Genomic DNA, 531,705 nt, shown 5'->3' on the forward strand with positions numbered 1-531,705 from the left:
CTTTAATCCATTCATGCTTCTAGGTCAATACACAAGTATCTAACTTATTCTTTTAAAAAGTTGCATAATATTCCATAGTATAGATATACCATAATATACCCATTCTATACTGATGGAAGTTAAGCTCTTTTTCTTCAGATTAGGTATGCCTTTTTGCCCCTACAAAACCGTGCTAAAATAAATTTCCTTGAATGTATGTACTAGTTATATTCTTTCTGTAGAATAGATTATAAAAGGTATTACTGCTGGATCAATAGATATGTGCTTTTAAAAATATGATTATATTTCCAGACAGGCTGTAGAAATTCACATTCCACACCCATATTGATAGTCTCATCAATCTTTTTTATTTTTGCCAATCTGATGGATCAAAAATGCTATACACATTATTGAGCTAATTAGCAAGAAAATTAGTATTTACTTGAATACCAGAGAGGTTGAGAATCTTTCCATATTGCCTGTGATTTGCTTTTTTTTTTTTCTGGAAGTGCCTGTTGATATGCTTTGCCAAATTTTAATTGAATTGTTTTTTTTTTTTTTAAATTGGCTTCTAGGAGCTAAAAGTACATTAGCAACTTTCATCCTTTGTCATATATGTTTTAAATATTTACTCTAGTCTATCATTTACCTTTTGACTTTGTTTACAGTTTCTTTCATTATACGAAAAATGTTAATTTTTGAAGAGGTGATGTATGACTATTATTTTTAGATGGTGACTCCTAGGGTTGCTGAGTTTCATCTTTTGCTTCAGAAGGTCTTCTTTAGTTTACAATTTTATAAATAATTCCTTAAATTTGTATATAATATTTTTGTTTTTCACATTTAGACTTTTAATCCATCTGGAGTTTATTTTTGCATATGGAGTGCGGTAGAAGCGTAACCGTGTTTTCTTCCAGAAGGATAGTCAGTTGTACTAGCACCATATATTAAGTAAACCATCTTTCCTCCTCTAAATGAAATGTCATCTTTATTTATATTAAGTTCCCATTTGAATTTGTTCTTGGACTCTTTATTAAAGTTCTGCTTGTATTGTTTATTCCTATGCTATACATATGATTTTTATTACAATAGTATTTTACTAAGTTTTATTACCTGGTATATGAGGTTGTGATTGTGTTTAACTGCTAGCAATGTAGATACAAATAACAGAAATTTAGACCCCAAGCTATGAAACAACTAGAAGAAAACACGGGGGAAAAACTACATAAAATGGAAGTGGGCAGCGCTTTTTTGAATGAGACTACAAAGGCACAGGCAACTAAAGCAAAAATACACAAATGGGACTACATCAAACTAAACACCTTCTGCACAGCAAGGGACATTATCAACAAAGTGAAGAGACAACCTACAGAATGAGAGAAAGTGTTTGCAAACTACACATCCAGAATACATAAGGAATTCAAACAACTCAAAGGCAAAAAACCACAAATAATCCAACTTTAAAATCGGCAAAGGACCTGAATAGACATTTCTTCAAAGAAGACATACAGATGGCCAACAAAATATGAAAAAATGCTCAATATCACTAATCATCAGGGAAATGCAAATTAAAATGACAATGAGATATCATCTCACCACAATTAGAATAGCTATTATCAACAAGACAGAGAATAACAAATGCTGGTGAGGATTCAGAGAAAAGGGAACCCTCCTGCATTGTTGGTGGGAATGTAAATCGGCACAGCCATTGTGGAAAACAATATGGAGGGTCCTCAGAGAACTAAAAATAGATCTACCTTATGACTCAGCTATCCCACTACTGGGTATATACCCAGAGGAAATAAAATCAATACATCAAAAAGATACCTGCATTCCCATGTTCATCACAGCACTATTCACAATAGCCAAGAGATGGAGTCAACCTAAATGCCCATCAGCAGCTAAATGGATAAAAAACTGTGGCGTATATATACAGTGCAATACCATGCAGCTATAAAAAGAAATGATATCCTATCATTTGCAGCAACATGGATGGAACTGGAAACCATCATATTAAGTGAAGTAAGTAAGAAACAGAAAGGCAAGTACCACATGGACCTACTTATATGTGGATTCTAAACAAAAAACAAACAAACAAAAAGGTGGTTCTCATAGAAGTAGAGAATAGAATAACTGTTTCTAGAGGCTGGGAGGAGAGGGAGGTGAAGGGGAGGAGAAGTTGTGGATTAATGGGTACAAAACTATGCTATCTACCCTAAGTGAATCATTGTGCAGTATATGCATGTATTGAAACAACACACTGTACCCCACAAAATAAATATAAATAAAAGTGAAAAAAAAAAAGAAATGTAAGCAAGAAATGTTATTTCTTTCATATAAAAGAAGTCCGATATAGTAAGCCCAGGATTGGCACGGAAGCACCATGTTCATCAGAATCCTGAGCTCCTTCTATCATTCTGCTCAGCCATCCTTAGCAGTGGCTTTCACCCCACGATCTCCTGTGCTCCAAAATGGCTGCTGAAGCTCCAGCCATATATCTATTATTCCAGGTAGGAAGCAAAAAGAGTAGAGAAGGGCCAAAAGGGTACATGCCAGCTCTCTGGCCTCCTTTTAAGAATTTTTCTGCAAATCCCACCTAAGAGGTTTATTTACACTCCTATCTGAAAGGAAAGCAAAGAAATGAAGTCCTTTAGCTGCTGGATACTGAATGCACACCTGGTTGGTCTCAGCCACGTCTAGTAAGGTAAGCCCTCCCCACCTCCTTCTTTTTTTGTTAGGGTTATTCTTGGACTTTTTTTTTTTTTTAATTAATAGATTTTTTAGAACAGTTAGATTGATGGCAAAATTGAGCAGATAGTCCAGAGAATTCCCATATCCCTGCTTCTCACATACCCCCACCCCCACCACAGAAACACACGCGCGCGCACACACGCACACACACACACAGAGTTCGCCCTATAATTAACATCTTGCATTAGTGCAGTACATTTGCTACAATTAATGAACCAATATTGGTACTTACCATTAACTAAAGTCCATAGTTTATATTAAGGTTCACTGTGTATTGTACACTTGGGTGGGTTGTGACATATGCAGAATGTCATGTGTCCACCATTACAGTATCAAACAGAATCATTTCACCCACTAAAAATCCACTCTCCTTCACTTATTCATCCCTTGCCCAACACCCCTGAACTCCTGGCAACCACTAATCTTTTTACTATCTCTACGATTTGCCTCTTCCCAAATGTCATACAGTATGTAGCCTTTTCATACTAGCTTCTTTCATTTAACAACATACAATTTAAGTTTCCTCCATGTCTTTTCATAGCTTCAGAGCTCATTTCTTTTTATTGCTCAATAATATCGTATTGTACGAATATACTACAGTTTCTTTATCCCTTCACCTGTTGAAGGACATCTTGATTGTTCCCAGTCTTTGGTGATTATAATTAAAGCCACTGTGAACACTTGTGTGTAGGTTTTTATGTGGACATAATTTTGACTCAATGGAGTAAATACCTGTGAGCACAATTGCTGGATTGTATGGCAAGATTTTGTTTAGCTTTGTAAGAAACTGCCAAACTGTCTTCAGAAATGGCTGTACCATTTTGCTTTCCTGTCAGCAATGGATGAGAGCTCCCATTGCTCCATATCCTCACCGGCATGTGGTGTTCTCAGTGTTTTGGATTTCAGCTATTCTAATAGGGTTATAACAATATTTCAAAGTTGTTTTATTTTGCAATTCTCTAATGACATATGATTTGAATAGCTTTTCGTATACTTATTCACCATCTGTATATCTTCTTTGGTGAGGTGTCTGTTCAGGTCTTTTGTCCATTTTTAAGTTGGGTTGTTTGTTTTTCTCACTATTGAGATTTAAGAGTTCTCTGTGCATTTTGGATATAAGTCCTGTATCAGATATGTGTTCTGCAAATATTTTCTCCCAATCTCTGGCTTGTCCCTTCATTCTCTGAAAAGTGTGTTACACATGCAGAAGTTTTCAGTTTTCATACAGCCCAACTTACCAATTTTTTATTTTATAAATTGTGTTTTTTATGTTGTATCTAACAAGTAATGGCCAAACCCAAGGTGGCCTAGATTTTTTTCCTGTTACCTTCTAGAATTTTTATAGTTTTGTGTTTTATATTTAGATCTATGATCCATTTTGAGTTAATTTTTGTAAAAGGTATAAGGTCTTTGTCTAAATCAGTTTTTTTGGGGGGGTGGGTTGTTTTTTCTTTGCTTTTGCTTTGTCCAATTTTCCAGCACCAAAAGACTATTATTTCTCTATTTAATTGCCTTTTCTCCTTTGTCAAAGATCAGTTGACTCTATTTCTGTGAGTCTGTGTCTGGACTCTCTATCCTGTTCCACTGATGTTTTTGTCTGTGCTTTCGTCAATACCACACTGTCTTGGTTACTGCAGCTTTACAGTAAGTCTTGAGGTCAGGTAGTGTCTGTCCTTCAACTTTGTTCTTCTTCAGTATTGAGTTGGCTCTTCTGTGTCTTTTGCATCTCCATATAAACCTTAGGATTAGTTTCCACAAAATAACTTGCTGGAATTTTTATTGGGACAGAATTGAATCTATAGATAAAGTTGGGAGGAATTGATGTTTTAAAAATATTTAGCCTTCCAATCCATGAACATGGAATATCTCTTCAATTATTTAGATGGTCTGATTTCTTTCATCAGAGCTTAGTAGTTTTCCTCAAATAGTCTATATATATTTTGTTAGATTTACACCTAAGTATTTCTTTCTTTTCTTTTCTGTTTGTGCTAATGTAAATGGTATTGCGTTTTAATTTCAAATTTTAATTGTTTATTGCTGGTACATAGGAAAGCAATTGACTTTGGTACATTAATCTTTTATCTTGCAATCTTGCTATAACAGCTTATTAATTCCAGGAGGTCTTTATTGTCAATTCTTTGGGATTTTCTACACAGACAATCATGTCATCTATGAACAAAGCCAGTTTTATTTCTTCCTTACCAACCTGTACACCTTCTATTTCCTTTTCTTGTCTTTTTGTATTACCAGGATTTCCGGTACAGTATTGAATAGGAGTGGTGAAAGGAGACATGCTTGCCTCCTTTTTGATCTTGCAGGGAAAGCATCTAGTTTATCATCATTAAGTATAATAATAGCTATAGGTTTTTGTAGAAGTTCGTTATCAAGTTGAAGAAGTTCCCCCTATTCTTAGTTTACTGACAGTTCTTATAATGAGTGAATATTCTATTTTGTCAAATGCTTTTTCTGCATCTATTGATATGATCATGTCATTTTTATTCATTAGACTGTTGATGTGGCATATTACATTAATTGATTTTTGAATGTTGAGCCAGCCTTGCATACCTGAAATTCTACTTGGTTGTGGTGTATAATTCCTTGAATACATTGTGGTATTCAGTTTGCTAATATTTTGTTGAGAATTTTTGCATCTATGTTCATTTCATGAGAGAAATTGGCCCGTATTTTCCTTTCTTGTAATGTCTTTATCTGGTTTGGTATTAGGGTAACTGCTGACCTCATGGAATGAGTTAAGAATTGTTCCCTCTGCTTGTATTTTTCTGGAAGAGATTCTAGAAGATTGGTATCATTTCTTCTTTAAACGTTGGGTAGAATTCATCAGTTAACCCATCTGGGCCAGGAGCTTTTTGTTTCAGGTGGTTATTAATGGTTGATTCAATGTCTTTAATAGATATAGGCCTATTCAGATTATCTATTTCCTCTTGTGTGAGTTTTAATAGTTTGTGTATTTCAAGGAATTGGCCCGTTTCATCTAAACTATCAAATTTGTGGGCATAGAGTTTGTTTATAATATTTCTTTACCGTCCTTTTAATGTCCATGAAATCAGTAGTGATGGCTCCTCTTCCATTTTGAATATTAGTAATTTATATCTTTTCTCTTTTTTCTTGGTTAGCCTAGCTTATAGACTTTATTAATTTTTTTTCAAAGAACCAACTTTTGGTTTTACTGATTTCCTGCATTGTTTTTCTGTTTTCAATTTCATTGATTTCTGCTCTAATTTTTATTATTTCTTTTCTCGTACTTGCTTTAGGCTTATATTCTTCTTCTTTCTCTAGTTTCCTACAGTGGACGCTTAGATTATTGATTTTAGATCTTTTTTCTTTTCTAATATATACATACAATGCTATAAATTTCCTTCTAAGCACTTTTTTTCTGTACCCCACAAATTTTGATAGGTAATATTTTCATTTTCATTTAGTTCAATTTTTTTTTAGTTTCTCCTGAGACTTCTTCTTTGACTTATGTGTTATTTAGAAGTGTACTGTTTAATCTCCAAATATTTTGGAATTTTCCGACTGTCTTTATGTTAGTGATTTCTAGTTTCATTCTATTGTGGTCTGATAGAATACTTTCTATAACTTCTATTCTTTTAAATTTGTTAAGATGCCCTTTATGGCCCAGACACTTATTTTTCAAATGAATTTTCCAATCTCTTTGTCCAATTCATATTTATTTATTTATCATTGTACAATGTAACTGATTTTCATGGGCCTGTACCGATTCTTCCCTTTCCCCCTTGCATCGCCCCCTTTCCCACGCCCAGCAATCTCAGTTCCACTCACTTCTTTTTTTTTTTTTTTTTTTAAATTTTATTTTGTCGATATACATTGTGGCTGATTATTGCCCCCCATTACCAAAACCTCCCTCCCTTCTCCCTCCTCCCCTCCCCCCCAACAATGTCCTTTCTGTTTGCTTGTCGTATCAACTTCAAATAATTGTGGTTGCTATATCTTCTCCCCCCCCCGTTTGTGTGTGTGTGTGTGTGTGTGTGTGTGTGTGTGTGTGTGTGTCCACTCACTTCTCTTAACATGTTCAAAGAATTATTGTGGTTATTTGTCTCTTTTTTTTCTTCTATTTATTTGTTTGTTTATTTATTTATTTATTTAAATTAGCTCCCACATATAAGTGAGAACATTCAGTATTTCTCTTTCTGTGCCTGGCTTATTTCACTTAACATAATTTTCTCTAAGTTCATCCATGTTGCTGCGAACGGCAGAATTTGCCTTTTTATATTAAATGATATTGGCAAAATATTAATTGTTATTAAACTGGATCATGAAAACATGAGGCTTCACTTTACTATTTTCTCAATTTTTGTGCATATTTGAAAACTTCCATAGTAAAAATCTTTTGGATCCCCTTACTGGCCAGCCACCAAAAAACAAAACAAAACAAAACAAAAAACCCAACACCTAAAACCATAACACAGTGTCTGACATATAGTAAGGTGTCAATAAGTCATCATCATCATCAAACAGGAGAGTTTTGGAGCTTTGCATCTCCTCCATCTCCAACTTCTTCCTCTCCACTTTATCCCATTATTATTTAAACATATTCAAGTCTCCCTCCATCCTTCATGTTCACCTCACAGCTCGGTCATATTTGACTCTGTTGATCTGTTACTTCTGGTGTCTCTCTCCTCCTCTGCTTTCCAGGCCACCATCTCCCCTGGTTTTCCTCCAATCTCTCTGTCCCTATCTGTCCCCTCTCTAGACAGTTTTCCACTGCCTGCTCCATATACTTCGGTGCTTCCCAGGGTTCTATGTCAGGTGTGCTTCTCTCTCAGTCTATACTCTGTAATTGGACAATCTCTTCCAGACAGTCCCTGTTCATTTATCATCCAGATGCTGCTGACTCCAAAATCCATAATCGCAATCTGTTTTTTTCTCATAAATTCCAGAGACATATCACCAACTGATGGTAGATACTGAAAACTAAACACTCACAAAACTAAAACCCATAAACCAGTTCTGACAGTCCCCATCGTGGTGTAGAGTATCACCACCCACCTACTACCCACCCAATGACCAAGGCAAAAGCTTGGGTCATCCTCTCTTCCTCCCTCTCCTTCGCCACCCAGACCTAGTCTCCATTTCTTCTATGGTTTGAATGTGTATGTCCCCTCCAAAAGTCATGTGTTGAAACTTAATTGCCTATGATAGTATGTAGAGGCAGGGCTCTGAAGCGGTGATTAAGTCATGAGGGTGGAGCCTTAGTGAATGGCATTAAGGCCTTTATAAAAGAGTCTTCACATGGCATTCGGCCCTTTTTTCGCCCTTCCACCTTCTGCCACATAAAGACACAGTGTTCAAGGTGCCATCTTCAAAGCAGAGAGTGGTTCTCACAGACACTAAACCTGACAACACCTTGATCTTGGATTTCCCAGCCTCCAGAACTGTGGGAAATAAATATCTGTTCTTTATAAATTACCCAGTCTGTGGTATTTTGTTATAGCAGCACAAACAGACTAAGACAAGGTCCGGTGGATGTGACTTTTTCCCTGCCTGGATTGCATTCCCTTCTTTTCCTCCCCACTGCCCCATGTCCTAACTCAGGCCACCATCTTCTCTTCTCTGGATCCCTGTATCCGTCTCCTAACTGGTCTTTCTGCCCCAAGTCTTTGCCCCTCCAATCTTTTCTCCACCAGAATGATCTTTTCAAAACCCAAATCTGCCTGTCCTTTGTCTGCTTATGCCCCCTTAATGAACCCCACAATGGGATTTAATACCTACCTACTTCATGCTATTTCCCTTCCTCACCATCCTCTCTCTGCTCCCCGCCACCATCAACAACCACCCTCTGCTTGAGACAATTTATAGTTCCCTTGAATGTGCCTCTGCACGTTGCTCCCCATGCTGCCATTGCCCTCCCTCTTTCCTCGGGACTCAGGTCAGAAAGCCTCTCTCTGGGCAGCTTTCCCAGCTTACCTCCCTCTCATTTTCCCTACCCCCACCCCTTGCTCCCTCCGGTTTGCATCACTCCCATCACCCCGTGGTGAATTCCTGTATCTGTCTCCCCAATGAGACAGAGAGCTCTAGAGGGCCCAGGCTGTATGCCTGCACACCACTGCCTGGCACAGGCCTGGCACATAGTAGATGCTCAGAAAATGTTGGCCAAATGAATGAATGGAAGCCCGAAGGTGAGGGACAAAGGGACAGAAGAGGCTGAACTTGAAAATGGCAGGAATGTTTGCTTGCCTTTACTCATGAGGTGGAGCTCTTGGGCAGCATGGTTTCTTTTTTGAACACTTTGAAATATTAAATAAATATATAGTTTATATATAGATATATCAGATAAACATGTAGATTTAAATTAAATAATATTTTTTAAATTCTTGATTCTAGGATAAACAAGTGGTGGGAGAAGCAAAGAATTATAAACACATATCAGAAGAAACTTAATATTAAGTAAATTTTTATGATATGGGAAATATACACAATATAATATTTAATGAAAAATCTTAACATAAAACCATATGTGGTATAGTGTATATTGGTTAAAAATTATAGGCTCCACAGTCATATCTGGGTTTGAATTCCAGCTCCCCGCTTACTATGGATGTGACCTTGGACAAATTTCTTACCTCTCTTTTCCTCAGCTCCTTTTATTGTTAAATAGGGATAAAAGTGTTTCTATCTCATAGGGTTCTTATGAACACTGCATGGTTCAGTGTCTGTAAAAGGTCTAGAACAGGTCCTGGCCCTGGTAACCATTCAAGAAATGTTAATTAAATAATAAAAATAGTTACCTATTATTAATTTGTAAATATATTATTGGTCAATATAGTTACAGAAAAAGAGCCTGGAAGGAAATATACCTAAATATGTGGAGGTGAGATTATGGATGACTTTCTTCTTTTAACTTTCCTCATGAAAAAAGTATTACTTTTACCATCAGAAATAAATAATTTTTTAATTGGAGATAATTCTATCTGCAAATGCAGAAAAGACTTCTGTTTTAACTGTAGACTGCCATTGGTCCAGAGTTCTGCGTGGCCTAGTTTAGGAGTTACTGTCCTGTCACACGTCACACACACACACACACACACACACACACACACACACACACACACACACTCAGCAGCCCTTTTATTGGGCTGTTCTGGCCTTTTTTATTCTGTCTTGCCCCTTGGGCAGTCTAGGCTTTCCAAGGCTGGCCATTTGGGCAGGCCCAGAGTCCCATGTGGGCCATCCTATGCTTGGTAACTGGGTAAGAAATCGAGCTTTCCTGGGCAGCCTGTGAGGTGGCTGTGTCTCCTCCTGGAGCCTTCCCCGGAGGGTCTTTTGCCTCTGGGATTCTCTCCTCTGCCTCCCCACTCGCCGTTGAACTTGGGGCCTGACATCAGGGCTCGTCCCGCAGCTTGTGGCTGTTAGTTTTGTGGGTACATGATGTCCTTCTCACCTGGCATTTCCTACCTTTCAACATCGTTGGCACACAGGACTTGCCTAATCAAAAGCTCTCCTTTGCTGATTATTCTACGAGCCCTTCCCACCCCTTCTCCCGTGCTTTCCATTGGCTTAGGGGACACTTCCCTTTCCAAGCGTGGCCCACCCTCTGCAGAAGACCCTCAACAGCCAATCCCTGTCCAGCAGGATTCGTGATTTAGAAGAAATAGATACATAGATAGATACAGAGGATGATATATAGATACCGATCCTTCTCAGTAGCCCTTGTTTTTCATCATTTACCACATTCTCAACCACACAGCTAGCTGACTAGCCGACACATACCGAAATTTCCTCTTGGATTTGTCACTTCCCTCCTAAAATTGTTCAAACACCCAAGCAGCTCAGCAGGAAAGGGCCCCTGGTTTCAGGGCTCGTAGAACTCGGGTCAGCGGGTGACCCACAGACCTTTCGACACTGACACTTCCCCTTCTGGGCGCTGCGCCTCCCCTGAGCTGCAAAGTCGTCCCCAACGCCACCTCTCCCTGCCTCTCTTGACCACAGCTCAGCCCAGCAGCGAGTGCGCCCTGCTCTGTTGCTCGGTCGCTGTCCCTTCAACTGCTCCCTTCCTCCCAGGAGGGCCCCGAGGGGTCGGAAGAGACCTCTGCCTGCGCTGGCTTCTTTTTCCTTACCTTTTCCCCCCACCCCTGCCATCTATTTTTCCAAACCCTCCTGTGGAGGGCTGACTCTCAACGGATGGCAGCGAGGGAGCCGCCCTGCCACCTGCTAGACCCCGACCCAGAAGCAGGTCGTCCGCAATGGTTTAGCTCCAGGTTCCCCAGGCACGGGGCGTCGCGTGATGCGCGAGGAGTGGCCCCTTTTCCAGCCGCACCCAGTTTCCCAGGACAAGGGGCTCTCTGCAGGGGACCCGGTCCTGTCGCCTGGCGGGGCGTGTCGCGTACGGTTGTTCTACTTTTTAATACAAAACTCATACGTAGTTAACAGGAAAGAGGAGGTAGGGCAAGCCCTAGTAGAGAAATGAAGGTTCTGGGGGACTGGATCCAGTCCCAGATGTTGGCTGGGATGGGCTTACAGAACCAAGAAACAGACTTGAAAACCGCGCTTCCCGCTTCCCCAGAAAAATACTTTCTTAAAGGCACAAATGAGAGTTGGAAACCCGGTGCTGGCTATGGTCTTTTCCAGGTGCACTGAGCAATGCAATATTTTACTTGTGTTAAATTCATGTTACACTTATCTGAGTAGATTAAAATTCAAGAAATATAGGCCGAAAAAGTGATGAATACTCATTGCAGAAAAATAATTAAAATATAGCAAAGTCAAGGGCAAAAATAAGAATAAGCTGCCATCTCATCCGTCAGCAAAGGCACTGCAACGATGCGCTGCTTTCAGGCTTTCTTGATACCTCTCTGTATACACACAGGTCCACAGGCCCTCATCCACCATTCCAGGAGGTAAAGACCTCTGGACACACAAGGTTGTTTTCTTTTTGGTTTTGTTTTTTAAGTTTGTAGCAAATTTATTTGGCTGCACAACCCCATCCAAACTGATGTGATGCTACTTCCAGTCTTTAGTTATCCCACTTAGTTGGAATATTCATGTTTCCCCGTAGAAATATTAATGAGTTTGGTTGCCTGCTGCTGCCTCAGACACACTGAGGGTGTTCCATAATTATGCACATTTGTGAAATCTGAAAAATTTTGTGTCACAAAACACATCTGACTTCCAGGAGATAGCACGGTGGACGTGAATACTTAAAAGAAGTGATGATAGTAATAATGACACTGTTTAGCATCTACATGCTCCAGGGACTGCTAAGCACTTTGCATGTATTAATTAAATCCTTACAATATCCCTACAAGGTAGGTACTATTGTCTTCATCTCCATTTTACACATGAAGAATGGGGTGATATTGTACCTATTGTTTTATTCCTTGCTTTCTTCACGTAATATGTCCTGAACATGTTTTAGCTGAGTGAATATTCATTCACAGCATTATCTGGGGTGGCTGCTCATGTGCTGTTACGTGGCTATGCTATCATTTCGTTAGTCCCCTGGGGTTGGACATGTAGGTTGTTTCCAAACCCTTTCTTTCTGATGCATTTCTCTGTGAGACTCTTCAGCAGAGGCTCGTCAGTTGTCCCTCTCAAACCTTTGACCCTGAGAGGACAGCACACCCCAGTACTCATTGGCTCCTGGAAAGGGAACAATGTCTTCCTACCTTTTGACCAACTCCTTCTGTATTTTCCATTTTTTCTTATTCTGATAATGATGTGCTCCTCCTCTGTGTGTCTCTGTCCAATTATCCGGTGTTTGAGAAATCCATTTTGCCATAATCGGGGTGGGATCATGCAACACGGCCTCTTTTGTTCCCTGCCCTTAAGTCTTGACAGTTCTGTGGAACTACTTCCCTCTTTGCGTCACTTGGTTTCAGAAGATGAGCACATCGTCTTACGTGAGGTCTGTATTCCTATTGTCTAATGCTACATATTTAATTGAACTGGCCCTTTTTCCACATCTTTTAATCTTGCTTCTTTTTCCAGAGTTGTCACTAAGGTTGTCTCATGGCACCTGTATTACTTTCCTGCGACTGCTGTGACAAATTACCGCAAACTTGGTGGCTTAAAACAACAGAAATTTAATTTTTCATAATCCAGGAGGCTGAAAGTCTAAAACTGAGGTGCTGGCAGGACTGTGCTCCCTCTGAAGGCCCGGAGGAGAATCCTTCCTTGCCTCTGCCAGCTTCTAGTGGCTCCAAGAGTTCCTTGGCCAGTGGCTGCATAACTCACATCTCTGCCTTTGTCTTTACATGGCCTTCCCCTCTTTGCCCCAGGTCGCTCCATCTTGTTTCTTATAAGGACACTTGTCATTGGATTTAGGATCCACCCAGATAATCTAGGATAATCTCATTTTGAGATCACGTCTGCAAAGACCCTTCATCCAAATAATGTCACATTCATAGGGATTAAGATGTGGACATACCACTTTAGAGGCCACCAGTCAACCAACCCACTCTAGCACCACTCTTCCCTAGTCTAGGGATTGATTTTTTTCCCTTCACACTTTCCAAGTGGGATCTCTTGATCTCCCTCTTCTCATCCAGGATAGCCCATCTCCCTTGGAGAAGTTTCAGTCACGTGGAATATGTGGAGGTTAGACAATGGTCATGAGAAAAATGGTTTTCTGCTGCTGATCCATTGAAGTATCCCAAACCAGTTCTTTCACATACACTAAATATATTTTCTTCATCAAATTGAGTGTTGTTACTTACGCTAAAACTATGAGCAGTTTTTCTTTACCCCAAGGAAGAAAGGTTACATCCCAAGGAGGAGAGAATTATTTCTCAACTGTCAATATATTAACGGCTGTTATATTATCTTATTTAACTCTTATAACAACCCTGTGTCTTATGATTAATTTCTCTTCTTTGGAGACAACTAAGGCTCAGAGAAGTTAAGTAATTGATTACAAATCACAAATAGTGGAACCCAGCTCTATTGAACCCCACAGACTTTTGGTCTTGCCTCTACATCAGATTGCTTTTGGGATTTTTCCAGATGAAGAAAGTGCAGCACAAAGACAAACAATGACTCAGAGGTTACATAGCTAATGAGAGCACAGGACCAGAGCTTGCTTTTGGCTCCCAGTTCACTGCTCTTTCTGCCATACCATATTCTCCACTTGGAAAAGAGAGTGTCGTTTGAGCTGACAGAAAGGTACACACCCCGACTGAGCTCAGAAAGAACCTGAACTTTGGAGTCAGGCTCAAGTCTCTTCCAGCTCCACTACTTGGTGACAGATGCTCCTGGAACAGTTACTTGGCACTTCTGATGCTCGGCTTCCTCATCTGTGAAACGGGTTGATAACGGTGCCGACCTGTCTGCGTCACTGTGAGGGTTAGAGCATGTATGCTAAAGTACACGGTACATAGAAGGAGTTCCACAGGTGGTAGCTGTGACAACTACTTACATTGCAATCCAACGTCTCTTTAAAATTAAAGGATTTTTAATTATAAAAGAAAAAGTAATTTATGTTTATGGTAAAGAGTACAAAGTAACACCATCCCTGTCCCAAAAGCTTTCAGTCCTAGTCCCTGGAGGTAGTCAACAGCACCTTCTGTGTGGTTTTCTTTGCATTTGGAAGTATATATACATTTGTTACACAAATAGGAGCATGCAGTTCAGTGCTTGTTTTTTGACTAAGGAATTATCCTGGCTGTGTTCCCCAGGAAGCAAACTCTGCAATAGAATTTAGGGTGCAGAATGCTTACTAGGAAGTGCTCTAGGGAGTGACATCTGTGGAAAGGAAGACCAAGCAGGAGTGGGCAGAGGGAGAAGTCAAGACGCTCAGTCAGGCTCAGCCAACCCCATGGAGCTCTGGAGTTGAACAGAACAACCGAATTGTCCCACATTGTGCTGGTCCCAAAGGCCTGGACCTTTACACCCCATCTGCTCTTGGCAGGCCAGCCTGGGCAGGGCATGCCCTTGGACATCTCTGAAGGAGATGACAACTGAAGGCTACCTGCTGACGGTACTCCCTGCAGCTGGGGCAACAAGTCCTCTGAAGGGGGTCTGGCAGCACATCCTGGTGTCAGCCACAGTAATACATGAGGGTGACTTGGTAAGAAAGAACCCAGAGCTGCCCACAAATGCCCTAGGAGTACTCTGCAGGAGCCATGGCATCTGACTGCACTGGCCTGCTTGTCTGACAGCTGGAAGACCCAAACCCTGCAGATCGTTGGGTCTGGCTGCAATGGGCTGTGTTATTTTTAAGCTAGGTTTATGTGAGTCTTTACCGTCTGGGGAGAGTCACCATCACCCTATCTTCCCCTTTCAACAGCAGAACTTCTGGTTCCTCTTTGGCTGGGATGTGTGGTGCAGGGCTGGGGGAGGGGGAGGGATGAAGTCTCAAGGCACATTTCCCTGACAAATTTGAAAACAAAGTGGCTGAAGATTCCCATCCTGTAAGAGACAAACACAAGAGTCATTCACACATGTGACAACAAGCCCTTTTTATCCACTTCCCTTTTGGATGATCTTTTTGTATTTTTCTTTGTTCAGCACTTGCTGAATCAACCAAGGTGAGAACTTAGAGGCATTGCCCCATGGTCTGAAGGGGACGGATGCCACTACCCTGCCCAGGACCCACCCTAAGGAGGCTTCTCTAATAGCTGGGCACACTCAATGTGTGATCCCACACCTTCCCACCCTTTTCTTCTCTCCTCCCTCAAATGAAGACACCTGCTCACCCACAGAAAAGCAAAGATCTGCAAGGAGTAAACCAGGCTGCATTCTGGGAATGGCAACCTTCTTGAAAGCAGGAATCAGGCCTTAATCAATAATACAGGTGGGAATGTAAAATGCTACAACCATTTTGAAAAACAGTCTGGCAGTTTCTTAAAAAGTTAAGTAAACACCACGGCAGCCAGCCATTCCACTCCTAGATGAATGGAAACCCATATTCACACAATGACTTCTTCATGGACGTTCACAGCAGCTTTATTCCTAATAGCTCAAGCTGGAAAACAACCCAAATGTCCATCAGATTAAAAAGTGTGATATGTTCTTACCAATGGAATAATAATCAACAGTAAAAAGGAATGAACTATTGACATACACGAAACATGAATGAATCTCAAAACCATGCTGAATGAAAGACACAGACACAAGACACAAGAGTACCTGCTGTATGATTCCATTTATGTGAAACTCTAAAAAATCAATTTAATCTTTAGTGACAAAAAGCAGATCCACAGTTGCCTGGGACTAAAGGCAGTGGGGAATCGTCTATAAAAGGGTATAAGGAGACTGATGGAAGCGTTTATATCTTGACTATGGTGGCTATTACATGATATATAAATTTGTCAAAATTAATCAAAGTGTATAATTTAAATGAATGAATTTCATTGTGTGCAAATTATTTCTCCAAAAAGTTGGTTAAAAATAGAATACGTAAGCAAGAATATTAAAGAAGAATGTGTAAATAAACAAAACCAGGGGATTTTTATTTTCTCTCTAATTCAAATTATTATAATTTACATTAAAACCATGCAATAAATATTAGAAAAACTGCTAATATAAATCATTCTATTAAAAAGGAATAAACCCCAAGATTATCTCTATACATGCTAAGAAGGTAAAAGTTAAGACTCACATTCTGGAAACAAAAAAATGAATAGAAACTAATAATAGAAAATTTCCTTAACATGATAAAGATCATCCATCAAAAACCAAGAGCAAACACCATATGCAATGGTGAAATGAGTACTTCAATTACAGTGCCTGCTAACATGTAGGACTCAACATTGTACTGGAGGATCATTCTAGAGGCACCACTGGCTCTCATCAAGGGAGGTACATATACCCTAAGAGATATATACATGCATACATCCTAGGAAATTTGTTGAAGAACATGGGAGCATATTTGCTTATTATAAGGCTTGGGGGTATGATAATGGCATTCGCTGGGTAGGGCCCAAAGGTATTAGATATTTGGAAACCAAGGGACAGTTCCATAAATTGAGAAATTGTCCCACGCTTCACGCAACTTTCTAGTCCTGCTCTATTACACATATAAGCACAAGGCATTTTTTGCAAGGATTTAATATACACTAAAATTTTTCTGGGAATGAAACTATTACATAATTTGAGAAAACATTGTACTCTGTTTTTTCAAAATCTTACCAAGAGCTGTTAACCATTTAGAAAAATAGTGTTACCTGTAGCACCACTGTAGATATTTGAGTAGCCTACATAACACTCCTATATTAGTCTAAATCTGTGTTGTCCCATTCCCAGTGGTAATGCCCATAAGAGATAAGCATCTGACGACTTCATTATGGCTGTTAGTAAATTTGTGTCCCCAACATCTACATATTGAAATAACACTATCTTATTATAAAATACTTTTTCTTAAGTGCTCCTTAAGTTCATATTACATTATGGCATAATACTGATGGTTTAGAAACCAGGAGATTAAGTGGTTTATATTACCTATGAATTTCATTTCAGATTGGTAAAGGTGCCTGTTACATACTTTTTGTTATAAATCTGATGGAACTGAGAATCGTCTTTCTAGCATTACAAGCAAAGCAACTGAGGTAAAATATAGAAAAGGAAAAATAAAAGCTGTTTGTCAGAGAAACATAATTGTATTAGAAAACTCAAGAGAGTCAACTAGAAACTATTTGAATTGATAAAAAGAGATCGCTATTGTAGCAGTTATAGGATAAATGTAAAAGATGTGATTGACAGTGATATATAAACGTGCAATGATTCTGTTTTTCTTGATAACTATCAGCTTCGCTTTGCAAGCCTTACTCCCCACCTTAACCCTGTGCTAGCAGGATGGAGTGGAGGTAGTTGAAGGAGACTAAGCATTGCCCCGATCTCTTCCCTACACATAATGATTTTGCTCAGTATGATGATTACTATTAATTTTAGAGGTGCAGAGAGGGGCTGGTGAAGGCAACAGCAAGATCGACATTCTCCCTTTTACTCTCTCTTCTCTCTGTTCTGTGGGCCAAAGCTCGCAGCAGAAGACTAGACCAATAGTGGATGGTCTGAGGGCACACTGTGCCCCAGGGCCATGATCTAGCTTCTGTTGGGTTCTTTCTCATTTTCATTAAAAGAGAAAAAGAGAGAAGAGAAAGAAAATTTGTAAAAGAAAAAATAAAACCAATAAGAAAAAGAGGGGTTATATGCATGCATGCTTGGACAAAAAGAAAACTATGCTCCCAAATATTAAAGTACTTGACTCACTTGGGGAGGCACGAGATGTTGGGGAGCATTATAGATGACTTTTACTTTGTACAATTCTGTATTTTATGAACTTTACAATAGGTATAGCAATTTCACTCTTCATTGTATACCCAAGAGAAATGGAAACATATGTCCACACAAAAAGTTGTACACAAATATTCATAGCAGCATTATTCATAATAGCCAAAAAGTAGAAATAACCCAAATATCCATCAACGGGTGAGTGAATACATAAAATGTAGTATATCCATATGATGGAATGTTATTAATATTCTTTTATATTTCATGGATGATCCTTGAAAACGTTAAGTTAGGTCAAAGAAGCTAGTCACAAAGGACCACAGACTATATGAATCCACTTATATGAAATGTCCAGAATAGGCATTCATCTATAGACATGAAGTAGATTAGTGGTTGTCCAGAGCTAGGGGAATGGAGGCATTGCAGGGTGATAGCTCAGGGGTATGGAGTTTCTTTGGGGGGCAATAAGAATGTTCTAGAATTTATTGTGGTGATGGTTGCACATATCTGTGAATAAATACACTGAAAGGTATTTAATTGTACAGCTTAAATGGGCCAATTGTATGCTTTGTGAATCATATTTAATAAATATGTTAATAAAAACTTTTAAAGGAGCATGTATTACTTTTATAATAATAAAAAATTAGTAAAATTAGTGCTTTTATGTGGTAATTATCATGTGGATTTATTATATACTGTATTAAAGGTTTGCCCCCCAAAACACCTGAACTATTATAATAGGACTCTGCCCTGAGTCCCCTGGATAATTACTCTTGTAAATAGGTAGCTTATTTGGCAAAAGTGAGAGGGAATACAGTGTAGTACTGTCAAAAATTTTAAAAGGAAAAGAAAAAGTAACATACAGCAGCGAACAAAATGGAGAATCCAGAAATAGACTCAGCTAACTATAAACTCATTATATGATATTGTAAGCTTTTTAAAACTCTGGGGTGAGGATGCTTTCTTTGGTGTTGGAATAATTAGATAGTAATTTGGGGAGGAAATTAAATGAGATCCATATCTTAACAACATATTGCAAAAAGAAAGTCCAGATGGTTTGAAGTGGTAAATAAAAAAAATCACATTAAATAAAATTGAACAGAAATGAGAATGGAGTATTTATCAGATCTGTGAAGGACTGGAAACTTGCTCAACTCTAAAAGCAATAGAAAAGTATCAGTAAAGCCAGACATTCCAGTATGTAACATTTTTCGTTTCTACACCTTAACAATTAAACAAAATTTAGATAAAAAGGCATCAGATTAAAAAATATTTATCACAAATATGACCAAGGATTAATAGAACAGTCTCATCCTAGCTATTAAAAAAAAGAAAAGAACTCAGTGGGTAAATGGACAAAAGAACAGACAATTTGCATTAGGGAAATTAATAGTAAACAAATATATTTAAAAGGCTCATAATTGCTGGTAATCAAAGGAAAGCAAATTAAAGCAACTGCATTCTGAATGTGGGCGCTACTGTGCACGGTTGCCTTGGATCCTGGACCCTTACTTGCTTCAACAAATAGACCTGGTTTCCCCTCTTCTCCCTCAGAGAGCTAAATTAGTGCTCAAATACAATAACCTCAATATCTATGCAAGGTTAAAATGATCTCTCATTTATTCTCCTTTTTCCTCCACCTTCATGCCTCATGTTTTTCCTGGAAAAAGAAGTTACTGAACATGTGCAAAAACACAATGCTTCCAATTCTTTTTTATGTTTTTTTAAAGAAAGCAAATTCTTTTGTTTTGTTTTGTTTTTTAAAAAGATGACCTGTAAGGGGATCTTAACCCTTGACTTGGTGTTGTCAGCACCACACTCTCCCAAGTGAGTTAACCGGCCATCCCTATGTAGGGATCTGAACCCATGGCCTTGGTGTTATCAGTACCACACTCTCCCAAGTGAGCCACGGGCCAGCCCTAAAGCAAGCAAGTTCTAAGTCCATAAAGCATACATACATGAACTTGTTAACCCCTGAGCTACCAGATGTCTCATGATTCCTTCAGACACCTTTCAGCAGACCTATTAAATGGCTCTGATGGGAGAGACATCTCCCAACACCTTATCAGCTTTCCCTGACTCTCAACCCTTGCCTTGCATTTTTCCCAAGCCCCTGGCCATTGCCCTGCTCAACAGCTCTCAGGAAACCCTTTACCCTCCTCTCTGCATCCCCACGATTTTTCCTGTCACAATATAGCCAGTGCCTCTCTGATACCGACCCTTCAACCCTCTCATACGTTCCCTCTCTTTTAACAAGAAAGGTATTAGTTTCATTTTTAAAGTGATGTTGTTAAATTAGCTGAAAATCAAAAATCATTTAATTATAATATTTGATGATAGTGCACTGGTAGTGGAAATAGAAGATGATACAAGGGCCATGAAATTGTACATTCTTTTTTAGCATTTTTTAAAATTGTATTTCTTATGTATTTATGAGGTACAATGTGATGTTTCGATGTGCATTCTTTTTGATTCTATGAAAGTGTGTGTGTGTGTGTGTGTGTGTGTGTGTGTGTGTGTGTGAGAGAGTGTGTGCGTGCATGTATGTAACGGGGAAAAAAAGCATTCTGTAAATGTACAGCTGTAAGAAAAGAGTTATGATCCTGCCTCTTTGCAAAAACTGATTGGATAAGGATGGTCACCTGACCCAATAACTTTCTGTGGCCTGGCAAAAAAAGGTAAGTTAAGACTATTAGAGATCTTCTCTTTCCTATAAGAAATACCTATTGCCAATTAAGTGCAGGTGTTAGAGCTGGAATATCATCTACACCAGTGGATTTCTAACTTGAATGTGAATGTGCATAAGAATCACTGGAAGGGTTCGTTAAAACACAGATTGTTGGGCCCAACCAGAATTTCTGATTCAGTGGATTTGGGGTGGGGCCCAAGAATTTGCATTTCTAGTAAGCTTCCAGCTGATTCTGAAGCTGCTGGCCAGGGGACCACACTTTGAAAACCACTGATCTACATACTGCCAAGGAGCAACTATTTCTGGACCATGAGCAAGCAGCAGATGTGCCAAAGGCGGGAGGATGGAGAAAACCACAGAGGGAAGCAGAGACCAGCCATGGTTCCTTGCTACTTTCCAGTTCCTAGTAGCCCAGCTGTACTTGGGTTCCTGATTTTAGAGTCTGTGTGTCCTCTTTGTGTCCTTGCACTAAACTCCCATTTATTTGACTTAACTTGAGTGAGTCTCTTCCTTGCAACATAAAAAGCCTGCTTAGAACACAGTTGAAAGAATATTGTGTCCTCCAATGGAAACAAAGTTCATTAACCTTAACTCCATTTCTACCCACCCGCTGGGTAACCAAGGTTAACAGGTTGGTATGTATCTTTTCACTTCTTTCTCTAAGCTCCATACACACATATATGCAAGAGTTTTACTATTTCTTTTACAAGAATTAAACTGTTCCGTATTAGGATTCAGATTCTGCCCCTGAAGTAGACCAACATCTTAGTGGCTTAAACAAGATGGAAGTTTACTTCTTGCTAACATAGCGGTCCCCAGGTAGGTAACCCAAAACTGGTGATGTGGTTCTGTTCTCTGAACTCATCTTGGAGCCCAAGCTCCTTCCATCTTGCAGCTTCACTGTCCTTGGGGGTTGCCTTAACCACATTTTCTAGGGTGGTTCGCACCCATCTGTATCCCAGTCAACAGGAAGGGGAAAGGATGGGGGCAGGGAAAACATTCCTTCTCTTTAAGAACAGAATCTCAAAGGTGCACAGATTACTTCTAATCATTTCCCTTTGGCCGTAATTTAGAACCACGTATGTAACTAACTGCAAGGGAGGCTTGGAAATAGAGTCTTTAGCTGGTTAGTCCTGAGCCTGGTTAAAATTTGAAGGTTCTATAACCAAAGGAAAAGAGAATGAATCTTGGGGGACATTTAGCAATCTCTGCCAAGCAGACTATACATGATGTTCTACCAATTTGCCTTTTTTGTAATGTCCCTCCCAGTCAATAAATATAGAGCCAATTTGGTTTAATAGCTGCCTAATACTTCATTGTATAGTTATATCAGAATGTGTTCAACCATTTCTATACTGGTGGACTTTCAGCTTAGATCCTTCTTTTTATACTCATAAAGATTCTTCAATAAACATGTTTATTCATAGATTCTTGCTTTGTAGAGCTTTTGATTCTGTAGGATGAATTGCCCAAAATGAGTCAAAGGATATATGCATTTTTTTTTACCTTTGTAGATAAAAAGCCTGTGTGTAATATAGCCCAAAAGCCTATATGTAATAAGTTATAAATGAATCAGTAATGAATGAATCATATCATGAATCCTCTTATTTTTTGTCCATTTGAATGGGTGAGAAATTCTACCTCATTGTTACTTAAAATCTGAATTCCTCTGGGAATAAGTGAATTTGAGAGTATTGTCATATCTTTATTGATTTGCATTTCCTCAACAACAACCAGATATGTTGCTGGTTCATATCTGTATCCGTTAGGATCCCAGCAGGAAACAGAATGAACCCTAGCTGGTTCAGTGAAGGGACTACTTGCATGGCTGTAGGCAGGATGGAAGAAGTAAATAAAAGATGAAAAGCTGTTGGGGCACCCAGAGACTAGACCCAGTGGGAAGCTGTTGCTGCCTCCCAGGGCTGAAGGGACAAGACAGGAAACTAGTGTCACCCAGTGAGGCCCGTGAGTCCTGGAACTGTGGAGGAAAAGCTGTCCCACAGGAGCTGCTGAGGAAGAAGCACTTGCTTCTGTCAGAGACATATGGGCAGACAGAGGAAATATCCCAAATTTCCTGTGTCTTTGGGTGTGTGTCTTTTCTCTATCAATTTGTGAGAATTTGTCAAACACTAGGAATATGAAATTTTTGTCTCTAATATGTATGCGAATTATTTCTCCAGTTCATCACTGTCTGTTGACTCATATCTATAGTTTATATTTCCATATAAACCATTCTATGGTTTTGGATTTCCTTGTTTAAGGCAATCTCCACCTTCACCTCCAAGGTTTTACAAATAGTGTCTGACATTATCTTTCTGGGGACACTTTGTTTTATTTTGTTTTCCCCCCTCTCTCCCTAGATTCCCTCCTGCACTCTGCCTCATAGATGTTCTTAGAACATTCTCACGGGCCATTTCATCTCCTCCAGTCTGCAGTCTCCCATCCTCTTGTCCACCTTTCTTTCTCTGATCTCACCCTTCATCTCCCCCACTTCTGCCCATTCCTGCCCACCTTTGCTTGCTCCAGGAGATTTTAAACTCATCTTTCTTTATTTTGAAGAGCAATGCTGAATTACTGGTCTCACTCTAACCCAGGCCAGCCCTAAGCTCTAGATGACAACCACCACAAGGGTCTATAAAGTATATGACAAAGCAAAGACAGCTCATTTTCTGGGGGTTTCTGCCCCCAGCCTTTCAAAGGAACAGCTTTTTCTCCCTGCCCTATAGCATAGTTCTCACATAACTGCATGTGAGAAACGTGTACATAGTTTATGTACATGTACATTTGTGTTCTACTCTTTCATTTGATGCTGCTGCATGAGTAGCTTTCTTACCATGAGTCTTTAACAATTGTATAATTCCATCATGTAAATTCCATCATGTATAATTCCATCATGTAAAAATGTAAATTCCATCATGTAAAGATGATGTAAACAACTAAAGTTCTCTCTTTTTTTTTTTATAAAGCCTCTTAATTAATTAATTAATTTATTTTTTTAACATTTATTTTGTCGATATACATTGTGGTTGATTATTGTTGCCCCTTACCAAAACCTCCCTCCCTCCTCCCTCTCCTCCCTCCCCCCCAACAATGTCCTTTCTGTTTGTTGTATCAACTTCAAGTAATTGTGGTTGTTATATCTTCTTCCCCCCTAAAGTTCTCTTTTTAATCAAATTATTTTTCTGAAAATAAACTCCCAGGAATACTCAGAATGGAGGAAGAGGAGTTTATACATATATATATATTTTTTTAATAGGGTAATCAAATGAGTCATCATATTTGTATGTGACATTCTGCCAGATGCATAGGGAGATACTGCTATTGATTGTTGAGAAAGAGAAAGTCACGGAAAGACAACAGAACAGACATTTTTCTTGGACTTGTTTCTTTTTCAGGACTGACATATAATGCCTTTTTTTCTCTGAGGAGATTTGGCATATGTTCTCTGCCTTGTCTCAAATTAATTGCTTTAAGGTTTCTCTTGCAGGGAGTGGAGCTTCGTGGTAAGTATTTTGTCGCATTGATCTACCTCCTCAAGAACTTTCTTAACCACTATGGGTTTGGTATGTTCTGTTGCTTGCCTGGTTGTGGGTGGTGGTGGAGTGGCCCATGGCCCTCATCGCAGGATCCTGGGTGGTGGGGTTTACATTTTTGTTGTCCTTAATATATATTGTTAAATTTTATACAATTCTACCAATTTACAATGCCATTAACAACTAATATTTCTCCATAGCCTCACTTCCGTTAGATTTTCTGTTTTCATAAAAGTATTCCAAATTTATAGATGCAAAACTGCACCTAGTTATCGTTTCCATTTTCATGTCCTTGATTACTGGCATTATTGAAAAGCTTACCGCTTATTCAGAATTTGTTTTTTCCCTCCTGTGTATTGTCTGTCTCCTCGTCTGTCTGCAAGTGGCTTCTTGACGTTCTTATTCATAAACTTCACAAAGACAGATATTCTTTATTATATCTGCTGGAACTATTTCCTCCAATCTCTTCTTTACAGATTTTGTATGTAGATACTCATTTTTACCATGTCCTAGTAGTTCAGATTTTTCTTATTATTTATTGTTTTATGTTAGAAGGCAGCAGAAGCTAAGAGTGTATGAATTCAAATTCCACCATTCCCATTTCTGCTCTGCCTTTCTAGGTGACTGAAAAAATTACATAGCCTCTCTAAGCCCTCTTCCCATCTGTAAGGACCGGATATCACTAATAATGTTACTGAGCTCACAGGGTCTTAAGAGTATTAAATGAGATAATGAATAAAATGCACCTGGTACATAGCAATTGATAAAGATAATTCATCATTTTATTATCATTCTTTTATTCCTTCAATAATTAGAAAAACGGGGCCGACCCCATGGCGCACTTGGGAGAGTGCAGTGCTGGGAGCGCAGCAGTGCTCACGCCGCGGGTTCGGATCCTATATAGGGACGGCCGGTGCACTCACTGGCTGGGTGCAGTACGGCCGGTCACAAAAAGACAAAAAAAAAAAAAAATTAGAACAATGACTGTTTTACCATTGATGTGGTAAATGACTATTTTTACTAGTAGTTTTATGTTTAATCTCATTAATCCATATGTAGCTCATTTTGAAGTATGTATAATGGGTGAGTCTAGAGCAAGAGAGAGAGATGGAGCCCACGCACCAGTGCACATTCATCAGGGATTCTCAACGGGGCAGTCATGGGGGGAACATTCTCATGGGGGAAGAAGGGATTATAAGTGAAGCCAGAGAGGTAAGTTAACAAATAGCTGTCCAAATTAACACCTACAAGTAGATAGGATTCAAATAGCAGGTGAGGAGCCACAGAAGGTGATGCATCTGTTACCTCAAGTGGGCAATAGCTTGGCATCCAAGGGACAAAATGAGGAAGTGCAGCGTAAGCATGGAGCAAGCAGACCTCACTGGAGCAGTGAGATGGGCCACTGTTTAACCAGCACACACCACGATGGCCGTGCAGTGAGACACTGCAACACATTCATTCTGCTAGAATGTGCATGTCTGTAATGGGAATCGCTCATTGAAGAAGGAAAATTATAGCCATCATCAGGAAAGCAAGAAGCCTCAGCTCAGCTGCTACACTGACTACATGAGCCCTTTCGTTTAGTTATTTTTAGGAAAATTATAAATTAGCACCCTTCCCAAGGTCCTTTTCCCCAGCTGCCAGCCAGGTTGACTGCCTCCTGGACCCACCTGAATAACACTCAGAGCCCTCTCAGAGCCCACTGCCACCTATGCTGTTTCAGCATTCACCAGGCTGGATTTAATTAAAGCACTGCCAGCATTTTCCCATTCTATAATGTTGAACATTTAAAACATCCATTGTGACACTCCCAGCCACACTGAGATGTCTTTCTGGGCTTTCCAAGTTATCTCCTTATGTGCAGACCACTTTTTTTTATTAGCATCCTGGTTACAGATTTGCATAGATTTGTAATGATCTGCCTCTAACCCTATTTTCCCCACAAGCCCTGTTATTCCTACTGCTTGTTTTGCAGAACACGAGGTTTTTCAAGAATGCATAAGTGTTGGATCCTGCTGTGCACTGCCTCACATCCTCTTGGCTGTACCCTGATCCCAGCCATAGTTTTGGGACACAATTCCATGCAGACTTCAACTTACCTCCTGTGGCCATATCTCACCCCAACAGTGTACTGCACATCTCCCCCTGACCATGGGGTTCTCTGATGTGGTGGTGTGGCATGCCTGCAGGAGCACACTAGACACTTGCTTATGCGCAATCCTGAAGTGCAAGGGTATTGCAACCCTTCAAGGCAACCCTCTGCCAGTGCTGATAGGGGTGGATGGATGCATACTTACAAACAGCTCCTCCCTTTCATCCACTGGGTAGTCAATTTCTGTGCAGCTCCTCATAAGTTCCTTATGGAAGCCCAGGTGTCCCCAGCAGTGACCAACATGAAGGAAGGGTTTCATTCCTTCCCTGGCCAGTCTCCCTAGTCCCCCATTCTCTACTCTGGGATCACTTTCCACAGTAAACCACCTACACACATGTACTTGTCTTAGGCTTTCCTTTCCAGGGGGACTAAGACATCATGTGCTACATTAAAGTTGAAACAACTTTACTTACTGTTGGTCAACAATCACTGTCCAATCCTTCTGTGGCCTTTGGCATTCCTTCCCCAGGACCCCCGGACTTCTCCATGATGCCCTCCCTGAAGGAGTAATGTCTGGCATGGCAGGAGCTTGCCAGCACGTGGCTCCAGCACTACAACAGCATCTGTCCTGATGATACATCTGTCAAGCCAGTGTCAAATATTTTAGATATTAGCCTGGCAGTGAGATACAGGTATAGATAAGTGCCTATTCAAGTCCCTATGTTCCTTTTAACTGCAGCTTATGTGGCACTCCTAATGAACAGGGGACTACTTTTTAAAGGCAAGATTAGAGGACCCTCATGCATTTACTAAGGATGGCCTCCAAAAGGTGGGTAAATATTAAAAGTAACAAATCTAGTAAGGAAATAAAGACATATGAGACAAAGAACTGCGAGAAGATGGAAATCCAGTGAAGAAAGCATAGAGTCTGGGCTACTTTTCTTCTAGGGGAAACTATCAATTATAAAAGAGATGTCTTCAGAGGTTGAGAAATGGAACTGTGCTTTTAGACAGTCTTTGGAGCTAGGGGGATAACAGTTGGAGTCTAAGGCATGCAACAGGCCGGAGTATTTGGTAACTCTCCCCACCTTGTTTGGGGGTTAGAAACTTAAAATGTTACCCACAGAGTAAGGGTAAATGAGAAACAGACTTGACCTTGCAAGACTACAAGCCCAGCTTTGAATCATCTCAATCACTGAAATTGGTTTAGTGCAATTCTGGACTGCTAATGTCCCAAACACGGCCTCTCTGGAGGAAAATAACATCATCCTAAGCTTCAAATTATTTCTATTGAAAGGACGAGTCGACACCAGTTGACGATCCACCGAAGAGAGCTCATTTTATTAGGCAGTACACACACATATATATAGGGCTTTAAGGGAAAGCTGATTGGTTTAAAATACAATCCCTGTTTAGCGTACCGCATGGGGCTTGGGGGGGAGCTGATTGGCGTGCGATTCGCGCCAGCGGGAAGGAGAATGCGGAAGAGAAGGGCAACCAGTGCCATGATGGGGTGCGGCCGAGAAGGGCTTATGTGATCAGGGTGTGATCCCTTGGGGCATGCGGCCGAGAAGGGCTTATGTGATCAGGGTGTGATCCCTTGGGGCATTTGGGTTCTTACATCTATATTACTTTAGGAACAAGGTTCAGTATTCAATAAAAAAATAACCAAACACCTGAGCTGACAATATGAATAAAAACCAAAAGAAAAAATAGACATAGAAACAGACCCATGGGGGAATCTAGATAATAGTTTTAAAAGAATCAGTTACTCAAATAGCTGTGCTTAATATGGCTTAAGAAATAAAAGACAAGACACAGTTTTGGCTGAACACTAAACTACTAAGAAAGAATCCAATGGAAAATTTATATATCAAAAGTACAATAACCATAATGAGATATCAACTCACACCCGTTAGGATGGCTATAATAAAAAACACAAAAAAATAACAAGCATTGGTGAAGATGTGGAGAAATTCTGGAACCCTTGTGCACTGCTGATGGGAATGTAAAATTAAACAGAATTACCATATGATCCAGCAATTCCACTTCTGGGTATATTGCTGGCCCTCTGAATCCATAGTTTTCACATCCATGGATTCAACCAACCACAGAAGGAAAATACTTGAAAAAAAAAAATGCTTGGTTGTATCTGTACTGAACATGTACAGACTTTTTTTCCCTTTGTCATGATTCCCTAAACAATACAGTATAACAACTATCTACATAGCATTTACGTTGTAGGAATTATAAGTAATCTAGAGATGATTTAAAGTATAGAGGAGGATGTTCATAGGTTATATGAAAATACTACATCATTTTATATATGGGACTTGAACAACTGTGGATTTTGATATGCACAGAGGTCCTGGAATCAGTCCCCCGCAGATACCAAAGGATAACTGTATGTACCAAAGAATTAAAAGCAGGAACTCGAACAGCTGCTTGTGCACTCATGTTCATAGCAGCATTATTCACAACAGCCAAAAGGTGAAAACAATCCACATGTCCATCAACCAATGAATGGATAAAAGATGTGTTATATACATACAGTGGATATTATTCAGTCTTAAAAAGGAAGATAGGGCTGGCCAGTTAGCTCAATGGGTTAAAGCATGGTGTTGATAACACCAAGGTCCAGGGTTTGATCCCTGTTACCAGCCAGCCACCAAAAAAAACAAAAACAAAAAAGCAAACAAACACAAAAAGGAAGATAATTCAGACACATACTACAGTATGGATAAGCCTTGAAGACATTATCCTAAGTGAAATAATATAGGTACAGAAGGACAAATAATTGCATGATTCCACTTATATGAAGTATTTACAGTAGCCAAATTCATAGAGACAGAAAGTAGAATGTTGGTTACCAGGGGCTGGGGGAGGGGAGATATTTATGCTACAGAACTGTATATTTTAAATGGTTAAAATAATAAATTTTATGTTATGTATATTTTACAATAAAAATAATAATAACAAAAATTTGAAACTCAATGGATGGGTTTAACAATTTATTAGACATAGCTAAATCAAGCAGTGAACAGAAGATGGGTCAGCAGAAAATTTCCAGAACGAAGCACAGAGGAACAGAAGTTACCCCAAAGAATGATATAGAATTTATGCTCTAGTCTCTAGCATTGGTTTTACTAGGCCTCTTATGAGATCTCCACTTATTTAGAAAAGTTTAGTCTTAACATGAACTTGATTACGTGCTCACCAAGAGGAAAAAGAATGACAGTTTGGAGATAGGCACCTGTATACATTGTTTCATTTAATTTCCCCAAAAACCCTAAGAGGGAGAAGCTGTTAACCCCCATTTTTAGGATGGGTACTGAAGCAGAGTAACTTCCTCAAGGCCACACACCCCAAAGCCAAGATTCAACACAGGTGAATCCAACTCCAAGACTGTGTTCTTTCTACTACATCAGACTGTTCCTCAAATGTTCAATCATTCATTCATTCAATAAATAATTACTGTTATAAGTCAAGACTGTTCTAGGTGTTATTGGTACAGTGGTGAACAAATCAGACACCTGTCCTCAAGGAGCTTGCATTCTAGGGGTGGAAGTCATACGATAAGCAAATGAACAAAACGTTAGGAGGTGATAAGTGCTTCAAGGAGAGATAAAGTAGAGTAAGAAGGAAGAGAGATTGATGTGAGCTATTTTATACAGAATGATCAGGAAATGTATTCCTGGTAAGCCTTTGAGCAGAAACCTGAAAGATATAAGGAGGGGAACTTGTGGATATCTTAGGGGAAAGTATTTGGAAGCAGAAGAACAGCAAATAAGAAGATTCTGAGGAGGCAGAATTCCTGAGATGTTTGAGAAATTGGGGGAGATAAAGTATGGTTAGGGGAGGGAGAGGGAGTAGAAATGGAAGGAAACAGTCAGAGAGATGGGGGACAGCACAAGGAAACAGATTATATAAGGTTGTGTAGACCACTCGTATGTATTAGTTTCCTATTGCTGCTGTAACAGATTAACACAAACTTAATGGCTCAAGACAACATAGATTTATTATCTTACAATTCTGGAGGTCAGACATTCAAAATGGGTTATACTAAGCTAAAATCAAGGTGTTGGCAGGGCTGCATTTCTTCTGGAGTCTCAGGGGAGAATCCATTTCCTTTTCCAGTTTCTAGAGGCTGCCTACATTCCTTGACTCATGGCCTCTTCCTCTCTCTTCAAAGACAGCATGATAGCACCTTCAAATCTCTCTCTCTCTTCTTTGCTTCCATTGTGACGTCTCCTTCTTTGACTAGACTCCTCCCTCTATAAGGACGCTTGTGATTACATTGGGCCCACCTGAGAATCCAGGCTAATCTCCTCATCTCTAAAGAAACATATGCACCGGTTCTGGGAATTCAGGTGTGGACATCTTTGGGAGGCTATTATTCTGACTACCACATGATGGAGAGGACTTTGGATTTTATTCTGAGTAGGAGGTTGTTGGAAGATTCTTAGCAAAGAAGTTATATGATTTGATTTACTTGAAAATTTTCAAAGGAAATAGGCCTTACAAGCAGCAGATACACTTGTCAGAATATTGGGTGAATCAAGAAGATTCTGGAGAATTTATCATGAATTCCCACTTCATGTCCAGCCCACTTTCCATCCTTTAGAGCTCAGAGTTCAGAAACACAATAAATAGGGCATGGGAAAGAAAAACAGCACAATTCCTTTCTTTTTTTTTTTTTTTTTTTTTTTTTCTTTTTCGTGACCGGCACTCAGCCAGTGAGTGTACCGGCCATTCCTATATAGGATCCGAACCCGCGGCTGCTGGGAGCGTCGCCGCGCTCCCAGCGCAGCACCCTCCCGAGTGCGCCACAGGCTCGGCCCGGCACAATTCCTTCCTATGCCTCCTCTTTTCCCCTGACCTAATTTAGCGTTAATAAGTTTCAGTTTCAAAGTACATCTCACTGCATGCAAAAAAACAAACAAAGAAATCCCAAGACAACAACAACAACAAAACGAAAACAACCATTTATATAGCAAAGAAAGAGATAAAGAGAAGTGGTTCCCATGAAAACTGACATTTCTGCCACAGAAGTGGAAACCAAGTAGGTTTCTGTAGTTGATATGCTAGTGCTACTTTAAAATGTACTGTTTCCCAAGTTTTGCAGGCAAAACAAAACAAAAACAAAGAAAGAAAGAAATTAAGGGGAATGTTTAATATTAACATTGCATATATAAACAGATTTATATAAATCTGTTTGGATTTGCTCCATTACATTTGAGTGCAAGAAATATCACATCTTTATTTTTCTAAATCAAATTAAACCTAATTCAATCCCTCAATCCCTACAAGGATTGATAGAAATTCACCCTCCATCATTTTGGGAGGCGTCTATTCTCTCCCACAGAGCCCAGGGGCGCTTATGAACACTATCAAAGACGTTTTCCTAACCGTACCATGGCTCCTAGTCCAGACAGCTATGGTCTATTGAAGAATGTCCTGCTTCCATTGCTGGCATCCATTCCAGCTAAACTTTCTGTAGTTCCCAAAGCTGGGGTGCTTAATGCCCATGCCCCAGGCAGCAATATGGCCTCTGTATCAGGTGTCTATTGCTACATAATGAACCACTCCAGATGGAAGTTTTAGTTCTTCAGTCTGGCTTACTCTGTTAGGTCAGTGCCTAATGATGCCCCAGGTAACAGAAAACCATGAAACTCGGCATTATTGAACTTGAGAAGTGGTGCTTAGCTTTAATTCACATGTAGATCATCTTTATTTGTCTTAACACCATGGCCACTTTGTCCTACAAGTTTATTGTTCAAATTTGCAAAACATAAACTATAGTCTCCCAATACACAATTCCTTCCTAAGTACAAGAAAGGTGACTTAGGAGGCTTTTTTGAATTCTTCAAGCTCCTAAGAATAGGATACTACTATGCAAATTACTACTTTGTCCAAATGGCACTCCACTACACTAAAAGTCAAAGTAACTTCCAAAATGCCTGCATAACACAATGGCAAAATTCAATGCTAAGTGTGTCCAATAACTCAGAGCCCACTCAATAGGTAGAATTCAAATGCAATTTCATCTACTTACAAACTAGAAAATGCTTCTGAAAATGTTTCCAGATAGGGCCATCCATTAAATGTTCAAAGACAGGTAATCTGCCACTAACTAGTTTATTGAAGTAGATACATAGGATTTAGCAGTACGTATTATAGCAGTGGTTCTCAAAGCTTAGCCTGCATCAGAATCACCTGGGGGATCATTAAAACACAGACTGATGAACCCCATCCTCAGTCTCTGATTTGGTCTACCTGAGATGGGGTCTGAGAACTGGCATTGTCCACAAGTTTCCAGTTGATGCTGAGGCTGTTGGGGTACCACGGACTAAGAAGCACTGTATTACAGGGATGTAAAAATCCTGGCTATTAGGCTAACTATAAAATAGACATAAATTCTGTTTTATCCAGGGACAAAAAAGGGCTTCAAATTTAGGAATGGCCTGCAAAACAAACCAAGGTTACCTTTAGGGTTTTTCTTTGGGGCTAGTGGTTGTCAAGGGTGCTGGAGGGCTGGGAGAAGGCAGAGTAGTTTCCTACAGAAGTTAAGAGGATATTGATATCATATTTAAACATGTGAAACTAGATTACTGGAACCACCAGTTTATGAATGTGGTGGATGCCACAGGCACTGAAATCTCACCTCAATTTAGGGTCTGCACCCTGGCTTCTCTACCATCACCCCCCTCAGAAAATGAAAAGGGAATGATCTTCACTCAGATCTAATCTCTCCAAGCTGCAGATGTGGACTTAGGTCCTCTGGTAATGAAGCTTATAATAATTTTATGTGTAATTTGCCATTAACAGGATGTAAAGCACTTTCACATATATGATCTCCTTTGATCCTCAAAATAATCCTGGGAGGTAGACCCCATTACCCTCATTATACAGATGAGGAAATTCAATTACACAAAGGATAAATGACTGGCTCAACATTAGAGCTAACAGATAACAGTGCCGGTGCTCAAATCCAGGCTTTGGAAGACCAAGTACTAAAAGTTTAACTTGACCAGAGATGTTGATTTCCAGAAATATTGAAGCCAACAAGGAAGTGTGTTATCCTTGTTATGGCTGTTTCTCAAATGTGTTGGAAATAATTAATATCATTTAAATACATATAATACTTGTTTTTATAAGGGAATAGTATATAAAGAAAAGAAAGCATGTTTTCCCCATTTTAAAAAATAGCTTTATTTAAAGGATAAATTTTATAAATTTTGACATATTGACACACCAGTGATATCACCCCTGCAATCAAGATAATAAACCTATTCATCACCCCTCAAAGTTCCTTTGTGTCCCTCCAAACACAAACTCACCCATCTCTTACAACTACTGACCTCCTTTCTGTCACTATACATTAATTTGCATTTCCTACAATTTTTTCTTTTTGTCAGCTAGCCAGTATAGGTATCCAAACCCTTGACCTTGGTGTTATCAACACTACACTCTAACCAAGTGAGCTAACCAACCAGCCCATTTTCTACAATTTTATATAAATGCAATAATGCTGCATGTACTCTTTTTTTCTCATTTCTTTCACTCAGCATAATTATTTTGAGATTCATCCATGTTACAGTATGCATTAATAGTTTGTTCCTTTTTATTGCTAAGTAATATTCCATTGCATGGATATGCCAGTTTCTTATCTATTGATAGACATTTGAGTTGTTCCCAAATCTTAGCTATCTTAAATAAAACTGTATAAACAACCATGTGCAATCCTTTGTATAAAAACATGCTGCATGCACTTATTCTCTTGGGAAATACGTAGGAGTGAAATGTCCAGGTCATGTGATAAGTGCATTTTACCTCTTAAAACAACTGTCAATCTGTTTTTTCAAAGTAACTTGTACCATTTTCCATTCCTACCAACAGTATAAGAGACTTCTAGTTGGTCCACATCCTCATTAACATTTGGTCGGCTCAGTCTTTTTAATTTTGGCCATTCTAATAGGAGTGTAGTGGTATTTCATTGGAATTTAAATTTGTATTTCTCTAATGATTAATGATGTTGCCCATCCTTTTGTATGTTTATTTGCCATGTGTTAAATTGTGCAAAATTTAACAAGATGTATCAATGGCAATAAAAATGTAAACTCCTCCTCTTCCCTAATTCTGCACATTTGGGGTTTATTTTACAAAAAAATAATATGGAAGAGAATATTATTTATTTTAAAATATTTTATGACAATTTTTCCCCACTAGGGAAATGACTAAGTCAATTATGCCATCTTTACATGATAGAATTATACAGTTTTTAAAGATAAGACTCATGATGAGAAAACTACTTAGGAAACAACATCAAATGAGAAAGAGTACAACACAAATTTATATGCACATACATGATGAAATAACATCAAATGAAAATAGAACACAAATTTGTGTGTACATAAACAGTGATTACAACTATGTAAGCACTATGCATATAGAGCAGGGAGAAAAAGTTGTTCCTTTAAAAAGCTAGAGGCAGAAATTCTCAGAAAGTGAGATTGCTTTGCCAAATACTTTAACAGATGCTCATGATTTTAGCAATCTAGAGCTTATTATAGCCTAATAGAGTGAGATAAGTAATACATCATTACTCTCCAAAATAAAGACAAACATTTTATTTCCTGGGGCAGATGAAAGGGGGGAGGGTGGCAGGAGTGGGGAGAAGCCAGTGGGGTGAATAGTCAGATCAGAGAAATAAAGATGGGCAAGAGGATAGAAAGCTGGAGACTTCAGAAGAATTGATCCATTCATGAGCACGTTCTAAGGACAACCACAAAGGAGAAGTGCAGGAGGGAGCTTGGGGGTGAGGGGGGCAGGAAGTGTGCCTAGAAAACTGGTAAATTTGGGATTTCCAGAAAGCTGACCTTTGCGTTATACAGGTAAATTGGAAGACAAAATAATGAACTGAGAATAGCTGGTGTATCAGACAACTGCAATATGACTGAAGAGAGATTAAATACAAATACAAATTTAATTTGTATTTATTTGTTCATTCATTTCTGGGTAAATACCATATTTGTTTGATTAGAAAAATTTATAGAAATATTTAGCATCTAGTATGTCTCTAGTCACAAATCTTTTTTTTTTTTTCATGAATTTCTTGGTCATTCTTCAACTTCTCAGACTTTGTTTCTTCCATACAAACTTTTAAATGATTTAATCTAGTTCCCCTTAGCATAGTCCCCACCAAATTAGTCAATGAGGGATACAGCAATGTGAGAAACGAATCTAAGTATGTATTCCAAACGTACATGACAAAGTTGATATTTTCTTTCAGTAGAGAAAATGTGATTTATGTGGCTGGTATAATTGGCTCTTCGTCTGGAAGAAAACAAAGCTAGAGTCCTTAATTTATGCTCTGTATAAAAATGATTCCAAATGGACCAAAGACACAAAGATTTAAAAAACAAAAACAAAAACAAACCTGTTACGATAAAATTTTAGGAGACTATTTGTATAACCTTGGAGTAAAGGTAGAGATTCTCTTAAGACAGGAAATGCAAAAACAATAAAAGCATTCATGACTATTTAAATTAAAAATTTGAATGAAAAAACAACCTATGGAAAAAGAATAAATACATAGGAATAAATTTAACAAAAAAAGTATAAAACTTATATTCCCAAAACTACAAAATATTATTGAAAGAAATTAAAGACCTAGATAAATGGAAACATATCTTAAGTTCATGGATCCGAACACTTAATATCGTAAAGATGGCAATCCTCCTCAAGTTGATCTGCAGATCCAACAAAATTCCTGTCAATGTCTCATCTGGCTTCTTTGCAGAAATTAACAAGTTAATGCTAAAATTTATATGAAATGTCAAGGAACCCCTTTTTGTTCAGTCTTGAAAAGGGGGGGGGAAATTGGGAGGACTTCCCAATTTCAAACCTTACTACAAAGCTACAATAATCAAGACAATATGGTACTGGCATAAAGATAGACATATATTTTAAAGGAATAAAACTGGTAGTCCAGGAAAAGGACCATCACATCTACAGGTCATTGATTTTAAACAAAGTTGCCAAGACCATTCTCTGAGAAAAGAAGTGTCTTTTCAACAATCATGATGAAACAACTCGATACTCTCTACAAAAGAATAAAGTTGGACCCCTACCTCACACCATATGCAAAAATTAACTCAAGATGTACCAAAGACCTAAATGTACAATTACAAAATTCTCAGAAGAATATGTAAGTGTAAATTTTCATGACTTTGGATTTAGCAATGATTTCTTAGATATGATACCAAAAGCACAAGCAATCAAAGGAAAAAATAAATAAATTGGGCATCATCAAAATTTAAAATGTTCATTTTTCAAAGAAAACCGTCATAAAAATAAAAAGACAACCCACAGAAAATATTTGCAAATCATATAGGTGATAAGAGTCGAGAACCCAGAATATATAAAGAACTCTTACAACCCAACAGCAAAAAGACAAATAACCCAATTTTATAATGGGCAAAGGATCTGAATAGACATTTCTCTAAAGAAGATATACATACAGCCAATAAGAAAGTGAAAAAAATCTCAACCTCATTGGCCATCAGGGAACTGCAAATCAAAACCACAATGAAGTGCTGGCCAGTAAGCTCACTGGGTTAGAGCATAGGTGCTAAACCTAAAGTCAAGGGTTCAGATCCCGTATGGGCCAGTTGGAAAAACAACAACAACAACAACAAAACCCACGGTGAGATACCACTTCACACCTACTCATATAGCTATAATCAAAAAAGACAGATAATAAGTGTTGATGAGGGAGTGGAGAAATTGGAACCTTCATTCACTGCCAGTAAGAACATAAAATTGTGCAGCCACTTTAGAAAACTGTCTGGCACTTCCTCAAAAGGCTGAATATTGAGTTGCCATATGATTCAGAAATTTCATTTGCAGGTATATATCCAAAAGAATTGAAAATATTTGTCCTCAGAAAAACTTGTACACTAGAGTTAATAACAGTATTATTCATAATAGCCATACAGTAGAAACAACCCAAATGTCCATCTGATTCTATACTCTCTGCCTTCTAATTGGAATATTTATACCACAGATGGGCAATCCTAAAAGGCCAGAGAGTAAATATCTTAGGCTTTGCGGAACAAGAGGCAAAATTAAGGCTATTATATAGGCATTTATGTAAAAATTTAAAATATAACCACTGAAAAATGTAAAAACCATTTTCAGCTAATGGGTACTACAAGAACAGGCAGTAGCCATAATTTGGTCTTAGGCCATAGTTTATTGACTCCTACTTTAAACCATTTATGTTTACTATGATCATTGATATAGTTAGGTTTAAATATGTCAGTCATCTTGTTATTTGTTTGTTTTATTCCCATGTGCCCCTCATTCCCCTTTTCAACTTTTTTCTGGGTTTTTTGGATTAAATAAATATTTCTTATGATTCCAATTTCTTTCTTATATTTACTTATACACTATAACTCTGTTTTTTATTTGGGCAGTTGCTCTAGGTCTTATAGTACATATCTTTTACCTATCACAGTTTATCTTAAAATGACAGACTACATCATGTATAGCATAAAAACCTTATAAAAGTATACTTCCATTTCCCCCTCCCAATCTATGTGCTATTATTGTCATACAATTTACTTTTATGGTATCACAAATTTTCTTATTTAAAGAAAAAAATCTTATCTATTTATCCATGTAGTTACCATTTCTGATGCTCTTTATTTTTTTGTATGGATTCATATTTCCATTTGGAATCAATTTCCTTTAACCTGAAAGACATATCTTATATAGTGTGAGTCTGCTGGTGACAAATTCTTTCAGCATTTGTATGTCTGAAAGAAGTCTTTATTTTGTCTTCATTTTTGAAAGACATTTTAACTGGGTATAGAATTCTAGGGTGAGAGATTTTTTTTTTTCCTTCATTACCTGAAACACATGGCTCTCTTTTGCATTTTTTTCTTTTTTTTTTTTTTTTTAAATTTTATTTTGTCGATATACATTGTAGCTGATTATTGCTCCCCATCACCAAAACCTCCCTCCCTTCTCCCTCCCCCCAACAATGTCCTTTCTGTTTGCTTGTTGTATCAACTTCAAATAATTGTGGTTGTTATATCTTCTTGCATTTTTTTCTAATGAGAAATCTGCTGTCATTCTTATGTTTGTTCCTCTACATAGTGTCTTTTTTCTCTTCCTGCTTTAAAGATTTTCTTCATATCTCTGGTTTTGAGCAATGTGATCATAATGTGTTTCAATGTAGATTTCTCCATGTGTCTTGAGCTTGGGGTTCATTGTTTCTTGGATCTGTGAGTTTATAGTTGATATCAAACTTGGAAAAAAATTGGCCACTATTTCTTCCTTTGGTCTGTAATTATACATATATTAGGGCACTCAGAGTTGTCCCACAACTCGCTGATACTCAACTTTAAAAATTCTCTTTTCTCTCTGTTTCACTTTGTATAGCTTCTATTGCTATACCAAGGGCAGTAAATCTTCTTTTCTGCAATGTTTAATCTGCCATTGATCCCATTCAACATATTTTTCATGCCAGATGTTGTAGTTTTCACTTCTAGCTGTTTGATATGGGTCTCATATCTTTCCTATCACTACTTAATTTTTTGAATATATGGAATACAGTTAAAATTGTCTTAATGTTCTTATATGTTAATTCTAACATCTAGGGCCGGCTCGTGGCTCATTCGGGAGAGTGCAGTGCTGAGAACACCAAGGCCATGGGTTCAGATCCTATATAGGGATGGCCAGTTCGCTCACTGGCTGAGCGTGGTGCTGACAACAACAAGCCAAGGGTTAAGATCCCCTTACCAGTCATCTTTAAAAAAAAAAAAAAAATTCTAACATCTGTGTCAGTTTGGGTCAGTTTTCATTTATTGATTTATCTCATCATTATAGTTGTATTTTCCAGGTTCTTTGAATGCCTGGTGATATTTTTGTATGCCAGACACTGTGTATTTTACCTTGCTGGGTGCTGTGTACTTTTTGTATTACTACAGGTATTCTTGAACTTTCTTCTAAGACATACCTGAGTTGCCTGGAAACACGTCAGTCCTTTCAGGTCTTGCTTTTAAGATTCGTTATGCAGGCCTGGAAGAGTCCTCCGTGTACAGTCATAGCCCTGTGAATCCTGAGGTTTTCCAGCCTGGCTGGTGAGAACAAGCACTATTTTTCACCTGTGTGAGCACCATGTACTCTTACCTCTAATCATTTCAGGTGGTTCTTTTCCTGCCTCAGATAGGGAGGTAGTTTCCTCACACGCATACATGGGTCAGTACTCAACTGGTTATTCAAAGAGAGCCCTCTGCAGATGCTGTTTACAGCGCTCTCCTCTCCAGTGCTCTGTTCTGCAAACTCTAGTTGCCTTGGTCTCCCCAGATTCTCAATTTCATTTCCTTAACTCAAAGAGTTTGCTGGGCTCCAGTAGCATTCTGCCTCCTTGTACTGCAGTTTGGAAAGTCACTCAAGGCTATAACCTGGGGCAACTGTAGGGCTCAGATCATTTCTTTGTTTCTCAGGGATCACTGTCCTTCACTGCCTGAAACCAGTGAAGATACCAATGGTGTCTTGCAAACCATTGTTTCATACTGTGTTTGTTATTTGGTTGTTTCAGTTAGGAGAGTAAATCTGGCCCCTGATACTCCAACTTGGGCCGAAATCAAAGTCCTAGAACAGGGTGTTGATATGGAATCAAATTCAAACTTCATGTTTGCCCACTTATTATCTTTGTGACCCTGGTGAAATTTGCTGACTTCTCTGAACTTCAGTTTTCTGAATAAGAATAGAAATGAGAAACTATTTATAAAGGTCCTGGCACAAAGCCAGGCCCAAAGGGATCAATACATGAGAATTTCCGTCCCTGAAGAGAGGACTTGATAGTTTAAAGTTGGTGATTCTATGTGTAAATTACTTTGGCAACAAAATTATCGTGCATGGTAGAGTAAAAGCATCTACATATTTATTAATTTATCTAATCTTCAAATGTTTCCAAATTTTGCTTTTCATGGGGCATTAATGCTGTTGTAATTGAAAGGGCCTTGCATTTACTTTTGTCAGGGTGAAAGTAATGGACAACATTTAAAAAGAAAGGTAAAACACCACCATCAGAGAAAGGCAGAGAAATATGTTATGTTCTAAAGTTAGTGCACTGTATCCCATTGTCAAGCAATTAAAGAGACCATTCTTTACAGGAAATCTGCTGTTTAAAAAGGAGGAATTATGAAAATTTGTATCTCAATGAGTTTTTGTTGCAAAATTAATACATGTTAATGATAGAAAGTTAGAAAGTACAGAAGAGAAGTCACAGCCCAATCCTTCTTCTCAGAGACAACCATTATTAGCAGTTTCATTTATATCCTTCCAGAAATTGGACAATCATACACACACACACACACACACACACACACACACACACACACACACACACACACACACACCAACATGGCATCCAAGAAAATGTACAGTTTCACAATTTGGGTTTTTTTGTTTGTTTTTTACAATTTGGTTTTTAAAATTTAGTGTATCTTGGCTATATTCTACAACATAGCCTATAAGGCAATCTCAAGTAACAGCTGCATAGAATGCCATTATATGGGAGCACCATAATTTATTTTACCAGTCCCCTTGTTGTAGACATCTAGGTTTGTTCAGAATTTTGCCATTACCAACAATATTGTAGTACACATCTTATGTATGTGTGTGAATAGTACATGTGAATATACACATATATACTTATTGGTCGATATGCATATATGTGGATATATATATGCAAACAAGTGTATTTATATATGTACATACATATTTACAAATATATTTATTTCAGCTTTGATTTTAATCATTTGCAATTAAATAGTGAATTACTAGGAGCAAGAGTCCTGAAGACAGAATCTTTGGGTTCAAATTCTGGCTCTATCACTCTGCATTGTATGACCTGGGGCAAATAACTTGTCTGTGCCTTGGTTTTCTCTTCTGCAAAATGGAGATGTCAATAGTATCTGACATGAGGGCTGTAGAGAGATTTAAGTAGTGTAATCAAAGCCAAGCATTTAGCGTAGTACCTGGTACATAGTAAGGGTACAATAAATAGAAGCTATTACTACTAGTATATATTTTAACACATCTAGATACCCTCACAAACGTATAAAGCTATAAGAGAAATTCCTTGAATTAAAATGATGGATGAAAGAGTATGTGTGTTTAAAAGTTATAATAATACCAAAATACCCACCAAAATATTGAGCTAATTTACATTTCTACCTGCTGAGATTGGCTATTGCTCTGTATCTTTAACAATACTTGGCATTATCAAAATTTTTAATTCTTTTCAATCTTATTGATGGAAAAGTGATATTTCATTACAAAGGCATTTCTTTCACCGTTAATGAGGTCAATATTTCTTAATGTGATTTACTTGTTCATGGGCTTTGCCCATTTTGCAATTGGATTATTCATCTTCAAATTATTGATATTTTAAGAACTCTTTCTGTATTAAGGAAACCAGCTCTTTACTTGCAAATATTTTCTCATTTGATATGTATCTTTTGGCTTCAGCAGTGATATTTCATTCAACAGAAACATTTTTTGAGTCAAATTTATTAATTATTTAATGTGTGGCTTCTGAATTTTATGTCTTGCTTTAAAATGGCTTCCAACTCCTAGATAATAAAAACAGTGCAACCATTATTTTCTGACTCAATTTTTAATAGTTTAATTTTTTAACAAAACTTTGATTCATAAGGAATGTGTTGGTAAAGAGTGCCAAAGGAACCTAATTTTATATTATCCATAGTTTCTAATTGTCCTATAATTATTTGCTGACTGATTACTTCTTTCCTCACTTCTTCAATATGTCACATTTATCATATTTATATCCTATTGTGCTAAATCAGCCCTCCTGAAATTCCTGTCTACTGTTTCCAGTTCTACTCTGACAGCATAAAATCTATTCTTCCTCAAATATACCAATCTTTTGATATATGAAGACATATGTCCTGTCTCCCTTTGGCAGTGTCGTATACGTGTGAGCATCGTTTTTCTGAGGGCACTTCATTTACAATGTTATTTTTTGATAAAGTTTTTCCAGCTGTTGAAATCAGAGAATTCCAACCCTGGAAGGAGATCTGAAATTATCTAGTCAAATTTAGAAATTTCTTCCACAACACACATGACAGATGGTCACCTAGCCTCAGCTTGTATATTTCTAACAGCAGAAAACTCAAACTCTATGTGACAGATGCTACAGTTTTTGGACACTTCTAGTAATTAGAAATTTATATCATATTGTGCTAAATTCAGCCCTCCTGAAATTCCTGCTTCTACTTCTACTCTGACAGTGTACAAGTCTATTCATCCTCAAATCTACTAGCCTTTTGATATAGGAAGACATATATCCTATCTCCCTTTGGCCTTCTTGAGGGAGAAATGTGGGCATTGATCCTTCTACCTCCTGTAGGCTAAACAAGTTTTCTACTCTTTGGATAATTAACCAGTTAGTAATATGTATTTCTTTCTTGATTTGCTATATTTCAAAAAATACATGTCTGTAAAATAAAAATTCATTATCTCACCCCTTACATTACAACCCCCTTCCCATTTCATCTCCTTGAGGAAACTAGTGACAGACTCACGATGACATCCTTTTTTGGTTTTTTCTATCCACGTACCAACATATGTACACATATAAAGAGCTTTTTTAAATGACATGTGATTTGCTTTTTCCACTTAATATATCATGAACACTTTTCTAAGTTAATGTATGTTAGAGATCTGCGGCATTCTTTTAAATGATTTCATATTTCACAGTATGGATTTGCCATTATTTATTCAAACATTTCACCTATACATATATGGTGATTCTAGATTTTTTTGGCTATTATAAAAGAAATGATACAATGTACATCCTTATATATATATTGGCATATATTGGCACTTTTATTTCTATAACATACATTTTTAGAAGTAAGATTGCTGGATCAAAGTATATGTACATTTTAAATAAGTAGCTATGGCCAGACTGCTTTTCCAGAAGGTTGTAGCAATTTATACTCTCTCTGAAAAAGGTGGGGGGTAGGGGTTACTCTCTATCTGGAAGAAAATAAAGTTAGAACCTCACCTGACACTACTCACACAATAAACAACAATAAACTCTACAGAGACTAAAGACACAAATACAAAAACATTAGAACTATTAAAATAGCAGAAAACAAAAAGATAACATTTATTTAACCTCAAGGTCGGATTAGCTTTTTTATTAAGAAAGACCTGGAGCACTGGTTTGTGAGCTTACTTGGTTAGAGCATGGAGCTGATGGGTTAGGTTTCCAGTACAAGCAGCAACAAACAAACAAACAAACAAAAAAAAAAAAAGAAAGAAAGAAAGAAAGAAAGAAAGAGAGGTAACCTGTCAGCCATAAAGAGAAAATCAATGGGTTCAACCATGCAACATTTAAAATACCATAAACAAAGCCAAAGCCAAAGGATAAATGATAGACTGGGAGAAAATATTTGCAAGGTACAACAAAGTGTAACTGTTACTAATATACAAATAACTCCTTCGAATTAATAAGAAATATATAAACAAACTAATAAAAATGGGCAAAGGACAGGAACAAAAACTCATAGAAAGAGAATTACTAGTGGCCAATGAAGTTATGAAATGTTAATCCTCAGAGGCAGCACAAGAAATTCACACTCAAACAACTATGTGTCATTATTGCCCATGAGATAGACAAATGGACCTACTGCTAATACTCAATGCTGCTGAGTAACAGTCATTCTTGATCACTCTCACAAAGGAACCGTTTAAAGTGATCAGTTGGTCAATTGTATGTCACACCTTACTTTCTTGTTTGATTGTGTTTCCAAGCAGGTGACATTTTATCACCAGCTACAGAAGATAGCACCTGAATGAGTGTGAAACAACATGAACCAGATGTTTTAGCCTATAGAAGCCTGCTCACAGCTCCTCCTTCCGTTTTCCAAATTTTCTGTAATGTGGTTCTCATAATCTAGAAAAAAAAATTAGCAGTAGAAATGTAACATTCTCATAGTGTTTCCTAAGCATACTGCTTGTTTTAGAACCTCATTGTGCAATCTATATGCAACTTACACTTCTGCCAGATAAATCTTCCACCTGAGCACTCTCCTAAAATGTGAATTAACTAAGAACAAAATTCTTATTACATGATAAAGACTTTCATTTTATTTTCTTCTTTACTTGCAAGTAGAGAAAGAGGAAGTATTGGGGGAAGCTTTAAAAGGGGATTTTGATCCATGTAAAGAAACACAGTCCAGAAAGGGAACTTCAAGCTCACCAGCTTGTCCTTATTGTGCAGAAGAGGAAACTAAGCTATAGAGCAAGAACTCAGAAACCAGGACAGCTGTAAATATGTAGCAGTTGCTGCTGGACTTTTTCGTAACTGACCCAAAGAGGTGTTTCATCCTCTTGTGGTCCAGCCCCCTCTTTGCGTCACACACCTTTCAGAAGGAAGGCTCTTCTGTGAAGGCTCACCACTAGGTGGCACTGTGCACTGCGGGGCTAGTTCTCTTGGTAAAATAACCCTGGCCAAACCAGAGGGCTTCATTTTCTATAGACAGGTCCCTTTCTGGCCAGCTAAATCATAATTCTCCTCCAAATATCCATAAACTCAGCCAATTTAAAAAGCAATCTCCCCTTTTTGCTCTTCCACCTTTCTCCATGTGAGGAGCCAGCGTTCACCACTTCTGCCATATGAAGAGGCCCTCACTAGACACCGAATGCTGGTGCCTTGATCTTGGACTTCCTAGCCTACAGAACTGAGAGACTTCCAGTCAAGATGGCAGAATAGACGGTCCCTAGCATCACTCTCTCCCACAAATCAACCGATTTAAACTATAAAAACATAACATCAAGTGCATATGGAACGGGGAGGCGTCCAGTGGAAGAGGCAGAAGCTCCGCGGAGACCACATGCCCTGCAGGCCACGTCACACAATCCGGCAGATAGGCTTCACCGCCACCACCTGGCTCCATTCCCAGCCCAGCCCAGTGCGCACAGAGTGGGGAGACGTCCGGCAGGGGAGGTGGAGGCTCTGCAGAAACCACACACCCTGTGCTGCCGCCACTGCATGATCCAGCAGGTAGGTTTCACCGCCGCCACCCGGCTCCATTCCCAGCCCAGCCCAGTGCGCACAGAGTGGGGAGACGTCCGGCAGGAGAGGCGGAGGCTCTGCAGAAACCACACACCCTGTGCTGCCGCCACTGCATGATCCAGCAGGTAGGTTTCACCGCCGCCGCCCGGCTCCATTCCCAGCCCAGCCCAGTGAGCACAGAATGGGGAGACGTCCGGCAGGGGTGGGGCAGGAACTCCATGGGGTCCACGCTGCTGCCGCGCAATCCAGCAGCCCAGCCCAATGTGTACGGATCACAGAGTCATCCAGCAAGGGAGATAGAAGCTCTATAGAGTCCACACACCCTGTGGGGGGCCGCTGCCACGCGACCCAGCAGCAGGTAGGCTTCACCGCCGCCACCCGGCTCGATCCCAAGCCCGGCCTAGTGCGCACAGAGCAGGGAGACATCCTGCAAGGGAAGGGGAAGCTCTGAGGAGACCACATGCTCTGTGGTGCCTCAGCGCATCCCAGCAGCCCGGACCAGAGTGAAAGGAACAGGGAGAAATCCAGCACAGGAGGTGGAAGCTCAGCAGACACCACACACCCTGTGGTACCACCCCATGACTCAAGAGCCCGGCAGAGTCCAAGCTGACCAGAGATGTGGCTCCCCAGAGAGGCCCAAGACCCGAGGCAACCACACACGCAAGGCACTAGTGGCCAACTGAGTAGTCACTGAGGTAGCCATACCAAATTGGGAACCACAGCAACATCTCAGTAAGTCAATAGTGTCAAACCTGTGGACTGTGAAACCCCCCGCCACAATGAATAAACATCAAAGAAAAGATACCAGAAATACAAAAAATCAAGAAAGTACATCACCCAAAGATAATAACTCTCAAGCTCTAGATCCTATAGAACAAGAAGCCCTTGAAATGACTGACAAGTAATTTCAAGTGATAATTCTAAAAAAACTGAATGAGATTCAAGAAAACTCAGCCAGACATCATGATGAAATGAGGAAAACTATACAGGACCTGAAAGAGGAAATGTACAAGGAAATCAATGCCCTGAAAAAAAATGTAGCAGAACTTGCTGAACTGAAGAATTTATTCAGTGAAATAAAAAACACAACGGAGAGTTTAACCAGCAGGCTTGTGGAAGTTGAAGAGAGAACCTCTGAACTTGAAGATGGGCTGTTTGAAATAACACAAGCAGACAAAAAAAGAAAAAAAGAAAAAAGAATCAAAGGCATTGAAGAAAATCTGAGAGAGATATCAGACAACCTTAAGCGCTCAAATATCCGACTCATGGGTATTCCAGAAAGGGAGGAAAAAGGAGATTGCATTGAAAACATATTCAACAAAATAGTGGCAGAAAACTTCCCAGGTATAGGAAAAATCACAGATCTTCAGATCCAGGAAGCTCAACGATCTCCAAACGTATTCAATCCAAAAAGGTCTTCTCCAAGACATGTTATAGTCAAATTGGCAAAACTCAAAGACAAAGAGAGAATCTTAAAAGCTGCAAGAGAGAAGCATCAAATCACCTATAAGGGAGCCCCAATGAGGCTAATATCAGACTTTTCATCACAAACCCTAAAAGCCAGAAAGGAATGGGATGATATATTCAAAATACTAAAAGACAGAGATTGTCAGCCAAGAATACTCTACCCTGCAAGGCTATCCTTCCGAAATGAAGGGCAAATAGTATATTTCTCAGACAAACAAAAACTGCAGGAGATCACTACCACACAACCACCCTTACAAGAAATCCTCAAGGGAGTACTGGCTTTGGTTCCTGAAAAATAACTACCACTGCCATAAAAACCCAAGAAAAATCAAAACCCACTAGTAGAATAAAAATGGCATTCATGAAGAGAAAACAAGCAAACAAAAATGCTATCTACAACCTAAGGAACCAACAAACAGAAAACAAACAATAAATCAGAAAGCAAGGAACAAAAGACACCTAAGACAACCAAACAAGAATCAATAAAATGCTAGGTATAAGTCAACACTTTTCAATAACAACTCTTAATGTAAAAGGCTTAAATTCCCCAATCAAAAGACACAGACTGGCTGATTGGATTAAAAAGGTCTCTTGCTGCCTACAAGAGACCCACCTCACCCATAAACACTCACATAGACTAAGAGTGAAAGGATGGAAAAAGATTTACCATGCAAACAGAAATGAAAAACAAGCTGGAGTAGCTATTCGTATATCTGACAAAATAGACTTTAAACTAAAAACCATAAAAAGAGACAATGAGGGACACTATGTAATGATAAAAGGACTGATCCATCAAGAAGACATAACAATCATAAATATGTATGCACCCAATGTTGGAGCAGCCAGATTTATAAAACAAACTCTATTAGACCAAAAGAAGGAAATAGACACTAATATCATAATAGCAGGGGACCTGAATACACCACTAGCAATATTGGACAGATCATCTAGGCAAAGAATCAGCAGAGAAACACAAGATCTAAACAATACTCTAGACCAATTGGACTTGGCAGGTATCTACAGAACATTCCATCCAACAACCTCAGAATATTCATTCTTCTCATCAGCACATGGATCATTCTCCAGGATAGATCACATATTAGGTCACAAATCAAGTCTCAATAAATTTAAAAAATCAGAATTATCCCATGTATTTTCTCAGACCACAATGGATTAAAACTAGAAATCAATAATAAATGAAATTCTGGAAACTATACAAACACATGGAAATTAAAAAGCATTCTACTTAATGACATATGGGTCCAAGAAGAAATCAAGCAGGAAATCAAAAAATGTATTGAAACTAATGAAAATAATGATACATCATACCAAAACCTGTGGGAAACTGCAAAAGCAGTATTAAGGGGGAAATTTATTGCATTAAATGCTCACCTCAGAAGAATGGAAAGATGGCAAGTGAACAACCTCAACTTCACCTTAAAGAACTAGAAAAACAATAACAATACAAACCTAAAGTTAGCAGATGGAGAGAAATCATTAAGATCAGAGCAGAACTTAATGAAATTGAAACCCAAAAAACAATTCAAAAGATCAATGAATCAAAAAGCTGGTTCTTTGAAAAGATAAATAAAATTGACAAACCATTAGCATGGCTAACAAAAAAAAGAAGAGAGAAGATTCAAATAACAAAAATTAGCAATGAAAAAGGTGATATTACAACTGATTCATCTGAAATACAAGGACTCATTCGAGACTACTATAAACAACTATACGCCAACAAATTTGAAAATCTAGAGGAAATGGATAAATTTCTGGACACACACAAGCTCCCAAAACTGAGCCATGAAGACGTGGAAAATCTGAACAGACCAATAACAATAAAGGAGATTGAAGCTGTTATCAGAAAGCTCCCAACAAAGAAAAGCCCAGGACCAGATGGATTCACAGCAGAATTTTACCAAACATTCAAAGAGGAATTGACACCAGTTCTTTACAAACTATTCCAAAAGACTGAATCAGACGCAAATCTCCCAAACTCATTCTAGGAAGCAAACATCATCCTGATATCAAAACCAGGTAAAGATATACCCAAAAAAGAACACTACAGGCCAATATCCTTGATGAATATAGATGCAAAAATCCTCACTAAAATACGAGCAAACAGAATACAGCAACACATATGTAAAATTATTCACCACGACCAAGTGGGATTCGTCCCAGGGATGCAAGGTTGGTTCAACATACGCAAATCAATAAATGTGATACACCATATTAATAAAATCAAACACAAGGACCATATGATCATCTCTACAGGTGCTGAAAAAGCATTTGATAAAATTCAACATGCATTCATGACAAAGACCCTCTATAAGTAAGGTATAGATGGAAAGTATCTCAACATAATTAAAGCCATATATGATAAACCCACTGCCAATATCATCCTGAATGGGGAAAAGCTGAAAGCTTTTCCTTTAAGAACAGGAACTAGACAAGGATGCCCACTCTCACCACTCCTATTTCACATAGTGTTGGAAGTATTAGCCAGAGCAATCAGAGAAGAGAAGGAAATAAAGGGCATCCAGATTGGAAAAGATGAAGTCAAACTGTCCCTCTTTGCAGATGACAAGATCCTATATATCGAACAGCCTAAAGCCTCTACAAAAAAACTCTTGGAGGTGATAAATGATTTTAGCACAGTAGCAGGATACAAAATCAACACACAAAAATCAGTAGCATTTCTTTTCTCCAATAGTGAACATGCAGAACGAGAAATCAAGAAAGCCCGCCCATTTACAATAGCCATCCAAAAACTAAAATACATAGGATGTGAAAAATCTCTATCATGAGAACTCCAAACCACTGCTGAGAGAAATCAGAGAGGATACAAGAAGATGGAAAGATATCCCATGCTCTTAGATTGGAAGAATCAACATAGTGAAAATATCCATACTACCCGAAGTGATATACAAATTCAATGCAATCCCCATCAAAATTCCAATGACATTTTTCTCAGAAATGGAAAGAACTATCCAGACATTTATATGGAATAAAAAAAGACCACGTATAGCCAAAGCAATGCTGAGCAAAAAAAATAAAGCTGGCTGCATAACACTACCTGACTTTAAACTATACTACAGAGCTATAATAACCAAAACATTATGGTACTGGCATAAAAACAGACACACTGATCAATGGAATAGAATAGAGAATCCAGAAATCAACCCACACACCTACAGCCATCTGATCTTTGACAAAGTCACCAAGCCTATACACTGAGGAAGAGACTGCCTCTTTAGCAAATGGTGCTGGGAGAACTGGATATCAATATGCAGGAGAATGAAACTAGACCCATACTTTTCACCATACACTATAGTCAACATAAAATGGATTAAAGAATTAAATATACACCCTGAAACAATAAAACTTCTTAAAGAAAACATAGGAGAGACACTTCAGGAAATAGGACTGGACACAGACCCCATGAATATGACCCCAAAAGCATGGGCAACCAAAGGAAAAATAAACAGATGGGATTATATCAAACTAAAGAGCTTCTGCACAGCAAAAGAAACAATTAACAGAGTTAAAAGACAACCAACAGAGTGGGAGAAAATATTTGCAAAATATACATCTGACAAAGGATTAATATCCAGAATATACAAGGAACTCAAACAACTTTACAAGAAAAAAACAAGCAACCCAATTAAAAAATGGGCAAAAGAGCTAAGTAGGCATTTCTCTAAGGAAGATATACAAATGGCCAACAGACATATGTAAAAATGCTCAGCATCACTCAGCATCCGGGAAATGCAAATCAAAACCACACTGAGATACCATCTCACCCCAGTTAGGATGGCTAAAATCCAAAAGACTCTGAATGATAAATGCTGGCAAGGTTGCGGAGAAAAAGGAACTCTCATACATTGTTGGTGGGACTGCAAAATGGTGCAGCCTCTATGGAGGACGGTATGGAGGTTCCTCAAAGAATTGCAGATAGATCTACCATATGACCCAGCTATCCCACTGCTGGGAATATACCCAGAGGAATGGAAATCATCAAGTCGAAGGTATACCTGTTCCCCAATGCTCATCGCAGCACTCTTTACAATAGCTAAGAGTTAGAACCAGCCCAAATGTCCATCATCGGATGAGTCGATATGGAAAATGTGGTATATCTACACAATGGAGTTCTACTCAGCTATAAAATCTAATGAAATACTGCCATTTGCAACAACATGGATAGACCTTGAGAGAATTATATTAAGTGAAACAAGTCAGGCACAGAAAGAGAAATACCACATGTTCTCACTTATTGGTGGGAGCTAAAAATAAATAAATAAATTCATATTTATTTATGAAAGAAGACAACAACTACAGTTCCTTGAAGTTGATATGACAAGCAAACAGAAAGGACATTGTTGGGTGGGAGGGAGGAGAGTGAGGACAGGGAGGAGGGAGGGAGTTTTCGGTAATGGGCCACAATAATCAACCACATTGTATATCGACAAAATAAAATTTAAAAAAAAAGAAGAGGAATAACATTTTTTAAGGTAAATTCATGATCTCACACAAATATAAAATGAATACCCATCGAGATTTAATTTAACTCATTAATTAATGAGGGAACCAGTAAAGTATTATAACCACTTAAAAAGAGAATTCAAAGAATCTCACATGAATATGTTAATCAGGAATACTTTAATGAATTTACAAAGAGATAAAAAACTGCCTTTATTCACTTGGGTTTTTGGAAGTCATTTGCCCCTCCACCCAACAAAAATCATTTCCATGTATATGGATCAGAGTCATGCGCATTGCTATCAGTTACCAGACATTTGCAGGAGACAGGACACTAACTGACCTATTTTTTTTTCTTTCAAAGCCTTTTATAATTTTTTCTGATAATTGAAATACTCAGAATACAACATGTAATGTATAGCACTGTCTTATTTAAGAGAACTGATGGATTTTGGATGTGGCAGGCGCCATTGCACACACAATAAGGACCAGCACAAAATAGCGCCAGCCTCATCTTCCACTCCAGCACCAAGCCCCTCCCCCTTACCTTTAGGAGAAGCCCCCAGACTTAAACAGAAACAACTTTCTGGCTTCCGCATCTGCGCAGTTCTCCACCCGGTTACATCAACCTAATGGTCCCTCCGCCCACTACATTTCACGCCCAACAGCTCATATAAACTCACTGTCTCATTGTTACGGCTGTCCCCCATTTTCAGGGCAGCCCCAGGCTGTCCTCCATTTTGAGTACAGCCCGGCAGATTTTTTGCTTTAATAAAACTTAAATGGTACCCGCATCCAGGCTCACTTTCTTTCAAAAACAAAAAGAGAAAATCTACCCCAAATATTACATGTGGTTTTTGTATCAATGGTGGATTTAGTAGTTAGTTTCTTTCATAATTTTTTCTATCTTTTCCAAATTTTCTACAAGAGCCTAGTTTTTTTAGAATAAAAAAATTTTAAGCTATAGTTGTAGTTAAAGTCAGTTTTACATGACCCAAATAATGGCACCCCTAAAATTCATTTATAAGCAGGAAATTTTATATCCAGAAATCAAAGTTAAGAGCATCAGTATAAAATGTCTGGGATTAGCTACTTACAGAAATACTCCCCCAAAGCAATCTTTCTCTGATCAAATTTGATCATAATTGTTTTTGAGGAGAAAAAAGTGTTCTCAATTTCCTTAGAAAAATCAGAATCTAGGTCTAAAATGGAAATAACTAAAGGTGAAGGTTTTTTTCAGTTTTTGGCAGCTGGCAGGTAGGGAAATCCGACCCGGTGTTGTAACACCACGCTCTAACCAACTGAACTAACTGGCCAGCCCTCAGGTGAGTATTTTTTGATTAATTGTAACATGAATTATAGTACAGCTGAGATTTAGTAAAGGTAGGCTTTGGTCTGCATGGAGAAAGAGGGAGAAATAGCCAAACATAAATAATTTGTCAGCCTTTCCTTAGTAGTTCTCAGAGGAAAAAATATACTGATTTGAGATGGCTGGTCCTAAACATTTCAGTAGAAATATTTTTTACAGTAGTGAGGATAATTCTTCTGTTTGCCATACTAAAGTTTAAAAGAAGCACTTCTAAAAGAGCATCCAGCTCCTTTAGTTCTCATTCAATCTTTACCTCCGTGATTTGAACTCATGTAATCATATGCACTTGAATGGTAAATCCTGGACATATAATCTCCCATCATGAATACTAACAATGGACCCTAGATACGTTGGTCAGTAGAGTTCTTAGAAGCTCATCCTAAACTTGCAGTGTCTTAAAGAGAGGTTTGGTCAACCAAACATCAGCCAGCCCCCCTCCAATCTCGGCAGCAGCTACAGCAGAGAAACTCTGGGATGCCAGTGCTCAGAGGACACCTGAGGCATAGAATTGCTTTCTTACCAGGGGCTCAGGGTTCGTTTCAGGTAGGCAGCCTTGAAGGGAGGGTAATCTCTATCAGACCCTAAGGATGTCTTGGGCAAATTAGCCAGCGAAGGGAGACAAAGTAGAGATAAAAGATAAGAATCAGGGAATCATAGGCAAACACATATTTCTTTATTTTTTTAAATGTTTAATTGTACATATCTGTGGGGTACAGTGTGTTGTCTCCATACATGCATATACTACACAAAAATTTTGTTCAGGTAGATAGTATATCCATTACCTAAACATTTATCTTTCCTTTGTGGTGATTACAGTCAAGATTCTCTTTTCTAGCTATTTAGAAATATACAACACAATAGCATTAGCCATAGTCAGCCTAGAACACCAGAATTTATTCTTATCTACCTGTTAATCCACCTCTTGCCCTCCCCTCTCCACTCCCTTCTCTCCCAGCCTCTGTTAACCATTATTTCACTCTACTTCTTTGAGAACCACTTTTTCTTTTTCGTGAAGATTCCACATGAGTGAAATCATGTGCTATTTGTCTTTCTGTGCCTGGCTTACTTCACTCAGCACGATGGTCTCCAGTTTCATCCATGTTGCTACAAATGACAGGATTTCATTCTTTTTTATTGCTGAATAGTATTCCATTGGTATATATACCATATTTTTAAAAAATCTATTCATCCATTGATGGACATAGAGGTTGATTCCATCTCTTGGCTATTGTGTCTAGTGCTGCAATGAACATGGGAGTGCAGATGTCTCTTCAATACATTGATTTCATTTCCTTTGGATATATACCCAGTAGTGGGATTCTTGGATCATAAAGTAGTTCTATTTTTAGTTTTTGAGGAACCTCCATACTGTTTTCTATAATGGCTGTATTTACACTTCTACTAACAATGTATGAGACTTCTCCTTTCTCTGAATCCTCACCAGCATTTGTTATTCTCTGTTTTTTTGATGTTAGCCATTCTAATTGGAGTGAGATGATATCTCATTGTGGTTTTACTTTGCATTTCCCTGATGATTAGTGATGTTGAGCATTATTATTTCTTAAGTCATGCCAGTCATTTTCATCTATGTCTAGATTTTATCATCAGACTCATGGGTACTGTAAAATAATTTTTCTGTGATTTATGATTTTATGCTTCTGTTTGAATTGTTTGCGTAGTGAAGATTTTTTTTTCCAAAACACTCTGACCTTGACTTAGCAAGATTAGAAGACAAAGGATTTATCTGACCTTCACCCCCAACCTTTTTCAATATAGACAGGGACCAGGGGTCCTTCTGGAACAACAGTTCTCAGACTTTAATGAGCTTAAGGATCACCTGGTGTATTCAAAACAAAGATTTCCCTCTCCCAACCCCTGAGATTCTGATCTTTTAAAAGGAGATTCTACTGAGCAGCCAGAATGGAAAACTCCTGAGGCACACAGTTTTACCCTTTTTAAAGTGCTCTCACTTGCCTTCCGTTAAAGTGTATTGTTGGGCCGGCCCATGGCTCACTCAGGAGAGTGTGGTGCTGATAACAACTGTAGAAAAAATATAACTTTAACATGCTTGATTTGCTTCTGTATTTAATGCTTGCTAAAGATGGGAAAACATAACTAACACCATTTTAAGTAAGGCAGGCCTAGACACATTAAATTCCAGGAAGGGAGTAAAACACCACCTGGTTCCAGGAAATGACTGACCAGTTCCTTATCTAAAAGCCACTTGGAAGATAAACGATTGGGAAATACATTATTCCTTATCGGTGTACCAGCTCGCTAAAGCCCACCAATAAATCCAAAGGTCACCTCTGATAACCTGTAAACAGTAAACAACTCATCCTGTTGTGAAAGTCTGTCTAAAAAACTGTATAAAAAGCTCTTGTGTTAAAGGCTAGTGGTCACTTTTGTCTTGAATGCTGAGTGACCCCAGCATGCTGGAAATAAACTCCTCTTGCTTGATTGCATCGGTCTCTGTCTCATGGTCTTTGTGAGGTGAGCCATCCCGACATGTGGGATTTGTGCACAGTGCACAGATCTTACACAACAAGGCCACGGGTTCGGATCCCATGTAGGGATGGCCGGTTAGCTCACTTGGGAGAGCGTGGTGCTGACAATACCAAGTCAAGGGTTAAGATCCCCTTACCGGTCATCTTTATAAAAAAAAAAAAAGTGTATGTTAAATGGCTCTTCTCACTAACCTCAGGCAGTTAGAGTGTGCAGCATGACCTAGTGCAGCCAATTAGATGTTCAGCCTGGAACTCTGACTTTTGAGGGAAGGAATTCAAGGTCTCAGAGCCAATTAGAAACTATTCATGAAATTTCGGTAGGGTTGAGAGCCCAGGACAGCAGTACCTGGTGGTATCTAAGACATTTCCTGTGTGTATGTGTATGTGTCATGTGTATATGTATGTGTACGTATATGTGTGTGTGTTGGTGGGAGGGGGGGTGGTCTTGTTTGTGTCTTTTCTTCTTAGATCCTGACCAAACAAAGCCAGCTTCTCTAGCCTTCCCTCCAAGTCTGTGAACTACCCAGTCTCTTCCAATAAATTCATTTTCCGGTTAACTAGAAGTGGTTTCTGTTGTTTGCAATCCAGACCCATGACTAGTTCGGTGAGGTAGGTTTTGTCTTTCCCATTTTGCAGATGACGAAATCGAGTCTCAGAGAGATTTAGTTACATGTCATGGGTCCCTTAATAAGTGACAATGCCAGAATTAAGATCTTCTTTGTTTTTTTAAAATTTTTTTTTGTTTTTTAAAGATGACCGGTAAGGGGATCTCAACCCTTGACTTGGTGTTGTCAGCACCACGCTCAGCCAGTGAGCCAACCGGCCATCCCTATATAGGATCAAACCCTTTGCCTTGGTGTTATTGGCACCAAACGCACTCTCCCGAGTGAGCCACGGGCCGGCCCTGAGATCTTCTTTGTTCATTGCTCTTGAGTAGGGAAAACCAGAGCACTCATACTACACCTTCTTGACCAATAACAACAACAACAAAATTGTTTCAATGTTTCTCAGCCCTGGATGCACATTAGGATTACCTGATAGAGTGACCAATTTGAATTGCCTGGGGCCTTCCTGGTTTTGGCAATTAAGGTCCAGGGAAACCCTTAGCCCTGGGCAAACTGGGACAGTTGGCCACCCTACCTGGGGGGCTTAAAAAAATGCCTATGTCTACCACCAGAGATTCTGATTTAAATGTTTTCGGTGGAACCTAGGTGTTGCCATTGTTTAAAGTTGATTCTAATGAGCAACTAGGGTTGAGACTCATTGGTCTATATGAAGTTTATCAGACTCTTGTCAGTCTGTCATATTTGCCCATCCAAGCCTGTTCTCCATTATCTGATTAATACTTACACAAGCAGACATTTGATAAAGACTCAAATAATAAGAACAGAAGGCATGGCGAGCAGTTTCCAGTATCAAAGTACTAGACTCAATGGCTGCTTCCCTGACTCCATCAATAATGAGCAAATAGGGAAATGTCAGAGGCATTTGAATGGCCCTGCAGGTGATAAATATAGATTGTGGGATTAACCTAATGATCCAGAGGAGAGTAATGAGCTTTGTAACAGTTATGACTAGTGGTATACGTGGAAGAAGGAGGTGTGAAGAAGGCTGTATGGATATATGAGGTTAGGTTAACCAGTGAAGACTGAAACTTGTTCAGCCATTTGATGGCTGAGGTCTAATTATACCATGCCAGTCAAGAAATTCTACAGCTTTGATTTTAATCTTTGCCACCTTACCTTGTTGTTAGGGGCCAAGTAGAAATCCAGAGGACCAGGTCATTCCTCTTGCCATGTGCTGTTTTGCTGTCTCTGAAAGAAAAACCTAGAGCCCTGGTGTTCCAGAGCTCTTTTCCCCTAAGAAGATCATTTATTCCTTCCTTTGTTCATTCAACAAATATGCATTGAGTGCCTAGTATGTAGCAGACACCAAGCTGATGTCTAGGATACAACACCTGGGAAGACAAACATGGTTTTGCCCTCACGTGGTATTTTGTGAGGGAAACTGATGCACAATCAAGCTATTTAATACAGCGTGATCATTGCTAAGACAGAGGAAGTACTGAGTACTAAAGAAACATGTAGATGAGATCCAGGAAGATGTTCCAGAGGAAGTTTCTTCTAGGCTGATCTCTGAGAGAATATTTGATTAAAGCTAGAGGCCTTGTCCCCCCACATGCACACATGCTCAAAGTAATACATATGATCTTGGAGAGTTCATGGATACGCCAAAGTCCATTCATGGACCTCCTAGGAGCTCACAGACCCCAGGTTAGGAATCCATAATCTAGATTGTAATTGAAACTTCAGAAGTGGATCCAGGGGCTTTTCTGATGAGAGGCAGGGGTCACATAGCTTCCTTTGGATGGATTGTTCCCTCACCCACTCGATGCTCACTCCAGTCCACACCCCTGGTTCAGTCTTCCCTGACCTGGAGAGCACCACCTCTTATTTATCTAATTGCTCTATAATAGATCTGCAACATAACCAGCACCACTTTAGACAAGCCCAAGTACAAAGTGGGGCCACCCACCTCCTCCCTTCCCCTCCCCGCTTCCCTTTACAAGAAGCCTCCTTGGGCCGAGCCCATGGCGCACTCGGGAGAGTGCGGTGCTGGGAGCGCGGCGCCGCTTCCGCCGCGGGTTCGGATCCTATATAGGAATGGCCGGTGCACTCACTGGCTGAGTGCCGGTCACGAAAAAGACAAAAAAAAAAAAAGAAGCCTCCTGACTTAAACAGAAACCCCTTTTGCTTCTGCAAGGACACATTTCTCCACCCTGATCCACATTAGCATAATGATCCTCCTTGATAGTATCAGCCAGCCTTTGGTGCACTATATAAGGTCTACCACCCCCACACTAGGTGCTGTCCCCTTTCCAGGGAAGCCCTGGGCTGCCTGCTACTTTGAACACAGCCCAGCATATTTTCTTTCTTTAATAAAGCTTAAACGGTACCTGGCATCTTGGCTCACTTTCTTTCATTATGATGCCGAAACCCAGCAAGGGTTTTGGCCAACATTGTAGACGATCCCATCTCTCTTGGGGTGATTGGCCCTTGGCCTCCCTTCCCAGACATGCCAGAACTGGGTACACTCAGGACTCTCTCTCCTTTTGCCATTTCAGACCAATGCATCCAACACCAGCCTCAATTCAGGGTGAGTCAGTGGGTCTGTCCTGCCTACGTCTATGGTTCCCCCGACTACTCTCTCTCTACGACTCAGGTCTCCAAGAAAGCCTAGGCACCTGGCCGAGGGAACCCTTCTCCTGCCCCCCCAGCTATTGAAGGATGCTCCATTAGCTGGTCGGTGGGTTTTTTTCTCTCGGAAAGAAGGTGGGCAACAGAGAGGACGCTCTTTATTGGCACGCTTCTTCTGCCAGGACTGACTGCCCTTTCTCACCCTCTACACAGGATCCTCACAACATAAACCTCCAAGCTCTATGCCCTTGGGCTGTCTCCTGACCAATTTCTCGGCCTCCAGGGAAACATTGAACCTAAACGTCCCAGACCATCCTGTTTTCTACTGTACTCCAGGCTCTAAGCCTCTGGGCCACTCTACACATCTGGGCCATCTCCTGGCCAAATTCTCAGCCTCCAGGGAGACATTAAAACTCAAATGCCTTGTTACAATGGATCCCAGTGGCCACAAGATGGCACTCTATTTTGACACTCACCAAAATGGCAAAAGCTGTACAGATTCCTTGTTCAGGCCTTCTCCTATCTCTGAACCCGTTCTTCTCTCTGTCAAAACAGTCCTACATCTCAAATTCCCCTAGCTCATGCTCGACCTCTCCTTCCAGGCTTGGATCAATCTTCTGATCGGTCAACCCTCCACATTTCTCTCTCTTCCCCACACCTGGCCTCCAGATGCTCATCCTCAGCCACTCAACCCCTCCCCTTCTCCCTCTTCATGAGGTAACAACCCTGCCTCAGCTCTGGCTTTTTATAACCCTTCTGTGAAGTGGCTGGGACAGAAGGAATTGTCCAAGTCCATGCACAAGGAGCAGGTCTGGATGGCAGCTCAAGTACATGCTCAAAATAAAAAGCAGCCTGTGGGAGCCATTGCTGTTCCTTGCATGGACCTAAATTGGAACCATGTTGGCCACGGGGATCTGAATCTCCAGGATAATATGATCATACACCTACTTCATGGCCTCCAAAAGTCAGTCAATTATGACAAGCTTAGAGATATCACACAGAGATCCACTGAAAACCCCAGTGAGTTCCTAACCCACCTCTCTGAGGCTTTACATGAACACACGTGTATAGGTCCAAACTCCACTGCAGGCATGGCCCTCTTACACTCTCATTTCATTACCCAATCAGCTCCTGATATTTGAAAAAACTATAAAAGAGATCACGTCAAATACCAGCTCCTGGCTAATGCCATCTGTGGCTCACATACTCCAAAGCCGGCTGCCTCAAGGGGCAAGCCACCCGGGAACTGCTTCAAATGCAGTCAACCGGGCCACTCGGCACAGGTCTGTCATAATCTGTCCTCACTGCAAATGGCTAGGTCACTGGGGGATTGACTGTGCCACTCGCCAGAGAGGGAGTGGCCCAGTCCCCAACCTACAGCCTTTGGCTTCACAGGCATCCCTGCCGGAGCTTCTCAGCTTTGCTCAGGAGGAGGATTGACGATGCCCAGGGCCTGAGGCCCCCACAAAGATCACCATGTGTGAGCCCACGTAACTCGCCTCATGGCAGGTAAGCCGATCTGTTTTGTCATCGTTACAGGAGCCATTTACTCTACCCTTCCTGAATATGCAGGACCAAAAACCCTATCCTCTATCACAATAGTAGCGGTCACGGGATCAGAATATTGCCCATGAATCACTCAAACCCTTTCCTGCACCCTACATCACACCCAATTCACACACAAATTCTTAATAATGCCTCAATGCCCAGCCCCCTTACTGGGATGGGACATTCTTTTCAAATTCAAATCTACTCTTACCCTAAACACTTTGACTCCAGCTACAATATTCCTGTTACAGGCCGCCCCAGACCTGGCCCCTGGGGCTTCCACCTTCCCCTCCCCCTCGGACAAGGTCAATCCCTAGTATGGGACCCTTCTTCTTCCTCCATTGCTATGCACCATTCCCCTATCCTTGTTAAATTGCTGAACCCCTCTTGGTTCCCTGATGTCCCGCAATACCCCATGGCTAACAAACACCAAATAGGCTTAAAACCCGTCGTACACAAACTCCTTTCTTCTCATCTCTCGCCGCCTACCCACTCGCCTTTCAGTACACCCATCCTTCCAGTTATAAAGGCTAATGGCTCGTACTGTTTAGTACAGGAATAATCCTGACACCTGGCATTCCCAACAACTTACTTGGACAGTACTACCTCAGGGGTTTCAAGATAGCCCCCACTTCTTTGGCCAGGCCTTAGCTCAGGACTTATCTGAACTTCCCCCCTCCAACCTCTAGCACTTTAATGTGGATGACCTCTTCCTTTGTAGCCCCTCCTATGAGGATTCACAGGCCCACACTGTTGTTACTCCTACCACAAAGGGTGAAGTCCTTTCTTTCTTGGGGCTTGCAGGGTATCTGCGCCTATGGATTCCCATCTTTGGCGTACTGGCAAAGCCACTTTAAGAGGCAGCCAAAGGGGATCCTGCCCTTCCTTTAGATCCCACAAAGCTCATTCATTCTCCCTTCCAGCGATTAAAAGCCGCTCTCCTCACAGCCCCAGCTCTATCTCTCTCAAACCTATCTCATCCTTTTATCCTATACATCACCAAAACCCAAGAATTGGCAGTCGGGGTTTGGGACAAAAGGCAGGAGATATTTTCTCCCTGGTTGCATACCTCTCTAAACAACTAGACACCACATCTCGAGAATGGGCCCCTGTTTATGGGTCTTGGCAGCAGCCGCCCTTTCACCGTAAGAAAGCTCTAAACTAACTCTTAAACAACAAACAGTCAAGACCTCATCCATAAGGCCAAGTCAATTCTCTCCCTTTCCCGCCTACAACTTATTCACCTTGCTTTCATTGAAAACTCCCAGTTCTCCTTTAAACCTTGCCCTCCCTTAAAATCCAGCCACTCTCATCCCAAAACACTCATGACACTTGGAACACAATTGCATGGAGGCTTTAGACCTCTTTTTCAATCCCTTTTCACACATCTCCCTGCATCCCATTACATGGTTTATAGATGGGAGCGCAAGCTCCACGCTCACCCCTTGGGCAGTTTATGCCATAGTAAATCTAACACAAGCTATTGAGGCTGCACAACTCCCAAAGGAGGTTGGGCTTATACACTGCAGAGGACACCAAATCTCCAACAATCCCATAGCCCAGGGAAACAAACTGGCAGATCTAACCGCAAAACAGGCTGCTCAGTCACCAGGCCCCCACTCTTCCTCTCCTGCTCAGGTCTTTCTCATGGCCCCTGCCCCCTTATCCCAATACACACTCCAAGAAATACAACATCTTCAACAGTTGGGGGCACAGAGAAAGGACAACTGCTATACTACTCCAGTTGCTATTTTCTCCCTACCACACAAGCTGAGCAAATCCTTTTAGATTTCCATAATTCAGTTCATATAGGCTATGAACTCCTACTACGCCTTCTTCAGCCCTTATATTACTCTCCCCACAAAAGAACATGCTGTCTTCTAACCTTAGTAGATACCTTTTCAGGTTGGATTGAGGCTTTTCCCTACACTTCAGAGGATGCTACAGCAGTAACGCATGCTGTCACCTCAGAAATCATCCCTCATTTTGGCCTGCCCACCAGTCACTCACTCGCCTACAGGCTGCCCCCCACATGCCCACAGGCATTAGCCCCCTCAAACTTATGTACAGTAGGCCCTTCACTCTCACACCTCTCCCTTCCAGCTCATCGCCTTTAGGCCAGTATCTCCCTACTCTTTTGCTCATTAGGGATCTTCTTCGGGAACAGGCCAACCTTCTATTACCTCATTCTTTCCCCACCACCCTCTCAGACTTTAAACTGAGCCAGGGACAGCAAGTGTATATTAAGACCCAAATCCCAAAGCTCCTTTCAACATGTTGGGAAGGGCCTTATACAGTACTTCTCACCACCCCCACGGCAGTAAAAGTACTAAGAAAGGCCCCTTGGTATCACTTATCCTTGGTAAAACTATCCCCTGTGACTTTACCCCAAAATCTGCTAACACCAAGCCAGAGGGGTCCCCCTGCTCAACCCCCAACCCAACATCTCCTCACACTTCGTCCATTTTAGGACCCACAAAACTGAAAATCTCCAGGACCTTCGCTCTTCCCCCAATCCCAAAAGAAGGATGATCTTTCCCCAGTGATTATCCTCTCACTCTTGCAGGCCTGCTTCATGTCCCTCACACAAGAGCTACTATTGTACTATCTGCTCTAGTACTTGCTACAGGATTGGCAGCAGCTGCCCCAAAAGAGTGTAACATTATGGGAAGATTTCTCCTCGCACTCCTTTACCTCCTATCAGTAGGATGCTTCATAGCAATTTCATTGTGGCAAATGTGCCCTTTAAATTCTTTTGGCTCCCTAAACCTTTGCATACTTCCCATGTTTTTCCTACTATCTCAATGCTCCCCCTTACCTGGAACATGGAGTTTCCAGGTCCACAGGGACTAAGCAGTCCTCAGCGAATCAAACTGGTCCCTGAGCACCTCATCTGTCTCCCACTTTGCGAGAAACTTTTCGTGGTCACCCCCCTCCCTGTCGATGCAGCGCACGTTTTCACAAATGTCTCTTCACTTTCCTCTAATCTCACCTCAGCAGGGACTGTCAGCGTTGTGCAGGGCCTGCCCGCACTCTGCCTCACTGACACCAAAGGCTACCACTCACCCCCTCCTCACCCATGCCTTAAAACTGGAATATATTTCCTTTGGAAAACTACATTATCCTCTTGCCTGCCCCCCGACATGATTTCTTGCATATTCTTTTGGCTCATCCCTGACATCACCCTCCAGACAGATGGAGAGATGGAGATGGGACTGGGACTAACTTCAGCCCCCCTCTCAGGAAGTGCCCCCGCTCCCGTAGGGCACTAATTGTACCTTTTTAATTGGGGCAGGGATCCTTCCTGCAACTGGAACTGGCATAGCGGGCCCTGCTACTGCCTCTCAATTCTATCAAAAACTCTCAGAAGAACTAAGTACAGATAACATCTCCTCCCTCCAGTGACAGGTCACCTCACTCGCGACAGTCACTTTACAGCACCACCAGGCCCTTTACTTCCTTACAGCCGAGAAGGATGGCACCTGCCTCTTCCTGGGGGAGGAATGCTGTTATTACATAAATGAGTCTGGGGTGATCCAAAACAACTTAAACCATTTCACTGAACCCTTGGATACCCTGGCTTATACCCCTACTAGGATCCCTAACTGTGCCTCATCCTACTTTTTGGTCCCTGTCTCTTTTGGTGTTTCTCTAATTTCTTGCAGGAAAGTATGCAGGCTTTCACCAACCAAAAGGTCACTGAATTATTCCTGCGAGGAGGATATCAGCCCCTCAGAGTCAGCGACCCTTCCCTGGAGGAATGCAGACTCCCCTACACGAAACCAATACCCCGCCACCTAATTGTTTTACCTGCCAACAAAAATCTTTTATTTTTTCCATATGTTTGCTCATCTCCAGCAGGAAGTAGCTTCAGAGGAATGAGACTTCTCCCCTTTTTCCCTTACTTAAAAGGCAGGAATAATAGATCTGCAACAGAACCAGCGCCACTTTAGACAAGCCCAAGTACAAAATGGCGCCGCCCACCTCCTCCCCTCCCCTCCCCTTCACGAGAAGCCTGCTGACTTAAACAGAAACCCGTTTTGCTTCCACAGGACACAATTCTCCACTCTGACCCACATTAGCATAATGACCCTCCTTGATGATATCAGCCAGCCCTTAGCACCAACATACCAATATAAGCTCTACCACCCCCACACCTGGTGCTGTCCCCTTTCCAGGGCAGCCCTGGGCTGCCTGCTACTTTGAGCACAGCCCAGCAGATTTTCTTTCCTTAATAAAATTTGAATGGTACCCAGCATCTTGGCTCACTTTCTTTCACTCTCTTTCCCTAAAACCTCTAAAGCTTCGTGCCTTCCTCCTAGGAAATTTCATTCTAGACTGAATTTTTTATCAAAGCTGGGGGGTATGAGATTTTTTAAAGTTTATTTATTTAAAAAATTTACAACATCAGTGAACTTTGAAGACATTATGCTATATAAAATATGCAAAACACAAAAGGAGAAATACTATGATTCCACCAATGTAAGGTGCCTTACAGTAGTCAAATTCATAGAGACAGAAAATAAAATAGAGATAAACAGGGGCTATGGGGCAGGGGCAGTTGGGAAGAATGGGGAATTAATGTTTAATGGGTGCAGAGTTTCAGTTGGGGATGAAGAAAAGTTCTGGGGATGAGTAGTGGTGATATTTGCACAACAATGTGAATGTATTTAGTGTCACTAAACTATACTGTTAAAATGGTAAATTTTATGTTTTATATATTATATATATATATATATCCATAATAAAAAAATAGTGTACAAACATTTACTAAAACAGTATTCTAAAACAATCTAAGCAGTGTGATAGGTGCTTGGCTAAGCAGTTAGGTGGGGAAAGAAGACAGATAAACAACCTCAAAATGCTCATAATCTAGCTGGAAGAGGAGGCATATATTAGAATGTTAAAATAATACTTTTTAGCCCTTTACAGCTTGGAAGGATAGTCTCTTACACTTTCTTATTTCAGGCTCAATTACACTCTTGAGGGAATTGGCAAGGTTAGGGATATTACCACCCCTCCCTTACCCCATTGCTCACTCCATTTCAGAGATAAGGAGTTTAGTTCAAGATCAATAACTGATGGGGTAGCCTTCAGTGTCCAATCTCTCACATGATTGGTAAGATTTTTTTTCAGATCTTTACATTTCAGAACAAGGAGGAATGGATGGCTCTGTGAGCAGCAATAACCTGAGAAGAAATGGATTTTCACTGCTAATGCTACGCAAGATTTCCTTATTTGGTAAATCTATAGATTTTCGGGATGAGCCCATTGATTTTGCTGAGCCTGAAAGATGCTTTCCAATACCTTATTTTACAAGTAGGGTGTATACTTTGCACTGTCTTAACTCTTGCAATTCCTTGGCATACAGAAATGTTTTCCCTAAAATGCAAAACACAGTCAGTTTTTAATCTTCTATTTCATATAGTTCTGTTTTAATCTATTTCGTACTTGTATTTGCTTTTGGTTTAGTTCGCGCTTCTTTTTCTATTTTCTTAAGGTTGAAGTTTACATTACTGATTTGAGATTTTTCTTATTTTTAACAGAGGTGTTTAAAGTATGAATTTTCTGCTAAGCACTGCATGAGCCCTGCATCGTATAAATTTTGATATGTTGCACTTTGATTTTTATCTCAAAGTACTCACTAATTTCCCTGTGATTTTTCTTTTTACCCATTATTTATTTAGGACAGTGCTATTTAATTTCCACACATTTGTGAATTTTCTAAATAGCCTTCTGTTTTTGTGGTCAGAGAACATATTTTCTATGATCTTAGTCTCTTTTTAAATGTATTAAGACTTGTTTTGTGAGCCCAAATAAAAAAATTTTTTTAATTAAAAAATAAATAAATGTGTAATTTTTTTAAAAAAGAGAAATAAAGTTTATATTTTTTATTTAAAAAAAAACATTGGCTGAGTGTCATTTACTTGTGCACTTGTTATACATATACTTTGTGAGAGTGGTGGGATTTCAAACGATCTTTGTAGAATGAAAAGGAGCTAAGTTGACAAAGAGGAGAAGAGATAATTTGCTATGTGAGAAAATGATATGACATCATAAAGAACAGTTAATCTAAACCAAATCAAATTAAAGGAGAAACTTGAGAGTCATTCCTTTAAAAATAATGATGCCCACTACTTTGTTATTATTATTATTGTTATTTACTGTTTTAAAATTCTTTCCAATGCAGCAAGATATGAAATAGAAATAAGAGGAATAAACTTCAAAAAGGAAAAATCAAAAATCATTATTTGTAGATGATGTTTCAGTGCTAAAAAACTAAAAAGAATTGGTTTAAAGTATTGAAATTAATAAGCAGAGTTAGTAAAATAGTCAAGAACTAATTAATATGCAAAGAAGCAATACCATTTCTTTTCTGTAACCAGCTGGAAACGATGGTGAAATTTCTGAATACACTTATCCTTCACCTCTCAGTCTAGGACATTGTCCAAACTGCATCTCCCTACTTCCTCCCACTATCATCTCCTTCAGCCCACATTGACACTACCCTGAGGACATTCTCATGCATTACATATATTCATTTTCAATTATTATTAATGAGAATAAATTTTATGTTGAAGGTTCTGTGTTAACCTTCGGGTGGACAAGGATTCTCTAAGAAGAGTGCTTAAGAGAGACCCTTCAAAAAAATGTCTTTTTGTTGTTTTTTGTTGATGCTTATTTCTCTTTCAATTCGTTAGGTCTTGCTTTCCTTCCATCCCTCCAATAACTGTCTTTTATAAAATATAATAACTTGCAGACTTTAGTGATAAGCCTGCAATAAATGCCAGTGGCTATTCTCTCTCTTCTCCACCCCTTTATTACTCAGGTACAGACTCTGGGAAAGGTTAGCAGAGTTAAAAAGCATAGCCTCTCTCAGCCAGAATCCTTCCCTCAATTTACCTGCCTTGCCCTCTAAGACCTGCCGAGGATTTCATGGCCACAGCCTGTCTACCTGCAGCTCTCTGCTCTCAGATGGGTGAGCACCCTCAGGTCCTTCGTATAGAGAGTTCCTATCTCTGGCCCCATGGGAACTTTGGCCTTAAACTTAATTTGAAGTTGAGGAGTGTTGGAGGGGCTGGGCTATGACTGGGAGGGCCAGGTGATCAGAACAGAATGTAAGAGAGAGGGCAAAACATGCCCCCCCCCCTTTATTGTTCCCAGGGTCTCCCTCTTGGGCCAAATTCGGAACCAGCAAAGGCACATGGAAGGGTCTCAGTGGGGGTTTGGTGAGTGAATGAGTGTGATTCCTCTAGCTCTCTAGTTCAAGTTCAGCTTAGCCCTGTTTTTTCATGCTGAGAGCACTGTGAGATTAGGCAAAGCAGTGAGTAGATGGTGTATGTCACCACCAGGCTTTGTGGACTTGCCTACTGCCCCATAGATCCATCCACTGCCTGCCCACACAGTTCCTAACCCCAGAACATGGGATTTGCCAAGAAGTTGCAAGATTTCCAGAGTGCCTGGTCCTAACTCACTTTTGACCGCCTTATGTGGATTGAGGTCTCACTCCATGCCAGGCACTGCACTAGGTACTTTATTTTCACAACATCATTTAACCCTTCCATCAGGCTATCAAAGTAGAACTATTGTAATTCACATTTTCCTGATGAGGAAACCTAAAATTAGAAAAGTTAAATCCCTTGCCCAAAGTCACCTACCTAGTAAGTGGCAAAATCAGAATATCAAACTTTGGCCTATTGGTTAACGGACACAATGAATGTTTACATTTTGTAATGATGAATATGCTAATTATCCTGATTTGATCATCACATAGTGTACACAGGTATTGATATTCAACTCTGTATCCCACAAACATGTATAATCAATTATGTTTCAACAACAGCGAAAAATAAAATAAACATTTTTTTTTAAAAAAGCTGACTGGTAAGGGGATCTTAACCCTTGACTTGGTGTTGTCAGCACCATGCTCTCCCAAGTGAGCCACAGGCTGGCCCTGAAAATAAACATTTTTAACTCTATAATAGCTTTATTTAATTATTTATTTATTTTAATTTTATTTATTGAATCAAAATCAATTATACATATTTTTGGGGTTGAACGTTGAGATATGTTGATCAAATCAATATTACTAGCATATATATTGTTATAAATCATAATTATTCTTTATGACCCTTGTCCAATCTCTTGCCATCTGCCATTCCGTCCCCCTCTCCACTCTAATTACCCTAGATTTCTTTCTCCTTCTGAAAGAATAATGGTTACTTTGTTAATTTGTTGCCTAGATGATCTGTCCAGTGCTGAGAGATGTAATCAGGTCCCCCAATATTATCATAGAGCAAATGTCTCTTCTGTCACTCTGAAATGGATGTTGTGGAAAGAGACATCCACTTTTCTTTATCTCTGCTGGTGACTCTCCTTGTTTGAATGCACTCCAGTGGTTCGTGGACCATCTGCATGGAGGTTGTGACATCTAGCTGCTTTTGCGGCAGCCATGGTTATAGTGGTGGCTGTGGTGGGCCACCCACATGGAGGTGCTGTTTTGGCATGCTCCTTGGCACTGGTGGTATGCCTGGTCATGGGGTGTGTTTGGTCCCCTTCTCCATGCCGCTGGTCCCTGGGCAGGCCCCAAGGTGCTGATGTAATATGCCTGGTTGAGGGAGGGCGGTCTGGTCCCCTTCTCCATGCCCTGGGTCTCTGGGTGGGCCCCAAGGAGCTGACGCCATGTGCCTGGTTGTGGGAGGAGGGTCTGGTCCTGGGCTCCATATCTCAGGTCACTAGGTGGGACCTGAGACTCTGGCTTCATGTGCCTGGCTGTGGGAGAGAGGTCCAGATCCCTTCTCCATGCCTCAGGTCCCAGACTGGCCCTGAGGCAGTGGCACAGTTTGCCTGGAAGTGGGAGCGGGGTCTGGTCCCCAGATCCAAGCCTCTGGTTCCCAGGCAGGCCCCAAGGTTCTGGTGGTGTGGCTGGGCCGGAAGTAATTTTTTGTCCTTTGCTTCTAACAGGGGGGAACCAGTACTTGAGCTGTGTGGTTGTTTAAATTGCTATTTTGCTGCAGTTTCCCTAGGGAAGGCTTTTTGTGCAGCTCAGGGTTTAATGGTTGATCTTAAAGGTACTTCCGGCTCTCCTGAGACCTGGTGGATCTGTGTTCTGTAGAATCTCTGATCTGGGCCTGAGTTTTTTCATCAAACTGCACCCCATGCAATTCTGCATTCCTGACCAGTCTCCTCTGAGTGGTCCTGTGCTGACTGGGGGGCAGGTCAGCTGTCCTTGCTGTGTCCCAGTGTTCTCCCGGTGTTCCCATCTCGCCCACCACGCATGCTCCAAACACTTCCCATGGGATGGACCCTGCCCTTGTCCCTTGCAGTGACTCACTGGCCTCTGAGTGGCTCTCTTTTTTCAGTTGTTCTGGCTCCTCGCTCCAGCGTGGGTCCATGGGAAACCTATTAGTGGTCTTGCTGTCCTGGGGGCCATCAACTCCCTCTTCTCCCCTGCTGCCTCCAAGTAACTCCATCTGTAGGGCACAGCTACGGCTTCTGCTGGCTCCTGCTCCATGTGCTCATCAGCTCGAGCCTTAAAGCAGCCACGGCCTGAAATGCTCAGAGCAGATTTTTCTTTTTCTCATCGTAGGTTCTCCTGCCTTCATGAACTCCATAGGTCTCTCCTCCTCTTCCCCTGAGCTCCAGCGGCCCCAGCTTGGCTGATGTTACATTTTTATAGTTGTAAATTTGGTTGATTTGTGGGAGAGAGTGATGCTGGGAATTGTCTAGTCTGCCATCTTGACTGGAACTCTCTATAATAGCTTTAGATTCACAGAAAAGTTGCAAAGATAGTACAGGGAGTTCTCTATATACCTCACCTAGTTTCCTCTATTGTTAACATCTTACATTACCACGATACATTGTTGAAACTAAGAAACCAACCTTGGTACGTTGCTATATGTCCAGAGTATATGTCACTAGTTTTAACTAGTGTCAACTAAACTCCAGATTAGATTTTACTAGTTTTTTTTCACTAATGTCCTTTTCTTGATCCAGGATCAACCAAGAATATCACATTGCATTTAGGGCCTAACGTGCTTTTTAACCATTATATAAACTTGCTTAAACGTCTATTTCCAGCTCCATCCCTGTACTTTCTTCTAACACGTTCCATCAAACATAGAGAAGGAGAAGGAACTAAGATGCCAAGAAGGTCAGCTCTGATAGCCACCTCAGCATTTCTCATCAGCATTTCCTGAGGTACAATCTCTAGATCTATAGTCTAACAAGATGCTCTGTTATTTGAAAGAAAAGAAGGGTTCTATAGTCAAATAAGTTTAAGAAATGATAGATGCCAAATCCCTTCTTGAAGAGACAAAATACCCATCAACAAGACAAACTCCCTGAGAAGTCTTGCAATAAATAAGTCACTTTAATTTGCTTAAACAGAACTTTTTTCAAATTTCAGTCATTTGTATTCTATCTTCATGCGTCTTGCCATATATGCGAACAATCTGTACTATTACTGACTTAATCTTTTTTCTTTAAATCTATTCACCTTTTAAAAGGTACATTCCAAAAGGGCATTTTATATCACTGCTATAAATGGAAAATTAGGTTCATATACCAGAAGTAATTAGAATGAAAAAAATTTCAATTTCAACCTAGAACCTCCTAAAGTCATGTCACCTAACACCAGTGGTTTACATATGAAATTGTGGGAAATACTGGTCAACAGAACCTCTTTTTTCCGAAACACCTGTTAACATCCTGGGGACACTTTGGGAATGCTGGTCTAGTTGGCCTACTTCGGAGGCACTGAAGATCAGGGTCACACAGGGCACTAGTGGTAAAGCCCAAACTAAAGCCCTTACCTACTTCTCTAGTGTTCTTTCCACAACCCTAGTCAGGTTCTGGGTTTCATACACTTCCTCAGCATGACCGAAAGAGGTTCCTTGAGGGCCAAAGTTTGTAACACAGAAGGTTTAGATTCCAGGTGATTAGGTTTTGATCCCATGTTTGGGATTTTAAAGAGACTACCACACCCAGCTCAGAAGGCTCCCTGTGTTTCTCCATTCCAGGGGAGGACTTGGATCTGATTCTTCGTCAAAGTAGAAAGATAGAAAGTGTTTCTGATCCTAGCTATCATTGCTGCCTACACCCTGGCAACTCTCGCCCACAGATCAGGTACCTGTACTTTGTACAGTTCTTCCTAAAGTCATGTTATTCTAAAATGTAATTGTGTTTGAGCAGGAGGGTGTGGCAAGAGGGGTGCCCATAGCTAATCAGTAACAGAGAGCAGTAGATAAAACAGGTGCTTCCAGCCTGGCTGGCATTATTTGGCCCCCGTTTTTCCTAAAGTGGCCCCTGAAACATGAGTACTCAATTCTCTTCAGGTATGTTAGCTATCTTCTCATCCCAACAGGCTAGTCCATGGGTGTCACTCTCCATTTGGCCAGTTGCTTGATGTCTTGATTGGGTTTGACAATGTAATACTAATTATACCCATCCCAGATAGTATCCAGCATTTAGACTAGATGTGAGTGCCACCAGGCTTGATAATATCCCCTAGAGTCATTCATTCCTTTCCTCATTCAAAATATTGAGCACCTATAACAAGCCAGGCTGCACTAGGCCATATGAGTAATAATAGATAATATTGACAGATCTCTTGCTCATGTGTTAGGCATTCCTTGTACATTATCTCAGTCCTAGGACAACTCTGTGAGGTAGATATTTTTTCCCCATTTTAGGTTTTGTAAACCAATTTAAATCAAATAATTTAAGTCACTTTTCAAATTTTACATAATTAACAAATGGCAGGTCTCAGAATAGAATGCAGGCATATACTTAACACTAGAGCCTATACTGTAGTCCTTACCCTATATTGCCTCCTTGGGAGAAGGTGTGGTTTTAGCCCTCAAGGAGCTCACTTATTTATAACAGTTATTTTGAGGTCCTTTAAAAAGGATGTCCTCTGCCATCTCTGAATGTGCTTCCATTTTTTGTCTTTCCCCCTGGTTATTTATCACATTCTCTTCCTCGTGTCTAGTAATTTTTATTGATTACAGTATGGATTTTAGACAGCAATTTTGTTGTCTTCCTTTAAAAAATGTTAAGGTTTATTATCTTTTTCTGGAAGTAAGTTAATTTAATCTGGATCAGCTTTTCCTGTCACAGCTTTGTTTTTGACTTTTTAAGGGCTAGTCTAGTTTCCTTATTCTAAGCTGAAATAGCCCTGTTACCAATGCCTGGAAGTTTGGGGGTCCAAACTCAATGCCCAGGGTATATGTCATGTCTCTCTACTTTCTCTGGTCAGAACTCTAATGTCTCCCAGCATCTCTCTGATCCAAGGATCTCTGTTCTTACAACTCATGAGTAGCTGTTTTCTGCCAGGCCTTGTGGATGTTCTCCTGCATATGCGCAGCTCAGTATTCAGCCAAAGACTAGGGGAATCTCTTTCTCGAGTTCCTTTTCTGTGCAGACCTCTTCTCTTTCCTACCTTGCCTTACTAATTACGGCCTCTACAGCAGTTCGGAACTCTGATCTCTGCTTCCTCAGCTGAGCAAAATCTTCATGCTCTCCTTAGGCTCCACCTCCCTGCAACCTGATTTGTAAAGTGTGCCCAGGCAAAAAGTTGTGTTGAAGATGGAGCTCACTTCATATATTGCCATTTTCTCAAAGATCACAGCTTAGCCCTGTCTGTTGCTCAATGCCTAAAAACAGTTGCTTCCAATAGTATGGCAATTTTATACATGTTTATAGTAATCTAGTACTCATTACTATATCCTGGCTACATGTGGAAAGCCTAACGATCTGCATAGCAATCTGACAATCACTGAATTTTAACTGAAATTTTAGTCCAATTACATGTATTGTGATTATTACTATATCTGAATTTGTTTCTAACTTTTTGCTATATAATGTTTTGCTTTTCAAATGATTTTTTCTTATTTTTTCCCTTAAAAAACATTAAAGTTGATTTTATTTCTTCTTTTGTTTTCTTATTTCATTTTACCTCTGTACACATTTTTATACTTCTATTCTCTTACTAGTTATTCTTGAAAAGTTTAAAATGCATATTTAAATCAACAATTTTATTTTATTTTTATTTATTTATTCTTTAGAAAAAGATGACTGGTAAGGGGATCTAAACCCTTGACTTGGTGTTGTCAGCACCACGCTCACCCAGTGAGCCAACTGGCCATCCTTATATGGGATCCAAACCCATGGCCTTGCTATTATCAGCACCACACTCTCCCAAGTGAGCCACGGGCAGGCCCCTTAAATCAACAATTTTATAGTTCATATACACTCTTCTGAACAAAATGAGGTCCTTAGAATTCTTTACTTCTAAATCCTCTACTCCTAACTCGTGAATTATTGTTTTCCAGTATTTTCATTTAGTCCTTCAAAAAAAACACAATTGAGCCATTATAATAATCTTTGCTTATATAAATAGTGATCATTTAATTTTACCCATATGTTTACCAATTTCTTTCTTCACTATTACTTTTTGTATCTCAGGTCTTCATTCAGAGACCATTTTTCTTCCTCCTGAAGTCATTTTTTTTTACAAGTTCTTTTGGTGAAGGTCTGCTGTGGCAGATTCTCTCAGATATTGCTAACCTCAAAATAACTTTACTCTGCCCTCAGTCCTGAAAGATAATTTTGCTAGATACATAATTCAGAGTGGACAACTATTTTCTAATTCCAGGCTGAGATTTATGCTCTTTCAGCACTTTCAAGATGTTATTGATAATATATTTTCTAACTTTTGTTGTTATGAAAGCTGTGGTCTAGTTATCATTCATTTATAGGTAATTTTTTCCCCTAAGCTGCTTTTAAAATACGTTTACCTTTGTGTTCTGGAGTTTTACTATAAAGAATCTAGGTCTACATTTTTTTTTTTTTTTTTTAGTTTTCAAGCTTGCTCTAAATCATGTTTTGGGTATTTATGAATTTATACCTTTCATCAGAATTGAAGAATTATCATCCATTAACTCTGCAAATATTTCTTTTTCTCTATTCTCACTAATTAATTCTCCCAGAAATTTATAAATTAGATTTATTATTTTATTTTCCATGTTTCTTAATCCCACCTTCATAATTTCTGTCTTCTTGTTTTCCTGAATTACTTTCCAGGTAATTTATTCAAATGCAGCTTCCATGATATAATTTTCTTTTCATCCACATGTAATCTGCTGCTTAATACATGGTGTTTTAGTCCGTTTTGTGTTGCTATAACAGAATACCTGAAACTGGGTAATTTATAAAGAAGAGAAGTTTATTTGGCTTACAATTCTGGGACAGCTGCATCTGGCATGGGCCTCAGGCTGTTTCTACTCATGGCGGAAAAGTGGCAGGCAGCCGGAGGATACAAGCAGATCACACGGCCAGAGGAAGCAAGAGAGAGGAAGCAAGAGAGAGAGAAGGTGCCAGGGTCTTTTTAAGCAAGGAGCTCTCGCGGGAACTAATCCCGCGAGAACTCACTCATTTATCCCCCCCTCCCCCAGGGAGAGCGTTAATCCATTCATGAGGGATCCGCCTCCGTGACTCAATCAGTTTCCAACACTGCCACATTGGAGATCAGATTTCCACATGAGTTTTGGGAGGGGACAAGGCATCCAAGCTCCATCACATGGCTTTATGAAGTTTTTAAATGTCAACAATTATATTTTTAATTTTCAGGTACATGATTTGTTTCTATTTCAAAACTTCCCAATCATTTGTGATTTTTTGCTTATTATTTTTGTAATTCCATTTTTAAATTTCTTCCAGTAGTTCATACTAAGTTATTTTATAGTTTGAATGTTGTAATTTCCATATCTGAAGACCATGGGGTTCTAAATCTATTATTTGTTGTTCTGACTTAGTCATAGTGGCTTTTTTTTTTTTTTTTATGTTTGCTGATCTATGATTGTAAGATCATATTTATTAATCTTAATCTTTGGATATCCTGCAGGATTAAATTGGGGATTTTTTTTTTTTTTTTTTTTTTTTTTTTTTTTTTTTTTGATGCTTCTAATTAGGAGACAACAAGAACTATCATCTTGGTACTACTTCAGTTTTTTCAAATATTTTTCCTTATTTAGAAATTTCAGTTTCAAGAAGCCTATTTGGAACTAGCCAAAGGTTTGGTTTCTGATCAGTTGACACACTGACTCTAACCCTAACCCAAATTACCATGAGGGCAGTACTAACCTCCATACCTCTCACTACTCGTGCTCCCATCCTGTTTCCAGCCTACTTTTTATTAGGGACCACTTGAATATTTTCTTTACATATTGCAAGTCCCACAGTAAATTTTAAAACCTCTTTCAGAATCTCTTTATTTTAGAGTAGCAGGGTTCTTTATAGTAGACTGCCATGTTGATAGAGGTCTAAGTCTGTAGACTGCTTTTTTCTTTTCTTTCTGAAAATGATTCATGTGAATTTCAAGGTAATAACAGTAAAGAAGGTAAAATATATATTTGAAAAGTGATTCAGATATATATTCCAAGAACAGTGAGATCACAGTAAACAAGTTGAAGTAAGGTAAAGGAAAATGTATATCTTACTAAAGATTCAGATATAAGTTTGGAAAAGAAAGGATATCACAGTATCTACCAGTAGGGAGGGGATTAAACTAAGATAGATGAGTTGACAGCCTGACAGCCTTGGAGGGAGTACTGAACGGCACTGAGGACCTATAGATAATTTTGCCCTGGAGACACATTGATTCTGGGTATAGCTGAAGGCTGAGAATCCAGGGTTGGCCCCTGGTCAGAAGGTCCCAGAGCAGGGAACAGTGAAATCAGCAGAGATTTTGGTATATATCTGGGGCTGTAGCAAGACAAACCAAATATTTCAGGGGTCAAATGGAGGTATCTAGTCTCCCCTTAAGATATGTGCCAGATTTTAAAGCTTCTGGGTGTGGGAGACTGAATATACAAGCTGAAAACCTCTTAAGGGCAGAACTTTATCCCCAGAAAACCTTCGAGAAAACAAATAAACTCTTGTTTTTCCATTAAAAAGCCCTAGAAGGCCATTCCCTAGGAAAGGGAACAAATCAGAGGTAGGCTGAGTCTAACCAACTTCCACCATACCCATCTCCCCCACTCTACCCCCAACTCATGCTCAGTCCCAGATTTGAAATGAGATGATCAGCCCCTTCCTCTATTAGCCCAACAAATTAAAGAGTGAATTCTCTATGATGAAAGATAACATCATCTGCAGCATATATGGTCCTTTATACACAATATCTGGCATAGTCAACAATTTCTGGATGTGTGAAGACCACGACCATGAGGCAAATACAAAAATCCATCCACAATCATAATCAGATTTTTCAACACAATGCTCTCAAAAATTAAGTAAACAGAAAATAAGCAATGGGCTGGCTGGTTAGCTCAAATGGTTAGAGCATGGTATGATAACACCAAGGTTAAGGGTTTGGATCCCTGTGCCAGCCAGCTGCCAAAAAAGGAAACAGAAGAAAAGAAGCAAAGATATAGCAGACTTGAACAACACCTATTTGACTTCACCCAACAACAGCAGGATACATACCCTTCTCAAGAGCACATGGAACATTTACCAAGACTGACCATATTCTGGGCCATAAATTTAAAAGGATTAAAATCATATGGTATGTTCTCTGAATACAATGAGATTAAATTAGAAATCAATAACAGAAAGATCTATTATTTTTTTGAAACAAAATAACACTCTTTTAAATAACCCATGGACCAAAGAAGAAATCAAAAGAGAAATTAGGGGGCCGGCCCGTGGCTCACTCGGGAGAGTGCGGTGCTGATAACACCAAGGCCCCGGGTTCGGATCCCATATACGGATGGCCGGTTCGCTCACTGGCTGAGCGTGGTGCTGACCCCACCAAGTCAAGGGTTAAGATCCCCTTACCGGTCATCTTTAAAAAAAAAAAAAAAAAAGAGAAATTAGAAGCTACATGTGAAAACATAACATATCAAAATTTGTGGGAAGCCTCCAGAACTGTGAGAAAACAAATTTCTGTTGTTTAAGCCACTCAATCTGTGATATTTTATAGCAGTCCTAGCAAACTAACACAAGCCCCGAACTGGAAGTAACCTAAATGTCCATCAACAGATAAGTGGATGAACAAACTTTAGTATACCAGTGCAAGGGAATACTACTGAGCAATCAAAAGGAATGAACTATTGATACACTCAACAACAAGAACGAATCTTAAAATAAGTCATATAGATATCACGTACCACCTTATGTGGTGCACTGAGAAGGGTGCCTCACCTCTGTGATATTCCTCCCCAAGTCTCATAACTCTATTATACTCATGAGAACACATCCAAATTGAAGGACAAATCCAAATTGAAGGACGGTCTACAAACTACCTGACCACTACTCTTCAAAAGTTTCAAGATCAGTGAAGAGCAAGGAAAGATTGTCACAGACTGGAGGAGACTAAGAAGATATGATGATTAAAAGCAATGTGGCATTCTTGATTGGACCCTGGGACAGAAAAAGGACATTAGTGGGAAAACTGCTGAAATCTAACTAAGGTCTATAGTTTAGTTAATAATATTATTTTAAGTGTCAAATTTTAATTTCTTAGTTTTGACAAATGACCATGGTTATGTTAACATTAAGAGATGTTGGGTAAATGGTATTACCTTTGCAACTTTTCTGTAAAATGTAAAATTATTCCAAACCAGAATTCCAAAGAGAACCTGTATGTAAAAAACAACTTTATAAATAAGGAATATGTAATGAAACAGAAAGTCAACCCAATAGGAAAATGGGCAAAAGAAGTATCCAAATGGCCAATAATATGTGAAAAGGTGCATAAGTTCACTAGTTATCTCCAAAATGGCTAAAATGAAAAAACTAAAAATTCCAAGTGTTCAAGCTTCCAGAACAGTCCTACACTGGTATTGAAAGTGTGAATTGGCACAACTATTTTTGAAAACTGTTTGGCACTATCTACTAAGTCTGAATATATGCATACACTATGATCCAGCAATTCCACTCCTACGTGTATACCCAACAGAAATGCATACATGTATTCATCAAAAAATATATACCAGAATATTCACTGAAGCACTGTTTGTATAGCCAATTACGGGAAACAACCAAAATGCCCCTTAACAGTAAAATAAGTAAAAATTAATGCATTCATACAATAAATAGCACTGACAATGAGAATGAATAAACCACAAACCAATGTAGCAATATAGATGAATCTCAAAAGCACAATACTGAGCAAAAGAATCCAGAAAAAACAGTATATATTGTGTGATCTGTATGATTACAGTTTTTAAAGTGTGAGAACAAGTAAAAGTAACCTATGTTGTTAGACGTCAGGATAGTAGTTTCCCTTGTGGGAAGGGGTGAATAGTGAGTGAATCCAAGTTTGACCTAGATGCTGGTTCAGTTTGTGAAAAGTCAAAGAACCACGCACTTATGCTGAGCTGACAAACAATCCCAGAATTTCAATACTTTAAGAACAACACTTGCTCACACTACGTGTTCATTGAAGGCTAGCAAAATGGCTCAGGTCACCAAAGCTGACAGAGTAATAGCCACCTTGAATTTTTCTTGTTGCCATCCGCAAAGAAAAGAGTGCCCAGGAGGGTGTTGTATCAACATCCCAACGATCCAGCGCGGGAGTCATAAGTATCACTTCAGGTCACTATTAATTCATTGACCACAACAAGCAGATGGTCCTGCCACAATGGGGATAGGAAATGAAATGCTACCATGTCCAGAAACAGACAGAACCAGAAACGTGGTAAACAATGTATTGTGCCATATTAACAACCAGTATTCTTCTAGAACACACTTTCTAGTGGCTATATGGTAATTTATCAAAGGAGGTCTCATCTAATAGCCAATTCCCTTTGTTAAATGTTAATTGGGTTCTATTTTTCAGTATTATTAATAATAGAATATTAAAATTCTGTGCATTTGTTCACTGCTTTGTATAAGAGTCTTTACATGGGCTCTAATTTGTCATTTTGAGCACCTTGGAAATATCCTGCAAGTCTTCTCTGTTTTGGTGGTACAACACTTACTAACTGAACACATGAGATTTATTTTATCATTCCTTTGTTTTGAAGCTATTTTGCTGGGTTTTGTTGCTGTCCCTTGTTGTTTTGAGTTTTCCTATTGATGTTCCTATTGGAGTTACTTGTTTAGACAGTTTTAACTGGCAGTCATTTATTTCCTACATATACTATCTTCCTAAAAAATTCCTAATGTTTTAAATTTTGAATGTGTCACACCACATAATGAAAAACAATAATCAGTTACATCAAATTAAAATGTTTGAGTTCATACAGAGTTCAATCTACTTATCTTACTTAAGATACTATGGTATGTATTACTACAATTTTGCAATTCTATTTTACATAGTATGGTATTTGACTAAAATCTTAATGTAAAATTTTTCATTTGAAACTTTCAGGCATATGACATTGATGAATCCTAATAATTTAGACAAATCAGGCTCTAAGGGAACATGAGGATACTATGTTCAACCTTCTTCTTTTATAGAAGTAGAAAACAAGTGCCAGAGAAATTCAGTGATTTGTCAAAGGCCGTAAAGCAAATTGATTACCAAGGGGGATGTCCACCATATTTCAAAGACACAATGATGACTATAGTCCTAAACTTTCTGAAAGGGTGATAGATCAGAGAACTGACTAATAGTGTTTGCCAGAGTTAACAGTGTCAGATAATATGAAAGAGCATTTGTGCAGGAACATCACTATCTGTTTGGAACACCTAGAGCTTATTGGCACCACTAACACTAAATCTAGGAGAGCATATTTCAAGAAGAATCTGACTGAAAGAATAAATGTTTTCAGAGAGATGTATAGAGTAATTTTCAAGAAGAGTTGTAAGGGGGAATTTTTTATGCGAAAGTGACATCAACTTTAAAGCAACTTGTAGAGATTGTGTTTCTTTTTTTTAAGTGAATGTGTGGAAAAGATACGGATGTCATTTACCACTTTAGTGTACTTTTCTCTTTATTCTGAGTATGAAATGTCACCCATTCCATGAATAGGTGAACTGTTCTTTGTTTTACATTGAACCAGTTTATTTACAGTATTTCAATTCTTCCACGGTGTGTACTTTGGAATTTGTCACCTCTGCATTTCAGTTGGTTTGGGAAGAACTGTTACTGGATCAATAAGGCAATGCTCAGGAAGATAATCAAAGACATGTACTGCAGGCAAAATAACAAGAGTCATAAGCATATGTAATCGTATAAAACATTCAGCATAACGCAGATTTAGTGGAAAATCATAGTCCTTGAACTTTTGAAAAGGCATTTCAATGAGAAATAACAAATAAAAAAATATTAACAGGAATTTATTTTTGGAAGAGTGTGGATTGGTTAACAGAATTGTTAAGTATATTCTAATACTCTATCATCTTTCATGAATAACTGTTACTCAACCCATGAGCTTTTATGCTCTGAACATACAAAAATTCCAACTAAATGATGTAGAACTTCAAAGACTTAGTGGGCAAACACTTCTTAAATGCCAGTTAATTTGTATAGACTAAGTAAAAGGGAAGTTTGACATCTATCTTTTAATTACATATAGAGCCAAGCTAGCATTTACCTTGATTTGTGAGGCACTACTGTGAAAAAAATAAAAACCAAATTATTGGAATCTCTTAAGTTTAAATTCTTCCACCTACCTGTTGTGTGATCTTGTGTTTTATTTTCCCCATCTCTACAATGAGATTAAAAAACAGTACTTACCTTGCAGAATGGTTTTAAGTATTAAATGAAATAAGGCAGGTAAAGTGCGTAGCTCAGGACTTAGCTTATAGAGTCCTTACTCAAATAGTAGCTCCTATCATTGTTCCACAGATTCATATAAATTGCTGACTTTTTCCTAAACTGGTGTAGTGGATTAAATTATGTCCCCCCAAAACTCTTTGAAGCTTGAATTGTGTTCTTCAAGTTTTATTATTAGAAACTTGGTTCCCACTGTGACTGTTAAGAGGGTGGGAAATCCTATTATGCTAATTGAAGGTGGAGCCTTGAAGGGGTGATTAGATTGTAGGATCATGCCTTAGGGAATGGATTAAAAATGGTGGTCAGGGGCGTGGTTCTGAAGGCTTTAACAAGAGAGTGAAGGAGAAGCTCTGTCTCTTGCTCTCTGCTCAATCTGCTTCCGCCATCTTGCAATATGAGACCCCTGGGTCACTGTCGCCACCACCAGATGGACTTTGGACTTCCCAGCCTCAGAAACTGTAAGCAATAAATTTCATTTCCTTTATAAATTACCCAGTTCCAAGTATTTTGTTATAAGCTATGGAAACGGCCTAAGACAACTGGTAAGTACGTTAGATGTCTGCATTGTCTTTTTGTGGTAATAATCACTGTACTATCTGCAAGAAGCATAATTAAGATTCATCTACAACAGAGAAATTACTCTTTATGATAACCTGTGTGCAGTACTCCTAGAGGCCAGAGTTGAAACCATGGTATAAGTAATGAGCACATGTGGATTCTGTGCCCAGCTCATACTTGTTCTGCTTCAACCTTGAAGTTGATCTAAATCTCTAATGGACTCTGCACTTTGCCTGTTCAGACTGATGAATATCAGCTGCTCTGCCACTCAGTCATTTAGGTAGCTGGCACATAGTAGGCTGTGAATAACCAATCTTTTAAAAGATTAAATGAAAATGAAAACAACTTAGAGTGGTTGCTCAGTAATGAGGAGTCATTTTGCTAAAAGAGAAAATTAGATGGAATTTTTGAAATGCACATTTTGCTAAAGTTCCGTGAGGACATTTAAGTATTTTTCTATGATTTTACAAAACTTCCTTTTTCTTATTTAAACAAAATTTTTCTTTGAAAACTTCCTTTGGTTTTAGACACTTCCATTTTGCCTAACACAGAGGCATTTTATAACTTTTCAGGTATAAAAATTGTTAACAGAAAATTTCCATGGAAACATCTTTTGATTGCTTCCTAGCTATAAATAACTCCTTTCTGGTTATTCTTTCAAAAATCACTTCTTACTGTCAACTAACATACACAATAGTAAACTATTTTGTTTGTTTGTTTTTCCTGAAAAGTATAAGAAAATGCCATGTGTGCAGGTAAATATAGATCAGCATAAAATATGATTCTGAGGGTTCGTGGTAAAGGGGCTCACTCACTCCTTTAAAATTATGCTAAAGATATTTTAGTTTTGTTCCTACATCCTCTCAAAGCTGCTTGTGTATTTACTAGTCAATTAATTCTATTGTCATTTGGGGGAAAAAAATCTCATAAATTTAAAATTCCACTTATGTCAGTCTGTGTGCAGTTTTATTCTTAAAATGTCTGCCCATATATCTTTACAGTGCTGTGATCAATATGAATATGCTACACTCTGTAATTTTTATTTTTGGTTAACCTGACATGAAATGTAAATAACCAGATTTGATGTGCTTATCATTTTAACTGGCTAGGTCATTAGTCTACTACATTGATTTAATTTAACCTCCGAATAGCTAAAATTAAAGACAAATGAACATTTACCAAAGTCAAAACTGAAGGTTACCAATTGTTCAGATGAACTAGTCCATCATTTTATTATTTTTTCCTGAGTTATAATTTACTGCACATTTGGAGTTATTGCTAGCATTTTATGAGAAAGTTATCTTTTTAAAATATTTAAATTTGAGCTTTTCAAGTGTGCTGTTGTATTATGTCTATTTTCATCCAGAGATCATCTTCTTTTCTCTGATTATAGAAAAAATATATCAGTGTAAACAGCTCAATCATAGTGAAATGTATAAAGTAAAAAAAGTAAGTAACTCATAATTCAATCTACAGAAAGTTAACCAGTCTTAACAGTTTGTGGATTATGTTTTTATACTTTTTCTGTGTATATATACATACATTCAATTATTTACTAAACATTTACTGAGTGTCTATTATGTGCTAGGGGGCAGTTAAGAGACTATGGCAACAAATTAATTAAGAGCTCGTGGTGGCTTGAATTAAGGTGGTAGTGGTAGAAGTGGGGAGAAGTGGCTGGATTCAGGCTATGTTTTGAAGGTAGAGTTGACACGACTTGTTTACCCATTAATGTGAAGGAAAGACAGCAATCAAGGGTGACTCTTGGGTTTTTAGCCTAATGAGGTACCATTTACAGATATAGAGAGACTATGGGAGGTGCAGATCTTGGGGAGAAAATCAAGAGTTGGGTTTGGATGTATTGTTTGAGACATTCTGTTAGACATCCAAGAGGAGCTATAGAGTAGGAAGTTGTTGCTCAGGAGATGAGACAAGGAATAGAGTTATAAATTTGGGAATCATTGGTAGATGGATGGTATTCGAAGCCATGAAACTGGATGGAATTGCCAAGGAATGAGGGCAGATAGAGCAGAGAAGAGGGTTGGGTATCCCAATGTTTCAAGATGGGAGGAGAGGGGAAGCCAGCAAATGGGACTAAGATGGAACAGCTACTGAGGAAGAAAGATCAGTAGAAGCCTGTGAATGTTGTGTGTTAGGAGAGGAAGAGTATTCAATGTTATCAGAAACTGCGAGGTATCAGGGAAGATCACTGAAAGTCAGCCATCAGATTTTTCACGATGGAGACCACTGGTGACTTTTGACAAATGAGGTTCAGTGGAATAGTAGGGAAAGGCCTAAGCTGGATGAGCTTGAAGGGAGAATAAGGGAGTAGAGACAACAAATATAAACAATTATTTTGAAGAGTTTTGCTATAAAGGGGAGCAGAGAAATGCAATGGTAGCTACAAACGGATGTAGGGACAAGAGATTTCATAGGGATATCCTAATACTAGTGGGAGCAATATATTGTTTGAGAGTAATCTATCACATTTTGATATATGCAATCCCTTTTGTCCAGCAATTTGACTTCTGGGAGATAATACAGTGTGAGAGTATACACACACACACACACACATACATATATATATACGTATATATATGTATATATATGTATATATATATAGTCTTAGTCCATCTGGGCTGCTATAACAAAATACCTTAGACTGGGCAATTCGTAAACAACAGAAATTTATTGCTCATAGTTCTGGAGTCTGGGAAGTCAGCAGACTCAGTGTCTGGTGAGGGCAGGCTCTCTGCTTCAAAGATGGTGCTTTCTCCCTGCATCCTCACATGGTGGGAGGGGAGGAAAGCTCCCTCAAGCCTCCTTTTTAAGGCCACTAATATCATTCATGAGAGGGCAGAACCCTCATGACCTTATCACCTCCTAAAGGCCCCACTTCTTAATACACAACAGGGATTAGATTTAAGTATGAATTTTGGAGGGACACAAATATTCAGACAGTAGCATGCATACATATATTTAAATGTTTTAACCCAACCATGTTATACAATACATGCAATTTTGCAGCTTTCTTTTGTCATTTAAAAATCATTGTAGGGCCAAACCCATGGCTCACTCGGGAGAGTGCGGTGCTGGGAGAGTGCGGTGCTGGGAGCGCTGAGGCCGCAGGTTTGGATCCTATATAGGGATGGCCGGTGCGCTCACTGGCTGAGCGCGATGCGGGCAACACCAAGCCAACGGTTACGATCCCCTTACCGGTCACACACACACACAAAAAAATCATTGTAGATCTTATTCTGGATCTATGTATAGATCTATTTCATTCTTTTTAGCAGCTGCATAGTATTCCATTGAATGAGCATACATTGTGGCTTGTTTTTCATTTTTTCATCATTACAGTTTCCTTGTACATATATCTTTGTATATTTGTTGAAAATATTTTTATAGGTTAAATTCCTGGAAGTGGAAATGCTAGGGAAAAGGGATGCATATTTTATAATTAGATAAAATATCAAGATTTTACCATGAGACCCAATCATGTCAACCAGTGATATGTTCTGCAGGGAAAGCATCTCTGGGGAGAGTTTTACGGAGGGTTTTAGTGCCTTTGTGTGTGGGGGTGGGGTGGGGGATGAGTCTATCTGATATGAATAATTCAAAATGTGAATGAGTTACCAAAATAACAATATTAGTATTCACTGGCATCATGTGTCAGATAGGTAAGTGCTTTACATGGATTATCTCATTTAATCCCTACAACAACCTTATGATGTTGGTGCTATTATTAGCCCCATTTGACTGCTGAGCAAACTGAGGTTCAGAGAGGTTAGGTATGTAGACTGGATTGGGGATTCAATCTGTGGAGCTAAGGTAGGAGTATGATGAAGAAATGAGCAGATAGCTGAGAGAAGACATAAAAGAAAGATAAATAACATCTGAGGTATTGAAAAGCCTATGCAGAACTAGACCTCAAACTTTTGTTATCCTTTGAGGGGTCCTTTTCTTATGATGGTGATAAAGTTTGGATGTGTTATCCCTGCCAAAACTCATGCGGAAATCTGATCCCCAAAGTGGCAGTGCTGGAAGCTATTTGAGTCATGGGGGTGGATCCCTCATGAATGCATTAATGCTCTCCCTGGGGGACAAGGGGTAGTAAGTTCTCGCTCTATTAGTTCCTGTGAGAGCTGATGTTTAAAAGACCCTGGCACCTCATCTCTCTCTCTCTTGCTTCCTCTCGCCATGTGATCTTCTTGTGCCCGCTGGCTGCCTGCCGCTTTCCACCATGAGTAGAAGCAGCCTGAGGCCCATGCCAGATGCAGCTGTCCCAGAACTATAAGCCAAATAAACCTCTGTTCTTTATAAATTACCCAGTCTCAGGTATTTCTGTTATAGCAACACAAACGGACTAATACAGATGGCTTCAGCTGCTGAAAGCAACCACGGCAGATTAGATACATCTGTCTTTAAATAGCTTACATTCTACTTGGGGAGAATAATGTATTGAAATTTGATGAGCAGTACATAATTTTAACAAAAGCTCAGGACCACCACAGATGATGTATCACATGTCAGTAGGTGATTTTCAAATGAATTGTGCAGATGGTAAATCTGCCAGCACCTGCATCTCTGTGCCTGAGGGCTTTCTCTGGCTCCTGGGGTCTGCTCTACCTATGAACAGGGCAGGCAAAAGTGCTGGGAAATTAATCCTTTCCCTGGACTCAGAGTAGCTCTCAACCAATGACTAAGAGGATTTATGTATGAATACCCCAGCTTCCTTACCCCTCAGGTGGGTTCATCTGAAGCACGTTCTACTCTGTGTCTTAGAGTTTCCCAGAGAGTAATGTGCCCACAGTAGTAATGTGCTTAGTAATGCACCCTTAACTGCCTTCTTTCGTTTCCCTGTCTCACTTTCCCACTCCCTATTGATATTTCCTGAGGTCATCTCCCTAATAAACTCCTGGCACTTAAATTCTTGTCTTTGTATGTAAGACTCTAGATCATAGAATCTATACAGACCTGTACAGCTAGATAGCTCTCAGGGTAGCTGTACTCCTTCACATCTCACATAACAATTCCTGCTTCTCAGCAACCTTGCCAACTTTTGGATTCATCTCATTGTTGTATTTTCTGTTTTTCTGATTATTAGTGAAACTGAGCATTTCTTCATACACATGTAGGCAATATGGCTTTCCAACCTTGGATTTCCTAATTGTGCTCTTTTCCATTTTTCTATTGAGTTGTTCATATTTTTCTTGATTGGAAATATTTCTCTGTGTATTTTAGATATCAATTCCTTGTTGGTTTAAGATGTTGCAAATAGGGTTGGCCCGTGGCTCACTCGGTAGAGTGCGGTGCTGATAACACCAAGGCCACGGGTTCGGATCCTATATAGGGATGGCCGGTTTGCTCACTGGCTGAGCGTGGTGCTGACAACACCAAGCCAAGGGTTGAGATCCCCTTACCGGTCATCTTTTAAAAAAAAAAAAAAAGATGTTGCAAATATTGTCTCCCAGTCTGTCAAGCATCTGTTTAATCAGATCTATGGTGTCCTTTATAGACCATTAACTTTAATGTAATAAAATCTTTTTTTTATATATATAGTTTATACTTTTGGGGGTCTGGCGTAAAAAGTTGTTCCCACACCAAGGTCACAAAGACATGTTCTATGATCTCCCTCCTTCTCTGCTAGTACCCTGATAACTTTATTACTATGGCTTTACATCATAATAACCAGTAGAATGAATCCTTCCTTGTCACATCAGGTTCTCTGGAAGCAGAAGCTGAGATGGACTCTGGGAGGTGTATTAAGTCAAGGTTCTCAAGAGAAATTCATGTGTGTGTGTATATATACATATACAAATATATGTACACATATATACATATATATAATGAGATTTATCATAATGAATTGGCTCATGTGTTTGTGAGAAGTCCCATGATGTGCCCTCTGCAAGCTGGAGACCCAGGAAAAGCCAGTGGTGTAGTTAGAAAATCTGAGAGCCAGAGAGTTGATGGTATAGATGTCAGTCTGGGTCTGAAGGCCTGAGAATCAAGCCTGCTCAGGGCAGGAGGGGATCAATTTTCCAGCTTAAGCAGTCAGGCAGACAGTGAATTCAACCTTCCTCCATCTTTTTGTTCTATTCAAAGCCTCAACAGATTGCACGATGCCCACCTATATTGGGGAGAGCTAACTGCTTTAATTATTTATCAATTCAATTTTTTTTTTTTTTTTTTTGCTTTTGGATACATATGTTGTAAATGTTATTTTTCTTTCTATTTATTTATTTATTTATTTTTATTAATTTTATTTTGTCAATATACAATGTGGTTGATTATTGTAGCCCATTACTGAAACCCCATCCCTCCTCCCTCTCCCCCCTCCCACCCAACAATGTCCTTTCTGTTTGCTTCTCGTATCAACTTCAAGGAATTGTAGTTGTTATGTCTTCTTACCCCTCCCCCAGTATCTGTGTGTGTGTGTGTGTGTGTGTGTGTGTGAATTTATTTATTTATTTTTAGCTCCCACCAATAAGTGAGAACATGTGGTATTTCTCTTTCTGTGCCTGACTTGTTTCACTTAATATAATTCTCTCAAGGTCCATCCATGTTGTTACAAATGGCAGTATTTCATTCGTTTTTATAGCTGAGTAGTATTCCATTGTGTAGATATGCCACGTTTTCCATATCCACTCATCCAATGATGGACATTTGGGCTGGTTGCAACTCTTGGCTATTGTAAAGAGTGCTGCAATGAACATTGGGGAACAGGTATACCTTCGACTTGATGATTTCCATTCCTCTGGGTATATTCCCAGCAGTGGGAAGGCTGAGTCATATGGCAGATCTATCTGCAATTGTTTGAGGAACCTCCGTACCATTTTCCATAGAGGCTGCACCATTTTGCAGTCCCACCAACAATGTATGAGAGTTCCTTTTTCTCCGCAACCTCGCCAGTATTTATCATTCAGAGTCTTTTGGATTTTAGCCATCCTAACTGGGGTGAGATGGTATCTCAGTGTAGTTTTGATTTGCATTTCCCAGATGCTGAGTGATGTTGAGCATTTTTTCACGTCTGTTGGCCATTTGTATATCTTCCTTAGAGAAATGCCTACTTAGCTCTTTTGCCCATTTTTTAATTGGGTTGCTTGTTTTTTTTCTTGTAAAGTTGTTTGAGTTTCTTGTATATTCTGGATATTAATCCTTTGTCAGATGTATATTTTGCAAATATTTTCTCCCACTCTGTTGGTTGTCTTTTAACTCTGTTAATTGTTTCTTTTGCTGTGCAGAAGCTCTTTAGTTTCATATAATCCCATTTGTTTATTTTTCCTTTGGATGCCCATGCTTTTGGGGTTGTATTCATGAAGTCTGTGTCCAGTCCTATTTCCTGAAGTGTCTCTCCTGTGTTTTCTTTGAGAAATTTTATTGTTCAGGGTGTATATTTAATTCTTTAATCCATTTTGAGTTGATTTTAGTATATGGTGAGAGGTATGGGTCTAGTTTCATTCTCCTGCATATAGATATCCAGTTATCCCAGCACCATTTGCTGAATAGGCAGCCCCTTCCCCAGTGAAAAGGCTTGGTGCCTTTGTCAAAGATCAGATGGCTGTAAGTGTGTGAGTTGATTTCTGGATTCTCTATTCTATTCCATTGATCAGTGTGTCTGTTTTTATGCTAGTACCATACTGTTTTGGTTATTATAGCTTTGTAGTATAGTTTAAAGTCAGGTAGTGTTATGCCGCCAGCTTTATTTTTTTTGCTCAGCATTGCTTTGGCTATGCATGGTCTTTTGTTATTCCATATAAATGTCTGGATAGTTCTTTCCATTTCTGAGAAAAATGTCATTGGAATTTTGATGGGGATTGCATTACATTTGTATATCACTTTGGGTAGTATGGACATTTTCACTATGTTGATTCTTCCAATCCAAGAGCATGGGATATCTTTCCATCTTCATCTATCCTCTCTAATTTCTCTCAGCAGTGGTTTGTAGTTCTCATGATAGAGATTTTTCACCTCCTTGGTTAACTCAGTTCCTAAGTATTTTATTTTTTTGGTGGCTATTGTAAATGGGCAGGCTTTCTTGATTTCTCTTTCTGCATGTTCACTATTGGAGAATAGAAATGCTACTGATTTTTGTGTGTTGATTTTGTATCCTGCTACTGTGCTGAAATCATTTATCAATTCCAACAGTTTTTTTGTAGAGGCTTTAGGCTGTTCGATATATAGGATCATGTCATCTGCAAAGAGGGACAGTTTGACTTCATCTTTTCCAATCTGGATGCCCTTTATTTCCTTCTCTTCTCTGATTGCTCTGGCTAGTACTTCCAACACTATGTTGAATAGGAGTGGTGAGAGTGGGCATCCTTGTCTAGTTCCTGTTCTTAAAGGAAAAGCTTTTAGCTTTTCCCCATTCAGGATGATATTGGCAGTGGGTTTGTCATATATGGCTTTAATTATGTTGAGATACTTTCCTTCTATACCTAACTTATAGAGGGTCTTTGTCATGAATGAGTACTGAATTTTATCAAATGCTTTTTCAGCATCTATAGAGATGATCATATGGTCCTTGTGTTTGACTTTATTAATATGGTGTATCACATTTATTGATTTGCGCATGTTGAACCAACCTTGCATCCCTGGGATGAATCCCACTTGATCATGGTGAATAATTTTACGTATGTGTTGCTGTATTCTGTTTGCTAGTATTTTAGTGAGGATTTTTGCATCTGTATTCATCAAGGATATCAGCCTGTAGTTTTCTTTTTTGGTTATATCTTTACCTGGTTTTGGTATCAGGATGATGTTTGCTTCATAGAATGAGTTTGGGAGATTTGCGTCTGTTTCAATCTTTTGGAATAGTTTGTAAAGAATCGGTGTCAATTCCTCTTTGAATGTTTGGTAAAATTCTGCTGTGAATCCATCTGGTCCTGGGCTTTTCTTTGTTGGGAGCTTTCTGATAACAGTTTCAATCTCCTTTATTGTTATTGGTCTGTTCAGATTTTCTACATCTTCATGGCTCAGTTTTGGGAGCTTGTGTGTGTCCAGAAATTTATCCATTTCCTCCAGATTTTCAAACTTGTTGGTGTATAGTTGTTTATAGTAGTCTCGAATGAGTCCTTGTATTTTAGATGAATCAGTTGTAACATTACCTTTTTCATTGCTAATTTCTGTTATTTGAATCTTCTCTCTTCTTTTTTTTGTTAGCCATGCTAAAGGTTTGTCAGTTTTATTTATCTTTTCAAAAAACCAACTTTTTGATTCATTGATCTTTTGTATTGTTTTTTGGATTTCAATTTCATTAAGTTCTGCTCTGATCTTAATGATTTCTCTCCATCTGCTAACTTTAGGTTTGGATTGTTCTTGTTTATCTAGATCTTTAAGGTGAAGTGTTAGGTTGTTCACTTTCCATCTTTCCATTCTTCTGAGGTGAGCATTTAATGCAATAAATTTTTCCCTTAATACTGCTTTTGCAGTATCCCACAGGTTTTGGTATGATGTATCATTATTTTCATTAGTTTCAATACATTTTTTGATTTCCTCTTTGATTTCTTCTTGTACTCATATGTCATTAAGTAGAATGCTGTTTAATTTCCATGTGTTTGTATAGTTTCCAGAATTTCGTTTGTTATTGATTTCTAGTTTTAATCCATTATGGCCTGAGAAAATACATGGGATAATTCTGATTTTTTTGAATTTGCTGAGACTTGATTTGTGACCTAATATGTGATCTATCCTGGAGAGTGATCCATGTGCTGATGAGAAGAATGAATATTCTGAGGTTGTTAGATGGAATGTTCTGTAGATATCTGCCAAGTCCAATTGGTCTAGAGTATTGTTTAGATCTTGTGTTTCTCTGCTGATTCTTTGCCTAGATGATCTGTCCAATATTGACAGTGGGGTGTTCAGGTCCCCTGCTATTATGGTATTAGTGTCTATTTCCTTCTTTAGGTCTAATAGAGTTTGTTTTATAAATCTGGCTGCTCCAACATTGGGTGCATACATATTTATGATTGTTATGTCTTCTTGATGGATCAGTCCTTTTATCATTAAGTAGTGTCCTTCATTGTCTCTTTTTATGGTTTTTAGTTTAAAGTCTACTTTGTCAGATACAAGAATAGCTACTCCAGCTTGTTTTTCTTTTCTGTTTCCACGGTAAATCTTTTCCCATCCTTTCACTCTTAGTCTATGTGAGTCTTTATGGGTGAGGTGGGTCTCTTGAAGGCAGCATATAGTTGGGTCCTCCTTTTTAATCCAGTCAGCCAGTCTGTGTCTTTTGATTGGGGAATTTAAGCCTTTTACATGAAGAGTTGTTATTGAATAGTGTGATTTATTCCTAGTATTTTATTGTTGTTTGGTTGTCTTAGGTGTCTTTTGTTCCTTGCTTTCTGATTTACTGTTTGGTTTCTGTGTTTGTTGGTTCCTTAGGTTGTAGATAGCGTTTTTGTTTGTTTTCTCTTCATGAATGCCATTTTTATTATACTTGTGGGTTTAGATTTTTCTTGGGTTTTTATGGCAGTGGTAGTTATTTTTCAGGAACCAAACCCAGTACTCCCTTGAGACTTTCTTGTAAGGGTGGTTGTGGTGGTGAACTCCCGCAGTTTTTGTTTGTCTGAGAAATATACTATTTGCCCTTTATTTTGGAAGGATAGCCTTGCAGGGTAGAGTATTCTTGGCTGACAATCTCTGTCTTTTAGTATTCTGAATATATCATCCCATTCCTTTCTGGCTTTTAGGGTTTGTGATGAAAAGTCTGATGTTAGCCTGATTGGGGCTCCCTTATAGGTGATTTGACGCTCCTCTCTTGCAGCTTTTAAGGTTCTCTCTTTGTCTTTGAGTTTTGCCAATTTGACTATAACATGTCTTGGAGAAGACCTTTTTGGGTTGAATATGTTTGGAGATCATTGAGCTTCCTGGATCTGAGATCTGTGATTTTTCCTATACCTGGGAAGTTTTCTGCCACTATTTTGTTGAATATGTTTTCAATGCAATCTCCTTTTTCCTCCCCTTCTGGAATACCCATGACTCAGATATTTGAGCGCTTAAGGTTGTCTGATATCTCTCTCAGATTTTCTTCAATGCCTTTGATTCATTTTTCTTTTTCTTTCTTTTTTTTTTTGTCTGCTTGTGTTATTTCAAACAGCCCATCTTCAAGTTCAGAGGTTCTCTCTTCAATTTCCACAAGCCTGCTGGTTAAACTCTCCGTTGTGTTTCTTATTTCGCTGAATAACTTCTTCAGTTCGGCAAGTTCTGCTACATTTTTTTTCAGGGCATTGATTTCCTTGTACATTCCCTCTTTCAGGTCCTGTATACTTTTGCTTGTTTCATCATGATGTCTAGCTGAGTTTTCTTGAATCTCATTCAGTTTCCTTAGAATTATCACTCGAAATTCCTTGTCAGTAATTTCAAGGGCTTCTTGTTCTATCGGATCTAGAGCTTGTGATTTATTATCTTTTGGTGGTGTACTTTCTTGATCTTTTGTATTTCTGGTATCATTTCTTTGATGTTTATTCATTGTGGCTGGGGGTTTCACAGTCCACAGGTTTGACACTGTTGACTAAGATGTTGCTGTGGTTGCCAATTTGGTATGGCTACCTCAGTGACTCTCTGTTCCGTGCGCTCTGGCCCGGGCTGCTGGGATGCACCGAGGCACCGCAGAGCGTGTGGTCTCTGCAGAGCTTCCCCTTCCCCTGCAGGATGTCTCCCTGCTCTGTGCGCATTAGGCCGGGCTTGGGATGGAGCCGGGTGGCGACGGTGAAGCCTATCTGCTGCTGTATCCCACGGTGGCGGCCCCCCCACAGGGTGTGTGGACTCTAGAGAGCTTCTATCTCCCTTGCTGAGTGACTTTGTGCCCCGTACACATTGGGCTGGGCTGCTGGATTGTGTGGCAGCAGCGTGGACCCCATGGAGTTCCCGCCTCCCCTGCTGGATGTCTCCCCGCTCTGTGTGCACTGGGCTGGGCTGGGAATGAAGCCGGGTGGCGGCGGTGAAGCCTACCTGTTGTATCACGCAGTGGCGGCCCGCAGGGCGTGTGGTCTCCGCGGAGCTTCTGCCTCTCCCGCTGGACGTTTCCCTGTCTCGGCCGCGGGTTGACTCGCTTCCAGCTCCAGGGACGGGCGGGTGGGGGCAGAGGGTCAGAAGCCCCGGTCACCGCTGCAGATCGGGGTGGCGCATGCTGGCTCAGGCCTCTATGTTTCCATGTTTGCAGCTGCGGCTGCGGCTGCAACTGCGACGCGGACAGCGGCACACCAGCCGGTAGTGCGCGCGGGTTGTGGGAATATTCCCGGTTCTCAGCAGGGTAAAACACCCTTTTGAAGCCGTTCCTTTGCGCCAATTCTGGTACAGCTGCATTTGGCGCGGGCCTCAGGCTGCTTCTAATCGTAGCGGAAAAGCAGCAAGCAGCTCTCCTCTTCCGCCATCTTGACCTCCACTCTATCAATTCAAATATTAATCACTTCTAGAAACACCCTCATAGATGCACCCAGAAATAATGTTTAACCAGATATCAAGGCATCTTGTGGTGCAATCAAATTGACACATAAAATTTACAATCACAGGATACAAAAGATTTCTTAGGGATTGGTACTGGTGAAAGGGAAGGGGAGGAAACAAAATTGGGCAGAGAAAGTAATCGAAGAAAGATGCAGGTCGACAAAGCCTCAGCCAACCCAATGAAGCACTTTGGAACAAGTATTAACCATTAAAGTGTCCTGTATCAGGCTGAAATGACCTGGCTGTTATATCCTGCCCACCCTTAGTCACCATATCCCGGCAGCTTGGGAAGGATGTGTGACCTTGGGTAAGACTGTTCTCAGCAGCTGAGGCTAACCCATGCTGCATTCACTGAAATTGGGTGGCAAGTTCTTCCTTGAAGAAGAATCTAGGCTGCACATCTCTGTATCCAACATACCCTTCTTTGTTCATTCTCAAAATTGGCATAATTACTCATAGATCTTTTCTTTATAAATTCCAAAAAGTTTGTCAAGTTTCTGCTGGCATTTTGGTTGGAATGGCCAGAATGTATATCATTCAATGTGGGGAGAACTGACACTCACTGGGTAGTGATGTGCCAAATAGATGTCATTTGGATGGTGGCCAAATAGCTGGCACTCTGGAAAAGGAGCTACAGAAGAAGTGGGCTAAGGAGACAGCTAGTATGGTTGGGAGATTGTTAAATATGGGGCGGGCAGCTCAATCTAATAAGTGAATATAAAAATATATATATGAGAGCCTGGTTTTCCATGTCAGAAGGGGATTTAAAACTATGGCATAGGAAAAGCCTTGCAAGTATCCAGAGGTGCTGGATTGGAATCAACTGCATCAGTGTGAACTCCTGATTTTTAAAACATATTTAGAGATAGATTTATTTATTTATTTATTTATTACTTTTTGTCTTTTTCGTGACTGGTACTCAGTCAGTGAGTGCACCGGCCATTCCTATATAGGATCCGAACCCGCGGCGGGAGCGTTGCTGTGCTCCCAGCGCTGCACTCTCCCGAGTGCGCCACGGGCTCGGCCCTTAGAGATAGATTTAAAAATAGGTATGTGTATATACATATATATATTTCCTAGCTATGACATCTGATAGGGCCTAGAAACATTGACATCCTAGTAGCAATGAACACATTGAGAGTCCAGATCTTGATTTCTATCTTGAATACTATCCTCCACCAAAAGAAACCAGGGCTCCTTGGAGAAATGGCTGATTCCAGAGCTGAGGCAGGGAAAATACAAGGTGAGCTTAGAACATGTAGTTGTACCAGAAAATAAGGAAATGCTTATAGAATGATGCGGATGTGCCAACAGGACCAAGAAGTCAGTTTGAAGGGGCTCCCACTGGCCAAATCTGGAATAATTTAAGCATGAAGATAAATAACCATAGTAATACATTATAACTCATTGAATGAAATAGGAATCTATTAGTCCATACTAAGATCAATAAGCAAATGAATAAATAAATAAAAGGGGAGAAGGGAAAACTATTCCTCACATTAGCATGCTAACTAATAAATGCAGAAGAAATGATGAAGTAAGAAAATCATTATTTGACCATCATCACTGTGACAAGTAATTCATTCTTTAATGGATGTAAAGGCTGGTGAGCAAGGGTTTGATAAGGCATTTATCTCAGAATATCTCCCCACAAAATATTTACCAACTACAAAGGAAAAAATGGTGATTTCATGGTGGGGAAAATCACTTGACCAGATAAGCCAAGTTCTCATCACAGTGATGCCAAGGGTTGACACCATGTGCCTCCTGATGAGATGCACTGAAAATACCTGTGGGTTTCTGGTCAAAATGTATGGCTCAGTCTAGTCACGAGCAAACGCTGGACAGACCCAGTTGAAGATCATTCTACAGAATAAAAAGCCTGTTCTCTTTAAAACTGTCAAGGTCATGAAGACAAAGAAAGACCAAGAAACTTTTACAGATTGAAGGAGACTGAAAATACATGACGATTAAATTCAATGTAAATTCCCAGACAGGATTTAGGACTAGTTGGGATATTGCTGTATGGAATATTTATTGGGTCTGTATTGAATCAATGTTGATTTCTTGATTTGGAGGACTGTATGATGGTTATGAAGGAGAGTATCTTTGTTTTGTGGATATACACACTGGATATTTAGGGGTGAAGTGGCATTGAGTCTGCAACTTTCTATCACATGTTCATAAAAAGATTTGATTTGAGATAACAAAACCATGGAGATACATACAGAGAGAGAGAGAGAGAGAGTGAAAGCAGATGTGATAAAATATTAAAAATTGGGGAATATGAGTGAGGGGGAAATGAGAGTTCTTACAACTTATCTGTTACTTGAAATTATCTCAAAATAAATATGAAACATTCATATTCATATTCAAAATAAACATAAAAACATACATCCACACAGAAACTTGTACACAAATGTCCATAGCAGCATTACTCATAATAGCCAAAACTGAAAACAATAAAAATATCCATCAACTGGAAAGAATAAACAAAATGTTGCATATCCATATGATGAAGTATTATTTGGCAGTAAAAAGTAAATACTCCTTGTATTGGCCAACTGTTAGAAAAAAAGAAAAAGAAAAAAAGTAAATAACAATACATGCTACAACATGGATAAACCTTGAAAACATTATGCTAATTGAAAGCAGCCAGTCACAAAAGACCACACATTGTATAATTCCATTTATATGAAATGTCCAGAACAAGAAAATTCATAGAGACAGAAGGTAGATTAGTTGTTTACAGGGGCTGAGGAGAGGGCGGATGGTGAGTGACTGCTATTGTATATGGGGTTTCTTTAGGGGGTGATGGAAATGTTCTAAAAGTGATTGTGGTAATAGCTATACAGTCTATAAATATACTAAAAACCACTGAAGTGTACACTTTAAGTGAGAGAATTCTATGATATGTGAAATATATCTCAATAACACTGTAAAAGAAAAATAAATTTCACATACACAACATAAAGTAAAGCCAGAAAATTTTCTAGGCCAATGGCACACAGGCAGACAGACTGAGAAGAAAGAAACTCTGAAAGTCTTTTACTAAGCAAGGAGAGACACTACCTGAGTAGTTCCTCAAAAGACCATGCCACCAAGTGATGTGACTTCCCTTCTGTCTGACTAGGTCTTATCTCTCACTCTAGGTCCCATTTCCCAGAGTAGCACTGGAGGCAAAATAGTGTCATGCTTAAAGAGCTGGCTCTGCAGCCACAATGTCTGGGTTTTAATCCAAATCTACCATTACTTGCATGATCTTGGACAAGTTACTTAACCTCTCTGTGCTCTGTTATAAAATGAGGATAACTGGTTGGGTTGTTATGAGGAATAAATGACATAATCTATGAAAAATTCTTCAAAAAGCATCTGCTACTTATTGGAATTCACTAGAATCTGACTGTTTCTTTTTTAATGTTTTCCATCAGTATGTGTTTTGTTCTTTAGAAGACGTCAATCCATTTCACCCTCCCATTTATTGATGGCCATTTGCCTATTGCACACCACCTCCAACTAATTGGACACAGGTAGTAGTTGACCTAATACAGAGAAACCCAGTCCCATGGTTCACAGACAGAGTCTACTCCCCTTTTCTGATATTTCTTTTTTGTGCTCCATTTCTGCCTATCATCTAGAGCCCATTGTGAGAACTATAGAACATGGTCCAGAGAATGTTGTTTTCAAAGGCCAAGGTCATTGCTGTCATTCCTTCATACTCTCACAGATTGACTCCAAACCGCACAAGCATCTCGGTTTCCTGTCATCCTGCAGACGGGGCAAGAAGATAGGAGGAGCTTAGGAAGCAGTGATCATGAGAACTGATGCTCATTTCATGCTAAGGATGTGCCAGCTGCTATATGTAAATTGTTTCATTTCACCTTCACACAAACCCCATCTTGTAAACTCTTATTATTCTCTTTTTTCATGTGAGGGAATTGATGACCAGAAAAGTTCATTTGTCAAGACCACACAGTCACTAAGGGATAGAAACAGGATTCCAATCAAACTTTCTCTATCTTCAGATCCTATTCTCTTAACTGCCCTGTTATATTGCTTGTCCCTCCCCAGAATGGGGAAGAGTTTACAGCTAAGGCCCTCTTTCAGGGTAGCCAAAAGCAATATAGGTCAGAAATTATGTCTTAACTATCTGTGTGTCCTCAGTGCCTAGGACATTGCCTTACATGTGATAGGAACTCAAAATATTTGTCCAACTGCTCAACTGTGCATGGATCATCTCACATGAAATTAAATGAATCCTCTGCTTCCAGAGTCCTGCTTCTACTTATAGGACAACTTAGAGGGGTTTGGAATCAGAGAGATCTTAGTTAGAATTCTGGTCCTGCTGTTTGGTAACTATGTGACCTTGGACAAATGAATTTAACTCCTCTGAGTCTTAAGTTCCGAATCTGGAAAATGTGGTAAAGTAATACCCACTTCACAGCATTGTTATTTAGGTGGAATGAAATAATGCTGCAATGCTATGTTTATACGGTAGGTATTCAACAAATGACAGTCATAATTGCCCTCTCCCCCTTATCCTTTCTTCCAAGTAGGCCTTCCTGAGAGGTCAACTATATGTTGGTTCCCACCTTAAAACAAGTGAAGCAGCAACTGGGATTCAAAGTGGAGTAGTGGAAATTGCACTAAATTGGGAATTGGGAAACTTGTCTCCTGGCTTACGTTGTCCTCCTTTGCCTAGCAGCTATGTAACCTTAGTCAAGTCACCTTACTTGTCTGGGTTTCCAATTTCATACCGCAAGTTAGAGATTCCATACCTCAATTTGGAATTGATCTCTGAAGTCTCTAGGAGGTTCTGAATGTATATGGCTGAGACTCTTTAAGAGAGTATGTGGAGGAAGTATTACCCTTGGTTTGATTGCTTTTAAACAAACTATACGGGGTGATTGAAAAATACATTCATTATTAACTCATTTTAGAGTTACATGTTGTCCACTTATTTGAAACTTCATGAAACATACTTCCTCCAAATACCACAGAAACTTGGTGAAAAGCTACGAAGGACTCAAACGCACCACTTAGCAGGGAAGAAAGGAACTCAGGTTGGTGATACAGGATGTACTGCCGCATGTAAAGAATGGTTGCCCATTGCAATCTCTTATCTCCTATTCGTCCTCCCTTCACCACTCAGGATAGTATCATGTACAGTCATCCCTTCGTATCTGTGGGTGATTGGTTCCAGGACTTCCTGCAGATTCCAAAGTCCTCAGATACTAAGGTCCCTGATATAAAATGGCACTTTATTTGCATATAATTCATACAAATCCACCAGAATACTCTAAATCATCTCTAGATTACTTAAAATACTTAATACAATGTAAATGCTATGTAAATAGTTGTAGGGAGTAATGACAGGAAAAAAGTCTGTACATGTTAAGTACAGATGCAATGTTTTTCTCTGAATTTTTTTTTTAAAGATGACGGTAAGGGGATCTTAACCCTTGTCTTGGTGTTTCAGCACCACGCTCTCCCAAGTGAGCCAACCAGCCAGCCCTATGTAGGGATCCGAACCCGTGGCCTTGGTGTTATAGGTAGGCACCACACTCTCCCAAGTGAGCCACGGACCGGCCCTTTTTCTGAATATTTTTGATCAGCGATTGGTTGAATTCACAGATGTGGAAACCACGGATATAGAGGGCCAACTGTACACAGAAACTCAGTACTTGACTTAGTAGCTTGTTCACTTGACAGTACTCCAAAGCCAATGAAATATTGTGGACTTCTGAGAATTGTGGAAAGATCATTTGTTTTTAAGATTGGGGGAGCAGGGCAAAGGTGCCTTTCTACATCTCAAACCACTCCTACCCAAGAGGCCCACCCAGTTCATCTCATTTTGGATAGACAGGCCATTCCAACATTCCACAAGTGCTGGGTTCAGAGAACCAAGACCACTGCCTTTGAAAAGACTGACATCAATACGCCACTGGAATCCTTCATGTCAACTATTCAACGACTTTGCTTTACTTACTTCAGTTATTAAAATTAAGTCTTCAAATTTAAATTTAAATACCTAACAGCTGGAATGCATTGTCCTTAATGTTAAACCCCAAAGGTGGGAAGAAGCCAGAATCCTAGGATACTAGGGCTATCGGTACAAAGAGCTCTCTTTTTCGTTTTTTCTTTTGTTTTTGTATTCCCTCTTCTGTTTCCCCCTCTTCTTTTGTCCCCCTGTATTTCTTCTCTTCTCTCTCAAATAACAGTCAATTAAGACCAGTATTATGTTTATATGGAACAAATATTGCCCTCTGCAGTGGAAATCCCCTTCCTCATCGAAAATACTGTATTTCTCTTCAAGTCCTTTTCTGAAACCCGAAATTCATTTTCCAGCAGTCTGCTTCAAGTATTTTAATTTAAGCCTTCTTTCGAAATACCATTCTCACTTTAGCACAATTTTCATAAATTCTTTGAGAATTTCGGTTATGACCAGCCTTGCTAGTAGAAATTTATTTTTTTTTAATTTAAAACACTTGATTTCAATTTTTTTATTGGGTTTACGCATGTTGGCTAAATCTTCCATTGACTTAATAACATATATCCATTTCACCTTTGAAAATCTTAGGGCTCAGTGCCTCCATGGGTCTCCGGGAATTTATTCCTATTTATGCTTCTTAAACAGGCTCCTGGGAAGAGCAGTTTCGACCAAGAAGTTCAGAGAAGTAGTTACTTCCGAACTTGCAACAGTTGGTGTAGGGCGATAGGCAGGTTGGAAGTGATACATGGAGCTGGTTTAAAACACAAAAAGCCCCAGGCAGGGAAGGGGCAGCCGTGGCCTTGGGGAACTACGCGGTGCGGCGCGGGGCCGAGGGGGTCTGAGCTCCAGCCGTGCGAAGGTGCCGTCCCTGGCGGCCAGAGGCGACGGCGCGCGCTGCCAAGGACACCAGGGACCGCAACCGGCGAGTGGCACGGCAGTGCGCGCGGACCCAAGTCGTCCCCAGGGATACACCAGGGCCACTGAGAGGTGAGGCCGACCCTGCCCCCGCGCCACCCCCCGCAGGAGGCGCGACGCCCAGGCCACGGGTGCGTGCGCGGCCCCGGGCGACGCGGCTGGGCGTGCGCGGGGCCGCGGAGGAGGCAGGGCCGGGAGGGCGGCAGAAGATGGCGAGGGTGTGTAGGCGGCAGCAATGCTCCGTTGAGAGACGCGGCTTTCGGCAAGAACTGGATTCGTGGCGCCACAAGCTCATTCACTGTGTAGGTGAGACCCTCCCCAGGCCGCCGCCGGCCCTCAGGCCGCTCCGCTGCCGGCCATCCCGGGCGAGGGAGGGAGCCGGGACAGAGGCAATTGCAGCTCCGGCCCGCCCGCCCTCTTTGGCTCGGGCGTCCCCCTCCCCCACCCCCCGGAGTGCGAGCGCGCGCGACCTCCAGGCGGGCTCTCACGGCTCGGCCGGCACGCGCGCGTCGGCCCCTCCCCTCCGTCCGCCTCCTCGGGGCGGGCTCTTGGCGGGAGCGCGTGCCCCTCCCCCCGCTCGCCTCCCGCTCCTCACCCGCGGCCAGGCGCCGCTGCCGGCTTATTGTGGAGACTCGCCCCGCGGCGCTGCCCCTGGACTGGGGGTGGCACGAGGGGCAGGGGTGTGCTGGGCCGCGGCTCAGCCCTCTCCTCAGCTCTCGCCGTCGCTGTCCTGCGCCCGCGCCGCCCCTCCCCCACGCGCGGCGGCGCGCCCCCATCCCCGCGTGCACGCGCGGCGGGCGGGTGGGCGGGCGCCCGGCGTTCGGGCGTGTGCGAGGCGTGAGGCGGAGATGGGGGCGGAGGGAGCCGGAGCTGTCACAGGCCCCGGGTCCGTCTGACCGAACCAAGTGGGGTGTCATGGCCGCGGGGGGCAGCGGCTGCACTTCCTCTGCGGGCGGCGGCGGCCGGGGAGTTAATCCTCCACGCACGGGTCGGTGTGTGCGTCTGTGTGGTCGGTGTGTGCGCGGCAGGGAGGGGGGTGGTCCCGGTCCGACTGAAGAGCCCGGGCGGGGGTCGCTCTTGTCCCTCCCGGGGATTGGCCGGAGCCGCCGCCTCGCCGAATGCCTCGTCCGTCCCCTGCCTTCCGGACCTCGGGCCACCCTCGGTGGCTTTTTTCCCTGTGGGCCGGAGGGAGTGTGGACCGGGGCGCCCCGGGAGGGGCCGGGCGGCCGAGCTGCGCCTCTCACACTGTATGTTTTGTCTGTTTTTCTCTCCCAAGGTCCCGTTTCCCTCTGTGCGGCGGCCGGCGGGACCATAAGGGCTTAACTCATATATTTAACCCCCCTCCAAAAAGTAAGTGGCCCGTGTGGTGTCTCCGCTCCGCCCGCCGCCCCCTAGCCCCAGTCCATCCTTGTGTCTGACTCTCCTGTCCTCCAGCATTGTTATTTCCCCATCTTTGCTTCGGTGCTGCTAATGTGTGGGGAAATGCCCTCTCGTCGTCCTCTGTCCCCCACGCCCAGCCCTCGGGGAGACCCAGAATTCCAGTCCCCTCCTCCCCGTGGGGAATATTCTTGGGAACCAGGTTTTCCCCTACAGAATCTAGGAGATTCTATCCGTCCGCTTGGGCCCCTCATCCCCTCCTTCCCGACAGGGTTTCATTGGAAGGAATTATGCAAATCCTGCTTTCTGGTGTCCATTCAGCGGCAATTTCATGCGGTGAGAAGTTCTCTTTGTTGTGCGAGGGGGCGAACAGACACTGATTTAATAGACATATCTGTTGGGGGGAAGGGTGGAGGGGTTGTGGGGAGGCTCAGTTTGGAAGAATTACAGCACTTGGTTAGCTCAATGTCTTTGTGTTTGAGCCTTCTGGCTTGACAGGAGGGTCTGCCCTTCACAACGTCCCACAAGGGATGTTTTCTGTAATAGATTAAAAAGCAAAACTGAAACTTTAAACAAGTGAAAAATAAGGTAACCTTTACTTAGAGAATACAAGCCTTTCCAATTCTGTAGTGTTTCATTGTGAAAATGTGTAATGTGAATTCTGTTGAGGATTTAGACTGTAACACAAAAATTAATATGGGTAACAATGCTTTAAAGTATATGATATCACTTTGGTTGTGCAAAGGTTTAAAAAAGTACATTTGAAAACATATGCTTGTGTAAATAATAAAGGCACGAATCAGTTTTTTGGTATAATTTATCTCTTGTGAATATATTTTAAAATTCCCTTCCCAGTTCTGCACTCCAGGAAACAAACAACCTTTTGGCTATCAGCTATCATTTACTCTGCTCAGTCTCTGCTTGTTTTATTCTTTCGGACCTATCATACATTTGCTAATATGTTACATCGGCTTAAGCACTTTCTGAATTGTGTTATTTGTAACCATCACATAAGATAGCATATAGGAGGTTTTGAGAAGCATGAAATTATTACGTTTTCAGTTGTGTAAATTAATATAAAATCCTGAAATTATTTTGAAGAATTTTTACTTCTTGTGTTTGTTTCACTTAATGATTGGTTTTGTTTGGTACAGCTTTTTAGATTTTAAAAGATTTTGAAATTGAATGTAGCCCTGTAAATTTCTTGTTAATGTTGCTTTAGTTTAGATGGTTTTAATGAGTTGTTTATATTATTCTAATTCTGTTTGTTTTGAATCCTTGCCTTCTTCCTCAGGCCCCCTTTTTATCAGTCATTGTTAGTGGTCAGTTCCTGTTGCTTGACAAGGTTTTTTTTGAGTGTGTTTATTTTGGTGTTACCTGATAAAAGTCCTTGTGTAAATATCTCAATTGAATATCAAAATTTAGATTCATTTTTTTGAAGTAGTAGTTTAATCTGGTGATCACTTTTCTTAAAGCATACTTTTAACTCCAAATTTCCAGTCTCCAGGTAGTAAAGTTCAGCAGATATTTAGAGTCCAGAGTGCAGAGCCGTATTTTAATCTGAGCAGTAATATATATTGATAATCTCCCAACCAAAATCATTTGGGCCTCATATTTTTTCTTTTATCATATGTAATTTTGTTCTTTAACAGGAGAGTTCTAAGTAAATCAATTGTAATGTTAACTTTCAGTATTTAAAAGGGCTGGCAGTGATCATACAATCCAAAAGGCAACTATGTTGTTTACTGTTAGATGTAGTAGTTCTGCTTTTATTTTAATGTGATCGGTTATGAACAGTTAACCTATTTAATTCTCTTGGCTGATTATCTTAATACCTTAGGGTTGTTTGGTTTCTAACTGATATTTAATTTATAGCAGTCTTTGTATTAAATATGAATTCTCAATTATTTCCCAAAGTCTAATTCTCCTTTCTACTTTTTCTTTGGGGGGGTTGGGGGGAGTGGTTAAGAGGGGTGGAGGGGTTGCCACTGGAGGAGCTGGTGATTCCATGATTAGTTGAATTGCAGTTAGTAGTGGGTTCAGACAGTGATTGTGATCAAGATGGATATTTGGTTACCAGGTGATTATTGAGGGGTCCTCTGGGACTAGGATGATTAGTCTAGATTCCAGGAAGATCTAGGCTCTTTCTGCTGCCTGATGTGATGTAACCTGTTACTTGGCTGCTCCTCACCCTTGCTGTACTCCTGAGAAGCTCCTCCCAGTGTGGAGAAAGTTGTGGTGATTTCAGCTCGGCTAAAAATGGACAGAAGGATGAGTTACTTTGATTTACAAAAAGTCATTTCAAATTGCCCTAATTCCCTCAAGTATGCTTATAAAGCTGGAGCAATTCTATGAAGCATCTGAATAATGCCATCTTTTAGCCTTAGGGAGGCTACACAGTATGGCCTAGAATTTCTTACATAGTGAGAATTGGTTATTTGATGTCTGTGGGAACTTGTCACTTCTGTCTAATCACTTAGCTACTTGTATTAGTGCTGTTTTTAGGAAGGAAGGGCAGTGAGGTAAGTGCTTTTACTTCATTTAAATATTTATTAAGCATCTGTTTTGTACCAGCCACTATGGGCAAACAAAGATACTGAGAAAGTTGCCCTAACCTTCAGGAACTCTTTGCTGTAGCAAACTTATAAGGTATTCAGTTATTGTACAAGGCAAAGTGTGCCATATGATGGTGCAAGCAAGTGCTAGGAGTGTTTAAAAGTGAAAGAAATGTCTTCTGAGATGATAAAAGACGGTTTCATGAAGATGGTGGTGGATTTTTGCTTTATTTTGATGAATATGGAAAAGGCATTCCATTTATGAGAAACAACATGAGCAGAAATGGGAAAGGACAGCAATGAGTTGTCTATTTAAACTGCAGTCCATGATTAGTGTAGAGGACATAAAGTGATAAATTTGCAAAGGTATTTTGTAGGGTTTTTCTAATACAGGTTAAAAAATGGAGACTTTTTGTCAGGCAACTTGAGGTTTGCAATACATTTCTCTTTTTAGCTCAGGGGACAAGTGTTTTGTTTATTTAAGGATTGCATTGTGGAACTCTATGATGATGACACAGATGCTTTTTTAAACCACCTTGACAGGGACAATATTATCATCCACAACAGTACTGTCTTCTGAGTAAACTCATTTGGAGATTATACCTTATTCCATTGCACAGAACCTATTTTTGGAATTGTGTAAAATCAATGGCATATTCATTTTTGAATCCCATTCTTATTGGCAAATTTTCATCCTTACAGGATGGATTTGTTATTTGGAAACGATATTTGCTGTCAAGTGTGGCAAATAAAGGTGTATAGTAAGTAATGAGATTGGTTTTTCTTCCCTGGCTTGCATATTGGCTCTGAAAACTCAGTAAAGGGGCTTGGTTTTTTGTTTTGATGTGCCTCTGAACCTCTCTCGATTCTTATTTCTTTTATGTCTGTCCATTTGCTGTATGGAATCCGAGTTTGTGAAGTGGATAGATGCAAAAAACAAAATTTTTTTTTTGTAAACAACATCACTGCAAATGCAAATTATCTTGTAGTCTAACTGCAAATATTTAAAAAACCTTTTTACTATTCCATACACTTGCACATTGCCTTGGAGATAATTCCAGTATAAACTGTTAGCTCATTTTATTGACTATCTCTTGTATGGAGGAAGTATCCCAAGTACAGTGGTTCAAACCCTGAATTTTTTTCTCTTTTTTGAGTAATAATTTATATACCATGAAATTTACCCTTTTAAGTATAGAACTCTGTAGAACTCAGTGGTTTTTAGCTTATTCACAACGCTGTGCATATATTATCAGTATCTAATTCCAAAACATTTTCATTACCTAGAAAAGAAACCCCATACCCATGGGCAGTCATTTCCCATTCCTCCTGTGACTCAGTTATTGGCAGCCACTTATCTGCTTTCTGTTTCTGTGGATTTGTCCTTTCCAGACATTTTATATAAATGGAATCTTGCAATATGTGGCCTTTTGTGTCTGGCTTCTTTGATTTAGCGTAATGTTTTCAAGGTTCATCCATATCGTAGCATACATCAGCATTTTTTCCTTTTATAGCTAAATACTGCATTGTATGGACATACCACATTTTGTTCATCCATTCATCAGTTGATGGACATTTGTTTTTTTGTTTTTTCCTCCACTTTTTGGCTATTTTGAGTAATGCTTCTGTTAACATTTGTGTACAAGTTTTTGGGTGGATATTCATTTTTAGTTCTCTAAAGTTTGTACCCAAGATGGAATTGCTGGGTCACATCGTAACTTTATGCCATACTGTTTTCCAAAGCGGCTGCAGTAGTTTACATTCCCACCAGTAATGTCTGAGGGTTAGAATATCTCCACATCCTCTCCAACATTTGATATTGTCTTTTTTTGGTTTTTATTATAGCTATCCCAGTGGGTATGAAGTAGTAACTTGTGGTTTCTCTAATGATTAGTAATGTTGAGCATCTTTTCATGTACTTGTTGGCCATTTTTTATCTTTGGAGAAACGTCAATTCACATCCCTTACTTACTGGCCAGCCACCCCCACCCCCAGCCCATTTTTTAATTATTTGTTTTTTTATTGTTGGATTTAAGAGTTCTATATATATTCTGGACACTAGACCCTTATCACTATATGATTTGCAAATATTTTTTCTCATCATATTCCCCCATTTGAGAACAATTACAGATCAACACGTAAGAAGATATATACTGTAACAAAAGCTATACTGCAGTATACCTTGTGAAGGAAATAGTGGATATAGTAATGCAGTGATCATGGTGAAATAGAATTATTACAGAAAGGTTCCCTTAAATATGCTTTTCTACAAATTATTAAAGTTATTTTATGGAGTTGTATAACAACACAGATATACCTTGCTGACTAAGTCTACTAAATTCCTGCATTTCTGTAATGAGGGTTCAAGTATCAAGTTCAGATAATGTGTACCACGTTATTCCAATCTCTTTTATACCTAAGTTTTGCCTAGTATGCAAATAACAGAGATTTGGGTAAAGAAGGATATCTTCACTCTGTATTGCCCTGTTACAAATATTTTCTCTGAATTTACTCCATTTCTGGGTTTGAATAATAAGAATTTGAGTAGTGAGAAGAATATGTACAATAACATTATTTTTGAAATTTAAGTATACGTTTTGTGTTTGCATTTTGTGAAACCCAGGAATCTGACAAGTTATACAATTTATGGCAACTACTATATGGTTTTGTTTTCTAGTGCTAAACTGAATATACTGTTTTCAAAGGACTGTTTTGAATTTTGTTGTTACTCTTAGTTTTTCTGATTTTTATTGTTTAGGTTTGGTCTGTTATGGAGTATTAGGCGTATTAATGTCTTAAGGATGAAATTGAGTATCTTATGGGTAAGTGGCAGAATTAGTTTGAGAATCCTTTGCTTAATGGATTGTGAGGGGCAAGTTGAAAAGCTGTGTAGTAATGGTTGACAGTTTAATGAATTTTTTGTCTTGTTTTTATTCCTTTTGTTAAAGAGAATTGTGGATTCTTTTTGTATATCATTTAATCATTTCTCTGAATTCATTATTGTGCAAGCCAGTGAACATACATGTGTAAAACCAGTGTTTGTTGTAACTGCCCTTTTATAATAAAGTTCTTATAATTCAGGGTAACAGAAGGATCCAATTTTGTGTAGTGTGCATTTTTGAATTTTAAGAGCAGGATGAGACAAAGGGATTGCTAAAAGAAAAAAATAGTGGATGTAACCAGTGATTTAGACTAACATTTCAGATTTTTGTATTGGGAATCTAGAAATTAATAATATGCTTAAGACAGGAGCCAGCCTGTGGCTCACTTGGGAGAGCGTGGTGCTGACACCATCAAGTCAAGGGTTAAGATCCCCTTAGTGATCATTTTTTTAAAATAATAATAATATGCTTGAGACATTTACTAAAGAGAAAAAAGAAATTTTATTCAGTTGTGCCTTATAATTGTATTAAAAATTATTATAACTGTACTTTACCATTTGAAATAAGGCAGCGTTTCTTGTAACTTTTGAATCATTCAAAATCAGTTCATTACAGTTTTTCACAATTTGTTTTTGGTAAGCATCAACCTAGGGGAATAAATGAACTCTCTAAAACTTGACATAGAAGGCAGAAAATATTAGAAAATCTATAAATGGTATCACCATTTTGTATTTGCATAGCACACTTTATACTTTTTGGAAAACTTGCACATACATTACAGTATTTTATTGTCTTTATTTAGAAAAGTAGGAAGATAGAGATGAGTATTGAAAAACAATTGGTCAGTTGGAAAACCTTTAGAAATAACTCTAGTTAAAGCAATCAGAAGGTTTCCCTTAGCATAAATACTTTCCTCTCATCCACAGATATAATTGTATGGTATTTTAATGTTAAGAATATCTGAAATAATTATTTAATTTCTCACATAAGAGTAAAACACAGAACAGAACTCTTTCCAGAAGGAAATCTTTTTTTTTTTTTTTTGACCTGTATGGTGTGGTCAGCACCACGCTCAGCCAGTGAGCTCACCGGCCATCCCTAAATAGGATCTGAACCTGCGGCCTCGGCGCTTCCAGCACTGCACTCTCCCGAGTGAGCCACAGGGCCAGCCCCCAGAAAGAAACTTTTTAAAATTTAACTTGCTCCGATTGCTATCTGAAATTAGGTAGGTTTTTTTTTTTTTTTTTTAAATCTCTGTTAAAGATGATACACATCAAGATGTACTTTTTGGGTTAGAAGATGTGAAGACCGGTATTATTTCCTATGAGGATTACTATTATTGGAAAAACTTGTATGACGAGCATTTTGATATTTATTGGTATTTTTAGATAGTCCATGACTGTTACTGGATCCCACGATTAGCTTAGGTTTCATAAAATTTGAATCATTTTATGTTATTTATCAGTAAATAATTATTGTGTACTCTTCTCTGATTAGTTGACTTTTTAGGTTTGCAGAGGATAAACTCACAATATAAACGGGAAGAAAAACTAATATTAAAAGGATCTGCAGTACCACAAAGAAATATGTTTCATTTTGCTTAATAAAAGTAACAGGCTCTACTTTTAGAATGATGAGTTTATATGAATTGTCGTTTTTGTTTTCGGGTGGCTGGCCCGTGCAGGGATTGAACTCTGGACCTTGGTGTTATCAGCACCATGCTCTAACCAACTGAGCTAACGAGCCAGCACCCTACAAATTTTTGAAATATGTGTACTATGTGTATAGAGGAAGGAATTGTTGAATTTGTTAAATTAAGCACACATTCAGCTTGATGTTCTTTTTTCATGTGTTTTTTTATTGTTCCGAATGTATGTGTATTTGTGGACTTTTACTTGGATACTCTCCTTCCTTTCCGTCAATGCAGGCATGTTTTCTAGGTCAGTTGTTGGTATTTACCTTTATATCTACCCACTGAGTATTATGTTCTTTACATTTCTTTCCATCTTTTAGATTCATTATTTTTCAAATCTAGAAGGGAACTTGTTTTCTTGTCCGACCATACCAAGTAAAGGGAAAGGAATTTTTTTTTTTTTTTTTTTTTAAAGATTACCGGTAAGGGGATCTTAGCCCTTGACTTGGTGTTGTCAGCACCACACTCAGCCAGTGAGCGAACCGGCCATCCGTATATGGGAACCGAACCCGGGGCCTTGGTGTTATCAGCACCGCACTCTACCGAGTGAGCCACGGGCCGGCCCAAGGGAAAAGAATTTAAAAGAAATCTTTAATTTTGGAAATCCTCGAACATACGTAAAAGAGAAGGAATAGTACAGTGAACAACACCCAGCTACATCTGCTACTGGCCATTCTTGTTTCATCCCCATTTAATTACTTTGAAGCAAATCCCAGACACCATATTGAGTACTGAATCTGTTTTACATCCTTTTGTATACAGTACCATCTCCCTCTTCCCACTTCGCATCCCTGTCAGGTGGTTCATAAGTATGAAGAAATAAAAACATTATCTGAATATGGAGAAGACAAGTTTTTGCTTTTGTTTTGTTTACTAGTAGTGTTTTTTAAAAGCTACTATATATTGAGTATTTGCTATATACCAGACAAGAACCCTTTGATGTTTTTAACATCTGTTTTACAGGTAGAGAAACGGATTTAGAGAGATTAAGGATCTCATTCTTGGTCACTCAGCTAAAGTGTGGTAGACCTGGGATTGTAATTCAGAATCCTGTGCCTTTTAATCTTAAGCATTACACATACTTTCTTCTAGAATTTCCTATTTGGTTCCATTAGGTCGCCCATTTTTGTTTACAATTACTGATTGCTTACCTACTTTATGTTATATTAAGGAAGTCTGGTTTCTTTACACATAATCTTACCATAAACAGTAACATAATTAATTCCTCTTTCTATTCTGTGGCCTAGAATAGAATGCCTTGCCACTTTCTCTTCAGTTGTTACAGTCCTATTTGTCTTTCCTTTTTTCTTCTTGATTTTTGAGTTATGTTAGTGGTATTCAGAACTAGGTAGGTTTCTGAGCCAAATATTTCCACTGGCTTAGTTTTCTTCATGTTGCTAGACTGGCCATTCTTCACCATTAGGTGAGATTTGAGCATAGGCCTACGAGAGGAAAGACAGCAAAGGACAGATATACAAGTGATGCTGATTTTAGGTTTTAAGTTTGATGAGTCTTCTGTGTGGACCAGCCTAGTTCACAGGGCACTTTGGAGTTTGTAACAAGGCCTTATAGTAACAGCATGTAGGTGGTTGGCCTTTTCTTCAATTCATATTCTTCCCAGAGATCTCAAGGGGGGGGGACAAACAGGGTAAAGCAGATTGAGGTAAGGATTCTGTATTCCTGGATCTTAGCCAGATGCCTTCTCATTTTTAACCTTCTAACTGTGCCTTAGATTTGGTGCAGTTGGCAATAAGTATTTTTAAGTGTGTGATAGATAGTATGTAATTGCTGAGAAGGGGAAGGAGAAATTTGGCAACTTTTAAAAATGGTATACAGTTGTGTGTAGCTTAATGACGGGGATATGTTCTGAGAAATGTGTTGTTAGGTGATTTCATAGTTGTGGGAACATCATAGAGTATACTTACCCAAACCTAGGTGGTATAGCCTACTACATACTTACGCTATATGGTATTGCCCTGACCACCATTGCATATGCAGTCTGTCATTGACCGAAACGTCTTTATGCGGTGCATGATTGTACTGTTTTGGTAATTTATACCTCACTGATCTTAGACAAAGTAATCCTTCATTAGCAGGCACAGGAATATGTTGTGAGAAAGATAATAGCGGAAATTCTCATCAAAATAGAATGGGAAGCTTCTTGCCTTCAATAAGAATAAAAAATGAGAGGAACATAAATATTTGTATTTCCCTATGTTGAGATGTGTTTTTTTGTTACATGATTAATGATATAAATACTAATCTCATCAGATGTGTTAGGTTATGTGAATTTTCATTCAGCTAGTAAGGAAGCTGACAAAGTTTCATTTGTATAAATGAGCTTATCTGATCACAGTAAAATACTTTAATTGTGGATGGGCATTAAGAAGTCCATAAATCTTTGGTAATAGTTACTGGAAAAAACCTTTAAACTGGTCATTTTTCTGTGAGTGTTTAATAGAACTAATACATCTTAAAAATGATTTTGTTAATATATCACCAATGTTGAGTGGTCAGTGTACTAAAATTTTACTTACTGTTTATCTATTGAAAACGTCACAATTATCTTTAGCAATAATATTTTTATGGTACTTAGATAATCTATCTAGATCTGGTTTCTGTTCTGGAAAGAGAGTACATAAAGATAAAATAATAAAACCTGGATTAATTCCCAATGATTTTTTGAGAGGTACTGGAATTTTGCTGCCTTGACTTTCTTTTTGTTTTGGCGGCTGGCCGATAAGGGGATCCAAACCCTTGACCTTGGTGTTGTAATACCATGCTGTAACCAACTGAGCTAACTGGCCAGCCCTGTATTGACTTTAAAAAAAAAAAACAGCAACCAGGTATGAGTAAAGTGATAAAGCTATTTTCCTTGTGAGACTTGTGCAGCCACTTTTTATTTGTGTGTATATTTACCATGTGTAATTTTTTATTATATAGTATTTATTAAAATAGATAGGCATATACTATACTGAGAATAAGAAATCTGAATTTGTCTGCTGAAAACAGTTTCAAAAAGATCCATGGTTTTATGGGTACGATTGTCCAATCTTATCCAATCTTAAAAGATAACATTACCTTTGGCCCCCTTTTTCTTAGGTGAAGAACTTATGCTTAAATTTATATTGTGTTTTCAAATCAAAGGTTAGTACATTTTATTGGTGAAAAACAAAGATAAATACATAAATTTTCGACATAAGGTAAGATTTAATTTTTCTAAAGATGTAGAGTCTAACCTGAATGAGTTGTTTTTGGTGAAGGCTGTTAAAACTTAAGATTGAATTATTCACAGATTTTGATCTTTTAAAAGCAAGAGAATGTAAATTAATGGAGAAAGTGATCTGATACAGTTAACGCTGGTAAAAAGAAATAAAATAACATTGTGACAAGGACAAGGGACCAGAGATGTTGAAGACCCAGACAGTTTTTGCCTTTTTTTTCTTTTCCTGAGAACTTAAATTATTTTGGAAAAAATAGAAGTTTTGTTCTCATTAAATGATTAATAATATTTATAGGTTACCTCTCAGCTATTACTTGGTAGAAATTGTTTCTTGAAACTTAGGTAAAAATACCTTTAGTAATTACCTAAGTCAGCCAATCCATATTTTGTCTGATATTCTTTAACAAGTGATCCAGATGAATTGAATTATTTTGAGGAATGTGTATATCCATATATATCCAATTACAAGTAGAAAAGAAGGTAAAGAATAAAGGCTTTATTAAGAAACAGGAAAGCTCTGTTATCAAATCATGCTTCTGCCAATCTCTGGTTTCTTTTTGGCCAGTCCAGGGATGTGAACCCTTGACCTTGGTGTTATCAACACCATGCTCTGCCAACTGGGCTAACTGGCCAGTCCTTAATCTCTGGTTTCTATGACTCAAGAACAGAAATGTAAGCACTGACAATAAGGACACTATTGCTATTGTATTTGATTGGATTATAAAATAAGCAGTGCACTTTAAAACTGGATGCTGGAAGGATGTTCTCAGATGGCAGAATATATAGAATCTTCAGATGTTTGATCCAGAAATACAGTCTAGGATTCTGCCAGGAATGTTCTCTCAGGAATGGCTAGCTTTTACATGATGTCATTCATATTTCTTTCTTACTTCATATATCACCATTTTCATCCATATTTCTTTCTTAATATATCACCGTCTTTTTTTTTTTTTTTTTTTTTTTAAAGGGGAATGGTAAGGGGATCTTAACCCTTGATTTGGTGTTGTCGGCACCATGCTCTCCCAAGTGAGCCAACCGGCCATCCCTATATAGGGATCTGAACCCATGGCCTTGGTGTTATCAGCACCACACGCTCCCAAGTAAGCCACGGGCCGGCTCTCACCATCTTTTCTTTATATTTCTTTTTCTCTTTTTTTTGTGTGTAAAATGATCTATGTTTGGAACTACATCAAGTTAATAAATAAACTGTGAATTAATTTTTAAAAATAAATTGTATACATATATTTAATTCTGGGGAAACACGTCTTCAGAAGCCCATGGAGATAAGAATGCCTTCAGTAGTAGAAACAATGGTAGTGGTAGTTAAAACAAAATTAATAAACAGTTCTGTAATGAAGTCTATTCAATGAAGTCTTTTTCTTTTTTACTGGATATTTTTGGCTCTATTCGCTTCGTTGTTTATATTACTTCTGTAAAACAATTTTATTTTGGTATAATGCAAATAATTTTCTCTCTTCTGGTTTTTGTCTGTTGTTCATGAATGTTAAAAATTTAAGATGTGCAAACTTTCTTGAACTTAAGCATTGGTTTCTCCGATAGTAACTTTGTAATGATAATAGGAATAAGCTTTATTTTGTTAGTATTGTTGTCACCCTTTAACATCATAAAAGAAAGTATTAAATTGATTTTCTTTAATGGCCTATCACCATAAGATGGTATTTCAGTTATCTGTTGCCACAATAATGCTGCATATCAATCAATCATAAAATCTTTGTGACATATAAGTAGAAGCATTTATTGAACTCAGAAGTCTGGGGTTCAGCTGAGCTGGGCTGGGCTTGAGCATGTAGTAAACTGTGTGTTGGCTAGGCATCTTTGCTGCTCTTGGCTGGATTTGCTCCATGTCTGCCATGAGTTGGTTGCCTAAGTTGGTGTAATGGGCAGTTAGACTCTATTCCATGTTCCCCAGATTTCAGTGGGATAGCTTGGGCCTGTTATCATGGCATGGCAAAAGTGCACAAAGCAAGCAGAAATAAGGAAGCACTTTTTCAATCCTCTGCTTGTATAATGTCTGCTAGTATCTTATTGGCTAAAGTAAATCACATGATTGAGCCCACAGTCATGGTGGGAGAGTACTATAAAGTTACATGACAAAGGGCCTAGATAAAAGGAAGGTTGAAGAATCAGGACCATTTACAGTCTGTGTCAGAAACCGTCAGTTTTTGTTTCTTCATGTTCATGACACTAGCTATTCATAAAGCAACTAGTATGTGCTTAACAGGTAATTTTCTCATTTAATCTGTACAGTCAATCTGGAAAGAGTGTGATATCCTTTTATTTACTGATGAAGGAACAGAGACTTAGAATGATTAAATAATACACAATGTGATAGAACTGGTGATTTGAATATAGGACTTTCTGACTGCAGAGTCTAGTGCTTCAACATAAAATCATGTCAATTGTGTTTTTCATTCCCCAGCCCCCAATTTTTTCCCCATTGTTATTGGGAAAAATTGTGTGTGTTTTATCATATCTTTTGTATTGAATATCTTGTTTTTGCCTTCCCAGAATCTTTTCCTTCCTCTTGTGATAGTAGCATCTTGATTTTCCTTCAGAGAGCCACCTTTTTTTTTTTTTTTTTTAAACCATTCTTGAATTTGATATGGTTTGGATGTGGCTGACTTACTCCTGGGGGCCAATACCTGGCCACTGGTCACAGTGATTGAGTGGTTCAGGAACTAGCTCTGAGACTTTGGTGGAGCTCTTGGGAAAGATATATCTTTTCTCATGGGGTAGCTAAGCTAATAACCTATAAGTGGGAAGCAGCCATCATGTGGCAACAGCCTGCCTATGAGTGAAGTTGTGTACCTCGGAGGCGTGCAAAGTGATGGATGGGAAGAGAAATATTCTTATGCACACTTGGATCCAGCTGTGCATGAAGGGAATTCTAAAAAACCTACTTGAGCCCATAACTACCCCTTTATGCTCAAGCCCATTTATGTTGGGTTTTTATCACTTGCAACCAAAAGTTCTGACTAATGCTGGTTTTAATACAGTTTTTTCAAGAAAGATTATACCTGTGTAGGGGGAACTGAAAAAGAATAGCTTACTACAGGAAGACATTGTAAAAAAAACAAAATCTCTGGTCTAAAAGAAATGAGGAAGGATGGTTCCCCTGGGATGATGCTGTACCAGAAAGGAACCTAGTAGGGACATGGGAAGGGGGGAGGATCTACTGAATTTAGTGAGTAGGAAAAGTAGTCTCACAACTACAAGGCTTTCTTTTCTCTTAATCTTTTTAAGTGAATTCTTCAGTCATCTTCAGTGAGTATCAAGTAAGATATGCAAGGGTACTTCAAAAACTTCATGGAAAAAATTGGATTAAAGGATAATAAAAGTCTTTCCATGAACTTTTTGAAGACGCCTTGTGTGTGTGCATACATATACATACGAGGGTACTTAAAAAGCTTCATGGAAAAATGGAATTAAAAAATACAAATCTTTCCCCAAACTTTTTGAAGACCACTCGTGTGTGTGTGTGTGTGTGTGTGTGTGTGTGTATACATATATATTTATTTAGAGAGAGAGGATGCAAGAGAGCAAGTGAGCACATTTGGGTGTTGCAGAGTTCATTTTAATTTTGATTATTTGTATCTCACAAGACATTTTAAACGAAGAAACAGTATAGTAATTGTTGGTTATGACACCAGGTCAACCCACAAACATGATTTAAGTAAATTGAAAAGTTTGAATATGAAATAAAAAAATAGATGTCCCTCAAAGTCATGCCCTGTACATTTTTTTACTTGGAAATGTTGAAGTCTCAAATTCCTACATGCCATTATCCCATGTGTTTTACATCTGTTATCACATATAATTAATTAAACTTCATAATAGCCTTACTAGGTGAATGTTTTAATTTTATATGTGGATAAACAGTTGTGTGGATTGATGCTACTGCAAATTTATGGTTGACCAGCCTCAGCTTGACCCTCAACACTGAGAATTCTTCTGTGTATTCCTGGTCAGTCCCTGCAGTGCTCTTTGGCCCCTGTGCACTCTTGCTTCTCTCTCAGCTGATGATCTTGTCACCTACATAACAATGAAAATTGAAGTATTAACCACCTGAACAAAACCACTGAGATATTTGTGAAAACAAAAATACAAATTAGGGGTCTCACCCCAGGTATTCTTGGGTGGGAAATGGGAATCTGTATTTTTAACAAATGTGTCAAGTGATTCTTGTATACGCTGAAGTTTGAAAACCACAGGCCATGTGAATAAGATTACTTTTAACCAGCATGCAAGGCTCTCTAAGATAGCTGATCTCAGTCTCCTTCTTCAGTCTCACGTCTCTCTGTGTATCCTGCCCAGTCCTCACTCCTTAACCTCTCAAGTCCTCTAACCACAAAATACAGTTCACTGTTTTTCTAGTGTGTAAGCGTTATTATATAGTAGTTCACCTTGTCTCCAAGACCCCCAGAGGATGCCTGAAACCATGGATAGTACTGGGCCCTGTATATGCTATGTTTTTTCCTGTACACACATATCTATGGTAAAGTTTAATTTATAAATTAGGCCCAGTAAGACATTAACACTAATATTTAATAATGAGGTAGAACAATTCTAACAGTATACTGTAATAATAATTATGTGAATGTGGTTGTCTTTCCCTCAAAATAGCTTATTATACTGTACTCACCCTTCTTGTGATGATACAAGATGATAAAGTGTCCATGTGATGAGATAAAGTAAGGTGAATGAAGTAGGCGTTGTGACAGTGTTAGGCTGCTGTTGATCTTACCTCTTGTTACAAAACCTTGAAGTCAGCGACCATATTGTGTTTTTCCTTGTATTTCAATTGCTTGGCAAAGTGAATGGCACACAGTAGGTGCTCAGTAAATGATTGTGGGAAGGTAGCAAACAGAATTTCGAAGTATTATAAACAGAGACTAAAATTGAGAGGTAGTGTTCTATTTATAGTGACTTGATTTATTTTTTGTCTTATTTAAAAATTTTTTTATTGAAATGTAATTGTACATATCTGTGGAGTACAGAATTGAATATCGCGATACCTGTGTGCATTATGTGATGCTCAAATCAGGATAATTGGTATGTTCAACATTACACAGTACAATCATTTTTTGTGGCCCTTTACTTATTTCTTCCTGACCCTGCTCCCCTTCCCCTTTTCCCACATTTGGTGGCCTTAGTTCTTTTCTCTCTTTTTAAAGTTCAATGAATTATTGTGGTTGTTCGTTCTTTTTTTCTTTTCTTTTTTCCCTTTTTAACTCCCACTTAGAGTGAGGGCATGTGGTATTTTTCTTTCTGTGCCTGGCTTATTTCTCTTAACATAATTTTCTATAAGTTCATCCATGTTGTTGAGCAAGGCAGAATTACATTCTTTTTTATGGCAAAATAATATTCTATTATGTATATGTACCACGTTTTCCTCATCTAGTCATCCAATGATGGACATTTAAGTTGGTTCTAACTCTTGGCTGTATTGTAAATACAGCTGTGATAAACATGGAACTACAGGTATCCCTTAGACGTGATGATTTCCATTCCTTTGGGTATATACCCAGATGTGGGATTGCTGGATCGAATGGCAGTTCTGTCTGTAGTTGTTTGAGGAAACTTCATACTGTTTTCTGTAATGGCTGCACTAATTTACACTGTTGGTGGGTTCCTCTTTTTCTGCATTCTTGCCAGCAATTTGTTATTCTTCATCCTTGCCAGCGAATTTGTTATTCGCTGTCTTTTTGATTATGGTCACTCTGACTGGGGTGAGATGCTATCTCAATGTCGTTTTGATTTGCATTTCCCAATGCTTAGTGATACTAAGCATTTTTTCATGTGTCTGTTGGCCATTCACATATCTTCCTTTGAGAAATGACTATTCAGCTCCTTTGCCCATTTTTTGATCAGGTTACTTGTTTTTTTTGTTTTTTTTTAACTGTTGTTTGAGTTCCTTTTATATTCTAGATTTAATCCCTTGTTGGGTGTGTAGTTTGGAAATATTTTCTCCCATCCTGTAGGTTTTCATTCTGTTAATCATTTCTTTTGCTGTGCAGAAGCTTTTTAGTTTGATATAATCCAATTTTTTCTTTTGTTGTCTGTGCTTTTGGGGTCTTATTCATAAAGTCTTTGCCCAGTCCTACTTTCTGAAGTATTTCCCCTGTGTTTTCTTTTAAGACCTTTATAGCTTCAGCTCTTAAGTTTTTAATCCATTTTGAGTTGATTTTGGTATATGGTGAGAAGTACAAATCTAGTTTCATTCTTCTACCTACGGATATCCAGCTTTCCCAGCACCATTTATTGAAGAGGCAGTCTTTTCTCCTAATGTATGTTCTTGTTGTCTCTGTCAAAGATCAATTGGCTGTAACTATGTGGTTGGTTTCTGGGTTCTCTGTTTGATTCCATTGGTCTGAGTGTCTGTTTTCATGCCAGTACCATGCTGTTTTAGTTACTGTAGCTTTCTAGTATAATTTGAAGTCAAATAGTTGCTCAGGATTGCATTGGCTATTTGGGGTGTTTTGTTGTTCCATGTAAATGTTAGAATTGTTTTTTCTATTTCTGTGAAGAATGTCTTTGGTATTTTGATGAGAATTGCATTGAATCTATAAATCACTTTCAGTAGTATGGACATTTTCACAATGTTAATTATCCCAATCCAAGAGCATGGAATGTCTTTCCATCTCTTTGTGTCCTCTTTAACTTCTTTCAGCAGTGATTTGTAATTCTTGTAGAGATCTTTTACCTCTTTGGTTAATAGGTGACTATTGTAAATGGGCCTGCTTTCTTGATTTCTTTTTCATCTAGTTCGTTATTGGAGTATAGAAACGCTACTGATTTTTTTTTTTTTTTTTTTAAGATGACCGGTAAGGGGATCTTAACCTTTGACTTGGTGTTGTCAGCACCACGCTCAGCCAGTGAGCGAACCAGCCATCCCTATATGGGATCCGAACCCGTGGCCTTGGTGTTATCAGCACCGCACTCTCCCGAGTGAGCCACGGGCCGGCCCGAAATGCTACTGATTTTTATTTATTTATTTATTTATTTTTAAGATGACCGGTAAGGGGATCTTAACCCTTGACTTGGTGTTGTCAGCACCACGCTCACCCAGTGAGCTAACCGGCCATTCCTATATGGGATCCGAACCCGCGGCCTTGGTGTTATCAGCACCACACTCTCCCGAGTGAGCCACGGGCTGGCCCAACGCTACTGATTTTTAATGTTGATTTTGTATCCTGCAACTTCACTGAAATTGTTCATCAGCTGTAAGAGTTTTTTTGTAGAGTCTGTAGGTTTTTCTGTATGTAGGATCATGTCATTTGCAAACAGGGACAGTTGGACATCATCTTTTCCATTCTGAATGCCCTTCTTTCTTTATCTTGCCTAATTGCTCTGGCTAGTACTTCCTATACTGTGTCAAATGGGAGTGGTGAGAGTGGGCATCCTTGTCTTGTTTCTGTTCTTAAGAGAAAGGCTTTCCCCTTTTCTCCATTCGGGATGATATTGGTGGTGGGTTTGTTGTATATTGCTTTTATTGTGTTTAGATAGTTTCCTTCTATGCCTAATTTGCTGAGAGTCTTTATCATGAAAAGACGTTGAATTTTGTCAAATACTTTTTCTGTGTCTATTGAGATAACCATATGGTTTTTGTCCTTGATTTTGTTGATGTGGTATGTCACTTTTATAGACTTGCATATGTTGAACCATCCTTGCATCCTTGGGATGAATCCCACTTGATAATGGTGTATAATTTTTTTGGTGTGTTGCTAAATTGTATTTGTTAATATTTTGCAGAGGTTTTTCGCATCTGTTCACTAGAGATATTGGCTTGTAGTTTTCTTTTTTTGTTGTATTTCTGTCTGGTTTTGGTATCAGGGTGATGCTGGCCTCGTAGAATGGGTTTGGGACAGTAGCCTATGTTTCAATTTTGAAGCAGTTTGAAGAGAATTGATATTAATTCCTCTTTAAATGTTTAGTAGAATTCATTAGTAAAGCCATCTGATCCTTGGCTTTTCTTTGTTGGGAGACTGCTGATTACTGCTTCAACTCATTGCTTGTTATTGGTCTTTTCAGAGTTTTTATTTCTTTTTGGTTCAGTCTTGGTAGTTTGTATGCGTCCAGAAATTTATCCATTCCCTCCAGGTTTCCAAATTTGTTGGCATTGGTTGTTTATAATAGTCTCTAATGATTCTTTGTATTCTGTGATACCAGTTGTAATGTCTCCTTTTTCGTTTTTTATTTTTCGTTATGTACATTTTCTTTTCTAGTTAGCCTAGCTAATGGTTTGTCTATTTTATCTTCTCAGAAAAGCAACTTTTTGTTTCATTGATCTTTGTGCTCTTTTTTGGGTCTCTTTCATTTAGTTCTGCTCTTCATTATTTCTTTCCATCTACTAATTTTGGGGTTGGATTGCTCTTGTTTTACTAGTTCTTTGAGGTATAGCATTAGGTTGTGTTATTTGAAAACTTTGTTTGTTTGATGTAAGGGTTCATTGCAATAAACTTCCCTCTTAGTACTGCTTTTGCAGTATCTCACATGCTTTGGTATGATGAGTCTTTATTTTCATTAGTTTCAATATATTTTTTGATTCGCTTTTTAATTTCTTCTTGGACTTATAGGCCATTCAGGAGCATGTTTAATTCCCATGTATTTGTATAGTTTCCAGTGTTTCATTTGATTTCTAGTTTTAATCTGTTGTGGTATGAAAAGATACTTGAAATGATTTCAGTTTTTAAAAATTTGCTGAGACTTGATTTGTGATCTAATACATGTAGTCTATCCTAGAGAATGTTCCATGTGCTGATGAAAAGAATGTATATTCTGTAGTTGTTGGATGAAATGTTCTGTTGGTCTAAAGTGTAGTTTACATTCTGTGTTTCTCTGTTGATTTGTGGCTTAGATGATCTGTCCAATGCTGAGAAAGAGAGGGGCGTTCAGGTCCCCAACCGTTACCATACTGGGATCTATCTCTCTTTTTCTTTAGGTCTAACATTGTGTGCATAAAATATGGGTGTTCTGATATTGGTTGCGTAGATATTTATAATTATTATGTCTTCCTTCTGGATAGATTTCTTTATCATTATATAATGGCCGCCTTTGTCTTTTTTTATGGTTTATTGGTTTAAAGTGCATTTCATCTGATAGAAGAATAGCTACTCCTGCTCATTTTTTGTTTCCATTTGTGTGGTATATCTTTTCCATCACTTCACTGTTAGTATGTGTGTGTCTTTATAGGTGAGGTGAGTCGCTTGAAGACAGCATATAGTTGAGTCTAGCTTTTTAATCCAGTCAGTGTCTTTTGAATGGGGGATTTAATCCATGTACATTTAGGGTTATTATTTGAAAGGTATTGTCTTACTCCTGGCATTTTATCAATTTTTGTTTGAAGATTTTAAATATCTTTTGTTCCCTTATTTCTCTTTTATTGTTTGTCTTCAGTATTTGTTGGTTTTTTGAGGTGGTAAGGTAAAGTTTCTTTCTCTTTCATGTTTGGCATTTTAGTTCTACCGGTGGGTTTCGTTCTTTCTTGTGTATTCATGGTAGTGATTATCATTTTTTGGATTCCAGATGGAAGGCTCCCTTGAGGATTTCTTGTAGGGCTGGTCATGTGGTAATGAATTCTGCAGTTTTTGAGGAATACACTATTTTTCCCTCATTTCTGAAGGATGACCTTGCTTGGGTATAGTATTCTTGGCTGGCAGTTTTTTCTTTTAGTATTTTGAATATATCATCCCATTCTCTTCTGGCCTGTAGGGTTTCTGTTGAGAAGTCTGCAGTTAGTCTGATGGGGACTCCCTTATAGGTGACTTGATGCTTTTCTCTTGCTGTGTTTGAGATTCTCTCTTTGTCTTTGAGCTTTGCCAATTTGACTATAATGTGTCTCAGAGAGGACCTTTTTGAATTGAATCTGTTTGGGAAATCTTTGAGTCTCCTTGATCTCAAGGTTTATGTCTCTTCCTTTTCTCCTTGGGAACTTTTCCGCTATTATTTTGTTGAACAGCTTTTTCAATGCCTTTTTCTTTCTCCTCCACTTCTGGAACACCTATGATTTGATATCTGTGTGTTTCAGGTTGTCTCCTAGCTCTCTGAGATTTTCTTCATTTTTTAAATTCTCCCCCCCCCCCCTTTTTTTTTTTTTGGTCTGCCTCAGTTACTTTGAAAAGATCATCTTCAAGATCAGAAATTCTTTCTTCTGGTTGTTTTAACCTGCTGCTTAAGCTCTTGGTTGTGTTTTTTATTTCATTGAATGAATTTTTGAGCTCCAGGAGTTCTGCTATGTTTTTTTTAAGGTATTAATCTGTTCAGGAATTTCCTCCTTCAGATCCTGGATACTTTTCCACATTTCGTGGTGTCATCTGAGTCTTCTTGTATCTTATTGAGTTTCCTGAAGACTACTGCATGGAATTAATTCCTTTTCAGTCATTTCAAGGTCTTCCTGCTCTTTGGGGTCTGGTACTTGAGAATTATTGTATTCCTTTGGTGAAGTCATATTTCCTTGTTTTTTCGTATTTCTAGTATCTCTAAGTTGATGTCTCTGGTCATCTGGTAGAGCATTTGCTTTTTCTGTTACTCTGGAGTGGGCTTCGAGAAAGACTTCTCCTGTAGGTGTGTTTTATATTGACTATTGATTGGGATGTTTTAGTATTGGTTCCAAGTAGACATAGTATTGTAGTCTCCATGTGGGTACTTCAGCCATATTCATTATTGGAATTGCGTTTGACTGCCTCCGTGGTGTAGTCACTGGGGAACTTAGTAATTCCTTGCTGAGGTTAGTGACACTGTGTTGGTTTGTCAAGAATGTGGGTGAGCTCTTGAGTTCTTAGGAGAAGCACCTGGGTGCCCTGTTGCTCTTTGGCTGGGGTGGTGACCCTGGGTAGGTTTGTTGGCCTGGCTATGGTCCCTAGACTCTGATAGGTGTGCTGGGGTATACTGGAGCTCCTCAGTTTGAATGGGTGACCCTGGGCTGATTTTCTCTTTCCTACAGGTAAATGTTCCTCCTGGGACCTTTCTTCTCCCGGTTGGGGGATGGATTGGTGGTGATTAGGAATTCTCTTCCTCACTCTGTTTGGGTATCCTGGATTTCTGCACTCTCGGGTGGTTCTGCATATCTCTCCCCGGATCAAGGCAGGCTTGTGGTCTGGGCACATACCTCCTACCCCCAGGTGTGCTACAGCATTTGGCAGCATAATTCCCCCTGTGGGTTAGACCACTTTGTTGCATGTCTGTGCTTGCTCACCTCTTTCCTTGGGCTTCACTGGTGACTCTCCTTTTGTCAGTGCCATGAAGTGGTCAGTGAGTGCATATAAGGTGGAAGTGGCTGCTGCTGTGGCACTGAGGTGCCCTTGAGGTGGCAGTGGCTGTGGTAGACCACTTGTGCACTGGGCATGCTGCTACCATCAGTCAGGTGGGCAGTGTTGCTTCCTGCCTGACTCAGTTTATATAAGGAAAAACAAAATTGAGAAAAAGGGGGTGTAGATTTTGGGGTACAATTTGGGGTACCCTTAATGGCTTTACACAGTGATTTTTAAGGGAGGTTTGGTGGTGGGGGGGTGGGGTTGGGGGGGGTGGGGTTCCCTTTTGAGAACTGTCCTTTTAGAGATAATAAGGACTGTAGTTTCCTGTGCATGTGAATTGTGTGGAGACAGATGAAATCTGTCCTCTAACAGGCAAAACATTATTTCTTTATTATGTCTAGTTTTACCTGTAAAACTAACATGTAATCTTGTATTTTTTGTTCAGAATGTGTTTATTACTCTGAGGTTTCTGAAGCCACCAGCAAGTGGAATAAGGAAAGCACTAGAGATTTTCCAGAGACAAATGGGTAGAAATTGGATTTGGGCTGCAGGTGGAGAAGGAAGTGCTTTTAAATTGTATGTGAGTGTAAAATGTTGATGCTCTTTCCAGAAGTTCAAGAATACTCATTGACATACCATACCATTAATAATGATAGGCATATTAAAGGATGAATCTATCATGAATTTGCTCACAGTGATGATAATGGTGAGAAAGAGATATTTTAGTATGACTTTATCACTACTCTGGCCAGCATTTAGGGATTAGGACTGTCATTGCTTTTGGGGATGATGGTGTTGTGGAATGTTGGGGAGGGAAAAGTTTTTTGAATGCTTTGTTTTTAGGTATGGATGCTTAAGTTTTTATAACTCTGGGAGTTCCTTATATTGTTATCTTTTGTTATCAGGTGCTTATAGATCCATACTTTGAACAAGCATAAATGAATTTGCAGCTTTTAAATTCTAGAACCCTGTATGGAAGATGGCCTGGAGGATAGGAAATAGATACAAACATAGATACAAACTCTGCTGGCTCATCCTTTTCTTTGTTAACTTGAGAAAATAACTGAAAAAAAATTTAGGCCACTTCTCATTTTGCAGTATTGCCTATGTCTATCAGGATTCTTTCTATTGCGAGTGACAGAAACCTAACTCAAAGTAGTTTAGGTCAAAAAAGTCATTTTGTTGGTTTATGAACTAGGAAGTTCAGAAAGTAAAGCTAAGTTCTCACATGACTGGGTCTAGGAGTTTGACTGATGTCATCAGAAATGTCTTATTATCTTTCTGAGCATTTCTTTACTTGTTTGGCTTCCTTCTTTGGCGGGTGTGATGGTCAAGATGGTCAGTGGCAGCCCTAGGATTATATCTTTCTTAAAATCCACAATCTCAGGAGGAGACACACGTTTCTTTCTGTATAGCACCAGCCAAATTGGATGTATGGAAGGATTCATTGGCCAGGCTTGGGTCTTGTGGCCTATGCCTGAGCAAGTCACTAAGGCCAGTGGAGTATGATTCTCTGACTTGACTGTGGACAAGTGCCTGCTTTTGAAGAGAGGCTTAAAATCAGCCCTCCCTTATGACTTGAGGAAGGAGAAGATTAATTCTTCAAAAGAAAACAGGATCCTATTACCTAAGAAAGAGAAATGGATTTAGGTTAGGTGGAAAATCTATATAGATATTCCATGCACAAATCTGGGTCTACTTTTGAAGAAATTGATTGATTTGGACCATGCTGTGGGTTGAATTGTGTCCGCTAAAAAGATATGTTGAAGTCCAAATCTCCAAAACCTGTGAATGTGACCATATTTGTATATATAGTCTATGTAGGTATAATCAAGTTAAGATGAGGTCTTAACCAGATTAGGGTGGACTCTAATCCAATAACTGGTGTCCTTATAAGAAGAGGGAAATTTGAATACAGACATTGAGGGAAGACAGAGGCAGAAATTGGAGTTATTTTGCCACATGCCAAGGAATGCCAAAGATTGCTGGCAACCACCAGAAGCTAGGAAGAGGCAAGGAAGGATTCTTCCCTAGAGACTTTGGAGGGAGCATGGCCCTGCTAACAACTTTTATTTCTGACTTCTAGCCTCCAGAATTGCAAGAGTATACATTTCTGTTGTTTTCAGCATCCTAGTTTATGGTAATACATTACAGCAGTGTGAGGAGGCTAGTACAGATCATATTTGGTGCATATTAAATTTTAATTTTTGATTCAGTCCATCCTTTTGCAGTAAAATGCTGACCATAAGTTTTCCTAATGGATGTCTTTTACATTTTAAATGGATTTTATGGGGATTTGAGGTAGCTTTGGAATTTATGGATTACACATTTAAAAATATGAAATTGGCTAAAATTTCTTCTACCCGTAATAATGTGATTTGTTATTTTGTGATTGTATTTATTGAACTGTACAGTTTAGAGTTTGTAGTTACAATTTCACTGAACTGGTATTCTTAGTTGACAAGAAACTAATAAACATCTTTCAATGTGTATAACTCCCCAATACCACAGTTCTGTGAGAGAATCAACAGTAGAAATAAAGTGAAACATAGTAAATATGTGTCAATAGCCTGTGTATAAAAAAGCATATGTCTGGGGCAACTGGCTATCAAGGTGGGGACAATTAGTATTTTGGTGAGACTAGGCAAAAACTTAAGAGTAGCTTAAACAATATTTCTGGGCTCTTATTCATTTTCTCTAAACTGAGAGTGTTGGATAACATCTTCAAGTTTGGGTGAACTTTAAAAAGTTAGGAATCTAACTTAGGAATCTTAGGAATATCCTTCTAGTTTGTAATTTATAGGTCATAGATATTTTCTGTAAGTATTATAATTCTTGCTCAAAACTTTTGTGGTATGAAAATTGACTGGAAAAATAGAGTTTGGGGGACCTATGCAAGCAAGCACTTTTTTTTTTTTTTTTTTTTTTTTTTTATTTTTTAAAAGATGACCGGTAAGGGGATCTTAACCCTTGACTTGGTGTTGTCAGCACCACGCTCAGCCAGTGAGCGAACCGGCCATCCGTATATGGGATCCGAACCCGGGGCCTTGGTGTTATCAGCACCGCACTCTCCCGAGTGAGCCACGGGCCGGCCCGCAAGCAAGCACTTTTAAATATATACATCCCCCCCCCATTCACCAAAATGAAATAGGAATAATAAGTAAAGAAAATGTCATATCTTAAATTAGTAATGATTAATGCTGTACAGGTTTTTCATTTATAAATATTTTTGACAGTGGCACCTTTTTAAAATTTAGTAATATTCTTATATTCAAAACTCAAAATTATGTTTTTAAAGCATTCAGTGAGAAGTCTTGCTTCAACCTATGCCCCATATACTCAAGATTTACTTTCCTCTTACATCCATTTTTGTTATGTATTTGTTGTGTATTTTTATAAAAATAAAAGCAGGTATTAATATTTTTTACTTTTTCCCATTTCTTATATACAATGATAACATATAAAATGCCCTGTAGTGGGTTGAATTATATCCCCCCAAAACTCACTGAAGCTTGAATTGTGTCCCCAAGTTTTATGTATTAGAAACTTGGTCCCCACTGTGACTGTTAAGATGATGAGAGATCCTATTATGACGATTGAAAGGTGGAGCCTTGAAGAGGTGCGTAGATTGTAGGATCATACCTTAGGGAATGGATTAAAAAATGGTGGTCAGGGGCGTGGTTCTGAATGCTTTAAAAAGAGAGTGAATGAGAAGCTCTGTCTCTTGCTCTCACTGCTTCCACCATCTTGCAGTGTGAGACCCCTGAGTCACTGTTGCCACCACCAGATGGACTTTGGACTTCCCAGCGTCAGAAACTGTGAGCAATAAATTTCATTTCCTTTATAAATTACCCAGTTCCAAGTATTTTGTTATAAGCAATGGAAACGGACTAATTCATGCCCCATATTGAACCTTGCTTTTTACACTTGTTATATCTTAACTATCTTTCCATATCAGTATGTAGAGGGCATTCGCATTCTTTTTCACAGCTGCATTGTATTCCATTGTGTGGATGTACTGTAATATACTTAGTAGGTGGTTATTGATGTGTTTTCACTTTTCACTTATCGCTAACCATGCAGCAGTGAATAGTATTATACATAAGTTATTTTGTATGTGTGCTGGTATCTGTAGGATACATACATTTCCAAGAAATGAGATTACTGAGTTAAAGAGTAAAGTGTATTTGTAATTTTGCTAGATATTGCCAAATTGCCCTCTATGTGGGTGATATAGTTTTGCAGTCTGTCCATCATTGTAGGAGAGTACCTGTTAGGAGAATGTCTGTATCCCCACAGCTTTGCCAATATAGTATTATATCTGACTTGTGGGTTTTTGCAAATTTCATAGGTGAAAGATTTTTAATATAGTTTCATTAGCATTTCCTTTATGAATGAGGTTGAGCTTCTTATTTTTAAGGGCATTCCCACTTATGTTTGATCTTGAATTGACTGCTTGCAGTAATGATTATGATACATTGCCAATGATGAAAAGTGGTAAGGGTGTTTAATAAGGGAGGAAGTGGAGGGGGAGATTATTATTAGAAAGAAGACTTCTGGATCCTCTTCATCCCTCTCATGGGTTTTGAATATTCAGAATCTATTCTTACACAGTCACTTCTGAAAGTTCACTTGAATTGTTCCTGTTTGGGTAGCTCAAAGTATGTGATTGGCCTACATGATAATCTGGATTTTTCTGAGCTCCACCCTTTTCAAGATAGCATAGATTGGTGGCGTGCATTCTCTTTAAACTGCTTCAAAGGATTGTAGGAAGTTGTTCATATTTTGCCCAAAGGCCTGATCTTGTGTTTACCTTAGGCATTTGCTAAAGTAGTCTTTATCTAATCAGTGTAAGTTGATTTCTGTAGATGTTTTTGCTTTCATTTAGTGTATTCTACGAAATGCTAGATGCCTTCATTCACAGATAATATTTTTGTCTCTGACCTGTGTATTGTGCCTTTTTTTTGTTTGTTTGTTTGTTTGTTTTTGTTTTTGGTCGCTGCTGATAAAAGGATCCAAACCCTTGACCTTGTTATTATAACACTGCACTTTAACCAACTGAGCTAACGGCCAGCCCTTGTATCTGTACTTTTTGGCACATCATTCTTTCTGTGTCGGTCAGCATTCTATTTACTGTTAGAGGAACTGTTTTGAGCTTTTGGGTAGTAATGTCACTTTACATGTTTATATTCTGATCTGAAACCCCTGTCCCTGCACAGTTACATTTCTGTAGCTAATGAGGCTGTTAAATATTGTCTTGACAGTAGTTTATGAACATTATTGCTTAATTTCTTCAGGTTTGATATCTCAGGTACTACAGGAGAAGAAGATAGTAAAATACACAACAGAGACTAAAGGTAATAAGAATAAATGTGCCCAATTAAGAAGGAAACAACAGGCAGACGAGTAAGGGTAGAAACTAATGACACAGAGGACAATCCCATATTCTGAAAGCCAAGTTGACAAGGAAGTAGATAATCAATGACTCATAGAAACTAATCCAAAACGTTCTCTGTCAAATAAAGGTATATTGACTTATAATGGATTTTTTAAACAAGGAAAAATCCTTGTTAACTTTGTGGACAGTCTTTGTTTAGATGGTTTGGTTGGAATGCATTTTTAATTTATTCATTGAGCCAATTGTTCTATGAGCATGTATATTAGCTACCAAGCATTATGCAAGGATACAGTGATATGCAGAGCAACACTTTCCTGTTTTCATGGCACTTAGAGTATAGTGGGAGAAAACAGGGACATTAATCATATGAGGAACCAGGTGAGACATTGAAAGGAGACATTGTTCTCTGCATATATGTAATTGTGTGTGTGTATGTTTGTTGCGGGGGGGACAGACTAGTTAAAATTCAGAAGAATTTCTGAGAGAAGAAAAAAAAATTTTTTTTGTTTAAAAGATGGCCAGTAAGGGGACTTGGTGTTGTCAGCACCATGCTCAGCCAGTGAGCTAACCGGCCCTCCCTATATAGGGATCTGAACCCATGGCCTTGGTGTTATCAACATCATACTCTCCCAAGTGAGCCACGGGCTGACCCTAAGAAAAGACATTTTAATTCAAGAGGTCAAAGATTAGTAGGAGTTAACTAACCAGGGGAAGGAGGAAGGGAATGGTGGTGGATAGAGAGGATACTTCTAGACAGGATATCAGCATATATTTTCAGAAGACAGAAAAAGAAATATTAGATTTTGGTTTCCCTGTTATGATGCTGGTTTATATAAAAATTTATATTCCCCTTTCACCACTTGGTGCATTTGAACATGCATTTATTTGTTTGTTTGTTTGTTTATTTAATTTATTTTAATTTTTTTTCCTGGTGGCTGGCCAGTGCAGGGATCTGAACCCTTGAACATGTTTTTAAAAGGCTCAATTTTGGCTGTGGAGTATTCTTTAACTATTTTCAAAAGATCGGGTAAACTGATACATATGAAAATTAGGAGGGGGCACTGGTTGAGTATGTTATTAAAATGTTATGGAAAGAAAAGAAAAAACACAGTTGTGCTTAGGCACTGGATATTTCTGTATGCATAGCTGTTTAACCATTCCCACTAAAGAAGCATGAAGTTATTCTTCAGCAGGCAGTCTGTCAGTTCTCACCCTCATTCTTTCCAAGATCAGTCACTCCTCATCCTGTTTCCCCTTTCCCCACCCCAACTACAGACTGTTACTAATTAACTTTAGCTCTATACATTTGCCTATACTGAACATTAGTTCTTTTTTTATTGCTGAGTAGTATTCTAGTGTACGGGCATAGCACAATTTGTTTATTCATTCTATTGCTGATGGACATTTGAGCTATTTGGGGCTATTATAAATAAGGCTGCTATTAACGTTTTTGTACAAGTCTTTCTGTGGACTTTTTTTTTCATTTCTCTTGGATAATATCTAGGGGTGGAATTGCTGGGTAATAGGGCAGAGATAGATGTGTGTTTAATTTTATAAGACACTGCCAAACAGCTCTCCAAAGAGGTTATATCATCACTTTACTTTTCCACCAACAATGTATGAGAGGTCAGTTACTTCACATCCTCACAAATATTTAGTGTTTGTCAGTTTTCTCTATACTGAACATTGTAGTTGTGAACTGTATGTCATTGTGGTTTTATTTTAATTATCTTGATGATTAATGGCGTTGAATATCTTTTCATGTCCTTGCTGAACTTTCATGTATGTTCTTTTTTGAAGTGTCTGCTCAAGTCTTTTGCCCATTTTTTAATTTGTCAAAATTCTTTATGTAATCTGGAATCCTAAGTCTTGCAATATTGTTCCTTTTAAAGAGATGGCTGTATTAGATCCTTTGCATTTACATGTAAATTTTAGAATCATCTTGTCTGTTTCTTCAAAATAGCCTGCTGGAATTTTAATAAAGATGTTGAATCTGTATGTCAATTTAGTGAAAATAGATATTTTATTAATACTGAGTTTTCCAACATGCTATAAGAAGTGATTGGTTTTTGTTTTTTTTTAAACAGTTATCAAATTCTTAATATAAAAGACTTATTTAAGGCATAATTTTTGAGTAACTGTCAGAAAAGCCTACTCTGACTCTTCATATCAGATTCCCCTGTCAGTATACTCTTCTTTCCTAGCACTTTTCACAGTTTTTAATTATATATTTATGATCATTTCATTACTGTGTATCTCCTCCAAGTATTAAGCCTCTTGATGGTAGGGACTGTTCTCTGTCTTGTTCAGCATTATATCACTAACCTCTAGGTTAGTATCTGGCACTAGTGGGTGTTCAGTAAGTACTCGTTGGATAGATGAATTAGTTTTTGAATGAATAGAAATTAGTGTCTCGTTCTTTTCAAGCAAATATTCAGGTGATACTGAACTGCAAATTTCATGAGGACATAGACTTATCTATGCTGTTCATCAGTAACCCTCAGCTAGTGAATGGTGGGGCTCATATTTAAATCTAAGCAGGATCTGACTTCAGAGTATGAACTTCTAACCATAAATTTTGATTTTACCATAAGGAGAAGTAAATATTTAAACAAACAAGAAAAAACTCAATTGAATTACAACCATAATAAGGAAATCTCCTGTAGGCAGTAGACACTGACATATTACCACCTTACCAAATCAGAACAAGTTTCTCGTATATTGTCAACTCACCACACATGAAGAAAGCTCAGATCTCATGGACTGTTTAGATCCTGTAGACTGATTTCAAGTCTTAACATTTTGAAAAATAATTGCTATTTGAAATTATATCTTTCTCAAAATATTAGGCCTGGGCTCAAAAACCTATTGCTTGGTACTGGATATAGTAATCTCCAGTTCTCTCCTACTAAGATAAAATTATTCCCTACCTCATGTTCGTGCCCTCTAAAATAATCTTTCTGTTGCTTTGTGTCCCCCCTCTCCATTCATAGTCCTTCTGTAGTCATTCTGTTTAGAGCCAAGATGCTCCTGAGTTTAAGAATTAGAGCAGTGAAAAACCGGGCTGGAGATGTACAACAGAGTTTGGCAATAGTAGTTTACCATGGTCCACACACAGATTAGAATGTTGTGAATTACTCATTAATTTTAGGATGGAAGACAAACTTTTGCGTTGGTAATGTGTCAGCTAGTAAATATTTGGTTTCCTGAGGCAGTACTGAGCCTCTGAAGAATATGGCTGTGAGCAGATGTGGGCCAAGATCAGGAAACTCTGTAGCTGCCCTAAGACAAGTGGTATGAGAAAATCAAAGACATGGGAAGGCCATGCTTTTCAAGCCAAGATCTCATATATGATATATGATAATGTGCAGGGAGTATATGATAATGTACAGGGAGGGTCTTAATGAATTGTTTTATCTTTCTAGACTGTCAGTTTCATGCCATAGTTAATAATTGAAAACTTTTTTAAAAAATTTTATTGAATCATAATTGTTTATACATATTTTGGGGGTTCAGCATTGACATATGTTGATCAAATCAGTATTACTAGCATATATATTATTACAAATCATACTTATTCTTTATGCCCCATTTCCAGTCTCTCCCTATCCCTCTCTCCCTCCCCACACCCTCTTCTGATAACCCTAGATTTTTTCTCTACTTCTGAAAGAGTAATGGTTACTCTGTTGATTTGTTGCCTAGATGATCTGTCCAATGCTGAGAGGTGTGTTTATGTCTCCCAGTATTATTGTAGAGCAGATGCTTCTTCTGTCACTCTGGAATGGGCTTTGTGGAGAGAGACATCCTCTTCTTTTCTTTGGTCTCTGCTGGTGACTCTCCTTGTAATGCACTCCATTGGCTGGCGGACCACCTGCGTGGTGGTTGTGGTGTCTAGCCATTGTGGCTATGGTGTGCCACACACATAGAGGTGATGTTTTTGGCATGTCCTTTGGCGCTGGCGGTGTGCCTGGTGGGGGGGGGGGCAGTCGGTCTCCGTCTCCAAGCCTCAGGTACCAAGGTGGGCCCTAAGGCACTGGCAGTGTGCCTGGGCTGGAACTAATTTTTTGTCCTTTGCTTGCTTCTAAAATGGGGAACTTCCTGTGGGGACAAGTACTTGAGCTGTGTGCTTGAGCTTAATTTCTGCTTTGCTGTTGATTCCCTAGGGAAGGCTTTTTGTGCAGCTCAGGTTTTAATGGTTGGCTTTTTAGGTACTTCTGGTTCTCCAGAGACCCTGTGTACCTGGGTTGTATAGAAACTCTGATCTGGGCCTTAGTCTTTTCATCAAACTGCACCCTATGCAATTCTGTATTCCTTACCAGTCTCCTCTGAGTGGTACTTTGCTGATTGGAGTGCTGGTCAACTGTCCTTGCTGTGCCCCAGTGTTCTGCCAATGGGCCTGTCTCCCCCACCACCTGTGCTGCAAACACTTCCCATGGTACGGACCATGCACCAGTCCCTTGCGATGACTCACCAGCCTCTGAGTGGCTTCTTTTTTTCAGTTGTTGTGGCTCCTCACTCCTGTGTGCATCCGCGAGAACCCTATTAGTGGTCTTGCTGGCCTGGGGGCCACCACGGCCCTCTTCTCCCCTGCCACCTCCAAGCAACTTCATCCAAAGGGCACAGCTGTGGCTTTTGCCAGATCCTGTTCCATGTGCTCAGCAGCTTCAGCCTTAAAGTGGCCGTGCGACGAGATGGTCGAAGCAGTTTTTTCTTTCTCTCATTGTGGCTTCTCCCGCTATCATGCGTTCCGTAGGTTTCTCCTACTCTACCCCTTACCTCTAGTGGCCCCAGCTTGGCTGTTGTTGCTTTTTTATAGTTGTCTGAAAACATTTTTAAAGGTACTGAAACCAAAGATTATGTAGTTGAATGCAAAATTTAACGTATTTCTAAGATCTTCCAAAAATGTTTATGCTTGTACTGAGCTATTACAGATTATACCCCAGAATCAGCAACCACTGGAGGTATTTCAGAAGGAAAAAAAGGTCTGAAACACACCATAAGAAGTATAGACAGGCACCTAAAACCATAAATAGGACCTCAAGTAAAATCAGTTATTTTTTAAAAAGGCTTTAAGACATTTGCTCTTCAACAAATGTTAAGGTAGAAATAAATATCTACAGGGAACTGTTGTAACATGGGGTTTTTTTAGTCTCTAAAATTTTTTGAATAGGAAAAAGTCACTTTATTTAGACCCTTCCTAAGGAGATTCTACAGTAGTTGATTCGTTATTGAACCATGAAATGATATTGTAAGCAGGGAAGTAGAGCAGCTTTTAGGAGGTAATATCTTATAAAACAACAACAAACCAACCAATTCATTAACCTTCCAAAGTCACAATACCAGCCATTCTGTAGAGGTCAAGATAGAATCAATTCATCTCCTCCCCAGTAAGTTTTGTAACTTTTGGTTGAGTCTCAAATGGACCCAAGTAATTCATGCCACAGAGAAGCAGTTCCTCTGACCAATAAGACATGAGATGAGAACTGCCACTAAACTAGCCTTATAGCTTGCCCTCAGAAGTTGTACTTAACTCATGTGCTACCTACATAGGCAGCCATATCTTATAGTCCACATAGCTGGAATTGGGTGTGATTTCGGTTGTTGTGGCACATGTGACTCACACCATTACCAAAAGTATTGCTGAACCTGCAGAAATTGCAGAGGGAGACCTGGCCAGGGTATCGTCAGTATCAGCAGCCGTAGTTTAGCCTTTGTTACTGTGAGATTTTAAGAGTGTCTGAAGAATCAGGGTAACCTTGAACTGAGTGAGGTTTTTAGCAAGGTACAGAGGCAGTGCTGTTTGTATTTATTTTATTTATTTATTTTTTATTTTTTTTTTTGTCTTTTTCGTGACCGGTACTCAGCCAGTGAGCGCACCAGCCATTCCTATATAGGATCCGAACCTGCGGCAGGAGCGTCGCTGCACTCCCAGCGCCGCACTCTCCCGAGTGCGCCACGGGGTCGGCCCAGTGCTGTTTGTAAATAAAGGAGAGTTACCCCTAAAGATCAAGCTAAATTAGCATGCAACTATGACTGACAGTTATAGTGAAGATAAAGACTACCCATTAATTCTCCCTACAATAATGATAGCCTTAAAATCACAACAGAAGGATATTTGTATTGTTTGGGGCTGGGCAGATATTTATGTGATTTCAAATGAGATTTTTTTAAAGGTTTTTATTAAAACAGGAAATATGTTTTATTATTTTTTTTAAACCAAGTACTATAGGGTAGTATTAGATGAGAGCAAAGAGTCATTCCAAATCCCATATGCAAAAGTAACTACCATTATTAACATTATAGACAATTCTCAGTGCATAAATATACAGATAGAAGGGTGAGCAGAAGGGTAAGGGGGATGGGTGGAGGGATGGATGGTTAGAAGAAAAAAAATAATTTTCATAAAAGTAGGGTTATGTTATATATGCTGTTTGTATTTTTATATATTAACTTTAATTCTATTTGAATTTAGCGGAAAGGGAAATTGAAGCTATTATTACCTTGAAGTAAATGTTAATTCACAACAAGAAATGCTGTAATTGTTTTTTAAAAGCTTCCTCTAAGTTCATTGGGGGGAGGGAATTATGAGGGGGAAAAACTAAGTCATTGTGATTTTTAAAACTTTCTATTTTAGATAGTGATTGTGCTGTGAAAGGTGAGGAAGTTGGCATTCTAATGTTTCATTGCTTCTTCCCTGAATTACTGAGTTTGTAAATTATTTTAGTTTAATACTATCCAGGTTTATGAAATTTATGTTTAATCCTAATTTCTATAGTTGTGTAAAATTGATTCTATATTTAAATGGATTCATTGCTAAAATAACTTATTTTTTTGTTTTTTAATTCTTTGGTGAACAATAAGATATTCTAGGATTTATGGTAGGAAAATAGCATCATGGAGTCTTTAGAAAACCAGCCTTTTGGTTAACTGGGAGACATTCGTGAGCTTTCATTAACCTCTCTTGTGGAAAAGAGGACATGGTGCATTTCATGACACTGAAAGAATTTTGTTAAAAAAGAATTATTTTACTAAATATGAGTCTTTACCAAAATGGAAAAAAGGCATTACAAGTAGTCCAGGAATATTTACTATTAAACATATATATCTCCCATGTTGTAAAACTCCGCTAGACACTTGGTATCTTTTAGTAGAGATCAGTTTGCATGTAGGATGTATTGCAAGATGTTTGCAGATTTCCCCTATTTCATAAAAGTTTTTAAAACACTTTTATGTACACTATCGTTAAAGATTCTTTGTGATTCTTACCTATCAGTATTCCATCCAGTCTTTGATACATGTTGCCAGGGTAATTTTTCTAAACATCATGCCATTATCCTGTCAAAAATCCTTCAGTGGCTTTTATCTTCAGGATAAAATTCAGGCTTTGACATGGCTTTCCAGGCATATTTTAGCTTACTGCTTATCATTTTACCTGCTTTATTTCCGTGTCCCAATAATCAGCATAATAGCAGCTAACATTTATATAGTACTTTATATGCCAAGCACTGACCTAGGCAGTCATAATAAACTGCAAGTAGGTCATGTACTCTCACTTTCCTACCTTCTTGCATTGCATGTCCTGTGACTGGAGTACTCTTTATCAATCTCTTTATCTATTTAATACATACTTATTCTTTGAAACTTCGATTCAGACATCACTTCTTGGAAGCTGAATTCCCATGCCCACCTTTTGCACCCCCCACCTCTTAAAATTGTTGTAAGGTGTCAGAGCAATGCATGTGTGATATCTTCACATAAAGCAGAATAGGGTTTTTTTTCTCCCAATCTCCATCCTGTGCCGCCCGTTTCCCTGCAGTGAGTGCAGTTCAGTAGAACTGAATTGCCCTAGTCTAAAAGCAAAGGAAACAGGATTTATGGTCGTTCACCACCACCACTGCCTTCGTCAGTCCATGTGTTTGAAAACACATGGTACACAAGTAGGAGGCACAAAATGAATAAGATAGTTCTTGTCTTTGAAGATCCCAAATTCTAGTGGTAAAAGACAGACTTTTAAACAGCTAATTATATTTAGCTGGGTCAGAGATTTAAGCGTTAAAAAAAAAGAAACCATAAAAGAAGTAGAAGCAGTGTAGAAAATTTTTTCTATCATATTGAAATGGGAAAGGCCTTTAAATTATAGTCTAAACCCAGAAATTATAAAGAAAATGATTATTTTGTTTAAAAATTAAAGCTATAAAATCAAAAAGCAAATAGAGAAAAAAGATTGCATCATTTATTAATAGATAACTTTCTGCCATATATCAAAATGAACTCTTAAAATTCAGAAAACAGAAAGGGTTAATAGTCTGTTAGAAAGTATGGACAAGGAAATGAATAGGCAATTCACAAAGAATTATAAGAGATTCAATAAACGTTTGAAAATTGTTTAATCTTAATTATGGTCAAGGAATTGCAAATTTAAACTTCAGTATGAAATCTTTTGCCTCTTGTATTGGCTAAGATAAGTTAAAGCGGCAAAAGGACCTAGGGGCTATTTCTTTTTTTTATTTTTATTTTTTGTGGGGGGGCCAGTAGGATCAGGGGCTGTTTCAAAGGTGCTCCCACTGGTCTAAGATGTAAAATTTAAATATTAAAAAAAGAGTGACTGCAATGGTTTGAACCATATCAAATCAAGAAAAATTGAGGAATTCATATTGATACTTTAAAAATGGAAAACAAAAATTATTTATTGATCCCCATTGGAGGTTGTGAGGGTGTCAACTAATTTTTCTGAAAATTTGCAAACAGAAGAATAAAGTATACTGCCTATCCTCCACAAAATATATTTCAAGATAACCAAATAGTCAATAGTGGAAAGCTCTTCTTTACTGAAGAATTCCAGTTAGTAAATAAAGAACGAAAGTATTAATTAGAAAGAGTATCATCTTGCACTCATAATACAATATTGAATCCCAGCAGATTATCAATGTATGCTAAAATTATTGTTAGATGAAAGGTGATGATGGGATCAAGTTAATATCCTGAATTCACTGATCAATCTTAGCATCACTAAAAGTAGGACAAGTAGACATCACATTCCTCTTGGTTTGATATAATAGGAAAGCTACAGTACGACCCTAAAGTAATCCACACTAAAAAACCCCAACTGAATCTAATCAAGGAAAGTAACAGAGGGCAGATCATGTAAGGTATATAGGCCATTCTGAGGACTTTCACTTTTATTATGAGTAAAATTGGCAATGTTGTGGGCTTTCAAGCAGGAGAGTAACATGATGACAAATGGCTTAGTTTTAGCAAACCAATTGGCTGCTATATCGCAAGTAGAACAGGAGTGGGGGGAACAGGAGTATTAGCACAGATACCAAGCTGGAAGCATTTGCATCAATCCAGGTGAGAGATGAAGGTTGCTAATACCAGGCACTAGTTGAGGAGGGGAGAAGTGGTTAGAACTGTGAATATGAGATTGTTAGAGGATTGGTAAATACAACAGAATCTCATTGATTCATGTGGGGAGTGAGAGAAATAAGAGATAAGGAGCACTCTAAAGTTTTTGGTTCAAGCAACTGAAAGTTTAGAGTGCCATTAACCAAGAAGGGGGAAACTGGGTGGAGCAGGTTTGGAGGAGAAGATAAAGAATTCAGTTTTCAGCATCTTCCATATAGTAGGTACTCGCTTTGGGCATAGCACTGATGAATATTAAGAACCAAGGATATAAGAAAGCTGCTATGAGGTGTTCTTTTATTGTCAGTCTTACATTGTTAATTAACCATGAATTCTCACTTCATCAGCTTCATGTTGAATCTATGTTTTTGTTTTTTCTTTTTCCATTGAAGATGTGTGTGTATAGCACCCACTATATGCCAGGTACTATTCTATGTGATTTTTCAACTATCAATTTATTTAATCCTCATAAAAAACCTTATGAAGTAAGTATATTATTATCATGCCTATTTTATAGATGGAGCTCAGAGAAATTAAGAAACCGCTCAAGGTCACACAGCTAGAAAAGGCAGAACCAGGACTCATACCCATGCAATTTTCTACCAGAGTTTGTGTTTTAAATTCCTATGCAGTGTTGCTTCCTTTTTTATTATTTCCCATGATTTTATTGTAGCCATGAATGGAAAGTAAGGATTCAAGCAAAGGCTGGAAGCTTGTTCCAAGTCATCCACACACAGAGGTTGTGGCTAATGGATATTTCCATAGCTTTGAAGGTTATAATTATTTTCATAATATAAGAAGTGAGCAGTAAGGGGCTGTTAGTGCTGAGACAAAAGCCATAGAAATTATATCTTGAGATGCTTAATCTAGGCAAGATTTTATGTGAAACTTTCTGGAATGTAATGGTTATTAAGTTGGAAAATATCTCTCAGTACTGCATCTTTCTGATTTTGTTTACATGTCTGGTATGTTACAAGAAGGGTTTGTTTGGAATTTGTGGATGGATGGTGTTCCAGATGCTCCATATATTCTGTTTAATGTTGCTTCAATTGATTGACTTTTAATGTTGAAAATCCTTAAGGAGCTGGCTGGCCCTTTGCATTCAGATACTGGTTTTACTCTTTGGCTTAAACTGACATTGCCCCAAAAGGCGGCTTTTTGTTTTTTGTTTTTTTATTTTTATTTTATTTTATCAATATGCAATGTAGTTGATTTTCATGTACCTTTACCAATTCCTCCTTCCCCCCACCACTGTCAACATCATATCTGTTCACTTGTCTTAACAAGTTCAAGGAATAGTTGTGATTATTGTGTCTTCTTCCCCCTCCCATATATTTTATTTATTTTTATTAGCTCCCACAAATAAGTGAGAACATGTGGCATTTCTCTTTCAGTGAAAAGGCCAGCTTTTTAGTCCACATTCCTCTGTAATAATCTCAGTGACCTTTAGAGTTGTCAGTTTGAAATAACATAACTTTGCAAATGTTTTATATCATTTGTTTTTTTCCAGAGGGCATAGTCAGACTCTAAATGTGACAATGATGGTGGTCTTCTAGCATTGAGAAAATATATTTTAAGGCCATCTTTGTTAGGTTATCTGTATTCTTTTTGTTTTGTTTTTGGTTTTGGTGTCTGGCCAGTACAGGAATCAAACCCTGGACCTTGGTGTTATCAGCACCACACTCTATCCAACTGATGGGGACCACATAAGTGTAGAGCAACACTGTATGGTTTAATTCTGCTTCTCTTTGTTGGCATTAGTGAGCCATTAATGCAATTTTAGAAAAAAATTCACACAATCCCTATTTTTCCAGATAGCCAAGAGGCAACAGTTGTTATTTGTTTCCTATACTGAATGCAAATGAACCACTGAATACAGATTATTTGAGTGGCTATGGATTCCCCCAAGAATATAACAAATACCATTCAGGATGCATAGGAGAGAAGTTAATTCATTGCCTACAATGCGAATCTAGGGCATTTGAGCTTAATTCTCTCAGGCAGCGTGGTTGAGAAAGGCTAATCTAGGCTGTGGTCTGTTTTTGTAAGTCTCAAGAGCTGCATGCAGGTTGGTTTTTTGTAATGAGTTGTTTGAAAAAGAAAAAAGTAGGAACAGAGATGTATATGACCTGGAACACTTAAAATATTATCTGGCCTTTTACAGAAAAAGTTTGTTCATCTCTCCTCTGGATAGAAGAGTACATACTTAAATTTGAATCCCAGCTTCTCTTCTTTGGTAGCTGTTTGGCCTCATTATCTGACTGAAAATTGAAGACAATAATACTACATATCTCAAGATTGTTGTGAATATTACATAAAATAACGAGCATCAAGTTTTAGAATGCAGTTTAATGACTGTTAGCCACTTTTATTATAATATATTTAATATGTAATATAAAATGATAATATTTGTGTATTCTATTTCTTTATGAATATGGTGTATAGCAGATAACAAGTCTAGTCTTCTGTTGTGATGTGCAGCATGGTATTTCAATTGAGAATATTAACTAGTGTTTGTGATAACATGATATTTTACTGATTCTTATGGTGGAAATGTCCTCCTAAAAACCATCTAATTGGTCTTCCATTGTTTTACTGTCTTGATAATTTAGTATTTCTCAAAGTAGTCTATGTCCTCTTTGGATAGCATCGGTGTAACGAGTTTTATTATATGTGCTGACTTCTGTCTTCTTTAGCTTCCTCTGATTGCTTTCATTTGAGTTTTGATGTCCTAGATGAAACGGTTCTCAAACATTTTGGTCTCAAGGCCCTTAAAAATTATTGAGCTCTTTGAAGAGCTATTGTATTAATAATTTATTTGAAAATGATAATCAGCCTGTTACCTGTTAAACAGCATTTTAATGAAAATCATTGTCCCCCCCCCAAAAAAAAAAATTAGAAAAGGGGTTTTACATTTTTTACATTTGAGGAAAGTTTTTACATTTTTGCAAATTTCTTTAACGTCTGGGTTAATAGAAGATAACTGGATCCTTATATCTGCTTTTTCATTCAGCTGTTGCATATGTAATTTTGGTTGAAGTATGTGAGGAAAATCTAGCCTAATACAGAAATGTTGAAAAAGGGAGGAAGATTTTAATTGCCCTTGAGATAATTGTAGATATTTTTCTTTTATATAACACTAAAACTTGATAAGTGGGTTTTTTAACTAATAAAATTTATTTTTAGAGCAATTTTAGTTTCACAGCAAAATTGAGCAGAAAGTATTCTCATATACCTCTTTTCCCCACACATGCACTGACTACCTCCCCCGCTGTTGACATCTCCACACCACAGTTTTACATTTGTTACAATTAATACACTTACATTGACACATCATTATCATCCAAAGACCCTAATTTATATTAGTGTTCACTCTTGGTGTTGTATGTTCTATGAGTTTTGTCACATGTATCCACCATTGTAGTATCATACAGAATAGTTTCACTGCTCTAAAAAGCCTCTGTGCTCTGCCTGTGCACCCCTGTCTCTTGCATAACCCTTAGCAACTTCTGATCTTTTTTCTCCAGTTTTGCCTTTTCCAGAATGTCATATAGTTGGAATCATACAGTATGTAGCCTTTTCAGATTGGCTTCTTTCACTTATTTCTATGCATTTAAGTTTCCTCCATGTCTTTTTATGGCTTGATAATTCATTTCTTTTTTGCAGTGAATAATATTTCATTGTTTGGATATACCACTGTTTTTATCCATTCACCTACTGAAGGGCATCCTGGTTGCTGTTGAGTTTTGGTGATTATGAATAAAGCTTCTATGAACAATTGTGTGCAGATTTTCATGTGAACGTGGTTTCAATTCATATGGGTAAATACCAAGAAGAATTATTACTGGATCTTCTTTGGTGAGGTGTCTGTTAAGGTCTTTTGCACATTTTTAATCTGGTTGTTCATTTTCTTCTTGTTGAATTTTAAGAATTCTTTGTATATTTTTGGATAACGGTCCTTTACCAGATATGTCTTTTGCAAATATTTTTTCCCAGTCTGTGGTTTATCTTATTCTCTTAAGTGGTAGTTCTTTCTCTATGTTTAAAAATTAATTTTTAACTGACAAAAATTGTATATATTTATAGTATACACCATGATGTTTTGATATATGTATACATTGTGGAATGGCTAAATCAAGAGTGGAAATTTCTCAAAGGTTAAGAAATGTGGAATCTTTTTTTATTTTTTTATTTTTTTTTTAACAGCTGGCCAGTCTGGGGATTCGAACCCTTTTCCTGGGTGTTGTAACACTGCGCTCTAAGCAGCTGAGCTAACAGGCCAACCCCAGAAATGTGGAATCTTTTAAACAGTGATTATATAAGGGTACTTCAAAATGTTCATGGAAAAATAGAATTAAAAGATAATACAAATCTTTCCACAAACTTTTCTAAGTACCCTTATATATAGTTCATATATACAGTAATATATAGTATGATTATATTATATATCACATATATCTTAAATGTTTAAATACACTATATTCTTACTAAATATGTAATAATTTACCTCATTTATAATAATTATAAATAATTTATACAATCACATTATTTCAAGTTCTTGGGACTTTAATCCTTCTGTTTGTTGTTTGCTCATTATTGCTCATGATGAATTGTTTTCAGTAAGTTTCACAGCTTTTGTTTTTTAATTGAGGGTGGGCTTTTGTTTGACAGGGCTTGTTTTCTTTCCCTGTAGAATTCCTCTGTGGGTGGATTGTGAGAACTTCTCTCTAGAGAAAGTCTGCATTTGCTCCTGCTAGGCACACTCCATTCCCTTCAGTAACCTAGAGGACCAACGTTACGTTAATTTTGTTTTTAGGATGTTCCTAGACAATCCACATAGTGCAGTTCTCAAAGTGTGGTCCAGGGACTCCTGAAGGTCCAGGAAGTCAATACAACTAAGTTGGTTTTTGCCTTTCACTCTTTATTCTCTCACTAGTGAAGTTTTCAGAGGTTATGGGATGTAATGATATCATTTTGACAGCTGATGGAAAGTGAGTCATGTGTTTTCTTAGGTTTTAAAACTTTTTGTTTTAATTTAGAATACAGCAAATATCAATAGGTGTAACCCACATAAACAAAAGCTCTTTAGGGTCCTCAATAATTTTTAAGAGTATAAAGTGATTCTGAGACCAAAACATTAGAAAACTGCTAAAGCATTATATATTTGAATTCCAAACCTGTGCAAGGCACAAGCCAGGTTCACTTTCTCCAGGGAGACTCCCATCATTTCTCTCTACCTAGGAAGACAAAAACCTTCACCAGTGGATAGTTTTCCACCCCTAGTCAGTCCTTTCTGCACCTTAGGGTGCAATGTCTCTGGGATAGCACTTCTCAAACTTTAGTAAACATAAGAATCACCTGGGAGCTTGTTAAAACTGAGATTCTTGAGCCCCATTTCCAGAGATCCCAATTTCATTGGGTGTGGGTTGGGGTCCAGAAATTTACATTTCTGGTGAACAAGCTGCCAGTTGCTGATGTGGCAGGTCAGTGGACCACACTTTGAGTAACATTGCTCTAAGGTCCTAGCTTTTATGCAAAAGTCTCAATTTCAGCTTCTTAAGGGCATTTTTCTGCTGTCCATGCATGGAATGTTAAAAATTAAGTTTCTAGGTTACCCGTATTAGTCATCATCAACTTAGTGTGGCAGCACACTGTCAGCTTTGTCTTCCAGATTCTCCTTCATTTCTGGCACTTAAAGCTTTTCCTACCTACCTTTTGAGTTTAGCTATGCATTGAATGTGTGCCTGTGTGTTTGGGGGGAGGGGATTGTATGTGCATGTACACAAATTTTACCCATTATATGCAGATATTTGTAGTAACAGGACTTTTAAGTTATCTTTACATACTTCTCTGAATAGTTTGGTCCCACCTATAAACCTGTCACCAGTCAACTGGAAATTTCCTGTAAATCTTCATAGGCCTTTTGGGAAAACATCCTTAAACAATATTACTTTATGTAGGCTTCAGCACTTAATTTAAGGAACTGCAATTTTTTACAGTTATTTAGAGCATTACTTCTCATTTGAGTATCTGTATAGTTATATAAAGCTTTCAGAATTGGACTCAGTGTGTTTTGAGCTTACTACGAGAGTACTTCAAAAAGTTCCTGGAAAAATGGAATTAGAAGATAATACAAATCTTTCCATGAACTCTATGAAGTACCCTCGTATATAAGAGAGGAAAAAACACACTCAGTTTGGCTTTTCGGACTATACTCACAGCATGCATCTAACACCAGGTGTGTGCGAATTTCTTCCCCACCAGCAGGCAGGCAATCACTTCTGCTGCAGACATCAGATGGGTGTCCTCCAATTCTATTCTGACTCTGTCTACCTGGAGATAGTGTCAGTTCCTACAGCTAGAGGGTTCAGTCCGTAGGACTGCCCCCCTACCTTTTTTAGGTGACAGTGGCAAGCCCAAGGCTCTTTACCTGTGCTTCTGACTGACTGGCTGTAATTCAGGATTCCCATGACCCTATCCTTCGGTTCAGTTAATTTGTTAGAGCGGCTCACAGAACTCAGGGAAACACTTACTGATGTTTACTGGTTTATTATAAAGGATATTACAAAAGAATACAGATGAAGAGATGCATAGGGAGAGTTATGGGAGAAGGGGTATGGAATTTCATTGCCCTCCCTGGCTTCCATGCCCTCCCTGGGTGTGCCACCCTCCAGGAACTTCCACATGTTCGGCCTTTCCAGAAGCTCTCTGGGGTTTTAAGGAAGCCTTGTTATGTAGGACAACCTCGGACAAAAAGTGTATAGTCTAATGCTAATAGACTGAGTGGGGAAACCCATCAAGGCCTGTTCGTTCAGATTCTTCTTGGCCTCTCTGTACAGCATTCCTTCCCTCCAGGCATGGGGCAGGACCCCTTCTGAAATAGGGGTCTTACCAAGAATGCCCACTCTCCCCACTCCTATTCAACATAGTGTTGGAAGTACTAGCCAGAGCAATCAGAGAAGAGAAGGAAATAAAGGGCATCCAGATTGGAAAAGATGAAGTCAAACTGTCCCTCTTTGCAGATGACATGATCCTATATATCGAACAGCCTAAAGCCTCTACAAAAAACTCTTGGAGTTGATAAATGAATTCAGCACAGTAGCAGGATACAAAATCAACACACAAAAATCAGTAGCATTTCTTTTCTCCAATAGTGAACATGCAGAATGAGAAATCAAGAAAGCCTGCCCATTTACAATAGCCACCAAAAATATAAAATACTTAGGAATTGAGTTATTCAAGGATGTGAAAAATCTCTATCATGAGAACTCCAAACCACTGCTGAGAGAAATTAGAGAGGATAGATGAAGATGGAAAGATATCCCATGCTCTTGGATTGGAAGAATCAACATAGTGAAAATATCCATACTACCCGAAGTGATATACAAATTCAATGCAATCCCCATCAAAATTCCAATGACATTTTTCTCAGAAATGGAAAGAACTATCCAGACATTTATATGGAATAACAAAAGACTACGCATAGCCAAAGCAACGCTGAGCAAAAAAAATAAAGCTGGCAGCATAACACTACCTGACTTTAAACTATGCTACAAAGCTATAATAACCAAAACACTATGGTACTAGCATAAAAACAGACACACTGATCAATGGAATAGAATAGAGAATCCAGAAATCAACCCACACACCTACAGCCATCTGATCTTTGACAAAGGCACCAAGCCTATACACTGGGGAAGAGACTGTCTCTCAGCAAATGGTGCTGGGATAACTGGATATCCATATGCAGGAGAATGAAACTAGACCCATACCTTTCACCATACACTAAAGTTAACTCAAAATGGATTAAAAAATTAAATATACACCCTGAAACAATAAAACTTCTTAAAGAAAACATAGGAGAGACACTTCAGGAAATAGGACTGGACACAGACTTCATGAATACGACCCCAAAAGCATGAGCAACCAAAGGAAAAATAAACAAATGGGATTATGTCAAACTAAAGAGCTTCTGCACAGCAAAAGAAACAATTAACAGAGTTAAAAGACAACCAACAGAGTGGGAGAAAATATTTGCAAAATATTCGTCTGACAAAGGATTAATATCCAGAATATACAAGGAACTCAAACAACTTTACAAGAAAAAAAAGAAGCAACCCAATTAAAAAATGGGAAAAATAGCTAAGTAGGCATTTCTCTAAGGAAGATATACAAGTGGCCTACAGACATATGAAAAAATGCTGAACATCACTCAGCATCTGGGAAATGCAAATTAAAACCACACTGAGATACCATCTCACCCCAGTTAGGATGGCTAAAATCCAAAAGACTCTGAACGATAAATGCTGGCAATGTTGCGGAGGAAAAGGAACTCTCATACATTTTTGGTGGGACTGCAAAATGGTGCAGCCTCTATGGAAAATGATATGGAGGTTCCTCAAACAATTGCAGATAGATCTGCCATATGACCCAGCTATCCCACTGTTGGGAATATACCCAGAGGAATGGAAATCATCAAGTCGAAGGTATACCTGTTCCCCAATGTTCATTGCAGCACTCTTTACAATAGCCAAGAGTTGGAACCAGCCCAAATGTCCATCATCGGATGAGTGGATACGGGAAATGTGGTACATCTACACAATGGAATACTTATACTCAGCTATAAAAACGAATGAAATACTGCCATTTGCAACAACATGGATGGACCTTGAGAGAATTATATTAAGTGAAACGAGTCAGGCACAGAAAGAGAAATACCACATGTTCTCACTTATTGGTGGGAGCTAAAAATAAATAAATACACACACGCACACACAAAACCGGGTTTGCGGGGAAGAAGATATAACAAGTACAGTTACTTGAAGTTGATATGACAAGCAAGCAGAAAGGACATTGTTGGGTGGGAGGGAGGAGAGAGAGGAGGGAGGAAGGTTTCGGTAATGGGCCACAATAATCAACCACATTGTATATCGACAAAATAAAATTAAACAATAATAATAATAAAAGTGTAAGTTCTAGGTTTAAAAAAAATAAAATAGGGGTCTTACAAGCTACAGTCAGACATCATAGATCAGAGAATTTTTTATGGCTAGCTTTGAGACAGAAAGGTGCGGGAAGATTAAGAAAGGCAGGGGAAGATTAGAATAAGAGCTATGAAAGGTACGAGCCAGGAACCATGATGAAAACCCAAAATTTACATATATATATATCATAATATCACAGTATATAACAACGTCTTTTTAAGTGGCATCTTAATAATTTGTCGACTTGTCATTTGTTTCTCTCCAGCATTAGAATGTTAAATGTTTCTTTAAACATTTAAGAAGAATTTCAGTTGAGAATTTGGGTTTGTCAGATTCTACTTAAAGTTCTACTATGGGGTACCTTAAAATTCTGTATTTTTATTAAAAGGCATGTCCTGTTCTAATATTTCTTGATATAATATGTTCCCCTTAATGATTTTAAAGACTTTGCCATATATCATTCTAGTGCTTTATATTTGCTGTTGAACGGCACTCAGAATTTCAAGGATCATTTGAACACTTCATAATAGGAATACTTTTAAGTTTGTAATACTCTCTCCAAAGACATCCAACAGCTTTGGTATTGTATTCTCTTTTAGCTATTATGACACATTTTTTATGTAGTTTCAGAGAAGAACAGAAAGTGACATCTAGGACTTACTGATTGCTTAGGGTCAATCATTGTATAAATATAATCTGGGTTGTTTTTTCTTTTCTTTTCTTTTCTTTTTTTTTTTTTTTTTTGTCGTTTTTGTGACCGGCACCGGCCATTCCTATATAGGATCCGAACCCGCGGCGGGAGCGTCACTGTGCTCCCAGCGCCGCACTCTCCGGAGTGCGCCATGGGCTCGGCCCTGGGTTGTTTTTTCTTAAATGTATTTACTTTGTACTTATCACTCAACTGTAAGGGATTTTACTGGACTGTTTATGTAGTATTTAGTGCCACCTATAAACTCTCTACTCTGCATCTCTTCCTGAGCACTTATAGTAATTAGACAAAATACTGAGGTATCCTACTGCTTGTACTTCTCCAGTCAAGAGTACCCATTTGTTTCTGTCTTTAAACCAGTACTCCTCCCACATAACCTTACATTATTTTACTCAGCAAACTGAGAACTAAAGAAATGCTACAGTATTCTGAAAATGTGACTGTTAATTCCAACTTTTATGAATAGGGCAAGGAAGCTGTAACAAAAGTTGATTGATTTGATCATTCAGGTTCTCAAAGTGTGGTCTGAGAGCCCCTGGTGGTTCGAGACACTTTCAGGGATCTGCAGGGTCAAAACCATTTTCGTAATAGTATTAAGATTTCATTTGCCCTTTGCACTGTGTTGTAGTGGCACAGAACTATTATAGCAGTCATTATAGTATTTCAGTGCTGTGCACTCACAATAAAATATGCCAGTTTACCTAAGAATGCCCATGATGAAGCAGTAAAAGAACATTACTTTTTACTCAATTGCAAGCCTTGGGTACAGGTGTTAATATTCTGTGTGATGAAATGGAAAGTATGCATATAAGCACTTGTATGTTGGGTTGTAGCTGCTTTCTTCATAGAACACAATTTTACTTGGACGAGTATCTGATGAACTATGTTTATTCAGACTTCAGTATTTGGCAGACATTTTCTCAAAAATGAACGAAGTGAGCCTGTCACATCAAAGGGAGAAAAATCACTATTTGTTGCCAGTACAACATTCCAGTTTTCAAGAAAAAATTAGAATATTGGAAAAGTTATATGCACCACAGTGAGCAGGAGAACTTCCCTTAAAAGACCTTTCTGATAGGATCAGTGGTGTTATTAGCAAATGTGATGGGGGGGGTGGGATATTGTACAATGAAATATGTCAACATTTGGAAAACCCACATAATTCAGTGAACTAAAGCTTTCCGAACAGTAAATGATGTTTACAAATAAAGTATTGGTCAAGGATCCTTTTGAAGTACAAAATAGACTAATGAATTTTTTTTGTAGCAAAAATTTTATTTTTTAAATTAAGATATAGGAAAATTGATCATTTTTGTATACAGTTTTACAAATTTTATCACACATATAAATTTGTGTACCCAACACCACAGTTAAGGTACAGATAGTTCCATCACCCCCAAAAACTTCCTGTGCTATCCTGTTCTAATCATCCCTCCCAAAACCTCTAGCAGTCTCTGATCTGTTAGTGTCGACTTTTTGAGAATGTCATATAAATGGAATCATACAGTAGTATGTCAGCATTTGAAACTGGCTTCATTCACTCAGTATAATGCCTTTGAGATTAATCGAAGTTGTGTCTATTGTTAGTTTATTCCTTTTTTAAAAATAAAAGTAAAATTCACCATTTGAACCATTTAAAAGTGTATAATTCAAGGGCTTTTAGTATATTCACAGTGTTGTACAACCATCACCATCATCTAATTTCACAGCAATTTTCATCATCCCAGAAAGATACCCTATACACATAGTCACTCCCATTTCCTCCTCATCTCATCTCCTGGCAACCAATAATATACTTTTCTGTATCTATGGATTTATCTATCCTGGACATTTCATATAAATGGAATAATACAATGTGTGGCCTTTTGTGTCTGGCTTCTGCAGCTTATTTTTGAGGTTCATTTGTGTTGTGGTATGTATCAGTATTTCATTATGTTATTAGTCAGCTTGGATTGCCATAACAAAATACCACAGACTGAGTGGCTTAAGCAACAGATATTTATTTTCTCACAGTTCTGAAGGCTGGAAGTCCCAGGTCAAGGTCTGATGGTGTCAGTTTCTGGTAAAGTCTGTCTTCCTGGGTTGTATGTGGCCACCTTCTCACTTTGACCTCACATGGCCTTTCCTCTGTGCTTGCACAGAAAGACTCTCTGGTGTTTCTTCTAATAAGGACACTAATTCTAACAGATCAGGGTCCCACCCTTATGACTTCATTTAAACTTCATAACTTCCTTAGAGGCTCCATCTCTAAATATAGCTGCAGTGGGGTTAGGGCTTTCATGTGAATTTTTGGAGGGAATACATAAATTTTCAGTTCTTAACAATTCCTTTTTGTTGCTGAGTAATATTCCATTGTATGATTATACTCCATTTTGTTTATATATTCATTAGTTGGCGGACATTTGAGTATTTCCACTTTGGGGCTATCATGAATAATAATGCTGTGAACATTCATATATAAGTTTTTGTTTGAACTCCTGTTTTTATTCCTCTTGAGTGCATACTTAGGAGTGGAATGCTGGGTTGTGTGGTAGTTCTGTATTTACCTTTTTGTAGAATCACCAAACTGTTTTCCAGAGCATCTGTACCATTTTGCATTTCTACCAGGAATGTGTGAGGGTTTTAGTTTCTCCACATCCTTGCAACATTTATTCTCCATGCAGTTTTTGTTTTTTTTAAATAGTCTTCCTAGTGGGTGTGAAGTTGTATCTCATTGTGGTTTTCATTTGCATTTCTGTAGTGGCTATTGATGTTGAGCATCTTTTCATGTGCTTGTTGGCCATTTGTAAATCTTTGGAAAAATATCTGTTCAGGTCCTTTGCCCATTTTTAATTCATTTGCCTTTTTGTCAAGTTGTAAGAGTTTGTCATATATTCTGGATACTAGACTCTTATCAGACACATGATTTGCAAAAATTTTCTCCTATTCTGTGGGTTGTCTTTCTACTTTTTTGATAATGTTCTGGATTCTTAGAAGTTTTTAATTTTTATGAAGTCCAATTTTTTTTTCTTTTGATGCTTATGCTTTTGGTGTCATATCTAAAAATCTATTGCTACATCCAAAGTCACAAAGATTTATCCCTGTAAATCTTTGTTTTTTCTTTTAAAAGTTTTATAGTTTTCTCTCTGACATTTTGAGTTAATTTTTAGGTATGGTATGAAGTAAGTGTCCAATTTCATTCTTCTGCATGTGGTTATGCATTAGTTCCAGCACCATTAGTTAAAAAGACTATTCTTTCCCCATTGCATAAACTTGATACCCTTGTTGAAATCAGTTGGTCATAGACATATGGGTTTGTTTCTGGAATGTCAGTTCTGTTCCGTTGGCCTATATATCTATTGTGCCAGCACCACACTGCTTTGGTTATTGTGGGTTTGTGATAAGTTTTGAAATTGGAAAGTGTGAGTCCTTTAACTTTGTTTTTCTTTTACAAGATTGTTTCGGCTATTTGGGGTCTCTTGCAATTCCTTGTGAATTTTAGAATCAGCTTGTTCATTTCTGAAAAAAAATAATAATTGGAATTTTGATGGACAGTGCATTGAATCTGTAGATCAGTTTGGGGAATTTTGCCTTTCTAATCATATTAAGTCTTCCGATTCATGAACATGGATGTCTTTCCATTTATTTAGGTCTTCTTTAATTTCTTTTAGCATTGTTTTGTAGTTTTCAGTGTGTAAGTCTTCCACCTTTTTGGTTAAATTTATTCTTTAGTATTTTATTCTTTTAATACCATTGTAAGTAGGGTTGTTCTTCTAATTTCATTTTCAGATTGTTTATTGCTAGTATATAGAAATAGAACTGATTTTTGTGTGTTGATCTTGTATCCTGCATCCTTGGTGAACTTGTTTATTAGGTCTCATCGTTGTTTTTTCTTTTGGGGGGGTAGACTCTTAAGGATTTTCTATGTATAAGATCATGTCATCTGCAAAAAGAGATAGATTCACTTCTTCCTTTCCAGTTTGGATACCTTTTACTTATTTTTCTTTCCTAATTGCCCTGGCTAGAACTTCTAGACAATAGATGTAGTGAGAGCAGACATGCTTACATTAAAGGGAAAGCTTTCAGTCTTTCATTATTGAGAATGTTAGCTGTGGATTTTTCATAGACCTTTATCAGGCTTTGAAAGCTCTTTTCTATTCTTAGATTGTTGAGTGTTTTTATCATGAAAGGTTGTTGGATTTTATCAAATGCTTCTTCTGTGTCAGTTGAGAGGATGATGTTTTTTCTTCACGATTTTTTGTATGTTGATCCACTCTTGCATTCCTCGTAAAAGTTCTCAGAATCACCCGTAACAAACTGTTCTCGGTAATGTAGACTTTTTCTAGCATGCATATCAAAACTCTTCCAGCCTCTATGTGTTAACCCAGTTTCAAAGCAACTTCCACATTTTTAGGTACTTCTTATAGCAACACCCTACTCCTGTTACCAGTTTTCTGTCTCAGTCTGTTCCAGCTGCTATAACAAAATACTGTAGACTGAGTGTAGACTGAACTCCATTTTGTAGATATACCAAATTTTCCATATCCACTCATCCGATGATGGACATTTGGGCTGGTTCCAGCTCTTGGCTATTGTAAAGAGTGCTGCAATGAACATTGGGGAACAGGTATACCTTCGACTTGATGATTTCCATTCCTCTGGGTATATTCCCAGCAGTGGGATAGCTGGGTCATATGGCAGATCTATCTGCAATTGTTTGAGGAACCTCCATACCATTTTCCATAGAGGCTGCACCATTTTGCAGTCCCACCAAAAATGTATGAGAGTTCCTTTTTCTCCGCAACCTCGCCAGCAATTATCGTTTAGAGTCTTTTGGATTTTAGCCATCCTAACTGGGGTTAGATGGTATCTCAGTGTAGTTTTGATTTGCATTTCCCGGATGCTGAGTGATGTTCAGCATTTTTTCATATGTCTGTTGGCCACTTGTATATCTTCCTTAGAGAAATGCCTACTTAGCTCTTTTGCCCATTTTTTAATTGGGTTGCTTGTTTTTTTTCTTGTAAAGTTGTTTGAGTTCCTTGTATATTCTGGATATTAATCCTTTGTCAGATGTATATTTTGCAAATATTTTCTCCCACTCTGTTGGTTGTCTTTTAACTCTGTTAATTGTTTCTTTTGCTGTGCAGAAGCTTTTTAGTTTGACATAATCCCATTTGTTTATTTTTCCTTTGGTTGCCCATGCTTTTGGGGTCATATTCATGAAGTCTGTGTCCAGTCCTATTTCCTGAAGTGTTTCTCCTATGTTTTCTTTAAGAAGTTTTATTGTTTCAGGGTGTATATTTAAATCCTTAATCCATTTTGAGTTGATTTTAGTATATGGTGAGAGGTATTGGGTCTAGTTTCATTCTCCTGTATATAGATATCCAGTTATCTCAGCACCATTTGCTGGAGAGGCAGCCCCTTCCCCAGTGAATAGGCTTGGTGCCTTTGTCAAAGATCAGATGGCTGTAGGTGTGTGGGTTGATTTCTGGATTCTCTATTCCATTGATCAGTGTGTCTGTTTTTATGCTAGTACCATACTGTTTTGGTTATTATAGCTTTGTAGTATAGCTTAAAGTCAGGTAGTGTTATGCTGCCAGCTTTATTTTTTTTGCTCAGCATTGCTTTGGCTACGTGTGGTCTTTTATTATTCCTTATAAATGTCTGTATGGTTCTTTCTATTTCTGAGAAAAATGTCTTTGAAATTTTGATGGGGATTGCATTGAATTTGTATATCACTTTGGGTAGTATGGACATTTTCACTATGTTGATTCTTCCAATCCAAGAGCATGGGATATCTTTCCATCTTCTTGTATCCTCTCTAATCTCTCAGCAGTGGTTTGCAGTTCTCATTATAGAGATTTTTCACATCCTTGGTTAACTCAATTCCTAAGTATTTTATATTTTTGGTGGCTGTTGTAACTGGGCAGGCTTTCTTGATTTCTCGTTCTGCATGTTCACTATTGGAGAAAAGAAATGCTACTGATTTTTGTGCTGAAATCATTTATCAATTCCAAGAGTTTTTTTGTAGAGGTTTTATGCTGTTTGGTATATAGGATCATGTCATCTGCAAAGAGGGACAGTTTGACTTCATCTTTTCCAATCTGGATGCCCTTTATTTCCTTCTCTTCTCTGATTGCTCTGGCTAGTACTTCCAACACTATGTTGAATAGGAGTGGTGAGAGTGGGCATCCTTGTCTAGTTCCTGTTCTTAAAGGAAAAGCTTTCAGCTTTTCCCCATTCAGGATGATATTGGCAGTGGGTTTGTCATATATGGCTTTAATTATGTTGAGATACTTTCCCTCTATACCTAACTTATAGAGGGTCTTTGTCATGAATGAGTACTGAATTTTATCAAATGCTTTTTCAGCATCTATAGAGATGATCATATGGTCCTTGTGTTTGACTTTATTAATATGGTGTATCACATTTATTGATTTGCGTATGTTGAACCAACCTTTCATCCCTGGGATGAATCCCACTTGATCGTGGGGAATAATTTTACATATGTGTTGCTGTATTCTGTTTGCTAGTATTTTCGTGAGGATTTTTGCATCTATATTCATCAAGGATATCGGCCTGTAGTTTTCTTTTTTGGTTATATCTTTACCTGGTTTTGGTATCAGGATGATGTTTGCTTCATAGAATGAGTATGGGAGATTTGCCTCTGTTTTCATTTTTTGGAATAGTTTGTAAAGAATCGGTGTCAATTCCTGTTTGAATGTTTGGTAAAATTCTGCTGTGAATCCATCTGGTCCTGGGCTTTTCTTTGTTGGGAGCCTTTTGATAACAGCTTCAATCTCCTTTATTGTTATTGGTCTGTTCAAATTTTCTACGTCTTCATGGTTCAGTTTTGGGAGCTGTGTGTGTCCAGAAATTTATCCATTTCCTCCAGATTTTCAAATTTGTTGGCGTATTGTTGTTTATATTAAAAGGCTCATTTTTGGAAGGATTTAAAAGTCAGACAGGATAGTTTGAATTTTGTTCTGCAGGCAGTAGGTAATCATTGAAAGTTTTGGAGCAGGGGAGAACCATTAAGAATTTGCTTTATATAAATCTGAAAGGTAACTCAAACTTTCGTACAAGGTATAATTTTCTAAAACATGCTGAAGCTTATTGCAGTGGGGGCCAGGCTGAGGTTTTATCTTTTGTTCTGCCAAATATTATGATCATATATATGTTGGATGTGTGGTATGAAGTAATGACGTTTTAAGTATGTAAAGTAGATATAGCTATATGTGTTGTATTATATTAAAAGGAGTGTTTCCTTTCAGAATCATCTCAGATGAGGAGTAGGGGTGGGGTAATATATAAATTTAATTTAATTACAGTGTCATATATAATATAGTTCAGATCAGCTAGTATTTTTTGAGTGCTTATAGACCGAGTTACCAGATGGTGGAGATAAAATCATAAATAAGACCTGGTATCAATTTTTAGTCTCTTTTTCTTCCTAATCTTTAAATATTGGAATGCTTCGGGATTTGGTTCTGTTTCTTCTTTTCCCTTTTATCTGCCCTCATTAACTTAATATAATCTCATCTAGTTCTGAGTCTTTAAATTCTGTCTGTACTTTGCTAATTTTATATCCCCATCCCTGTGTCTCCTTTTAACTTCTTCACATTCACCTATCTAGTTGCCTCCTACCTATACCCATTTTGATTTCTAGGAGGCATCTCAGACTTAAGTGTTCAAAACTGAATACATATCTGTCTGATAAACCTGTTTCTTTTCCAGTGTTCTCTATGCTAGAAAGTTAAACTACCATTCACACAGTTCACAGTCCAAAAGTCCAAGCGTCAGTTTCCTTTTCCCCACATTCCACATCAGTGCGTCATCAAGCAAGTTAGTTTTATCTTCAAGCAAGTTAGTTTTATCTTCAGAATATACCCTATATCCAGTCACTACTCTCTGCCTCCATTTCTACCACTCCAGCTCAAGCCAGCAATATCTCTTTCCAGGACTATTGTAATAATGGTCTAATAATCTGTTCTCTCTGAGCAGCCACCTCGTAATCTTAAACAATATAAATCTGATCATGTTACTTCTACCAGTACCCAAATATAAAGCTCTGGTAGATTTATGTTAAATTCAAAATCCAGTCTCTCATGATAACATGCATATATGATTTTGCCTCTAGATCTCTGACCTTATCTCCCACATTCCACCTTACTCACATTGCTTAGACCATACCACCTTTCTTGCTATTTCTCGTATATACCATACTCCATACCATATATGAGGATACTTTAAAAAGTTCATGAAAAGATTCATAGTTTAATCTTATTTTTCCATGAACTTTTTGAAATACCCTCATACTGCTTCAGTGCTGTTCTCTTTTCCTGGAACATTCCTGTCTTCGATATCTACATGGCTTGCTTCCTCACTTCATTCAGTGCCCAGAAATGATGCCTCCTAGATAGACTTTTCCTGAATTCTTTAAACACTATCTTCCCTACTCAGCCCCCTCCAACATTCGTTAGTGTTATCAGTCAGGGTTTATCAGGGTTTGGTTGTTACCTTCTTACTCTGCTATATTCTTCTTCTACATTACTCCTACTTAACCTTACCACACATTGTTTATTATCATAATCATCATCATTATCATTTGTATCATTTGTGTTGCCTGCCAAAATTAAAGCTCCAAGATAAGGGCTTTTGTCTGTATCATTCACAACTTCATCTCTAGTGCCTTTCTCATAGTAGATACTCAATAAATATCTTTTGTCTGTAGGGAAAAGAGACTCAGAAACAATAGAAGACTTTTTTACTTTATATAACCTAAGTATTTCTCCAACTTTTTTAGCATAGGGACCCTTTTCTTTTTGTGGGGGAAAGGGTGGTGGTGAGCGGGAAGACTACAATCCCTGTCCTTAGCAACATTTTTTTGTTGTGCTCCAGATATAAACACTCGCATAAGGTGAGTACTTTGGTAGCACTCATTTACTGGTATTTCTTGTATTTGGGGGGCTTGAGGGTGGAGAGGGATATCACCATTATCTATAGTCATACCTTATGTCACCCACATTTTTTTAATTGTTCAGAAATATATTAGACTGAAATATTTATCTCAAATACTGTAGACTGCTTGCAAGAATTGGGGGAAAATATGAGTAATTTTAAAACAGTGTAGGGTCATTGAGATTCACACACTGAATCTAACGAGTCTAGTAACTATATAAAGCTCCCACTAGCATGCTAGGTCTAGGGCTGGGACTAACTCTAGAAAGAAGGTGATAAACAGACAAAGAAAAAGGAGAGGATTTAGAGGGGTAGAAAAGGAACTCCTCCAAGAACTTTTACATTTTAGTTTTTGTCTTTGTGCTTTCAAACTACAGAAATTCACGTTTTACCTAAAGTGAGGGAAATCATTCAGCTTGTAATTTTGTTTTACTTAGTTAGCTCCATGACTCCCAAGGAGTATGAGGTCTCCTTTTTAACTTCCATTTAAAAAAAGAGAGAGAGTAAGAAAAGCAAGAAAGCAAAAGAAATTGCTTACGTCCCCCATTGTTCATTTAGTATCTTTGAGAAAATATGTAATGACAAAGACCTATAATAAATTCAGTAATGCTTTTAAAATAATAATGTATTTTATTCACAGCAAAATGTGTTTGAAAGAGTAGTGGCTGTTTATAGAAGTACATTTTTATTTAATTTACACAGAGTGCTTGAATGGATTTACTGACCTTGTAATGACTGCAGTCCTCCAAGGGACTGTGGCCTACACGTGAATTCCTGATATAGTTAACTCATTCCTAATCAACTTCAGATTTACATTTAAAGGGTTTCTTTCTAAGCATAATTACTCAAGACAGTTTGATATAACAGAGAGAAAATGAACCAAAACTGCCCTTGGATTTCCAAAGACCTAAATTCACCCGACCTAGCTACTTATTATCTTCTTGATTTTGGTTACTTAAAATCTTTGAATTTCATTTATGGCATCGTGTATGTAAATACAATTACAGATACTCCTCAACTTACCATGCAGTTACATGTCTGTAAATCCATCATAAGTTGAAAATACTATAAGTCGAAATTGCATGTAATACACTTAACCTCTGTTGAACATTATAGTTGACTCAAGCCTACCTTAAACGTGCTCAGAACACTTACGTTAGCTTACTGTTGGGCAAAATCACCTAACTCAAAGCCTGTTTTATAACAAAGTGTTGAATATCTCATGTAATTTACTAGATAGTGTACTGAAAGTCCAAAACAGAATGTATGGGTACTCAAAGTACAATTTCTACTGAATGTGTATCTTTTTCGCACCATCGTAAAATTGAAAAATTCTTAGTCAAACCATCGTTAAGTTAGGGACCAGCTGTATGTGAAATTATTTTGGTAATGCTCCAGCTACTCATTGTTTTCTTTTCCCTTCTTAATGTACTAATACCAGTAAGTTTCAGGACTTTATTTTTCTCAACTTGCTTCTGTCTTTGCTGTGATTACAGCTTTGAACAAAAAATGTTTGCTGTTCTCTGTTCATGGGCAAGCAAAAAGAGCCCTTAATTATATTCTGGTTTTAGTCCATAGATACAGGGAAGCTTAGTTGAGCTGGAGCAAAAAGCCATCCTTCTTTAGTCAGATATCAATTATCCTTCTGTTTTATTTACTTTATTTCTATTTCTTCAAGCGTTCAGCATGCCAGACACACAAAATGGAGTCCTCATAAAATCTCCAACCACTCAGGTAAATATAAGGATATAGGAATTAGGGAGAATGTGTTTGCATTCATCCAACAAACATTTATTGAGCACTTGAAGATTGAAGTTTAAGGAATAGACTGATGTTGAAAGATGAATAAGCTCTACTTCTTTGATCAAAATCTAGTGGATTGAATGCAAACAAAAAGTAAAGGGTAACCTAAGTTTGCTTGGGGCTGTGGAGTGAGATAAGGGATGTGTTGGAATTAACTAGATTAAGGGTTGCAGGAAGAACATTGTAGGCAGAGGACATGCTGTGCTCAAAAAGTATGGAAGCATTGACATGTACATAGTAATTGATAAATCAGTATGGCAAGAGCATAGTATATGTAGACAGAAAATGGTGGTAGGGGAGACTGAAAAATTTATTTGGGATCAGACCCCTCATTATCTTGCCTGTCATCCAGGAATTTGAAGTCTTCAGTATTGTCAGTTGAAAGCCATCAGATGTTTTTAAAACCTAGAAAGAATGAAGTTTAGCAGCATTGTGAAGGATGGATTCTGGTAGAGATGATGGTGTAAGGGAATGTTGAAATAGTGAGATGAATTAAAAGTTAAGAGATGTTATTGACAGGTAGTGTGATAAAGTGAAAAGAGCCTGGGCTTCAGAATCATACACCTAGTTTTAAATCTAGGCTGTGCCTCTTTGTAGTTGGGAACAAATTAGCTACTTTGATTTTCAGTTTTCTTAATCTGTCCTGGTTAGTAATAATACTTGTTTTACAATATTCCTCTGATGATTTTGTTATACAGTGCTTGCCTGATAGTAAAGGCTCAGTTAATGATAACCACTATTATTACCAACGTGAATGACATTTATTGTTACTGTTAAGGTACGAAATGGTGAAAGCCTGAATTTAGGGATGGTAAGAAAGAGGATAGATTTGGAGGGATCTTTCTGAAGTAGGATGAATAGGACTCTGACTGGAAGACTTGGTGACTTAGAGAAAAAATGTAATTAATGACTGACAGATTTCTAACCTGAGTGACATGAGGGGAAAGGGTTAGTGATACCATTTTCCTGGTAGGGAATACAGGAGGAATCGAAGGTAGAGATGAGGGGAAAAGAGTAGAATGATTTTGTTTTAGACTTTTTGAGGTATTTGGGATATCTTAACTTATAATAGGAAGTGGACAGTTAGAACTATGGTCTTGGGCAAGAGATTGGAGAGTTATCACTGCCTGCATAATAGTAGAAATGTGTGTTCATTTGGACCTGACCTGCTGACTAGAATTGTAAGTATCTTAAGGGCAGGGCATATATTTTAATCATATGCCCACATGGCTGAGCTCTGTATAAATACTTGATTGGTTCTTTATTAAATGTGAGGTTTTAAAAATAATATCCTTTATATGGTAGCTTTGTGTATAGAAAAGTTAATGCATAGGTATTTTGATTTTTAATTTAATGCATTTTATAAGTGTTCTTCTAATACAGTATGCAAACTTAGTAAGATTTCAATCTAAAATCACAAGTCTAAATCAGCTGTTCAATTATACATTTTAAATTAGAATTACAAGGCTGGTTCTAATAGGCCAGATTTTCTTAAAACATTGTAAATATTCACCAAATATGCACAGAGTATGTATTTTGTTAGGGGGTTTAATATAATTTACATAACTTACAATTCATCCATTTTAAGTGTACAGTTCACTAATTTTTATTACATTTATAGAGTTGTACAACTATCATCACCACAATCTAATTTTAGAATATGTGATGTCCATTTGTAGTCATTCCCATTTTCACTCCCAGTACTAGGAAACCACTCTTCTACCTTTTTCTCTATAGATTTACCTTTTCCATACATTTCATATAAATAGACTTTCATAATATGTGGTCTCTTATTTCTGTCCACTATCACTTAGCACAATGTTTTTGAGGTTCATTCATCCATATTATAATTTTATTCCATTATGTGGATATACCACATTTTGTTTATCATAGATTACTTCTTAATACAAAATAATTAAAGACCTAGTTCTCTGAAATCATCCCTATTTAATTCGTTTTTTTAAAAAAGGAAAACCTGAAAATAAATGAACAAATTTTTTATCATAAGTTAGAAAAAGCACAACAGAATAAATCCAAAGAAAAGAGATAATTAGATAGTGAAAGAAAGAAAGAAAATGAAAATTAGAGTGAAAATTTATGAAAGAAGATTTTAAAAGTCAAAAGTGGGTTTTTGGAAGAAAAAAACTAAAAAAACACGATAAAATTGATCAAGAAATAAAAAATATGAATAAAATATTATGAAAATGTTGACTGACTACAGATAAAGAAGAGATTTAAAAGAGTAATTTATAGCAGGCTACCATTATTTTTTTATATAAGGAATGTTTTTCCTTTTCAGGGGATCTTTGTTCTGAATCATTTTTTATTTAGCTGAGCTACTTTGAATAACCCTTACCTTCATAGCAAATGGCCGTCCTAGTTTCCAGATCAGAGCATATCTAGAAATGTCTTTTTTTTACCAATATCTGTGAATAATAAATTGGCTTCAAAAGTGTGTTTTCCCCTCAGAATTTTGTAAACACAGCTCCCTAGGCTTTTAGCATTTACATTTATTGTTTTGTTGTTGTTAATTTAAATTTTAAAAATTTCTTCCCCTTTTCTTCTGGAAATCCTGTTTTACAGATACTGAATGTCCTGTACACACCTCCCTATCTCTAATCTTTTTTTCTTATGATTTCTGTGTCTTTAACTCTTCACTATACATTATAATAGGGCATTTCTTATGCTGGTTTTCTAAATCACTACTTTGTTACATGTTTTTATACTTAATTACCTCTGTTTGATTATTTTGGCAGTTTTTTCTTTTCTCCCCTTCCCCAGACATTTGTTCTCTATTTTATACAGAGCAACTTGCTCGCGCGCACTCTCTCTCTCTCTCTCTCTCTCTCTCCCCGCCTCTCCCTCTCTCCCTGAATAGAAATACTATTTATAATTTTTCTTAAAGTCGTAATATTTTTTTCTTCATTAATTCTGTTTCAGTTTCAGCCATTGGTTGTGATTAAGTTGTTATTTTTTTCAGTATATATGGTCAGGTTTTGTCATCAGTTCTCGTGCTGGGTAATTCTGAGAGTAAGTGAGCCAGCAGTTAGTCCATCTGAGTACATGGGCCAGGAACAGATTCTTAGGGGGAGAAGAAAAACTGTTAGTGAATGTGTAGTTATCCAGCAGTGGGATGAATTGCCAAGAGTAGTGAGGAGAAAATCCTGGTTGAACATTGTTCTGATTACCTGTAGAAATTCATCCAGTGTTCTTTGGTTGAATGATACACTGAGCTAGCTGGAGCATCAGTTAAGAGATTAATTGCCTTGTACTACCTTGGGTAGAATATAAAAGATTATGCTTTCAAATTACTTTACATTTTGTGGCTCACTTGTTTTGAAGTTCAGTGTGGTGGTGGCAAGTCACACACCCTGAGTTTTAAGCAAAGAACTCAAGATACTGTCAGTCCCCTTTTTGTTTATTAGGATATTAGTTGATGATTGTTACCAGCAAGCACCTTTGAACTGAAACTTTATAAAATAATAATACTTTATTGAAGATTGATCTCTCTTACACTGAGCACCAAGCTTGATGCAAGCTTGAGTAGGATCCAGAGGACCTTGATGTAAAAATTGCTAATTTTATGGTATGCTCCTACTTTTCCTTTAGCACTTCTCTCAAACTGCTAATCTCTATACTGGTTATTTCAGAAGATAGTTTCCCAAGACCCATGAACCATTTTTTCATTCTATCCATAATACATTTCTTTATTTCAAAAGTACAGGCTGTATTGCTGACCTTTTTTGTCTCTATATTTGATATGTTCCTATCCTATTACTTTTTATAGCCTGTTTTTCCCTTTTTGGTTGGAAATAGAGAGTAGAGACCATGATTTAGGTTAAAGGGGAAAATTGGTGGGAAATTATCTAATATCTTTTGTTTTGGAGAGCCATGTGATTAAATCAGAAGCTAAAACCCAGGTTATGTAAAGCCCTAGCCTAAGAGAAATATTGTAGGAAATTGGAAGACTTTCCTAGCCTTCCTAGAACATTAATAAGTCTCCTTGAGGAGACAAGACATGAATAAAAAGAAAAATAAAAACACAGGGTTTATGACAAATTTTATTTTACAAAATAGTTGCACAGGCAGCGCTTTGCATGTGGCAGAAAGCAGAAAATACATTAAGCAATTGACTTTATTTAAAAGGGGACAGTGATTTGGGAATACCAAGGATGAGAAAACTGGAAACCAAAGCTCCATGAGGGCAGGAAGCATGTCTGTTCGCTGCCTATTCAGTGCCTGCCACTGTCCCCAGTAAGTGGTAGGCTCTCAGTTAATTTATGTTGAATAAACAAATATGTATTTGCCGAACAAATTGAAGAGCACCTTGAAAGAGATACTTTATTTGGGCAGAGGTGAGATGGAAAGGCCTGAGAAAATACTAGGAAGTAAAAATGATTGCTGAACACAGTAGAAGACCAACTTGACCAGGACTGTAGGAATAAGCAGGAAAGTTCTCGGAAATAAGCCTGCTAAAGATAGACTGGAGTCAAATTATTAGCAGCTTTGATTGCTGGATTTAGGAATTTGGGGTTTGTTCTTTAAGCAGTGTGAACTTCAAAGAGGTAGTGACGTTGTCATAGCAGGTTTTAGGAATAGTCTGTACACACTGGGTAGGTTGCAGTGAGGAAGAGTCTGGGGACCGGCTTTGAGACTTGTGATGCTGGATAGGAATTCTTTGGAAAGTAGTCAAGTCCAATAAAATAATTCTTCTTTATATATGATATATTGTGTAAAGATACTTTTTAAGCCCTAGTGATTGAACATAATGACATGACTGTGTTTTTCAGTGGGTAGTTTCCTGAGGCGTTTTGTTATTGATCTTCATGGCTTTTCGGTGAGATCATGGTATAAGTTTTGTAGATATTTGTTCTTCCCTTATTTGCCTTTTGTTAATGTCAAACATAGCACATGAAACATCCCTGTTGCTATGCAACTGCTAAATTCAATATTTAGTATTAATAAAACTGAATGGCATTAACATTCACTGAACAGAAGGTAGCAAAATACAGCTTTACAGTATCCAGTCAGTAATATTTGTAAGGTTTAATGTTGCAGGTATGAGCAAAAGAGGAGTGACTTATTTACAGTTACTATTTTGAGCAAAATTAGTTGTGGTTAAATCTTTGAGTTCATGACCAGATTTTTTTTGTTTACTTCCTTTGGTCTTTCTTTTTCACTGCTTTTTGATCTGTGATTCGGTTTTTGTTAGGGTCTGTGTGTTAATTGATGAAGTACTTGCTCAATTTTCTTATTTCAGATTTTGTTCTTTATAATTAAAAATTTTTATCTCCCAAAGCTTTTATTTGTTTTTTTAGTTATTATTTCTTGATATATATACATTTTGCCTTTTCAAGAATTTATGCTTAGCATGCAAGTTTTTAATTTGTTATAATTTTATATAAACTGAGGTGAAAGAATATTAGATTTGCTCTTCAGGATGAGAGAAACATATAATTTCCTTTAGCTATTTACAGTGTGTCTTTGATGCTTTCAAGACACTGACATACTTTAATATTTGTGAGATCATAATTCTTTTTTAGGTGCTTAAAGGTTGGAGATAGGCTGCAGGAGTTTAAAGAAGAAAAAAAAAGGTTAGCTAGTTCTGAGAATATCTGGTCTCCAGGGCCAAAATAGACAGTATCTAGCAATTCCTTCTCATTCTCTTACCACTATCTCCTGCCCCTGCAACCTCAGCCCAACTCTTTCTTCTCCGTAGTGTGGGGAAGAGAGGAGGCATAGTAATTTAGTAGAAAAATGTTTTAATTTTAGTAAGTAAATAATAAATAAGCATAGATACCTCCCATTTGAATGAGTGAATAGTTTGATTTTGCTAATGTCCTTGGGATAATTTTGATGGGAAGAAGTAAGAAGAGTTGAAAAACAATTGAATTGTTCCCTAATAATAAATGAAAAGTTCAGACTCTATAAAATAAAGTGTGGAAAAATCAACTCTCTAATTACTGTGTAGATAACACAAACTCTAGAGATTACTCTGTTGAAAATGATGGCTTAATATTAGGGACGAAGAAATCCCTTACATCACAATGTTTTTCTCTCAGTCAGATAAACAAAATACTGTTTCTAGGGACCATCTTTTCTACCCTCTTACTTTTCGAATCCTGTATTGTAATTTTATTTGTGGTAAAGAAATGCTGATGTTACATGTGTGGGCCTCATGTATCCAATAGGCTATAGTATTTTAAGTTAGTCGTTCCCTACCTTTTGAGCATGAGAGTACTTTTTAACAATTAAAAAATTTACAGGCTTCAGGTGATAGATTATGTGAAAAATACATAGTGCCCCAAACTGCTAGGAATTCAGTAACACTTTTTGTGTTTTCTTAATTACAATAGCATTTCTAGGCTGGCTGATTATCTTAGTTGGTTAGAGTGTAGCCTTGTAACAACAAGGTCAAGGGTTCGGTTCCCTGTACCAGCCAGCTACCAATAAAAATAATAAAAATAAATAAATAAATTTTTTTAAATAGCATTTCTATGCATTTGAAAAATAGTATGTATACTGAATATGCAAGACATATTAATTCTTTCTAAAGATCATGCTTAGAGTGCATATCGATTCACAGACCCCTTGTAATAACTATTTGAGCTCCTAGGTCCGTGACACAGCTTGGGATCCACTGCTCTAATCCATTATTCCCGGTATGTTATATAAATATACAGTCTGATTCCCTTCCTCTTTTTCCTCCTTACGATGGCAAAGATGTTTTTTGTTTTTCAATAAGTATTTTAGGTAATAAGTCAGAAAAACTGTTCTTGGTTTTTCATTTTCTGTTTCATTGACACTGGTAGCTGATATAATAGTTAAAACATCTGTGTACAAGTGTATTTGAAATTTTTTCTCTCTCTCTCTCTCTTTTTTTTTTTGGTATGTATAATCATTGAGTTTTGTCTTTTAAAGGCATTAGCAAGTAGTTATTATGGCAATGTGAAATAATTACAGAGGTCTTTTTTCTTTTAAATATCATGTTGTGGGGGTGGGTATGTGTGATGTGGAAGTTGCTCTTGGTGAGGATTTTCCTTCAAGAAACTCTTAACCTTAAAAATCTATGATCTCAACTGGTATTCAAAAAAATGCTATTTACGTTATTCTAGAAAGTTGTGGATATTTTGAAGCAGTTTGACTCTTACATTGGGAAAGGTATCTTTTAAAATGGAGTTTGAAAGTTTACGTAAAGAGGTATGTGGGATTTTGTAAAACAGTTAAGAGAACCCATTAATTTCCATTCTTTCATTGGTTATTTCTAGTGTCTGTTTTGTTCTTAAATGTGCTCTGAATTTGTGTTGAATGTTAATCATTGACAGAAATGCAAATACTTCTTTTAGTTTTGTCATTGACATTCTTTCTTCAGCATCCCTTCAATAGTAATCCGAGATCCTTGAAAACTGGAAGAAAACACCATCATTTTTTCATGCAAGAGATTAATATTACTATAGTGAATATTATTGTGATAATAGATTTTTTTTTTATCCTTTCAGGGTTTGAAAGTATTCTTGAAGGGCTGTTTGGACCTGCATTATTAAAAGATCTCAGTTTATTTAAAGGTATTCAAAATATTTTTGGTATTTCAAATTCTTCCTGGTGACACATATGATCTATTGGTGATTTAAGCTTCTGTCTACTTTTTATTCACCATTTCATGTGGGTTAAAGCTATATGCACATAAGCATCTTTTTGTGTTTAGTTGATATTGTTAGTATGTTTATGAATAACATATTTAACTAGTGAGCAGTTAATAATTAACTTAAGGAGTTTGAGTTAATAATTTTAAGGCAAATATGGAACCTGTCTACTGCTTAGTGAGGTTTTTGTTAAATAATATTTTTGAGATTGGTCCTCATTTATTTTTTGAAAAAATTTTCTTTTATGACTATTAATTTATCTCTTATTTTTGCAGACTGTGAACCTGAAAGTATTTCTGATTGGACTTTTGATGAAAATTGTTTATTCTGTTGCTTGAGAAGAGATAAAGTAAAGGTAACCAAAAGTCTTGTGAAACTTTAGTCTGGTATATTAAAGTTTTCATTTTTAAAAATTTTATTACTTTGTTAGAGGATCAGTAGGAAAAGGAAGATGTGATTCCATATTTATTTATTAAAAGGTTTGATAGTAACTTGGTTTTGCAACTTAAACTATTTCCAGTCTGTTGATTAGCCTATTGAGAAATCTGTATCCCAGCATTCATTGCTTTATTTATATAGTTCACTAGCCAGAATAATTAACTAGGTCCCAAACTGTTGTATTTCTTTTAAATATGAAGTGCATGGTAATACAAGTAATGGGAGTCATTTGTAGTACACAGTAACATAGATCTGGATCAAGCAGTTACTGATTTGTGTAGATTTATGATGTACTGAGGTTTATACTTTAATATTACGATGTTTATAATATCTGGGCATGAATGCTGTTTATATTCAGTTGTAGAAATTGGCTGAACCTTTGGGTTTCTGTTGTTTTACTGTTCTGTGTTAAGCATAAATAGAATTTTGGTTTCGAAACATTTCAGTTGTTGGAAACATTTATAAATAATGGTTTACTATCTTATGTCACTTCTCTTTCTTGTTTTAGAGCCTTGAATACATTCTGATTCCTTATTCTCTGCTCTACACTCTAACTTCAAATCATTGAACAGGCTCTATCAGTTCTTACCTCATAATTTGTTTTATTCTTTTCCATTTTCACAGTCATCACTGTAGTTCAGACCATTAGCATTATTTCTGTACTACTGAAATAATATGATTGGTCCCTTTCAGTTTTCTTCAGTCTGTTAAGTATTGCTACAAGGTTAAACTTCTCCCCACCCACACCTTCAACCCTCAAATAGTATGGAAATGTTACCTTATACTCAGTTTTCAATGACTTTCTTATTGTCTTCTTGAATCATTAACACTCAGTGCCTCAGTAGCATCCTCGATTTAGTCCACTTCTCTTTCCAGTGATGCCCCACTAGATGAAATTTCCTTTCAGCTAGACTGCTCTGATCATTTGTAGTAAACATGTTTTTACTAGTCTTTCGATCACACCATTGCAAACTTGTTCTATAGCTTGAAATTCCTTGCTTTTACTCTTAATTTAAGCCTGTCCTGCCCACCCCTATGAATGGTACGTACGCCTCTGCTCCTCTTGCTGTTTCACCTTTGCACATTTAAATGTTGTAATAAACATTATCTATACCAATTATTTGTCAGTTAATATTCTGCCTTATTTTTGTTCATCCTTTACTATGTTTGAGTCTTATGTTCCTGACTACATAGTCAACCTCTGAAGACTGGACCGTGCTGTATTCTTCTTTGTACACTTGTTATCACTGCTGGCATGTTGCTTTAAAATCTGAAAGCCACCATGTAGCCAATTTAAGACCTCCTTAATGTTCTTCTTTTATGGCATCTTTTTCGTGTTTTCTATATGAAAAAGTTGTTGCTGTGACTATGCAGGATGTTCTGTTTTCATTGAATTGATCAAGAAGGTGTTTTGAAATTTCAAGTTTGAAAAAGAGTGACCAGAAAATACAGCAACATTGTTTTGAGTTAAACTACCAATGAACTTGAAGTTCATATTTTAAACTGTGTGCACGCGTGCGTGCATGTGTGTTAGCATGTTGTAGATATTTATTGAACAAGTTATTTAATAGGAATTTTGGCAGAATAGAAGCAGCAGCAGTTTTTTTTTTGTTTTGTTTTGCAGATTAGAATTGGGAGGAAAGCCGTTCTATGCTTGGTGATTGAGAACAGTATATTCTTAAAATAAAAATGAGAGCTTTCCATTGCTTTGGATGGGTAAAATATTTTATGAATACTTTTAAAAGAAAATACAGAAATAGGAAGTCATGAAACAATGTAGCATTTAAAACAGCTATTTTACTGTTTGTAGTTTAACAGGGTTTACTTGGTTTTCTAATTAGAAAGTATGTTTTCATTTGGCAACTCAGCTTGTTCCAGGAAAGCTATTTTTCTCCATTTTACATTATACTAACTGTCTTTGGCATTTAGTATTTTCAGAGACACCTGTAAATTTTCAAGTATATATCTTTAATTGTGTTAGATTTAAAGTAGTTATAATGGAATTCTTTGCAGGTGCTTCGGGCATCTTGTCCGAAAAGAACTAGAATCTGAAAATTAAATATATGAGGGGCTTTCAAAAAGTTCATGGAAAGTGTGTATTATGAATATGAAAAAACTGCATGGATTACAAAATCTTTTTGCACCAAAGTAAACTTGTAGAAACTTGTTATAACATATCCGAACAGGATCTAGTTTGAGGCACTAAGAAGGATAAGACATCACTTTGAAAAGAGCCCCTAGCAGAGCAACATGAAATCTGCTAAAATTGAAGCAAGAACAAACATCAAATTTATGGTGAAGCTTGGGTGGAAGAATGGTATAATCACTGATGATTTACGAAAAGTTTATGGGGACAGTGCCCCAGAGAAATCAGCAGTTTACAAATGGATAACTAGTTTTGAGAAGGATCGAGACGATGTTGAAGATGAAGCTCGCAGCAACAGACCATCCACATCAGTTTTTGAGGAAAAAGTTAATCTTGTTTATGCCCTTATTGAAGAGGACAGCAGAAACAATAGCCAACACCAGAGACATCTCAGTTGGTTCAGCTTACACAATTTTGACTGAAAAATTACAGTTGAACATACTTTTTACTCAACGGGTGCCAAAACTGTTGCACCCAGATCAGCTACAGACAAGAGCTTTCAGTGGAAATTTTAAACAAGCAGGGTGAAGATCCGGAAGCATTTCTTTGAAGAATTGTAACGGGATGAAACGTGTCTTTACCAGTACGAGCCTCAAGACCGAACACAATCAAAGCCATGCCTAACGAGAGATGGAAGTGGTCCAGTCAAAGCAAAAGCAACACCGGTCAAGAGCAAAGATAATGGCAATAGTTTTTTGGGATGCTCAAGGCATTTTGCTTGTTGACTTTCTGGAGGGCCAAAGAATGATAACATCTGCTCATTATGAGAATGTTTTCAGAAAGCTTGCTAGAGCTTTAGCAGAAAAATGCCCAGGAAAACCTCACCAGAGTTATTCTCCACCACAACAATGCTCCTGCTCATTCCTCTCATCGAACAAGGGCAATTTTGTGTAAGTTTTGATGGGAAATCATTAGGCATCCGCCTTACAGTTCTGATTTGGCTCCTTTTGACTTCTTTTTGTTTCCTAATCTTAAACAATCTTTAAAGGGCATCCCCCACCCCTTTTTCCCCCAGTTAGTAATGTAAAAAAGACTGCATTGACATGGTTATATCCCCAGGACACTCAGTTCTTTAGGGATGGACTAAATGGCTGTTTTCATCACTTACAAACTTTCTTGAACTTGTTGAAGCTTATGTTGAAAAATAAAGTTTACATTTTTTATTTTTACCTTCTAATTCCATTTGTTCATGAACTTTTTGAAGTCCCCTCGTATTCACTAGGTTCAAGCTTGCTCTTTAAGGCTGGCTTAAGATTTCAAGAAAGAAGGAGATATCTGAATAGTATGGTGTATTAGTTTTTTTCTATTGCTTATAACCTGGAATACCTGGAATTATGAATACCTGAAACTGGGTAATTTATAAGAAATAGAATTTATTTCTTACAGTCTTGGAGGCTGGGAAGTCTGACGTCCAGGGAAGACACCTGGTGAAGGCCTTTTTCTGGTAGTGACTGTACAGCAATCCAGGGGTAATTACATGGCAAGAATGGCAGGAGCAGAGAGAGAGCTAACTTACTTGCTCTCCTTTTAAACCCATCAGAACCACACCCATGAAACCATCAGCTTACTACTCCTTGAAAGGATCAGTGCATTCACTAAAATATGGTCCTCACAATTTAATTACCTCTTTAAAGCCCCACCTTTCAATTACCATAATAGGATTTTGCACCCTCTGAACACTGTCATAGTGGGGATTAAGTTTCAGTGAGTTTTGGGGAGACATCCAATCCACAACATGTGGTAATAGCAAATAGGTGGCAACATAGAGCATTTTGTGTTGGAATCTTGAATTTAAGGTTGGCATGGTGAGATAATGGTAGTGTTTGGAAAAGCAGTTAGAAATACAGATGATCCTTGAATTTCAGTGGGGTTACATCCCAATAAACTTATTGTAAACTGAAAATATCTTAAGTAAAGAATGTATTTAATACACCTAACCTACCAAACATCATAGTTTAGCTTAGTCTGCTTTAAACATGCTGAGAACACTTAACATTAGCCTACAGTTGGGCAAAATCATCTAACACAAAGCCTATGTTATAATAAAGTGTTAAATATCTTATGTAATTTATTGAATATCGTACTGAAAGTGAAAAACAGAATGGTTGTATTAGGTGCCTGAAGTACAGAACCTACTGATGCATATTGCTTTTACGCCATCATAAAGCCGAAAAATCTTAAGTTGAATCATCACAAGTCAGGGACCGTCTGTATTGGTTTGATATTTAGGAAAGAGGTGGAAGTTACACATATTTTTTAAGTAATTGAATTTTCAGTGAATACTGAAGCCATTAGAATGGGTAACGTAAGTACATTATTTATAGTTACTTTTTAAAATATGTTGGTGAAAAATATGAAGTAGCCTCTTTGGGAAATAGAATAGGAATTCACCGAGAGATTAGTAGAACAATTGTTAAGCTACACTTCAGGATCCTACAGAGGTTAGAGAATATAACTTATAAGGGAAAGGTAGTTAACATTCTGTGAGCATCTACTATGTGCCAGTTATGTGTTCCTACTTATTCTTCAAACTAACCCTATAAAGTTGGTTAAAAGGCATCCCAGTTTTATAAACAAATGGGAAAGGTCAGAGAGATGAAGTTAACAGGCAAAGTCACATAGCTGGGATGTTCCATGTTTTTAGAATACATAGTTTTTGATAACGGTAGTGGGAGTAGGAACACAGAAAATGGAGATCAAGAATGAAGTAGGACTTGGAATTACTCACTTGGAAAGAGGCAGAGAATAAGAGGGCAAACGGGCATGAACATATTTGAAATGACCAACCTTAGCTATGTTAGGAGTGTCTTAGTGAGTGACTGCCTGCCTGACTGACTGACTGACTTGCTTGCTTGCTTCTTTTTTTCTTTCCTTCCTTCCTTTTGTGTTTGTTGGGTATAAAGTAGGTCCTCTGTAAAATATTTATTAAATAGGTTACTAAGAAGTAGTTAGGAGGTAATAAACTTGGAAAATTGTAATATTAATAGCTAACTGTTTTGAATGCTTACATATGCCAAGCGATATACACAGTACTCTGTGTATTTCCTATTCCTAAGGCTTTGTAATTTTTTTTCCAGCTTATATTTTAAATAATTTTAGGTTTGTAAAACAATTGCAAAAATCATACAAAGAATTTCTTTAGGCAGATTCCCCAAATATTAACATCTTATGTGACCACCATACAGTTATAAAAATCAGGAAGTTAACATTGATACAATACTCTTACCTAACCTGCAAACTTTTCAAAATTCACTTTTATCACAGTAGTGTTCATTTTCAGGTCCAGGATCTAATCTGAGATCACACTTTATATCTAGTCATCATGTCTCCTTTAGTGTAGAATAGTTCTCAGTTTTTCTTTGACTTTTAAAGAATACTGACTGGCAAGTTGATTTTTAGAATTTCCTTCAATTTAAGTTTATCTGATCATTCCTCACGATTAAAATCCAGTTATGCCTTTTGTCTGGAATTCTATAGAACTGGTGTTGTATCATCCATACTACACGATATCAGGAAGCACATGGTGAGGTTTACTTTGATCATTTGGTTAAGGTGGTATCTCCCAGTTTTAGGTTTCTATTTTTTCCCCCTTTTGTACTTAAAAGATATTGTGGAGAGGTACTTTGAAGTTTTGTTTCCTCTTTTTCTCATCATACTAGTTTCTCATCATACACTAATTTTAGCATCCATTAATGAATATTGCCTGAAAAAAGTTAATATTGTGGTGTTGGCCAACTGGTGATTTTTTTATTTCCATTATTTCTCCTACCTTTATTAGTTGGACTTCTTAAGGAAGAACTTTTCTTTCTTCCCATTTACGTGTTTTTTTATTTTTATTTTTTAAACCTATCGTTATGTACTCATAAATTCTTATTTCATTCTGTGTATTATAATTCATTACAATCATTGTTTATTTAGTAGTTCATATTAGCCTAGGCTTTACTTTTAGCACCAAAAGATGTTCCAGGCTTCTTTTGTGCTTTCCCTTTCTCAGCCCTAGATTTTTCCAAGGAATCTTAGTTTTTTTTAATTGGAGAATTAGATAAGAATGTAAGTTCTGGATGTTAGGTGTACTCACTGGTACTAGAGTGTCATTGCTTCTAGGCACCCTTAGTTGTCTGAGCTAGGGAATATGTATATTTACTAAAATACACATAAATCTATATTATTTTTCTATAGTAACTATTAAAAACCATCTTATGAGACTTTTATTGATTGCAAGTTGTGTTGATAGTATGAAGAGCTGATTCAGTAGTAGTGAGAGGGTGCTGAAGAGCAGGGAAGGATAAGAAATTATAATATTCCTAAAAATAGTTCCAAGTGATGAATCTATTGTTATATATGGCTGAGATAGAGTAGAGATAGCTGTTACAGAGTACAGGTAGCACAGATGATTCACTAACTGAGTAAGGATCATGGTAGAGTAGAATGTTATAAGAAAATATAAAATTAGTTTATGCCCTTAAATTTATTATGAGAATTCAGTAAATTTTATATTTGGCATATTAGGAGAATGTTTTAAGAAGTTAGAACTTGAGCTGTACTTTGTAAGAATACACAGGTCTGGATAAGCAGATATGAGAGAGTACATCCTGGGTAGAACACAGCATTTATTTTTGGAAGTAACCAATAATAGGTTAGAGCTGGATTATATATTATCTTTCAATGCCTAACTAGCTCAGGAGTCATGTAAGTAGATCCTTTTCATGTTTATCATTACTCCATCATTTTGTGTTTATGCTGAACATTTCATAATTTCTTCTGACTTATGAGTATGCACTAATTAAAAGTTTAGGTATATCCTTTTAACATTTTAATTTTTATTGCTGTCTTAGTACACTGAAAATTTACAGTATGAGCAATTGCTAAATCTAGTGATTTTCTTATTGTATTCTCCAATGTATATTTATTATGTTGAATGAATTTGGGCATATTCAGTTCTGCTTGATATGACTTTCCTGTCACCTTGTTCCAGAGTACCACAAATCAATAAGTAGTCACAGTACCTATTATATAAAAGGAACTGTGGAAGAAAAATGTATCAATATAATTCTTGTCTATTAGAAGTGAGAAAGAACAAAAAATATAAGACGTTTCAAATATATTTATATATGAGATTTAAATAGATACAAGGCAGAGTTAAACAGATACAGAAGTTAGTACACAATTAATTTAGAGGCTCAGTTAACTGTACAGATCTAAATTGCAGCACCTAACCTTGTATTTCCAGAGATCTTTTGTGTAGATTATTTAGAAATCTTAAGGAAAACTACCAGACACAGTATTCGGTCCAAGATCACATTAAATATCAAAGAGGGATTTGTTTTTCTTTTCTTCCAATCTCTGGATTTGTCTGCAAAACAAATAGGCCTGGAGAAACTTTTAAATGTTAATTACTCTGTCAATTTTATGTGTCAGAGTTAAGCAATAGACTAATCATTTGGCAAGTTTATTAAATGTCTGGTTCTGTGGTTGGCCAGAGAGTATCACTGAGAAGTGAAAGATCTCATGCCTCCTTGCTTATGGAATGTTGGGGAGACTGTGGGTGTCCAAAGCCATTAACTTATAATCCAGAGGGAGATTTAAATCATCCATCGTATGTACTCAAAACCAAAGCTCTTATGTAGGTAGGAAACATTGAGAGTAAAATCCCTCCCCCCTTCATTCCCTTATGTAATATTTTAAAAGATAGTGGATAATACAAGAAAATACAAGTACTAAAGCAGTTGAGAAGTGCAGTAGTGACACAGGAGTTGCTTAATCGAGGAGATTTAACTCATCATGAACCTTAAAAGGATCTGTGTTTTAGAGTGATTGATTTAGTAGTTGTTTTTAGGATGTAGTGGGGAGGAATTTGTAGTGAGAAAATTATAGGAGGCTCCTGTAATAATCCATAAAGTGGGCCCGAACAAGAGTTATGGCTGTTGTGAAGATGCATAAGGAAGAGATTTATATAGAGAATCTGGAATAAAGAATTGTCAAAGCTCAGTGGTTACATGAATTATATAAATAAGGGAGAAGGAAGTGATACTGACTTCATGCTTATAAGCCCAGGTCATGCTGAATTAATAGAAGTTGAGAAGTGAGAAGGAAAAGATGCAATGACCAATTTTATGGGGAGGATAATGAGGTTAGATTGAAACAGTTTGTGATGAGAGTGAACATTTAATTGGAAGTGTCCAGTAGACAGTAAGGGTTGTAAAAATTGAGTTGAAATAGAAGGTCTGTGATGAATACCTATTTGGAGGGTTTCTGAATGCATGTGGTGATTGGAATATTTGAGCTACTGAAGTCTTTGAGAGGAGTAAAGCTGAGTTTTGCAGAAGACCTTCACTTTAGGAAGTAGGAAAAAGAATCAGATTGGAAAGAAGATAGAATTATAGAATAAATGAGTTGCCAATTTTGCATCAGGTATCTTCCAGGCCCCATACTGTGTAACAAGTAGGGGATTGGTTGTCATGTTTGTTGCTCTAACGTGGACTTCTGTGCCATTTCCCAGAATAGGCCTTAAATGGGTTGAGCAAGTACCCCAAAATATATTACAGTGAGCTTTGAGAGAAGTACTTCTCAAGAATTCTGGTTGTGGGAGCCACACTATAAGTCTTTTACAGCATTAATGAATAAGTGGGTATTGTGGTGGTTAAGAAATGGATATACTGTACAGTACTAGTTTGAAAAGTTGTTTGTGAAAGGAATGATGAAAACGGGATCATTAAAAAAATGGGCAAAGGATTTAAGTAAAGATTTTTTGAGGACACAGAGGAAGCTTAAGTAATATTTTATTCTTGAAAGAAGCTAGAGGAGAGGAAAAAATTAAGGCTTTTAAAATGAAGGAACAGTTGAAGGAGGCAAGAGAGGGAACCAACAAGAAATTAGTTACCAAGCAGTGATGGGAGGTTCCTATTGAAGTTAGAATAGTCATTATACTGTAGGAGTAACTGTAGGAGTTACAGTAGGCAGGAATTAAAAATGAGGCAAGAATACCTAAGTACAGGGACCCTGGTCAAATGACTTGTTCACAATGAGAGCAAAGAACCGGAAGAAACTCTCAGATAAGAGGGCCGGCCCATGGCTCACTCGGGATAGTGCGGTGCTGATAAAACCAACACCACGGGTTCGGATCCCATATAGGGATGGCCGGTTAGCTCACTTGGGAGAGCGTGGTGCTGACAACACCAAGTCAAGGGTTAAGATCCCCTTACCAGTCATCTTTAAAAGAGAAAAAAGAAACTCTCAGATACGAAAGTGGTGTTTAAAAAATAATAAGGGGGAGTAGGCTGTAGTAACTATACTCCTCTCACTTGAATTGTCTTCTAGTTATGCCAGCAACAAAAAAGGTAAAGTTACAAGAAAATTAATTAATAATGTTACCTTGTCCATCAGTGCAGTTCTAAGTGGGAAAAATTACTGGTGTAGATATTAAATAAAATCTTAATTTTTGTCACGTTTTGCCAATGTCATTTACATTCTGTCAGTGTAAAAAAAAAATGAGGCGATTGGAATAAACAACCCTGGAATTCTGTGATTTCTCTGGGGGGAAAAAAATCTATTTTTGATGTCTTGCTTGAGGAAATTCTTAGAGTTAATCAGTGTTCTGAATCAAGTTTAGGATATGCCTACCTGTCCAAAAATTTGGGTTAGAAAGAGTTATTTTATTGAGCCTCAGTGTTTTATTTAAATGTCTTATATTGAGCCAATTTTTTATTTCTTCCTGCCCACGGATGTAGGTCTCATTTCTTTTTTCTTTCCGACTTATGAACTGGTATTTGCACATTAGGCTGTCTTTCTCTTTGTTCTTTCCCCTCTATTATGAGAGCTCGTATTTGTTCTACTTTTCTGTCACCCTCTTTTATTAATTTTCTGTCCTTTTTGTCAGCACCACGCTCAGCCAGTGAGCAAACCGGCCATCCCTATATAGGGATCCGAACCTGTGGCAGGAGCACTGCTGCGCTCCCAGCGCCGCACTCTCCCGAGTGCGCCAATTTTCTGTCCTTTTTGAAATTATTTGCATTTTCATCATGATTGTGCTTTTTTATTTCTTTTTTTTTTTTTTAATTACGGTAAAATATACATAATGTAACATTTACTGTCTTAACCATTTTTAAGTGTACAATTCAGTAGTGTTACTTGCGTTGTTGTGCAGCCATTCGACTTTTTGTCTCTATGAGTTTGACTATTCTAGATAACTTATATAAGTGGAATCATACAGCATTTGTCATTTTATGGCTGTCTTGTTTCACTTAACAAAATGTCCTCATGGATTTTTTATGTTGTAACGTGTTAGAATTTCCTTCCTTTTTAACAGAGAATAATTACTTAATTGTATATATACACCATGTTTTGTTTATCTGTTCATCTATCAACGGACACTTGGGTTGCTTCTACCTTATAGATATTATAAGTAATTCTGCTGTTGAACATGGGTGCACAAATAGAGTCATGCATCACTTAACAACTAGGATGCTTTCTGAGAAATGTGGTGTTAATGATTTCATCGTTGTGTGAACATCATAGAGTATACTTAAACAAATCTAGATAATATAGCCTACTACACACCTAGGCTATGTGGTGTAGCCACCTTTGTACATGCGGTTCGTCATCTACAGAAATGTCATTATGTGGCACACAAGACCCTGCTTTCAGTTCACACAGTTTCAATACACATTTTGTATATATGCCCAGATGTGGAATTGCTGGACTATATGGTAATTCTATTTTTCATATTTGGGGGAACTACAAACTGTTTTCCATAGCAGCTGGAGCCTTTTACATTCCGACCAACAGTGTACAAGGATTTCAGTTTCTCCACATTCTTGCCAACATTTGTTATTTTCTCTGAGTGAGTGTGTGTTTTATAGTAGCCATCCTAATGGGTTTGAGGTGGTATCTCATTGGGTTTTGATTTGTATTTTCCTAATGATTAGTGGTATTGAGCATTCTCTCATGCTCTTGTTGGCCGTTTGTGTATCTTCTTTGGAGAAATGTCTGTTCAAGTCCTTTGCTCATTTTTGAAATGGGTTGTTTCTTGTTGAGTTGCAGGAGTTCTTTATATATTCTGTATATTAACCCCATATCCAATATATAATTTGCAGATGATTTTCTCCCATTTTGTAAATTGCCTTTTCACTCAGTTTGTATCCTTTGATGCACAAAGCTTTTAATTTTGATGTAGTTCTGTTTATCTGTTTTTACTTTTGTTGCCTGTTCTTTTGCCTGTTCAAAAAAACTATTGCCAGATTCACTGTCATGAAGCCTTTCCTCTTATGTTCTCTTTCTAAGAGTTTTATAGTTTTAACTCCTACACTTAGGACTTTGATTTATTTTGAGTTAATTTTTGTATGTGTTGTAAGAGTCCAGCTTCATTTCTTTTAGATGTACATATCTATATTTCCCACTATCATTTGTTGAAATGTGTTTTTTTTCTCCCATTGAATCATCTTGGCACCTTTGTCAAATATCATCTGACCATATATGAGGGGGTCTTTAAAAAGTTCATGAAAAGATTTGTATTTTCTTTTAATTTCATTTTTCCATGAACTTTTTGAAGTACCCCAATATATGAGGGTTTATTTCTGGACTTTGTATTTCTTTTCCATTAGTATTTGTGTCTGTCTTTATGCCAGTGCCACATTTGGTGGGGATTACTATAGTTTTTGTAGTAAGTTTTGAAATTAGGAAATATGGAACCTCCAACTATGCTTTTCTTTTTCAAGATTGTTTTAGCTATTTGGGGTAACTTGAGATTCCATATGAATTTTAGGATGGTTTTTTCTATTTCTGCAAAAAACGCCATTGGGATTTTAATAGGGATTGCATTCAATTTCTGTATCATTTTAGGTACTATCATTACCTTAACAATATTAAGATAATACTGTTTGTCTTTTGATTTCTTTTATTTTTTATTTTAAATAGAATTTCTTCAGTTCCTTATTTTTCTAAAATTAAAATCAAAGACTATATATTTTACTTTCATTACATCAAAAGCACCAGCCAATGTGGGAGAAATAAAGGTTCTGTGAATGATATAAAGAAATTTTTGATGTTATTTTCAAGGAATTTATGATCTAGTGAAGGAGATAAGAAATAGATATAAACAAATATAATACAAATTACAAAACTAGTACTTTCAGAGTAGTATAGACAGAACACTATAGGAGTTTAGGAAAAGCCAAGATTACCTTCAGCCAGGCTTTATAATGCTGTTGCCTCAAATATGTAGTTGGAGATCCTTGCGTTTATAATGGTCTTGGGCATCTAGGGACATTGACAATCATTGTGGACAGCAGATAAAAATTCAGGAAGCCTTCTGATTGAGATTGGGCTATGGATAGAAATTGGAGATAGTATAGACTTTGAATTTCCAACCAATGGAAGCATATAAGATTCCTTTGCCATTGACTGTGGAGGTGGTTTACATCTGTCTTTTAATCCCTATACATGTATAATGGAAGAAAACCATCAACAGCAAATGCTGATTATAGAAACTGGCAAATTAACAAGTCTAATGGTAATAATAGTCATTTGCCATTTACCTTTTAGGCTTAATTTCAGTGAACAGTAATAGCAATTAGATATCCTGATAAGAGTCATTCGTGGTAGGTTTGTTGTACATTTTGAATGCCATAGTTAACTCTTGGTGTGTGTTCAGGTTTCAAACTTTGTTTTTTTCCTATTTATTAACTTGATCGTCTGTTTAACAAAATTGAAAGTAACATTGACGTATGGCAAAAATTACATTAAGCATGACAATTTATACTTTGTTCATGTAAAAAGCAATCATTTAAGCAAAGTAAGTTTCCTCTTAGATAATTGATCTTAATAAAGTGTGTGGGCATTTAAAATGGTGGAGCCATTTTTCCTAAGTCTTGTTGGCATTTAAAATAATATGTAGGAAAATGGTATTTAAATCACTGAGTTGCATTCTTGTCAGCTCTTTTTAGCTTGTTGTTTGAAATGTCAGTAAGCCGTGGGTAGTAGTCATGGTTGTCACTATAAAAGGCCCATGATCTACTTGGGAAGGCTTCCAGCATAGTTATTACAAAACCTGCATGTGTACACGTGCTTTTAATTCCCAGATTTTCTATATTCTATGATATGAATTCCAAACAATATTATCTAAATTTGGAGAATATAGGCACACAGTGGGAGTTTAGACAGGAGTGACTTTAAAATGTCATCCCATCAGTTTTGTATCACACTTCTGAAATCTAGGCCATCTTACCCTTCCCAAGTGAAACTTGTCATTATATCTTCCATTCCTTTCCTAGTGTTTTATCTCTCAAAGAGAAAATATTCAATTATGCAAGCATCCTCCTCCAATCTTACCACCCAAGACTCCTAAATTCATAAGGTGACAATTAGAGTGGCAAAAGAAACTTTAATAAATGTTAAACTTTATTGATTAAAATTTAACTTTATTAAGTGTTTATTGCCCTAAGGATAACTTCTATGCTGACATAATTTTGTTGCTTTATTTATTCAGTGATGTCTTTGCTATTTCAGGGATCGGTGGGACTACATTTGTTACAGTTCTTGGAGAAATTTAACAGTTGTTCCTATCCGGGGTGTTGCTAAATCTAGCCCACAGCCTGTTTTTGAAATACACTTAAGCTAAAGAATTGTTTTTTTGTTTTGTTTTGTTTTTAAAAAGGAGGAGAGTCTGCAACAGAGACTATATGACTTGCAAAACCTAAAATATTTTCTGTTAGCCCTTGACAGAAAATTTCTTAACTCTGTTTTTAATATCTTCACTAGGTCCTTGAGATATTAAGAAAAGCCTGAAAGTTGTTAACTTCCGTATCCTACTTACTCTCTTTGCTCTTCATCCTCGAATTGGAGATCAGCAACCTCTAACACAAGCAAATATAACTTAATGGCAGGACAGCTGAGCTTTTCTGGAGAAGGGTGTAGGAGAGACAAAGGAGATCTGGCCTGTGGGTGGAAAATAAGTCCTAGCATTTGTCCACCCTACTTTTTAAAACTTTATTTTGAAATAATTTCACACTTACAGAAAAGTTGCAAGAATAGTTCAAAAATTTTTGTATACCCTTCACCTAGATTTCACCAGTTAACATTTTGCCACATTTGCCTTATTATTCATTCTTGTTCTTTCTCTTTGGTAGTTACTACATACAACACACTCAAACGTTTTCTTGAACCATATGAGAATAAGTTGCAGACATACCCCTCATACCTCTTTACTCCTATATATTTCAGTGTTTATTTCCCTATTTCCTAAGAATAAGGACATTGCAGTTGCTTAACCACACAGTAAAGTTACCAAAATCAGGAAAGTTAACCTTGACATAATATTAGCTAGTCTATGAATTTCATTCAAATTTTGCCACTTGTCCCAGTGACCTTTGTATTCCCCCCCCTTAGTTCAGAATCCAATTTTTAGAATCACTCATCAAATTTGATTTTTGCTACTTTTTAGTTTCCTTCAATTTAGAATGCTTTCTCAGCCTTTTATTTATTTTTTTTTTAAATGACAATGACATTTTTAAAGAGTATATACCATTTGTTTTGTAAAATGTCTCTCAATTTAGGTTTCTCTGATGTCTCTTTATGAATAAATTTAGGTCATGCTCTTGGCAGGAATATTAAGTGACATTTTTCTTAGTGCATCACATGATGCGCACACAGTGTCAGTTTAGTAAGTGATATTAACTTTAATCGCTTGATGAGGTTGACTTCCACTGAAATGCTATTTCCTCCCTTGTAATTAATAAGTAATTTGTCGGGAGATATTTTGAGACTGTGTAAGTATCTTTTCCTCATCAAACTTTCACCCATTTTAGTTTTAGTATAAATAGTAGTTTCTTGCCTGAATCAGTTATTTCTCTCATGTTTGGAAATGGGTGATTTTTCTATCTTCATTATTCCTTCTACAGTTTTTAGTTGGTTTTATGCTGTGAAGGAAGAGTTTTCCCATTTCCTCTATCAGTTTGGAGTCAGAATTCTTACTGTAGTCATAGGTTATCAGCTAGTGTCACGGATTGGTCATTCAGTCCTCCTTCAAGCCACCTCCTATATCCTTTTGACATTCCTAACTTTTTATGAGCATTTTCTTACTTTCTGGTACAAGATGTTCTAGGTTCATCTTTTCCTTTCCCAGATCTAGCATTGGAATCCATTTTTCTGAGGAGATCTGGGTCCTTCAGTGAGAAATTGCTGATGCACATTCCTCCCCTTTTGCCAATCTATGTACCACTTAATTCACAAGGACATTGGGCAACAGCCAGCCTCCTTATCTTGATTTGTACTTTTTGGATATAGCAAAAATAGTGAAATGCCACCTCATGGCTACTGACAGCATATCTTCAGAATACTGTGCAAAGAAATACATGGCAAATAAAAGATACTGGTATTCAACACTGTGCGAAGAAATACATGGCAAATAAAAGATACTAGTATTCAACTTAAAAGTATACTTGCTATTTAGGGGAAAGATATTCACATGAGTTTTTGAAAATAAATATCACATTTCTTCGTGACACTGGAAATGGAAGCAAAACATCATTTCCTTGATTTCAAGTTTAGTTCAAGAGTTGAAGTCAGTGATGCATTCATTATCCTTAATACCCTCTCCCTATTTTTAATGATTTTTTAAAATTGAGGTAATTTTTACATACAATAACATTTATTTGAAGAGTACAGTATGATGGATTTTGGTAAATATGTACACTTGTTTAACCACCAGCACAGTGAAAGATACAGGATAGTTCCCTCACCCTAGAAGGTTTTTTGGTGCCCCTTTGTAGTCAGTCCCTTTCTTAGACTCCCACACCCACGTAATCACAATAGTTTTACAACTTTTCTAGGATTTTATATAATAAGAATCATATAATATGTAGTTTTTTATGTTTGACTTGTTTCAATTAACATAATTTTGTGAGATTCATTCTTGTTTTTGAGAATGATCCTTTGTTCCTTTAATAAAAAGCTGTGTAGTTCTTCATAGCATGGATATGTCACAATTTGTTTATCCGTTCATTTTTTCATGGACTCTTGAGTTGTTTCCAGATGTTGACTATTATGACTTATTTGTGTATGTCTTTTTTTGTGTGGGCATATATTTTCATTTCTCTGGTGTCAATACCTAGAATTGGAATTACTAGGTGGTATTTTAATTTTATAATATATGTTTAATTAAACATAATGTATATTTAATTTTATAATATAGTACCATATGGTTTACCAAAGTAACTGAACCATTTTGTGTTTCACCAGCAATGTATGGGAGTTCCAGGATTCCACATCTTGTCAGTGTTTGGTATTGACAGTATTTTTAACATTAGCCATTCTGTGGATGTACAGTAGTATCTCATTGTAATTTTAATTTTTGTTTCCCTGATGACTGGTGGTGTTGAGCATCTGTCTGCATATATATCTTATGTGACATGTTTGTTCAGATCTTTTGTTTATTTTTAAAAACTTATTATTAAATTGTAATATTTCTTTATATATTCTGTATAAACTCTTTGGTCAGATATGTTGCACAAATATTTTCTCCCAGTCTGTAGCTTGCCCTTTTCTTAACTGTGCGTTTTTAAAAGCAAAGGTTTTCATTTCAATGAAGTTTATTTTACCAAATTTTTCTCTTGAAATTCATGTTTTTTATGTCCTGTTCAAGAAATCTTTGCCTAATGCCAAATACTCAAGAAAATCTCATGTTTTCTTCTAGAAGAAATGCTATATTTTTATCTGTGATCCATTTCTAGCTAATTTTTCTATATGGCATGATATAAGAGTTGAGGTTTTATATTCCAAAGGAAAATCCAGTTGTTTGTTGAGAAGACTGTCTTTTCCAGCATTCAGTTTACCTTGGCACCTTTATTAAGTCAGTTGACTATGTACATGTGGGTATATTTCTGGACTCTATTCCGTGTCATTGATCTATATGTTTGTCCTTATGCCAGTACCACAGTGTCTTGGTTATTATATATTTATATCTGGAAATGCAGTATTATGAGTTTTCCAACTTTTTCTTTATCAAACTTGTTAATCTAGGTCCTTGACCTTCCTTAATTTTATTTATTTTTTAAAATTTATTTTTTATTATTATTTTTACATTCTAAGATGTTGCAGAGCAGTTGTGGGGGAGGCAGAGAGGGGAAAGGGGAGAGGGATAGAGTAGGAGGAAGAGGAGGGAGTGTGGTCGAAGCCTGTGGCACCACCTTCATTCCAGCAGGGGAGCCCAGGGAGCTTCTAGCAGCAGCTAGGTCGTGGCTGGACTGGATGCAGACTTGGGGGGCGGGTGTGGCTGAGTCCCTTGGCCTGCCCCCCACCCCTGCTTGGGAGCCTGGGAGGCTTCTGGTCCTTCTAGGTTTTATAAGTGTTATTTGGTGCTGTTAGACCTTTACTGGTTAATGTTAGAACTTTGTCTCTGATCTGTGGGGGGTTTTTTTTTTCTTTTTGTCTGTGTTGGATTATTTGCTATTTCCACTATTTAAACTCTGCACTGGAACTAATTTGTTGTCCTTTGATTACTTCTAAAATGGGGGCACTTCCTGTGGGAACCAGCACTTGAGCCCTGTGATTGAGCTAAACTGCTTCTTTGCTGCTGATTCTCTGGGGAAGGCTTTTTGTGCAGCTCAGGTTTTAATTGTTGACCTTGTAAGCACTTCTGGGTCTTGTGAGGTGCGATACACCTGGTTTGTGTGGAAATTCTGGTCTGGGCCTGAGTCTTTTCAGCAAGCTGCACCCCCTGCAGTTCTGTATTCCTGACCAGTCTCCACTGAGTGGTCCTATGCTGATTGGAGGGCAGATCAGCTATCTGTGCTGTGCCTCAGTGTTCCCCCAGTGGGCCAGTCTCCCCAACAACCCCCAATACCTGCACTCCAAATACTTCCCATGGGACAAGCCATGCGCTGGTCCCTTGCAATGACTCACTGGTCTCTGAATGTCCTTTTTTCAGTGGTCTGTGACCCCTCACTCCTGTGTGGGCCCATGGGAACCTTGTCAGTGGTCATGCTGGCCTCAGGGCCACCAAGGCCCTCTTCTCCCCTGCAGCCTCCATGCAACTTCATATGAAGGACACAGCAGTGGCTTTTGCCAGCTGTTTCTCCATGTGTTCACCAGGGCCAGCCTTGAGGTGGTCGGGGCTTGAAACAGAGAAGTCCTTTCTTTCTCTCATTGTGGCTTCTCATAGGTCTTTCCTCTTCCCTTGAACTCTAGTAGCCCCAGTTTGGCAGTTGTTGCTTTTTAATAGTTGTAAATTGGTTGATTGTGGGAGAGGGTGATGCTGGTTACTGTCTATTCTGCCATTTTGATCCTAGTTTCCTGACCTTCCTATATAAATTTTAAAATCAACATGTCAGTTCTTCAGAAAGCCTTTTAGGATTTTGATTAGGTTTGTATTGAAACTATAGATCAATTTGGAGAGAACTGCCATGTGAGCAGTAGTCTTCCGATTTATGATCGTGGTTTATCTCTCCTTTATTTATGTCTTTAATTTTTCTCAGCAGTTTTTTCATGATGTCATTTCCCTTCAACCTGAAGAACTTCCTTTAGTATTTCTAGTAGCTCAGAAAGAGCTACTTAAAGATGTAGAGAAAAGCATAAACACTCTGCTGTGGTTTGAATGTGTCCCCTCCAAAATTCAGGTGTTGCCAATGTGATAGTATTAAGAGGGGCCTTTATGAGGTGATTAGACCATGAAAGCTCCTTCCTCGTTAATGTGATTAAGGTCCTTATAAAAGAGACTTTATGCAGCATTAGACTTGCTTACTCTCCTGCCCTCTGCCATGTAAAGATACAGCAAATAATAAGGCTTTCACTAGACTCCAAATGCTGGTGCTTTGATCTTAGACTTCTAGCCTCCAGAACTGTGAGATAATAAATTTCTGTTCTTTATAAATTACCCAGTCCTCAGGTATTTTGTTATAATAGCACGAAACAGACTAAAACAGGACACTCCATATTTGAAAATGTCTTTTGGCTATTTTATAGCCATTCCCAAAAGACATATTAAGGGTCACATTAGTTTATAAGAGAATATATTATAAAAGCTTTTAACAAAGAACTTAAGGTGGTCTTTTCTACTGGAGCAGATCCCAACCCATTCAGTATTATGTCTCCTTCCCTGTTTTGGGTGCTGGATGGTGAGACCACAAAGCTTTAGTGGCTTCTGCAGTCGCTTTTTCCTCTGCCTCTTCCTGGCACCCTGCACAGCTCCCTTAAAAGAAATTGCTTTAAAAGGATATTGGAAACAACACAAACTAGTGAAGCTATCGGAAAACATAGCAACTGAAGATAGATCACCTACACTTTCCTCTGAAAGCTGTATACAAAATTAAATTTCTGTTTCTCTCCATTTGTACAAGCAATAGCAGTTATAAAATAAAGGAAAAATCCTAATCCTTTCATAATGACAATAAAAATGTAAAATAATAAGTACACAGGAACTACATGAATAAACTACAGAATTTTAATTTAAAGCCATTAAATCCCACATGGATAAATGTAGAGCAGTTCCTAAAAAAGAAGACAATATTTTAAAGATGTTAGTTCTTCCTGAATTATTTTCTAGGTATAATGCTATTCTGATCAAAAGTACATTGTCTTCTTTGGGAACTGGTGGGGTCAAGGGTGGGGAGCAGTATTACTAAGTGATTTAAAATATAATTTGAAAGAATAAAGCTTGAATGGCCAGGAGAGAGAGAGAGAGAGTGTGTGTGTTGGGGGGGGCAGCTGGCAGGTGTGGGGATCCGAACCACTTGACCTTGGTGTTATAACACTGCACTCTAACCAATTGAGCTAACTGGCCAGCCCAGCCAGGACATTTTGAAAAATATAAATGATGAGTGCAGATTTGCCTTTCCAAATACTAAGACATAATTTTAAAAGTATGATACTTAAAAAATCAAAGTGAAATAAATTGATTTTAAAATTATTAGTATATGATCTTTTTAAAAGTACCCTTAAACATAGTTTGGAAAATTAAGGATTATTCAGTAAATGGTGCTAGAATTCTTGGTTAATCATTATATATCTCCAGTAAATTCATAGGAAAGGAAAGAAAAACTATAGGAGGGAAACTTCAAAACTTTGAAAACTTTGTGGAAAAGTAGAATTAAAAGATAATACAAATCTTTTTCTTTTTTTAAGGAATTTGTTTTTTATTTTTATTTTTATTTTTTATTTTTTAAAAAGATGACTGGTAAGGGGATCTTAACCCTTGACTTGGTGTTGTCAGCACCACGCTCACCCATAGAGCTAACCAGCCATCCCTGTATGGGATCCGAACCCGTGGCCTTGGTGTTATCAGCACCACACTCTCCCAAGTAAGCCACGGGCCGGCCCAAGGAATTTGTTTTTTAATTGAAATGTATTGATCATACATTTATAGGGGTACAGAGTTATATTTCAATAAATGTATATAATGTGTGATGATCAAATCAAGGTAATTAGCATATTCATCATCACAAACCTTTATCATTTCTTTGTGATGAGAACATTCTAGCTATTTGAGAACATACAGTTGTTAATTATAACATGTAATTGTTAATTATAGACTCTTGGCACTACTATACACCACTAAAACTTATTTTCCTTATCTTATGTGTTCATTAACCAACCTCTCCTTATCCTTTCTCCTCATCCATTTCCCAGCCCCTAGTAACTACAATTCTACTCTGTACTTCTAAAAGTCCAATAACTTTTCTATTTTTTTAAAGTTATCGTTCCCACATATGAGTGAGAACATGCTGTATTTATCTTTTTGTGCCTAACTTATTTCACTTAACAAGACAGGATTTCATTATTTTTCATGGCTGAATAATACTCCATTGTGCACATATACCACATTTTTTGTATCCGTTCATCGGCCAATGGGCACCTAGGTTGATTCCGTATCTTGGCTATTGCAAATTGTGTTGCTGTAAACATGGAGGGTGCAGGTATTTCTTCAGTATGCTAAGTTCCTTTCCTTTGGATTAATACCCAAGTAGCTGGATCATATGGTAATTCTATTCTTAGTTTTTTGAGGCACCTCCATACTGTTTTCCATAATAGCTGTACTAATTTACATTCCCACCAACAGTGTGTGAAAGTTTCCTTTTCTCTGCATCCTCACCATTTTTTGTGTTTTTATAGTAGCCATTCTAACTGGGGTAAGATGATACCTCAAGGTTTTTTTTTTGCATTTCCCTGATGATTACTGATGTTGGACATTTTTTTCATATACTCATTGGCCATTTGTATGTCTTCTTTTGAGAAATGTCTGTTGAGGTCATTTGCCCAGTTTTAAATTGGATTATTTGTGCTTTTTGCTGTTGAGTTGTTTAAGTTCCTTGTATATTCTGGATATTAATCCCTTGTCAGATGAAAAGTTTGCAAATAATGGGCCGAGCCCATGGCGCACTTGGTAGAGTGCTGCGCTGGGAGCGCGGCGACGCTCACGCCGCGGGTTCGGATACTATATAGGACTGACCGGTGCACTCACTGGCTGAGTGCTGGTCACGAAAAAAAACGACAAAAAAAAAAAAAAGAAAAGTTTGCAAATATTTTCTCCCATTCTGTTGATTGCCTCTTTGCTCTTTTGCTATGCAGAAGCTTTTTAGTTTGATGTAATCCCACGTGTCTGTTTTTGCTTTTGTTGCCTATGCTTTGGAAGCCTTCTCCATAAAATATTTACCAGATCAATATCTTGAAGTGTTTCCCTTATGTTTTCTTCTAGTAGTTTTATAGCTTCAGGTCTTATGATTAAGGCTTTAATCTATTTTGAGTTGGCATATGTTGAGAGATAGGGATCTAGTTTCATTCTCCCTATTTAGATCTCCAGTTTTCCCAGCATTGTTTATTGAAGAGATTGTCCTTTCCCCTGTGTATGTTCTTGGCTCCTTTGTCAGAAATCATTTGGTAATAGGTATGTACGTTTATTTCTGGATTCTTTATTTTGTTCAGTTGGTCTTTGTGTCTGTTTTTGTCCGGTACCCTACTGTTTTAATTACTGTGGCTTTGTAGTATATTTTGAAGCCAGGGGGTGTGGTGCTTCCCACTTTGTTCTTTTTGCTCAGGATAGCTTTGGCTATTCAGGGTCTTTCGTTGTTTCATATAAATATTTGGATTGTTTTCTATAGTGCAGTTTAAATACATGTTTCTTTGTTGCTTTTTTTGTCTAGATGATCTGTCAGTTGCTGAAAGAGGTTGTTGAAGTTTCCAGCTATTATTGTGTCAGAGTCTGTCTCTTGCTTTAAATCCAGTAAGATTTGCTTTATATATCTGGGTTCTCTGATGTAGGGTGCATATATATTTACTAGATATATTGTATCTTGCTGAATTGATCCCTTTATCATTATATAATTTCCTTCTTTGTCTCTTTTCAACATTTTTGTCTTAAAGTCTATTTTATCCAATGTAAGTATTTCTGCTCCTGCTCATTTTTGGTTTCCATTTGCATGGAATATCTTTTTCTATCCCTTCACTATTAGTCTGTGTGTGTCTTTACAGGTGAAGGGAGTTTCTTAGGCAGCATATAGTTGGGTCTTTTTTATTATTCGTTCAGTCAGTCTATATCTTTTAAATGGGGAATTCAATCCATTCACACTCAGAGTTTGTTATTGAAAAGTGTTGCCTTACTCCTGACACAGGTGGTTTTATATATCCTTTGTTTCTTTCTTTCTCTTTTTTTGTCTGTCTTTGCTATTTGGTGGGGTTTTTTTGTAATGATAAGATGTAATTTCCTTTTCTCATTTGCATATCTGCTCAACCAGAGAGTTTTATTCTTTCGGATATTGTCAGGATGGTAGTTATTGTTCTTTTGCTTCCAGATGAAGGATTAAGGATTTCTTAAACGGCCAACCTAGTGGTGATTAATTCCCTCGTTTTTTGTTTGTCTGGGAAAGACATATTTCTTTCTCCTTCATTTCTGAAGGATAGCTTTGTTGTATGTAGTATTGTTGACTGGCAGGGTTTTTTTCTTTCAGCACTTTGAGTATATCATCCCACCCTCCCCTGTAAGATTTCTGCTGAGAAATCTGCTATGAAGTCTGATGGGGATTCCCTTATAGGTGACTTGATGTTTTTCTCTTGATGTTTTTAGAATTTTCTCTTTGTCTTTGACTTTTAATAAGTTGACTATAGTATGTTTCAGAGAGGACCTTTTTAGGTTAAATCTATTTGGACATCCTTGGGCGTCTTGAATATGCAAGTCCATATCTCCCAGTATTTGGGAAGTTTTCAACTAGTATTTTGTTAAATGGGTTTTCAATGACATTTTTCTTCTCTTTCCCTTCAGGAACACCCATAATATGGATGTTTGTACACTTAAAGTTGTCTCATAGATCTCATAGGCTTTTCTTATGTGTCCAACTGGGTTATTTCCAAAGACCTGTCTTTAAGTTCAGAAATTCTTTCTTCTGTTTGATATAGCCTATTGCTTAAGCTCTCACTTGTATTTTTTATTTCATTTAATGAATTCTTCATTTCCAAGATTTCCACTTGGTTCTTTTTTATGATATCTATGTCTTTGTTGAGTTTATCCTTTTCAGATCTTGAATTGTTTTTCTTATTTCATTGTGTTGTCTATATGTATTCTCTTGCATCTAGTTGAGTTTCCTTAGGGGTATTATTTGGAATTTCTTTACAGGCATTTTGTAGATTTCCTTTGGCAGAGTGGAGTGGTGGGGGTGCTGGTACTGGATGATAATTGTTTTCCTTTGTGGGTATCATGTTTCCTTGTTTTTTTCATGTTGTATTCCTACATTGCTCTCCGGTGGAAGAGTCACTTCCTATTTTACGCTTTGGAAGGAAGAGACTTTTTCCTGTAGATGTGTTCTATAATGTCAGTTGGGTGGGGTGTTCTAGGTTTGGTTGTGGGTGAGCACAGAAGTGTAGTCTCCATGTGATTTTCTTTTTGGCTGTATTCAACCTTGGAATTGTCTGTGAGTGCCTTTGTGGCCTAAGTGCTGGGGTGCCTGGCAGCTTCTTGCTGGAGTTGGTAATACCGGGGGGGGGGGGGTTTGCTGGGGCTGCAGGTGGAATGTCAAGCTCCTGAGATATGCACCATTGTGCTCAATGCTTACTTAGCTAAAGTGGGCATGGTCTCTGAGATTTCTGTCAAGATTTCGGGGTTCTGGGAGAGGTGCTGTGTCAATTAGCTGTTCCTCCACTAAAGTGGGCATGGTCACTAGGTGCTCTGTATCTCCTCCATTTAAATGGGCAATACTGGGCAAGGTTTCTGGGGCCATGTCAGGACCCTGAGAACGCAGGAGAGATGCTTGGGTGCTCTGCAGCTCCTCAGATGGAATGAGCAACTCAGCAAGGTTTTGGGGCCATAGGTGGGACTCTCATCTCCCAAGTGAGATGCTGGGGCACTTTGCAGCTCCACTTTTGAAGTGGGCCACTCTGGGCGATGTTGCTGGGGCGAGGTAGTGGTTGACCCCACACCCACAAGAGAGATGCTAGGGCCATGAGCAGGCCCCCTGTGTCCCCAAGAGAAACTCTGGAGCTCTCCACAGCTCCTCAGCTTAAGTGGACCACTCTGGACAAGGTTGTTGGGGTTGTAGGCAGGTCCCTCTGCCCCCAAGAGAGATGCTGGGGCATTCTGCAGCTCTCTAGCTGCAGTGGGTGGCCCTGGGTGGGCTCACTGCAGCTACAGATGTGACTATGTGCCCCTGGAAGAGGCTCATGGCACTCCACTGAAGAGAGTAGGGCCTCTGGCAGTGGCAGAAGGCTCTGATTGGTTGGCTGTCAGGCTCTGGAAAGTGCAAGCAGTGGCACCCTCTGTTCTGAGGGTGGCCTCTGCACTGTACTGCCTGTTCCCGGGGGGGCAAGGCACTATGTGGGCTTGGGTGGCAGAGACACAGTATTATGAGTGGGCCGTAGGAATGTGGAGATGCTAGGGCTATTGGACCCCAGGTCAAAATGCACTCGGTATTGGCTCAGATCCCAAAATGGCTGACATCCTGTGGCAGCCCAGGACCTGGGGGATGGATGGGGTTCAGTGCAAACTGGATTAATGCCGTCACCTGAGTTCCAAGCAGCTCTCCACACTGCTCACGGCTCCTTTGTAGCTTGGATTGCAGGTGTCTGTGGCTGGAGCATGGACCGTTGGGGATTCCCCTTGCCTACCTTTTCCCCATAGCAAGGAGTGTCTCTTGGCTCCAAGCCAATCTTGGTCAGTTGCTTCATTGTCTTTCTGTGCTGCAATGGTGAGTTTCTGAACCTTAAGGGGTCTTCCTTACCCTTTTGCTCAATTCCAGGGTTTTCTCCCATTGAGAGTAGTGTGATATGTGACTATCTACTTGTTTTGGACTTTCTTTGTGTCAGAGGCAGAAGCTCAGCACCTTTAGTCAGCCATCTTTGGAAAGTTTCTGATAGTATAAATCTTCCCATGAACTTTTTGGAGTACCTTCATATGAGGGCATCAACAACAAACTATGAAAGCATACTGATCCTTACCAGTAATCAGAGAAGTGCAAATTGGAACAATGAAAGAATTTTTCACCATTAAAATCCAGTGTCTGCAAATGACAACATGTACCCCTTAACTGGCAGTAGGAATGTAAATTGGTATACCCTTTTCTTGGAAAAAAGTTGGGGAATTTGTTTTGCAAAAAGAAGAAATTGGCTCTTTTCATCCATGCTTTCTCTTCTAGTAATCTGTCCTAAGGAAATAATGAGAATTAGAAACAAATGTATTAAAATACAATTTATGATAGGCAAAAAACTGGACTAAGTCCAAGTTTTCGTTAAATTGTGGTAGATTTATTAAGGTAGGTGCTTTTGACGAATGTGTAATGGTATAAGAAAGAAAACCCTCCTAATTTTATGTTAAGTGAGAAGGGATGAAAATGATCTGCTCTGTGAATCTGATTTAGTTTTTAAAAATTAACTTATCTGTGTATGTGTTCTTTAAAGGCTTAAAGGAAATATATATCAACTTATTAGAAGTTCCTGTCTGATGTTGATGGGAATACTGGTTATTTTTACCCTTTTTCTTTCTAGCTTTCTGTACAAAGAAGCTTTTCCCAAGATTTTCCAGTGAGTGAAAGAAACAAGCATTATTTATAAAAGCATAGGCCTTGTAAGATTTCTATGCAATATATTTACTTTGAGAAAAATGAAAATATAGATGATTGTAGCTTACAAATATTTATTGGTAAATGGTCATGAGATCTCTATTTGTATACAGGAATGTAAGAGTCCTTGGTGAAGTTAACATGAAGTTTAGCAGCTTAAATGGAGTTGGTTTGAACTTAGAGGTCGAAAGACTCTTAAATAGATTAAAAGACAAATAAAAACATGCACCTGGATTTTTCAGTATTGATCCCTATCACTCATGTAGCTGATGAAAGAATTCACTTTCAAAAGACTTCTGACTCTCTCACTCAGCAATTAACCTTTCTAGTTCCATAGCATTTGTTTTTTTTTTTCTTTTTTTATGATGTATATATTTATTTCTGTAGTTATTCTCTGGAAGTTCCCCTGTCTTTGGCAAAATATCACATTTTAAACCCATGAAGAATTAAATTTATTATTTTATTTATTTATTTACTTACTTACTTACTTTTTATTTATTTATTTGTTTGTTTGTTTGTTTGTTTTTTAACTTTTATTTTGTCGATATACATTGCGGTTGATTATTGTTGCCCCTTACCAAAACCTCCCTCCCTCCTCCCTCTCCTCCCTCTCCTCCCTCCCCCCCAACAATGTCCTTTCTGTTTGCTTCTCGTATCAACTTCAAGTAATTGTGGTTGTTATATCTCCCCCCCCCCAGTTTTTTTTTTTTTTTTTGTGTGTGTGTGTGTGTGTGTGTGTGTGTGTGTGTGTGTGTGTGTGTGTGTGTGAATTTATATATTAATTTTTAGCTCCCACCAATAAGTGAGAACATGTGGTATTTCTCTTTCTCTGCCTGACTCGTTTCACTTAATATAATTCTCTCAAGGTCCATCCATGTTGTTGCAAATGGCAGTATTTCATTCGTTTTTATAGCTGAGTAGTAAGTATTCCATTGTGTAGATGTACTACCACATTTTCCGTATCCACTCATCCGATGATGGACATTTGGGCTGGTTCCAACTCTATTGTAAAGAGTGCTGCAATGAACATTGGGGAACAGGTATACCTTCGACTTGATGATTTCCATTCCTCTGGGTATATTCCAAACAGTGGGATAGCTGGGTCATTACGGTAGATCTATCTGCAATTGTTTGAGGAACCTCCATACCATTTTCCATAGAGGCTGCACCATTTTGTAGTCCCACCAACAATGTGGGAGTTCCTTTTTCTCCGCAACCTCGCCAGCAATTATCGTTTAGAGTCTTTTGGATTTTAGCCATCCTAACTGGGGTTAGATGGTATCTCAGTGTGGTTTTGATTTGCATTTCCTGGATGCTGAGTGATGTTCAGCATTTTTTCATATGTCGGCCATTTGTATATCTTCCTTAGAGAAATGCCTACTTAGCTCTTTTGCCCATTTTTTAATTGGGTTGCTTGTTTTTTTCTTGTAAAGTTGTTTGAGTTCCTTGTATATTCTGGATATTAATCCTTTGTCAGATGTATATTTTGCAAATATTTTCTCCCACTCTGTTGGTTGTCTTTTAACTCTGTTAATTGTTTCTTTTGCTGTGCAGAAGCTTTTTAGTTTGATGTAATCCCATTTGTTTATTTTTCCTTTGGTTGCCCGTGCTTTTGGGGTCGTATTCATGAAGTCTGTGTCCAGTCCTATTTCCTGAAGTGTTTCTCCTATGTTTTCTTTAAGAAGTTTTATTGTTTCAGGGTGTATATTAAAATCCTTAATCCATTTTGAGTTGATTTTAGTATACGGTGAGAGGTATGGATCTAGTTTCATTCTCCTGCATATGGATATCCAGTTATCCCAGCACCATTTGCTGAAGAGGCAGTCCCTTCCCCAGTGAATAGGCTTGGTGCCTTTGTCAAAGATCAGATGGCAGTAAGTGTGTGGGTTGATTTCTGGATTCTCTGTTCTATTCCACTGATCAGTGTGTCTGTTTTTATGCCAGTACCATACTGTTTTGCTTATTATAGTTTTGTAGTATAGCTTAAAGTCAAGTAGTTTTATGCCTCCAGCTTTTTTTTTTTTTTTTTTGCTCAGCATTGCTTTGGCTATGCGTGGTCTTTTATTATTCCATATAAATGTCTGGATAGTTCTTTCCATTTCTGAGAAAAATGTCTTTGAAATTTTGATGGGGATTGCATTGAATTTGAATATCACTTTGGGTAGTATGGACATTTTCACTATGCTGATTCTTCCAATCCAAGAGCATGGGATATCTTTCCATCTTCTTGTATCCTCTCTAATTTCTCTCAGCAGTGGTTTGGAGTTCTCATGATAGAGATTTTTCACATCCTTGGTAAACTCAATTCCTAAGTATTTTATTTTTTTGATGGCTATTGTAAATGGGCAGGCTTTCTTGATTTCTCGTTCTTCATGTTCACTATTGGAGAAAAGAAATGCTACTGATTTTTGTGTGTTGATTTTGTACCTGCTACTGTGCTGAAATCATTTATCAATTCCAAGAGTTTTTTTGTAGAGGTTTTAGGCTGTTCGATATATAGGATCATGTCATCTGCAAAGAGGGACTTTTTGACTTCATCTTTTCCAATCTGGATGCCCTTTATTTCCTTCTCTTCTCTGATTGCTCTGGCTAGTACTTCCAACACTATGTTGAATAGGAGTGGTGAGAGTGGGCATCCTTGTCTAGTTCCTGTTCTTAAAGGAAAAGCTTTCAGCTTTTCCCCATTCAGGATGATATTGGCAGTGGGTTTGTCATATATGGCTTTAATTATGTTGAGATACTTTCCCTCTATACCTAACTTATAGAGGGTCTTTGTCATGAATGAGTGCTGAACTTTATCAAATGCTTTTTCAGCATCTATAGAGATGATCATATGGTCCTTGTGTTTGACTTTATTAATATGGTGTATCACATTTATTGATTTGCATATGTTGAACCAACCTTGCATCCCTGGGATGAATCCCACTTGATCGTGGTGAATAATTTTACGTATGTGTTGCTGTATTCTGTTTGCTAGTATTTTCGTGAGGATTTTTGCATCTATATTCATCAAGGATATCAGCCTGTAGTTTTCTTTTTTGGTTATATCTTTACCTGGTTTTGGTATCAGGATGATGTTTGCTTCATAGAATGAGTATGGGAGATTTGCCTCTGTTTTCATCTTTTGGAATAGTTTGTAAAGAATTGGTGTCAATTCCTGTTTGAATGTTTGGTAAAATTCTGCTGTGAATCCATCTGGTCCTGGGCTTTTCTTTGTTGGGAGCATTTTGATAACAGCTTCAATCTCCTTTATTGTTATTGGTCTGTTCAAATTTTCTACATCTTCATGGTTCAGTTTTGGGAGCTTGTATGTGTCCAGAAATTTATCCATTTCCTCCAGATTTTCAAATTTGTTGGCGTATGGTTGTTTATAGTAGTCTTGAATGAGTCCTTGTATTTCAGATGAATCAGTTGTAATATCACCTTTTTCATTGCTAATTTTTGTTATTTGAATCTTCTCTCTTCTTTTTTTTGTTAGCCATGCTAATGGTTTGTCAATTTTATTTATCTTTTCAAAAAACCAACTTTTTGATTCATTGATCTTTTATATTGTTTTTTGGGTTTCAATTTCATTAAGTTCTGCTCTGATCTTAATGATTTCTTTCCGTCTGCTAACTTTAGGTTTGTATTGTTCTTGTTTTTCTAGTTCTTTAAGGTGAAGTGTTAGGTTGTCCACTTGCCATCTTTCCATTTATCTGAGATGAGCATTAATGCAATAAATTTCCCCCTTAATACTGCTTTTGCAGTATCCCACAGGTTTTGGTATCATGTATCATTATTTTCATTAGTTTCAATAAATTTTTTGATTTCCTGCTTGATTTCTTCTTGGACCCATATGTCATTAAGTAGAATGCTGTTTAATTTCCATGTGTTTGTATAGTTTCCAGAATTTCGTTTGTTATTGATTTCTAGTTTTAATCCATTGTGGTCTGAGAAAATACATGGGATAATTCCAATTTTTTTAAATTTATTGAGACTTGATTTGTGACCTAATATATGATCTGCCCTGGAGAATGATCTATGTGCTGATGAGAAGAATGAATATTCTGAGGTTGTTGAATGGAATGTTCTGTAGATATCTGCCAATTCCAATTGGTCTAGAGTATTGTTTAGATCTTGTGTTTCTCTACTCGTTCTTTGCCTAGATGATCTGTCTAATATTGACAGTGGGGTGTTCAGGTCCCCTGCTATTATGGTATTAGTGTCTCTTTCCTTCTTTAGGTCTAATAGAGTTTGTTTTATAAATCTGGCTGCTCCAACATTGGGTGCATACTTATTTATGATTGTTATGTCTTCTTGATGGATCAGTCCTTTTATCATTAAGTAGTGTCCCTCATTGTCTCTTTTTATGGTTTTTAGTTTAAAGTCTATTTTGTCTGATATAAGAATAACTACTCCAGCTCGTTTTTCTTTTCTGTTTGCATGGTAAATCTTTTTCCATCCTTTCACTCTTAGTCTATGTGAATCTTTATGGGTGAGGTGGGTCTCTTGAAGGGAGCATATAGTTGGGTCCTCCTTTTTAATCCAATCAGCCAGTCTGTGTCTTTTGATTGGGGAATTTAAGCCTTTTACATTAAGAGTTGTTATTGAAAGGTGTTGATTTGTTCCAAGCATTTTATTGATTGTTGTTTGGTTGTCTTATTTGTCTTTTGTTCCTTGCTTTCTGATTTACTGTTTGGTTCCTGTGTTTGTTGGTTCCTTAGGTTGTAGATAGCGTTTTTGTTTGTTTGTTTTCTCTTCATGAATGCCTTTTTTATTATACTAGTGGGTTTTGATTTTTCTTGGGTTTTTATGGCAGTGGTAGTTATTTTTCAGGAACCAAAGCCAGTACTCCCTTGAGGATTTCTTGTAAGGGTGGTCGTGTGGTAGTGATCTCCTGCAGTTTTTGTTTGTCTGAGAAATATACTATTTGCCCTTCATTTAGGAAGGATAACCTTGCAGGGTAGCGTATTCTTGGCTGGCAATCTCTGTCTTTTAGTATTTTGAATATATCATCCCATTCCTTTCTAGCTTTTAGGCTTTGTGAGGAAAAGTCTAATGTTAGCCTGATTGGGGCTCCCTTATAGGTGATTTGACGCTTCTCTCTTGCAGCTTTTAAGATTCTCTCTTTGTCTCTGGGTTTTGTCAATTTGAGTATAACATGTCTTGGAGAGGGCCTTTTTCGGTTGAATACATTTGGAGATCGTTGAGCAGGGCTGGCCCCGTGGCGCGCTCCCGCCGTGGGTTTTGATCCTATATAGGAATGGCCGGTGCGCTCACTGGCTGAGCGCGGTGCGGGCAACACCACACCAAGGGTTGCGATCTCCTTACTGGTCACAAAAAGACAAAAAAAAAAAGAAAGAAAGAAAGCTGGAGATCATTGAGCTTCCTCGATCTGAAGATCTGTGATTTTTCCTATACCCGGGAAGTTTTTTGCCACTATTTTGTTGAGTATGTTTTCTATGTAATCTCTGTTTTACTCCCCTTCTGGGATACCCATGACTCGGATATTTGAGCACTTAAGGTTGTCTGATATCTCTCTCAGATTTTCTTCAATGTCTTTGATTCTTTTTTCTTTTTTTTTTTTTTGGTCTGCTTGTGTTATTTCAAACAGCCCATCTTCAAGTTCAGAGGTTCTCTCTTCAACTTCCACAAGCCTGCTGGTTAAACTCTCCGTTGTGTTTTTTATTTCGCTGAATAACTTCTTCAGTTCAGCAAGTTCTGCTACATTTTTTTTCAGGGTATCGATTTCCTTGTACATTTCCTTTTTCAGGTCCTGTATACTTTTGCTTGTTTCATCATGATGTCTAGCTGAGTTTTCTTGTATCTCATTCACTTTCCTTAGAACTATCACTCAGAATTCCTTGTCTGTTATTTCAAGGGCTTCTTTCTTGTTCTATAGGATCTAGAGTTTGAGATTTATTAACTTTTGGTGGTGTACTTTCTTGATTTTTCGTATTTCTGGTATCTTTTCTTTGATGTTTATTCATTGTGGCAGGGGCTTTCACAGTCCTCCGGTTTGAGACTATTGACTAACTAAGATGTTGCTGTGGTTGCCAATTTTGTATGGCTACCTCCGTGACTGCTCAGTTTGCCTCTAGTGCCTTGTGTGTGTGGTTGCTTCGGGTCTTGGGCCTCTCCAAGGAGCCACCTCTCTGGTCAGCTTGGACTCTGCTGGGCTGCTGGATCACGGGGCGGTACTGCAGGGTGTGTGGTCTCTGCTGAGCTTCCACTTCCTGTGCAGGACTTCTCCCTGTTCCATGCGCTCTGCCCCGGGCTGCTGGATCACGCAGTGGCAGCCCCACAGGGTGTGTGGTTTCTGTCGAGTCTCCGCCTCCCTAGCCGGACGTCTTCCCGCTCTGTGTGCACTGGGCTGAGCTGGGACATGTCTTCTGTAGCCCTTGTCTATCAGCTGGGCCTTCAAGACCCTGCTTGGCACCGCCTTGCCCAGGAAGTCTACCAGGTTTCTGCTAGGCGCAGACGACCAGTCTTTCTGGGTACCTTTGTAGCACTGTGTAGATCTTTCTCGGGACTTATCACCTTCCTCCTGGTATCACGGTTATTTGTGTACTTGTCTTATCTCCCACACCAGAGCGTGAGCTCCTTGGGGGAGGAGCCTGCAGTACACGGTACACCTTTGAATCTCCCCGGCACGGACCGAGTCCGATGTCCACCCACAGTCAGCTCTCCGGCAGGTTCAAGCGAACTCGGGAACTCTCCGACCACACTATTCCTAACCAGAAGTCGGTTAGGCGTTTTTCCGAACTGGTGGCCGCAGAGATGGTATCTCCCTCCCGGTAACAGGAAGTTTACCGGGGGCCAGAGCCCAGGGTGCGGTGGAGTGACAGTCGGCCCAGCCCGTACTTCCTTGCCCTCCTGACACTGGCCAGGGACGCCCCACGCCACCAGCCACGCCAGAGAACTGCGGAGGGAGTGGGAGGGGAGGCTGGCCTGCAGGTCCCGGGAAGCCCCGCGCCGGGGCAAGCAAGCGGGAAGGCTCAGTGAGGAGCCAAGCCGGGTGAGGAGGACAGGCTTGGCTGAGCCGGGTCAGAGCCGCCACCACCTGAGAAAATGGAGGCAGCCCCAGGGCCGGTGAGTGGCCTGGTGGGGCAGGCGGAAGCCGGGCCGGCGTCCGCCCCCCGAGCAGGGCCGGGCCTGGGGTCACTGACAGGGCTGTGCCTGGTCGGGCGCCTCCCTCTCTGCCTCTGCGTCGTCACCGTCCCCGTTCTCGGCTGCCGCCGCCTCGGGCTGCTCACTCAGTCCCGGGACGCGGCTCAGGCGCTCCCAGGAATCTTCTTTTATGCTGGCCTGAAACTTCGAATCCTGAATAGGGCAGCTGGCCACCTTCAGCGTGGCCCCAGCCTCCAGGATCCTGGTAGCGTCAACAGCAGCCCCGGCGCCATGTTCCCTGTTTTAGAGACTCGCTTTTGCAGCTAAGAAACAGTTCTTTTCCTGCTCCATACTTCAAAGCTGTTGCCTGTAAATGAGGCAGCCTCTCCTGCCAAGGGCGAAGTGGCGGTCAGCCCCCACGACCAGCCATGAGCAACGGTCCTCCCTTAAGAGACGGCAAGAGGAAGGTCCCCAAGTTTCCCAGCTGCCTAAGGCCCATTGGCCGCCTTTTCCACCTCAGCTACTCCACGCCAACTGCCGCAGCCACTGCCATCTTAGGGTTCCATAGCATTTGTTTAACATATTTCTCTGCTAAGTGTTTTCTCTGGAAAAAGACTGTGATGCCCACCTTAACAAATCTCACAATTTTCACAATATTTAATTCTAAATACTACAATAATTATTTAATGGAGAAAAAAATGATTAAGTGACCTTTAAAATAATCCAGGTTCAGACATTAAAATAATAATAGACTTTATAGTCTTTAAATTGATTCTCTAGGTGAGATACCTATCCTGTTTTTCTGTTTTGGAATTTGAGCCAGAGTTCCATTAAATAAACAGTGTAGGCCTATAAAAGACATACACAGGAAACCCTTTGGGTTAATGGTGCTATCACTCTAACAAACACTAAGGTGTCTTCTACTCTCATGCCTCCCCTATTTTTTTCAATTTTTTATTAAGGAGAGAGCTTTTAAAAATACTAATGACTCCTCCCTACCCTAGAGCTGTAGAATCAAAAGCGAATCAGAAGCTCTAGGGTTAAATTCTAGGCACTTATGCTTTTAAGAAACTCACAGTAGATTATGATAGAAGAGAATTACCGCTGGCTATGAACCATCCACTTTAGGTAGACCAATTCCTGTATCCTGAAGGAAAGCAATTCCTAGGATTTGTAAACTCTTGTTCAAATCTCCAACTTTATTTCTATGCAGTTCTGGGCCAGCAACTGGTTATTTTAAATAGCCATAATATTCAAAGAACAACAATTGTTTTTGAGTTTCAGAAGAATATGTCACATTTTTTTGTTATTCTTTGCCATACCATAGGTAATGCATTCTTTTAAAATTCAGATATGGAGAAGGGTAGATGACATGAATTGTTTTAAGTGTCTCCTGGTTATTTTATTAGCTCTGTTAGCTCTATGTCATATAAACTTCCCGGTTCATTTTATTTTGGTATATGTATGTACAGTGAAGGACAATAAGCTATATTTTGTTTATACATCGTAGCTATAAATTTTTAATGTGACCAGGTACAGTTGAAAAAAGTATATAGTTTTGTACTTGTTCTATGTTTTTAATCTTTGGTTATTGTCTGGATAAAAACATAACTAAAACAACCATTTAACTAGTGAAAATTACTTTAGAACAGTTGTTTAAACTCTGGGAATAATTATCTCAAGGACATACAGCAAATGGGGAGATATTTATTCAGAAAAATCTACCGATTTTCGGTAAGAACAGCAAGAGTCTGTGGCATTTGAGCCGTGTCATCCACTCCCACTCACCTCTCAGCTCAGCTTGAGGGAAGCTCTACTCTTAAGTGGGAGAAGAAAGTGGCAGACATCTCTCATACCCTCTAGCTTCATGTTGCAGATGCTCTCTCTCCACTAGGGTTCCCTTCCCCTAGTCAGCCTTTATTCAGATTGGAAGTCTGTCCCAGGCATAGCAGGCTGAGAATAATGGACCCCAATTGCTCCAGCCCCAGCTCGTTCATAGGGCAGTAGTTCCATGCCTGGAGTGTCAAGTCACATAACCTGCTGTCCTCACTCAGCACTCTGCTCATAGAGCACAGATGTCAAGTGGGCCATTGTCCCAGCCCCTAGTTCTGGTGTGGTAGATCAAAGGTTCTTCCAAGGGAAAGGGCAGAACAGAGAATTTGGCAGGTCTCCCCAAGGGGACTGACTGTTTGGAACTCAGCTTAGGAAAGCTCTTGCCTAAAGTTTTTGAAAACAATGAATATCTTTGTGGTGAACAGTTAAGGGGAAGAGGCTGGTAGTTCCATGATTTGACTAGTAACAAATGAAATGAAAAACCTGTTGGAAGTTTAATAGAGAACCAGAAAAAGAGACAGCTAAGAAGAGCCCTCCTGAGGTTGTAGCAAGCCTCAAACACTGGCAACATCTTGCCCTTGCAAAGGGACCTGACTTTTACTGGATCAGACTGTAACAATTTATGCCCCAGGGTGTGGCAAAAACAGTAGAACAATCAACTAATAATTATTGGCGGCTAACAGCTAGGTGCAGGACACCATTATAGGCAGTTCAGCCAGAAGCTTAAATGGGGAGCAGAGAAAGAAACTGTCAATGGGAGCAGTAATGAAACTCATTCATGATGAACAGGGAGACTGTGCATGCTCAAGGCAGCACCTTCTGAGAAGCAATGTCAGAGGCTATGCACTGCCACAGAAATAGACTTCACTGAACTAGAGATAAAGAGGGACATTTTCTAATGATAAAAGGGCCAATTTATCAGGAAGACATAATTGTGTATGTACCTAACAATAGAGCCCCAAAATGCACGAAGTAAAATCCGACAGAATTGAAGGAGGAATAGACAATTCAACAGTAGTAGTTAAGATATGTCAATACCCTACTTTATCAGTAATGGATATAACAATCTAGGCAGAAGATCGGCAAAGATGTGGAAGACTTGAACTATATTATTAATCAATTAGAACTAACAGATAACTTAAGAACAAATGCTCAATTCTCCCACTCAATAAGAACAAAATGCTCATTCTTCTCAAGTACATGTGGAACATTCTTCAGGACAGACCATATGGTAGGCCGTAAAACAATATGTTTTAAAGGATTGCAGTCTTACAAAGTATGTTTTCCAACCACCGTGGAATGAAATTAGAAATCAATAACAGGAAAGTTGAGGAATTTACACATATGTGGCAGTTAACACTTCTCGATAATCAATGGATAAAAGAAATCACAAAGGAAATTAGAAAATACTTTGAGGTAAAGAAAAACAAAAAACTGCAAACTTAGGAGATATAGCTAACTGTGCCTAAAAGGTAATTTATAGCTGCCAATCATTATATTAAAAAAGAAGAAAGATTTCAAATCAATACCCTAATTATCCACCTTAAAAAACTGGAAAAAGGGGTGCAAACTAAACCCAAAGCAAGCAGAAAGAGGGAAATAATAAAGATTAGAGCAGAAATAAATGAAATAGTATAGAAAAATGATAGAAGAAATCAACAAAAAGTTGGTCTTCAAAAAGATCAACAAAATGGATAAAGTTTAGTGCTGATCAAGAAAAAAGAGAAGACTCAAATTACTAATCACAAATGATGTAGGGGAAATCACTTGCAATCTTAGAGAAATAAAAAGGATTGTATGGGGAATGCTGTGAACAATTTGTATGCTAACAGATTACTGTAGGTAATTTGATGAAATAGGCAAATTCCTAGAAAGATACAAACTACCAAAACTGACCTAAAGGGAAATAGAAAATCTGAATAGACTTATGTTGCAGGTTGAATTGTGTCCCCCAGAAAGATAGGTTGAGATCTAACCTAAGACCTGTGAATGTGACCTTCTTTAAGAAAGGTCTTTGTAGATGTAATTAAGTTAAAATGAGGTCATACTGGGGTAGTTAGGGTGGGCCCTACCTAAATCCAATTACTGGTGTCCTTATTAGGAGAGAGAGACCTGGAGACACAGAAACACGCACGGGGAAGAAGACCATGTAAAGATGGAGGTGGAGATTGGAATTATGCTCTCGTAAACCAAGGAATGCCAAGGATTGTCAGCCACCACCAGGAACTAGAAAGAGGCAAGGAAGAGCTCTTCCCTAGAGGCTTCAAAAAGAATGGTCTGCGGACACCTTGATTTTGGACATCTGGACTCCGAACCTGAGAGACAATAAATCTGTGCTGTTTTAAGCCACCCAATTTGTGATAATATGTTACAGCAGCCCTAGGATAAAGAGATTGAATTAGTAATTTATAAACTTCTATCTAGCTTCACTGGTGATTTCTAACAGATATTTAAAGAGGAATTAATACCAATTCTTCACAAACCTTTCCAAAGTATAGAAGAAGGAAGACTTCCTCATTCTGTGAGGCCAGTATTATTGATACCAAAACCAGACAAAGGCATCACAAGAAAAGTACAGGCCAGTATCGCTTATGGATACCAACGCACATAATCCTCAACAGAACATTAGCAAACCAAATCTGGTAACATAAAAAGTATTATACACCACGACCAAGTGGGATTTATTCCAGGAATGCCAGGTTGGTTTAACACCCCAAAATCAACTAATGTAATATAATGTATTAGTGAGGTAAATGACAGAAACCACGCGATCATCTCAATAGATTTCCTCTAAAAAAGCATCTGGCCAAATCCATCACCCTTCTGTGATAAAGACACCCAACAAACTAGGAATAGAAGGGAATTTCCTCAACCTGAGCTACAAAAACACATAGCTAACATCATCATACTTAATGGTAAAAGACTGAAAAGCTTCCTCCTAAGATCAGGAAAAAGACAAATATGTCCATTCTCACCACTTATATTCCACATTGAACGGGAGATTCTAGCAAGGGCAGTTAGGCACTAAAAAGAAACCAAAGTTGTCCAGATTACAAAAGAAGTAAAACTATCTCAATTTGCAGATGATGCGATATTGTATACAGAAAATTCTAAGGGATCTATGATACATTATTAGAGTTAATAAGTGAGTCCAGTGAGGTTTAGAATACAACATCCTTTTTAAAAAATCAGTTGTATTTCTATACACTAGCGGTGAACAATATGAATGTGAAATTAAGAAAACAGTTCCATTTACAGTAGCATCAAAAAAATTAATTTAACAAAAGAATTATAAGATTTATACACTGTAAATTGCATACTGTTGTTGAAAGAAAATAAATAAATAAATGGAAAAACATCTCATTCGTAGGTCAGAATACTTAATATTGTTAGGGGATGGTGTTACTCCCCAAATTGATATGCAGATTCAGTACATTATTTCTCAGAATTCCATCTGACTTCTTTGCAGAGGCTGACAAGCTGATCCTAAAATTTATATGAAAATACAAGGGACCGTGAGTAGCCAAAACAGTCTTGGTAAAGAACAACAAATTGGGAGGATTCTACTTGCTGCAAAACTATAGTGGTCAAGGTTTGTGGTACTGTTATAAGGATAGGTATATATAGATCAGTGGAGTAGAATTGAGTATCCTGAAGTTAAATTTATGGCCAGTGATTTTTAATAAGGGTACCAAAACACTTCTATGAGGGAAAGCATCATCTTTTCAACAAAAGGTGCTGGAACAACTGAGTTATCCACATGCAAGGGAACAAAGTTGGACCTCTTTCACACCAAATCAAAAATTAACTTGACATGGATCATAGACCTAACTGCAAACTCTAAAACTACAAAACTCTTAGAGCAGAACATAGGAGTAAATCTTCATGACCTTGAGTTAGCTCAAGTCTTTTAGCTACCACATCAAAAGCACGAATGATGAAAGAAAAATACATAAATCAGAATTCATTAAAATTTAAAACTTTTCCACTGTAACAGTACCATCAATGAGGTGATAAGAAAACTCAGAATGGGAGAAAATATTTGCAAATCATGTATCTAATAATGGATTCATCAAAATATGTCAAGAATTTCTAAATTCAACAATAAAAAGGTAAATAGCCCAATTAAAAAATAAGCAAGGGATCTGAATAGACATTTTTCCAGAGAAGGTATTCAGATGGCCAATAAGCACATGAAAAGATGCTCAACGTTATTAGTCATTAGGAAAATACAGTCTAAGCCATGAGATACCTCTCATCTGCTTTGATGGGTATAATCAAAAAGATAATAAGTGTTCATGAGTATGTAGAGAAATCAGAACCTTCATAACATTGCTGTTGGGAATATAAAATAGTGTAGCTGCTTTGAGAAATGGTTTGACACTTTCTCAAAATGTTAAACAATAGTGAATATGTGGTCTAGAAATTTCACTCCTAAGTATGTATCCAAGAGAAATGAAAATATACGTCCACACCAAAATTTGTACACAAATGTTAATAGCAGCATTATTCATATAATAGCCAAAAAGTGGAAATAGTCCAAATACTCATCAACTGCTGAATGGTAAGTAAAATGTGGTATATTCATACAATGAAATGTTATTTAGCAATGAAAAGGAAGTACTGATACATGCTGCAGTGTGGATGAATCTTGAAAACATTATTCTAGAGAAAAGAAGTCAGTCACCAAAACCCACATATTTTATTTCATTTTTATGACGTGTCCAGGATAGGCACATCTGTAGAGACAAAAATTAGTACAGTGGTTGCCTAGGATTGGAGGCAAGTGGGGGAATGGGTTCTTTTTGGGATGTGAAAATGTTCTAAAATTAGATTGTGGTAATGGTGATTCATAGCTGTGAATAAAAATTATTCAATTTTACATCATAAATGTGTGACTTTTATAGTATGAGATTACTTCACAAAGTTCATGGAAAAATAGAACTAAAAGATAATATGAACCTTTCCATGAACTTTTTAAAGTATGTGAATTATATCTCAATAAAAATGTTTAAAAACAAAGCAAATAGGTGTTACTGTAATTGGTATGAACCAACTAAAAGTGATCTGTGTATTTCAGAGTCCAGGTTGATAGAATTGGTAATTGCTCGATTTAAGAAAGAACATGTAGCATTTGCCTACTAATTGCTAAGATAGTTGTTCTGTGTTGTTTTAAGTTAGAAGATACCCTAAATATGAAGTTTGAATATAGATAATGTTGTTCAGTGTCTGACTTGAACTGACTGAATGTGGCGCTGAGTTGTTAGGTACAGTTTATCACACATAATGTCTGATTTTTAAAAATCACAAAACAAATAAATGGTGCCAGTGTATAATATAGTAGAGGTTTTATTGGACTCTTCAATTGATGCCTGTTCCTAATTCCTTTTAGATGTCAAACCTATACCAAGATTACAATATTTCAATTATTCATTTTTTAAAAATTACTTTAGTCGTTTCTTTAGCCTATAAAAGGGAATGTTGGCAAATATAACTATATAAAGGTTTTCATGGTTTATAAGATTTAAAATATTTTGTTACAAATTTTTTGAATAAATTATATAGCAAACTTACTGGTTCTTTATATAGAAATATTAAAGGATCATTGTTTCAGATTGAGTATGCAAATGAGTTCTTTATATTAAACTATTTGTTTGCAATATATAATTGGGGCTAAATATGTCTTCAAAGTACATATTTTGGTTGTGCTGTTGACATAATTCAGGTGATGGGAAGTCATAGAAAGCTGTTTGCAGATATCAATGCGTGTATGTACAATCTTTAAGGAAATTATTTGTGCATTATAACGTGCCTTCAATGTGTTGTTTAATTTCTTTTCATTGTGCCAAGGTATGTTCCATTTTCTTATTTAGAGCACTTTTAAGTTTTCCATGATGGAAGTAAGTGTATGAATTCATACGTTGCAGTGATTTGAAGTAAATTATATGCACTGGAACTTAAAGAACACTTAAGAGGTGCACTTTACTTTTCTTTATGCTCTTATTTTCTATTATTATAGTCTCTTGTTCACTTATTATATGCAAGCGTGGAAGCAAGTGCAAAGCATTATCAACTTAGTCCAGTGCTACACTAGTCTGGGAGCAGATGCTGGGAGTCTCTGGGATGAATTTAGTGCAGCATTTCAGAACTTTTTCATCAGAGAAACTATTTGATTAACATTTTATATTGCAAGCATGTACAAGCACATATATATTGTAACAAAAAATACTGAAATGTTTACACTTAGAACATGCAATGACCTCTGTTATTCAGTTCTTTTTTCTAGTACTATTTTTGACCTATTAATCAATTTCACAACCCACTAAAGGTTTGAGAACCACAATTTATAAAATAGTAACCTAGAGACAAAATTATTAATTCATATATATTCTTTTTGAGTTTTCCTTCCTAATAGCCCTTTTAAAACATTTGTGATTTGTGTCTGGGTAAAACAGGTCTTATACTAGAAGGGCAAACGTGATCTTCAAATGAGATTTGGATTTTAAAATGTTTATTTTTTGTTTGAAAAAGTATTCTGTCTGAATTGGGTTGCCCATGAACTATTGCTGTAGTGTAGTAGAATCAATATATTTGGATGCTCAAGGAAATTTTCCCTCTATATTTTAATTAGCATTTACCTATAAATTTTGAACAAAACTGATAATTGAAAACATGGATAAAATCTACCCAAAGTATATATTTATATTCATTTTGCTTTAATACTTTAGTGGAGATAAATTTTATCCTGATTTGAAGTTTTAAAATATTTTAATTGCATGAAACTAATTTGTCTTATTTGTTAACATTTGTCTTTGATTATACGTCTGTGCTTTGATATTGAATGGGGAAAGAGTTTTGTGCAACTATTTCACCAAATATTTTTGCAGGGACATTTAGTCGGTCTGGATGAACCAGCTTCGGGAGCTGGGCAAGAAGCTCTGCTTAAACAAGAGCAAGCAAAAATCATTCGATTCGAGAGACAAGCAGAAGAGTTCCTCAATGCAGTCTTTTATAGAAAAGGTTGGTTTCAGTGAAGAATGACATTTAGCATCTGCTTGTCTTATATTAATCTCCTTAATTTTAATGTCACTTTAAAAGTTGCTCTTAAAAATATTTTTTATTGATTATACACTTTACATCTCTCTACATTCCTTTAATCAAGTTTAATATGGAATAGGGTTAAGGCAACCTGTGTCCCCACCTTTTAGGCTCTGAAATGATGGTGAGTTTTAGTTAAATAGTTCAGAAAATTATTATGATAATCTGAAAATCGTAAGGTCTCAGTAGTTCTATATTTTGTTAGACAAATTGTCTTATATAAACAGTTCCTCTTTTAATCACTGATAAGTATAAAATCAACTCCATAAAATTTTAGTTATTTTAACCTGAAATTTCATTTGGAAAAACATATAGTTACATTAGAATTAGATCTGTCAGCATTTTTTTTCTCCTTAATATGGTCTGGTTTCACTAAAAAATTTTATATTATTATAATTATGGAAATAAACTCATTGTTATGTAATAAAACATTTTCCCCTGCATTTGAGGTGGCATTTAATAACTCCACCTCTTGCGTTTTTTCAGTTTATCTTTCGCCTTGAAACTTTTGTAGACTTGTTTTATATTTCTTTTGAAATACAGAAAAGTTCTGCAATCACAGTCTTGAGGTTTAGAAATTCTTCATGGAGACATTCAGTTATCGTCTCTATCCACAAAACATAATTGCCATCAGCTGAGACGTGCAGGAAACTTCCCTTCATGATCCATTCTGTGAAGAATCTTTACTTTCAAGAAATTCTTTCTAAATGAATTTGTATTCCTTGGTTACACTTTCCTTTAGTTCCAAGTTGGAAGTTACTGTGTAGGTTTTTTAAAAGTTTCCTACAAACTCTTGAGAATCTTGAATATCATCCTTATTTAATTTTCAGAAGACTCAGTGATTCCATTTTCTTTAAAATTTCTTCATATGTTCTGTTTTACCTCTCATTCCTCTGGAAGTTTCTTCTTTCCCTCTGAAGTTTGAAGGGTCTATTTGACTGTACACTAGTTTAAAGTCTGATTAGTACTGATTCTAATAGATTGGTTACAGTTGGATACCAGCTGGGCTTCTACGTAATGTGATCAATATTTTAAAGGAGTTATGAGGTGAAGTGTCATATAAATTAGGGAATGCACAGAGATGATTGTTTTCAGTAGCATTCTACCCACCCACCCCCAGTTTTTTGCATTAGATCCCTACGCAAAATTAAATCTTTCAGTACACCCTTACTTCTCTTTTAATACCCACTAGCACCCTCCAACCTAAATCTCCCCATAATAAAGTGTCCTGAATTCCAAAATTTTGTTCAAAATAGTCATTTTTTTTTTATGAACATTTACTTGTTTTATTGAAGTAATTCACATTGAAAGTATAAATGATTGGTAGATCAGTTCTTTCAGTTTATTAACCAAATAAAATGTCTTTACAGTTCCTCTCCTTTAGGATGTATACAAGGTCACTGGTCAGATTTGTTGTTTTAGCAAGCCTTATTATCTGAAAAGAGAACCTCCGCTCCCTAATTTACATAGAGGAACCACTTTCCATCTACTCTTTGTTGGGGGGTTAATAGGCCAATTATGAGCAGATTCCTGCAGAGAAATTCTGTCCTACTTCTCTACCAGTCCCATCCCTTTGTCATAGAGGAATAACTTACATTAAAGTTCTTATGTGTTTTCTTATTTAGAAATTAAACTTTTGGGTACATAACCTTCAGGGGAGGAATCCTTTACCTTGGAATGGGTCTCAAGATAGATTTCAAGAGATGGGAATTCTCTGAAATTGTAACTTAAGTTTGTGTATTTGTTTATATACTGGCATGTGATGCTCAGAAAGAGAATTATTGCTTTGGAGTTGGAAGTTCTCTTCCCCTTGCTTTATGTATTAATAATATTATTTTTAGATACTTTATTAATCCTCTTAGAAATGTCTAAAAGATGGGCATTAGTACTACTTTTAATACCAGAAATGTTATCCATGGATATGACAGACAATTTAATATGAAGAGAATATTTTGTTTTTATAAATAATTCATATGCTTGGATTTAGTCTGTTTCCAAGCATTGCAAATTGTTTGTAATAAATGAGTGTGCAAAGGTTATGTATACGTAAGTAGAAACATAGATGTGATAAAAGTAGGCTTTTGTGGTATGGACTCTGTAATAAATTCCAATTTAAGAACAGTATACCTTTTATAGCTGTCATAATCACATTCCTTTTCAGCTTGGTTGTCACTTGTGTTAAAAAAAAATTGTATACTTTTCTAAAGTTAGATTCAAATTTTAAAATATACAGGTGGCTATGATATAACATTTACATGTTTATCTGTAGCTTTATTTTTATCTGAGTTGTTGCTTTTATTTGACTCAATTGTGCATGTTCCCCTACGAATGGATATGTTTATAGATAGGTTTTGAGTAAATCAAAGAATGAAATGTGTTTAAGAAACTTTGAAAAGATATGTTTAAATGGCAGATACGCCATTCATAAACATTTAATGTTTTGTCTGATGATTGAATTAATCATTCATCCAACAAAGAGGCAAGATTTGCTACAGGTATTAAAAGCTCAAAGGTAGCAGTTTATAGTATTATCCTAAAATCTTTCACTCTTCACAAAACTCTTTAATATATTTATTTATTAAACCTAGTTAAACACAGAGATATCATAAATTTCTTTATTTTGCTTCCTATTTGGGAACTTTTTTCTTTATGTATTACATATGCACCAGCTTACACTAATATATTAAAACTTGAAATTTTATACAGTTGTTTATATGGAGATTGTATATATGTAGGGGGAAAAATGGATCTTAACTTGAAAGTTAAGTGACTATTAATTAGAAAACCTAGTGGATAGAGATTTAAAAAGCAGTATATAGAAAAATGTTTATTAAAACATTTGAGGAACCATTGTCAGTGATTGTAGGAACTTCTGAACCTTACCTAATTGAATACCTTTGTTCTTAAACCATCTAGAATACTCATCGTCTCTCTTTATAGAGAGGAAACTTAGGGTTATAAGTACTTCTTAGTGGGATAGAAGCATTATTATTGGTAGAATAAGCCTCATTAAACTCCAGAGAATTAAATAAATATTGTGACTTTTTATGAGCATCTTCTTATATTGAATATTGTCCTTCATGGAAAAAAAGGTCTGTTCTTAAAAGTTCTGTGAGGTTTTGATGATGTGTTTGTTTGTTTGTGGAGACTTTAGATTTTAGTAGTAATGAGTCAATTTAACTTTATAAATCAACCTCTTAAGTTTCTTACATCTTCAAAATATTGTGGGTGAAGTTATTTGTCTTCCATAGCTAATCTTTAAAAAACAAGGAAAGTAAGATTTTCCTGAGAACCACCTTCTTTTTTTTTTTTTAAAGATGACCGGTAAGGGGATCTCAACCCTTGGCTTGGTGTTGTCAGCACAACACTCAGCCACTGAGCGAACCGGCCATCCCTATATAGGATCCGAACCCGTGGCCTTGGTGTTATCAGCACCGCACTCTCCCCAGTGAGCCACAGGGCGGCCCAAGAACCACCTTCTAAAGCCTTAGAAGTGTGATGAAGAATAAAGGTCACAGGTGGAACATTAAGATCAGGTCAGGTGTTGAGTTTCAATCAAGGGTCTGTCACTAACCATCTATACAAATTTTTGGAGGCCACTTTTTAGATTACATATTCCTCATTCGTTTAAAATAAAGGACTATTTGGGGTTGATTAATTTGTTTGATTCATTTATTACTCAACTAAATTGAATGCACACTTTACACCAGGCAAGTTTAGGTATACAGAGGTAAATAAACACAGTCTCTGCTCAAGAAGCTTAGTCTCCCTGATAGACTATTATAGTGTGGTAATTATAGAGATGTGGAGATAATAAATTTATACAAATAATTTTCCCTTTCATCTTACCCTTTTTGACCTTCAGGGTCTCTTCGAGTGCTAAAAGTTCTGTGAGTTAATTAGTTCATGTGGTCTTTACTTTAAACTTAACATTGATTAAAAATTGGTAACTTAGATGTTTATTTTGTTACTTTCCTAGCTGTTGTTACTGTTTGGCAGAGCATATTTAAAGAACTCATGGAAAATATGGTGGATTTCTTAGGTTTTTAAGATTTGGCATTTAAAAACTTCCAGCCCAGGGGTTCTAAAATTGTCCCCAGACCAGCAGCATCTAGGAACTTGTTAGAAATGCCAATTCTTGAGCCCAGCCTAGAATTACTGAATCAGAAATTCTGGGGATAGGATCCAGCACTCTGTTTTTACAAGCCCTGAAAGTGATTCTGATGATCGTTAAAGTGTGAAAACTATTGCCCTAGTTTTAAGATATCTTAAAATATCTCCTTTTATAATCTTTCTATGCCTTGTCTTCAGTTTTTAAGAGAAGTAAATTAAGCACTCATGAACTCAGTAACCCATTCTGGAAAAATTTAGGCGGTAATGACTCAGGAAAAATCTAGGGGAAACTTGGTGTCATCTATAGGTGTGAACAGGGAAGCAATTATTTCATAAGAGAAGAGTTTTGTGATTTCTGTATCAGGTAAGTGATTCTTGCCCATAAGACATACTTTTTGCTATCCCTTTATTTAATTTTATAATACTGGGGGGGGGGTGTTTAGAAATATATTAATGAAAATTTTCTTTTTAAAAATCTGCAAATGGAAAGCTTAGAGATTAAAAATATAAGTCAAAGGGGGAATACTATTTTTAAGATATTGCCTTTTAAAAAAATGAAATTTTATGTTTGCTTGAAAGCTGTCTTTTTTTAGTATATTGTCCCACTTTAAAAGTAAATAAATCTTTGTTTACAGACAGTCCCTGGGTCTCCGACCCCAATATTCCCCTAGTGGCCCGTGAGATCATGCAGCGAATGATCCAACAATTTGCTGCTGAATATACCTCAAAAAATAGCTCTACTCAGGACCCCAGCCAGCCCAATAGCACAAAGAACCAAAGCCTGCCGAAAGCATCTCCAGTCACCACCTCTCCCACGGCTGCAACTACTCAGAACCCTGTGCTCAGCAAACTTCTCATGGCTGACCAAGATTCACCTCTGGACCTTACTGTCAGAAAGTCTCAGTCAGAACCTAGTGAACAAGGTATGGTTTGATGTCAAGGTCTCCTCTATCCAATCAGAATACTTTAATTTGGGGGGGAAAAAATTATTGGCAAGTAGAGCACCAGCAGCAGTAATAAGATAAAAACTAATGTGATTCTTAAATTATTACTGACTATGCAGTGAGAAGTACAGATAAAGTTACAACCTCACCCATCAGCAGTTCGTAGTCATGACTGATATACCAGCTAGGAAAGTCAGATAGTTATAGTTCTCATTAATCTTTAAGTTGCTTGATATTTATGTATAAGCATTTTACACTTTCCAAACATTGTTGTATCCATTTCTTTTAAACTCTTAGGAAAAAGTAAGTTTTCCCTCTTATCCATCAGTGTTCTAGAACTAGGCCCTATCTGAGAAATAAACCTTTACTTGTTAGGTAGAAGTTATATACTCTGGAAATGAGATTGTAAGGAAAAATATGTTATTTGCAATTTTTGAAAAAGAAACTACTGGGGCTAGAAATAGAAGACAGTAGAACACACTTTATGTTAAGTGCATTCATTGTTTTAAAAACACAGAAACACATACATATGTACGTACATACACACATACACACATACATACATGCACTGTACTGTGAACTCAAAAGTATTTCCAAAGGGGAATTTGTTGGTGAAGACTCTAATTAAGTGAAGAGGCTAAGAAGTTATCAGATTTGTTTACCAAGTATTTCTTGAGTCTGTGAAAAGCTTATTCTCTTAAATAGATTAAAAATTCCTGTTGTTTTGTGATCTCATTTTATCTTTAATTTTACGAAAATGAAATGAGCATTGCAACTCAGTCATTGTTTGAACCACTACAAATTGTAAATTGGTGATGTCTTTACTGATGAGATTTCATTGTCATAGAAATCTCATAAGAGTATACAGAAAGGTTACAAGATGTGTGGATTTATTGGTGAGAAACACATGTTTATTCTGGAAAGTAAATAAATTTTAATTCTTCAAAGAACCTCTAAGAAAGGACTTTCTTTGTCCTATTCAAGTAATTTATGAAGGTTTTACATTTAATGGGCCGGCATTAGTTGCTTATTAAAGAATGCATTCTTTGAGTAGCTTTCCTTTGCTTTTTTCCCGTTTCTGTGTGTGAACAACAAAAAAATATCTAAGTTCTGAGAGATTTTCTGACAGGAAACCTCACAGTGATCGGTGGTAACTTTGGTAACTGTATTTGCAAAGTTGTTTGTTTTATTGAGGATTGTTTTCTTTACCACAGATGGATAGTTTTCATTAAAAATCTCTTTTCTCTAAATATTGTATCAAAGGCTTCAGGTGTATAATAGGAGAATAGCATCACAGTATATAGACTTCAGATGAAGCACAATTTAAAAAATTATATTTCCTTAATGAATATTAGTGTTTTCAGCTTAAATAACAATATTTTCAGTGGTAGACTTAAAATATGTTGCCTATTTGATTAGACAAATTGCCTCTTTTGCTTAGAAGTCTTTAAATAATACTGTCTTTGGTTGGAAATATTCAAAGCAATGTATTTGCTTGTTAAGTGTCTAAGCGGGTTAGGTATCTAATAGGATACTTGGTTCTATAAGATTCCAATTATATTTTTAGAAATATTGACTATAAAGGACAAACCTGTTTCTATATGAAGTGGGGGCTTTTTTGTTTATCAACTCAGTTGCATATTTGTTTCTAACAGCCTGAAATAGGGAATTACAATGTCATCAGACACAAATTGTAAGTAGGTTCCATGCTGGGGTGATTTTTAACATAACTAGATAGCAAGACCTTTCTGTGGTCCAACTGAAAATCAAGAGGCATTGCATATTATCTTGCTCTGTTAGTTTTGGACAGAGTGGCAGCTTTAAAAGTTGTCCAGACATGAGATTTCTTTTCTAGACATGTCTATGAGGGGGAAAATGTCCTTGAGGGAAAAAGACAGTCTTCTAATTTTATGTATTAATAACATGAATTTGTGATTTGGTCTAGTTTCAGTAAAAAATTATTGTTTCCAGGCTCTCATCAGTATCAAGATTGTTTCATTCTTCTCTTTCCTGAAATTTTATTTGCTGTTTTTAATGCCTTCTGAATCAAAAAACCTTACCTTTATAAATTTCACCAATTGAATTCTGAATTTCTGCTGGTTTTTTTTTTCCAAAAGATTGGATTCAAATATTTATATATTTTTCTGAGTGTGTCTTGAGAATAAATAGAGCACACCCAAAATTATAAGCTGTTAACAACTGATTCACCTTAGACTATCTTGTTTAGTATGTAGATGTAATTTAACCATATAAACATATTTTAAAATAACTTTTGTCTTATTTAAAATTTAAAATTTTCTACATCCAATTTTCATGTACTTTTTGAGTTTCAGGTAGATTTAGCTCTTGAGGAATTTGGTTTTATAGTTTGTATAATATTGTGAGGCATTAAAAATTTATGTGCTTTCATTAAGGTAAATTTAGAAAATGAAGTCTAATTCAGAACTTCATGCTATGTAAACTGCTGTTTCTGATATCACTATGTATTAACATCTGTAACATGTTTTACTTTTTCTTTTGTCCTGTTAATAAAATATATAACCCTTGGAGATAATAGATATAACATGCTTTACTAAATTTATGTTGCTTCAGGAGGAAAAAATCCTGATTCCATGATTGAATTGATTTTGTAACTCAAATATATGACTAGTGTAATCTGCTTTATTGACTAGGCCTAATGCTTTTTTTATTTTTAGGCTATTCAGTTAACATTTGCTCTTAGTTTTAATATCTTCAGGTGTTTCTTTGTGTCTCTACAGACGGTGTACTTGATCTGTCCACTAAGAAAAGTCCATGTGCTGGCAGCACTTCCGTGAGCCATTCTCCAGGCTGCTCCAGTACTCAAGGGAACGGGTAAGGGAAAATTTGTAGCCCTCCACAAGTTTTCATAGGTAATTTATCAGAGATCGATGCCAGTCTCCCTTGTACATTTTTTAAATTAACCCTTCAGCATAACAGTTTTATAGGTGGGCCTTTTGTAAAATTGACTTATTAGTCCATTGATCAAGTAAAAGAATAATCTGTGCAATCTAGAATTGGCTAGTATAGATCAATTTTCTCAGCTGAGTACAAATAGTAAATAATCATGAATATGGCAAGAATATATGTCTTTGGACTTTTTGTTGTTGAGTGTTTTGGAATGTGAAACCCACACTAAATAATTCCAAAGTTTAGATGTAAAGCAGTATTACGTGTGCTGAAATTGTTGGATGAAAATTGGCTCCACTATTTAACTTGATATCTCTAGCTGGGGTTTGTGTATATGTGTGTTCATTTTTGTTTGTTTTGGTTTGGTTTTGGTTTTGGTTTCGGTTGTTGATTTGAACTGCAGTTTTAACTCTGTGGCAGTTCAGAAAATGTAACTGTATTTGTTTTCTAATAAGTAAGACTGGTTGTAGATGTTGGTGGATATCCATCTTACACTTCCAAAACATTATTACACGCTCAATTTTGATAACTTTTAGCAGACTAAAGTGAATTTTCTGACTATCTAATTTTATAGTGTAAGAATTGACTAATTTTCTCTATGTGTAGCAAGTAGCCATTAGAAAAGTTAGGTATTAATGAAGATATTAGATACGATATTGGAAAGGCATTTCCATAAAACTGCGTTGTGACCAAAAATCAATTTTATCTAGGTATGAAAAATAATGTGATAAGTTTAAATTAGTTAATATTTAGACTTATTTAACCTTTTAGAATATCAACATGGGTAAGGTATTCAGATATTAAAGGAACAAGTAGACACCAAATGGTCTCATCATTTTCCTTTTTCTTTCCTTTATTCATTCTAAAAATAACCACTAATTTAATCCATTTTGCATAGTTAATCTTTTTTTCTTACATCCTTCTTTTCACTATGATTTGTACTAGACATAAATCAGCATGGTCCCAAATCATCCGGTTCCATTTATATATAGAAACCACTTGAGTTGTGTAATTAAGGATATGTGTAGGAGAAGCCAAGTACAGTTTGCATAAATGAATCTCTTGCTCAAGTTTCACCTTAAACTTGGCTATACCAGGTCCTTCTATTATATGGTTGAAGTTGCCGTTTATCCCTATGAATGGAAAGTGTGTTCTTCTCGGTTTTGTGTTACGGAGACAAATGTACCAGCAGTACTGCCCATCTTAGTTGACTATTGAGTATGATACTTACTGTGTTACTTACTGATGACAGCAGTCCCTGTAGAGTTTTAGAGAACATAAGCTGGTTTATCATTATTTCTGCAGAGTTCCACTTTTGTGCCTAGTTAATATAATCATTTCCCTTGGGCATACTTTGCTGGTTCCAAGTCTTAATATTGATAATGCTTCTCTGTTGTGAAAAATCAAAACTTTATGAATTAACTTTGTGTAAGTAGTTGACTTTTTAAACATTATTTGAAAGCTATTCACTTGAAATATCAAAATAGATGTTTGGTATTTCAGGAAGATAAGGTTTTTTTGTTTTTTTGTTTTTAAAACCAAAAGAATATACTTCTGACAATAATTACTTGATTAAAACTTAAGGAACAAAGTTTTGGGGAAAATAAAGGGTAATTTCTTTTAAGCTTGGATTATTTCAAATGGAGAATCATAATATTTGTGTATCTGCAACTAGTTATGTTTTAAAATGGAGAAGTGTGGTAAGTTATAATGCAGTGGGTGTTTTGGTTGGTTTGGTTTTGGTGTTCCCCATTGAGCTGGTATATAAAAAAATATATATATATATTTTTTTTTTAAATAATATTTTTTAAAATATATTTTTAAATATATTTTTAAAAATATATATATATATTTTTTTTTTCCCCAAGCAAAATAAGAAATGCTATTTGGGATTATTTGGTTTTTGATGATGAACATCAACTTGTTTGTGGGATAAAAGAGTCATTATTTATAGGTTTCACCAATGTAAATGCTTTCAGTTTTATAGCTTAGATGTCATGAACATTGAATGCATTGCATTAAAACAAATAATTTGGCTTACTCTTTTATTACTGTACTTGTTTAGTGGTAACGTCACATTGGTAACACAATTCTGTGTAGATCTATGGAGACTGATGATTACTTTGTAATTAATAATTAAGGTGCTATTTTCAGAGGTTGCGCGAAACTTTTTCTCCGAAAATTTGTGAACCCAACCAGAGACCAGCCAACAGGTTTAATTTTTCTTTGCCCAAAAAGCTCCTGGGTTTTTTTGTTTTTTTGGTTTTTTTTTTTCCTTTTTCCTTTTTCTTTTTTGTGAACAGTTTTAAAACTAACTGCTGAGATCATTTTTTTTTTTTAATTTTAGAGAAAAATAAATAAATAACACAAAGTGATGTTACCCAAGCAAGGCCTTCTAATAAAGGAGTGGTCCCCTCACCTATCCCTCCCTACCTGTGCAAGTCCTGCTCACATCAGTTTCCTTCCATCCAATTAGGCGACCTGGGAGACCCAGCCAGTACCGCCCAGACGGACTTCGGAGTAGTGATGGGGTACCTCCAAGAAGCTTACAGGATGGAACCAGGGAAGGTTTTGGACACTCCACATCACTCAGAGTTCCACTGGCTCGATCCCTGCAGATTAGCGAAGAACTACTGAGCAGAAACCAATTGTCCACAGCTGCCAGCCTTGGGCCATCTGGATTACAGAATCATGGACAACACTTAATATTATCCAGGGAAGCCTCTTGGGCAAAACCACATTATGAGTTCAACCTCAGTCGTATGAAGTTCAGGGGAAATGGTGCACTCAGCAACATCAGTGACCTTCCTTTTCTTGCAGAAAACTCTGCCTTTCCAAAAATGGCACTTCAAGCAAAACAAGATGGAAAAAAGGATGTGAGCCATTCATCTCCTGTAGATTTAAAGATACCACAAGTTCGAGGAATGGATCTTTCTTGGGAATCTCGCACTGGTGATCAGTACAGCTATAGCTCTTTGGTAATGGGTTCACAAACGGAGAGCGCGCTTAGTAAAAAATTAAGGGCTATTCTTCCAAAACAAAATAGAAAAAGCATGTTAGATGCTGGACCCGATTCTTGGGGCTCAGATGCTGAGCAGTCTACCTCTGGACAGCCATATCCCACATCGGATCAAGAAGGAGACCCTGGCTCCAAGCAGCCTCGGAAGAAAAGAGGGCGTTACAGACAGTACAACAGTGAGATACTGGAGGAAGCAATCTCAGTGGTTATGAGTGGAAAAATGAGTGTTTCCAAAGCTCAGAGTATTTATGGGATTCCCCACAGTACACTGGAGTACAAAGTAAAAGAGAGGCTGGGCACTTTGAAAAACCCTCCAAAGAAAAAGATGAAATTAATGAGGTCGGAGGGGCCAGATGTTTCTGTAAAGATTGAATTAGATCCCCAGGGAGAGGCAGCACAAAGTGCAAATGAATCAAAAAATGAGTAGGAATACTGTAGAGTGCCAATTACTGTACAAACTGGGTGAGCACTACTGCATCTTTGTTCAACTATCATTGCTTGCACCTAACTTCATTTACTGTAACACTTGTTTCTTTGCAGATTTTGCACTGACTTGTGTGTACAGAGGTGAAAGGTGCATTCTGAATGTTGCGTATTTTTAAATTTCCATGTGCAGTATGGCTCGAAATATTGTTTGGCCTTTTGCATGTTTCTCTACAAAAGAGAATTGAGTTACCTCACAGAGAACAGATACATGGAAGTGGACTCCTTGCCTGTAGAGCCTGCATGCTTTTCTTTTTTTCTGTCTTTTTCTTAAGTTATTTTTGCCTTTACTTTAAAAAAAAAAAAAAAAGAGGAGGAAAAAAGCCCCCTTTTAGAAACCACCTCTGTCATACTGGGAGCTTTATCATTGCAAATTGGAAAGCTATCTTATAAAATTATTCAAATTTTTTTCCTGTAAGTCAACTAATTGAGGGATTAAACTAAAGAAAAAACTAAGAAGAGCAATGAACCTTTGCATTTGAGAAATTTGGTTATTCAATGATAAATAATTATTTGGGTCACTTATAATTACATTTTGTAATTTTCTTCTCACTATTAAATTTACTTAACAAATTAGAAGTCTATTTAGTGCTCACCCAGAGGGGAAGGAGGTGAAAAATGTGCACACACTACCTTCAGAAATGCTTCAATTAATTTCTTTGAACACTACCTTTGCTGTAATTTCATTTGGGATTTTCTAAGGGTAGATTTTGGTCTCACGAACAAGTGAGGATATAGCCTTATCTCATGGAGGACAAGCTCCGTTCTTACTCAGGAGCAGTCAGGGTACATTACGTAAAACAATGGAGGATGCCTCATTTTAGCAAACTAAGTTTCTTTGTATTCTTCAGTCCTTTTACAGAATTGATCATTTGCTAACTAATGATTGAATATCGTTGCAGCTACTAGTTTAAGATATACAAGATCTGTTTATTGGGGATGCAAGAAATAGGGAAAGCGATGTTAAGTTATGATATTGCAAACGTGGTACTTACATTTTACAGCCTCAGTAGTCTGCCCAATATCTGCATTAATAAAGAATCCATATTTGTGATGAGAGAAAAAACAACCCCAAGGTAACCTAATGTTATTTAGGTTGCGTATCGTTTCTAACAATAATTCAATCAGGAGTCAAGCTCATTGGAATTTCTTTTTTAACTAATATAAATACTAGTACAAGAGTGGGAGAGATTGGTATTTTAGTTTTTATTTAATTTGGTTGATTTGAAATTTTTTTTTTTTGGGGGGGCATCCTACATAATATCTCCTTAACTTTTTTTGATATTTAGCTGATTTTCATGGTTGTTTAGCACACAGTTCAGGACCTTGCAGATCGCACTCCTTTAAGAACATTTAAGCTTTTTTTGAGATGGGCTTTTAAAATTACTGTATTAAGTTTGGGAAGTTTATTTTTGCAGTTTTTGCAAGAATAAGTAGAGCCCATGGAATTTAATTTTGTACTGTGACCAAATTAAAATTACTAAATGTGCAAAACAAAAATCAACACCACATATATCCTATATTCTAATCTGCTGAAAAAGGTAGTCAGGCCCTTCTAAATGCTTAACCAAAAATAAACAAAAACCATTGGAAATTTTGTATAAAATAAAATCAAACTTGGAGTGTTGGTTAGATTGAGGTTGTGATTACAGGTGGATACTAACAGTTTGAGGAGAAGTAGGTCCGCATATTCCCAAGGCATAAATTCTTGCCTGGAAACGTTGGAGCAGTTCATTAAAGTAGGTTAAGGATAGTTTCCCTCAGCAACCTATGTGTTCAAAGGTTAGGCACACCATTGCTGTTATTAAAATACATGGCATTGCTTAATCTTGACAGAGCCTGGGTGTGAGTTCCTCTTTTGGTTTGGTTATTTTGAGTGGCAGTTTAATCAGTGAATGACTGAACCTGTTTCCTCTCAGCTTTCTGGTCTTCTCAACAGATAAAGCAGTTTGGGTTCAGTAGCGGTATATGACTGCAATATTTCTCACCTAGCTGGAAGTTGCAATAAAAATATATTTGAACTCTATGGTTTTCATCTGCAGTTGAAGGAAGTTGTAGAAAGTTTGCTGAAAGCAAAGGGCTAAGCTTATGAAAGAAACCTCCTTTGTTCCACAGTAAAGAATTTGTCAGCACATAATTAATTGCAGCCATGGTACCCTTTTGCATGATGTTTGGGGTGTTCAGTAGCCCAAAATTGCTGCAAAAAGGTCCTTTGAGAAATTAATTTGTGCTTATTTTTATCCCCTCTCAGAAAGACATCATTAAAGGCCCATTTAAAAATCTGGCCCTAAAAAGTTCAATTTTATAGAGTTTTACTGTTCAGAGAGGTTTAATCCTATGTGGTAGTCAAGTGATGTATGAGTTGAGTTATGTAAATTTTGTCATTGTAGTGTACATGGAGTGATCATTTTACTAACATAAATATTTTCTATGTGTGTTTCAGTGGATGACAATCGAGCAGCAGAAGAATGGTGTGCCTACCCTTTAATGCTGCAGTTTAAATAAGAGAATTTGTATTGTGTCATTTCAGATTGTAGGCTGAGAGTTGTAAATAGTGAAAATTTGAGTAATTTTATTATTCGTTTTGGTTAGAAAGTGAATTTAAAAAAACAAACCAAACTCTAAACTTTCTCAGATTAAAAGTCCTGAGACCTGAAGATTGTAATATTCATGTCTGTGAAGCTTTTAAACATTACACTTGAGATCAGTCATGACTTGATATTCAGGTAAATTTTCTTTTTCAAGAAGCTTTTGAATAAGCATATTTCCTCCAAAGGTCTCTTTCTCTTTGTCTCTTTTTTTTTTTTTTTTTGAGTGTAGATTATTTTAAAGCACTAATTGCATTACATTGGTAACTGCAATATAAAATAGCCATTATTGTTTTGTGAAGCATGGTTGAAATTAGATAGTGGTCCCTTTTAAATTTCATGAGCCTCTCAAAAAAAAATCTTAAAAAAAAAAACAAAAAGCTGCTGAATATTTCAAAAGATATATATTTTACCTTATTGTAGGGTTTGTAAAGTTAGTTTGTAATATTCAGGTGCACTTTTAATGTTAAATTTTGTGTTCAGACTTCCATTATACCATGTATTTCTTGGAGGTGGCTCATCACATGGCTGGCTGTCGGTCTTGGTGCCACAGTGATCCCTTAATGTTCTATTTCTCTCTTGATTTGTCACTATTCTGTATTGGCACTTTCAGTGTAGATATTCTAGTTTGGGGATGTCCTTATAACGGTGTAATAGAGATGGGTCTATCCGCATGCTTAATTTCTGCTAATCAGAGTTTTGCATGGCCCAAACAACAGTTGGCCATTTTTATAGTGTGGGAAAGTATAGTTCACAACTATCTTGTCACAAAAGCCTTTTCTCCTCATATTTTACAGTAGACAGATAATAACGTTAATCAAATTATATAATGTTATTCGAACTAATGATAGGAGATAATGTATTGGAATTCTTGCATTCTAAGTGAGAGAACATGGATATTATAGAGTAGATAAGCTATGGCACTGTAAAATCAAAAACACTAATTCTGTGGAAGGGGGTATCTAGTTGGTATTTTTTATCATTATAGCTTTCTCATTTCTGAGACAGTATAGTCATCAAACTTGACAGTAATGTAGTATGTTACTTCGTTCAGTAGGCTTACAAGTGACTCTGAATTATGTTCGTGATGAGCTATACACTTTTTTCTGTTCCCCAAATACCATGAAGGACAAGGTCTCTCTTTCAGGAAAATAATTTATATTTGTGTATAATACTTTTTAATATTAAGTTTGTTGTTATTTGGAAGTTTAGATGTTGCTTGATAAACCTTTGCTGCAGCAGATCATGAATATGAGTAAGGCTTTGTGTCATAATAGGGGTCTTTATGTGAAGTTAATTACTGTTCAGTTCTGGTGAGCAAGCTCAACAAGTGTGAAGTGTGTATTAGCTTTATTTGGTACACTTTTACTTTACAATATTGAAGTGCTTTTAGAACTCTGGTTATCTTATACAAACCGTTACCTCAACCAATTGGCATTTCTGTTCCCCAACATTTTACCTTAGCTATAATATGAGCTGTACGGGATCAGATAGTAGAACAGTAAAAGGCACAAGGAAAAGTTTAGTTCCCAATTTTCTGGAGAGAACTCTAAATTAGACTAAAAATGACTACCTGTTAAGGCCCATATCATAACTACCTTCTAACATTAGGCAGTACATAGCAACCTTTGAGCTGCTGATGAGCTATGTGTTCTCCCCTACCCCAAGTAAGCACACGGTGCCAGGCCTGTTTTTAAGCCTTTGTGATTCTCTTACATTTCATTGACCCCCTAATGGTGAAGCTTGGATTCATTTAGATATTTTTATAAAAATGAGTCAGTTCAGTGTCAGAACCTGAAATTATTTTGAGGAGTTACAGCGGGTATGTGACAGGTCAGTGTCATTTTCTTTAACAGCTTGTAGATTTTTCCTTGTAGATTTCATTTTAAAATCACATATTTTTGCTTTTATAATTCTTTCTTTAAATGCCAGAGGTTGTTTTCATATGAACCACTCTTTTCTGTATATTCAGGTTGCTGTCTTTGGTGGTAGAATATGGCAATAGATCAAATTGCTCCACTTATTGTTTTATAGGAACTATTAGAAGTCATAGGTTAAATTTTGGCCTTCATGAAGATATCAAAAGTTGTTTTTCTTGTTACCTTTCCATTAGAATTAGGTCTTCAGTAATACTGTGGTCAGGCCAGTATTATTAAAAACTTGGTGGCTTTAGCCTAACGGTTCATTTAGAAGACTGTTTAACTGTATAGGGATTTTTTAAAATCTTGTAGCTTTCAAAATCTACTGAAAAGGAAAAAAGTATAGTTGTGGTACAAGGAATACAGGCCTGTAGACTCTTTCTTCTTAGTATATTTTGGATTAATTCTGTCCTTGAGACTTGAATAGGATTTGTGAACACGGTGACTGAAGGGAAAGTAGAGGAAACTCTTCATATCCTCTTTTATTCCCAAATAATCTCACAGTTACCTTTAAAGAAGCAGACATTAGCCCTGTAGCATAACACTGTAACTGTGTGCCCTAAGTGTTATGAAGGAGATTGGGGGAGGGGGAAGGGAAGTAGGATGGGAAAGTATGAAGACTTTGGAAAAGGCTAAAGATTCTGCCCTGTAATACTAAAAATGAGTCATGGGATAAATAATGTGGTAAAGTTGGGCCATCTTCATTTGAAAGAAAAATCTTTTAGATTGTTTGAAAATGAGAATCAAGGCTAATTAACGTCAGTTTGACAGACAATAAAACATGAGTTAATTCTACAACTATTTAGGGGGTAATTTTCAGGTTTCCAGTTCATTTAGAGCTGTATCAATAAAAAGCTGAAAAGCAAGCACTTTTAGTTAATCATAAATTTATTGGATGTAGCAAATATTATAATCATAATATTTAATCTTTATTGTTTGAATGTGGAAATGAACTCTTTACCCCATCTTGAACTGTCATTGAACAGTCTCAAGATGATCTTTTCAACACTGGAAATGACCCTACACACATACCAAAAAAACCTAAAGCAGTAAGACATATTTGAAGTTCCATACCTCTTAAACTTTTTAGATTTGTCTTGGGAAAGAATTTATGAACCTATAACCAGTATTAGTGCAGTCTTGGGTTCCTTGTTCTGCATAATTGCACCCTTTCTCAGGTATGTCCTGAAAACATAAATTTTAAAATAATCTCTTTAGAGATTAGATTCTCAGTGGATAGTGTGTAAGGGGATTTGGGGTGGGGGGCTGGGGTAGTTGGACACAGGACACTAACACAGTAGAGCAGGGATTTTTAGCAGTCAATAGCCAAATAGAATTTCAATCTAGAATATTTTTACCCCCTCAGACTGAGTGAAACAACTCCTGTTATCTGGTAAATACCCGGTGCTACACTCCTAAAAGTCTTTTCTTTTATCCAGGTGGACTTTTTTCCCCAGCTTGGTGGAAGGGTATATCGTAAACTTCGCTGTCACTGGAAAAGCACTTGTCCAAAATGTTTTTAAAGTACTAGAAAAGGGATAATTCAGCACTTTTTCTGTTACAACGCTAAAGTCTTAATTTATCTTTGGAGTCTTAGGTACTGTAAGTTTTAGGATGATTATTTAAAAAATATAAAACATACTGCGTAATATGGGGTCAGATCACATTTATATAAATAATTCTTATTTAAAAAAAAAAAAAAAACGTTTTGTACCTTTCTAGTAATTCCAAGTGATTGCCTCATGTTCCCCATTTCATTAAGCATTCAGGCTTAAGAATTTAGAATTCGAAAGAAGGTGAGGGGGAAACTCCCCCAAAATGAAAAATTTTGTCAGACCATTTCAGAAAAGTAAATCACTAGGAAAGTGGGTAGGGATTCTCTCCCCCTTTAAGTCTTCAGGGAATGAGCAGTATTTAGAATCTTTGGCTGAAATTCAAGCCTTTTTACTATGTAAATTTTTAATATTGATTCACTGACATGCTTTTTACATCAGAGGACTGAAAATGGATCTTAATGTTTTTAAGTTGTGGAAGGGTATATTTCTAAAATGAGGGGGGATAATTAACTAGGTTAGTATTACCAGCATTAGTAAGTTTAAGGAATTTTAGTATGTAATAGCAAAGTGTTTGATTAAAAGTCTAATCCTATATTGCTAGTCGAAATTAGTTACATTCTGATCTAGGAAAGATATAGTCATTGGATATTGAGATGCTTTGCTGTCAGAAAACCAGACTAAGAAACCTTTATCTGACTCCCACATGTTGCTTGTTCTGATGGGATGTATACTTTACAGCAGCTTATTGCTGCTTTGAAAAAGATGTATAAACTATACATTTGGAGTGTTTGCATATAATTGTTTATAACCTCCACTTTAAACTGTCAGACATTGGTATTTTACCAGTCCATACTGTTAAGTAAAACTAATGTTCTTAGAATTCAACTTGTACACACTGTTTAAAAACCCTCAGGGACAGTTTACACACTCTTCTCACTCAATTCAGGTACTTTGATGCTATTCTTAAACCTAACAGTGACTTGTATTTTTCTGTTTTGCTTTTATTTCAACGTGCTGGTAGCACATCTTTGATGAATGTCAACTTAAAAACTCAGTTCAGGTATCCAGGTATAACTCAGCCAAACAGATTTTAAAGCTGCATATAACTCTCCAGCACACGGTGCCTCACACTCTTATAGTGGCATTCTATATATTCAGTTATTACTACTGAGCAGATAATATGGGGGTTCCTGTTAACAGTGTATTTTTTTTAACGTGCATAAATGTATAGCCAGCACACACACCACACCATACACACACACCCACACACACACACCCACACACACACACACACACACACAAACTTTAAACTATATATTTTTAAATGCCACTAATCGCCAGCACAAAACAGTAGACATTCCTAACTGCTTCTGTAAACTGTTACAGATGCAGTTCCTCCTTGATGTGGCTCTTGCTTCTTCACCATAACTACTACTAAATTCAAGCACTGGTCCTTGGGTGTCTGACCTCTACATTCTAGTTTATGCAATGTCTTTAGAGAATTCTGTGCACTGGCCACTGTGATGGAACCATTGGGCCAGGAGTGCTTTGAGTTTATCAGTAGTGATTCTGCCAAAGTTGGTATTGTAACATGAGTATGTAAAATGTCAAAAAATTAGCAGAGGTCTAGGTCTGTATATAGCAGACAATTTTTTTGGTGTATTTTGTAGCCTTGAAGTCCTCAGTGACAAGTTTCTGATGTAAAGTTCTAATTCTAGTGTTTTAGTCCTTTGCATCTTTAATGTTAAGGCTTGTCTCTTAAAATCTTTTTGTTTTCTGCAGTACTATCTGTGGTCAACAAAACAGATTATTCCTCTGCTTTAATATTTGATATCTTACATCTAAAAGAAATTCTCTCCATATATAAAATCCATTGCCTTTGAAGATATGGAAAATGGCATCTTTCAGATTTCTAGAAGTTCAAGTGTCATGCAACAAAACAGGAACCCCCTTTACTCTTATGGACCTCATTTCAATATACTGTTTACAGTTTGACGGAATTGTATAATTTAATATTTCTCTTGTACTGTAGTTTATATTTATTTACAGATTTTTTTTGTACTGTGTGATTTGAATTTTTTGTTCCTTGCTATGATCAATGTTTATGTAGTAGAGCACTTATGATCACAAATTAAGTTTTTTGGTTTGATTGCACTACATTAAATTTTTTAATGCAGTTCTGATTTTTGACTGGACTAAAATAAGCTGTGTCTTAATGTATGTGATGAGTACTTAAAATTTTAATCCATGTGGCCCCCCCCTTTTTATTTTTGCATTGTATGTCAGAAGCGCTAGTTCTTTCGTGCATGTGTAAAATTTAATGGTTCCATTGTATTATTTGACCATGACATTTTGGAGAAACATTCCCAGCTGTAATGTTGTGTATGGTAGTTCTCACTGGATGCTAGACTTTTCAAAACCACTATTCTTCTAATAAATTTTGTTGTGAAAAACTGTTTTAAAAGTTTGCTTTCTGCTTCCTACATTTTTAATGCTCTTTTAAAAATTCACAAAAGGGCTAAGAGTTAGAAGAGTACTGTAAATGCGTATGTAATCAGAGTTGGTAATTTTTTATGATAAATTCTTTCCAGAAGGAATTCTCTTAGGTAACTAGAAGTTGCTGCTACAAAATTGTGCTTCAGTACTCAGGTGCAATACTGCCTTGTGATTAAGTATCTTTACTAATTTGATATTCCCCCTGAACTACCTCAGTTTTCTTCATTTTATTATTTGCTTTAAAATATCCTTCCATACTTCCTCAAAGGTTTCCCCCTTTTTAAGGGGAAAAATCTTTTCAGCTAAACAAGATATGTTGATATTTTCATAATACCTTCTTCTGGCTGGACTTTAATTTTCATAATTTTTTTAGAGTAAAACTTTGTGCTGAGATTGCTTACCAGAAAAGAATAAATGATTTACTAATTTTTGTTTGCTCTTTTCTTGAGGCATAAGTACAAAAGCAACATTGTCAGTCAGTTAAGGTTATTATAGTAGTTCTGATGTTTGGGAGGATACTGATAATACCTTTTCCTAGAACAAATAAAGAACAGACTATATGTTGCTCAACATTTATATTGTGGTTTGTAGAAACTAGATGTGTAAAGAAGCTTTTTGTATTTATTATACAGAGATTCTTGTAAAGTTAGGAGAAGAGCTGAGAATTATACTGCATAAAGATTAGAAATATAAGCAAAATATTTCACAAAGCTACTTTTTCAAGCTCATTGATGTAATTACACATAGGCAAGTTGAAGTGATTTCTGATTATTTCTAATGGTATTTTATATTCAAAGATGATGCTATTGTTGATAGTTGGTCTAGCTTATCTTAGTCAATAGTTTTTGTCTCAAACTGGCTATTTAGCTGGGTTTTTTGTTTGTTTTTTTTAAAAAAGATGACCGGTAAGGGGATCTTAACCCTTGACTTGGTGTTGTCAGCACCACACTCACCCAAGTGAGCTAACCGGCCATCCCTATATGGGATCCAAACCCATGGCCTTGGTGTTATCAGCACCACACTCTCCCGAGTGAGCCATGGGCTGGCCCTATCTGTTTCTGTCTTTTGATCTGATATTTATAAAATAGAAATTTTGGGGGGTACTACAGGCTGTTCATTGGCTTAATTTTTTCCCTTTTGTTGTGCCACATGTTTATAGAATATTTTTTTTTGGAAATCTAATTATTATTTCTTTGTAAATGTCAAAGCTATAACTACTTATTTTTTGTCATTTCTTGCCCTTATATATTCTAAACTGGTGGCCAGATCATTGTAGTATGATTATAGCCTAGCATGTAATGAATGGATTTGTTTATTTTAGTGATTCTATCTTCTAGTTGATATTTAGCTCTTCAGTTGTTATGACCCTATTTAAAGAAAGTGTCTTTTAAACCAGAATTTTCTTTTTTTTTTTTTTTTTTTTTAAAGATGACGGGTAAGGGGATCTTAACCCTTGACTTGGTGTTGTCAGCACCACGCTCAGCCAGTGAGCGAACCGGCCATCTGTATATGGGATCCGAACCCGGGGCCTTGGTGTTATCAGCACCACACTCTCCCGAGTGAGCCACGGGCCGCCCCATAAACCAGAATTTTCTTCTCTGATTCTGCTGATATTTTGAAATTAATTCAGGGGGAGCCCCTATGACTCAACAGGTGTGGGAAGAAGGGAAATTACATAGGGGAAATGGAATAGAAAAAATGGAAATGATATCACTTTCTGCAATATCCTGAGTTGTGGATTTATTATTTTTTCCTCAAGGACTGTGAATTTCTCTCACCAAACACTTGTATCCAAATGTAAAAACATATACCTAGTTTATGTGATCTTAGGTTTTACAGCTGGAATGAGTGAATAATCCTCTTTTTAATAGAAAGTAGTTAATACATAACAAATAACTGTTCTTATATTCATTGTCCACTTTATCATTATTTGCTTCCAAAAGGTAAGCATTTTAACACAATTTGTTTTATTATATTCAGCTTACAAGTTGTTAAACTTTCTGTTTTGGAGGAATATGGTAGTATGTGTGTCAGAATGCATTCACAACTAAAGTAGACAAGCTTGTTTTTAGAGGTTAGTGGAAAAGAAGTGTTCTCGCAACAAAACGATGTTGAAAAGGAAAAAAAAAGGTTGATGAGTATATACGAGTTTAAGTCATGATTTGGTTAGCGTTCAACTAGAATTTGAAAAGTAAGCAAAAAATATCAAAACTCATAAAAATTAAATCCTTTGAGTCTGGAGCTTTTATAGGCATGTGAGAATACTTTACTGTGGTGTATTGACTAGGAATTTTTAAATGTTAGTTGTACTCATCTTGCCAACTTTATTTGATCAGCAGTATGGGGTGATAATGAGTTGTTTGATTTTTTAAAATTTATCTTTCCATTTGGTATAGTAGAAAGATCGTTTGTTTTTTTAGCTGCAAAGTGAGGGTGTTTAGGACTCATTTCAAATCTGAATCTATTAAAAATGTAATTTTCTATTAAATGTGAGACAAATATACAAATAATATCTGTTTGAGCATTGGGAAGTATAGTAGTAACTCTATTGAATAATAAGATCTTATTAAATCCAGGTCTTACCTTTTCATTTTTCTTAAAAGGAAAAAAAAAATAGATTTGGTTGTCATTTTAGATGGCTTTTATTTAAAACAGGTTCATTTTGTTAAGCTTTTGTTTTATGAACTGTGTATGAATATAATACTTTTGCCAAAATTAGCTTGAGCAGTCACTTTTTATTCTCATTTTCAGTTATTCCCAGTTTCTATTTCTTTTGTGTACAGACTAGTTCTGCCTTGGGTCTGAGAGTACAAAGGGTCCTGGGGATCATCAGGTATAATCAATCTCAATCAGAATCAAATGAATACAGATGCCTGGTCCTACACAAGATCCACTGAATCAATGTATGGGAGTGACACTTAGACACCTTATGTACAAGGGTACTTCAAAAAGTTTGTGGAAAGTGGAATTGAAAGATAATACAAATCTTTCCATGAACTTTTTAAAGATCCTCGTATAGTTGAATTATGACCACAGGAGATTTTGATTAATCCACTGACTCAGCACTGTTAACCCCATTTTTTTTTTTTTGTCTTTTTGTGACCAGTAAGGGGATCACAACCCTTGGCTTGGTGTCGCCCGCACCGCGCTCAGCCAGTGAGTGAACTGGCCGTCCCTATATAGGGTCCGAACCCGCAGCAGGAGCGCCGCTGCACTCCCAAGCACCACACTCTCCCGAGTGCGCCACTGGGCCAGCCCGACCCCGTTGTAATCTAATCACTTTTAGATGAAAAACTTGGAAATTAGGAACTTTAAGGGACTTGTCCCTCCTTACACAATGAGTTGCTCGTAATACTCATGATTCTAAATCATTATGCTTAATCTCTATACCACGTTGTCACTCTTCACTCAACCTAACACTAGAATAAGCAATTTTAACTACTAATAATTTTTTTTAGGTTCAGTTCTAACTAATTAGATCTCAACTGTAATTTAGTTTGACTCTTGAGTAAACTTACATTGCTTTGTAGGCAGAGAATGAAATGTATATTATGAAATTAGCAGTAAAGAAATTACATTCAAAGCATATAAAACTTCAGGATTAAACAAAAGTCAGCATTAACTGATGACTTTGGGAAAGCACTCATAAAGGAGGTGGATCTTGTAGAATAGGTAGGATAGAGAGAAAAGAGTAGGGAATGTCCCAAGTTTAAGAGACAGAATTTGATGAACCTGATTTAAAATCTCAGCCCTTCTATGTTCTTACTATGTGATCTTGAACAAGTTATTGAGCCTCAGTTTTGTTATCTGTAAAAGGGGGGTTATACTACCTAGCTTATAGATTTGCTATCAGGCTTAAATGAGATTCTATATGTAAAATAGACTCTTTACCAGGTGCTCAATAAATGAAAGCAGAGTAGTGAAAGCACCTGGCAGGTATTAATTTAAAGAGAGGAGTAGGAGAGAGAAAATCAGATTTAAAGGCGTGGAGGAAACTATCTGATCAAATTTTGAAAGTGAGGCAGATGTGTTTATATTCAGCTGAGGCACAGGGCAGCCAATCTTGTTTTAATGCTTTAGGCAAGGACATAAAAATGTTGGAGCTATGATTGAAATCTGGAGTTCTGCATTTCATGGGTTTTAAGGGAATGTAGTCAAACTGTTAAATCTTTTTTTTTTTCAAAGGCTAAAATGCAATGAAAGTTGTTTGGAAGTAGAAGAGGCTTAAGATTAAAAACTATGAAGTTACATAGAATTTATCTGCATTTCCATTGTATAGAGTTTTTTATATGTTTTATTCAAGGTTGAAATTTCACATGCTTTGAATCTGAAGATTTTTATTTTTTCATGGTAGTAGAGTTTGAACAATATAAGAGCCAAGTGGGAGTGTGAGGATGTGTGTTTAATCATCAAAACTTTAGGTTTTAGTGAAAGACTTCTGGGATTCTTCTGCATATTTAATGTTATGTTAGTTATTATCAGATGGGAGTTCTGTGAATTTCAAGCCAACAATCAGGTCATGGTTAACACAGTTTTAGAGGTGTTGATTCCAACATCTATTAAGTTGACTTGAGATATTTTTGCCAGAAAGACCTGGCAGTGTGACTTTGACTAGATAGAAATGAATTAAGAAGAAAGTAACCAGGACAGCAGAATCTTATGAAGTGCTAAGGATTGGTGAATCGTTGTACACCAGAGTTTTTCAAACTTGATCGACCAGTTGCAACCTGTTAGCAGGTTGGCTGATCAGTTTAGTGGGTACTAATCAGCATTTTAAAAAGAAATAGAATCAGAGTACATAGCATATAGTAAGAATAAATACTTTTTTTTTGAAATACACATACAAACTGGCATCTGTGTACTGCATCACTTTGTAAAAAATATTTCTTGTTTTGGGTTGCAATCAAAAACCATAGTGGCTTTTGAGAGCCAGAATGTAAACCATACCTTTCATGCTCGTTTTCCTGGTACCTTGGAAAGCACACTAGGAACCCCCTGTATGCTTGCTTAGTCAGGAGCTTACATACTTAACCGTCTGACCTTCAAAAAATCCTTTCTTTGCCTACTTTGTTGATTTGAATTCATTTTGAGTGGAAGCTTATTCTTTCCCTTATGATTATATGTCAGAATATTTTTTCTGCCCTTTTCAATTCCTTTGAAAAATGCATAAGGAGAATTACTATTTTCACTGCATAATAATTTATTTGGTTAGTTCATTCATTAGTTACTTAATGCCTGCAGTGAGATGAGAGCTTTTGGCACTGAAGCTACCAAGTTAAAAAGGACAAATGTCCTTGACTTTAGATCACAGTCCTGTGGAGAAGATAGATATATTAACTGTTACCATGCGTTGTAAGTGCTATTTAATAAAAGATAAAAACAAACTGTATGAGTAGGAACTATCTAACATGGCCCCCCGGAGAAGGCTAAGGAGGGTGGAGTGTAAGCAGTGGGAGGTTGACAGGTTTTGTGCAAAAAAGTGACAAGATCAGATCTGGGCTTTAGCAGTTTTGAATAACGTGAAGCCAACTTGAAAATGAGGAGAAGCTGGGGGCAGGGAGTTTACAATACTGTATTCTCCAAGGAAAGTCAACCCAAGTATCTGAACTGAACAGTGTATTGGAAACAAAGGAAGTAATGGAACTAGTGGTAGAATAAATATCTAAATTCACACAGAATACCTGATATTCATTATCTAAATTATATGGCCTAGTCATCTTATGTCTGTGTGTGTATGTACGTTTAGTTACATTTTGTGTTCCAATATTCCTGAGTAAAAATTTGAATATACAAATGATTCTACTTAGTTCAGCCTTCACCCAGTACATCTCCAGTAGTAGCCTGGAGTGTTTCCAGAGAAGGATGAGGTTGAGGATGATTTTAAAGAACTATTAATTCCTAGAGCTCCCCAGAAATAATAGATATAAAAATAGATGTAAAAATACTTTGCTTATTTCTATACTTTAAAATGTAAAATATATATATACCTCCTCTTTACCTCATCTAACATTCATGAGGTGAACAATTGGGAAATGACACTACATATTAGATTAGATATCATAGCAGCTCTTTTTTAATGTTTTACATTTTGCAAAGTTGTCTGAGTCCTTTAAATAATTATAATTAATTACTGAGGAGTGCTATCATTGTGTCAATTTTAAGTGATTTACCATCTGACAGCAAAAGTAGAATTTGCCACTCTTAAGTTTAGGACATACCACAGATTTGTATGGTTCTAAAACTTATAATTTCAAGAATGGAGATTTAACTTCAAGAGAACATGAGAAAATTTAAGATGTAGAAAATCCCATAAAAATCATGAAAAACTCAACACTATCAAATATCCATTTGATTAAATAATATAAAATGGTAGTAGACTAGAAGTGAGGAATTAGGGAACATAATTTCAGATTATTGTCTGGCCAAAAATACAACTTTTATGCCTCGAAGGGGGCTGAAGATGTGTTTTTATGTTTTATTAGAAGAGTCAAGCGAAATTAATTTGCAAATCTTCACTTTAGTTTACTCAATCTAAAGCTTTCTTTCCCCATCTGATTCCTTGGGACTGCCTTTTTCTGCTAGTATTAGCTCCCATCCAAACATCATTCACTATCGCTGTTATCTTTTTCAATCAAGAATGTGTTTTGGTCATTGATGATATTGCATTTGTCCATCAAGCCAGTGTCATTGGTAGTTAGAAAGTAGGTATTGGAGAGAGTACCTGAACCCACCACTTCCAAATTCTAGACTCTAAAACTTGTCATTTCATCTCTGTTACATCTCTTTTCCATTTGTCTTTTATCCTAAAGCAAGCATTGACCATCCACCATTTATATAAACTGCAGGAATGCTTTCCTTTAGGAATTTAAGTACTGCAGTATTGACTAAGTAGGCAAGTTCAGCTGTGTCTAACCTCTGATCTAGAAAACCATCACTGAGTAAATCATTAAAGATAGGGTTGTGAAACAACACATCATTCTTAAACTGTGCCTTTTAAAGTTTTTATGAATATTATCTTATCCTTTTACCACACCCTTAAGAATTAGGCATTGAGCTGATGATAGACAAAGTGGTCAAGGTCTTGTAGGCCTCTCACCAAGGAGATAAGTTCAAAACTAATTTGGGTAGTTGGAAGTCAGGTTCCCCCTTTTCTTTTATAACCCTTCCTCCCATTTACCAATCTCTATGATCTTATTGTGCTTTAGTGTTGTGTGGATATTACTGATTAATAAATAATTCACTGAAGTATTAAAGTCCTGTTGTGGAGTGGAAGAAACTTGAATTCAGCTGATTTCAACAACTGTGATGAATTACTGTTCTTGTAAAGACCTTATTTAGTCAGATATGAAGGACATAATATGATAGACTATGATCACTGAACTAAAACATAGTGCTTCCAAGACCTTAAGTCAAGTTAAGGCAATGGTCTGCAGGACAGAAAATTTCCTTTCCCTGGTTCCCTACTAGCTACGTAAGAGTAAATTAATGCCAGTGCTGTATTTAGGCTCTATTAAAAACTAAAGGCTATTGGAAAAATTGAATAACTAGAAGCAAACATAAAGACTAGCTGTTTAAAACTTAGGCAAGACTAGCTAATACCCAGTTTTTTTAAACATGAAAAAATAGTAATAGCATTAAACTTAAGGAAATTGAGGTTAATTTTTAAAATTAAATATTCAAATGATAAGAAATTAAAATTTATTAAACTTAGGTTACATTGGGAAAAATTCTAGAAAACAAACAACGTAGGAAGCTGAATAATTTAGAGGCACGAACAAAAGTGATTTTATTACTATAGTTGTAAAGTTAGCTATTATAACAGGGCCGTTTAATGACACCTGGACAAAGGTTAGTATTAATGTGAAGGCTTTCAGATCCAAGTAAAGGTACTGGTGAGCTCATGCCTCTGTGTCCAGTTGCCTACCAAACAACTCAAGATTCAGATTCTTATAAATATCTTAACTCGATATGTACAGAACAGAACTTACCCAGAGACATGTACACCCTAACAACCTCCAGCTTTGTTGCCTCTGTTCCTGTCGCAGTAAGTGGTACTGACCAAGAAGAAAACCCAGGAAGCATTCTTATGCCCCCTTTCCCTCCCCTCTGTTTTGCTAGAGGAAACCAGGAAAACATGAAATGTGGTCCCTGCCTACATTCAAGTAGCATACATCTGCTTGGGAAGCTAAGGGAAAAAAGGACAGGTCAGTAAAAGGTAAAAATTATAGGGTAAATATACAAGGCCCCAAATAATTGCCAATGAATCTTACAGACCACTTAGAATTTCAGAAAAGGATGCAGTCAATCCAAGTGGAGATCATTTTGAGCTGGCCAATAATGAATTGAGAGCACCCTGCTACTTGCTCTGATGACCCATGGTTCACCAGTACATTGTCTCTGATTCTTTTTGTCAGGAAAACATGTAAATGGCGTTTTGTTGATGTCATTTTCTCTCAAGCAAGGTTGCCATTTGCAGTTAATCTTTTCATCTCCTGAGCTTCTCCAAACCACTAATCTAAATGCCTCTTAAGGTTGGTGTAGCCTGTTTCAGCCTCTCTGATACTACTTAAGTATCCAAATGTTGTATTGCATTGTTCCAGCTTAGAGTTCAGTGAGTCTTAATAATGTTTCTTTAGTCTGCCTTAGTTGTGAAGACTCCACCTCCTCTTGCCATGATGCTATGAAATACATACATACCTACCAGTGGTTGTCTGTTGAGCCATATTGCCATGGACATTTCTTCAAGGCTGGTTGCATAGCCCTTTGGAAGACCTTATGTTAGTTGAGGGTAATGAAAATATTCAGGTACTATAAAAGTATTGGGACATGTTGGACCCCAGCAGATCCAGGTCTCACAACCATAAAGGAAGTTGTATATCACCTGTGGATTAATCTTTCAATTTTTTATTCTATGTGAGCATCACTTTAGAGGAAAGTGCTTCCTCAGTTTCCTGCAGAACACTTTCATCTTATTGGGTGCATGCCTTGATTTCATTCATCTCCAGTCATATTGTTAATCCCAAACACCAAAGCTTGCTTCCACAGAACAGACACAGGCATGAAGCAGTATCTGAAAGATTTTTACAAAGACTTCTGTAATAATTACACTTCTTGAATTGGGGAGAACCATTTATCTCTTCAGTTATTTCTTAATCTTTTCCGCAGACTTTTGTCAACCTTTTTTGCCTTTTTCATATATTACTAAAATTCACTTTGAATATGTTCTCTGATTTCTTGAAAAGGCAGTAACATCCCACTTATTTGTGGTCACCTACCTTGGAAACATCACGACACATCCAAGAACCAGGAACTAAGGAATAAAGGCCTGTGAGCAGCTGAAGTTGTTGTTAGAAAGTGTACATGCTTACTCATAAAACTGTTCCTCAAGCCCTCACTCAGAGCCTGCTTATTTTTACTTAAAGTACCATTCTAGCACTTGGATATGGTTTCTCAGGTAGTGAGTAAAAGTACTCTACTAAAGATGAAAGTGGAACTGCTAAGATCAGCTGCTATTTGGAAGCTGAAGAAGAAAGATTTCAGTAAAACCACTATGGCTTTTTTATATTTAGGGAGTCAGATTTACTTAATTCAGTAACCCCCAAAGCCATCAATATATTTTAGTTTAGTGTAATAAAAATAATAGCCAAACTTCAATAAGATTGCACGTGGTAATGATCCTGAGTATTAAGAAAGAATAAATTGTGTTCAGAGATTATGTAATTCTTTTAAAGACTTCCATCAGAAATATTTAAAATTTTTAAATATTTGCTTTAAAATCCTGTATAAAGGGTAAACTTTATCTAGAAAATTCACTTTTGTCAGGTTTTAAGGAAGCATTAATGCACATTCCTGGTCTCCAAGTTAAATTTATTGGAGCACACTTAATTTGACTGGCTGACAATAATGATAATTGGTGTTTGTATAAACTTTGTAGGTATTCTCTTGCAGCAATTCTGAGTGGTAGATGGGGCAGGTACTCTGCTAGGACCCAAAATGGTTAAGTGATTTGGGCAAGGTCACACAACTTGTAAGTGGCAGAACTACCCACCATCCCACATATACTGTATCCTGCAATGCATATTGTGCTGTTGGCACTATCTGATAGACAGCCACAAAGTACCTCCTGGAGGGGTCCTTCAGCAGGCACTTCCTCCTGCCTTCTCCGTGAGCTGGGAAGTCTGCAGCTGCATGAGTCGTTTCTTGAGCTCCCTGGTCCATCTCATTGAGTCCAGGAATTGGAAATGATTGTAACAGTCACTCATTCAAGGGTATCACTAGTGTCTTCCCTGTCCCAAAGATAATATTTGTCATTCTCGCACAGCAGGAGGAGCTTATTTCTGTTGACTTTCCAGATGTTGCCTTTTTAAAACTTTTTACTGAAGTACAGTGTACAGATAGAAAAGTGCATATATCATGAGTGTACCACTTAACGAGTTCTTTCTAGTTGCTTTTTGTCTTTTCTTCCCTTTGGTACATTTTGGACCTATTGCCACCATGTACTTCAGAGTTCACCATACCCATGCACCCTTTGTAATACTTCCGTAATAATATTTTTTCCTATTCACAGTTCAGTTATCAGTGTCAAGTTTGAAGTAGGCATTTTCTAGGACATTTCTAGTCTTTCCAATCCATGGTCTAAGGTAGGCCCTTTCAGAAACCCATGGCTCCACTGAGTAAAACTGCTTTCTTGCTAGCTGAGAAAATAAAAATACAATGTAACCTTTTCTCTTATAAAGCAGTTTAGGTTAAGCAGTAGATTTGACTAGTTAGTTTTTTGTTCTTTTTTGTTTGTTTTATATTTATACGTTTTAGCAACTTTTTCACCACTTGTTCTTAAAAATCTCCCTGAGTCAGGAACAGAGAGACTAAAATTGTCTAAGCACCTACTCTTTTGTGCATTGTGCTTTATGTATGTTATCTAATTGATAATCCACAACAATCCTTTGAGATACTGATACTCAGTCCCAACTGACAGATGAGGAAACCATGGTTGAGAGATTAAGTAATTTGCCTAAGATCCTGTAGATAGTAAGTGTCACAGGTAGAAATAAAATCTAGGTTTTTTCATATTCCACAACCTCTGCTCTTTCCACTGTAACCACACTGCTTCAGAGGCCAGTGGAGGGTGGGAAGGTAGGGGTGATGTAGGCTGTCTAGGGTAAGCCTTCCTACAAAGGCATCTCATGACTGGGAGATAAAAATCAAAGATTAAAGAGAATAATTAGCTAGAAGATATTATCAATTAACATCTGTTCACATACTTATTAAGCTGCCCTCTGTGCCCTGCCATGTTTCACGTAGTCAAATAATAGTTTCCTGTGGAATTAAAATCGGGGGGGAGGGGGAGGGGGAGATTGAGGAGTTGTATGAAACTTCAGGAAATTGGAGCACTCCTACTGCATGGTCTCAGTAAAACTCAGACATCCAGAAGTACAAAGCAGCTTGTGAAAACCTTTGGCTGCCTAAGCAGGCGTTGCCTTTAGCCCGTCTTGGATCTAGTATCATCCATTCCTGCTACCCCCGCTATCCAAGGTAGCTTTAAGAAATAATTGGAAGGGGCTCTTTAATGTATAATGATTTCTGTGGATGATTGTGAAATGTTTAGTGAACGTCTATGAGAATGTAACAAGTGAGACTTGTGTGAAGATATACTAATATATTGCATTGACAGAGTTTACAATGTGGCTTCATACCTCTTTTAATCAGGACTTGCTTGCCATTCTACCTCTTAATGTGTCTAAAATGTGAAATTACTGATTTCTATTCCTCCATGCCCCAGGAAAGAAGTAGAAGGATTCCTCAATCACTGTTAGCAGTATTATAAAGTCCAGTCAGCTGCTGAGAAATCATCTTAAAACTATAAGTTCTCTAAATACTTCTAAACCAATTTTTAATACAGTGTGTCTGAATTTTTGTCAGTGTTGTGGACTTATAAGCCAATGATTATCAATAGGAATACCCAGGAATGCCTAAAGGAAAAGTATATGTTGACCAATTGGAGTTAATAGTGTGGCCAAAACTTTATTTTTTTCAAAAAATTATTTGCAAAATTTCTTCTCCATAAGATGAAAGTGATTTCTGAGTGATCACTTAAGAAGTATGAAGGATATTGTCACTAAAAATTAAGAATATAATAGGATGGCCTTATATTTTAATCAGATAAATACTCCTTATTTATTGAATCAAAGTTATATTGGCAGACTTAGAAGCAGTTTGGGCCACAGTGGCCATTCTCTTTGCAATATGAATAACATCTGGTGAACTTCATAATGTAAAAATGGTTCTTTGGAAAATGATTATACTAATTCCGTCTTTCTCTTTGTCTGTCTAGTGAGAACTCAACAGAGGCAATAGCAGTAGATTCTAACAATCAGTCGAAGTCCCCGCTGGAGAAGTTTATGGTCAAACTGTGCACTCATCATCAGAAGCAGTTCATTCGTGTTCTGAACGACCTATACACTGAATCTCAGCCAGGCACCGAGGGCTTGCAGCCTTCTTATTCTGGAGCAATGGATGTGTCTACTTGCAGTGCTGGCTGTGCTCAGCTAGGCACCAAGCATAAGGAAAAGGATGCTCTGTGTCTCGATATGAAGTCTCCTACTTCTGTAGATTTGTTCCTAGACTCGTCAGGCTCTCACAGCCCTCCACACTTGACAGAACAGACCCTAAAGGAGCCTCCTCCTGAGACAAACACTGTAGATGGAAGAGAGAATGCCTTGACTGTTGTCCAGAAAGATTCCTCTGAACTTCCAACCACTAAACCTAATTCTGGCAGTTCAATAGATAGTTCCTCTCTGGGATACCTCACTGCATCTAATTCTTCCTCATTAAACTTCCACCACATCTCTAAAAGCTTGGAGGAGCAAACCACTGGACAGGAGCGAGACACAAATATGAAAATATGTGAGGATGGTAAAGACCATATGCAGAGCTCAGCTTTAGTAGAAAGTCTAATTGCAGTAAAAGTGGCAGCTGAGAATAATGAGGAGGGCAATAGCTGTATTGTTTCTCAGAGAAATTCATTCAAAGCTTTATCAGAAGAAGCTTGGGACTCAGGGTTTATGGGGAGCTCACCTAGAACTGCTGACAAAGAGAATGCTTTACAGTGTAGTTCAAAAACACCTTTGCACCAGGATTTAGAGGCAAATGAACAAGATGCAAGGCCAAAGCAAGAGAACCATCTTCACTCATTAGGAAGAAATAAAGTGGGTTACCATTTACATCCCAGTGATAAGGGCCAGTTTGATCATTCCAAAGATGTGTGGTTAGGCCCCAGCCCCATGCCAGCTGTACACAAAGCATCTCATGGACACTCAAGAAACAAGACAATAACAACCTCCATTAAGACAGCTCGGAAAAGTAAAAGGGCATCGGGGTTAAGGATAAATGATTATGATAACCAGTGTGATGTTGTTTATATCAGTCAACCCATAACAGAATGCCACTTTGAGAATCAGAGATCAATATTATCTTCTCGGAAAACAGCCAGAAAGAGTACTCGAGGATACTTTTTCAATGGCGATTGTTGTGAGCTGCCAACTGTACGCACACTGGCCAGAAATTTACACTCCCAGGAAAAAACGAGCTGCTCAGTGCTGGCATCAGAGGCAGTGGTTGCTCCCAAGCAAGTCCTTACAATGTCAGCCCCTAGACACACAGTAGATGTGCAGCTTCCCAGAGAAGATAACCCTGAGGAACCTAGTAAGGAAATAACCTCCCTTAAGGAAGGAGGTGGAGATGTTTCATCTGAAAAAGACTCTCAAGAGCCTGAGATTTGCCCCATGATAAATAAACCAAATCCAAGCAGCTCCCCTAAGTCAAAAGAAATGACAGCCTCCAGCCTGGTGAGGCCTCTTCCTGCTCACCTCCCTGGAGAGGGCATGCCAGAAGGCAGCTCCATGGTATCAGCTCCCACAGCAAATGGGATGTCTTCTGCTGAACGAGACCAACAACCAGTCGCACTGCTGGATACAGAGGAAATGAGTGTATCCCAAGACTGTCACCCAGTTCCCTCTACCGAAAGCATTTCTGGGGGAAGCAGTGAAGATGTCATTTCTAGGCCCCATTCTCCTCCTGAAACAGTCAATAGGGAAGAAAGTCCTCTGTGCTCAAAAATTCAAAATCCCCCAATGGACCTGGAACCCCCCACAAGTCTGGGACAGCCTGAGGACAACCAAAGCATCAGTACTGAGGCTGAGACTGGAGACACACAAGAGATAGATACCAACCCACTCTTGATGGAAAGCAGCACTTTTATTAATGAAAACCCCAGTAAAATTGAGGAGAGTGAGGCAGCAGGTGGTACAGGAAAATTAGAGGGAGAGGACAGTGATGTAAAGTGCTCTTTAGAAAAAGATTTTTGTGATCCAAACATCGACTCATCCGAAGAGAATTTGGACAAGAAGAAAAAAGGTAAAAAGTTCCCTGAGGCCTCTGATAGGTGCCTAAGAAGTCAACTCTCAGATTCTTCCTCTGCTGATAGGTGCCTAAGAAATCAAAATTCAGATTCTTCCTCTGTTTGTCCTGAAATCAAAGTTTCTAAAAATCCTGGTGCAAAACGTTCTAAAAAAGAAGGGTACTCTGGTAGGACAACACCTGAGGACTTTTCCACTGACAATTTCCATACAAAAGCTCTGGAGGACACTGAAAACCTAAATGTTGATGAACACCCCTCTGACAAGGATGCTGAGCTGGAGGGCAAAGGAGGTGGGATCATCACCAGGCAGACTTTTAAAAACATGCTGGCAAAAGAAGTCAAGAGAGAAGAAGGAGAGATTATTCCCAGCAGTGATCCCATAACCACAGTTTGCCAGCTGCTGCCTGGAGAGAAACTGGAAATCTATGTTCAGTCTAAGATAGGTGAGAAAAATGCTCATGTTTCCTCCGAAAGTATTCCTTGTAAGAGAGACCCAGAAGAATCAAAAGAAAAGCCAGGACATACTCCTGCACAGGATGCAGAGGAGGTGGTAGATGAGGTTGCTAGTGAAAATGCTCAGCATGAAGGTGATGGTGATGACACTCCATCGAACTCAGCTGGGTTGTCAAGTAGTGGGAGTGGTGATGCCGCTGGGCCACCAAAATTGGCATCAAGGCCGAAGAGATTGACCTCTTCCTTCTATAACCTAAGACATGCTCATGGTCCGGACTCCTTGGATACTACGAAAGTGACTTCAGAAAAAGAAGCCACACAGGTCAACCCAATGCCAAAGGAAAATGAAGCTTCAGAGAGTGGGGATGCCTTAGATGAGGATGATGCAGACACAGTGGTAGATGAACAGCCGAAGTTTGTGGAATGGTGTGCTGAGGAGGAGAACCAGGAGCTTATCGCCAGCTTTAACGCCCAGTACGTGAAAGTTCAGAAGGGCTGGATCCAATTGGAAAAAGAAGTACAGCCAACACCAAGAGCAAGGAACAAGTCAGATAAACTGAAGGAGATTTGGAAAAGCAAGAAAAGGTCACGGAAATGCAGGGGTTCGTTGGAGGTTCAAAAGTTTTCTCCTGTTCAGATGCTGTTTATGACAAACTTTAAATTATCTAATGTTTGTAAATGGTTCTTAGAGACTACTGAAACCCGGTCTCTGGTAATTGTGAAGAAGCTCAACACTCGTCTTCCAGGAGACATCCCCCCTGTCAAGCATCCTCTTCAGAAGTACTCTCCTTCCAGCCTGTATCCCAGTTCACTACAGGCTGAACGCTTAAAAAAGCACTTAAAGAAATTTCCTGGAGCTACTCCTGCTAGGAATAATTGGAAAACACAGAAGCTCTGGGCTAAATTTCGAGAGAATCCCGACCAAGTGGAGCCAGAGGATGGCAGTGATGTCAGCCTCAGCCCTAATTCTGAAGACAGCATAGAAGAAGTCAAGGAAGACAGAAATAGCCATCCTCCCACAAGCCTGCCTATGCCAGCTAGTACCCGGATCCTGAGGAAATACTCCAACATCCGAGGAAAGCTCAGAGCCCAGCAACGTTCGATCAGGAATGAGAAAACAGAAAGCCCACTTGGTCTGGCTGTGGAAAGTAAGCAGAGTCGTAAGAGTGTATGCATCAACCCTCTGATGTCCCCCAAGCTTGCCCTGCAAGTGGATGCAGATGGGTTTCCTGTTAAGTCCAAGAGTGCTGAAGGGATGAAGGGAAGGAAAGGGAAGCAGACATCTGAAATGTTGCCTAAAGCAGAAGTTCAGAATAAACGTAAGAGAACAGAAGGCAGCAGCACTCAGGACAGCAAGGACAAGGGACCGGCAATGAAAGCCAGCAAAGAAAAGCATGTTGATGGATCCACCAAAACCCCTTCTGCCAAGAAGCCAGCTGCAAGGGACAAAATCAGTCAACTGCCCAAAAAGATGTCTTTGAAAGAGAATAAAGTGAAGATCCCTAAAAAATCCCCTGGGAAGAGCTACCCTCCCTCCAGGAAAGAAAAAGAGAATACAAACAAAAGACCTACCACCCAGCCCACCACCTTAGAAACACTGACGAAACCCACCAAGCAAAAGGGGGCAGGTGAATCTTCTTCAAGGCCCCAGAAAGCCACGAACAGGAAGCAGAGCAGTGGAAAGACTCGGGCCAGATCCTTGACGAAAAACCCAGAGAACAGTACGGCTCAGAGAAAGCGAAAGCCGAAGGCCAAGCCGGACTCTTCCCACAGCAAACGGAGGCGGCTGGATGCAAAGTGATTGAGGGGGTGGAAGCCAAGAGTAAAACTATTCTAGAGAAGTAACCTTTTATTTTGCATTAACTAAATCTGCTTTTATAAGCTTATCAAGCCTTTCAAATCCACCATTAATGAAGAACACCACAATTTGAGATGACAGAAAATGTGTCTTGGAGAAGGGAACTTGCCCAGTCCTTCTCTGAGGCTAAGGGAAGTTATATATTATATTCTGGTTGTTCCTTGGGTTTTAAACTAGGAACCAAGCAGTTTTTGTTTTTAAAAGTACAGTGCCTTATTTATCCTTTTTGTTTTTAAATTTACAAAAGCTAAAAAGCTGATCTATGTGATTAAAGGCTTGTATTTTATACTTGATGCACAAGCACTTGTACTGTAGCCGAGAAGACCACCATCATGCACATAAAAGGAGCTTTTCAGCAGCCACCCTGCAGCATCTGTCCATGGACAGATGCCCCTCTTTGCAAACCCCAGCAGTGAACTTCCCTCTCTGTCATGTTTGTTTGTTTAAATGATATTTGAAAGCTAAACCAAATCATTTTTACGGTATGTGGTGAATGCAGAGGACTTATAATTATTATAAAAGATTAATATTTCTGTTACTCCCATTTTAAAAAATTATGTTGTGTTGGCCACCTTTGATCTTTGGTCATTTGAGAATGACCAACTCTAAATTATGTGCCCATAGGACAAATGGTTTCACAAGTGTCAGTTTTGGTTTATGACCTCTAAAGATTACTTGCACCCCGAAACTGTATTACTAATTCTTACCATCCTCTTCATTATTGGCCTTGCAAGCTTGCTAGCACTCTTAACAAGGTTTTTATCCTACTTTGGGGGGAAAAACCCTAGACTTTTTTTTTTTTTTTTCATCTTGTAACTGTAATTTTATGATTAGGATGAGAGTGATTGTTCTTGTTTTCTTTCTTACCCACCATACTTCTATATTCAAAGAAAGCCAAAATGTTATTTCCAGTAACAGAAAAGTTTGAGTGTGTCTATGCACGTGCATTTGGGTACCTTTGCATGTGGTTATCGGTTTTACAGTAAAACTTTTTCTTCCCCATTCAGTGTGCCAGGATGTCCGTGAGCTGGCACAGGCCACATGGTTTGAAAGTAGTCCAGTGTCTCTATGAGCATCTCCAATACCTCTTTGGCACCAGACTCAGAAAGGTCTAAACAGCACAGAGTTATGTAAAGGTCAAAACAACCTTGCAGTTGAAGGAAGCAGCTCCGACATTTCATAGTGGACCCCCATTTCCCCTACACCCAGAGCTGATGTTCAGCTGGTATGTTCCCATGTGAATGTACTTGTTTGGAGTGGGTATACATTCAGATTGATTAGAGCCATCCTAGTAGTTAAATTCTGCCTGTGTCATATCAGGCTCTCTTCCATGGCTCAGAAGTGAGAACTGCAGTATTCGTAAGTGATGTTGTTTGCCTTTCCCAGGTGAAGCCTGAGATGGGCGCGTTGGCTTTAACTCAGTGCCTGTGATGTTGCTCCATTATAACAGTGTGTACTTGACATTTCTATTGGGCTGCTCTACAAAAAAGGCTGGGTTGTTAAAGCCCCAGCCAGCTTCTTTAACATGTTCTGTTACCAAAATAGGCTTGTATGGACAGTTGCTGCCCTGTCCTTTTTATTAAAAAATTTTCTGTTTAGCTTGTTTCAGATCTCTTTAGATAAACCCAGGTGGACTTTTTTTTCATGCAAATTGTGAAAACAGGCCTTCTGCCCATTCTGTTAAAAGTTTGTTGTATATAATGAAAACTTCTGATGATTGGATAGGACTGGAAAAAAGCATTTGATTTGTGAGAAATTGAGAATTGTGTTGAGTTTGACACATAGTGAAGCTTATTGTCTTCAGTGAAGCCCTGATTTTTCTTTAATGTCTCCTCCATCCCGTGAGTCTTCTTCTTTTTAATATCTTCCTTTGACTTTGATCATTTAAGAGCTACCTATATTAATGAAACTGCTGAGTGTGTTTGTTGGCAACCCTTTCTCAGCATTAAGTTGCACAGAAGCATTAATATGTTTTGAGTAGGTTCATTTAATATTAAAAAAATGATTTTAAGATTTAAAAAAAACTTCATATAGTTGTCACTGGATATTGTTTTTGTGGTGACTTAACAGCTGATGTTTGCCAATGTCAGGTGTGCTGATTCCTGTACATAAGAGGTGCCTCTTTGGCTGCATATAGACTACCTTATAGGTGCTTGGATTAGGTTAGGGAGAGGTGGGAAGTGGGTGGAACTTTTCCAGTTCCAAGTTTATAATTCATTCCATTATTTTTCTAAGTTCTTTTTTATTTTTAAAGGCTCACTTCAAGATAATAGCCTTACCTCCCATTCTAGGCTACATTTGAGAAAAGGTCTCAATGTGTATGTATTTATTTTATATACCTAAAAATGCAATAGATCATCTTTAAAATCAGCTTACACTTTATAGTAGTGACTACATTTAAATATACTGAGATTCTACATAATTAGAACACAAAATATTTATTGAATCTCATTTTTGCTGGTTTAGCTAATTTTGCTAATAGAAAAAAGAAAACAAAAACAACTTGAGGCCAATTCTGAAAGGCCCTTTTACACCTACAGCAGATGCTGACAAAGCTGTCTCCCAGACACCTCCAAGCTCAGGCTTGGTACTGATCCAAGTCTCCCCCTTGTTTGCCCACCCTTGCAAAGACCTTGCTTCCTACAACCATTTTCAAGTATGACTTGCCATCAGATGCAAAGGCAATCTATCCCACATTGCAGATTGCAGATCTGAAAGGAATTCTGCTCCTGGGCCTACACTCAGTGAAATGACTATCCTAATGTTAGAGCTGAAGTTCATGACCAGAGAATACTGGTACTCCCTCTGAGTTTCTGAAAGAGCTGGAAGATGCCTGGGAAGCAATCAGTGAAGGTCTACCATAGCTCCCCCAGAGTTTGGGAAGACAACACGGAGACTGCCCCCTCTGTTAGGGTCCAGAGCCTCATCCCTAGCACTTCCTCAGACATGCAGCCATTATGCAGTGCAGCAGGAAGGCCACGGACCTTTGTTCTCCTAAGGCTTCCTAAATAGGAATGTTATTCACGTCTGTTAGTCAGCAGTTGCTAGCCCCTTGGGTTCCTTATTAAAGACTTCTACACAGCCTTATATAAAACCATAATCAGGCTGTAAGTTTCATGCCTCACTGTTCCTATAACAGTACGGATAGAAGAGGTGCACGTAGTCATCCCTTTACATATGTGGTGCTTTCTACTGGGATCCTCTATCCATCACAAACTGCACAGGTGAATTTCTCACTGTTCAGAGGGGTCATCAGTAAAAGGCATCACTTCAAGACAGTTACTTTGAACTGAGGTTTGGCCTTTTTTCTGCCTCATAATGGATTCTGTCATGAGGGCAGAATCTGTCACTCTCATTTATGGGCAGCATTCCTATTAATTAGTAGACCTAAGAACCAAATAGGAAAAGACAAAATGCTATGTGATGTGAGCTGGAGATGCTGTAGTGTTACCATCAGCAAGTCTGCTGTCTTGTCACAACACCTGGGACTGGGCTGGAATATCCCAAGCTACTGGCCAGTAGCCCAGAAAGCCACACCTACTCCTGGTTTTAGTTCAGCCAGTGTAGGCTGTGTTTTGGCTTACAGATGATCTGTATCAAGGGTCTGCAAACTGTGGGCTGGTTGCTTTTTTTTATAAATAAAGTTTTATTGGAACATAGCCACTCCCATTTGCTTACATATTGTCTATGGCTGCTTTTGCATTGCAAAGGCAGAGTTGAGTAGTTACAACAGAGACCGTATGGCCCACAACCCCTAAAATGTTTACTGTGTAGACCTTAAAAAAAGTTTGCCTTCTCTGCTTGAGAAAATAATCCTTTTTTCAGGAACAAATCTTCCCTGATTTTTCTTCTCCTTTCTTCTGCCTCTTTTCCTGTCTTCCTTTTTCCTTCCTCTTCCTCCTTATCTCAATTTTGTTCTTTCTTTTACATTTATTTCTTCTTGCTACAAAGGGTTAGTTGTTGTACTGAGATAGTACATGAACTACCATCCCCTTAAACTTGAGCTACCTTAGCATTCCATATTCCTTAAAATCACCTATTACAGCAGCCAAGATGAGGCCCCCTTATCACATAGAGCCAGGACCTGTGAGCACATAGGTGTTCTGAGTTCTAAAAATTATGTGGCCAGCTCCTCCATGTCACTCACATAGTTTTTAGTCACAGAACTGACTCTGGCTTCACTTCTTTATTACTAAAGTAAGCCAAGATTTTGTTTCTCTTACATTAGGTAAGACTACTGCAGTCCTCTGAAAGTCACGCTTAGATCTGGAAAAAGTCTTCACAGAGTAGAAACGGTAATTACACATCCAAAGCATTGTTTATTCTTATATAATATGTTTGGCCAGCTTTTAGGAAAATAAAAATATTGGCATTGATACCTGTTCAGTCACAAACTTTCAAAATAATTTTTTTAAAGATAAGCTAGCAAATTAAAAATAGAGGCTTTTCAAGTGCTTTAGAAGATAATGATTTTTTTTTAAAAATTGGAACATATTATAACCTGAGTGTGATGAGAAGTTATGGATTACATCTTTAGGTCAAATCGAGTCAATTTGCAGGATGTTAGTCTTTCTCCTCCCCAAAAAACTCAAGGATAAGTTTCTATGCTGTTTTTCAAAATGAAGTTGAGTGTCATGTCAGTGAAAATATTTTTGTCAGTGGCCCCAAAGCAATGATTGTTTCAGTTATTTTGAAACAATTACCATTTTGGGTTCTTAGCTGTCACTTTTATGTCGTATTGTAGCTTGATATCTGCTGAAATACTGGAAATTTTTTTTAAGTATGAAATTATGTCTATGTATATCACGTCGGCAAGGTAGTCTTCATATCCTGGTAGTAAGTACTCTTCTCCATGCTTGCTCCAAAATCCTTTTCAGGGAAAAAGTAAAAATAAAAAGATTATTATATTGAAAACAAGCAGAATTATGGGAAGCCTTCTGAGACAGCCTTCAATATAATTCATCCCTTGAAACATTAGAACAGAGTCCTGTATTCTGCAGTTAATGGATCAGAAGACTTGAGGGTCTGACTTCTTTCCTTTAGAGATAATCCCACTCAGGCAGAAACCTAGAGCTCTCTGAGGCTTCTACAAGTTCAGGGCTTTGGTGTGCTGTGCTGTCCTGGGGCCCCAGGATCCTCCTGGAATACTTTGTGGAGGGTACTTTGCTCACACTTTTGCCCTTGGAATTAAACCAAAGCTCTGGTCAGTTCCTAACATTATCTCTTCTCTGTCTGAGCTTCCTTTTCCCGGAGCCTCAGTGGTTTATGGTCAGTGCTGAGGAAACATCCTTTGCTTCATCCCTCAAAGGGGCAGTTGTGCAGTATGCTGGCCTGATGAGCAGAGACAGAAGCTTTCTCACCTAATCGGGACCATCCCATTTAACACAGCATGCTCAGTATGCACACCACGTGAAAGTATACACTGCCCGTTAAAAAAAAAAAGAACCAGGTGCTTATGGTATTATAATATGCCAGGTGTTGGACGAATGAATTTTACCTTCTTTTGAAGAACTATGTAAAAAAAAATAAACTATATATGGCCCACACAGTCTAAAATATTTATTACCTGACCCTTTACAGAAAAGGTTTACGGATCCTTACAACAGTCATTCAAGATCAAATTGTGTAGACAGTTAGGCACAGACTTTTTGTTCACTAGTCCAGCACTGTAACAATACTTTAAGGTTTTAGGGTATCTTGCCAGTTCATCTCAGTTTACAGCTGCTGTTGCACATTATTCCTGAGTAATGCTTGTATATTAAAAAAAAAAAAAAAAAAAAAAAAAAAAACCTTTGCTGATTGAATATTTGTTGATGCATTGTGGACATATTATCATAACTACTAGGGTATGTCGTTAAAACTAAAAGTACAGTCATCTTCATTTATATGACTCAGAGTGAACTTGATTCTAGTCTGACATTCCACTACAGCAGTGCTCAACAAACGATTTACTAGTGAACTTAAAGCCTAGAATACTGCCTCTCCCTGAAAGCACAGGGCTTGTTAGTTTTACCCTGAGAGCCCTCCATTTCTCTTTTGTATCTAGTTATTTGCAAGTTTATCACTCTCCAAGCTTTGGTCATTACTTGTGAACATAAATGCTGTTTGAACCTCAAATGCAGGCCACATGTTCCCTTTGAAATACCAGCATGTTGATGGCACCTTGTGGGCACACCAGCAGCTTTAGTCAGAACAAGTTCAGGGCTCTCTGGCCTGGCCAGTGAAGCCCAACCTGGTCAGGCCTGCTTCACCCCCTCATTGTGAGGAGCCGTCCTCAGTACCCTGCCCCTCCTCTTCCCTCTTCTGCTTATGCCACCAGCCCCCTTCCAGACAGTCTCCCACCTCCCAAGTGCTTCACTGAACAGATGTATGTCACATTAGAAGCATTTTTCTCTTCATAACTCTTTTTCTTCTTCCAGTATTTAGCTGTTGGGTCCAAATGCTATTCAATTTATCAACTTTTTTCACCCTAGTTGTTTTCTATGATCTACACCTCATGTTATCTTGTAGCTAAAGCTGTCATATTTGGGACCTAGTTTGTGGGAAAGATGCTATACAAACAAGGTTTGCATAATTTTGTATATTTATACCACAGGTAGGGATTTTTTTAGAGCCACTATAGCTTAACGTTATTCATTTCATTAGTGGTTTCTGCATTCTAAATAGTTCTAGGAAATTGTGTTAGTGACTGTGGTTTCAAATACATATATAATACATATTTATACACACCACTGTGGAATTTATTTCACTGTGTAAATAGTGATATTTTCCTGTTCAAATGCTTCTATAGAAAGTATTTATTTTAACAACAACAACAAAAAAAAAACCTGTCAAAAGGGCTTTCCAAAAAAGTGTTCTTTCTAGCCATCAATACTCCCCAACTACCATGCTCAGCCACTGAACCCCAAACAACACAGTGAAGGCAGAAAGATGTGGCCTTGAAACCCTTGCTGTGTGTGGGAAGACTCAACGTGAGTCCATCTTCCCACTGTCACCCTTCCCAGAACAACGTGGGGCTCCCATGGCAGTATGGCTGTTGCAGGCATGGCATGAGGGCTTGCCTCAAGCAGCCCGCTTCTTGCATACACAGTTGGTACATTCAACAGCCTGTGTGGGGAAATGAGCCTTAGTCGTAGCCCCAAGGAAATCCAAACCCGTACCTGTGGGATATGGAGAAACCACTGGTTGCCTAAAGAAAGTGTTAAGGTGTATTTTTAGTCTCTCCTTCGTGTTTGTGAAAGGCACCTATTCACACTCTCATGAACCATGGGAGGTAAGCATGTTACCTTCTGCACCTTGATAATACTCCACTCACGAGCACCTTGGCTCTCCTCTCCCTTCTCCTCCCTCTCCCTGTCTCAGCAAGCATCTGTGCAGATAATGGGCCAGTCCCACCTGTGACCTATGGTTACAGAATGAGACCATCTGTTCTAAGATGTGTTCAGCTTTACTTCTCAGGAGTCTTGGTCTGCAATTCAGAGAACCCCTAGATGTAATGGAACCAGTGCTTTGTGATCATGTTTCTCTTCCCTGTGCCCCATTCCCAGGCACCCCTGTCTGAGTCATGATTCTCAGTCTGCCCGGCTGGCTGGACTGAGAACTGCAGCTGCAGGACTGCAGGGAGCTTTGGGACTAGGCACATGGATTTTTGTCATCCATTTGAACCATTATTTCCTTATGGCCTCCCTTTGTCTTTTCTGAACAAATGAGGAGGACACTTGAACAGTAATGCTGGAGAATGTTTTTCTAAGATACTATTTGTAAGCAAATCCAATTTAAGATGAAATGTGAATGGGTAACTAGGTGCAGGTGCCAGGGAATTTAGCACTGAACTAGACAGTCAAAACTTTTTTAACCTTTGCAGGAAGAAATAAACTTTGCTCTCATCTAAATGTTCACAAGAAATAATGTTGTAAATAGTTTTCTAAAAATATTTATTACATGTGCTGTATACAGATTCATGTTCCAAGTGATGTTGGTTTGCATTGTAGTATGGTAGAAGAATATATTTTGAGCAGTGGACTTTCATAACACAGTTCACACATGGAGAAAGAACAAAAACCAGCAGGTTGAGAGCTGTTTGGGGCATCTGATCTGCATTGTTACATCAGCTGCAAGCTTTAACTGCCCCCTTTTCTCATCTGGTTATGTTATATATAATATATATACAGATGTGTGATAAACTGGTGAGTGGTCAGTACCCAGATCTGCAGAGCAGATTTCCAGGTGTTCTTTCTGATGTGTTGCCCCAAAGCAATAAGATCCTAGGTAATAACATTTATTCTGGGGTCCACCTTGGCTCCTGTCTCAGAGGATAGGGTGAGGGTAGAACAGCTCTTGCTGAGACCTCTTGCCTTTGCTGGAGGGGTCGCTGTACTTGAATTTTTGCGTCTGTTTGTCTGCACGCTCCTTCACATCATAACTCACAATGGATGAGAAATCTGCCAGCACCAGACACATCAAAATTGTGCATATTCATTGAAAAATTAGCTATTTTTTAATGAATTTGGGGGTTTCCAGAATCTAGTTGAGGCAAAGCTCATTTGGCCATAGAGTAAATGTAAGAACTTTTTACATTAGAAATTTAAGCGGCCAATTAAATATCCTTTAGCCATATCTTACCTACCTTTAAAAGCTAGCCCATTTCCTATAAACCTCCTCTGTGCCTGGGCTTGAGATGTCTAAAGCCCCCTTTGTGTCTGGAGTTAAACCATTTAGGTCAGTATAACGAAGGCAGTCATTCCTCCATTTCTCCTAGCGTGTCCAGTTCAACAGGTTTCTAAAGCTGTTTAGCAGCCTCTCCTTGTGACCGTCCTAAACTTTGTGAAAAATAAATACCCCACACCCAGATAACCATTAATAGAATTAATGTAGTTTTTTAGGCTTTTGGAATATGTCTTCTCTTTTGTATTTATGATGGTGTTTGGAATTTTTCACTAGTGCTTTTTTAGATTGAAGTGGGTGCATTAGAATAAAACTTTCCGTTGCTGAGCCTGAAAACAAGCAAGAGGAAAGAAATTGACCTATATTGTGTCATTGGGGAGGTGACTACTTGTGGGGGTGGGGGGATGGGGGGAAGGGGCATTGTAGATTATGTGGGGGTAAAATAGAATTCTGGCCTGAGGCTCCCCAAGTCTTATTACCTTGTAATGAAAGTCCCCGTATTAGCCTCACTTAATCTCAATAGAAGCCTGCTGTTTACCCTCAGGGAACAAGTAGTTTTCAAAATTGAGCTCCTCCAAGGTCATTGGCCAATGCCTGTGCACAAGCATTGGTCATCTTTATGAACTCATGGCATTATTTTCCCATATGCATTATGATATTAAGAAATTCAACCCTAACCTGTATGAAAAGCACAGCCCAGGGTCCTAATTTAGGCTGGAGTTAATGCCTTTGAGGGGCCAGGGCGTCATAGGAGGCCCATGCAATTTAACTGAAGCTCAGGTGCCATGTTGGATTTTTATTTTTAGGCCACGACCCTTCAGAATGAGTTTAGAGCAGGGGCTGCTGATCCGGCTGTGGATTCAGGGAGCTCTAAAATGAATCTCTACCGTTCCTTTAAAGGTCTTTCTGATTCCTCCCAGTGTTGTCATTGCCGAGGTCAATCTCGTAGTTGTTCAGATGTGCTCCTTTTTGCTGTCTTGTGAGTCTTAGCCAGTGATCCAGATGCCCAAGGACAGGGCCTCCAGAAGGCCTAGCCCCTTCCTGGTACCAAGTGTGTGCTCCTGGCCTGTGTGAAGGTGATCTTTCCAAAAGCAGTTAAATGAGGAATTCTGCAAATGGTAACCTGGAAGGTCAGTGTATATCTCTTGGGCCTGGATTTCCACTATGTTAGTGAGTGTAGGAAAATACTGTGTCTTTAATGGATGAAAATTCAATGTATGCTGTGAATTTGTTGGTTTGAAACATTGAAAATTTTTCATTAGACAATGTTTACATACCTCACCTGAAGAACCTTTGAGAGTGTATATATGAAATTAAAAAATATATTAAGTTGCTTTAAAACAATATGTATAGCTATAAAAGTTGAAGTTATTTTAACTTTGAATATGTACCATGTCTCTTAAATATTGAAATCTTGTAGACTTTTTGTGCTTCTGCGTTTACTTTCCCATTAGGCCATGTAGGAAACTGTGTTCTTGTTATTGGTAAAGGGGCCCTTGCTGAAATCCAAGCGTGGAAGTATTTCCTGTGTTGTTTCAGATTTTCTTGTTTGGTTTTGAGGGATGGGGTATGGAAGCTAGAGAATGTGTGGGAGGGATTTCTCTAACATTGACATCTATTCCATGAGCTTTTTCAAGGCGCTTATTTTATTGCAGCGTATTAAACTTCTTTGATATTAAAGTGTGTTTGTGTAGTCACTGGAGAGGGTACAGAATGCAATGAAGCCAGGCATTCAACTCAAAGTCTGTGGCAGAATTGATAAGTTACCAGAAGGAACCAAAAAACAATACTTCTGTCTCAACCACCATGTTGGGGCTTAAAGAAACAGTTGTTTGCTAATCTGAGTCATAAATCATTTTGTGAGTTATGAGAAAACACCACCACAATGAATCCTTGGGATTCCCATGGTAGGGTTGGAAAAGTGCCAGGGTTTCATCCTGAGATGGAAAGAGAGGAATGGAGTTAAGCTCCTGACCTCAGGCAAGCCACTGGTAAATGTGCATGGCCACCAGGCCAGGGCTGCCCCGGCTCGCCACCAGGCCAGGGCTGCCCCGGCTCTCTAGAGTACTGCCTGTTGGAGTACGGCAAGAAGAGCCCTTCCACTTGCTAGCTTCATGACCAGTTCCGTTATATTCTTTCAATTCTGCTTGAAATGGGTTATTTAAGGACCAGTGGGCAGTAATTCTTGCAGAATGAGCTATGATCTCATTAACCAGCTCATCTGACAGTGGACATCGACATGCAGAACTACACCCAGTGAAAATAACAGCAGCTGTCAGGCTACCCCTTCTTAAATTGAATTTAGAAAATTGCCTTGATTCAGAGTAGGCATTTTCATTGTTAAGATAGACTTTTTTTTTCCCTCTAATATTCACCCTGTAGTAGAATAATTAGAATATTGGCCCAGGAGGAACAGACTGGCTGTCTTGGGGTGAGGGACCATCTGGAAAATTAACTCAGGGCTTTGGGTATAGGGCTGATCAGGATAGAATCTCACCAACCTCAGGAAAACTTGGCAACTGTTGGAAGTCTGGGCGTTCCTTCTACTGCCTCCACCCTCCCAACCAAACCCTGCTGTGCCCAGTCTCTTGGCTGGGGATTTCAACAGTGAGATATATTATGCAGAGATTGCATTCTGGTGGCCCCAAATGTGTTTTCTTTAGCCCAGTGTTAAAATATTTTAAAACTATGAGCTTTTTAATATAAAGATTGAGATTTCTGGCTTCTCAAAAAAAAAGATGAGTATATGTCAAAATTAGCTCATGGTAAGAATCAGCTGGCACTCAGATCGGAAAATGTGCCCTTGAGGTCACCACAGCCACTATCAGTTGTCATTTGTCACTTTACAGTAGGGAAATAGGTCTCTGTGCCTGCTGTTTTATCAAAAGTGGCAATACAAATGATCGGTCGGGAGGGCACGTGCCCACTTGACTGACAGAGGTAACCTGCTGGCCACTCCAGACACTTGAGCTTGCAACCCTGTTTGAACCCATTTTCTCTCCTGTACCCTGTTCCTACAAAATCTCTCATTGTTTTTAAGTCACCAAAGTTACCATCACTGCCCACTTTCAAGGTGATCCATATGCTGTGAAGGTGTGGCTTGTGTGACCATTGCCACGGTCCAGTTTTACAGTGGGAAATCAGTCCATGTTCCTGGCATCGGAGGAGGGCCAGTCAGGTCCCTTTAGTATCAGGGACCTTACCCAGCCTGTCTGCCAGGTCTGGCCTCACTCAGACACTCAGATCCTACATCTTATAAAACTCTTGAGTCCAACTTTCTAGTCTGAAATGGTGCTAGAGCCACTACAGAAGTGTGTTTGCCTCCTTTCTCCACTGATCTCTAAAAACCACTGTCCTAGAGACAGGCGGGTTAACCTTACAGGACATCTGAGAAGGCACCCAGGTTTCTAACCTGTTGCCATGATGCTCTGAAACCCTCAGAGCCTGCTGAGATACCGCGTGGCTCTGTACTTACAAAACGTCAGCATGACAGCAGACACTTGAAGGGAATGAGAATGAGCAGCCTCCCTAGACCTCCGTGTGCACTGTGCCCAGCTCTGCCTCACACTGACAGATCCCCAGGGAGCTGTGCCCCAGCCGACCCCAGACCACCCCATCCTCAGGAGGCACAGACCTCCTTTGCCCCCTCAGGAAGACCAGAAAGTCACAGGACAGACGTCCTACATGTGCTGCCTCTTGGAGCCCTCCCACATTGTGGTCGGTGTGGTCAGCCTAGGAGCCCTGTGCACTGGGAGGGGGAGTGCCAGCAGCACCAGGCCCACCCTCGGCGGAGAAAAGGAGACCAACAAGGCAGGATCTGAGTGAATCAACGTCATGTTCACATGGAAGACAACAGACAATATCAACATATTCTAAAGCAATACTTCTAGGGAAAGGGCAGGGGTGGCTCCCTCACGGGCCTGTTCTAAACAAGTCTCTTCAAAGGAGTCGATCCAAACAAGACTACAGAAACCCCCAAACAAAATCTCACGAGCACATAGCATCTGAAAATCAAAACAGGACACTGGATGTTGACTTTAACATATAAAAATACTATAACAAAATGAAATACAAATATATATTAGAATCTGTAAGTATTCTGTATAAAGAGATACTTTCACGGTTAGGCTAACAGCAGGCAAATAGGAGACAAGACTGGCCTTTTCCATTTCCTGTCACCTTCACGGGGAGCCCTGGCCACTGTTGTCTGTGGCGGGCGCTCTCTCGGGACTCTCCTGCTGTATCTCTTCAGTGCATGTTTCAAATGCAGGGCAAACTGAAGATCTTTACCAAAGGGGGCAAGATGTGGAGATGATTTCTCAGAGGGCTGGTCTTGCAGTAGCCTTCTTCCAGGACTTCGTGAGCCCACACAGGAACAGGCAAGGTGAGTGCTGACTCGGGTCCTCAGCAACTTGCAGATCGGTGGCTAAGTTGGGGGAAAAGTCGATCCTGGGGCAGACAATTCTTTAGGCCCCTTGTTGCCCTCACCCTTGTGGTATATCCTAATCCTCCGACTCAACTGAGGCTCCGTGCTGCTGTGCCAGGACACTGGGTGTTGCAGAGGGGCTGGGAGGAGGGGGCAGCCTTAAGCACCCATTGTGCTCCCTGGGACAGACTCACCAGCCTCTCACCTCCCATCCCTGTGGCACTGGGTGAGAGGGTGTGGGCATCACCTGGCTCCAGTGCCCTTTCCACTCTGCAGAGTAGAGTGAAGAAGCCTCCTGCCAGTCGGTGCCCATCACACCCAAGAATTGTCTTCTCCAGGGCAGTGGGGAATGGTGGTAACCAGGGAAGCTACCTTTCTCAGGGTTGGTAAGCCTCAGAACACCTTTCTCCCAGGGAAGGGGCAAGCTGGCTGCACTTGAGCTTTTCTGCCCTATCCAGCCTGGTGCAGCTGCTCAGGGTCCCACAGTGGCCAGGAAACTCCAAGCAGGAGAGGGATGCTGCACAGCCCCAGGATCTGCTGTCCACCGGGGGGGGGGGGGGTGCACCCGCGCCTTGGTCAGAGTTACACAAAAATAGGGCCCGGCCCCCTGGTGGGAGGCAGCTGAAGCCATGATGACACTACCCCAGTTGGGCAGGGCAGGACCCTCTTCTCAACACAGGGGCCCCAGGACTTAAACTTGCTGGCCTGAGTCCTGGTATAATGGAATATGCCAGGGCCCCACAGCTGCAGGAGGCTCAGCCCTCTAGAATCAGCACCACATGGGTGGGCGGCAGAGCACAAGGCCACCGCACCCGCACCCCAACACACTCCCCAACCAGGAAAAGGACATGCTCACCCCCCTTGCCCCAAGATTCCCCCAGGGGTACACCCTCTTGGGGAAACATCTGGGAAAGGAGAGTGTGGCCTTTCCTTCCTTCAGCCAACTCACTATTTGGGCTCAAAAATCATCTTTGTACATTTTCACTCTGCATGAAGAGAAGCCTTTGTAGTCAGATGACCGTGTGGCTCTTCCAACACTGAATCCTTCACCACAACACCTACAGTGGCAACCCAAGCCTGGGCCTGCGTCATGGCTGGAGCCCTACGGCTCACACTCTCCCCAGGCAATCTGGCCACTCCTGCCGTGCTCCAGGTGAGTTCACACCTGTCCATTAGGGCAGAATGCCCACAGCACCCTGTCCCAGGCCAGGCATGGAAATTCTGGTTGATGTGATCAGTGAACAAGGGTCTGCTGACTCCTCGGGCCTCCCTTCTGAGACCACAGTGCCTTTAGTCACCCCATGTCCCTGTTTATAGCTGAGGAACCCAAGGCCTGGGGGCAGAAGTTTGCCCAGCGTGATAGAGCCAGTGGAGGTTTCCTGATGCTCAACCACTGTCCCTTCCACTGCTCACTACTGGCCTGCAGTACAAGAGGCTCTGAACCCAGCCTCCACGGGAGGAGACCCCTCCCTGGTCAGGCAGCCTGGCCCAGGCCCACCACACCCTGTACCTCTGCCAGTGGCTCGCCGACAGCTTGTGGCTGGCTGGCACTGGAAGCCCAGGATGAATGCCCCTTCTGTGGCTAGTGTCTGGAGACTGGTGGTGTTTATTCAGCTGGAGCCAAGGACCCCTGCCGTCTTTGGTGGGGTCTTCCACCCCAAGCAGCTCCAGGAGCCCTTTCCTCCACATGAGCCCTTTCTTTGAAGCTGTGGTGGCCATCTTATAACATCAGGATCCAGAAGCCTAGTCCTAAGAACCACCTCTCCCAAGTCTCATTCCCAAGCAGTGCTGCAGTGCTGCCAGTCAGCCCAGGGGCAAGGGTCAGTCCCTTCCTGGCCAGCAGGAGGAGGCCCTTCCCCCGCAGCCAGCCTCCTGCCAGCAGATGCTGCAGCGCACGTGGGCCAGGCTGGCTGTCTGGGAGGCCCAGATGACTTCAAGGTTATCCTCAGAGGGGCAAGGGGCTTCTGGGGCCAAGGACCCAGCTTCAGGCCAGCCTGGGCCACCGGCCAGAGGGAAGGGCTGGTTTGGGAGGGGGTCCGTCCTCTTCTTTAAGGGCCCAGGTAGTAGGCAAGGAGGGGTGTCACCATTCTGCACTTCTTGGCCTGACCTCACGCACACATTCATTCAACAAATATTTATTAAGCGCCTATTTGTGCAAGGCACTTCAGGAGCCAGTGGTCTGCAGCTCGGGCCTTGCCCACCCCCTCTGCCCCCAACTGCGGCGCAATTTGCTTTCAAAAGGCTACTCTGGAGCCACCCCGCCCACCCTGGCAATGGCCCGTACCCCCAGCCTGGCTGCTGCCAGTGTCCCCACTGCGGCCCAGCATGCCCCCTCGCCCGCCCTCACCCCTGCCCGGTCCACACCCGGTGCTACACGCAGAGGGCACAGCCACACTTGGTGGGCTTCTCCACCTCCTCGGCAAAAGAGGTCCCGTCGCTGCACTCAAAGGTCAACTTCCTCCGCTTCAGCCGAAGGCCCTGGCAGCAGCCCTGGGCTGGGCACGAGCCCCGGCACTCCACCCACGACAGCGGGCGCGTGGTCTGGCAGATAGCATAGCCCCTCTGGACCTGGTGAAAGTCCCGGACAGGGTCCCCCCGGCACTTGGACTCTGGATGGGACAGACACCAAGAGAAGGCCTCAGGGCACATCCGCAGGCCAGTGCTGCCCCGGGGGAGGCAGGAGGAGGAGGAGGAGGGCAGCTTCAGCGGACGGTCCTCCCAGCCTTGTGCCCTGCGTCCTCCCACCTCCCAGCCGACATGCACATGCACACTGCTTGCTCCTAGGGCCTGCGGGAGGGTCGGTGGGGAGCTGCCAGGGCCCTCGGGAACAGACTGGGCTAGAGGTGTGCCAGAAGAGGCCGAGGCCTCGAGCTCCTGCTGGGGCTGTGTGGCCTAGAGGACCCTATAGGTGCCTGATTCTGGATTTCTCCGGCTTCCCCCTGCCTGGCCTCAGCAGTCTGGATTCCAGCAGAAACATCACGATCAAGCAGGCCAGGGAGGGCCTGGGAGGAGGCCCTAACCCCAGACTTCCTGCTGCTTCTACATCCCGAGGTGATGAGGCTAAGCTGTGGAGGTCTGGCCAGGAGCTGTTACTTCGGGTCGTCTCTTCTGTAAGGAGAGACCCCAGCCAGAGAGGGCACAGACCTGCAGGGCAAGTGGGGCCAGGGAGAGATGCAGAAAGGGAGGCTCAGTGCCCAGACGTTGGGGGGGGAACACCAAAAGCCTGAGGTGCAGGAGGAGGGGAGGGAAAGACAGGGGGGTTGCTGAGGTTGTGAAAAGGAAAAAGTCAAGTTGCTAAAACAAATCATGGGGTGCGGGGGACCCTGGAGAGGGCACGTCAGGAGGGGGTGCCCTGACCTTGCTCACAAAGCTCTCCCGAAAAGCCAGGGTCACACACACAGTGTGCCCCCTTGGTGGCCAAGGCCTGGCAGTGGCCGTGCAGGCACTGCAGGCCCCCACAGGGGTCTGCCGGTGCCCCGGCCTGGTTGCACAGGGCCCCGGAGTACCCATCCTGGCACTGGCAGCTGTAGGAAAGAGCATCGAGGGGCACGCATTTCCCATGGACACACCTGCAGGGGACAGAGAAAGGGTACTGTGAGACCAATCCAAGGCCCACTCAAAGGCATCCCACACCTCCCAGCTGCTACCTCATGAAATTTCATTCTGTCTCCAAGATTTAAACAAAGGGAGCAAAATGTGATTCTATGTTCATCCCTACTGACCTTTTCCTATTAACAGAAACTGAAAACCAGAAAAAAATAATTAAACCCTGTGTTAGGTCACACATTCCAATTTAGGGGTTTAAAGATAGTAGTTGGTGAGTCAGCCCTCATCATGGGGAGGTAGAGCTTGCAGGGAAGGGGTGGGTGGGCAGGGGAGGGCTCACTTGTGGCCATGGCAGGGGCCGTCAGCTGGCTGGTCACAGTGCAAGCCCCCCCAGCCAGCCTCACAGTGGCACATGGGGCCCGGGGTGGCATTGGGCTGACAGATGCCATGCAGGCAGTAGAGCTTGCGGCAGGGCTCGCAGCCTGGCACCACGCCTGGCTTCATCTGCGTCTTGGTGAAGTCCTGCAGCTCGTTGTTGATGTACAGGTTGCGGATGCAGCCATGGAAGCTGGTGCCATTGAGGATCTGCCACAGGCGGAAGGCAGCCGAGTTCACGTCCACGGGCATCCCTGGGGTGGGGGTGGGTAGCAGACCTGGGCTGAGTCAGGCTCGGGCCAGGCCAGGCACCCACCTCTGAAGTCCACTGGGCAGCTCCACAGTGTTGCTTCTTGCCCTCGGCCTCTGTTCTTTTATCTCTGCAACCCTGAGCCAAGGTCCTTTGCCACTTTGGAGGGCCCAGAACCCTTTCCCAGAGAAATGGAAAAGCTGCTTCCTCCATGATCAGAGCTAGGGTGCCAGGCGTGGCAGTGGGCAGCCAATGCGTGGGGCTCTGGGTGCCTGTTCCTGAAGTCTGGTTCCCCTCACCCAGGGTGCCTTCCTGTCCTCTGTGACTCCAGCTTCTACCTCCCAGAAGCCCCAGCTATAGCCAAGAGCCTGGGCCCTAGGACTCAACACATGGCACTCTGCCACTGCTCATGTGGTCCTTGCTTCACAGCAACCCTCTGCGGTAGGACTTGCTACTCCCCATTTGACAGATGCCCAGCGACTCGCCTGAAGTTGCACCACTAGCAAATAGCAGAGCTGGGATTAGAACCCATGGTGTGCCTTCACATCTGTCCACAATCTCGACAAGCCCCCCACAGTGCTGAGACAGCCCCGCTGCACCTGGAAGCCTGCTTCATTCGATCTAGAAAAGCTTGCAGGCAGTGGGCAGGGCTATTGAGCCTGTGAGGCGAGCCGGGGAGGTCTCTGCTGATGCAGGGCCTCTGTGCCTGAGTCTCTGGCAATGGCTCTGGGCCTCTGAGGGCCCCAAGACTGGGAAAGCCAAGAGGAAAGGTATCCAAAGCGTGGAAGACAGCTGGGAAAGTCCCAGGCCCTCCCATAGGCCAGGCCTTGAGCACAGCCCAGGCACCCATTCTGATCAGTCTGGGCTGGACAGAGAGCAGCCTGGGCTCTGGGCAGGGGAGGACAATCCACCAGCAGCTTGGCAGTTCACCAGGGCCAGAACCCACCCCCTTGGCATTCCCCCCACAGCCAAGTGCCCTTGCACCATCTCTCCTGGCCAGCCTCAGGCCAGAGCCTGATGGAGAGGCCTGAAGAGGGATAGCTGTAGCCTCCACCGCACCAGGTCCTCACCTCCCACATAGAGGGGGGCCTCACTGTTGAGCGTGTAGTGTTTGCCAAAGTTGTCCATAGTCATGGGACTGCCACCGTCAATGGAGAGATTCACCATCTGGTCAAAGGCGACCAGCTCGACAGTGTGGAACTGCCCATCGTTGATCGTCTCGGCACTGGAAGAAGATGGGTGCCCCCGGACCAGAGAGTGGGCTTCAGTTTGGACCATCCCTGCCTGGGCACTTCCCCAGAAAGGCCATTAGTCTAGCAGCTGCTTCCCAAGGGGTCAAATCTCAAAGTGAGGGGACTATGGGGCTCAGAGGCCTATAACTTGATCCCTCTACTTCCCTTCTTGGGACTCCCTGGGGAAAGCTAAGAAGTTTGGAGCTGGAGTCTCCATCTTATCAATCTCTCCCCTCCCCATTAAGGAGCCCCCTCTAAGGTGGTGGTGGGATGGGGAAGGTTGGGGCCACTGCTTAGGCCTCAGAGAACCTCAGACCCAAGCTGGGGCTGAACCAGATGGTTCAAATGCCTTTTTCACCTGGGCAGCCCAGGTTTCTAGTGTTCCTGACAACCACCTGCTCTTGACCCAGGACAGAGCATTCTAGCAGTCCCCCATCCCCTGAGGGTGGCTGATGGACACAAGGAAACCCTACCTATAGATGGCAGAGCTGGGGTAGCTGCCTGGGTCATAGCTGACACGCACATGGCCCTGGTACAACTCAACTGCGATGTGGTCGTTGTCCCCGTTGTATAGCAGGATCCCATTGTCCTCTGCCGTGGAGACCTGATGGGCAAAGGCACATCCTTTCCCCACCCCACCCCATGCAGCAGCAGCACAGACAGGTGGGGCAGGTAGGGGACCCAAGACTGGAGGAGAGATGCTGTGTGCAAAGCTGTCCTCCCCTCCCTGACCAGCCTCCCCAGGGGGCGTTCCTCAAGGTGGTGCTGACAGAGGCTAGAAGCCCCAGTTCAAATGCCATCCATCCACAGCCCAGGGGCAAGGGTCCACCCCACCATGGCTGAGCAGGTGTGGGTGGTGGGCCAGCTGACGCCTGGGGTCTATGTGCCAGGAGGAGTAGCTAAGAGACCGTGGACAATCTTCCTAGAGAAGAAATGTTAGGCTGAACCCCTATCTCCTGGGTGTAGGTAGGCCTGTTTGGTGGCCTCAGGTGGGAACTTCAGAGAGGACAAGTTCACGAAGGCTCTAACAGCCAAAGCCATCCAAAGCTGGAAGGAGCCACACAGGAGGTAGTGTCTGTTGCTGGAACCGTGTGGGAGGGAGCTCCTTCTACAATGCCATAGGCGCCATGATCACTTTTTCTGCTTTGTCCTTCTTCCCCCCCTTTCTTCTGGTAAAGACCCTGGTTGCCTGGTCTGTGGAGGTGGGCACATGACCCGGGCTGACCAATCATACTACCCCTTCTCCTTGGACTCAGTGGTTGGTCCAGGAATGGCCATGTGACTAAAGCCAGGCCAATCAGAGGCCTTCCCTGAGACTGTCTAACTAGAGTGGCAAGAAAGAGCCCCTTTAAATCTCTGGTAGTGAGACCTTATGGGGATATCAGGATAAACTCAGGATGTGCCTGAGGCAACAGCTGGCCCAGACTTTGCAGAGCTCTGTTTTGTGGAGCACAGGCTAGCTGTTGTCTTGCTGTGTGGACAGTGTTTAAGTGGTTGGGACTTTGGAGAGGTGATATGCAGCAGGAGAGCAGGATGAGCATGTTTGAGAGGCTGAAGGGTTCTGAGGAAAAAAGAGAAGAGGACCCAGGAAAGGGGAGAAAGATGTGGCACTTGTGAGAGGGAATGGAGTTTGGGGGAAAAAGAAAGATGACTAAAGAAGAGTTTAAAAGTTTTTGTCGTGTGATGTGCAATATATTCCAAGCTCCTCTCCCTCGCCAAGAAATATTTAGCAAAATATCTATATATTTCATCAACGCTGTTAAGTGGGACTTGCTTTTTTTTTTTTTTTCCTCAGTACAATGATGTTCTGAGACGGAATTGAATACATGAAAAGGGCAATTTAAGGTACCCCAGGGACATGCAGTTAAAGATATAGGCCCAGACTTAACTCTGGCCACATTCCAGCCACATGGAGAACGCCCGTCTGCAGCACTAGACGCAGAAGCTGAGGAGCAGCTGAGACAGAAGATAAGGGAGAGGATCCTTGCAAGTTTGGTTTTCTGCATCCAGTCACTCATGAGACCACCTCCACCCCTGCCCTGGTTTTGTGACTCAATAACCTTTCCAGTGATGCTTAAAGTAGTTCAAGCTGAGATCCTGATACCCACATCCAAAGAGTTTGGACTAACACAGGGTCCTTGCAGTTCTCCTGGGCAGGAATGCATCTTTGTGCTCTGACCTGAGGCCAAGGTCCCCTGCTCCCTGACTCCTCTCTGTGACCAGGTCCTCTGGGCACGCACCTGCAGTGTGATGTTGGCCCGAGGCCAGTTCTGCAGGTCAGTGAACTGCAGGTAAGTGTCCCGATCCACAAAGTTGACACTGAGCAACTTCTCACACTCGGGGCCGCCGAAGCCCGGGAGGCACTGGCACACAGGCCTGCTGCCCTGGTCCACACAGTTGGCCCCATTCTGGCACTCAGTGCCCTCACAGGGGCTCCTGGGGGCAGGCAGGCCAGGAGGGATCTCACAGAGCTGTCCACTGAGAGGAAATGGCACAGGTCAGAGAGAGCAGAGCCAAGTGAGGAAGGGGCCGTCTTCCTCTCCCACAGTCCCGAAGAGAAATTCACTAAACATCTTGGGAAAATGGATCCTTAAAGTGACAGAATATGCTCCTAATGACCACTTTTCTGGAGAGAAGTGAGAGCCAGGATACCAAGAAACAAGTGTGGTCCCTAGTTCAGTAGTATCGACATTGCCTGGGCACTTGACAGAAATGGAAAACCTACTGAATCTGTTTTTTTTAACAAGATTATGGAGTCATGTGGACATTGGAGTTTGAAAAGCACCCACTGCTCATGTCAATAACTCCGCAAGGCAGGTTTTATTATGCCCATTTTATGGAAAAGAAAACTGAGGCAAGCAGAAAGAGGGAAAATTCAAAATATTAAAATCAGAAATAAAAGGGACATATTAATTACTACCAACCTTACAGAAATAAAAGGAATTATAAGGGAATAGTATGAACAACTGTATGCCAACAAATTAGATGACACAGATGGAATGGACAAGTTCCTAGAAACACACAAACTACCAAAACTGACTCAAGAAAAAATAGAAAAATCTGATGAGACCCCAAAACAAGTAAAGAAATTGAATTAGTAATCAGAAAACTTCCCAGGCCCGAATGATTTTACTAGTGAATTCTACCAAACACTTAAAAAAAAGAATTAATACCAATCCTTCATAAGCTCTTCCAAAAACTAAAAAAGGAGGGAACGCTTCCTAACTCATTCTATGAGACTAGCATTACCCTGATACCAAAATCAGAGAAAGACATCATAACAAAAGAAAACTACAAGCCAATATCTCTTATGAATATAGACAGCAAAATTCTCAACAAAATATTTGCAAATCAAATGGAGCATAAAAAAGATTATATAAGACTATTTCAAAAACTTCACAGAAAAATAGAATTAAAAGATAATACACATATTTCCATGAACTTTTCGAAGGACCCCTGTATACCATAACCAAGTGGGATTTATCCCAGGAATGCAAGGTTGGTTTAATACCTGAAAATAAATTAATGGAATACACTATATATAGAGAAAATAAAAACTCACATCACCTGATCATCTCAATAGATACAGGAAAAGCATTTGACCAACTTCAGTGTCCCTTCATGATAAAAACACTCAGCAAACTAGGAATAGAAGTGAACTTCATCAACCTGATGAAGGGCACCAACAAAAAACACACAACTAATATCATACTTAATGGTGAAAGACTGAATGCTTTCCCCCTGAGATTAGAAACAAGACAAAGATATCTATCTGCACTCACAACTTCTATTCAATATTGTACTGGAGATTCTAGCCAAGGCAGTTAAGCAAAAAAAGAAGAAAGGAATAAAATGCATTTATATTGTTAAAGAAGAAGTAAACTGTCTTTATTTGCAGATGACATGATCTCATATACAAAAATCTTATGGAATCCACTAAAATGCTATTAGAACTAATGAAAGAATTCAGCAAGATTGCAGGATTCAAGATTAATGCACATATACACACACCAAAAAAAACAAGCAAAAATGAAATTAAGGCTACACTTTGTTTTACAATAGCGTCAAGCAAAATAAAATACTTAGGAATACATTTTTAAAACAAGTGTAAAACTTACACTTTGAAAACAACAAAACATTTTTGAAAGAAATTACAGAAGATCTAAATAAATGGAAAGGCATCCTATGTTCATGGACTGAAAGACTTAATATTGTTAAAATGGCAATACTCCCTAAATTGATCTACAGATTCAATATAATCTCTATCAAAATCTCAGTTGACTTCTTTGCAGAAATTGACAGGTTTATCCCTAAATTCATATGGAAATTCAACGGACCCAGCAAAGCCAAAACAATCTTAAAAAAGAACTGGGAGGACTCACACTTCCCAATTTCAAAACATATTACAAAAATTACAGTAATGAAGACAGTGTGGTACTGGCATAAGGACAGCCATAGAGATCATGGACTAGAACTTAGAGTCCAGAAATACCCTCCCATTTATGGTCTATTGATTTTTGACAAAGATACCAAGACAACTCAATAGGAGAAAGAATAGTCTTTTCAACAAATAGTGCTTGAACAACAAGATATCCATATGCAAAAGAATGAAGCTGGACACCGACCTCACACCACATACAAAAAATAACCAATGTCCCTTTATGATAAAAACACTCAACAAACTAGGGACAGAAGTGAACTTCATCAGCCTGATCAAGGGCACCTACAAAAAAACACACAGCTAACATCAGTGGATCAATGTAAGACCTAAAACGATAAAACTCTAAGAAGACAACTTAAGTGTAAATCTTCATGACCTTGGTTAAAGCAATGATTTCTTAGATATAATATCAAAAGCCCAAGCAACAAAAGAAGAGATAGATATACTAGACACCACCAAAATTAAAAACTTCCGTGCATCAAAGGACATTATCAAGAACAGACAACCTCCTGAGGATGTGGAGTAATTGGAACCCTCATATGCTGCTGGTGGGAACGTACAATGGTGCAGCCACTGGAAAACAATTTGGTAGTTTTTCAAACAATTAAAACATAGAGTTACCATAGAATCCAGCAAATCCACTCCTCGGTGTATATCCAAGAGAAGTGAAAACGTCTGTCTACACAAAAACCTGTACATGAGTGTTCATAGCATCAGTATTCATAATAGTCAAAAAGTGGAAACAACCTAAATGCCTATCAACTGATGAATGGATAAACAAAATGTAGTAAATCCTTACAGTGGAATATCATTCAGCCAGAAAAAGAGATGAAGTGCTGATACGTGCTACAACCTGCATGTACCTTGAAAACATTATGCTAAGTGAAAGAAGCCAGTCACAAAAGGATGACAGATTGTATGATTCCATTTATATGAAATGTCCAGAATGGACAAACCTATAGACATAGATATCAGTAGATTAGTGTTGCCTAGAGCTGGGATGGAGGGGTGGGTGGTGACAGATAAGGGGCATGGGGTTTCTTTTGGGGAGTAATAAAAATGTTCTAAAACTAATTGCAGTGATGGACGCACTACTCTGGGAATATACTAGAAGTCGTTGAAGTTTATATTTCGGGTGAACTGTATGGTATGTGAATTATAACTCAGTAAGGCTGTTTTTTAAAAATGACACAAGCAGAGCATGGGAGGTTGGTGGCCAGAAGGAGGGCAGCCCCTCCCTCTCCCAGGGAGCCAAGGTGAGAAGGTAGATAACCTTATGGCAGGACATGTCTTCAGAAGTTCAGCTGGGCAGGTCAGCGCTGCGCACTGCCCAATAATCTGTACCCACCTCCTGCTGCCTCCACCAAACAGGTTAGGGACCCTCTGCCTAGGCACTGAGTGGTCATATGACAAGGCTGCACGATTAGTGACTGGCAGAGCCACAGTTAAAACCCCAGCACCCAACCCCCAGGCTCTGACCCTGCCCTTCCCTGGCCATGGCTGGGGGCTCCTGCCAGCCCAGAGGATAATGGCCCCAAGGAGCCACTTGTGCTGCATCAGCGGCCACTCACCTGTAGCCCTCAGCACAGAGACAGGAGTAGCTGTTGACTTTGTCCACACACTGGGCCCCATTCTGGCAGCGGTGACCCTTGCAGTCGTCCTGGTTCTCGCTGCAGTTGTCACCTGTATAACCTGGCACACACTCACACCTGGGGGTAGGCAGGGGTAGGTGGGTGGTAAGCCGCACACTCAGCCCAGAGCTGGAGTGGCCAGGAGGAGGAGTCAGGGCCTGCACAGGCTGTGTGTGGCCCTCAAGTTCCAGTGGTCTTTGTGGACCCCCAGGAGGCCAGACAGAGCCCAGGATGTACAAGGCTCCCAGCCCATCCTGGGAGCCTTTTCTAGTGCAAGAAAAGAGCTTGCGTGGACTTTAGGTGGGGGCCCTGGGCTGGGAGAGTCGACGCCTAGCCACAGGAGGAGATGGAATCTTGTCGTAGAGGACCCACCCTCACCACCACCAGCATCTCCAATGCCAAGCTGCACCCCTTCCCGACCTGCCCAGCTGCTCAGCTGCCCCCTCCTAATTCTCCCAGGACCCTCCATCCCATGGCCGTGAGTCACACAGGCTCATGGATCCCTCATCCCCCAGCTCCCAGCCCTCAGCAGAGCTAGTGCCCGCCTCTCAGTGGGTGCCTTGACTCCAGGCCAGCCCCCAGCTCCCCAGCTCTAGACTTTACCTCGCTGCTCACCCGAAAGTCCATTTTGGCCAACTATTTGCCTACCAAATAAAGTGCACACTCTTCTACCCACTTTCCAGTTATGGCCTTGCAAGATGCTCCCTGTCCTGCAGGCTCCTGCTCCCCGCACAGCAAGCCCACCCCACCAAGCACTTCCCTGCCTTGACACCTGTTCATTCTGGAATTCCCTGTCCTCTCTCCCTGCATGATCCAGCCAGGCCAATACCTCCCCTCCTCCAGTAAGCCTCCGGTGAACACTCCAGCCCTCATTCCAAACTCCGCAGCTCAACCACTCAACCTGGCAGACAGGTGCTCCTGCCTGGGTTTTCTACTCAATCCCTAGCGCAGTGTTTTTCAGACTATAAGAAATACCTTTCAGCCCAGTAACACACACACCCCAAACCAGTTTCACACAACAATACTTATCCTTACTGTATATAATGGTCCTTTGCTCATAGATTTGTTTTACTTTTTAATGTTAATCTTGACCCACCCAATGGATCACAATCTACTAGCAGGTCTTGAGCTACAGCCTGAGCTAAGTTACTACCCAGTCGTTAATTTTATTCACTCCATTCATTCATTCACTCATTCAATGGCTGTAAATTGAACATTGCTGGGTTCCAGGTCCAACACCAGGCACAGCGGAGTGTCTGTCAGCTCCATCTTTCCACCAGGACAGGAAGTTGAGAGAGCATGCACTAAACACCCTGCAGTGTGCTGCAGCCCCAGGCCCAGGGCCGAGCGCAGTGCTCACTTTTCATGGCATGAGGGACTATGCCAGCAGTCCCAAACTGGACAATATGCAATCCTGCCTTATTGCACCCTCTGAGGTCCGGCCCTCTGAGGAGGTCACATGCCACCGATCTGCTGCTGCAACCCCTGCTCCTGCAGCTCACCCAGGAGTGCAGCATCCATCCATCTGGCTAGACCATTGGCTCCCTGGGGATTCCACCCCCGGCGTTGGCCTGGGTCCCTGGGCTTGGGTCCCTCAGCCACAGACTCCAAGAATCCTGCCCTGACCACCCCTTGCTGCCCTGGCTAGTAGGATGGTGTTGGGGGGTGTCCCAGAAATGAGGCTCTGCTTGAAAAACTACAGATGGGAACAGCATTTTAAAAACCCATGACCTTCATACAGCAGCCTCCAAGTGACAGAGCACTTCCACATATGCCAGTAACAATGATGGTGACAATACATTCAACAACTCCTTATCCAAACCTCCTGGGGCCAGGTAGGTTTTGGATTTTGGAACTTTTAGGATCTGGGGAAGGTCATACATTGCCTAGAACTGTCACACATTGCACATAACTTGCCGGTGGGATTTGAGGCAGCCCCATGATCAGATGTTCACATTTCTGCAGCAAAATCTATGCATGTTCACACTGCATGGGCTAAATAACAACTGTAGGCACTATCAGTGCATGTCAGCTTTTATTACCAAGTAAGTTCAGGTTAGACAGATTTTGCCATCAGATGGACTTTCAATTTTCAGTTTTGTGGATTTTATAATTGGGGATAAGATATTGTGGCTCTGGAATGCTAATAGCTGTTTATGGAGCACTGATCAGATGTCAGGCATGGAGCTAAGTGCTTTCCATGCATTTTCTCAGCAAATCTTTGCAACTGCCCCAGGAGGAAGTACTGTTGCACCCAGTTTACAGATGGGAAAACATGCTCAAAGCCGCCAAGCAATCTACTCAGAGTCATGCTGCAAACCCAAGTCTGTCTGGCCACAAAACTGTGCCCATAACCACCCTTGCCTTGACTCTCAGGAACCCCCCCCCCATACACCTGAGACCAAACCCTCTTGACAGGGGAGTACACAGGAAGGGAATGGGTGGCAGAGCCAGACTGGAATCCAGCCTGATGTCCCTGGCCCTGGAAATGGGCAGCACTGACCTGGGCCCGTCCGGGGTGCCCACACACCGGGCCCCATGTTGACACGGGTTCAGATCCGGGGAGCAGAAGTCCACCAGCTGCTCACAGGCCCTTCCTGGGGAAAGAGTGAACGAGAGGAAGGAGAGAGGCTGCTCTCCTGTGCTCTGCAGGCAGCCAGGCCAGCAGAACCCTCTGGTAGACACCGAGGGGACCAAGCCCTTCCACCCACCATGGGGGCACAGGGGGTGTGTTCTGATCCCCCGTCCCCCAGGCACTTGAGTCCCACCATGCTTACCCACGTACTGCAGGGGGCACTGGCAGGTGTAGCTGCCCACGCCGTCCACACAGATGCCCCCGTTGGCACAGGTGTGCTCCGCACAGTCGTCCGTGTTCACTCCACAGGTTGGTCCTTCAAAGCCAGTGGGACAGGAGCACCTGTGGGGACCAGGGGAGGATGGAGAGGCAGCCTTCATGGAGCACTGGTGGAGGCCTATGGCTGCTAGCCTGTGTCACCATTCGACAGTTATCGTCCCTACTTCGGGCCAGGCCCTTACTAGGCGCTGGGGGGGTTAGAGGTAAACAAGATGGCGCTGCTCTCGTGGGACTCCCTCACAGTCTAGCGGGGAGACGAAGAGGAGACAGGCAGCCAGCAGAGAGCTCATGAGCACCAGGATGGTGTAGGCACCGAGGCCAGGGAGGACACTCAAATGGGCAGAGGACTACCTGACTCCTTCTTGGAGGGGAGTGGTCAGGGCAGGCTTCCTGGAGGAGGTGAGGAATTAACCAAGGACCCTGACAGGACAGAGCAGGAAGGGGAGGTAAGGCGATTGGGGCAGAGGTGTACATCAAAGCCTGGAGTGAGAGGGAGCCCCACTGGTAGGGGATCTGCTCATCCATACAGCTCAGGACTACAGGAGCACAGACCATGGGGATGGGTGAACATAGGTCTGGGGGTGAGCAGGAGCCAGGTTGTGGAGGGCTCTGGAGATCAGTGATCTTCAAATGGGGCACCTTCCCCTGGGGCACCCGAGGCTTTCCAAGCGGTGTGTGGGTCTGAGAGAGAAGTTCAAGAAAATAATTTCCAGATCTTTACATTTCTGCACGAGCTCTTCCCTGAACTGACTTCCCCAAAACTCCAGAAAGGCACACCTCTCCCAGCCCAAGCCCAAGGTGAGACAGGCATCCTGGCGCCAGATAAAGGGACAATTAGGAATATGGATATTTACAAAGTGAATAAACAAACACTTCTGTAAGTCAAGAGATTTCTAGTTCTGTGTGTTAAAGGTAATTGAAGGGAGACCACATGGAACTGTCAACTGAGAGAGCATTAAAAATAATTTTGATGACAGATCGCTTTGGACTTTTGGGCACGTAAACCGGGAAGGGTTTCCAAGAATTGAGTGACATGGCTATAATAAAAGTCCTTCTAATCCCATTGGTTTATTTATGTGAACGAACTTTCCCAGCACTTATATCTGTAAAAACAAAACAAAACAGGCCTAGATTGACTGCTGAGCCCTCTCTCATTCTATAATATTCATCATGGACTCATGAACCAACTGAGAGCAGAAAAGAACAGAGTGCCCCATTCGCCTCACTGAGGGACACAGTCTAATGAAATGTTACTTTCATGTGTAATAATTATTCATCAAATTTTATAAAGCAGTTATGTTGCTTTGAACTACCGTGTATTATTGGTAATTGTGACAATAATTAAGAAACAGTTAATCAAAGGTTTATGGTGACAAGGAATAAGAAAAAAACTAAGTTTTCACTTATGTCGCCATGTTGCTGGCAGGGTGCTCTGGGAAAGACTGTCTGGCAGAAAAACATTACATTAGAAGAAAAGTGGGGAGAGTGGGGAGTAAAACGAAAACGCCAGTTCAAAAAGAACGAGGTAAATTTTTTAACTGTTAAAGAGGAGCTTGTCGGTGTATTTTTAAATGGCATCAAATTGCTATGCTATTCAGATCCCATTGGAGAATGATGAAAGAGTGATTTAAAGAGATAGTTTTATTTTTAAATGTTAAGATTTACAATATCCGGGAAATTGTCCTGTGCAATCAACAGTTAAACCTACAGTGAAAAATTGTAGCTGTCAATCTAAGAAGGGGTGCACAGTTTTAAAACTATCTAACCTGGGGGTGTATAGTTTTAAAAAATGTGTTTGGGGGGTGTGAGTAACACGGTTTGAGACCACTACCGCTGGGCGTGATCTGGAGTTTAGTTTTCCTCCCCACAAAGGCCGAGGGGATCAGCAGAGGGGTTTGAAGCTGGGGGTGACAGGATCAGCTTTGTGTCTCAGGAAGCCCCCTCTGGCGGGAGCTGGGGCCAGGCAGCGGGTGCAACAGAGGATGGCCTGGTGAGCCTCGGGGTTGAGGGGTCAGTCGGAGGCACCCCCTTTCTACCTGGAAGATCCAGCCACGGCCGCCCCGTCCATAAGGCCGCTAGGTGCGAGGGGGCTGCCCGCAGGGGGCGTTTCTGGGCCGTGCCCTTTCAGCCCCCAGCTAGGGAGTCTCAGGAAGGGCAGGGGGAACTTCGATGGAGCTGCTGTCAAAGCCCAGAGGAGGGCGGAGCCTATCGTAAGGACGCCGTTGCCAAGGCGACACCGGGAAGAGAGGCCATTTAGTGTTTTATTTTCAAATCTGGTAATTCTAGTTTGCAGTGGAAGGTTTGGCCATTTCTGCCAGTACATTCAGCATCCGTTTCTGAAGAGCCTATTTGTTTGGCTGGAAATTTATTTCAGCAACTAAATAATATTTGTATACGTTTCTCAGAAAAGCTCTGGGGGGGGCCATTGGGGGGCCCTGGGGGAAGCAGGATCAGTGTCAGGGTCGCGGATGGCAATGTCAGCATTGGGAGGACTTAAGAGATGATGTCATCGAGTCTGGCCCCTTCACTGCACAGTGGGAAGTGGCCGCTCAAGGTGGGGCCGGCGGGGTGTCCCTCCCTCCAGTGACCAGTGTGACTCATGAGCTGGTGGGGGGAGGCCCCCAGAGGGGGTGACTAGGACTTGGCTTCCACCTCTGGGCAGGCCTCGTCCACCCAGCGGCAGCCTCAGCTGTGTCTCAGGACTGGGGTGGCAGGTTGACAGGAGGGGACTGCTAGGCCCCTCCCTCAGGCAAACATTGGCCTTGCAAAGGACTTAGACTGAAGGCTCTGGGGGTTAATGGGCATTTATGGGAGTCTCAAATGCTACCAATCTGCCCTTTGGCACTGCCGCTGCATATGCCCTTGCCATGGATTCCCAGTGGTCATAAGACCCTCCTGGCACCTGGCAAGAGCAGAAGGCAGCAGCCCACCCCTGCCTGCTGGGTGGCTCCGGCAGGCCCGCGTCTCTGTGCTTTCACCTCACCTGGCAGTAAGAGGCTTGCTCCGGGTGGGCTTGGAGAGCCCCCTGGCTGTGATTTGGAGTCCCTGCTGATCCCTCATGAGCACAGGGAGGCCTGACCATCCCCGCTGGGGGAGGAGGGCTCCAAGGCTTGAGTGCTGGGCCCATCAGCGCCCCACCCACGAGGTGCTGGGTGTCCAGACAACTCACGTGAAGCCAGCACCTTCGCCTTCCTGCATGTGGCAGGTCCCGCCGTTTCCACAGGGGCTGCTGGAACAGCTGTCCAGGGACACCTCACAGTCTCGGCCCTGGGGGGAAAAGTTAGCAATGGGGACCCCAGGGAGAGCCAAGGGCAGGGGGGTGTAGTGGTTGTGTGTGCCAACAGAGCCAGCCAGCCCCTCAGCAGCTGGGCATCCCTGCCCCAGGAGCTAATTGTTCCTTCATTCATTCACTCATTCATTCATTCATATATTAAGTCACTGATTAAAGGTTCACTCAAGTGCCTGCTCTGAACCAGGCACTGGTCTGGGCACTGGGGACAGCTTGGTGAACCTTGCCCAGGCCCTGCCTACAGCATACACAAGGAGCCCCCTCCTCCCTGCCTCAGCCTCCACTCACCTTATAGCTGCTGGGGCAGGCACACCTGTACACCTCAAGGGGGTCATTGTGGCAGGTGCCCTGGTTCTGGCATGGGCTGGACAAGCAGGGGTCACACTTGGCCTGGACAGCCAGAGTGGGGGGACCTGAGGCAAGGGAGAAGGCGTTAGTGCAGGGAGGAGGTGGTGGGCAGCTCAGGGCTGGGCACAGGCCCTTTACCCCAAGGAGCCTGGCTCTGCAGACCAGCTGTAGGAAGCCCCCTCCCCAAGGAGACTTTCATCCCTCTCTGTATTTCTCCTCCTTCCTCTGGCATAGTCCACCTTTCTGGGCCTCTGGCCCCTTCTCTGTCAAATAGGGTTAAGGACAGCCCCTGCCTTAGGGCTGGGAAGACTATCGGAGCAAATCTGCAGGTGCTTGGCAGGTGCTCGTGGCACATGCGTGGCTAGGGCCACATCATGGGTGTGAGAAAGGCACAGTCGCTATCACTGCAGTTGGCTGGCATTTCCTCCATCCCTGTTAGGCCTCCAAAGCAATTACCCCCAGCCTGATGCCCACTGGCCAGGACAGGGAAGGTGGCCACCTCAGCAGAGAGGAGACGCAGCTCTGCAGAGAGGCCCATCAGCAGACAGGTCCTCAAGATTATTCCTCTCCAAGCCTGAACCAGGGAGACCCTTTTCTGTCACCTCCGCAGCTACAGCAGGCTCTTCTCCAGCCCCGCAAGGTGGGCAGAGGAGCCGGCAGCCAGGCTATCTGGGGCGCCCCCTGTACAGGGCATTCGGATCCCACAAGGCCAGTTAATTCCAGTTTCTCTATCAGACTCCTAGAAGCAGTGGAATATCAGTTCTGCTGAGAGGCATGAGCATGAACCGAAATAAAAATGCTTTTTAGCAATGACTGGAAGGACACATGAGGGACATCTGGGGTACAGGCAGGGTTCTGTTTCCTGATCCTTGTGCTGGTTACCTGTGTGAGTTCAGTTTGTAAAAATTCAGTAGGCCATTCATTCATGGTCTGTGTCCTTTTCTGTATGTGTGTTATTCTTCAGTACGAAGTTTTTAAAAAACCACTTCTCACCAGCACCAACCCCACTCCATTAAATAAATACTGAGCAAATGTTTCAACATAAATTGGCTTGCTTCCAACAGACCGGCCCCTCTGAACTATTCCTGCTGTGACAGCATCCTGCACACAGGGTGGCCCAGGACCTCCTCATTAACCTATGGCTGTCAGTTTCATTTCTGATGGTGGCCTCTGAGCTTACAGAGGCCAGGGGCGGTGCCCTGTGGCCTCTGGTGCCCTCCCCCAGCTGACCCGCTGCACACAAAGCGGGGCCCGGGGCAGCCCCTCAGCCACCTGTCTCTGCTCAGTGGGGCCTCTGGGGCTCTTGCTGTCAGTTAGTCAATCAACCCCTGAACAAGTATTTACAGACGCCCAAGATGAGGAGTCTCAGAGCCAAGCCAGGCGAGCCTCCAGCCCCACTCTAGCTCGGTATTTCTGCAAATGTCAGGAGTGGCAGCTGCGTCCACTGGTCCACCAGGGACTGAGCGGGGTTTAAGCAAATTGCTGAGCACAATTCCTGGCAAAGGGAGGTCTGAGTACTCCCGCTGCGGAGAGGCTTGGAGCTTCCAGAAACACTGTTGCTATTTTTATTTTCCTTACATAACCACAGGGAGGGATTAAAGCCCTGATGGCCTGAGATCTTCCTGCCTGGCTTTTTTTGTTCATTATATGTCAAGACTGGAAGGCAGCCATCCTAACAAGCAGCCACCTGACCCCCCCATCCAGCGGTCACCACAGGGACACAGGAGTGTCTAGAAGGCCCTGCCAGGGTTGGGTGAGTCCTGTTGAGCAGCAGGAGGTGGGGACACAACCCGTACCCACCACCCCTCTCTCAGACTCCTGGGCTCACCTTGGCATTCAAACTTCTTGGCAGGCGTGGTGAGGAGCAGCTTGCCCTCCATGTCTGGGGGCCCAGCACAGCGGGCAATGCCAGGCTCCTTGTAGCCCGTCTTCACCCAGCTGGACAGCCAGCGGAGGTGGCAGTCACAGTACAGGGGGTTGGCACCGATGGCCCTGGGGCAGAGAGCAGAGAGAAGCAGACATCACAGCTTCATTGGCCCTTCCCCCACTGGGCACTAGGGTTCCAGGCCTGTACTGGGGCTGGCAAACGCCCCAACAACCCCCATTTCATGAGCATTACTGTGTAGCCAGCACATTTTAAACACTGCATATGCATTGTCTTACTTAGTCCTCACCATGCCCTTTAACCCCATTTTACATGTGCAAAAATCAAGGCTCAAGAGGTTGAGGAACTCGCCTAAGATCAAGGGGGAGCTGGGATTTGAACCCATGCTGCTAGGGCCAGAGCCTATGAATGTCTTGTGTCCAGTGTGCACAATGGAGAAGGTAACCAGCATTCACTGCTGTGGTGAGACAGCTGCTTGCCTGTGTCTGTGCATCAAGTCCCCTCCTTTACCCCACCATGGAAGTTTCCTTTTCTCCATCTTAAGGATGTGGGGACTGAGCCTCACATGGAATGAGTGATCTCCTTAGGGTCACATGACTAGTGAAAGGCAGTCCCTGGATCCAGATCCAGAGCCACCTGCCTCTGAGGCCCAAACTCTTTTATTTTTCTTTTCATTTTTAATTAAAAAACACATAATGTATTCCCATTGTAAGCCGCTTTCAAACACTGCAGCCAAAGCAAGTCTCTGCACCTCACAACATTGTGAATGTAATAAATGCCAGAGTTGCACACTTTAAAAAGTTTATTTTTTACATGATGTGAATTTCATCTCATTCCTGTGTTACTGATTGGGGTGCAAAATGGTATAACTCCTGTGGAGGGGAATTTTGTGGTATCTATCAGATTTCCAAGCAATTGTCTTTTGACACAGCAATTCTGTTTCTGGGAGTTTATCTCACAGATATACCTGCATGTAAAGACATCTGTGCAGTGGCATTTGTTTGTAATAGAAAGGCTGGAAGCCCCCAATGTTCATCAACGGGGGAGTGGTTAAGTAAACTATGATATATCCACATTACAGAAAACCAGTCTACACCTCACTGTTACTGCCCTCCAAAGAGGGACACATGGTCACATGGTCACCACGCTCAGGTATGTAGGCTTCCAGTCCTTCCCCACATTACACATATGGTTCTTCCTCACAAATCCTATCCACTACATGTCATTACCAAGCTGCTTGTTTCTTCTCACTAAACAGCATGTCTTAGAAATCTTCTGGGTCAGTATGCATGGATCCACCTCATTTCGTCAAACTGCTTCATAGTATCCCAAAGAATGGATGCCCCATAGCTTAGTGGGCAATTTCCCTGCTGCTGGACATTCTGGTGGTTTCCAGCAGCAGTGAACACTCTTGTACATGCCTCTTTGTGAGGTGTTAGAACAGATGCCTGGAAGTAGGATTCAGGTGGCACAGGATGTGCATTTAATATCTTAATAGCTACCCCCCAAAAAGTTGCATGGATGTACACCGGCCAGCAGCATAAGACCATACCAGCTCCTCACATCTGCACCAACCCCATATATCCTGCCAACCTCCCATTTTCCCACCAGTGCAGTGGGCGAGCTTAGAATCTTTTCACTGAACCATAGTGACAGGCGCAGGTATGGACAACACATGGATCTGGGGGAAAGAAGGGGCCAGAGTTCTTTCAATCAGCAAACAGAAAAATCAGTGCCTTGTGCCTGAAGTTCATTGATATCAACATTATTTTGAAAAATATAAAACCTGTAGTACATGAATGAGAACAGGCACATTTATTAAATAACCAAAACATGCACTGACATTTGCCACCTGTTTCTGAGCAAAGCAGAGGAAGTGGTTCCCCTTGAGATGTGGACAGTTTGATAAAAGCAGCAGCAGCTCTGAACAGGAATTCCCCAAAATAGCACAGCTGACGCCGTGCGATCTTACTAAGTGGACTGAACAAGACTTGGACTCCGGCCCCAACGCAGCCCCTCCCTGCCCGGGCGACCTTGAGCAGCTCGCTGACACGTCTGGGGCTCAGTTTATGGTTCAATAAAGAGCCTGCAATCTAGAGGGGGAGAGAGACAAGCACATCTAACCTAACATGGGCAACGAGGGAATAACACAGCTCAGAAAAGAAAGCAGGTTCAACCTCGACATGTATTTAATGTTTTCCACCCTTATTTGCTGACACATCCATCCCGGCTAATGGGACAGGAGAGACACCTTCTTTCCGCTGAACAGTACGAGGCCTCTCACACGTAGGGGAAGATCAGATGCTTTCCTTTCTTAAGCTCCAGTATGTTAAAAAAACAAACTTTTTTAAAAATAAAAGAAATACAAAATTGTGGTATATTTAAAATGTTTACACTCACCAGATTAATATTTTCATATTAATAAAAGTCCTATGTAGCATAATCATGTTATTCAAAAGATAAATACAGCATTTATTTTGAAATATTTTTATAGTGCACTGCAAGGAGTGTGGCCCGGTAATGAGCCACAAGCTGAAAGTTTATTAAGAATGCCTTCTTTCAGTCCTGTAGCTCAGAAAATGCGAAGAAGACTAAATCTGAGGCCTCGCGAATGTGAGGGGCCTTGACATGCTTTAGGATCCTCACGAATCCCCAGATTCATGCAGCTATTCCCCCCGTAAAGTTGCACCCCAAATGTAAGTGTCCCTTCTTAGCTCGATAATAAAAACAGTGGGACCAAAGTCACATATAAAGCTCCTTAAAAATAAGGATTCCAGCTTGACCCACACTTGATTTTTGTTTGTTTCTGTATTGAGCAGACTTTGAGCCTCACCTGAATTCAGCATTTCAAGCTTTCATTTATCCAAAGGCTCGATTTCTGTGACTAAGGACCATCTTACCCTTTCTTCAGTCGTACTTGTAGTTCACCTTCATCTGAGGACCATTTTTCCCAAGGAAAATGACTGTGAACTCAACGGGGAGAGGAGAATAGGGGTGGGCTGGGTGGGAGTCAGCAGCCAGGCTGCTCACTGATCCAAAAGGGCCCTGAATGCAGGTACACACCCCAGCAAAACTATAAATAACCCTGGTTGTTGATCTCTGGTATAACCTGGAAATAGTTGAAACAGTAACTATTTGGTCTGTTCCTGCCAAGGCCCTGCCTGGCTTCTATTAACGTAACCTGGACAGAAATAGCCTCCCCTGGCTGTTTCACAGTGTTGCTAACTATAGAAGTTAGCATGCACTAAAACTTGAAAATCTCCTTCACCTGAGCTATAACTCCTCTGCCCATCCTCCTCCTAGGCCGCTTTTTTGTGTGCACTGCTATCTCCTTCAGTTGGACTTGAGGGCAGTAAGAAGTGATTCCTTGAGGACAGAAACCAGCTGTGCCAGACACTAGCTGACCTCAGTAAGAGTTTGCTGAATGAATCCATGCCTGTCTAAAAGCATGAGAAAGACACAAAATCTCAGTGCAAAAGAAATTCAAAATGACAAGAATCATCTATCATCCCATAAATGTAACTAATTTGATTTTATTGTATTCTCTTCCAATTTTTGTCTACATATTTGTACATCATTGAAATCAGAGTGTACAGTCTTTTTTATTCTGGGTTTTCATCAAATAATAAATGACAGTGTCATAGTTATCATCATTATTAACTATTTGCTATTCTGTCATAGGGGCATGCTGTAATTTTCTTAATCATTCCATATTTACTTTTCATACCTAATCCTTAATGAATCTGGAAATTTAGCTTTCCAGCCTACAGCAGATTAGAGGCAACAAAATGCCAGATTAAAGCAACAAAGAGGAACGTCGAGGAACCTTAGCACAGGAGCTGGCACACAGTAGATACTTGCTGATGGATGGATAGATGGAAGATGAATAAATTGACGGATGAGAGAGGAACTAGCAGCAAAGTAAACATAAAAGTAAGTAGCAGCAAAGGGATGTGCAGGACAGTGAAGCCCAGGGCAGTGAAGAGCGCTTGCAATCGTTACAGCATGTCAGGGCTGTAAGGGACCTTAGAAATAACCTCTGTACAGGTGAGAGAAGAGGCCTACAGAGAAAAATGAATTGTCTGAGATCCCACTGCAAGTTAATGTCAGAATAAGGACCTAAAGCCCCAAGTCCTGATTCCCAGTCTACAGTTCAAGAGGCTTAAATGTGGTGACCCCTCCACCACACCAATGCCCCACACCCCCCTCCTCTACACTGCCAGTGAACAGGAGAGGCCCCAGCCAGAGTCACATCAGGAACAGCGGGCTTCTTAGGAACATCGGCTCTTCAGGAGCCAGGAACACTGGATGCTAAGTCTTGGTCAACCTTGACTAGTTATGGATCCATGGGAGAGGCCCTCTCTCCAAATTGCAGATGGCTTCTGTGAAGCCCAGAGTGAGTGCAATGAGACTATGTCATCCTTTTACCGTTCTTTGACTCCTTGTAAGTGCTCATGAAATCCTTACAGAAGAGCCATAGCTCTCGAGTGCAGAGGAGACCACGGATGCAGGTGTGCACATGCGTTCCATCAATGCTGCATGTACACACATGCACACACCTGCGTGTGAGCACACGTGCATCTTCCAGGCTACTGCCTATTTCCATTTTAAACTCTGGGTATCAAGGACAGAGTTTATTCATAAGGTTGCTACATAACAATGGAAGGTTTCTTATAACACAGATGCTGTTCTGAATCACACAGATTCATCCTTAGAAACTGGGCAATTAATAAACACATCTAATCAGTAATGCAGATGCCATTTTCTACAAATACTGGTAAACTGACCTTTCCTTATTGGTTTATTTCTTAGAAATTGGATCTGGCTTCTGGACTGACATCATTGTTCTCCTAAAGAAAGTCTGAATTTATAGGTAGATATAGGCTTCAAATTTGTTTTTGCAGTTTTAGTTTTTTTTATTTGTCCAAAACATGTGCTGTTTGTTCACTTTCCATTTGAAAAACAAAGCCTCTAGATTTTGGGCTGGAAACAAGATTAGAATGTCCGTGGGTATTGTTCAGTCCTCATGAGGAAGGAGGAAAGGTAGCCAACTGCACATTTAAACCCCAAGCATTAAAGACACACCATGGAGGAATGCAAAGGAGGACTAGATGCTTAAAGGCCCTGCCTGGCAAGGTGGAGAGCTGGAGCAGACACTCCGTGACAGCCCAGGGTATGCAAAGCAGGCTAAATAAGCACAAACGCCCTCTGGAGAGCAGCATCTCCAATATAGGTCCTCAGAATTCCTAAGATTAATGTCAACAAAAAATGTGCTCAAAACCCAAAATTACCAAACACGGATGGAAACAAGCACCTGTGAATTTGAGTCAGTAGGAACAATAAACAACACTGTCCCTTCCTGGCCTTTATTCAGAGCCCACACCTCCAACCAGGCTCCCTCCTGCCTCCTCCCATCCCATCTAGCCTCTATAAATCACCACTGGCTTTCCAGGAATTTCCAATGACTTAATTCTTCCACAATTCCTTTCTATATATAAAATGAATTCCAAACTCCTTTGCATGGCACAAATGGCCCTTTGCAACAGAATTCCAGTGTCCCTTTCCAGACTCATCTCTTCCCACCCTATATCCTCCCCCAACCAAACACCCTTTATCCTATGCAGGACAACACAACATCCCTGAATATGCTATTTATTTTCTTGCCTTGATGCCTTTGCACATACCATTCCCTCTCCCTGGAATGTTTTCCCCACATTCTCCAAATGGCAAACACCTAGTCCCTCTTCAATGGCAGCATAAATGGTACCTCCTCTGGAAAGCTCCTCAGACTTCCCCAGAGCTAGTCATGGCTTCCTTTGAATCCTCCTTATAATATCCCAGATGGTCACAGAGGGTGGAAACCTTGTGTTAATAAATTCTTCAGCACTTGACTCACTCTGGTTACCCAGGACATATTTATTGAGGCAATAGAGTAAAGAATAAACACAGAGCTTTGGAATCAGACACACCTAAATTTAAATCTTGTCTCTGTCATTTTTCTAGCTTTATGACCTAGGGAAGCTGCTTAACTTCAGAACCTGGGATTGTAAAATGAAAATAATAAATCTTACCTCCTAGAACAAAGACCCTTACCCTTACTACTTCCATGGCAGACATCGCTAATCAATCACTGCACTCTTCCTCCTGAGTCCAGACCAGTCCTGCACTCTTTAGCACAGTGCAGTGCTCAAGGCAGTTCCTGCCAATCGGGTGGAGAAGGTGCACGACACAAAACCTACCTCCAATTTTGTTCATGGAGTAAACGAGACACCATAGATAAAACACATAATATGGTATTTGACTTAAGCAGATCCTCAAAGAGTGGCACCTATAGCTATTTTATTTCCTCAAGTCTAAGATTGTTAGATTCACCACTGATTTAACAAGTTTTGGGACGGGGGGAGAAACAGTACCATACTAAATATGCACATCATTTTAAGATACAGTCTGATTTTGAAAATTAAGATGTGCAGAAGCTGAGTCTCAGAACTCAGAAAATCTAGTAAGACTGTTGAGTGAACAAACAAGAAGAGATGCTGGGGACTCCAAAAGGCTCCCTGCTCTGTGTGTGCCTGCCCTCTCAGGCCTGGGGGCTGGGGGCGGGCAGGGAGAAGGGGTCGTCCCTCCCACCCAGGGTCCCAACAGAAGCCACTGGTCTCAGCACAGTCCACGTATCCTGCCTCAGCCAGTAGCCAAGAGATGCCAGGAGAGCACATGTCTGCTCCACACCCAGCCCGAGCTCCGGGATTAGGAGGCCCTGCCACAGCCCAGTGTTTTATCTTTCACCATATAAAAAATTCCTCATTGTTTTATATGGTGAAATATACATAACATAGTATTTGCCATTTTCACCATTTTAAGTGTACAATTCAGTGACTTTGATTACATTCAGTGCTATGCAACCATCACCACTATTTCCAAAACTTTTTCATCACCCCAAATAGAAACTCTGTACCCATCATACGCCAACTCCCCATGCCCTCTGCCCCCCAGCCTCCGACAGCCACCGTTCTATTTGTCGTCAGTTCTGGGTGCCTCCTATCAGTGGAATCACACAATATTTGTCCTTTTTTGTTTGGCTTATTTCACTTAGCATGTTTCATGCTTTATCCATGTTGTAGTATGTATCAGAACTTTATTATTTTTTATGGCTAATATCCCGTTGCATGTTTATATGTATTTTGTTTATTCTGTCATCTGGTGGACACAAGTTGTGTCTACTTTTGGGCTATTGTCAATAATGCTGCAATGAACACTGGTATACAAGTATCCGTTTGAGTCCCTGCTTTGGGGTATATACCCAGGAGTGGAATTGCTGGGTCATGTGGTAATTCTGGTTTTTGAGGAATCAAGCCTATTGCTTTTAAGCAATCCTCATGGCTCTGCCAGCTAAATGGCTGTGGAAGCAAATCTATGTCATTTACACCACCTCTTGGAGGTAGTACATTTCCAGGGATTATCCCCCACCGTGTGACATCGGAGGCATAATACTGGTGTCGTGCTTAAGAGTATCTGCTTTGGAGTCAGAAACTTCACCACCTCCCAGCTATGCAACTTTGGGCAAGCTACTCACTTTTTCTGGGCCTACTTCCTCGTGTGTAAAATGAGAGTAACACTACCCACGCGGTAGGAGGGCCGTCAGGATCCCATCAGCTGATGATGGTCGTTGCTACCTTTACTACTACTTGGGAAGAATCGTTCTCCTACCTCATTGGGGTGCTGATGAGCCACTGAATGGGTAAGAGTCCAAGAGGTTGCACATGGGAAGTTCACAAGCTTGATTTCAGGATAAAAGCAACAAGTGCTGACAAACTCAGGAGGAACAGTCTTCCTCAGAATCCAAGTTTGGTTCAAATCCAAAGAGGCCCAGAGAATTGGGCTGCAGTTACTCACAGGTGAGACAGGGAGGTCACGTCTGCAAAGATGCCCTCTCGGAGGGTGGAGATGTCGTTGCCGTGGAGGGACCTGCGGAGAGAGGAGGCTGCTGGTGCCTTATCAGAGACAGAAAGGGGAGACCTGCTGAAGGACAGGCCCAGCCCTCTGCTGAGTGGGACATGCCAAGCTTATCCTTCAGACTCTGGTCAGGGCTATGAGGAAGACGGCCCCAGCAGAGACCCTGCCCTGCTGGCCACTGGGAAGGAAGTGGGAGCCCTTAATACTCTAGGTAGACCACCCTGTCTTCCGGTCCCTCAAAGGACTTTTTTTGCCCTAATAAATAACTCAAGCTCTGTGTTTATATCACAAATTGGACACGTGCATCTGAGCGCCCTCCCTCTCTTGCCCAGGGAGGCTAAGAGGGAGGGGCTTCTTGGTAAGGAATTTATTAGGGCCAGCCATCAGTTAGGGGTGGGAGAATGTCACCTGGCCCCTGGTGGGGCTGACGGGGCCTTTGATCACAAGGCAAAACCTCACAGAGGGAATTCTTAAAGAAGATTCAGAGATCTTTGCAAACAAACATTTTCAATCTGAACGGAAGTCTCATATGCAAATGAAAGGCCACCTTATCATGGACAACCCCTCCCCCGCCACACACATATACACCACAAACTCCACTTGGGGGCGACAGCACTCCCATTTCTCAGATAGCTTCCCATCCATTACTCGGCTTCTGCAAGGGGCTTGAATGAGTGTGTCCTGGACTCCCACCACTGGACATAGCATTGGCTCTGCTGGGGTCTCAGATATGGGGACATTTCTGCCCACGGGGTGGGTGGCAGGGCCCAGGGGCGGTGGGTGGTTTCCTGGAGGAATGAGGAGCAAGGAGACTTACAGCAGGCGCAGGGAGCGGAGCCCCTGGAAGGCCAGAGGAGGGATGCACTGCAAGGCGTTGTAGCTGAGGATCCTGCGGGCAGGACGAAGGACGTGGGAGGGCATTGCATCAGCAGCCCAGGCCCCTGCAGGCACTTCTGCCATGCAGGACGCAGAGGGGCTTCTGCTCAACAGCCCCCTCCTGCTCTCTAGGGAAGCAGACAGCGGATGGGAACAGTGGCATGCTCTGGCTCTGTCCTTATTAGCTGGGAGCTCCTGGGCATGTCCCCCAATCCTTTCCACCTCAATCAGTTCCCTCAGGTGTAGAATAGGGACAAAAATTATGCCAACTTGAGAGGGCTCTTCATGGACTAAATGAGACAATCTAGGTGGAGCTCCCAGCATAGTGCAGGCCTCCACATAAACCCTTGACAAAGGAGGTTTGCTGCTCCTACAACTGAGAATGTTCCCTCCTGGACGCTGTGCAGCCAGGGGCATGGGCAGGTGTCCTATGAAGCTGTCACTTCTCAGCCCATCACTCCCAGGACAGACAGGTGAAGTCCAGGCACATGTAATAATGTACCATTAGGAAGAAGGGACTGTTACTACCCCCATCTTACAGATAAGGCAGCTTCTGAGAGGTGAAAGATACTGCTCAGCAATGAGAAGGAAGAGACCCACAACATTCCTGTTGTGATTCCATTCTTGTAACACTGTAGCAAACACAAACTAACCCACAGGGACAGAAAGCAGATTAGTGGCCTGGGGCTGGGGGGCTGGGGAGGCAGGAGGAGGCGTTATCGAGGGTACTACTCCTGATTGTGATGATGGTCTCCTGGGTGTGTCCCTGGGTCAAAACTTATCAAATTCTGCACTTTAAATATGTGCAGTTTATTGCATATTAATTATAACTTGATAAAGCTATTTTAGAAAAATAATGAGAAATGAGACATTCATATCACAGGAAAAGGCTGTTTTCCTTGTGGCTGTCAGGATCACTTAGACCAGGATTTCTCAACCTCAGAACTATTGACAATTCTTTGTTGGGGGGGGGAGGGGGTGCTGTCTTGTGCATTGCTGGATGTTCAGCAGAATCCCAGGCCTCTACCCACTAGATGCCAGGAGCACCTTTCCCCCAAGTTGTGACAACCAAGAATGGCTTCAGACATCACCAGATGTCCCCTAGAAGGCGGGATCTACTGGGTGAAACACAATCCTGGACCAAGGCAGCTTCACATGCAGGCTCACTGGGACCCTGAGGGCCCTTCCAAAGCTAAACGTCATCAGGAAGGAGCAATCAAGTCACTAGGTTGTCATGAAGACTGTGAAATGGGAACTGTTGACTCGCAGATCCAGGGGCAGCTCAGTGCAGGTGGGTGGCCCAGCACAAGTGCTTCATGGCCTCAGCGCACACTCTGCCTCTGGAGACTGGCTGGGCCAGCCCCATTCTTTGAGGGGCACTGGCTCTGCTGTTTTATAACAGTAGAGCCTTGGGAAAATCCCCGAAGTCCCTGATGGATTATCTGTAAAATGAGGTGTTGGGAAGGTGAATAAGATACACTCTTAAGCACCAGGCAGATGGAAAGGATGTTTGTTCATGCATCTGACCAACTGCTCGGAATACAATTAAAGCCTGCATTGAATATCTTAGAATATGGGCACAAAAATGTTCAGTCACTGCTCACAATGGTCCAAACTGGAAACAACCGTCAATAGTAGAATGTCTAAGGAAAGTATGGCATGTTCCTACAGAGGAACACTACATAGCAGTGAAAATGAGCAGACCGCAGCTTCTCACAACATGAACGGATCTCGCACACAAAATGTGAGCAAAAGAAGCCAGATATAAAAGAATATATTCTACATGATTCAATTTATATAGGTAAAAAATGGGCAAAATTAAAATATATTGTTTAAAATGCATATGTAGATGGCAGTACTATTAAAAAATTCACGTACGTGATCATCATAAGGTCAGAGTAAGGGCTACCTCAGGGTCGGGGGACTAATGATCAGGAAAGAACAGGTGGGCATTTTGGGAAGCTGGCAGTGTTCTATTTCTTGACTTAGGTATCTACATGTGTGCTAGCTTTATGAGTACTTGTTAAACTGTACATTTATAATTTTTGCACTTTTCTGTATATATGTTGTACAAAGGTACTGCAGAAAGTTCATGGAGAAACAGAATTAAAAGATAATACGAATCTTTCCATGAACTTTTGAAGTACCCACATATTTCACAAACAAAGATGTTTTTTAAAGTCTTTGAGGCTCGCGGGCCCAGCACACTGTCCGGCGGACCGGGCCTGGGAAAGTGTCAGCAGCCATGGCCTGAGTGCCCCCGCCCCACGACCCCTGCTGGGACTCACAGCGTGGTCAGCTGGCTCATGTTGGTGAAGGAGGAATTGCTTAAGGAACTGATCTTGTTGTTACTCAGGTCCCTGGAAAAGGCAAAAGCATTGTAAGTTCAGAAAGAAAGAACCACTCAAGCCTGGCTCACCTTCTCGGGCTTCTTCCCCTCCCCGACTCTGCCCATGGCCCTCCCCCAGCCAGCGGGGCCAGGACTCCCACCAGCTCTCTGGTGGGGGTGGGGTGGGGTGGAGAGGAGCACGTGGTTCACGGTTTGTGATTAGCTAGAGCCCCACTCTGCTCCCTGAACTCCCTCCACGTCCCCAGGGCTTCCTCGACACCCCCCATCCCTCCTCAAACAGAGCCCACCTCTCGCTTCCCACCTCGGAAATGCTCCCACCAAGTGCCTGAGCCACCTCCCAGCTGCCAGATCTACAGCTCTCTCCTGTCTCTCTTGCTAGCACTTTACATGGGCTAGTTCACTAGCCCTCCTAGCTATCCTATGAGGGAGAGAGTAAACCTGTTTAAAAAAGACCCAGAGTCTCAAGTGATTAAGTAACTCATCCAGGGTCACCCAGCTGGCGGGAGGCAGAACCAGATTCAAGTCCCAGGTCACTGCCATGTGTTCTCCAAGTCACCCCGTAGCACCTGGCACAGTGGCCACCTGCCCCTCTTCTCAGAACTCTCACCTTCTCCGTGTGTCCTCACACCCCGGGCTGTCTTCCATGCTGCTCCTGCCTCTGTGCCCTCATTCTCACCCCACCCCGAGGTGCGGGGATCACTAGGGCCCCATCCTTGCTCCAGTTTAGTCCACTCTGGGTGCCCTCGGCTGCCCCTGGCTTCGCTCACCACCCTGTGCTGACAGCACCCTCCTCTGTGGCCCCAGCCTGTCCTGTCTCATGAGTTTCCCTCCTCCTGATGTCCCACAGGTGCTGGAACTCAAGTGCACATCTCGTGCTTCCTCCCACGCCCATTGCCCCTGCTCCACCCACAGCAGCCCAGAGATGGCCCTGCCCACACCTCCACTCCTCTGAGCCGTCTCTGGCCTGCGCCTCTGGTCACCTCTCCCATCTGCCCCTCCTCCTGTGCTTCTGCTTATGTCCAGCCTCACCCGTCCTCCTGGTTTCTGCCTCACACTCTGACTCATCTCTACCCACAGCTTTGCCCCTCTTGACCCATCTTCCATGGGGGTGGACACCACAGCAATCTTACTATGACACAAATCTGACTGGGTCACTTCCCTACCAAGAAACTCGCAGTAACTCCCGCTTGCCTAAAATGTGAACTCCAGACCTTCTAGCCTGGCACCTGCCAGCCGCTCCTGGGCTTGCCCTTCCCTCCTGTGTCTTCCCCCATGCCTTGCAGGCTTTGGATTTACTAAACTCCCTGAAAATCTCTGAGCATACCACACGTCTGTGCCCTATCCTGTTCTCTACGCCCACTGTGAACTCTGACTTGTTGTCTAAGATGCTCCTGTCCCCCAGATCCCCACCCTGAGTTCATCAAGCCCTGCTTTGAGCCACAGCCCTGATCTGCATTTACCTTGTTGGAACCCTTATCACTCCACACGACTTCCCCCTGCTCCCATTCCGCTCTCCTGCATCCTCCCTAAGCCATGACTGCCTGGGGGGAGGGCCTGTGACTTGGGGGTCTTCATATCCACCCACTTCCTGCAGCTCTTGGCTCAGGAAATATTTATAAAATGCTACAATGTGCCCTGCCTTCACCTTCTCCTTGTAAACTCTCCTCTAACTAACCTCATTCAAATCGTTCCATTGTTTTTAGAGATATACTAGGGGTCTTCAAAAAGGTCATGGAAAGATTTGTATTATCTTCTAATTCCATTTTCCATGAACTTTTTCAAGTACCCTCACGTTGTACTTCACTGAACATTTACTACACTTGGTGGTCCTTCCTTGTGATGAGGAGGTGGTGGTATGTTAGCCCCCAAGAGGCAGTTGCACAGCAAGAACCGGCCTGACATGAGTCCTCTTTCCCTCCTTTCCTCCCCAAGTGTATCTGAGCCACTAATGGAGCTGCCTCAGACTAGACCAAAGAAAGTTTTGCGGAAACTTGCAGTATTAAGTCCTTTTCTTTGGTGACTCTGTCACCAGCCACCAAATTACTCCACCCGTCCCCATTGGAACGTTCAAAACACATTTCCTAGGTCATGAAGCAAAGACAGAAAATTGGAACTTCAAAATTCCATCAGCCAGCACGACTCAAAGTAGCCATTCCTTGAAATGAATGTTACCAGTCTACAAGGAACCTGTGCCAAATGTAATCCCCTCAGTCACTAAACACAGAGCTGAGTTTAACTAGCACTGTTTTCACAGCTAGACTTTCTTAATGAAGGAAGCAATACATTGATTTACAGCCTGGTATAAGTTCCTTATCTAATTAAAGACCTATCACAAACAGATCTTGGGCTGACACTGGGCCATAGACCACACTTTGAGTAGCACTACCCCAAGCCACACTAAGATGGAATGTTTTCTGGACTTCTTTTTGGTAGAATCTGGCCAATGAGCAGATAAAGACAATTGAAGTGAGGTGCTAATTAGAATGGAAGGCTAAAAGGAGCTGAGCTTATTGTCCTCAGGCTTATTTTGTATATTCCCAGGGTCAAATGTGGAAATAACAGAAAAGCAGATGTCAGCCTCAAACAAATGTGCATGTGTTACAGATGCATGAGTATTCTGGTAGCTGCCATATTTCATATTTGGTTTGAGGACCAAGAATAAGTTTTCTATCACCCTCTACTTGTGCCCTGGCTCCTGTCTTTGCAAGGATAACCCACCTTAACAATAATGATCAGCCTAGAGGAGGGTCTGAGGAGACGGTGTGTGCAGTCACAGACAAGGTTCCCCACCCAACAGTGCCTGGAACCATGCAATTCACAAGCAGGGCCACTAGGTGGCAAAACAGCTCTATGCACAGACGTTCCCTGAGCGAAGGGGGAAGTGAAGGAAAAAAAAGGCATCTGCCCCGTAAGTAGGGTCTGTAGGAAATTCCAAGAAAGCTGGAGCCATGTTGGCTAGAGGCCAAAGGCCCTCCTGTCCTCGGAGGCTGGCCTGGATACTCACACGAGCTGCAGGTACTTGAAGGTGGACAGCTGCCCCGGAACCAGCGTGAACTGATTCCCGTCCAGATAGCTGCAGAGAGGACACAGCAGTGTTAGTGCCCATCTCGCCTCTGGCCATGGCCCCACGCTGGGGAGAACCTCCCCTGCAGCCAGGGGCTTCCCACTCATCTCCTCTCCTACATGTCGACCACACAATTGGCCCAGAATTGTTTATTAAAGGAAAAACAGGTAAATATTTAAGGCCATTTGGGTAGGTGCCATCCAAAGAACTTGGTAAAGGCCACTAGGACATGAAGCCTCTCCTGGTTTCCTTCCTGTTCTCTGACTCACCCTCTCAGCCCCCTCCTGGCCCATGGGCACTAACACGCCCCCTGCCCTCATCCCCTGCTCTGCTCTATTCCTGGCCAAACAGATCTGATCTGCATGTTAATGCCTCTTAGGCTCACTTGCCAGGCCCCTCACCAGCTCCCAGAGCTCCCTCTCTAACTGCTTCCCACGGAAGCCTCTGACCCAAACATGCCCCAACCAGCTTCCCCTAATTCCACCAGCTCCACTCTATGTTCCTGCCCACGTAGGCTCCGAACCCCGATGTCGTTTCTCCAGCTCCCTCCACAGCCACTGCCACAACCGCTGGCTTCTCCTGCTTTGGTTCTGCTCTCACACCACTCCCAGCCACACACGTCACCTGCCTGGGCTCTGCAGCAGCCTCCTTCTGTTCTCCCCACCTTGGCCTCCCCTCTGGCTCCCACTATATACAACAGTATCCAAGTCATCATCCTTAAAACGAAGCCCACCAAAAATCCTCCTAAGCCCAAAGCTTCCCAAAGTTCCCATTTCTACAGCCTCCCTCCTTCCCTCTTCCCCAGCCATCCTCGCCTCCAGACTGGAAGTTGCTAGACAGTGATCCAAGTGCCAGGTGCCGACACAGGACCCCCACCAACTGCAGCCCGCAGCATGGCTCTCCCCCACCTCCCAAGGATCCAGAGAGCAGCAAAATCAGGGCTTTACTCATCCTTATCCATGGCTCTGTATCTTACAAGGTGACTTGCCACCTGTCTCACTGTAAGGATCCTTGCATCAGCCCTTGCGAATACACCTGATCGGCCCCATTTCAGAGATAGGAAACTGAGGCTTAGAGAAGGCAAATGATTTTCCCAGACTCTAACTTCAGCATCCACAGTCAAAAAAGGCAGCCTTCCCCACCGATTCATTATTTCCAGGGCTGCTCTGAGGCATCGAGGAGAAAACTGGGACACATGAGGTTTGCGAGCGCTAACACTGCAATGGAAAACTGGGTAGAGGATGGGGAAGGCAAGTCACAGGAAAAGCCTGTGGTGGTTGATGTGCTTGTGAAGAAAGGCCAGCCTTGCTGGCATTGAAAGACATACAGATGAAAACCTCGTGCACTCACCATGAGGAAGAGAAAAGCTCAGCTACGGAGGCCTGGAGGGATCAATGCCAGGGGACAGGATGACCAATGCAAGCAGTCAGGATGACCAAAGCATTTCATTTAGAGGGGGCTGGGGAAGAAGACCCAGTGCCAGCCCTGTTTGCCATGTGCATTTACATCCACACCCTCACACGAGCTCAGATGAGCACTGCAGTACTCAGCGTGGACGCAGGAGGTGAGAAGGCCACTTTCACACACGGTCAGTGGCAGTGCAAAGGACACAGCTTTTCCTGGAAGGCCATCAGGCCGAAGGTGGCGAGTGTCATAAAAACACACTGCTCGTTGACTAGCGGTGTCACTGAAGGGACATTCACCTTGGTGCTATTTATGACAGTAAAAAATTGGAAATAACTTAAATATCCAACCGAAGGGGATTTGTTATATGGATCACAGCAGGTTCATGCGAAGAACATTATGTCACTTGTAATAAAAAATCCCACTGTGAGAGTTTTCATGAGCAACAGCAATGCTCGTGAGATGTTAAGTGGGAAAAGTAATGATATTCCTTATGTTAAAGGCAGAGCTTAGTTTAGAGGGATGATGCACTCGCCGCAGGGACTGTGTGTCATCAGATGACTGCAGAGGGAGAATCAAAGGGAAGCTCAATGCCTTCTGCAAAGCCCTAACCCCAGCTGTTAGTCAGCTGACACCTGCTCTTGGTCACCTGCCCCCCCGCCGCCCTCCCCCCCCAAAATGCCCCTGCTGCTCCTGCGCTGTGGACACACATGGGGGTGCGGGGCCCCCGGCTACTCACAGTTCTGTGACGTTCTTGGGAATGCCCTTGGGCAGGGTCCGGAGGTGCTTGTTGCTGCATCGGACCACAGTGTCCAGGCAGGCGCACTCCTGGGGGCACTGCGGGCGGGGCAGGCAGCCCCCCTCCTCCTGGCCTGGGGAAGAAGGCATGAAGCCCGGTCAGGGAGGGGGCTCCCACAGTAAGGGCCATACTCTGGGGCCCCTCAGGACAGAAGCCCCTCTCTGAAACTACTTGGCTGCCAGTAAGTCTCCGTTTTGCTACACACCTCTCCCCCCACCCACCACCACCAGGGACAAAGCCCCCTGGAGTAGTTTTGAGGATAAAATAGGTCTTGGTCAACCTCTTCCACCTCAGACCCAAGATGGACCTGGGCAATGCAGGGAAGGAGGGTGGCAGCCACTCCTACAACTGCTGGACAGTGTGTCAAACATCACTTCCTTCACAGTGCAGTAGTGGGGTGTCAGCATCGCCCCCCAGAATGCAAGCACCATGGGGACAGAGATTTGTGTCTCTCTTTTCTTTCTTCTCTGTTCACTGATGGAGCCCAGCACCCAGTGCAGTACCTGGCACATGGCTGCCCTTCGAATAGATCAGATGAATGAATGAATGAATGGATAGATGGATGGATGAATTTCCATGTTACTGAGATCTGGAGAGGTTAGATGATTTGCTCAGGTCGTAAAGCTTGTCAGAGGCAAAGTGGGTCAGAATCTGAGCTCTTGCTAGTACAACATCCCTTCACTGACTCATTCATTTATTCATAAATGTTACTGAGTACCCTCTGTGCGCCTTGCTTTCTTCTGATTGGGTGCAGAAGGGATGATAAGGACAGCACGGTCAGAGTTGCTGAGGACACTCAGAAGCAGGTAGCATGTACTCCCTGGAGATAGTGACTGTCAGTTACGGAGGGCCAGCAGCATGCAGACACCACATGACAAGTAAGGACGAACTCAATGAATCCTCAAAACATCTCTCTAGAGGGTGTACTACTATTAGCCCATTTTAGAGATGAGGAAACTAAGGGCAGAGTGGTTAAATAACATGCCCAAGGTCCCCATCTGGAAGAGGTGGTACCAGGACTAGAACCCAAGCACGCTGCCCCCTTGCTCACTGGGCTCTACTGCCTCTTAGCAGCAAAATCTCAAAATAGTCTGCATCCTTTCACTTGCAGGAAGTTATTCTAAGGGGAAAAGTCTCACGTATACATAGAGAGTTATCTAGAAGGATGTTCCTGGCAGCATGATGCATAAGAGCAGAGCTCTGGGAGTTATCTATGTGTCACCAGCAGGGGCTGGTTCCATCAACTGTCATGCCTCCAAACAGTGGCTGTCATGTCGAAAGGTTTTCACAGGTGGCACTGTGAGACCCTATGCGTGTCACACGCGTGCACGTGAACACACAGCAAAGATCTGGATAGCCACAGAGTGAAATGTTGACAGGAGTTATCCAGGGTCAGGGTATGGGGTCTGAGGGGTGGGACACATTGGTGATCTTTCTATTCTCCTTCTGGATTGTTCTCTGTTGCTGTTTTTAAGGAATGATGATGCATCACTTTTGTAATAAGAAAAATAAAAAGAAACTATTTCTTGGAAAAAACAATGCTTTCAGAGGATAGTGAATGGCATGAGAAAATGCCCAAAATATATAGCTAGGTTAAAAAAATCAGAATTAAAAAAAGACTAGCAAGCTATTATTATATGAGTTGATATAAAAAAATATCTACTGCATATGAATAGTATGGAGATTTTTTTTAATTTTAAAAGTTAGAAGCAAAATTGCTCTTAGAGAATCCATTGATTTTGTTTAGGAAAATACCCTGCGGGTCTTTCTTGGTGCATAAGTTGAAGGTCCCCCCTGTATTACCCTCCCCTCCACATGGCCTGGGTGGGCCAGCCTGAGAGCAGATCTGCCTTCTGGAAGCCCCCTGGAGAGAGGGCAGCAGGCAGCTGAGGAAGGAGAGGACAGGGGAGAAGGAAGGTACCCTGGCACCAAGAAGGAGAGGAGGACTGGGAGCTGATGTCAGCCAGGGAGAAAGTCCCTGTGGCAGGGGGTGTGGAGGAACTCTCAGGGACAGGACAGCTGGGCTGAGATGCATCCCTGCTCTGTCACCTGCAGTAAAATCCTGCTTCCAACAGTGACCTTGGGTGCATGAGGCTCTGAGGAAATATAGACGGAACAGGGCCACATCCTATTCTCGGAGGGGAAGAAGGGAGTGGCCACAGGGGAGAGATTGAGAATTCAGAGGAAACAGGACATTGGAGCAAGACGTGATCAGGGTTTCCCACATATGGGGGATGTGGGAGGGTCCCATTGTATATAAGTGCAGGGTGACCCCGTAAGTCTGAAGCACTTAGAACAGCCAGGAGGTGGGTCTCCAGGTTAAATGTACTTATATAAAGAAAATACACTAAATTGTCAACTGATTTTCTCAAGTGATGGGATAACAGGTAATGAGTATTTCCTTCTTTTATCCATATTTTCCCATTTTTTTAATAATAAGCACATCATTGCTCTTACAACCACACAAATAATACTCCCTGGGCAGGGTGTCTCCTCGCCCTCCCCATAATCAGACCCCCCCACCTCAGGGGCATGTCAAAGGGTTCTGCATGGGCCGGCCCGTGGCTCACTCGGGAGAGTGCGGTGCTGATAACACCAAGGCCCCGGGTTCGGATCCCATATACGGATGGCCGGTTCGCTCACTGTCTGAGCGTGGTGCTCACAACACCAAGTCAAGGGTTAAGATCCCCTTACCGGTCATCTTTAAAAAAAAAAAAAAAAAAAAAAGGGTTCTGCATGCCCACTCCCCATCCTTCTGACCTGCCCCACCCCCTGACACTTGGACCAAGCGAGCCCTCTCCCCTGCCACCCAGGGGCCCACGAGTTACCTTCCTCACACCTGAAGTCAGGGAAGGCCACGTCCTGCAGAGGAATCTGCCGCAGGAAGTCTGGATTCTGGCACCGTGGGTTCCCTGTCACAATCTTCCTCTTCCGCAGCCAGTCACCCAGCCAGGCCAGCTGGCAGTTGCAGTTGAAAGGGTTGGCCAGGAGGTTTCTGGAACAGGGAGGCCACATGACCATGAAAACACATTGCCAGTCTCAGTTGTGCCTGCAAAGCCCTCTCCTGTCCTGTCACCCCTGCAGGATCTGTCACATACCGGTCACACAGCCACCTGACCCTCTTCCCCAGATAGCCAACCATGAACAAGGGGATTGGTTTTTGGGATTAGAGGCAGAACTCTCAAGTGGTGGAACCCAGCTTTCAGCAAAACAGGAGGACCCACACACACATGCCCTGGGTGAGTTCTTTAAAAGGAACCACCCAAGAAGACCATCCCCTTGGGATGGCAGGTGCCGTTGTGGGTCCAGATGGCTGCTTCCAGAGCCACACACCCGCCTGGCCTCTGTCCGAGGTGAGACTTACAGCGTGGAGAGGGACTGCAGGGTGTCGAAGGCTCCGGGCGAGATGGTGGTGATCTGATTGTCGTACAGCGAGAGCAGCCGGACGTTGCGCAGGCCTGTGAAGCTGTCGTTGTGGATGCAGCTGATGCGGTTGTTCCTCAGCATCCTGGGGATGAGGGGCAATGAGAGAGGAGGGGACAGCCCCTCACTGGGCCCTCCCAGCAACCTGCCTGTGTCATGGCTTTGCCCATCCCCATCTAGCTCATAATTCTCTTCTGGAGGCACAGAGCTGGGAAACACAGCACCTCAGGACCATCGGAGGGAGAGTTCTGCACACCCGAGATCACCTCCAGATGCTCCTGCCACTGAGATGACTCACGGCTCTGTCCCCTCCTCTCATCCCACTGTCAGGGCCCCCTGCCGGCCTTCACCTTCGCTCCCTGGATGCCTGGTGGCTCCCCATCTCCAGGCCATGTTCCACATCAATGCCCAAGAGACTTTCCTAAAACCTAAATTGGGTCACATCACTCTCCAGCTGAAAGCCCATTAACAGCTTCCAAGTTGCCCACAGAACCATATTTAAACTCTTTCCTGTGACCTGCAAGACCATGTCCACTTGGCCCCAGACCATCTCCTCAGCCCCAGCTCCTGCCCGCCTCCCAGTGACCGACACCCTTACCCCTGCCACACAGGTCACAGCGCCACACCTCTCCCCCGCTACAACGTCTCTCTAGAATGAGCTTCTTCCTCATCGATATCTGGAAAAGTCTGTCCATCCTCAAAAACCCAGTGCATTTGCCTCCCCAACCAAAAGCAAAAACAAAAACCAAGCCTAAGGCGGAATAGCCAATTCACAAATTAAAATGGCTTATGAACACTCATAAAACATGTTTAAACTTACTAGTCATCAAGGGCATTTAAGCAATATTGAATTTTTGCCTGCCAAATTGAGAAAGAATTAATATAACAATAAGGAAGACGATGATGCCCGGGATGGGTGGGAGTGTGGCTAAATGGGCATTTCTACACACTGCGGGCAGAATGACATGGGACCTCCCTGGGAGGGTGCTTGGTGACACACCCAAATCCCAACGCCAGCACTGTACGCTTCCACCAGCTAGTCCACTTGGAGGAATTCATCATGAGGGAATATTTATGGATGGGCACAGAACTTTGTGAGAAAGATGGTAATCACAACATTGCTTATAATAAAAAATTAGAAACAGCCTAAATTTTCAGTAATTATATAATATATAGTCATTAAAATGATAGTATAAAAGAAATGTTAATGATATATAAAGGTGCTCACATTATGTTTAAGGACAAAGCAGATTACTAAATAAAGTTTATTATAGAATTCCATTAAAATGTATCTATTGTTTATGATCCACATTAAACTTTTTCATAATTGTTTCCATGTGAATTTTTACAGCTCTAGCAGGATTGCCTACTAATGTAAGTTTAATATTGTTATTATACTTAAGCGTGTCTATCATTCATGTTTCTATCTATTCAAATTTCTGGTGACAGTTCTTCCACAATTAGTGATTTTCCTGAATTATAGTTTTGAAGAATAAAATGAAAAGATGCATACATTTAGAATCCCATTTTGTAACAAGAGACAAGCTCAGATGATCCAGAGAGATTGTCAAACGATTGAATTTGCAATAATAAAACTTAAAATGTCTTAAATTTTAGGGCCGAGCCCGTGGCGCACTTGGTAGAGTGCTGCGCTGGCAGCGCAGCGACGCTCCTGCCGCAGGTTCGGATCCTATATAGGACTGACCAGTGCATTCACTGGCTGAGTGCCGGTCACGAAAAAACGACAAAAAAAAAAAAAAAAAAAGTCTTAAATTTTAAAAAATAAATGAAAATCTGTATTTCATTTATATAAGATGTAGAAGTCCTATGAATTACTGTATAGCACAGTGCCTATAGTAGACAATACTGTCTTATATACTTAAAAATTTGCCAAAAGTGTAGATCTTATGTTAGGTGCTTTTATTATACTACTAATAATAATAACAAATAAAGGGGGCAGAAGGAAACTTTTGGAGGAAATGGATTATGTTGATGGCATAGATTGTGGTGGTGGTTTTTTTGATATATATATATCTGTATGTATGCATGCATGTATGTATGCATATATGTGTACGTATGTGTATACAGGTGTGTGTGTGTGTGTATACATATATATATAAAAAGACTGCAAGTGTAGTTGTTTGTACCAACACTTAACAGTAGTCATTTCTGGATGGTGGTGAGGTCAAGGGCATTTTCTGCACTGTCACTTGTGTGCTCTTGCTGCCTCTGCTCCAGCACTGGCCCTTCCCCTCTCCTCTGTCCCTATCCTCAGAAAGAACACAAGGGACTGTTTGGATAGCCCATGGCATCCTCGTTCAAAGAATACTAGGCAAGCACAAAGAAGAACGAGGCAGCCCTATAGGAATAAGCTGGAAAAATGGTCATGTTATATTCACAAGTGAAAAAAAGCAAGCTGCAAAACATAGTGCACAATGAAATTCTGTTTTTGTAAATCAAACAAACAAAAATCCACAGGGAGCCCTGTCACACATTCATCTACATTCCACAAATTCAACTCTACGTGCTCAGAAGACAAATCTATACCCTGCTGCACAGCTGGGATTTAAATTGAGCAGGTGGCTTCTAGAGCCATGGTGTCCAACATAGTAGCCCTAGCCACATGTAAGTACTTAGGTTTAAATCAATTACAATGAAATGAAATTCAAAATTCAGCTCCTCAGTAGCACCCACCACATTTCAAGTGCTCCACAGCCACATGTGGCTACTGGAGTGGACAGGGTGGATGGGAAAATTTTCCATCACTGTGGGAAGTCTGACTGGACGGCACTGTCTGCTGGACACTCTACCTGTCCACAGGATCATCTGAAGAGCCAGCGCTGCCTGGGCACAGAGAGGGGCTCCCTGCAGCCTTCAGGGAGGGGTAGATGAGCCCAGGATCCTGCCAAGCTCCCGGGGTCTGGTCAGCTTTGGCTGGGTTCTGAGTTATGGGATCACAGCATCCCAGAAATGGTGCCGAAATATCCCTGCTCCCCATCTATACCCACAGAGTCACCTCAGCAAGGTCCCCACCACGTAGCCACCCAGCGCCTCCTGCCTGCAGTCATGCCAGCCACTCCCAAACACATGGCAATGGGAGAAGACCTCCAGGAGGGGCCACGTCCCTCCATGCCTCCACCAGGCATCAGCCCCACACCCCAGGGAGCAAGAGAACAGGCCTCACCACAGAGTACAATATTGGATTACGTGTCCCACCTCAGTCAGTGTCCTCAGTAGTCCGCACCCTCCTGCAAGCTGGGACTGGGGGAGGAGGTCTCCCACCCTCTCTTCCTTTCCATTTAGTGCATAAACTCCCTCTGTGGCTTGGCTTTGCCCACCTCGGTCCAGCTGGCCCACCCTGCTCTCCAGCCCCCCCACACTCACAGGGTCCTCAAGCCATCCAGGCCCCGGAACATGCCACTCCGGATGGACTCCAGCTGGTTGGCGGTCAGGTGCAGCTCGCTGACAGAAGCTGCCCCCTCAAAGGCCCCATCTTCGATTTCTGTCACTTTGTTGTTGCTCAGGTTGCTGGGAGGGCAGGCAGCGAGGAGGATTATGAATAGCTCAGGCCCCTCACTTCCTGCACCCAACAGCCCCATGCACGGGAGCCTTTCCCTGCCCCCCACCACGGGGTCTCCCCTAGCCCCGGTATTTTCCTTCTCCACCCCCGGCCGTCATCCTGACAGGCACTTTCCTGCCAGTGGGTAACTCACATTTTCTTCAGATGTGTAAGTTTTTTAAACATCCCAGTGGCCTCCAGGACGGAGATCTCATTATTGTTCAGCCGTCTGCGAGAGGCAATGAAGGGAACTCACCACCCATGAATGACAGCCATTAAAGGACCTTCCCAACTGAGAATATTTGGGACTCAAACAGAGGGGACTCCTAGAAGGATTGATCTGGCGAGGCAAACTGATCCTATTTCAAAGGAAGGCTGGGCCTAGTACTGGGGGTGAATGGGGGTATGTTTAACATTAAAAATGCCATGAAAATTTACAAACATACATGACAGATGTGTGCAGTTATCTATATACATGCATACATATGTGCATGCAGATGCAGAAAAATTCATATTTTGAGATAGAGGAAAAAAGTAATAGTTAAAAAACTTTGGAATCATGTTCTCTCTGAGAAGACAAAAGCATCATTGTGCAAAGCCACCCCTGGTTCAGGCTGGAGGCCTGACCCAGGTGCCAGAGACTGCCTCAAGGGTGTGCAGGGCTGCGACAGAAGCAGAGGGGCCATGGCAGGGGGGCGCTGCTTCCTGCCAAAGCCAGCAGCTGGCAGGCTCCTGGCTAGTGTCTCCAGTGTCCCCAAACAGAGCTGGACCACAGGAAAGCCCCAAGTAGGCAGGCCCAAGAGGTTTCATGGGAGCTGGGGGCAAGGGGGGTGTGGTGGGCGGGGCCCTCACAGCTCGGCCGTGGACTGGGGGATGCGCTCGGGGATCTTGGCGAGCCTCAGGCTGGAGCATTCCACCACGCTGGCCTCACAGCGGCACTTGTGGGGACAGACGACGTCGCTGTTGCACTCGCTGTTCAGCTGGTAATCCTCCGTGCCTGCCACGAGAGGGCGGGGGCTCAGGGGCCCAGGGCAGGTTCCAAGCAGCCTCGGCCAACCCAGGGCCTCCCGGGCCCCCCAGCCTGTCCCCACAACCACTGCCAACGCCCCCCAGGCTGGCCTTGGTTGCCCCTGCTCTCCTACCTGGAATGAAGTACTGCTCTTTGGCTGGGGAGAGAAGCAGAAACACCACGATGGAGGGATCAGCCAGGACTTTTGAAAACAGCCCAGGCCCAACGCCTCTGCCCAGCCCCTGTGGGCAGAAGATCCTACTCCAGAGCACTCGTGCTCCTTGCCAGGGCCAGCGTGGGACAGCACCACATCCAATTAAACTTCCGCAAGAAGCACTCAAACCACTGGACTCTCACTTGCGATGGCACGAGGCGGGCACTGTGCTGACTTTACAGACGGGGACAGGGCAGGAGTGGATCTGGGCTCAGAAGCTGACCCACACTGTCCCCAGCTGCGTGCCATGTGGACTGCAGTTTCTGAGGCTGTTTCTGCCATCCCAAAGCCTGGAGGAGTCTCCTAGCTCATTGAGGATGGTTCCCCGGGCCTCCCAAGTGTCTTAATAGGCTTGAGAGCAGCAGCAAAAAAGAGAACTGGCCTGGGAGTGGAGGGACCTGGGTCCTCCCTCTGAGACCTTCAGCAAGCCCTACCTCTCCCCTAGGCCTCAGCACTATTCAGTTCCAAGGCTATAATCCAGCAAGGGTCCAGAGTAACCAAGGACACCCTTGTTAGGGCCCTCCAGAGAATGCCACTGGGTCCCCGAGCAGACTGAAGACAGACAGGTGGGCGGGTGGGGACGCGGGCAGCTACCTGAGCACCGGAATTTCTTGCTCTTGATCTGCCCGATGCGCTTGTTGGCGAGGCGCCGGGGGCTGGCACAGCGGGCTCCGCTCGTCTCGATGGGATTGGAGCGCAGGAAGTCAGCCAGCCACTTGAGGTTACAGTCGCAGATGAAAGGATTCTGGGCCAGATGCCTGTCCAGAGCGGGTAGGCGAAAGATCAGAGAGAAGGGCTGCAAAACTGCGGGACCTCACCTGGACAGGGCCTTGCAGCTTCCTGGGGCCAAGGCGGCTGCTCATGGCCTGAGGCCCAGGGCTGGCCAGGGGAGAAAGGGAGGGCGAGGTGTTCCACCAAGGTGCACCCACCACCCGTGGAGAAGTCCTGCCAGCGCACCGCAGCAGAAAAGGGTCTCTGCAGCCTGGAGCTTTCTGCTGTCCCTGCCATGCTCCCCTTCCAGCCTCAATCTGTCCCTCTCTTTCACCTTGCACTTCTCTCCCTCTGTCCAGGGACATTTCACAAGCGTGAGTGGAGGAAGGAGGGACCTACAGACTGGCCAGAGCACACTTATCCTTTCATGGGTGAGGAAGCTGAGGCCCAGAAAGGGCAACTGAACACAAGACCGTCAGCACCCAGGCCACAGCCTTTGGGCTTCCCCAGTGACCAGGGGCGCCAGCTTGTCCACTTTCCTGCAGACTCTGGCAGCAGCAGCCTGTCTCTCACAGCTCTTCTCCAGAAGGGCAATGGGGCTGGGGTGGCAAGGCTGGCCTGCTGGAGTCCCCAGGCTTCACGTGGAGTCACCATCCGCACCCTAAGCCATAGGAGCTACCCATCCTTGAGCATCTTACAAGCTGACTCTTGACACAAGGAAAACATAGAAAACATTACTGGGTAGCCTCTTATTGGAGAACACTCCTATTCTCTTGTGGGCTGCCTGTGTTACCAGCAGGATGAAGGTGGCGATGGTGGTGGGAGCAGCGGACAGGTGTGGGTTGCTGGGAGTGGCCACGTGCCGTCTTTCCCATTTGTGGGCCCTCATGGCCCTGCGATTCATACCAGCTGCATTTGAACCACCCCAGCAGCCGGCCTCCCCTCCTGTGTCTGGGCCACCATAGCACAGACACAGGACATGCCCTGCTTCTGGTTGTCAAAACCGAGACAGCCAGGGCAGAGTGTTCCTGCACCTGTTCTGGCTAGCACACCTGAGAGCCAATGTTCCCACCCAGAAGTACAGGGAGGCAGGGCAGGGGCCAGGTCCAAGGGGCTTGCCGTGCCATGGCTACTTAGCCTCCGTCTAAGTGCCATCAGGTCAGGCCATCTGCTGTACTGGCTTCAGCCCAGACCCCTGCCAGGGGCTGCAGAGCCCTCCAAGTGGAAGAGTGAACCCTTGCCCAGGGTCTGTGTCCGGCTCAGCTCAGGTCTTGGCTGCTCTCTCTCGTCCACTACCTCCCAGGCTCTGCCCTCTGGCCCCTGGTGAGGATGCTGGGGCAGAGCCTTCCCTGGCCCGGGGCCCTGCTGCCCTCCTTTGCAGTGTTCCCTGCATGAGTCCTGGCTCCTTCCAGCTCCACCAGGTGGGCCAGGCCCCTCCCACCCCTCCTACATCCAGCTCAACATTTATTTCCTGTTTTAAACTATCAATCTGCACAGAAAAGATGTGTTTGCTGACTCCCCAGGGCGGAGTCTGTAGCTCATTTAAAATGCACCAGGATTAAGGGACAGCTTAGGAACCCTCTCAGCTGCCCATCTACGTCTGTTTGTGCCTTAGTGACCCAGCCTCTGCCTCAACTAATTGCTTCCCTTTATCACAATTTTGGCAGAAAACTGTTCAAAATCAATTCAATTATGTTGTTTAGGCATGTATTAAAATGTTCAAGGGGTGTGGAGTAGAATACATCCTTCTAAGAACAGGCTACTTGTGTCAAAAACAATCTATAAAACTTGTACCACCCACAGAGACAAGTGGCTTCTGTATGAACTTTAGCATTTTATACAGATTAGAATTTTTAAGAGTTTCAAAGGGCAGGGAGTTTGGGAGGGAAAATGCTCAGGAGGAACAAAAGAAATCTGTTTGGGAAAAGATAATTGCGTCAAAGGCACAGCCAGAAATATGCTGCATCTTTGGCTACGTAGTTACCTCTGAACATTTCCGACAGTGGAAAGAAAGGAAGAGAGGACGCGAATTCTCAGTGTCTCTCTCAGAATGTGCATTAAGGAGTCACATCTGAAACTCTTTGGGGGCAGATGCTCAACATCATTAGTCATTAGGGAGATGCAAATTAAAACCACAATAAGATACCATTTCACACCCGCTAGGATGGCTATAACCAAAAAGAAAAAAATAAACAAACAATACCAAATGTTGGTAAGGATGCAGAGAAATCGGAACCCTCATAATATCCTGCCGGTGGGAATGTAAAATGGGACAGCCACTTTGGAAAACACTGCAAGTTTATTTAAAAGTTAAACGTAAGTTTACCACATGATCCAGAAGTTCTAAGAAAAATGACAGTATTTGTCTATGCAAAGATTTGTAGGCAAATATTCATAGCAGTTTTATTCATAATAGCTCCAAAGTGGAAACGATCCAAATGTCCATCGGCTGGAATAGATAAACAAAATATGGTCTATCCATACAATAGAAAATTATTTGGTAATAGAAAGGAGCCGAGTACTGATCCATGCTACAATATGTGTGAACCTCAAAAACATTATGCTAGGTGAAAGAAGTCAGTCACAAAAGACGGCATATTATATGATTCCATTTTTATGAAATGTCCAGAAAAGGAAAATCTATAGAGACAGAAGTAGATTAGTAGTTGCCAGAGGCTGGGGCTGGAAATGGGGACTGATTGCAAATGGGCACAAGGGATTTGGGGACTGATGGAAATGTTCTAAAATTGGTTTGTGGTGATAATTGAACTACCCTGTAAATTTACTAAAAGTCATTGGATTGTACACTTAGAATCGGTGAACTTTACGGTATGTAAGTTATACCTCAATAAAGCTGTTTTCCTAAAAAATGTAAAATCTCCTGGAGCAAGTAAAACTGCAGCAAAATCAATACTAGACACAAGGCACTTGGCCACAGATCTTGAAGCTATGGACAATTCAGGCAAGATTTGGTGAACTTAAATCTGTCCAGGTTTGACAAAACAAGACTCAGTCAAGGAGTTTAATCACTCAAGGTTGTAGTAAGAATATCTGATTACACCTTGGATTTGCATTTCTTTTATTCTTGTTCCAAATTATACTTCACCTGTTAATATATAATAGGCATTCATGAAATTTCACTTTTGCTTTATAGCCTTAAATAATGAGGTTCACTTTTACAGAAAAAGCACAAGTGAGGGGGAAGCTAACTAATTTCTCAGTGGTGGTGAAGAGATGCCTGCAATTATAAATCCTTACTCTGCCAGATGTTCTGCAGCCTTATGTGAGTCACGTAACCACCTTCTGCCTCAGTTTATTCATAAGTAAAGTCAGAGATGATAGAACCCACCTCCATAGGGTCATTGTAAGTACTGAGTGAGATAATACATGTAAACAGTGGCTCACATGAGTCCCTCAATCCTCTTCCCCATCCCCAAGGCTTTCCTGTGTGTGGGTCCCTAACCATTAAGTCTTCTTGGTGCATTACTCTTGGACATTCTGCCAACTTCTTAAAATAATCCACCTTGTCAATGTCTCCCTATAACCTCCAATTTCGCATACTTGGCAAGGTTTCCCCGTGGGGCTCCATCTTCCTGTCCCTGGCTATAAGTTAATTAATTAGCAGGAGCTGGGCTGCAGGCAAATGTGCGGGCTTTAATGAGTTTGTCTTTGTGGCTGGCATCCCTGATGACATGCAGAGTCCACAGGGAGCAAGGGCTGTACCTTTTATTCAACCTATTTCAAACTTATCCCAGCACCCTGTGCAGATGTCATCTGATGGAGAGCACTGCCTAGGACATATACAGTGGCAGGAATGACAATAACAATAATGGCCATAGTAATATTAATAATCAATGCCCATTAGGTTGGCACCACAGGACCCACAAGTCAGCACATCCAGTCAAACTGCAAGCTCAGAACTAAAGACGTCGAACAAAGGAGACCACTTAAGTGCCAAAGTTTAACCACACGCTAGATGAGAAGTTTCCCTAGACAGAAGCATTCCAGCTAAAAGATAAGGACACTTTTTGAAAGCATAACCACAACAGCATTATCAATAAAGAAGGATTATCAGAATTCAAATTATCACCATTTCAGGATCCCTAATGGATTAATAAGTCCATCCACTGAGACCCAATAGCTGTTTTTATTACAAAAAGAGAGACAGACATCATGTGCCTCCTGGTGGAAATACACAATCCTACCTACAAAGTCATCTTGCCAAAAAATAAATAAATGCATGAATCAAACCTGAACCTAATCCAATTTTCAATCTATAGGATGCAGAGAGGATAGAGGAATGTGTGAAACTATATCACAGGGATGCAAAGTACAGCCTTTGGGGAACTCTGCAGAACCATGACACAGAGTTTTCAACAAATAAATTGCCAGGGACAAAGGAGATGGTGAAGACACCTACAGATTAAAAACAACTTATAGGATATGTCAACTGGTATCAGTCGATTGCATTGCATAGGCCTTATTAAATCCTGATTCAAACAAACTATAAAAGAATTGCATAACATGTATGAGACACTTGGAAATTCAAACACTAGTTAGATATTTTATGATGCTAAGGAATTAGTTGTTCAATTTTTAGGTATAATAATAGCGTTGTGGTTGTTTTGAAAGAATCCTTGCCTTTTAGAGATATGCATGAAGCCTATGTAGATGGCATGTGATTTACTTCAAATAGTTGGGGTGACATGGAAAAGGGGGAGATATAAATGAAACAGGACTGGCCAGGAGTTAAAGCTGGGTGATGAATACTTGGGGGTTCACTGCACTACTTTTAATGGGCTTGTAATTTCAACAATAAAAGATTACAGCAAATTACTAGATTTGTTGCTTTCTAATTTTTAATTTATAATCATCATTGTTATTAGTGTATTTAATTTGATGACATTATGAATTGCAAGATGCACTATTATTTTATGCATCAAAAAAGAACAAAATCCTACCAATTAAATGATATGCCATAGATTATAAAATGCATCCCAATTTCAGAGCTGTTAATGTATAAAAAACATGTCTTAGAATCATGAGCTATATGAATATTATTGTTATTATTATTAACTGTAGCCAGCACTTATTAAGGATTTGTGCTGAGCTAAGCTCTGTAGAAACATCCCTTTTTTTAAAAAAAAGATGACTGGTAAGGGAATCTTAACCCTTGACTTGGTGTTGTCAGCACCACACTCTCCCAAGTGAACTAACCAGCCATCCCTATATGGGATCCAAACCTGTGGCCTTGGTGTTATCAACACCACACTCTCCCAAGTGAGCCACAGGCTGGCCTGGAACACCCCTTTTAATCTCATAACAATTCTACAAAGAAGGTGTCCCCATTATATGGATAAATAAAAATGAGGCCCAGAGAAGCTAATTAAGTTGCCCAGGGTCACACAGCCAATAAGGGACATAGCTAGACTTTAAACCAGGATTGTCTAACCCACAGTCCATGTGCTTCCTCACATAAGGACCACACCAGTGAGCACAGCAGCCCAGGCAGGACAGCTGCCTGTACCTGGGGGCTGTAACCTTCCCCTAGGCCCACCCGGGGGGGCCTTCCTGCTGTGGGGCCTGCAGGGAGGAAAGGGTGGAAGGAGGGAGAAGAGGATGGCAGAAGGGCACTCACAGGGTCTGGATGGCCCGCAGGGAGGTGAAGGTGCCCTTGGCGAGACTCTGGATCTTGTTGTCGTACAGAGAGAGCAGCGAGAGGTTCTGCAGGTCCTGGAAGGCGTCAGGCCGGATGCAGTTGATCTTGTTGGCATTCAGGAGCCTGTGGGGGCAGAGCCAGGGCCAGGTGGTGAGAGGAGAGGCATGGGATCAAACTCCTCACATGTCTTAGGCACCTTCCTCAGCCCAGGGCATGCATTAGTACAGGGCCCAGGGAATCTGGCCCCTGGATGTCCACTCCATGCAGAGAAGCCAGAAACTCCAACTGCCTTCTCCATGCACAGGGACATCTCAGTTTGCCTATTCCCCCCCTTACCAGGGAACTGCTAGTGAGGCCCATGGGATTCTGAGAAAGCAGAGAGCACAGGGGAAAAGACACCTCCCAAGGCATTTTGGGGGCTCCTCCTCCTTCCCAGAGTTCTGCTGGGTCCCCAGACAGCTGAGGTGGAGCATTTGGGTTCATGCCTCTTGGGTCCTGGGAGAGAACCCTTGCCTGAATGCTCATGGTTCAAGGAGGCTGAGCTGGCCTGGGCATCCCCTTCAGGAGACAATTCTGTCCCCAGCTACTCAGAGCTGCTCAGGAATGTAGGCTGAGTCTCAGGAACCTCAGCTCTGGCATCCTGCTATCTCCTTCTATCTCCTTCTACCTCCTTCTCTGGGCTCTGCAGAGCCCTGTGGCCTCTCAGCCCTACCAGCTCTGCCTGTCTCCCAAGTTCCTTGTCTCAAGTGAGTCCCTTACCCCAATGAGGCCAAAAGGGCCAGTCTGGGAAGCCAGAGAAATGCCAGCCCCCTCCCTGGGCCCCACACAAGCACATCCTAGGACTGGTACTTACAGAAGCTGTAGGGTATACAGGCCTCCAAACACACCACGGGGGAGGTCTGTGATCTTGTTCCCATAGAGGACCCTGGAGAACAGTTAGCAGAAAGAAAGGGTTAGAGGGTTAGATAACCAGGGCTATGGCATAGCTCTGCAGGTCACCCACCGCTCAACACACCTAGCAGTGTATGTTATAGCAACTTGCCCACAGATGGCAGCAAAGGGTCTTCAGAAAGGGTCACCTGTTTCTAGTTTGCACAAAGGTACCCCACGGGCTAGAGGAGGCCCTGATCCCCATAACTGCAGGAGCAGCTCCTGCCCACCCCCCACCTTCACACACAGACCCCCCAGAAGCCTGCAAACGGGCCCTTCCGGAAAACCTCATGGGAAATTAACCTGGCCCAGAATCCAAAAGGAGACTGTTCCAAGAAGAGAGATTCCATGGGCAGGGAAAACTAACATATCTTCAGAGAGTTTCAGTAAAAAAATGGAATGCCAGACTAGATGCACATGTAGTATGTGATCTGAGTGGTGGGATTTCAAGAGTTTTTTTCTCATACTTTAGTATTTTCAAAGTTGTCTGCATTGAGCTTGAATTCCATGTATAAGCAGAAAAAACACAAAAGTTAAAAAAAACACATGCAGACAGGAACAGGTCCAGGAGGACAATGAAAGCCTCCAGAGGACTTGGGGAGGGGAGCAGTATTCCATTTCTAATATCATAACCAGCCCCCACAAGCTATCCTTGTAAAAGTCCTGTCTGAGTAAAAACTCCATGTGCCGCCTCTTCAAACATGATTTCAAGAGCACTCCTGGAGTGGGTGCAGCAGGAGTAAACGCCCTGCAGTGGGATCTGGGTCGGCCTGGGTAGACAGCTGACAAGGCCAGTGTGGCTTGAGTGGAAGAAACAAGGGGACGTTTAGGTTTTATCCAGCCAGCATCAGGAAGCCATTGAGACATGATCAGATTCCCAATTCAGAAGCCTTCCTCAAGCTGCTGTGTGGAGAATAGAGCGAGGGAGCAGAGGTTGAAGCAAGGAGATAAGGTCAGAGCTGGCCAAGGTGGACCCCCTTTACCGGATCTATTGGCATGACATCAGCATGCAAGTTCCTATATGGCAGAGAAGTGGCTGTGACCACGAACCCATGAACAACAGAAACCCACTTATTTCACTTTTCAATGCTTTAGGCTGGCATGATCAAACTTAGGAGAGTTTTATTCACTTCTCAGAGGAAGAGCCCTGCATTTTGGCAGCCCACCTCCAGGATCTGACCTCCTCACCAATGATAGGGATCCATCACAGGCTGTCATGTACAGCTGTGTAGGTTGTGCACTGCACAGTTTCAGTGGTGATACTCACAGTTGGCCCCACCCACTGCCTTGCACTCTACTCCAAGAGAAGACGGCATGCACAGAAGGCACTGAGCCGGCAGCCTCCTGCACTCCCCAAAGGGGAGTTCCATTCTGTTCCAAGTGACAGGCCTCTAATCTATGCCATGCATGTATCCAGTGCTGCCCGAGGGCAGGTGAAAACCTCATTCCAAAGAGTAACAAATAGCCCTTAGCCCCAGGGAGCTCGCCCAAATACAGGGCACGCTGAATGTGCTCTCTCTATAGACAAAGTGCCATGGGACCTCATAGAGTGAGGGGCTTGCTGAATCTGAGGGTGCTAGCAAGGGTTCTTGGGAAAAGTCAATGCTGCAGGACATTTTGTAGATTGATGGACCTCCTGATAGACCCTTGAGGGAAGGCAAATACTGGACAGAGGCAGAGGAAGAGGAAAACACTGTCTTCACATCACCCATCACGTCTTGGAATGGAGCACATTTGGGATAAAAGATAGCAAGGTGTGGCAGATGTCACCATCGGATTTGGTGGTCACTGTCTCTATGGGTGACCAGCACAAGGCTCAGGAGCATGGCATGTTGGGCTTCTGTGGGGAAGCAGGGCCAAGATGACTGCCACAAAGAATGCTGGGAAAATCTCCACCCTGGTGGGGAGAGCATCCCTGTTGCTAGGGGCAACGGCTCTGGCTAGCTTTTCCCTGCACTCGGCCCTGGGCTCTCTCCTCACCCTCCCAGCTGCAGAAGGTCCACTGGTAAGCAAGAGGGAGCTGGGCCCAGAAACCTTGAACTTTGCAGCCAGAGGGAGACCCACTGAGGCCAGGATGGGCGGGGCTTTTTGGAGGGAGACATGGCACTGCTACTCACAGGGAGTTCAGGGAGCGGAGGCCCTGGAACGCATCGGGCGCGATCTCTGCGATCTGGTTGTTGCTCAGATCTCTGCAAGGTGAGAAGAGGCAGCTGAATCTCTTAGTGGCCGCCAAACCCTGCCTGGTCCCCTCTACCTCCTAGCCCCTGTGAGAGGGCAGGGATTTCTTTGCAATTAGAAAAGTGAGAGGCCAGTTTTCCTGACCACTCGAAGCCCCAGGGGCTGCTATTACCCTGTGCAGACTGAGAGCTGTGTGCACGGGGGCACTCCAGCTTGGGAAGTTAAGGAAGCTTCCCCACCATCCTGGCTGTCTCCTTCAGCCTCCTCATGCCCTTAATTGATCCTTCGGGTGCCCAAGTTGAAACAGGATGACAAGCAGCCCTGGCCCCGTGCCATACTCAGGCTCAGCACCACCACCCCCGCCCCAGGCCTCACGACAACCCTGTGAGGAGGTCGCACCACCACCATCCCCAGGTCACAGATGAACACCCATAGGGCAGGCAGGCCAGGCACCGGCCCAGGGACCTCAGCCATGCTCTTCTTCCTGCCCTGTGTGACTCCCTAGGAATCAGTGTGAGACACTCACATCCGCCGCAGCTTCCTGTAGGGAGAGAAGGCTCCTGGGGGGATGGACTTGATTCCGTTGAGCTCCAGGCGGCTGCAGGGAGAGAGAGCAGAGGGGACACAGGAGGGCCAGGTCACCCCAGCCCTGGCTATTGTCTGCTGGGCTCTTCCTTTCCCTCGCCCTTCCCCCTTCTGGAGGCTGAAGTCTGGGGTGGGTGGGCTGGCAAAGGCGGAGGAAAGGAGCTGCTGTGATTTGAGCTCCCTCATCCCAGGCTTCCATGGCTGAATGGGGCCTTGAGAATGATGCTAATACTAAGAACTGGTTCTGGCAGACTCCCGCGGGTGGGCTGGACAGAGGGGCCACAGAGGGATACCCGTCCCCAACCCTCCAGAATTTCCCAGCCTTAAGAAACTGTGACTTTGCCATTTGCCACAGAGGGGCCTTGGGCCAAGCCCTGGGTGCACCTACTCCAGCTCTTTACTGGCCTGGCCCAAGGGGCCTGTGTCTCAGCATCTGCTCTGCCCTGTACTCACATCTCCGTCATGGTCTCAGGCAGGTTGGCGGGGATGGCAGTGAGGCCTTTGCCCCGACAGTCCACGATGCCGTTGCTGCAGGTGCACATGGCCGGGCAGGAGCCGGAGGAGAGGGTGCAGGAAGGCACGCGCCCCGCCTCCCCCTGGCCTGCGGAAACAGGGGCTGTGACCTCAGGCTGTCCTGCCTCCCCAGGTACAGACTGATGAGTGGGGACAGGGTGCACCATGGCAGTTTCCCTGGATGAGGAGGAACCAGAGATCACCAAGGGTGCAGGAAATAAGAGATTTTGGACTTTGGTGTAACTCTGTGGGTGCCTGGCACACAGCAGGTGCTTGTTAGATGTTTGCTGAACTTGAATCTGAACCAAATTGTGCTGCATGAGAGTGTGAGTCACACTCTAGGAAATCCTGGCCTAGAAATCTGAAGATCCGGGTTTTAGTCCAAGTCACTTAACACCTCTGAGCCCGAGTCCTCACATCCATCACACGAGGATGACAATGACTGTTTACCGAGTGATTGCTCATGCCACATGCAGTACATGTAGCACATGCAGTACCTCATTTAAACCCTGCTGCACAACCCGACATATTATTGCTGCTATTTCACAGGTGAGAAAACAGATCATTTGTAGAAATTCACACAGCTGAATTAATAGGTGGTGAAACTAGGATCAAGCCCAGTGTCTGACATAAGAGCCCACACTTTTTAAAAATTGAGGTGTAGCTTACATAAAGTGCACTGTCTTGAGTATGTGGCTGGTTGAACCACCACCCAGACTGGAACATTTCCGTCACCCAAGAAGGCTCCCTCCTGCCCTTTCCCCAAAGTGACCACTATTCTGAGATCTATCACCAAAGATTTGTTCTGCTTGTTTGTGAATTTCACGTAAACAAAATTTCACAGTATGCTCTCTTTTGTGTCTGGCTTTTCCCCCTCAATATAAAATCTTTGAGATGCACCACGTTGTTGTCTGTATCAGTAGTTTGTTTGTTTTCATTGCTGAGTAGTATTCCATTATATGGTATATCATAATTAGTTCATCCATTCTCTTGTTGGTGGGCATTTGGGTTGTCTTCAACTGTGGGCTATTGGGGAAAAAGCTGCCTTGAATGTTCTTAGATGTGCTTTTTCTAGAACAAATGCACATACCTAGCAGTGGAGTTGCAGGGTCATGGGGGAGACATATGTTGAGTGTTAGTGGATCCTGCTAGACAGTTCTGCAAAGTGGCTGAGCCGATTCACACTCCCGCCAGCCTCCTAACCTCTGTTACTTTCTTTGGCTACCCCAAAGGGTGGGCACCAAGACCAATGAGACAAAGCTGTGATGACTCCTGGCAAATTGGGAAAGTGTCCTTCTCAGAAAAGGAGTTGCCAGGATGAACAGACTCCAGGGGAGAAAATAACGTCTGAATATAGAAATCAGGGCATTCCAATGCAAAGGAAAAGGTTTCATTTCAAAATAAAAATTGCCCAAATGAGTAATCCATTCCTGTTCCTAAAAACTGTGGCAGCTGAAATCACTCAGAGGCGCAGCTTTGGCCCAGGCTCTCCTCACACAGGAACACAAAGCCACAGGTGTGCACACACATTCATTCACACACAGACACTCACACACACACACACAGCAGCCCAGAGCACAGTGGTGCTCCAGCCCAGTCTCAGGCACCTGCCAGTGCTATGCAGGAGTGACAGCCACAACCCAGAGCTTCACACCGGGGCGAGGAGGCCGAGCCTAGCAGATGCTTCCCTTCAGAGACGCTTTCTGTGTAGCTGACAGGCTCAGAGTCCAAAGGTTTGGGAGAAATGGTCAGTCCCTAAGTCATCTGTTATGAATCTGAGAACCACCCATCTACTCAGCAAACATTTTTTGACCATCTGTATCTGCCAAGCATGGGAAAAGTGCTTAGAATATGGCCAGAAGACATGACATATGTACTTTCTGTGGTCAGGATGCTTATAGTCTATTGTGGACCTCATCTGAGGTCCGAGAAGGCCCCCTGGACTCTGCAGGGGGAAGAGGAGTCATAGGCAACAAGGAGGGAAGGGTGTACCCAACAGGGGGGCAGTCTGGGAGAAGGATGGGGTGGGAGGCACCTGCTCCAGAAAGGCGCAGAGGCGTGTGTGGCTGGGGGCAGTGAGCCAGCGAGGAGGCGGCGGGCGGGAAGGCAGGGCTGACTTGCCCAGGCCTTGCGAGATTGTCAGCAGTTCTGACTCTCACAGGAGCACTGGGGGACAGGTGAACACACGTGGCAGTGATACCCAGACTGTGAGTTCTTTTAGGCCTTTCCAGCTGCAGTACAGCGATCAAAGGGACAAGGGAGGAAGTGGGTGACCGGTTGGGAGGCTATCACAGGACCCCAGGTGCAAGATGAAGGGGCACGGGCTCTGGGGCCCACCTCACCTGGAAGCAAGGTTAGAGGGCCCAGTGCAGTGGCTTGTCAAGGTGGCGGGGGTGAGGCAGTGGGGGGAGGGGAGAGGTGGTGATAGGAGGTGTGAGGCGTGGGGAGGACACAGGAGAGGGGTGGGTGAGAGGCCAGGAGGAAAGGGGAGGAGGCGCTGGGGAGAAGCAGAAAGAGGAGAAGGTGGGACAGAAGGGGGCAATGAGTGAAGAAGGCAGTGGGGGGCGGGAGGGCAAAGAAGAGGAAGCAAGGAAAGGATACGTAGGGACAAAGGCAATGGGAGAGGACAGGAGGTGACAGACAGGTACCAGAGGTGGTGGTTGAGGACAAGGTGTGATGGGTAGAGAAAGGAGGTGATAGTCGAGGACAGGAGGTGATGGGTAAGGGCAGGAGGTAACAGTCAGGCACAGGAGGTGACAGGTAGAGAAAGGAGGTGATAGTCAGGGACAGGAGGTGATGGATAGAGAAAGGAGGTGACAGGTGAGGACAGGAGATGATGGGCAGAGAAAGGAGGTGATGGTTGGGGACAGGAGGTGATGGGTGGGCCACGTGCTAATGCATGGTCACAGGTGGTAATAGGAGGGAGCAGTGCTGGGGCAGGAAGAAGCAATGGGTGGGCAGGATGTGAGGGGCAGTTGAGAGCCCTGGCAGGGCCTGCACCCACCTGAGCAGCTGAACTCACTCTTCTGGACCTCGGCCACATTGAGGCCACGCAGGCTGGCAGGGCCCGAGCACTGGGTGAAGAGCCCGATGGTCGGCCGCTGCCTCAGCCACTGTGAAAGCCAGGCCAGGTGGCAGTCGCAGAACAGGTGGTTGGAGTGCAGGCGGCTACAGGAGGACACAGTAGCTCATAACCCACCTGGAACCCCAGCCCCTGCCCCAGGCAGGAGGTGAAGCCCCCATGCCGTGCTCAGCCCAAACACAGTCTACGTTCAGTCATCTCGCAGCTCAGCCCCAGCCTGGGGATTACCCACATCTATGTGAAGAGCCCCTTCGCCAGGCTCCGGGGCCTGCCTCTGGCCGGAGTGTGCCCAGCAAATGTCAGTTCACTTCACTAAGCCCACACAGAATCACCACCCCAAATCACCTAACACGTTTTCAAACACTAAAACCAGTCATCTGTTTCCCAAGGAAAAATCAGATATAGATGACATTGTATGCTCTGCAATTTTAGATCATCTTCCTCCCCCTCCCGGCTACTGAGCCCCCACCCTGGGCTGGCCTCTGGGGGTGCAGAGGAGAAGGCGCTCTGGTCCCTGCCCGCAGAAGCCTCCAGCTGCCTCCCCACCCACCCCTGCTGCTCCGTCCCCAGCGGCCCGTCGGGCACTGACTCACAAGGTCCGTAGCTTGGGCATGTGGTTGAAGCTGGACACAGGAATGGTGGTGATGTTGTTGTTGTTCAGGGTCCTAAAAGGGAGAGACCGGGGTCATTTAGCATCTGCCCAGCAGGAAGTTACATGGGACAGGGCCTCCGCTAACAAACGGAGGCTCGTGATCACGCCGGGTTCGGTGGTCTACCCTCAAGGTGAACCAGCGCCGGGCTGGACGTGGGGGTGGGGGGAGCGCTGCACAGAAGAGCATGAGACACCACCGCTCCTCCCCGCATGGGGAAAGCCCTGAGCTGGGACAGTGATTCTGAGCCACCGCACCACAGCCTGCAAGTCTGGCAGGACAGGGAGATGGAGCAGGGAGACTGCGAGGATGTGTCGCAGGCTCGGGCTGGCTTGGCTGAAAGGGTAGAGTTTAGGCAGAAGGAGAGGGGGGAGGCACTCCAGCCTCAAGTGTCAGAAACACCCCGAAGACACAGCCGCTCGCCCTGGGTTTCATCCCCAGCAGGTGAAGCCTGGGGCAGCTGTTGCAGGCAAGGCCCAGGAGCCGCGTTCTCCCCTCCTAGTGCTGTGATTCTAGCAGAGCGGAGAGCAACGCCTCTGCCCTGGGCCTGGAACCCACCCCCAGGTCCCCTGCCCCCTGTGCCCCCTGCCCCCGAGCCATGGCACACACATCAGCCAGGCTCCCCACACCCTCCTTCCTTTCCCACGTTCTACTTACAGCACCTCCAGCCCCCGCAGAGCCCGGAAGGCCCCTTCCTCGATGCAACTGATCTGGTTCTTGTCCAGCTGTCTGTGAAGCAAAGGAAGGCTGTAGAGAGGGGGGCACACTGCCGAAAACAGGGGTGTCCAAATGTTTTGATCAAGCATGCCATGAGTTTTAAAAAAGAGGCACTTCTCCAATCATTTGTTATGGACACATGTGGATCCAAATAGTAAATATTAATAACAGCTTAAATTTTTTTCTTATTTTCAGTTAAAACAATAAATATAAATAAAAGTTCTGTTATATTCCTCCACTCAACCTTGCATATTCCCAGGAGAGCAGGCACTCCTACCTCACATTTTGGAGCCCACCTAGAGGGTGCTGGCAGCTGAAAGGGAGAGAGTGTGACCTAGGAGTGGTGGCAGCTGGAGCTGGCAAACAGGTTTCAGCCTGCGAGCCAGAAGAGATTGCCTAGCGGTGGCTGCATGCAGTGCTGCTTTCAGAATAAACGGAAGCTGTGATTTGAGCTCATGGGGAAAGAATGCAGTGATCGATTACCAATGTCTGCCACAGGCATGACAAGGGGGTGTGACAAGCATGCCAGGGATTGCCATCCCTTCGGTAGTTAGACCTCAGGGAGGTGGTAAGCCTGGACCAGTATACATTTGAATAATAACAATAAACCATTACATTTAAATAGCACTTGACAAAGTATATATATTTCCATATCTCATTTAACCCTCAGAACAAGCCTGTGAAGTAAATATTACCTTCCCCATTTTCCAGAACAATATATTGAGGTTCAGTGAAGTTAACTGACTTACAGCAGCTTAAACAGTATGTAACTGGAAGAAAAGATTCCAGGCCAGCTCTCCCAATCCAAAGATGAGGGCACTGAAGGTCCATTGAATAAGTGGACCACATAATAAATTTAATAAATGGACCAAGAACAATCACCCATGCACCACAGTTCATGACACTCTTCAGCCCGGTCCCCAGGGTCCCCTGAGCATTTGCTTGGCTCTCACACAGAATTACACCAGAGGGAGAGGGAGGTATGCTGTTTCCTCCAACCCCAGATTGTTCCAGAAGGCACCAGCCATCTCAGAGCCCCAGTCTGCTCCCTGACTCCCTGGACCACACGGCTCAGGAGACACATGAGGCTGCTGCTGGGGAGGCCCAGGAGCCCTGCGCCCTTCCCCTCCCAGGCCTGCACTCACAAGTTTTTGAGGTCTGTGGCTCCACGGAAAGCTTTCCTGGGGATGGCCTGGATGGAGTTCTCACTCAAGTCCCTAGGAGGATGAAGCCAGAGGCAGAAAAACACGGTCAGAAGAGACTCCTCCAGAGCGCAAGGAGGAGTCAGGGAGGTCAGGTGAGCCAGACGGCACCCAGAGCAGTCACTGCTGCATCCCAGTGCTGGGACAGTGCCTGGCACACAGAAGCCACTGGGCAAGCATTTGCTGAATTAATTAATTAATTAGTTAGTTAATTAATGATGGAGCTGGAGAGTGGCTTCTGTCCAGCAGGGAGCTCGGTCCCTAGCCATCTCCCCTTCTCTGGGCAGAGGGATTATAGCTGGAGAAATCTGGTATAGCAGCGACCAGCCTTGCCAGACCCTAACCTGCCCACCAGACCTACAGAGGTCAGCTCAGCCCCCCATGGCACTGTGCAGGGACACAAAGAAGCAAGCTAAGAAGGGGCTTCCCGATGGGCCCACAGCACCCTGGCACGTCCATGGTGAGGGCACCTAGGACTTACACTGTGTTTTACTGATGAGGAAGCTGAGGCTCAGGAAGGAGACACAACTGGCTGCCAGATAACCCAACCAGCAGATGGCCAACCCAGGTCTTGAACTCCAGGCTGGGTCTGACTCCAAACCCATGCTGTTGGAGACTGCAGGCAGAGAGCCTGGGTGCACAGGGGGCCTGGAGCAGGCGGGGGGTTGGACCCAATGGTCAGATATATGCAATTCCCTGCAATGCCTCTTAGCTCATATCAGGACATCAACTAATGGGGAGGTGACGAAGGCCTCAGAGGTCCCCGCCCTCCCAGCTATGGGGCCGGCCCCACTCTGGGAACAGCACTGCAGCCAAGGCCAGCAGGGAAGAATGTCCCCACTTCCTCTCCTCTCCTCTCCTCTCCTCTCCTGCAGCACAGCCCTGTCTGCACACCCTTCTGCTCAGTCTTCACCTTGGTCGTTAGTGGCCTGTCTCTGGCTCCCCTGTTCAGTCTGTCAATGTTCCCAGAGACATCCCCTAAATGCCACTCATTTAGGCTGCTCCCAGAGTGGCCCCCAGCATCCCCAGTCACCACTGCCTGTCTGCTTTCCTTCTTTCAGGAATTCCCACCAACCCTATATGTCTTGAGAGGAAATGAGAGCATTTCAATCTCTAATAATGCCTAATATTTGTTGTCGTCTCTTCCTCACCTAGAAAGAGCTGCTTGAACACGGCATCCCCTGCCCAGTCTCTCCGCTTTATACAATAATTGCTACACTGTGGTATGCCCTGATGGCCTTATTCTCTCCATCTTGTTAAATGGGAGGCTGGCCCTGGTTAGGACGACCTGACAGGTAAATTACTGGATTTGGAGCAAGAGCTGTGCAGGCCACACGGGTGAACAAGAGAACTTCCTGCACTCGGAGGACTCAGGCTCACACTTGTTCCTCAGTAGCTAGGAGCCAAGGCAAATGTGGGACCCCACATGGAACAAACCTGCCTTGACGGAGTGCCTACAGGAACCGGCGACAGTGCCAGGCTTGCAAACATGTGCGCAGTCTGCCCGAGAGCACTCATACCCAGAGCAGGGCACGGAGGGGAAACTGGTGAATGTACCTTCACTCCTTCATTCCACAAATGTGGATCGATAGCTGACAACCTGCTGGGGATACCCCAAAGACTCGCTTTCACAGAGCATACCTGCCAGCTTACAATAATGGCTGGAAGATCAGAGTGTCGGAAGAGACAGGGAACCCAGAGGAGTGAGTGGGCAACTCCACCTGACGGGGAGAGGACAGTCTCTGAATGAGTCCAGTAGAGCCAAAGCTTACCTGACAGAAAAAGGAACCGAGGGAAGGGCATTCTAAGCAGTGGGAACAGCATGTGCAAAAGCCCAGAGGCAGGAAGGGACAAGGCAGGCTGGGAAAGGTCATGCACTTTGGTGTGGCTGCTGTGTGCATACGGGAGGTTGTGGTGGCTTTAAAATATGTCCACGAATCTTTGACATTCTTCCCTTCGAAAGGTGGAGCCTAATGCCCCTGCCCTCAATGGTGGGCAGGACTCAGTAACTCACTTCCAAAGAGTAGAATATGATGGAAATGGTGGTGGATAATTCCTGAGACTAGATCATGAAAGACACAGCAGTGTCCTCTTTGCTGTCTTGGATCACACTCTCTGGGAGAAACTGGCCACCGTGTCATGAGGACACTTAATGAAGCAGCTCTCTCTCGAGAGGCCCACAAGGAGAGGAGCTGAGACCTCCCGCTGGCAGCCAGCACGGGCTTGCCCGCCCGCACATGAGTGAGCCCTCGCGGACGTGCGTCCTCCAGCCCCATCAAGCCTGCAGAGGACGCAGCCCCAGCCAACATCTTGACTGCAGTCTCCTTAAAGACCCCACGCCAGAACCACCCAGCCTCCTACGGAGACTAGGAGATGGTGAACGTTTATTTTTCTTTGAAGCTGCTACATTTTGAGGTAATTGGTAATTGGTCAACAATCGATGACTCATTCGGGGGTGTTTGGGGGGAAGGAGTCTGAAGGCAGTGAGGACCCCGTGAAAGCCTTCGAGGAAGGGAGGGGCACGCTTAGACTTGATGGCAGTGAGCCGAAATGCGTTAGAGACTTGGCTGCCTCACTTCCCCTTCTGGGGCCTCAGTGTCCTCATTTGCCAAATTTGTAAGCTGGACCAGATGATTCCTAAATCTCCCCACCAGCATGGGCCCATCCACGTGCTGACCACTCCAAGACACATTGCTATGGTCTGAAGGTTTGTGTCCCTCTGCAAATTCATATGTTAAAACCTAAACTCCAGTGTGATGGTATGAGGATGTGGGGGCCTTGGGGAGGTGATTAGGTCATGACGAGATGAGTGCCCTTATAAAGAAGGCTCTAGAGATCTCCTTTGCCCCCTTCACCATGTGAGGACATAGTGAGAAGGCACCACCCATGAACCAGGAAGCAGGTTCTCACCAGACACCAAATCTTCCAGCACCTTCATCTTGGACTTCCCACCTCCAGAACTATGAGAAATAAATTTCTGTTGTTTATGAGCCACCCAGTCTATGGTTTTCTGTTATAGCAGCCCCAATGAACTAAGATACACAACAGGTGAGGCTCTTGGTTCTCTGGGGCATTCAAGACCCCAGGGAGAAAGTGAGGCAAAGCTGCCAAAGGTACGGCTCCTGAGAGCGGTGATGTGGTGAGAAGACAGTGACAGTCACCACCTCCTCCTACCCCCAGGCAATCAGGGAGATCAGAGTCTGCGAGGTGCGGGTAAGACAGAGGCAGGGAGGCCTGGAGACATGGAGACTTCTAGAGTCCGGAGGGTGGGGGCACACTGGAGGGGGGACCTCAGGAGGGACCCTGGTCTCGGCCCCAGCCAGCTGTTCACCCTTTGACCAAGCTCAGGAGGCAACTCTGGGCCAGCACTCACATCCATTATTCCATTTAATCCTCACCACAGCCTGCAAGGGAGGTTTTTTATTTGTATTGATTAGTTTATCGATTTAGACCCAACCTTGTTTCAGAAAGGCTTTACAGTGGCTTATGGGGATTTACAAAACAGCAAGAAAGCAGGAGTGAAAAATGGGGCAAAGAGAAGAAGAAAAATCAATGGCGGGCACTAAGAACGCACGCACCACATGACCCACACACCTGCCAGGCAGGGGCAGGGTGGGCTCTAAGCTCTCTGAGAGCCCATGTGAGAAGGGGAACGGGTCAGTTGGCAGCATCCACAGTCCGCGCATATGTTTAAAAGGATCAGTCTCTCAGGAGTATGACTGTTATGGCACCAAGAAGAGACAAGAATTTTCCCAGGGGCCTTTATAAAAAAATGACAGTGTGGCCTAATCAATAACACTAGATCCTTATAATAAATGGAGTTCAAGCATCTGTTTCTTAAAATAGTATCGCATCAAGTATGATTCAGGAAAAGCAATTCTGTGAGGACTCACACCAGGAGCTGAGTGCAGAAGAGAGGGAAGGAAGAGGCAGACCGAGGGGCAGGACCAGTCTGCACAAAGGCATGGAGACATGACAGCCTGGCACGAAAAGTCTAGCAGGCCAGGAAGGGTAACAGCTACACCAGAGAGGGGTGTGATCTGACAGTCTTTTAGACATTGCTCAGGGCACCAAAGCTTACAGAGGAAAGACACGGCCCCCAGGTGGCTGGTGGCAATGCTGACACTAAGAGCCAGTCATGAGAGGAGGGTCCAAAGGTGGGTATGGGCCCCTGCCAGCCCACCCACAGCAGGAAGCAGCTCATGTTCCTTAAATGAATCAAGGAAACTAAATTTCAGACCTCCAAACCAGAGGAAAACAGGCAAGCCTTGAAAGTCTCTAGAAAATTCATCATGCTGGCAGCAAAGGGGGTGGTGGTCTGAGCTCAGCAGTGAGAAAGATCTAGGTTCAATTCCTGCTTCTGCCACTTACAGCCATGGGTCTGAAGAAGCTACACACCTAGAGTTTCGGGTTCCCTATTTGTAAACTCAGCATAAAAATACTTACGACACAGGGTCTGCAGAAGATTTTGTGAGTTGATGTGTTTAGGCTACTGAACTGTACCTCCATGGAGCAACATTCAAGAAAGGCTGGCTCTCGTCCAGCCCGGAACACAGCTGGTCAATCCCTTTCCCAAGGTTTGGTGGTGGGGCGCCAGAGGCCCACCAGGGGGCGCCAGAAACCGTCTCTGGACTTGGATGTCACCCCAGCCGCCAAACCGAAACAAAGCTGTTCTCGTTTTTTTTGCCCCACTTGACTTCCTACCTGGTCAACACTTGTCTTTCCCAATCCTCTTTGAAATAAAGTTTATTGTCTCCACTGGCACCTGGTCTGCATGAAAACCTACAAAGCATCACCTACACCTTCCCCCATCACATTTTCCTAGCCCTGAGCATCCCTTATCTTCCCCAAACGTAACCATTTGTGCCCCGTCCTCCCCCGTGGGGACCTCGTCACAGCCTTGAAGTGAGGAGAATGGCCAGGGGTGTGTCAGGGCAGAATGAGACATCCTGAGAGAGGCCGTCCTGGGAGAAGGAATGTTCCAGCAAAGCTCAGAGCAGTGGGTAGCTCGATCCTGGCCAGGGAGAAGAGGAGCACACAGAGCCAGACAGGGGCTCAGAAAGAGGTCACACACAGGAGGGCGAAAAGGGACACCATGGCAGATGCCCAGAGCACTCAGCAGCAGAAGTGGGACAGCGCTGAGAGGTGACGTAGGCCTGGGACAGTCTGAGGGTAAGGTAGAGAGCCTGGATTTCTGACAAGTGCTCAGGCGATGCCGCTGCTTCTGGGCCAGGAGCACACGCTAGAGGCCAGGGTGTAGGGGAGAAAGCCCACAGCTGTGTCACCATAGAGACCTGGATTCAACAAGCCCTGCTTGCCCACTTAAATCATGCGGTCCTGAGAAAGTCACTTAGCCTCTCTGGCCTCAGTTTTCTCATCTGCAAAATGGGAGTGGAATGTGGCACTTACTTTGCAGGATCTAATGGAGAGGCACGGTGTGCTCGTCCCTGCCCATTACTTCTCCCGTGCTGACATCCCTTCAGTTCCTCACGCCCCTCCTGCCACAGCACTTTGCCATGTGCTGTTGCCTCTGCCTGATTCTTCTTGACTCTTCACCCGGTTCGCTCCTATTCATCCTTCACATCTCAGTCTACAGACACCTCTCCTGACCCCTGACTAGGCTGCTCTCTCTGTTCCAGGCTCCCAGGACCCCCTGCTCTTCCTTTTCAGCACCAATTCAGGACTGTAATGAAATGCACGTATATTGAATGCAACGAAAGGTGAACGGCCATCTCCCCCTCCAGACCGTAATCTCCTTAGGGCAGATAGTCTCCTGCGCTCCCCACTGTATCCTGCAGCCTGGTGCACTGCAGGAGCTCAGTACTTTTTAGCAGAATTGAACTAAAGTGGATCCTTATGTGATTTTCCCGCTCGAATTCCTCTGCAATTTCTTGATCAAAACAAGGAGTTAGGAGAGGCCGTGCAGCTGAGGGAGGAAGGCTGAGGGAGACCGGCTGGCTCTGCATCATGAGAGACCACAGGTCTTCACCTGTGCACTGGGGACACTTGTACCTGCTCTGCCTAACCGGCTGAAGATCCCGCAAGCCGAGGGCTCTGAAAGGCCAGGGAAGCACTGAACGAGCGCTTGTTGCTGATGGCGTTATATCAACCTACCTCATCCCCTCACACATCCTTACGGAATATTAATGGCCAGACACCTTCAGGTGGTTCCACGGCAGCACCAGCAGCCGCAGCAGGGGGGTTTGGGCAGCCACAGAGGAAAGTGAGCAACTGTCCTGGGACCCCACAAGGAAGAGAAGGCACTAGAGCTCCTGAGAGTCCACTCCAGTGGCTCGCAGTTAGGGTCTTGTAGGCAAAGATCTCCCATCCAGCCTGAACCCCATCAGCCAAGATCAAGGGCCCCAAGGAGGCAAGTGTCTACCAACAGCAGCCCGATCTGGGATCTGGGAGCATCCCGGCAACCCCAGTTGGCTGCCTTCCCTTGAAAAGAGGGGACAGCCAGTCCCACACCCTGACTTGGGCACCATCCCCAGGCGCCCCCGTTCCTGCCGCCTTCCTCCTGCGTGCTCTGCCAGGGCTGGGCGAGGTGGGGGCTGGGGAAGCCGAGGTCGGGACCCCATGTTCTCGCTGCTAATCCCCCTTCACGCTCTAACCTGATTGGTCCCTGCTGACAGACTGGCCTCTAAGGGGATTAGCAGGGCCCAGCCAGGGGCTGCTGGGCACCAGCCAAGGCTAGACTCGGCTCTGGGCTCCTGCCGCCTGCTCAGCCACCACACTGCAGAGCACAGGGCTGCGCTCCCTACCTTTCAAGTCACATGAGGGTCTGCACAGTCTAGCCCAGCTCCACACCCTGCTGCAGCCTGACTGGTCATCCTGAGCCTACCCAACACAGGGCCCAGCAGGAACGAGGGCAGCCCAAAGGTTCCAGGGCACCTCATGCAGGGCTTCTTAGTTAGTATACTATTGGATTAAGGATTCAGGCCCTGGAGTAGACACACCCATCAAGGGGCCTCATGCAAGTTTTCTCGAGCCTCAGTGTTCTCCTGGTAAAGTGGGAATAATTGTCATGTGCTTAACTGAGGCTCAGGGTGTTGCTGTCAGCCAGGCCTGGCAGAGTCGGCCACCACCGCTCATGCTTTTACAACTGTCTTTTGGGGGCTCTGTAGGGAGAGGGATGGAGGGTGAGTCAGGGCCTGGGGACCAGGAGGCTGAAGCTGAGGCTGCCTCTGCCACCAACCGGCTGCCTAAGCTCAGGCAAAACTAACCCAGTTAGTTCCCAGTGCCTGCAGCAACGCTGACCTCGATTACACGTGCCGCACACTCCACGTGCTGCTGGCAGCTGGTGACCAGCGCAGGGCAGCCTCACTGCTGTTACCAGTGAGCGACTGCCTGAGATTCCACAGCAGATTCTTTAGCAAGCAAGTCTCTGGCACCTGGACCAGCAGCATCAGCGACACCTGGGAGTCTGTCAGACATGCAGACTCTCCAGACCCACCTGCTGAATCCGAATATTAAAGTCTGAGACATGTTGCCTCAGACAGAGGGAAGTTTAAAAGTGTTTTAACGTCCCCAGCCAGTCCTAAAGCAAAAGCAAACCAGATTGTAGCCCCTGCACCCAGCCAGCATTTCAAAGTGAGGGCAGAGGTGCTGACTTCTCCTCTTTAGGGGAACCAAGTTGGGGAGACTTGGACGCAGACATCCCTGGCGTGTGGAGAGAGGAAACAGCGGCCACTGGCCTCACCTGAGGCATTCCACTGCCCACCTTCATGGAGAAGAGCGGAGGCACTCACAGGGTAGGGGAGCAGTGACCAGCCAACATATGTGCCCCCAGGCCCTCCCTACATTCCTGCTGGGGTCGAGGACAGAGGGGACACTGTCCAACTCTGCTCTTCACAGAGGCTGCCTGAGGGCATCCTTGAAGAGCAGGCTGTGATGATCGCTGATGAATCAGCTCCTGCACTCACAACACAGGGGAGCCTCGGCATCCCCAGCCTGGGCCAGGAGGTCAGCAGTCAGTGCTCAGATCCCTCCCCATGTCAGGGGGTGGGAGAAAGAGCCCCACGGCTGCCCTGTACCCCAGGGCCCTGCTGTAGGACACCCTTGCAGGAGGGAGGGCAGGACGCTGGATGCACACCCTCCTCTGAGCTGCTTTGGGGATCTGGCTGGACCACCCCTCCCTTGTCCTGTCCTTCAAGCCTCCTCTGGGATCCTAAGCCTCCCCTCTAGGAGAGGAATGAGTTCTGAAACCTCCCCACCTGCTATCCCCAGCCCATGGGACAATGTTCAAGTGCCCCAGATCCATGCTGTGTGGACTGGAGCATTGCATATGTGGGCAACTGTCTCCTAGTCAGGGATTAGGTTTAATTCACCTTCAAGGTGGGTTCCTAAGAGCACATGATGATAAGGACCCGAGTGTGATGCCTTGGACTTGGCCTCAACGTGGACACCAGGGCTTTGTCTGCTCAGCAATCTTGGGTGCTCCCAGGAGACTCAAACCGAAAGCTCACCAGTCTGCCGATTCTTATGTGAACTGTCGTTTCATCTTCTAGAAGTCAGGTTTGGCTAGGGGCAGATGAGACCAGGGAATAGTGTCAGAGGGACACCTGGTGAGGTGAAGAGGGGTCAGGTCCCATCACCACAAGCCCAGTTTCCTTTCATCTTGTCCCCTACCCTTCTTGTCAAAATATAGGGCAGAGACCTGGAGCTGCATCTGCCTCCTCCTCTGGGCCTGGCTGCTGTCCTGGAAGTGGAGAGTTCCCCTTGCTAATCCTGTGTGCTCTCTTCTCCTCCCCTGGCTGCCAGGAGTTGGGCCAGCTGGAGTTGGGAATGGGCCAGCAGACAAGCAAGCCTCCCCCAGGGGAGCGTCAGTGAGGGCAGAGCTAGACTGCAACGGAGCCAGGCAGCCTGGGTCCAAAACCAAGCCCAGCACCAATTGCTGCCTCTTTGGGCCTCAGTTTCCTCATGTGTAACATAAGCTTATAAGAGGATACTGGCATACAGTAGGTGATTATCAGTGGCATTGCTGGTAAGTCTTCACACTACCACCACTAACTGTGAGCGGTCTAGCTCTGTGACCCTGAAAAAATTACTGTCCCCTGTACTTTACCACCTCCCCCCTTCCTAAGGTGGTTACGAGATGCACAGAATTAAAGCTGCACATGCTCTGCCTTGAGACAGAGATCTTGAGATTTTTAAAAATGTTTAACAACTAACATTGTCCCAGGGAACCCCTGACATACAAACTCCTGCCGGTTGTTTTGGAGGCCAACACCGTGGATGGTGGTGGGGTTTGAGCTTTGCCCCTTATTCATTCCACTGACGTTTCCTGAGTATCCAGTGCTCTCCGGCCACTGTCGGCTGGAGAGACGCCCTCCCTCCCCTGCCCACCACGAAGCCGTAAGCCCTCCTGTGGCAGGCCCCCCTGCCTCCAGCACCACCAGAGTTAATGTTGCAGAAACCTCATTAGAAAGAGACGTTAAGTGGCCCTGGATGGCAGCATCATAAAACCACCCTGGGTAACATTTCCTTGCACCAGGCAGTTTGCTGTGCAGCTACCGAGCACCATCCCACAACAGAGACATCAGAGGAGAGGCACCCCCACAAAGCAACCCTCCTTTGGAAGCTGATGTCTGCCCTGCCAAGCAAAAGCAGCTCAGAGTCCCACTCAGCGGTGACACAGGAAACAGAACCAGCTCTGTCCTTGAATTCTACTGACAGTAAGTGGCCAGCATGGGTGCCAGGTGATAAGGGTAGACAAAGAAGCAGGAAGACATGGGTCCCCTTCATTCAAATGCCAGGGCAAGGCCCTCACTCTGCTCAACAGTCATGAGCTGAGCACTGAGACCCAGGAAGCCTCAGGTGTTCTGCTGAGTCCTGGGCAGGGATGCGAAGGGGAAGACAAGGCTCCCGTCCCTGACACCTACAACGAGCAGCTAGGACCAGTGACTTCAGAGGTTCCCAGCCCAGACACACAAGGAACGGGGGATGGACAGGGGAGGTGGTGACGGAGGACAAAGAATCAAAATATAGAGGAAAGAACATGAGCTTTGGAGCAAGATAACCCTGGATTTGACTCCAGTCTCCACCATTTACCGTCTGTGTGACCTCTGGCAAGTGACTTAACCTCTCCGGGTCTGGTTACTCATGCATAAAGGAGGGTTAACCACATCTCCTTTTTGCTGCACTGTAAGGATTACATACCACAGGCACCACTTACATAGAGCACAGAAACAGGCAAAAGTAATCCAAGAAGTGAGGATGGGGGTTGCCCTTGGGGGATTGTGATGTGCACCCAGAAAGTGGCACAAGGGCACATCTGGGTGCTTGTGATACTTCACTTTTTGATCTGGTGCTGGCTATATGAGTGTGGTCACCTCATGACAGTTGGGCGAGCTGCACCCTGGTGTATTTTTCTGTTTATAAAAAGTTTAAAATAAAGTTAATAATAAAGTTTTATAAAAAGTTAAAAATAAAAAGTTTTTAAAGATAACATGGGATGCACTGATTCCAGTGCCTGGTACTTTGTAGGCAGACAGCAAATGGCAGCACCCTCGTCCCTGATCCCTCACCAGAGAAGACAAGTGGAAAAAGATCTTCCAAGGTGACAAATACCCGAAGATGATGGCTCACAATTTGAAGCAGTGGGGAAATTCCCAGGGTGAGGGGACGCTGCACAGAGGACAGCACAGCAGAAACAATCCCCGCCACAAAGTGATGAGGGACTGGGACCAACTTCCAACAGACACAGCGGCAGAGGTGGGAAAATGGGCACTGTGAGGATGTGAGCACTTCACTATGCCAGCGTGAAGATGCTCCAATTCCAGGGTCTCTAATGCAGCGATGTGTGTCAGATGCCATGCCTCCCTGAAGGATGGGTACCGTGCCCTGCTCCAGGTCAGGCAGGGTGGGCAGAGCCGCTGGTGCTGCAGGGTGAGGACTTGGGGAGGCCTGGGCAGGAGCTGGGGGGAATGGGCTGATGGAACAGCCTTCAGATTAGGTCTGAATGCCTTTTCTGTCTTGTTTCAAGAAGGTAGTTCTAAGGATACATTATAAAATAGAATAAGAAAGTAGGAATCAGAGGAAGAACAAGAAAATAAGTCATAAATAAAACATCAAATGAGAGAGGCACATCCTGCAAAGGGTTGCATCTGAATGGCCCTGGGCTTCTCTCAGCCTCGCGGGCAGGGGAGACTAATGTCTTACACAATCTACCAAGTCTAAACATCAAAAAGCTGGTGCGAGGTATGGCCCACTGTGGTTCTAAAAACAAGCATGGAGGCCTCCCACGCATCTGCATGAAGAGGTGGCCATCAGAGGAAAAAGCAATACCCTCACCAATGTTCCCAGAGAGGCCAAAGGACGTTAGGACACCTCTTCTGAGTCACTTCTCCAGAGCCAAGTGACAGATCAGCCAATTCTCCAAAGGATCAATTTGCTAAATTTCCTTGTTTCCTTTAACAATTTGGTTTTAGTTGGGACATTTCCCATTTGCCTTCATAAAGGCCTGTTAAGCTACAAAAAATGATTGGATTGTATAATGTCGAATAAGCTAGTTATCCTGATTTGAGCATCACATATTGCACACAGGTATTGATATTCAACTCTGTTCCCCTACAGATATGTACAATCTACTATGTTACAATAAAAAAAATAATAAACTTTAAAAGGGGGGGGGGCTTTTAGGGACAGTTGGATTGCCCCTGCCTTGGCTCCCTGCAGTTGTGGGGAGAGGCTGGGGGCAGGTTCAGTAGTTGAATCACCAGGAGCCGGGCAGAGATAAATGGAACAGTTCTTAAAATGCTGTAATAAAGACAAACTGTGAACCAGTTGACTCACACCAAATAGTTAAAAGAAGTAAGTCAATTTGACAAATTGGTCATTTGACAAATTGGCCATTCAGTGAATTGACTTTTGGCAAATTGGCTTTTAGCAAAATGACATTTGGTAAATTGGTCTGCTTTTGACACAGCAATGCATTTCATGGGGCGATTGCTTATACACTCCCCATCTGGGCTCATGCCTGGCACCAGAGCAGATGGTTCGACCCCACACCATCTTCATACTGCTCTCTGCAGGACTGGCTTAAGCAGGGTGGATTTTAGAATATTCTGAGGAATGCACACACTGTACAGCATGCAGGCTGTCCTTCATACTCACTATCTTCCTCAGCTAAGCTCCCAGGCTCTGAAGGGCAGACTCTTTGGGTTCCCCCTGATAAGGATGAGGGGAGGATCTGGGAGTGGGCTGAGCAGGATTTAATGTGGTTTGGAAACGAGAGAACCAAGGAGAAGAGCAACAGGGCTGGGCAAGTAGAACCCAGGCTGTGCTGCTCACGGAAGGAACCAAGGTGCAGTGGCTGCCAGTCTGAGCTTCCCTAGGGAGAAGCTAGGAGCCCTGGCCGATGAGGCAGGACAGATAATGCCAGGACAGAAGTCTGACTTGAAGTCATGGCAGGAGCAGGCCACCAAGGAGTCCAACAGAGCATTACTGCATCCCTGGGGCATTTCCATTCCATTCCCCCTGGACCATTTCTTTTAGCAAAGACCAGGCCCATTATCCCCCAGTCTCCTGCAGAGCAATCACAGCCTGCAGGGTTCTTGGCCTCCAGGGTCTCTCAGAAGAAAAAGGGAGCATGAAGGATTGGAATGGCAAGAGGATAGCCTCCCCAGCACACCTATATCTCCTCACATCCCCCTCCACTCCCACACACAAGGATTCCCAAAGAGAATTAGGAGGTAGTTATGGAGACCCCTAACTACCTCCCAGGTGGCCAGAAACACAGAGCCCTGTCTGTTACAGGGGCAAAGAAGGTTTCCAGGTAGCTGAGGGTAACCTGCAGGTGGCCACAGCAACAAAAGCCCAGAGAAACTACTAGGAGCCGCTGTCTGGGGAGCTGTCCATGGTCCTGAACCCTTCAGGCAGCTCAGCTTCTGCTTGGGGTTAAAGACACACCTTGGATCCCAGCCTCCTTCAACCTTACCCATGTGGCCCGCACACCAGACCTTGTCTATTCAGCCGTTCTTTTCTTTTTCCCAAGTGCACAGAGATTCTGTTTCATAACACACACACAGAGGGTCAGGAGAGCACCATTACCCCTTCAGACTCTTAGGAGAGGCACATGCTGAGCACAATCCACATCTCCAAGCTACTTCTAGATGGGGTAAAGCTTGATCCTACCCCACTTCTCCAGGAATCAGACCTCCCACTGACTGGACACAGATCCAAGCACAGAGAGGCACTGAGAAGGCATCTGGGCACACCCCGAATCCCCGCACAAAAGCTGTTCACTTTAATCCTTAGGGCCATAATGATCATCACTGACTCTTGCTAACACACAGGTGTTATGGGTGATGATGATCATAATAGCTACATTTATTGAGCATTTATTATGTGCCTGACACTGAGATAGTTATCTTATATGTTTTATACACATTATCTCACTTAATCCTTAAAACAACCTCATGAGATACTCTCACCACTCCGGTGTGGGACATTGCTGTATGATGTTGATAGTGAAAGAGACTGTGCATGGGAGGGGAGCAGAGAGTATACAGGAACTCTAAAAAATAAAGTTTATGTTTTAAAAAGTACTCTCACCTTGCCTGTTTTCCAGATCATGAAGTCGAGGCATAGTAACTTTCCCAGGCTGCCCGGCTGCAAAGCCCACAAGCTAACCCACTCTGCTACACTGACTCAGCACATTAGAATCACCAAAGTGATGGATGGGTGGGTGGGGAGACATCTAGAAGCAGTGACACTTGACAGATGAACTCAGAGGGAGGAGGTGAAAACCTAAAAAGCAGAGTATGATAATGAGCATTCATAATGTTGACACTGAGTCATCAAAGAAAGGTTACGTTCAGGACCCTCTCTTCCAGAACTTAGAAAATTGTATAAGAAATTTTAGACATATTCTCATCAAAAATGGTGTAAGGTTCACATGTTTTCCCTGAGCAGTCAAGCTGTGGAGAGCAGAATGTTAGCCCCTATCAGGGGTGAGTACTTTCTGGGGACTTCTTGCCACCTTGGATTTCTACAAGTATCTCAGGAGCTGTCACTCTCTCCAAACCCTTTTGGATTTGAAAGATAAAGAGGCAAACTTTGGAATCCTGGGTTGAGGGCTTCAATCAAAAGTCAGGTACAGACATGCAGCCACATTTGAGCATGCCACCCTGGGCCTCTGAGAATGAAGGGACGGGAGTGGGCAGCTGGAGGGAGGATTCAAGGCCATCAGCCACGGGCTTCTCACAGGATCTCTGGCACACCCCATGGGCCACACCCAAGAGCCCCAGCAAAATGAGTGACACCAGGGCTCCTGCCCCCAGTCTTTGCCTACTTGTGGAAATGATGGCCAACTCTGAAAAACCTGGACAAGGAGGGTACCCAGACAGCTGGTGTGGGGGCTGTGGCCAGCATTTGGGAGAGACAGGCAGAGGGTGGGGGGCTCTGACCCCCAGTGTGGACACCAGAAACTATGTTCAGGGCTCAGGAGTTAGCATCCAAATTGGCCCAATTCCTGGTTCTCTAGAAAGGATGGAAACACTCTGCAACTTCTGGAGGCTGGCTCCAGCAGCTCTGCCCTGTCCCCGCCTCTCTCCTCACCCCCTACCTCTACTCCCCCAGCCCCCCCCCCAGAATGTCTGGTGCTGCCAGGCACCCTGCTGTTCCACCTCATTTCCTCCACACCCTAGACCAGGGGCCCCCACCTGTGGGCTGCAGAGCCTCGAGGGGCATACCGTGGCTGTGCTATCTGGCATCCTCATGCACCCCCAGCATTGTCTGCAGACTGAATGAGAATGTGGATGACCCCGGGATTCACCTCTGTGAGTCTTACTTTCCACATCTGTAAAATTAGATACATGGGTTGGCAGTTTGAGGCCCAATAAGTAGGAGCGATTGCTATTGCTCCTCTTCTCATACCTCCCATGTGGGTGCAGACACTACTGTGGATAAATACAACACAGGTTCAATTTAAAATACTGCTGGATTCATAAGGTCTTCTCCAAAAATATGGTGTTTTCTCAATCACTTCATAACTGTACCTAAGCTTTTTCTTCTTAGCACTTACCATAGTTTTAATCAATCAATTATTTATGAAATTATTTAATTAATGTTTATCTCCTTGATTAAATCACATATTCCAGGAGGGCAAGGGCCATGTGTTTTTACTTCATGCTTAGCAAAGAGGTGATATTTGATAAATATTTGATGGTTATATCTGGCTACTTAACAGGTCAAAACTAGCATTTGGGAGAGGTCTGTGATATTTCAAAATTAAAAAACAGCCCCCCATTCCCCCAAACTACACACCTGTTAAAATGTTCAAAATCCAGAACACAGACAACACTAAAAGCTGGCAAGGATGTGGTGCAACAGGAATTCTCATTCATTGTTGGTGGGAATGCAAAATGGTGCAGCCCCTTTGGAAGACAGTTTGCCAATTCCTTACAAAACTAAATATACTCTTACTATATGATCCAGTGCTCGTGCTCCTTGGTATTTACCCAAAGGAGTTGAAAACTTATGTCTATTCAGAAATCTGCACATGGATATTTATAGCAGCTTTATTCATAACTGACAAATCTTGGAAGCAACCAAGATGCCCTTCAGTAGGTGAATGGATAAATAAACTGCGGTATATGCAGACAATGCAATGTTATTACAGTGCTAAAAAGACATGAGCTACCAAGTGAAAAGACATGGAGGAAACTTAAATGCATATTGCTATGTGAAAGAAGCCAGTTTGAAAAGGTTACAGACAGTATGATTCCAACTATATGACATTCTGGAAAAGGCAAAACTATGAAGACAGTAAAAAGATCAGTGGTTGTTAGGGGCTGGGGGGAGAGAAATGAACAGGCATAGGACAGAGGATTTTTAGGGCAGTGAAACTACTCTGTATGATACTATAGTGGTGAATACATGTCATTACATATTTTCCAAACCCATGAAATGTATGACACCAAGAGGGAACCCTGATGTGAACAATGGACTCTAGGTGATAATGATGCGTCAATATAGATTCATTGATTATAATAAACATGCGACTCTGGTGGGGGATGTCAATAGTGGGGTAAGCTGTGCATATGTGGGAAGGGGTATATGGGAGCTCTGTACCTTCTGCTCAGTTTTGCTGTGAATCTAAAACTGCTCTAAAAAAATAAAGTCCATTAAAACAAACAAACAAATGGAACAGGTACAGTTCCCCCATGGGAACTGACCAGACTGGACAGGGGTATGAGGGTCCCTGTCACCACCACCCACACACACAGCTGTTGTTCCTCCATGGGGTCTGTTCTCTAGCAAATGGCAAAGGTCTCTGAACTTGGCCTAGACTGCCTCTGTGACAGTGTTGGGGTGGGATGGACTACAGCCCAGGAGGAAAAGTGGGCCGTCCCCTCCGGGTCCTCTCTTGCTCCTAGTCCACCTCACTGGTCCCTCCGCAGTCAACCTATATCCTCTGCTGTCTCCATCACTGCACCTGTCACATGGCATATCTTGGACTCTCTTGCCTCCTGATAACATTAACGACACACAGCTGTCGAGCAGGGTGCATCTGCCCTCTGCCTGTCACTAGGCTACGTCTACAAGTGGGCACAGCCACACCACCATGAACAGCAGGCTCACAAAGGCACAGATCTGATTCCAGCTTGGAGGGCCTGAGACCTCCACTGTGATCCTGTACTCCAACTCAAGTTTACCAGAGCTCTGTGCTGGGGGGAGTGTGTGGCAGTCACCCAGCCAACATTTCCCATTTTCTATCTTTCATAGTTTGAGAACAAAGCCTGTTTGCAGAACAAGCAGAAGATCCTGGCTTATCAAAGCGTGGTCAGAAGCTGGGCGGTACCGACATTAGTAAAACTGCGGAATCTCAGTCTGCACTCCATACCTGCTGACTCAGAATCTGCTTTTCACGAGGCGATTTCTATGCACATTCAAGGTGCAGAGAGCTGGACAGAGCAGCGGCTCTCAAACCTGGAGCACTCCCACCCCGGGAGCTTTAAAAACACTGACAGCTAGGCCCCACCCCAGAGATTCCAATTTCATTGATTGGGGGTGGAGCCTGGGCATTTACATTTTCAAGGCTCCCCAGGGGATTCCAATGTGCAGCTGAGGCTGAGAACTCCTATTCTACACACATGATCTCTGTCCCTGTCATCCCTGCTCCTCAGGCCCCTCCCATGTCCTTCCCTACCCAGTACCTCCCTTACAGTGCCACCTCCTTCTCCAACCCTCTCTCTCAGTATTCTCAATCCCCCAGGATGACTGGTGCTAACTAGGTGTTGAGGAAAGTTGGCCTGGATGAGTGGTCCATACTGATGGTAAATGACTGACAGCCCTGATTTCCTCGAGGTATGTCAGGAGGAGTCCTGACTCAGCCTGATCCATAATTGGTGACATCCGATCAGCCAGAGAATGTAAATGAAACACTTTGGGAAGAAAAGACTTCCCTGATCACTCTACATTAGCCTTTCCTATTCAACTAAACTTATTACACAAGAAAGAGTTGTCTACAGCACGAGTGAAAGTTTGCTACTAAATTCAGACAGTTGAGCAAAGACACCTGTGTGTTTATACGTACGGATGTGCACAACTTTGTCTCCTACTGACATTTTTGGTAGGAGGGAAAATGCAAAGCAGGGGAGTGAGTGACAAGTACATCTTTAGAAGCCAGAAGCAGGGGCGTGGGGCCAACACTGTGGATGGGAGGATGGGAAGGTCACCATGTCCACAAAAGGAATGAAGCACCACACAGGCCAGACCTTCGTGGTGACTCTGGTGTCAACAATGACCCTCCCCTCATCCTCATGGGTCACCCCTGGGAGGGTCCAGAGGCTAAGGGAGGGGAAAAGCTGGACCAAGTTTACTGATCGGATGAGCCGTGGAGGCCAGGACAGAAGCCAGAATCCCAGGCCACCACCCCCCGCCCCCTGCAGCCTGACAGTGCACCCTCGGCTGTGCCCTCAGGGGAGAAACTGCAGGAAAGCCCTGGCTGCAGCGGGGTGGGGAGCAGCAGTCAACTCCCAGGTGCAGGTGCTGCCACGTGGTGGACAGGCAAGGGAACCAGAGACAGAGAGACATGGAGACAGAGTCAGGAGCTGAGAGACCAACAAAGAGAAACAGGCAAAAAGAGATTGAAGAGGAAAGAGAAGCTACCTGAGAAAAAGACAAGGGGAATCAGACAAAAGACAGTGGGAGAAGCCAAGACTCCTGTGGTTGGAGATGAGACTCTGAGGCGGGAGACCCAGGACACTTGGTTCTCGCAGCAGTGAGTCCCCGTAGCACCTGACACCCAGCTTAGGTGCAAATGAAAAAGCACAGCGTGTGACTGCTGGGTTCCACCACTCTGGGTCCCTCTCTGGGCCGCCAGCAGGTGGGGATAATTGCCCATGGCTGGAGGTGTCAGATTTTGATGATGAGTGTGAAGCCTGCAGGTGACCTGCCTGCAGGGATGCATCCTGTGTGACTAATCACTGGCCAGAGGTGGGAATAGAGTTCTGGCCACTGCAGCCCATCCCAGAATCAAATCCTTGGGGAGGGGACAGAGGGAGTCCTGTCCTCACTCATGGCTGGGGAAGGAAGGCTTCTGGAGCAAGAAGGACGGGCAGCTCAGACGGCTGTAGGCTAGGGGTTCGAGGTCAGTAGGACAGGCTGTTGTCATGGCAGGTGGGGGCACTGCAGAATATGGTTCATGTTCTCCCTTGTACACCACAAATCCAACAAATGCCTTACATGTAAGTTAAGAGTGGAGCCTCCGGAGCCAGGCTGTCTGGGTTTGAATCTGGCTCTGCTTCTTACTAGCTGGGTGACTCTGAGCTTGTTACCTAACCTCTCTGTGCCTCGCTTTCTTCTTCTATATGATGGAAATAGTAAGTAATCATAGTGTCTAGGGGCTATGAAGATTTAATGGGTGAATACGGTAATGCATTCAGGCCAGTCCCTGCTGTGACACAGGTAGTGCCATGTGCTTATCGCACCACCCTGGTCATTGCTGTTCATCTCAGCACTCTACACGTTTAGCACTGGGCTAGTGACCCAGACAAGGGACGCCCATGCTTCCACGTGCTTCCTTTCTGGTGGGGGAGCCAAAAAGCCATCCAGATGATTTCAGATGATTTCAGAGATGGTGAGCACCATGAAGGAAATAGAACAGGGGGTCATGACAGAAGGGGACTGGGAAGGAGGGAGCTACTATGGTCAGGGTGGTCGGGTGGGCTTCCCCATTTGTCCAAGGAGAGATCAAACACCAAGAAGGAGGGAGCCATGCAGCATCCCGGGAACAGCATTTCAGGCACAGGAGACAGCAGGTGGAAAGGCTGTGAAGGAGGAATGAGCTTCAAGTGTCAGGAACAGAAAGACGGCCGAGCAGTGAGCGAGGGAGGAAATGCGCTGGAGATACCGGCAGGGAGAGACAAGGTCGTGGAGGGCCTTGGAGGGCATGGCCAGGACGCGGGTTAGACTCTGGGGAGTGTTAAGCAGGAGAGAGGCAGGACCTGACCGGGATTTCTCAAAGACAGCTGGCTGCTGGGAGGTGAGCGGATTCTGGGGTGTGCAGCAGGCAGAGGAAGCAGGAGTTGAGCCCTCTTGACAACCCTGGGAGACAGATTTTTTAGGATGAGGAAAGTGAGGCTCAGAGAGTGGCTGCGGGATGAAAAGGGATAGAGAAGGAAGAGTGACAGCTGTCGTTTATGGAGCGTCTATGGCACACCAGGCTCGCTTGCTTTCACTGGTGCTATTTTACAGAAGGGGTTTTAACCTGAGGCACCCAGCTGATGTTGGAGCGCTGCAGCCAGGGACAGCCGGCTCCAAAGCCCACGCCCTATGCACAGAGGCAGTGCTCTGCTAGTGCTGGGGGTAGCAAGCTGGTGGAAGTGCCCACTGCAATGGGGGCAGGTTCGTTCAATGTCAGAGTTGGCACGGGAGGAAAATGACTTTGTGATGTGCTTGAGGTCATTTACATAACTTGAAAAGACACCTACTTGTCCTACCAAATTTTTGTCCTACTGAAAGTTCACTCTGGGTTCATATATGCTGTCACTTGTCCCCATGACTCAGAATCTGTCTCTTGCAGAAGGCAAGCACTATCAGTTCAAAGCATGGATTTATTTTGACTTTTTTTCCACTTGACATGAACTTTGCAGCTGTGTCAGAAAACCAGTCAGTGTGGGTCTGTTCAGACATATCCCATGCATCATTCCTGCCACCTGCCCCCGGAAAGAGCTTCTCCTGATGTCTTATCAGGGAGCTAAGCCAGGGGCCTTAGGGAATTTACAGTTGTATGTCTCACTGTCTACCACTGTACTCTGTGAAGTCACACGTGAGCTTGTAGATTTCTGCGTGGTAGAGTTGAAAAGTATTACTGTCGGGTAGAAAAGATAATCATAAGGGTTACTTTATTGCCCTGTACAATATCAACCAACTCTGCATTTCACTTTGTAATTTTATTTCATTGTTCTCTGTCTCTCATTGATTATAAGCTCTCAGCTCCTCAGATTTTCCTTGAAACAACTTTACCATCCTGCTGGTTCTCTTATTAATGAGTTAAATAAATCTTTGGCACATAATCAATTTATATTTGTATAAGAGTGATTTTTCTAATTTTTTAGAAATTGTACTGTGAGAGTATTTTTATCTTCATTGTGCAGATGAGAACACCGGGGATCAGAGAAGCTAGTGAACTAGCTGAAGTGCACAGAGCCAGCAGGTGCACAGGCAGGATTTGGACCCCCGTCAGTTAGATGCCGAAGCCCCTGGTCCAACTGCCTTTGCAGTTCCCAAGTTGAAAGGGGCCTTAGGAATGATCTGAGCAAACTCCCATATTTTACAAGAGAGAACTAACTCTGAGACCAAGAGTGGCGAGAAGTCTTGCTCACAATCACACGCTGATAAGGGACAAAGGGTGACCTCCACTGAAAAGATGTTTCTATGCTAACTGTTGCCTCCTCTTCTTACATGTATCTCAGGTCTTTGCTTAATACAGGCCACCCACAAGGAGCAAGAAAGAGTGACCACCATACAATGAAATCTGTGAAATAAGGGGCTGCCTTCACTTTCTCGCTGCAGCAAGGGTTCTCTAGACAAGTCCCTCCTGAGACTGTCGAGCAGGGCTCTGAGCCAGGGTCCCCAGAGCTCTGGATGTCCAAGGATGGGCTGCCCAAGGTCTGTGCATCCCCCAAAACTGTGTGCAAATTTTGCATATGTGCATGGCACATCCAACTCTCTAAGGGATCTGTGACTCCAGAAAGGTTATGTACCCTGCTTTGAGAGATTGCCTCCAGAAAGCCCCTGTTAGAAGTGAACGAGCTGCGTGGGAAGCGAAACACATTCATCTCCAAGCACTCGCATTCAGTAGCCTGCTGCAATGGTCCCCAGTATTTGTGAATATGAGAACAACATAATTGAAAAGTCAGCCTATGGGGCATTTCATTGGTCAAGCATCCAAAAGACTCAGAATCCATAGAAGCATGTATGAGAAGCTTGGACTCAGAGACACATGTACCCACATGGATGCCATTTCTGGTGGCACAAGAACAGCTAGGGGCCAGAGGGTCTTGCCCAGCACAATGGGATTCTCTTTCTAGGATGTCAGCTCCCTGGAGCAGGGATTCACATCTGTTTGTTGTTGATTATCCCAAGTTCCTGGAAGAGAGCCTGGTATATAATAGGTGCTCAATAAATATTTATTGACTGAATGAGGATTGCCCAGGAGGAAAGAAATATGTCACTGGCTCACTGGCTGGTAATACCTATAAAAGCCATGCCAAAGGCAAGATCCAAACATAATAATAGAAATAATAGCAGCTAATGTTTCTGAGCCCTTTACTATGTGCCAGGCTCTGTGCTAATGCTTTGCATACCTCCCCCATTCATTCCTCACAACAGCTCCATGAGGTCACTGTACTATTGTTAGCTCCATTTCACATATGGGAAAAGTGAGGTTCAGAGAGCTTCAGTGACTTGCCCAAGGTCACAGAGCTGGGGCGTGCAGTCCACAGTGTAGGCCAGGTCTGTCTTAATCCACATCTTAACACTGCATGCACAAAACACTGCCCTCCCTGGATTCATGGGAGAACTGGCAGAGGAAAAAGCCAGAGCAAGGATGAAGAAACTGTTAAGTGGGGTGAGAAGACAGTGCAGCAGTCAGAGGACATAGCTTGTGCTGCAAAGCTCTGCTGGGACAGCATTTATGAGACCTGGAAGGGTAGTAGAAAAGGGAAGGGGAGAAGCAGCAAGACATAGCAGAGGTTGGCAGTTGTTCCCAAGCAAAATCTATTCTCCCCTTTCTCCTTCCTCCTAGAACTGTGATTTTACTTGGCCAGCAAGGTGCCAAGTAAAATTACATTGAAAATTACATTTCTTACTTCCCTTGGATATAGGAATGGCCAAGAAAATGTAAGCAGAAGTTGCTGAATGAGAAAGCTTCCAGGAAATCTCTGTAGAGGAGGCAGACTCTTAGGGCAAGTAACAAGGGAGAGTAGGAGGACACACACAAGAAGTGATGTTAAAATGTGAATGAATGCTAGAGAAGCTGGCAACTGCAAAGATGAGGATTTTCGGAGGGTGACAAAAACCACCTGGCAGAGGGCTGCTCCAGCGATGAGACTGTCGATCACTTTGCAGAAAGGCAGCAGGGTTATAATGCTCCCAGAGGATCCCTTTCATTCCATCTAGAAGAAAGACCAATGTCCCAAAAGCCTATTGGCCTGTGGGAATAATTTAAGAGAGCAAGTTCCAGGGCTAGTGCTGGAGCCAGACCTCCCAGGACCACTGCCAAAGGGGACCTTTGTGGAAAGTAGAAATAACCACTCCTCCTTTGAGATACTTCCATTTATTTGGCAAATGTCAAAATAAATATGCAAATCTACATCCATGATGAGAATGGTGTCCCTTAAAGGTGGCACCCTTTGGCAGTGCACAGCCTGCACAATTGTACAGACACCCTGCACAGCTGTCTGGAATCACCACACCTGTAAAAACTGCATGGCTCCAAAACTGGCTGAATGCTATGCTTGTAAGGATGTCCCAGCCTTATTGAGCGATGATTACGTGAGACCATGTGGACCCTGATTAAGCAGGTGCTCAAACTTGAATGCTGCATTCTGAGAAAAGATGTAATGTCAAGTTTGAGCACCTGGGTTAAATGTCATTCATAAGGAAAATGCAGCTGTGTGGAGCAAGTGACAGTGGCACTAGACCAATAATTGCCTGGTCTGATAAGCACCAAGCACAGTGTCTAGGGAGAAATCAGAGTCTAATAAGAATTTGCCAAATACATCAATCTATGACTAAATGAATGGGGGAGTGAATATCTTTGAATTTTATTACAATTAGTTAAAGCTACTTTATGTTATTTAATTGGTTTTTTTCCCCTTTGGTAGGAAGAACTTTTATAACTTATGGAATTATTTTAAATAAATAAATGCAAATGAGCACATCACAATAAATAATTACAATTTTCATTCCCTACCCCTGCCCCTGACCCAACTGTCAAAGAAAGAAGAAAGAAACCTAACTGAACTACACCCACGCTTTCCAGCCAGAGGCCAGCTTCTGACCTCACCACATCTAATGCTGTTCTTGTGAACCAGCTGCTATGGCTTCCTGTGGCTTCCTCTTGGGGACCTGGGGCCTTCTACACCCCTTTTGCCCCTTGCTTCATCTCACACCTTCAGATGCCAATTCTGGGATAAGAGAGGCGAAACTAGCTGTCCCTAATGAAGAAAGGGGTGGGGCTGGATCACGTGCCATTGGGATTCTTCATGAGAAGTACTGAAGCTCGCCTGTCCATGCTGACCAGTTCCCAGAACCAGTTCCCTGGGCTGGGGCAAACCACCACACTGTGGCGGGAAGAGAAGTAACGGCCACACTCATCGAACTTGCATTTGTGCCAGGCACTGTCGTGGGTATCATGCTGATGTGGAAGAATGCTCTGGGTTCAGAGGTCCCTCCTGGACCTCACCTGGTGCTTTGCTTTATTCCCAGCCACCAAGCAGAGCAAGTGAGGCCAGCAGCCGCCCCTCTCCTGCCACTACCTTGGTGTGCCGGGGACTCTGATTTCTAGCACCTGTTAGAATTTCAGCCCAGCAGACAAAACAGCCAGCTGTGGCCAGAGCTCAGGGACCCAGCCAGCTGCCTTCTGTGTTCCCTTTTCCAAACAAAATTTGAGATGTCACTTTTTTTTAATGCACAGAAAAGCTGAGAAAAGAAAACAAGCATTTCCTTCCTATCCATCTCTGCTTCCCACCCCCGCTCACCGCTTGCCAGAAACTAGCCTTGATATCGCCCTGTCATCTTTCCCCTGAGCCCCCCACCATCTCCCTCGTCTGACAGCGTTCCCACCTCCTCCTGCCCTCCCTACCACGCTCTGAGCTCACCTCTGGCGAGCTGCCTTGCCAGGCTTATTTTTAACAGCTCTGATTGAAGCTGGGATCCCGCTGACATTTACACTCCCTCATCATTACCAGCTCGAAGCTTCCAGCAGCCAAGCTAAAAAGGCTTTGCAGAGCCCAGAGCGGGAGGGGCTGGGAATGAAATGTCAGGGGTTCTGCATCCTACCTCTTGTGGAGATGCCCCCCACCTGCCCGCAGCACGGCCGCCCACCCCAGCTTGACCCCAAGATGGGGAGGTGAGAGGCCCTCCCCCAAGCAGGCCCAGCTCCCAGGGACCAGCAGTTTTCTCGCTTCTAGTAATCACATCTTTTCTCCCAAGAATCAGGACACGTGGTGTGATTTAGAAATGCATGGATGTGAAAAGACTCATAGAGGCAGAAAAATTAAATCCTATTTAGTTTCGTATTTAATGAGAGCCACCAACAAGCCCCTCCTGGGCGGCTATATCCTCATTTGCACAAATTTAAACCACCCAACCATCCGCCTGCTGAACTTACAGCCTTCCTGCTCATCTCTGCAGTTCTGTAATATCCAAAGCACCGATTTTCTCCTAGGGATACTGGGAGGATGAGATGAGAACACAGGCAGGTCCTGGTCCCCTGCCATGTATGGTGCCCTGGCCGGGCTCCTCCCTGCACCCACTGCGCCCAGGCCGTCCTCTCACCCAGGGGTCTCCATCATCCTACACATCAGACTCGTGCATCAAATGCCACATCCACCTCTCATCCTTCAAGTTAGCAAACTGTTGAGCCTGAGAAAGAGGAGACCCGAGAGCAAGAAGCGCCTCTGCTTTGCTGTCTCAGAAGAAATTCATGGTGGTATTTTATGTCTGTTCAGTAGGTCAGAGTTCATGAGAATACATCTGGTTCCTTTTGAAATTCCAGTGAGAGAAGGTCTCAGATACTACGAAATAATTTACTCCTGGGTCATAGAGGCAATAATTTTTACAGAGAAAGCATTTCCAACTCGATGCACCAAAATGTCAGTTCATTAAGAAGCTGGGGTTGGGGGGGGGGGTTGGTTAGAGGTGAGAACGATGCCTCTGTTGGGAGAAATTAGCTGTTAAAAACATAGAAAGGACACTTACCATTTAGATTTCTTTTTTGTTTGTTTACTAAAACTGTCTTTCTTTGCCTACATGGACACTAGTACAAAAGCAAACAATCAAGCATTTTTGATAGTAGATTTTTTTTAAGTATCATACATCTCAAGAAGCCCCCTCCAGGAAGTCTTCCTTGATTTATCCACTCTGATCATTCATTTATTTTGTGATCTTGCAGCACTTTGCTATATGGTCTGGTCTGCAATCCACTGCATCCCAAGCAAAACATTAAATTTCTTATTACTTCCAGTATGCAAGGAAGGCCTTCCCCAGCCATACACTGCCCATGGGCAGCCATTGGGCCTTGTCCTTATTTGCCACTCCCTATGAAGAGAAGTGACAGGCTGTGTTTGGTTTATCCACTTCCACACACACAGCTGCAATCACCAACCTAATGACTTTGTTAATATTATGATTCCGATATACCACTTCAAGTGAATCAGGAAGCCCAGTTTATGGTTCAATTTGCAAAATTCTGATCACCCTGCCAGCTACCAAGTGTCTGGAAAAACCAATAGGCTTGAACCGTCACAGCTGGAACAACTATTCCCCAAGTGTCTTCCACATAAACGACCGCGGCCGGCTTGTGCAAGGGCTGCAAATACATATACGGACCCCGCCTTTGTTCTCACGGAGCACACAGCCTAACCCCGAGAAAACAGTGACATGGACAATCCTGAAAGCTAGGAATTCTGGAACGCTCACTATGTGCCGTGCACCATCCCACTTCCTCTCTACAAAAGCCCTATTACTATGCCCAGCTCAGAGCTGGGGAACAGAGGCTTGGGCCGGTGGTAACTTGGACACCACGCCACTGGGAGGGGAGGCAGGACCAGGTTTTCAACTCACACACGCGGACTCCAGAACCTAAGTCTTGACCGAGATGCCATCTCCAGCATCTCAGACCACAAGTGAGTAGGACAGAACCCACAGATAGAGCTACACGGACAAACAGACCATCGGTGGGAAGTCTAAGAGGAGAAAGACCTGGGCTGGAAGAGGACTGGGAGAGCCTCAAGAGTGAGGCGAGGGCTCCGGGGGGGACGGCAAGGATTAGGAGAGGCAGAGGGGTGGGAAGCCCGCATGTGCAGCGGGCCACAGCTGAAAAGGCTGTGCCCAAGTGTGTGCAGAGAAATGAGCCAGAAGGAGCCTGGGTGGGGCCGTGTGCCAGGGGCCCTTGAACACCACGTGAGGAAGGTGGACTTGAGCCCACAGCCACAGGACTGCTTGCAGATTACTGAAAACAGACAGACCAGATCAGAGTGATGTCTTAGGGAGATGACACCCAGCACCAGGTAAGGATGGCTGCAAGAGGTGCCTTGTCCTTAAAGCACTAATGATGGGGCTCCCAACTCGGAGGGCCCTGGCTTCCCCCAGATATGAACAATGTCTGGGGATGCAGGGGGCAGGAGGATCAAAGTGGCTACCAGCAGGAGCTCTGCAGTTGGCCTTGCTGAGTGACCCTGGGCAAGACATGTAGCCCCTCTTGTCCCCAGTTTCCTGAGCAGTAAAGCAGGGGTAATAAAATACTAGCTCCCACACGTAGGGGTGTCGAAGAACCGAATAAGCTACCGTGTGTGAAGTGTTCAGCCAGCGCCTGGCTCAGTCCCCCTCAGTCACCGTTAGCCGTCGTCACTACAGAAACAGGGAGGCTGGGAGGGAGGTCCCTGGAGGCATCTGGTTTGGGGAGACGCTGTGGCTGCCCTGGCCTCAGAAAATGGGGAATGTGCGAAGGGCTAAGGAGAGCAGCCAGGGTGGTCGTCTTGACTGAGGGTTCCCGGGGGGAAGGGAAGGCTGGAGTCACAGGAGGGCGTGAGATCTCGGGAGGTGTTTCGAGGCCTGCACAGGGCCGGATGGGGCCTGCAGAGGGATGTAGGCAGCACAGGCACCACCCACCACACGCCTGCCCCACCTCAACCCCCCCGAAGCAGCAGGTTCAACAGCATCTGAAGGGGGCCCCTGCCCCCTGGGAGTTTCCAAAAGCCAAAACTGCACAGAAGGAATAAGACTGTCCAGGGGGCAGAGGTCAGGGGCAGTTACTGGATCTGTTGTGCCTTTGGCTGGGTGTCCATCTGTCTGTCTCTGGCTGCCACTAGCTCAGCCCGTTTCCAGCCTGTGGCCCGGGCTTGGCCCTCCTTTTCTGGACACACGTGCACATGTTAGGTATGCAGGGAGGGCGCTTCCAGTCTTTTTTTCACTTTTTCTTTTCCAGCAAATCCAGTCTGATGGTCCTCGGGTGGCCGCCCTGACCCAGAAACTGGGAAAGGCAGTCCCAGAAGGAGACAGAAGCTCTGGCAGCTTCTTGTCTGGGGAAGCAGCAGACCCCGGGCTGTGGCCCTGCAGCACCTGGTTGCCGTGAAATGGAATTAATATGTGAAAATCAGGAGAGAAGCCAGCCCGAGGCACCCCAGTCACAGCTCTGACAGAACTGACAGCTAATTAGAAAGCTCCATTTGAGCCTCACATTGAAAAGCCATTTAATAATTAAATGTCTTATCTGTATTTAAAGCCCTCTGACAATATATACTTAGAGTGTGGCCAGATAACCAATTTTCTCTTTTCCATCACCCTAAAAGACACAATATTTGACGCCAGGCATCTCCCCCATTGACAATAAGTGACATTATGTCACACAATTTGAATCAGGAAGTGCTGCAGTGTCGGGGGACACTTCCTTCTGACTCTTGGATTGATGCAGCACAGAGACGCCAGCTCAGAAACACGCTTAACATGAATATGTCCCTTCAGAAGTCACTGAGCTGGGACAGAGCAGCAAGGAGTAGGTGAGGGGACCCTCGGCCTAGCAGGGAAGGTGCAGCAGGAACAGTTCACCTGAAGGCAGCCAGGGGTGCATTGCCTCTAGCGCAACAACAAAAAATTTAATAATAAATTATGTATTCATTCGCTCATTAAAATAATAAAAATAAAACAATAAAACCAATGTTAAAAGTTGGTCTACTTTTCATCATCACCATGTGCTGGCAATTTTTAAGAATGTCAGTGATAAAATACTGCTCCCCACTATGAAGGAGGCTCCCACTGCCACCCCCTTGGCACGCCACTGCCTCTGCCTTAGATAACCGCAGCACAAATGGCCTGGAAGCCACAAAGGAGACACAGGTTTCAGATGAGGAAAGGAAGATGCTGCCACATGTTTAAGGGATAGTACAGATGTCCCATGGGCACAGTCTGCCCACCCACAGGAGCAGGAAACTCTAAGGGAAGGGACCTTGGTATGGCCCAATAGAGCGGCACCCCTTCATGCTGGCAGCAGGGCCATAACATCGCCAGTGTCCCCAGGCAGGCTGAGGAAGCCATGCAGAACTATGGGGGGAGAGTAAATCTCAAAGGCACACTCAGAAGCCTCCACCAGGAGGTGGAGACCAGATTCAGGCAAGGGAGAGTCGAGGACATTCCTGTTTGGGACACAGATGAAGCATCTGGAGAAGAGCAGAAAGGGAGGCCCCAGAGTCAGTGCCCTGAGTCCTCCCACTGTTTGGGTGGAGCTCTCCTCCCAGGACAGCCCAGAACACCGCTACTGCCTGTGCCCAGAGCAGCCTCCCAGAGAGCAGAAGTCTGCACTTTCACCTCTCCTTCTGGAAGCTAAATTCCCCTGGTTTCTCTTGAGGTTCAGAGGAGCCAGTGAAACCCCAGACAGGGAGTGCACACACAAAAGAAAGAGGACCTGGAAGGGAATTTAAACATGAGCTCGTTTAACTCTCTCTTCTGGCCGATGAAAAAAAGCCCAGACAAGTTAAGCGGCTTCTCCAGCATCACCCAGCTGGTTAGCTGCTGCTGGGAAGCAATACGGTATCACAGAGGCATTGCAGCCAGCAAGTTGTAGATTCAGATCCTACCCTCCTCTGACAGCCCTGCCATGTGGGATGCACCGCACACACTTCCCAGCCTAAGACAGCAGCTTGGCCTGGTGGCTGGAATGACTGTGAGCAGCCAAAGAGGCACCCCAGTACCAGGCAGCAATAGCCCTGCTCTGGGGATGGATATGAGTTTGCACTTCTGGGGGGCTGAAGCAGGACCCCCCGTGAGTCACAACCAATAAGACCAAGTATCTTTCCCAAGTCTAATCACTGCCTGGATCATCATTAAATTCAGGAGTGTCAAGGGACTTGGAAAGTACTAACTGTATCTGTCCTAGCTGTGCTCCTGCTCCCCCTTCTCCTGGGTTCAGCTGTTGCCTCTCAAAGGGTGGTCCCCAGCCCAGCAGGGTCAGCATCACCTGGGAGCCTGCTGGACAAGCAGAATCGCAGGCCCCTCGTGGACCTACTGAATCAACACCTGCATTGACACAGAGCCCAGGTGCTGCAGATGAACGTAAAAGCTTAGGACGTACTGGTCTAGGGCACCGTGGGGACACCCAAAGGTCACGTCTTGGAGACAGACCAACATCTGGACACCATCAGAGGCCATCACAGACTGTCCTTCACTGGCCATGTGACATGTCACCACCATCGCTCTGTAACGGTGGCACCGGGGAGGATGGGGGAGGTCCAGCTTGGCCACAGCTCAGGTGGAGAGGTACCGAGGTTTAGACGATGGCAAGCTCAACATATGCTCCAGTGTCAGATGTCACAATGCAGTCACCAAGCTAGGAAACCTGCTTTTTACAGGGTCTGGGAGTACAGGCTCTGGGGACCCACAAACCTGGCTCTGCATGCCTGCCCTTCCCTACATGCTCTGGGACTTGCTGCACGTCCATTCAGGTCTCCAGGACCATTTCCACATCTCCACTGCAACATAAGGACTCTAGGAGATCCTGGATGTGGGAAGCTGGCACTGGCCTCATCCCTGGTGGGTGCTCAGACGAGTAACAGCTATGATTATGATTCCAGGGGCTGCAGGATCAAATATCCTCAGACAGAGCCAGGTGACTTGGGGTTGCAATTTCCAGGATGGCAGGTTGGGCTTAGTCCATGGAAGAACCAATGAGCACATTCAGCCATGCAGGTGAGAGATGGCCGCCGCATGGGCAGCGAGCTCTGCAATAGCAGACATTCAGCCAGCATGGTACAATATGGTAGGGCATTCAGGAAAGGGATTCTGCATTGGGGGCAGGGAGATGAGATGGGGAGTCAGGTCTTGCCTCATTTCTGCTGCTCTATGGTAAGGCTGCCAGCCTCCTCCAAGATCCCAACAGATGTCTCCTGCTTCCTCTCTCCTTGCAGCAGAACAGATAAGGACAAAGGTGTGCTAGAGTCAAGGCCACAAACCTGCCTAAAGCCCCCAACAGTCTTTCCCAGCAGCAGCTTCCAAGCAACTCCCGACGCCCTCCCACCAGGTAACCAAAGAACATACATTGGTCTCCGTAGTAACCACTTCCAAGGCCCCTCGGTGATGATTTTAACAAGCTTCCAGCTCTCTCCCCAAACTACCTAATTTTTACATCATACTCTTTCTCTCCTCTAAACGTTCGTTTTAGCACATTGAACAAAACAGTGTGATTTCCAAACCAAGTTAGACAGTGATTTCTTTACAAAGTGCAGCGCTCTCCATTAATGAACCCTGTGGGAATGAAGTTTCTTTTAACAAAGACATCGTTAAAAACAAAGCCAGGAAAAAACTCACACAGCCCCTAAATGGGAGCTGCAAGTGTTGTCACACAGCCATGACCACAACAAGGGGGTGGGGTTCCGTGGATGGTGCAGAGGTGGGCAGGTGCCAGCCCACCTCACTGGTGACCTTGCCCAATTACTTGACCTTCAACTTAGTTTCCTTGTCTGCAAAATGCGGACAATAATAGACAACTCCTAAGGTGGGAGTGCAGATTACAGATCATTCACGCATTCAATAAACATCTGTTGAGCACCTACTGTGCACCAGGCACTGTCTTGGTGGTGGGATACAGGAACCAGTCCTGCCCTCGGGGAGCTTACATTCCAGCGGAGGAGGCAGAGCTACATAATATAAGGGCATAGGTGGTAAGTGCTGCAAAGAAGAAAGCAGTGTGAGGGGATAGAAGGCACTGGGGTACAGGTGGGAGTAATTTTTTCTAGGTTGGTCTTTGAGCAAAAACCTGAAGGCAGGGAGGGAGCAATCCCTGTAGAGTATCTGGGAGAAAGAGTATTCTAGGCAGAGGGAACAGCCAGTGTGATGGTCCTGAGGTGGCAGTGTACTCGGTGTTCAAGGAAAAGCAAAAAGCCCAGGAGGCTGGAGTAAAACGGGGGGAGAGTGGCTGAGCATGAGAACTTTGGATGTCACTCTGGGGGAATCAGGAAGCCATCAGAGGGTTCTGACCAGAAGAGTGACTTAGTTTAGTAAATGGAGCCTGGCCACTTAGCTCACTTGGGAGAGTGTGTTTCAGATAACACCAAGGTCATTGTTCGGATCCCCAGCCAGTCACACACACACACAAATGATGCACCTAAGGCACTAAGAGCAGTGCCTTGCACATAAACGTGTTCAGTTAACGTTAGCAATTGTTACACATCACCCCCTTAGTTTCCATCTGGTCACCCCACACACATGCAAATGGACATGCCCATTCAAAACCTGTCAATAACACCCCTCTACCTCCTGAGGGGTCCCAAGCCCTTCAGTCTGGATTCCAGCTCCTCTGCAGGAAGGCCACATCCACACCTCCAGCCACCACACAAGCCCAGCTGCAGCCTCCCTGAGTCCACAGGTCTTCCCTCTCTGCTCGCACTGGTGCAATTCCCTTCTCCCCGAAGGCCCTCTCCTCTCAGCACCTCCTAACATCCTACCCCACGTCACAGCCCATCTCAAAGGCCACTTCCCCCATGAGAGTTCCCCTCACGTATCCCAGAGCAACTCATGCCTCCACTGCTAGCACGCATGCTGCTCCACTCACGGGAGTCTCGTCCCCCCACCAAACCCCACCTCCTACCCTGTCACCACTCATGAGAGGGCGACTTGTCAAGCTCCTCTGCAGGGCTTGGCCTAGGCACTAAATAAGCCATTATTAAGCTCAGCTGCATAACATAAATAAACGCCCAGCTCCTATTTGGCCCCACCCACTGGACAGAGACCGGGCCAGTACTCAGCCAAGCTGTTGAGGTGGCAGAGGTGGCTTCCTCCAGCCTGTCCCAGGGACAAGCATGACTATAAATGGGAAAAAAGAGGGGGCATTCCCTTTCCTTAGCATACAAAAGTTCAACAGACAAAAATAAATCTAACAACTGCTTAGTCCCATCCACAAGCTAAGCTCAAAGTCTTTGACCCTTCTCTGACCACAGCTGCAAGTCAGTACTTGACAAGATAAAAACAGGCCACCATAAAGAGGATGAGAAGATTCAAGATCTCTGCCCAACACCACATACCCACACAAAAGGCCTAGCCTGGCTGCCTGGCCACGAGTGAGCTCTTGCGTCTGGAGAGAGGGCACCTTTCACACATCAAGGAGGCCCCAGGAACAGCAAAACCAGATGAAAAAGAATCTGAGGCCCTCCTTGCAAAGCCAGTAGTAGGGAGCACTTTGGCTGTGTCACAGGGGCCTCCAATGACTGCGGTGTAATGAGGGCAGGATGAGGGCAGGAACATAAGTAGCCATCCCTGTATTTACAGAAAACATATTAAAGAGTGCTGAACTCCCACGTGGTTTTCTGAAGCAGGCAGAGATAGCAGATCAAACAAGGGTCAGAATCTTCTAGATGACTGCCTAACCAGATGCAGATAAATCACAGGAACACAGAGCATCTCTGGAGAGTCTTGATTAAAGGAACTCAAGGGGAAAATGGGGCCAGGACACATAAGCCGTCATTACCCGCAGCCCCTCAGGGTGGTTCGGCCTCCTCTCTCAAACCATTTCACCAGGTTGGTCCTGGCCTAATCCCTGCCCAGGGTCAAGATCCCAGCAGACAAATCAACCAGCCAGAGAAGTGACCAGCACCCAGAATCTGATCCAAAGGCCTTTGTCATGGGCACAATTAGCTGGATGCCAGGGGAAAGCCAAGCAGGAAGTCAGGACACAGACAGAAGCTCGTGGTGAGCAGGTGGACGTCCACTGGCTCTTGTTTCATTTGCTTCGCTTTTGTCTGCAGCTTCTGCTCACCCTAACTCCCCATCGCTAACCCCAACTTTTATTTGGGGATCCATCCCTCCCCCACTCTGCTCTTGTAGTCAGGTGGAGATGATTCCACTCCTAGCTCCAGGGCTGGCCCATCATTTCCCAGACTACAGGGACTGGCTCAAGATGGGCATAGAATCCCATCAAAGCCAATGTGATGGTGTGCGACTAACATTCTTTTCTGGTGACTTGGAGCTAAGGCCATGTCAGACCTTCAGCTGACGTAGCCATCTTGAAACATGCATGGAAAAAGTGCCAAGAATCAGGCCAATGTGGAAGAGATTAGAGGGAGGCAAAGAGAGAATTAATTAACTAATTTAATTAACAAGTGAATGAATGGATGAATCTGGGCCCTGGTAAATCATTTCAGCCCCTGACCAGGCTTCCTCTGATTCAAACTCAGGTCTGCCAGACTCCAACAGAAGGAAGCTAATGTGTACTGAGTGTTTATTGCTGGGCACAGTGCAAATGTTATTACACTTAATTCCTGCAATAATCCTGTGAGGAAGACTTTATTTCCCTCTTATCCTTATTTGTAAATAGGAAGCAGGTCAAAGAGGTTTTTAACTTGCCCAAGTCAGGCAATTTACAAGTGGTGGAGAAACAATTTAGAAACCAGGGATTGGTCACCCCCAGGCTATGATCCTTGTACTGTGCCACTCCACCCTCTGGGCGAACAGGCCAGAGTTCCAGAGAGGGAGTGGCAGAGTTCACATTTTGATAACTGAACCCAAGGAGGGGACACCAGCGAAGTGTCTGCTTGAGGGACTGATTGTCAGAGTGCTCTTTGGGAGAGAAATGCCACGTCTGCCGTGACATGCTTCAGAATGATCTCTCAGGGCTGCAGAAAACAGCCAAAGAGCATCTGATAAGAGCACACAGTAATCCCGATTAATCCATGCAGAGTTGGCAGGAATCTAAACTTCCTGCACAGCAGCGATCTGAGCTACCAGGTACAATTGCAAGAGGGAGCCTTGAGGGCCCTCCAGGGTGTTTGCCAAGGGCACGGGCCCAAAGCCCGAAAAGGCACCAAATGGGAACACTATCAGGAAGGTGTCAGAAACAAAAAACAAGGCATCTCACACAGGGGAAGTACCCACCACAGCTGCTGCAGCCCCCTGGAGAGGCACTTACCTGCACTGTCCAGCTCACCTGCTGCTGAGAGGTCAGATGAAATGGCACGTGACAATGTGCCTTGTCAACAGTGATGTGTTGTAACATGTGAAGCAGTGGCATTATTTTAACTCTATGAGCAGTTTGTAGAGACTCAGCCTCCTTTGTTAAAATAAATACTGGTCTCTGCCCAGGCAGGACAGGGTGGCTTGCCAAGGGATGCCACCTCTATTTCCTGGGTCTCATCTTCTCTCTGGGTACCGCATGTCCTAACTGTACCACACAAGCCCCCAACGGTCTGCTGTTTCCACTTGACATTGGAGCCCATTTGGTCAAGGACCAGTTCCCATTCTATAAGATCTCACTCTTCACTGCCCAGAGAGGAATATTCTAAGAATACTAAAGGAGAAAACCAAGGAAATAGCAAAGAAACACACAAGCAGCCTCCTCCAAGGTCTGACTGGGAAAGCTCAGGCCCCCACCCTGCTGAGGCCCTGTCCAAGGCTCGAAGACCCCACCCCATCCCACATGCTGCCATCCCGGCTGAGACATGGGTGGGCCAGGTGGAGGGCAGGGAGCCCACTCACAGGGCCAGCCCTCAAGAGTCAAGCAGGGGCTGGGCTGGGGACAAGGAGGTGGCCCCCCCACCTCCCACTGCAGAGGCGAGCCTTGTTCTCACCACCCACACTTGGTGCCCATTTCACCCACACAGAGGAGGAGGAGACATGCTAAGGGTCGCTAACACGGGGGCAGGACCAGAGGCACTGTGTGATGAGAGATTGAAGGGATGAGGCTTGGTCTGGGGGAAGATAGAGCCCTCAGTGAGGTGCACATGTGCCCGGCTCTTTCCCACCTTGCCTTGGGGCGTTTGCCCTCGCCCTTGTCCCCCACCCGCCCACAAGGTCCCTCCCTTGGGAAGTCCTCTGTGACTCCCACCCGTCTCCTGCTCCTCTCTCTGACACCTCCTGCCCCTCCACAAACAGAATTGGATGTGCCCTCCCCTGGGCCTACATCGGCACCCAGTGGGGACCTGTGTGAAGCCCCTTCTGAAAAAATAAGAAGCAGGGGAGGTGTGGGTGAGAGGGTGGGCTCTCCTGGGCTGCCTGGGTTAGGTCCCAACTCTGCCACTCCTTTTGCCACTTTAACCAAATCACTCAACTGCTCTGTGCCTTGGTTTCCTCATCTGTAAAATGGGGAGAATAACAGTGCTGAGGAGTAAATAAGATAGTTCACAGGGAGCATTTGGCCCAACGCCTGGCTCACGCAATAAACGTGAGTTTTCATGTTTTTAACTTGTCCTTTTCCTCAACCGAATCAAGAGCTCCTCTGGGGCCCAGGCTCTGCGTCACCCCTGTCCATGTCCCCAGCATGCAACCAAATCCATCTCCCCAGTGGCAGCAATGGAACGGCCGCCCCACAGTTTCACCACAAAAGATCCAAGACGGCATCAGCGATATGGGTGGTTGGTGAAGAGCCACACTTTGAACTCAGCAGTCCAGGGTTCGAGCCTGGGCTCAAGATCAGGGTGCAGTGACTAAGGACATGTTCTTTTACTTCTCTGAGCCTCAGTTTCCTCATCTGAAAACATGAGATAAAAATTACCACCTCACAGGGTTATCGTGAGGAATGAATGAAAGGATGTTTCTAGAGCTTAGCACAGTATCTGGCACATGGTAAGTCTCAATAATTGTAACGGGTTTTGCTTTGGGTGACAGTAATGCTGGCATTACTATCGATAATGAGTTCTCTGAGACCAAGTACAGCATCAGCTACTCTCTCTAGAGGTATTTACGGGAAGCAAATAGAAGAGGAGGAAGACTGCCTCGGAGGTGCCCAGGGAGGAGAGGGGCCTTCGCACTCGGGGCCCTCATCAGAAGAAGGTTCTGGAAACATCCTGGCAGGGAACCTTCTCAGTGAGAAGCTGCGGGCCCGCCACTCTCTGCGTCTCTTGCTCTCTCTAAGTCTGTGTCTTCCCTCCTCACCCTGTTAGCCTTGGCAGACAGAGAGGAAGTGATGAGAGGATGGAGTTTGAAATTAACATTTCAAAGTAAATAGTGGGAGAGCACTGTCCATGCAGGGCTCCAGCACAGAGGAGGGCTGGGGGCGGATCTGGCGTGTGCGAGCCCCGTGGCTTTTGTGTCTGATCAGTCATCTCTCACTTTCCTCCTGCGGCACGTTAAAGAGAAGCATCGCTGACAAACCAAGCTGCTGGGCGCGGGCTGAGCCAGCGTGCAGACACGGCCACGTCCTCCCTGCTCATGAGGAGACAAGAAACCTGCAGCCTCCTCTCCTCTCTCAAACCTCCATCAGACCAGATGGGCCAGAATTTGAGGGGGAGAGAACACTGTATCAGCTCAGTCTACTCAGATACCCACCCAAGCGGTAACCAGGACCGTCACTCCCCCACGCACAGACCCAAACAAAGCACAGAAAAGCATAATCACTCACTCCTTGATCCACTGTCCATCCAACGATCACTGACATTCGATTTTACTTTTTAAACATGTACTGGCTCATTCTCCACCTGTCAGGGAATCACTCCTGAGAAAAAGGCACAGAGGTAATTCCACAGCCCGCAACCCTGCAAAGGTGCCAGCCCTTCCCTCAGTGCCTCGTCAAACAGTTACAATGATAGAGACTTTCCTCATGGACTTCACATGCTATCAAACAATTTGCTTAGATCCAATGAGGCTGAAGACACATGCCCAAGACCCAGCAATTCCACTCCCAGGTGTTCACCTGAGAAGGTCTCTCAAACATGCCCCAGGAAGCACATGCAAGGATGTTCTCAAGCAGCATCATTCGCAACTGAGAAATATGGAAACAATCCAAATACACACCGAGAGGAAGATGGACCATGCTGAAAAGGCACGGACCACAGTTGCCACACCATCGTGGATGAATATCAGAAACAATGTTGAGTTCAAAGAAGGGGGAAAAAAGCACGTTGCAGAGGAATGTACATAGTTTGGGTCCTTTAAAAAAAAAAGGAATAAGCAAAACTTAGACTAAAGCTTATGCATACACACACAAAGAAAATCAAGGAAAGTATAAACACTGAAACTGGTGCAGTGGTTCCCTCTGGAGCCGAGGCTGGGGAGTGGGCCCAGGAGGGCACAGGCCTCCTACAGCGATGCAGTGCCATTTGGCTTAAGTTTGGTGGTGAATTCACAGATACTCACTTTATTACTATGTCTTGCCCCTAACATATACATCAAGACACATTTTACATTTTCTTTTGTATTATCAAAACTTCACTTTGAAAAATTTATTTTAAAAGGGGGCTGACAATTATATTGGTAGGGATATCTGAAGTCAAAAAGGGGCACAAACTCTGAACAATGCTGAAGACGAACCGGACGGCCAGCGAGATCTGGCGTATTGAAAACCTCAGAGACAAATGAGCAATAACAAAAACTGCACTTAGTCGTGCCCATCGTGTCATCAGCACACACTAGACTCTTTACGTAGATTATTCTAATTCTCACAACCACTGTGCAAGACGGGTGTCATTATCACCATGGAAACTGCACTTCTGAGACAAGGGACAAGGCCAGGGTCACCAAGCTGGTCCCACCACTGAGCCAGAAACCAACACACCCCTTCTGTCCACGCCTGCAAAGTCTGCGCCTCCCACGATGCCAAGCAGCCCCTCAAATATTTATAGATATAAATGGTGAATGAACCAAAGCGCAATTCAATCCAACGCATATTTATAAATATTTATAACCAAATGTTTTGCTTTGACAAAGCCTATTCTCTGAAGTGCCTGGCGTCAGACAGACACGGCATCTGCTGAGGGAGCCGGCTGCGGCTCACCTGGGAACATTTGCGCGTTTCTGTGAACACTAGCTTATGTCTGCGCTCACATCCGTACCCAGATGGCCCACCGCCCGCTACCCATCATCATCAACTTAACACACCGTGAAAATAAGACTCGGGTGCCCAGGGACAGCAGGATGCTGTTTGTGAGGGAATCTGTGCCTCTCTGCTGCCTAAAATCTGCCAGAGGCTCCCCATCGCTTTCAGGATTAAATCCAACCCCCCAGCAGAATGACACATTCCGGCTGAACTGCCGAAGCTCGCCCCTTCCACTCACAGCTCACACCGCACACCCTGACCAGACGGCAGCTCCATTTGCAGGTTCTCCAGTGCATCACGCTCCCTCTTGCCACCTGCCTTCGCACAGGCCATGCCCTCTGCCCTTCCCTCCCTTCACCTCTCTCCCAGCCTGGTTCATGCCTACTGGACCCTAGGAACCCAGCAGCAGTGCCTCCTCCTCTGGGAAGCCCTGGCCAAGCCTTGCTGCTGGGTTCCATCTCCCACACAAACCTCCCCGTGTTACTCACCCCTCGGCACCAGCTCTCTCTATTTTCTCCCCTATCCTTGCACAGACCCTGAACTTGTCTTGGTGCACCCACAGCTTGTAGGCTGGGAGACATGAACTCAGAGCTTGCTATAAATAAATGTGTGTGTCCCCTGAGCTTCCTGTGAAGCAGAGGTGGGCTGGGGCAGGTAATCCACACTCATGTGCAGGCCCAGAGCCTGTGCTGAGTCTTGACAGCACTGTCTGATCTCCTCCCCATCACCATGCTGCGAGGCACTACTATCCCCATTTCACAGATGAGGAAACTGACATTTAGAAAAGGCCAGTAACCGGAACGAAATCACACAGCCAGTAACCCAAGCCTGTTAGACTCCAAAGTCCATGATCTGTTACCAATTTTTTGAATTAAACAATTGAATGCCATTGGAATCTTGAAATCAGAGAACTTTCGCCCTGAAAAGCATCCTGAGAAGCAATACCAACTTTTTTTTTTTTTTTGTCTTTTTTCATGACCAGTAAGGGGATTGCAACCCTTGGCTTGGTGTCGCCCGCACCGCGCTCAGCCAGCGAGCGCACCGGCCATCCCCATATAGGATCCGAACCTGCGGCGGGAGCGCCGCTGTTCTCCCAAGCGCCGCACTCTCCCGCGTGCACCACAGGGCCAGCCCACAATACCAACTTTTAATGGTCATTTTGGTGTTCCTGATAGTTTTTTTTAAATCATCTACAAAGATGCATTAATGACAACACCTTAGATTTTTGTACAGCCTCTTGCAATTCCAAAGGATTTTCCATTCAAATGAGCTCTTCTGAAAATTTTCCTTTTAGAGCTTTTAAGGTAGGTTTTATAGGTTGCCCAAGAGCAGCCTGCTACAAAAAAGTGCCCACAGACACATATAGAGTCTCACTAGATTCCCAGGCAGAGCAGGGGGAGCGAGTGGCATGTGGCAAGGGGAATCCACCCTCACCCCCCATGCAGCACTGCCCAAGGCCACTCCTACCTCTCCAGGCCCTCAGGACACCCAGGGACCTTCCTGGCAAGGCAGGAGGTGAGGACAGTAAAGGAGCAAAGGAGTGCCCACTTGCCCAGTTTCTGACCACTTCTCCACAGTTTGAACAAGGTGGCAACATTATAAGCCAGGAGCCATAGGGCCTGGTGAGAAGAACCCAATTCTCCTCAGCCCTCACAGCCAATGGGGGCCAGCCAAGGAGGCTCCAAGGCCCCTCAGAAGCACCAACTCTGGGGCTTGCCCAAGAGAGGCCAGCCTAAAGGAGACCCAAGTGAGCCCACAAACAGCAGGGTGACTCATTACTGCACACTCTCAATATTTCTAAGAAGATCAAAAGACAAAGCAGGCACTGGAATAATATATTTGGATACCTGGGTCACAAGGAAAAGTCCTAAGGGAGCTCATCTTCTCAGCCTCCTTAAATCAAAAAAAATCTGAGTCCTCACTAGTGTGTGATCTTAAGCAAATCCTTGGCTACTCTGAACCTCAGTTTTCTCCTCTATAAAACGGAGATAATAATTCCATCTTCATGAGTCTGTTGAGAGGATTAAATAAGACGAGCCATGTAAAATCACTAGCACAGATGAGGCACCTGACAAATGGCATGTTGTGCTGCTGTGACTGTCCTTTCTGTTCCATGTGAGAGTCTTAACTGTGTGCTGCAGGAGAGCAGGGACCACATGTATACTTGTCACCATCAGAGGCCTGGTCATGGAGCAGGTGCTCAGCAAACAGCGGTGGACTGAGGGAACACAAAGGGCCTGACTGTGACATCAGAGGCCATGTGGGCTGGGAGGGAACGTGCAGATTATAGGTTTCAGGGCTGTCCCCCAGGCTCTGCTTGAACCTGCCCATGGCCAGAGAGCTCAAAATTGCTCGACGGCCACTATCCACACTCAGCCCGCTCTTCCTTAGAAGTGGAATAAAACCAGCCTGCCTGCACCGACCCTACTTCTTCTGGAGAAAGGAGAACAAGCCCACATGTTCCCGTGCCTGACATCCATTCCTCCAAATGCTCTCTGCAGCCCTGGGAACCTGAGACCTCTCCAGTCTCTTTGCTCACTCCTCACAGGTCTGGGGACTGATTCCGGGTGCTCACGTGTTTTGCAAAATTTCTTTCAAGGTGAGCAGTGTGGAGCCAGGCACTCTGTTCCTGGGAAGATTCCCTCAGCAGCCCTCAGCTCCTCCATTGGCCCTCGCTGACCCCCAGTCCCAGGCCTGTGAGACCCCTGGGAATCCTGACCCCCCAGTCCCCTCCATCTTTCGGTGAGTGTGGGGTCTTCTGTCACTCTGATCATTGCTGAGGAGAGGGTCAATAAGTGATCCCCATCATCGGGCACCTGGGTGTACTGCATCCTTCTCTAGAAATCCAATCCCCACCCATGTGCTATGGAAACTACTTCTCTGCCCCTTCCTTCTAAGGAGCCAAGGCTTAGAGAGAAAGCCTGTGTAGATTCCAAGTCTTTTGAAAGCAAAGGAAGCATAGACTCCTCCCACCAGCACTAGGGGCAGCTGGAATAAAGGGAGATATCCCATGAGGCCAGAAGGCTCCATCCCTGTTGGGCAAAGAGCAAGAAATACGGGGCCAAGTGCACAGAGCACAGGCTCTGGAGTCAGTTCAAGCCTTGGCTGTGCCAAACTCACCTGCCGTGTGGCCTTGGGCAAATTGCCTGACCTCTCTGGGTTTTAATATAAAAGGACAATCAGCAAAATACACTTCATGGGGCTGTTGTGAGATTACAATGAAATAATGTATGCTATTAATAATGTATGCTCTTAAGCAGCCTGGGTCAGGGCAAGTACTGAATAACAGTCTTCAATTATGCTGATGAAGGAGGAGGAAGAGGAGAAGAATGAGGAGGAGAGGAAGAAGGAGCGGAAGGAGAAACAATCATTCATCGCCACCGCCTCCTCCTCCCTGCTGCTAGAGAGGACTCCTTCCTGAGCTGCTGGAGTGCACTGCAAGCATTCCAGCTTCCCTCTCCTTATGACCTGCCCTGAGGCCCTGGGGTCAACACCCTTTCCCCAGCTTCTCCAGAGGTGGGATGAGTGGAGGCTGCTGACAAGGTCCGGCCTGGCCTCCTGGGCCCCCTCCCTGCTGCTGCTGACCAGGAGCCCATCCCATTTCCTCTACACCTGGTGGGCAATGAGGTTTCTCTCCCTGGCCTAGCTCACTCCTGGAGACAGTGGGGCCGGGGGCTGGGCACCCTGCCCAATTAACACTCTCAAGAATGCCAGCGGAGCAGCTGCCATGGCAGTCGGGCTCCCCAGGGAGAGGGGTCCAGGTGTTCCTGCCTCCCGTCCCATGCAGGCTGGGGGAGGGGCTAGGTGCCTGCCCCAGGAGTGGCCCTCACCCCAGGGCATCTGGGCTCCCTCTGTGAGGTAGCAGAAGCATCTGGCAGCCCACTTCCCCTGTATGATTAAAGCACCATGGAGACAAGAGGACGGATGGGCCCAAGAACGAGAGAGACCCGGGGTTCACTCCTGGCCCCAGCTTATCACCTGTCTGTAAAACGACAACATGCCCTGCCTCACACTGTGGCAGGGTAACATGAAAGCATATGGCTTGGAGCTTGGTCCACAGTCAGTACCTGATAATGTGCTGGTTTCCTCCGTGCCACCCCTAGTTAAGACCGGCAGCAGAAACACGCCAAGACCTTGCTTCAGAGAGAGAGGAGAAGGTGGAAACTGAAACACACACAAAAGGCAATTTTATCTCTGTGCTCCTGAGAGGCAGAGACATTTGACAGGGCGAAAAGTCAAAAGGCTTCTGACATCGAGGAGCCCTACCCTGAAAGATCTGAGGATAAAGCACATAAAGGGGTATGCGAAAAGTTAAGTAGATAAATAAAAGGAACTAGGAACAACATCTATTAAAAACTGTAAGGAAAGATAGCTTCTTGTCTTTAATAATTCATTTGCTTGTAAAATTTGCTTTAAACATACTCCCCACTTCAATATTTGCTTGACGTTGCTTGCATTTAGCTAGTTTAATAAAGGTGTTTATCTTCATGTTTAAAAAAAAAGAAAAAGCATGTGACTGTTCAAGGTTATAAATTCAAGAGAGTGTAAATTTCCAGGAACAACTCTTGAGGCTCTGTAGCATGATACTGCCACCTGGTGACCATGTACCTAAATTGGAGGAATAGAATTTGAGAGGTATGTAAACAAATCTCTGGTTGCTGAATCTGAAAAAGGCCATGAGGCTTCCGCCTTGCAGGTAACCCACACGCAGATCACTCCTCAGCTACCAGCAACTATTCTGAAAAAGCAGCAAACTAAGATCTACTCCCAGCCTTCCCTGAGGGCAATTCTTTGAGTTGCAACCTGACCCTCAACTGCTTCTCTATAAAATGAAGGGAGGGGGCCTAAAATATCTCTAAGGTTGCTGTGACATTTGAAAGTCAACAAATATCTCTGACATTTGAAAGTTATTTAAAAATATCTCAAAATGAAAATTCAATGAATATATTTCAGAACCCCAAAAGGTATCTGTCAAAATGCAGATTTCGGGTTCCAGCCTCAGATTCTAAATTAGAATGTCTAGGGTAGGGCTCTGAAATCCACATCTTGAACAAGCAGGTCCTTATCTCTCCAGTGTTTGAGAATGGCCATTCGAAGTCTTTGCATTTACTATTTAAGATCCTGCTTTCTTAATTCTAGAAGTTTTGAGGTTTCTGGCTCCATCATGGCATGCTAGCGCTTCCTGAGGATCTAAATATCACATAATACCCGGTGCAGCTTCACAAGGATCCCACAGTATAAAAAGATTTTAGGCCCATTTTGCTGTTGAGGAAGCTGAGGCTCAAAGAGGTGATGCGGACAGTCCAGGGTCACAGGCCAAGTAAGCTGGAGCTGGGTTTGAACCCTCATCTTTGGAAGGTCCATCAACTTCCCAAAGAACCCAGAGCTAAGAAGAGGCACTGACCAAGTCATGGTGCTTAGAGCCCACTCCCAGCTCTCAAGGGCTTTCTTCAGCCCTGGGACTACTTCAAACTCCAGCCCACACATCTCCTGGCATCTCTTGTGTCATCCATCAAAGAACCCCTCTAGCTCCAAAATGGTCATCATGGGTTTTGATGTTCAATTGAGATAGGTGAGGGTATGATCAAAACCTACCTGCTCTCATCCCTTCTACCCAGAACACACGTTCTTAAGGGGGAATAACAGGTGGTTAGTCTTTCCTGCAACTGCTACTTCCACTTAAAAGACATACTTAATCATTCAAACCCCAGCTCTGGCTCACAATAGCTGTGTAACCTTGGGCAAGTTACTTAACCTCTCTGAGCTGTGTACAGTGTCCTCATCAGAAAAATGGAGACAAAAAATCCTCACTCAAAGGGTTACTGTGAGGATTAAACGAGATAATATACGCAGTGTTAGCCATGAGGACCGCGATGGAGTAGTGCTCAAAAAGTGGTAGCTAAAAAAAAGCATACAAACACATTTACAACATCTGGCTCAGAGAAAAGAGCCCCCTTGCCTGACTTGTCTATTTCACTCAGACAGGCAGAGCACGACTCAGAAGCTGGAAGGTTCCACGCAGCCCAGTGCGATGTTCACTGGGACTTTACGGTGCTCAGGCACTGTGCAGGGCTTCCATGTGCTCTCTGGAGGGGCAACTTTCCAGACTGGGAAAAGGGCATCTGGTGTAAGTTAAATTCAGAAAGCGTTCCCTTCCCGGGCACCCTCCCACCTTCACATGGAAGTCAGAGCGTCAGCCCATCACCCTCTTTATCAGTGCACAGAAGGTGGCAAATCCCCTTTCCTTGGTCCTCTGAGGCAGAGAGGGGGACTTTCTCTTGTGATGGGAAGAGGAGGGGGGACTGAGCTGCTCGTGGCTAGCCTAGCTGCTGCCTCCGTGTTCTTCAATTATGGGGACAAAATGATTTGATGGGGGAAGCAAGCCGACATCTGGGTTTCAGTTAGCATCTGACATGGGGCCTCGCTAATTAATCTGGAAACATGAATTGACAATGGCTCAAATCCGCGTGCAGTCAGGGAGAAAGCCGGCTGATGGGCCGTGAACAGAAGGTGGTGTGTGGTGGGCGGTGGGTGAGGTCACCAGGAGTGGCCGGGAGGACTCGAGAGATGGTGTCTCGGTTCACCCATCCTCCCTGGCTTTGTCATCTGACCCCCAGAGGACAGGCGGGAGGTGGCCCAGCAGCAGCTGGGAGGGGCACGGCTGACACTGGCTCTGTGTCAACAGCCAGCAAGGAGGACAAAGGGACCCAAACATTTCACCCCAGCAGCCGGATCAGCCCTTTCGGGGCTGATCGTGTTGTTCCATCTTCCTTCCTTGTGTTTCAAGTTCTTGCTCACATAGTCTTGAAAGTTTAGGGAAAAAATTCTAAGTAATGTATATACATTTATGTATACTCAAAAGTATTTATCCATCTAATAAGCATTTACCAGTCAGTCACCTTTTAGTTGAGCCTATACTAAGCACTATGCACAGAGCTCAGAGCTTTACATACGACATTTAATCCTTATACCAACCCAATGAAGTTTTAGCTCCACTTTACAGTTGAGCAAAACAAAGCTCAGAGAGGTTAAGATAGTTGCCTAGGGTTGCACAGCCATAAGCCCAGGGCCAGACTCAGCCTTGGGTTGTTGTGCCAGGCCCCCTGTTAGCACCTGTAGTTCTGCACGCCTCCCCTAACTCCTTCCCCTTTCTACACATTTCAACGTGACTATTTCAGGGAGGGGGTCTTGAGTCACGGAATTTGATGATGAGTGCTGAGGAAGCCCTAGGGAGCATGCGTGGCCATCCAAACGTGTCCCACACAGCTTTGGGGCTCCACAGAAAAGGAGGCAGGCCTGAGGCCAAGGGGGACCCGCCCTCCCCTTCAACGTCTGCTTTATGTTTTGGAGTTCCCTGCGAGATTTAGTTTCAATTGATAGCCTGCTGCTGCCTGTAAAGTTTGTGTCCTCCTGCTTCAAAGCCACCACTCACACTTCAGAGTTAAAGAAACAAAGATCCGGGCAAGTTCAGGGACTTGTCTCAGAGGACTGGAGCTGAAAGCCTGGCTTCCTCCTTGTCTCAGGACTGGAGCCGACCTCCACCGCTCTTACTTCACTGTGTGCAGTGGCGGCTCTGCGCAGGGGTGCAGTCCTTCTCAGCACTGCATTTTCACAGGCTTCGCATCCTGCTGAGAGCCCAGAGTAAGTCAGCCACCCTCTCTGTGCCTCCGCCTAGGACATGTGTGATGTTAAGTGGACAGCACCTATGGAAGTGTTCAGCACAGTGCCTGGCACAGAGCAGGTGCTCAGTAAATAGCAACCATTATCATCATTTTGCCTCATTGCTCCATGGTACTAAGACAAAGGCCTCCATCAGCCACAGGACTCTGATTCTCCCTCCCCAGCTCCAGTCCCCACCCTATCTGAAATAAGAGCTGATCCAAATAAAAGCTGCACGTAGTTTCTGGCAGGTAGAAGGGCTCAGTCAAGCTTGGCCAACATCATCACAACTGTTCCTATATTTCCTGTGCAGCCTTCTCTCTCCCCCGCTGCCCCTCCATGGCTGTAAGGCATCCAGTCTCAGTGGCCTGCGAGTGCCAGCATCTCACGCCTCTCCTGGCTGACAGTTGGCTCTACTTTGCATTCCCTCCTTCTGTAGGCCTATTCATGGCTCCCCAGTTTCCTTTGGCTTCTGAAAATTAATTATCAGTGATTTGTTAAGTTCATTAGCTCTGCCTCTCAACAGCATGGAAGGCCTGCCATCTGGACCCATATTTTCACTTTTACGCGCGTTGTTCCGTAATTACACAATAAGCGGTGTCACCCTGCAAAGCCGTGCTGAAGGCACTCAGCTTCCCCTGCTTTTCTTCAGACAGGAAATCTCACACCAGGACAAGCTATTGTGTACCCCCTGGTCCTCAAGCTGCTGTCCCTTCAAACCTGTGCAGAGCTCCCACAAGCTTTCTCTTCCTAAACATTTACTGAACCCATGCTGTGTGCCAGATCTTACATAGGTACTGTTCATACAGTCTCTCATTAAGCCTATGGTAATTCTGTGAGGTCACTATTATCAACCCATTTACAGATGAGGAGAGAAAAGCTCAGACAGATGAAGTTACTTGCCTAAAACAATACATGATTTTCAAGCAGTGAAGCCAATATTTGAACCCAAGTCCTAAGCGCACTGAAGGAAACCTCAGGCTAAGCACAGCATGATCCTGCAAGCCCACAATTTGTCTTCCTGCTAAATCCAATTTTCCTCCTACCTTCCTCTGCAGGACCTCTCAGACATGTCATTCTTACCTGAGCTCCATTTCATCCACCCATTCCAGCCTGATCAGCTATAGTGTAGCTTGAGCCCATAGCTTTACAGATGCCAGAGTCTTGACAGAGTTGACACAGGTGACATAATATGAAAAATGAATTCTACTTAACTGAGCATTCACTACATGGTAATTGCTAAATGCCGGATTATCTCATTTAATCCACACAACAATCTTATAAGACAAGCAACTACAAGAGTTATCAAACCTATTTTACAGAAAGGAGACTGAGATATACAGAGATTGAGCCACTGCCCAAGGCCACCCAGTTGGTAAATTATAGAACGAAGATTTAAAGCCAGATGTGTTCTGACTCCAGCATTTCTGACACCATCTTCTCTCACAAGGAGAGAGCCAACTACACTTCCAAGCAGGAGGCTGCTACAGAGATAAGACCTTGACCAAACAGAAAATGAGGTCTCACATGTCATCAGACAGAATCCTACACTTCATCTGAGGCAAGTGAAAACCTGTTTTCAAGTAAACAATCATCAGAAGGGAAGATGTTCTTGGAACGTTCATTCAACTAACATTTACTAGACAGCAAGGGCCATGCCAGGTGTTGGGAACACAAAGAACACAACAGATGTGCACCCCAGTTCTCCAGAGGCCCCAGACTCTTGACACAAAGAGGTAAAGTCAAGGGTGTCAAAGGAGCACATGGCAGAGGAGCCCCATCTAGCCATGAGGGGATGAGAGGAGGCTCCTCTGTGGGAGCCATGGTTCAGCTGAGACCCAGAGGACGAGAGAAGCTGTCAGATGATGTGTGTGAGTGTGTGCACGCAGGGACGTGCATTCATTGGTCTACGGAGGTGCATATTCCAGGCCAAAAGAACAGCATTTGCAAGCCCGGAGTTGAGCATGACGATGGCACATCTGAGGAGCTCAGAGAAGCTGGCACCACCTGCAGAGCAGCAGGAAGCCCATTTATTCATTCAACAAATGTTTACCCAATACCAGTGATGCTCCCTGAGATTTTCTCATCTGGTAGCTGCTGGCTAGTTCCAGCAAGCGGGGTCTGGCTTAGGGAGTCAGCTCGAAGGCTGCCTCATTTCTGGGTTCCTCAGACAGTTTCCTAGTCTGTGCCTCACCCACTCACCTGTCTCTATCTCTAGGGCCATCCCAGCCAGCATCTTCTTGCACTTCAACCCCAGTCCTCATCAACAGATGCAACAGCCATTTAACCCAGGGAGAGAACGGGGCTGATGTTTGTTGACAGCAGCCTGCCCCGGGGGACTTCAAATACCCTTCAAAGAACCTAATCGACGTTTCTGTAACATACGTGCTATTACCCCCATTTTACAGATGAAGAAACGGAGCCTGAGGGAACGGCAGTGATGTTTGTCCCACATCACAGAGCTGGCCACGCTCTGCCCAGCATTCCTTGCTCCCTACTTCCCAAAAAAATGATCCTCAGAAGTCACACCCGGCCCCCTCTGAAGGGATTGCAGAGAAGTCACAAATGCTGAGCAGTTTCTCCCTAAAACTCTGACATCTTTTATCAGCATGCCACACATTTCGGCAAAACAAACAGATTCCTTCAAAAGTTGCTGTACAATGTAAAACTGTGAGCCACACAGCAGAGGGGAGGTCAAGCGACTTCCCTTCGTTTGGCAAACAGTGTGACCCATGGTGAGACTGGACAATTAGATTCCTCCAAATGTCTGGACTGTCCTCGGACAACTTCAGAACAAGCACCTCCTATGTGCCAAGCCCAGCTGCAGGCACATGGAGACAGAGAAGAAACACAGAGCAGGGCCCACGTTCACCAGAATTCAATGGTTAGCAACTAAACACAAGACAGTGAAGGACCAAAGCAAAGCCCCAAAGCCTCAGTTCACAGCCAGAGGGTCACCAGCCCTCACGCAGAGTAGGGTGTATTCCAAGGAGTCCTGAATCGCTCCCTCAAGCATTGTCACCTGAATAAGCAGTACTCTGTTCACATGTATACAGGCTGGGGGTGGGGGAAGTAAAAAAAAAAAAAAAAAACCCACTTAAAAGCATTACGGCCGTGGAAGCCTCAAGAATGAGCCCACACAGGACTTCACTTGCTACCTAATACAATCCTGGGATGTTTGAATTTTTATAATGAGTGTGTGTAACCTTTATAAATTTTTAAATAATCTAAATAAAAATAGTATGAAATTCATGGTAGCTTTTACTCCTGCATATTTTCTTAAATGATACATACTCAATGTGCAATTACAACCTGGCAGGCAGGGGAGGGAAGGCCTATGAAGTCTTTTGACATTCAAAAGTGCTCATTGGCTTTGGGAAGGTTAGGTCCCAGGATGGGAGACTTGTAGCCTTGTGCTCTTCCTCAGCATGGTGACCGCCCTCCCACCAGCCTTGCTACTCCAAGGCTGAGGCCATTTTGTGCCTTATCAATAATTCACAGGTGCAAACAATAATGTCCTCTGGACATCCTCTGCAGTGGGGGAGGGACCTCAGAGGAGGCTGGCAGGATAAACTTCTAACCACCCAGGAGCAAATGTTCATTCATGTGCCCTGCCTCACCCCCACCAGCTGTTTAGGGAGAGACAAGACTTAGAAGCACCTTAAGAATCCAGTTCCAGCCTAAAAGGGCTGAGCTTTGGAGACACCCGCAAATGTACCCTCACATTCCACTCAGGGCCAGTGGGATTCCCAGAGAGACCCAGTATGAGGTCCTTTCCCTCCCGAGAGCTCTAGGTATGCCCAGTCCGGCCTTAGACAAGGCAGCAGCATGGGCAGTAAAAGGATCACCAAACCAGGAGTCAGAAGAGCAGGTTCTAGTCCCAGCTCTGTCACTTACCTGCTGTGTGACCTAAGATAAGTGGCTTAACCTCTCTGAGCTTCAGTATGCTATATAAAATATGGAGATGGGATAGAAAAATGGGCAAAGGATTCAAACAGGCAGTTTAACAAAAAAGGAACACAAATGGCCTCACAAGCTATAAAAAGGGATGCTCACTACACTCATAATTAAACAAATACAAACTCAAACAAGGTGCTTTTTTAGCCCATTAAATTGCCAAAAATGAAAAACATTCATGATGCCCAACACTGGAAAAGCTGTGTAAAAATAGAGTTTCTCATATACTGTGAAGATGGAACAGCCTTTCTGGACCGCAATTTGGCAATAGCCATCATAATATAAAATGCATCTTCCCTTGACTTAGCATTTCCACTTCTAGGAGTCTGTCCTGTAGCTCTACCCATACAAGTGCACAGAGCCAGATGTACAAGGACATTTCTTTGCAGCAATGTTTATAAGAGCGAAAAGACTATAAACAATGTCCCTCAATGAAATCCATACAATGAGGTGCTAAGAAAAGGAACAGGCTGCTCCAAATGTGCTGATATGCAGTGGTCTCAGCTCTATTGATAGGAAATGAACAGGTATGCTCCTATTTGGTGGAGAGAAGGAGAGATTGATCTATGTTTTTGTTTGCAGAGAACATTTCTGGAAGTCTCCACATGAAGCTGTTTTGGTGGCTGCCCTGGGAAGGAGACCCTGAGATAAAACAGGGTCTTATCTTAGGGTAAGACAGAGACCTCTTCTCATTTTATATGCTTGCGTCCTATTTAATATTTAAACCAGGTATTAAATTTTCAATAACTTTCAGACACCAGAGTTTTGTTTTGCTTACATGGGGAACATCCTGTCTATGTGAAAATTAAATGCAGTTGATGTGAGCGTGTTGTGAACTGTAAAGGACCACGCACATGCACAGTGATATTAGTGTCACGTGGGATGTGGGCAGTTCTTAGAGAGGAAGAATGCCACCAGAAGGTCTGGGTGAACAGTGAGTTGGGATGGAGTGTCCACTGCTTCCTAGAGTTCACACCACATTCATCCCCAGAAGTGTTTCTGGAGCCCCTGGAAATGGCAGGGTCCAAATTGGCCTTTACCTAAGAGGTTCAGGATGTTCTCTCCCCCACCATCAACACCAGCTACTTCCCAGGAACAAACTCTTTCATAGATATATTTCATCTGATGAACTGACTTCAAGGCCAGAGGCTGGCTCTTAAAGAGCAGGTCTCAGGGATGCATGAGGGCTTTTCTTACCAACTAGCAGATTCCAGCATCAGCATCGGGTTGTGAGCAGGCATCATTCCCCGTCTCCCCGACACCTAGCTGGGTGCCAGGCACACAGGACCTGCTCAGCAAACACTTGTGGAAAGGATGAATGAGTGGCCATGAATGGTCATCCTGCCCAAGACCTCACAAGCTGTCAGATGTGGAAGGACTCAGCCCCACATAAAGGTGTGACTTTCTCAAGGCTCGGGGCAGGAAGGGACAGAGCCAAGACTCAGACCAAAGACCTCTACCCTCACCCAGGGCTTCCTGCCCTGATTGCCCCCCGAGCATGCCCAGAAGTCACATTTGTACGGATCCAACATACTGCAAAACACTCCTCCCATCAACCTCATTCCCAGGCTTTAAAGGTTTTTAAGTTGGTCTCTATGTCTCACATTTTTGTAAAGTATCCAGACTACCAGACCCATCAACCCAGTATTGTTGTTTAAAAAAGAAAAGGAAAGGAAAGGGTTATACCCGCCATCTGCTGTACATAAGTTAGGACAGTGTCTATGTGGTACCTGCAAGATACCCAGAGGATACGGCTCCCTCTCTCCTTAGTAAGAGGACTTAGATCTCTTCCAGACCGCATCAGATCACTTAGACATGCAGAAGCAGCCCAGCCAGCAAGGGCCTCATCATAAACCATGTCCTCTGGGTACAAAGAGGAGCCCAACAGCCTCCACCAGCTCACTTCTATGTTTGTAAGGTCTGCTTTATAAAAAACCACATGCTAGAACCTCATGGATTGTGTGCACTGATTGGCGTGCAGGGAGGACCCCAGCAAAGTGAGAAATTACGGCAGCAGAAATCAGGGGTCCAGCTCTGACCCCACCCAGCTGGTGACTCCAGGAAACTCACACCACCTCTGCAGGCCTCGGTGTCCTCATCTGTAACGTCAGGATGGATATTTGAACCTTTCTCAGGTTCCTTCTAGTTTACATAAGACTAAAGCAATGATTCTTCAGGGATGAGAGGTGGAAAACCCAGAAGCAATGATTCTTACTGAATTGACAAGCAACAGCTTAGAATGGATGCAGCTCCCACACTGACCTAACCTTGGAGCCCACCAGGCAGCGTCAGGGAGAGCCATGCGCTGTGGACCACGCTCCTGAGAGCCTGCTCACTGACACCTTCTTCCCACCCTTTGTGTGGTCAGGCCCCTCCATCCCTCCACCTCTCACAAGTAAAGTCGGCCTCAGCCCTGGGCCCTTTCCTTCAATCTTCTGTCCACACTACCCTCTCTCACCAGACCTCTGCAGTCTCGGAGTCCCTCCCTTCCCATGCAAAGCCTTAGCCAGACAATCCCAGGGGGCTCTTCATCGCATTTGAGAAACAGCCCTTTTGAACAAATGTGTGTAATCATAAAGATGGGCCCAGCAGGATAACCAGGAGTGTTCATCTCTCACCTGGCACAATGCCCCGCCATGGCCAGACACACACACATGCATGCACACATGCTCCCCAGATCTCGCTGCTCTCCAGCAAAAAGCAAGGAGTGTCCACTGGGAGAGACTCCGCAGCTCACCTCACCCAAAGCTAACTTCCCAGAGTGGCCCTTCCCCTCCTCCGTCCAGCTCTGGGAGCTCAGGGTTAATGTGCCCCTCCTCCCCAATGCCCACAACCTGCATTGTGTGTATAGGTTCCACAGAAAGTACTGCAGCAAAGAAAAGCACGCCTGGAGCCCAGAGCCCAAAGCTTGGGGCTGGCGGTGGTTGCTAAGAGACAGAGGATGCCCAGCTGGAATCGTGACTGAGGTTTCTTGTTTGTGCAAGAGCAAGATGAAGAGGAAGCAGGAGGACATGTCTGCTGTGATGAATTTCAGCCTCCACCAGACCCTGCCTGAGGGAGAAGAGGTCTCACTTAGGATCATAACCACTGATGTTCAGTCTCTCCAGCCTTCTGGCAGCAGAAAATGCTATAAGACCCATTCCTTTCTTATTCCTTAAATGTATATCATGGAAATCTAAACCAAAATAAAAGAAAATCCTAGGAGAGGATAAAAGTTAGCTGTTCTATTTTGTAAGGTGCAGAGCTGTGGAGGAGCAAGTTCTAGTCCACAGTATGGGCCTGGACTGTTTCCATTCAACCCCAGTGTCTCTGCTTACTCCGTCCTTGGGCAAATTGCTCAACCCATCTGTGCCTCAGTTTTCACTTAAGTAAAAGGAGCTACTATAAGTTCCTCATAGGGTGTTGTGAGAATTAAGCCCAGTAACACATGCAAAGTACTTAGCACAGCACCTGGTTCTCAGTTAGGACCCACAGATGTTCACTCTTACTAGCTGTGGAGTGACTGTCAGAGCTGATTGTCTAGCACAGCTCCTTGTTCTAAGATGAGGAACTGGAGCAGCACAATGATCTCAACCAGTTGTTCTGTGACTCAAAGTGGGCAAGGGGACAGATGGTCATTTCCACACCTTTCCTCCCCTCCCCTGGGAGAGGCAGCAGCCCCTCTCACCAGCCTCCCAAGGAGGGGACCCTGGCTCACTGTCACCACAGCCCTAGCTCTGCTCTCTCCATCCCTTGTCCAGAATGCAGGTTCTTAGCACCTCCACCCACCAGTACCACGTTGGCATTGGGCACAGGGCAAGAACAACGTGGGCACAACCCCACTGCTCCCCACCCCCCAGCTTACTGCTAAGGATGCCTTCCCAGCAGATGCACCCTTGACCCCTTCCTGTCTCCAGCTGGACCCTTGGTCTCTCTCCTCAGAACCCCAGAACTTCTCTTCACCCAACTTTCCAGGCCTTAGCACGGCTCCTGGATCCCAAAGGGTAAGACAAAGAGAGGAGGGAAAACAGGAGGAAACGACCTCCACCGGCAGGGCATTGTCTCTGCTGCCAGGGAAAGGAGCCAGGTTCAGGGAAAGTGGACATCAGGAAAAAGGGAGGTGTTTTGGACAGCACCCTGAGTGGGCTGATGAATGAGATTTCTAAATCCTAAATTAGGCACATGCTCTGATGCATGAGTTTATTTGTATAAAAAGTCTGGCACAGTACGGCGGTTTCTCAAAAATTAAATATTAGAATTACCATATGATCTAGACATATACTCAAAGGAAATGAAAGCAGGCTCTCAAATAGATATTTGTACACCCATGATTATAGCAGCATTATTCACAATAGCCAAAAGGTAGAAGCAGCTTTTATCCTTATCCACGGATGAATGGATAAACACAGTGTGGTGTACAAGTATATAGACAGTGGAATATTATTCACCCTTAAAAAGGAAGGGAATTCTGACACATGCTGCAACATGGCTAAACCTCGAGGACATTATGCTGAGTGAAATAAATCGGACACAAAAAGACAAATGTATGATTCCACTTATATGAGAGACCTACAGGAGTCAAATTCATAGAGACAGAAAGTAGAATGGTGGCTGCCAGGGGCATTGGGGCTGGGGAATGGGGGGCTATTGCTTAATGGGTACAGAGTTTCAGTTTGGGAAAACGAAAAATTTCTGTGGATGGATGGTGGTGCTGGTTGTGCAACAATGTGAATGTATTTAATGCCACTGAGCTGTATATTTAAAAATGGTTAAAATGGTAAATTTTATGTCATGCGTATTTTATCATACACACACAAAAAATCTGGCAAAGGTTTTCAACATAATCACATTTAGTGACACATTTAATATGAGTACAGTGCCCTGCTTGAAAAGACTGAAATAGCAGGACATTTGGGAACAGCACAGAAAATCCAAGAGGATGAGCTGTCACTTGGGAAATGGAAACTTCCAAAAACATCCTTTCCAATGATGTTCTGCAGAAAGAGCCTATCCTGGGGCTCAAACCCTACCCAGCTGAGTGACCTCAGAGCTCAGTTACTCTGTAGGCTTAGAATTCTCATTGGAGAAACCAGGGGTAATGACCCTGACTTGGCAAAAGTGTCAAGAAGATTAAGGAAATAATGAAAAAAAAAAAAAAAACAGAGCTCAGACTTTGGAGCCATCCTGTCTGGGTTCAAATCCTGGCTCTTCTATTTTCTAGCTGTATGATACTGGACAAGTTATTTAACCTCTCCATACCTCCATTTCCCCATCTGTAAAATGCAGATAGCTGCACTTACCTTGTAGGATTATTGGGAGAATTCAATGAGTTAATATACATCAAGCATTTAGAACATCTCGAGGCACGTGGAAACACCACATCAGTACCGCTGTTGTTACTGGGGGCAGCGGTGGCATTGTCATTCTATCCAGAGTCTGGAAGACTCAGAACATTTCTGTCTGCCTTCCTTCTTACCTAGATTTGCTCAGGGAATATGCTTTGCAGTCTGGACGCCCAAGGAGCTCAAAGTTCCCTGAATGGGTAGGACCTGGGCCACGTGGACAGACTCAGTCTTAGTCATCAAAATTGTGGGTAGCCAGGACATTGAATGGAGTCTGCAGAGCCCAAGTGCACACTGATGGGTGAGGACCATAGCATGGAATAGACTAAGCCAGGGCATCATGGTCCATCATAATCCCTCCCCACCCTGCTGGCCAGCACCAGAGGAGGGTACTTCCTCCTGCCCCAACAGGCTGCTCAGGCCACAAGCAGCCTCTTGCTTTCCATGCAGCTGTCCATCCAGGGCCCATGAGGCGCCTCCTGAGGCCCTTTCCAAAATCTGCCAACATCTCTCATCACAGACAAGCCCATTGAAGCAGCAAATTCAAACAAATTCCACCTGTGCACTGACAGCCTGTGGTGAACGTGAAAACACAAACAGGGCTGTTCTTCAGGCTGCGCCCACCCAGCCCTGGACCAGGCATGTTTGTGGGGAGGGGTGGTGACCAGCAGCACTGCGGACACACAGGCCCAGCCCTCTGCCAGCCGCTCTGGGCACGGGCCGACCACTCGGCACTCACCATATTCAGCAAGCACTTAGCACCACCCACCAGGAGCCAGACCTGGAGACCCCCTGCGAGCAACAGACCTGAGTTCTGTCCTCTGGAGGCTGTGACATCTCCCAAACAGTTCCATCAAGCACCCTGAAGGCAGAGGACTGGGGGCCAGCTGCCCCAAGCACACAACTTCTTGGAGGTCTCTTGCTTTATCTTAAACATTCTGGCCAATTTTGCATTCTACTCCTGAATGTCCCATTTCTTGTTTTACCAACAGTCATGATCATAACAGCCACTAATACATATTGAGAACACGCCTTGTCTCGGGCTCCCTTCCGAGCTCTCTGTGTGTATCACTCCCTTTGCTGTAGCAAGCCTATGAGGCAGGGACTAAGAGTGTACTTGTGCTACGGAGGAGGACATGAAGGTGAAGTGAGGTTGGCAAGGTTGCCCAAGGATCCACATCTTGCAAGTGGCAGAGCTGGGGTCTGAATCCAGCCCGGCCCCCAGGTACACTCCTTTAATCACTGTGTAAATGTAATATGTAAAACTATTTTTCATCACCTAACTACCCATCCCCCAAATTTCTTAAGTAACCCTGGAGCTCTAGGATGCTTGTCCCACTTAGTCCTGTGGCTGCATGCTCAGCCTGGCTCACTGCCCTGGCCCCCTGGGTGTCCAAACTCTTGCAGGACACTGCCCTCAAAGTTCAGGCTCTAGGCAGTGAGAACTGAGGTGCCCTCTACCAGCCACATCCCCCTCCTCTGGCTTCCCAGACCGTGGCCCCTGTAGGCTGCAGTCTGGCCCCTCTGCAGGCTCAGGTAATTCCAGTTCCCAGATGAAGCCAACTTGAGGTTCCCCGGCTGTCTGTTCCCCCCTACACACTCCACCATGGTGAAGGAATTTAGAATTGTAGCATGCATTGTTTCCCAGGATGCCCCATCCCAGCCCTGACCCCTGAGAGTCCTCCTGGTTTCCTGAGCCATGGGCTATCTTCAGGGCTATCCCCATACAACAGGTGCCTGTGCCACAGTGCCATGCCAAGACCTTGTACCCAAACTGTCCAATTGAGCTCCATCTTGGCTCCCACCCAGGGCTCCCAATCCCATAATCAGTCTATCCCCACCAACCCTTTCTGAGTCCTGCATTCTATCCCTAAACTCCAGACTATGACCCAACAGAACCTAAAATGACAAATGCCCCTTCACTGTATTTCCAAGGGTCACCCAACCCCATTTTTCACTGTGCATTCCCCCACCTCCTGGGGCCAATCACCACTAGGCTAGCCAGTCCCATCTGCCGGAATATGGTGGAGATTCCTGTGTCTCTGAGACACTGAACCCTGTCAACCTGCCTAAATCTCCAGCACTCCCAGCTCCTAGCCCACCCCCTTCCCAGCCTAAATTGAGATCGTCTCCGCAGAGGAGGAAGAGTGACGCTGTCAAGCAGGAGGAGGTAGCCAAAGATGAGCATCTTTGGGGGGGCATGAAATGAGTCACTGGAAACCCCACTTGGAGGGCAGTCCCCTTGAATGTTTAGATGAGGAGCAAGGAAAACAGTCATAAAATAAATCAGAGAGAGGCATGCTCATAGCAGCCTTGTCCACAAGGCCCAAGTGTCCTCCAAGTGTCCATCCATGGATGAATGAATAAGCAAAACGTGGTCTGTACATACAATGGAGTGTTGTCCAGACTTAAAAAGAAAGGACATTCTGACACCTGCTAGACATGGATGAACCTCAAGGACATTATGCTGAGTGAAATAAGCCAGTCAAAAAGACAAACACTGTATGAGGTACCCAGTGTACTCAAAACCATAGAGATACAAAGTAGAATGAAGAGTTATTGTTTAATGGGTACAGAGTTTCAGTTTAATAAAATGAAAACGTTCTGAAGATTGGTCGTACAACAATATGAATATATCTCACACTGCTGAACTGTATACTTAAAAATGCTTAAGATGGTAAATTTTGTTATGTGCATTTTACAATTTAAAATTTTTAAATAAAAGTAGAGAGGCTATTTTGCAGGTGGATTACATGTAAACTACCTCCTATTTGCTGAGAATCACATTTATGAGAAGCTGTGCTGAAGGGTTGGGGAGGGAAGGATCTAGATGTGTCATGGACCTGCTAAGAAGGCACCCCAGCACTGCCCACAGATGTCCTGCTCGCTGCTCAGTACTCTGGGTCCCTCTGATTGGCCATCATTTCTGGACAGCCTAGTGTCCTTGCTGTATTAGATTTGGAGAGTTTCTTTGCTGTAACTGGGCCCCGGGGCTATCTGGCTGTGGAGCAGACATCCCATTAAGCTATTGAGCAATTCCTGGAGCATTATCAGGCTTGAGGTCTGGCAAGTCCCCAGCTCCCAGCAGTCAATCCTGAACCTTGGTCAAATCCCTCCCAAGCCTTCTGATGTCCCTGAGAGGCTGGGGCAGCCTCATTTCCTCTCCCCAGAAAGGTGTGTTTGCTCTGCCCTGAGGGGAGGATCATTAGCCTGGCCCATCTCGTGCCCTTCCAACAGCCCTGCCCCCGCCCACTTCCTCCCAGAAGTCCCCATGTCCCCACAGTCTTTGGGAAACTCAGTTGCGTGACAAATGACTGAGGAGGTCCTGGGGACGCCATCTCATTCTGCAGGAGTTATTGTGCCTGACCTAAACCCAAATACCCAGGCCCCAGTCTCCCGGGTGACACCTGAAGGCCCCGGTTTCCTGGCAACCGGGCACAATGGCCTCTGGGAAAAGCACACACATTTTGAGAAAGAGCAGCCTTTCTCTCTGCACCCCAGGGTCAGATGGGGAGCTCTCCTCTTGTGCAGGCAGGGTGGAGGGGCATTCAAGCCACTGAGGGTATTGGGGCCTCCCGTGCCCACCTCCCACCCCACCCCGAGCTGCAGGAACTCTCACACCTGGGCCTTTATTAGCTGCCTCTTCCTGGGACAAAAGCCCCTCCGAGCAGACGCACTGACCCTCTCCTCCCTTAGCAGGCATCTCTCCATCCCAGTCCCAAGTCAGGGCTTCGCCACCCCACCCCCCACCCCTGAGCTGATCCAAGGTGTTCCGTCTTCTGATGACCGCCATTGTCAACTTTTGCCTGCGGAAGTGCCTTTCTCTTTCCCCTTTGATTTTCTGGCCGGCTTCCGAGTTTGAGGCTGTGGTCCTGGAGGAGAGAACGTGGGCTTGCCGTCAGACAGGCCTCCCAGCCACTCACTCACAGCAACCTGTGCAGGTCTCCAAACTAGGAGTCTCATCTATGAAACAAGGACAACACCACCTTGAAGTGTTTTAGGAGGATTAACAGCAGCTGTGCGCTCGGCAGATACTCAATACACAGCAGCTCTTACCTACACCACTTTCCGGTTCTGGAGTGTCACCTCCCTCCCAGCAGAGGCAGAGAACCCCAATGACCTTAAAGAGACTGAGGAGGTCCCCAGGCTGACTGTGCTCTCACCATATGTCCCTCAATGTGCAGACATCCAAGAGGGCTGAACTTCATGGGTGCAGCACCTCGGTCCCAGGGTCCCCACAGATGCATGGGGCTCTGAAGTGGCTCTCAGAAACCTTTCAAGACCAGGAAATCTCTAGTGAGTTCTAGTGTATCGCAAATGTTGCCATTGGTGAAATACCTCTTGCCTAGGTGCTTTGTTTTAAATTCACCCACGACCTGCTCATCTGAAAGATTCCTTCTGACTGAAACCCACAAGGCCATTTCTGCGACATTCACTGAGTGCTTGAGTGATGCTCTTTTCCTCTAGCCCTGATAGTTCCTGGGACTCTGTGTTGTCTCCCTTTACCAACCAGACAGGGAGGGAGAAACCGAGTGGCTCCTGTTTTTCAGATGGTACTGGAGCACAGGAGACCGAGGTCAGTGAGGTGACAGAGGAGTGATGTCTCAGTCAGCACCAGGAGGCAGCCATGCACACAGCTCAGCCATCCCGCTGGCAGAGGGTGCCAGGAGCAGAGGCAGGAGCCGGAGCACAGGTTAGAGGGGAGAGAAGATACCTGGTCCAGAGGAGCAAGATAACTCAAAATCGCAGACACAGGGAGAAGACAGACAGCAACACGCTACAGACAGATGCCAAGGCCAGGGGTGTAGCAAAGCAGGAGGGCTCCAGGCAACCCAAGGTGCTGGCGACGGTGGGGACTTGGGACGAGACCTCAGTTGTCTCAGATCTGACTTCCCAATGCTGGATGGGCAGGCACAGAGTCAGACAGAGCAGCACAGGAGCAGATGGCAGAGGGCGGGGCCCACTCACCCCTTCCCCGAAGGCCTCCCAGGACCTCCCTCCAGCCCTGCCCCACCTCTGCTCCAGCACCTCTGTTGTGCACTCCCAGAGAGCCTCAATCCTTTCCTGCAGAGCACTCGCCCCTGCTGTTATTGATCACGGTGACAGAGGGAGTGCTGTCTGCCCAGCCCTTCATGATGCAGTTAAGTCCTGCGCCACCAGCCATCTGAAGTTCTGAGTAAAACTCCTCCAGCTCACGTGGACTCCCATCCCCCAGGACTGACTTGCCCGCTCTTGGAAGGAGACCCCACAGCCTTTCTCACCACTATGCCCCCAGAGACTGGAATGAGGCCAAAACAGAAATATCTGTTGAATGTGTTCCAAATGAAAGATTAACATTCAGACCCAGGAAAAGCCGGAGGCAGACGCCTGTGCCCACAGACTCGAAGGCACGGACTTCATGAATGGCACCCATCACGCGTGGCGAAGCAGCCTGGGAGCCGGCCGGGCACGCTGCCGGGCTCACTTGCTCGGGACGTTGTTCCCTTCCCCAGCCCTCGAGTGTGCGTGCTTGTCTTTACTGTCAGTAACAGGTCAGCCGGTGAAAGCGTGGTGCTGAAATACTGAGGCTCAACGCCCACTCACTGCATGGCCGCAGCGGCTTCTCCCTGAGAGAGGACGGAAGGGACCACAGCTTCCATACTGCTCCCCAGAAAATAACAGCAGACCTGAACAGCCAGGGCCATGGAATAGCCACGGCCAGTCCTAGAGCTGACACTGATGGAGACCCAGGCACTGTCTCCCCGAATCCTTGTTTCAACCCTACAAAGTAGGATCTGTTGCCGTCCCGTTTTACAGATGAAGAAATAGGCTCAGGGGTTACATTTCCAATCCAAAGTCTCACGGCTGGAAACAGCAGCTGCAGGACTTGAATACAAAGCTCTCACTCACTCACAACCCCAATGCACTGAGTGAGAAGCAGAAAGCCCATGAAAAACTGGAATCTGCAAAGGGGGTGGCGAGCGTGGTGCCTCGGGAACTGAGCGGGAGCAAGAGTGAGGTCACCCAGGTGGGAGCAGTTTCTTGCTGGGAGGCACCAGGCCCCAAACCTGAACCCTGCACAGAGGGGACTGCAGGCAGCTGCAGGGAACACCAAGGCCCGCCGCTCCCCACCCTCCCGGCTAAACGCCGCCCTCATGTGTCCTGCCTCCTGCTTCCCTAAATGACTGAGACCAGGTTGGGGGGTGGGTCTTCAGTTTAAACACGTCTCTGGGGCATGGTAAGAGAGAATCCTATTTTGCCTGCCCTAAAGAAAAACACCCAGGAACTGACACACCGTGCCCTGGGGAGGGAAAAAGGGGATGGTGGCCGGCCAGGCACTCCGGACCCCTGGGTGCGCTCTCGAATTTCTGGGGTCCTTGGAGTGATGTGGAATTGAATGTTGGGATGGGGCTGAAGGGCTGGCTAGCCTGAGATGTCAGCATCCGCATTCGGTATTGGTGATAAATAAAAAATAGGACACACTAATAAAACCATGTTCTGAAATCACTGTAGGTTGTTATAAATTTGTCCAGGCTCATACAATGTACAATATGAAGAGTGAACCCCAATGTACACTACGGACTCTGGGTGATGATGGCGATGTGACAGTGCAGGTTCATCCATTGTGACAAGTGCCCCACTCTGGTAGGGGATGTTGATAATGGGAGGGTGGGGAGGGTAGGGGGTATATGAGAAATCTCTCTACCTTCCTCTCAATTTTGCTGTGAACCTATAACTGCTCTAAAAAAAAAGTCTATTTTTTTTTAAAGAGTGGATTTACCACAAAGCTAAGGAAGTTTATATTTCAAAGCCCCTCACCCACATTGGCCCCTTCTACAGTGTGAGTGGGTCGCAAACAATGCATCCATATATTATTACAATGTTGTAAATTTTGCCAAAGTAATATTTTTGCATTCTTTTAGAAATTGCACCATCAAAATAACCAAACAAAGTAACACAAAACAAAAAGCTTCAGACTCCTCCCCAAAAAAACAAACAAACAAAATCAACCCATCTCTTTCCTAAACGAAAATAAAAAACAAACCGTCTCCACCAGGCTTTTTACAGACTGCTGCTGGGCACGATTAGGCCCACCCTGAAGGTCTGCTGCAGCCAGGAAATGAGCAGAAACGAGTGATCCTTCTGTGCTAAACACAGCCCCTAATTTTGGAGCTTGCAAGATTGGAGGCACATTGTCGGTGCAGAGGAGGCAGCACCGTGTCCTCAGGGCATGATGACACATGTCTGGGGTGGTCCAAGAGGGACGCTTCTCAACCTAGGTCCCTTCTGGGTGTGAGCTGATATAAACAACGGGGAAGAGGATCGGAACAGATTGAACAGAGCCACGTCGTCCCCGTTAGAGTCAAAACGGGTAACTGTCAAGGCCTCACCCTCAACAAAGCCCGGTGCTCTCGGAGTTCAACGAGCTGGAAAGACCAGCCTCCTTCCAACGTGGACTTCACACCAAGCAGATCTGCAGTCCACTTGTCTGCATAAAAAAAGACCACATTTTTATTTTATTTCTTTAAAAACAATGTTTTCCTCCTCCTAAATAATAAAGGAAATTCTTTATAGAATCTCTACAGACGGGAAACATTAGGTATTAACTGCAGCACTTCGGAGAGAGACAGCATCTTTGTGACTCATTTCTCTCTCACTGGAAAGAACTCCACATGTTTGACATCCAGACCAAATTTCCAGAATCTTGGCCACATTTCGTTGCCTGATTCTCTTTGCTTGGGAGGAAAAACAAAACAAAACAAAATCAAACTGCAAATCATCAAAAAACCACCTTTGGAAAATTTTGCTCTAACATATTCTAAGTATGGGGTGAGAACTAAGACACTGGTTATTGGTTAATGGAAATGTAACTGCTTTCTTTTGTTCCCTGTATTTCCTACTATTAGAGGGACTTGGACTTAACCACCAAGTAAAATACAAACTTAACATTTCTTGATGGTCTCGTTACTAGCATCATGCCATTTAATCCATACTCAACAATTTGAGATTGGTCCTTATTATGCCCTTTTTCCAGATGAGAAAACTGAGTGTAAGCAAGAATAAGCACCTTGCCCAGGTCACCCAGCCAGAAAGTAGCAGAGCTGTTGGATTCCAGAGTCCAAACTCTTAGCCCCCATGTTACACCCGATCCCCAATTAAGGTTATTCCAGTAGCACCAGATAATACATACAAAGTCCAAAAGGAAACTGCATGACGGCTTCCCCACATAAGGGCTTCAAGTCACCTGTGCCTTGAGAAACATAAAGTTGACACTTGCATTCACCTCCACCATCAATAGACAGCGCTTACCAGCAAAGGATGCACCCCTGCAGGGAGCCTGGGGACAGAGTCAGGGCAGTCTGTGGTCAATGTTCAAATGACCAGTCGTCCACAGCCTTCCCCTAGGGACAAGTGAGGTCTCACGCCATGTCCAGCTGGCTGTTAAAGATGCTATTAAAAATCATTAATAAGTGAGTTCCAGCCTTGCTTACACAGTTTACTGTGGTGACCTGCAGAAAATGACTTCTTGTCTTTTGTTTCCTATCAATGGAATTGTGACTTGTAGAAAACTGGACTGTTTTTTCCAACCACCCTTAGAGGAATAAGACACTCAGATACCCAGGTGTAGTGGCCATATTTCAATATATCTGAGACAGAAGAAGATGAATGGGAAGGAGATTATGTTGGAACCGCTGTGTAATTGATGTGTGTGCATCTGTCCCTGTGAAATATGATTTTTCACTTCTATTCATCTTCTTTCACATTCCATTTTTTTCATTTTATGAGCACCGGGAGGGAAAAAGCCAGGCTACACACCAGCCATCAAATCTCACAGTTTACACCACCCACTTGAGAAATCAGCAACCGCTGCACCACCAGGCAACACTCTGCCTAAGCCCATGACCATATCTAATTCATCCTGATATTCCCTGCGCCCGACACATGACTGCAGGTGACAGGCTTGTCCTAAGCTGGTTGGATGAATGAATCCACCATCCATCCAGAGGAGGATGCCGGGCCCAGGGTCCCCACAGCCAGGCTGGAGTGAGATTCAGAAGGAGGGCTGTCTGTCAGTCAGGCAGCAGGAGGGGCCATCTCTAGAATTCCCATCGCCTTTGGGAGGAACCCTCACCATGGGAAGTGGGAAGTGCTCGAGCACTAAGACCAGCGCAAATACCAACCAGGAATCTCATTAAGGATTCATGCCCACAGCCCAGAGCCCTGGAGGACAGGCTCCCAATGGGTTCCTGTCAGATGGGCGCCTCTTTCTCCCCTTCTTTCCTAAATGTTTTCTAAAGGATATGAAGGGGAGAGCTGGTCACACACCCAAAGATAAATTTTTTAAAAAGTGGTCTGCTTTTTTGTTTTGTTTTCTAAATAAAGAGTATTATTAACTTGATCAAAAATGGTTGGTCTGTGACAGAGAATCAAAATCTCCACTGACAAGCACAGTATTCTGGACTCTGGGACACCCCTGGTTGTTTGGGGAACCCCATGGAAGCCATAAAAGTTTTTGCTTGTTTGTTTGTTTTTAAAAAAGATGACCGGCAAGGGGATCTCAACCCTTGGCTTGGTGTTGTCAGCACCACGCTCAGCCAGTGAGCTAACCGGCCGTCCCTATATGGGATCCGAACCCGTGGCCTTGGTGTTATCAGCACCACACTCTCCCAAGTGAGCCACGGACAGGCCCTGGAAGCCATAGAAGTTTAAATACAAACTGCTAAATGGCTTCCTCCAAAAGCCTCTAGGTAATAAATACTGTCCCCTTTGAGAGGTGACAGGCCCAAATGATTCTCCTAGAAATAGTGGGCATAGTTCCGGGGGCCTTGGTGATAGGGAAGCCCTGTGTCTTTGAGTCCTCCTACGAGGGGCACCAGGGTCTCTGTGTGCACGCAGGGCACTGGGCCCTGGGCTCCCGTTGACCAGCCGGGGACTCCGTAAGTTGGCAAAGCTCCTTACAAGGTGAGTGCCTGGGGTGGTACCAACCACAGGGTCTCGGCAAGGTGCCACATCACCCCCCTACTCTGAAGACCGAGTGGAGGGGAGCAGCGATGGAAGCCCCTTCTTTGCACTCAGTTCTGGCACTCAGCCTGAGGCTTCCCTCTTCCTCTCTGTCTTTTCGGGGTCTCGTAGTGATGAAATCCCAGCGTGGCTCTTCCCCTTCCAGCCATGCCTCACCCTGGCCACAGCCCTGGGAGCAGGAACATCTCTGGCATTGGCCGTGGGGAGGGTGAAAGAGTGGCCCTTGTCTCCCTGCCAAGGGGGATGTCACGCCACCAGAATTTATGTGCCAGCTTTCCTTGTACCAGCTTTTCCCAGGTTACCTCCCCACCTATTACTACCCCATTAGTCGCCATGTGTTTCCCCCTAACTGTCACCAGCCCACACTGCCTCTTTGTTACCCTGAGGCTCTCAGGCCAGCCCCTCCCCAGCAAGGGGCTCTGCTGAAACTTCCCATTGTGCAATATTTCCTCCCTCTCTCCTGTCCTCCCTCCCCCCGCCCTCCCCGGGCCCCAGAGCCTTTAGTAAAACAAACCCGCCAAAGGGAATCCTCCGCTCTATTTGCACAGCACGAGTGGGCCCCCCAGTTGCCTGGAGCCCCTCATTCCCCATAAACACGCTCCCCCTCCTTATTGGTATTCAGGCAGTACCTTCCTTTCCTAACCCTTCCCCGTTGGCCTCCTTGATCTGCCAACAGAAGGGTCTTTGTTGAAGGAGGAGAGAGGTACAAACACCAGGACTCCGAAGACAACCTCGTGGACTTCAAAGGGGGAAATGAGTCATTGCTCGATGGGGGAGGGGGCGATGGCCTGGGAGGGGGCGGGCCCAGGGGAGCCCCTCTAGTAGCAGGCTTCTCCTGATGGGAATTCTGCCGGAGGATAAACCTTCTGTGTCGTTTTGCAGATCAGACATCATTTCCAAAGCCGTTTGTTGATTTTTATTCTTCCCAATTTGACTCCAAAGGCAGGCTAGAACCTGGGGTCTGGTAAATATTTTGTTGCACAGTGTGCTGAAACCACTTTGCTATAGGGGATGGCCCAAGACTGAGGCTCCAGCTAGGGCACTTCCAGGCTCCCACAGGCTGCCAGTTGCGCGTGTCTGTAAACAGACTGACCATCCCAGACACCACGTGGATGCGGCCTCTCCCCCACGCACAAGTCCTCCAAGTCTCCCTTGTTGGAGGCTCTGCATCTGAGAGCACCCCAGGCTGTGAAACCCAGGCTCCCCCAGCATCTCCAACACGCAGCCCTCCTTGAACTCTTCCAGGGAGGAGGCAATGGGCAGAGCAGCCCACCCTTGGCAGCCAGCTCGAGCTCAGGAAACTGACATCGTGCAGAACAAAATCCACTTCCGCCCACTGAACCCAGCTTCTGGAACAAATTGGCTCCCTTGTCCTCATGACAGCCCTTCACAGAGATTTGAAAATTACTCTCAGCATTGCTCTACATTTTCTTTTCATCACACTGAACAGCCCCAGGCCCCTTGACTATATGTCACATAAAATGGTTTCCAGATGTCTCCCAATGTCATCCACCCTCCTCTAGTGTGGTTTAGTGACCTCCCCACAACCACTCACAATAAAACACAGATCCTGGTACTGAACACTGTTCTCTGGATGTGCTTGAATCAGCACAGACTAGGACAGGACTATCCCCTCCCCTAGAGAGGCTACCGTGCCTCTATTCATTCATGCTAAGATCACACTCACTCTTTCAGCCACCTTACTGCACTCTTGACTCGTCTTCAGCTTGAAGTCATAGGTCCTTTTCACAACAAGTACTGCCAAACCAGGTCTCCCCCATCCGGTGCTTTTACAGTCATCTTCATATTTAATAATATTTAGCTTCACTGCATTGATTCCAGCCCAGCTTCTGGAGATCATTTTGCAATCTTACTTCTGTCATCTTAAGTACAATGGCCATCCCTTCTCAGTTTTGTGCCACCTGCAACTCTGCTGAGCATCCCTACTGTACACTCATCCAATTCATCAATAAAATTGAGAAACAGGGTCCAGAGATGCTAAGTGAGTTGCCCAAAGTGTCACAGCCAGATAGAGATAGAGCCAGATCTAGAGCACAACTGTCTTGCCTGCCCATCCAGTACTTTCCATTACACTCTGCCAAAAAGTTCCCGGGACACTTCAGACTGCTCTCTCCCCAACCCTCTACCTCCTGCACCTCCTTTCTGGTACATCCCAAGATGTCCTGATTACAGACAGGAAGGTCTGGAAAGGGCTGGCTTCCTGGAAGGAAAGTGGCTGGAGGATCCTAGTTTGTTTCATTGTATCAGCGTCCTGGAGCTTCAACTCTATGCCCACCCAACAGACCAGGCCAAAAGGGCCAGGAGGGCGAGGAGGTCCTGGGGTACTGCCTGGGGCAAACAGGACAGAACAAGGGAGGCTGCAGAGACTCTGGGATATCCTTGAATCTTGGAAGTAACCTGTACAACGTACAGATAATCCTTAAAGACGGCCTCCACCCTATGGCCTCTGATAAATAATTCTCACAGGCTGGTCCTGGAAACACGCATAGCTCTTTGAAGAATCTGCCAAAGATAATGACTAGTTAAAGGGCTGGCCCTTGGCACACACCCTTGTTCTGAGTATAAACTCTAGAGAGCAGCACCAAGATCACTGGCTGAACAGGCCAGGAGAACAGGTCAAGGTTAGCACGAACTGTACACTTAAAAACAGTTAAGATGGTAAATTTTATGTTATGTGTTTTTTATCACAATAAAAAAAAGCCACTACTGGCAGGACAGCCTAGACCTGGGAGGAAGGAAAGATGGGGACTTGGGTTTCAGTGGAGCAGGACCGAGTGGCAGATACATCTGTGGGTGCTGAGGAGCCTTTTGGAATATCAATACCAACCCTATATTTGCATATGACAACCTCAGCTGCCCCTGTGGACTTCTAATGCCAAGTGACCTGAAGCCCCATAAAACCATGCATACATTCTAGGAAGGACCTTTGATATTCAGAGGCTCAATGTTAAAGTTAAAATTTGATTAAACAGAGATCAATACCAGTTAAGAATTAATGAAAAAGGTAAGACACCATATTGAGATGTTTATTCCTTTAATCTTGCACTATTATAGATCAAGAATTTAAGGGTAATGAGTTATAATTTGTGTTAATACTCATGCCCGGGTAACCTAATAAAGAGCTCTGCATTAAAGTCAGCGCTGGGGGAATGCATTCAGAAAAAGAGTTTGTAGAAATTCGTCTTTCATTTGCATGAAGCCACTAGCTTACTTCTAGTCTATGAAACCAAGGAAAGAATAGAATACATGAGTAAAACTCTCAGGCAGCAGGCGAAGCTGCCTGCCAAGTCCAGCATGAGCTGAGGCAAGATGCTGAGGAAGAAAAGCAGCTCTGTCCCCACAGAGAGGACAGACAGTGGAACTGCGAGCTGGCCCCACCAAGTCAAGGAGACAGGCAGGAGGCTACCGGGACATGCTCCTGGACCCAGCCTGTAACCTCCCGCTGAGCTCCTGGGGGTGGGGGGAGCTGGACAAGCCCACCGGTCAAGGGCAACTCACGAAGACATCTAGGACAACAAATTGTCCTCTACATCCAAGTAATGCAGTGGGTTGGGGCATGTCTGCCCACCCCCTCCATTGCTTCTGACAGTTTGGGTGATGATCATAATCACGGCACCTGCACTAGGTGTTCCATATAAATCACCCCTAATGCTCACAACACCCCCCAGCACTTCACAGATGAAGAAACAGACACAGAGAGGTTGGGTAAGCTGCCCAGAGTCCCACAGCAAATCAGTGTCCACAATCACTAGAAGAAAAGAGAGGACTAAATGCCAAGAAGACTAACTATGCATTGGGAAAGCCAGAGCTGCCCAGAGGCCCTTTTCTTGGGTGGGCTCCTGGAACTAGGATGGTGTGTAGGCATAACTCCATAGCCCCAGGAGGGAGGGGCTAGGTGTGCTTCCAGCCACTGAGTGTTACTGTCCTTCAAAGGGAAAAGACAATGTGGTAGACAGAATAATGCCCTCCCCAAAGAGGTCCACATCCTAATCCCTAGAACCTAAAAATATGTCAACTTACATAGCAAAAGGGACATCGCAGATGTGAGTAAGTTATGAATCTTGAGATGGACAGATAAGCCTGGATTATCCAGGTGGGCCCAATGTAATCACAAGGGTCCCCACAAGGGAAAGAAGGAGGCAGGAGAGTCAGAGTCAGAGGACACTGGTGATGAAGCAAAAGTCAGAGTGATGCAGCTGTGGGCCAAGGAATGCAGGCAGCCTCCGGAAGCCGGAAAAGGAATAGAATCTCCCCTAGAGCCTCCAGAAGGAACACAACTCTGCAACATTTTGATATTAGCCCCCATAAGACCCATTTTGGACTTCTTACCTCCAAAACGGTAGGTTAATAAATTTGTGTTGTTTTAAGCCACAAAGTTTGTGGTAATTTGTTATAGCAGCAATAGCAAACTAATACAGACAGCAAGTGCAACTACTATGGACTGAATTGTATCCCCTCCTAAATTTGTACATTGAAGCCCTAACCTGCAATGTAATGGTGTTTGGAGATGGGTCTTTTGGGATGTAATTAGGTTTAGATGACGTCGTGAGGGTGGGGTACTCAAGATGGCATTAGTATCCTTGTGAAAGGGGACACCAGAGAGCTTGCTCTCTCTCTCTCCCCCTTGTAAGGACACAGCAAGAAGGTGGCCATCTGCATGCCAGGAAGAGGACCCTCACCAAAACCCGACCATGCTAGCACGCTGATCTTGGACTCCCAGCCTCCAGAACAGAGGGATATAAATTTGTGTTGTTAAGCCACCCAATCTAGCAGTCCGAGCTGACTAACACAGGCAGCCTTCCGCAGCTATGACCACATTCCAGGTCCTGCCATAGTGAGGAAAATCCAGTGGTTCTGAATCCATTAAACTGTGACAAGCCATCATGGATAAATGGGATCCGTGCTCATTATCTGCTCGGGCTAGTCAGTGAACATTAGCAAATCTCTCAGAATTTTGCTAAGAAGCTTTTCACAAAGTGTTGAGTGGTTTAAGGACGTACAGGATTATTTTTATGCTGCCCATTTTTCCTTAAAGACAAGCACTGCCTTTCAGGGTAGTGTCCACCTCAACAGGCCTATTTTCTGGTCTGAGAAGCCCAAGCTGTCCCTGCTCAGCCAGAGTCTGCTCTTGCGTGCAGGATCCACATGAGGGTCTGCTCGTACCATGCCACTTGTCAGCTCCAACAACTGGCCAGATAGAGGCCTGCATCTCCTCAGTAGAGGATACACGTGGCTGGACCCAAGAGAACTGAGGGCGAAAGAGCCAAAGATTAAGACTCGGGAATGAGTTTACCAGCTCCTTACCTCCCTTCACTTCTCCCTCCAAAGCTCCCCCACAAGAGCAGGAAGCACTCAGAGCTCCCCCAGGACAAAGATCAAGTTTCTGCCAAGACGCTCCATGTTAACATTGGGGCTAACGCCAAACTGACTTCAGAGGTGAACAGCCCAGGAGCTCCTTACCCTGTGGCAGGGATGGAGCGGGTGAGGGCAGGAACAGGAGCAAACACATAAGACAATGGTTCCTGCCATGTCACCAAAAAGATGCCTCTTGATATCCCCCCCAACCCAACATTTGAAAGATCTGGGCTATTAAAATATCCCTATTAATAATATTATCTTCCCATATTTTTATTACTCGAGAGCCAATTAATCAATTGACAGGCAGGTTTCTCATTAGTATCAGATAGTCAATATTGCACCACCAAACTGATTCCAAACTATAGCATTCTAGCCAAAAACCAAAGACAGTACATTGAGTTACCACATTGTGCCTTACAGCACACTGCAAAGAGCTTGGGGGAAGCCCATCGTTTCTTCCTTGAGGTCCTCAACATCCACTGATGCCTGGCTGGGAATGCCAACTAGGAAACAGAACCAGCCGGGCCACAGTGCTCGGCTTCAGGGGAGGGTCTGACTAGGAGATGCTGGGTGCTGGCCCATCCTAACCTAAAACTGAGTCATTCAAACTCTGCTGCGTGCAAGTCACCATCACGTCGTGTCACCTGAGTCCAGCCTTGTGCCAGCTCGTGTCCGTCTCCACCAGCTGAAAGATCCAGCCTTCCTCCTTGACTCCCACCTCCTTCACTCCCAGCTCAAGGTCTTCCAGCTTTCCAGGAAGGAGGGCCCTTCCTCAGGGTCCTCTGTGACCACCCTCACAGAGGGGTACCCCAGACTGCCTCTCCAGACCCTCCATTTAACTCACCTCCAATAGATTTTATTTATCCTACGAACCAGCACTAAACCCCAAACAACTGGCTCCGTGTTTCTGGGCCACAAGTCAAGGCCAACCACAGGTCAAGTAGAACAGGGGTCAGATAGAAAATAATGAGTCCACCAAATCCATGAAGCCAAGGCCCAACATAGACCCACAAAGCCCAAGGCCAGATGTCAGAGAGGGGAGAGGGGGTCAGCCTGTTTACTTTCCCCCCCACAGCCTTCTGGACAAGGCTCTGCACCAGAAAGACACCACAGCTCGTGAGCCTGCTACACTCACTTGTGCTGGGAAATAAGAACGAATCCTGCCTGAGTCCCTGTCCAGCCTGATGGGAGAGGCAGGGCAAAGGGTTGTAAGGAACATTGTGTGGACTCTGACAGAGGTTCAAGCAGCTGCTAAAAGGGCTCTGAGAGGTGGAAGAAACCCAATGTCCACCAATAGCTGAATGGATAAACACAATGTGGTACATCCATCCATACAGTGGAATATTGTTCAGCCACTAAAAGGAATGAAATTTTGATATGTGCTACAACATGGGTGGACTTCAAAAATGCTGTGCTGAGTGAAATAAGCCAGTCACAGAAGGACAAATACTGTCTGAGATCATTTATATGATGTACTGAGAATGGGCAAAGTCACAGAGACAGAAAATAGAATAGAGCTGAAAAGGGCCAAGGGGGAGGGAGGAATGGGGAATTATTGTTTAAGGGGTACAGAGTTTATGTTTGGGGACGATGAAAAAGTTTGGGTATAGATGGTGGTGATGGTTACGCAACATTGCAAATGTATCTAATGCCACTGATTGTGCACTTACAAATGGTTAAAATGATAAATATTATGTTATGTATATTTTACCACCAAAAAAAATGCTATAAAGAAATAAAAAGAGGATATTGAGGAGGCAACAATCCATTTTCTCTGGGGAGAAAGGAACTGTGACGGGAAGGCGGTGTTTCAGGCAAGCCCAGGGAGCTACAGGAGAGCCTGAGATGTGGTCTCATCTGTCCCTCCTGCTCACGACGCAGGTGCAGAGAGCTAGGAGGAGGGGCAGGAGGCCTTTGTCTGGGGTGGTGGACGGTCAACCTCTGTTCAGTCACTCTGCTCTTCAAGAGCACTCTGTGGCTCCCTCTGCCTCTCATCCAGTACAGACTTCTCATCCCAGAACTAGGTCTAGAACCCGTCTACACCTCCTTCCTGAGCTCCACACAACACTCTAGAACTCATGTCTGCATAGTCGCTCCTTCCGCAGAGAAGTCCTTCATTCTTCTCCACCCACCTGTGTCTCCCACACCCTTCAACACCTGGAAATCCACTTCCCCAGAAGACTCGTGAGCAATCTCTTTCTGCTTCCTGTTTCTCTATTTTCTCAAATTTTCTACAACAAAGAGGCTGTATAGCACAGTGAGTGAGAGCACAGGCTTGTGGTCACACTCCTGCGTTCCAAGCCTGGATCCGCCATCAACAAGCTACACAACCAATTACCTAACTCCTATGTGCCTCAATTCTCCCACCTGTAAGATGGGGATAATAATAGCACTTATTGCATGGAACTGTAGAACTAAAATGGGAAAATGCACATAAACTGTTTGGCACATAAGCGCTTAACAAATGGTAATTATTATTATAACATTAAATATTCCTTTGGTATTAAACTTGATTTTTAAAAAATGTTTATATGTTAGCTCAAGCATAAATATCTTAAGAAGTAAACCCCTTGTCCGTTATCTCTCTTTGCTTTTCTCTATTTTCCAAATGTTCAATATCCTAGCAAAATTATTCATATAATTTTTTAAATGGTTTAAAAAAAATCGCCACCTCCCTGAAAGTTATTCCCAACTGCTGCCTCCCGCACACATGCCTCTCTGTTCAGAATCTTCTCGATGCTTGTGAATTCCGTTTGTCTCATACTGATTTTTACAATGCTCTAGGAGAGAACTGGCAGCTTTTCATGCCTTTGAACCCCTGTAAACCTTCTCCAGCAGGGTGCTCTGCATTCACAGGTCCCAGGGTGACCCACTGACCACTTGCTCTCCCCGGCCCTCCCTCAGCCCTGGGCTCCCTGCGCTATCCACATTTGTGAAGGTCTGAGTGGTTCTGAGCCAGCCAGGGACAGAGCCGGATTCAGAGTCTGCAGCCAGGCGCCAGGTTGTGTTGAGGACATTTGTTTCGTCCATGCTGGGCGCAGCAGCGGCGCTGTCATGAGCAATGTCAATGTCAGGCCGGCCGCCTTCTTCGTGGGGGCTCCCGTGCCAGCCCAGTAGGACACTCGCCTTATTCACTATGGCCTTGACAGCAGGCGCAGATTTAATGATTGGAAAGCACTTTGAGAATCCAGAGTGCTCCATAATTGCCAACTCGTAATCCCCAAATTGTTCCCTGCGTGGCTGTGGGAGGTGAAGCGTCTGCACTTGGAGTCTTGGCTTACTTAGAGCGGCTCTCACACCAGAACCCGGCCCGGCAGAAGCGAACAGACCCCTGACAGGGGTCCCTGCCTGAGACTCACCAAGCATGCTGGGGAGCAAGACTTCTCAAAGAGGCACTTGATAAAAATGCCAATTCTTGGGGCCATCCACTCAGGAGCTCTGATGACTGTGACCTTGGAAATCTACATTTTTATAAACTCCCCATGAGATGACTCTTACTCCAGATTAAGTACAGAAGGTTTGGAGGTAAGGGCACAGGTTTGGAGTCGGGTGCACCTAGGTTCAAGTCTCTGCTCTGACACTTCTTGTCTGAGACCTTGGCAAGTTATTTACCACCAGGCCCACGTGATGTTAAAAGGTATTCCCTGAAAAAAAACATTTTTTTTTAAAGAGTTTCATAGTCAAATAAGTTTGGAAGATGCGACAGCCTCCATCTCCCCTGGGTGCTTTAAAATGCACATGATGAATTAAAGTGGCTGAAAAGTCTCTCTACGAAGAACTCTGCTTGATTCAGCGCTTCCCCAAACTGTCTAACCACAGAAGCTTCTTTTTATCATTAATGCCAGGTACATCTCACAGACCTAATATCTCATGGGACAAAGCTCGTGAAATTCCTTTTTTGGGAAAAGGAGAGTCTAAAGGTGATGGACGGCATCCTAAGGAGCCCGGAGGCAGTTCCGGCAGGAAGAAGGTGTTAGAGGGGCAGCCGGAGCCCCATTCCTCATGCTCTGGCATCATGGAGCATGGCTGGCTCCATTCCTTGGCTCCACTGCCTGGCGTGGACATGTCACAACAGCGAGGTCACCTTTCTGCTTCGGGTAATTTCCCTTGGAGGCAAGACAGATCCATTTTTAACAGCTCTTCATTTCAGCAGAGAATGCCCTCCTGCCTCTGATGGGGGCTGGGGACCGACGGGGAAGGGAAGCTTTGTTCTTCTGACCAGTGCTGACAGTTTAATTAAACCCAGCTCGAGACAGGGTCGATAGGGTCAGGCATTCTTCAACAGGGCTCCTGCAGAATCTCACATCCGTGCCTCACAACCACCAGGGCCCTGTTAATGAGTCATCGTGGTCCTTACAGCAGGGGTATAAATAAGGGGATATAAGTGCCCTGGGCTGCGCTTAATCTCCCACCCCCACCCCTCCCGGGCCCAGCAGAGACACAGAAGGTCAATCCTGTCAGGATATATATTGTTTTCAAGGCTAAAAGCAAGTCCAGAGAACTGGGTTTCCAGAAGCAGCTTCTGGATGAGGAAGGGAACACAACCAGCAAGCGGGGGGACTGCGAGGCAGCAGCAGAAGCCCCTCCCCAGACCTGGGAGGACAGAGGCGGTGGCCCGGGTATGGGCTGACACTTATGCTACTCCCCACCTGAACTGGGTTTTGCTGCTCTTAGAGAAGCAGTTAGGTTTCAAACATGTCCCTCTAAGCCTAAACTCAACCCTTGTGTATATCCATGAAAACAACATCTTCACATCCCCTGGGGGTCGACGTCAGGCGATAGAGACAACTCCAAACCCAGCTAACCTGCCGCCAGTGTATAACCTCACCCCCAGCAGGAGACATGGGTCCAGCAGATGAGGGAAGCATCTGCCCCTGCCCACTCCAAGCTGCTGGTAGGTCAGAGGTTGGCAGATGCTCTCAGAGAGCACTGATGACAGATGGTCACCTCCTGGACAGGCAGGGCCACACCTGTCTGTCTCACACAACGCATCCTTAGTGCCTAATATAGAGCCTGGCCCATAGGAGGCCTGCAGGAACTGTTGGGTGAAGGGGGGGGGTGGGTCGATAGCAAATGGAAGGTGAGGAGGAAGTGGAGAGAGGAAGAGGGCGGGGGGTGAAGGGTGGGTTAGGAGTTGGGGGATAGAGGGGCGTCCAGGTAGGTTTATAGGTGGGTTGGTCGGTGGGTAAGTGGGACGGTAGATTGGTGGGGCTGATGGTGGACAAGTGGAAGAGTGGATGGGCAGGCAGATGGGTAGGTGGTGGGAGAGTATTGGGTGGGAGGATGGGTGGATGGGAATAGGGGATGGGGCTAGGAATGGGGAGACAGAGAGGGGGTTGGTTGGTAGGTTGGTGGATGGGCAAGTGGGAGGGTGGATGAGTACGTAGGTGGGTGTAGCATGTGGATGGGTGGTGAGTAGAGGATGGATGGGTGAGGGGGTGGATGGTCAGTATATAAAGATGAGCTTTAGCATCAGACAGACCAGGGTGGAAATTTGGCTCGGCCCCGTGGGCATATCACAACCCCCGCAAGTATGCATTTCTTCACCTGCAACACGGGGTAAATGCTGACCACATACAGATGTTCTGATGATGAAATAAGAGAATGTCCGTAAGTTGTTCAGCATGAGGCTGGCACAAAACCTTCCATTCATTCTAAAATGACAGCAGTTCTTGAAACCTTTCATGATGGCCCCAAGAGGCTGGGGCAGTGACAGCATGTCACAGAACGGGGCTGGCTCCTGCAGCAGCTCCACCCCCCCTCTAACTTTAGACAAGGAGTGGGTGGACACTCTCTTCTAAAGAGGGGGGGGGCTGCTAAGCAGGAACTCCAGGCCCACCCTTACCAGGGGCATCCCCAAGGAAGTAGAGAACACACCTGTAACTTCAGGGCTACAAGAAACATTTCTGGACAACATCGCCTACTTGCTCCATGTTTATTCTCCCCAAACTGCTCAGGAAAGTGCCCACAAGCACAAAAAGCAGATTCCCTTTGTCAACACCCTGCACCTGTGCAAACTGTCCTAAGCCACACTCCAGCCTGCTGCCTGTGGGGCCCTCATGCTGGCCAGCACGTGACCTCTCCCCACGGCCTCCACAGGAGCACCTAAGCCCCTCATGAAAAGAAAAACCTGTTGGGGGAAGGTCCCTGCAAAGCAAGGGACCTTCTGAGCTAAGAGGAGTGAGGCTGAATCGCCACAGAGAAGGAAACCCCATTGGCACTGGACAAATGCTCAAGCCGGGTGCATCGGGGGCTGTAGGGCCGCCTCTGGTAGTTGGGTCTGCCACCCTCCAAAGCAATTCCAACATGCACTCACCTTGCACTTCCTGAGCACCTCCCACTGGCCGCAGTGTTTACACCTGACATGACAGAGAGATACACCTCTCTTTAATCCTCACAACAGCCCTGGGAGGAACTGCACCCTTATTTCACCTTACAGAAAAGCACACGGGCTGGGTGGGGTTGAAGGAAGCTCTGTGATTTCACATAACTAGCGCTTGCTTTAACTCAGACCGCAGAGGGCTCTCCTTCCTTATAAAAAACGGGGAGGTTTCCTACCATAAAATAACACATGCTTCTCAGAGGACATCTGGGAAACACAGAAAAGAACAAAGTCACCTGCAGACAATCCTTGTTGGCATTTTGCAGTGATTTTTCCATGCATTATTTAGAGTGACTTATTTAGTGATCGTGTTGTAACACAGTTTTGCATCCTGACTCTTAATATTACAAACATTTATTGACAATACTTGACATCTTTCATAAAGGCCATTTTTGATGACTATATAAATATTCCATCAAGTAGATACACCATAATCTACGTAAACATTCCCCCAATGTTGGACATTTTGGTTACTTCCATATTCAGTTCAATATCCTGTATTCCAATATTCTAATTAATGACACAATGAACATGTTTGTACTCATGTTTCATTATTTCCTTAGGGTAGATCCCCAAACGTAAGATTTCTGGGTAAAGGTTTAAGACCATTTTCAGGCTCTTTAGGGACTCTCGAAGGCCTGGTGTCTAATTCCAACCCAATCTTTGAGTTGCTCTGTGGTCCAAGGCAAATCACTTCTGTGAGCCATAGATCCCCCATAGGGAAAGAAATGGACAGACTAACCCAACACCAGGGGAAATATTAGTGAAGACTAACCAGTTACAGAATTTTAACTTCTGGAGGCTAAGCAGGCAAAATCAACTGCAATGTGGGCTGCTCCGCCTACATACATGAGACCACATCTTACCTAGCACATTTGGTCTCTCTCAAACCCATTCTCATGCTGATTTAGCATAGCAGCCTCTGCATAAAAGTCCATAATTTGCTCCAGATGGAAAAGATTAGTAACACATCCCTCCAAAGCAAAGAGAGGGTCAACAGGTGAGAGACCAGAAACACCAGGCACTGCCTCCCCATCTCACCCCACCTTCTAAGGGAATATGTTCCACCTCCAGCTCCTGAGAAGGGGTGGGCTCCATAGTACCACCGCTCTGGCTGATCCCACAAGCCCCAACACAGCTCACTGGCCCAGGGGTGACCACCTGACCCAAGATGGGCCAATCAGATTCTTTGTCCCAGAAATCTGGGGTTGGGACCCAAGACACCATGGGGATCTGAGCTCTGAGGTCACAGAAAGTAAGAGAGGAACCAGCACTGTGGATAACTGAAGTCAAGGTGGAACTGAGAGATTGCCCGTAAGCCCAGGGCACTGGTTTGCAGGGAGGAGCGAGACAGTAAGGTAGATATTCAGAAAGCACTAGAAATGTCCCTCACATTTAAATCAGGTCCCTGTGTAGGCCAGCTGCACCTCCCTTCCTGTCCCCGAAGCCTGTGAGCCTGCTAGCAAAAGATGTCAGCCCCCAAAAAGTGAATATGGCTGGAGAGGATCAAATAAAGGCTGGAAGTTAGTGGATTCAGATTCACATGAGGTGACTTAGACATTTCAAAATCAATGAGGGAGGATCAGAGTGGGTACCCAGAACTTGGTGGCAGGCATCTGATACACATATCCTCTGAGCCCTGGAGGGTGGAGTGTGGGAGATGACTATGGCTGAGGGGAAGGGAGTCCAAGCAGGCAATACTGCCGGGAGAGTCAGGTAAGGGTTTGGAAGGCTAAGAGTGCATAGGAGAAGGAAAAAAAAATTGCAGAATGAGACCAAGAGAAAAAATGTTTAGGATGAATTTTTGCAGAAAGGCAGAGCTGTGTTACCCTTTGCAAAAGCCAGGTGAGAGAAAGGACAGGGAGAGAAAATACGAGCTGCTGGGGCCAAGTCAGGGCAAGAACACCTGCCTGCACGTGGCCAATGACCACGTGGACCACATACGCCAGTGCGTGGATTGCAGGTGGAACAGACATTACTGTGGATGCATTGTCCGGGAAGGGTCTTGTGCCTTTAAGGAGTCAAGTAAAGAAAAAGAAAGTACCCACTGTGCCTGGCACTGATTGAAAGAGCCAACCTACCAGTGACAGGAGGACTGCAAGAAACGGCCCAACTTGAGCCCAATGGTAGTGGCAAAGACCAGCAAAAGTCATCATCACTGTAGGTCACTGTGGACTGGCCTCCAGGCCATGAGGAGGAAGAAACAGGAAGTGACCAGAGAGACCATCTGAACAAATGGAAAAATAGGGTTCTATTGTAAAGACAAAAGCTTACGGGCAGGAACAATGACAAATTCTGGAGATGTCTGGAGACAGGTGGACTTAATAAGAGGTCTGAAAATCATGGCAGAAGAGTAATCAGCGGAGAGGAGATCAAGCTCCAGGCTCCAGGAGGCCCTAGTCAGGCCCCTCAGCACTCAGGTAGCCTTCATCTGCCACCTCCCACCCAGTCCCCACCCGCAGTCTTACCTGCATCACTGCATGCCTTTCGCAGGGCATGCAGAAGGTCCTAGCCAATGTTCTTAAGGTTGTTAATGACAACAATTAAGGGGACTCAAAAACCTCAAAATTTACAACTCAAAATTTAAAATCCCGACAGCCCTTCAAAAATCTAACAAGTGCACATGGTTGTTCTAGGTAGTTACAGAAAGCAAAATTAAGAAAAACATAAGTTATTAGAAAGCAGATTTAGGGCTCAAAGTTAAGAAGAATTTTCTAATATGCAGATGTGCTCGATAATGGGATTGATTGACTGAAGAGGTGGTTAACTCCCTATCAACAGAAGTAGCCATGCAAAGACAGCAGCACCATATTCTAGGAACTGCAGAAGAGGTTCCTGAGATCATCTTGAAGGTCCTGTCCAACCCCAAACCCCACGAAATGAAACGTATGGTAGAACAATTACAGACACATCTGGTAAATCATGGAGCAGCAGAATTAGCAACTCCTTTTAAACAAAGAGGTACAGGAGAACGAGCTCAAAATAGAAATAGGTTCAAGAAGGACTTAACCGAATTGATACATATTCAACCCAAGGCAGGTTACCAAAGGCAGTGGGAGATGCGTAAGAGCGCCCCACCCACAAAGGCTGGCATCACGTAACAAGCACGCCACCCCCAGAACACCCTCATGCCCACACCATCAGCCATGGCACAGGGAGCTGGATGAACTGTGGATTCTTTCAAGTGCTTGCCAAGGAGAAATGCTCCACGAGCACCTTCCTAGAGAAAAGGCCTGGCCTTTGTTGTCCTGACTGACTTCTGCCAGGTGAGGAACATGGGGGTCAAGGTCCCAGGAAAGCCCAGGCTCCACTGACCAAACACTGCCCCTCCCACAGGGTGAGGGACAAGATCACAGACAGAGCTTGCTGGCTACGGAGCATCACTCACAGTCTCGACAGAGCCTGGTTGTTCTGGAACAGCAGTTCCGGTAACATGTGCAGCTGGTTCCGGTTGAGTCGTCTGAAAAAGAGAAAAGAAGAGTGTTCTAGAAATTGCCTAGATGTCCAGGAAATCCAAAGGACTTCTCAGCATCAGAAGGCCCCGACTTGAAATCCTAACAGGGTCAGTGTGTAATCCCAGGGAAATCACCTTCTCTGGACCTGTTTCTTCATTTATAAAGTGAGAATTCCACCATCCAGCGCTTGGGGAGAATAGACACAGAGCAACTGTGGCAGCCCCTCACCACGTCAATAACCAGAGCACTTTCCTTCCACTGTGTCTCCCACACCCGTCACCACCACCAGTTCACATCTGCAAGAGCCTTTGTAACTTATAAGGCGCTGATTCCAGTGCTACCCCAGTTTGTGAGCTGGGTACCTACCCACACTTGAAATGTGAGATACACCCTTCCAGGGCAGGACTGGCCACATGTCCTGATTCCTTACTGATTTCATCCACATTTGGCTCAGCAGCAGTTTAACTTTTTTTATTGTTCACTTTGGGTCTTTTCCAAAATGAAAATAGCTTTACTGATTTTTTTTTTAATCATTAATGAAAATGCACACTTAAAAAAAGAAAAAAAGAAGAAGCCTCAAATGAGGGGAGAAAAAGTACTCAACCACCTGCATTTTTCTCACTCGACCGTTTGTGGATGTCTTTCCATGCCAAACAGTACAGAATTATCCCTTTATTTTTAATGACCGAATAGTATGTCCATAATTTTTAATTCCCCTATTACTGGACAGACAGCTTTTCAATGTTATAAGCACAGGCAGGAGTGGGAAGTCTGGTTCTGGAATATGGCCTGACAGAAGACATATGCAGAAAGGACGGCACTTGTCCTAGGAAAGCAGCTAAGTTTAACCAGACTCAGCTCACCCACCAGAAGCAACTAATTCTTTGACAGCAGAGTCTAGGACGTAGTGAGAGATACAATCGAAATTTTTAAAAACTATAACAGACAACATTAAAATTTAACAATGGCTTTTTAGCCTCTGTGACACAGCTGCTCAGCCCATCAAGGGGTGTGACACCTATAAGGTACAGGACCTTGGTCCATGGGTCAACAGCAGGGGCATCACCTGGAAACTAAGAGCTGCAATATTGCAGGCACCACCCCAGACCTGTTGAGTAGAATGTGCATTTCAACAGAAGCCCCAAGTGGCTTGTGTGCACATTAAGGCTGAAGAACCACTGATGTAAAACACAGCCCCTGCCTGTAAGTCCACAGCACAGTTTGAGTTACACACAAGAATCTCTTGTAACAGTTCTTGATCAGACTGTGATAAACCAACTCTACAAAAGCTTCCTTTTGGAGGGAGAGAGGAAGAAACTTAATGCTATGTAGCCAGCTGTAACTGGTCTGTGGTTACCTTCTAGAAGGTCATCCTTCATCTGATATGTGAGAAAGGTCATTGCCACCACACTGGGGACCGCCATGTTCCAGCATAGTGCAGAGCGTTAGATCTGCAACTCTAGGAGACCAGCTGGAAGAAGTTTACTTTACAGGGCAGGCTCCTAGGGAAACACATCATTGCTTTGGAAAAGAAAGGACCGCCGATATAATCCTTAAAGCAACAGGAGTAGACATGAGTCACTCCGAGTTCCTTAACCTTGGTCCCGTAAATTAATCCTATATTCACCCTGCCTCCTAACCACTGGTTTTTGTTTTGTTTTGTTTTTCCCCAAGACTTTCTCATTTTTCTGGCTTCAATTTCTGGAAAACACTTAGGAGGGGAGGAGATTCAATGCCTAGAGACAAGGACAGCAAAGATCAAAGGACACCAAAGGAGGAACCCAGCATGGTGAGATTCATGAAGGTAACTCAGAATAATAACAGTAGTAGCGGCTACCAGGATCAACGCTTGAGGGGCATTCTCTCACCATCGGAGGGAAAGCAGAGTGAAAGGGTGGGCTTCTTTCTCTTGAACATGACAACAGTGCCTTACAGTCACGCACACACCCTCCCGTCTCCTTGCAGTAACCCCACCGGTAAGGTTCTACTGACACAGTCACACCACCCAACTTGGCTCTTGGTTGCTTTTGTTGAGTTGTCTCTCAGATAGATGAGGGAATTGGGTTCTGAGAGGTGAGTGGCTCACCCAAGTCCTTACTGAGTGGTAGATATGGGATTCCAAAGCCTGCTTTTCCCTAGCACCCCATCCTGGCTGCCTCTGTGACACTGTGCTGGCCTCTGCATAGCCAGCTCACATGGTGACCGAGCTCCACTCCCTGCCAACCACAGGCCAGCCGAAGCCCTGGCACGCTGACTCTTCATGGCCTGCAGGACCACACATGTCTGCTGCTACACTCGAATCTGTAACTACTTACAAGATCCAGCTATGTCCATCCAAACTTGCTTATGCCAGAGGTACTTTTAATTATAATGTTATAATTTACTTAATAATCTCATAGATGAACAAAATACTAGTGGGAAAAGAAAGACTTGTCTCTTTGAAAACTAAGTTGAATGCCTTGGAAAGATTCAGTAAAAGGAAAGCTGCTAATTAAAGGGTTGTTGGATTAAGTAAAAATTGGGGGGGGGTCATAAAAATAAAGTCTAGAATTCTCCACCCAGATTGCTTCCAAGGGCCTTTTTAAAGCTCCCACTTCACCTTCAAGAAACCAAAACCAAAAATCATAAACAGGGTAATATGTGAGTGGTTTAGGCAAAGAAAACAATACAGAGATCATTTAGTGTCTCATACTAAAAAGAAAAGCCTTGGACAGAAAAAAAATAAACAAAAAGACAGGTTGGGGAGGGGGGCTCAATAAATGCACATTTATATGTTTTAACTGAAAGTGAAATGTTTAGAGTATGCATGACTCCCCAGTTTAACCAATTTTTATGATTAACTGATCCACCACTGGTGTCCACAGGCCAGAGGAGGGAGCAGCCACTGAACTGACCACTCACAAAGGTGCAGGTGGCCAGTACCGGATGCCTCCAGGGATAGAGTGGTCACACTCCCTAAGAACAACTGCCCGCTGTGAACCTGCTGGTCAACCCCTCCCTACCTCGAAGAAGGGAACTGGGAAAGGACAGAAGGGACAAAGGCTGGGGTGACAAGGTGTGATTCAAAAAGGAGGACCCTGCCAAGTCTTGGGTGGCAGCAGCGGCATGACAGGGCCACCCCCTGCCATCCCCCACCCCCGGCCACCTTTCCTCCTCCCCTAGGGTGCGGCAGCAACAGAGTTAGAGCAAAAGCTTGGTCCAAATCAGGCCCTCATGGCCAGGTCAGTACTATGTATTTAGTTCTAAGGCTTTTAAAGAAAACAAACGCAGGACTAAACCTCTGGGCTAGCTGTGGGCTGCTTATCACTCAGCTGCAGGCCTGTCTGAGGAACACAAAAGCAAGATCGCCTTGACTTTTTTTCCAGGCTGCCTCAGGGCAACGAGACAACCGTATTCTTTTCCCATCACTTAATACCTTATTTTCTTTGATATAAAAGTGAAAGGTGAGATATTAGGCCATAGTCATTAACGGCTCAGGCTTTAGAGGCAGAATGATCCGGTTTTTAATCCCCTCTTCTGCAAAATAGTGGGCAGGTGACTTAACCTCTGCACACGTCTCTTTCTCATCTATAAGTTACCATTTACCACAGTGTTGTTTTAAAGATTTAATGAGATACTATAGGGCAAAGAGCTTACCCTGGTGCCTGGCACAGAGTAAGGCAATCAGTGGTAGCTATAATTATAATCTCATTGTAAGAAAATCCATAAAAAAAGAAAAGCACAAAATAAAATTAAAATAACCTGTTATCCCACTACTCAATGTAATGAGAGTTAATGGTCTCAATTTTTCTCCTCCTGTATGTTAGCCACATACAAGTTGATTTTATTTACACAAATGTCACTTCCTACCTTTTCCACTTAACATACCATTGTGAGCACATTCCCACGGCCTTCACCAGTCTTCAAAAATAAGACTTTATATCTTAGGTCTCCACCAGAATGGCTGTTTCCAATTTTTTTTTTTTTTTTTTGTATTTAAATAATGTGCAGTAAATATCCTGACATGTAAATTTTTAGTGATGTCTCTGATTATTTCCTTAAAATAAAATGGACTTTCTGGTTCAAAGAGCATGACCTTTGGGACTCTTGACAACTATGGCTAAACCACATTGCAGAAGAATGAGTCGGGTGACCACCGTGAATGGGAGTGCCCGTCCCTCACCTCACTCCTTCCACATTCCTTTCTCTTTTTTCATTGTTGCCAACCTGAAATTCAAAAATTGATCAACACGCATTTTCAAACCTTAAAATCCTGTTAAGGAAAAGAAAACATACAAATCAGAACATGCCACACCTCCTGGTTTCAGTGCTATGGCCCTGAGCACCTGAGACACTGATCCTCAGGTGGCCCCTGGGGCTTCCCTGATGGGTCCCCCCGGCACACTGACGGCTCCCTTTTAGGACACACAAAATGGTGAACAGTGGTTCTGCCTCACGATGCCAGGAAGGAACTTCACTTGCCCGTGTTGAATGACTGTTTCACCATCATGTATTTTCAAGGACAAATAACAGAGTGGCACTGAGAACAGGGAGGGTGGGTGCTCTGCAGGTTTCTCTCTGCCACCTTCTCACCGCGCCCTGTGCCCACTCCCGGCTCCATCAGCAGGCAGAGGCCACTGGGCATTGGGTCCCCTCCCCGAGCAACCCCACTTCCAGTCAGCCCTCCCCGTGCAGCCCCCACTGCCCTTCTGGGCCTGTGTCCCGCCGATACTCACAGCCGCTCCAGCTCCTTCATGTCATCGAAAGCCCCCCGTTCCACTGCTCCGATCTGGTTCTCCATCAGCTGCCTGGGAGACAGAGACAGGGCATTGCACAAGGACTCAGGGCATTGCCCAAGGACAGCCAGAAACAGCTGGAACGAGTGGGGCCGAGGCAATGTCAGTGATGGAGCCAGACGGGAGCCTGAGCCACCTACAGACCCATGTGCCTGAGTGGACAAAAAGTCCCTCCCCAACTCGGGCTCCTCAGCACCCGCAGCCTGGCAGCAAGATGCCCCTGGCCCTGCCCCATGCTGTCCCCTCTGACGCCACCTGCCATGTGGCCAGAACACAGGCCACAGCTCTGAAGGCATTCTGGGGAAGGCGGGACCAGTGGTGGGCAGCACAGGGCTGGCCCTCCTTTGGCCCAGAGAGTACATGTCCAAGGGGCAGAGCAGGGGCAGCCAGTATTGCGGGGAGGGGAGTCTATGCCAATGGGCCTGAGCCCCCACATGCAGCAAACACACTGCAGTTGGCAGACAACACCCTCTCTGCCCACACCCCCACTCCACCTGGCCCCATCTGCTGCAGAGAAGAGTGGGTGCCTGTGCCAACTGAACCACCTGGCTCTGAGGGACTCCGCAGCTCCTCACCACCAGCATGCTCCAAAACCCAGAGCTCCTGGCTGGTGGGACAGCAGTTTTCACCAATAAATCGACTGTTGCATGATCATTTTTGAGATATCAAAGTATGTTTTCCTCCCTGTGTTTTCCCCTCTCCACTCTCAAGCAGGCAGCTAATATGCCCATGCATGGGCCTCAGGTCTGGGGCAAGGCAGGGGGCAGAAGCTGCCACCAGACATTTCTCTTTCTCCACTGTTTCCAAAAGTCTGGGGTGTCAAGGAGCTTCCACTGCAGGCCTAGGGGGAGAGAGGAGGGAACACCAGGGAAGGGTTTCCCCTAGGCTCAGAAGAGATTCCCCAAACTTGGGAAGAGGTCAGAGGTCAGTGGGCTCTGGAACAGGAGAGACCCTTGCACAGAGACTTGTTTGCTCTGACATCAGAGAGGATTGACCACAAGGTGCTCCAAAGACCCTTGTAACTGCAGAGCCAGCAGTTCTACAAGAACTGAGGCCCCGGGACCCTTGCGCTGCCTTAGGAGTAGGGGTGAGGATCCTATGATTGTCTGATGTTGAATTTCCTGCCAACCAGGTGGGATGGGCTGTGAGCCAAAACTGAGTTGATGCAGAGAAAATAAAGAAATGTGATTCTTCTGCACTCCTGAGTTTGTGGGCTGAGCCATTGCTACATCAGAATGCAAGCATGCCGGGGCTGCCTCGGCACCCTGAGATCAGCAGAGCAGGAGGGGTGAAGGGTCTGCCCCTTCCCCTCCCTCCTCACCCCCACCCAGTCTGACAAGGCAGGTGTGTGGGTGGTCCCCCTGCTGGCAAGTAGCCAGGCCCCACAGAGCTGTGCCTGCCACCTCCAACATCTGACACTATCAGGCACCAGAGGGGGGTCACTTCAGTCCTCACCTGTCCCCACTCACTGGCCTTTCAAGGTGGAGGGCTGTGGCCTTGCTGGAGAGTCTTCCTGGGGCACAGGTTCATAAGAACTGTGGAGACTGTTATGGACTGAACTGTGTCCCCCTCAATTGATATGTTGAAGCCCAAACCCCACATGTGACTGCATTTGAAGACAGGGCCTTCAGGGAAGAAAAGGTTAAGTAAGGTCATAAGGGTGAGGCCTTAATCCAATAGGGCTGGTGACCTTATAAGAAGAGGAAGAGATACCAGAGATCCCTCTTTCTATATACACACAGAGGAAAGGCCATGTGAGGAGCAAGAAGGCGGCCATCTGCAAGCCAGGAAGAGAGGCCTCACCAGAAACCAACACTGCCAACACCTTAATCTAAGACTTCTAGCCTCAAGAACTGTGAGAAAATAAATTTCTGTTGTGTAGACCACCCAGTCTGTGGTATTTCATTATAGCAGCCTGAGGAGACCTAAAGCTTCTTTATGGCCACCTGGTCTTCCCTCACCCAGGAGACAGCCAATGGACAAGACAGCCCAATCTGCCATGCCTAGTTCTGTGCCATGCCCAATTTTCTCAGTTGTGGGAGGCACTGGTTGCTCGGGTCAGGACTCAACATCAGCCCCACCCTGCTCTCCTCAGGGTATCCCAAGACTGACTCCACAGTGGAGGGGTCCTGCCGGCCTACAGCCCTACACCCAGAGCCAGGACCCTCAAGGCCACTGCCGGGGTGTGAGGGGAAGGAGGTCATGCATGGGGTGGCATTCCATACTCACAGCACCCGCAGCTGCTTGAGCCCTGCAAAGTCATTCTTATGGATCCGAGTGATGTTGTTGCCATTGAGTTCCCTGGAGGAGGAAAGGAGAGGAGGAAGTGGTGAGCTGACCGGGGTGGTTCCCCACCTGTTTGAAGACAGTCATCTCACCAAAGGGGCTGGGGGCTGCCCAGCTAAGCCCCGGACCCCCAAGTCTGTGTTGAGGCCCACAAGCTGGGCTCTCTGCAGCAGACGTCCCATCAGCAGAAACAACAAGGATTGGGGCCCATGGTTGCCAGTGCCGCAGGCACCAAAAACATGGTTTCTGCCCTGAAAGAGCTCAGTGTAGTTGAAGAGACAAGACATTCACACAGGGAAGAATTTGGAAACCAGCTAATGAGAAAGGCTATTCAAGTGGAACCCTCTCTGAGCCTCAGTTTCCTCATCCATAAAATGGGAATAATGACTATGTCCACCTCATAGGGTTACCAGATGTAGCAAGTAAAGAGTATAGCCCACACTTGCAAAGGGCCCCCTGGGGACACCTGGATGTTACCATCTGGTGGCACTGGCTCCTGCAAGCTATGTTCTGAGCAGGAGAGAGCAGGGAGGGTCATGCAATTTAAGGGGGCTGAGGATGTGGGACTCAGGCTGAGACCCAAACACAAGGAAGATCTGCACAGTGAGAGAGAGATGGAGCAGACGTTCCAGGGAAGCCCACCCTGAGTCAAGCCCAGGGTATCTGAGGAGCAAAAGTTGGGAGCCATGGAAATCAGGGCTGGAGGAAAGGGGGTCGAGATCACAGAGGGCCTGAGAAAACAATCAGACAAGAAACAGGGAGCCAGCGAAGGCCCAGACAGGAGCCTGCCATGAGGCCAGGCCCGCAGCAGTGGGCAGGAGGGCCAAGGAATGGAGGCCCAGCTGCTGTCCAGATCCCAGGGCCAGGCTTACTGCTGCGGTGGCTCCTCCTCTCACCATCCCAGGTCCCCTGGCCCTCCCCACACCCAAGGCTACATCTGCCCCTCCCTCACCACGTCCTGCCCAGTCAATCCCTTGGCAGCTTGGACGTGGACCCCACCTTAGAGGCCAAATGGCCCCACCTCCCTACCCAGCCTCCCTGAGGAGCTCACTCAGCCTCTGCCAGGCCTCTCCTCTTCACAAGAGGCTTGCTCAGCCTCAGAAAGGCAGGCCACTCCGGGAGTAAGTCACCCCATGTCCAGAAGGTCCTTCCACTGAGCCACACATGGCAGAATCTCACACCGGCCTAACTCCATCCCCCGCTGTCCCCTCCAGCATCTAACTTGTGTCCCTGAGGCAGCTCCCCACTGGCAGCCACACCACCTTCTCCTCTTTCTCGCCACAGTCACAGTCACCTGTGTGCTTTGCAACAACTGAACGCCCCCACCCCAACACGCACACGTGCACACATCGTGTTCACCAGCAGCCCCATCTCCTCATTCGACCAACTTTGATCAAAAATTCCAGGTATGGCCACAAGCCCAACCCAAGCCCAAGCTACTTAGAACAGCAAGCTCCCTGTCCTACAAGTGTTTAGGACGCGGGCCTGGTCTGCCTGAGGTTCTCGAGTTGCTTCCACTAGAAGCAACAACATATGCTACTGGTCTCCACACACCCCAGGAATGTGCCCCCTCACACGACGCCGGAAAGTGGTGGCTGTGCCTAGCTTACGGGTGAGCAAAGAGCAGCTCTAGGAGGCCAGGCACCTTCCCGAGGTCATCAGCCGGTAAACGACAGAACCACAGACCCTAGGGCCTAGGCTCTTCTACCAGGCCAGGCTGTCTCTCCAAGTTGACAGGCCAATCATTCACTCAACCATTGCACCCTCTGCCCTTTCCCCAGGCCTGACTCCAGGTCCTCAGCAGCAGCTGAGAAAACTCATTCCCAGCTCCTGTCTCTTTTCTAACAGCCTCGCTCAGATGGGCTTGAGGCCTCTCCGACTCATCAGGCCCTGGGCAAGAGCCCCAGACTGAGCCACTTCCCTGCCTTAAATGCTGTGAGGACACCTTCTCCATGTGAGACAGGCTCTTCTCAATGTAACGCTCTTTTTTTTACTGAACTAAACATTCTTCCCTGGAACAGCCACCTCTGAGCTGCACTTGTGCTGCGCCCCAACCTGCTCCTCTGCAACCATGCTGCAAACGTCATCGCGAAGCCCTTTAAAAATGGTTCCTTTCCCAAGCAGGGTGGGCTTCCTTTGGGCCGTCCTGCTGAAGCTTTCACCCCAAAACCCAAACCCACAAGGAATTTTTGTTGTTTTATTTTTTTGATTATAAAGGTATGTCAGCACTGATTATAAGAGCAAAAATGTAAAAAAAAAAAAAAAAGGAGCAAAAATGTTAAACAACTTAAATGGACATCCCCAGAACATTGCTTAGTTGAATTCCACACATCCGTGAATCCGAACACCATGCAGCCATTTAAAATGGTACAGATCTGTTTGTACCACAAGGAAAGCTGTCCATGACACAGTATGTGGAAAAAGGTTACAAGACAACCCGTATTTTATGAGCCCCTCTATGCAAACACACACACGCACACACACGCACACACACGCACACACACGCACAGAGAGAGAGATACAGGCACAAGCACAGAATAAGTGAGGTCTGTGTGCCACATATTAATAGCTATAACTGTTAAGTGGCAGAACTTGAAGTGACCTTACTTTCTTTTTCATACTTTTCTGCACTGTTTGAATTTTTCTAAAAGCATCTATATTTTTATAAGATAACTTAATATTCAAGTTATTGCATTTAAAAATAAGAGTAATATATGAACATTATTGAATATTTTTTTTAATTTCCTGAAGAATAAAGGTAAAAATTGAAAACCACACATAATCCTATTACTAAGAAAGAACCCCTGTTAACATTCTGGAATATTTTCTCTTAAGTCTGTTTTTTTTGAGGGGGCAACTGGCCAGTATGGGGATCCAAAGCCTGAACCTTGGTGTTATCAGCACCACGCTCTAACCAAGTGAGCTAACCAACTAGCCCAAGTCTATTTTCTTTTAATACAATTTTTATCAGTTGAGATAACTCAAATATTTATGGAAGACTTACTATTTGCAAAGCATTTTTCAAGGTTCTAAACATAGGAGGATAAGTGAGACGAAATGGTTGCCTACTCCTCCTACCACATCATAGCCTGTTTGTTCTCCACTTACGATTCTGACTGGCCATAAAGTGTCCCTCCATTTGGATAGGTCAAGTCCCAGACCATTCCCTGATTCCCTTACTGGAACACTTGGGCCGTTTTGATATTGTTCAATTATAAACAATGCATAAAGCTTGGCAGACATTTGGGAGGAATATATTCCTAGAAATGCGATTACTTGGTCAAAGGTCATAAAAGATTTGATGAATTTTACAATCATTTTTCTCATTCCTTCTCATGGCAACCATGGTTTATAAGGTAATTGACTACAATAATTATTCCCATTTCACAGATGGCAAAATTGAAGCAAAGACGACACTAAGACTTGCTAGAACAAGGCAGGGCTAAAGTGGAACTCAGGAATCCCAGCAGATGGGATTCCCACTGTGGGGGGCGGGGGAAGGGGACCTGTCTGATGGCATCCCACATTTGCATGCCTCTCTCTTCTCAACCCATCCCCTCCTCCTCACTTCCTACACCCAACCCCACCCTACTCAAGAAAAGACCTGGGACAGGCAGGGAGGAGAGAATAATGTGCAGACAACAAAGCAAATTCAGCCTTGTTCTGGAAGGCCCTGCTTCCAGGCAAGACTGCCAGGGAGGCCCAAGCCACCCCAGCTTGCCCCATCACCTTGCTAAGGCCAGAGCTATACACCTCCTCTCAGGGGACATCCCCCTACCCTCCCACAGCCTGCGAGGCAGAGGCAGCTCTCAGTAAGCTTCCAGGTCTGAGGCTGTTGCTTCAGGAAGTACTGTAACCACTCGGGCTGAGAAAATGACCTCCACTGGGTGGCTCGCTCTCACCCCTCAGCAGGGCAGCCCACCAGGATTGAGTGCCAACTTGGGCCAGCCACTTCCCCTTGAACCCTCAGCAGAGGCTGCTGGAATGAGGCAAGGAGGTCACTGTTGCAGCACCTCATTCCCACAGGTTGTCCTTGAGTGTTGCCAGGAGACCTCTTCCAGCAAGCTGCCTGGGGAGACTGGGAGCCGCTGGCAGCACCTGGGGACCGTGGCAGCCAGAACAGCCACATAGGGTAGGCCCGCTAACCTGTGCTCCCTGAGGTTTGGCCACCAGAGCCCACACCTACCACTCCTCCTTACTTACAGAGCCTGCTGTGTGCAGGCTCTGGGCCTGGCTCCAAGCATGTGTTATGGGTAAATGTGTCCCCCAAAGGTTCATGTGTTAGAACTTAATCTCCATTTTAACAGTGTTGAGAGGGTAAGAAATCCAATTCTGGTAATTGAAAGGTCCATCCTTAAAGAGGTGATTAGATCGTGAAGACTATGCCCTTGTGAATGGATTGATCCATTCATGGAGTAACGGGTGTGGTTCTGACGGCTTTACAGGGAGGGTGAGTGAGAAGGTTAGCTCACTCTTGCTCAAGCCATTCGTCTGGGACATGCTGCCTCACTGCAGAGTTGCCACCGAGAAGGTCCTCACCAGATGCACCCCCTGGACTGTGGACTTCCCAGCCACCAAAACTATAAGAAATAAATTTTATTTCTTTATAAATTACCCAATCTCAGGTTTTCTGTTATAAGCAACAGAAATTGACTAGTACAGCATGCTTCATCTCATTTCACCCTCTCAGCAACCTAGGAAACTGAGGCACAGACTGGTGAAGCAACTCACCCAGTGCTTAAAAAATGGTGGGGCCAGGAGCAACCCCAGCCAGTGCGATTCCATGTTCTTCCCCTACATCTCTGGGACTCACGTTGCTGTCTCTTCATCCTCTCCCCTCATGCTGAGCAGTCATGCCTTGGACAGAGCTGAAGAGTGACATGGGTGCTGGAGTAGGAAACATGTGCTCTGGGGCCCTGTAACAAGGCCATGTGCTCTTCCTCGGCAACAACAGCAGGGGAGCTCCCCGGCCCGGCTGAGCTAAGTGTGTTCATAGTGGCTAAGAGCCTGGGCTCTGGAGCCAGACTGGGTGGCTTCGAATTCCTGCTCCACCGTTACACTAGCTGTGTGACTCTGTTTCCCCATCTGTAACAGGAGAATGATAATAGGCCCACCTTCAAGAGATGTAGTTAGGTTTAAATGGCTCAATATTTCTAAAACACCGAGAATAATGTCTGGCACACAATTAGTGCTCCCTCTGTCAGTATTACCTGCTGCAATTATTTTTACTGTTACTACTACTACTGTTGTTGTTGTTGTCATTTCCTCAAGGACCATGGCTCCACCAAGAGGTGGCGTCCCCAGGCTCAGCTCAGGCTAGTGCTGGATGGGCAGACCCTAGGACGCTAGAGAAGGGAAGACACCCTAAGACGGCTCTGCCCCTTCCAAAACTGATGAGTTTACATCCATCCTTCCCCCCAAGGAGCAAAAATAGTCCAGTGGCAAGTGGCTGTGATTCCGTCTGTTGCTGTGTGGTCCTAGCCTGAGAGAAAAACCTCGGTGGTAAAAGATTTTGGAGAAAATCCTCTGAAGCAAAGTTACCAAGGACAAAACAAAAACACACAAGGATTTCTTGAATCCTCTCAGGAAATAAGAATTTGATCCCTAGCATCTGGGTGTCTGTGATAAACCAAAAGAAGCCCTTGGATTTCCTCGGCTGCAGGAGTGAACACTGGGGGTGTTGGGGAGGGGGGGGTCCCCATGCTTCCTCCACAAACATTGCTCACCCTGGAGCTCCACCACGCCCATTGCCTCAGGGACCAGAACCTGCCCCAGCAGCCCAAGCATGCAGTGGGGATGGGGAGGCTCAGCCGCCCTCCAAAAAATAAACCCCTCTTGCTAGGCCTCCAAAAAATAAACACGCATGCTCTAACTGTAAGTGAGACAGGCCTCCTGGCTCAGGAACCGTGCACCTCGGCTCCTGCCTTTGAAATCTTACCCCGGCCAAATCCACAGTGCTGAGTGTCTGCAGAGTCAGACAGGAGAGCTGGAGGAAGAAAGAATTTCCCTCCTCAGCCACCTCCCAACAGCGGCAAAGGGGCCCCCAGAGGCCCAACACCCCACTCTGCAGGCTGGCCCGCTGTGTCCCCACCACTACCTCCACCCACACGCCAGGAGCCCTGCAGAGCCGCCTCAAGGGCTCCCCGCACTCACCCTGGCACCCCTCCAAACTGCTCTCCAAGCCACAGCCAGAGTGATCCTTTCAAGATGCAAATCTGATCATGTCACTCCCCACTTAAACCCTTCAATGAATCCCCACTGCTCTTGGAATTAAGACAAAAATCTCCTCAGCATGAAGTACAAGTTCCCGAGTGGCCTGCCCTGTCCCCTGCAAGCCAGCGCACCGTGCCCCACAGTCCTGGCTGGCTCCCTCCTGTGCAGGGCCTTTGAACTTTCCATTTCCTCTACCTGCAATGCTCCCTCCTTCCTCTTTGCCTAACTCACTCCCATTTTCCTTGCAATTGGTAAACCCTCTTGTCACAGGCCTGCAGAGCACCCCAACCTTCTCCTCAGTAGCACAAATCAAGGGCAGTTTCACATGAACTTGGGCGATTCTCTGACTGGTGTCTCAGCCCCCACAGGAGATTAGAAGCCTCTTGAGGACACAGATTGTCGGTTTGTCTCACTATTGTATCCGAAGGGCCTAACACAATACGTGGCACATGGTAGGTGTCTCAAAAAATAAGTGTTTCTTGAAGGTAGAAATTAATTTGCATTAAAATTCACATATTTCAAATAGCACTGGGTTGAGTGAGTTTTCCATGTTTCCCTGCTCCCCCATGACAAAGAAAAAAAAACACTAATTAATAAACATTCTCTGCAAATGGACATCACCCAAATAATCTCCCTGTTACCAACAACCTCCTCTCTTCCACTCTCATAAGTGAGCCCAATATGAGCAAAAAATACTGCCTGTAGGGTCCCCGCTGCCAAGCAAGGAAGCTGGGTCATTCCAGACACCATCAACAGGAAAGACGAAAGGTAGGGCCATCTTCCTCCAGCTCAGGGGCTTGCACAGGCTTCAGGAGAACCAGGTAGCAGGTGGGATGGGGGCAAGTGATTTCCAGGGGCCAGGCACTGTCCTCGCTGCTTCATAAACACTAGGCTCCATGTAATTCTCACAACCTTGTTGGAGGGTGTCATTAGCGTCATCTTACAGATGAGGAAACAGGCTATAGGTTAAGTAGCAGAGCTGTTAAGCCAAGCCAGGTGGCTCAGGGTTTGGGCTGAATAGCTCAGACCTTGGAGTCTCAGGCCTGGGCTTGGAGCCCAGCCCCACCCTTATGCGTTCTGTGACCTTGGGCAAATACTTTATCTCTCTGAATCCTACTTCCTGGTTCATAAAATGGGGATAATGATGTTATGTACCCATTAAAGCTGTCAGGCAGGGGCTGGCTGGTTAGCTCACTCAGGTGGTGCTGACTACACCAAGGTCAAGAGTTCAGATCTCCGTCCTGGCCACCAAAAAGACAAACAAACAAAAACAAATCAAGTGAAAGCTGTCGGGCAGGTGGTTGGTGATGGTGGCCACAAGGATCTGACCAAAGCCAGCAGTCGCCTCAGTGGTCTGTGAAGTAGAAGGTACTGAGGGCCCCTGAGGAAACAAGCAGAGATGTGACACAATTGATAGGGAAGGAGCTGGGTCACAGAGGGAGCCCTGAGCTCTGCTGCAAGCCTCGGCCACGTGGCAGGGGAACTCTGAAGTCCCACAGACCTGAGCCGAGAAGAGTAGAGTGAGCCCAGAGGCTGACCCCCAAGGGGTGGGTGTCGCTCCTGAAGGGTGGAGGCCTCTGGCTGGCCTGTCTTGGCTGGGGATAGCCCCTTTCATAGGAAAATACCAGCCCCTCACTCCCAGATTTCAGCCTTGCTCCTCCATTCCCTCAACAGGCCAGCGCTTCCGGCCTCAGGGCCCCTGCCCATGCTGCCCATGCTGCCCGTGCCTCCTCGCCTGCCCGCCAACACAGGCACCTGCTCACTCCTGACATCTTTCAGGTCTCCATTTAGCGTCCCCTCCCCTAAACCAGCTTCCCCGTAGGTGCCCGCTTAGCTCCTCCTCTAGTGCTCAGATAGCAGTTTGGAGTTTGTGTAATATACGAGCTCCTTCATTCCAGGCCCATCTCCCCTGCTAGGCTGTGAGGGGCAGAGGCCACATCGTGTGCCCACTGTGGTATCCCCGGCACCTGCTGTACCCCTGCAGCCCCTGGCAACCACACTTCTACTTTCTGTCTCTATGAATGTGACTACTCTAGGTACCACATGTAAGTGAGATCATACAATATTTGTCATTTTATGACAAGCTTATTTCACTTTGCATAATGTCTTCAAGGTTTATCCATGTTGCAGCACATGTCAGAATTTCTTCCCTTTTTGAGGCTGCATAATTCCATTGTATGTATATATCGCATTTTGTTTATCCATTCAGCAGTCAATGGACACTTGGGTTGCTTCCACATTTTGGCTACTATGAATAATGCTGCTATGAACATGGGTGCACAAATATCGCTCTTCGAGTCCCTGCTTTCAATTCTTTGGGGTATATACCTAGAAGTGGAATTGGTGGATCATATGGTAATTCTATTTTTAATTTTTTGAGGAACTACTATACTGTTTTCCACAGTGGCTGTACCATTTTACATTCCTACCAATGGGGCATGAGGGTTCCAATTTCTCCACATCCTCATCAACATTTGCAATTATTGGTTTTTTTGATAGTAGCCATCCTAGCGGGTATGAGGTGGTCAGGGCTCAGCTCTTAGCCAACTCCATGGTGCATTCTGTTCTGAGGCCCAAATTGCACCCCGTCCCTTCACTGCTGAGGCCCCACCTTGCTCTTGCCAATCCTCTTCCCAGGTCTGGGGCTGGCCCCAAAACCACAGCCCTGCCACCAGGGTCCCACTGAACTGACAGCCCCCAGGCCCCATGTCCATTGCCTGCCAGCCGCTCTCCAGTCATTGCCCACCCCAGGCCCCTGAGAGGCCCTCACCACTCACTCCCTGACACTGACCTCTACCTGCAATACCACATCCCTGCATCCCCCCAACTCTGCTCACCACTCTCCACCCCCAGACTAGATACCCCCTCCCTATGCCTGCCTGCCACTTGAGTCCCCAAAGGTGTGCAGGCAGGAATCAGGGAAGACCAACTTGTTTCTATGGCCCCTAATGCTATGCACTGACAGATGTTTTGCAGGTGCTGAACGAATGTCTGACAAATGAATGAATGAAGCCAGGACTTATTAACAGGTGTAGAGCAGCAGTCAAATCTAAAAACTAAACACAAACATGTCCCAGAGCCTCAAGACTGGAGGACTCTCAGCTGACCACTTACCAGCCAGCTGTTTGACGCTGGGCAGATGGCTCTACCTCTCTGAACCTTCTCCTCATCTGCAAAGCAGGAGTAAGTAATGCCTTCCTCCCAGGACTGTTATGCCAAGTAAGAAAGGGGACAGGGGATGTGAGTAAGGCATTTCGCTTGGAGCCTGGCACATGGTAGGAGCTCTGAATTGTGACCACAGACACTATCAAGACCCCCTCTCACCTCTCTCTGGCCCCGTCCTTCTCTGGCCCATCGCCCACCCTCTCCATTCCCCCATTTCCGAGGGCCCTGGCTCTCTGCCTCCCACAGGCTGCCCCCACCCCTCCGCTGCCCACAGCGGGCTCCACTCCCCCTGTCCCCACCCTGCAAGTGACTCTCTCCCGAGCCACTCCCCCTGGTGCTCCCGTGCTTGTCTCTCTTCCACAAACTTCCTCACCACCTACTCACTCCCAACCATCTGCCTCCTGCCTTCCACTTCTCTTAGGAACTGTTCCACCCAGCTTTGCCAGTGGTCCCCCAACCTCCTGTTCCAGAAGCTTTCCTTGGACCTCATCCTCAGACAGACTGACTGTTCTCCATGCTGTTTACCCTCCTGCCCATCTCCAAACTCCTTCTTTGGCTTTTGCAATAACTACTCAGCCCAGGTTCAAATCCACAAATGTTTAGCCAGTGCTCCCCTGGGCAAAACACAGGGCAGGAGCTCCTCCCACCTCTCCACCATCTCCTTGGTCACCTCCCCTTCCTCCTGCCCTCTTACTGCAGGTGGAAACACTCACAGGATCCAGGGATGAGGATGTAGACTTCTTTGGAGGCCATTATTCAGCCTACCACAAGGACCATATTTTCTAAAGAAAGGTCAGAACCCATGAAATGTCTCACCAAAGGTTTTTTTAAAAAAAAAAAGGACTCATCAACACATATTTTTTTAAGCACCAACTATGCACCAGGCAACAGGGATACAAAGATACATGAGATACAGTCCCTGACCTCAGGAAGGTCAAAACCTACAGTATCCATCAAACAAATCACTTTATTAAAAAGAAATAAAAGTTTCTTCCTTACAGAAGAATTCCAATTAATAAATGTAGAAGGAATGAGGGAAATAAAAAGTCACAATTGTATAATAATCATTGCAGGCAAGATCCACTAATGGATATAAAATATGTAGGTGAGAATTTGAGGATAAACAGGATATTGCATAGTCTCAAAGTATCTCCCCCCAAATATTTATTAATTGCAAATGAAAAGATAGTAACTTTACAGTGGAGAAACCATCTTAACCAAGAGACTGAGGTTAACAACACCAGCAATAAGACAGGTCAACATCATCTACCCCCTAATAGTATGCACTGAGAAGGGCATATCACCTCTGTGCCATTCTTGCCAAAAATGTGCAGCCTCAATTTAATCGTGAAGAACCACCAGACAAACCCAAACTGAAGAACATTCTACATAATAACTGACCAGTACTTTTCAAAAGTGTCTAGGTCATGATAAACAACGAAAGACTAGGGTCCTGTCAGATTTAAGGAGACTAAGGAGATATGACAACTACATGCCATGTGGAATCCTGGATTGGATCCTGGATTAGAAAAAGTACATTCGTAGAAAAACTGGTAAAACAGAATAAAGTCTGGAGCTTAGTTAACAGTACTGTAACAATGCTAATTTCTTAGTTTTGATAACTGTACTATGCTTATGAAAGATGTTAACATTAGGGGAAATTAGTTGAAGGGTAGATGGGAGCTCTCTGGACCATTTTTGCAAATGTTCTGTATGTCTAAAATTATGTTAAAATAAAAAAAAAATTTAAGTAAAAGTTTAAAAATTATTTTTAAAAAGAATAAAACCACAGCAATGACAGTGAAACCACTGTCACAGAAAGGCCAGAAACCACAGGCACCATAACCAGCTGGTCTCCCCACTGCCAGTTGGTCCCCACTCCAGTCATTCTCCACACCAAAGCCCACAACAGAATTTCTCAAAACACCATTTTGTTAGCCTCACTCCAAACCCCTGGGGCACTTGCTCGAAGAGTCTTGTCAAAAAGATACAGGAGCAGCTTGAAGAGGCTCCCATTGGCCAAATCTGGGACACTCTGAACATCAAAATAAATGATGATAGTAAATTATAACCTGGTGAATAAAATAACAATCGACAAGTCCATACTGTTGTCAACAGACAAATAAACAGATGAAGAAGAGGAAGCTCTTTCTTATAGTAGAATGCCAACAGAGAAGAAGCGATGGGTTTAGAAAAGCATCAATGGTGCTAAAACTAGCGGATGAAAATTTGTTGAGGAACAGGATTCGTGCACAGCCTCAAACTATCTCCCACAAATTACTTGTTGATAATGAAGAGGAAAACAGTAGCTTTTCTGCAGAGAAGGCTGGCAGACATCAACTTACCAAGTGATCAAAGCTAAAACCACCAATATTGGGACAAACAGACACTACGAGGTGTATTAGTCTGTTTCTGTTGCTTATAAAACACAAGGAACTGGGTATTTTATAAAGAAAACGAAATTTATTGCTTACAGTTTCTGAAGCTGGGAAGTCCACAGTTCAGGGAACACATCTGATGAGAGTCTTGGTCATGGCGACAGTGACAGCAGAGTATCACATTGCGAAAATGGTGGAGCAGAGAGGAACTAACCTCCTCATTCACTCTCTTTTTAAAGCCCTCAGAACCACACCCCTGACCCCCATTTTTAATCCATTCACTACTGCATGGTCCTACAATCCAACTACCTCTTCGAGGCCCCACTTTTCAGTTACCATAATAGGATTTCCCACTATCCCAACAGTCACAGTGGGGCCAAGTTTCTAATGCCTAAAATTTGGGGGACACAATCAAGCTTCAGCGAGTTTGGGGGGACATTCAATCCTCTACACAAAGGTACTTCAAAAAGATTGTGGGAAGATTTGTATGATCTTTTAATTTTATTTTTCCACAAACTTTTTGAAGTTCTCTCTTATGTGTCTTCGGACATGATGCACTGAGAAGGGCACACGTCATTTATCTAACATTCCTGGCAAAAATTCATAACCTGAACGTCATCGTGACATTCAAGATCAAATTGAGGACATTCTACAAAATAACTGGCTTGCAATCTTCAATAATGCCAGGGTCAAGAAAAAGAACGGCTGAGGAACGATTCCAAATTAAAGGAAACTAAGGAGCCGTGACCACTAAATGTCATGTGTGATCCTAGGCAAGATTCTGGACCTGGGAAAAAAATAGCCATAACAGACATTACTGGGACAATCGATTAAATGTTTTTTTCTGGTGTCAAACCATTCTATTGAGGGGCTTTGAGTGGGGTGGCAGAGAATGGTCCAAGAAGCTCTGCGGAGGACAATGAGATCTGATGTCCTTGGCTGGGCAAGGACCTCCCCAGTGTCGAAGTTGCCGAAAGTGATGAAATTTGAATGTGAACTATGGAGAGATAACAGTATTGTACCCATGTTAAATCTTCTAACTTTTGATGCTTTACTGTTCTTAGAAAATACACACCAAGTATTAATTGAAAGGAAAAAACTTACAATATCTCCAAGCTATTCTTAAATAGCTCAGAAAAAATATCACGTGTGTGTGTGTAATAAATGATAAAGTAAATGAAGCCAAATACAAACAACTGAATCTGGATAAAGAATATACAAGAGTTCCTTATACTTTTGTTGCAAATTTCTTTAAATTTGAAATTATAACAAAATTGAAAGTTATGGTGAGCACAAGGGATCTTTTTCAGTGATGAAAATACTCTAAAATTGGATTGTATGATGTTTGTACAACTCTGTAGATTTATTAAAAAATCATTGAATTGTTTTAAAAATTTTATAAAAAGTTTTACACACAGCCCTCTTGTGGCCCCCCATTTCCCAGCTGCATGGCTTGGTGCCCACCTGTTACTTTAATCTCTCCCAGAACTCACCAGCAAACCCTTCACCCCTCAGGTGGGTCTGCTGCTTACTCTCCTTCCCAAACATATGGCACACACCTTCTGAGTGCCCCCAAATTCCCTAACTGTCACTTCACCTCCCTCCTGACCTAGTCTTGCCTAACCTCCAAGGCCCAGCTCACATCCCACCTCCCCATCGCTGCAGCATCCAAGCCCTCCTTCCGCTCTCTCACTCCTACCTAGTGACTCACATCGTCCCTTTGTCTACACCGATGGAGCACTGGCTACGGGTCAGACATTACTCTGGGCACTTCACATGGATTATCTCATTTGAACTTCACAGCCCTATGAGGTAAGAGCCGTCATCAGTCCCATTTTACAGATGAGGAAATCGAGTCACTAGCGAGCTGCCCAAGATCTCTCAAGTGGTAGCTGATGGAGTCAGGATTCAAACTGGGCCATTCTGCTCTCCAAGCCTGCGCTGGTAGCCGCTGTGCTCTGCAGACACCCTCACACATTTGCTCCTTCTCCCCCACCAGGCCGCAAGCTCCCTGAGGAGCAGGTCCACACTGCGGACTTCTCTCCATGCTATGCACACGGCAGGTGCCCAACAGCTGTTTGTCCGCCACAGGCTGGGTTCCAGAAAGGAGAGGAGGGGTCGCAAGCTCCGTCAAAAAGAAGAGCCAATTCTCCACCCCCGAGCACAGCCCAGCTCTCTGGCTCCTGCCCAAGGCCCGGCCGTCATCTGCTCTGGGTAATAAGTATTTGTATGGCGATAATTACAGCATTTGGGAAGAAAATCCCATTAAGCAAGAGCCCTGCCGAGCTGCTAATGCCGGCACAGAACTGGAGGCGGCAACTCCGCCAAGCTCCCGTCTGCTCCCAATAATGCAGGAGCTGCCTGCCCCACCGCCCCTCGCCTGGCCCCAAAAGAGCATGGCCACTCCTGCTGGCAGCCTCGGGCAGCCTGAGCCACTGACAGCCAGCCCCTGGTACAGAGAAGGGGCACCAGGATAGGCAGCCGGTCCCTATATGCTCCCTGGTTCCCTGGGGCTGCCTGGTGAGGGAAGAGGAGAGGAGGGCCATGCTGGGTTCCAGCACTGACAGGCACCCAAGTTCCCTCCTTGTCCCTGCAATTCTCTGTCACCTTAATAACAATAACAATACTACCATTTATTGAGCACTCACTGGATGCCAGGCCCAATGCAAAGTGTTTCTCCGAGCATTACCGCATTTAATCCTCAGGACCCCTCTTTGAAGCAGGTCCTGTCATCACCCCCACTTCATGGGCAAGGAAATGGGGGTCCTGAAAAGTCACACCTTCCTCCAGAGCACTTTTCCCTGTTTGCAATTATGTATTTATCCTCACATTGTATCGTTCATCTCGATCTCCCCTGCTGGACTAAACCTCAGGGAAAGAAGGCGGGCACTGTCACTCCACACAGTGCAGATTCTCAATACATAGCTATCTGTGATGTGAGTGAATTAAACCCCATAACTTGCCCAAGATCCCCCCAGCTGCTGAGAAGCAGAGTGGGGCTAAAACTCCAGGCAGTCTGGCTCCAGAGCCATGCCATCACGACGTCCACCATGCATAGAGTCCCTGCTTCCTGTCTCCAAATCCCAGAGGATGGAGCAAAGATGCCCAAGTACAGTGAACAAGGGCCTTGAGCAGACACACTCCAAGAGAGTAACCTGCAGCGTGGCCAACGCTCAGATCCTTACCTCCCAAGCTCTCTGCTGTTCCATCCGAACCCTCACACCTTTAGCTTGGGCTCCTCAAATAATAGCAATAATATCGTCTAATGTTCAAGTCACAAACACAGCTTGAGTGAATCCTTGTAAAGGCCCTATGAGGTAGCAGGTGTCGTCATCCTCAGAGGCTGAAGGAAGCCAGCACACCAGCCACATGCTCAGCGTGGCACATGTAGACACTCTACATGCATTCCCTTACTTACTCCTCACCACCCACCTGCAAAACTATCATTATTCCCTTTTGCAGATGGGGAAACTGAGTTCCAGAGCAGTTGAAGGGACAGCACTAGGGCCCTAACATCAGACATTCAGAGCCCAGCAATAAGCCCAGTGCACCGCCTACTGTACCAAAGCCTAAGAGAGCAGGAGAGGCTTGCCCCTCCCGAAGGAGACTCCTCTGCACAGTGCAGGTCTCTGTGCAGGTGCCCAGGCTGGCCAGGCCCTGATGGCAGATGTGGCTTCACTGGCCCCTGACCTCACTTACCACGGCCACCATCCAATTGTTATTTGGAATTCCAAATAAGGCTCCCCAGACCATCAGCCTCGGGGCACCCTGGCAGTCTTCCTTGGGTGTGATCACCCAGCCCAGTTGAACAGGACCTCCAGATTCAGAGCCCAGAGAAGACATGAGTCTCCCAGGCCTCTGCAGCATGCACCAAGCTAGGGCAAGGTGGACAAACTGGCCACGAGGCAAGGGGACATGAGAGGACTGCAAGAGAGCAGGTCCCTGTGACCTGACAAGCCGCAGAAAGTGCTGGGCCTGTGGAAAAACAGCAGCCAGCAGGCCTGCCCAGGGGCCCCTCCCCCACCCGCCTCCTTGGACGGTCTGCCAGAGGCCCAGCAGATTCCCCCACTCCCCACCCACCCACAAGGGGAATCTGTGGCAAACCTAGAATACAAGTGCCCAGGGTGGAGGGGAGAAGAGGTGTCCACATACCACACGCTCTTGTCACGCTCTCCTGGACACACAGCTCCAAAGATTTTTTTAATTAAAAAAAAAATTCCAACTGAAAGTCAAGGTCCTTGTGAAAGAAAAAAAAAAGTTAATAGTGGTATGGCTGAGCCCTCTGAGCCCGGGCCCTACAGAGACGAAGCTTCCTGGCCTCCTCCACCACCCCTGCAACCCTCACAACCCTCGCTCTGGATTTTAATTGTTCCATTACAGTGAATTATTTAGCATCCCTTCCCAGCCCAGCCACCAGCCCCACAGCCCCTCTGGCTGAACCAACTTCCTCAGCAGCTCTGGGGCCTACACAACCTCTTCCCAGAAGTCCCCACAGCAAAGCAATGACAATTTCTTCCCACTTGGAGGAACAGAGCTGGACCCAGAGTTATGGAATATATGATCATAAAGTTGCCAGGCCTCACGGGCTGCTGCAGAAACTGTTCAAAGGACAAAAGGCCGATGCACAGCTGCAGTCTATAAAAATTTCACAGCCTCAGAAGCAGCCGCTGCTTCAGGCTCTGATACTGCACAACAACATATTGATTAAAGAGAGCATTTGCCACAGTTATTTTGAATCTGCCTGGGCTCTCACCAAGGTCTCTCCCAAGATGTTCTTTTCCTCTTCAAATGGCTCTGTCACGGCTGCCTGGGGAAAAGGCAGGCTTTCTCCATCCTTCCTCTGCTCTCTCCATCCTTTCCCAGTTGAAGAGGCTTTGCATGCGTAGCAAAGATGAGACCTCTCCCCACTCCTCCAGGATAACTTACCCTGGATGCTGACCCAGAAGTCCCCAAAGGAAGTCTAGATAGAGAAAGGGCTTCCTGACCCTTCCCAACCTCTCTGTCACATCCATTGGACACAGCATGCTTCAGCCCCAGGGGCAAGCTGGTCCATTTGCCCATAGCAGGACAGGCAACACCTGCAGACTTTTTGCTCATGCTGTGAGCAGAGGGCTGCCTGGATTGCCCGCCTTCTCTGCTTGGTAAAATCCGACCTAACTCTGATAAAATAGCCCATCCTCTGAGAAGCACCTTTACCCCAGAAAAGGGTTTCTCACCCCAATGTTCCCACAGCCCCATCACACTGCTAGCCTGGCCTTCTCCCAAAAGCTTATAGCTAGGGTTCCTCTGCCCAGTCCTTTAGACCATATGCCCCTTGAGGGCAGGGACAGGCTCACTCCCTGCTGCAGCGTCAGCACTCACTGCAGTTCCTGGCTCCTTAAATATTTGCTGAATTAAAATAACAAGACTCCTCTCCCTAGCCTATCACAATACCAGCTCTCACTTAGCAAGCATCAAAATGTACCAGACACTCTCTGTACATTATCTGCTGTCCTCACAAGAACCAGAGACCTTTTGCATCCCCAGCCCATTTTCCTGATGGAAAGCAACTAAGGCTCGGAGAAGTCCAATAACTTGCCCAAGGTCACACAGCTCTGGGGCTCCAACCCATGCAGGGTAACTCCTGGAGATCCAACTCTTTCCTCTGTACTAGGAAATTTCATTTCCATCTCAGTCTGATCACAGAAGAGCTAAAGAGTTCATGAAAGTCAAAACAGACACTGTCCTAAACACTAAGGTGATGAGAAAGCAAGGATGAAGGGGATGACTTCAAGATTCAAGATCCCGAAGCAAAGGAGAGAGGCTAGTCTCTGATCTAGGCTGCCACTAGCGTAACAGCTGCAGGAGAAATGTCCCAGTGGAGAAAGCAAGGGGAATAAGGAGTAGGTCCAGACAGAACAGGCCTGAAGGGTGGCCAAGCAACCTCCTCCTCTAGACAGATTTCTGACCCTCAAGTCCTCTCCAAGTCCACATAGGTTAATGCACTAGTTGCCCCAAGGAAACTCAGTCTCGTCCCACCCCTCCCTACCCCACCATCTCTCCCCAGCCCCAAAACATACACGCTCACACACTCATGCACGCACACATATATTCCCGTCTAGGTTACATCTAAATTTGCAAATTCTCTGAAACCTCCACAGGAATTTTTCAGACTCAACCAAGAAGAGGCTGGGGCAAATGCATGCTGAATAATTGCTGGCCTTGGTACAGAGTTTTATCCAGGAGACAGCTCTCCCCAGGGTCAGATTTCTGCCTCTGACCAGCTGGGAACCATGAAAATGTGCTCAAAAGTTATCAAAATATGTACGCCTTTCCTGAGAGCCACTACAGTATCATCCAGGAGTGTGGGAAGGAGCAGGCAGGTTTCAAAGGAGCCGGCAGCCTCCTCCAAAGTCCTGTTCAAAAATCTCCTGGTGCAGTTGCCTCTGTGAGCAGTACAAAGGCTCTGCATGTGACCAAAAATCTATACACATGGCCCATGTACAGGGACTCTCATGGCCTCACACTACTGAGGTGGCCCTATATATACCAGGAATTCACACAGATACACATTCTGCAGGAGGACCACACAAAACATATTATACACGTCTTTAAACACACACACCATACAAAGCTCAGCAGGTCTAGAAAGGGTTGAGTTTCCTCAAGAATTCAAAGTAGAAGAGAACAGGGGAAGAGAAATGAGGTTTTTTATGACCTGCCACGGTCCATGTCTTTAACCTTGTGTCTCCCTCCCCAAGCTCCTGACCTCTCGACAGTATTCATGGGGCTTCCAGTCCAGGACACACCGACCCTTCTTTGGGTGCTGAATGCAGCATACCCAAAGCCTCAGTTCTCATTGTCTGCCTGGTTTGGGGAAGACTGGATGTGGGGTGGGGGGTAACGAGGAGAGAGAGGACCAATGCCTGACACCTGCAGGGAAAGAATTCTCAAGGCTCTGGGGCAAACAATGGTAAGGAAGAGGGAGACCAGAAACTTCAACGCCGTCCACCAAGCCGCCCATCAGCAGGCAGCAAGCCCTCAGAGCCCAAATCCACACAACCGGCTCGGAACACAGCCCAAGCCCCATGTGCCGAAAAGGAGACATGTGCCTGGCAAGTGTGGGAAGCTCCCCTCCTGGGTACCAGAAAGCCTTTCTGGCACGATTGGCAGCCCCTGGAGGAATAAAGTGCCGGCGAAGTGGGAAGGGCCTGCCAGTGCGCAGCGCAGGTGCAGGTGTGAGGACGCAGCTGACAACCCCACCGAGGGCCCTTTGAATCCCGGGAAAGAGAAACAGAGGAGCTACTGGCTCCTGGCTAGGGAAAGAGCCTGGCAGACACTGACCCGTCCGTGGGCTGCGGAGCCCAGGCCCCAACGGTCCTGCCCCCACCCCCAGCCCCGAATTGCGCCTGGGTGGGAGGGTGACCTGGGGCGTGAGGGCCAGGGGTGGGGGCCGTACTCACAGGCGCTCGGTGTTCCGTGGGATGTTCTTGGGGATGGCCTGCAGCCCCGTGCCGTGGCAGTCCACCGTGGTGCCGGTGCAGGTGCAGAGGGCGGGGCACGCCGTGGCACCCAGGCGCCACGCGGCTGCCCACAGCAGCAGCCAGAGCTCGGGCCGGACCAGCCCCGCCGAGGACCCGCACCCGGGCGTCAGCGCCATGGTGCCCTCACCGCGTCCCGCTTGCGTGCCAGACGGCGGCAGCCGCTGACCATCCCCGTCCGGGGCCGCCTCCAGGTGCAGTCTCGGGGAAAGCCACCCAAGAGCCCTCGGGCTTGTGCGCTGCGCCCTTGCGGGCTGGGAGGCACCTTGCTCCTCCAAGCGACGGCGCCGGTGCGCGGACCGAGGGAGGGCGCCTCGGGCGGAGGGCGCTCGGCGGCTCTCCGGTCTCTCGCTGCCTGCGTCTCCCTCTCCCTCCCTCCAGCTCCCGACTGACTGCTGCGAGGAGGAAAATGGGCTGGCTCCGCGCGCGCACGCACCCCGCGCGCGCACACACACACACACACACACACAATCACACCCGCACGCTCGCTCCCACCCGGCAGTCATCCATCAATCGAAAAGCACACACCCAGGGCCAGACTCCTCCCCGCCCTCCCCCCACCCGGACCACCGTCCCCCTCCTCCCGACGACCCCAGGCTGCGGCTGCCTGCCGCGTACAGTTTCAAAGGTGCAACCTCCCAGGCGCCGCCAGCGGGCAGGGGGCTGCGGGAAAGGGGAGGGGGCCGCGGCTCGAGCTGCCCGGTCCGGCTGTGTGCGAACAGAGGCACACAGACATACACACACGCACACACACGCACCCACACACGTACACACGCGCGCACGCACACACACACACACACACACACACACAGCACCCGTGGCCCCAGCTGCTGCTCTAGAGGGGGGAGGGGATCTTATTTTGCCGCCCCGACGCCTTCCCCGGGGCCACAGACCCGCTTTCCCCCGACGGCAGAAGCGACCCCCAGGCCCTACCTCACTTGCTTTGTCAATTCTTGATGAAAGAAAGCCCCGCGCCCCAGGTGGCGTTTCCAAGCCACCTACCTTACTTCGCCTGTGACCTTGAGGGCGGAGCCTTGGATGGGGGGCCCCGAAAACCCTAAGCCAAGTACAGTCCCCTGCCCTCCCTCTACATTCATTCTCCCACTTCTTCTTGGAGGGGGACGCCGAAGCCAGCCCTGCACCCAGGACAAGAACGGCCCTGATTTGGACATTTGCACAGCAGGGAAGTGTTCTCTCTATCCACTCGGCTACACTGGCTTCCCGGGTGGGGGTGGGGCGGCAGTGCTCCTCGTGTTCCTCCATTTCTGACAGGTGAAAACAGAAGAAAACGAATATTCAGTCCTGTCACGCAGGGAGGACTGAGAGAGCTGGAAAGGCTGGCTGCCTGCTTGGGAGAGAGCACCGCGGAGCACCCTATCAGGCCCGGGCCTTTGCACGCTGCCACTGGGCAGGGGTGGCTCTCTCACCTCGAGGCAGGTGTGGCCATGGGCGTGAAACGAAATCCAGGCGAGGAGAAAATTCTCCTCAACCCCAGGAAAGATGAAGGACCTCCCCAAACCAAGGACAGCCTTGGCTTGCTAGGACTCTACAGGACCAGGCCCAGACTGTCAGTGAGGCTGCCACAGCCTGGCAGAGGAAATGTGGAGCAGCTCGAGCAGCGCGCCTCCCGGGAGCGGGCTACCTGAGTCTCCCAGGGAGAGCAGAAGGAAGGGCCAGCATGCATGTACTTGTCAGGGGGTGGGAGTGATATCAAAAGGCTCCATCAGATTAAACCTTGTCATCCACCAGGTACCCAAGGCGCAGGAGACTCTTTGTTTGTCTTTCCCATCTTGATGAAAATTTTGCAGATAGAACTGTGGCCAGTATGCCACAACTGATGTGGCTGATTTTACAGGCTCTTGACTGTTCTTTTGAAAGTTTTCACACACCCCTACCCATGACATCCATCTGGGCCACAGGCTCTTGAGCAACAATTCAGCAACTCAGAGGGAGGGGGCTTTCTTGAAGATCCTTGTGTAGCATGATATTAGGGAACCTTCCCACAAATTGGCCAGAGTCTGAAAGGGCCGTCTCTCCCTCTTGCTTACAAACTCCTGCTCCATCTCCACACACCTGTGTGGACCCCTCCCCAGTGAAGACCTCCACAAGCCTGTGTGGACCCCTCCCCAGTGAGGACCGCTCCCCACTGCGGCCTTCCCCATGCCGTGCTGTGGGCTGAATGAAACCCTCATTCCTCTGGGCCTGCTGCTTTGTTTAGCCCCTCTTAGTTCTGTTTACACAGGCAGCTCCTTCTCCTTTCCAGGGTCAGAGCCCTACCCCACCCCCACCCCCACCCCCACTGACCCCCTGGCTTCCTCACTTCCTCACTTTGGCATTTATCCCAGCCCCCGGCACTTAGTAGGCTGTCACAGACAGCACTCAGCCTGGTGAAGATGTCTGGTCTCCAACCTTCTGCTCCATGGAGCGTTGCCTCCCAGCCCCATGACCTCGTAGGGCCCCTCCAAAGCCAGGACCCAAGTGGGGAAAGGGGAGAGTGTTGATTAACCAGGCGACATGCCCTGGGGTCCTCAGGGTGGCAGGGTGAAGGTGTGAGGCAGGGTGGGAGTGGGCAGGGGGTGCAAGATCAGCCCTGCCTATGGCTCCCAAGAGCCAGCCCCGGCCCTAGAAGCTTCCAGACTAGCCTGGACAGTGAAACCCAAGCAGGCCCTGAGCCAAGTTGTCACCGCCTGGCAAAGCCTGGCCTTTCCTTTGAAGGGAGGGAAGGAAGGAGGGCCCCCTCAGACCAGGACAAAGACTCCCCCACAGCCCATCATGGGAGGCCCTGCCCCAGCAGCCGGGCAGCTCCCCAACTTGGCTCCTATCCCTAGTTCCTCCACCCCAGAACCTGGCCATCTCCCCAATTTGGGAGGCAACTCGCCATGAATGAACGCAGCTCATTAGCGTTCCCAGCACATTTACTTGTTAAACAACCGCCCGGCCAGCCGCACACTCCCAAACCCCCCTGTTTTGCTTTTTCAATTTCCTCTCCCACGCCCCTCCCTCTATTGGGTCTCCCTACCCCCTCCTACAGCCGGGCCACCTGCTCCCTCTGCACGGGTGGGGAGAAGGCCGGCCTGGCATAATCTTCTGCCAGGAATGATCTGCCAAGCCCCACTCAGCCTGCTGGCTACGAGCAGGGCCACCCCCTGGGGAGAAACTCAGGATTGAGTCTCCCTATCCTAGCGGCGAGCACCTCTGCTGAGTCACCTCAGCCGTGTGTGCTGGGGAGTTGAGAGCCAGCCCCTGCCTGTGAGCCACCCTCCCTCCAGCTTTCGCACGGCTGGGTCCTCTCCCCCATCTCCACCATCCCCTTCTGGAGAGCCAAGAAGGTGGAGAAACCAGATGAGGCTGAGGAGCACTGTGGTGTGGATTTCCAAACTGCAGAAGGCAAAGATGCGACAGAAAGCCTGCTATCTCGGCATCCACCCAGGGCTACGTACTGAGCTTCTCTGTACTTCATACACTGTATCGGGACTCAGTCATTCAGCAGGAGTAAGGCGGATGTGGCCGGCCTTCAGTGAGCTCACAGAACAGAAGGAGGACATAGGAAAGCCTCTCAGTGTGGTAAGTTTGGTGACAGGGAATGTGGAATTTCAGAGAACCCAGAGTGAGGGGCACAGAGTGGGGCTGGAAGCCTCCCCAGAAGAGGAAGCACTTGAGCTCAGTCCTGAAGGATGAATAGGCACTGGCTGGGCAGCAAAACAGGAAGAAAGGCTTCCTGGCAAGTTGGATGGCATGAGGCGAGGCACACAGGGCGAGAACAGCATCCTCAATGGCTGAGCTGTGGCAAGGCCTTCAGGTGGGGGGAACGGGAGCAGGTTATGGGGTGATAGAGGCACATCCCAGAGGCCCTAGTGCAGCCATTCTCTGGCTTTCTGGACTTTCAGCATCACCTGGCCTGTCCCTGTGCTCAAACACATGCCTATACATGGATACACTTGGCAAGGCACTGTCTCTGGAATCTGATTGCTTCTAGGGAGGGGACCTGGGTGGTGGCAGGGGGACATTTTCAGCTATGCTTCTTTTCTACTGTTTGGGTTTATTACTCTGTGTAGTCTGACCAAATTGACCGCCACCACCAATACATTTCTTTAAATCCCCTAGGGTGTATGTTATACATGCTGATTCCTGCCCACCCCAGACTTTCCTAACCAGAATCTTCACTGTTACCAAGCTGGGGGGTAAGGCGGTGCCCATTCTGATGCAGGTGGTTCCAGAGACCATGCTGTAAGAATTGAGGCCTGTTGTGCTGAGTTAATGAGTTTGAACTTGGACCTGAGAACTCTGGGGAGCCACTGAAGGAAAGGGCCTGGCAGGGATGAAGGGGCAGAGGCCCACCTGCCTTCCTCCTCTCCAGGCTTCACACACCATCTGCAAGGCTGAGGCACATCAAAGAGAGAGATAGTGAAGGGGAAGTGGGGGGGGGGGCAGGGGAAGATGTCAAGAAGTGATCAAATCCGAATGCCATTCTACAGTTGGGGGCCCAGAGAAGGGAAGCCTCACATGGCAAAGTTGTTGCAGAGATGGGCCGTGAATGAGGCCAGATCTTGCTCTGCCAGGCCACACACCTGGGTAGAACACAGCGCCCAATCCATCGGAGGCACTCCTCCTGACCCTGCCATCTGCACAGGGACTAGGAAACCAGGAGTCCCTGGGAGGCCTGTGACAGCAGGACTCGGGATATTTTAGCTTTAATCTCTAAACCACTGGATGTGCTCAGAATTGGAGGCTGGACTGCTTTCAGTGACAAAGCCTACAGCAGGGACAAGCTCTTAGACTTAAGATCAAGTGGCTTTTATAGTCCAGAGACAACCACATGCATCCAGGACAACTCTGGCAAATGAGAAGCACTGGGAGGAAGAGAGAAGCAAAGAGGGAAGAGGAAGGAAGAAGAAAAGAAAAGAAAGGGAGAAAGCAGAGTAACAGAACCTATGCAGGCAGCAATCTCCTCATTCACTTATCAGACATCCATTGCATGCCAGCTGTGAGCCAGGCACTAGGAATATAAGAGATTTTCTGCTTGGGGTTCATTGGGCTTCTTATATCTTGTTCAGAGTTTTCACCAGATTTGAAAAGTTTTCAGCCATTATTTCTTCACATATTTTTCTGTCCCCTCCTCTCTTTTCTCTCCTGTGGGGACCCCACTAACACATGTATTAGGCCACTTGAAGTTATCTCATAGCTCATTGATGCTCTGTTCATTTTTTTTAAAGTCTTGCTTCTCTCTGTGTTTCATTTTGGTGAGTTTCTATTACTGTGTTTTCATGTTCTTTATCTTCTGCAGTGTCTCATCTGCTATTAATTCCATCCAGTGCAATTTTTATCTCAGACATTGTAGTTTTCATCTCTAGAAGATCTCTTTGTGTATTTCTTTGTATCTTCCATTTATCTTCTTAACATGCTTATATTTCCTTCTACTTTCTTGTACGTATGGAAATATACTTGTAATATATTAATTATGTAATATGTAAATATAATTAATATGTAATATATTAATTATATCTAATTAGTAGGTTATATCTACTAATTCTATTATCTGTATCATTTCTAGGTCAGTTTTGATCGATTGCTTTTTCTCTTTATTATGGGTCATATTTTCCTACTACTTTATATCCTGGTAATTATAGATCAGATGCTAGACATTGTGGATTTTATCTTGCTGGGTGCTTGATGTTCTTGTATTTAAAAATATATATATATATTCGTGAGCTTTGTTTCGGAACAGAGCCAGTTTACCTGGAAATAGCTTGATCCTTTTGAGGCTTGCTTTTAAGCTTTCTTAGGCAGAACAAGAGTAGCCTTTAGTCTAGGGCTGATGTCCCTACTACTGAAGCAATACTCTCCTGAACACTCCACCCAGTACTCTTTAAATTAGGAGATCTCCACTCTGGCTGGTGAAGACACCATCTACTTCCAATTCTGTGGGAGCTTTAAGCATTGTTGTGCCTGCTCCTTTTGGGAGGAACTTTCCCCAGCTTCAGATAGTTTACACACATGCACTGATCAGTTCTCAGCTGAGGAGTGGGGGGGCCAAGCACATCAGGGAAGAACCATCTCCAAATCCCTAACCACCTCCTCTCCTGTGCACCAATTCCTCTCGCATCTTCCCTGAGGATGCTAGCCACCTTGACCTCCTGGACTCTCAGCTCTAACTTCTCAACTCAGATTGATGCTGGGCTCCACCTGTGCCCCCCTCCTCTGTGGCCTGGAAACTCTGTCCAGGCTGTAAGCTGGGGCAGTTACAGGGCTCACCACACTTGTTTTTCCTCTCTCAGGAATCACTGTCCCACACTACCAATTGTCTAATATCTGAAAACAGTGTTGTCATTGTTGTTTCTAGCTTTTTAGTTGTTTAAGGCAGGAGGGTAAATTTGGCCATTACACCATCTTAGCCGGAAACAGAAGTTTTTAAGAGATTTTTAACACTACGTGCCCTCTACACTGGGGAGAGACGGCCATGCAAACGGACCATTGTGCAGCTCTGACAAGTCCCTGAAACAGGCCAGCAAGGGAGGCCTCAGCCACATGGGGCTTCTCTCAGATTATGAAGCGTTTCATGCTCTTTGCACATGCCGGTTCCTACGCTAGGATGCTGTTCCTGTCACAGCAGCCTGGCTTAGTCGTCCTTATCCTTCGGGTCTCAGCTGAAGCAGCACCCCCTCAGGGAGGCCCTCCCTGATGCTGAGTGAGGTCAGCCTCCCCTTCAGAGCACTTGACACTGTCATTTGTAATTACTCGTTTATCTAATGTCTGTCCTCCCTTCGAGGCTGAAGCTCCGTGAACAGTTTCACATCTGTCTTGTTCTCTAATACCTAGTTCAGGGCCCGACACATAGAAAATGCTGAATACATAATTTTTACTGAAGCATAGGGAGGTCATTCGAAGAGGGGGGATCTTGAGAATAAAGGTGCAGAAAAGGCAGCCCTCTTCTCTGTCAGAGAGCAATGAAGAGGCACATTTGACTAGAGAAAGAATTCATCCAAGGGAAAACAATGGAAGGGACCTGGAGGCCAGCCTGAGACACTTGGACATGATCCTAGGGGCAGTAATGAGCCACCAGACATTCCGAAGAATCACCACATGGCACAGGTTGGGGTCTCTGGGAAAAGCCTCTGGGGTAGAGAAGAGCTTGCAGAACATTTATGAGGGACCGCTGTTACGACCACTGTCTTTGGGAGGGAGGGGACAGAGGCAGGATTGGGCAGAGGGCAGCATTGAGCTATGATGCTATCTCAGTGAAAGCCTCAATCAGCTCTACAGGCAGTTCTGAAGATGAGATGATGCTTTGGAGCTGTCCCAAGTTGTGACAAGAGTGCTGGGCCTTTATCCGGCAGCCCCTGGAAGGAGGTGTAACCTTGGAAGAAGCAGTTTTCTTCCACCAAGGGCAACCCCCAATGAAGGTGACAGCTGGGGGCCACCCCCAGCAGCTCTTCCAGCAGCTGGGGCATAAGTTCTCCATTTCTGGAGACAAGTCCAGGCTTTCCAGCACACCACATGTACAAATAGCACTTAAGGGGCAGTGTAGGAGCCAGGGAAGCCCACAGGAGGGGCAGCTAACCTAAGGGATCAGGGAAGGCTCTAATAGTATAATAGAGTATAAGCTATATAGTATATATAAGGGATATATACATATGTGTGTATATATATATGTGTGTGTGTATATATATATATACATATACATATATATATATGTATATGTATATATATATATAAGGGATCAGGGAAGGCTCCAATAGTATATAGAGTATCAGCCAGGACCTAAAGGTTGATTAGGAATTAGCCAGTCAAGCAGGAAAGAGGCAAGAGTGTTTCAGAAGGGGGAACGGAATAGGAGAAGGCCCAGAGGCAAGAAGAGGCACAGGCCCTTTTGGCATGAATGGAAGTAGATTTTTAGGAGGAAGGGGGTACAGATCTGGAAGGGCTGAGCAAATCTGTTAAGGAACTGGGCTGAATCCCAAACGGAACAAGAAGCTATCTGGGGGGTTAATCTGAGGAGTAAGATATGATCCATTTTCTCTCCTTTGCTTGTCCTCTGCCTCAGCCACTTCTGCCTCCTGTAGCATGTGGGAAAGACAGGACCCTGTTTGGAAGTACAGCATACACCCAAAAAACAACATATGAGAAGGAGGAGGTAGCCTTCTTTATCTGAGCCAGACTTCAGTCCTCCAAAGCCCAAAAAGATGATAAAAATGTGGCATCGGGGAGCTTAGTAATTCACCTGCATCTCAGGAGCCTCATCTGTAAAGAATAATTCCATCAGCTAACAAGCACTGCAATTGTGCCTATAAATTCTAAGAGTTCATGCTGTTCCAAGAACTTTACATATAAATCATTTAATCCTCTCAACAAATTTATGAAGAAGGTACTATTTTTACAAATGAGGAGCTGGAAGCACAGAGAGGTTTAGCGACTTGCCCAAGGTCACACAGCTGGTGGGTAAAATATGCATTTATTTAAGATCTACCTCCTAGGGAGGTTGGGGGGATTGAATGGGCATGTGGTAAGTGTGTTCATTTCAAAATAAAGCCAAAACTGGTAACAGGGATAGTTTAGGGAAAAGGTCTGTCTAGACAAAGTTTTTTTGGACGAGTATCACATATGATTAATTTTGGTGGATTCCCTCCTCTTCTTTTTCCTTAGCTCCTTCTGCAAATGAGTGTGTTCTGGGTTTGTTTGGCAATGTAACTGACACGAAATCTGGTTATTCTTAGATCTTTTCTTTCCTTCACAGACTGTGGGTGGGGTCTTCAAATCTCAAATGTAGTGTCCTTCTCAAACGGGCAAAAACCCAAGTTCAGAAGCTTATAGCCTGAAAACATTAGATGAATTCCATTTTAAGTCTGTTTTTTAAAAAACATGCCAAAATATTAACATCATTGAAATGATCAATGATTTTTAGCCTCTTCCTCTATACCCTTCTATATTTTCCATATTTTCTATAATAAACAGGCTACCACAAAAAAATTAAAACATTATTTTAGAAATGAAAATGTAATTACTAAATTTGTAATTATGTCTTGAGTAAAATTACCATTAAATTTAGTGTACCAAATTTAATGATTTTATGAACACACTCAGTGCTAAATAACATATTTTACATTCCCGCATTGACCGAGCTGCTATAGATCTGCAAATGCTGCTTAAAAAATAAGTCATGGTTTGTATGAAATATCTAGAACAGACAAATTCATAGAGACAGAGAGTAGATTAGAGGTCACCTGGGGCTGGAGGGAGGACAATGGGAAGTTATTGCTTAATGGACAGAGTTTATGTTAGGCGTGAAAAAAAAGTTCTGGAAATAGGTTAGTAGTGATGGCTGCAAAACACTGTGAATGTGACTAATACCACTGAATTGTACACTTAAAAAATAGTTAGCAGCTGGCAGGTTAGCTCAGTTGGTTAAAGCATGGTGCTGATAACACCAAGGTCCACCGTTAGCTCGCTGTACTGGCCAGCAGCAAAAAAAAAAAAAGTAAATATGGCAAATTTTATTTTATATATATGTCTTTACCTCAATTAAAAATAGTAATAATAAGTGATGGCTCAGTTGAAGCAGAAGATGTGGCCCAGAGTGCCCCATCCTCTGCTAGTCTTTGTCTCCTGCTGTCCAGGATGGGCCAATAAATAAAGAAAACGATAGTGACCACTGGCATTCCCCAACTGCTGCCCAGAAAGGTAAATAACCTGCTCATCATCACCCACAGACAGGGACAAGGGATTTTAACCCAGGCAGTCTCACTCCAGATGTCACACCCTGAGCCATTTTCCTGCACAACCCGATGACAAAGCTGCCTGCAGTCGATGTCATATATGACATGAATAATCTCTACGTAACCCAACAAGGGAGGTGCTGTTACCCCTATTTACAGACAAGAAATCTGACACTAGATTTTGCCGGTGGGTGGCAAAGCTCCATTTGCAGACCCAGGCCTGGTGCATGCAAAGGCCAGAGGATGTGCAAATGACTGAAAGCACATTGCAAATAACCGTCGCAGTATTTAAGTTGGGTCAGGGAACCAAGGGAGCAGAGGCAGGAAAGGCTTGGAGGGGTTTTCAGGGAGGGCAGGAAGAATTTCTGAAATCGATTGTTTGGCTGCTTTGGGCTTCTGTCAAGCCAGGCTGGATCCTTGGAGAGTCCCGGTCCTTTTCAGTGAACGTTCATCAACTGGCCCGGAACCCAGCGTCCTGGACGGGCTCACGGACACTTGCTCGACCCGGCCCGGCAGTACAGCGGACACTAGAGGACGAAGGGACGCTGCCAGGGCTCCCAGGAGAGGGGGGGCGGGGCCGGAGCAGGGGGACGCGCGGGGGCGGGGTGGGGCCATCTGGACGTCCGCTTGGGGGCGGAGCGTTTGCTAAGAGGGGCTCAGGGCAAAGCGCAACCCGCGCCTTTGTTGGAGCACTCGGGACACCGCCTCCAAACAGACGGGGTGGGGCGGCGCACAGGCCCTCGGGGAGGTCCCCGGCACCATCTGCGAGCGAGTGAGCGCAGACTTGCACCCAGGGAAGCGCCGGGTTGTCCAGCTCAGTGACACGTCCAATGGTCCAGCTATCCTGCCCTCAGCTTCGGTGGGGACAGAAGCATAGCGCCCCGGCACAGGACAGATGAGCGCTTCTTCAGAGAGAAACATTGCAATCCCCCCGTTTTACAGATAAGGAAACAGAGCTCGTAGAGAAGTAACTGACCCGAGGCCACAGAGCTGATCGGGACAGAGCAGAACACCTGCTCTCTACCGCATCACCACGCTTTGCATATTGGGGTTATTCCTTTATGTCTGCCCCCCCCGCCCCCATCAGCTGCTGTGCTACTTGTGTGTGCCGTCTAGCATCTAGCCCTGTACCTGCAACCTAGCAGGTGCCCAATAACTGTGAAAAATGAACTGGGATAGCAGTAGAAAACTCAAGTCCTCAATCTTTGAAGAAAGACAGCATTTAGAAATCCAGGAATACTGAGTTGTTCAGAGCCAGAGCAGCTGAAGGCTGAAGAAATAGACCCAACCCAGGGACCCGAGACTGCAGCCCAGGAAGCTCCACTACTTTCTGCAGTGAAAATAAGCGTGGCTCGCTCCCTTCTCCACATCCCAACTCCTTACCCCAAGGCTTAGGGTGAGGAAATTTTCTGAGGGCTTTACCTTAAAACCTTAGAGGTGTAGGAACTTTCCATAGCCTCTAGTTAACAGTGCATGTAATGTTTTCTTAAGTGATTTTTATTAAGTTCATTCAATAAATATTGTGCATCCACCATGAACAAAGCCCTATATTGCTATAATAAGTGCGATCCTTGTTAAAATCAAAAGCAAGTTTATGTCAGGAGTCTTCTACAGCCAGAATTATTTAGCAAACTAACACAAGTATTCAATACAAACTATACATATAGCAGCTATTATTTCAAAAAACAAACAGCCCAGGTTAAAAGAGGTCGTTTTGGGAGAAATTGTTCCCTTCTGGCTGGAAGAAAAAAATGTTTCCAAGCATAGAGAACTGATAGGTGGACTGGGGAGGCGAGGTGTCCCAAGCCTCTTCCCAGCCAAGGCACACAAGATCCGTTCTACGACAACTAAAGAAAGCTGAAGATATTTGACAGCTGGCAAAACAAGCCTAGACAAACATCTGAAAAGTCAAAAAAGAATTGAGGAGAATTAAAGATTTATTCAAGCCTGCAGGAAACCAAAGTTCAATTACGTAATTGAAAATATGATATACTATGAATATGCGAAAATAGTGAAAGGTTAGAGAATGAGCTGCCTGGTTGTATTATTTGCTTTTCTTTAAGTCTTGCTCTAAGTTGATATCCTATCTCTGAGTCAGAGTCTGAATAGGACAGCTCCATGTGTACACCCAGAGCCCAGCACACTGTTTGACATGCAGCAGAGAGTGTTCACATTTGAAGTAATTCAGTGCTTGATGAGTAGAATTCACTTACCCCACAAACTAAACATTCACCTGCCCTTTGACTCAGCAGTTCTTCTCTTTGGTTAAGTCCACCAAAGGATGTGTCCTAGAGATTGGCTGGTGGTTAGCTCAGTTGGTTAGAGAACGTTGTTATAATACCACACTGGCCAGCCTCCAAAAAAATAATAATAATAATAAAAAGAATTTTCTTTGAGGACCTCACAGGCTTTCGAGAACACCACAGGCTTCCCCACTTCCCCTCCAGGAGCCCCAGCCTGCCTCACAGGGAAGTGGACATGAGCAAAGCCCGGCTTCTCCAAACACTGAGAGCGCACTGCTCTCGTGCCAGGCCATTTACTTCTGTCTCTCAGTTTTCCCCAGTACGGGCTGTCCTTGCATCTCTCTAGGTATTGTCACTTTTCAGTGTGCACCAAGTTTTATCACATAGTTGACTTTATCAATCTCTCCTCATTGAGCTTGCATTTTTGTTGCAAGGGGTAGGGGCATTGCTTCAAAGCAGAGAAACTTAGCTGTTCTCCACTAATTCAGTAATAGTCTATTTAACTTTTTGCCAACATAGGGGAGTTTTAAACTTTCCCTCTATTCTCTAAAGGTTTGATAATGAGCCTCTGCAATAAACTTGAGAGTAGATAGATTAACAGGAGAAAAGGCATACAAATTTATGACATGCGTGTGCACAAGAGTCCCGCAAAATATGAGGCTCAAAGAAGGGTCTGGGGCCAGCTGGAATATGATTCCACTTGTACAAGGTATCTAAAGCAGTCACATTCATAGATATGGAAAGTGGAATGGTGGTTGCCGGAGGCTGGGGGACAGGGAAATGGGGAGTTGTTGTTTCATGAGTGTAGAGTTTCAGGTTTGCAAGATGCTATAGTTCTGGAAATCTATTTCACCATAATTTGAATACACTGAACACTACTAAATCATGCACTTAAAAATGGCTAAGATGGTAAACATGGTGTGTTTTTTACTATAATTAATTTTTTAAAATTTTAAGTGGGTACAACTAAATTGTACAGTTTAAGAAGGCACTCTTGCGTGATAAAATGATAAAGAAATGCAAAGAAGTAACTACTGTAAGAGTTGGGATGAGAGTTACTTTGCAGGGTTGAGGAAAGGAGTTGTGTTTGGGGCAGGGTTAGGGTTAGAGACTTCTGGAGCTCCACTTCTCCATCTAGGTGCTGACTTACCAGCATGGTAAACTTATGTTTATTCATTAAGCTATACATTTATCTTCTGCAATTTTTTGTATCTGTCTCAAATACAATTAGAAAATAAGAAAAAAAAAACTGAAAAGGAAGAAAGCTGCTGCAATCCTGACTCTCAGCCAACTTTCTGATAAAACAACCATTTTATCTGAATTAACAGACAAGCATTTAGCCATGGGGTGGCCTGAAGCTGGGCCTACTCACATCTCCCTTGCTGAGTTCTTTCGCAAAGCCCTGCGCTGTACCAGATTTCCACTCTGCATTTGAGCTCCATGTCCACGCACAGCCCACGTCTAGGGACATTCTCCCAGAGCTAGGACAGCTGAGCTCTGCCCGGGGTCACAGAGGGAAATAGGACTTGGCAGCATGACAATGCAGGCTCTCACCTGTACAAGTGCAGAAAATAAGACGCAAACACCTTTGTTGTCAGCTGTCAAATTTCACTTTCTGCTTCCCACATTGTCTAATGCAAATTCAGCTAAAATCCCTGTGCCACCGTAATGTGCTGTCACAGGGTCAGGATTGCACTAGTTTTCTGTCAGTCTGAGTGTCCCAGCACGGAGCCTCTGAGGCTCACCCAATCACGGCCTCGGGTACACACCAGAGGCTCCTGGGGAGTGGTGGTTAAGAACACAGCTCCTGGGGCTGGCCTGTGGCTCACTTGGGAGAGCGTGGTGCTGACAACACCAAGTCAAGGGTTAAGATCCCCTTACCGGTCATCTTTTAAAAAAAAAAAAAAAAAAAAAGAACACAACTCCTGGACTCAGACTGCCTGGGCTCAAATCTGAGCTCTGCCACCCGACTTGGCGACAACTCTTTGTGATCTCTGGGCCTCTGTTTCCCCCTATGGAAAGTAGGAGTTGTAACGGTATTTATTGCATAGGGCTGTTGTGGATGTAGACTCAATAAGATGAAATATGTCGAATCTTTATAAAGAGAGTCTGACTCCGCATAAGTAATCAGTAAGTATTAACAGTGTTATTTCATTTAAAACACACAGTCCCAGGCTCACAATGACCAGAGGAAAACCAGAAAAAAGGGGAAAGTATCCACCCATCTTTCCCTCTGTCCTGGGGATTGGGAGACCTCGAAAAGTCTTGCTGCTTCCAAAACTGCCTGTTCATGCACCTGCCTGCTTCATGTCTCAGATCCAACATGACTAAAACCCAGTTCATGAGCTTCCCCCTCTCCATCTCTCCAACCCTGATCCTTTTCCAGTGCTTTGTCTCTGGGAATGAAACCACTGGCTGTCCAGTTAGGTGAGTCAGAAACCGCCCCAGAGCCCCTTCGCCGCCCTGGTCCTCAGCCCACCGCACAGTGTGCGCTTCACCTTCTAATCACGCCCCATGGTCATTCTGCTTCTCGCCATCCACCTGCACCTTCTCCCTGGATTACCATAGGAAGGGCTCCCTGGGGTTGTAGTACAGGCCTCTCCTTCACCATGGTTACAGCTTAAACTTACTTCTGTGATTCTTCGATTAATATCTGCCTCTTCCACTAGACTTTAAGGCTCAGAGGGCAGGGGCCATGCCTGCGTTAGCTCGCCATTTTATTTCCTGGGTTTTAGCATATGCCTGGCACGTGGTGGGAGCTCAGTGAAGAGACACTAAATGAGCTAAACATTAGATTGGAAAAGGAGCTTGGTTCCGTCACCTCAGCTGCCACCACTTGCAAGCTGTTGCCCATGGATCCTGCCACCTTGCACAGCCCTTCCCTGCTCCCCCGCTTCACCCCCTTGCCTGCTGCTCAGAACCTCCAGGCCGGCTGGGATGGGTCTAGACCAGGCTCAGTTCCTTGAACTGAGGCAGCCATACAGACCCAGCCCCTGTGGCCTCACTGGGAGCCAAAGCCTTCTCTGCAGGTCCCCACTCACTCCCATCCCTGTCAAGCCAGGGAGTACTTCCCCCAGGCCCAAATAATACTTACAGACATGTAGCCACAGTCAGGAAAAGGACCTCCCCAACCCAAGAACCTGCTCCGCCCACTCTGTCTGTCTGCTCAGTGAGCACTTACTGAGCGCCTGCTGTGTGCAGGCACCGTGCAACATGGTCGGGGCACATCAATGAACAAACACAGCAGAAGCTGCCGACAGCCACTGTCCCCTTCCTCCTTGCTACCAAAACCAATTTTGTTCAGTCCCTACCGCAGCCCCTTGTGGTCTTTTTGGATCACTCTGAACCAATCATGGTTCCTTATTCCCCTTGTAAATGCTCGGTTTAGCAATGGGCATATTCCAGCTAGTGAAACCTGAGGGGAAGTGTGCTAGGGCCTGCTGGGAAGGTTTTCCTCACTCCTACAAAGGGACATAAGGAAGAAACACCTCCTCTCCTCAGGCCTGCATCGGGTGACGTCTGGAGCTGGCGCAGCCATCTTGCCACCTTGAGGGAAATGGGTGACACTCTGTGAAAGATAGAAAGAAACTGGGTGGTCAGTGACACTGCTGAGCCTCTGAATTCTCCACCCTGGACCTGCCCTCCCTCCAGTCTTCTTGTGGCATGCAGTAATCAAAGCCCTCACTGTTTATGCTGATCCTGGAGGAGTTTTCTATCACTTACAGCCAAAAGCCACCTGCAAGGGTGGGGGAGGCAGCTAACGCTTCCTGAGCAATTGCTGGGCACGGCACCGAGTCACAGACCGAGTGCTCTCTCATTACCCCCAACTCCCATGCTAGGAGTCAGAAGTGATTACCCCATTCTACAGCTGAGGAAGCCGAAACCCAGGGCTCAGGAAGGACTTGCTCTGTCACACACAAGTGCCCGGTGGAGCTGGGGCTGACAGCCAGGTCTTTGGTTCCCAGGTCATTCTCTTCCTACTACTATTTTTTTTTTTTTTTTATATTGATAGTAGGGCTGGGTTTGATCACCACTGTCATTGGAACTCTCTGCTCCAAGCATAAGGAAGTGAGCCGGGCCAGCTGAGGCTGAGGGGCGTACGCCAGCTCTCACTGCACTCTGCAGAGAGGGCAGTGGGGGACGATATTCAGGAACTCAAAACCAGTCACTCCTCTCCTTCTCCCTTTCTCTCATCTTTGCTTCTCTGTGACACCTGCGCTCAGGCCAGCTGCCCCACTGGGCTAGAATCATGACTGCCAGCAGCCCTAGTCTCACATCCCAAGGGCTGAGGGCCAGAAAGGACAGGGATCTCACTCTCCCCGGCTTGAGTTTTATTGGCCAAGCCTGGGCCACATACCCCTTCCTTGGGCTAATCCCTGTGAGTCTGAATTCCGTGTGCCACTTTCTGGCTCTGTGACGTGGGTGATCCAAGCTCTCTATGACTTAGTTCACCCATCTTTAAACCAGGATAATAATAGCACCTGCTTCATTGGGTTGCTGTGAGGACCATTCATTTACTCAACAAATACTTACTTCATGCCAACTATGTGCCAGGAAGTAGGTTAGGTGCTGAAGCTACAGTAGAGGACAAAGAGACCTCATCCCTACCCATGTGGAGTTTGTAGTCAAGAAGGAAAGACAGACATGAAACAAATGTGAATGAATATCTCTTTTACAACCGTGACAAGTGTTCTAAAGGACATGTACAGAGCTCTTTGGAGAGAAAGAAGGGAGACCTAATTCAGATTAAATGAGTAACACTTAAAGAGCCTAAGCCTGGGCATGGCAGAGTTAGCATTGGGTCTATGGTGGCTACTATATAGGTTTACACTCAGCATCTTTCCCACCATCTGGACTCCCACAGTGACTTCCCACAAGGAGAAGAGCTGGGCGACTTGGCTGTCCTGCTCACCATCTCTGCCACCAATTACAAGCCTCCTAAGGGAAGGAGAAAAGTGTGACACACATGTTGGGAGAGCGGAAGTGCAGCAGGTAGCAGGTCCCGGGGCAGCATTCCTGGTGGGCACCACACAACCAGCCCATGATATCTCCACTTATCAAGAGGGCCTCCCCCTTCTGGCTCCAGCCGAGGCCCCAACAGGAAGCCCGCAGAGGACCCAGTGGCTGCTCAGGCTCCAGGGTCCCTCAGGCTCCTTCCCCTGGCTCCAAGTCCTAAATGAAGGAGTGTTGGAGAGACAGTCACTGTGTAACACATGACTCTCCATTCGCCCTCGCCAGGCCCTGCTATTATTGGCCACAGCTCCTGGCCCTGGGGACTAGGGCCCCATCCCTGACCCTGACCCAAACCACGTGGCTGTATAATCACTTCCTGGTGACTGCCTCTGGAGGGACCACTTGCAAAACTCTTTGTGATTCAGGGATGTGTCTGTGGAACACAATCTGTCCCCACGAGGTCCTCTGGGGTTTCCTTCCCTTCTCTCTTGTGCAGACATGCTGATTGTTCAGGGAAGAAGGGCCAAGACACCGCTGCATGGGATCACTATCACAAATGCTGGCTCTGTTCCTGTATCCACATCACTACCGCCCTCACCTCAGCTCAATCCCTCATGGCCCTAATCAGGACCCCAGTGCCAGCCCATCTAGCGGCCCGGCTGCCAGGCTCTCCCAACACGGGGCAGCCAGAGGGGCGATCAGGGCTCACATCACTCCTCCATTCAGGTACCTTCAGTGGCTCCCTGAATCTGGGCAATCCAAACTGGTCCTCTAATATTGTCAACAGGCCCCTTGTGATGGCCCCTGTCTAATATTTCCAATTGTGCATTCTCAGCAAGCCAAGCACAGTCATGCCTTGCATAATGGCATTTTGGTCAATAACAGGCCACATATATGACAGTGGTCCCATAAGATTATAACGGCTATGTCATGTAGCCAAGGTATGTAGCAGGCTATACCATCTAGGTTTGTGTAAGTACAATCTGTGTGAAACCACCTAATGATACATTTTCTCAGGACATATCCATATACCCATCATTAAGTGATGCATGACTGTATGTTATTCTGGGTTTGCCCAGAACATGCTAGACTTCTGTCAAACACGTGCCCTCTTCGTGCATTCATTTACTATGGGCCAGGGTCTGTGCTGGGCTCTGGGATGCAATGGAGGGCCACGTGGTCCAGTATGGGAGGCAGACATCACTGACATTGTCCTATTACAAATAGTAGTGAGTGACCTGGCCAGTTGCTCACTTGGTAGAGCATAGTGCTAATAACACCAAGGTCAAGGGTTCGGATCCTCTCACCAGCCAGCTGCCAAAAAAAAAAAAAAATTAGTAGTGAGTGCTCTGAAGGAGCTGTGTGGGACGCTAAGGGTATTAACGGGGAGGTGTGAGTTTGCCTGGGAGTCAGAGCTTCCCTGCAATGACACCCAACCTGACATTGGGTGAAAGAGAAGGTGGCATCAGGCAAAGGGTGTGGGGGTGAAGGAAGAGCTTCCAGACAAAGATACTGAGGCTGGAGGGCACCTACATGCTCTGGGATCTGATGCCTGGGGGGCAGGTGGGCAGAGAGTGAGGACGTGGGCTGAAGAAAGAAGTGGGGACCAGCCACAGGCCAGGTTAGAATACTGTCCTTGACCAGAGGGCCCTGGGAGTCTGGGGGCTGTGAGCAGGGACTCAAATGGGGCACGAGCCCTCTAGACTGAGAGGGACAAAAAAGAAGACAGGGAAGCCTGGTGATGAGAATGGGGGTTTGGACTGATGTCATCACAGTAGAAATGCTGGTCAAAGGGGGTTTTGTTCTTTAACTTTTTATTATGGAAATTTAAAACACACATATAAATGTAGAGAGGACAGTGTAGTGAACCTCCCCTTGAACCCATCATCCAGCAGCTTCAACAGAGGTCAGCTCAGAGCCCAGCTTGCTGTAGCCGTACCCCACCCACACCCCTCACCCCAAGCAGATTATACTGAAGCAAATCCCAGATGCCATATATTCCATCCATAAACATTTCAATATGTATCTCTCCAACAAAAGGACTCTTTTTTAACATAACCACATTATCACACCTAAAAAATTAACGATAAAACAAAGGGAAAATTCTAAGGCTTGATATTTATGGTTGAACTACCATGCAGTAATGTCCCCCCACCCCCCACCCCGCTCAAGCAGGGTGAGGGTTCCCATCTCACTGCACCTTTGCCAACACTGGGTGTTATGAGAAATGGATTTCTACAAGTTGCTCATCCTAAACCCAAGAGCTAAACATTACATCCCAGGTTCACTGAAAGACAAGAGGCAGCCACAGAAACAAGTTCTGTGGAAATCTCATGCACATACCCAACTGCCACCTGGGAGTGGCTGGTCATCGGAGGTTCTAGACAGGAGGCGGTGAGCCCCAACAACCCTGGCTGGCTTCCCAGAGCAGGCATGGGGGGCCCAGGGATCAGAGCCCTCCCTGCATACCCTCCAGCACCCGGATTTGCCCTCAGACAATGGGGCAGATGGAGAAAGGGCTTCCTTAGGACCTAAGAGGTTCCAGAAAGAACCCAGCAGAAACAGAGGGAGGTATCATCAGGTGCCGCCTCCCATGGTCAAGTCTTCCGGCCAACACACCCCCCTCGGCTGAGAAGGGTTTCCTGGCTGAAACCCAAGGACTCAGTGCTATGCCGAGCCTCAGGACTGCTCGCTCCTCACAGCGGATCATTGGCCACACTCAGTCGCGTACCCAGAACTGAAGAGATACACACACTAGATAGACGGGTTGTCAGCTTCAGAGAGCAGTTTCATCTTACGTAGTAAAATGGAAGCATCCACAGTTCCCGAACTCTCTGCCCAGTTCCCTGACCTTTCTGAGCCCTGGTCTTTATCTAGTCAAGTTTGGCTTCCTAGTACAGCCTTTTATCCTCAGCCCCAAATACAGGCAGCTTTCCTTCCTCCATCCAGCCGACCATCTGACCATCCAGCCACGTACCGAGCCCTTCCCTCCACTGCAGGCACCGTGCTAAGCCTGGGAGACACAAAGGTGAGTAAGACCTGGTGCCTACCCCGGAGGAGCTCACCTGTCTGAACACGTGATCAGGGCTCCAGGAGAGATGTATTCAAGTTGCTTTGGGAGTTGGGCCAGAGAGCCAAGAGCTCTCCCTGGGAGAGAGAAGGCTTCTTGGGGAGGTATCTTTTGAGCTGGGTGTTGAATGACACTGGAGAAACTCAAGGTAAGGCAAACTGTCTCCTGGATTGGATATGAATTAATGCTCTTCAGCAGCAAGCAGCAGAACATCTTTTCATGTGCTTATTGCCATTGGTATCTCCTTGAAGAAATTTCTATCCGGATCCTTTGCCCATTTTAAAATTGGGTGTGTGTTTGGTTTTATTGTTGAGTTGTAAGAGTTCTTTATATATTCTAGATACCAGCCCATTATCAGATAGATGATTTGCAAATATTTTCTCCTATTCTGTGAGTCTGAATATCCCTTTATGCCTTTTGAATCTGGTGCCAGATGCATATACTACCTATTAAAATTTCATAAGTAATTTAACATTTTCTGATAGCCACAATAAGAAAGAAAAAAGAAACACGTGAAATTAATTTTAATAATACATTTTATTTAACCTAATATATCCAAAATACTATCATTTCAACATGTAATCAGTATAAAAACATTAATAAGATAGCTAACATTTTCTTATAACTAACTCTTCAAAATCTGACATGTTGATACTTGCAGCCTACCTCGGCGTCCATATCACTGTCTTACACACCCTTGAACTTCCACCCAACACAACACAAGATACAACCAGCCTTTGTACAGATTTGCTCTTGTCCTCCCCAACAGGGAGACACACAAAGGCCCGAGAGTCATTGTGTCCATCTCTGGGCAACAGTCACAGCAGCCATCTCTGAAGGGTTTTATTTTATTTTGTAATTTTTTGAATATGAAAAATAATTGATTAAACACATTTGTGGAGTACAGAGTTAAATATCAATACTGCATACGTGTGATGATCAAATCAGGATAATTAGCATATTCATCATTATAAAATGTAATCATTCTCTGTGTTCATCAACCAATTTCTGAAGGGTTTTAATTACTCCTCAAATTCAATCATAGTCCCACTTGAATAAATCTGTAAAGTTAACTTTTAACAGAAATCCATATATAAAATAAGAAGACGAAAGAAGAAGAAATAAATTAGTTATTACACTAACACACACACAGCAAACAAGGGAGAAAATACGCATAGCTGCTGCAGAGATCCCAGTTCTATGGCTGGAAGTCCAAAGTCCAGGGAACACATCTGCGGACCGTCTTGTTTGGTGGTGGCTTTACAGCAATGCAGGGGTCTCACATGGCAGAAAACGGCAGAGCAGACAGAGAGACTCTCTCACATGCTCTCCTTTTAAAGCCCTCAGAACCACGCCCACAACCACCATTAAACCAGCAACTTAATCGCCTCTTCAAGGCCCCACCTTTCAACTACCATAACAAGCTTTCCCACCCTCAACAGTTAACGTGGGAATTAAGCTTCGAATATATGAACTTTGGGGGGCACAATTCAATCTATCCACAGCAAATACCATGACAGTAAACGAGATATTCTGTGAACACACAGATGGTTGGGCTGGCAAAAGTATTTCAGGAAGGGATGGCAAACCCATATCCAGAAAAAGTGTCTGTTCCAGTGAGGACAAAATTGATGCCCCCTCCGTGATGGAAGGGACCAAGGTAATCAGTCTCCCACCAGACGGCTGCTGACTAGCCTCCCCACCTCCAGGAGTGGTAAGCTATTAAAACATCTAGAGGGCATTTTCTTTCCTCCCTTTCCTTATTCACTCAATAATTTTCTGAGGGCCTGCTCTGGGCCCAGCCCTATGCTCAGCCTATAAATGGCACAGCTGGGCCACAGCCTCCGGCTCAGGGTTTTTGTCTACAGAGGCAGGAGAAACAAGATATGGCTGCAGTGTCCACCATTTCTCAAACAGAAGGATGCAGTGAAAAGAGCACAGGACAGGGAGTCCCAGATACCTGACTCTTAGTCCTCATATGCCATCAGCACTCATGTGACAGGAATGGGGGCACTTTGCCTCTCTAGGCTCAGTTTCCTCCTACTTGAAACAGAATGGAAGCTCCAGGATAGCAGGGACCAGTGGTGGACAAAGGTGGGATGGTGAGACCAGTTCCTCTTGGGTGCAGGCAAAAAGAAAGTCAGTTGTCTATGCAGAATTAAAAAAATAATCCACTAATAGTTGGTCTCCTTTTTATTACCACCATATACTTGCAATTCTAAACACTCAGTGAGAAAATATTCCTCACCCACAAAATATTTTGTTTGACTAAGTTCTAATTCCTACAGTTACTATTAGGTTTTAATAATATATGTGTAAGCTTTAAATTAGCTCATTTTTATTATTTATCCTTTAATAAACATTTTATTTTATATGGATGTTAACTTGGAGAACCCCCAATCATGCAGTTGGCCCTAGACACACACAGACCCAGCTACATGTGTTTATTGCTAGATTAAGTCTGTAATGGTTTGTAATCTTTCAAGCTCCCTTCTGGATGAAATTTAAACAAAAAAATCAGAGAGAGATTAGGAGAAGTACCCACCCACCTAATCCCTAACCGCTGATGCATTACCTGGGGAAAGGTCACCTGCGCCATCTAGTGGCAGAAATGGTGATTACAGGCATGTATGGCTGAACGTTCTCATCCTTGACTGCAGCTCTGTCCAATGGGGTAGCGACATGTGGCTATTGAGCACTTGAATGTGTTTTGTCTAAATTGAGATGTGCTGGAGGTGTAAAATATAGTACGAAAATAGCATGAAAAAATAATGTAAAATACCTTTTTAACAGTTGTTTATACTGATTACATATTGATTTTATATTGATTACGCACTGAAATGATAGTATTGGGGATGGGGGAGCAGCAGGGAGACCCCAAGACTAATCGCATCCTAGGCCAGCCCACATGCCTATGAGCAAGTTCCTTCACTACTCAGGGCCTTAGTTCCCTCATCCTTAAAATACATCAGTGATACCTACATCATGGGATTCTGATGATTAAATGTGGTAAAGCATATAAAATGCCTGAGATGCAGTGCATGTTCAGTAGAAGTTGGTTTCCTTCTTATCCGAGCTAATCAAAATAGCAGGAAAAACTAGAGTAGGTGCCCCCCACCAACCCAGGCTTGATTTACTTCCCCTGTCCCCCTTTAATGCTAAGCTGCAGGTGCCATGGCCCAGGTAATCAGCCTCCCTAATTATGGAGGACTAGCTCCAGCTGAGGTCCTCCTGGGCTGCGCATCCCCCGCCCCCCAGGGTCAGCTGTCCACACCACACCCAGCACCGGCTCATCCGGGCCCGCAGAGCAAGGCCCAGTCTGCCCATCTGCTTAGGTATCTTGCTGTCCACACCCACTCCTCCCCTTCTCTCAGTGAGCTACCTCCTGCCCCTCAGCCTCCCCCCATATTCCACACCTATGACTCACAAACTGCTCACCCTCTTAAAGCATAATCCCCTTCATGCACCTCAAAATCCAAGCTGATCTGGACAACACACACACACCCATACCCACACCCACCCACACACACACACACACACACACGCATAAACTCTCCATTGAGGTATAATATACACAGAGGAAAGTACACACATTGTAAGTGTGCAGACCAATGAATCTTCTTACAAACTGAACACACGTGTGTCACCAGCATCTCTGAACTTCCTCTTGCCCACTTCCAATTAGTTACTACCCACTGTCCCCACCCCAAGAGTAGTCACTCTCCCATTTTCCCCTATTTTCATTGATTAGTTTTGCCCATTTTTGTACTTATTATAAATGAAATCATTAAGTAAACACCTTATGTCAAGCTTCTTTAGCTTAATATTGTGCGATTCAGCTGTATTGTCACTTGTAATGTAGATCTTTTGTTCTCATTGCTGTGTAGTATTCCACTATACGAATATTCCACCGTTTTAATTTCTTATTGCTGTCGTAACAAATTACCACAAATTTAGTGGCTTAACACAATACAAATTTATTATTTTATAGTTCTAGAGGTTGGAAGTCAGAAATGGGTTTTACTGGGCTAAAATCAAGGTGTCAGCAGAGCTATGTTCTGTTGGAGGCTGTAGGGAAGAATATGTTTCCCTAACTTTTCAGCTTCTAGAAGGCATCCACATTCCTTGTGGCTCCCTTCCATCTTCAAAGCTAGCAATGGCCAGTTGAAATGTCTTTCTCACATGGCCATCTCTCTGGATCTGACTCTGTCTCTCTCTTCACCACTTAATGAACCTTGTGATATATTTGGCCCACCCTAATAATCCAGGATCAACTCTTTATTTTATTTTATTATTATTATTTTTTAAAGATGACCAGTAAGGGGATCTTAACCCTTGACTTGGTGTTGTCAACAGCACGCTCTCCCAAGCGAGCTAACCAGCCATCCCTATATAGAGATCCAAAGCCATGGCCTTGGTGTTATCAGCACCACACTCTCCCACGTGAGCCATGGGCGGGCCCTATCATCTCTTTATTTTAAAGTTAGTTGGGCTTTCAGTCAAGATGGCAGAATAGATTGTCACCAGTGTCACTTTCTCCCCACAAATCAACCAATTGACAACTATTAGAAAGCAACAACAGCCAAGCTGGGGCCACTAGAGTTCAGGGGAAGAGAAGGAGAGACCTACAGAGTGCATTGAGGCGGGAGAAGCCATGATGAGAGAAAGAAAGGAACATCTGACCATTTCAAGCTCCTGCCACGTCCAGGCTGGAGCTGCTGAGTGCACAAAGCAGGAGCCGGCAAAAGCCACAGCTGTGCCCTTTAGATGGAGTTGCTTGGAGGCAGCAGGGAAGAAGAGGGCCTTGATGGCCCCTGGGCAGCAAGGCTACTAATAGGGTTCCCATGGACCCACATAGGAGCGAGGAGCCAGAATGACTGAAAAAAAGGAGCCACTCAGGGGCTGATGAGTCATCACAAGGGACCGGCACATGGCCCGTCCCATGGGAAGTGTTTGGAGCACAGGCGGTGGGGGACACAGGCCCACCAGGAGAACACTGGGGCACAGCAAGGACAGCTGATCTGCCCCCCAGTCAGCACAGGCCCACTCAGTGGAGACTGGTCAGGAATACAGAACTGCAGGGGGTGCAGTTTGCTGAAAAGACTCAGGCCCAGACCAGAGTTTCTACACAACCCAGGTGCACCAGATTTCACGAGACCTGGAAGCACCTATAACGTCAACCATTAAAACCTGAGCTGCACAGAAAGCCTTCCCCAGGGAATCAGCAGCAAAGCAGCAATTTAGCTCAACCACACAGCTCAAGTACTGGTCCCACAGGAAGTTCCCTCATTTTAGAAGTAAGCAAAGGACAAAAAATTAGTTCCAGTGCAGAGTTTAAGTGGTAGGAACAGTGAATAATCCAACACAGAACTGGAAGAAAAAACAAAATACCCGCAGACCAGACACAAAGTTTGATATTAACTAGTAAAGGTCTCACATCACCAAAGAACACCTATAAAACCAAAAAAGACCAGAATTCCCCTGGGCTAACAAGCCAGAGACGGGGAAGGGCTGGAGTCTTCAGCCATGCCCCCTGATACCCGCAACCAGTACCAAGAGTGGGGGTCCAAGGGCCTCAGCCATGCCCTCCCATCACCCACAACCAGTCCAGCCACAACTACGGAGCCACCACAGGAAGTGCCCCAGGATCTCCCAAGCTGGGGAGCCACACCCCCCTGACATCTGCACCCACGCAGCCCAGCAATGATCAAGCCACCACTGGAAGCCCCCTGGTCTCCCCTGCAGGAATCAGGGGGGTGCCACAGGCCTCAATCCCACCCATCCTCCTTCCTCCTTCTCCCACCCTATTTCCTTCTCCCCTTCACCTCTCCCCTCCCCCCAACCACTCCACAACAACATCATAGAATGTAAAAAATATATATATTAATAAACTTCAAAAATAAATAATTAATTGATTAAATAAAGTAAAAAATAAAGTTAGTTGATTAACAACCTTAACCCCAACTTTAAACTTAATTCCCTTGCTATATAACATAACACATAAGCTTACTCTGCTTACCATTTCCATTGTGTATTTGTCCATTCTCTTGTTGATAGGTATTTGGATTGTTCCAGTATATCTGTCGGTGAGCACATTTCTGCTGAGTATAGACATAGTAGAATTGCTGAGTTATAGGCTAGGTGTTCAGCTTTAGTAGAGACTACTATTTTCCAAAGTGCTTGAATCAATATAACACTCCCGCCAGCCACATATTAATTACGGTTATGCTCCATGCATGCAACACTTGGTATTTTCCCTGGTTCTCACTGGCACCAGAAACTTCCCTGGCCTTTCTTCATGCCTGCAGGGCCCAACAAAGTTTCACCCCAACCATCCATTTATTTCCATTTCTGTTCCCAGAATGTAAAACACTGTTGGAGACAATCAAGCCATGCTCTTTGTGTGTGTGTGGGGGGGGGGTCTGTGTGTGTCTGTGTGTGTCTGTGTGTACGTATGGCTGGCCAGTAAGGGGATCTGAACCCTTGACCGTGGTAGTGTTCAGGCCATTCTGTTTTCTCACATGCATCACAAACTCTCATGTTGCTGTGCCTTTATTTATGCTGTCATTCCTGCACCAAAGTTCCTTTCCACCAGCTACTTCTAACCATTTTTCACGGCATATGCTCTCCAGAAAATCTTCCCCATTTTTCAATTAGACTCTGTATCCCTCCCCTCTTTGCATAGCACTCAGCTCTACCTTGGCCACTGCCATGTCATATTAGAATCTACTCTCTCTCCGGGCCGAGCCCGTGGCGCACTCGGGAGAGTACGGCGCTGGGAGCGCGGCCACGCTCCTGCCGCAGGTTCGGATCCTATAAAGGAATGGCCGGTGCACTCACTGGCTGAGTGCCGGTCACGAAAAAGACAAAAAAAAAAAAAAAAAATCTACTCTGTCTCCCACTGCACTGTGTCACAAGAACAGAACCAATATGATTGGACACGGCTTCTGCCCTTCATCTATTACTCAAGGCAGAAAGCTTAAATTCACTTGTGTCCTTTAGTGATGGGCACCACCACTCTTGGCACATGTACTAGTCACTTTCATGTACAGCTTCTCTGACAGATGATCATTTTGTTATTGGACAAATCTGATTAAGTTCCATGCATTTACTAAAAGCCTCCTATGTGCCAGGCTAAGTACTGTGTACTAAGTATTGTGGAAACAGAATACAAGAATAGCTCCTGACTTCAAGAAACTCAGGTTTCCAAAAGCCAGAATCACTCTTCTCATTTCTTGCCATTAGTCCCAGAAACACAGAAGCACATAATAATAGTCCACCCTTGTCCACATCAGAACACCTATTTAAATTCAGCCAGGGAGGGGAGGCAGAGCCAATACACCAGCCACAAGTTAGGAAATGGGTTTAATGACAAAAGAAATCTCCAGTGATAGAAATGAAATCAGTGCGGTAGCCTGGGGCAGGGCCATGGGGAATTGACGGCAAAGTGGGATGAGAGAACTTTCTGGAGTGCTGGAAATGGTGTACATCTTAATTGGGGTGGTGGTTAAGGGGATGTATCCATCTGGCAAAATGTTTCAAACTGTATGCTTCATAGAGCTGATTTAAAGAGATGGACTCAAGTCCCCACTGCCACTCACTGAATGTGCTCAATCATCTCAGGCCTAAGACTCCATCCTGAATCTCCATTTCTGTAAAACATTGTTTATGAGCTAATTCAATGATTTTCAGGCCACTTATTTAAACAAAATCTTACTCTAAACCAGATAAAAGGGAGCTCTGTGACTGAGGAAGGCGTGGGGAATCCGGTGCTGTCCTTCTGATCCCCTTCTGCTGCTCACCATGGCCCTGGAGGGAGTGCCAAAAAACTATCTGAAACCACTGGGCTCCATTATCTCTAAGGTCCCAAATAGCCCTGACCATCCCTGATTCTATGTCTCTACTGAGGATTTGCTTCAGACTAGGTGTATCCTTTTCCTCCATACCAGATGGTTTCTAGATTCCTCCCCATGTGGAAAAAATAGGCTTCCTTGCTCCTTGGGAGAGGGAGGCAAAGACAGGAAAGAGGGCCACGCTGTTGTCTCTGTCCTCCTCCTCTTCCTGCTCAGTGCAACATGATACACACCGCGAGTGTGGAAGAAGTGGCTGCACTACACGACCTCTCATTAATGGTAAATTTCAGTTACGTTAAAGTACTTAATAAAGCCTGGATCATTAGGTTTCCAGTAAATTCCAAGGGCTCTTCATCAGAGAAAGGTAGAAGGCACTGGCCCTAAGCCTCTAACCTCAACAGAAAGAATAATGGGTCTTGATACTCAAGACAGTGGGCAATGTGGGGAGGGTGACATTTTTACTGTTACCCCCCTTCTCTGACCATCACTGCCTCCCTTCTTTTGCTTTGAAAGCACTGTATCAGCAGTTCCCTACATCTGGGGATATGAAGACCCTTCTCTACACCCACAAATTTCAGATTTTCAACACTTCATAGCTGCATTTTTATCCACACAGAAAATACAGGACAGACACAGACACCTTAACTTTAAATTTTTAAACTTACTCACTTTAATTTTTAAAGTTCACTAACTTTAAAAATATCTCGATCAATCGCAACACTGACAAACACAGGACAACAGCACTCCCTCTGTGACAGGCAGGCAGCGCTTGGAGCACACCCCTTGCAGTGATGCCACAGGCCCCAGGTCTGCCGCCATGGGTGAGCCCCAGAGAGCTGGATCACCGAGGAACTCCCCTGGCAGCCACAGCTGGGCCAGGAGCCTACCCCAGAGGGCCAGCTGATAACCCTCCCCTGCTTCTGCTCTGACCTCCCCTCCTTTCCTCTCTCCAAGATGGCTCTCAGGACTACCTAGAGGGGAAAAAGATATGGCCATAGGTTCTGTAGGTTCTAGGGGAGAGAGGACAGCCTCGGAGTAGAGGCTCTGGAACGGTATTAACATAACGTGAGCAATACGTGTAATTTTATACTTTCTAGGAGCCACATTAAAAAGAAACAGGTAAAGTTAATTTTAATGACACATTTTATTAACCCAATATATCCAAAATATCATTTCAACGTGTAATCAATATGAAAAAGTATTGAGATATTTTGGAGTTCTTTTTCCCTTCCCACATCTTTGAATTCTGGTGTGTACCTCACACAGCACATCTCAGTTCAGACTGGCCGTATTTCAGGTGCTTAATATCCACATGTGGCTAGAGGCTACCATATTGCACAGGGCATACAAGAGAGCAGAGAAATGAGGACAGAATCCCCCTAAGCAGGTCCCAGCAGTAAGTGGGGGATGGGGGGTGGACGCTATCCTGCATCTGAATACCATTTGCCATCTTCCTGGAAGGCACACTTCTCGCTGTCATCTCAGAACAGGCACTGAGAAGCTGGGAAGGAGAACGTCCTGTGTGGAGCCGGGATGCAGCCAGTAGACAAGCAGCACAGCTCCGTGCAGGGCATGCCAAGGGGGGCTTGTGGGCCAAGTACAGGCGCAGAGGAGTTGTGTTTAGCTCCCGTGGTATTTTTAAACATCATGAAGTGGTGGTTGTTTTCATCCCCTTACATTACCTTCCTGGTTCCTATAGAAGACATTGGGGTGTGTAACCCCTAAATAAGACCGCAGTTCTTAAAGTCGGGCAGCCCAGGGGGGTTAATCTTGGCTCTGCCACTTTTTAGCTGACAACAGATACATTTTTAGGCTGTTCATATTCATCTTCTATAAAACTGAAGATAATACCTCATAGAGATGTATAAATTTAAAGAGACTAGGCTAGCACAGAGCTCGGTCCATAGTAAATACTCAATAAATTGGGGTACAGTACTAGTTTTTCATTCACAAGAAACTTGAACTCCTTAGAGGATCTACCGTATTCCTCTTCCAGCACTGGAAAATGAGAAGTATATTCGTAGGAACTCTTAGCAATCCACAGTTCTGTACACTAGTGCAGAGGAATGGCTTCTGGACTCACAATTTTTATTTACAGTATTTTATTATGTAAGTGCCAATAAATTTCTCTTCATTCAGGCTGGACACAAAGTGAATTCTAGGATGTTAACAATTTACTTCAAGTGGGGTAAAAAGTTGTACTACTTTTTGAGAACTTTCTAGGGTTATGTGCCACATGTACATGTTCCATACCGATTTACAACTTTGCAAAGCTTTTCTTCAATACGTGATCTCATTTGGATGTCATGATAGCACTGTTTGGAGAAGTAGGGTAGTCATTATTACCTGTGTTTTGTAGACAAGTAAACTGAGACTCAGCGAGATTAAGCATAGTTCTCTTCTGGTCATAGGGATGCAGATAAAGCAACTGAATCTAGAATCCATGGTCGCTGCTTCCTGGTGTGGTTTCCTTCATCTGGCACCAACCATCAAACCCATTTTCACCACCATCTGTGAATGTCATGTGGGTATGAAGAATGTTCAGCCCTCCAAGGAAAACAATGGGTCTTAGTTGAATGAGACCACAAACTGTCATATCTAGGAGCTTCTAATCTGAGACTAAGAAATGTTGTGCTTATGTAGAGAATGACCACTGAAGAATTCTTAGACAGATTTTTCGAGTTGAAGGCAAATAAAACCTGAAGGAAATTTCTTTATAAATAAAACTGTGGCGTTTGCTTTTAGGCTCAAACTTTATTATAACAATAATTGCTGAATAGCTTATCAAATGCAACACAATCCCAATGGGAGAGATTCAATTTGGATACATCTTCTAAAGAAAGCCACTTTCCAAAGAAGACATGGTATTTCCACTGCGGCAGGTTCAATCCCATGAATAGAATCTTGTGCTTGTATAAGGACCTTCCTTAAAAGATCAATGGAAATTAATAGAATATTGAAACCCCATCAGACGAATAACCTCTGCTTTTCTCAGTTTACAGACTGCTGACTTGCTTTTCTTGGTTCTCAAACAATACAATCTGAGAGGGCGGCAGCTTCCTGTTCGAGGGTTAATTATTCTTTTTATGTCTATATTTAAGATGCTTAAGTGTGCAATTCATTCTTTATAACTAGATATAATGCTTAGAATGTATCCATGTGTACCATATTAACATTTTTCCTTTGAGGGTTATTATTTTCCCCTCTGAGCCGTTACCAGTGGACACAGATCATGAAAATATGATAAATGCAGCAATCTTAGCACAAGCTTAAATTTGCAATTGCCATGGCCATGAGTCAGGAGAGCCCCAGCTGTGTCCATGTGGAAAAGTGACATTCCCCCAAGGTTGGTACTAAGAGTCCCTTGAATTTTAGTTTGAATATGGGTATACCTTGACAGTTTGAACTATAGCCCTTTTCGGGTCTCCTGGTCCCACCTTTTCGGCTTCTTTGACCGTTGGGCTCACAATTTTTAGACAGTCTATTTCCTTTCCCTTTTGCCCACAGGTAAGGTTCAACTGAATTAAGCATTCGTCAATACCAAGGCACTGAAAATAAAAACTATTTCTGGGAACAAGAGGGGAAAGCTAGCAATGACACCACTGGCTCCTCCTGCTCACCCTAGTACTGATGCCAAGCTAGAAGGCTCTCAGGATCTGGGCACTGGATGCTGCCGATAAAGGATAAGATATCAACTTAAACCAATGCCTGGCCATTGCTCAACTCCAATTTTTGTTCTTTACTTTTGTTTTTTATGGGGAAATGAAGGGGCAGGGCTTTAAAGAAACATCTAAACATGCATGATGTCCTCCACACCATAACCTCTAGCCTGGGGTTCAGCCTTCTTCACTAGTCCCATCCCGTACACCTCTAACTCGGCAGTGTAGGCAGAAACAAGAAGCAGGCCAGCCCACCACAGGAGCGACGGTGACGGAACTAGCCCAGGAGGAGGCAGGGACTAAGAGGAAAATCTCTTCCCACCTTTCTGTTCTCCTATCTTCCTTTCCATTATTTAATTCATGTCTGCTCCTTCATTCCTTCCTACAATTCAATGTTTAGTGATTAGGTGCTCAGCACTATACAAAGCATATTTTGATCCTCCTCCTATTTTTCAAAATACCTCCACCCTTTTCTTTGGCACTAACTAGTTTCCTGTGTACTAACTTTAAGTCTCTCTACACTCCATTTTCCAGGAACAGACCTGACTCCATTCTTCACAAAAAATAATACAACTTGGTCCTTGGGGGATGGGGAGAGAGGAACAGAGTCCTGAACAGCACCTTAGGAGCCAACATAGCAAAAGAGAACCATATAGGTAGGTAACAGAGTAAAGACAACTGCAGAGTTTTTATTTTTATTCAGGATTTAAGTAACTCCTTTGTTATCAAAATAACTATGTCAGCAGCAATAACCTTCTGATTATAAAATTTATCTTTGGCAGAGAGAGAGAATTAGCATTTAATGAATATTTGCCATCTGCCAGCACTGTGTAAGGCTAGTGGTCCTCAGTATTTCAGTGGTCAAGGACTCCACTGAGATTCTTGTGGATATTATGAAATCTCCCCTAGAAAAATAGAAATGTACACAAAATTTTACATAGAATCACAGGAGCAAACATGGTCCTGAAGCACAACCAGGGGCCCCAGATTAAAACCCTCTGAGCCAGGCCCTTATATTTGTTAACCCACTGAGAGCAAAGCATTGTTGAGATAGAAACCATTATCCCCACCTTACAGATGAGGGGACAGCAAGGTTCGGACATAGCCAAGGTCACATACATAATAAGTAGCTGCTATAGACTGAATGTTTTATGTTCCCCCCCAAAATTCATTTTGAAATCTAATCCCCAATATGAGGTGGGGCCTTTGGAGGTGATTAGGTCATGAAGGCTCTGCTCACGAATGAGATTAGTGTCCTGATAAAAGATGCTCCAGAGATCCCTCATCCTTTCCACCATGTGAGGTTACAGAAAGACAGCTGTCTATGAACTAAAAAAGTAGGCCCTCACCAGACACCAAATCTGCCAGCACCTTGATCTTGGACTTCCCAGCCTCCAGAATAAAATAAACTTCTGTTGTTTATAAGCCACCCAGTCTACGGTATTCTGTCATAGCAGCCCACACGGATGAAGACAGTGGCAGAAAAAACACTTCAACCAGAGTTGTCCAAACACTACGTCTTCTTGCCCCAGATGAAAAGATCATCCAGTTTTTACTGTTACTGTCACTATCACTCATTTTTATTTTATTTTTATTTTTTATTTTTTTAAGTAATAATTATTATCTATTGTTATCTGAAGTAAGGTGCTTATTAAATGCCAGGTATTTGGGCTGGCCAGTTAGCTCAGCTGGTTAGAGCACAGCCTTACATCACCGAGGTCATGGGTTTGAATTCCCTTACTGGCCAGCCACCAAAATAAAATAAAAATGCCAGGTGTCTTACACATATATTACACATAATTCCTACAGCCATGCAAATAGTATTATGACACTGATTTTACATACATGGAAACTGAGGCTCAGATAAGTGTAGTAAATAATAAATAAATTGTAGACTATCCTAATAGCACTCTGTCGTATGGGTACAGGTACATGTAGGGACATGTATAATCGTTTTCTTTGCACACATGCTCTAAAAATGTGAATTGAAATAGAACATCTATAACCACTATCCAAAAAGAAGGCCACTGAGACGGGGCATCATGATTCTGATGAAAGGCTTTTTATATCTTATTACGTTTGGCGGGGGAAGGCCTAAAACTAGAAGTATGGAATAATAGCCCGCCAGTACATCTTGAAGAGATACTTGAAGACAATAAAAAACACCAGGACACGTGGTGCCAGTTAGGTAGATTCAGCTTCATGCTGCTGGCCCATGGGAAAAGACACTTGTTCACGCTTCAGTGGATTTTTGGTGGTTCTAGATTCTGATGTTTATAGACACTACGTCAAAGGTGATGACTGTTATGCTATTTATTTCAGCCATACTGAACTTCCAGAAGATAAGGTAGGGAAGCCCCAGAATACTATTTGATATTATAAAAATAATAGGATGGTCTTTATATGTATCTCACTTATTCTAAATCAAAGCGAATGAATATATTAAAGAATTTATGAGGGGCCGGCCTGTGGCTCACTCGGCAGAGTGCGGTGCTGATAACACCAAGGCCACGGGTTCGGATCCTATATAGGGATGGCTGGTTAGCTCACTGGCTGAGCGTGGTGCTGACAACACCAAGTCAAGGGTTGAGATCCCCTTACCGGTCATCTTTTAAAAAAAAAAAAAAAAAAAAGAATTTATGAGAAATGATTTCATGTAGTTGGGTTCTTGGCTATTTTAACACATGTAATACAAACTATAATGTTGTCAGAGAAAACTTATAGTCTAAAAGAAAATTATTTCCCATATCTAAATTTTCTCTGTCAAGGGAAAAATATCACTCATTTTTAAATAAGGAAAAAAAGATTATGTGAGAAACTGAAATCTATGCAGAGCATTCTAGACTCAGCCACAGGAAACCAGGAAGCCAGAACCCCGGTGGTTCCAATCCCACTTCTCATCAGCCAAAAGCACCCCTCCTTCTGATTCCACCCACCCAGCTGGACAACAAGCCAAAGAAAAGTCTTCCTTAGAGGCCTCAGATTCCCCAGAACAAGAGGCAGTCTCTCTTCAAAATAACCTATCAGTCTAAATGTGAACTAAGAGACCAGTTGAAGCCTATAGATATGAAAAAGAAATTTAATCTCAGAATATTACATGAATATAAAAGAATGCATATGATTGTTTCTTTACAATTATTTATATATATATATATAGTCAAATAAGAACAAAAAATGTTTTAAAAGGTGAAACAGTTAAGAAAGCTTGTTTCTCTTGTTGAGCAAGCTCAGGGATAGTGCAAAGGTAACCCCTGCTACATAGGACGGACCCTCGGGTAAGGGAATGTTTTATCCGACAGGTTCTGCTGGTCCCCAAACACATCTGGGGAAGTGCTCGATGGCTCTTTAGCACAGGCTGTGGCCTCACACATTCCAGTTTCCATGGTAACACAAGCTCTCAGGCTATTATTGTACTCCCCCACCTCACTAGCCTACCTCCATCGACTCAACACTGGTTGAAAGCTCTCAGCATTAGCTGTCTAGGAAAGCCAGCTTTCTATAGTGAGTTTTAGTCTGAGTTAATCACCACTGGTTTAAAAAGCCTGTGCATCTTAGGAACCCAAATCTTTGCCAAATTCTAGGGCAATCCTGCCAAATGCTGGTATCCAGGTTTAGATCTAAGTCCTATCTTCAGCACAAAGGCTTCAGGGTGCAGCAGGACAAGGATGAAGAAAGGAGTTCTACACAGAAATGACCTCAGCATGACAGCCATCAGCTTCAAGCATCTGCATAGGCCCTAAATGAAGTAAGGAAGCAGATAGAGTCTAGAGACATCCATTCCCAAAGATGGCTTCCTGGTTATGCATGGTCACATGGCCAGTCACGGTGGAGCACAGCCCCAATGACCACAGTTTCTCCTAGAAGGCAGTATTTTAAATCATATGTGAGGGAAGCTGAATAGAAACATCCCTATTTGGAAAGAGAATGGCTGTATTCTGACACTCTGGGATTGACTGGCCTCTGTACAGATCAACAAAACAGCCATCTCTGGAACACCCAGTGGTCACCGCAGTCAACAGGCCTGCACTATTCCATTTCCCAAGGGTGTTCCCTTGTCATTCCTGACTGATTCTGGAAGGACATTCAGGGTAAAGAGCTTTCTTTTGTGGAGGATCAACTGTGGTTTCAGTTATGATTCATGACTTGCTCCTTTAACATGTCTGGGCACTCAGATACAATCAATATCTCAGTCTCAGTGCAAAAGTCCATCACTGTAAAGGTTTAGAAACTCCATCCAGGACCTATGGTTTTTACTAATTCAACCATGCAGCTCACCCAGTGCAGATCTGAATCAGGGAGGTGGTGTGCGTTTTTATGCTTGTGTCCCTCTGGCACAAATACACTGCCCTGTATTGATACCACATAAAACCCATCACAATGGACCCCAGAAAGAAATTAAATTTTAAAAGCCACAAGAAGAGGCCCTTCCAAAGAGATTGCTCCAACATGAAAAATAAATATAACAAAAAAGACCTTTAAAAAATCTTATTGATTAAAAAAATGTGTTAAATACTGGCTCAAAAATAATACCTGCCCACCAAGTCAGAAGGGAAGACAGCACCCTTCTGTGGCAAACAATAAAGGATTTTTGTCTGAGTTTTCTGTAAGATTTCACAGGATTAGAACAGTTACATACTACAAGGTAGAAAGTTATTATGCTGCCTACTCCTCAAATTTGGATTCCAACTGGATCACTGCTTCTATAAGAAAAATGACCTATAATACCCTTAAAACAAGGGAAAGCATATTCAATAAATAAACAAAACATATATATCCAAACACACCCATAATATGCCCAAGGGGACCAGCTATATAAAAGCATTTGCGTGCGACTAACATCTCTCTTACCACCCTCACCCCAGAACACTACCTTTAGTTATTGATTCCATTCACCCAAAGAGCATCTCCTAAATCTCAGCTACCTCCCTCAAACAGAACCACAAAACTAATTCGATGATGAGAAGGTATCAGGTCACTACTCTGCTCTCTCTACCTGATGCCAGACCATGTTTAACAGACCTCACCACCACTCCAGGATGAAACATACTTAAATGAAGAAAGAAAGGAAGTATCGAGCTAATGGAGAACACTACATCAATTTGCTGATACCAAAAAGGGTTTCTATTTGAATTCATTGATATCTGGTGCAAGGATTTTTTTTCCTAATGAGGAAAAAAGTAAAATAGAAACCTACACAAATGAATTTGCTATTAAGTATTTTTAAGAATGACATAAAACTGCTCTAGAATAGGGGCTTCTTGGCAGTTTTATACAGTTAATCATCTATTATTCACAACCTATCAAGGTAGAAGGCCAAATTTTACATTTTTCTTCACTACTTCTGTTACCACAGCAAAAGAAACAAAGTATGGAAGAGAGGGCTGACAGCTAGACATAAAGCCAAACTCTGCTCCCCCAGAGTCATCTTTCATTTCAGCAATAATGCAGCATTTTCAATAGTTTAAAAATAGGTCAGCAAACCATACTTTGCTGGGCAACTGCTTCCCCATAGTGGCCTGACTCAGCTTAAACACACAGTGAGAACAGTCACACAGCTTAAAAGAGCCAAGCACAAACATTCTCACCTGCCACATGCTGCTCTTTGGGCAGTGAATATTTCATACTAGATCAAAGCCATGCCATTGCTCACCTCAAGCATGTGTGAACATACCCAGCCCCAAAGCCAAAACTCCAGCACCATCTCAAATGACTGCCTGTGTCCATACTGACAAAGAGAGGAGCAGTGCAGCAACTACTCCTTGAACACTGGGGAAAAGCACAACTGCTTCCAAATAAGAACATTCTCTCCTTTAAGTCCTCTCAGCCCTGCAAAGACTGCTGCTCACTTCCTTTCCTCTGGTTCCAATTTACTCCCAGGAAATGGCCAAGCCAGCAAACCTGATCCTTTGGAAGGTGCAATACAATCCCACCCTTAAAGAGTCATCCCGGGATATAAAGCCAGCCAGCCCCCTCCTAGGCACACTCCAGAGCTTCTCACTACATACAAATATTTCAGCAAACTTCTACTAAGCTGTCAGCGACTTTTCTTGAGTCACAGTGATTTGGCACAGAAGAATTACGTTGGCACCAGAGATGTTTTTAGGCAAGAGGAAACTGTATGAAAGAAACATGTTCAGCAACCACACAATTATTTTCACATCACTGAGGAAAGGGGAAGAAAAGGAGGGATAGAGAAGGGAAGAAGGAAAGGAAGGAGAGAGAAAACACAATTTAATAACTGAAATTTGTTAAAATATTGTATCGTTCTGAATTTTCCTTTTTCAGTACTGCAGGTCATACACCCTGAGATCTCAAGCCCAAGAAATAATACAAAATTTCAAGGGAAGCTATAAATTCTTTGGATACAAATAAGGTATTGAGGAATACAGCGTCATGAGATAAAGAGCTTTCTCAAAGCTCAAGGTAAAAAAGGGTGAAAGGCATGTAGCTTACAGCCCGTTTAGATTACCAATTCAAAAACAAGGCTTTTAAAACAAAGAAATAAACAGCAAACAATCAAAAAACAACAAACAAATACCTACCAACACTATCAAAACAAAAAAGCCCAAAATATCAATTAAAAATAACATCAACCCAGTAACATTGACAGTACTTTAAAAAAAATATCACTGGCAGTTGATCACAAATTTCATATTTTTAAAAACCAGAATCTGCCTAAACACATTGAATGAGCACTGGAGCCCATCTGGTTCTGCCCATTTACTATACTGTGCTATATAAGCTGGTTGGCTGGTTAGTGGTTTTCCCATAACATTAAAAAAGAGAGAGAGAGAGTGCTAGGTACTCTCTCAGAAGGCACAGCTGGCAAACATCATCCAGTGAGTAGGATTAGAGGTATCAGTCAGGTCACGGTATTAGTTGGCTTTCACAATTCAAAATGCAGCAAGCAAGCTGCAAGTCCAAGCTTCACTGTCCACTATAAAGAAAATACTGGGTGGACGACAGGAGAACTCGGATCCTTCAGAGGAATCCTAGGTTGAAAGACAAACAAGAGCATTACACATATTTATAAATACTTCTTTTGCAAACATCCTACCTAAAAGCTACAGAATCTATACTTAATATTTTCTCTTTTTAACCCTCAGTTAAAGAGGGTTAAAGAAGGTTAGAGTTTAATTGAGAATTTATGACTTTCTACAAAGTAAACATCCTTTAGTCTTCTTGATCTAAGTTCATTAAATCATCTTAATGGCATTAACAGCTACCACTTAGTGCATATTTTGTGGTAGGTTTGCTCTAGTTCTTTATGTGCATTCTCTCATTCATCCTTACAACAACCTGTGCCTGAGGCAATACTCCTGCCATTTTACAGATGAAGAATCTGCCGTCTACACAAGTTAACTTGCCCCAGGATATACAGCTATGAAGCAGCAAAACTGGGAATCAAATCCAAGCCTAACTGAATGCAGAGCTCATGCTCTTACCACCACTACCCCCCTCATCAGGAAATGCTTACGAAATGCCTACTAGATGCAAGGCACTGCCATTATTAGGAAGAAGAGAAAAACAGAAAACAGGAGGCCACAAATATATTCCTAAGCCTGACCCTTGTCTTCCAGAAGAGAAACTAGCTATAGACAGACAATACTTGTGAAGTAAATACAATAAATCATATTAGATGTTAACATTTTAGTAGTGGCAATAAGAGTTCAAAGGAAAAAGTAATTATATCTAGCTGGGTTAGCCAGAGAAGGTTTCAAAAAGGAGGTGAGGTTTAGGCTGGGCTTTGAAGAATGGATATGATGTTTTGACTAACTAATGGGCTGAAAATAATGCCCATTAGTAAGTAGGTGCTAAATAAGTTGTTCTCATCTGGGGGTGATTTTTCCTCCTCCCCTCCTCTCCCTACCCCTACAAAGGACATTTGGCAATGTCTGAAGGCATTTTCAGTTGTCACAACTTGAAGAAGGGTGCTACTGCGTCTACTGGGTAGAGGCCAGAGATGCTGCTAAACATCATGCAATGCCAGGGCAGCTCCCCACAAGAAAGAATTATCTGACCCAAAATGTCAATAGTGTCAAAGTTGAGAAACCCTGTGCTAAATAAAAGTCTTTGGGGATTATGCTATTGATAATGATAATAAAATTGCATTATCTTCTTCAAAGAATATTTGTTACTTTTATAAACATCATTATCAAAAAATCTAGGGTTGTATTCACTGTTGTGTAAAAGAAATACATGGTAGGCACCTGGATACGTGGGCTTGGATATTGGAAGAGAGTTCAGACTTAGAAATGCCAATTTGGGAGTAGTTATCGTACAGAGAGCAGAACTGAGCAACAAGTTGCTAAGAGGGGGAAAAAAGCAAGAGCAGAGAGTTTAAGATAGAATACTGGGGGGGGGGGGACCCAGAAAAGTAGAGGGATAGGCAGCCTCTAGTAACAATAGTAAGCCACTGCAGATATGAAAAAGAATGAAAGAGGAAGGAGGAGAACAAGAACAGTGTAGCATCAATGCCTAGGAAGGCATTTCAGGATAAAGTGACCAGGGAGAGAGTAAAGGGAATATGCCATTGCCTGATCCAATCAAAGGTCATTCATTACCTGTGGGCCTCTACTTTTCTGAACCACTAACACTTTTGAGAATCTAATAACAACTACATATTCTCTCCCCCAGAAAAATGCACATATGCACCTACATAAACAATTGCATCAACAATACCAGGAACTTTATTGGTCGCCTCAGGAGGCCCACGGATAACAGGTCAAGAATCCCTGCTCTAAAACTTCTTGGTAAAATAATAAAGTGGCTTATTTTTAAAATTCATTTCTTTCTTTCCAAAGTAGAGTTGTCAATATAGAAAGACTTATTATTTCTTGGTTATCTTCAAAATGAAATCACCAAATGTGTAATTGATATAAAACAATGTGTCCTTCAAAAATAACTTATGCTTGATTTTGACTAATGGACATATAGATAAAAATATGTACATGCAAATAACTCAAACACTGTTCTTGCCTCAATCAGCGCAACCTAGAAGTCAGAAGCAAAGAGGAAAGAAAAGAGAGTTCAGATAATTAATTCAAGAATAACTAAGAAGACTATACTGAAATCTGATTTTCTAGAAAATAAAGATTTATCCATAAGAATTGGGCTTTTGTTCTTTCTATTGCTGATGTCTCAAACAGTAATTATGCTCATATGTCAGGGGTAAAACAAGCATATCAAACCAGAGGTCATTTCATCTGCCACATGTGCCTTATATAACAAGACCAAGTCTCATGTGGTTCTCTTTAGTAACAACTATTACCACTTGTTAATGCTTTAACAATTACAATGTGCTTCCAAAACATTATTTTGATTGCACTTCATAATAAATCTGTAAAGCAGATGTAACTATTATCCTCATTTTCAGAGGAAGAAAGTTGAGTTCAGAGAGAATGAGTGGTTTTCCTGGGTCAGAGGAATGATGACTGAAAACACACAAATCTTGTGGTCTTTCCAGTGAACCACCTGGCTCCTTCAAGAAAAGCACAGCAATAAAGATAAATAAAAGAATAAAAGCAAGTTAAAAAAAAAAAAGAAGAAGAAAAGCACAGCAGCCTTTTACCCAAGAGCCTGGGACAGTCAGCAGTCCTGGCATTAAATAATCCTCTTTGTCCTAAGTAGCTCAAAAACATGTAGTATGGGTTGATTCCAGGGTACTTCAGCGTGAGCTGTTTACCTGGAAAGCTTCAGTGACTGATTAAGTATAAAGTCTACACAGAAAAGGAACGTTACTATCCCATGAGCTGTTTTTGGTTTCATAAATTAGTTTACACTTGTCTTTAATTTGCCTCATGGGTGTTTTTCTTTTTTTAAATTTAATTGAAAAGTACTGATTGTGCATATGTATGAGATACAGAGTTATATTTCAATACATGCATACAATGTGCAGTGATCAAATCAGGGTAGTTAGCAAATTCTTCATCGTCAAAATTTATCCTAAGATATTTTACACATGTGTCCTGCCGATCTAAGAACACAGAGACTCTGTGGGTCTGTGTTCATAGCTTCACCTCTTAGCACCTGGAACAGTGATGGCAGATGCTCAATAACCATCTGGTGAATGAATTAAAGGGCAAGGACCTGGCCTTGTAATTTTTACATCACTCTGACTATAACTATACTATACTGAGAATTCAAAAAATGTGCTACTAGCTGACTAGATTCAGAAAGAAACTATATTCACTAGATTCAGAAAGAAATTATATTCACTAAGAAGAGAGAATAAGTACAATTAGTACCTTTTTTCCCTTCTTTCTTCCCCTCAGACCATTTCAATTTCGTTGGTGTCATCGTGACAGCTGGAGAGCCAGAAAATAACTGTAACAAGAAAATTTCACAGTGGCTTAAATGTTCTAATGTCATTCCTATAGACAGACTTTACGAACAAAGAAATTATTTACTTGATCAATTTCAGTGGGAAGAGTTTTACAGAGACTGATGTGTTTGTATCTCATTAATCTTAACTGATTTATTGCTGGCTTAATGAAGTACCCATGCCCAGGATACCCTGAAGGACTACCCCACAGAAAATGCAGGCCCAAGGAGGCCTAGCTCAAATGTTACCTGCCCTGTGGAGTCTGCCAGTAAGAATTAACCACTCCCTCCAGCACTTCCTTACAGAGCTATTGCACTGTATTGGTCATCTGTGCTTGTGACTAGCTATATCTTTCCTGAGCTCAAAATGTGTTTGTTGAATGAACCAATGAAAACCTACAGAAAGAAGACAGCATAAATGAAAGGATTAATTGAGAAAAAAGCATGGCTGAATGATCCAGAGAAACACAGTAGAACAGATGACAGTATATATATCAATTTCTTCCTTTCTACAAACATACAAACAAAATCCAAAAAACAGTATCTTACTAAATTCATATTTTCTTTTCTGGCTCTCTGTAATTCACCAGTGGCCACAGATTCTGGAGTAGGGTACTTGTTTTTCTTTTCGGACATCACCTGATTTCCCAGGACCTTCCGCTGATTTAGGAAGAGAAAATATTTGATTTATAACAATTTAGTACATCTATTTTACAGATACACTGGCCTTCAAAACTACAATTGCCTTACGTTAAAAAAATCACAGCATTCTGATAAATTCTGTATGGACCCTCCCAGGCCATATAAGGGAGGCCAAAGCATGTTACCAAAACAACCTGAAATTACTGCCTTTCTTTAAGTGATCACTTCTGCTCCACTTTTAAAAGGGCTGAAATGCTAAAAGCAACTTTACAGTTGATTTAAACTAGTTAACATAGGCCAAAATGCAGTGTGTCTCTGAGATCCTAAACAAATGCTAGTTACTTGCCAGTATAATTTTTTTCTCCAAAGATGTGTTGCCTCTGGCAGCTGTTAAAAGAATCCCTTCTCCACCACCACTAAGGGATACTTAGGCCAGGTCTACTCTAAGACTTTGCTTCCCTGTCATCTCCTCACACAGAATTGGAAAATTTGGAGAAATTCTTAAGAGTTCCTCACATAACCACAAGAGGGTATCGGCCTTCTTGAGAGGGTCACATGACTATACTGACATTCAGAGCAAGACTAAAAGCCCTTTCATCTCTTAACAGCTTAGAAGCTGGTGGAACCTATTGCAACAGCTGACAGTGACAATTCTACCATCTTTGGAGAAATGTTTCCATTTTTCCCCCTGGAGAATAAATTTGAATTCCAAAAAATAACATATCAAAACTACCACATTAAATTCTACATTATAAGTATCAGAAGCAATATTCAGAATATTCTGATGCAATAAATTATTTACATGAGAAGAGTTCTGGAGGAAAAAAGTCTAGCCAAAAAGGGATCAAACTAAGATAGATTGTCAATTACACCTTAATAAAGCTGAGGGAAAAATAATTTCAATTTTTTAATTTTTAAAAAAGCAGGATAGAAATCAAATATCTAAAATACATAAATGCTGGAAAAATAAGACCAGTACATTCTCCTTTCAAAAGTCAGGTATCACCTCAGAGTAAGCTGAATTGGGGATGCCAGGAACCACAGGACTGGTTGTAAAGCTTCCAGTGAACTTTAAAAAAGATATCTCATTACTCCATTGCAGAGCTATTAAGCAAAAAACCTACATCTATTATTAGCTCAATAATCATTTTATTTAAAATAAAAATACTTTACCCCTCTGCTTTATAAAATTTGCTAATATTTTTGTTTAAAATTGTTGTACTAAAATATTTTATCCTGACCAGAATTATAAGCTCTTCTATAAATTCTAAAGTTTTAAATTCTCTTAGTAAAGAAGTGAGCATCTGCCAAGAGGATACTATATATTTACATTTCAAGCAAAAATTAGCAATACACCTAAAGCCAACTGCAGGAGAACAGCTCACTAAGACAGAAAACTATACCCACTTAACTTCAGTTTAAGAAACATTTATTTCACTAACATATAGAGAAACATTTGACTATAACTTTTCTGTTATCAATCATCTCTGTGATAGGAAAGTCACAGGGAATGGCAGGCTTTTCCAATTAAGAAGGAAAAAAAATGGTAAACTAAAATTGTTCATTTTACTAGCCATGTCTAAGCAGGTGAATGCACTTCTAGGGTTCTAGCACGGGAATTTTTTTAAACTATGATAAAATATATGTGACATAAAATTTATCATTTTAACCATTTTTAAGTTCAGTGTCATTAAGTACATTAACAGCATTGTGCAACCATTACCATCTCCAAAACTTTTTCATCATCCCAAACAGAAACTCCATATCCATTAAATGATAACTTCCCATTACTCTATACCCCCAGTCCCTGACAACCACCATTCTACTTTCTGTCTCTATGGATTTGATTATTATAAGAACCTCATATAAGTGAAATCATATATTATCTGCCTTTTTGCAATTAGCCTCAAAGTTTCATCCATGTAGCATATATCAGAATTTCCTTCCTTTTTAAGGCTGAATAATATGTATATGCCATTATAAATATATAGAACATTTTGCTTATGCATTTATCTGTTGGACACCTGAGTTACTTCTACATTTTGGCTACTATGAATAATTCTGCTATGAATATGGGTGTACGAATATCTCCTTGAGACCCTGCTTTTAATTCTTTGGGATATATACTCAGAAGAAGTGGAATTGCTGGATCATAAAGTAATTCTACTTTTAATTTTTTGGAAAACCACCATACTGTTTTTCACAGAGGCTGTACCATTTTACATTCCCAACAACAGTGCATAAGAGTTCCAATTACTTCACATCTTCATCAACATTTGTTATTTTCTATTTTGATCACAGCCATCCTAGTGAGTTGTGAAGCTGTATATCATTGTAGTTTTTGATTTACATTTCCCTAACGATTAGTGATGTTGAGCACCTTTTCATGTGTTTCTTGGTCACTTACATATTTTCTTTGGAGAAATGTCTATTTAAAGTCCTTTACCTTTTTTTCCAGTGAGGTTATTTTTTGCTGTCGTTGAGTTATAGAAGTTCTTTATATATTCTGGATATTAACCCCTAACTAGATATATGATTTGCAAATATTTTCTTTCATTCCATGGGTTGCCTTTTCCTCTGTTGATAGCACAGGAAATTCTGATGTTAAGCTAGCCTAACAGCTCAGAGGCTACTGGCCCCAGCAGATCAGAATTAAGAGTGAATTCTAGACCTCTATAAATTATAACTAGGACCAAAATTAGGATTAGATGAATTTGCAACTGCTAACAGCTGCAGCTTAAAGAAAAAAAAAATCACAAGGTATTTGTTTTTTAGAGAGAAAAATTTTTAATTTTAAGCAAAGGGCTCCTTAATGTTGGTCAATTTATATATCTTAATAATATTAAAAACAATTTTAAAAAGAAAAACAGTAGAACACAGAATAATGTTAGTCTTTAAATTAACCAGAATCTTGCCTTAGTTTTTGCCTGAAAATTTGAACCCCGTAATCAAGTTATCTACTGCCACCTGATGGCAATATTCCTTAACTACAAGTTAAGATAGTCTGAAGACTTGTAAATTGAATCTGCAAACATAGTGATGGGCAACAACACAGTATATTTTATATTTGTTTTAAAGACAAGATTTTTAATGAACTTGATACAAGGGAAGAGAATACAACTAATAAAAATACTGAGCTCACAAAAATTTGAGGTACCAAATTTGACTAGAAAAAATTCACTATTGCAAAATCCATTTTTCTAACAATTTCCCTAGTCTCTGTCAATGACCTCACTTCTCCATAGGTTTAGCAAATTGCGTAAAGAAGTGTGTAGCACAAAGCAGACCATGAAGCAAAGAGACTACACTGCTCGGGCACAAGCACTCTGTCCTCAGTTCCAGAAGAAAAGGATCTTCATTTCTTTTACTCTTCACTACTCAGAGACACTTCTCTGACTTGAAACACAGCAAAACGCTCTGAAAAATAAAAGCTTTTCCAAATTCTATCTTTACCCTCTTACAAATTAAGTTTTATAGGATTCTGAGTTTATGCAAAAGAACGTCAGACTGTTAAATTTCCTCATAGTCAATACTGAAAACCACAGCACAGCCATCAATATCTACCTTAATAAGGCCACTAAAGGAGCGTGAACGGGCCCTCTTCTGTACCCGGGAAGTAGATGGTTCTCGCCCAGGTGTTTGGGTCAAAGATTGCTTATTAAACTAAAAGAAAACACAGAGAACATTTTATTAATATTCTCCCATCAAGAGAAAGCATTCTGTGACAAAAAACAGCTAAGTGTAAATACCCAGAAAAGTTCAGGAATAACTGAGTCTGTGCATATATGGATTAGTAGGTTGACACACAAATCACAAAGGCAGAAAAGATGCTACCAAAAAGAAGCAAAAATATGTTAAATTGCTCTTAAGGGTTCTGCACTTCACATTTCTTGAATGTGGAACTGCTATCCTTATTTTACAGATAAGGAAACTGAGACTTGGAGAATTTATGGAATTTGCCTAAGATCTCCAGCTGGTAATCAAGATTTCTTTTTCATAAAGCATCTTGGACTTAGAGAGTTACTGGCACAACCTAAAACAGTCCTTAATTTAACATAAGTTACATACAAAATTTTTTTAAAGTTACTGAAGGTCTTTAAATGGATGACTATCACAACTGCCTGCCAGCATTAGCATCAAAGGAAATAAATCAGAATGCAGACTTTTTTTTTTTGGCAGCTGGCCGGTCTGGGGATCTGAACCCTTGACCTTGGTGTTATCAGCACCATTCTCTAACCAAGTGAGCTAATTGGCCTGCCCTGTAGATTTGTCAATGCTATTAATATCAACTCTGTCTGGAGGTATCTAAAGTGTAAAAAGGTATGACCCAAAGCATTGTATAGCCTTATTCACTGCTTTGATTTCATTTCCCCTCTTAACAAATAAAATAGGTCTAGCCGGTTAGCTCAGATGGTTAGAGCACAGCCTTATAACACCAAGGTCATGGATTCAGATCCCCATACCGGCCAGCCAACAAAAAAGAATAATAATATTTAATTCTACTCTTCTGCCTCTTCTAACCATACCTTTAAAATTTCTGAATTTCTGAATTTCTGAATAACTGGCTGGCTAGTTAGCTCAGTTGGCTAGAGCGCAGTGTTATAATACCACAGACAAGGGTTCAGATCCCTATACTGAACAGCCACCAAAAAAAATTTAAATTTCTGAATTTATAAATTTTTACCAGTTCTGGTTCTGGAGGTTAAAAACTGACTGTTTTATTTACAGGTATCAAGAGGTTCTCGAAGTTAATCATCTCAGCAGACAGAAAATTTAGTTACCTCTAAAGATCTTAGCTAGTAAGTATCCCTCCTGAACATACTGGAACAAGTAAAAACACACCATTCCTGATAAGGTTGACAAAGGTCCAATAAGATGGGTTCTCTCATATCCAGATGGGGGGCAGCATTAATTAGTAAAATGTTCTGTGAAGCTATTTAGCAATGTGCATGTAGAGCCTTTTAAAAATTCATGTTAAAAAGTACACACAGGGCTGGCCTATGTGTAGCTCAGTTGGTTAAAGCAAAGCCTTGTAACACCAAGGTCCAGCGTTCAGTTCCCTGTATCAGCCAGCCGCCAAAAAAAAGTACACACTACCTATAAAGTGTTCTTACCAAAAAAAAAAAAAAAAAAAAAAGAATTGGAATCAGATCCAAGTCCCTAGAAGTAGATCCTACTACCAATTTATAGCAAATACTGAGAACAGAGAAACGTTAACACCACAGGGAAGCAAACAGTTAAACCCAGACTATAAGAAACAATTTGGTTTCTTCCACAAAAAAAGTTCAAATAAAGAGAGAGAAAGGGAGAATGTGTGTGTGTCTAAATGCAATGTGGTATCCTGGATTGGATCCTGAAGCAGAATAAGGACATTACTGGAAAAACATAAAATATAGATAAACTCTGGAATGTTAATAATAATGTACCAATGTTAATTTCTTAGTTTTAATAATGTTAATACTAGGAGGAACAGGGTGAAGGGTATGTGGGAACTCTGTACTATCTTTGCAGCTTTTCACTAAATCTAAAATTATTTCAAATTTAAAAGTTTATTCAAACAAACTGGCAATATTTTAGGGGGAATAGAAAAGGAAGGGGAGAGAAGAAGGAACCTATGTATTGTAAGGGACCTAGTAGACATACCAACGACAAAAAAAAAAAAAAAATGCATCCCCTTTGGTCATAACACTTCTAGAAAAGAATCTGCAATGAAAATACTTATGAACAAAAATTGATAAACTAAAATACAACGTAATTCCTCAGTATGTCCAACAGTAGGCAAACTGTATATAGATTACATTATATAAGATGGAATATTTTGCAAACATTAAAAATGTTCACAGCTTACATAGAAAATGTTCATTATATGAAGTTAAAAGGGTAGAATATAAAACCAAATACATATTATGATCTTAAGCAAAAGAAAAAAACATGAAATATATATTCATGGAGAGAAACCCTAGAAGAAAATACTCCCAAATGTTACCAGTAGTTATCTATGGATGATTATTATAGGTGATTTTTATTTTCTTCTTTATAATCTTCTGGAGATTTCAATATTTCTATAGTAGGTATATATTATTCTATAATCATAGAGAAAATTAGGAAATAGTAAAATAGTTTCATCAAAAAGATATGGCAGTATCTAAAATGTGTGCAAGGAGTTTGCAGGCATGCATGAGAAAATGCTTATGCTATAACATTTAGGGAAAAAAGAAGAGACAAAAAAATATATAGAATGATCATAACTATGTAAAAATATATCCACAGGAAAAAGACCAAAAGAAATGCCCAAAATGTAACACTGGTGGGAGGGATCATTTATTTTCTTCTTATCCTTCTCTATAATTTCCTCTTTTTCTAAAAAGAGCAAAAATAATGTTTTTTCCTTTTTATTATCAGTGTTCTTATTGAGAGAAGTCATACCTGTCCTACATGAAACTGCTCTTAGTTTCTAGCAAGAATTAAATCACGCAACTGCTCTGAATCTGCAATAATACTCAGCCAATACTCTGTAAAATTCTATTCATAGCACAATTTGCTAGATCTCAAAAAGATCTGGAGGATTTAAACTTTGGAACAATATATCGTAACTGCTGGTTCTCTCAGCAAACTTGGTACATGACTAAAATTAGGGATACTCTAACCACATTTGGATCTTCCCTGTTTAACTGTAGAAATCCAAGAGCCTTCGCTTCTTTCTCTAGGGTTCAATCGTACAGAGATGGCCATTGAAATTCCATAGACAAACTTGCTTTATTGGCTGAGCCAAAGCTTGGACCAATAAGAGCCAAAAATTAAATGAGATTCTGAACAACATTCCCTAGTGATTCTACAACCACATTCCTAAACTCACTATTTCCCTCCCTTCGGGCACCTGTCTAATAAGCTGCTTCTTCTTTGCTGACTCTGGCATATTGTGAACGTGTTGGAACAGCTCTCTTAGTGCCTCTTCCGTACGCTGCTGGGTCTCCTCCTGATGACAGCCGGAATCTACCAGGTTCCGTTTCTGAGATTTTGCTAGCTGGGAGGACTTATTATGACACGAAGCCGTCAGATCAAGGTCATCCTAAAGAAAATTTTAAAGAAAAGTAAATTAATATATCCCGCTGGCTTTGTTTTGGATTCCCACAAAAACCTGGAACAAGTGGCAAAGTGCAAACATGGTATACTCCAATACCCAGAAGCAAGAAAAATCTTAACACTATTATCAGATAAAGAGGAACCTATTAATATAGGTTATATTAATGGCCCACTCCCATGACCTACCCAGAGAACCTAAATGCATTTAGTATATTGCCCAAAAGTTATATTTGTAAAAGAGTTCAGTTTTCAAAGCATCTTTTAATCTCATGTAATTCTCACTGATATCCTATGAGGTAAGCAGAAAAAGTATCAGCATTCCCATTTTAGAAGAAAAAACTGAGGTTAAGCTGTGCAAGTTTAAAGTCATCTAGGTAGTAAAGTAACAGACCCACCCTGGAGCCCACAGGCATTGGTCCTTGGCCAGTGCTCTTTCCCACACATGACAACTTAGTGTGGCAATTACATGGCAGTGGCAGAGAAACAAAAACAACTCTCTAAGAAAAACCACAGTCCAGTTAAATAGCTGAAATCAAACTTTGTTTTCCTAGTCACACCAAATACTTGCTAAATGACAGGAAGAAACAAACAGGAGCAGAAAAAAATAGCAAAGATGACAGTTTAAGTTTCTAACCAAGACAGACTAAAAATAACTCATCAAAAAGTGCTTGTGAGGTTTTCTTAACTTCTCACTTTTAAAGCTCAATAATCATACATAATCTTCAGTTAATAAGCATCACACATTTTTCCCTATCTAAGCTCATATGGTCTCAAGTCTTTTAACCATTTGATAGAGTTTTACCATACTACTGAACCTGAAATAAGAATTATATAAAACTGCACTTTTGTTACTGTAAAATATTCAATAAATTTGCTATTTACAGATTGCTTATATCATATGCAATAAGAATACATAAGGACTTTATGAAAAAACTTTAAACATACAGTCTATGCCATCACTCATACGTAGAGGATACCATCCACCAGTGGAGCACCTCTGAAAGCAGACAAGAATACTGTATGTAGGGGCATTTTTATTTCAATATAACTTTCTTCTCAGTCTTCTCAATTCCTAATTACAAAGAAACTAAGTAATTTTGAGCTGTAACACTAAAAACTTTATTTTCTGTGGCTTTAAGTTTGATTTAATATACAGTTTTAAATCTCCCCTAATCTTAAGTCTTTCCTTGTTTTGGTTAAGAGAAGTCTCCTATTCTTACCTTCGATGCATGAGTTCTGGAGCCCACATAATGCAATCTAGCACATTCCCGAATATAAGCAGGAGCCTGAGCAGGACATAAAAGAAAATCCATTGGTTGTAGGATCTAAAATTCTTTCAGGCCACAAGGACAGTAGTTCTCAGAATTATTTGACTGGCAGATTACTCTGAAAAAGCCAAGGATCCTCAAAATGCCCTATTCCATAGCTTTCTTCCTCTCGTCACCAAACAGATGTCTCAACAAATCCAATAGGAAAACTGTCTGTGAGAAGACACCAACGTAGTTGATGCTGTTTTAAAATCAAATTTGGCTTGTATATAAGCAAATGAGCCAAAAACAAAAATATAAACATTTGTAATAATGTTTAATTTGTCAAAAACCACCCCCAAAATCCTTACAAATTACAAGTAGTCTCCTGATAACATTTTAGAACCACTGTATAGAATATACCATTTAGAATTACTTAGGAGTAGAATCCTGTGACAAGTACCTCGATACAGTCCTAGTAAAAGTGTAAAATAATATAACCACTATGGAGAAGAATTTGGCAATTTATCTAATAAAATTATATTTGCATTTGCCCTTTGATCCAGAAATCTCACTTCTGAATCTATCCTGAAGATATAACAACATAAATACAAAACACACTTGCATAAAATTAAAAGATTGAACACATACGGAACTGGTTGAATGAACTTTCATATCCCCATACAATGCAGTACCATGCAGTCATGAAAGAAAGAGAGAAAGAGAGAAAGGAAGGAAGGAAGGAGGGAGGGAGGAAGAAAGGAGGGAAAAAAGGAATGGAAGAAACACATTATGAACTGAGATGGAAGGATTTCCAGGATCTACTGTTGAGAGAGAAAAGAAAGGTAGAGATAAGTAAACAAGCATACATACACATATTTATTCGTTTTTACAAAAAGAAACACTAAGAGAGAAAACCAGGAAATAAAAAAAATGGTTAGTAAGAGGAATGAGATTTCTTTAAGTATACATTTTACATAGTTTTGACTTTTGAACCATGTAAATATACTACAGATTCAAAAATAAAATTCAAAAGGAAGAAAAACAAACCCTAAAATTGAACATAAACAGGAAAAAAAATGAACATTTCCATATATCAAATTGATAACATGAGCACAGAGAAAGGAATTATTTCACACAACTTTTGAAAACTGTACTGTGACTATCCATCCTTAGTGGGATATATTCAAGGTAAAAAGAACGGCGAGGAAATCTTAAACTTCAATCAGCTGGTTTACATAGGCTTATTGTTAGTAGTAACAGTTGTATTAGTTTGAAACTAATTTAAGTATATTGTCAAATAAAGCAAATAATACATACAAGTGTTATTAAAACCTTGAATTTACAGTGTAAGAAAAAAAGAGATACAAATATAAAGTAAAAGAAGCCAAGAAAAAGTTCTGTAATGTTAAATCTGAATTGAAAGTATATTCCTATTAAGGAACTTACTCTCTTTTCTTAAAAATTTTTAATCTCCTTCCTTGCCCTCAAAGAGCCTAGAAGCAATGACACCTCAGAAACAATGAGTATACCTAGTGTCACTCAAGGAAAACAGGGCTCCTTGGAGAAACTAACTGACTCCAGATCCGGGGCAGATAAAGCACAAAGTAAGCTTGGGAACATTTTATGCCAGAAAGGAAGCACTCAAAGACTATTGGAGTCACATCAAAAAGACACAGGAGCCAGCTTACAAAAGCTATCAGTGGACTAATTTGGGACAATTTGAATATCAAAATTAATAACTGAAATTGATTAACACTTTGAATAAGTAAAAACCCATGAATCTATAGTGATATCCACAAGCAAAGAGAATGAGACAGAGAAAAGTTCTTCAAAGAATAACATCAGCTGATAAAGATTAAACGACAGAATTAGAAAATCACTATTTTATAATACCCAAGGCAATCACAGATTCCAGCAGGACTATAACTGGACACTAAAACCTGTTACATTAGGTTACATCACCCTATAGGTTATTTAATAATTGCAAACAGAAAAAAGTACGTGTGTGTGTGTGTGTGTGTGTGTGTGTGTGTGTGTGTGACCAGCAAGGGGCTCGCAACCCTTGGCTTGGTGTCGCCTGCACCGCGCTCAGCCAGTGAGCGCACCAGCCATCCCCATATACGATCCGAACCCGCGGCAGGGGCACTGCTGCGCTCCCAGCATCGCACTCTCCCGAGTGAGCCACGGCGTCGGCCCAAAATGTACCTTTATAATTAAGAGATCTGGCAGTTAACATCACTAAGAGTGAGATAATGTAACATTCTATGCATCATAACATGATACAATGTGATGTACTATAATGCAACATAATGTACACAAACATAATCTATGAAATATCTTTGCCAAAAATGCTTAACCTGAATCTAATCAAGACTTTAGACTTAACTTTTAGTTAATAAGAACTACATGGAAGGAGATAGAGGAACAAGTTAAATGACCCTGAGTAAACAATAAGACAAGTTTAGAATGTGGGACATTCTACAACAGTTGACTTGAAAGCTTCAACAAATCAAGGACATGAAGAAAAAGCATAATGACTGTTCCAGGTTAAAAATGACATAATCAAAAGCAGCACAAAAACTCTGACTAGCTTATGTTGGAAAAAAAAGCAGCTATGAAATACATTCTTAGGACAGCTGGGGAAATTTGATTGCGTTCTGAATATTAGATATCTAAAATACTTATTAATTTTCTTAGATGTGATAATGGTACTGTGACTATTAGGAGAATATTCCTATTATTAGGAAATGGATGCCTAAGTATTTAGGAGTGAAGTATAATGTCTGCAATTCACTTTCAGTGGTTCAGCCAAAAAACAGAAAAGTATGAACATATATAGAGAGAGATAAAACAAATATAGCAAAACAGTAAAATTTGTTGAATCTGAAGAAAGTTATTTATGAGTATTCACTGCTTTATTCTTTTAACTTTTCTCTATATTTGATAATGTTCATAATAAGGTTTTTAAAAGTCTTGTGACAAATACATTATATATCTACAATTTAATTTTTAACTTGGAAAACCATAAAGCAGAGCTAAGACCAAAAGAAATTTTCTCTAAACAAGAATATGACAAGAATCCACATCACTTATTCTATAAACTTCATTAAAGAAAAAAAAGAAAATACCAACAGTGAAAGGACAGACTCTTCAACAAATGGTGCTGGGAAAACTGGATATTCACATGCAAAAGAATGAAGATGGACTCTTACCTAATACCATATACAAAAATGAACTCAAAATGGATCAAGGTCCTAAATGTAAGACGTAAAAGCACAAAACTCTTATAAGAAAACATAGGGAAAAAGCTTCATGATATATGATTTGGCAGTGATTTCTTGGATATAACACCAAAGGCACAGGCTACAAAAGAAAAAATAGACAAATTAGACCATGAAAATTTTTAAATTTTATCAAAAGAGACTATCAATAGAGTCAAAGGGCAACCCACAGTATGGGAGAAAATATTTGCAAATCATATATCTGACAAGGGATGAATATCTAGAACATAAAGAGAACTCTGGAAACTCAATAACAACAACAAAAAAAAACCAATTCAAAAACAGGCAAAGGGCTTGAATAGACATTTCTCCAAAGAAGATATGCAAATAGCCAATAAACACATGAAAAGATGCTCAACATCACAAATCATTAGAGAAAAACAAATCAAAAGTACAATGAGATACTAATTCATACCCATTATGTTGACTACTATCAAAAAAAACCAAACAAGGCGGGACCCGTGGCTCACTCGGGAGAGTGCGGCGCTGGTAGCACCGAGGCCGCGGGTTCGGACCCTATATAGGAATGGCCGGTGCGCTCACTGGCTGAGCGTGGTGCGGACAACACCGTGCGGAGGGTTGCAATCCCCTTACCGGTCAAAAAACAAAAAACAAACAAACAAACAGAAAATAACAAGCATTGGCAAGGATGTGAAGAAACTGAAACCCTTGTGTACTGTTGGTAGGAATGTAAAATGGTGCAGCCACTGTGGAAAATAGTATGGAGGTTCCTCAAAAAATTTTTAAGAAGTATTACTGGATGATTTGGCAATTCCACTTCTGGGTATATACCTAAAAGAACTGAAAGCAGGGCTTCGAAGAGATATTTATACACCCTCGTTTGTAGCAGCATTATTCCCAATAGTTAAAAAGTGGAAGCAACCCAAGTGTCCATTGACAGATGAATGGGCAAGCAAAATGTGGCATCTATATACAATAGAGTTTTATTCAGCCTTAAAAAGGAAGGAAATTCTGACATATGCCACAACATGGATGAACCTTGAGGACATTAGGCTAAATGTAAAAAAGGCAGTCACAAAAAGATAAACACTGTATAATTCCATTTTATATAAGATACTTAGAGTAATCAAATTCATTGAGACAGAAAGTAGAACGGGGGCTGCCAGGGGCTGGGGAAAGGGGGGGAATGGAGAGTTGTTTAATCAGTACAGAGTTTCAGGTTTACAAGATGAAAGAATTCTGGAAATGGATCGTGGTGAGTTATACAATATTATAACATTATGAATGTTTTTAATACCACTGAACTGTACACTTAAAAATGGTTAAGATGGTCAACTTTATGTTACACACATTTTACCACAATTTGATGAAAGTTACCATTTAAAAAAAAAAAGAAGGAAATTTTGACACATGCCACAACATAGTGAACCTTGAAAACGTTATGGTAAGTGAAATAAGATAATCACAAAAAGACAAATACTGTATAATTCCACTTATATGAGGTACTTAGTCAGATTCACAGACACAGAAAGCATAAGTATTTTTCCACGAGAAAAAAAGGAACCAGAACTGGATGATCTTGGAAATTCTCAGCCTCTCCAGATGGCAAAATATGGGAAAATGAAGCAATTCACTCTCAAGAAAGCGTACTCTAAAGAAAAGGCCAAGGATGTGACCGTAAAACCTTTTGCTAAAACCTTAGAAACATCAAAGGGTCAGAGTATCCAGTTACAAAGAAGGCCCTTTCAAGAGAGTAAGAGTGGGTGCCTCACTGATCCTCTCGATCAAACCAGAAGGCCTTAAGGAAGCTTTAGGTATTGGCCGTCAGCCTTCTCAACAGGAGGCTAAAGTAGAGAAAGATTTATCTTAAAAAATTTGTATATATAGCTTTTGTCTAATAGAGTGAGTCCCACTGAAATCCATAGAAGACCCACAAAATTATTGAGAAAATTACGTCAGTAGAAACACTGCCCATTTAGACAGAAAGGGACAAAGAATACAAATAAAGGAGGCTGTCACACCCTCAAAATTCTACTGGCAGGAAGTAGGCAGGATAAAACTACTCAGCTGCCAACACGTGCTGCCTTTCATGAGAAAGGAAGGATGACTCAGAGGGTAGATCCAATTACCCAGAAGACAGAGCCCTACTCAACCTCCTATTCCTGTTCCTCCCACCCTGGCTGTTCCCATTGGGTTTTGCCACTATCCATCATTTTGGTTTACAGTCCCAGTCAGGACCTTTCTTACCTAGTCACCTTTACACCTCTGCTTAGGATTCCACTTTGCTCCCCCTTCCTTGTACTGTTACCAACAAAATGCCATCCCTTACCTACCTTAAAAAGTTTCTGGGAGTGTTTAATCATAAAAGCCATCCCATTGTTTAACTTTGTGATATTCTCCTGAAGGTCATTTGCAGTGACCTATTCAGAGGAAAAGAAACCAAACAAAAGGCATTAAGAGCTAGTAAGTAGTACTTGCATGTAAGTACCTATCCCTAACGAGGTGCCTCTAATACAGTGTTTAAATCTGGAAAGTCTTTTTGGTTCAGCAGGTTTCCACTGGATATGACAATATCTAGAACAACCATATGTCCCTGAAGTGACCAGGAAATCCTTGAGAACAGATCCTCATTTCCTCATTCTGCCTGGGAATTACACACATCAGCAAAGTTGCTAAAGAAAGTCCACTCTAAAATAAAATTAAATTAAATTAAATTTAAAAAAAAAAAAGAAAGAAAATCTAGCCTAGGCTTCAAAATGGGCAGGAAGATCAGGATCTGTACCAGCCGTCAAGGACATTGCCTTTTCAGAGAAACTGGAGTTTCTCCAAAGACAAAAGAGAATTATCACCACTTACTGATACCTAAGGTGACACATCTGTTCCTTAAAAACAAAGTCAATCTGTCATTGATTCCCTTCTCTTGTTTCTCTTGACTCATTTTTAAGTACTTAGCATCTCTAATATCCCAAAGCCCTGATCCTTAATATGTATCTTAAAATAACATCTATCTGTTTGCTTTATACCAGGACCCCTTAAATACATCTTTCAGTTTACTCACTTTTTCCTTAGGCTTGGTTAGCTGGTTCAAAAATTCCTTCATTATAATGACTGATCTCCTTAATATGGATAAGCTCTGGATTCTCAAAAATCTTTTATAAGTCACTATAACCTATCTACTTTTATTATCTTCCCAACGACCTTGTGAGGTAAGTGGTAAAGATACTATTATGCCTAGTTTACAGAGGAGGAGCCTAAGCACAGAAAGGGTAAAGGACATAGGTAACATATCTGGTTTGTTGCTTCCTGGCTCCCAACTCCAACATACAGTAAAACCTATATTATAAATGGGCAGGAATATGAGCTATGTGTCTCCAGGTCAAAAATTTGTTTTAAAGACTTTAGATAATTTATTTCTCATGTAAATCACTGAGAAGGCCATGGTCTCAGTAATAAGAAGCACATTCAGCTTTACCCATGGAGACTATATCTACAGGAAATAGAAAAGTGAGACAGGATCGTTCTCTGTCATCTCGTCTAGAAGCTTGGTGACATTATCCCACAAGATCATACAGTTCTAGTCTAAATTTAAACCATTCAATCTTCAGAAATTAATTTGATTTCCAAAGAAGGCTTTCCTGCTAAGAAAAATTTCATATTGACCAGCCAAAATGAATATTCTAGTTTATTTAGTAGCTATAATTTTCCACTAACAGATTCCACTAATAATTTGCCATGCAAGGGCCTGCCCGTGGCTCACTTGGGAGAGTGCAGTGCTGATAACACCAAGGCCATGGGTTCGGATCCTATGTGGGGATGGCTGGTTCACTCACTGGCTGAGCGTGGTGCTGACAACACCAAGCCAAGGACTAGGATCCCCTTACCTGTCATTTTTAGAAAAATAAAATAAAATAAAATAATAATAATAATAATAATTTGCCATGCAGGTTTATCAGAGACTAATTTACAAGTAAGGTTAACAGGAATTGGCACCCTCAGATTTGATAACTCTTGAAGGAACTAATAAAGCATGTTCCTAACCTCATAAAGCTGAAGACTAGACCTTGGACTCTGGATAATCTCACCACAGTACAGCCAAAGGATGAGGCCCAGCCCCAGAAAACCAAGCAATCTTTACTCTTCCCCTCAACACTCACATTTTTTGGCCACAGAACATGGGGTGCAAACATAAGGGCGAGGTTATAGGCAGACATCTTATTCTTGTCCTGTTTCTTTGCTGTCTGGTACAGAAGATCAAGCAATAACTTCAGCAAGTTACGATTGGGTGGAGGGAGAATGAGGAAGAGCAACTGAAGAGCCTCAATTTGCCGCTCCTTATCTGGTATATTGGTCTTATTTCCTTTACCATCAAACTGCATCAAATCTTGAGGACAAAAGAGATTATTACAAAGGAGGGAGAAAATATGAGCAAGAAAAATAAATACCGTTACTATTATCTTCCCCTCAATTGCCATCAAAGAAAGAAGAGAAAAAAAGAATCAGGCATAAACAAAATTCAACAATTATAGCAAAATATAACAAAATAATGCCAATACAATTCAATAGGATAAAAAATCCAATTTAAAACTGTGGAAAAGATGTGAATAGACATTCCTTTAAAGAAGATATACAAGTGGGCAATAAACATTTGTATGCTCAGTATCATTAGCTAGCAAGACAATGTAAATCAAAACCACAATGAGATACCACTTCACACCTTCTAGGATGGCTATAACCAAAAAGTCTGACAATAACAAATGTTGGCAAGAATATACAGAAAATTCAACCTTCCTACACTGCTGGTGAGAATGCAAAATAGCCACTTTGGAAAACATTTTGGCAGTTTCTCAAAACGTTAAAAATAGAGTTGTCACATGACCTAGCAATTCCATTCCCAGTCATATACCCAAGAGAAATAAAAACATACGTCCACACATGCCCTTTTGATAATGCCACCCCCTCCACTTTTCCCCACTCGGATATTTTACAGATAAAAGAAAAATGAGAGTGAATTACACTCTGATAACAGGATGATTTCAGTAGCTCCTCACACACAGAGTCAGAATCGTCGTTTCTCCCCTAACAGACTATATAGGTAGTCCCCTGGAAAAGCAGAATTTCAAAGGATACTAGTAACCATTTGGGTATAATTCATACAGACCTGAAAATGATTATAGTGTGTTATTTAAGCTGTTTAACCTCAATAATAATTTCAGGTTTAGGAAATGCAGGTAATATTTCTAGAAAATGTTCCCTGTCAATGTGAAATTGAAAACAAAAATCCCTTCCAGTTATCAACAAGGCATATCAAATGCTACAACTGTGCCGCGCCTCCATATGTTCTCAAAGAACAATGAATCACAAGGCAGTGGAGGGAGGATTTCAAATACTGCATTAAATGAGTGAACTCAATAGGAAAGCAAACAAAATAAGCATCCTTCATGTTAACACTTGTGAAAAGAATTTATTAATATTTTCCAAATCTTTTTCAAAGATCTAACACTTTTATTTCTCCCCTAAATAATTATAAAATTATATAACATTCTAGTAATATTTACTCATTTGTATCATCTGAATTGCTACTGAAAGTGCTAAGAAAAAACTCGAAATCTTATTAGATTTTAAGAATGCAAAACTAGTTGGTTTTTTTTAAGTAGTAAAATTATTCAAAAGAAAAAACCTTATATTTCTTTTTCTTAAAATTAGAAGAAAGAGGAAAAGAAATGCTCAAGGGCAGAAAATAAAATAAATGGAATATGAATTCTGATACCAAGTAGCTTAGAGCCTACAACAGCATAACAGCTGTGCAATTTAAGAATGAATTCCTGACCATATAGGCATAAAGGAGAATGAGGAAACTATTTATGAGCTGAAAATGAAACATTCTCCAAGAAACATTACGTGAAAAAAACAAAGCACAAAACCATGTGCATAATACCTACACCATTACATAAAAAGAGGGGAAAAGGAATATATGTAACTGTTTGTTTATAAGTGCAGAAAACACCTCTGGAAGGATACATTACAAATCAATTGCACTGGCTGTCTCTGGGAAGAACTGAGTGCTGGAGAACAGGTAGGAGAAAAGCTTTTCACAGCATATTCTTTGAACATTTTGAATTGTGAACCATGTGAACGTGTTGACTATTCAGAAAAAAAATAAAATTATTTTTTAAAAACAAATTTTCAAGACTAGAAATGATCTCAATTAAAGCATAAAAAAGCTCCCAAACCAAGGCAAACACACCAAACCTGTAACTATCTGACACATGTGAATGAATCAATCCAATGATTCACATTTACTGAACAACTAAAATGTTCAAAGCACTATGCTAGGATCCATCAGAGTTACAAAAATAAATAAAATACAGACCTTCTCTTATTACCAGCTCCTAATCTTAATAAGAAGCTTATTTATCAAGAAAAACATCTGATTAAATCAAACTTAGCTGGCCGGTACTTATGAGTACTCAGAGAAGCCCAACAATATCATGAAGTCTTTTCTTTTCTTTTTTTTTTTTTTTTAAAGATGACCGGTAAGGGGATCTTAACCCTTGACTTGGTGTTGTGAGCACCACGCTCAGCCAGTGAGCGAACCGGCCAGCCGTATATGGGATCTTCTCAGCACCGCACTCTCCCGAGTGAGCCACGGGCCGGCCCCTATCATGAAGTCTTAACCAATATTAGTAGAATTATTGTTGTGGGTTATAAGCAACAGAAATTCTTTTTTTGTCTTTTTCGTGACCGGCACTCAGCCAGTGAGTGCACCCAGCCATTCCTATATAGGATCCGAACCCGCGGCAGGAGCGTTGCTGCGCTCCCAGCGCCGCACTCTCCCTAGTGCGCCACGGGCTCGGCCGTAAGCAACAGAAATTCTAAAGGACTTTACTACATTGAAAAACATGCATTTACATCTCCTTCTCACTTCCTATACTCACCAGCAATTTTGAGGTGTGCATGGAAATGTTTGTGTGTCAGCAGGGGCTCCGGTAACTCTCCTAGAAACATCTTCAGCAAAGTGGCAACATCATTTGAGTGAAACTCCCCTGACTCCAAGTCAATATCAGTTCCATTATTGAGAGCATCCCTCAAAATCTGCTGTCGGACACTATTCCCTGGTACTCTAAACAAACCCTCCACTCGCAAGTCTTCTTAGCATGGAAGAAAATGCAGGACAGTCAAAAAGGAAACAAAAAGAGAAGTTATGATTAAAATACATAGTCTAAAGACTACTTTCCACTTAAAAGACCCTTTGCAAAGCCTTTGAAGAATGTTTTTGCATTTTTTCCCAGAGTAGTGTAGGAGACATATCTGAATACCTCAAAACACCTCGAAATCTCCCAAACTAAAATATGGTACTCCCAGGAGTCATTCAACCTCCTGAGGTATATCTGGAGACTCTGAATTTAACCTAATCAATGGTCGGAATGCACTTCAAAAATAAATTGAAAGAAAAGCCAGATCTTCCTGAAGACCCCTTCCCCTTGTTCATCCCAGGCTTTCTAAGGAGGGGCTGAGTTCCTCTTTGAAGGCTTCTTGTTCCTGTAAACTGTTTTTCCAGCCCAGAATGAAATCTAGAGTCTCTGCGTTGTTCCAGGAATTAGAACTCCCAGAAGCGTAGGGCCATCCCAGCTAAACCATTCTTTTCTCCCAACTAGGTTCTTTAAAAAAAAAAAAAAAAAGAAAAGAAAAAGATGACCAGTAAGGGGATCTTAACCCTTGACTTGATGTTTTCAGCACCACACTCTCCCAAGTGAGCCACGGGCCAGCCCTCTCCCAACTAGGTTCTAAGCTCCTTTAAGGGGATTTAAAAAACGATGGGACATATAGTTTGAGTTTAATCTGGAAAAAACATGACAGTTCAGTTAGGTACACATTCATCTTTGACCCCCTTATTCAGGAGTCTGAGTTCAAGTGGCTATAAGGACAGGCAGGTAATAGTAAAAGAATGAATGGAAACCATAACAAACTGGAGAGCACACACCTGTGCTCCAGCTGATTGTGTCCAAGTGGCATCTTGGGCCCAAGGACACTAGATCTTCCTACCATTTTAAACACAGATAACTAATTTTATTTTTAATGTAATCCTTTGCCAACCAAACAAAATATAAATGCAGATGACTCGAACCCTTAGGCTGCCAATTTGTACACTCTGCTCTAGCTCATTGCACAATGTCCAACATAGAACAAGCCATAAATAATTGCTTGGGTTAAATTAATCTTCATCAAGGAAATATTTTGAATTTATGAAGGTATCCCATAATACCACACATTTCACATATACTCACCCAGCTGTGCCAAGCACTTGGAGCAATGACATAACCATAATTTTTAGTATGACTACTAAAAAATGAAGTGGGAATTAAGTGAAGAGTGTATTTTAATCATAGAATTCTAGAGATGATGCTCCCTTGAATAAATGTCATGATTCTTTAGGGACAACATATTTTTCCAGAAGAAATGTCTCTGAGTTAAGGGGTAAATGTGACTTTATAGACACTACCTAATTTATATACATCTAAGGAAGTAAAAACACATGAGATGAAGTTTAAAAGAAATATATTTAAAAGCATGCCTTCTGAAATTATCACTGGTTAGTCCTTTTGTTGGTGGTTAATTGGTACCTACTAACTCAAGGCAGTTAGCTCTCAACAGAAAACTGACAATTATTCATTAAGCAAAGAACAATAAAATTTCGAGTAGTCTTACTTTTGTGTAGATATTCAATCAGTTGGTATATCTGGGCAATGCCTTCCTCTGTCAGTGGTGATCCAAATACCACTCCTTTTTCTGAAAAACCATATGATAAGCCAGGGCTATCTTTCACACAAAGAGTACAAAATCATCATACTTAAAACCAGTCAAGTGTCCTGTTTTACAGTTCAGCAGATACCTTCACAGGGTTAGTAAACAAAAACCCTAGAACTGGAAGTGCACCAAAAAAATGCAAACAGAACAACCCTCAATCAACTCTCTCCAAGTTCAATATTAGATTGTAGATTCCTTGAAGGCAAAGACCAGCCTCTTATTTAAGTAACAACTTACATTTAATTTAAAAACAAATAAAAAACAGAATATAGTGTCATGATTGTCAAAGCATGACAGATTATCTACCGGAGTTGGTACAGAATCTGATGTGTTATAATGTTTAAACATTTTTTCTACCTTCATCATTTTCTTATATTTAATAAAACAAAATAGTACCTCTTTAATGTCTTATCAAAAGCATTGCTACAATCTCTATTTTCTGGAAATGCTTTTTTGAGTGAGTTGTAGGCAAAGCATTCCATGGAATGAAAATATTTGAGAACTATTGCAATTTTAGAAAGTTTAATCTTTTTTTACTATACTCCACAGCTATGTAACTGTTTTTGAAATATTATTTTAGCACAGTATTAATCGGGCATGAAAATCAAGATGCCCCTGATAACTACTCTAAACTAATTACATCATCTCTCAGGGACTGAATGTTTGCTTTAGTTTATTTATCTAGACAGTTTTTATCATTTTTATTACTATTACTTAAGGTTTTACTACTTATGAAAATGAGAAAAGTGACCAAAAAATGCTTTAGGGTAACAGCAACTCCTCAGTAGATGTGCAGGTGTTAAGAGTGAAGCCCAGACGGCAGGGGAGAGCTGCCCGCCCTCCCTTCACAGACACATCTCCTACCCTTTCGCTTGAGAGACATTAGAGACCGGAAGAATCCTGATGCAGGGCCAGCCCCACCAGGCAACTTAAGGTCCACTTCCCCCATCAGCTGAGCCAGCTCAGTTCCAGGTAAATCAATAAGCCTTGTGATATTGCTGACCACCAACTCAGTGAACGCCTCAGGTTTTTCATGTCGAAGTTTCTCCACAAAAAAGTCAGGATTGAAGATAATGGGCTGACCTCGAAGGGAAGAATCATGGCAGATAATAAAACTGCAGATGGCATCACTGAAAAAAAATGAAAGAGAAGAATCTTTAGGAGTATCATATTTGTATGTGTTTCTTATGCCCTGTCCCGTTGGGTACTTTGGTTCCTGAGTCCACACACAGACAGAGGTTTCCTTATAATCAGCTCCCTTTTAGAGAGCCAGCTGCCCTTGGATTCTGTTTCTCATAACCAAGAAGCCATCACAGAATGGAAGACACTCGCAGGTACATAAAATAGCACATTTAGATTTTATTTTAAAGTCCTTCAATTCTGGAAGCTTCTGGGCTGGCCAGTTAGCACAGTCAGAGTGTAGTACTGATAACACCAAGGTCCAGGGTTCAATCCCTGTACCAGCCGACATCAAAAACAACAAAAAACAAAAATATCTTGCACAATTCTGGATGCTTCTGACCCATCCATCATCTAAGTTCAAACTTTGCTCAGACAGGTTCTTCTCTCTAGGACCCTGATCAATCTTAGCTGTTTTTCCACTCCTACATTACACTGTACACCTGGCAAAGTTCCTTTGACTCTCAGAAATATTTCCTTCCCTGTTCTTTGTTTCCCAGTACCTAACTACTATATACCTTTTTATTTCTAATATATTATTACTAAATGTAACTGTATTATTCCATCTCTTACAGAAGGAACGTCATGGTTTTTATCCATTATCAATTAACTCTAATGGCTTGTTCTAATCCTTCCTATATAAACAATTATTTATTATAGAACCAATGAGTAGACATAACACAAGCCAGAAAGGACAAATTATCGCATCTCAGTCAGGCAAAGTTGAAATTCACCTGACTCATACAAACATTCCCACAATAGAAACAATCACAACTTAAAAGTTGTCCACTTCAACATACATACTAATCATTGGTCCAGGAAGAATGACACCTTTAAATAGTAAATATAATTAATCCACATCACACTTTGCCAACACGACATAAATAATTTTTAATAACAGTACAATGAAAACAAGACATGAGTAAACTTCAAAGTTCATCTCTACTTCCTTGAAAAATTACTACATAATTTTAAACAACAATCCAAGTCTTCAGTTGGTGGCTACTAGATTCTTTCTTTTATCTAAACTGATAATGTATTATGAGAAATCACATAAAAATTCAAAACTATGAATGTATATTCTCAAGCCAAAAAGTCACTAAGAAAACTTAAAGTTCTTGTCTCCTCAATCTTTTTACAGACTAGGATAGGTAATTTTTCTTGGATAAACTTAAAGATGTCCGTGATTACAACTCAATTAGAATCAGAAGCAACTTCATCTTAAACCATTGACAAAAAAATAGCCTCATTTTTTAAACGTTATCTTATTTCAGTCAAGAAACAAGAGTCAATATAGAACTGTTGTTTATAATCACTGCTAATGAGAAATAACCACTCTACTGAGGACAGAAAATTATAAAATGTGATAGCACCAAAAAGAATTGTATAATTTACTGAGTCTAAACTAATCATCTTATGAAATTCACATCTTTTAATTCTGAATAACCGATTACAGATCAAATTGGTTCTAACATACATATGTATATGAATAACATCAATTATATTCCTGAAGTTAGAAACACATACATACATAAAACCTACAGACTTTTACTAATGGCCAGAGCAACACTCAGTTAAGATTCTAAAATTTTATCACAGTTGATGCTTCCAGCACTAAGTTGGATCAAATACACAAATGAGAAAAGAGCTACAAGCACAAAGCCCCTAGCTACACTGTTTCTCAACAGAATCTTTCCTACCTGGCCAACATCCCCAGAAACTGCTCCCTCCTAAACAGCCTGAACAGGTAGAAGAATAAACAGGTTCAAGGCTGCCCCGAGCTATTTATAAGGAATACAAGAAAAAAGATGCCCTGGAAGTCCTAACACACTAGTAACACATAAACAATCTGTTTCTTTTCCCTTCTGCTTTTTCTGCCCTTTCGTCCCAACTCATTCTTGTTATGCCACACCTTCATTTCTTTAAAATAGTTCTCTATTTTTCCTCTTCCTCACTATTTCTAAGTGGAGGATCTGGTAAGACAATACTTACAAATTGGAAATGGTTTAAAAAAGAAATAAAATGGAAGAAGAGAGACGGAAAAGACAGTGGCTTATTTTCTTTTAAGTTATCCCCTTATCACAAATCCTGCTAATCCTCTTCCAAAAATACACAATTCCACAATATAAAGCTAAGAATATCAAGGAACATGCTTAAGAACTTAGGAGATTTCTAGGACTAAAGGAAAAAATAACTATATTTAAGTAAAAACAACTTACTACCCTATAGTATTTCAAAACAAACTAAGTTTGCTCAAGTTCAAGAAAAATAAAGAAATTTCTTACATAAGTGCTGAAAGCTTCTGATGAGGCATTGGTAAATTGAAGAGACAGGAAAAAAGCTTTCTCCTTGTCTGTTGTGACAAAGAAATTCTCCTTTCCCTGCCCCAACACAGCCTACACAAATTCCAGACATGGTAGAAGACACAAGAGCACATTATGGGGCCTGAAAGGCAGTACTTATTAGGACTCTGAGTATTCACTGCAAGTAGGAACAAAACAGAAGTAAAAAACCAGACCAGTTAATTGTATTTGCCAACACATATATGAAGCTCAACAGCAGACTCCCATCATCACTGAAAGTTGTATGAGAGGAAACAATCACATAATGTAAAAGCATAAAGGACAAGTAGTTTTACAACATGAGGGGAGGAATGATCCCTACCTCACATCACACACAAAAAATAAATTCCGGACAGAATAAAGATCTAAATACAAAAAGCGAAACTTTAAAACTTTAGAAAACAGTAGAGAAGAATAAATTAATGAGGCAGAGGAGGTTTCTTAAACAAGACACAAAAGGCACAATCCACAAAGAAAAGATTAATAAATTTAACTACATTAAAGTTTAAAATTTCTGTAAAACAAATGACATTATAAACAAAGTTTTTTAAAAGTGAAGTCACAATGCCTCTGAAGAGGGGAACTGGATGAAGGAGGAACAGGAATGGGAGAGAAGCTTTTCACTGTATGCTCTTTTGTGTTTTCTGGATTTTTTATTTATGTGAACATACTGCCCATTCATATAAATAAATACACAAATAAATTTAAAACTTTAAAAGTAAAAATAAAATAAAAGACAAGCCATAGCCTTGATAGAGGCATTTGCCATGCATATAACTAACAAAAGATTAGTATTCAAAATGTATCAAGTAGGCCTAAAAATTAATAAGAAAAAGACACTCAACCCCGTAAAAATGTTAGCCACAGGACATAATCAGTAATTCACAGAAGGGGGCCTAAGTGCCTAATAAACATAAAAAGTATCTCAACTTCACAAGTTATCAGAGTAAAGCACATTAAAAAATGATATCTTTCCATACCCATCATTTTAGCAAAAACCATCAAGTTCAGGTGATACCTTTTTATTCCTAGTTTGCTAAGATTTTACTTATTTAAAATCAAAAGTCAGTGTTTGATTTTATCAAATACATTTTGCGTGTCTATTGATGATCACATGATTTTTCACCTTTATTTGTTCATCTGATAAATTATGCTGATTAATTTTCTAATGTTGAACCAACCCTGCATTTCTAGAATATGTGAACCCAACTTCGTTTTAAGGTATTATCATTTTTACAAACTGTTGAATTTGGTTTGCTAATAGTCTGTTTAGGTTTCTCCACATATATTCATAAGTGACACTGGCCTGGAATTTTCCTTTCTTGTAATGTTTTCATTAGGTTTTGTACAAAGGTTGTTCTGGCCTTATAGTTAGGTGGGGAATATGTTTTATTTTTCTGTTTTCTGAAAAAGTCTATATGAGAGTGGCGTTATTTCTTTAAATATTTGATTAAATTGGCTGATGAAGCCATCTGAATCTAGAGGGTTTTTTTGTGAGAAGATTTTTAATTACACAGTCAATTTATTTTGTGTTATAGGACTATTCACATTTTCTATTTCTTCTTGTGTTAACTTTGATAAGTTATAGATTTCTAAGAATTTGTTTGTTTCACATGATTCGAACTTTATAGGCATAAGCTTGTTATAATATCCTCTTATCTTTTTAATGTCTCTAGGTTCCACAGTGACATCCTCCTCTTTGTTTCTGATAGTGGTAATCTGTTTTCTCTATTTTTTTTTTTTTTTTTGGCTGCTTGCTTGTACAGGGATCTGAACCCTTGACCTTGGTGTTATCAGCCCCAAGCTCTAGCCAGCTGAGCTAACTGGCCAGCCCTCTCTTTTTTAAAATTATGATTATTATTAGGGAGTTATCAAATTTATTATCTTTGTCAAGGTTCCAACATTTGGCTTTGTTGAACCTCTGGATTACAGGTTTGTCATACCTCTATATTATAGGTTTGTTGTTTGTTTCATTAATTTCTGCTCTTATCTTTATTATTTCCTTTCTATTAGTTTCTTTACTGAAGTCAGGACAAAGGTGGCACTGCAAATCAGTAGGGAATGTATGATTTTTTCACTAAATGGTGCTGGGACACTTGGATAGCTGCAGGGGGGAAAAGTGAAAATTGACTCCTGTCTCACACTACACACAAAGATCAATTCCAGGTGAACTGTAGATCTAAAAGTGAATGGCAAAACAATAACCCTCCTAGAAGGTAACACAGAAGAATATATTCTTGAACTGAAGGTGGGGAAATAATTTTTAAATAAGACATAAAAAATATTAACCATAAAGAAAAAGATTAATACATTTGACTTGTTAAAATAAGAACTTGTGTTCATCAAAAGACACCATTAGGCTGGTCAGTTAGCTCACTTGGTTAGAACATGGTGCTGATAACACCAAGGTCAAAGGTTTGAATCCACTTTGGGCCAGCCACCAAAAATAAAAACAACACAACAACAACAACAAAATCTTCAAATAATTTTAGGCTGGCCTGTTAGCTTACTGGTTAGAGTATGGTGTTAGTAACACTAAGGTCAAGCGTTCAGATCCCCTTACTGGCCAGCCACCAAAAATAAATTCTTTTTAATTTAAAAAATTTTTTTAAATTTTTTTTAAAAACACCATTAACCACATAATGGGAAAATATACCTGAAATATACATAACCAAAAAAGAGCTCATATCCTGAATATATTAAGAATTCCCACAAATGCATAAGAAAAAGCAAAAAACCCAGTTGAAAAATGGTTTCAACAGAATCTCATAAAAAAAGGATGCCAAACAGCCCATATACTCATGAAAAAAACATTCAACATTATTAGACATCAGAGAAATGCAAATTAAAAAAACAATGACATATTATTATCCACCAGAATGAATAAAATGAAAGATTAATCCTGGCCGGTTAGCTCACTTGGTTAGAACATGGTGCTAATAACACCAAGGTCAATGGTTCGAACCCACTTACTAGCCAGCTGCCAAAACCAAAAAAAAAATTAAATTAAAGATTGACAACACCAAGGTTTAGAGAAAGCCCCTTACACTGATAGTGGGGCCATAAATTGGTACAACCATTTTGGAAAATTGTTCAGTCTTATCCACTAAAGTTGAACAACGTGTTACACCTGTGATCCAGCAATTCTATTCCATACTTAATGTGTGCAGCCATGTGTGCACCAAAAATCACAAACTACAATGTTCATCACAACATTATTTTCTATACAGCCAAAATTGAAAGCAAAACATCCCACAGAGTGGTTTTTTAAATTGTAATATCTATAACAGAATATTATACAGCCATGAAAATGGACAGCCTCTTGCTATATGCACCATCATGGATGGATCTCACAAATAATGATAAACAAAAGAATACATATACACACACACACAGATAACACACTATATGATGATATTAATATCAAATTTTAAAAACAGACAAGACTAGTATTTAGAGATATTTGCTTAAGTGGCAAAACCATAAAGAGAAGCAAACACATATTTACCATAAAATTCAGGATAATGGTTACCTTTTGTAATTAAGTGATTAAGAGGACTCACGAAGGCATGAGAGGAGTTTCTAGGGTGCTAGTAATGTTCTTGTGATAAATCATTGAGAGCTATGGGAAAAACAGGGTGGTTGAAACAAATATGGCAAAATATTAAGATTTGCTGAAGCTGGATGATGGGAAAAGAGTATTAATTATATTATTCCATATACTTGTACAAGTAATCAACATTTCGTGACAAATTTTTTTTAAGAAACCAAGTAGTTCTGGCTTAAATCTCGCTACAACTTGATACAAATATCATAGAAAATCAGAGTACTGTATACACTAAAGGTTAATTTCCTCATCATAAAAGTTTTTGCACAGATGGCCTGAACCAAGAGAATTAGTAGCTAGGTATGCAGGCATACAGAGTTAACAGGTGCTCCAGGCAAGTATCCCAAAGAACGATAGAAGTAACACCCCTCAAAAAAGAATAATTTTTATAACTTACTTATAGTTTACAATTATTACTTTTACCACTAGGGGGAACTCTATATGTAAGGTTATATGCTTAGCCAAAGGACTGGAAACAATCCACAACTGAAAAATCGATTACAGAAAAATGAAAAGCAAGTGCTTTTGAGGCATGTTGAACCCATGCATCTGCAAAATTCAAGGCAGTGAAAAAACCCCTGCATCCTGCAGATGTATCTTTTGGCTGACTGCTACCAAAACTGCATACCCACAAAACTAAATGTTTCCTCTCTAGTAAATTGCTTAACTTGATTTGTTCTCTAAGAACCACAACCTTGGCAACATCTATCAAAATATGAGCTATATTTAAAGTTGTCTAAGCCTGATTTACCACCCTGAGAGAAGTATGTACTCTTTTACTGTTTTTTCAACCCTAAAAGACTCTGGAACATGGCTTAAGTATGTCACTTTATTGTAGAGCTGTTAGATAAGAAATACAAGTATCAAACAAAAGACTATATTCTTCCCTCTTTATATACATCAAATTTAAACTGGTATCATGAAAGTTGTACATAAAGAAAGAAAACAGAACAGGCCACAGATACCCAAGCTGCAGGCTTTTTTAATACCCCAAACAGTTCAAAGTTGATAGCGGTACCCCAAGATTTCAGGGAACAGTATCCAATTTCCTAGATAAAAATTTTAAAACATTTACACACTAAGATCTGCCCTGTCCAAGGTTTTGTAATATAGATCTCATGTCTAATAGACTCCAACAGTCGGCAAAATGTTTTTGACTCCTGCATTTGATCTCATCTTGAGCTAATTTCAAACTACTAGAGCAACGTGACCTAAATTTAATTGGTAAACTAGACATGAAAGAATTCTTGATTGCTTACCTTTTTAACCTAAACATTTTTGGACACCTAACCTAAGATTTTGCCCTGTGGAATGACAATGTAATATTCTCCGTTAAGACTAATTATGGGGCCGGCCCGTGGCTCACTCGGGAGAGTGCGGTGCTGATAACACCAAGGCCCCGGGTTCGGATCCCATATACGGATGGCCGGTTCGCTCACTGGCTGAACGTGGTGCTGACAACACCAAGTCAAGGGTTAAGATCCCCTTACCGGTCATCTTATAAAAAAAATAAATAAAAAAATAAAAAATAAAAAAATAAAGACTAATTATGGGCTGGCCCATGGCTCACTTGGGAGAGTGTGGTCCTGATAACACCAAGGCCACAGGTTCAGCTCCCTATATAGGGATGGCCAGTTAGCTCACTCGCGAGAGATCCCCTTACCAGTCATCTTTAAAAAAAAAAAAAAAAAAAAAAGACTAATTATACTTCCTCAGAGTAGCAGTAATGCCAATTAATTGACTTATTTATGTACTTGGTAATTTTTATCCTTTGGTCTGTCACAAGAACTGGCATTAATTCTGTTGCTTACACCTCCTTTAGTTTTTCTCTCCCAAGATGGTATACAATAAGAAGAAAGTTATTTGTATTACGAAAGTAACATCAAAATTCCCTATTATTTGGGGCAAGCCCCGTGGCTCACTCGGGAGAGTGCAGCGCTGGTAGTACCAAGGCTGTGGGTTTGGATCCTATATAGGGATGGCTGGTGTGCTCACTGGCTGAGCATGGTGCAGACCACACCGTGCCGAGGGTTGCGATTCCCTTACTGGTCAAAAAAAAAAAAAATCCCTATTATTTGAGGATACTTAGCTGACAATGCAGTCTTCCTCTTATTTATCTAAAAGCTGTTTACTCCTCAAAAAAGTAGAGTCAAAGCTCCATGAGCCTCTCTTTTCTTTTTTTTTTTTTGTCCTTTTCGTGGCCGGCACTCAGCCAGTGAGCACACCGGCCAGTCCTATATAGGATCCGAACCCGCGGCGGGAGTGTCGCCGCACTCCCAGCGCCGCACTCTCCCGACTGTGCCACGGGCTCGGCCCAGCCTCTCTTTTCTTAATGACTTTAAATGCCAAAAGTCACAGGCAATTAAAACTAGAAGTACTTCTATGTATGATTAGATTAGGTTCTAAAAGACTACTTCTACTACATCCATTTGTTCCAAAGTTCAGAGTTGTGGGAAAAATAGAAAAATTTAGTCAGGCTCCCTTGGCTCAGGTATGGCTGGGGGGTCTAGCAGCACATTTCTTGTAAATAAGTTGTGTGGGGGTGGAGTTAGTGCACATGTGCCCCAATGTATCTTTTTAGTTTTGTTGCTATTGTGTGTTCTGCAGTTTGTGAAGCAGAGCTGGCCAACAGAGAGCTCGACTCTAATACAGCATGTTTACTCTGCTGACAGCTGCTCAGTTTTCAGTTTGTCTTTGGACTTTGCAGGTAGCATTTGAGTTTCTGAGTTTCTTTTTTGTACTGCCTAGGCTCATAGTGTAGTGTATGCTGAACAGACTATTCCTTCTTCAGCCAAGGCTCCAAGGACCATTTTGTCCAGTTACCTAGCTTGTAGACCTGCGTGTTAAGGGTTTGTGAATGGGCTCGAGGGGTCTGTGAGCTCCAGACCACAGTCCTAGCTCTACAATTGACGTCTTTGGCAGGATGACACCACAAGAGTGATATATACTATCCAAGAGACATCTTTTTTTTTTTTTTTCTTTCTTAACTATCCAAGAGACATCTAATGCTTTTACTCTGGCACATGACTTGTTAATATCTACACAAGTTCACAAATTAAAAATTCTTAAGATCCCTGTACCAGCCAATCACCAAAAAAAAAAAAAATCTTAAGAAAAGAACGTCTATACTTTTAGACAGCCAGAAGTACTCAATATTCTATGAACCTAACCGTAAGTCTTTTCATCAATTAACATTAAGAAGATGTTGCTTTTCTGAGACACATGGGAGTCGAACAAGAAATCACAGTCACTTGTGTATCACATAAAATCAATCAAACCATGATCTACTGAGTGTTTTGTAATTATAAGGTATTGTAAGGTATAGGGAAAAGAAGCTAAAGTAAGTCTCTGACCTCCAAGAGTTTAAAATTCACTAAACACTACTACAGAATTTTAAACAGTAGCAAAAGACAACACAAAAGATTATACAGGATCATTAACCGCCAAAGGAATGGTACAGATAATAAAGGCTCTGAGAATTCAGAAGTAGGAAAGAACCTTTCACCTTTATACAGAAGAGCTAAGATTTGAGCTAGATCTTTTTTTTTTTTAATTGTAAATTGACCATTTGTAACTGCATAAATGTATAGAATACAAAGTGGTGTTATGATTCACAGATACAATGTAGAATAACTAAATCAAGCTAGTTAACATCCATCACCTCTAGGGCCGGCCAGTGGCGCACTGGGAGAGTGCGGTGCTGATAACACCAAGGCCACGGGTTCGGATCCTATATAGGGATGGCCAGTTGGCTCACTGGCTGAGCGTGGGGCTGACAACACCAAGCCAAGGGTTGAGATCTCCTTACCGGTCATCTTTAAAAAAAAAAAAATCCTTCACCTCAAATACTTAACATTTTTTGCAATGAGAAGATCAGAAAATTACTCTTAGCAATTTTGAAATGTACTATATACTCTGTTACTAACTATATTTACCACACTGTGCAACAGAACTAAATAATTCCTCCTGTCTGAGATTTTGTACCCTTTGACCATCATCTTTCCAATTCCCTCCAAGCCCCCAGTCCTTGGTAAACACCATTCTACTCTCTGCTTCTATGAATTCAACTGTTTTAGAATCTACATGTGAGAACAAGCAGTATTTGTCTTTCTGCACCTGTTTATTTCACTTAGCATAATGTTTTCCAACTCCATCCACACTGTCACAAATGTCAGAATTTCCTTCTTTTTTAAGGCTGAATAATATTCCATTTTGTATATGTACCACATTTTTTTCATCTGTTTATCTGCTGATAGATACTTAAGTTGATTTCGTAACTTGGCTATTGTGAATAGTGCTGCAGTGAACAGACAAGTGCAATATCTCTTCAACAAACTGACTTCAAATCTTTTGGGTAAATACCCATAAGTGGGATTACAGGATCGCATGGTAATTCTATTTTTAGTTTTTTGAGGGACCCCCCATACAGTTTTCCATAATGTGAGCTAAATTTTAAAAATAAGTAGGATTTGTTTTCTTTTCTTTTCTTTTTTTTAAAAGATGACTGGTAAGGGGATCTTAACCCTTGACTTGGTGTTGTCAGCACCACACTATCCCAAGTGAGCTAACCGGCCATCCCTATATAGGGATCCAAAGCTGTGGCCTTGGTGTTATCAGTACCACACTCTCCCAAGTGAGCCATGGGCCAGCCCTTCTTTTCTTTTCTTTCTTCTTTTCCTTTTTTTTTTTCTTTTCTTTTTTTCTATTTTGTTAAAAGTAAGTAGGATTTGGGGGGGGGGGGGAAGGATAAGTAGTACTTTAATAACGGACAATTTGTTTGATTTTTGTATTTTTCTAAGAAACATAAAATGCTTTCTCCACACATTAGTGGCAAGCCCTTTTCAAAACAACCTTAAACAAAGGAGGTATACAGGGGAGTTATGGAGATAGCATAGAAGACATCTGTTGTTTTAGCCTATGCAATACCCCTTTCTCTGGTAACAGCACACCCATTTTCCTTTGGGCAATAACCTCTCCCCATCTTTCAATCTATGTGATTTGGTGAACACTAAGTATGGGCATATGACCCAGCCTTAATCAATCGAAACATTCTATCCCCCTTACTGATTCAGAAAAAGGCCCACAAAACAAACCAGGACAAAAAGACTTAACTCCAAGACTCATTAGATGCTGAAACTGCTAAGCTGGTGGAATGTAAAACTGACACTGTTGGTGGTCCATTAACGCTACCTTTTGTAGAGAATCTGCCTTCTTAAGAAGAAATACAAAGGAAACCACATCTAGGGGAGGAAGAAACAGATACCTAGTGACACTGTTTAAAATTTGAGATTTTCAATACAAATTAAGCCATGCTTGATCTATGCTTCAAACCTTTCAGTTTCTTGAGCCAATTAATAAAGTCTCTTTTTGCTTAAGCTAATTTGAGTTTAAGCTTCTACCACATATTACTGAAAGAATCCTAACACATGTAAATGTGCAAAGCTGTTTGCCCCTAGTATCAATCTGAGCCCTCCCTTCCATATCTTCACCTGCAGAGGACAGAGTTGTCATTTTGGGTATTCTGACTCCCTACTCACTTCTGAAGCCAGTCTCTATTCTCCAGGATCACTTCTTGCTGGGCTCACTATCACCACTACCCACAAGGCCTGCCCCTGTCACTGCTGTTGGCAGCCTCTACTAGAAAATCGTCTCTTCTCTATATTTTCCTTCTTGAATTTTTGTCTTATCCCTTGTGCTTCTCCCTTCCATACCATTTTTTCCAATGCTTCTTAGTTTTTCATAAGCCAGTCTCAGTTTTTCTTACAAATTTGAACTTCTATTCAGCCAAATCTACCAGTCCCAACACACAGCATGCAGCCTTTGGCTCTTGAGCTCAGTTCATTTCAGCTATTTTCACTATTCAAAGGTTCTTTATAAAAAAATTAAACTTCCAAGCTTAATGCTGTGCTATGCCAAATAACTGATGCTGCTCTTAAATCTAAATTCAGGATAAGAGGGTATTACTCTAACTGGTAATTATAACTAAAAACTACCCTTGTTCAAAAGATTCATGTGCAATTCCCAGTCCTAGAACAAGAACAAAAAAAAATTACATTAAACCTCGGCAAAAATGTAGTAACTCTAAAATTAAAGGTATTTCAAGACCATCACAAATACCAATTTCTAAAACCTCACAGAACTACGTACCAGTAGTCCAATGTAAAAAGATAGGAAAATGCAAAATGTGAAAGTAGCTTGCTCAAAGACACATACTGGTTTAGTTGAGGGAAAAGTATTAATAAACAACATACTCATCTGGGATCTTTGCAGGTTTGAAACTGCAGTAATATTATATACTTCAAACATCCGTATGCCTTAAAAAAGTAAATACAGATAAATACTTCTTAAGTTAAATGTAATTTAACTGTCTTGCTTCAGGTTCTATATTCCAGGAAACTGTCATTCCATTTGGAGAGCATACAGACTTTTACAAGCTTACAAGCAGATAAGTATGTCAGTGTAAATTTACCTACCAATCACCTTCTTGTCCCCTCTGATTTGTTCCTGTTCCTCCTCATTCATTCATATCTTACAGTTAAACACCTCATAGTTTTTTATAGAATAGAGACAGGGAGCTCTACAGAAAGTGAGACAGAGAACTTGAAGATGATTCTCCGTATGTACCAGTTATGAATTCATTGCCTCTCACCCTTCATTGCCTACTCTGTAAAAATGAAGCCGGACTTTTAAATATATTTCCTTTGCCAGCTGGCACAATTTTAAGCATTATTAGTAAAGGACACTGGAGAGACATTGCAGGAGGAAAGGCTTTTTCCCTTTCTGGTTCTAGGGTGCTCTTCTAGGCAAGTTCCTGCAGTATATACAGCTTCTCCAGCACCCAGCTCCTGCAGAACAGATGGCTTCTCCCATGTCCAGCTCCTATAGTACATGTGTAGCTTCTCCAGCACCAGGCTCCTGCAATATGGGTAGCTTTTCCAGTGCTAGACTCCTGCAGTACACAGCAGCCAGCAGCACCCCCAAGGCACCTCTCCATGAACAGCTTTCCTCTGTTCCTTAAAAGGCGGATTTCTGGCAAGTTCCACCACAGCAACTTCTGTGCCAGTCAGTGAGCCAAGGCCATCTCTGCCCTAGGGGACCTCTTCCTTGCACATTCTATCTCAGCTGATTCTTATATTTCTATATTCTTTAGAGATTTACTTACTTCTTACTAACCAATCCTTTGTTAGTACAATCCCATTATAGTTAACAACTCTTTATATTAAATGTTCTCTGTTTAAATTACTAGTTGGTGGGGGGGAGGAAAAGTGATAGACTAACAGGTACAAAACTATACGATCTATCCTAAGCAAATCATTGTGCAATATGTGCATATATTGAAACAACATACTGTACCCCACAAATGTGTACAAGTAATGTTAAAATATTTTGGAAAAGTTAAATTAAATTTTAATAATAAATAAATTACTGTGTAGTTTCTGTGTCTTATTTGAGCCCTGACTGATATATCAGGTAAAACTAGCAAACAGTACAAAATAGATGGGCTCTAGCATCTGTAGAAACAACCAGTCCTAAAAGATGGTTAATAAAAGTATAGCTGAGGGGCCGGCCAGGGGCTCACTCAGGAGAGTGTGGTACTGATAACACCAAGGCCATGGGTTCGGATCCCAAATAGGGATGGCCAGTTCACTCACTGGGTGAGCATGGTGTTGACAACACCAAGTCAAGGGTTAAGATCCCCTTACCGGTCATCTTTATAAAAAAATTAAAAAATAAAAGTATAGCTGAGAGAGTTCACTCAAGGTGACCAGAGGGTAGGACTTCAGGAAGGAACTGTTGATAAGTGCTGATAAAAAAAATAAAGCAACAACCTAATCAATTGTAATGTGTTTCTTCCAAGGATAAAATGTACTAGCAGCTTCATAATGAGATAGAGACATACATATAAAATCTCTGGTATATTCTTCATGCAAATTATCAAATTTGAACTTATTAATTGGCTTCTTGTGAGCTTGGATGGAGTCAGTCTTACCAAACCCAACGAACAGATAAAATATCTTCTGGACTTGCAATAACAAAAAAAACACTACTATTCTTTTTTTTTTTTTTTTTGTCTTTTTCGTGACCGGTACTCAGCCAGTGAGTGCACCAGCCATTCCTATATAGGATCCGAACCCGCGGCGGGAGCGTCGCTGCGCTCCCAGCGCCGCACTCTCCCGAGTACGCCACGGGCTCGGCCCAAAACACTACTATTCTTGAAAACCTTCCATACAACCAAACAGCAACCATCAGCAACATTTTTCAACCTCACAAACTCTACAGCCAAAATTTAGAGGCAAAAAAAAAGTGGGATGTTTGAAGAGCATAGGGCAGCAAACATCAACTAATTTATTTTTACCCTACCGCTTACCACAATTATTCATAACCTATCTAGATCTTACTCTTTAACATAATCTACTACTACTCTCCTCCTTCAGCAACTATAAGAACAGCATAGGTGTCACTCCTTCCCTTACTCTTACACATCTAGGTGCTCTAGGGGAGACAGTGTGGTTCACTGACTACAGCACAGGCTTTGGGTTAATAATTGGGGTTAAATCCTGAGTCTGCCATTTCATAAGCATGTCAGCTTCAGTTTCTTCACCTATAAAGTGAGTATAATAATTCCTTATTGGGTTGCAGTGAGGTCTAAATAAGAAAATACTTATACTCCAATTACTCTTTTGCTGTACTGTTTCCAAATCAGAAATGGTGGGGCCGACCCTGTGGCACACTCAGGAGAGTGCGGTGCTGGGAGCGCAGTGGCTCTCCCGCTGCGGGTTCGGATCCTATATAGGGATGGCCGGTGCGCTCACTGGCTGAGCGTGGTGCGGACGACACCAAGCCAAGGGTTGCGATCCCCTTACCAGTCACAAAAAAAGACAAAAAAAAAAAAAAAGAAAGAAATGGTGCACTTTCTGGAAGAAATTGGGAAACCAAGATGGAAATCAGATTTAGAATCAGGTCATATTGTAGATAAGAAATATTCAATGTTAAGACTCAGAAGGGACCTTCATATTCCAGTAGAATCTCTTCATTTTACCAATGAAGAAAGACTAAATCTAGAGACTTACATTAGGTCATAAAAGAGAAACTGACAATCCTATGCCACTACAACATATTTTCCAAAGCAGAATTTGAAATAACCTGAACATGCCTAACAAGAAGTTAGAAACAAGGGCCTGACTCAGAGAACACATTAGGGCTACAAATATAGATTTGGAATCATCTACAAACCAAAGTTGATCATCTGTGAGGGTAAACCTAAAGCGAAAGAATGTACAAAAAGAAGGCAAAGGACTGAACTTTGGAAAAAGAAGTACAGCCAGACAAAGAAGGTATACTCAACCAAGTAAAAGAGCACACAGATCAGAAAAATGAAAACTGGGATTTGGGCACTTAGGGCATCATACTCCTTCACAAGTATACCTGGTACTCAGGTGATCTCACTAAAAACAATCTCAATTCTATTTCTACTCCAAGAAGTAACACTCTCTTTTCAGTAGCCTATCTCCTACCATCCTAACTCCTGTCAAAACTTGCTCATTAAAAATCAGCCCTTGAGGGGGCCGGCCCATGGCTCACTTGAGAGAGTGTGGTGCTGGTAACACCAAGGCCACGGGTTCAGATCCTATATAGGGATGGCCAGAAAGCTCACTTAGGAGAGCGTGGGGCTGACAACACCAGGTCAAGGGTTAAGATCCCCTTACCAGTCATCTTTAAATATATATATATATGTATATATAAAAATAATATATATATATATTTTTTTTTTTTTTTCAGTAAACCATGTCATAGACAGATATGCTGTCATCCAGGCTTTGTTGTTCCATTTAGAGTGCATGGCGGAATGGATTTAGCGTAATTCTTAAGGGGCCTAGGATTTTCACAATGGTAAATGAGTACTGGCTTCAACTTAAAGTCACCAGCTGCATTAGCCCCTAACAAAAGAGTCAGCCTATCCTTTAAAGCTTTAAAGCCAGGCACTGACTTCTCTCTAGCTGTAAAAGTCCTAGATGGCATCTTATTCCAATATAAGGTTGTTTCATCTACACTGAAAATCTGTTGTTTAGTGTAACCACCTTCATCAATGATCTCAGCTAGATCTTATGGATAACTTGCTGCAATTCTACACCACTACTTGCTGCTTCACGTTACACTTTTGTTATAGAGGCGGCTTCTTTTCCTTAAACCTCATGAACCAACCTCTGCTAGCTTCACACTTTTCTTCTGCAGCTTCCTCACCTTTTTTTTTTTTTTTTTTGTCTTTTTCGTGACCGGTACTCAGCCAGTGAGTGCACCGGCCATTCCTATATAGGATCCGAACCCGCGGCGGCAGCGTCGCTGCACTCCCAGTGCCGCACTCTCCCGAGTGTGCCACGGGCTCGGCCCTTCCTCACCTCTTTCAGCCTTCACAGAATTGAAGACAGTTAGGTCCTTTGTGATATTGTGATATGTATTTGGTCTTCATCCCCATCTCTTGGCACACAACTCCTAAAATTCTTAGAATCTCTAAAGTGTAGTCTTTTTATATGCTAATGAGTTGACTGATGGCTGGCAGCCACTAGGTAGCTTCAGGATGGAGCTGGTCATAGGAAGAGCTGAAGGTTAGGGAGAGGAGCTGAAGGTTAAGTTGACCACCAATAGCCAGTGATTTAGTCACTCATGCCTATGTAATGAAACCTCCATAAAAACCCAAAGGACAGGGTTCTGAGAGCTTCCAGATAGCTGAACACGTGGAAGTTCCTGGAAGGTGGCACACCAGGAGAAGGAATGGGAAGCTCCTTGCCCTTTGCCCCATACCCTGCCCTATGCATCTCTTCATCTATTTCCTTTGTAATATACTTTGTAATAAATGGGTAACTGTAAGTAAGTATTTCCTTGAGTTCTGTGAGCCACTTAGCAAATTAATCAAATCCAAAGAAGGGATCATGGGAACCCCAATTTATAGCCCATTGGTCATAAGCACAGATAAAACAACCTGGGGCTTACAACTGGGACCTGAAAGGGGGTGTGGAGGGTAGTTTGGGGACTGAGCCCTCAACCTGTGGGATCTGAAGCTATCTCCAGATAGATAGTGTCTGAATTGAATTGGAGGGCACCCAGCTGGTGTCCACTGTGGAACTGACTGCTTGCTGCTGGTAGTGAGAGGTCCCCACACATTTGATCACAGAACTCTGTCTTCGGTGTTGATTGCTACTGAATAAGACTACAGAAAAAACATTTCGGTGTGTGTTTTTTCCTTACTCAGCTTTGCTCTAGATTAGGCTTTGGCTTAAGGGAAAGTTGTAGCTGGTTTGATCTTCTATCCAGACCATCACAACTTTCTCCATTTCAGCAATCAGGCTGTCTTGCTTTCTTATCATTTGTATGTTCACTGAAGTAGCACTTTTAATTTCCCTCAAGAACTTTTCCTTTGCATTCAAAAGTTGTCTGTTTGGCACAAGAGGCCTAGCTTTTGGCCTGACTCAGCTTTCAACATGCCTTTCTCACGAAGCTTAATCATTTCTAGCTTTTGATTTAAAGTGAGAGACATGCAACTCTTCTTACCATGTGAACACTTAGAGGCTACTGTGGGGTTATTAATTGGCCTAATTTCAATATTGTTGTGTCTCAGGGAACAGGGAGACCCAAGGAGAAAAGAAACAGGGGAACAGCTGGTCAGTGGAGCAGTCAAAACACACACATTTGTCAATTGAGTTCACCATCTTCTATGTGCGAGGTTCATGGCACCCCAAAACAATTACAATACTAAGATCAAAGATCACTGATCAAAGATCACCATAACACATATTATAATAATAATAAAGTTTGAAATATTGTGAGAATTACAAAAATGTGACATGGAGACATGAAGTGAGCACATGCTGTTGGAAAAATGGTGCCCATAGACTTGCTCAATGAAGTGTTGCCACAAACCTTCAATATCTGTAAAGCACAACAAAGTGAGGCACAATAAAATGAGCACTCCTGTACTGCACTGCTTACCTGGGGTGTATTCAGTATGGGAAAATTATTCAAGCTGTACAGTTAAGATATATATACCTCTTTTAAAAATGTATATATATTAACATACATATCTTCAGAAAATGTTTAAGTGTTATTCTGACTTCACATTAGTCAATTTTTAAGATGTGATTAATAGTAATGCTTTTATTTTTTAAAAAGAGTGTTTATCTTTATCCCCCCCTCAGGAAAAAGAACTTTTATTTTCTCACAGAGAAAATGAGGCATAATTTTGAGCAAGTGATGGAGTGTAAGAAAAGAGAGTTCATTTAACATTGATATTTCCAACATCCTTCTTAAATTAAAACAGACTTGGTGATTCAGGACTGCGATTTTTTCTCTACAGGTCAAGCACGTCACTTGGCTCTGCAGAGCATAAGTTTATACAGCTATAATATTCTAAATGAAGCTGTCTCTCAGTTTTCCATTTTTAGAATCCACATTCACCAGATACTAAAATATTCAATTATACTTTTAGAACAGAACATAAACTTTAACAATGTAGAAGTATGATACAGCTGATGGAAGCCCGAAAAAAGAGGAAAGAGGTATAGACAAAAGTATAAGTATCCTACTTCCCTAATTTTAAACAGTAAAGAGTCACCTGATACTGTCTGAAACTCAATGATCAAGAAACAAAGATTTAAATAAGTTATCTTGTCATAAACCTACCTATAAAGCTAATCACTAGAACTGAAAATTAAAATGTCAAATAAGGAGGAAAATAGGGAGAAAGAGATGTGGGAGGCTGCAAAGAAAGCATAAGTCATCATTTTCATAGCAGGAAGCCAACATTGTCTAAGATATCGATATTTAGGTAACATATCAATATATCAAGTAATAGAGATATAATTTTATTATTTAAATTATAGTAAAACCCCCCAGAATTAAAAATAGAAATGGTTGAAAGTGATGATGAAGAGAAGGAATATGTGGTCTTCATTCTACGTCCCAATGTACTGCTTGAAGAACATTTTAACTACTTTCATGAGAAAGAGAATGGGAGTTCTACAGCAAGCACTCAGGGAAATCCATCTAAATATTAATAATGGTTATATTTACCTGGTAGAACAAGATTGGCCATTTTTCTTTTGTTTGTACACATTTTCCTAACCTTCTGTAGTAAATATAAGTTTATTATATAGTAGGGGGATATATATTTTTTAAAGCTTCAATGGATTTGTAGGTTGTGGACTTCCTATACAAAAAGTGGCTAAGCACACAATATGAATATAGTTAAAACTACTGAACTGTGCAACTTAAAAATAGTTAAGATGATAACTTATGTGTTTTTAATACAATTTTTAAAAAACAAAATTTTTTTAAAAAGTGCTGGGCAGAAGAGCCCTAGAGGAGAAAGAGGAAAATACATCAGCGAGGAAAATACAGGGTTCCTACCTATAATACTAAAACACACTAAGCTGTACACCAAGTTCTTTCTAGATTCTCCCTTCCTCTCATCTTATGTAATAATTCACAACTGTAATAATCTTATCACCCACTGGCAAGGAGACTATAACTATTACATTACCAACAAATTTTTAAAATGCTTTTATAAGCACAGGACATTGAGTGGACACCGTTCAATGGATCAAATCTGAGTTGAGCCCCTATCACCAAACTCCGCTACCATTCAGAAGAGATCAGTCTTAAATTCGGTGCCTGAAAATGAGGAGGGGGTGGGGGGAGGGATCAAACACGTATCTCAACAGAGAAGGCGGAATTCAGGATTTTAAACCAAATTTAATGTTTATAGATACCATCTAACAAAAACTATACAGATTTCTTACATCATCCTTTATGATACTACCAATCCACTTTCTTTATTTTTTTGTTTTTTAATGTGTGACTTTTTGTTTTTGATAGAAAAATAAACAAAATCACAATGATGAAGCCCAGAGGGATGGGGCCAGCAACTCATTTGTTTTAACTAATTAAAGGAAGCTTGTTCAATAGGATTTGCTTTGCTTTACTCTGTAGTTTCAGGTCACTTACCAGTTTATGCAGATTAATTTTAAAATTCTATTTTCTTCCTCTCCCTCCTTCCACCAAGACTGGCCTTATCTACAAATACAATGATCAAACTATATAAACCAGATAATTGGTAAAAATGTAAAATAAAAACAGAATCAAGAAAATCTCCTGAAGAAATCCACTCCTCATTACCCTTCAGATAGAATTTGACAGCACAAATAGAAAACTGGATTCAGATACTTAACCATGTTTTCCATGTGAGAACAAACAAGTCTTCCTGAGATCAATAAAGGTTCCATCCATCTATCTTATTAGAGAAAGAACAATTTAACAAAAAAGGCTTCAGGAAGACATGTGTTTAACTAACCAATATTCCATACTCAAAGCCGTATATAATGGCCAGCCAGTTACACTAGGAAGAACATGGTGTTGATCAAACCAAAGTCAAGGGTTTGGATCCCAGTACCAGCCAGCCACCAAAATAAATAAATAAATAAACCCTCTAAGTTATCAGTAAATTAGCAGGATATAGGACCCTTCCCCTATCTTCAGGCACCTTCCTTATCCTCCAGAAACATTTCCAAGCAACCTATAGTCTGTTCTTTAGTTCCAAGAGCAGACTTGGGGCCTAGAATTTGGACACCGCTGGCATACTGACCATCACCAACTTTTCACAAAGGCTATCACTACTGTGGCTTGCTTTGCCTCATTCCACCCCTGTGTTTCTGTTTGCTTTTTCTGGTTCAGAGGCTTCTTTTTTCCCAGTGAATATTGAGGTTAAAAGGCCTGTGACTCTTTGTTATCAATTTCTCCTCTTCATCAAATAATGGCACTTTCTTTTTATGCCTCTTTTCAATTCAAAAAGTACTGAGCTATATTTCCCTACTGCCAATTACGGGAAGAGGTGGCTATATTTCATTCCCTGCGTTAGCTTTTTCTCTCTGACATTTTAAAGTCTCTATTATTTTTATACTACTATTGGTAACGTATATAGCTTCTATTTGTGATTCCTCTTTAGTAAAGTACACTTAAAAGTAGTTTGAAGAGGCTGGTCTAAAGGTCATGAGTTATCTCAACTGATTGTTCACAGTCAGTTACAGATAGAACTCCTTGTTCTATTCTTTCTCCACTTCTCACTATTGCACTTGACTAGTCTTAAAAAAAAAAAAAAGAGTAACTTGAAGGTATAAGTGAAATGAGTTAAATTTTGAAGCATCATTCTACCTAATAAAGAAAGACCAAAATGGAGGGGAGAGGGTATTCCCATCAATAGGTCAAAACATGACCTGGAATTCTTTACAGGCAGAGCAATTTTTCCATATTAAAATCTTTGATTAAAGCAATTTAAAGCATTCCTAACTATTAGGAGCAGGCTTAAAATAATGATAAAGAAATAGAAAGCTAGACAGTTCTAAATGGATGGCATATATTCTCCATTCAACATTCAAATATGTATTGATTGGTGCAAATCAGACAATTCTTTACTCTACTTTATGGAATACAAGGGGCCACACCACCAACAGAACGTTAGAAAGGTTAATATCTGCAGGGCAAAAAAGAATTTGTATAGCATTTATCAAGGTAACAGTTATATCTTAGAAGTGACAAAGACTATTATTAATTCATTATTAACCACTTACTCAAAGCTCTGGGAAGATGTGATAAAATCATACATGGGTTCTGCCCTTTTTGCCTTACAGAAACCCAAAACTTCTCTTTTACAATATGGAATTGATGAAACAGTTTCAGGTTCAGTTAAGATTGTATGGGCTGGACGGTTAGCTCAGTTGGTTAGAGAGCAGCCTTATAACACCAAGGTCACTGTTCTATTCCCCTTGCCAGCTGCCAAAAAAAAAAAAGATTGTGTGAATACCTATTGAACATGTAACTAATAATCTCACTCAAAATTTTGGGCCGACCCCGTGGCTCACTCGGGCGAGTGCGGCGCTGGGAGCGCTCCGGCCACGGGTTCGGATCCTATACAGGGATGGCCGGTGCGCTCACTGGCTGAGCGCGGAGCGGATGACACCAAGCCAAGGGTTACGATCCCCTTACCGGTCACAAAAAAAAAAAAAAAAAAATTAATTAAATTGGCAAAAGCTTGCTTAGGACCCCAGAACAATGACAATTAATGACTGATCCACTACTGTACACTAACCTCTGCTTCCCCAGCCCTACTGAGCCCTCGACCTGGGAAATGCGTCCATTTGTTGAATCTTGAGGGGTGTGGGGTGGCAGCTAGGACAAGAAAGTGGGTATAGTGAGATAATTCTCCAACAGCATAAATTCACAGTTTATCTACAGAAAATAATTAATTAAAATAAATTCATTTGGCAATACCCTATAAAGGAATTCAAGCTGCTCTTGTATAGAGTAAGTATTCTATTTGTCCTCATATTTTCATCACAATTTAGGATTTTAGAGCTGGAAGAGGGATGACATTATCAAAGTTATCAATCCCCTCTACAGTTTCCGGGCAAAAATGGTCAACCATTTATAGGCAGCTCCAAGAGTGGAAAACTCTTACGTATAAAATATTAAATAAGGGCCGGCCCGTGGCTCACTCGGGAGAGTGCGGTGCTGATAACACCAAGGCCCCGGGTTCGGATCCCATATACGGATGGCCGGTTCGCTCACTGGTTGAGTGTGGTGCTGACAACACCAAGTCAAGGGTTAAGATCCCCTTACCGGTCATCTTTTAAAAAAAATAATAATAAATAAATAAATAAATAATAAAATATTAAATAATACATCCAACCACAGCCATCTCGGCTCGGGAAGAAGCCCCCTCACAAACTCAGTTTCCCAAGACTCCGGGAATACTCTATTCGGTACAAACACCACCAAAAGACGCCAAATCAAAGTATTTTACTGATTTACGCTTAGGCAACGTAAGTAAGATCACTGTATTGAATTCTAACCTTTAAAAACGTATTTGTAATCAATTAAGAGAACTTCGGTCTCAAAGCTGGGGCACAACCAGTCGAAATTCTTTCCTTGAAACGCTAAATTTCAGTGTACTGTTTAGGAAAGAATGCTCTGCAGAAGCATGATTTCCTCTAATCTGTTCTTTAGCTGTTCTACCAGGAAAAAGAAAATCCCTCAATTACTGAATGATTATCATTTGCTAAACTCAGTGCTAAGAGCTTTAAATTGATTGCCTAATTCAATCCTGACATTTTCTGAAATAGGCATCATCATGTTCATTTACAGATGAAGAAACTGAAGCTGAGAGAGGTTTAAAAAACAGCCAACTACGCAAACCCATTTCTCATTGACCCTCATATCTTCCTCGGGCTTCAGCGCACAAACTGCCTGTGAGCAGATTCAAAGTGCTGTGTGACGTTTGGGAATTCGCTGAACAGCTCTGGGCTTTAGCCTCCTCGCCATCAAGAAGACTCTCAACGCAAAGGCGGGCAGCGCTGCCACCCCCGCTGGTCGGTTTGCAGCCAACGCTGTGGGCGGACCTCCCGCAGGCATCAGCAGGACCTAGTGGGGGCCCCACTGGAGCCCAGGGCCGGGGGCCATCGGCGCCTCAGCCCCCGCAGGCGCGAACTGAGAAACGCCGTCAGGAGAAGGTACAAAGCCCGGCCCGTGCGTCACCGTGACCCAAAAGAAGGGCAGCAGCACGACCAGCTCACGGCCTCATTTCCTAGGCAGCTAGACCGAGAACTCGGCTCACCTCCGGCCGGAGTCGCTGCCTGGCACCTTCCCTTCACTCTGCCCCTCCGTCGCCATCTTCGCCAGCGAACTTCTTTCACCGCCCTCGCCTCAGACCCCGCCCCACGCCATTGGATTGGCTATGATGTTTCCCTGTCTTCCATGCGATTGGATGATTCGACCGCCCCTCCTCGACCTGAACAGTTGCATATTATTGGTCTATTCAAATAGCTAACCGTCATTGGTCTCCCGCAGCCCTGGAGGAAAAGAAAGGGGGGGGGCGGAGACCCAGCCCAGAGGCCTGCCGGGAGATGTGGTTTTTCATTTTGATTAACCCTTCAGATTCCACTGACTTTTAGGATCAAGTCTGAAATCCCCAGCCTCCGCTCAAATTTTCCTCTTGATGTGTAAATCTCAGTTATTACGGAACTGTCGAATTTGAAAGTAACTTTAAGAGTCACCTTCTAGAGGCTGGCCGGTTTGCCGAGTTGGTTAGAGCGCGGTGTTAATAACACTAAAGTCAAGGCTTGGGATCCCTGTGCGGCAAGTCCCCCCTCCCCCCCCAAAATAAACAGATAAAAAAGAGCAGGGACAGAGTGGCATCTAAGAAGTACTTACTGTTGAATGTAGTTCAAAGCCTTATTTCTTCAGTCACAAAGCACAGAGGTAGGTCACTTCTGCTTCCTTTGACGGCTCCCACAGAATTTGCCTCTAGGATGAAACATGGAACCAAAAGCTGCATGACTTTGTCCCTGAGCTTTAATCCTAAAGATAGAAATAATCATAATTATGCTTGCCCTCTGCCTCACGGGCTTCTGGTGAGGATTAACGGAAGCAACAGATGTGAGAACATTGTATTAAAGCATTAATTTTTTTCTATATTGTTTTTTATTCCGGATTATTCTAGGGATATTTTTTCTGTTGTTCTTTCTGATGTCCTTTCACCTGAGGTTCTTCCAGCACTCTGCCTCTCTTTCACTAAACTCTACCCACACGTTTCAGTTTCTCAACAAATTCTTCCCTGCCTCAGGGCCTTTGCACATGTTTTTACTGTCTGGTCCACTTTTCTCTTTATTATCTTTCAAGTCTGTGCTTAAATGTCACCTGTTCAGAAGCTTTCCATGGTCCCCACTGTGTAAATCCGTCCCCCACTAAATTTTCACAGCTTGTAATTATATAGTTTTTTGTGACTATTTGTTTCATGTGAGGGTTGCCAGCTAAGAACACCATGAAATTATATTTCTGGCTCATCTGCTTTGATGAAGAATTACATCTTTATATAATGTTCAGGGGAAATACAACACAATAGTCAAAAGCATGGACTCTGCAGTTTAGTGAGTTCAGGTTCGAATCCCAGCTCCATCACTTCAAGCTCTGTGACCCTGACTCTGGACAAGTTACTTAACTTTCTGATTCCATTTCCACTTCTATAAAATGAGGATAATAATAGTTCTCACAGGAATATTGTAAAGATTAAACAAGATAATCTCTGAAAAACTGCTTAACAGCACAGTGTCCAGCACATACTAAGACTAGATAAATGTTGGAGAGGACATGATGAATATTAAGAATGCTAAACTCCCTTCTCAGATAACACATCTATCTCCATTGCTGTGTGATAACGACCATTCATTATGCTGTAGTTACAGTTAGTCCTCAAAACCAATTGTTCCACTGTGGCTTTTTTTTTTTTTTCTTTTTTTTTTTTTTGGCGTCTAGCCAGTATGGGGATCTGAATCCTTGACCTTGGTGTTATCATCAATATGATCTAACCAAGTGAGCTAAACAGCCAGTCCCACTATGACTTCTGATTAAAAGCAAATATCATTGCTGAGTACTGTAAAAATAAACACTCAGCTGACAAGCCTGCACACCTTGTTCCTGCAAGGGTGTCACAACTCCCCTGAAGGCATCCTTATTCTATCTAGGTACAGATTGTCAGCCTGATGATAAGCATGGCTGTACAGCAGGAATGTAGACAGTTCAGAAGGTCATCTTGTTTCCAACAGCCTAGCTGAACAAAAGGTCACAGGAAAGCAGCCCCGGCCCTCAAGGAGTTTACAATGGACTCAGGGAGACAAAATGAACACACATAAGTCAAACACAACAGACGATAGGTTAGAATTACAGAGGGCTAGGCCAGCCCGTGGCTCACTCGGTAGAGTGCAGTGCTGATAACACCAAGGCCACGGGTTCGGATCCTATATAGGGATGGCCGGTTTGCTCACTGGCTGAGCGTGGTGCTGACAACACCAAGCCAAGGGTTGATATCCCCTTACCAGTCATCTTTAAAAAAAAAAAAAAAAAAAAAAAGAATTACAGAGGGCTAAATATCAAAGTAAAGAACAGCCTCCTAGGAAGTCAAAGTGTGAGGAAGGGAAGAATGCTGGGATTATCAGGGATGGTTTAAGAGCAAGGTCATGGACTTGAGTCTGCCAAGAACGTCATGGCAGATCCATCTACCTACCCTACCAGAGTGCAAGCGTTGGGGACAGACCTCGTATTCTAATCACCTTTGGGTTTCCAGGCCTTAGTCTTGATGAAGGGGAAGAAAGGAGGGAGGGAAGTAAAAAAAAAGAACAAGATAGAAGGAAAGAGGAGGAGGATCTGCCCCCGCCTCTAGCTTCACTCTCCAACAAGGCAAATGACTTTCAGTCCCAGATGCAGCTCTCTTGTTTTCTACTTTATTCTTGCTGTTCCCTCTGCTTAAATGAAAGCAGGACTGGCCAGTTAGCTCAGTTGACTTGAGTGCAGCATTATAACACCAAAGTCAAGGGTTTGGATCCCCCACCAGCCAGCCACCAAAAAAATAACAATAATAAATTAATTAAAGCAGGACGTTTTGATGCCCACATCAAAATATAAAAACATCGTGTGCTCAATAAGGATTTCTGAGCCCTACATCAGTGTCCAGAATGGTTATGGATGGAATGAGGATGCCTACTGAACGCTTTTAAAAACCAACAATCCAAAAATGTGATGCTTTGTTCTCTTGTCAAAATGGCCAATAGTCCCACCAAAATATCACACACCCACGTGGAATACCCATTGTTTTCCACTTTTTTTGCCAGATAACTTGTATTTGTTGTGATAAAGCCTTTGAAATAATCATTTTAATGACTATCTCATTACCTGTTAATATTTACTCTTTTCCTTTTATATTGTTTAATTATACCAATAAATATATTTTCATTGTACAATTAAATATATAATTATATGTGACATATTATGTATATCATATATAAATATTATATATTTAATTTTACAATGAAAATATATTTACGTGTATATATTTTCATTGAAAAAAATTTAAGGGTTGACCTGTGGCTCACTTGGGAGAGTGTGGTGCTGATAACACCAAGGCCACAGGTTCGGATCCCTATATAGGGGTGGTCGGTTAGCTCACTTTGGAGAGCGTGGTGCTGACAACACGAAGACAAGAGTTAGGATCCCCTTACCGTTCATCTTTAAAAAAAAAAAAAAAAAAATTCAAATAATACAGATTAAAATGTTCCTTGTCGGGCCGGCCAGCGGCTCACTCGGGAGAGTGCGGTGCTGATAACACCAAGGCCCCGGGTTCGGATCCCATATACGGATGGCCGGTTCGCTCACTGGCTGAGTGTGGTGCTGACAACACCAAGTCAAGGGTTAAGATCCCCTTACCGGTCATCTTTAAAAAAAAAAAGTCCCTTGTCTATCACCCCTGCATTCTAGTCCCTCTTCACTATTTTCAGTTTGATATGTGTCCTTCCATATCTTTTTCTTTACAATACATTTATTCAATAAATATTTATTGATTGTCTCCTATTTTCCAGGCACCATTCTAGGCCTGGGAATATAGGCATGAATAAAACAAAGTTCCTCTCTTGTGCATTTCATTCTAAGGGCAACACATGCACACATAGAGGAATGCATTTTTATTTTTTAGATAAAGGGTGATATACTGCACTACTGTCCTCATACATTTGTCTTGGGGACCTCTCCATGTCAGTACACATAGATGGGCCATTATTCTTTTGAACTACTGCACAGCATTCCACATTACAGATGTTTCCTGGTGTATTCAAACTGTCCCTCTAATTGAACATTTAGGTTTATATCAAGCAGAGTTGCAAGCACTGGAAATTGACTTTGCCTCACAGAAACAGAAAACTGAATTTCTTGGAAGGATACTAGGTTGAAGAACAACAGGAAGGAGAGAGGTTAGAGCGCTGGAAACACAGCCGAGGTCATGCCATTCAATGCCCTTCCACAACAGCACGGTCGGCTCTCCACGGACTTCCCACTTGGCCTTGGAGCTCTATGTCATTCCCTGCACAGGCAGAGTCGTGAGAGAGAACACCTGTCTGGCTGGGCCTAGGTCTCGTGCCTCTACCCATCTGCTGGGAGGACAGCCTTAACTTCCACCAGGATGCTCTCCGTGGGGAATACCCCCAAAAGAAGGAAAAATGAAAGGACAACGTTTGCTACAAATCATCCCCAATTTTTTGCATCTGGGGTCTCCTTGTGTGCATGGGCACCTGTTTATTAGGTCTGAGGCAAAGCTTAATGCTTCAGTCTTCTTCAGACACACCAAAGGCTCTAACATCTACATTACTCCCTGTGCAGAAAACAGAAAAGAAAACTGTCTTCAGCTTTGCAGTGGAATCCTCTTCAAGACTGGCACAGGGCCAGAGAGTGGGAGAGGGGACTCAGTGAGGTGAAAGGAAGAAGAACCAATTCTGTGCAGCTAAAAACAACCAAGTTCAGTGTTGGGACTGCAAGAGAAAAACTCTGGGGGTCATTTTCTCCAGCCAAGAGAACTACAAGCCAAGCAGCAGACCAGTGCCTGGCAAAAGGCTGGCAGAGAGGACAGGAAGCCCATGCAGTCACGGAGCATTGTGATGGGGACATCTCAGGACCGAGCTCGGTGCTGGGGTTATGATGCTGAATGAGCCACGGTCCTACCCTCAGAAGGCTCAGACTGTGGCCTAAGGGCAGGGGCCATGCCTTTTGGGCCATAACAGGGGCAAGGGCCAAACTCTCTGAAAGCCAGAAGGTACCCGAAGCCGCCAGGCCTGGTGTGGAGACAAGGTCTGAGGGACGCATGAGGTGATCCTAAGCCTTGCAAGGTGAGTGGGAAGGCCTGCAAAGAAACCAAACACTCTGAATTGAAATCTCTCTGGCCCTCCAATCAAAAAACACCCAGACCTCAGATCAGGAGGCCCCAGGTGCTGGTGGTAAGTTTCATAGCAGTAGCATATATGTGATGTTCAGGAGCAGGCCAGTACATTGTGAAGGCACTATGTTGAGTGTTATCTCCATGGTCATGTGAGCTGAAGCATGGGGGATCCTTTTTTTCTGCCACTGTAACCCGTTCTTATGGAAGTTGTTTTGGTGTGGAGAGAAATTTTGCACATAGTCTCTATAGCTATCGGGAAGTAGGATGAAGGTCAAGAAAGGCCCAAGCCTTCCCCTACCTCTCTGTCCTCTAGATGTGGAGGCTTCTGAGTCACCTTCAAAGAAAATCAGAAAGTAAAGTGTCCTTCAGCCCCCCAGCCCTGAGCATTCCCGTGCATAGCATCTACAGTCATCTCCATCTATCAGACTTATCTTCTTTCAAGGTTGTATGAAGAGAGATCTGCCTTGCTCATTCATTTACACTTTAGTGTGAATTTAATCTAAGCATACCTCTTCTAGAGCATGTGAATTTAAAGGACCACTTCCTTTGGGTTTCTTTATTTGGCGGCTGGCCGATACTGGGATCTGAACCCACGACCTTGGCATTATGAGGCTACCCTCTAACCAACTGAGCTAACCGGCCAGCCTAAAGGACTATTTCTAATTGTGAAATAAAAGGCTTGTCACCCAGTTAAAATAATTTCACACAGTCATTTGGATTAGGAAATATGAAAACCTTCTGGAGACTCAATAATTGTGTCCCAGGTTACCATTTCACATTTGCTGCACTTCTAGATTTGTTCATATAATCATTTGATTACTGTTGGCTTCTCCCACTGGATTGTAGGCTCCACGTATTTGGTTTTGCATGCCCAACCATTTGTTGAATGAATGAAGAAACAAATGAATCAAATCAAAGAATTAATAAATGAAACAATGAGGTTATTCAGGTCATATGGAAAAACTACATCCGGCCTATACTGTAAGTAGATTTTTGTTTTGATGTACCCAGCATCTCTTTAGGGGTTTTCTGTTCCCTTATCCTCAGTCCATGTGTTTTGGGTGGAGCTGACCCTATGTCTGGCTATAGGGGTGGGCAAGCAACACAGGCCTGGCCAATCAGAGGACCCTAACCACTGGACTCAAGAATCCTGTAGTCTAGAGCAGCCCAAGTCACTACAGAAAGGAAGTATGTGGTAAGAGCCCAACTAGGGGAACTAAATGGGGTGGGAGGGCAGAGGAGGGAGGAAACCACTGACTACTGGTGAGAGCAGAGACAGCTTCATCAGGAGGTTTGTAACTGGACTAAGTAAGATTAAGATGGGTGGAGACTGGGGAGGGCATTCTATACACAAAGAACAGGAACAAACATGGGGAGATGGAACACATAAGACATGTGTGGAAGCTGGCAAGGGCCCAGCATGACAGGAGCAAAGGGCTTATATGGGGGTGGAGGACAAGATAATGTTGGAAAAGTGGACCAGGGCCAGGCCTCTGAGAGTTCTGAATACTGTGTTAGGAGCTGGGGATTTATTTTTATTTTTTTTTATTTTTTGTGCCTCAGGAGGCAATATGGGCCTATTCAAGTGGGGCAGAAGGGAGCGTAACCTGAGCAGAGTTGGGCATTAGGAAGTTGATCCGTCAGAAGAGAGGATTAAAGGGAAAGAGGCCAGGGCCCAGATACAAGGTGCATGAGGCCAGCCAACAAAACATGAAGGGCATGGGCCATGGGACCAGAAATAGGGCATGACTGCTGGCCAAGGCACTGCGGGAAAGAATCAACAGGCCTTGGGGAATAAGAACAAGGCGGACTTAAAAGACAAGTTCCAAAGCCTGGGAAATGGCATCTGCGTAGTGGATTGAGAAGGGTAGGCTTTGGCATCAACCAAAACTGAGTAGAGAGGTGTTAAAACCAACCAACCAACCAACAAACAAAAAACTGAGTTTGAGTCCTGGCTCCGGCACCAGAAGTTTGCGTGATCTTGGGCAAGTTACTTATCTCTGGGTTTAAGGAAGACTGTTTGTTTGTTTGTTTTTTGGTGGCTGGCCAGTCTGGGATCTTAACACTTGACCTTTGCTCTCTAACCAACAGAGCTAACCAGCCAGCCTGGATCTTGGTTTTCTTGGAAGACTAAAGGAAATAATATCTGTAAAGCACTTTTCAACGGAGCTGGCTGGTTAGCTCAGTTGGTTAGAGCATGGTGCTAACACCAAGGTCCAGGGTTTGATCCGTGTACCGGCCAGCCACCAGAGAAAAAAATAAGCATTTTACTGTGCCAAGAATAAAATAAATACACAATATAGCTAATGGGCACAAAGTTTCTTTAGGGGATGATGCAAACGTTCTAAAATTAGGGGCCTGCCTGTGGCTCACTTGCGGGAGTGTGGTGCTGATAACACCAAGACCACGGGTTCGGATTCCATATAGGGATGGACGGTTTGCTCACTGGGTGAGCATGGTGCTGACAACACCAAGTCAAGGGTTAAGATCCCCTTACCGGTCATCTTTTTAAAAAAAAAAAAAAAAAAAGTTCTAAAATTAGATTATGGTGATGATTGCACAGCTCTGTATCTAAAAACCATTGAATGAGTGAGTTTTATGGTATGTAAATTATACCTAAATAAAACTGTTAATCAACACTTGGTAGTTACTGTTACTGCTTCATTTCCTGCTCTGAGCACTTGTCATAGGCCTGATTTGTACTAGTCTCCAAACCACTTTCGCATATTTTCTGACTGTATCAGCATTATCTTTAAAAAGTTCCCAGTGGGCTTAAACACAGTAGAAGGTGGTCTTTCTCACATAAGAGATCCAGAGGTAGGACTGCATTTGTGTCTCTGAGATTCTCACATTCGCTGCTCTTTCATCCCTGATCCTCATAGTTCAATACGGCTGCTAGAGCTCTGTCCCATCTACATTCCAGGCAACAAGATGAAAGTCAAAGAGATGGGCTTGTCCCCTTCTTCACAGGCAGGCTTTCCAAAAGTACCACCTAATTCTTCCCACTTATATTTCACTGGCCAGAACTTAATCACATGGCCCCATCTGGCTGCAAGATAATTTAATAAATATAGTCCTATGGCTCTGGTACAGCTACAACTTGGGGTTTACTAAATGGGAGAATGGTCATTGGAAGGCAAACGGCAGCCTCTGCTATACTCTGCTATAGTCCAACAAAGGGAGGCAGTATATAGATATATAAATAATACACAGCAAAGTAGAATTTGCCTTTTGATTTTTTTTTTTTTTTTTTTTTTGGCAGTTGGCAAGTACAGGGATGGAACCCTGGACCTTGGTGTTATCAGTACCATGCTCTAACCAACTGAGCCAGCCCACCTTTTGAATTTTGAACCATGTGGCTATATTATCTACTCAAATAAACAACACTAGAATTTTTTTTTAAATACTGAATTATGCTACCCAGCTGTGTATCTGTCTCCTGATTTAACGACTCTGCAGATACTACAGCTGTCCCAAGCATCCAGAGGGACACAAAGCCTCTGCAGATCCAAGAATGCCTCCTCCTTGACACCTAACAACAAATCACACTGTAAGTTGGAGCATCTACTTTTCCATTCCCACTGGCACCCATTTGGCAAGGGTGGTGCTGTCCCAGAAATTGTAGCACTAACCGCTTCAGCCTATATGGGGACATACTAATTGTCCCTGAGATGTGGTCCTGACATGGCCATTTTTTACCTATAATCAACATACCATGAGGGATGTATTGACCCCTTGTCTTTCCATCCTTCATTCCTAATTCCGTTCTAATGGCAGAGCTGGCTGGGGCTAGCGTGACCCAACAGGCATCAAAGAGGTTCTCAATACTCCAACTAACAGCCTGAGTTGTAACTATAAAAATAATTCCATGCTTCTTTGTCCTTGGTGCTCCTTCACTTGTGGCAGCATAAATGCAATGTCTGTCATCACACGGCATTCCCGTTTTGTATCTCCGTGTCCAAATTTCTATCTTTTTATAAGGACACCAGTCACTGCATTATAGCCCATCCTAATCCAGTATGGCCTCATCTTAACTTGATTACATCTGCAAAGGCCCTGTTTCCAAATAAAATCATATTCGCAGGTTCTGGCTGGATAGGAATTTGGGAGGACACGATTCAACCCAGTACACAACTCAAGTCTCCGATCTCTTGGCTGCATTCCTCTGAACCACTTCCTCGACCTTGGGTCCTTCCTCCTTTTATAAATGGCAAAATATTCCACATTCCTGCTCACATCAGTGTTTGCCCCAAAAGCCATCCAGCCATTTTAACTACTTGGTTCTAGATCCAATTGTTCTAGTACCCTGTTTAACAAGTGGCCAGTTATCTTTCCTGCCCAATCAGCCATCTCAAGGCATTTTCAACTTCTGCCTTCCTCAGCTGCTACTCTACTGAGAGGTGTTTAATACCTCATTAGCACCTCTTAGCATCTCAGTTGGAATCCCCTAATCTCTTAAATTCTCTCAATACAAATCCCTCCTCCCCAACCAGCCCAGATCCAAGAGCTTCCCTGTCTGGGGAGCTGGGAGGCATTGAGCAATTGGTAAAGAAGCCACCCTGTGTCTCACTAGCTGCTTCCCAGGCCCGTCACCCAGAGATGCTGTGGCTTCTCAAACAGAGCCAAGTTTCATCCCCAGCATACAGTTTGATATCCTCCACAGTGGGGAAGAACTTAGCCAACCTGCAGCAGACTCCCTCTGCAACCTTCCTCTACTGTGAGCCTACACAGGTCCCCTGTCGTGAACTAGCCAGTCTCTGTCTCCCTTGTTCCCTGCGTTCCTTCCCACCAGGCAGCCTGGAACCCTCTGCACCCTGAGCAGTTCTGAAGGATATCACAAAAGTTATCCCCCCTTTTCTGCAGCTTATTGTTTCTAACATTTTATTGCAAAAGTTTTCAAATAGTCAACAAAATTGAAAGAATTGACAATGAACACTCTATTACCCAGCACCTAGATTCTACCACTAACGTTCTTTAGCATTTTAAAAACTGAAATATACTTTACATAAAATTCACCACTTTAAAGTGTGCACTTCAATGGTTTTTAGTATATTCACTATGCTGTGCAAACATCACCACTATTTTTTTTTTTAATTTTTATTCAGTCAAAACTGATTATACATATTTTGGGGGTTCAACATTGAGAAATGTTAGGGCCGACCCCGTGGCGCACTCGGGAGAGTGCGGCGCTGGGAGCGCGGCAGTGCTCCCGCCGTGGGTTCAGATCCTATATAAGGATGGCCCGTGCACTCACTGGCTGAGCACGGTGAAGCCAGTCACAAAAAGACAAAAAAAAAAAAAAATGAGATATGTTGATCAAATCAATATTACTAGCATATATATTGTTATAAATCATAATTATTATTTATGTCCCTTGTCCAATCTCACCTCCTCCCCCTTCTAATTACCCTAGATTTCTTCTCTCCTTCTGAAAGAATAATGGTTACTCTGCTAATTTGTTGCCTAATGATCTGTCCAATGCTGGGAGGTGGGATCAGGTCCCCCAATATTATCATAGAGAAGATGCTTCTTCGGTCACTCTGAAATGGGCTTAGTGGAGAGAGACATCCTCTCCTTTTCTTTATCTCTGCTGGTGACTCTCCTTGTGTCAATGCACACCAGTGGCTGGTGGACCATCTGTGTGGTGGTTGTGGCGTCTAGCCACTTTCACAGCAGCCATAGTATTGTGGTTGCAGTGGTGGGCCACCCACATGGAGGGTATGTTTTTGGCATGCTCCTTGGTGCTGGCAGTGTGCCTGGTTGTGGGAGTGTCTGGTCCCTGGCTCCATACCTTGGGTCCCCAGGCGGGTCCTGAGGTACTGGCACAGTGTGCCTGGTTGTGGGGTGGGGTCCTGTCCCCTTCTCCATACCTCAGGTCCCCCAGGCAGGCTCCAAGGTGCTGGCACAGTGCCTGGTTGTGGGAGGGGGTCCAGTCCCTGGCTCAATGCCTCGGGTCCCTGGGTGGCCCCTGAAGTGCTGACACAGTGTGCCTGGTTGTGGGAGGGGGGTCCGGTCCCCTTCTCCATGCCTTGGGTCCCCAGGCAGGCCCCGAGGTGCTGGTGCGGTGCCTGGTTGCATCACCACTATTTAATTCCAGAACATTTTCATCCCCCCAAAAAGAATGCCGATACCCATTAGCAGTTAGTCCTATTCTCTCCTCCTATACCCTGCAGCCAGTAATCTACTTTCTGTCTCTATGGATTTGTCTGTTCTGGAAATTTCACGTAAATGGAATCATACAACATACCTTTGTGGCTGGCTTCTTTTACTCAGCATAATATTTTCAAGGTTCATCCATGTTGTAGCATATATCAGCACTTCATTCCCTTTTTATGGTGAATAATATTCCATTGTATGAATATACAACATTTTATGCATTCATTTATCAGCTAGTGAACATTTGGGTTGTTTCCACTTCTTGACTATTATGAATAATGCTGCTATCAATATTTGTGTACAAGTTTTTATGTAAACATGTTTTCAATTATCTTGGTTATATACCTAGAAGTGGAATTGATGGGTCATATGGTAAGATTAACATTTTGCTATCCACACTTTATCACATATCTACCTATATAACCATCCTTCTATCTATACATTAATCCATCTCTCATTTTAATGCACTTCAGAATAAATTGCAAACATCAGTACACTTCACCCCTAAACTCACCAGCATGTCTACTAACTAGAATTCAGTATTTGTTTAGTTTTATCTTTTCAAGTAAAATTTATAGACAATGAATTATTAAAACTACCACTCTCAATGAGTCGTAACACATGCCTACACCTGTGGAACCTGAATCAAGTGATCAAGACACAGAACATTATCACTTCACCCTGAATTTCCCTCATGCCTCTTCAGAGTCAGTCCTGCCCCTGCCCTTCTCCAAAGGCAATCAGTCTTCTGACTTTTTTCCCACCATAAATGAGTTTGTCTGTTCTAGAACTTCATATAAACAGAACCACATGGTAGATGCTCTTTTTTTGTCTGGCTTCTTTCACTTAGCACACTGTTCTTGAGCTTCATCCATGTTACGGCATGTAGCAATATTCAGTCCTTTTTGCTGCTGAATTGTATTCTGTCATCAGCCTAGTATGACTGCACCATAGGTTGTTTATCCATTCACCTGTTGATGAACACTTGGGCCATTTCCAGTGTTTGGCTTTTATGAGACTGCTATGATCATCTGGCTGTAGGCCTTGAATGTGGACCCATGTGTTAATTTCTCTTAGGTAAATATCTAGGATTAGGACTGTGTTCTAGGGTAGGTGTGTGTTTAGTTTAATAAGAAACTACAAGTCTGGCTGGTTAGCTCACTTGGTTAGAGCATGGTGCTGATAACACCAAAGTCAAGGGTTCAGATCCTCATACAGGGCAGCTGCCAATAAATAAATAGAAAAAAGAAGAGAAAGTTTTGACAGACCTTTTTCCAAAGTGGTTGTACCATCTTGCATGCCAACAATAATGTATAAGGCTTATACATTTTGAGTCAAAGAATAAAAACAAAAATTGTAAACTGCTGATTATTTTCATCTTAAATGTTTAAATAATCAGGTTCTGAATACTATAGCTAAGGCTGCCTTGACCACACTCTCAAATGAACAATGATTTAAAATGAGATGACCCTTTCGTGATAAAAATGCTCAAAAAACAAGAAATAGAAGGAAATGTCCTCAACCTAATATAGCCCATCTATAAAAAACCCAAAGCTAACATCATACCTAATAGTGAAAGACTGGATGCTTTCCCCTAAGATCAGGAACAAGATAAGGATGTCTGCTTTCACTATTTTGGGGGGACAGGTGCAGGGATCGAACCCTAGACCTTGATGTTATCAGCACCATGCTCTAACCATGCTCTCACCACTTCTATTCAACATTGTTTTAGAGGTTCTTGCCAGGGTAATTGGGCAAGAAAAATAAAAGACATCCAGATTAGAAAGGAAGAACCAAAACGATTTCTATTTACAGATGACATGATCTTGTACAGTATACAGAAAATCCTAAGGAATCCACTAAAATGAGGTGATGAATTTTATGACACCCTGTAAAAGTCCAAATTTCCTTGATTTAGAAATTCAATGGCTCTTTTCAACCTGCCTTTTCTTCTGTTCTCACGTTCTTCACTCCACGTTGACAAAAACAAAGCCAACTCATTTTTTTTTTTTTTTAAAAGACCGGTAAGGGGATCTTAACCCTTGGCTTGGTGTTGTCAGCACCACGCTCAGCCAGTGAGCTAACCAGCCATCCCTATATAGGATCCGAACCCAGGGCCTTGGTGTTACCAGCACCACACTCTCCCCAGTGAGCAACCGGCTGGCCCTAAAAAGCCAACTCTTTTTAAATCAACTCTCCTACCTTGTTTCTCCATCTCTTCCCTCTCTGGAGGTTTGCTCCTGTAGTTATCATCCTTGGAACAGTCCACCAAGATGCTTGTTTTCTACTTAACTGGATCCCCAGGCTCCAAGCTCTTCCTTCTACACCCCCTTTTTAAAATTATGCTGCTCTTGGGAAGGAGGAATGGGTAAAGGGCCACAATAGCAATGATAGTGTATTTTATAAAATATAATAATTATTCTGATGTGAGCATCACATATTGCACACAAGTGTTGATGTTCAATTCTGTACTCCACAGATATGTACAATCGACTTTCTTACAATAAATAAATAAATTATGCTGCTCTCCTGTTCAGTATTGTAAAGTAGCTCCCTACAGCTTTGCCCATAGTTCGCTCTCTCCTGGTTGGCTTCAGTACGTTTCCGTGGCAGTGCTTTGTGGCTAATTTTGTAACAATTTTATTAACGTATAATTTACATATAAAATTCTCTCATTTTAAGCGTACATTCAATGATTTTTAGTAAATTTACTAAGTTGTGCAACAATCAGCATAATCCAGTTTTAGAATATTTCCATTACCCTGATAATATCCCTCCCCTGGTTGGCTTTTAAAGGCCGGCCTACCAAAATCCACTGACAAGTGTAATGTTTGGAAGTTAGGCCTGAGGCGTTTGGGATTTTCAATAAAGGTATAACAGTTCCAGGCAACATGGCATTTATGGGTCATTTCCTGCCCCTCTTCTTTTCAAAAAATGAAGTCTTGGTTAACCATTAAGTCAACTACGATATCTCTAAGGGACCCATAAACTCCATTTTCATCTAAATAGTTCACCTTTTCCTTATCCTCCTAACTCCTCAGAGAGGATCCTTCCCTTCTGGGCTAAACATTTTTAAAATAAACTTCTAGCTTATAGCCCCTCCCAGGACTAGCGACCTCCTCCTCTGCAGCAATGCCAGCCCCACTCCAGGTACTCACGCACCGAGGCTCCCGATCGGGAAACATTAATTTGTGGTCTTTCTTTGCTATTTCCAACTCCACCACCCCCATCGCCCAACAAGGTCCCCTTCCTCCTTTCCTCCGTATCAGCCTCGTTTCCCTCCCTAATCTACAAAGAGATCCCTAGCCTCTCCCCCCATCCTTTCCATCATCGCCAGACGCCGGCACCTCGGACCTCATAAGCGCAAATGCTAAAACCAGACGAGTTGATGCGCAGAGAGGAGGGGTGCGTGTGTGTGTAAGTGTATGTGCCTGTCTGTGGAAGAAACCAACAGAATCCATGCGGGTGTCCATCTTCTGGAAATGCCAAGAACGCCCGGCTGAGGGAGTCGGGATCAGGTCACAGTGCCGAGGCAGCGAGGCTTCACTGTGGACCCCAGCGGGGCAGAAGGTCCGCCCCCAACCGCACAGCACCCCCAGCCCCGGCGGGGTGGTAGGGCCCGGCGACGTCACCCATTGTTTACAAATCAACCCGAGCCGGCAGGATTCCGGCTCCCGCGGCTGCGGCGCGCGGCTCGAGTGCCCGGCGGGCTCCGGCTTCCGCGTCCGCGTCCGCCCCGGCCCCGGCTTCGGCCTCAGCCGCGCGCCCGGCTCTGCCGTGGCCTTCCCAGCCCGCGGGCAGCCGAGCCGCCAGCGACGCCCGCCGAGCTCCGGGAGCCCGGGCGGGGGCCATGCCGTGCCGGAGGGAGGAGGAAGAGGAAGCCGGCGAGGAAGCGGAGGGGGAGGAGGAGGAGGACAGCGACAGCTTCCTCCTGCTGCAGCAGTCGGTGACGCTGGGCGGCTCGGGCGAGGTGGACCGGCTGGTGGCCCAGATCGGCGAGACGCTGCAGCTGGACGCGGCGCAGGACAGCCCGGCCTCCCCGCACGCGCCCCCGGGGCCGCCGCTGCAGCCCCCGGCGGCGGTGCCGGCGGACAAGGCCCGTTCTCCGGCCGTGCCGCTGCTGCTGCCACCCGCGTCGGCCGAGGCGGTGGGCCCGGCGCCCCCGGGGGCCGTGCGCTGCGCCCTCGGGGACCGTGGCCGTGTGCGGGGCCGGGCTGCGCCCTACTGCGTGGCCGAGCTCGCCGCTGGCTCCAGCGCACTTTCCCCACTGTCCCCTCAGCCTGGCTTTGATGGGCCTCCGGGAGCTGGCCAGCGGGGTGTCCCGCAGCCGCTGTCGGGCCCGTGCCGGCGAGGATGGCTCCGGGGCGCCGCATCCTCCCGCCGACTGCAGCAGCGCCGCGGGTCCCAGCCCGAAACCCGCACAGGGGACGACGACCCGCATCGGCTCCTGCAGCAGCTCGTGCTCTCGGGAAACCTCATCAAAGAGGCCGTGCGGAGGCTCCATTCGCGACGGCTGCAGTTACATGCAAAGCTTCCCCAGCGTCCGCTCCTGGGGCCTCTGTCGGCCCCGGTGCATGAGCCCCTTTCACCCCTCAGTCCTCGTGCGGCCTGCAGTGACCCTGGAGCGTCCGGGAGGGCGCAGCTGAGACCTGGCGACGGTGTTCTTGTCCCTGGCAGCTAACACAGCCGAGGTGGCCACAGCGTCAGCCTCTGACTGGAGGGCAAGGGATTCCCCCGAGTGCGGCAACCCCTGCTCAAACTGCTGAACTCGCGCTTTTGGAAACGGAGAAAATAAGCTAATGAAGACGAGGAACCGAAAAATCGCGAATGTTTTCGCAGGGAACTGAGGTCGAGGGCCCGGATCTGTTTGAAATGCAGGACAGGGTTGGCCCTACTTAAGGCAGATTTGACAGAGCGCGCCCCGAGCGCACAGTCAGTAGGACTCCGTGGGGCGTGGCCCGACCCGGCCGCGCAGCCTCTCAGGGCGCTCCAGCCGCAGTCCACGCTTCTCAGGGTCGCCGAGCCCCGGAACGACGGAGAATGATCCCAATTACTTGCTTTACCTTTTCAGGGCTGGTTCCTGATCCTCTTGGGGGGCGGGGAAGATGAGCAAACGATAATTTCAGGGAGCACCCCAATCTGCCAGACTTGAAAATTTACGACACTTAAAAAAAAAACACATCTCACGTCTTTGGGGTTGCTGGTTCTTAATATAAAACACGCGGTACCATGAAAGGACCCTCTCGGGGTTGAATAGGAGTAACCTTCATCTCTGCTCTCTGCAACTGGCTGCCTTTTTCAGCGTGGTGGGGAAGGCTGTACCCTACGGGTGGGGATGGGAGGGGGGGACAAAGGGGAGGGGGGGTTGAATGGCGGAAGGGTAGGGTGAGATGCAGAGTGGGGACCCTCGGTCCTCTCTAAAGTGTATTTTCACAGTCGGCCCGCCCCTCCTTGGGTTCAAGGTCACTGTTTCCTGGGTGCACAACTGGTTGTGGGGCTCCAGCAGAGCAGAGTAACCTGGCTCTGCCTGTACCTGGACAGGAGTGCCATATTTTGCAAGTGCTGGAGTCTCATGAGGACACTCGCGGTGCCACCACCACGGGTGTGAAGGTGGGGACGTGCTGGGCGCCTGTGCTTCCCGCGGGCGACGACCGCCTCTGGCCGCGCTCCAGGCTTTTACAGAAACTAGGCTGAGACGTGGCCCCGGGTCTCTCCCTCTCGGCTCTGCTGTCCTGCTCAAGTGGGTGGCGCTGGCGACCCTGGGGGCCTGGGCTGGGGGCTAGGGAGACGCCGCGTGAGGGGCACTGCAGGGACACACACCCTCGCACAGCAGTTTATAATGGGTTCTCCGGGGCCATTTGCAATAACAGCTGCAATTCCCTGGATAGACGGAGTTGGTTTCCTCCCTCTGCCCCTCCCCCAGCCGTGCCAGCTCGCCTTTGTAAGTGAAGGAAACCAAGTAGAAAATGTGACCCTCCACATGGAGAAGCGGCAGGCTTTGCCATTGTGAGCCGTGAAGTGCTTGGAACATACTGTTCACTATGAGGGCGTTAAGACCGTTTTGTTTCAGTTTCATAAAGAGTCAGTGGTTTGTTCTTCATCCAGATGTGGCTATTGACATCTCTACACTTCGCACCGGA

At 42.6% G+C, this 531,705-nt stretch overlaps 4 protein-coding genes and 1 non-coding gene across 15 annotated transcripts; 2 read left to right on the forward strand and 3 right to left on the reverse strand.

Moving 5' to 3' along the window:
• Positions 1-100,787: 100,787 nt before the first annotated feature.
• Positions 100,788-248,033, forward strand: LCOR (ligand dependent nuclear receptor corepressor). Of its 10 annotated transcripts, none has more exons than XM_063101802.1 (9): positions 100,788-100,893; positions 101,864-101,937; positions 102,236-102,300; positions 166,326-166,391; positions 166,745-166,824; positions 208,889-209,021; positions 213,848-214,135; positions 216,916-217,009; positions 241,477-248,033. In XM_063101802.1, the coding sequence occupies exons 3-9, from the start codon at positions 102,255-102,257 to the stop codon at positions 245,813-245,815; spliced, it is 5,046 nt and encodes a 1,681-aa protein (XP_062957872.1). In that variant the 5' UTR covers positions 100,788-100,893; positions 101,864-101,937; positions 102,236-102,254; the 3' UTR covers positions 245,816-248,033. The 10 variants fall into 10 exon arrangements, with proteins under 10 accessions (XP_062957872.1, XP_062957874.1, XP_062957878.1 ...); XM_063101804.1 differs by having other exon boundaries at positions 100,788-100,889; XM_063101811.1 differs by lacking the exons at positions 100,788-100,893; positions 102,236-102,300; positions 241,477-248,033 and adding exons at positions 101,356-101,579; positions 219,561-220,565; positions 223,030-223,335.
• Positions 109,074-109,147, reverse strand: TRNAI-GAU (transfer RNA isoleucine (anticodon GAU)). The gene has a single exon. It is a non-coding gene; the product is annotated as a tRNA-Ile (tRNA).
• Positions 248,034-258,354: 10,321 nt separating the features above from the next.
• On the reverse strand, positions 258,355-426,769 carry SLIT1 (slit guidance ligand 1). Its single transcript, XM_063101886.1, has 38 exons — positions 426,573-426,769; positions 407,318-407,389; positions 405,029-405,100; positions 400,247-400,318; positions 319,635-319,706; positions 318,430-318,501; positions 317,716-317,787; positions 317,045-317,208; positions 313,981-314,128; positions 313,469-313,540; positions 312,882-312,953; positions 310,688-310,759; positions 309,814-309,957; positions 304,059-304,222; positions 303,384-303,407; positions 303,094-303,238; positions 302,396-302,470; positions 302,067-302,210; positions 298,624-298,767; positions 298,088-298,254; positions 295,200-295,332; positions 292,997-293,065; positions 289,931-290,002; positions 287,584-287,655; positions 286,707-286,778; positions 278,757-278,920; positions 276,869-276,993; positions 276,461-276,558; positions 273,215-273,354; positions 272,941-273,034; positions 270,378-270,515; positions 266,606-266,843; positions 264,839-264,969; positions 264,204-264,358; positions 262,849-263,137; positions 262,320-262,531; positions 261,327-261,571; positions 258,355-261,064 (listed from the first exon to the last, which is right to left on the reverse strand). Exons 1-37 carry the CDS (start codon positions 426,767-426,769, stop codon positions 261,333-261,335), a joined length of 4,605 nt encoding a protein of 1,534 aa, XP_062957956.1. The 3' UTR covers positions 258,355-261,064; positions 261,327-261,332.
• A 37,503-nt stretch (positions 426,770-464,272) lies between these two features.
• Positions 464,273-514,341, reverse strand: ARHGAP19 (Rho GTPase activating protein 19). Of its 2 annotated transcripts, none has more exons than XM_063102840.1 (12): positions 514,271-514,341; positions 490,348-490,613; positions 489,385-489,465; positions 487,614-487,823; positions 484,833-485,059; positions 483,012-483,098; positions 477,407-477,472; positions 475,981-476,172; positions 472,668-472,766; positions 469,011-469,121; positions 468,386-468,464; positions 464,273-465,130 (listed from the first exon to the last, which is right to left on the reverse strand). In XM_063102840.1, the coding sequence occupies exons 1-12, from the start codon at positions 514,324-514,326 to the stop codon at positions 465,120-465,122; spliced, it is 1,485 nt and encodes a 494-aa protein (XP_062958910.1). In that variant the 5' UTR covers positions 514,327-514,341; the 3' UTR covers positions 464,273-465,119. The 2 variants fall into 2 exon arrangements, with proteins under 2 accessions (XP_062958910.1, XP_062958909.1); XM_063102839.1 differs by having other exon boundaries at positions 487,614-487,826.
• Positions 514,342-529,300: 14,959 nt separating this feature from the next.
• FRAT1 (FRAT regulator of WNT signaling pathway 1) lies at positions 529,301-530,849 on the forward strand. The gene has a single exon (XM_063103234.1). It carries the CDS (start codon positions 529,416-529,418, stop codon positions 530,244-530,246), a length of 831 nt encoding a protein of 276 aa, XP_062959304.1. The 5' UTR covers positions 529,301-529,415; the 3' UTR covers positions 530,247-530,849.
• Positions 530,850-531,705: the final 856 nt, after the last annotated feature.

The sequence above is a fragment of the Cynocephalus volans genome, chromosome 7 (assembly GCF_027409185.1).
Source record: "Cynocephalus volans isolate mCynVol1 chromosome 7, mCynVol1.pri, whole genome shotgun sequence".
NCBI classification, from domain to species: domain Eukaryota; kingdom Metazoa; phylum Chordata; class Mammalia; order Dermoptera; family Cynocephalidae; genus Cynocephalus; species Cynocephalus volans.

Coding starts and splice junctions, on each gene's coding strand:
- LCOR (XM_063101805.1), top strand. CDS start 101,503: ATGGCCGCGGGGGGCAGCGGCTGCACTTCCTCTGCGGGCGGCGGCGGC. Junction 166,825..208,888: donor TGAGAAGAGATAAAGTAAAG/GTAACCAAAAGT, acceptor ATATTTTTGCAG/GGACATTTAGTCGGTCTGGA. Junction 209,022..213,847: donor TGCAGTCTTTTATAGAAAAG/GTTGGTTTCAGT, acceptor CTTTGTTTACAG/ACAGTCCCTGGGTCTCCGAC.
- SLIT1 (XM_063101886.1), bottom strand. CDS start 426,769: ATGGCGCTGACGCCCGGGTGCGGGTCCTCGGCGGGGCTGGTCCGGCCC. Junction 290,003..292,996: donor TTCAAGTACCTGCAGCTCGT/GTGAGTATCCAG, acceptor TGCCTTTTCCAG/GGACCTGAGTAACAACAAGA. Junction 264,970..266,605: donor GGGCCAACATCACACTGCAG/GTGCGTGCCCAG, acceptor TTTGCCCATCAG/GTCTCCACGGCAGAGGACAA.
- FRAT1 (XM_063103234.1), top strand. CDS start 529,416: ATGCCGTGCCGGAGGGAGGAGGAAGAGGAAGCCGGCGAGGAAGCGGAG.
- ARHGAP19 (XM_063102839.1), bottom strand. CDS start 514,326: ATGGCGACGGAGGGGCAGAGTGAAGGGAAGGTGCCAGGCAGCGACTCC. Junction 476,173..477,406: donor CCAGAACTCATGCATCGAAG/GTAAGAATAGGA, acceptor AATTTTCTTTAG/GATGACCTTGATCTGACGGC. Junction 472,767..475,980: donor AGAAGCAGCTTATTAGACAG/GTGCCCGAAGGG, acceptor GTTTTCTTTTAG/TTTAATAAGCAATCTTTGAC.